Genomic DNA, 576,716 nt, shown 5'->3' with positions numbered 1-576,716 from the left:
GATTACGAAAATATAAATTTTCATTTTCCCATGGCCCTGGAACCACCCAAAATCAGCGTCGAATTTTTCAATGTGAAGGAGTTTGGAATTGTGACACTACAATGCTGTCTGGCTCTTGCTCCTGATGAGCAGCAGTCTTGCTTTGCCAGACATCAGTGTTACGTCACAATGTCAAACGTCATCACAATGTAAAATTCGAGGCTGATCGTGGGGGGTTCCAGGGCCATGGGCAGAATAAAATTTATATAGTCGTAATCAGTACAGCAGCAGCTTTCCATTGGTACCTGTGATATCAAATTTACCACTCGGCATGCCGGTCAAAAATGACAGTAAATTTGCCTTTGGCCAAATGGATAGTATGACGTAACGTAAATGCAGTGACCCGTTCAATCTCGCTGCGTCCACATCATTTAGAACACTATGATATCAGTATTGGTAGCCTTGTTATACATATTAATGATGCGGAACCACGGCTACGCGAGGTTTCGTGGCTCCAAGGTTGGAAATTTAGAATTTAAACAATATTCTCCGTTGATGCGAAGGCGCAGATTTTTGTTTATGGAAGAAAATCGAATCGTTGCGCCCGTCCCTACTGAATATAGTAAAAGGTTGAGTTATGCTGCATCGGTTGGCATCACAGTGGTTTAAGGACCTGTTGCTAAGGTTGGGCGCATTGTCGTAATGTCGTTTACAAGTACTGGTCTGGTACTGCAAATTGCACAAGCATGATTCACGTTTAATAACACTTAAAGCCGATTGTTATTTTACCCATGTCGAAAGCAGCAGAGTATGATCGATGATACTGCTTTGAATGTGACCGAAAGCGACATGAAGCCTATATGGACCTACTCACACGTCATATTCAACGAAACGTTAAATTATCTATACAAACATATATGCGTGCGTTTATTATATCTACCTAAACAGTCGGTCGTTCGGTATCCCCTCATCTGTTCATTACACCGTATTGTACATTGTGTGTGTGTGTGTGTGTGTGTTGGACAGATGAAAATATATTCTGACGATTATCGATTAATTATTGACCTCATGTATTACATCATAGTGTCCTATATGGTGTCGACACAAGCAAATCTCACGCCTCAGTGAAATTGTATCACGTCACAATTTCCATTCGGCTACAGGCAATTTGACGGCCATTTTTGACCGGCTTGCCGAGCATTAAATCTGGTAAAACGGGTATCAATCGAAAGCTGACTCCGTACTGATTACGAAAATATAAATTTAATCCGCTCGTGGCCCTGGAACTCCTATAATCAGCCTCGAATTTTTCATTGTTATGGAGATTGGCATTGGGACGAAACAATGCGGTCTGGCGAAACGAGAGAGTAGCTCAGGATGTAACAATGCTGCCAGACAAAACGAGAGAGTAGCTCAAGAGAAAAAGATCCAGACACCATTGTTGCGTCCGAATGCCAATCCCCATAACAATGAAAAATTCGAGGCTGATTGTGAGAGTTCCAGGGACACGAGCGGAATAGAATTTATATTTTCGTAATCAGGGCAGAGTCAGCTTTCGATTGATACCCGTTTTACCAAATTTAACGCTCGTCAAGCCGGTCAAAAATGACCGTCAAATTGCCTGTAGCCAAATGGAAACTGTGACGTGATACAATTTCACTGAGGCGTGAGATTTGGCCGTGTCGACACCATATAGGACACTATGATAACATCTTTCTTCCCAAACGCAACATATAGCAGACAACGTGGATCGAAGTAGCTGCAGAAAAAATGAGTAAGCTCGCGGGCTTTGGCGAATTGCGTCAATGGTAAATTGCCAGAACGGTAGCATCAGTCTGCATCGGCAACGTGCGTCGCGGACGTTACTTACGAAAAATGACGGCCGAATTCGCGAATTAGAGACATTTTCGATCGTATTCAATTAGGCACGGTGGAGCATGAAGTATTGTATTGCTATATTGACGTATATAGGCGTAGTTGCCGCGATGTAGGGATGAGTTTAGATATGTGGTCGTTTTCTGTTTGATGCGACTTGGGAAGTTGGCAAAAAGTCGGTTTAGTCGTTGGTATGATTACATGATAGGAAGCAGGATTCGCGTTGTTGATGTGCGTTAATATACATTATGCGTTTATTTTTGTCAGTAGCAATATTTTCAGACGCTCCCAACGCGGCGATGAGTTGTGGTAAGAGCGTACACGAATTGGCGCAGGCAATAATTAAAGCCCCTGAGGTGGAATGCCGCACGACTACGTTGAATGCCTCGGCTCCGACTGGAGACAACGGTATGTATACTTTCATCAGTGCGTTATCGTAGATTCACAAGCGTAGCAAGGACGCCAATATCAAAATAATGACGTCAAATGAGCTTTATTATCATCATGTCGTGGCATATTGACCATATTACAAGGCCGTAATGTCACCGTTATAACTCTAGTTTGCACTTCCACATAATACAGAATGAATTATCCCTTGACATATATGGAATGGGAATGTGCCATGAAACTATAACCTCACTTGCCCATACAAAGAATCTTGATTAAAAGACAATATTCTAAATGTATAGTATTTTTAAACTGGTCTTTCGATCGGGATCTGTCATAAAAGAGATTGAAGGCTGGGAGCGACGGATTATTATTGAGAAAAACTTTTAAGGCATCTATTTTGGTGTAGGCCTGTGTAATGAATGGATATTTGCTAGGCATAGCGATACGCTCATTTTCCATTCATAAAATTGAACGGAAGTGCTTGGCATAGCTAAACGGTCATTTTCAATACGTAAATGCCAGAAGGAAATAAAGTGAATGCATCTTGCGGTGCACTAGCGCTAAATAGAAGGTTGTCTTATTTAGATGTATGTCGTACTAACTAACATATGCTCTGGTGATCATGCTTGACTTGCCAACTTACCGTCCTTAATGTTTGGTGCCAAATCTGAATGTCTATGAACGCTTATCCACAGCTCTCAGTTTTAGCGGAATAAAATCGTATTTCGAAACCGTACGTACAGGTTGCCATTGATGTCAGTATTCTAGCTTGAAAACGCCACACCCCTCTGTGGTCCAAACGAGACTTTGTACTGAACTTGTGAGAATGGGCCGGACGCATAGACGCGCTAATAAACATATCTAGGTAAAATATTGATATGGGAGATAGCATAGTGGTGACGATAAGCGCCTACCGCCCACGCGGCCCGGGCTAGATTCCGTATCAGAGGTTATTCTGAGCCCCTCTTCCCGCGTTTTTCACGGCGACACAAGAAGCCCAGATAAAAGACCCGATGAAAGAGAGCATTCACAAAGAATGTAAAGAACATGAAAGGGTCGCAGAATAGAGACTGACATAGAAAAAGGACCTGTTACATCGGATACTAGGTCAAGGTGGATGCCAGTATACGAGACCGCAACTGGTCGGTCGTCATCCTCCTAGCTGTTCATTACATCGCATAGTGTCTTATCGTCTTGTACATTGTGGGTGCCTTGTTCTGATTAAAATATAATCAGTCGATTATAGGTTATTGATTATTGGGAATCAATAGAACATCTACATTATAGTGCCCTAGAATCAATATGTACTGTTTCGGTGTCGTATTTCCAACCAGTGCAAGACGATACATATTAAATACCAATCTTATCCAAATTTCATCGCAGAATGATCAATTGAATCTTGCAAGTCCAAATCGAATTTGTTCACATTATCAGACAGAAGTATGGCACAACAAACAAATGCTGTGACGATCATTACGAGTCTCCAGTCCATTCGAATTCCAGTTTCCTTCATTTTTAGGCGAGCCGCTGGATGTCTATTGTCCAGCAGAATGGGAAGATGGATACTGCTGGCCTCACAGTCCTCCTGGGCCGGTGACAATTAGATGCCCGCGCCACCTCGAGAATTTAGAACTTGACGGTAAATGACCGCATACTTTCTACATTCAGAAAGTGTGGCTCTATTGTTGTATATTCAGTAATCTAACTGAAAAACTAACTTTATATTTATGCGGCCACCGATACAAATGTTTCACCGTACCATCTGGGTTTACGTTTTGACATGTATTTTAGAACAGGGGTCACCAACGCGCGGCCAGCGACCTGATCTGAGATTTCGGCAGAGCGCTTAGTAAAGCATTTTGAAATGTTGAAATGGATTTCCGTATAGAAATATTGTTGTTTCTGTTCAAAATAAGGTTCTCATGTACCCAACATCACGATCCCTCACTCGCTGATACCAACCCCAATATCGAATCCTTAGTCGCCGATAAGTGTTGGCAGGTATCGTGCGTTGCTCGTATAGTTTGAAGTACAATGAAGGTGATGATGGTGATGATCATGGTATTTTTGAATGTGTTTATTTGTCTTTAAGAAAATATTATTTCTTTTCTCTGGTAACTATGCCAGTCGCCCAATCTAGAGAGCACAGCCTTGTACTGACGTCAAGTTTTTAAAACGTGGATGTAAAATTGTGAGGCCTATTTTATCTTCATTTTGAATTCATGCGGCCCTAGGTCTCCATAACGAAATATTAGGTTGCCCGCGACCCGTTTAGAGTTGGCGACCCAAACTGTTTCAGAACGTATTGATCTGACCTTGCTGAACGGATTGTTTATGAAACGTTCATAAGATTGCTTGCGTTAGGCGAACATATATACCTTATTTGCAAGGTGTGTTATCCGGTAAAAACTCCTTCAAATCGATGGGGAAAAGGAGGAATACATGTAATAGACCTGCGTGGCAGTAGCATGAAATAGCTCAACGTGCGTCTTGTTTGATGGGAGCTAGAACCTGAATATCAATGATGGGGCCCAATCGGGATTGTCGATATTGATATCGAAATAATACCGTAACCCTTCTAACAGCGACGGTTAATGTCGCATTAAACTGAAACGCGTCTTATTAATTTCGATTATATGTCTGCAGATATATGGATTTTTTTATTTTAACATTTATGATTCACGTGATGAGTGGTAATGGTGTGAAGCGTTCATAGAATTACTCTACCGTATTTTTATTCTGTGTTATCCAATTACTATTCTGTATGTTAGCGTTAGAAAATTACCTTCATTGCCATGATTAATTCATGTTGATATTACACGTTCATCATCGTATCTGATGGTAAGCTCTGAAATTCGCCATTCGGCACAGGACATCAATCTGACGAAAATCGATAAATCCAATCCATCAAAAATATATCTAAGATCCTAATCCAATCCTAATCCGACAAAACTTAACAACACCGGTTTTTCCTAATCCTAATCCATGCTCATCGCTACAACCGGGGCAGGTATTACTCACAGCACAAAAGACACTGATGTTAATCAAATTACTGTGCGGGACGCAAATGAACTTGTAGGCGATTAAGCGCCAATGTTGTGAATAACATATCAAACTCGCATCACATCGGAGATCATGTCCAAACTGTGACAGACTTAACGAACCCCCGTATTCAATTGCGATGAACCTTATGAATTCGGGATTAAACTTTCGTTTGGCCATGTTAAAAGGAATCCGGCTCAGTATGCTGCATGATAAATTATTATTATAGACAGAGGTGGTCAGTAGGGTTGTTCAGAATTGACCGACTTTCAAAAAGTCGGGGTTTTCAGTCCGATTCCCATGCCTTATACCAGAAAAACATATTCTAGCTACTTTTTTTAGTAATTCGCCCCTTGCATCCGTGTGCATGTTGAGCTGGAAGAATATCAGCTAAAAATAGGGGATTCCCCTAAAATTTGAGTTCCGCCATTCGGACTAGGCTAGTGATATATATATATATAGGTCTAGCTCTGTCTGCATTCAGACTAAGAGCACCATCACCGAGGTGATGGAATTATTCATCGAAAAAAGACACAGCATTAAAGATTTCAAATATAAATTAAATTTCGCGTGAAAATGCTGCTTTCGAAAATGTCCTGATGTCGGTATCGTTCCGATTAAGGACATTGTTCACCAGCGTTGCAGAGGGTCTTCCTTTTTTGGTTCTCCTTTCATCTTCAAAGGTTATTGACTTCACGACACTATCATTAGGTTTTCGAATTATATGGGCAAGAAATTTAGCTTGTTGGTGATCAATAAATGATGAGAGATTTTCGGTGCGACAGATTTTATGAAGATTTTTATTACTAATTTTGAAGGCGTGGTCGGTTCCCTTTCGAGTGTAGCCTCCATGTATCATTTTTCGCAAAAATTGTCTGTAGCAGACATCCAGGACGTTTCTTTGATTTTCTGAAAGAGGCCATACGCTGCAGCCATATGTGAGTCGACTTCTCACAAAAGCATTTAAAAATTTTATTTTTGTACCAATCCAAATTCTGAAGTTTCGAAGCAGGTATTTATAGGATTGGAAAGCTGCATGAGCCGAACTGATCCTATTGTTGATTTCGGATATTCCCACATTCGTTTCCTTATAGTGAATGATACACCCAAGGTATTTGAAAGTTTTCACGTTTTCAATATGATGATTATGCAGTGAGCAGATTGAAGTCGGGTAAGCCAGTTCTTCAGTGTGGTTAAATATCATAGTTTTTGTTTTCGACTCATTAATTTGTAATCCAAAATCAGTAAGAACTTCTGATGGCAGTTTCAGGCCTTCCTGGAGAGAAGATTGGTCTTTGTAAAAGAATTCAAGATCGTCCGCATAGCCTGAGCCCATGTTGACAGCTGTTCCTTGGTAGTTTTTGTCCCTTTTATTTTCTCGTGCATAGTCCGGTGTGCGAAAATGATACTGGCTGAAAGCGATATCAGTTAGTTCCGATCTGTGTAGGAAAACTCTCACGGCATAGTCCATGTAAAGATTGAAGAGGATAGGGGATTCGGGACCGCCCTGTCGAACTCCAGATTTGGTAGAAAAAGTTTGGTTAGGGTGGCTTTTCAGTTCGGTTGTTGTGGATCGATATAGAGAGGCAAGTAAGTTCACGATTTTAGTTCCCTTATCCTCACCGATTCGGTTCATATTTAAGCTGGGTTTATGCAGCTATTGCGGTTTGGAGTGCTACATAACCTCACTATAGAAAGTATTGTCTGTTCAGGACACCATTTTCATGTCCCACAATCCCTTAGAACAGTGCTCTTCAACCTTTTTCGACGTGGTACACCCTTTTAACGTTTGCTCAAAACTCGTACACCCCTGTTCATTAGCGGTCTTCAAAAATTACTTTTTTCCTCAAATTGTACTGACTACTTGATAAAATTGTTAGGTTACCTAACTTAAGCCTACACACCAAATTTGGTTCAATTCCAACCAGTAGTCGCATGGCTACGGAAGAAGAAAGTTTCTATTTATTATATAAAAATAAACAACGAAAAATGTGAAATTTTTCTGTTCCCCCATGAAAATATTATTAGGTTGTCTATAAAAATGATGTTCTTCAAATTTGGTTCAATTCCAACCAGTAGAAGCGGAGTTATTGCCGTAAAAAAATTTGGATTTGAATAAAATAGTATTTGGTCACAGAGTCTATTCGCAGCCAATTAGGCCGCAGGCCGCCCTCCACGCAAATTGGAATTTATTTCGTGTCAGCCCCAAAGGAGCATGACATATGAACGATAATCAACCTAAATGTAACAGTATTGGGGAGACAGTAGGTAAAGCTACTGCTGCAGAAGCGGTAATTCGGATCAGCGATGATAGCAGGCGCACCAGCCTACTGCGTATCAGGCCTGCCCCACACCACACACAGTCGATAGCACATGGGCTCAAAGAGATGTCAGTAACCTCAGATCGTATGCCGCTATACACAGTCTATTGTCGCTAATTTGCATCACTAATAACAAAATACTAAATTGCAAATGTATGGCAAAATATTGGACATAAAATCGGCATTTTAAAACTAAAGGGTTTCGATTTCAACATGGAAGCTGTTTCGACCCTAGCAGGCTACGTCACTTCATCTATGTGCATTGCGGTATTTATTAACGTCGGGTAGGAAGTACCGATTCAAGAAGTCGCTATGGCGGCGGTTTCCTCAAAAATCACTAAAAGACAAATGACTAGCATAACACATGTTTGGTAACTGCATACTTTCCAACATAAACGGAACCATTGGTCTATTGCCGACGGCTAAATGAAAAAGAGAAATATTTGCTTATGGCATCACAATCAAGCAATGTACAGTATTACACTTGAGATAACATCGTACCATATTATGCTCATCAACTTGTGCGTCAACCTGTACTGACCTGTCTTTGTGATAGCTAGCCATCGGCTCATTGTAATTCGGATCTGGTACACCCCTGTACACCCCATCCGAGTGGTACACCCTTTGCAAATTCTGGTACACCCTAGGGTGTACGACAACCCCGGTTGAAGAGCACTGCCTTAGAACCACTCAAAACTGCATAAGACTGATAGTCATTTAGTTGGATCACATATCCTACACTCCTCAACCCTACCCGAGATTTTTCATCAATTTCCGGGATCACCATGTGCAAGAATACAACTGGAAATGTATCATTCACTCACAGCCACATTATAAACATCACATTGTTCATAGGAAACGAAACAATAAGGCAAAGAAATAGATTGACTTGGCAAATACTACTTAAATCAGGTGGATTAAATGGTTGCTTTAGAGAAATCAGCATGTCTGTTCCCATGATCTTCCACGGCTTGCAAGAGGCTCGCCCGCTGTTCTGTAATCTGTTTTGAAAGCATCAAAAGTTCGTATTCAATTTTACCAAACGCTCTGCTACTTCAACACTACTCACAAATTTTGAGCAGTCACAAAATGCTGATTAGTATGCCATTCCGAAACTGAAAGACCCAACCAATCATGTTCGACATGTATAGCATCGAATAGAAACCATGATTCCGGCCCAATTAAAGCAACCATACTCATTGACTCAGAGACAGGGTCAGAGATTAGACTCAGGGCTATACCTCTGCAAAATTGTTCAAGGATTGGCATTTGCTGCAATCATTTGCATCAACATAATGGTCATCTAAAATTGCCAAGGCGCCTGTTACACATTCTCTGTAGTCATCTCTTATCAAGACTTCTTTCTGCTTTCCATTATATGGCTTAATCAGTGGAATTATTTCTTGCTTTGCCTGTCCAGCTTTCATCGCCAACCAGCTGCCTTCATCAAACTGAAGTGTTTTAGACCTTCGTAATTGATCAATATCTTTCCACTTATTGGAAGGTATTAAAATCTGTGTTTTCAGGGCCTATGGTCGCCGATCCAAACACACACTTCACTTCCAGAACTCCCGGATGACTAGTTCATGAATATGATGGCGACAAGCACTGTAGAAAACTTTCCTGTTTATCAATTCTTCAAGTAACAGAAATGTACCTACGTTTTTTCAATTGTTTGAGGATGTTGTGTCAAACACAAGAGTTCTGACATTTTTTGTTAAATGATAAAGTTCCAGCTGTTCAAATGACGGATCAGTCTGTGCTTTTCCTGTAGCACTCTCCAGAGTTCGAATGCCAAGAAGTTTGCCCTTCACAAATGCGTTGGAATACGTAGACGATGCCAGCACTGTCAAGGCCTCAAATTGCTGTCCTAAACGACTCCTAGTGAGCTTTCCATCACAGTGGTGGATCCTTTGCTATTTTGTCAAAATTATTAAGCCCATTTACGTGGTCAAGTCGTCTTGAAGCCAAGTCGTCTTGGAGCGACGTCATGAGACGGCTTGCCAAAGTGATCGAGTTTACATGGTCATGTTTATCGCAGCTCGAGTGATACACAGCACTGTGGGATTCAGCTCGGGTATATGCTGCGGCAGTTGAGATATCCCGAAATACATTCAACACAATTCCAGAATGACCAAATACGCCGTGTATATATTCTTTCTGATTGTGAGTTGTGCAAGTTATATTGTTGGCTGTACTCGCTTCATAAGTTGTAACGCTGAACAAATGAGACCACGTGCATATTATAAAAGCAGTATCATGTACTGATAGAGCTTTCATATTCACCCATTTGAAATACGTGCCGGTTTCGTGAAATATGAACATGAAATGTTGGTATGTATACTATGTTGCTGTAGTCTGGATTCGTTTTCAAGTACCGGTACTGTTCAAGTCGTCTCCAAGCGACTCTGCGGAACGGATTGAGCTCAAGACGGATTGAAGCCGTCTGCCTTTTAGAACACTATGGAATCAGGGGTATTGCAGCAACTCTACTTGAAAGCTACCTGGCAAACCGCAAACAATTTGTTAAACTGGGGTCATTAAGAACGACTACCAGAGATATAACTTGTGGAGTGCCACAAGGCTCAGTCCTTGGACCGACTTTTTTCCTCATTTATATTAACGACATTGTTAATGCATCTTTATTCCGCACAACGCTATTTGCTGATGATACTCACCTCTTCATAACCTCCAACACTGTCGATGGTTTGCATGCATCTGTGAATATGGAACTCCCAAAAGTGTCGAGATGGCTCCAAGCAAACAAACTAAGTTTGAATGCAGATAAGACCGAGATGCTCGTTTTAAATAATGCCAGTCATAATTTCACTGTGAACATCAATCATAAACAAATCTCAATATGTGACTCAGCAAAGTATCTCGGCGTCACCATTGATTCCAAATTGTCTTGGAAGCAGCATATTGAATGCACAATATCAAAACTAGCTCGGTGTGTGGGAATAATGACCCGTCTCCAATCTTTGGTTTCCAGATCAGTGCTACGAACCATCTACTTCTCTCTTTTCCACTCTCATCTGCAATATGGAATCGTAGTATGGGGAAATGCATGCACAACATTTTTGTGCAGAATTCGAACCCTGCAAAACCGTGCGTTACGGCTGATCTCATCTGTACCTTTACGTACCAATTTATCGCCTTACTACCGCAAGCATCGAATTTTGCGAGTTGATGAACTATATCGCTTCGAAGTATCAAAAGTTGTTCACAAATATTTTTCCAGTAGTCTGCCTACTGTGTTTGATGACTTTTTCGTACCTGCTAAACATGTCCATTCCCATTACACGAGATCCTCGTCTAAAGGAAACATCTACTTACCCCCACCCAATAGCAACCTAACTAAGAGATCTATCGACTACTCGGGACCTATCATCTGGAATGCATTACCACCACATATCCGTGAATTGCCTTATAATAGATTCAAAAAAGCCCTACTTGATCACCTCTTGTCGTTACGCTAACACTGTTGCCCTACCTCGCCCAGACATTGCTTCATTGATCATTTGCCCCCATTGTTTTATTTTTTTTCTATTTTCCTTTAACTAAACATTTCTTTACAGCCAGACTGTTCAGAGTCAAGTGTACCTGTTTGATGCTGGTGTGATCAGACTAGATGACCTTCACGATCTTATCGATCATTCCTATCTAATACCGAATACTTTGCACGCATATTTTCTGTACCACCATCACTGCCGTTTGTTATGTATTTTGGTTCGATGAAAATAAAAACTCTCTCTCTCTCTCTCTTTTCAAAAACTAGAGAGTCGGATTGACGAGTCAGCTTGGAAGCTGACCCAAACGGCCATGTAAATGGGCTTTATGCTATTTTTTTCAAAAATTGACTCGGTACTTTTAAAACGATTTGCAATGCGTCGTCGATAGGTTCCAGATCTCGAAAGATGAAAGTCATTAGGGTCACCATCGCAAGCTTTAATCAGTGCTGCAGTTATCATGGTAGCAGCATTATCGCTGACTTTCAAGCGATCAAAAACCTCGCATCTAGGTCTTTGTCGTTGAATAGGTTTACAGGCGCTTTTAGAGACACAAATTTAAAGGATTGACCAGATGTCGATTGCGCCACTTCGAAACCACTGCTGTGGGAAGTGTCAGCTACCTGCGAATATATAGATGAGCTCTCTGTAAATTCGCTTTCGCTACGTGATGCTGGTGCAGCACTCTCGCGCACTCATGGTCCGTCTCTTTTGTTGCATGGTTTTCACTTTCAACACTGTATCTTTGCCACCAATCGTTGCTAATCACGGACCCCGTTGATCCTGATAAAATGTTATGTATTCATGTTTCTTATCGCCGGAAAGAAGTGTACTTGCTTCAATTGTCGATCCTATGCCCATAGCTTACTCAGCTTGGCTTCAAAGTCGCTTTGTTTTCTTGATACATGTTGCTGTCCTGCAGATTCCTTTAGTGACAGCCATTTGTTTTCTGTTTTCATACTGTCTATAATCTTTGTGGTCTTTGTGGCAGTCAGGAACCAACAACCTATTACTTCATCTCCTACGCCCTGGATGTGTAACTTTACTGGTTCATTTTTCGCATATAAATGCTCTTTTAGGTGTAACACATACTGCATAACTTTCGTAAGAGTAGGCAGCTTCGATCCCGTAATGTTTCCTCAGATGGCCCAACTAGGAAATGTTGTGTCTGCGACCGTGATCTTCCAGTTTTCTTTGATACTATTGAAATAGATGACAATTGACTTTCTTGATGGTCTTTATGCTAGTCAGTAACCAAAAACCTTTTACTTCATCTACTGCACCCTGGTTCATATTTCGCAGATGAATGCCGTCACGTGTGGCACACACTGCTGCAGAACTTACCTCAGCGTAGGCAACTTCAATAGGCTACCATAATGGCTTCCTCAGATGATGTGTCTGCGATCGTTCTCTTCTAGATTTCTTTGATAGGATACTATTGCAGTAGATGCCAGCTTTCTTTTTTTTTCAAGACATTGCACACTAAAGCTAATCCTAGAAAAATAAATGTACATCAACTCAGTCAATCAACAGGGAATAGTTGGAAAGATTTCAGTTCTCTTGAGTCAAACACATACTGGACAACTTGCGCAGGAATAGCGGGATTAGATCCAGTTATTGATTCTGGAAGATAATTATTCCTAAATTGGAAGTACTCCAACCAGCATATTGCTATCTTAGGAAATAACATCAAATTCAGAGCAAGCGATTGGCTGTTTTCCACAGTCACTGGTAAATACATTTACAAGCTTTGTTTTCTATCCCAGTAGATAGGAAAGAGTATCAGGTCCATTAGATCGAATAATGAAATACTGCTACGATACTATAATCACTAATCCTGCGCTAGACTCGCTAACACCATGAGTCAAAAAGCCACCTGATAAGTCCTGCACGCTGCACCTCAATCGTAAACACAGTTCTTCATTCAACAACAAAGCAGCAAAACACCTGACTAATCAATGATCCCCATGTCACTGCCGTGTCCAGCGCGTCATCAACGCTAGAACATACGCTTCACGTCAATGAGAACACATGCGATTCCTGGCTAGTCACTCACAATCGGGGAATCACCTAATTCCGAACAATTTTTTGGGTGCATGAAAAAACGGCAAAATGCACACGGATGCAAGGGATGAATTTCAAAAAAAAGTAGCCAGAATTTGTTTTTAAGGTATAAGGCATGGGAAACGGACTGAAAACCTAGAGTTTTTGAAAGTCGGTCAATTCTGAACAACCCTAGTGGTCAGTAACGAAGTACTTCTACTTTTCCGAATTACTCAAGTAGTTTCCTCTACTTCTGGTAATTACTCAAGTAGATCTGATTTTCGCTACTTCTACTTCGTAATATTTTGTAATCTACTTACTTACTTTTCGCTATTTTCAGTTTGTCAAGAAGAGGCAGCCTAATCCTCAAATCAGGAAGATAGCCTGGGCAATTTCGGGGCTGTTTTCACAGATTGTCAACATTTGATTTTCATAAAAGTTGAGTAAAGCCCAGAATTTCCGTCGCGCTTCGCGCTCAGTAGATACGGGTTAACCACTATGATTTCACGAAAGTATCGGTGAATATAATTTGGGTAGCGGGTTGGCGTAGTTCCGTTCACACCGCATTAATGCCCTTCGCCCCTACGAAATATTTCACCACAGTATATATGGCTAACCATAACGCTTGAAACTGATGTTTCGCAATTTAGCATTTACTTATCATATCGTAATCTAGCGGTCCATGGCGTGTCCTAATCTGGAAAAGTGGACTCTTGACTTTATTTTTAGTTTTAGAGCTGTTTTAGTATACCAACTCTAAAACTTTTTGTCTTTAGACATGAAATACAAATTCCGCTTTTAGAAGTACTATTTATGTTTCAATTGCAATTCCCGGTATCATATACTTTGAGGTCTAATTACTATCAGGTATTTTGTCTCGATAACAGACATGTTGACGCATAAAAGCAAGAGTATGTGCCTTTATTTGCCGGAAATAAAGCTACACAGTATGGCATTTTTACGACCCACCATATTTTATATTAATGTTTACTAATCGCGGAAAGTGTTCACACCGTATCCTATACAACTTCTGTGTATACTCTTCGACTAAACTGCGGGCCTTATAATATGGGGGAGTGCGCCAAACCATGATATTTTCTAAAACGTGCTGTTAGATTAAACCGAGGATTAGTAACGCAATTCCATATCAAAACTATCATTTTCATCCCATGATGCGGTCCGATGCTTATGCTGTCGAAAATTGAATAGGCCTATACCTCCTGGTATGCATCAATATGAATCAAGCTCGGCACCGTTCGCATAGCTTAATTTGCACCTTTTTACGATCCATGCGAACGAATTACGATCGTTTTCACAACTACTAACTTACTTGAGTAGATTTGAAGTCGGTCAATTCTACTTCTACTTCAAGTAGTCTTAGCTTGCTTATGGAATAAGTACTTCTACTACTCGTACTTGAGTAGATTTTTTTCGTCGCTACTTCTACTTCTACTAGGGTAGCTTTATTGACTACTTTGACCAACTCTGATTATAGGTTAGGGAGTCTTCACACTGGAGATTCCGCACCGTTTCCGAAAAAGTCACTGTAAGCAGCACTGTACACACTGTCACCGAAATATTTACGAAAACGATGTTGTTCATACTGAAGGCATTTTCCGATTTACTTACAATTCACATTAAGATCTCGTGCGGTAAATTTGTCGTAAATTTGTTTCAGTGTGAACATGGCTTTGTAGTGTTACGAAACTATATTGAATGGGGGTGTTACAGAGTGTTACAGCTACGATGTTGCGATGCGGGATAATGGCGTAGCGCCAAGTGGATACAATATAATGCCTTTTTTGACCCGATGGATAGAGCTACAACAAACTGTCTGGTCACACATGTTTCATGTAGCCACTACTAATCCTAGTGAATATTTGCAATAGTATGATATGTGTTGCTTCATTGTTGAAACTATTTGTCATATCATTGATTTGTTATTTTCCAAAACTTGTTCCATATACCGGTTAATGTAACTAGTTAGTGTAAACCAGAGGTCTCAAACTCGAATGCGCTCGTTGACCAAGTTCCTAGTGTTTGATGACGCCGCAGGCCACAGCATCAGTAAAAGGTATATAGAATGTAATTTCCAAGTAGGGCTTATTTGACGGGGGCTTGCATACAGGCATTCCACCAACATCGTGAAAACGTAATTTGCTCTTGTACTATTCACGCTTGACACGGAAGCAAAATCACATTTTCAAACATTTGAATAAAATTCTTTTTGTGCCGGGCATAATTTGTTAAAATAATGAGTTATGGATATCCTGCGAGAGGGTGCATCATGACGTTGTCAAACTGTCGGGTTATAATATTGCAGTTAGTGGACCTTCGACGTGCCCCAATTTTATTTTGAATATTTAAAAATCTAATGAAGATTGATTTGATATCAGCGAATTTGAGCGGTTTAGCCTAATCCGGGTTTTGATGAAGTCGTGATAAGTAGGATATTGCTACAGTCATTGTCAAGGTCTAATTATATCAGCGTCATATTTTGCCTTCGATTGTTATTGGAACATATCAGTAACCACTTAAATATAATCATTATTGAGCCATAGTAATAGCATTGTTTCTTAACTTTAGCGATCGTGCCCCTCCTGCTTCCAATGAGATTTCTCGTAGCCCCTGTTCATTTTCAACACAATTTCTGATGGTACCTATATTAAAATCAGACAGCTCATTCACATAAAACCATTTTTCACCTGAATAAATTGGCCAAGAAAATATCCCACAGCATATAGGCCACAGTGCATCTCGTAGCCGCTGAAGGCGTGCTTCGTACCCCGAAGACGTCTACGGACCCTGGTTAAGAACCCCTGGAATAGCAGTGTTTAATCGCCGACGAATTCACTGGTGTTACAGCTACGAAGCGTACTAGTACCTTACTCGCCACCGATAATAACATGGATACAGAGAACAAACAACGCATGTAAGCAACTAAACGTCACGGGGTCACATCCCATAATGTCGATGGTTGCCATACTGATCTGATTAGATAGCTATACTTTACACCCTACTCAACGCAAGCTACGACCTTGTGATATATTACTATTCCCCATGACAGTTTCATGGATTGTTGCGTCCGTAGGATTACCAAGTCACCGTTCCGAGTCGCAAGTCATTCTCGGATTTTAACGTTTGACCCGACTCAAGTCGATTCATTTTTATTTAATCGCCCAGCCAATCCAAAATCGAGTAATTCTACGGAATGTCGCACCAAACAAAATCACAATGTTTCAGTGGCGGCTCGTGACAATATCGGGTGGTGGGGCAAGGGCTGCAAGCGACTTTTTATCAAGATGACGTCACAATGGCGTTTTCCAACGTAAACAAGTAACTTAATGATGGTACGGTAACATGAATTTCCCGGCAACAGTGATTTTAACGTATGTGCCACGAGAGGTCCGCCGGTGAGCTGTGACTTGAAGTGTGGTAACTGCGTAAACGGCGTACGGAACAAAGATTCAACACGGTTCATGTTCGCACTAGACCTGACTAATTATCTGCAGAAATGGAAATGACTATGACTATTCCTCGAGAGATAGCGTGAGCCTAATTGGAAAGGTCAACGAGTTCGGACAGATACGCAATTGTTATCTCATAGATTGGGCCTGTCATATTGAATCCAAAACATCATTCTGAAGAACTAAGAATAGCCGCCTCGGAAATTCGGTCTCGGTACAGCATAGGAGATTTTGGCCTTGAAACTGGAGACTGTAACACGACACATACTGCTTTATTACTGTCTCTATAGGTCTGCTGCGAAATCGCCTTTGGAAAATATATTACCGAATAAATACGTGGATGAAAGCCTTAAACTTAGTACACTGTTACATGACATCATCGAGAAGAGGCCTCTTGGCCCTTTTCGGTATGGTACACTGTCAAAATTAATGCGAACAGACCAACACCAAATTTTGCGTAAAATTTACTGAGGAATAGGCTGATCAAGTGATCAGCTGTTAGCCGCCATCAAAAACGAAATAGCTATCGCGCTTGACAGTGGGGTTGTAAGCAAATGGCTTGAAGGCCACAATTTCACGATGAAATTGACATTGGAGAATATAATATCAAAGTAAATATTTGAATGCAAACTAAGAATGATATCATCATCTCAGTTAACGTTACCGCAGATACACCGGCTTTTGCGTGAAATCTGCAATGCGTTGTAGGCTTAAGTGTCAGATCGGAGCACATCTCTACCATACTCGACCATGAAAACGAAATTACTGCCCTAATCATTGAGTGTCAACCTTGAGACTTGGCACAGCGTTCGATACTAAAATCTAGACATACCGTGCAAAAGCTTATGACGGATCTAGGTAAGGAGCACCGTTAAAATAAATAGAAACCAATACCGGCTTTGCGTATAATCTGTTAGCGATAAATGACGAGTCAGCTCTCACTCGAATTAGGAAACGAAATTACCACTAACACAGTTCAGTGACAAACTTAAAACTTGGTACAGCGTTCGATACTAACATTAAGACTTACCGTGCCAAATGTCATAACATGACGGATCAGCACGCACTCAACTTCGGAAACGGAATTACTACCCTAAACTTCAAGTATAGAAACCCTGAAACTGGGGGCAGTGTTAAATACCACCATCACGACATGACATACCAAGTTTCAAGAGTTTTCATGGAGTGAAACACCATCAAAATCGACCTATACCAGCAAAGGTCGACTAAACGCATATGACGGTACCCGAGTTCAGCTATTGATACGATTGTTATGTCACACCTTAGGGGCACAGAGCTATTGTGCCCCGGTTGCTCGGTAATTTTATGGATAGGAGAGAGTAAATCGCCGTTTCTTTATTGTGCGCAGCTTTGAGAGAATAGACAGTGAAAGTATAGAAATTAAACATGGAAAGGCAACGACCAATTTTGCAGCTTCGTTCCGCTTCGCCGAGGCTGGAGTGGAGAATTGTTTTGCGTAAGCGACTGTAGGATTTCTGGCAATCCAAAAGCTATCTTCCCGAGCGCAGAAATTATTGAATTTGGTTTTGATCGAAAGCTACTGTTGCACCGATTCCGGAAATATAAATTAAAATAATGATCAGGCACTGATCCACCTAGAATTCGTCCTCCAAGTGTGAAATACCAGCATTGTTCGAACAATCGGAGAGTCGCAACGGGTCATTGTTATGGCCATCGTGTTGCGGTTACTCGATTGTTCTGAACAATGCCGATACTTCAGACTTGGGGGACAGATTCTAGGTGGATCAGTGCCTGATCAATATTTTAATTCATATTTTCGGAATTGGTGCAACAGTAGCTTTCGATCAAGACCAGATTCAGTAATTTCTGTGCTCGGGAAGATAGCTTTAGGATTGCCAGAAATCCTACAGTCGCTTACGCAAAACAATTCTCCACTCCAGCCTCGGCGAAGCGGAACGAAGCTGCAAAATCGGTCGTTACCGTTCCATGTTTAATTTCTATAGTGAAAGCTTGTTATGAGCGCTACCGGGGCATGCCCCGGCTAGGCATTCGCAAAGCGAAAACACAGAAGAGAATTCGATTTCCGCAGAGACTTCGCTATATATGGGCATTTACAAGCGAAAGGACAAGAAGAATACCATTTTCGCTGTGATTTCGGTATATATAGATTGGTGTGCGTCTATAAATGGTAAAGAATTGTTATTGAACAGAATTTTAGGTGGGGCAATGCCCCAGTTGCCCTATAGCACGAGCCGCCACTGGAATGTTTAGTCACGAATCATCAACGGCTCATGTTTTATCATTATGAACTAGAAATGTGACGTAATAGCTGATCTTCTACCACATGGTAGCTTTTAAACGTGATGTGATAAAGTGTAGTTTGTTGAGATTTCAGTGATTTTTTTATAGTAGTTTCAGGTTGAACTTTAGGTTCTTATATCTAAAAAAGATATGTGGCACTTGAATATATTGTCGAATACTTGAATTCCAAAATGATGTCGCGGGCCGCACAAAATGTTCTCGCGGGCTGCGTGTTTGAGATCTCTGCTGTATAGCAAAGGTCGTGAACTCATGGCTCGCGAGCCATATATGCCTCTTTTATGTATGCGATATGGCTCTTAGCCAAATTTTTATTTTTATACCGAATTGATCAACATTACAGAAAGTTGTTTATCAAATATTTATTAGTAGATTAATAAATCTCGTGACAGTAAAACATATATTTGAGAGGTAACGACAATGCTATGGACACGGAGGTTCCTTTTCAAAATTCCCAAATTTAGGTTACTGTCGCGCCGTCGACCAATATCACTCGTGATTTCGATGTACCCGACTCGAAATCTTAGGTTGCATGATACGTTGATTGATAGAAGAGATCAGCAGACATGGCGACGCCTGTATGACTGCAGATTTTAAAAATTGTCTGTCTGGTCTACGGTGAGAAATGAACTTCTGCGGAAGTGATATTCACGATCACAAACTCCAATTATATACAAACAACGCCGTAGCTATCCAAGTTCTTGACTCGTGAGTAGCTTTTCTAAGTGCCGGCGATAAAGTGTAGGCGTGTAGCGCAACGGAATATGTTATCGCCGAACACTTGAATTGAGAAGACGATCAATATTTAGATACTCGGTTTCAGTGTGACAGCTACATTCGGTTAATATCAGTTATATTGAATTGTAAAGCTATTTACGATGAATTGCGCTATCAATGTTGAGGCTTGTCCCGTCTGTGCTTTACCACTCGTTTCGCACTTTATTTTCGAGCAATTAATAAGTAAATTGTTTTGTCAATTGTGGTATTGAAAGACACCACAAGTACCGGTACCTTTAAGTCAATATGAACAGCAGGGCTTTGAAATCGCAAAATGATTGACAGTGAAATGATACACAGTGAAACAGGGGTCACCAACCTTTTTGAAACCTATAGCTACTTTTTGGGTACAGATTTAAGCAACGGACTACTATTTGCTCCCGGCTTTTACCCGTACCAGACTGAATTTCCAACAACTGCCATTTTCCTTAATTTATCACGATTTTAAATGTTATAATTGATTCGTACCATCCATAAACCGATGCTAGATTTTGATTGATAGCGACCACCGATCAGAAGAGGTATCTGAATTACGATTACCTGGTGAAGTCGTGTAACTGTTAGCTGATGCAATTATGGCATGTCGGTCAAGGATCTGTGTAGAGCAGTGGTTCTCAACCGCCGGTCCGCGGACCGGTGCCGGTCCGCGACGACATTCCTGCCGGTCCGCCAGGTATATTACAATTTTATAACTTAAATTCAAGATGCAATGTTGAAGGTTTTTCCATTGATAAAATATATAAAACATCACATTTTCAACTGATTCAGAACTTCGCGAGGTAACATTAGGGCTGGAAACATGTTCGATTTGACTTAAAGTTCAAGATGCGTCATTTTGACGACATGCGAGCGACAAGTACAGAACAGGTACGAGCTGAATCATCGCTAAACAGCGCAGTTTGCGCGATCATTCGTTTTCGATTCATTCATTTTGTGCAGTACCGTAACTGGGCACCCCAAGCCGCCAATTGGAGAAGGCCGAGTTTGAAAAGAGCCCAAAACTATTTTGCAAATTAACATAAATCATAGCGTATTTTTTGAATCTTTTTTCAACAATTTTCAATTTCTTTGCGTACTTTGCGCGATTTAGTGTCACGAAATGTATTGCTTATTAGGTGCCATTGTTCGAGAGGTATGCATGATTTATAGAAATAGGCATTTCGGCGTCAGCCATATACCGCGCCACGACGTACCAACACATAATAAAGTGTAGGCTAACATGGGACTCCGAAAGGTGCGCCAAAAATTCGGCAGCGAGAAAACCGATTCAGACATGAATGATAGAAAATATTCGCTATTGGCGCGATCAAGCTTCATAGACTATGTGTTTACACTGAGTAGAATGAATGTGCTCAAAAGTACAAGTGAAAAATCCGCCCAACTGTAGGGTAGGGGCGAAGCCCCCCGACGTTTGGCTTATCGCCCTGTGGGGGTCAAAAACCAACGTTTTTCGGGTTGGGCTGACGAAGTGCTCTTTCGGCACGGATTGGCGAATGGCCAGTACAGTGGCTGTAAGGTGTTTTCTTGCGGCACGCATTGCATTCGTAGTTGCCAGAGTAGCCTATGCGTCAGGTGGCAATGGGCAATGAGCAAGGTAGCACGACAAGGTGCTTGGTTCGACTCCGAAATGCTTCTTCTCTCGATTTTGTCAAAGAGAATAATAATAATATACGAGTTGGCATGTTCGGTTAAATCCACGGCCTTCGGCGCGAAAAACTGTAAAAGACACACGGCGGCAGCACGTTTATCTGGACAAGTCAATTTTACCTCGACTCAGCAGACTGACTACCACAAAATCACATGGATGCCATCATGAAGATAATTAATTACAATAAAAGCCCTCCAAATGTCACTCTCTTGCACCATATAACTGCAAAAGCGGTTGCACAATGCACACTTTACATTTTGGCTTTATTTCAATTTTAAAAGTTATCGGTCCGCCAAGCATTTTTTTAAATTTTACTGGTCCGCGAGGTGAAAAAGGTTGAGAACCACTGGTGTAGAGTACCTAGGTAGAACGGCACAAAGGTATGGATAAATAAGATATTTCCTTATATATATGCCATGTATAAGATGCCGTTTAAATCCAAGAAACAAAGATTTTGATCGAAGTGGCTTACAACTTGGAAGTAGCCGAAATGAGTATACTCAGTTAGGACACATTCCGTAGAATGCCACTCTTAGGAAGCGCACTTCGAGACGGCATAAAGTACTGAATTGAATTATTCCCTTGCGGAACACCTGCGACCCGTAGCTAAAAATTGTTTGTCCCGTGAAAAAGCTTTAAGTTTCAATGGCACGCGGTCCGGGCCATTGGTTATTGATTTATGTGTTCGTTAAGGGAATAATTCAATACAGTACTCTATGCCGTCGTCAAGTACGCTGTCTAAGAGTGGCAGTCTAGACCCCGAAATCGCAAAAATATCTATAGGCTACGCTGGTGCAGCCTGGTTGGCTTTGAGTTGGAGGTCATTTTGAAGTGTTACAGTTTCAATCTACAACTGTTCACTGTTCAGCCTCCAGGCTCAATAGATTTCATTAAACCGGACATCAGCAACGATTACAGAAAGTTAAAAACATGTCAATGAACTGCGTTGACTGCAAGAAAATCAAGATGTGTCAAAAGATACTATAAGTAATGGGCATACAGATACTAAAAATCTGCCACTGCTTCCTTTGGCATTGTCCTGGACGTCGAGCTACCATAACTGACCCCCACCCGTCATTTCGAGAAGACCATATCATAGATGGCATTCCGCCATATCGCCTTTATAGGCAGCGCGCCGTATCCTCAGTCTTCGATATCTTGTGATTCGATTACCGTTACATGTTGGTATATTACTAATTGTAACTGCGACGATATTTCATACCACCATTTTAAGTTTTTATATATATGTATTATCATTCGTAAGTTACATGTTAGTGTGAATAGCTAAATAAATAAATCTATATATGTAAAAACCAGTCAGCAAGTGCAGAAATTGGATTCTTTTTAGAACAGGCTCGCGGGTTACTCCTCTGGTCCTTGCGGGCTACCTGGGGCCCGCGGGCACCGCGTTGGTGACCCCGGCAGTGAAATGTGTACGGTGCCACCTACGTTAATTTTGCACATATTTCGAAAATACTTACGGAAATTAAGACGTTCACACTAGAGGTCAACTGATATCGATTTTTGCAGGCCGATACCGATTATCGACACATTAACAAGACCGATAACCGTTATCACAGGCCGATATTAATATGGAAGTAGCAGAGAATCATTTCGCCAAGAATATTATATATTAGGCAAGATGGTACTTGTACATGCCGCAGAAAACTGAACAACAAACGAGAAAACTGAAATTAAATATAATTATCGCCTAATTGTGCAATGTGCGCACTGCACATTCATTGAAATTTGGGATAACCCAAAAAGCTAAACGTGATACAGAATTGCAGATCAGTCCAGTAGAGGTAGATGGTAATGCAGGAAGCATAGTTTCTCTGCATGCTCAACCAGTTAAACCTGTCCTGCAAGCGTAAATCTGTTACGTGTCGCTCTTTGCGTCCTCGATTTCATGAGATTGAGAATGCGGAGCATTGAATTTCCATTATTTCCGAATTTTTTATACATAAAATATCGGGAAATATCCAAATATCGACCTCGATAATCAGCTAGATCGATAATCAGTCGACCTCTAGTTCACACTAGAGCGTTTACGCTTATGTTGATTGATTTCGGTAATTGTTTACCGGATACGCTGTTACCGAAACTCATTGTGAATACCCCCTTAGCTTATCCTAGTTGCCGATATCGCCAAATCCTTGGTATTGCTTGATGTGAATCTGCTGTGAAGTATTTCTTGCATGGTACATTCAAGTGGTGTCAAATACTGCAAGGAACAGCAAACTGTAAACAATTTTACGATTATAGTAGCAGCCGAACATGCCACTTCAAATGGCTTCGCGTACCACAGTTTGAGAGCCACTGCCCTATAACCTCACGCCTACATCGATTTCACTTCACATTACTTTGTTGGTGGGTCGAATACTGTTCGCATAAACGTTTGAAATGATCTTTCGCATGCAGCTGTGGCACGGAGACATTGCACGGAAAACGGCCAGTGGAATTTGAGTCAGGAAGGGAACAAAACATGGAGTAACTACTCATCGTGTTTCCCTAACAATACGTCGGAAGACGAATCGATCAAACAAGACACCGTAAGTGGCCCGATCTTGCGTTTACGATAGGCTTGACTTGCAGATGATCACTTGCGCCCATTCGTATACGTGGGATATGACAATGACCTGGGATAGATAAGGCCCCATCAAATGATCATGTAGAACAGTGTCTCCCAAACTTTTTTGAGCTACTGCCCCCTGGACCACGAATGAAGTGCCACCGCCCCCCCCCAACACCCCCTCACCACGCCTGATCATAAAACGTAAGTTGTTCTACATTTATTACAGCTAATAATTAGACGAATGAATTTGGTGTATCATTATCATCATTCTCGTCATATTGGGTTTGACTTTTGATAGGAACAATATCAGTCTAGAATCTCCAGTGTTCACTTCATGTAGGCCTACTGGCAAGTCTGTTTCTGATGTGAGTCAGGAACTTGGTTTCGGCGTTGAGAGCACGTTCTATCAAATATGAGCGGGGAGGGGCAACGACGAAAAAGCCAACCCGACTCCTGTGAGAGTGTTTATTTTTTATTCAATTGTGTATCCAGAATAATCAATCAACCAAAAGTTCAATTCCTCTAATCAATCGAACTCAAAATTGTTATACAGTACAATTAGGGTTACCATATTTTGGGAATCTGATAAGAGGAAGCTTTATCAAAATTTTCAGAGTGAGAATGCTGGAGTAAAATCCGGAAAACATGGTATATTTTTTCCGAGTTAGTGGCTGGTTGACTAAAAATAAGGTCATTTTTTTCTGGCTCAGGTCCCCCAAAAATCCGCCAGACCGTTACTCGAGCACGGATTTCCTATATCTCAGAAGTCCAATTTCCACGTACATTTAACCAAATTTTTTTTTTAAAAATAGGACAAATTCTCAAAAAAGAGGAAATTTAGGCGTCCTCCAAAGACACTTTCAAAAAAGTCAAAAAAGTGGACGAATCCTCTTAAAAGAGGACGTATGGTAACCCTAACTACAATGTAATCAGCTGCTCAAACATTTCATGCCTGAAAACGACACAGAATGGATTGATTATCCGGTGAGGAATTTCTAATTGGAATATATCCTGGAACCAAATCACCATCCTCGTGGAATTTTGTGAGATGATTGATTCATGTTTCTCCATCAAAATCAGGTATTCGAGCTGGACTGGTAGCTTAAAGCAAGCTTGAGAATTGGAACAGTTGTTGTGTCGCAAAATTCCGGTGAATTATCACTGACTTGTCACCGAATACGGACAGCGCCATATTCAGTGTTCACCTTTATCATTAAGCCTACTGAGAACGGATATATTTGAGAAATACGACCGTCAAGTAGAAGTGATGTCGTTTCTCGCAATCAGAACGCCGTGTCGAAGGCAACGGTGACAGTGCTGTGAAAAATCCACGATCAGTTGAAACATATAATATAATTACGCAAGACAGTTTCTCTTAAAAAGCCATCACATCTTGCAGGGAGCAATAACTGCTCAAATAAACTTCGTAGTTCTCACAGCAGCACACAATGAACCGCGCTTTTCGGGGTTGCTGCTGACTGCTAAACAGTGATGAGCGTCGGACGGACTCGGATGGCGTTCGGACCGGATATCGACCCATTTTGTGGCAGTCGGATAGGATTCGGATAGTACCACAGATTTTTTTCCGGATATTGTCGGATAGTTGTAACTTTTACACGGATATTTCCGGATAGTTGCAACCAGATGTGAGACCACAAGAACACAGAAAAAAAACGTCAATTCGTTAACCAAATACAGACAGTTCAGTTCACACCTTGCAATATGACTGGTAGCACTCCTAGATAATGTTTGCCAAGAGTCTAAGAAAATGTCAATCATCTACCGCCACTACCATTCAAGATTAGAAGAGCTTTTTGGAGGTACAGAACTTTAATATACAATTTAACAGTATATTCATATTGAAATGAACCCGAACATTTTCGGCTGACACTCGTCAGGGGTAATCGTCAGCAACTAGTAGAGGATTGGAAAGAACATTCAAGATTAGACAACACTATAAGGTCAACCATGTCATCACATTTTTCTGCTAAAACATCAAGCATACCATACTTGCCAGTCCAACGATATATAATATGAGAACAGATTTTTAAAAAATGGTTCGATTGGACATGAGCGCTCCTGACCTAGTTATCATCGGTAAGGTATTCTTGCAGAGCAGTGTCTGAAGTTCACAAAAATTGAAGATATTCTTTCGATATCAGTCGCAGAACTGCATTTGCTCCCCGCCTTAACATGTAGTTATTAAATCCGAAGCTGAATGTCAAAATATGGAATATTATCTCGAGAATCATCCCAGTTATTGTTGTTACAGTCTTATGTGGATTAGCATAAGTCGAATCCCTCTTTGCATACTTGTTGCGACACTGATTTTCATGCTACCACAGTAGCTGTAATGTTGTATGATACTCTTTCAATCAGCACTACAGCAGTGCTTGTGCTGATGACGTTTGACAATGTGAGAATGTATTCCGGTGTGGACTTGAACTTTGTGTTTCCGTCAGCAAGACAGGCTATCAACTGTCAACCATCGTGGCACGTCGAGTTACAAGGTATTCCCAGTTCCCACACTTGTCTTGTAGCCCGGCCAATTAAATAGGAATACGCCAGTGGCGTATCCAGGGGGGGTTTAGGGGGTCGGACCCCCCCCCCTTTCCAAAATCCTAAAATTGATGTCAAATATCGCCTCTAATATTTGCTAATTTATTAGTTTAACATATTCGTTTTTACGTATGAGAAGGCGAATATGGCGTTCAAATGTTATTTAAGGGGACTAAAACCCCTACAAAAATTGGAATTATGCGCTGAATTAGTCGAAGGGATAAAATAGGTCATTATATTTCGCTAATTCCATACGAATTCTGCGCTTGTTCAGCTACATTTCAGCTGTGGCAGTTGCTGACGTGTTCAACTTTCTTCCCTCGATTTCTCTCTCGCCTTGCTAAAACGAGAGACGCATTTTAGGAAAATCTAATCTAATGGGCCGACGCGATACGTAATTGCAAAGACGAAGTTGTCGGCAATCAACATCGCCCGCGAATTCGTTGCACCTGATCGTCTTGAAATCCTAATTAAGAATTGCACGGCGTGTTGATCGATCAGCGAGACGCAGACATGGCGGCACCAGTACGACAATGCTGTTCTGAAATCCACATTCTCTTCGCGATTATTGGCGAGAAACGGCCTACGATTGACATTCACATTTCAAAATACAAGCCTAGCAATCCACGTTCCCGATTGTTAGGTGGCTTGCTGTCGTCTAAATACAGGCCTATGTTGTCGCTGAACGCGAGAATTGAGTAGGCCTAGTAGTAAAGTTACCCTAATTATATCGGCTTGCAAGTTTCTCTGTCGATCAAGTTATAAGCGTAGTGTGTACTCTGTATTAATTGACTGACTTGCGTGCTTGCAATTAAGGTCTAATTATGTTCGCGCGTACTACACGCCCAGCCATCGAAAAGCACACATTCGTGTACGACGTACACTGTGTTCAGTGTTCACACCACACCTCTCTGTGGCGATCGCGATCGCCCTCGTTTATTCTACCGCCCTATTCCGCGCTTGTGCCAGATAGTGTAATGGTTATGCGTCCGGCTTCTCGAGCGGTAGGTCGTGGGTTCGATCCCCGGCCGGGTCATACCAAAGACTCGGAAATTGGTATCCGCAGCAATCACGGATAGCATGGAGGAGAAAAAAAACGGGGGCGCAGACTAGATGACCTCATGGGGCCGTATCGCAACTCCGTCGTCACAGCATCCCGATGGCGAAAAAGAATACCATATCTCTCTCTCTCTCTGCGTTCGTCCGCTGCGATACTACCAGCCGTGCGCATAATATCGTCATAACCCAACAAAATCACGCATCTCTGGCCGCAACTAGGCGCTTGAAGACGTGCGGCGTTTGCCGGCTCATGACTAAATGTGAGCATTTACGAATTTCTTTCAATCATACCGCTCATCACTGCTGCTAAATTAGTCTATCGATGAGCAGGAATAACACTTTCCAGTAACAATGGACTTTTCCGGTACTGCTGAATAAATAGACAGACGACCCTAAATTGCCCTTACTGAATCTATTATGCATTTTTACTGCGAATCTAGCTGTTTTAATAATCAATTGGTTAAATACTATACGCAACAGTTGCCTTCTAAACCTACGCCGCCCGCATTTGCTCTCAGCGCCCCCCTACCGCCCAATTATTTAGCCAGTGCCCCCCAATCGCCCATTTCATGGCCAGCGCCCCCTTCACGCTCACGAACGCCCCAGGGGGCGCTGGCGCCCACTTTGGGAACCACTGATGTAGAACAAGGGTTCGCAAACGGTTGGGAATTCCCCACTGATGGGGAATGCTATAGTTTCTGGTGGGAATAGACGCATTTGTTCAAAATTATACACAGGACAGTTTACATATTCACGGAGACACATGCGCAATTGCCGTTACCAGTTAACTGCTCTGGAATGAATGTATCGAAAATGATATTGCGTGTTGTTCCAAAACCTCATTGTTAACTCTGGATGGCCAATGATGGCGTCACAAACGCATCCAGCACGACATGTTTGACGTAAAATAACGCTTTCGTAAATTTGCAGCGTTACTGGTATCGGCTCACAATACGTTTTATGTTGCAGTTATAGGCGATTGTGTTGCGTAACTGGTGTGGTTGTGTACTTGTGTAGTCAAACCAGCAAATAGCTGCTCTGTGATGACAAAAGTGTTGGGTAGTGGGAAACAGTAACGTAACTGCCGCACCCCAAACCCCCCAATTGGAAGGATGGCGAGTTCAAAGGGGTCCAAAATTATTTCATGAATTAAGATAAATTATAGAGTATTTTTTCTGGAAATCAATTCCACTTTTTCAAATTGTTTTCGCGCTGGGTGCGCGATGTAATATTGCTGAATATCTTGATTATTAGGTACCCTTCTCCCATGAAAATACGTAGAATTTATAAAAATGGAGACTTTGGCGTCGGCCATTCCTGCGCCACGACGCACCAAGACATATGAAGTTCTAGGCCATGTAACATGCGACTCCGAGAAGTGTGCCAGAACGATCATGCAGCGAGAAGACCTTGACCGAGAAGTAATGCCCTTGTGGTGACCGAAAACTTCTATATATATATACATTATACATGATCATATATGTTTAATTGTCCATAGGCGGATAAATGGCTGGTGCAGAATGTTCCTGTCCTGGCGATCTGAACCCCACACGACAAATGTCATCCCACAGGAAAATATTATTTGTCAGCAAAGCATCACCAATTTCAAATCGTGTGTGCCTTTTAGTTTTGGCTATTTATATATCTTTTGACATAGCAGATATAGGAGGTCACGAAATAGCATAATGTAACGAAGTCAATATACCAACGGATCCGCCCGAAGATGTTTAATTCTTATTTAGGGGTCGTACCTTTTCCTACACACCTCACTCAGCTCTACTGGTAAATCTGATTACATGAGCAGAGAGGGGATAAAAAATTAATAGCAAAGTATATGCAATTCCCGATCATATTTACCGATTCAAACACGAATAATATGAATTTTTCGCGCTTCGCGCGTTTCGAAGTAAGGCGACGCACTAAACAGTAAACCCAATGTACCTGATAAGTAGCGGGGAAAATAGTACAGGCTCAGGCGGGCTGAGGGGGATCTGGGGGCGAAGCCCTCCAGAAGTTGAGTTTATCACCCTGTGGGGGCCCAAGACCAACGTTTTTTTGGGGAGGGGCTGACGAAGTACTGTTACGGTCCTGGTGGGGAATGAAGGCTCGGTATAAATCTGAAGTGGGGAATGAAGACAAAAAGGTTGGGAACCACTGATATAGAAGAAGCAATATGTAGTCTAAGAAAATGATCTTTTTATCATGCTCGTTTTGCAATCTGATGCTTCTTGCCTTAAAGACATAGCGTTCATGTCATCGCCAAATATGCAGCCCTGGAAACTACCGAGAGAAATACAAATGTGCGATGCTTATTGGTACTTAAATAGTTTGATTGCCTTGTTGGGCCTAAATTCCATTCCGGCGCCAGGGTTGGACATCTTACAAATATGAGCGAAAAACGGACATCGCACCAGACTCTTTCTCACACACAACCATTCTAGGGAGGAGGAGGTTCTTAGAAAATTTCAGGCACATAATTAATTATTTATGACTACATCGTCGGACGGGCCCGTTGTTAGTAATTATGGTTCGGCTGACACCGAAATGTCTATTTCTACAAACTCTGAGTATTTTCCATTAGGCAAGGTGAACCCATATTAAAATCAAGTCATCTAACGACGTTATCGCGCAAAGCGCGAATAAATTTTTAAAAAAGTTGACTATCTCTCCAAAGAAATACCCCATAATTTATGTTGATTCATGAGATCATTTTGAGACGCCCCCCCCCTTCGGTCTGGGGTGCGGCATGTTACAAATCATTACAAACGAAGAGGGTGTAATAAGCTCCTCCGGGCCATCCGATCTACGTAGGCGGTGTGTTAAAGACCCCTTGAAGTAGGCCGTGCTGCTAGTCTGTAAATGCGGAATTATAATAACAAATATAGGCCTGGTGTAAATAACCATTGTAATCGAAAACATCATGAATATTGAATACCACAAACAACAACAAACGAGAAAGCGGGTATCCAATCAGCAATTTGTTAATTACACCGAACACAGAGTTTGCAATGATTTACTGATTATAACGACAAATCAGACTGGCGTGCTTCATTTCCCAACGTTAGCAAAGCGTTTGGAGAAAGTAATAAATACACAATAAGGCACTGTTCGATTTCACTCTCCAATAAAAATCACTGTCACGAAAATATGGCTTCGAATTATTGTGAGGACAGGGACGTGTCTTGAGGCGCTTATGGCGCAATATAATTTAGAGACGACCGTGTGTATAATCGTCTAATCTTGAGAAGAAAAGTATTTGGTACATTTGGCAAATGTGACAAGAAACTAACATTTAGAAAATCTTCACGACCTACTTTGGTAGGTCGATATGTTTAGCACGTTGGGAACCACTGTGCCAAACAAGTAATAATACTTGAGAATTAAGAAGTCTTACCCGTCGCTGCTAAAACGAACAAGACAACAATCTTCAATATATATTGATCATAATTGACCTAGATCAGACCTGGGAAAAGTGCGGCCAAAACATAAAACCTGCTTTTTAATGTTGTTGCGTGGACAAAACCACAGGCAGCATCACCTGAACAGGAAATTCGTTTACTTCGAAGCTTTTTTGTTAATATTTTACGATTACGTTGCCTATTACGTAACTCGCATGCGTAATCCAGATTAAAAATAAAGTTAATGTGATAACGTATGAGCAGCAATTAAAGTCACAAGAAATCCGACTTTCCATGTAGTTTAGTTCAAGCCTTCTTTGTTGTCATTGTCACGTTACGCTTTATACTGTCTGTGTTTTAGATTGTTACGTGATACGGTGTATTGTCCGATTGACATTTCGAAATTCTCTTCTCCACAACCATAACGTTCCATGCCGTTAAACTATCCGTTGGGATTGCTAGCATTCTGATTGCTCTTTCTAAGAATTTGTGTTGTCACGATAGGGGGGGGATAGTTATTTTTTAACGATTTTTTAAATAACAGTCATATTCTGATTAGGCCTACCGAACATCAACACATTCTCTGAGCAGCATTCAGTAACAATGTAATTATAGCTAAAAAATTTCACTCGGCCAGCCAACGTCTTTTTTACTTCTCATTTGGCGCTCGGACAGAAATAATTGCCCCCTACTACTATGGGTTGACGATGTTGTCAGGTAAATAGAATATCCGGAAAGCATATAGAACTACAAAAATTCAAACCTGCGTCATTCCATTCCGGTTTTAGCTACGGTTGTATCATTGCTTGTTGTAAATGCATGGCCTATAATTATATTGCTTGGTAGCGCTTGGAAGGGTCTAGCACTCTATCTCGTGAATTTCATATAGACTATTGTGTCCATAATCAAGTCGCGATGGTGGGGAAGAGATCGGAAATCTCCCATTTTTTTAAACCTAAGAACCCAAACTGGTCAATTTGATTCGGATCGTGACTCATTCTGTTTTGAAAAACCGCTATATTGTCTGTACTCAATGTTCATATTTTGAAATGTTCTAGCGCTTTGTTCAACACATCCCCTTGATATTTTGCAGTTAAATTTCAACAGGCTTGTGCAGCTGTACACAGTCGGATACGCTTGCACATTTCTGGCTTTGATATTCGCCACTCTTATTTTGGCGTATTTTCGGTGAGTGCCTTTAGATTTCAGCTACTGATTACCAGAAATAAAACCTTTATCGAAAAGATGCATTATATTATTTACGTTTTGCGCCTATTTACATAAACTCCCTGAATAAGCAGAAAAAAACACGGATAACATATTAGAGTGAGCTCGCATTCATGCCGTAAAAAGTTGCTGAAATGGTGTCCATAATTTTGCACTTGTTCGTTCATAGTTCCTTGGGGTCAGATAAGATGACGAATGGTCAATCACGCAGTAGTTATGATTTGAAATGAATCGCGAAGACGGGAAAATATCCAACACTCTAACCTCTTTATAACGTAAAGGAACGAACAAACGACACTACAGTTGCCTTCTAAACCTACAATGGCCCCATTCGTTCTCAGCGTCCCCTACCGCCCAATCTTATAGCCAGCGCCCCCAATCGCCCATTTCATGACTAGCGCCCCTTCAAGCTCGTCATGGTCACCAGGGGCGCTAGCGCCCACTTTATGAATCGCTGCATGGAACCAGAGCTCGCTCAACTCAATAACAAAAGCATGAACATTCGAAAACAATTTTAGATGACACTATAAAAATACCTCAATTTAAGCTACCTACATATTTAGCTCGCTCTTCTTCAACATTTTACCGTCACGATTCAGTTGAGTATTCTGACGTCATTCAGGGTAATGCGTTTATGCCAAGGTTACCATATTTCGGAGATCCGAAAAGAGGACACTTTTTCAAAACTTCAGACTTCAATAAATTTTCCCCGACTTTGTGGTCAGTTGACTAAAAAAGGGTCATTTTATGGCTCAGCTGCATAAATTCACACTTTTGTTGAAGTCTGCGTTGGTTGACTAAACGCCTGAGCGTTACTTTGGTGTTGATTTACTGTATCTCCGTCGAATGTTACCCTATATTTAATCAAAATTCTCAAAGAAGAGCGCAAATTCCCAAAAAGGGACATTTGGGCGTCCCCCGAGGTCACTTTTAAAAAAGTAGAAAAAGAGGCCAAATCCTCTTTGAAGAAAACGTATGGTAGCCCTAGTCTAAGCCTCAGAGAATTGCTTTTCAATCTGTGGTATGGTACGCACTTGTGCGAATTAAAAAAATGCAGTGCAGATGACAAACGTGGTGCGGAGGAATGCGGATGAAAACAGCGCATATTTCTTAAATTTTTCTGCCGTTCAATAGTTCAATTGAAATCATAGGAAATTTAAGTACATGGGGCTTCCAAACTTTTGTTTTTGCGACGCATTTTAAAAATATTGTTTGACTTGCGACGCAGCACTAATCGTAGCTTTAATAAGAGCTTTGTCTCGCACCAGCCATAGTAAAATTAATATTTGCGCACTATTGTTATTACGTTATGACAAGTCTGATTGGAAAGCGGGTGTAGTAACTGGGATAGGGGCATACACCGAAACAGCACGTCTGAGCGGGAAAATGACGTAAAATTGACTTTGTTTGACTATAATCACTCATATTATGCTGAAACGAACGAGGTAATGCTTATTTCGTAGTAACCAAACGATAGAAAATGCGCGACTGTGTCCGGATCAAGCAAAGAAATGTCCGAATTAACCATTTTTACGTGCAATATGAACTTTTGTTGTTACCGACCATATTGCCGTATAAAGCGGTTATCCGGTGTCTGATTTAAGTGGGGCTGACTGTATTTATTTTTTTTTCACACAGAAATCTTCACTGTACTAGAAACTACATTCACTTGCATTTATTTGCGTCGTTCATGCTGCGAGCCACATTTGTCTTCATCACGAACAAAGTGCTAATCTTTGATTCCGGTATCCTGGATTACAATTCGCGGAAACCCAATCTTACCCTGGACGAGCCGTTATCAAAGCCGCAAGTTCCGGTGAACCAAAGTTACCCAGTATGGGAAAATGAAATTATGCAGGTGGTGGTGCTTTGATTTCATGATGTTTCGACACGCATATGGTCGTTTATACTACTAGACTCTGTGGTTCCCAACGTGGGCGATATCGCCCCCCAGGGGGCGATTTGACGGTCCAGGGAGGCGAAAATAGCCAAGGGGCCGATAGGGGGGCGAAAACGGACGAAGGGGGCGATAGGGGGGCGATGGCGCGTTGAAATGGCTATATTGGCGTCCATGACCGTAACTGCCACATCCAAACCCCCAATTGGGATGGGGGGCCCGAGCTCGAAGGGGGTCCACAATTTTTTTCGTGAATTAACATTAATTATAGAGTATTATTTTGGAAATTTACGCCACTTTTTCAAAAAAATTTCGCGCTGCGCGCCATTTCGTGATTACATGTTTCCTGCTTATTGGATACCCTTCCTCCAAGAAACAATACAAATCAGTTATAGAAATGAGCATCTCGGCGCCAGCCATTATCACACCATGACGCACCAAGACATATGAAGTTTCAGGCCAGGTAACATGCGACTCCGAGAAGTGTGCCAGAACGAGAAAACCTTGGCGGAAAAGGACTTCCTTTATATGCTGACCGACTTCGATATATATATATACGATATAAAATATACGTATGTATATAATTATCCATAGGCGCCCAAATGTCTGGCTGGTGCCAAATGTTCTTGTCCTGGCAATCAGAACCCCACAAAAAAATGCCATCTCGCAGAGAAAAATTAATTGCCAGTGCAGAAATACCAATTTGAAATCGTGTGCGTCTTTCAGTTTAGTACGTACGGGCGATTTGAATATCTTTCGACATAGCAGATAGGCCAGGAAATGTCATTAATTAACGAAGTCATTATACCCACTGGTCCGCCCGAATATGTTCAATTATTATTTACGAGCCCTACATTTTACAAGACACCTCACTCAGCTTCACCGTTAAATCTGAATACATGAGCAGAGAGAGGATGAAAATTGACAGCAATATATATGCTATTCCCGATCATATTGACCGATTCAATCATGAATGTTGGAAATTTTTCGCGCTTCGCGCGAATTAAGCCAACTAACTAAAGAGTCCAACAATTTGTGCTGAGAAGTAGCGGTAAAGAGGTATCGGAGTTTGGTATGAGGGGTTCAGAAGTTTGCTTTATCGCCCTATAGAGGGGGGGCAAGACCAGCGTATTGATGGGGGCTGACGAAGTGCTGTAACGGTCCTTTGGGAATCAAGTCGGAGAAATCACCTTTATTGTTAGTCAACTCACCAAAATTTAGCTGGAAAAGTGTCATTTCGAGGTCGAGCCGAAAAGCTGACCTTTTTTCTTAGTCAACTCGCTGGTGACTTCAGTCTGCATGCCCATTTTTCGGTTCCCAATATTTGGGGGGCGATTATCGGTGTGGAGTTTGAAAAGGGGGCGATGAGTCGAAAAAGGTTGGGAACCACAGTAGTATAGTCGATCGCTCGTGAGGTGGGTGGGGTTCTTATGGCGGGGTGGCGATTCGTATTGAAAACCGGGGGTGGCGACTCGTACTTTCAGACCCCCCGCGGGGCCGCGATTCGTAATGGGTTCTTATGGATGCGGTCGTGATTCGTACTTTTGGGTATAGGCTGGGGCGGTGACTCGTATTGAAAACTCGGGGTCGTGATTCGTACTTTTGGGTATAGGCTGCGGCGGTGACTCGTATTGAAAACTCGGGGTCGTGACTCGTACTTTCAGGTATAGGCTGCGGCGGTGAATCGTAATGAGAACTCGTGGTCGTGATTCGCACTTTCAGACATCTCTCGCGTGGTGTTGAATATGTACGAGTCACCGACAATAACCGCACAAACGGAAACGCGGCTTGCAAGAGGATTAAGCAGTGCAACCTATATTTCGAATGACCTGTGCGCTGAATTATTTCTCGTCCAGTTGCTACTATCGATTATTACACTATTCCGTTCAGTGCGAAATAGTTTGATCGTAAATTATAATATATGATGTCGCAGTTTAGTCGTGTCAGATGACCGATCGTGTTCTCTTTTCTCGCTATTGATTGCTAGCTGAATAATACTTTCGGCTTATTCGCTGTATCGCGCCTACAAAATAATCTGCTGTTCACAGTCGCGACTTCACCGCGATAGCGCAATTTTCACACCTCGATCAGTAGAACAACACTGCACTAACCTAGTTGTCGAAACACATAGGTCATACATATTACGTGAAATATTGTATTGTGGTATACAAATATGCAAACTATTCTTTCAATTCAACAAGTCTAGTTAACGAATCGATTTTCAAGCTGCCGACACAGTTTTTAACACGAGTGAGTTGATATTTCTTCCCGGGTACGAGCGAGGCTTTGTTCCATTGGTCCAAAACCACCTCACCAGTATCATCCTTCAATGTAAAACTGTATAATTTCAACTCCTTTCCGGCACCAGAATTGACCGTCTTCTCCTCTCGAGAAACACAAGTAGCGGCGATTGAGACGTATTCATCTTTATTTCCGTATACCGATTCACAGGTCAATAATGGGTATTCTTCGGTCGTATGTCTCGATTTTCCATGCAGAGTTACTGACGAAGCCCGTCCCAGTAATACAGCAGGTTTTCCAGTAAACTTGTCAATTTGGACCCAACCGGATTTGACCATGAGTTTTTTTCGTTTGGAGAATGCTTTCTCAATGACCCCGAACAATTCACGATTGAAACACGTGAAAGATATCTCTTCGTTATTACCGTCGATGAATATACCTTTGAGATATTGGCTAACGCCACCTCTTTTGGGTGATGAGACGAATTTGACGCCGACGTGAAAATTTGAAGTTGCTCCGACTTGCATAGTGTTGATGCTGTTCGATGCCATATCGTTTGGTAAAGTGAGAGCCATCAGCAAATCCGCCGACATTTATAGAATTAGGTGCGTGGTATTGAGTGAGTTAACAGTCTTTGTATAATCCTGATGACCCGCGTGAATAGACTTGGATTGAAATAAACTTTACAGGAGTTCTGTAAGAAAGGATGCCGTTCACAAGTGACAAACGACACGAATGAATTTTCTTCTTACCCAGTCAATTATCAATGTACTGTAGTGAGTATTCAAGACGTCTGTTGCTAAATCTCTGTACGCCGCTAGGGTATGTATGTCACTTTTCATCGCCGCAATGGTTATGACACTAAAAACCCCATTCCAGTCGATGCCGTATGATCGAATCGAGTTAACCAATGCGGTAAAATCACACTTTCGAACACGGCTCACGTTTTGTCCATGTACATAGAAATCTAGTACTCCGTGGATGAATTTTTCCGTTTCGCTCAAGGCGGGGGTAGTCAAATTATGATAGTACAGAAGATAATTCTCAATAATCGCGCTAGTTGCCATAACGAGTATATGTAACTATCAACTGAAAAAGTAAACCATGAGAATGACACCACAATGTGTTAAAATGGTGAAATACACCACTCAGATTTCGAAAAAACAGATGTTGGCGGGTGCGTTTGACATGTGTGGCGCAATAAAAATCGGCCGTTGCGCTAAACAGGAAATTCACTAAAGCGCAGTGCGCTGTGCGATTTTGAAAAATCAGATATCTGTAGCGACGTTTTGATCTGTGACACACTAAATACGTCCGGTTCTGAAAGTCGGAAACGCGATCGGTTCTGAGGATTACGCAGTGTGCGTGCGACCTATATTTCGAATGACCTGCGCGCCGAATTATTTTCCATCCAACCGCGTGCTACTATCAAATTAAATCTATAAATAGCCAACACCCACGAGTCGATTGTTATACTTCGCTGTCGCAGACATAAACGTTGGTTGGAGCAGTTAGATTAATTATTATACAATGGCCGAGGTTCAGATAGATAATCTTGACAAATTTGGTTATGAACCAAATGCATTCGAATCGCAATTTGAAGAGAACGCGGATATCTTTGATGTGATTAATCCTGGTGATCTGATGACGCCGGATTTAAGAGTTGAATCCGCAGAACGCGACCTTACGGCAACGATCGAAATGCAGTCAAACTATACAGATATAGCGCGCCAGGCGTGGCTGAAGTCGGGTCAACTAGCTAGAGAAAGCGCGATTAACGATCTCACGAACTTGGTGACGATACCGTGTGTACCGACCGACGAGACAGCCGTTAGCAACGAATTACCGAATCCCGAGAAACCGTCGACTTCTGGGATGACGATACCGCGCCCCGCGGGGTCGCTATCGGTAACTGATACTCCTAAATCTGTATCAACCGACAAGCCGACTCGAAAAAGAGCCATATCGACAACGGCGAGCATACCACCGGTTAAACAGATTCGTAATGGGAAATCGAAAAATTCGAGTCGTACTGAACCCAGACAGAAGGCTAGCAAGAAACCTGCGAAATCTAAAAGCGCGAGTGACGATGATTTTCGCGACGACGTGAAGGGAAAAAAGAAGCAGGAAGAAAAGTTATGTCAATACACAGTTGACAAGATGGTCACCTACCTCCAGACTATTGACGTTGTTAAGCCGCATTTAGGTTCAATACTATGTTATGTTGATTCGTTGACGGAGAAAAAAAATTTGACTGTCACAAAGCTCATGGCTGACATCAAACGATTGCTTACTGTCAAGGGTCAGCGTTGGAGTCTTGATGAGATTCAGCCTGAATTAAATACCGCAACCGATGAGTACTTGCATCGACTTCTAGAAATTAGAACGAAATTGAAGTATAATTTGTGCTGAATGATTTTCATTGTTGTGAGTGTCTATTCTCAATTTCTGTTTTCCGTTTCAGATTTTACATTAGAGCCATAAATAAACAATAGCTTCTGAAAGCACAACCACCAGTGGTGCTGGTGCTCTTGTAATCTCGAATCAGCGGTTTAGGGTGTCGAGCGGCGAACAACGTGGCTTACTGTCTGGGTATATTCAACTGCGGATTGTTGGATAAGGAGTTAATTAGTAAGTTATTCAGTATGATTACTTTGATTTATGAACGTAATATGTTATTCGTTTATCCATCAGACAAAACAAGCGTGGAATTAAAGAATTGAAACGGTGAGTTATTACTGTTCCGAACTAGTGAACATGATGTAATGATTTTGTTGTTGAACAGACAGAGCAAGCTCAAGGTTCAAGTTGAACGCCGAGTCTACTGGTAAGTTATCTGCTGCATCACTACGTTAGCGGACATAGTATGATGTGTTGTTTTATTAAGCATAAAGAATCCGGGAAGACACCGGCGAAGAAACTAGATTGTAAGTAAGACTAGTTTAATGTACCCAAAGTGCTGAATTTGACCGCGTGTTATTAATTTTACAGATGAGTCGACGACGGAGAAATCGTGTTCGCGAAGAATCGAATGCACCACCAGAGATCGCGGACGAACGCCAAGAAGTTGTAAATCAGAACTGGCAAGCGATAAAATCGTATGTAGTGAATCAGAGTCGGCGTGTGTATAATATCCGAGTCATCGGTCGGGAGCTAGCGGATGTTTTCCGCGATATACAAGCTATATTTTTCTCAGAGTCGACTCGTTTCAAAATCAATTTCGCGTATGCATTTATTTTGTACCACATCGAGACTCTAAGATTTCGCTATTTTCATGCATCGGCGAATGTTGATAGTGTATTAGAAACACCAGCGGCAATTTCAACACTAGCTAAATTCGATGAATTTGTTGAATCTATCCACTTGGAAACCGCACTAGATGTGTTACGAGACTCTCGACCAAACACAAAGTCACTGTCGGTCTGTGTGACTAATGTACAGTTTTATGTATATCCTACCGATGGCGTGTTGATTGGTTGCACTGGTATTAAACTCCCGATATGGCTTGCGAGAGCGAGATGTATAATGACATTTACCCATCAAAAAAATCGAAATCGGTACAGAGACAATCTGTGTGCTTTTCGCTGTATTGGTCACTCACTAGGAAAAGATACAAAGGCAATGGCTCAACAGTTTACTTCGGTCTATGGTGTAAATGTAGAATCCGGTGTGACTCTCGACATGCTGGATGATATCGAGGACTTGTTTAATGTGGCCATAATTGTGTACACCAAGACTGATGGTAAAGCTGTCGCGCTCCGTCGTAGTACGTTTGAAGGGAAACCTGTGTACTTGCATTTAGAAAATGCACACTTCTGTCTCATTACTGATATGAGGCGATATATAGAGACCTATAAATGTGATGTTTGCCAACGATTATTTGATGAACAATATGATTTGACCAGACACAAATGTGTAACGGGTCCCGTTGAAGTGTTTCCAGGTGGCGTGTATACACCTCCTCTGAACATCTTTGAAAAACTTGATCTAGAAGGGGTGTTTGTTCCTCATCAGCTTCGTTATTTCAAATACCGTATCGCGTTCAGTATAGAGAGTGTGTATGATACCTCTAAAACTTTGCGAGAGCACCAGAACATCCCCATCTCTGTTGGCATATCGTCTAATGTGGAAGGTTACTCGGAGTCGCATGTAATTGTCTCGAGCGGCGACACAAACGATTTGTGCGCACAAATGATTGATCATTTTCATGATATTCAAACCGAATCATTCAGACTGTGTCTCACAGAATATCGACCCTACCTGGACATGCTCAAATCAAAAATTACCGAAATGAAAGCGCTTGATCCTTCAAAACACCCAATACCCCTTGAACGTTTACAGGAGGAGTTTATGCGTTATTTACGTCAAATTCCTGTTTTGTCGTTCAATGGTGATCGGTATGACTTGAACTGGCTCAAAGCGTATTTGTTTGGCTTTCTCGTTGACGACAATCTTAGTGTACTGAAACGCGGTAACAAATTTCTCTCAATGACGACCAACAGACTCAAATTCTTGGATATTGTGAATTACTTGGCACCCGGGTTCTCGTATGATTCATATTTGGAAGCCTTCAAATGTAGCACCACTAAAGCTCACTTCCCGCATCAGTTTCTGACTAGTTTGGAGAAGTTGGATAACTCGAGTCTTCCTAGCCACGACGAGTTTTATAACCCACTAAAAGGTTACAATATATCAACATCGGAATATGAAAACTGTTTGAAGGTTTGGAACGACAACAAAATGACCTCTCTGCGTGATTATCTCGGATGGTGCAACGCGAACGATACTCGCTACCTCATAGAGGTTTTAGAAAAACAATTCCAATCTTTCAAAAGTCAATTCAATGTTGATATATTCAAGGATACGGTCTGTCTGCTCGGGGTTGTATCGAGACATCTTTTTAATAGCATCCCACGGGATTTCGCAATGTTCAACGACAAACATAAAGATCTGTTTTCGCTATTCAGGGATAATTTAGCGGGTGGACCATCGATCATTTTCCATCGACACCCAAAACCAGGTGTAACCCGAATCAAAGAGCATGTCTATAAGGAAAATGCACAGATTGCGCGACATATAACAAGTTTGACCAGCGACTCACTCTATCTGTATGCTTTAAGTCGACCAAGTCCAACCGGATTTGCGGTACGTTGGCAACCAATCGACGCCGAGTGTACTAAATTCAAACCTGTCAAGACCGCGCCGAAATGCTCAGAGACTGTAACCCAGTGGATGAATTGGTATTCTCATATTCATAAGGTGCATGTTCACCACGCTTTTAACGGGTCTGAAATTCACGTGGGGATACGCAATTATCGACCTGATGGGTTTTATCGTAATTCGGCCGGACAAGGGGTAATCTTATCGTTCCTTAGATGTGATTTTCACGCCCACAATTGCAGATTCGGATGTGATGACCCAGTACGTCGAGAGCGAGCTAAAGACATTCATGATTATTATGAAAGTCTCAATTATCAGGTTGTATGTAAATGGGAATGTGAGTGGAATATTGAGAAGAAGAGAAATCCTCATATTGTGCGATATCTCGATGGCATTCAACCACAACTGACTCGTGCCAAGTCTGTCACCCCACAGAAATTGATGGAGATGGTGATGAATGGTACTTTCTTTGGTTGTTTGCTGGTTGATATTTGTACTCGACCACATTCGAAAAAGCGATTCGCTCAACTCCGCCCGATATTCAAAAATACCACAGTGTCTCGCGATACCGTGAAAAGTGACATGAATCAGCTTGCTGTAGATCGGAAATCACCCAGTAAACCCACTGACATGTTGGTTGCGTCGTACTGCGGTAAGAAAATCTTGCTAACCTCCGACTTGATCAAATGGTATGTAGATCACGGGTTGGTGGTACCAAAAATTCATGAGGCTGTCGAATTCACAAAAAGGACATGTTTTGACAACTTTGCGAAAAATGTCTCAGACTGTCGACGTGCTGGGGATCGCGATCCTAACATGGAGATTATTGGGCTAACGCAAAAACTCGCTGCGAATTCTTGTTATGATCGCGAGTTAATGAATCCACGTAAACTCGAACAAACCACGTTCTGTGATAAAAGTGAATTGAACGCAAATGTGGAGGATCGCTTTTTCGTCAAGTGTGAACAATTAAACACAGATCTATTTGAAATAACGAAGCACCCTCAAAAGATCGAGCAAGATAACTGCATTCAAGTATCGTTCTGGTTGTATAATAATGTCAAATTACGGATGTTGTCGTTTTTTTATGACTGTTTATGCAAATATTTTCGCGCCGACAGCTTCATGCTACTTTCGGTGGATATCAACTCGTTTTTCATCGCGCATTCAGCACCGCTCGATGATATTCTCATTTCCGAGAAAAGGAACGAATTTTACTGTGATTACAAAAATTGGTTTCCACGTTATTTTTGTGATAACCATCGAAACGAATTCTTGACTGATCCGATTTCTTTTGACCGCTCGAGACAATGCTGTAAAGATACGTATGCTCATTATCTTCATCAACCTGGCTTGATGGAAGTGAGATACGACACCGATGCATCTTTCCACGGTCTCAATCGCTTTCACGGTGACCCAAGATAAAATAAATCGCGGCGTTGAATGTTATTGTGGTGTACTTGTATATATTTTGTGTGACTTTAATTTATTTGTATATACTGTATGTTTCATGTGATTTATTTGTATTGTGTGTTCATGTATCATTTGTTTTCCAGATGGATAACACTATTACCTATCTAAAGTCTGTCATGTCGTTAGATTTTAATGGTTTACATGTAGAGATGATTACCTTGGAGCGGGAATTACCACAGTTCATGATTCTTGGTTCTACCAAACAACTCCCAACGTCGATGATACCCGATTGATGAAAAGCAGACCACCAAAACTTGTGATCCGTGGTAAGGTCTATAGTTTGGTATAGTAACACTGTTAGATTTTAAAGCGCTATGAACGTATTACGAATCCTCTTATGTGATTTATTATTTTACAGATTGGGGTCAGCTGCTTGACGACCTGAAGCGTTCGTAACACTACAACTTCCACTGACGACGAGGAACAGATGAAGATTTCATAACCCGCGGAAAATTGTTAAATCGAACTCTACTGGGATTATATATTCCACTAGAACAAGATGACTACAACAGTGGATATTCCCAACCTTGTTGATATATAAACACATACACTTTATCGAGGTTTCAATAAACAACAAACGATGGAATTGATCCACCCATTCGCGTGTATTGTGAGTGGTCCTTCGAGAAGTGGGAAGACTACTTTTGTTGCAAAGCTGATTCAGCATGCGACATCCATGATTAAACCAAGTGTATCCAGGGTCGTGTATTGTTACAATAATTATCAGGAGGTTTTCAAGACGATGCATAACGTAGAATTCCACGCCGGTCTAGATATTTTAGAAGAGTTGAAGGTTTGCTCTGAAGACACCTTGATTATAGTGGATGATTTCATGACTGAGACAGCGAAAATTGCAGACTACTTTACAAGATTTTCTCATCATTCGGCAAAGTCAATTTGCTATATCACACAGAACCTGTATCACAAGGGTAAAGGAGCACGTGACTTGAGTCTTTCAAGCTCGTATATGGTGATTTTCAAGAATCCGCGCGACCAACAGCAGATCAGTTTTCTTGGTCGACAAATGTACCCAAACTCTAGATTTTTAACAGAGGCTTATCGTGACGCTGCTAGACGACCTCATGGTTATTTATTTCTTGATGTCACGCAAGAAGCGCCTGAAAATCGACGAGTTATGACCAATATATTTCCTGGTGAAACCATGGTGGTTTATAGCCCGATGGTATAAATAGCCAGGCACAGAGACGACTTTAAACTCAAAATGACCAAGGTACCAGCTCGGACACGGCGGCATATACCCACACTAGAGTTCCTACATAAAAGTAAACCCGAGATACGCAAGCAAATTATATCGGGAGCCAGCAAAGAATTGATCGAGTGTATATGCGATTGTACAAAGAACATTTTAAACGGCAACATCCCTCTTTCAAAGTATAAAAGAAAGCGACTATCAGCTCATAAATGTAGTTTACGTCGACTTGTCAGGAAAGACATCCCCATTCGACATAAAAAACGTATGGTTAACCAGCATGGGGGTATGTTTATGACTCTATTATCAAGCATCCTACCCGTCGTCACTGGTTTACTCGGTAATCTTTTCAAAAAATGACTTCTTTTAAAAAAATCTTCATAAATCCGAGCCCGATCAACGGAGCTGACGTTCAGAAATTGAATTTGGATATCGATAAATGTATGAGCGACATATTACAGATGAACATACCCCAAGAACGAAAATTAGCCTTATATAACGACGCGCTAAATCGTTATCAAATAAAACACGACACATTGAATCAACCGATGAAAATCGATATATCAGAACAAAGGAATCTATTTTCGGCTAGTGAGTTGGACGCACTGCGACGTCTGATCAAGGGTGAACCATCAAGGATTCCTACACCATCACCGAGTAGCCAACGAAGCAAAGTAAAGACTCAGCATGCCAAGACGAAAAGCGGTCGTACACCCAAGACCCCGAGACGATACGGATGGGAGCCATACTAAGTATTTCACGCCAGGGCTACCCGGTAGTTATCGCGGTGCATACGTATTCTCTAGAGGGCGGAATAGAGCCAAAGTCAAGGAGTTTCTTTCGAGCAAGGACGCGTACACAAAACATTTTCCATATCGAAAGAAATTTAAGAGACCTAGAGTGATTACGTCTGGTCTTGGTGTTCAGTATCAAACCGATCTCATGCATATGCAAAATCTTTCAAAAGAAAACGACAATTTTAAATATGTTTTGGTGACGATCGATTGTTTCAGCCGATTTTTATATCTGTATCCACTCAAGAACAAAACCTCGCAAGGTATTATTCGTGGATTCAAGGAAATATTCAAGGATCGTATACCTCATGTTATTCAAAGTGATCAGGGTTCTGAGTTTACTAACCGTGCGTTTCAGACTTTCTTGAAAGATAACAATGTGCGCCATTTTCATACAAATAGTGAACTGAAAGCATCGATATGCGAGCGTGTTATTCGTACTGTGAAGCAAGTGTTATACCGTTATTTCACACATAATAAGACTTTGAATTATATCGATGTCCTGTCCGAGATATGCCAGGGGTACAACACTACTTTTCACGTGGCTATAGGGTGCCCTCCAGCGGATGTTGATTATTCAAATCAAGAACAAATTTTCCATAGGTTATACGGTGACATGACCCCTAAAAAACCCAAACTAACTATCGGCACACCCGTCAGGATTTCGAAATCACGTGGTAATTTTGTGAAAAGTGCCTTGGCGAGTTGGAGCGAAGAAATCTTTTTCGTATCTCAATGTCGTAAAGGTGACCCTCCTACTTATCAATTGAAAGACTACCACGGTGAAGTTATAGACGGTCGCTTCCAACGTGAAGAATTACAACCAATAACTAAAAATAATAATATTTATAATATCGAGAAAATCCTGTCTACTCGCAAGAAAGGAAAGAAAACGCAATATCTTGTAAAATGGTTGGGTTACCCATCTAAATTTAATTCCTGGGTCTCGGATTTGTATAAATAGACGCTGAAAATGTTGTTCAACCAAACTATGGATTCTGATTCCGTCTCATCTCGCGTGGGTCAAGTCTCGAACAGTCTGAAAAACCAGATTGTGTTTATTGTACAGATTTGTATGTTAGTGTGTGTAATCGTGTTTTCGTTATATCAAATTTCTGTCGGGGTGGATCGTGAAATATATTTAACGCTACTGTCTTCTTCACTTGGGTATTTATTACCGAATCCATCACCTCACCGTATATGTTGAAAGAAACAATAAAATGTTGTTGACTTTACCTTCGAATGCGAGTTTGGATAAATTTCCGAACACTAGCACAGATTTTCAAACGGAACTTTACAAAGAATTAGAAATGAATCGCCATGAGCTAGGATTATGTGAGCTGACCTTCCCCCATGATTTTCAACCACGAATTGAAGTGACAGCGAAAAGTATCGGTTTTGGATTTGTCGATGCGAATGGATACACCGATCGGTATTATATTCCCGAAGGCTCGTATTACAGCATCGGTGAAATGTTAGAATCGTACGAGAAATATTACATGGGGGACATTTTCATTTTACAAGGATTCGGAGACTTTAGAATCACATTCAGAAGATTAGTCACGAGTAAAAAAAGATACAAGCGGGGTGTACCCATAAATACCGATACCGCAGACTCTAGCGTCAAACACATACCTCGTACCACGCATGATTCACCCGAGCCTTACGGGCTGATACCGCTTGGTTCTGTATTGGACACAATAACATTTAGACGCGTTGTATCTCGTCGCCGCGGAGTGGTGGAATTTATATTTACACCTGCGATAAAGTTGGAACGGATTGATAAGGTTTATGTGTATTGCGATCTGATACAACCAAGACCACATGGTAACAAGCTGCAACAACTTTTACGGGTGGTTACTGTAACCGCTAAACCGAATGAAAACCAAATCAACATATTCCCAAAACCATACTTCTTTGCTTTAGCGAGAAACAATTTTAGAACGATACGAATTTATCTACGTGATGCAGCTGGCAACCCTATTAAATTTCGAAAAGCACCAGTGACAGTAACCCTACGCTTCCGTCGTAGAGCTGTTGATTCAATATGACTTACATCACGTTGTCTGGCACCCAAGGTGAATTCTCGGTGGTGCTACCGAATGAAATTATTTGTAATGAGCTTGCGTTGATGGATATGAGTTTTGTCAGTGAATCTCTTGCTCGAATTATAATCAATCGTGATCAAGCACTCTGGGAGCTACATAATGAGAAAGATCGAATAGTAGAAGCGTACCTAACACCACTTGGGAATTATGCAAACAACCTCGAGTTGACGCGAAGAATATTATCTGATAGTTTCAAACACTGTTTCACCGAAAGAATCAACGATGAACTTTTCCGAATTCGTTACCCGAAACGTATCACACTCCACCCCACGGAGATATTCACGAATTATTTCAGTGTAGTTGATCAAGTGTCGACACCAGTATGTAATGTCACGTCGATCAAACCTAAACCAACTCAACCCCACCTCAGATATTTTTTTGTGTATATCAATGTACTACGACATCATCCGGTGGGTGATTACATGAGTCAATTGCTTCGTGTGATCCAAGTAAATAACGAGACGTGTATGAGACAAGAAGTTGTATATGAAAAACCGTTTTATTTCCCAGTGTCGATTAACCACATCCGCGATATAAAAATCACCATCCGGGACCAATACGGTCAGTTAGTACATGATATAGAGACCACATTGACACTCCACGCACGATGAAAATAGTGACGTTAACCACCTCTATGCTTGGTGCTGATTTTGAACACAGACTACTCACCATCAACAACATCCCGACGAGATATTGTGAATTAGCCCTCATGGAGATCGATTTCACTTTAACCGAACCGGCGATTGGTCAATATTTGTTTGTGTATTGTGATATTATTCACCCTCACTTACTTGGAGATACGTTAGCGCGTTTATTACGAGTTATACCGCTGACAACTGGTGATGTCACGCATAATTGGGTAGCGACAAATCCGTATTATTTCCCTGTTTCAAAAGATGTTGTAGATTCTGTAAGTCTTTACCTCAGGGATGAGTTTGGGGAACCTATAAATATAATAAGTCGTTCATTGCAAGCTACATTTAACATTAGGAAGCGATTATGAAAGTTGTTTTCACGTGTGATCATCATTCTGTCCATCGTCATTATAACCAGACAGGTGATGGTTATGGATATTTCAGTGGTGGAGTTCAAGCCGGTTCCGGTATCGGGAGTTTGTTTAAATCACTCGGTCGTTTAGTGACACCTATTGCGAAATACGCTGGTGGTCAATTGTTACGGACTGGAGGTGAAATAGCGAGAGATCTATTACGGGGTAACTCGATCAAGTCTAGTGTTGTCAAGAGAAGTAAACAAGCTGGCGGTCGAGTGATTGATAAAATTTTAACCCCAAAAGCTATAAAAAGGAAAAAAACAAAGTCAAAGAACACTTCATCCAAACGTCGTCGTAAACAACAGGATATATTCGACTAAGAACTATGTTGATGCATGCGGGTTCCCGAGAATGTCATAACTCTGGATTAAACATATTTAGTATACCCCACACACAAACCAGTATTGAGGAATCGCAATATGTCGTCGTCAAACCCCATAGTTTAGGTAATGTCATGGAAGTACAATTACCAAGGACGGATCGATATATGGATCTACAAAACACGTTCTTGAGATTACGTTTGAAGCTCACTAAACGCGATGGAACTGATTTAGCAAACGATACACAAGTGGGCCTGGTCAATAACATGTTGGATTCTCTTTTCAAACAAATCGATGTAACTATTTCAAATGAGGTTATCACAAATTCGGATAATTGTCATGCGTACAAAGCTTATATCTCTCGGTTGTTGAATGATACTCACGGGGCCTCGGAGAGTTTTGTGCAAGGCCAAGGTTTTTATAAAGATGTCGCTGGATCTATGGATGTTCTTGGTGCAGCGAATACTGGATATGTTAAACGAAAAGACCTTACAAAAAACAGCACTCCGCTAGAGTTGATCGGAAAAATTCGAATGGGTCTTTTTGAACAGTCTAGATCAGTGCTTTTCAACCTGTGTGACGGTTCGCACTTGTGCGAATGAAAAAAATTACAGTGCGAATGACGAAGGTGGTGCGAACAGTGCGAATGAAAATCCGGATCAAGTGCGAATGACGAAGGTAGTGCGAATGGTGCGAATGAAAATCCGGATCAAGTGCGAATGAAAATCGTGATTAATTGTTAACTTTTCTGACGTGGAATATTTCAAATAAACGTAATGGCAAATTTGAGATCAGTGTAACGTCTGTAGTTGCGACGCAATTGTAAAAACCTAATACGTCGCACCACTAATACTAATAGTATCTCTCACAATCCGTAGTAATTAATATTCTCGCACTCTAATTATTACGTAACCAGAAGCCTTGTCTGGAAGCTGGTGTAGTGGCAGTATAGAGATGTCTACAATCTCTATAGTGGCAGACATTCAGTATATCAGACCGTCTGAGCCTGCGACAGGCTGGGAAAATGACGTCAAATTGACTTTCTGCTTTCTTTCGCTTAACAATTATTATATTTTCGTAATAACTGTCCGATTTGCGCGAGGCACAAGGATGGTAGTAAATACCATCATTAGGCCTAAATACATTCGCAAGTTACTGTGACGCAAATTTTTACCCCTTCAAGGGTTATTGAAGTATTAACCGCAAAGGGTATAATTTTGGGTAGACACGGTGCCAAAGCTATCTGTTAATATGTCAGTAATATATATTGAATGTATTGCAAAAAATCTTGCGATCGTTTTTACATATCCAAGATCACTGTGTTGGGTACTGTAGCCAATAAGCGAGACACGCATTAAATATGGCTTTATCATGAGAATTCGTGAAAAGATTTGTCCGACTGTTTTTTCTGCAAAACGTGGTCAAAGACCGTTGGGATGAACTAGTGTAGGGGTGTGCAACGAGCGAGTTCAGGACTATGAGACTCATTCATTTCGAGGCCAACCTCTTCTGCGCCGGGACACATGCAGACGAGACGTAAAGTGTTGGCGAACAAACCGCTGATAAAATGCGGTGCCAAAACATAAGCGGCGACAAAACCTCGGTTACAAATGACCGATACTGGATGGCCAAACCTTTCGAGATGGATTGGATATGCTCCGTTGTCAGCACAGAATAGTCCCGGTCTTGCAATCTGAGTAGACAGTAGTACAACTGCGATACGCAGATATTTTATTTCGCCCTAGTTTTGTAGAGCTGTGTTGGGTAGAATTGTGGTGTGCGCGTTCTGTATGTCATACATACCCGTTACATCGTAGCATACAACTGTAATATTAAAAATAAATTCCTTTTCATTAGTGAGGCTCGGGTCGCGAGATGCCACAAAAACTCAGGATATGGTGGTAGTGCTTTAGCGTTATTAAACTGTCATGATTTCTCAAGTTAGATTGCGCTGAATAGTAGAACACACAGTATCGTGGGTTATTTACTCTTCTCTTCTCGAGACAGAAGTTGGAGCAACGTATCATCAGGTAGCGAGCTCTAATATGCTTACTCTCCTTGATCGATTTGCTCCTTATGTTCCAAAGCAAAAGCCTCAACACAAACTCGTGGGTTTTTCATCCTTTCGACAAACTGGAGCCTCGCGGGACCTTTGTGTCAGCTCTTAAATAAGATTTCTGCCAGCAAGTATTTTGCACTCGCGTAAAATACGCTGTATTTTAGATACGAGTGCACAACAGATTTTAAGACCTGGCTATCCAAGCCTAAAGTAGCTGTTTTTGTACAAATTTCCAACAACATTGTTTGGCCGAGAAGGGTTTTAGTGAAATAATTGAAAGCAAAACGAGCGAAAAAAGTTGCCTTTTAAATGAGTCACTTGATAGCTTAAGCTATATAGTAGCCAATTTGTTGCACATCTGAACAAAATGTTGGTAAATAGGTCTATCTTTCATCTTTATTTTGTATACAAATTTTCGATTAGTTTGTGCGAACGAAATTTCTTTTACAAAAAAAGTGCGAACGGAGCTCAAAAAGGTTGAAAAGCACTGGTCTAGATGTATGTTGGATAATGTCGACATGAAATTAAAGTTTACACGTAACGAAGATAATTTCTGTCTGCTCGGTGATGTGGAGGATGTGCAAATTGTTTTACTCGAAATGGAAGTGTATGTCAAACAGATGAAGATCGCCGAAAGTGTAAGCTTAGCACACAAGTCTGTATTACAGAAGAATACTGCAAAGTATCCCTGGATACGCTTACAAATGTCGACTCATACATTCGCGGCGGGCTTGTCGAAAATTGATAGAGAGTTAGTTAGCGGCACCATGCCAAAGAAGATCGTAATTGGTTTAGTCGAGACCACGACATTTAACGGTGTTCGGACCAAAAACCCATTCAACTTTAAACATTTTGATGTTCAAAATCTTTCGTTAAGTGTGGATGGGCGTCAAATTAACGGACGCGAATTTCATTTCGATTTTGATAAACATGGCGGACTCGAAGGTTATATGACACTATTCTCTCAGACAGGTCGCTGGGAATCCGAGGCACCTTTAAATATTTCACGCAAAGATTATGTCAATGGATACACTCTTTTTGTGTTTGATTTGACACCCGATAATAGTTTGGGATGTTATCAACTTCATAAGACAGGAACTGTGCATCTGGTTTTGACTACGTCGAAGCCTTTACCAACCTCCGTAACCTTGTTATGTTTGAAGGAGTTTCAACATCTTCTACAGTTGAATCAAAAAAGACAAGTCGTCGAAATATGAATACGTCTGAGATCAATGATATTCTCTATAACCATCCTGACACACAAAGTCTATATCTAGGAACTTATCCAGTAGATCAGCTACCGAAGAAACCAACTAGTGGAAAATTCGCTATCACCATTAATTACGATGAGTCGAGTTTGCCTGGGTCTCACTGGGTGTCTATATACAGAGATGACGATATTCATTTTCATGATTCGCTAGGTTTCGGACCGCTAAAACCTCAGATAATCGAATTCCTGGAGCCGGATGAATTTTCTGTGACTGGGAAACAGTTACAGAGTAAAACTTCGGATGTGTGTGGAGATCATGCTATTGCATTCTTGATAAAAAGAGCTCAAGGGTTTTCAGCCGAAGAATACTTGGATAATTTTGGCGATGATAAAAAAGTGAATGATACGATTGTACGTGCTTTTGTGAAGAGTTTGATTTCAGAGTAATAAACGAATGTGTAAATGTGTATACTTGTGATTCTTGTTGTGGCTGTGAACAGCAGACTATTCTGTAGGCGCGAAACAGCTAATAAGCCGAAAGTATTATTCAGGAAGCAATCAATAGCGAAAGAGAACACGATCGGTCATCTGGTACGACTAAACTACATCATATATCATAATTTACGATCAAACTATTTCACACTGATCGGTCTAGTGTATAATCGATAGTAGCACACAACTGCACGGAAACAATTCAGCGCGCAGGTCATTCGGAATATAGGACGCACTGCTTAATCCTCACAACAAGCCACGTTTCCGTCTGCGCGGTTATTGTCGGTGACTCGTACATATTCAACACCACGCGAGAGATGTCTGAAAGTGCGAATCACGACCACGAGTTCTCATTACGATTCACCGCCGCAGCCTATACCTGAAAGTACGAGTCACGACCCCGAGTTTTCAATACGAGTCACCGCCGCAGCCTATACCCAAAAGTACGAATCACGACCCCGAGTTTTCAATACGAGTCACCGCCCCAGCCTATACCCAAAAGTACGAATCACGACCGCATCCATAAGAACCCATTACGAATCGCGGCCCCGCGGGGGGTCTGAAAGTACGAGTCGCCACCCCCGGTTTTCAATACGAATCGCCACCCCGCCATAAGAACCCCACCCACCTCACGAGCGATCGACTATACTACTAACCACTGCTCTAGACAAATCGTTTTTTGCTGACTAATGTTGCTCTCGGTTGGGTTGCATTTAAAACAGAAATTGAATGAAAACAAACATGTTTAAAACAACGCCCTAATTTAAAACACGGTTTTTATTGTTTTTGTTTGTTTCTTTTAAGCGATGACGTCAATATTATTCAATTGTGACGTCATAATCGATTGACATTGCCAATTGAAAATATTGGGTAGATATAGCTCCTTTGACGAAATATATGCGCTGTAACTATTGAACCGAATATTTTGAGGGTTCCAACCATCCCATATCGATATACGTCAGCTAAATCAGGTGATAATTGTTCGTAGGCTCATAAAACATGTTTTTGGAAAGTATTTAGATAATTATGGCATAATTTTAGAACTTGAAATTATTTTTTCGAAAAGGCATTTGTTTAAAACACTGTTTCAAAATGTTTTAGACAAAGTGTCTTAAAACACCGTTTGTTTTAAGTGCAACCCTAGCTCTCGGCCACTGTGAGCACAATACACTGAGCGTTGATAAAAAGAAAATGCGTACCTCCTTAGTGGGAATTTCAGGGCAGTGTTGGGATCAAGTCACTATACGTCCAAAAGTCAAAAAAGTCAATTCGATTCACTGTACAGTTTGGCTAGAGTCAAGTCAATCCACTCGATTGTTGGAGGTGACTCGACTCAAGTCAAGTCGGTTCAAGTCACAAACTTCGAGGCATCAGCCAAATCAATTCATTCTGCAACATGATTGAATTACAGATTGAATTGCTATCAAGGTAATTACACTTTTGACGGGGCGTTGTATGGATCGCAAATACGTCAAACTGCTAAACCACGTCGGAAACTGTCTGCCAAATAGATGATAGAATATGAAACTGCGGAAAGGGGAAAAATTGATAATATACGATACAATTTAAGGCTGTACCAATTGCTGACGGGTATGATAATGTACAAACTAATCTATTAGTCCTATTTAAATTATGCAAGAGTTTCGTTAAGTGCAGGAAGATGCTTCCGCAGGGCTGAGTAGAACCATGCTGCACTATTGTTGAATGTCTGATTGTGATTGCTCAAACAGATCATATTTTCAGGTTGTGAATAACACGTACGTTCAGGTACAGCGACCTAATTACCAGACCAAGACTGACCTATCGATCTCTCTTCCCATGACATGCCGCCCTATTTCTTGTCGCTTCCCTTTTCTATATACTATCTTCTTTACTTTCATTCAGTGTGCATGCCTCCTCTTTACATCGCCTAGGCCCTAGGCCAAGGTGAGTGTCTGATTCCATAGACAACTCCTAGTCGCTTCGACATCTTCCTTTCTTTTCATTGTATCGCATTTTTTGTGGTGTATTGAACTGATAAAATTGCTAATAAAGCGATGATGATGATGATGATGATAATTGACACCGATTACTTGATGACTTAACTCGACAATATTGCGATTCGACAAATATCGTTGGTCTTAGGCCCCCACATGATCATAAACCAAGCTTCTGGTGGCTTCTCCCCCCTGACCCCCTTGACGACAGGCATTTTTTACCACTGACAAAAAGCACGTTTCATCAATTTCATTGATTGGTTGAGTAAGCATCATTCGCTGACTACATGTAGTGTATTTCGCTCTCGATGTTGTGTGATTGCCGATCAAGCTCACAGCAGAGAGTCACTAAATATTCGCAAACGGAAAGGTGGATATTTCCAGCAAAATTTTGTAACAAAGCAAGTGAAATTCTTAAGATTGTCAAGGTGCATGCTCGTTCGGTGTTGATTTTGTTATGCTGCGAGCGAAATTCATAGTGTGGCCCTCATTTGAAATGCAATAAATTACATGCAAACATGTTATAATGAAGTGAAAATTGTAATATATTAAAAAGGTTCACAGCGCAGAAACTACCAAGGTTCGTTTGTGAACGTGAACCTCTAAATTTCTGAGGTTCACAGACAGAACGCGAACGTGAACCTCACGTTCACACCATCCCTAATCGGGAATATCTCTATGTGTGTGCGTCGAGCGAAACACGAAAAAAACCATACTCTAAGGATTGAATTATGTCTATAATATTAGCAATTGCATATATTGCTAATCGTGCTTCATCATCTCCCAAGCCACGTGATGAGATTTACTGGCAGAGCTATGGGAGGTGGTGACTTTAGATAGCAAGCGCAGGAATATTCCGCACCTACGGACAATGAATGGACAGATATAATTTTCAGCCAAAAATCCGTTTTCTCACGTGATACACATAAACACTATTCCAGAATACATTCAAGATGAGCTGGTGGATAGAAATGACTAGACTGGACGTGATATGTTCAGTAAGAAATTTGTTTCTCAATTTTGGTACCGTATGTATGAAATCATCATACCCGGAAGAGTCGTGGGGAGCGTTATTATTCGCCACCACCAATCTTAGTTCAAATGGATTTTCGGCATTCGTTCATATCAAGTCGATTTTCAAGACACGAACTGGTATTTGAAGAAATGCAGCTGCAAAATTCGCTTTTAAAAAATAAAAGTTCACCCAATTTTTAGATATAGTATGATTTTATTATCAAGAAGAGTCATTTTGTTGCTGTTTATCACTAGCCCACAGTTAACATTTGCACACGAAAGATGACGGATGCACGATAACTGAGCTAAATTTGAAATTTGAACTTGTAGGGCTCCCCGGGGTCCGTTACTGTCCAAACGGAGTCCGCGAACCCATAAAAAGGTTGGGAACCACTGGCCTAGAAGATGGTCGTGCTACAAGTCGGCAGATACGGGATCACAAATAGGGGATATGGGCCTCGGGCAAATGATCATAGTGGTTGACAAACACCATGAGTATCACAATCAACAAAAAACACTCTTTCCCGGAAACGTCGTTTCCACAAACATACATAATGTCAGCTTGGGTTACATGTTCTGAATGCTGTTCTACAATACAGAGATATCAAAAGCGTTGGTGGCAAGAAACGAATAGGCCTACCATCCAAATTTGAAAAAAAATCACTCTCTTATTTCAATTAGTAGTCGATTTGGATTGAGTTAGCATAATCGAAACTTAGCCCTACTCGCTTATTCATTACGTTTATTCAAATGCAAGCAGTTAGATTGTTAAACTCAGTTACGCGTGTCTCGTCTCACGTTCAGTTTTCTGTTGCTCTTTAGGTGGGCTGCAAGTTCATGATGACGCTCTTTTATTACTTCACGGCTGCCAACTATTACTGGGTTCTTGTCGAAGCACTCCATTTAAACTGTTTGATAATCCTAGCTGCCTTTTCCGGCAAGAAGTACTACCGGACGTTTATCCTGATCGGTTGGGGTGAGTTGTCAAGTTGTGGTCGATTCCTGACGATCCGAAAGTAGATTTTAGACCGCAGACCGGACAAATTATACATGGCGATGTACTCCTGGTCAAATTTATTCTTTGACCTTTTCGGAAGGTGTCTGGAATGGTCCGTGGACATATTAGCATGCGACACAATAGCATGCGACACTTGAGCATGCGACACTTGAGCATGGCGACTTTTGGTCATGGCGACTCGTGGGCATGTAGACATATCAGCACAGGGACATATTAACATGAGGACATATTAGCATGGGGACACATAACTATAGGGACACACGAGCATGGATACACGTGAGCATCGGGACACATCAACATGGTGACAATTTAATAAGTGCCACTTGAGCATGGTGACACATGAGCATGCGATACATGAGCCTTGACGACACATGAGCATGGGTACACAAGAGCATGGGCACACATGCGCATATGGACACATGGGCATGGGGGCATAAGAGCAAAGGTGCACATTCGGCGCCTGGACAGTGGTCATATCAATGTTGAACATTTTGGTCAACATGTGGCGGTTATTTTATTTCAAGGTTTTATCGCCGTCAGTACCTACAAGGAGTCGCGTGTTGCCCGAAACGTGGGTCTCGTGGTGTGAAAATGCCAAACGCCGAAATGCCAGTCGATCTCGAAATACGGCGTTTGAGCAAGCGTTTTCCGAGTCAAGCCGTGGGCAGACTCAAGGCCTTACTCATTCCCTTTTTTATGGTTTGGCCCTGAATATATTGCGGAAATTGCGCTGTGAGCATGTTTGGTGCCTGCATTCAGAATTTCAACTGTAATATATAGCACCGTTATAAGATGGAAATCATGTTCTAGCGCCGTATGGCTTCATCGTTGGCTGCGTAGGCTATTCCCAAATCGGCGGACATTTTTCACCAGAAAGGTACCCGATGGATTCGCAAAATCGGTTAATTCCTCTCAACGCTCTGTTTGATCACTTAATATAAAACGTAGCGATTATGTACAAACGAATGGACGATGACTGTTACTGAAAAACCACACACAATCTGTTGTCTACAATAGCGATCCTCCAATCCTAACAAGAACCGAATCTTCGGCGATGCGGACAAATGCAATACACGATGGTAGATAACCTGGCGCTTTATGAATGTACGCAATGTTAGATCATCGCAATACAGTTGATAAAACCGTCCGTCCCTTTGTATGGCGGAAATATAAACAACGCGGTACCAATACCCATCATCAGTAATCCAATAAATAGCTTCTGCTTATGCCTTAAAACTTCAGGATGAAGTCTGGTGTTTCATTATTTGAAAATATTTGCTTTGGCTACTACAGTATGTCAAATAGTCATGTTATTGAGCGGTGTTATTTCGTCTATACATCCAGCGTATAATTCTAATATAATGTGTTGACGTAATTGAAGGCAATATTAGGCAACCAACATCATACCCAGACCCGCGGATTGCCAGATCGCGAGCAATTAACAAAACCGCAGACGTCTGCAAGCAATCATCAAGCTGTCTAATCTATCGAGTAAAGACTCGAAACCAAACAACGCTCGAAATCCTACCCGAATACCAAATGATCTCTCGAATCTTGGAGTTGTATAGTTGTAGTAAAATTTGCTTTGATTAGCGTTCGGTTGGCGCTATTCATAGTGGGAGCAGCAACATGTCGGAATACCGAGTTTTTACTTCTACAAAAGGAAAACCAAAACTTGCGTACCATGGATATTCTTACCGCCGAAGCAATCAAAATATCTATTCTACCAACTGGCGATGTGATTTTAGAGGCTGTAAAGGCAGCATAGCGACTTCAAGAGACTACATAACTTGTCGTCAGGCGGTAAACGTATTACAACAGCATTGTCACGTTCCAGATCCTGCTAGAATAGAGGCACTATTGCTGAAAGATCAAATAAAGGTGGCTGCATCTGTTGCTAATGATGCTCCAGGGCGCATACTTGGTCAAATGCTAGCGGGAGTTTCCGAGGAAGCCGCCTCCAAGACACCACAGAGGCAGAGATGCCACTGAGATATTTTGGAAAAACCCAGATTTGGACGTTGAAAAAAACCAGAAAAACCCATATTCTATATTTCACTTAAATTTATATGATATAGCTGCAAAACAGTGATTGAGAGTCATCAATGACAGTTATACGACCATAGAAGAAGTTTTAGCCCTTGATATTGAAATCCCAACTGTTGACTTTCATACTAGGCCTATACATTTTTCTCAGTTAAATGAACAAATCCATCGAAATATGATGCTTTCCTCCCGACACATTGCTACGGGTATGGAGGGCGGGGGGTCAATACGTAGTTTATTATATATTCGTAATGTTTGTCACAATGATAATCCCCATCTATGATGAGGATGATTTTAGGGTAGTTTCAGTGACTGTGAGCTGACCAGATCGATTAAAAATAGCTTTCGATTCATTAAACTGGGACACATTTTTATCTGGGATGTTTAGTCGAAAAAGAAACTGCCAGATCATGAAATTAAGGGTACATTTGAATTTGGCAAACCCCTCTCCCTCTGAATAACTTGCCCGGGTGCCCAATCTGTCTCTTTGAGTGTCCCTGTTGAAAGTGAATATATACTCTGATGTCAACATGGTAAATTAGGATTGAAATATACAGACTGCAATTTCCACTGATGTCATGTTTCACTAACCGCAGACGAAGCTAGCCGTGAAATCGAGGTATTTTATTTATTAATAAAAGCATGTTGTGGTGCTTATAACAGCGTGGTTTTTTGCACCACGTGACAACAAATTACATCACTAACACAAGCTAACTTGCTCAAGTGTCACATGCTCAAGTGACGCATGCTAAAATGTGGCACATGCTAAAATGCGGCACGCTCAAGTGTCGCATATGCTCAAGTGTCGCATGCCCAAGTGTCGCATGCCCAAGTGTCGCATGCCCAAGTGTCGCATGCCCAAGTGTCGCATGCCCAAGTGTCGCATGCCCAAGTGTCGCATGCCCAAGTGTCGCATGCCCAAGTGTCGCATGCCCAAGTGTCGCATGCCCAAGTGTCGCATGCCCAAGTGTCGCATGCCCAAGTGTCGCATGCCCAAGTGTCGCATGCCCAAGTGTCGCATGCCCAAGTGTCGCATGCCCAAGTGTCGCATGCCCAAGTGTCGCATGCCCAAGTGTCGCATGCCCAAGTGTCGCATGCTCAAGTGTCTGATGCCCAAGTGTCTGATGCGCAAGTATCCGCATGCTCATTTGTCACCATGCTAATATGTCACCATGCTAATATGTCACCATGCGCAAGTGTTAACATGCTGAAGTGTCCCAATCGTTATGTGCCCCCATGCTCACGTGTTACCATGCCCATATGTAACCATGTTCATTAGTCCCCATGCTAATGTGTAGCCATGCTCAAGTGTCGCACGCTAAACTGTCCCCATGCCCATGTGTCCCCTTGCTCATATTTCACCATGCTCATATGTCCCCATGCGCATGTGTCCCCATGCTTATGTGTCCCTATGCTCATGTGTTACCATGCTAATGTGTCCCCATGCTGTAGTGTCGCATGCTCAACTGTCGTTTTGCATTGTGTCGCATGCTCATATGTCGGGCAACCGTCTGGAATCTTTTTTCGTCACAGGAACCAAATTAGTTCTATGTTTCCAACTATCAATATCGTTATTCTAAGGCGTCATAATTACCGACTCGGAAGAGTCATACAACATTGTCAATCAACTGAGACATCACGATTGAAGGTGGTGGATTCGAGGGTGCGATTTTGCGAATCCTGCCGTTACTCAGGATTATGTTTTTAGCAGTGGCGGCTCGTCCTATAGGGCAACTGGGGCATTGCCCCACCTAAAATTCTGTTCAATAACAATTTAACCATTTATAGACGCACAGCAATCAGTACATACCGAGATCACAGCGAATCCCGCATTATTCTTGTGCTTTCGCTAACAAATGCCCATACATAGCGAAGTCTCTGCGAAAATCGAATTCTCTTCTGTGTTTTCGCTTTGTGAATGCCTAGCCGGGGCTTGCCCCGGTAGCGCTCATAACAAGCTTTCACTATCTATTCTCTCAAAGCCGCGCACAATAAAGAAACGGTGATTTACTCTCTCCTATTCGTAAAATGGCCGAACAAGTGGGGCAACTATGCCTGTCGCCCCTAAGGTGTGATGTAACAATCGTATCTATATCTGAACTCGGTTACCGTGATATGCGTTGAGTCGACCTTTGCTGGTATATGTCGATTTTGACGGTGTTTCGCACCATGATAATTCTTGAAACTTGGTATGATATGTCGTGAAGGTAGTATTTAGCACTGCTCCAAGTTTCAGGCTTGCTACTTAAAGATAAGGGTAGTAATTTCGTTTCCGAAGTTCAGTGTGTGCTGATCTATCATGTACATTGTACAGCAAACAGATTTTACTCAAAAGCCGGTATTGGTCTCCATTGGTTTTGACGATGTTCCATACCGAGATAGGTCATGACATTTGGCACAGTAAGTCTTAATGTTAGTATCGACCGCTGTAACAAGTTTCAAGTTTGTCACTGAACTATGTGGGTGGTAATTTCGTTTCCAAAGTCGAGTGAGAGCTGACTCTTCATTTATCGCTAACAGATTTACGCAAAAGCCGTTATTGATCTCTATTGATTTTAACGATGTTCCATACCTAGATCTGTCATGAGCTTTTGCACGGTATGTCTTGATTTTAGTATCGAACGCGGTGCCAAGTCTTAAAGTTGACGCTCAATGATTGAGGCAGTTATTTCGTTTTCGAGGTCGAGTATGATAGAGATGCGCGCTGATCTGATACTTAGCCTACCTACATCGTTGCGGATCTCACGCAAAAGCCGGTGTCTGTCTGTGCTAATCTAGTCTGCGTTCCATAACGAGATCGGTGATGATATTTTCAATGGTGTATCTCGATGATCGCATGAAACAGCTAACTAAGATTCTCGGTTTGCATTCAAATATTCACATAATTTTATGTTCGCCAATGTGCATTTCACTGTGAAATTGTGGCCTTCAAACCATTTGCTTACAATCCCCTGTCAAATGCAATAGCTATTTCATTTTCGATGTCGGCTAACAGCTGATCATTCGATCAGCCTATTCCTCGATCTATTTTACTCCAAGTTCGGTGTTCGTCTGTTTGTATTGATTTTGACAGTGTACCATGCCGGAATGGGTTATGAGATTGCGAATGCTACTTCTCGATGATTTCATGTAACAGTATGCTAAGTTTACGGCTTTCATTCATGTATTTATTGATTAATATATTTTCCAACGGCGATTTCGCAGCAGACTTATAGACAGTAAGCCGTATGTGTTGCGTCACAATCTCCAGTTTCAAGGCCAAAATGTACTATGTTGTTCCGAGACCGAATTTCCGAGGCTGCTGTCCTTAGTTCTTCAAAGACCATTCAAATTGATGTTCTGGATTCAATATGACAGGCCCAATCTATGAGATAACAATTGCGTATGTGTCCGAAGTCGTTGACCTTTGCAGTTAGGCTTACGCAATCTCTCGAGTTCTAGTCATTGGAATTAGTCTGGTCAAGTCAAGTGCGAACATGAATCGTATTGAATCTTTGCTCCGTACGTAGGCTAGTTTACGCAGTTGCCTTTAGAGCGAAAATTAAAGTTCTAGAAATTGTTCAGTCCATTGATCCAATCGTACGCCGGGTACCTCCGCTTTGGTTGCCTATCACCTGGTCGTAACTCGTAACCACCAGCTCAGTGGTCGTAACACACCAGGATCGTGTACGAAACACTTTCGGACGGCCTATCGATTTGCGTAATCTCTAACTCTACCATGAAATCATAACGCATGCTACTAAGGATGACCTGATAATTGATTCGTGGCATGGGGACGATTCTTAGTTCACGTAGCCTACATTATGTAAAATAATCCTTTGGTTAAAAAAAAATGAATAAAACATTTGTTACCACACTTCAAGTCACGGCTCACCGGCAAACCTGTCGCGGCACCTACGTTAAAATCACTGTTGTCGGAAATTCATGTGAAAATCATATTAAAGTTACTTTTTTACGTTGGAAAACGCCATTGTGACGTCATGATGATAAAAGCCGCTCGCAGCCATTGCCCCACCACCCGATATTGTCACGAGCCGCCACTGGTTTTTAGGGATAACAGAAAGGTGTAATACTTGTCGCTTTATGTAACACAGTATGACGTCGTCTCCACTGAGTCATTTTGTAATATATCGTGAATTCCAAACTGCATTCGAGCACTACATGTGTCGGGGCGCCATCTATTGTGACTGATGACGTCACGCCTCGAGACAATGCGCTGTCGGTAGATAACTCGGCTTTCTGGAATACTCTATCTGTGAGATGTACGCATTCTGTTTGCTGTCGTCGTTATAACTCTTACGGTATCTGTCTGGGTGTGCTGTGAACTGATTGACACTTGCAAAATATAGAACTAGTTGCGACACCGCTACTCATGCATTACACTCACTGCATTACAACTTCCGTCTGTGGAAAATCATAAATAAATAAACACACTAAAACATGTTTCGAACATGGTTGTTTTGAATTGCTTTTTGTTTCCAAGCGCAAACACCCTAAGGTTGGTCGAAACAAAGTACTGAATCGGCATTATTCACTCCAATCCCCATCATATTTTTCTTCATTCATTGGACTTAAGATGATTCCGTTCCGATACTTTTTCACAAATTGGTAAGGTACCCTGGTGCGCAAAATATAGAAAGCACCATTACCTACAACAACACAGAAAAACTATGATGCAAAATATACCTCTTGTCTCATAGACTAATTGTTGCTTTTGTTGTCGATCCCGGCGCATAGCGTATTTTATTTGCGATTATTATTCAATGCACTTGTCTGTCAGTCTCAATGCATTTTCGTCCCAAGAGATTACTGTCGGCAAACAGGATTCAGACATTCACAATATATGAATTGTGAAAAATGCTATGTGTGTGAAATAATATATTTATTACGTGTCATATTGAAGGACAAAAGCATTCGTTCATATGTAGAATAACCTGAATTATTTATCACCCGAACATAATTGTTCGCTCTCAATTTATGGCGACACCTTCGACCCTGAGCTACGTACTTGAACCCGTAAAATCCTTTGCTGCCACGAAAGATTCATATAACTGCTGCATGACGTCAAACTCGCCCAGCTAGAATGGAAACCCAGGTGTCAACTTTCGATACTAACCAATCTATTATTTTCTCAGGTACACCAGTGCTCTTCGTTGTACCGTGGGCAATCGTCCGAGCTACTCTAACAGATACGGAGTAAGTCGACTTTGTTTGGTATCAACATATATTTGATAAATAAAATGAGGCAGGCCTACAGTCGCATGCGTATTATGCCGTTTTAATCGATAAGTGGATACATCATGCTTACGAGATACGGCAGTCAGAAAATTGATATACCGATTTGATATACCGACCTTGTTATATATTATTCGAAATATTTGCAACTGCAAATTAGAATTCATGCAATACACCATAATCTACTAAATTGAAGGCTATTTGTAGCAATGTATGCATATTGTGTGGGGTAGTGCCAAGTACATAAGGCATCACACTGCGGATGAAGCGGTGCTTCGGGGTTAGAATCAGTACTTCCATACTTGGAACCGATTTGTTTTCGCAGAATATTTTCAATATAAATGTATTCTGATGTTACTCCTGAGACATTTCAGGTAACGTCTGAACAATTTCAGGTTACGCTTTAATCATGCATTCATACCGGTACGAATTTCATCCAAGTCTATCATTGACTGTTGTAACCCATACAAAGTGCGACGGTTGCATATAACCATCGAAATGAATTTTTCTGCATGACCTACCGCAGTGGTTCTCAACCTTTTCGGCTTCGCGGACCCCTTTTCATCGTCACGGACCCTCGCGGACCCCCTCAAGTTCTAGTTCAATTTTAGCTCTATTATGGTGCAACCTTCATCTGTCTTGTGCAAATATGAACTGTAGGCTTGTGATAAACAGCAAAATAATGACTTTTCTTCAAGATAACATCATACTAGTTATGTTGAAATTGGTTGACTTTTATTATTTCAAAGCTAATTTTGCTGTTGTATTTCTTGAAGTACGTGGTCGTGTTTTGAAAATCCGCGTCGTTCGTTTTGATACGAACGAGGAGTGCCGAAAACCATTTCCGCAAAGATAGATGGAAGCTAATGCAATATTAACGCATAACGCTTCCGACGATGTATGATCGCAACACTTATGGCACCAGAATGAAGAAACACATATTTTATGAACATATCACGTCCAGCATCTAGCGCAGGGCCTGCAGATAGTTTCTACCGTCAAAGTGAAATCCTAATCCAAAATTCGAGACAAATTTTATGCTCCAAATAATGGATCCACATTTTCCAACCAGAGAAAGACTGTCATGAAACGACTTGTTCTGCTCGGGTTTACATATATATTTACGAGCAAACATTTTCAACCATGTACAATTGAACATTAACAAGACGAGGCTGCATACCAATATAACTGGTGATTTGAATTTCAGGGTTGGGGCGTAATACTTTGATAGCAACGGAACATTCCTTGTTCATAAAAAAAATCAGCATAACAATGCGCCAAATCTGATTGCCGAGCTTTGGGAGCAGGTATATCATTGTCCGATTTATGACGAGTGTCAGCCGAAAATATTCGGGTTCATTTCAATATGAATATACTATTCAATTTTATATTAAAGTCCTGTACCTCCAAGAAGCAGTTCCTTGCATTGGGACAAATTATCAAAATACTTCGAAATTTTTTTTTCAAACGACTGTTCAGTGTTCACTAATGTGATGAGACTGACAACTTCTAATGGAGAAGGTTTCGCAGCCATGACGTAGTCACCCTGATTGACGTTACTATCTCCATATTTTATTTTTTACACAAACTCCAACAAAACGTCTCTAAACAGCAATATGTTTGTATCAGAAGATTATTGGAATATTGGCAATGAAAATGAGTTTCCACACTACGATAGTCCATGTCAGACGATTAATATGATGATATGAGTCACAAGGTTTTAGCGGTTGTGGTGCGAAACCGCCTCATGCTTTCTCGAATTAAAAAAATAAAATAAAAATTAGGTTATCAACAATTTTAAGAATTTAGAGGTCTTGCGGACCCCCTGAAATTGCTTCGCGGACCCCCGGTTGAGAATCGCTGACCTACCGCATGTGCATACAAGCTCACTCTAGCACCATTTCACAACTACACACGAGTGGCCGATACACGTTCGTACTCGGCGTACTATGACGTCACTATAAATACAGTACTGTAATTCATGTTCGAAGCAATGCTATCTGGCATTAGGTTTACGATAGCTATACCTTGTCTGTAGCAGACAAAGCAAATAGCGTTTTCAAAAATGAATTGGTTTATAACGGGACCCAAACATAAATTGCTCGTATTTCCTGTGTAAATCGTATTGATGAGTCAATATCGCATGAGGTTAATGCAGGTGTTCTCAACCTTTTTTGGCGGTGGCCCATTTACCATTTTGAAAATGTTACGTGACCCACCTCCTAGAAACATATAGTCATGTTCAATGCGTGGTAATCGCCGGCGGGCGATATCCATATTTTACTAAAACAAACGCGTTTTTCTCTTACTAGTCATTAGGATAAGTTTTTGTTGCCCTAAAATCGCGAAAAACTCGCGCTTAACTTTGAAACATGTTGCAGTAAGAAGGTACATTCATAATTTTTGTTGAGTTAGTAGGGTATGAGATACTTGGAAGCAATGTTCCCTCTAAGCTACGCACGTGCGCAAATGCGCAGTGCTGAAACGGTCTCTGCGCACAGAAAATATAGGCTGCGCACAAAAAATCCGAAGAGATGACTTTTTTTTAAATCCTTACGCACTGTTGTCCAAGGCACAACGCAGGCGCTCAGATTCGAGTAAAATAAGAGGGAGCATTGCATGGGGTAAATAGTGCTATCGCTGAAGTCTGAAACCGAGGTAGGCCTACAAGTTCGGCCCGCAAAGGCAAATATTGCGCTCTGCGAAGCAATGAGAATTTGCAATCGTGTGCAACTCACGAAAGAGATTTTTCTTTTACTATGGTATCGTACGCGTGAGCGATACTGATATCATATCAATAGCGTAATCCTTTGTGGTAATGGCGAAATAACATGGTACAAAGTTATAAATAACAGTAGGCTAGTTCGAAATTAACTGCGACAAACTAACGAATAGTCTTCTCCGCGTGGCATGAATATTGTGTAAGATTTACTGTACAATTAAATGCCGCGAATTTTCGAAGTCATCACTTCTATCAGGCGAATCTGATCACGTATGGTGATATAGGATAATATGCAGAATATGCAAGTACAAGCACCAATATTGTTGAAAAAATCCATCCCTTGGCAAACGTTGATCGGGAAATGCAGCAACTATATGCACTGTATAGGACGTTGCATTAGATCAGCTTCTCAACAGCACAAATTTGTGATTTTATTCGATTCGTTTGAACGGGTATCTTCTGTCGATATGGTCATAGGCTGATCTTGTTCTTGCTTCAATCAGACTTGAATATTCGTATCATTATATCTGACTGTATGTCTTGATAGCATGATGCAAGGAAGTCATTATACCAACGGGTACGCCCGAAGATGTTTATTTATCTCACTCGATCAGCTTTACCTGTAAATGTGATTACGTGAGCAGAGACAGGATTAAAATTGATAGCAATATATGCAATTCCCGATGATATTGACCGATTTGATAATGAATTATAGAAAATTTTCGCGCGTCAAGTCGGAACGCCCACTATACGAAGACCAGACATAGAGGATTAGTAGCGATGAAAAGCGTGTGGCCCGAGGGGGTCTGGTTCGGTTTGTCATCCTATGGGGGGACCTGGTTGCGCACTGTTGTCCAAGGGCCTGCGCAGTGTGTTGGCGTATTTGCGCTGACTCGTGAAAAATTAGAGGGGACGTTGCTTGGAAGGTTCCTTTGTGTACCAACCTAGTTCCTGCAGGCCTGTTAAAGTTGTGACTTTGCCATTTCACGTACATTCTGGCAAGACCGCCAAAAATTATATTTTTCCGGTACACAACAAGAAAATTACGAAATGCATGAACAATTTTCCCCAAAAAAGCCAAACAGCATAGCGATAACCCCTCCCCCTAAAACAAGTCAAATAACACACCCCAAACCCCTTAGGTCTGAAAGCTTGACCAAAGTCGTTGCAGAAAAACTCACTCTAGGCGACTTGAACAAAATCAATAGCCTGAATAAGGTGACCCAGTAAAGATGTAATTTTCGGCGATATATTTACATATTGTTTCGACACAGTCGTGCTTGGCAGGCGTATAGTTGAACTTCTTGCTTGAACGCCATTGTGTCATATATAACGCAGAGAGATGTAGCTAACCCATCATATAGCTCTTTGTTATATGCAAATCAAAGAGAATAGAACCATACTAGAAATAGTTTATAGCATGTTTTTAAATCACTCATTTACGCTTTGACGCAATATTTGATAAAAGTTGCACTAAAATGGGTATGAAAAATAGCGAAAAGTTTCACTATAAAATCCCTCCAAACAGCTTAAAACATCATAGTGCATAGATTTCGAGTATCTAGGAAGCTGTCGATAGCTGCATTAAAGTTGCAGAAATTGCAAAGACTTGCCCTAAAAACATAAAATTGCGCCAGCGCGACAAAAACATTAAAGTTGAATAAATCTCCTCCAACTAACGGCCAACGGAAATATTTCGAACCACTTCGAGCTCCTCCAATTGGTGGTTTGGGGTGAGGCAGTTACGACCAAGGTAGATCCTATATAACGCTTGTCTACATGATGGCCGTTAACTGTTCCATTCACGTCGCGAAACCCAATGATCTATTCCCCGCATCCACTGTGCGACTGGGGTTCAGTTCCACTATGTTGGGGAATAATATACCTATTCGGAGCTATCTTCGAAAGATTCTCCTGTGAATGGAATACTACAGAGAAAAGGAGAAATAATTTTTTATATTCATTTTTTTTAAATATTTATACGGCATATTGCCAGGTCGGAATAATTCGTTACCTTAGCATTAACATCCAGTTATTATATAATCGACATTATTTTCGTTGCTTTTAGCCGTAGGTTGTCATAGCCGGGAAACAAAAGCCGCCGCTTCCCCCTCCAATCTCCCACTTCGTTTTACATTGTGGCTTAATATAAATGAGTGCCATTATGTCTCATCAGAGTCAGATGAAAAGATTGATGTTGCCTGCGTAATTCGATAATATGAATATATTTTTGAGCGAATAACATAACAACTATAATTAAACTGTCTCAAATTAGTCACTTTTCCAAATAGCTCTGTCGCCCACCCGAAAATGCTCCTGTGGCCTACCAGTGGGCCATTTGAGAAGCTCCGAGTTAACTCATCCACAATTTGTATTTTCTTCACAGTTGGGACGTCTCTACAAACAACTACAAATGGATTCATTACGGACCAATCGTCATTGCTAATGTGGTAAATAGTTCAAGACGTAACGTTTTATCTCTGTTTGTCTGTGAGCGGTACCAATTCATTGGTAGTATCATGATTCCAATATTTGGTATGGTTACCTTCGACTGAATTATATTCAGAAAAGACATTTAATTTTAATGTGCGATTGGTTTAAATGACACGGATAAGATGTATAATTGTATATATATATTGTTGATCCGTGTTGCTAAATAATGCATGCCATTTTGAATCGAGTATTAAAACTCTTAGATAAATGCTCCGAACCAATAAATATTTATTTCTCTCTCTCTTTCTCTATCCCTCTCTCTTTCTCTTTCTCTCTCTCTCTATTTCTCTCTCTCTTCCCCCCCTCTCTCTCTCTCTATTTCTCTCTCTCTTCCCCCTATCTCTCTCTCTATTTCTCTCTCTCTTCCCCCCTCTCTCTCTCTCTCTCTCTTTCTTTCTCCCTCTCCTTTTCTCTTTCTCTCTCTCTCTTCCTCTCGCTCTCTCTCTATTTCTCTCGCTCTCTCTCTCCAATCTCTGCGTGCCCCTTACTGTAGCTGGATCTATATCGTCAGATAAGCATACGTTGTCGACGATGTTTCAGATCAATTTTATATTGTTTCTCAACATTGTCCGCGTGCTCTGGAATAAAATGCAGGAAAACAGAGAGACTGACAACCGAAAGAAGTACAGGTACATGTCTTGCCACCATCATTCATATGTTACCAATAACCTTCATTGACGTCGCTAACACAGACGTTACTTCCGTGTTCTGCTATTTTCAATATTGATGTTTTTAAGTCATGTAAATATAAGATTATATTTTACCACGATCTGCTGCAGATATAATTGATTATGTGCCATTTTAATAGAAGATGATATACATGGCTAATGTCTGCGATGAAGGGATAGTATAGGTTATGTAGTGGGGCTGTCAACGAAATCGTCCCTGGCAAAATTCGCCCGGTATCCATCTTGAACTAATGAAGAATATTTCCTATTACAGTACTAACTGCAATAAATATGCGGGGTCTGTAGTAGTCAGGGTAGTCAGGGTCTGGCCGAAAGGGGCTATGCCTTCAATCACATCAATTTTTTCACGAATTTTCGTGAATAAACATGAAGTAAAGTATTTTGTGTCAGATGAATTTAATTTAAAATTTTTATTCGCGCATTGCAAGATTTAATTCGGTTTCTTGATATTATTATTGGTTCTATCTCTCTAATAAAAAATGTTTAACAAATTGCGCATAATATTTGGAATTTATTCCAACTGTATTCGCAATCTCCCGAGGCTGTTGGAATGATTTCGTCTAGGGATATGTAGTACGCGTGTTGGGGAGTATTAGGTACCGCCATTGCGACGCCCCCGATTTCCTCGCCAGGACACACGGAGACAGATAAAGTCAGGGCCAAAATGCGACTCCGCCAAGCTGACACGCAGATTAACGGCGATAAAACGAAGCCTTCAACAATGATTATTATGTTCGTGTGATTAAATGGGTGGCGTCCAATAGTCCCGGTATTGCAATCCGACAATGACAATAAAAATTGTACCGCACACTACAATATTGCCCGCCATGAAAAAGTGCGAATTTTGAATTATGCGCGTCTGACGATAGTAGTTTTAGAGTAGGGGCAATCTTTAGGCTACTAGAGGAAAATAGAAACATGCTTCGACGAAGTAATTAACACCATTGGACCATCCGAAGGTAACAAGGGAGAACCTCGTGAATAGTTCTAACCAACTGGCATGAATATTGCTCAAGTTTTAAAATTACGTAACGTACACTTTCGAAGGCTATACCCTTAGCGACGTATATCCAATATATCCAAACGTTCGTGAATAGATCGCCTAATGCCGAACTGTGCTCGCTACGGAAAGGTGTCCAATGTCCATGTCCGTCTGTAAGTCGTGTGTATAAATGGTAGTGATGAAATTCCCCGCAAAAGTATGGACAAGTATGAGATGGTTCCCCTTGTGAGTCCCCTACAAATCAAATATTTCGCTCCACCCTCCCCAATATTCGTCTTGCTACCTCCTTGTAATCTTGGTGCAAATTACAGATTTCATTTTAAATGCGCAATGCTCATATTTTTCTATCTTAACCGCGATATCCCGTGACCACGGAGTCCAAAGAAACAAGACAATTCTGAGTTTTGCGGTCATTAGTGTGTGAACTGTTTATGTTTATGATTGATATTTATGGTTGCGTGTGACTCTCTAGCGTTCTGTAGTTCCGGGCAAATCGAATGCAAATCGCGATATCTTTTACAGAAAACTTGCCAAGTCGACACTGGCGTTGATATTTATGTTCGGAATTCACGCTATTGTATTCATCGGGGTGCCGGATTCCGGGGAAATAAGCGACCCTCTGTCGAATATTCGGATGTATTTCGACCTTTTCTTCAATTCGTTCCAGGTTGGTGTGGGAAAGGTTTACGGCATTGTTTTTCTAAATGTTCTATGCGTTCATTTGAGGTTCTGATTAGTTGACAAGGTCATGTGTTTACACAAGCAAGCCCAAAACAGACAAGCGCGAGATACAAGAAATGATTTATTGCAGATTCGACAATCGCCCTTGTAGTTTACAAACTCGTCGATCAAGCAGACATTCGCTAATAGATATCTGTCGACTTTAAAGATTCCAAAATAATTGTGATCGATTGATGCGTTACCGGTTTACGCTGCATCACATAATCGTGGTTTAAATGATTTTGCGATGCAGTATCTCATTTCCAAGGGCTTCATAGAAACCATGTATGAGTCAACGCGTGGTATTTATTATTGGACAGGGTTGTGAAAAGGGGCGTTTCTTGTCGACGCGTGTACTAAGCTTACAATGTCCAATCGATTAGTAAAATCGCAGAAGTGACAGCTCATATGATATCACTGGATTTTTAGCGCCACGTCTATTTGTATCACACAATTATATATACAGCCCTAAACCTTAGTCACTTAGTATACGGAATCAGCCTACACTATATATAAATGCCATCGATGCAAAGGCACATACATATGCACGCGCATTAGGGTTGTTCAAAAATAACTATTTTCCGAATTTTTAGAATTCACTGACTAAATTTTAGGTTGCTAAATAAGCTTTGTACACCAACTTTTGCTAAATTACAACCAGTAGAAGCCGAGTAAGAGCCAATTGTAATTTCGGCCATTTTGGAAATAATAGTATTTACGGTAGCAAATTTCCTCATTTGACCGTGACTAAATATCGTGTTCCAGGCATTCCTACAGGGAGAGTGATGCTTTTGCCGTACGGCCGACTATGATGAATCCTTACTACTACTAACACACCCTATATTTTGTTACGATAGGGTAGGATATAAAATTTGAATTCCCCCAATTCAATACAGCGTGATTTGTGCACGATATGCTTTCTATTTGAAATTGAATATGTGGAAATTTTAATGGTGCTGGATGAGCATGGACTTTATCGCTATAAATTAAGCAGGAAATCTAATGAGAATACTTTTTCCCATTTAGGGTTTTTTCGCCGCTATCATTTACTGCTTTGGCAACGCCGAGGTAAGGACATTCCGATGCAATACGTCAAATTCGATACTTCTATACGTATACTCCCTGAGATGTGGTCTTGTGAGAAATGATGATAAATCTTTAAATGACCATGGTGCACGTCGGACAGCGTTTCGGACGGCATTTCAAGAAGACGAGGATTCGACTACGAACCCCTATCTTCCCTGATAGCGCCACCATGCACACGACGTGCGTCTACATTCTACAACAATCACCATTCAGCTACCGATCTCGCATATTTCGCTGCAGCCAATGACGACCAAGACAGGAGTGTTAAAAACTGATATAGTCCTATAGTCCTGATATAGTAATATGTCGGGTCAGTGTATTGACTTCTACCGAAACCCTGAAACTGGCTTAGTCAACCCCTGACGTTCGTTTCGATCCACTGCTCGGTGGATAGATCATATAAAGGGTTACCATATTGTGAAATCGGGTAAGGAGGACACTTAGAAAAATTCAGACTTACAATACTGGAGTAAAATCGGGAAAAATTATAAATTCCGACAAATGACGGTCGGTTGACTAAACACGGTCAACTTTCCGGCTCAACTACCGAATAACAGTTTTTCGTTCACAAGGTCGTCGCTTACGTTCGAACCATGAATTTACTATTTAGCGTCATTTATGCCAGAAAGGTGAACATTTAAGCGTCCTCGGATGACATTCTCAAAAACCTAAAAAACGGTGGACAAATCCTCCTAAAGGAGGACGTACGGTAACCCTATCATATATGACCCCGAGGAAAAAAGTATACCACGCCAATGTCTTCCAAGTGGCCAGGTCGATGGTTCTCATAGACGACAATTTCCTGTTTGATCTATATTCGCAGTCTCAGCATTTACAAAACCTGGGCATTTCCTTCCAAGGTTCAGCAGGAGCTCAAGAGAGCGTGGAAGCGATTTCAAGACGAGGTTGAAGTTGCGCGCAACACGAGCCGAAACCGGATTCGACCGTCTAGGACCAGACTGTTGAGTTTCATCAGGAGGCTCCGGCGGCAGCAGGTATTATTGCAGATGGTCTCGTATCTCAAGCGTACGAGATGGAGATGATTTTTAGTTTTAACATTAGCTGGTGTGGCGAATGGTCGTAATCGTATTCGCGTCGTCGCATCGCTATGCTCAATTTACCACCTTTCACTGTCACCAGATGGGCGGCTAAAATCTTGCACTATGGTCACTTGGTGGCTACGTGAGCCCGTTAATGAGTTATTAGCGGATAGCGGTATGCGCTTGGTCGTTCGGAAGAACGTACAGTGTACACCCTCCCATCTTTGTCTAGCATCTACCTTTGCTACGAAGAAGGCCATTGAACAGTATATTTCAGGCAAGGCCATCTGATGTTAATCGGGATGGTAGAAGAGGCTCCAACTCACCGAAATCGCCTGGTCCAGCGATAAACAACGACTGCAGCAGCACGAGGCCTCCTCCTTACTTGCGGGTCCCGCTCCTCCAGCAGGTGTGATGAAACCACAACATGGTTACTTATAGGATTCATTTACGTTAATCAAATGCGAGTATGCTAGAGGTAATACCCTGTATTTCCACTCTATTATTGTAGAAGTACCTATAGGCATGCGAAAAAGACTGGAGTAACAGTATATGAACGAAACGTATGAAATGTGTTCCGGGAAGTAATTTGATGAAGATGATTTCCCGATTTGGACTATAGCTAGGTGTCAGGGACTTTAACGCCATCGGTAGCATTCGAATAGCCAGTTGCATCTTAACGACTGAGACACACTGATTAGGAATGCTACAAGGTTGGTGAAGTTTTCCGAATTGTATTCTGTCGCCGTGATACAGATCATAATTCATCACAGGTTTAGTATGGTAATTTCATTCGCACTAAACTACCCTGGTACTGTTTGAGATTTTGTAAAATAGAGAGCAGTTTCAACACTCTTACCAGTGACATTCTGAAGACAACCATGCGAAAGAACCACTGTATCGTGGTAAGGGTAACTTGATATGAATACGCGAAAATCGAACCTATTTCCTGAGTCGTTTTGCGTTATAGACGCAAAGATAAGACTTGCTATCTCGAAAGCTGCTCACCTCGGATTAACCACTGGTATCCGTCGCCCGGAACAAATTATTTTTCTCACTAGCATATCTGATTTTCCATCTTCCACTTCTATTGTAGCAGTTTTGGCGCGCCATTGAAACATTGACTTCTACCGTAGTATAGCAAAACTGAATACTTCGAGCTCCTCGTTATAGCATTGCTTTTAAAAAAACCTGTTTGAGCACTCTTAATCAATATAGTAGACCTACATAATCACTGACCTCATCTGCTTTATAGAATGCACAACAAAACTCAGTGACGACCGACAGAGAAGATGGTCAACTTTTCGAAAACGCCCCAACGTCATTAACCGTCCCGGAAACGTCCTCATCGCAAATTGCTCCGTCTCAAGGACAAGACTACGAAGAGATGGCTTCAAAAATAGCGCTTGAGGATAAAGGCCACGATGTCAATTCAGACAGGCGTGCTGATGTCGTTACGGGTGACAGCGAATCGTCATCAACGGCCGAGTCGGAGGAGCAGAAATTATTCGTACCGACGCCGTCCGTCGGTACTGGAGATATCAGTCAGGACAGGATCCAGGCGTGTACGTAGGGAGGGTGCCAGTCAGTCTATCCAGGAAGGAAATTCCCTAGTGAGAATTTATCGGACCATTATCCTCGTCTTTGTATATTTCATCACGTATTTCAGGGCTAATTAATTAATGGTAGAAAAGTACTCATTTCAGATCTTTTTCTGCGTTTTTGGTGTCATGAGCGAGACTGATAAATCGATTGGGAATCGACTCAACCTGATACTCGAACTTGCCAAGCACTATTCTTCATACTTTTTCAAATTGTGATTCCCACACTGCTCCACACCCCGTAAAATTTCAATTCGTGACCCAGACTTCGAGTCAGTTAGTTTTGAAGAAGTAGTGACTCCGAATACTACTCACGACTCTCAGATTAATGGAATTGCATCTCTAACTTTCACGCAAAAACCTGACTCTGACTCCTTAATATTGTATGAACGTCAATTGTTGCTGCGAGAAACACTGGCACGAGGCAGCAGCACTTCATTTAATACATGCAGCTTAAGGCCTGCCACGTTCATGTCCACAATTGTACAGCAGTGACCTACCTGATGTTTTGCCCCACATCGAAATGACATAACACTGTAAGCAAATTTGAAATTCCATATTTAAATAGAAGTAACTGGCGTTGTCTACCTCGTGGTCGCATAAAAGATATAGTATTTGGATACTTCGAGTTCCGTCTGTGATGAAGTCATAATGAGTGGTACTCGGAAACTCGTAGTCCGAAGCGTAATGCTCAGTTCGGGATCAAATCACTCATCTGTTCGCTTTCACCAAGTCCTACTCGCAACTCCAAACAAGCATTTAGTCATGGTCATAAGCCTGAAACTTAGATTCCCTAGTCCTGACCTGACCCAGATCCAACACTTGGGCGAAGTATTTTATTCTGGATTCAATCATATTTCAGAAAAAAAAACTTATCGGATTCGTGTTCAATAAAAATTCGAAATACTGATCCAAAACATCTCTAGTCATATATCTCCGTATGAAATGACGTAATTCTTAAATTTTTTCCAACGGATATATAGGTGCGAAAATTAATATTTTGTATCCAAAAGTACCGCTACTCGAATGTGTATCATGTTGTGAAAATCAGCATAATAACGAATCACGATGGATCTGAAAGCTTACATTCCAGTAAATACTCTGCACCACGTATAGAAGGCAAGCCATCTGAATTTATCATTTTTATATGAATCATGCTTATAAACAAGGCACGGCGGTGGTGCCTATATCCTGCGTAATTTACAGTGGCGGCTCGTGACAATATCGGGTGGTGGGGCAAGGGCTGCGAGCGACTTTTATCAACATGACGTCACAATGGCGTTTTCCAACGTAAAAAAGTAACTTTATGATGGTCACATGAATTTCCCGACAACAGTGATTTTAACGTAGGTGCCGCGAGAGGTTTGCCGGTGAGCCGTGACTTGAAGTGTGGTAACAAATGTTTTATTCATTTATTTTTAATCAAAGGATTATTTTACAAAATGTACGTGAACTAAGAATCGTCCCTGTGCCACGAATCAAGTATCAGGTCATCCTTAGTAGCATGCGTTTTGATTTCATGGTAGAGTTATAGATTACGCAAATCGATAGACCCTAAAATCCGACCGTCACCCCAAATTCGAAATCCGGATCCAGTCCGGCCAGGTAAAAAAACATTGAAATCCTGCTCCGGCTCCTGAACCGGACTGTGGCCATCTCTGGTTACGACCAGAGTTGGATCAATTACATTATTTCAGTTCAATTACAATTACAATTACAATTACTTTCATGCATGTTTCAATTACATTACAATTACAATTACTCCATGCTAAAAATATCAAATTACAATTACAATTACAATTACTCCTTGCATGCTTCAATTACATTACAATTACAATTACAATTGCTGCTGTTGAAGATGTAATTGAATAATCATAAATTCAACCGTGCTCCTTGACAACCGTAGCGTCGTATTTAACAACAATTCAAGTCTAGTTCAGATTGTGTAGTAATAAATGCGTTTATGTGCTTACATAGTATGCTACGTAAGATGTCATTGTGGCGTAATCTAAGCGTGTTTTGAATGCTCGGTAATTATGGCTCACGTAATTGGAAATATAAAATGTTATTTACCTAATTTCCTATGGGTTATGATTAAGGATAGGGTGCAGTATGTTGTTGAAAAAGTATTATAATATATGCACGTGTTGGATTTGCGGATATAGTATATAATTAAAGAAATAATATTATTTTTATCGAGGGACGTAGGAATTAGGATGAGGAGTAAAAACAAAACCGTGCTTTGTTCGATAAGACGTTATATAATATCCAGTGGTCTGGTTAGTTAGCCAGACGAAGTAACGATGCAGCATCGTGATCTGAAATCGTATTGTAGATTGCCAACCCACGGATAGATGCGCAAGATGTGAGTCACGGATGAATGCACCGACAAACGTACTGCAGAGCCGGCTAAAAGCAGCAAACTTTGTAGTCCTAGAGCTGGCGATCCATGCGTCCAAATTTGATGCATCTGATCTTTATCGTAAGCTATTGATGTACTAATTCCGAAAATACAAAATAAAATCTCGTCAGGGCAATGTAACTGCTCCAAAATAGCCGTTTAAGGCCGACTGTTCTGAAAAGTGAGAGCGCTGCAGCAGCATGACCACAACAATTACCAATTACGCCCAGCGATTGTTCAGAACAATGCCGATTCCCAGACTTTCACGACTATTTTGTGATGGTACCATTGCCTGGAAATATACTTTTATTGCGGAATCAGTGCGACACTAGTTTTCGATTAGGACCATACATATCAAATTTCGACGCTTGGATCGCCAGCTATGGGACTATCAATTCCGCTGCTTTTAGCCGGCTCAGCAGTTCGCTTCTCGGCGTATTCAATCGTGAGTCACGTGTTGCGAATCCATCCGTTGGTTAGTAATCCAAAAATTGTATACAATGGCAGCCAAGGCCAGCATAGCGGTAAAAATAAAAATAAAAACTTTGCCAGCAAGGGCGCAGTCAAGGGCTTCCGCGAATGGATCCACCAAATTCCTTGTCGACATTTAAAGAGAATGCATTATAAGTCAATTATTTTATGTTGTGCTTGTCAGGTCTCAATAGCAATTTAATGTGATTGAAATTGTAATTGAGCAAAATTTTTGTCAAATTACAATTACAATTACACAAAATAAAAATGCTTCAATTACAATTACATTACAATTACATTGAAAAATGTAATTAATTCCATTCAATTACAATTACAAATTACAATTGATCCAACTCTGGTTACGACCAGGTGATAATAGGCAACCAAAGCGGAGGCACCCGGCGTACGATTGGACAACTTCTGGACCTCTCATTTTCGCTCTAAAGGCAACTGCGTAAACTACGTACGGAATAAAGATTCAATACGATTCATGTTCGCACTTGACTTGACCTGACTCATTCCAATGACTAGAACTCGAGAGATTGCGTAAGCCTAACTGGAAAGGTCAACGAGTTCGGACACATACGCAATTGTTATCTCATAGATTGGGCCTGTCATATTGAATCCAGAACATCAATTTGAATGGTCTTTGAAGAACTAAGGACAGCAGCCTCGGAACTTCGGTCTCGGAACAACGTAGGACATTTTGGCCTTGAAACTGGAGACTTTGACACAACACATACGGCTTACTGTCTATAAGTCTGCTGCGAAATCGCCGTTGGAAAATATATTAATATATAAATACATGAATAAAAGCCGTAACTTAGTATACTGTTACAAGAAATCATCGAGAAGTAGCATACGCAATCTCATAACCCATTCCGGTATGGTACACTGTCAAAATCAATGCAAACAGACGAACATCGAACTTTGAGTAAAATAGATCGAGGAATAGGCTGATCGAATGATCAGCTGTTAGCCGACATCGAAAATGAAATAGCTATCGCAATTGACAGGGGATTGTAAGCAAATGGTTTGAAGGCCACAATTTCACAGTGAAATGGACATTGGCGAACATAAAATTATGTGAATATTTGAATGCAAACCGAGAATCTTGGTTAGCTGTTTCATGCGATCATCGAGATATACCATTGGAAATATCATCACCGATCTCGTTATGGAACGCAGACTATAGATTAGCACAGACCGACACCGGCTTTTGCGTGAGATCCGCAATGACGTAGGTAGGCTAAGTATCAGATCAGCGCGCATCTCTACCATACTCGACCTCGAAAACGAAATAGCTGCCTCAATCATTGAGTGTCAACTTTAAGACTTGGCACCGCGTTCGATACTAAAATCAAGACATACCGTGTGAAAGCTCATGACAGATCTAGGTATCAGTGTTGGGATCAAGTCACTACCTTCGAGTCACGAGTCATTTCGAGTCATTGCACATTTTGACTCGAGTCAAGTCAAGTCAATCGATTTTCAAGGGTGACTCGAGTCAAGTCAAGTCACTCGATTTTTGGAGGTGACTCGAGTCAAGTCGAGTCAAGTCAAGTCAAGTCACGAGTCAAGTCACAATTCAAGTCAAGTTGCCTTTTCGAAGTATGAGGCATGATTACGACATTGCATTTTGCTAGCTGTCTGAAATACAGATTGAGGGGTCATTGATTCCGAACCGATTAACGAATATAGACTCAAATATATACGCACGAAGGCGCTGTATTGCTCACATATACGTATAACTGCTGAACTGGGTAAGTAATTGCATAGCCTCAGTTTATATAGTTACCATCCAAAATAGAGCATAGAGAATAGAGAAACGAGTTGATAAGATACAATATCATTCATACATATTGATATGATACAATTCGAATCTGCGCCAATGGTTAAGGAGTATATTATAAACTATTGACTTCAATTTCAATAAAACAAGAGGTTTGGTTAAGGTAAGAACAGAGAACAGAAATAGATATTTTGCAATTAATTTGCTTTACTACTAGTTTACGACAACGTAAGATGTAAGTTTCGATCACTCCGTTTGTGGTCAATTTATTCGGTATAGAACAATGGAGGCTTAGTAAAACGCACGATCATTGAATGATTGGTCGCTTTCATGGGTTACACCAGCGATTCGCGAACAATCCGAACATCTGCAAGATACAGTGACTTTTATCGACACCGATTACTGGATGACTTGAAATTGACTCGTGAATTTGGCTCCGAGTCACGAGTCAATCCACATTTTTGATACGCCGAGTCAAGTCAAGTCAAGTCATTTTAGCTAAGTGACTCGAGTCAAGTCAAGTCATATGAAAAAGGTGACTCGAGTCTGACTCGAGTCGAGTCATGACTCGAGTCATCCCAACACTGCTAGGTATGGAACATCGTTAAAATCAATAGAGACCAATAACGGCTTTTGCGTAAATTTGTTGGCGATAAATGAAGAGTCAGCTCTTACTCGACTTTGGAAACGAAATTACCACCCACATAGTTCAGTGACAAACTTAAAACTTGTTACAGCGGTCGATTCTAACACTTACCGTGCCAAATGTCATGACCGATCTCGGTATAGAACATCGTCAAAATCAATGGAGACCAATACCGGCTTTTGAGTAAAATCTGTTTGCTGTACTATGTACATGATAGATCAGCACACACTGAACTTCGGAAACGGAATTACTACCATTATCTTTAAGTAGCAAGCCTGAAACTTGGAGCAGTGTTAAATACTACCTTCACGACATATCATACCAAGTTTCAAGAATTATCATGGTGCGAAACACCGTCAAAATCGACCTATACCAGCAAAGGTCGACTCAACGCATATTACGGTAACCGAGTTCAGATATAGATACGATTGTTACATCACACCTTAGGGGCGAGTAGGCATATTTGCCCCGGTTGCTCGGCCATTTTACGAATAGGAGAGAGTAAATCACCGTTAATTATTGTGCGCGGCTTTGAGAGAATAGATAGTGAAAGCTTGTTATGAGCGCTACCGGGGCAAGCCCCGGCTAGGCATTCACAAAGCGAAAACACAGAAGAGAATTCGATTTTCGCAGAGACTTCGCTATGTATGGGCGTTTGCAAGCGAAAGCACAAGAAGAACGCGGGTTTCGCTGTGATCTCGGTATATATTGATTGCTGTGCGTCTATAAATGGTTAAATTGTTATTGAACAGAATTTTAGGTGGGGCAATGCCCCAGTTGCCCTATAGGACGAGCCGCCACTGGTAATTTACAGTGTTAGGTTCGTATTCTGATACATCCACTTTCGGGCATCCTTTCCGATTCTTGAATGTACGACCGGCCTCGAGCCTCGCCTTCCTTGTATACATTTTTCTTCCTTAGATACCAAGCCGACCAGGTACCACCTGTCAGTGGTGGCTTTTGGGGTGGGCGAGGTGGGCGGTCGCCCGTAGCCCCCGCTGGTCGAAGCCCCCTCTCTTTGGTTTTAGCGCTTTTTCCAAGGGTTGTAGCGAATAGACGTGGAAATCCGTGTACCAATCAAAAAGATGATCCCGTTCAGATGCACGAGTGAATAATCAAATCTCTGCATTTGTTATAAAAGTCCGATATCCAGACAATCATCAAGTCTCTGCATGCCTGTTTAGTTGGTAGACGTAGACGAAAGGGTGGTCTGGGGCCCAGCCCCCCCCCCAATCGTAGGGCCACCACTGCCACCTGTTCCTTTTTGTACAAGTCGGACCGGCGCCAATGGCTGAGGACTATATATTCGAATTCAATTTCAATAAAACATGAGGTTGGTTAAGATAAGAAGGGGGAACAGAATTAGACAATTAATTTTCTTTACTATACTAGTTTACTGTGGTGTCTCGTATAGTATTTTGTATTCAAGCCACCATGCATCATGTAATCATTGCTTTTCTAATCATTAGTTTCCTATTTCTTTGCTGCTTAAATGACTACTGTTACTTTACTATTGTATTTGACGCCGAGATTTAAGTTAGAAGACTCTTGTTTCGTTGGCTAATACTGTTTTTTGATACGACATTTACGACACCGCAAGTTGTAAGCTTCGATCACTTCGTTTGCGGTCAATTTATTTGTGAGAGAATAATGGAGACTGATAAAACGCGCGATCATTGAATTATTGATCGCTCTCACAGGTTACCCCAACGTTTAGCAAACAATCCGCCCATAAGCGAAATACAGGTATTTTTAGCGACACCGATTACTTGATGACTTGAAATTGACTTGTGAATTTCGCTCTGAGTCACGAGTCAATTCACATTTCTGATACGCCGAGTCAAGTCAAGTCAAGTCATTTAGCAAAGTGACTCGAGTCATGTCAAGTCATGCGAAAAAGACTTGAGTCACCTCATGACTCGAGTCATCCCAACACTGGTAAGAATAAGTGCGATCCTCGAATATATGATTAGTTACCGTGATACGTGAGTTATTTCACGCAGTTCTTCATGGCAAATTCGACCACAGACCAATGCAAACTTTTCCCAACACTACTTCCTACTTTTCAAAATGTGTAGAGTAAGTAGTCCGCCTAAAATCTGTTTAAGTAAAAGTGTAAATAGTCTGCAAGCATCACCACTTGGTTAAGCACTGGACTAAAGCAGAGTGTGCTTATATTAGAGTAATTAGACTTACCATATTTTGAAAATCTAAAAAGAGGACACTTTTTCAGAAATTTGAGACTTGCAAAACTGGAGAAGAATTCTCAAAATTCAGTGAACTTTTCCCACTTTGTGATCGGTTGACTTAAAAAAAGGTCAACTTTCCCGCTCAGAGCTCAAAATACCGTTTGAGCGTCACTGCTGTGCTAATTTACGGCATATCACATGGTAACCCTAGCTTATATACTCTTTAAAAGTATGATGTCGTTACATACCACTACAGCTAGGTAAATTCGAGCTTCGACTCGAGTCGACTATTCGAGTATCCCTCGTTGTGAGTATGGATGACACAAAAAAGGTTGAAATATGTAGGCCTATCCATTTGGACGACCAAAAAGATAAAAATTGTAGCTCTAGACTACATAAACGCAGGTTGGTGTCTTTCTACCATGCATATTTCATTGTACTTTGCTGTATTATTTTTCGCTATGCTATGGGTTTATTCACAGACACTAGTAGCTTCATAGTACGAGTATATGTTTTGGATGTTCTGATATGATCAACCGAGGTTTCAAGGCTTCCATGGAGGGGAAAAAGAATCGATACTACAATTCTCGTTGATATTTCTGAAAGCGTCGTACAGAGTCAGTACTCTAGAAAATCCCCTATCCCTATTCGACTCGAATCGTTACAATTGATGCTCGGTTCGGATTCGAGTACTCGGGTCATTGTGCCAACTCCTACTGATGACATATCCTGACTACATCTATTTTCCATAATGGACATCAAGACTCCGTGACGGCAGACGACAACCTTCTCAGCCTGGAGAAGATGAACAACTTGTAGCAAACGCCAAGAAGGCGGCTACCGTCCAGAAAGCGTCCCTATTACAAGCTGCTACGCCGCCAGGACAAGACTGCGAAGAGACTGCCCTGTAAAAGTCGCTAGAGGAAGAATGCCAGTATACAGATAGATGCGGTGCTTGCGGTACCGGTGGCAGTGAATCGTCGTCGTCGGCCGAGTCGGACGGGCTGAAATTAATTGCGCGAACACCGCCGTTCGATAGGAATAACATTTGTCTTCTAACACGCTACGTATATCAGACAACGCCGGTCGAATTAGCTTTAGACCAGTGGTTCCCAACATGTTTGTTTGTTGGTTTGTTTGTTTTTTGGGGTATTCATGGTGTTTGTCGACTACTATGGTCATTTACACCACGCCGATATTGTTTTTATTTTCCGTAACTGCCGACTTGTAGCACGGCCCACCTCGAGGCTTTTGTAAGACACAGCTGACGCGGATGAGGTGGCGAGGAAGAGCCTAGGTAAACCTCCAACACTTAGCTATCGTAATTCGTAATTCGACCTGTGTCGGACCCGAACCCGCACCCATTGGTGTTGCAGCCGCGGATTATACCACTGCGCTATCTCGCCAACCTGTGGTACGCGCAGGTCTTCCAGGTGGTACGCGAGTAAATTCTGTTTTTTTCTTTCGACCGAAGGGAGTTATTAGTTCAGATGGGCTTGACTTCAAGTTTTTTTGAAGCCGTCGTTATTGTGGGAGCAGTCCCACCAATGACGGCCTACGGCAGGGATGGCCAACCTGCGGATGTTGAAGGGAATTAGTGCGCCTGTGGACACGTAATTCAATTAGTATGTGAAGGCGGCCGTCGACATGCAATTTGAATTGACGAATTGACTCCCGATTTCTTGACAGATCTTAATTAATCTTGAAATCTTCTCCGCGCTGGGCGCGATTTAATGTGTATCGATTTTAATATGGTGGGGCCCTTTGCAATTAGAGCCCCACATTTCAAATTCGAAGAGTAGAGGAATATGATGCGCCGCATATAGAAATACCTACTCGGAATCTTGTACACCTCACTATATACCGACAATCCTGATGGGAGGTCAAGAAATAACAGGATGTAGCAAAGTGACCAGAGATGGTCAGTAACGAAGTACTTCTACTTTCTAAACGTACTCAAGTAGTTATCCTATACTTGCGGTACTTACTCAAGTATATCTTTTTTCGCTACTTCTACTTCGTAATATTTTGTGAACCACTTACTTACTTTTCGCTATTTTCACAAGTAGAAGTAGTTCATTACCCTAAGAAGAATAGAAAGATAAAATGACAGTCTAAGGCAGTGGTTCCCAAACGGTGGGGAATTCCCCACTGGTGGGGAATACAATGGTTTCTGGTGGGGAATCGACGCATTTGTTCAAAATTATATACAGGACAGTCTTCATATTCACGGAGGCACATGCGCAATTACCGTTAGGCCTTCCAGTTAACTGCTCTGGAATGTATGTATCGTAAATTATGTTGCGTGTTGTTCACAAAACCTCATTTTTAGCTATGCTGGACAATGATGGCGTCACAAACGCATCCAGCACGACTAGTTTGACGTGAAATAACGCTTTCGCGAAATTTTGAGCGTTACTGGTATCGATTCACAAATCACAATACGTTTTATGTTGCAGTTAAGTGTTGGGTCGTGTGGAACAGGATCGTAACTGCCGCACCCCGAACCCCCCAATTCGGGGTGGGGCGAGCTCGAAGGTGCCCAAAATTATTTCGTGAATTAAGATAAATTATGGAGCATTTTTGGAAAATTCATGCCACCATTTCAAAAAATGTTTGCGCTGGGGGCGAAGTTTTATATTGCCGAATATCTTGATTATTGGGTACCCTTTCCCACGATGATACGTAGAATTTATAGAAATGGAGACTTCGTCGTCGGCCATTAATGAGCCACGACGCATCAAGACATATGAAGTTACAGGCCATGTAACAAGCGACTCCGTGAAGTGCGTCAGAACGATCAGCAGCGACAAGACTTTGGCCGAGAAGGAATGCCCTTGTGGTGACTAGGGATGGTGTGAACCCCTGAAAGGTTCAGGTTCGTGTGAACGCGAACCTTTTTAAAAGGTTCTGTGTGAACACGAACGTGAACCTCATGACGACACGTGACGTCATATTGCTAATTCCAACCCCATCTTTCAATGAAGTGATAGCCTATATTATTGTACACGATACCTAGCGACGACTTGGGCCACATAATGCAACAATTCTGAAGTACATATTGGTGTTTTAAACGTCGCTAAATATATCAACTGAGGCAATCAAAGGATATAATGCTACCATAAAATCAATATCTTTCGTCGCTTTGCCAACAATTTCGACGAGGACTTACCAGGGAATATACGCTTATCCCTTATCGGTCTAGGCCAGACCGGACAATGTATTCAGTGTCTGAGTATTGCTACATTGATATTGATCAGAGTGTAAAATGGGTTTCTATATTTGCTACCGATATTACCTCATTAAGAAGTTATACAACAGTAGCCAACTCCTCAATCGCACAGATTTGGTTTTAATGATACAGTAAAGATATGAAGTCCAGAGTGACCCCGTACGCGTTCTCGAATTTTTACATCAGAAAACGATATCAATCTTATTGATTGGTTGAATAAGTAGGCTATCCTTCGTTGACTACGTATTTCGCTCGTGATGTTGTGTGATCGCGGGTCAAACTCACAGCAGAGAGTCACTAAATATTCAAAAACGGAAAACTGGATAATTCGAGCAAACTTTTGTAACAAAGCAAGTAAAACATTTGAGATTGTCAAGGTGCAGGCTTGTTTAGTGTTGATTTTGAATGCTGCCAACGCCATGCATGGAGTGGCCCGCAGTTGAAATGCAATAAATTTGAACCAATGATGTTATAATGAAGTGAAAATTGCAATATCTGAAAAAGGTTCACCGAGCAGAACCTACCAAGGTTCTGTTGTGAACGCGAACCTCTACATTTCCGAGGTTCACACACAGAACGCGAACGTGAACCTCACGTTCACACCATCCCTAGTGGTGACCGAAAACTTCGATATATATACAATATACATATATGTTTAATTGACCATAGGTGGATAAATGACTGGCGCCGAATGTTCCTGTCCAGGCGATCTGAACCCCACAGGGAAACATTATTTGCCAGTAAAGCAATACCAATTTGAAATCGCGAGTGCCTTTTAGTTTTGGCGACTTCCATATCTTTTGACAGAGCAGATATATGAGGTCACGAAATAGCATAATGTAACGAAATCAATATACCAACGGGTTAGCCCCAAGATGTTTCATTCTCATTTACTGGTCCTACCTTTTCCAACACACCTCACTCAGCTCTACCGGTAAATCTGATATCGTGAGCAGAGAGGGGATAAAAAAAAATTGATAGCAAAATATATGCAATTTCCGATCATATTGACCGATTTAAACATGAATTATATAAATTTTTCGCGCTTAGCGCGTTTAGTCGAAATAAGGCGGCGCACTAAACAGTAGACCCAATGTAGCTGATAAGTAGCGGGGAAAAGCGTACAGGCTCAGAGGGGCTGAGGTTGTGTATCACCCTGTGGGGGGCCCAAGACCAACGTTTTTTTGGGAGGGCCTGACGAAGTGCTGTTACGGTCCTGGTGGGGAATGAAGGTTCGGAATAAATCTGAAGTGGGGAATGAAGACAAACAGGTTGGGAACCACTGCTGGTCTAAGGAATTTCGGGACTTTTTGTCACGCAGTACCAACATTTTATCTTCATAAAAGTCAGGGAATACCCAGAATTTTCGTTGCTCTTAGCGTTTGAAACTACCGTTTCGCAATCTAGCAATTAGCAATTATACCTAGCAGCCCATGATGTGTCCTAAGACCGCCGTTGAAACTTTCTCGACAGAAGTCATGAAATATATTTTTCGCTTTTTAGAAGTAGTATTTGTATTTTTCTTTTAATCACGAGTATTATACGTTGAATTCTAATTATAGTTTCAGTTCTTTTGTCTGGAGAACATACATGTTGAAGTATAAAGCAAGTGTAGTAATGCCATACACTATATGCCATTTTTACGATCTCCCATATTTTTGATTAGCGTATACTAATCGCGCAAATGTTAAAGCCGTATCCGACATAGCTTCTTCGTATTGCTCTTCGACTAAACTAGGAGCCTTATAATATCGGGGTGGGGGCGCCATGCTATAATATTCTCTAAAACGGGGTGTTCGAGTAAACAAAGGATTAGTATCTCATTTCCATATCAATACTACCATTTACATCCCATGATGTGAAAGAGTATGCTTATTCTGTCAAAAATTGACACTTCCTGTGATGCATCAATATGAATCGCGCTCTCTACACCTTCCGCATAGAGAGAGAGAGATTCGTTATTTTCATCACACCAAAATACATAACACACGGCAGTGGTGGTGGTACAGAAAATATGCATGCACAGTATTCGGTATTAGATAGGAATGATCGATAAGACCGTGAAGGTCATCAAGTCTCATCACACCAGCATCAAACAGGTACACTTGACTCTAAACAGTATGGCTTTTAAAAATGTTACGGTAGTTAAAAAAATTAAAATAGAAGAAAAATTAAACGACGGTAGCAGATGATCAATGAAGCAATGTCTGGACGAGGTAGGGCAACAGTGTTAGTGTAATGACAAGAGGTGATCAAGTAAGGCTTTTTAAAATCTATTATAGGGCAATTCACGGATATGTGATGGTAATGCATTCCAGATGATAGGTCCCGAGTAGTCGATGAACCTCTTAGTGAGGTTGCTATTGGGTGGGGGTAAGTAGATATTTCCTTTAGACGAGGATCTCTTGTAATGGGAGTGGACATTTTAGCAGGCATGAAAACGTTATCAAACACAGGAGGCAAACTATTGGAAAAATATTTGTGAATGACTTTTGATACTTCGAAGCGAAATAGGTCGTCAACTTGCAAAATTCGGTGCTTAAGGCGATAGTTTGGTACGTAAAGGTACAGATGAGATCAGCCGTATCGCACGGTTTTGCAGGGTTCGAATTCTGCACAGAAATGTTGTGCATGCACTTCCCCATACTACGATTCCATATTGCAGGTGAGAATGGAAAAGAGAGAAATATATGGTTCGTAGTATTGATCTGGGAACCAAAGATTGCAGACGGGTCATTATTCCCACACACCGAGCTAGTTTTGATATTGTGCATTCAATATGCTGCTTCCAAGACATTTTGGCATCAATGGTGACACCGAGATATTTTGCTGAGTCACATATCGAGATTTGTTTATGATCGATGTTCACAGTGAAACTATAATTGGCATTATTTAAAAGGAGCATCTCGGTCTTATCTGCATTCAAACTTAGTTTGTCTGCTTGCAGCCATCTCGACACTTTCGGGAGTTCCCTATTCACGGATGCATGCAAATCATTGACAGTGTTGGAGGTTATGAAGAGGTGAGTATCATCAGCAAATAGGGTTGTGCGGAATAAAGATGCATTAAGAATGTCTTTAATATAAACGAGGAAAAAAGTCGGTCCAAGGACTGAGCCTTGTGGCACTCCACAAGTTATATCTCTAGAAGTCGATCTTAATATCCCCAGTTTAACAAATTGTTTGCGGTTTGCCAGGTACCTTTCAAGTAGAGTTGCTGCAATACCCCTGATTCCATAGTGTTCTAGCTTGTATCTTAAGATTCTGTGGTTAACTGTGTCGAAAGCTTTGCGGAGGTCGATAAAAATGCTGCAGCCACTTTTTTTTTGCTTGATGGTTTTGTAATAGTCCGTTACAATTGATAGTATTGCATGGTTGGTGCTGTGGTTTGATCTGAATCCATGCTGAGTCGGAGACAGTACTGCATTCAATTCAAAAAATTCTTTAGTCGGCAGTCAATCAGTTTTTCAAAAACCGTGGCAAGATTTGGCAGAACAGATATTGATCGGTAGGTAGAAATTAGCTTTTTACAGCCTTTCTTAAACACTGGCATTACACTGGCAGTTTTCAGTGCATCTGGGAAAATGCCCAGACGTATCGACTCATTAAAGAAAATGCATATAACATCACCAATAATATTAAAGACTAGCTTCAGAAAGTGCGTTGGGATGAGATCGGGTCCTACTGCTTTGTTACTTTTCATTTCAGATAGTATAGCATAGCTCCATTTGCAGCTTTTTGACATTCCATGCGAACGAATTACGATCGTTTTCCCAACTACTTACTCACTTGAGTAGATTTAAAGTCAGTCAATTCTACTTCTACTTCAAGTAGTTTTAGGTTGCTTATGTAAGAAGTACTTGTACTCGTACTTGAGCAGATTTTATCGTCGCTACTTCGGCTTCTACTTGAGTAGCTTTCTTGGCTACTTTGACCACCTCTGAAAGTGACTAATAACAATTGGTCCACCCGAAGATGCATCATCAACTAAATTGTCGAAACACCCCCTTCATCAAGTCTACCGGTCAATCTGACCACATCCGTGGGCTGAGAAATGTTAAATGATTGATAGTAATATGTAAAACTACTAATATTATTCACTAAATCCAAAAGTAAATCTGAAAAAATACGCACCTCGCGCGGCAATTTTTGCTGTCTCACAACATCATCAGTGACCCCTCGCGATTTCGGTGCGTTTGATTAAATATATTAGTCCGGAGTTCGCCGGAAATAGACATAGACACTCTAACGTGGGCATTTAGCGTCTACCTACAGTTAATTACGACTATGCCCGGGGATGAGGCCGTGGGCTACATGAGTAGTTGAAATGCGGCCGTGAATGGCGAAAAGGTTGGCCACCCCTCGCCTGCGGGGAAGACATCTAGTTTCAAAGCATTGGGATTCCTACCTAACCAAATTCCGTTTTAATATATTTGACCACAAGAATTCCAAATGGATCCACTACAGAAATCATATACTGCGCCCTAAAACTGGCGGTTTATTTTCTGTTTCGCTGCCTTCGGTAGCTTAACCCGGTGGTAATATTTTGACCACCTTCGGCGCGCGTAACGTATGTAGGTGGTACGCGAACACTACATAAAACCTCGAAATGGTACGCGGGTGGAAATGGTTGGGAACCACTGCTCTAGACAAATGCGCAAGCTTGTGAGTTTAGACGCATTGCATCAGCGCGCATCGGCAACGAGCGTCGCGGACGCTACTTACGGTATATGATGGATGAATTCGTCAATTAGAGTTCCTGTTCGATTGTATTCAATTTAACACGACGGAGCATAAAGCATTGCATTCATACATCTTGTTATAGTCAGGCGTAGTTGAAGCGATGTAGGAATAAGTTTACAAGCAGATAATTCCTCGCCATTTACGTTGATGCGACTTGGCAGGCTTTTCGTTGGCATGAGTACACGAAGGAAAGCAGGATTAGTGTCGTTGGTGCGAGTAAGATACATCATGTATTTGTTTTTGTTCGATTCTTATCGCAAGCTAATCCGTAACCGCCTATCCGACAATATCCGGTATTTCTAACGTTGCTAACCGCGATTCGCGTTCTCTCACCAGAATTAACTAATCCTTAGCAATATTCTCAGACGCTTCCAACATGGCGGGAAGATACGGATTAAACCAGGCAATATCTAAAGCCAAGGAGGAATGCCACACAACTACTTTGAACGCCTCGGCTCCGATTGGTGACAATGGTAAGTACTACCAGTAGTGCGGTAGCGTAGAAAAAATACAAATAATAAAATAATGAAGTCAAATGAGCATTTGTTATCATCATGCCGTGGCATGTTGACTATTACATGCCCGTAATGTCACCTTTATAACTCTAGTTTGTACTTCCACGTAATACAGAATGAATTATACTTTGACATATATGGAAATGAGATCTTTCATGAAACTAAAACCTCACTTGCCCATGCAACGAATCTTGATTAAAAGACAATATTATAAATGATTATAGTATTTTTGAATTGACCTTTCCATTGGGATCCGTCATAAAGGAGAACGAAGACTGGGAGCGACGGAGTATTGATAAGAAAAACTTTTAACAATGCATAAATTTTGGTATAGGTCTATGTACTGAACGGATAAATGCTTGGCATAGCGAAACGCTCATTTTCTATTCATAAAAGTTGAACGGAAATGCTTGGCATAGCGAAACGCTCATTTTCTATACGTAATAGTTGAGAGGAAATAAAATGAATGGATATTGCGGTGCACTAGCTCCGACTAGAATGTTGTCTTATTTAAATGTACGTCGTAATACTAAGTAACATATGCTCTGGTGATCATGCTTGACTTGCCACTTACCGTCTTTAAATTTTGATGCCGAATCTTTCTCAGCTTTACCACGAAAATCGTACTTCGAAACTATGCATGCAATTTGCCGTTGGTGTCCGTATTTTTGCTAGAAAACTCTGCAACATTATGCGGACCTTTTGTGACCTTGTATTTAAGCTGTGAGAATGAAACCGGACACACACGCTCGCTAATAAACATAACTGAGTAAAATATTATGGGAATGAAAAGAATATCTACATTATACTTCATAGGAATAAATATGTAGGCTACTACTTCGGCATCATAATTCGTGCCAATCAGAGGTGGTCAGCAACGAAGTACTTCTACTTTTTGAAGTACTTGAAGTAGATTTTTCCTACTCGCACTAATTTTTAAGTAGTTATGATTTTAGACTACTTCTACTTCTACTTGACAGTTTTCAGTTTTGTAGGCAAAAATAAGCGTAGAACACCTACTTACTTACTTATGAACCATCACTCCTACTTCTACTTGAGTAGAAATTCCGGCATTACTTCTACTTCTACTTGAGTAGCGACGTTGACTACTTTGACCACCTCTGGTGCCAATACAAAACTATACCTGAATACCATCTTATCCAAATCTCATTGTAGAATGATCCAATGTTTTATGCAATGTAAAGTTGGGTTTGTTCGGATTATTCCAAAGAAGTGAAAGCACATTTAATAATTGTCTTGACGATTATAACAAGTCTCCAGTCCATTTGAATTCCAGTTGTTATTTCGTTTTAGGCGAGTCGCTGAAAGTCTATTGTCCAGCGGAATGGGACAATATATTTTGCTGGCCCCACAGTCCGCCTGGACCGGTGTCACTTGGATGCCCACGCTACGTCAAGTATTTTGACCACGACGGTAAATGACCACATGCTTTATACATTCAGAAACTGTAATAGTTGATATCTGTTTTTGTTGTTTGTTCGGTAATTAAAGTGATGTATGATTTTATTTATATAGTCACAGACACAAATGTTTCACCGCAAAAAGTCAGGATTTACGCTTTGACATGTATTTAGGAATAGGGGTCACCAACACGCGGTCAGCGACCTGATTTGAGATTTATGAAGACAGCTAGGTACAGCATTTTGAAATGCTGAAATTGATTTCGGTATAAACATATTGTTGATGCTGTTCAAAATAAGGTATTCTCATGTACCCAACATCACGATTCCCTCACTCGCTGATACGGCTTCGGAGATGGTAATAGCAATACATGCAGGAAGAAGTAGTTGATATGAATGGGCATATTGCCTTGCAATGATCCATACACTGCCGAACTATTGACTCTATAGAAACCATCTTGTGGCACAAGATCAAGATTTACTAGGAAACAGATGCCAGCAAGTAGCGTGTCTAGATAACCCCAAGATAGATTCCTTAGTCGCTGATAAGTACTGCAGGTATCGTGCGCAGCTCGTATAGTTTTAAATACATTAAAGGGGATGATGGTGATGATAATGATATTTTTTGATGTGTTTACTTATCTTTAATAAAATATTATTCCTTTTGTGGTAACTATGCCAGTCGCCCAATCTAGAGAGCACCGCGTTGTACTGATGTGAGGTTTTTAATACGTGGTTGTATACTGCGAGGCCTATCTTATCTTCATTTTGAATTCATGCGACCCGCGTTCTGTATAACAAAATTTTAAGTTGCCCCCGACCCGTTCTGAGTTGACGACCAGAACTGTTTCAGAAGGTATTGATCTAACCTTACTGGGCCACCCCGCCACCCCGTAACTCGGCGGCTATATGTGTAGGGTAAACAAAATAGTCTTTTGATCATGGTTTTTGTCAACGGTGGTAGCTCGAAAGCGCGAAATCATTGACAATTTGGGGAAATGTTTACGGCGCCACCTACGTTAATGTTGCACATATCTCGAAAATACCTACGGAAATTAAGACGTTTACACTCGAGGGGTTAAGTTGATATTGATTGATTTCGATAAATGTTTACCGAAACTCAGTATGAAGACGCCCGCAGCGTAGCCTAGTTAGCCGATATCAACAGACCCTAGGCTTTCATTGACGTGAAGCTGCTGTGAAGTAGCGTAATTAATGCATGGTTTATTGTGATCGTTCTAGCTCAGCGACGGCTAAACTATTTAGATCGGGGGCCGCATTCAACATTTGAATCCATTCGCGTGCCGCACTATATAAAATTAGGATACTAAGCCAAAATTCAATCTGTTATTTGATTATTTAGTGACCAACGACATGGAAACAATACATATGTATTTGTACATTTAAAACAAACCAAACATTGGCTTGATGATAACGTACACACGTCTGAAACATGGACGAGAATTTAGGAGCTCGTCTGGTCTAGGCTGTCCCGATTCTGAGAACTGGATGTAAGTTTGAGTCTGTGTGCAGCAATCTGTTCATAAATTTGCTGATTGTACTTTTGACATAACACCAGGACACGCAATGCTGACAGCATCATTTCCATGGTACTTTTAAATACGCTTCTTCCATATATAATATAAATACTTCAACACACACAAAGAACGAATATATCAAACAAAATCGCGAATCGTTTTTTCCAAGTACAACAGAGTCATTTACAATTGAATAGTATATTCATATTCAAATGAACCCAAATATTTTCGGCTCACACTCGTCACTTTCACTTTCTGTGAAGTGTAGCAATTGAAAATTTTCAAAATGCATAGGCTTCGAAGTCAGGCTATCGCGCCATCAATGAAATAAAAAAAATACTATGGTAAGAATAAAACTTATCATTATATTCGGAAAAAGTTTACTCAAGTACCCACTGTAATTTGATTTCAAGTACGCATTTTATCCATATTTCTAGAGGCTTTCGTGGGCCGCAAAAAACGGTGTTGTGGGCCGTAGTATGCAGCCGAACTATTCACATGCCATACTTAAAATGCCTTCGCGTACCACAGTTTGAAAATCACTGATCTATAGATCGCCTACATCAATTTCACTTCACAATACTTCATTGCATCTAATACTGAATAATCGGTTGAATTGCCCTTTTGCCTATAGCTGTGGCACAGAGGCATTGCATGGAAAGCGGCCTGTGGTATTTTAGTCCGAAAACGAACAAAACATGGCTTAACTCATCGTGTCTCTTTGCGATGCCGTCGGAATTGCTGGAATCGACCGAACAAATGACCGTAAGTGTGCTGATCTTGCGTTTACGATAAGTTTAACATATATGATCACTAGCGTCCATTCGTAAACATGGGGTTTGACAACGACCTGGGATTGATAAAGCCCCATCAAATGATCAGATAGGAGGACCAATATGTAGTTTAGGAAAATCATATTTTTATCATACTAGTATAGCAATATGAAGATTCTTGCCCTAAAGACTGACCGTGTTATTTTGGCATGTTCGAAAAATACTAAAAATTGCCTATTTTAGGCATTTTTTAGATTTTATTTTTGGCAGTTTTTGCATCGCCAGGAATTCATATTTGTATACTCGAATTAACGATGCAAAACGCCGTATAGTTTATTCAAGGGGTGGCCAACCTTTTTGCCATTCACGGCCGCATTTTGACTACTCGTGTAGCCTACGGCCACATTCCGGGGCATAGTCGTAATGAACTACCTGTACGCCCAATACTCACGTTGAAGTGTCTATCAGGGTTGTAATGACTCGAGTCACGATTTTCGGTTGTTTCGACTCGACTCGAGTCATTTTCTCAAAATACGGAAATGACTCGACTCGACTCGAGTCAATATGTGTATTGACTCGACTTGGACTCGAGTCATTGCGCATGACTCGAAGCAAGTCATTGACTCGAGATTCAGACGGCAAAGACCGACATTTCATTGTAATTTCGTTTGTTGGTAACTGGTGCTTGAAAATGCGACCAGAAACTGCTAAAAGTGAGGAAAATTGATATATTATAAATGCGAACCATATGAATATTCAATATCACCAAACAGAGTTAAAAAGTGGGTTTAGGAAGACTTTAACTGGAAACTGAGCAGTCAACACAATGACTTGGACTCGGAATCGAGTCATAATACCATGACTCGGACTCGATCCTCTGTTCGCTGACTTGGACTCGGACTTGACTCGGTGGGAATTGAAAATGACTCGACTTGACTCGAGTCAAAAACATAAAAGTGAGATTGACTTGTGACTCGGAGCCTTGTGACTTGGTTAGAACCCTGGTGTCTATGTCTATTTTCGGTGAGCTCCGGACTAATCTAATTAATCGTATAGTCTTGTATAGGCTACCCACCGATTTCGCGAGTGGTCACTGGTCAGTAGTCATGTTATGGCCTATGGGATCGCTTATCAAATCTCTTCCGATTCACTTATGAATTTCGTCAATAATAGCAGTAGTTTTGCATATTATTTCTCATCCCATGTGATTAGATTCACCGGTAGAGTTGATGGAGGGGTGTTTTCGAAAATTTAGGGCAAGTTATAAATGATGATGCATCTTCGGGTGGGCAAATTATTAGTTGCTTTGCAGCATCCTGATACTTCTTGAACTTCATCAGGATTGTTGGTGTAGGGAGGAGCACCCGACTCCGAGTTGGTATTTCTATATATGAGGCCCATCATTTTTCTCTGTGATTCGCATCTGTACTGTGGGACCCTGATTGTGATTGCCAGGGCGCTACTATATCAAAATCGAAAAATGAAGTGGCATTGAATCGCGCGACGCGTGAAGATATTTTCAAGATTAATTCAAATTCCCAAGAAATCGGTACTCAATTTATAAATTCAAATTGGATGTCCTTCTCCAATATCTAATCTGAATAGTAGATTCGATATACGTACATAATTACCTGCATTCACACAGATCAAAATACCACTTTTGATAACAATTCAATATCGTTACTGACACGTTTGAATCACAGTCCTTCTCTCACTAACCAATAGTTAGAAATCACGAGTGACTTTAATATTCAATATAACAAAGAAAAATATCCAGCGGGCAAACACAACAACAGTAAAGGACTGAATGTTTGCAGGCCTGTGTATGATATGCATTGATGGGGGTTACTTCTTTTCGACTGAGACTTTTTGCACGGTGTAAGTGTGTATGTTCGATTGTTCCACGACGAAACTGTATCCCTATTTTCCAACGGGACACTGTCTATCAGTGATTGCACCATATGCTGACATTTTCATTACCAAATGGAAAGTCAATGGAATTAGATATACGCATTGACCTAAATGCAGCATGGGCTGCGCGTCTCGGCTACATGGGGTAACAAAATGCACGAGCGGCGACAACATGAAAATGCCTAGTCATTGAGCTACATCCTTAATTGCTAGATATCATTTACCAACCGGGTTGATCAATCAAAAGTACATCTGAAATCGAGATTTCAATACTCGACTTTTTGGTCTCGACCCTAAGATTTCCATTCGCATTACATAGATCCCTTGGACGGTAGACCGCCGCCTTCCGAAGGGTTGGCGGATTTTACGCACTTGCTTTGTCGCTTAATGCAGACTCATTCCAATATTTGTTAACATTTCTATCTAAAACTTTCATAAAAATCTATATTTACAAAATGCCTTATTTTTGGCATTTTAAATTTTTTATGCTAGGTAGTTTTGGCATTTGGTTGTCGAAATGCCAAGAATAAAACGACCTGCCTATAGACATAACGTTCATTCCATCGCCAAATGTTCAACACTGCTATCAACCGACAGAGATAAAAATGTGCGATACCTAAATAGTTTGATTGCCTTGTTTGACCTACATTCCATTCCGGGAGTCAGGCTTTGGACATCTTACAAATATGAGCGAAAACGGACATCACCAGACTCTTTCTCATACACATCCATCTGGATACATTATGACTTGTACAAACTAAATAGTTAGTCAGTTGATGGTCAACTAACTATCTGTTTTTTGAGTAGTTGTAGTTCTAGTTCTAGTTGCATATTTTGAAACTTGAGTAGGTTCTAGTTCTAGTGCGAGTTGCACATTCGAAAAAAATAATAGTTCCCGAACAACTAGAAAACACGTGTCGTGGTTTTGGGTAAATGGAGATGCTTCCTGGGGTCAGAATCTCTCCCATTTCAAACTCGAAACCCCTTTTCTTTTGAATGTCGATTTAATGTCCGATATATCCGATCAAATAAAAATTAATGTGTCAACTAGGAGAATGAAATCCAGTTCTGTACGGTTCTTAACCTTTATTGACTTGGGAACCTCTACGTCACGGATGGGCAACTATTTTCTGAGAATGAAAGGCAGGAAAAACGTTGGCGAGCTAAGTCAAACTTTTTTTTATTTTTTATTTTTATATTTTCTTAAGGGGCCCGGAGGAACCGCAGTAAACCTCCCCCCGTATTGGGTCCTCTGTGTCATGGGACACAGATTTCCCGTCTCGGTTGCTCGCATTTTTCCTTCATTTTTCCGTCTCAGCTGAAGGTGCATGCGGCTGACACAAGTAGGTTTTGAAAAGGGGCGACTGCGGCCACTTACCCTTATCGCCACCTTACTTGTGTCTGGGAAAAACAGCCTTGAAATACGGGCCGCATCCCCGGTGTCGTAATATGAAGGCTTCCTGGGCTCATGATACAGTGATTGGATAGTATTTACGTTGGACCACTAGGGTTTCGCACCGCCCAGCGTCCAGGAAGGCGATGCTTACCTTAATACAACCAAATACTCCAATGACGGGGCCCTCTACTTAGGCGGTCAGTTACCGCAGTCAAACGTTTGTACTATATTCGGCGGATTATTAATTTCTAATAATTTATAAATTGGAAGCAATGAATTACGTAGTTAACGCAAGCTTATGGGTGGCTGTGTTACTATTAGGCAATCAGGAATTTAGAGTAAAAAAGTACAATTAGAATATTCATCCCACGTAATTATTCGAAACAGTGGTAAACAATAAACTTTGCTAACTCTTTTTAATCACACCAACCCATAGACGCGTCATTCTTTTAAAATTCATAAAACGCATAAACAGCATGGCTGTCTGAGATGAAATGTTCTATTGTGCAAACTCATTTCCAAATTGCCGATAACCTACTAATACAAATATATTGTTGTTTAGAGACATTTTGTTGAGGTTTTGTATAATATTTGTTTGTAAAAATCTGTTTTCTCGTGTGATATGCATAACCGCTATTACAGAATAACAATAAATAGACCGGTCGACAAAACTGACTATGGTTGACGTTCTATGTTCAGTGTTCACTGAAAATTTGTTTCTCAATTTTGATGTCGTTGGGGGTCCGCGGGGGTCCGTAACTTTCGAAAAGGGATCCACGAAGACGACAAGGTTGAGAGCCACTGGCCTATAGGTTGACGATGTTGTCAAATATTAACAATATACCCCAACTCTGGCAAATACAATATCCGGAAAGCATATTTTCATATCACTACCACAGCAATCCAAACTTGCGTTATTCCTTTCTGGTTCATATATTAGAATTGAGTTACGGCAGTACCATTGCTTGCAGTGAATGCATGACTGGATTAATATGTTGCTTTTTTAGTGCTTTGAAAACTCTAGCAAAATACCTCGTAAACTTTTAATAGGCTAGTATTCCCATAATTAAGTCGCTAGAATCAGGAGGGGATCAGTACCTTCCCATTTTTCGAACATAGGAACCCAAACTTGTCAATTTGACTCAGGTCGTGCCTCATACTTTTCTGAAAAACCGCTATAATATCTGGGCTCAATGTTCATATTGTGAAATGTTCTGGTGCTTTGTTCAACACATCTCCTTGATATTTTGCAGTCAAATTTCAAAAGGCTTGTGCTGCTGTACACAGTCGGATACGCCTGCACATTTCTGGCTTTGATATTCGCAACTTTCATTTTGGCGTATTTTCGGTGAGTGCTTTGTAGATGTCACCTTCTTATAGCCCCAAATAAAACCTTTATTGAACAGGCGCATTATAATATTTGCGTTTTGCGCCTATTCACATGAACTCCGGGAGTAAGCGGAAAATACGACGGATACCATCTTTAAAGTAAACTCGCAGTGATGCCGTAAAAAGTTGCTGAAGTGGAACCAAAATTTTGCCCGTGTTCGTTTATAGCTCCATGGGGATAGATAAGATGGCGGCAAGTCAATCACGCAGTAGTCATGATTTGAAATTTATCTAGAAGTCGTGGGGAAACCTAATATTCCAACTCCTTTATAATGCAAAGAAAGGTATCACGAAAGACAATATTGTGACCTAATGGTTTCATTACACGCGGAATTCGTGTAACGATCAAAACGTCACTGCAGTTGGCTTCTAAACCTACACCTGCCCCATTTGCTCTCAGCACCCCATACCGCCCAATTTTTTAGCCAGCGCTCCCCAATCGCCCATTTCATGACTAGCACCCCCTTCAAACTAGCGAAAGCCACCAGGGACGCTAACGTCCACTTTATGCATCACTGGATCACGCCATTGCTCTTCCTAGCATGAACATCCGAAAACAATTCTAGTTGGCCCTATAAAAATACCTCATTTTATGTTATGTAAATATTTAACTCGCTCTTTCTCAACATTTTATCATCACGATCCAGATCAGTAATCTGACGTCGGTATGGGTAATGCGTCTATGCCTCAGAGCATATTGCTTTTCAACTGGTGGCATGGTACGTACTTGAGCGAATAAAAATATATTGCAGCGCAGATGACAAACATAGTGCGGATGACAACAGCTTATACGTCTTAATTTTTCTTAGGTTGGATAATTCAACTACAATTATGGGAAATTTAATTACATGAGACTTTCTAACTTTTATTGTTGCGACACATTTTCAAAATATTGTTTGACTTGCGACGCAGCACTAGTCGTAGCTTTTATAATAACTTTGTCTTGCACCAGCCGTAGTAAAATTAATGTTTGTCAACTATTGTTATTACGTTATCAAAAGTCTGGTTGGAAAGCGGTTGTAGTGACAGGCATAGTGGCATACACTGAACCAGCATCTTGACTTTCTGCTTTCCTCTTTTCAACAATCATCATAATTTCGTAATAACAACGTATCGAATGGCACGAGATATGAAGATAGTAGTAAATACCATCATTACAGACTACGATCTTCAACAAGTTACCGAGTCTCCGTTTGATCGAATATGGACATAATAGGCAACATATTGTGCAAACCTACGGTATATTGCTTTGTACAAGAATTGTTCCTAACATTTTCTGGTCATAGTAGGTTCACTAATGAGGATATGTGTAGGGCATATTTCACTTTTATTGGCCGCAGTTACTTCCACAGCAGTAGCCGAACAATCCCCTTTTCTGCGTCATTCTGTTCTAGAAGATGGACTCAATTTTGTCGAAATAAAAGTAACAATAATGTTGGCTCGGCCTTATATGAGCTCATTGTCGATTGTTACTGAATGGGTCACCTTTGTTTGATTACAGAGGTGGGCAACCTTTTTGCTAATCACGGCCGCATTTCGATTACTTCCATTGCTTTCGATTACCGCATTCCAGGGCATAGCCGTAATGAACAAACAAGACGCAAAATACCTATACTAGACTGTCCACTGTCCAGTGTTCATGTCCATTTCGGGTGAACTCCGGACCATTCTACTTTTCACATTGGCCTATTATACGCACCGAAATCGCGAGTAGAAATGTTATCTAGAGTCAATGGGATTAGTTATGGTCACGCCAAGGGCGAAAATTTTTCAGATTCACGAATGGCTTCCGTCATTATTAGTAGCAGTAGACCTACCACATACTACGGGGGAGGAGATAGTGTAGTGGTTACGATAAGCGCCCACCTCTTCCCCCGCCGTTGCCGTTCTTACGGCGACAGTAGAAGACCCGACGAAGGAAAACACCCACAGGGGTTGGAAAGAACTAGTAGAAAGGGTCCCGGCTTCAAAGACGAACAACATCGAAAAGAACTGTGACGTCGGACACTCTAGGCCGCGGTGGATGTTAGAGTAAAGGATCGCTACTGATGCGTGTCGTTCAACATCCTCCTGTCTGTTCCATCGCATTGTGTCTTATCTCATTGTAAATTGTGCGTGACTGTTCAGATGAAAAATATAACCCAACAATGTTATGTTATGTTCATGTAGCCACACTTTTCAAAACTAGCATCTCGTCGATAAGCGTAACGGCGACACGCAAGTGTAGAGATCGAAGTTGTACACATATATATTCAGCCCACTTCAACCGGTGGTAACTGTTTCCTTCCGAGACGACACAATTTTTTAAAGAACGTGCTCAAATACCAAATGTGCCCCAGAACAACACTGATATGTCACACCAAAAAAAACGGTGATTTGTCGTAAATGTTGCACTAAAGTGTGTCTATAATATTACAAGTAGCTGTTAGCGCAATAAACAATGGTCTCTGATGCCGTTTGTTGATGTTTGTGCTGCATTTAATCGGGAAAAATTAAACATGCGTCAAAAAGACCACTTGGTAGTTCTAGGTAGGCAAAGTATGACGCAGCAATCAAAATCACAGTACTGAAATTATACGCTCCTCGCAACTAGGGCTGGGCAAAATCTCAGTGATTCGATTCCGAATCACGTAATATGCTTCGAGTCGAGTCGAGTAATCGAGTATCAATCATTATGACGTCACAGTTGAATGTACTTTGTCGTAGTTCAAATATGCACCTTTTATGCCACCATATTCATAATCATAATAATAATAATCATAATCACAATAATAAGCACCACTGGACTAAAATTATACTAGTGAATCACAGCATCATTTCTGTAAATTCGATTCTTCATTTTCAATCATCTCTACCTCTGCTCTGTAACCCTTGCCAATTCTTCATCTACTGCAATTCTGTAATCTGACTTAGACTCCATGTATTGCATAGAAATAACAATTTGACTGCATTACTGAAATTTAAAAAAATTTACTCCAATCTCACCATTTTCCTTTGGGTGCAGGTTGCTCCCCGGATTATGTGTGTATTGACCAGTTTCTTACTGTGAATAAAGAATATAATAATCATAATCCCTGTTCTCCATCACATTAAATATACTTTGGTATTTTTTCGGCCATACCGATTTCATTGCACTTCTTGACAATGCTGTGCGGGTTGATCGTGACTCCAGAAATGTGTTATTTCCGGGAACGTTCGTAGCTTTGTACTGTCTGGTATGCTGCGACACGGCCAATCAAGGTTTCGAGGCTTTCTCAGTGAAAATAGTATCAAAACTATAATTCTCGTTAGCAAATTAACTTGTAGTTGCGAGGAGCATATATTTTCAGTACTCGAGAAAATCGTATTTTACTACTCGACTCGAATCATTAAAATTAATACTCGATTCGTATTCGAGTACTCGAATCATTGTGACCAGCCCTACTCGCAACTGAAAGTACTCGATTTTGCCCAGCCCTAATGAAAATCTCACGTAAATTCCGGAGGGAATTCGTAACTTAATTTGCATATCGACGGTCGCTAACGCATAGTCATTAAATTAAGAGTGTACGGCCGCACAAATTCCCTTCCACGGCCGCAGGCTGCGTACCCCTGAACTATAATCACTCATCTTGCGTTGAAACGAACGAGGTAATGCTTAGATCGTCATAAGCAAATGATGGAAAATGCGATACTGTGTCCGAATTAACTGTTTTTTGTGTGCAATTTGAACTTTTGTTCTGTTCCCGGCCATTTTTGCCTATAAAGCGGTTATCCAGTGTCTGATTTAAGTGCAGTTGACTGTATTTATTTATTTTACACAGAACTCTTCACTGCACAAGAAACTACATTCACTTGCATTTATTCGCGTCGTTCATGCTGCGAGCCACATTTGTCTTCATCACGAACAAAGTACTGATCTTTGATTCCGGTATCCTGGATTACAGTTTGGCGAAATCCCATCTTTCCATGGACGAGTTGGTATTCAAGTTTCAAGATCAGCAAAACCAAAGTTACCGAGTAAGGAAGAATGAAATTATTCCGATCGTGGTGCTTTGATTTCATGGCGTTTCGACACGTATATGGTCATTTACCACGAAACAATGTTGCTGAATAATGTTGCTCTGGGCAACTGTAAGACACAGACTCGTGACAATTTTTTCGGATGACTTGACTTGACTCGAGTCAGTTTGCAAAAATGACTTGACTTGACTAGACTTGACTCGGCGCTTCGAAAATGTAGATGGACACGAGACTCGGAGCGAAATTTGCTAGTCAATTTCAGAACATCAGGTAATTGGTGTCGAATCATTTTCTGTATCTTGTACTATGTTTGGATTGCTAGTTTCAATAATGTGCGCTTTACCAAGCCTCCATTATTGGTGTATCATAATGAATTGATGGCAAACAAAGTGATATTGTTGTCATTAAGCAGTAGCGAAGTATCTAGTAGCAATGTATCTGTTTTGTAGAGACCGCTCACGGTGCTCGCCTTGACAACTCTCGCGAATGATTTAAGATTAAATCGAACGAATTAGTTTATACGTTTACATTACGCATTACCAAGTGGATCAGGCCTATATTGTATCTCATGGATGTGATAATGATCATAGATTGACGCTATGCAGTTTGGCCTACTTACGTAATTTAGTAGTGCTATGCGTGAGCGATGCAACGCTATTTTGCATATATTTACCTCTATGTTCATACCACGGTTCAGAATGAATTTCGCCACTCTGTCAGTGTCTGAACAGCTGGAAATATTCACTGTCTTTGAATCATGTCCCGTAATTCAAAAATTAAACAAGACTTGAATTGTGACTTGACTCGTGACGTGACTCGAATCACCATCTAAAATCGACAGACCAGACTTGACTTGACTTGAGTCAGAATTTGCTCTGACTCGAGATCACTCGTGACTGGATCTCAAAAATGGACGAGACTCGATACAATGTGTACAAGGATTCGATATGACGTGTGATTCGAAGGTAGCGATTCGATCCCGACACTATTTCAGTGACATTAGCCGCAACTCGTGAATGACTATATTCTTGTCAAGAGTTTCAGCATATGGACACCTAGCGTTTCCAGCGGATTGTCGGCTCTGCAGAAACCAGCAAATTCTAACGATTGTCTCAGTCTTATATGTGATCGAAATTACGACACAAACAGTTTCATCGTGTAATAGTTTTATGAAATATAAACATAAATATAATTGTAATCTTACTGTCGGGAATTATAGCTTCGTTCCTGATTAAATTTGGGCTATGAAATTGATCTTGTGACATTCAAAATGGAGTGCGGGGAATCAAATCGAATCGAGTCCAGCGTTCGATTACTATTAAATGCTGCTTTATACCAATACGAGTTACTTTGAAACGTTGACTATGTGACACTTTTATGCCAACCAAATAGAAAATATTGCGAGTTACTCTGCAGCAGAGATATCTTGATTTTTGGTCATGCCTACGATATCGTACTTTGAGACAATGCCGCCATTGGACCACTATTTCGTGGGAATGACCTTTCCTCTAACATAAGTAACTTAGCTTGGGTTACGCGTTCGAGATGTTGTGCTACAATGTTGAGATATCAAAAGTCTTGGTGGCAAGGTACGAATAACATCAATATTTTATTAAAAATTTTAAAAAATCACTCAGTCATTGCAATTGGTAGTCGCTTTGGATTGAACTGGTATAATTGAATCTTAGCCCTACTCGTTTATTCAATAAGGTTATTCAAATACAAGCAGTGATATTGTTAACTTCAGTAACGCGTGTCTCCTCTCACGTTCAGTCTTCTGTTTCCATCTAGGTGGGCTGCAAGTTCATGATGACGCTCTTTTATTACTTCACGGCTGCCAACTATTACTGGGTTCTTGTCGAAGCACTTCATTTAAACTGTTTGATAATCCTAGCTGCGTTTTCCGGCAAGAAGTACTACAGAACGTTCATTTTCATCGGATGGGGTGAGTTGTCTTACTTTGATCGATTCATAACGACCCGAAGGGGATTGTAGACAGCAGACCGTAAAAATGATGCATGGCGATATATTCCAGGTCAAATTCATTCTCCGGTCCTAAGTCAGAGTTATGGAGGCGCGAATATTGTATGCTAACCAAAAATATGGTAGATCATAAACACGCCTTTTACATTTAATTTTACTTCTGGAGGAAAAAGGCAACAGTGTAACTGGGCATAAGATAACTTAGTGCACTTTGTTTTAATCTTTAACGTGCATGTGCTCCGGACAGAAGAACTGAGATTATTTAGGCGGATCTCTCTGTAATGATACCTTGCACAAAGAGGAATACAACTATAATTTTCAAAAGAGAAAAGACTTCATTTATTTTTTCCGGGCAGTTTCAACGGTGTGGACGCTCAACGTTCTGACGCTTAAATTTGAAGTACCCCTTTTTTCATATTTGAACAAACCCCGTGCGCCTAGAATGCTAGATTACGAAGATTACGATAAGATAGTTAGATGCCAGAGAGCTCCAAACATTTTGAGCCAATTTGACTTTGATGAAACATGTCATATGGGAGGCAATACGTTATGAAAGGAGCTACGCAGCCCGCTACCTAAATTGCAATGCAGGATAATTCCGTGAACACATACTTGTCACTCCATATTTATTTCGCGCGAAGCACGACGAAGATCTGAACTTTCCTTAAATTTTGCGATCGTTAAATTGTTGTTGTTATACTCAGAGGAAATAGTTTCTAATTTTTTTTCTCTCTCTCTCTCCCTCTCGTTCTCTCCCTTTCTCTCTCTCTCTCTCTCTCTCTCTCTCTCTCTCTCTCTCTCTCTCTCGTACTTAGTACTTTCACTTTGCAACCCGTAATTAGCGAAAAGTATGTGAGTGACAAAATCTTATGATGTAGGAATAGAAGTAGCGAAACAATAGAACTACTAGAGTAATTATTAGGAGTTGAGAAAACTACTTGACTACATCATAAAATTAGAAGTACTTCGTTGCTGATCACCTCAGATTTTGATTATGTTTATTTTTCTCTATAAAACTGTCCGTCCGTCCCTTGTTTAAAACAGGTTTTTTATTTTTGTTTTTTTGTTCGTCTTTAAGCCATGACGTCACGAATATTCAGTTGTGAGGTCATATTGGATTGACATTGACAGTTGAAAACACAGGGTAATTACAGCTCCCTTGGCGAAATATCTACGTACTATAGCTGTTGAACCGACTATTTTGAGGGTTCCAACAATCCCATATCGTATATGTCAGCTATATCGCGTGGTAATCGTCCGTTGGCTCATGCAACATGTTTTTTAAAAAGTATTTACACAATTATAGCATAATTTTCCAACTTAAACAATAGTTTTTTAAAGGCCTTTGTTCAAAGCACTGTTTAAATCATGTTTAAAACAAAGTGTTTTGAAACACCGTTTGCTTTAAATGCAAGCCTAGCTTCATTGCATTTACGCCTAATAGATTATTTTTAGACAAACGAGATTTTATTGGCTTTCACAGTATCTAAATCATGAAAAGTGCTAGAATACATCGACAAACTCGCCCAGCTAGAATGGAAACTCAGCTGTCAACTTTCGCTACTAAACATTCGAATATTGACACAGGTGCACCAGTGCTCTTCGTTTTACCATGGGCCATCGTTCGAGCTACTCTAGCAGATACGGAGTAAGTCGACTTTATTTGTTATCAACTTATATTTGACTACATGAAATGAGGTAGGCCTGCAGTCGCATGCGTATTATATCGTTTTAATCGATAGGCGCTTACATCATGCCTACGGCTGTCGGATATATCAACTTGGTCCTTTTTTACATATCGTAGATATTTTGCAATATTTGCAACTGCGAATTAAAAATTCATACAATAGATCATAAACCTTCTAAATTCAATGTAATTTTTAGGAAAATATGCATATTATGTGTGCGTGTAGTATTAAGTACATCAAGGGTTTGATTTAAAACAAATGGTTGTTTAAAACTCTTGGTTTAAGCATGTTTCAAACATGGTTTTAAACAAAGGCCATTTAACAAACAATTGTGTTTTTAAGTTGTATAATTATGCCATAATTGTGTAATTACTTTCCAAAAAACATTTTGTATGAGCCTGCGGCAAATTACCACCCGATATAGCCGACGTGTGTCGATATGGGGTTGTTGCAACCCTCACAATAGGAGGTTCAACGGCAACAGTATAGATATTTCGTCAAAGATGCTATATTTACCCTATATTTTCAATTGTGAATGTCTAAAACATACAAAAAAACAATAAAAAATGTAAACTTAGAATATAATTCGCGCTAGGTGCGATTTAATCTTGTCAAATATCTGGATTATCGGGTACTCCCTACCTCACAAAGAAAATTACTCATTATTTATAGAAATGGACATTTCGGCGTCCGCCATTACCGCGCCACGACGCTCCAAGACTTTTATAGTTTTAGTTCGACAAAGTTTTGTTACGGTCCTGCATTAGGTGTTGCAATTGCAATACCTTGACCGTCACAGTCGAAGCAATTATTGTATTGAAAATGTATTGGTTTATAACACTACCCAAACATAAATTTCTGGTATTTCCAGTGTATATCATATTGATGATTCAATATCGCATGAACTTAATGCATCAATAATATGTATTTCATTCAGTTGCTGGGACGACTCTACGCAAAACTACCAATGGATTCATTTTGGGCCGATCGTCATTGCTAATGTGGTAAATAGTTCAAGACGTAACGTTCTGGCTCAGTTTGCCTGTGGGCGTTACCACTTTAATCATTGGCAGTATCATAATTCCAATATGTGGTATAGTTACCTTCGACTGAGTGCATTCTATTTATCAAAGTCATTTACGTGCTGTTGGTTTAATTGGCAGAGATAAGACAAATATTATTGATCTCTGTTGCTAAATATTGCATGCCGTTTTGAATCGAGAGTTCAAAGTCTTCGATAAACGCTCCGAATCGTTTGCAGTTTTTGAACAAGATTCAAGATTAGTGAACCTTGAGAGGTTTGTGACTATTTCTTATCTGTAGTTCGAATACGGCGGTTTTCTGAGGAAAATAACTGCTCCTGTAGAATGTTTTTCAAACATCATATGTAGAGCCCAGCGTCCATTTTAAGATTGACCATTTGCTGATGATGGGTAGGCTACCAATACTCTACGCTACGGGAAGTATATTAATTATGTGCCCCTTGCTGTAGCTGGGTGTATATCGCCAGATAAGCATACCTAATTGTCTACGATATTGCAGATCAATTTTATATTGTTTCTCAACATTGTCCGCGTGCTCTGGAACAAAATGCGGGAAAACACAGTTCCCGAAAATCGAAGGCAGTACAGGCACAGGTAATGGCACCTTCAATTATACTTCAGCAATCACCTTCATTGATTTCGTTAACTCAAACGTTACTTCTATTTTGTGCTAGTTTCAATATTTATATTTTAAGCCATGTAAATAGGAGATGATATTTTACCACGGTCTGCTGCAGATAAAATTGATTATCATGTGCAATTTTAAGGAGGAAGACAAACATGGCTAATGTGTGCGATAAAGGGGTAGTATCCGTTATGTAGTGTGTCTGTGTATGAAATCGGTCCAAGCCAAATTCATCACGTATCTGCCCTGAATTAATGAAGAATATTCCCTATTACAGTACCAATTGAAATACCTTTGCGGGAACATTTGTGGTTATAGAAATAGCCAGGGTATGAGCGAAAGCGGCTATGCCCCAAAACAAATCAATTTCCATGAATTTGGGTGAATCAACGTGAAGTAAATTAATTTGCGGGAGATGAATTCAATTTGAAAACTTTCTTCGCGCTTCGCACGATTTAATGCCACTACATTTCTGGATTTTAGTATTGGCTCTGTCTATCTACTAAAACTGTTTAACAAATTGCGCATAATTTCCAGAATTGAGTCTTACTATATTCACAATCTCCCGTGGTCGTTGAGATGTTTCATCTACGGATGTGTAGCACGTGCGTTGGGGACTACTAGGTACCGGCATTGCGACGGCACCCGTTTCCGCGCCAGGACACACGAAGACATATAACTTTTCGGCCAACATGCGACTTCACCAAGCTGGCAGACAGATCAACGGCGATAAAACCGAAACCTTCGATATTGATGCCATCGACGTTGATAGGTTCACGTAGTTAAATGGCTGGCGCCAAATAGTCCCGTCCTCGCGATAAAAGTGGTCTCGCACACGAAAATATGCCCACCATGAAAAATGCAAATTTGGAATCATGCGCGGTTGACCATACCAGTTTTAGACTAGCGACAATCTTGACTACAAGTCACGAAATATCATCATGCTGCAACGAAGTAATTAATACCAATGGACAGTCCGAAGCTATATGGTCCGAGAATATAGTTCTAACCTTCTAACAGGAATATTGATCTAGTTTTAAAATTACGTGACTTAAATTTTCGAAGACAACACTTGGTCATGTATATCCGATATATCCAATGGTTCGTGATTCGATCGCCTAATACCAAACTGAGTTCGCTACGGAAAGGCTGTCCGCGTGCGTCTGTGAATCGCGTGCATAGTGCTGAAATTCCCCTCAAAATATGGACAAGTATGGGGCGTTCCCCTGGGGAGTTATATTGAACTTATCAAATATTTCGGCCCTCCCCTACCCAAATTTTTGTCTGGCCTTGCAATCTTGGTGCAAATCACGGATTTCATGTTAAGCTCTGATTTCACTATCCTAACCATGAAATCCCGTGACGCAACATTACCACGGAGCCCAAAGAAACAAGATAATTCTTAACATTGCGATCATTCGTGCGTGAAGTGTTTGATATGTTTATGATTGACATTCGCGGTTGCGTGTGACTCGCTGGCGTTCTGTAGTTCCGGGCAAATAGTATGTAAATCGCGATGTCTGTTACAGAAAACTTGCCAAGTCAACACTGGCGTTGATATTTATGTTCGGGATACACGCCATTGTATTCATCGGGGTGCCGGATTCCGTGGAAATAGGCGACTTACTGTGGAATATCCGGATGTATTTCGACCTTTTCTTCAATTCGTTCCAGGTTGGTGTAGGAAGGAGTTACAGCATTGTTTTTCTAAATGTGCTATGTGTTCATTTGGGGTTCTCATCAGTTGACAATCTCATGTGCTACTTTAGAAATATTTTCGTTTTCTCAAACTTACATATTGAAGCATCAGTGATGCTAAAAAATTGTTGCATTGACAACTAAAAAATAGCATTTATTCATAATAGTCAACCGATACGTCGTTACCAATCCTACGTTTCTATGCCTACGGCGTTTTTACAAATGAGCCAACAGAAATACTATGAGCAAAGGGCAATAAAGGCATCTCAAAAGAGAAAGACAGTCAAAAGATCAAAATGGGAGACTGTTAGGTATTGAGCCGATGTGGATATTAGGTTGAGAGATCGTGACTGGTCGTCTCGAAATCATCATATCATTTCATGATATTGAGTTTTGTGATACGATTGTTGATATACAATGTTGTTTCCATTTTTGTTACTACACTACTTGATAACAAACTGGTTTAAGCTGCAGTACGCAACCATGGTTTCGAGCATTTTGCGGTGCAATATTTCATTTCCAAGGGCTTCATACGAAACCTTCATGTATAAGGCAACGTCTAGTAATTTGTGGGACAGCATTGCGCTAAAAGGACGTTTCTTGCGGACGAGTGTATCAAGCTTACAATGTCCAATCGATTAGTAAAATCGCGGTGGCGGCAGTGCTTATCATACCGCTGGACTTTCTGCGCCACGTCTGTAAGAGGTAATATAGTGAATTTGTATCATACAATTATATATACAGCTCTTAGCCTTAGTCACTTAGTATGCAGAATTAACCTACACAGAAAATTAACGTCATCGATACCTAATGCACTAGCATTAGCGTCGTTTAAAAATAACTTTTTGCGAATTTCTAGTATTCACTGATTAATGTTTTCAAGTTGCCCAAAAACCGCTGCCCAGCAAATTTGGCTAAATTCCAACCAGTAGAAACCGAGTCGTACACTATTGTCATTTCGTCCGTTTTTTGGAAATAATAGTATTTAGGGTAGAAAATTTCCTCGATAGTTCATGACCCAACATCTTTTCCCAGGCACTCCTGCAGCGAGAGTGATGCTTTGACCGTGAGGCCGACTATACTGAATTCGGTTCTGCTGTGGTAGTTTGTATATCGAGATTTTTAACTACTAACACACTGTATAATCTGTTGTAGCTACAGTAGTGATATTTGGACTGATGGAAATGTAGCCTACCAATTCCTCCAATTCACTACAGCCATATTTGTGCACTATACGCATTGCAGTTGAAATTGAATATGTCGATATTTTGATAGTGATAGCTGGGCAATGGGCATGGACTTTATAGCTCTAACTTAATCTGGAAATCTAATTTGGACACCTTTTCTCATTTAGGGGTTTTTCGCCGCTATCATTTACTGCTTTTGCAACTCAGAGGTAAGGACATTTCTATGCAATATGCCAAATTCGATACTTCTATACTTATTCCCTCAGATGTAGTGTTGTGAGCTCTAACGATATATCTTTAAATGTCCATGTCGGACAGCGTGATGCTAATTGTCGAATTTGCAAATAAGCTCGTAAGTATTAAAGATAGAATCGGCATTCCAAAAAGACGGGGATTCCCACGACGTGCCACTACAACAATCATCATTCAACTACCGATCGTGCTGCAGCCAATGATGGCCAAGGCAGGAGTGTCACAAAAAATAATATGAGTCGGGTTGGTGTCTTGACGTATGCCGATACCGAACCCCTGAAACTGGCTTGACCAACCACAGGACTGAACCCTCGTTTGAAACCATGCTAAGATCCACTGCTCTGTGGGTGGATCACTTACGAACCTGAGAAAGAAAGTATAACGCGCGAAAGCAGGGTTGTAATGACTCGAGTCGCGATGTTTTGGTGACTCGTCTTGACTCGAGTCATTTTGTTTTTCAAATGCGTAAAATGACTCAACTCGACTGGAGTCAATTTTTCTATGGACTCGAGCTGTACTCAAGTCACTGTGCTGGACTCGTACCAAGTCATATGACTGGAGACAAAAACGGTCAAGACAGACATATCATTGTACCTTCGTAGAATAGTACAGTCACCACATTATTGATATTTTGTCTATCAGTCTTGATACTTGGAAAATAGGGCCAAAAACTGTTGAAACGGAGGAAAAATTACTACATTATGATAGCGAGTAATTCTATATCACTCGAGCTGAGTTGTAGAAGTGGGTTGAACCGGATTGAGCTGGAAACTGAATAGTGAACTTACTGACTTGGACTCGACTTGACTCGAGTCAGACTATAAAAGTGAGATTACTTGAGACTCGGAACCTTGTGACTTGGTTACAACCCTGTGCCATAAGTCTTCCCAGTGGCCAGGTCGGTGGTTCTCAAAGACGACACTTTTTGCTTGATCCATGTTCTAAGTTCCGGCATTTACAAATCCTGTGCACTTCCTTCCAAGGTTCAGCAGGAGCTCAAGAGAGCCTGGATGCGATTTCAGGACGATGTTGAAGTTAGTCGTAATACGGGCGGAGAAAGGATTCGGCCATCCACGACCGGACTGTCGAGTTTCATCAGGAGTGGCAGGCGGCAGCAGGTATTATTCCGGATGATTTCGTATCTCAAGCGAACGAGATGGACAGAATTTTTACTTCTAACAATAGCTGGTGCCACAACAATTCATTTTTGCTGTCAGTAATAGGGCTTGGCGAAATCAAGTAGGCCTATTTGTGTGGGTCGACTCCAAGTCCAGTATTAAACTTCGAGTCGAGTCAGGGGACTAGAAACCGGGTTGTGATGACTCGAGTCATGACTGGAACCGAGTGCGACTCGAGCTGCGATATTCCGCTGACTCGACTTGACTCGATTCATTTTCTCAAAATAAAGAAATGACTCGACTAAATTGACTCGACTTGGACTCGAGTCATTGCGCATGACTAGAGACTCAAACGGCCAAGACCGACATTTCATTGTAATTTCGAAGAATAGTAAAGTAATCACGCTATTGGGATTCCGTCTATTGGTACTGGTACTTGAAAATGCGACCATAAACTGCTCAAAGTGAGGAAAATTAGTATATTACAAATGCGAACCATTCGATATCATCAAACAGATTTATATATAGTGGATTTAACAAGACTTCAATTGAAAACTGTGCGGTCAACACAATCCCTTGTACTCGGACTCGGGTCATAATACCATGACTCGGACTGGACCCTCTGCTCGCTGACTCGGATTTTGACTTGACTCGGTGGTGAATTGAGAATAACTTGATTTTACTCGAGTCAAAACGATAAAAGTTAGATTGACTTGTGACTCGGAGCTTTGTGACTTGGTTACAACCCCGACTAGAAGTATCGAAATAGTAGGGTCACCATATTTTGAGATCCGAAAAACAGGACACTTTTCAGGAATTCTGAAAGATCCAGTACCGAAAAAGAAAACTGGTGATTTCGAAAAATTTTCGACCGATATTACTGTGTTGACTAAAAAAAGGTCAACACTTTTACGATAATGTGCGGTGTTAACTTAAAAAAGTCATTGCTCTGACTCGACTCCCGAATTACCAGTTGCGCCGCATTTTTCGTTGATTGTCTCGTCAACTCTGACGTTCGCTGCGTCGGCGTCGAGTTTTTGATCGCATTTTACAACTTTTTCTAGAAAAAGAGGACAAATTTCCATAAAAGAGGACATTTAGGCGTCCTCCGGGGACACTTTGAATTTATTGAAAATAGAAGACAAATCCTCTTAAAAAGGGGTCGTATGGTAACCCTACCGAATAGGTAAATTTTTATGCAACCGCGGAGTATACAATGTGTGATAATTTTATTTACAAAACTATTTACAATTTGCTAGCAGTGATGTGTTACTGCGATTTGAGACAATAGTGGAGGTCGGTCACTACTGTAAAATCCTTACCATGGACGTGTATGACCTTAGTTTGCGTGTTTATATGATATATTGCCTCGCGTCGAAGTTTCCAGGCTCCAGCAGAAGCCAGAAAGAATCGCGGGGACAATTTCCATTCCTGAAATAACAAGGATCGCATAATAATGGTGGACTACTCGAAATGATTGGATCTCCCTATTCGACCGCAATCATCGAAATTGACTCTAGATTCGTATTCGCGTCGTCGGTTCGCTATGCCGAATTGCTCAGCCTTCACTACCGGTTCACATTACGGTTGACGAGTCGGTGGAGGATTTCATCGACTTTCAACGTAGCCGGACTGGATCCAGATTTTAAATTTGCGTTGGCGTTCGGATTTTAGCCGGATTTTTCCGTTGACATATAAAAAATCAGCGTGGTTTTGGCCGGATTTTTGGACTCCGACTCGGAAATTCACCAGCCGGATTTTTTCGGACTCTGAATTTTCAATTTCCAGTCGGATTCGGATAGATACGGATCCCGAAAGTTGGGAATCCGAGCATCTCTACTGTACGGCTCGAATCCCCCACAATGGTCACTTGGTGGGTACGTGAGCACATTAATATAAGTCACCATTGGCGGTGTACAGCTGTCAGCTGTGCACTTGACTTGGTCGTTCAGAAGAACGAAGACTCTCCCACCATTGTCTGCGGCTTCTACCTTTGCTACGAAGAAGACTAATCTCGCAGTATATTTCAGGCAGGAGCATCCACAGATAATCACGATGGTAGAAGAGGTTCCAGCTCGCCGCAATCACCCGATGTAACGATAAACAACGACTGCCACAGCTCGAGACCTTCTACTAGCTCACTAGTCTCGTTGCTCCAGCAGGTGTGATTAACCACAACCTGATATTCAAATTAGTTATTGACGTTGCTCAAGTACGAGTAGAAGTAATACATTAAAATTCTAATCTATTACTAAATCTACCTTTTGGCATGCGAATAATACCGGAGTAAAAGTGAAAAGCAAAAGAGCCAGTAAGCAGTTTGATTAAGAAAATTTCCTGGTTTGGACTAGGTTTCGGGGAGTTTTACGCCATCGGCAGCTTTAAAATAGCCAGTTGCATAACGACTGACACAGACTCAATAAGAATGCCACAAGCTTAGTAAAGTTTTCGGCTAACACCCTGATACTGATGCTTCCGTCCTCCTTTTAGATCAGGGGTTCTCAACCTGGGAGGCGCGCCCCCCTTTGGGGCGTGAAACATCTGAAGGGGGGCGCGAAGAAGCAGTCACCTGAAAAAAATTTTCGCGCTTCGTGCGATTTACCTCCAATACCCTCGTGTTTCTCTCTATAGACCCAATTTCATATTTTCTATTCTCTCATCAACATTCATAACCGATCATACCACCAAACAATATGTTGGGGTTGCTAGCATCCCAGTTGGATTTTGTGATATGGCGATAAGGGGGCGCGAAATTTTTCATTATCCAAAAGGGGGGCGTGTCTAAAAAAAGGTTGAGAACCACTGTTTTGGATGATTTGTTCTCTGTTTTCAAGAAATCTAAAACGTACTCCGACGGCAGCCGAATGTCTTCCGTTTATCGAGACTCGTTCTCGTTTATAGCTTTGAGAGTCAGTCGATCAGTGACAACTAAAAATGCCATAGTAGAAGTGAAATCAGGATATCTACGGCAAGGTTGACTGAAAAAAGGCCAACTCCAAACAATTACGTCGGGACGGGTCGTTTGGTGATCGAGTCGGAAAATGACCTCTATTTTTGTAGTCAACCCATAAATATTAGAAGTAAAATTTTCGAATTTCCAGTATGAAAGCTACTTCATGAGCTGAGACTTGTAAAAAGTGGCCTTATTTTCCGATCCAAGAATATGGTTACCCTGAATAATTCATCTCAGTGTAAATATTGCCTTCAGTATCGCACCAAGTTACCCTGGCACTATTTGAGATTTGGTAAACTAGAACGGACTTTCAACAATTTTTTTACTGAAATTTATAAAAGAACCCGACGAAACAGTGACTGTATCGCGGTAACTTAATACTGTCATACTAACACTGTGGCCCTACATCGCCCAGACATTGCGTCATTGATTTGCTACCCGGTCCTAATCGTCTTTTTTTTATTCCCTTTTTGCCAGACTGTCTAGAGCAGGGGTGGGCAAACTTTTTAGCTCGCGGGCCGCATTCAACATCTTAATCCATCCGCTGGTCGCACTTCATAAAATTGGGATTATAAATCGTAACGCAATATTGGTATTTGATTATATGTAGTGAGGATATGGAAATAATATATATGTTTATTTAAAACAAATCAAACATGGATTTGTTGATAACGTACACGCCTCAGAGACACTGGCGAGATTTCATTAGCTGGTCAACTTCAATAACCAATTTTCGAAACTCGGGATGAAAGTCTGTTGTTCAGATTCTTCGAACAGGATTGAGATTTGAATCTGTGAGCAATGATCCGTTTATAGATTTGCTAATTCTACTTCTAGTTCAACTCCAAGACACACAATGCGGACAGCGTCTTGCCCATGTTAGCTTCAAATACGCTCCCAGTAATATATAAATGCTTCTGCATATACAGAAAACGAATCTACCTAGCACACGCGCGAATCGGTTTTTAATAGTACCATATCAAAACCAATAAACTTGCCGGAGTGGCCAATGTAAAATTACACTCGTGATCCGAAAGTCATTCCTGTTTTGACTTTCTTTGATGCTTAGCAGTTGAAACCATTAAAAATGTGTGAGCCTTGAGGTCGGGCTATCGCGTCAGCAATGAGATCAAATCATATACTATAGTAAGAATATAAATGGTCGTGGTGAAATATAATAAGGATAAGTTTAATCAAGTGCCGGAAGTAATTAGATTTTTATCACGCATTTTCTCATTATTTTTAATACGCTTCTTTAGACTTTCGCGGGCCGCACAGAACGGTGTTGCGGGCCGCATGCGTAGTTCGCCCACCTCTGGTCCACATACAAGTGTACCTGTTCCATGCAGGTGTGATCGGACTAGTTTAGCTCCAAGGTCGTATCGATCAGTCCTATCTGAAACCGAATACTGTACAATGGGCATGCATAATTTCTTTGTTTGTTATGTGTTTCTGATGGATAAAAATATAGACTCACTCTCTCTCTCTCTCTCTCTCTCTCTCTCTCTCTCTTCATCTAATATAAATATGCGAAAATTGCATATATTGCAATTTCGAAAGTACCTCCCTTTCGATTATAAACTAATCCTATTCAATGTTTGAATCATCTCGAGTTCTTCAAACTCACTAACCTTTCGGACTTTCTATTTTACACTTCTACTTGAATTAGTTTTGGCGCGCCGTAGAAATCTTGACTTTTACTGGAGTATTGAAACGCCGAATACTTTGACTACCTCATTATATCGTTGCCTTCTGACAAAACCTGATTGAGCATTCAGAAAAGATTTCGGTAGGCCTACCTATTTACTGACCCTGTGTGCTTTATAGAATGAAAAACAAAACTCCTCGACGGCGGACAGAGAAGCTGATCAACTTTTAGCAAACTCCCCAAAGTCGGAAATCGTCTTAGAAACGTCGCTACCTCAAAGTGCGCCACCTCAAGGACAAGACTACGAAGAGATGGCTTCGGAAAAAAATACTTGAGGAAGAATGCTGAGATGCCAATACCGACAGATGTGCTGATAGCGATACGGGTGGCAGTGAGTTGTCATCAGCGGCCGAGTCGGACGAGCAGAAATTTATTTTCTGGCAGTGAGTTGTCATCAGCGGCCGAGTCGGACGAGCAGAAATTTATTTTCTGGACGACGTCCGTCGATACTGAGATATCAGTTAGGACAAGATCCAGCAATGTCCTCCGGGAGGATGTCAGTAGGCAGGACATTCCCGGATGAGATTTTATCGGAATATTCTCTTTATCCTTGTATGTTTCATCACGTATTTCAGGGCTAATTAGTTAATGGTAGAAAAGTACCTACTCTAGGTATTTTTTCTGCGTTTTTGGTGTCATAATGAGCGAGACTAAATACTCGATTTGGGATCGACTCAACCTGGCACTCGAACTTGCCCAGCACTACTCTTTATCCGCTTTCAAGTTGTGATTCCTACTCTGTTACGCTCTCCACAAAATTTGAATTGGTGACCCTGACTTCGAGTCAGTTTTAAAGAAGTAGTGACTCCGAACCCTACTCACGACTCTCGGATTAATGGAATTGCGACTACAACTTTCACGCAAAACGCGGACTCAAACATCGGCTCCCATCACTAACTCCACTTGAAAATTATTACTATGAAATCGGCGGTCGCGAAAATTCTGCAACGATTCCGAGTCCTAATTAAGGCTTCGCATAGTGATTCTAATGCTCTAACCCAGTGCTTTTCAACCTTTTTGAGCTCTATTCGCACTTTTTTTGTAAAATAAATTTCATTCGCACAAACAAACCAAAAATTGTTACACAAAAGAAGATGAAGATACTTAACAACATTTTGTTCAGATGTACAAAAAATTGGCTACTACGTAGCTTCAGCTATCGAGTGATTCATTCGAAAGGAAACCTTTTTCGCTCGTTTTAATTTCAACTATTTCACGATTCCTTCTCGGAGCACCCCAAATCTACCCAACACAGCTTTACAAGACATGTCGACGCTCGGGATTTCAAATTAGAGTGAATTAAATTCCTCTGCGTGTCGCAGTTGTTGTACTACTGTCTACTCAGACTGAAAGAATGGGAATATTCCGAGCCAACAACGGAGCATATCCATATCGAAAGGTCATTTTATGGCCACGGTTTTGTCACCGCTTATGTTTTTGGCATCGCATTTTATCAGCGATTTGTGGGCCAGAACTTTACGTCTTCATGTGTCCCGACGCAGAAGGGGTTGACCTCAAAATGAATGAGAGAGGCCTGAACTTGCTCGTTGCACAGCCCTACACTAGTTCTTTCCAATGGTCTACTGCCATGTTTTCCAGAAAAAACATTCGGACAAATCTTTTCATGAATTTTCATGATCAAGCAGTATTTCTAAGTGTCTCGGTTATTGGCTTTAGTATACCCAACGCATTGACCCTGGATATGTAAAAACTATCACCGGATTATTTGGAATAAATTCAACAAATAATACATACATATTAACAGATAGCTCAGGCTCCGTGTCGACCCAAAATTATACCATTTGCGGTTCATACTTTATTAACCCTTGAAGGGAACAAATTGCGTTACAGTAACTTGCAAATGTGAGTCTGTATAATGATGTTATTTACTGCTCATATGCTCGTGCCTCGCACTAATCAAACAGTTATTACGAATATGATGATTGTTTAACGAAAAAAGGCAGAAAGTCCATTTGACATCATTCTTTCAGCCTGTCGCAGGCTCAGGCGGACTGATATACTGACTGTAATATTATTGTATGCCCAATTATAGTGCGAAAATATTAATTAACTACGACTTGTAATAGCTACGATTAGCGGTGCGTCGTAAGTTAAACAAGTTTTTACAATTGTGTCGCAACAACAAAAGTAACACTGCCCTTGAATTTCCTATTAGGTTTATTTGAGTATTCCACGTCAGAAATATTAACAATTAGTCACGATTTTCATTCGCCCCATCCGCACCACCTTCGTCATTCGCACTGCAATGTTTTTCATTCGCACCAGTGCGAACCGTCACACAGGTTGAAAAGCACTGCTCTAACCTGAATGGAGCATCGATGATTTTGAGTACCGAAGTTATACGCTCCTTAATATTGCATGGACGTAAATTGTCGTTGCAAGAAACCCTGACACGAGGCAGCACATCATTTATTACATGCAGCTAAGGCCTTCCACGTTCATGTCAACAATTGTACCGCAGTGACCTGCCTGATTCTTTGCCTCATGTCGAAATGACATAGTTAGGGTATCATATTTTTTAATTCTGAAAGAAGGACACTTTTCAAAAAATTTCAGACTTGCAATACCGGAGATGAATTCTCAAAAATCGGTGAATTTTTCCCGCTTCGTGATTGGTTGACTAAAAAAAAGGTCAACTTTCCGCTCAGAGCTCAAAATACCGTTTTTCTCTCCACATTGATAGGCGGTTGACTAAAAATAAAAGGGTTAACTTTTCGCTCAGACCTCAAATCACCGTTTTTCAGCCCGAAATAACCGCCGGAGCGTCACTTCTGTGCTAATTTACGGCATATCACTCGCAATTTCCTCTGAATCTGACCTAAATTTTCAAAAAAGAGGACAAAATCTCAAAAGAGGACAAAAGGGCGTCCTCCGAGGACACTTTCAAAAAAGTCAAAAAAGAGGACAAATCCTCTTAAAAGAGAACGTATGGTAACCCTACATAACGTGCCTGCATTGTATATATTGCATTCTCGGTAATGTCCATTATCGGTGGTGTCCATTCTCGGTAATGTCCATTCTCGGTATTGTCCATTCTTGGTAATGTCCATTCTCGGTATTGTCCTTCTCCTTAATAGCATTCTCGGTAATAGCATTCTCGGTATTGACCGGACACCATATTTAACCACAATTCTCAATAAAGAGGACAAAATCTCAAAAAGAGGACATTTGGGTGTCCTCCGAAGACACCTTAAGACGACAAACCCTCTTAAAAGAGGATGTATGGTAACCCTAATATTACTGTCAGCAAATTTTAAATCTGATATTTAAATAAAAGTAACTGGAATTGTCTACCTCATGGTCGCATAAAAGATTTAGTATTTGGACACGTCGAGTCCTCGGCTGTGACGAAGTCATAATGAGTAGGGCTGGGCACAATGATTCGAGTACTCGAATCTGAATCGAGTAATAATTTTAATGATTCGAGTCGAGTAGTAAAATACGATTTTTTCAAGTACTGAAAATATAGGCTCCTCACCACTGAAAGTTATTTATCGACGAGAATTATAGTTTCGGTACTATTTTCCACTGCGCAAGCATTTAAACCGTATTTGACCGTATCGCAGCATACGAAACATATAGTACAAAGCTACTAACGTTACTGGAAATAACACATTTCCAAAGTCCTGACCATCCCACAACATTATCACAAAGTGCATTGAAATCGGTAAGGTCGAAAAAATACCGAAGTATTTCCAATGTGATGGATAACAGCCATTATATTCTTTCGGGTCGCATGAAAGGTACACATTTGAACATTGACATCTACCATTCTGTTATGACGTCATAATGTGTAATACTCGAAGACTCGACTCGAAGCATAATACGTGATTCAGAATCGAATCACTCAGGTACTCGATTTAGCCCAGCCCTAATAATGAGTGGTACTCGGAAACTCGACTCGACTCGGAGTCGGAGTCCGAAGCCTAATACTCAGTTCGGGATCACATCACTCATGTGTTCGCTTTCACCAAGTCCTACTCGCAACTCCATAGCCGACTCCCCAGCAGAATTCTGTAAGTCCAAGTTCAAAACAGCGAAGTAAACAAACAAGCATTTAGTCATGGTCATAAGCCAGAAACTTAGATTCCTGAGTTGACCCAGATCCAACACTCGGGCAAAATTTTTATTCCGGATTCAATCATATTTCAGAAGAAAAAAAATCGATTTCCTGTCCTGTCCTGCTAAAATCGTTGTATTATAAAGTACCGCTACCAGAATGTGTATCGTGTTGTGAAAATCAGTAGAAACGCGATGGATCTGCAAGCTTACATTCCAGTGAATACTCTGCACCGCGTAAAGTACTGTCAAGCCATCTGGATTTATCATTCTCATATGAAAGATGCTTATAAACAAGACACGGCGGGGCGCCTATATTCTCCGCAATTTACAGTGTTAGGTCCGTATTATGATAAATCCACTTCTGGGCATCCTTTCCGATTCTTGCATATACGCCCGGTCTCGAGCCTTGCCTTCCTTGTATACATTTTTCTCCCTTTGATACCAAGCCGCCAAGGTACCACCTGTTCCTCTTTGTGCTAGATAAAAAAAAGGATGATGTCAGTTTTGTGACACTCAGAAACAATGCTGTCGACATGTTCTATATTGCTGGATTTTTCAACATTTTTGAAAAATTGTGCCAATCCTTTAAGACCACGAATTGTGAAAGAAAGGATGCGGGTATTTATTTTAGTCTGTACCATCAAGGTTCATGGAAGATTGGGGTCCGGAAGAAAGGCAGTGCTACAGAGTCAGTACTATTAATTTATTTTGTGCGCTATCCCGAAGTGCTTCCACTTATTGCCATACCTCCACAGAGCAAAAGGGCCACCGGAATCTCCCTTGCACGCGTCCCCGTGATTGCCACCGCCGGCGCAGAACATATAGCTTGTGATTTCCCCCTTTTCGTAGCTTTTTACGCATTCACTTGTTCGTTTGATGGGAACAATGACCTGAATATTAGGAATTACATTTGCCCATCGTGAAAAATTACGTAAGCTCTGATAGGTTGCATAGATTGCATTTCAAACTATGGTATCTCTTTGTACCGTAATTATATACTTCGTTCATTTACTGTTGAACTTCTGTAACGTGGTTGGTTGCGCGACACCTCTAATATAGCCAAGTGACATTGCGTCCGCTCTACTTACTTTTACAGTCCCACACCAAGAATTTTAAATGAGAACTTTACCATAGGCGCAGACGCGGTGGCGGACTCTATCGAGAGTTGAGCAGTTTGTTAGCTAGTCAATCGCTACTGTATGTACAGAAAATCACGATACCGAAGAACTGCAAATGGTATCTTCGATTTCGGTCTGAAACAAGCGACCTATACATAATCCAGTGATTTAGAGGTGATCACACCCCTAGTGGATATGACCTGTTCAATCAACACTGTAAAAAATAAACATGGATTTTATCATGGAAATGACATGACTTCCTCTTTCTCATGTTAATTCCATGAAAACACCGACATGGTTTTAAAATCTCATGTTGACATGATGAAAACTTCCATGTTGAGACATGATAAGGCATCCATGTCTATCGTTATCCAGTAAGAGTATCAGGTTGAGCTTCAGCGATATCATCATAATTATCATCATCATCGTCACTGAGAGAGAGGGAGAGAGAGAGAGAGAGGGAGAGAGAGAGGAGGGAGAGAGAGAGGGAGGGGAAGAAAGAAGGGAAAGGGAGCATAGAGAAAGGAGAGGGGAGTGGAGGAGAGAGAGAGAGAGAGAGAGAGAGTGGAAGAGAGAGATATATATCAGTCTTATTCTCGTTTGCACCATTGAGATGCTTTGATGATTGAGATGCGATAACCATGCTATCCCTGAACGATGAACGTTGAGCCTGATAGCCGCGGATACCAGTCTTTTATCTGACATGGCCGCGAATTGACCATATGACCTACCGATTAAGAAGCAGAAGCAGGACGCTTTACCATTCCACTATAACGCTATTACAGCCGAGTGACAAGTAAACATCGTTACATCCTCACAGGATATATTGCAATACACAAACATCGTGATTCGAAAATAGGAACATCATCGCACGCAAACACAGCCGTTCGGTAACGGAGCCATAATGACTCCGGATTATCTGGTTACAAGACCAGTCATGCGTACGGTGTAGCGTTCAATTCAAAAGGATTGGAAAAAAGAGGAAGTTGGTCATTTCATGGGTTGTCATCATCATCATTCATCATTGGTTTATTAGCAATTTTATCAGTTCAATACATCACAAGAATGCGATACAATGAAAAGACAGGAAGATGTCGAAGCGACAAGGAGTAGTCTATGGAATCTGACACCCACCTTGGCCTAGGCGATGTAAAGAGGAGGCATGCACACTGAATGAAAGTAAAGAAGATAGTATAGAAGAAGAATGCGACAAGAAATAGGGCGGCATGTCATGGGAAGCGAGATCGATAGGTCAGTCGTGGTCCGGTAATCTAGAGGATGGACTGTATTTATTAAGTAGTACCCAGCAAACACAAAACCGTAAGAGGATCATCCGGGATCATCTCGATTAGGTTCCGATTTTCTATGTCTCGGGGGTATGTCTAAATCACGTAGAAAGGATGGTCCTCTAGTTATATGCATTTGAATTAATTCCCACGCAGTGCTGTTCCATCTCATGCGGTAGGCTTCCGTTATATCCCGTAGGTATATTAATCAGGCCAATTTTCTATTGCTCATGGTTATGTATAAAATACGTAGAAAAGATGGTCTTCGGTTTACATTCCATGAAGAAGCGAATTCCTATCCGGTGTTGTTCAATGTCATGCGATGGATTCGCAAATCCAATATAAAACGTCAATATGCAGTTTTTTTTTATTGCGTGAGGATGTCACCGTTTTACACTGTACATTCGTGGGGTTGGTCTGTCGATCAATTTTTTTTCTGATTTATATTCGCTATTTCAAAACTCTTGTATGCACATTGCGCATGCACAATGAGCATGGATTGTAAACGCTAGTGTTGTTACGTCATACTGATACAGTTTGGTGGGAGATGATTCGCGGACCGCTAGCTTCTGATTTGTTGTTGAATTACTAAAAAGTTCGGGTGCTGGAAAGGAATTGTGATCGCCAGTGTTGTTACGTCACGCTGATACAGCTCGGTGAGAGATGATTCGCGGACTGCTGGCTTCTGATTGGTTGTTGAATTACTAAAAAGTTCGGGTGCTGGAAAGGAATTGTGATCGCTAGTGTTGTTACGTCATACTGATACAGCTCGGTGAGAGATGATTCGCAGACTACTGGCTTCTGATTGGTTGTTGAATTACTAAAAAGTTCGGGTGCTGGAGAAAAATTGTGGCGCGGGCGCTCTTCAACAGATTCTGCATTTCTCTATGGTAAATGCCGTAAAGATAGGCTTTGTGACTGAGAGAGGTAGCGGGCAAAAGCTATGTATGTACAGCAGCATGTAGCTTAGGGGGTATTTCGAATTACCTGTAGTATATGACGTCTAGAGCTGCTTGACTCCTTCACACCAGAGTTGTACCGTAGAACTAGAAAACTTTCAGCTTTTCCAGATTATAATCCAATACAATAGAATTAGAACTACATAGTTTCTTCCAAATTTGAATAGAATAAGATCACGGTACTGACATTTCGCTATAGTTTGGTGAAATTAGACAGCTAGAATTATGCAGTTGTTCATTCCGCTTCATACATATGCATCAGAGATGAGCGGATTTGAAATTTCTATGTCCTAATCCAATCCAAATCCGAAGCTTCAAATCCAAATCCAAAACCTAATCCATAACTTTTTCATATTCAAGTCCATGTCCAATCCTAATCCGATTCAAACTGGAAATTCAGAAAAAAACTAATTTATGCAATGGAATGATTTGAAAATTTTCTTTCACAACCAACGATTCACTTGATTCAAGATAACCTAGTAACCATAAGTACATTAATAACTGATCTGAATAAAGTTTGTCGCCATTCGCCACACGACATTTCAATCTCTCAGAAAATACGTCAATCCAATCCAAATCCTAATCCGTTCTGAAAAAAATGTCTAATCCAAATCCAATCCAAATCCGACAAAATTTCACAAATCCTGTTTTTTCAAAACCTAATCCTAATCCGTGCTCATCTCTGATATGCATGCATTTATCATTATCAGAATATTATTTATGCTGGAATTTTCTATAGGTGAAAGTCACATAGATATATCTGTAGAACATATCTGTAGGTTACCTTTCTTGATACTGGTATCCTGATTTTTTATCAAGTTTTATCATATTTTCATCTTGGCGGTGATTGCACCTCTATATTCTTAAGTGAGCAAATTTTGAAATTTGAGTGCAATTCTACCCCTAATCCAGTGACAAGATTATGATTTATGAAATGAGTACCATTACAAGATTATCGCACGATTGAGAATAATGGTCATTATTTTTTCACCTACAGCATAGAGTGCAGTGATATAGTATAAAGTGTGAAAACCTCTGTCATTTATTATTTTAATCCATGTCGGAAAAACGACAAAAGCGTAGAGATTATCAGAGGGAATGGCTAAAGGCTAAACGGTTAGCCGGGACAGACCCGGTGCAGTTAAGATCTGACTATAGTTCCGGGGACAGCATTAACGAAGATGCTTTTGCTCCAGAATGTACTGAAGGTTGTTCGAATGAAAGCTTTATAGTACCTATGAGGGAGTCCGACGAATCACTTCCTCAATCATCCACGGATGACGAAGCTGATGACATGTCAGACGACGAAGATCAAGGACTACTTTTCAGAAACAGACTGGCGGTTTGGACATCTGAATGTAACATTACTCAAAAATCTACTGATCGACTGCTTCGTCTGATGAGGGATTTCAAAGGAAATAATGATGCTCTCAAGGACTTGCCAAAAACCGCAAGAACATTGCAATCAAGTCTCAGAAGTGTGGATCTTGATTACAAATCGTCAATGCAGTATTACAATCTCGGTTTACATAAAGAACTGAAGAAGGTAATAAATAGCTTTCCAGCAAGTGCAACAGATTCAACAGATACTTTAAAATTGGCACTAAATATAGATGGGATCCCATTGTTCAAAAGCTCGAAAGTCACACTTTGGCCCATTCTCTGCTGTGTAATAAATTGTATGGTGCTTGGTTCGTCGTTTACAATGTTCATATGCTCCTTCATCTGGCAAAGGATGCAAATGCCTTCAACGGCCTAGAAACCTGTTCCGCTTTTAAATTTGAGAACTACTTGGGAGAGTTAAAAAAGCTTGTTAGGTCTGGCAAAAGTCCCTTAACTCAAATCGTTAAGCGCTATAGCGAAATGAAATTCAAAGACAACAGTGACATTTTTCCTAGTCAAGATTCATTATCCAAGCGGAGGCCTGATAATGCATACATACTAAAAGACGGCTCATGTGCAGAAGTTAAAGAAATTTTGGGCAAAAATCATGAGCAACGGTTGTTGTGCCGTATTTTTCCATCACCGAGTCCACTTTTCTTGGCACCATGCTCCTCTAAACTGATCGGCGGTGTAATTGTTGAAACAAAACGCAGCAAGCTTGTTCATGTTAGCCCTGAAAATTTGGCTAGCAGGGCCATATTGATAGAATATGGTCACAATAAGATTATTTTTTTAGCTATTTTACATGAACTTTCCAGCAGTTTGAGTTGATATGAACGGTTTAACACTTGTTTTTCTGCTTTCAAGTAGGAGCTAAATTCATGTGCCTCAATGTTTACGGCGTGCGTCATAGGCTGTAGATGTGACATAGGCTTTGAAGATAATTGTTTGTTTGTGGTGTTCATTGTGGTTTGACTTCTGGTCATTTTACCTCAGGTCGCTACTTATGATTCCGTACCTGTCGACTTATAGCGCGGCTCACTCCTCGCCATAAATATCTTGTAAAATGATACCGTATTTTGGCTTTTCGTGCGGAAAATTATGTTTTTGTGACTGCTTTTGTATTTCCTAATAATATTTTAATGAACACATGTTTCATAGGTGTATAGGAAAAAGCACATGCAATGACTCAAACTTCCTATGCCATTGCTGAATTCACAAAAAGCCGCTCATGTGCAATTATCCATACCACCTGGAAAGTGGTAATTGATGTATGTTCAGTCATTGTGTTCTGATGACATGTGAAGTTAAACTAACATGATGTATTGTGAATTCAGGAAAAGCTGCACTGCTATTTTCCGCGAAAGAACGCAACGGAGCGCGCTAGGAAAGGGGTGCCTCCCAAGCTGGACAACACTTGGCCATTGTATATCATCAAGATATTAGGAGACGAAACAGGTTTGGTCAGAGAAATGTTTCATGTAATTTCAAGACTCAAAACTTGTAAAATATCTTCAGAGGACTGGCAAGTTGCACTGCAAAGATTATCGAGATCAGAATATACTAGTAACGTGGAATCGGCTTCCTCAGAAACTGAAAACGTGAGAGAAAGACCGCCGCCAAAAAAATTCTCTGAATTGTCAGAGGAATCATCCTACGGTATGCACAAACATTGATTAACTGCTAGTTATTTTAACCAGTTTTGAAATAATTGATTAGTAACTTTTATTTTGTTTCCAATGGGAGCTTCCTATCTGTTGGTTCGTAAAATAGCCATTCACAACATTCTAACGGAAATTAAAAAAATAACTCTTGCAATAGATGAGGAAAGCTCGACACTGCGTACTCAATCCACTAAAGAGTCACCAAACACGAATCCGAAGACGTCTTCTGGTGACGATCATACCACTGTGATTGCTCAGATTGGTGAGTGTATATTGTGAGTGTGATAACACTAAACCACAGGTCTCAAACTCAAATGTGCTCGCGGGCCAATTTCCTAGTTTTTTTATGACGCCGCGGGCCGCAGCATCAATAATAGGGATATTCAATGTATAATTTCCAATTACCGTAGGCCATATTTGACGGGACCTTGCAGACAGGCTTTCCACAAACATCGTTGAAATGTAATTTACTATTGCATTATTCACGCTTGTTACAGGAAAATAATCACATTTTCAAACATTTGAAAAATATTGTTTTTGTACCAGTCACGGTTCACGAAAGCCCGATTCTTATTCATTTGGCGGAGACAGTATGGCATCTGCTACGATCAGTATGTATTTCTGAGATACTCAGTTGATTTCAACCGGGTCAAGCAGATATCATTGATCTTGGATTTCAGTTGATACCATGCAACAAATGAAGGCGACATTGGAGACACTAGAGCCTATCGTGATGGAGATTAGGCAGAGCTTGAGAGGGAAAAGTGATAAAAAGAGAACGGAACTGATCCTAGAAGATGTAATACCAGAGCCACTCGCCACAAAACACGATTTAAAGAAATTCGATGACAGACTGCATGAAAACACAGCCTTTGCAAGAGATGTGGTATGTTGAATGTGTTTTATTATTTTTAGAAATTCAGTTAGTCAAAGTTGTCGATCGTAATACTTGGATCATTTTTAGCACAGTGGTTCCCAACCTTTTTCGACCCATCGCCCCCTTTTCAAGCTCAACACCGATCGTCACCCCCAAATTTTGTGTACCGAATAATGGGCATACAAACTGTAATCACCGGCCGGTTGACTAAAAAAAAGGTCAACTTTTCGGCTCGATGTCGAATTTGACACTTTTGCAACTAAATTTCCATGGGTTGACTAAAAAAAAGGTCAGCCGTTTTGACGCGTAATTGCCCACCTATCGCCCCCTTCGCTATTTTCGCCCCCTGTCGCATCCTTTGTCCATTTTCGCCACCCTAGACCGCCAATTCGCCCACGTTGGGAACCACTGTTTTAGCATCTATCGCAAAGATGCTAAGATACAACTGTTCTCTGAACGCGGAAGGTCATGAACGGTCGACTAATTCTGTTCCTATATTGACACTTCAGCTATTTGCACTCAGTACCGTAGGCGGCGACAGTATTGGACAGTCGGCAAGAACCATGATGAAGAAAGTCGCCTGTGCTGGTGTCTGGAGTCAATATAGCAGAGTTGGAAAGAACGGGAAAGACGCTTTTATCAACCTCAATTTAAACAAGATCATATATAGTAAGGGACATTCATGATAATGCTGCCGTGGAAAAATTTGGATTTGAATAAAATAGTATTTACGGTGACCGATTCTTTGTTTATTTATTATAGTTGTGCTCACCGTAAATACTATTTTATTAAAATCCAAATTTTTCGACGGCAATAACTCCGCTTCCACTGGTTAGAATTGAACCAAATTTGGTGAGCATCGTTTCTATAGACAGCCTAACACTTTCATGCGGTGAACAGAAAATTTTCAAATTTTTTATTATTTATTTTTATATAATAAATAGAAACTTACTTTTCCTGTAGCAAAGCGGTTACTGGCTGGAATTGAACTGGCTTCCGCGAATGGATCCACCAGATTCCTTGTCATGGTTTATATAGAATGTGTTTTATATGTCGTATAGCAATTTGGTTAACAAGACGTTCTGGTGTTTTACGATAGGATCTTCCTCGGTAAGATGTCATAGGCGGTTTACCAAACCGTAAATCATTTTTGAAGAGCCCTAATAGGCATTCTGGTAGTTTGCCTTTGTCGTAAGCCAAAAGAGTTGATGTTATAATTTAACATTTTTGATGTCAACGCTTCCAAAAATCATTTTAGGAGCTTGCAAAAGGATTCACGTTGGGGCAAATGAAAAAGATTACATTCATGTTATCGGGGAAGCACTGCGGCACTTCCCAAGTCAGAAAGGGGGATGCCGATGGAAGGTAGGATTTTTATGTATGTACGCCGTACGGTGTACGCTGAAGCACTATTATAGGGGTCCGTCTATTTTGTGCATGTCGGCTATATCGACTATGTCGCAGCTATGTAGCGGCTATATCGGCTATGTCGACTATGTAACAGATATGTCGGAGCTATTTGGACTTTGTTGCAGCTATAAGTCGACTGTGTGACAGATGTCGCAGACATATGTCGAGTATGTCGGCTATGTCGACGATGTAATTGTGAGACCATTGTCTCGGTATTCGATTCCAAATAGGGATTCATGGCCCCAAGAAATCATGGAATGGATAATTATTGATGAAAGGAACCCAAATATCTGTACGCAAAACCAGCAAATCATTGGGAATTGAGATTGTTTGCTAGAGCAGTGGTTCTCAACCGCCGGTCCGACAGACATTTTGTAATTTAAAACTTCAATTGCAAAATACAATAAGTTGAAGGCTTTTTAATTGACGAAACAAGCAACATATCACCTTTAATACTGAATGTGTATAATACTGAACTATATGTATTTCTCGATTTAATTGCGCGTATAACCGCCCCGGAACAAAATACGCATGAATTTACAGAATTGAAATCTGAAGAATCTTCCTGCATTCTCAATTATGAGAGCATCGCTTAAGGCCTTTGAAATACTTCAATCTAGGGACACGTAAAGAGCGGCTGCATTATCAGCATTGCGGCGTTGACCGTTTCCTCGCCAGGACACACCAAGACATAGAGCGTTTTGGCCAATACGCGACTTCACGAGAAGTGCGCTGGCAAAAAGATCACATCACTGGCGGTATGTTGGCCGGAAACTTCGATATTGATGTGTTCAGGCACCGGAATAGTCGTCACCGACTAGTCCTAATCCAAGCCGCACGCGGTACAAATGCGACCCGCGGAGGAAAACAATACTTTCAGTGTTAAAATGAGAATTTAAAAATGATTTTCCTTCAGTTTTGTCGGGTACGTGTGAGCGACTCCAATAATATTTGAGTAGCCACAATCATTACCTGGGGACACGAAATAACAACATCAAATTAATTACTGTAATATTGACAAAATTTACTCGTAGAAAACTTCGCGATTCACGCGAAAACAAAATAACTGTAATCTGATTTTCATACCGCTGGTTGGTGCTTACTAAGCCGATAGAAAAAAATCATTAAGTCTCGCGTATGCCGTTAGCAAATTCGGCTCGGTAAGCGGGGTCGGAGGAATTCTTTCCCCAGAAATTAAGTTGATCGCCCTATGACGACCAAGACCACCGTTTTTGGGTGTTCTGTGTTAATTTGGTAAGGGACCGTGAGTCATACAAAAGATTGCCAAGGGACCGTTTCGTGATGTTTTCGAAAAAGTTTGAGAACCACTGAGTTAACAGAACAAACAAAGTCGCTGAGCGCGGCCGAGCAACTTATAGATTGTTGTCTGCTCTTCGCGCGACGCAGAATTTCACGCAGCATTACTCGACTACCGGAACTTCACTTCGATATCGATAGAAATCGTTCCAAAACAACGATATATTGCTATAGTCTTGGACGGAGAAGGAGATTGACACGTCCATAATTGCATAATTACTTTTTCTGCACTATTACATTTTTTGTAGTCAGCACGCCAAACGGAACATTTTCGAATCGGAATTAGGTGTCTTGAGGTCGCGACCATATAAAGGTTAAAACCCCTGATGTAGTCGGTTAATCCATGGCCTTAGACACACTACTGCAGATTTCCATGAATGCCGTCATGAACACAAATAAAACCCTCAAAATATCACTCTCTAGCAGCAATCTTGCAAAACATGGTTGCATGCTTTTATCGTAGTTGCATTTCGGGTTTATTCAATTTTTAAATGTCCACCAGTCCGCAGACTATTTTTTGAAATTTTACCGGTCCGCGAGTTCAAAAAGGTTGAGAACCACTGTGCTAGAGTGTCTTTATAGTCTTGGTACATCAAGTCAGAAATTTTGGCACTCGGAGTTTTCCAATCGGTGACAAAACAATGGATAAAGGTATAATTAGAAGACCAAAACACTTTTACCATGAAGGAATGATATTGTAAAACATACACACATTACCTGAATATGCCTTGCTTTTGTTGGTATTGTTATGTGTGCCACCCGCAAAACCCTGCTAGTTTTACAGGTTTTGTGGGCTTTACAGTGTCGCATTTAGTTTCGGTATTTTTTTATCGTTGAGTACCCGCCTCTCGATAAAAATATAAATAGACGTAAATAGTACGCATGATGTACAGAATTGTATATCTATTTGTGTGATGTCTGTTTTTTTTGCGCTTAGTGCCGCAAGAGATACACGGTGTGCCTACATGGCAATGACGTGGGGCTTTCGATCCATCCTGTTGGGTGCCCATTGCCCACGGATCAGTGAAAGTATCAATATTATTGACCATTATCTTAAAAAAATGTGCTTTGCGCGGAAGTAGAGGAGCACTGATCTTCCATAACGGTATGTCTGTGGGTAAAAAGATCACCGTTGAAGTTGTGTTAATCACCCAGTTACGAGCCTAAGACCACAGTTTTTTCACTCTATTTTTTTCTTCATATCTTCACATTTCCCCATCAACCATTTTTCTGCCCTCTCCTCAAAAAATTGCTATGCCCTGGATTTGAATTAATGCGACAGCTAATCGATATTTCTGTCTTTACAGGAGGTTGCTAAAAAAAGAAAAAGAAATAACACCTTATCGTCAGACGACGATCAAGACGAAGAAGTGATGTGTTTTTAAGGGTCCGTGGACATATGAGCATGCGACATTACAGCATGCGAGACTTCGGCATGCGGCACATGAGCATGTGGGTTAAATTACGGGTTAGGGGTAGGTTAGGGTTGGATTTAGGGTTGGGTTAGGGTTAGGTTAGGTTAGGCTATGTTTCGGGTTAGGGTACGTTTTTGGGTTATACAGTCGCATGCTGAAGTGACGCATGCTGATGTGTTCCATTCTGAACTGTCGTTTTCCATTGTGTCGCATGCTCATATGTCGGGCAACCGTTTTTAAGCTGACATGAAAATTTATTGTTTTGGAAGTTTTTTCGTATTATATTCAATAAGAGCCATATAAAGCTGTGATTTATGTGTTCCCGAGATCAGTTATGCCGCTAGTGCTGACAGTCCTGCGCAGCAGAGATGAGCGGATTTGAAATTTCTATATCCTAATCCAAATCCGAACCTCCAAATCCTAATCCATAACTTTTTCATATTCAAGTCCATGTCCAATCCTAATCCGATTCCAACTGGAAATTCAGAAAAAAAATTATTTTATGCAATGGAGGGATTCGAAAATTTTCTTTCACAACCAACGATTCACTTGATTCAAGATAACCTAGTAACCATAAGTACATTAATAACTGATCCGAATAAAGTTTGTCGCCATTCGCCACACGACATTTCAATCTCCCAGAAAATAGATAAATCCAAATCCTAATCCGTTCAGAAAAAAATGTCAAATCCAATCCGAATCCGCCAAAATTTCACAAATCCTGTTTTTTCAAAACCTAATCCTAATCCATGCTCATCTCTGCTGCGGAGCAAAGAATTACGTTGGAACGAGGGATTATGTACCGTTGTGCAGTCGACAAGGCAGGGTATTTTTACATGCTCGCCACGCCGTAATAAACCGGCACTTGCAGAGTGTTTAAAGTACGTTGAAAAGATCTATTTAATACGGTCTTGCAGAGCGTTACAAGTACGTTGAAAAGATCTATTTAATACGGTCTTGCAGAGCGTTAGAAGTACGTTGAAACGAGTCGACAAGGCAGGGTCTTTTTACATTCCCGACACGCCCTAATAAAAACGGCCTTTCTACATTCCTGGCCTGTACTAGTGTTTGCTGGGTAATTCCTTGTATTTCGACTTGAATGTGGACACTGGACATGCTCGTCGACTGTCGGATGGCCGGCGGGATACTGTTCCACACATCAGGTCCGGCATATTTGATGGAGCGATGATCTTTTCGGTCGATCATATGATATTTGGACGACGTGGACGCGCGTGTGTTGTACTTGTGCGCTTTTGATTCAGAGGTAAAGAAGTCATTGAAATATTCGGGGCAACGACCGCAGTGAAACTTATACATAAACTTGGCGATTTCTAGTTTCCGCATATCTTCTATGTTTAGGACGCCGAATCTCTTCAGCAGCGACTTATTGGATGGGCAGCCAGGCCCCTTTGGTTGTCTTTGTCAAAGTTGCAAAGTTTATGGCTTGTTGCTGTATTAAGCATTGGATTGGATTGGATTGGATTGTAAGTATTGATGTATTTATTGTGCCTGCCTTCGTTGTAATATATCCGCCGAATCTGCAATGCGTTACTGGGTATAGTCGAACATATGAAGCAACTTAGCCGTATTAAGTCAGATATATGGCGAGAACTGCCGAACGGCTACAAATAGTGATCAAAGTTTACTGCGTATCCATTTGTATGTAGTTGTAGATCATGTGGAAGTTGGTAATGCGTTAGGCGTTCTAGACGTTACACAAGCTCACTTGCTTTTATTTTGTACCGTACTGGGCAATGTTGAAGTGAAGTATTTATCCAACTGGAGGAATATTCATCCTATGAGGTGATTGAAAAAACTTCAGCTGTGAAAAATATGGGATATCATGCTATGCTCGAGCCTTTGATGATTCAAGATTTGAAAACCCTAGAAACATATGGAACTGATGTAACTTTGTATTTTACAGATATATACATACGCCTACTGCAGTTGTTTGTATTATTACTCCTGTGATATTTGTGACATTGAAAATGAGGCTGCTGGTGACTTATGGAGATCATAAACGAGTGATTACAGTGGATCACAGATCTGAGATAGCTGAAACTGTGAGAACTGTATTTTTGGAGTAATATCGGGGACAGTATATTCAACTTCTATATTACGAAGAAGCATTTGCCTCGTGCAAGATAAAGCAGTAATACGACTAATCTTGACGATGAAAGTAAGTAATTATTACCACACATGAATTGGTAGGCTACTATACTGGGATTACACCCTTAACACATATTGGAAGAGTCCTTTCGGAGTTACGAAGGACAATGATTCCGAATATGACCTTGGTTTTTTCAAATTGTCTCTGGTTTTGGTGATAACCCATGGGGTTATTTTGACTAACGTCACATTTTCACTGTAGTGTCCAGATAAAAAAACGGCTTAGTCGTGTTATCAAGTTAGGAAATTAAATCTACTCGTTATACTGAACACTGTATTAAATCAAAATGCAGTAAAATAATTATATATTCAGGGTAATTGGATTTACGATAATTGGAGTTTTTTATGGATAATTTCTTGAGAGACCACATCATATTTTGAGTGGTGCCCCTTCAATTTCAACCTTGGAATCGATTTCTTACAAGCACGTTGCTATTTTTGTGCTGAAGAGATATGTCCATGGCTAAGCCAAGTATTATCGTCACTCTTCTATTATTGTGCAGAGAAAGCTGTTTGCAAATTCAACACATCTACCTTTCCGAAGACAAACTTAGCGCCGACGAGCATCAAAAGGAAATAAGAGCAGAGTGGAAAAAGAGGGTGCCAGATGAAGAGATGCTGCAAGATAGAATGAGAAGAACTTTCAAATCACGCCGTGACAGTGTCGCAAAGGGAATATCAACAAGAGTACTGATGGAGATTGGAGATGTACCCAGTTTTTACCCGTGCTCACTTCGTCACTTGGTAGGTATAACGCAGTGGTTTCAAACACAACATTGCCATTATCGAGTCAACCTGCGACTTGGCAACAAATCCGCAAAGAGTTCATTTTGCAGAATGCTAGGATATTACAAAACAAACTATATATGTTGGTGAAATGATTTGCGATAGTTGTGACATATCCTCGACCACAATCCCGACTCGTGCTTAGATTGAGACTACTGATAGTACTGAAGGCTACTGTAGACTAACTTAATTAATTAGCTATGATGTAAATCTGTCACAATGTTCAGATTTTGGAAGAAATGAAAATATGTTGGCTGAATCAAGCCTGTATGGAAGTTGACTTGACCTCGAAGATTTTGGAAGACTTGGAGCTCTGCACTCAGTCTCCTGCAACCGCAAGAAATTCTGATAGAAGTACAAAAAGTTATGGGTAAGTAACAGACTTTTACAAAGTTAGTTAGTTGACGGTCAGTATCTGTTGAGTAGTCCTAGTTGCGGATTGTGAAAAATGATTAGTTCTAGTTTTAGTTACGGATTTCGGGTAGTGAGTAATTCTTGTTCCAGCTCCGCAGTTGTGCACGTAAAAATGTAGTAGGCGCTCAATAACTGAAAAGCATGTCATCACATTTATTCTCCCTCATAATTTAAAATAATGTTAAACATGATACATTTTGAATTCTCTTTAGTCCAGGTTTTTATATTAAGACAGTAAAAGGAATTTGGGATACTACAAAGCAATGTTCCCTCTAATTTTTCACAATTCTGCGCACACTCACCAACTCACTGCGCAGACCCTTGGAAAACATTGCGTTACGACTAAAAAATAGGTCATCACTTCGGAATATTTGTGCGCAACTTAAATTTTCTATGCGCAGAGACCGTATCAGCACTGCGCATTTGCGTACGTGCGCAGCTTAGAGGGAACATTGCTACAAAGCTTATTGTCTTGATCGCTTCTATCCAAACAGTTGCGACTTGGTGAAATCGACATATATATAGCGGTTTAGGCCAACATGTTGCGGTACTTTTGGTCAAGGTTTCCTCGCCGTGGAGCTTTTTCGCAGCACACTTCGCAGAGTCGCATGTTAGCCGAAACGTCAATGTCTTGGTGTGTCATGACGCGCTAACAACCGACGTTGAAATGCTGATCTCTATAAATTAGCTGTTTTGCGGGTAGAGGGGTACCCATATTACTATCAAGACATCTAGTCACGATAAATCGAGGGAAGACATTTTGAATGAAATTTCATAAATTATATAATTTATGTCTATTTACATAATAATTTTTAGTCCTTCTAGCTCGGGGCCCCCTTCATTTGAGGCGTCTGGTGTGCGGCAGTTGCGGCCCTGTGGTTAGTGATCCATACCTTTTTGCATTTCAGCTTTTGACGTTCTTTTTATGATAGGCCTGTTTATCCTTTACGGATGATGAGGTCTCATAGTAAAAACGAGCAGCACTGATTAACTTGTTTTACGAAATCATAGGTAATGCAAAACGTAGCCTATCACGAAAGAATACGAAGCACAGACCGCGTAATGCGTAATGTGACAATGGCAGGTATGGTTTGAACCAAACTATATGGAAGGCTGTGTAATCGCGATATGTCATTCAGCAGGCTCCAAAGTAAATCAAGTTCCGTTCCAGCTCAGTTCACCCAGCTCGTGGTTTTATTCCACGCAGCAATATTCAAAAGTAGGTTTTATGTTTTGAACGGACACGCGTACTGTTCAAATAGCGGGCCACACTTTGCCCAGGGCTGAGTTCGTTGGGGATTTTAAAGGTCATTACTTCTTGGTAGGATATATAAAAATAGGGTATTTCAAGTTGCGGATTTTAAAAACTGTCTGGTCCCTAAGGCGATGTTGAAATTTGCGTAGTTTTTGCCACACATATGTTTGCAGTTCACACTACACAAACAGTAACTGCATTCATTTAATTTTAAAAAAGTTTTTTTTTTCCCGAAGTGTTTCTCTTGAGCTGATTTCTGGCACTTCTCATTCAGGTGGTCAGACAATGGACTGGATGGTCGTCATCCCCACCATTTGCAATGAACGCTTTGACAGCTTCCTGATTGTGAATAAGGTGAGTTCTTGATAATGGCCAAAACGGGTTTCCTAATAATTAGGGCTGGGCAAAATCGAGTGCCTGAGCGATTCGATTCTGAATCACGTATTATGCTTCGAGTCGAGTATTCGAGTATCACTAATTTTGACGTCACAACAAAATCTAATATGTCAAAGTTAAAATATGTACATTTTGTCCCACCACAGCGAATGTAATGCCTTATCTATCCCATTAAAAATACTTGGGTATTTTTCGACCCTACCGATTTCATTGCATTTTCTTGCAATGTTGGGGGAGGATCATGACTTCGGAAATGTTTTTCCTGTAACGGTCGTAGCTTTGTACTATATGTTTCGTATGCTCCGATAGGTCAATCAAAGTTTCACGGCTTCCACAATGGAAAATAGTATCGAAACCACAATTCTAGTTGATAAAATAACTTTGAGTAGCGAGAAGCGTGTATAATTTTAGTACTCGAAAAAATGGTCTTTTACTACTCGACTCGAATCATTAAAATTATTACTCGATTCAGATTCGAGTAATCGAATCATTATGCTCACTGCCCAGCCCTACTAATAATACCCCACGACAATACTACAATAATAATAATAATACTCTACTCACATCAGATTCGAGTGCTCGAATCATTTTGCCCAGCCCTACTACAAACCATGTGAGTTTAGTGTCATGCGCCATTGCTTTCGGGGAAAAACAGTCAAAAACCACTGATATTGTTAGTTGTGATTTAGTTTGTAAGTTCCTGATTTTAATAGGTTGTTAGTACTGGTTCTATCGAATTTTTAAAAGTTTTAGATATAGTTGTAAATAAGTTATAGTTATATTTGTGGTTTTTGGAAATTGAGTAGTTTTAGTTTCAATTCTAGTTTTGAATTCTAGAAGGTGATTGATTAGTCCTAGTTTAATTTTACTTGCGGATTTCAAAAAGTGAGTATTCTGTTTTCGGAATTCCCAGAAAATATACAAACAACCTTTGGCCGGGTCGCAATCACCAATGTTGAACTCCGCCACCAACATACGAGCATTCAAATCCTGGATGTACTGCCAGTCCTTGGATTAGTTCATGCATTTAATAAAAATTGGATAATCGTAGCATCAAATAGTATAGTGATGCATAGGTAAAGGAATGAAATACGGTGCATACTTGATATTGTCAAGAAGTAGATTTTGGATATACCGAGCCAATTCGTAGACTAGGTCAATTAATGTAATGAGGTGCAAATTGATTTTTGTCATCTTAACTGGCTGTGATGAATACAACTTTAAACTACCTTGGAGACTATTGATATATATTCTATCAACTCGTGTGCCTTATTGAATATTGCATGAATGGTAATGACGTTCATATTCAATATAGGATCCGAAGAATGTCTGCCCGACGATGAAGTTCGATACTCTTCAGAAAAAGTGGACAATCCTTTTCGATGGGGAATCTGTCGCTGGAATAATGTGTTTCCATCATATGCATTGGCGTCATATTGGGGTTTGAATATCAAGTTTGCGCCACCGTCAGCAAGTTCATGGAACTTTGTCGCAGATTTTCTTGCAAACATTCCAGATGTCAAATACAGCCAAATACATCTAACCACAGATTATGTTTACATTGGTCGAGGTGAAAGGTCAATTTTAATCATTATTAGGACATGGGTAGGAACATGGATGTCAACAGGTCTACATGGATGTCGACAAGTTGTCATGGACATTTTCCATGTCGACATGACTCAGGTGGGACCAGGTCTAGACAATGGGTACACCCATCATTATTTTTTACAGTGAACAGTACTTTTCAGACGCAATAGTCTACACCAGGCGAGCCTGTTTCAAAAATAGGTCGAATATCCGCATTTACCGATATTCGTCAGAACAGTGAGCTTTTAAATATACAGATTCATTGATTTAGCTATTCTTGTTTAAATCACATCAACATGTAACTTACAAATGACAATACATATATAAACACCTAAATGATGATATCAAATATATCCTCAATCACAATTAGACATTTACCGACATGTAATAGAATCACAATATATCGAAGACGTAGGATACTGCGCGCTGCCTATACAGGCGACATGACGGAATTCCATTCATGGTTTTCTTGAAATGGCGGGGGGCTCCGTTATGGCAGATCGACGTCCAGGACAATGCCAGAGTAGTAAACAACATTACTAATCGGTGGCAAATACCCGTGAAGTACTAGCAGATTTTCAATATATGCATGCCCATAGCGTATTGCATCTTTTGATACCGCTTGTTTCTCTTACACTTGCGGATTGAAATTGTAACACTGCAATCTGTGTTTGCGCTGATCTAAACTTACTCCCCGCCATAATTTTAGTATCAAGTCACGGTGACATGATTAGGTAATTAAAAATCCCGTCATCATCATGACAGAACGCCAAAGTGGATTGGCGATTAAGCGAAATGACGATGAAAAAAACGTTCGTATAAGGGGGGGAGTGCGCAGAAATAAGCCACGATGCATTGATTTAACTCAAAACGAAGGAACAGTAAATTATAACATACGTCACGCAGCTGATCGGCTCCAAAGCCGTTATTCGTGATACCCCAGCCGTAGACAACGCCATACTTTGTCTTCCCAGGAGGAGAGTCTGGCGTAATTTCGTCGTTGCGATTATCAGGTTTAGCAATGCATATCGGCTAAAAGAATAAAATATATGTTTGTAATAGAAAACGCCTAAAAACTATTTGATTTGCCGCAAAGTTAATCGATGTGAAGTAAAGATATTAGTGATGCGCCGATTATTCCTCAAATGCAAATAGCATTCGGTTGAGCCGGGCCGAATCATCTAGGGATGGTGTGAACGTGAGGTTCACGTTTGCGTTCTGTGTGTGAACCTCGGAAATTTAGAGGTTCGCGTTCACAACAGAACCTTGGTAGGTTCTGCACTGTGAACCTTTTTCATATATTACAATTTTCACTTCATTATAACATCTTTGGTTGAAAATTATTGCATTTCAACTGCGGGCCACTCTATGCATGGCGCTGGCAGCATTAAAAATCAACACTAAACGAGCATGCACCTTGACAATCTCGAAAGTTTTACTTGCTTTGTTACAAAAGTTTGCTCGAAATATCCAGCTTTCCGTTTATGAATATTTAGTGACTCTCTGCTGTGAGTTTGACCCGCAATCACACAACGTCTTGAGCGAAATACATAGTCAGCGAATGATGCTTATTCAACCAATCAATGAGATTGATATCGTTTTCTGATGCAAAAAAATCAAGCAGGCGTACGGGGTCAATCTTGACTTCATATCTTTACTGCATCATTAAAACCAAACCTTTGTGATTGAGGTGTTGGCTACTGCGGTATAACTTGTTAATGGGGTAATATCGGTAGCAAGTATAGAAACCCGTTTTACACTCAGCCTAATATCAATGTAGCGATACTCAGACGCCGAATACATTATCCGGTCTGGCCTAGACCGTTAAGGCGTAAGCTTATATTCCCTGGTAACTCCTCATCGAAATTGTTGGCAAAGCGACGGAAGACATTGATTTTATAGGAGTATCATATTCTTTGATTGCCTCAGTTGTGCAACTGATAAATCGCTTCTCAAAAGATTTGGTGTTCTAAACTTAGAAGATATGAGGAAGCTAGAAATTGCCAAGTTTATGTATCAGTTCCATTGCGGTCAATGTCCCTCAGATTTCAAGGACTACTTCACCTCGGAGATAAAAGCGCACAAGTACAGCACACGCGCGTCAACGAAGAACAACTACCATATGATCAGGACTGAATACAAGAAAACGCATTGCTCTATCGAGTATGCCGGACCCCAATTGTGGAACAGCATCTCGCCGACTATCCGACAGTCGTCGAGCATGTCCGCATTCAAGTCGAAATACAAGCAATTTCTTCTAAATCAATACTAGCCAGTCTTCAGGATTACCGGACCACGACCTAACATCGACCTCGCCCTCCGCCACATGCCACCCCATTTTGTCGCTTGCGTCTTATATTCTCTGCATTACTTTTCATTCAGTGTGCATGCCTCTTCTTTACTTCGCCTAGGCTGAGGTGGGTGTCTGATCTCAAAGGCTACTCCAAGTTGTTTCGACACCTTCCTATCTTTTCATTGTATCGCAGTCTTGTGATGTTTTGAAACGATGAAAATATTAATAAACCTGATTGATTGATTGATTGATACATTTAGCGACGTTTAAAACGCCAACATACTTCGGCATTGTGGAATGATGTGGCCCGAGTCGTCGCTATGTATCGTGTACAACTGTACATTAATATAGGCTATCACTTCATTGAAAGATAGGGTTGGAATTAGTAATATGACGTCACGTGACGTCATGAGGTTCACGTTCGTGTTCACACAGAACCTTTCAAAAAGGTTCGCGTTCACACGAACCAGAACCTTTCAGAGGTTCACACCATCCCTATATGATACCCGCTTTATAGATAGGCGCATTGTGAGGATCACGGTTTCTCAATCCTCCATGGTTTGTGACTAGACGTTGAAAAATATATTTGCATGCAACTAATTATGGTGATAACTATTGTACTGAATTACCTAACATTTCTCTCTTACATCATTCTTTCACAAAGACGACTAACTGACCAAAGTAACGGGAATAGTTGAAATATTCAAGTTGGTTTTATTTTTATCTCTCTTACAACATATTTTGCGGTAAGCATTGACAGTTGAAGTATCAATTTTGTAATGAATAAAAGAATCTCTTGAAGAGAAAAGAAACGACCAATTTGACAACGGAACTATAGGGACGAGTTTGGTAGTGGTATGGTGCACAAGCTGGTTCCGTCTTCGAGGTCGACGGCAGGATATATCAGTGATGAGATGACTCGAGTCATGACTTGACTCACGTCAGACTCGAGTCAAATTGTTGGTATGACATGACTTGACTCGAGTCACTTTGCAGAAATCACTTGACTTGACTTAACTCGACGTTTCAGAATTGTGGATTAACTCGTGACTCCAAGCAAAACTTATGAGCCAATTTCAAGTCACCAAGTAATCGTTGTCGGCTAAATTGCTGTATCTTGTATAAGTTTGGATTGTAACGATACGCTGATGTGATTTCTGAGAGCATGCAACCAATCGCTCAATTATTTTGTGTTTCACTGAGCCGCCATTGTTATGTCATAATTAAAGACCGCAAACGCAGTGATCATCTTACAGCAGTGGTTCTCAACCGGGGGTCCGCGAAGCATTTTCAGAGGGTCCGCGAAGCCTCTACATTTGTGAAGTGCCTGAAAACTTAATTTTTATGATGTTTTTTTATAATTAGGAAAAGCATGCGACAGTTTCGCTTCATATTCGCTAAAACTTTAGGACTCACATCATTGAAATGGTCGTCTGAGATGACATATTCGACTGTGCAAACTCATTTTAATTGTCAAATTACCAATAGCCTGCCGATGCAAAACATGTTCATGTTTGGAGACGATTTTAGGGTTCGAGGAAAAATGAAATGTTGAAGATAGTATTTTGGATTTGGAGTCCCAAAGAACTAATTGAAACCACGCCACGAAATCCATTTTCTCTTGTTGTATAACCACTAAATAACTTCAGGATTAGATGCTAGATGAAAATGACTAGGCTGGACGAGATATGTTCATTAAAAACTCACACCAAAATCTGTCGTCCGAAGCGTTACCCGTTAATAGCCTATTACATTCGCCACCATTATATCTTTGTAGAAATGGATTTTCGACCCCCGTTCATATCCAACCGAAGACGCGGATTTTCAAGAAAATGAATGCAGCTGCAAAATTCTTTTAGAAAGAATGAAAGTCTACCCAATTTCTAAATCTGGTGTGATGTTATCTTCAAAAAAGTTGTTTTTTGTTTGTGGTATCATGGTGTTTGTGGACTACTATGGTCATTTACACCTGTCCGATATTCCTTATTTTTATTCCTAATCTACCGATTTATAGCCCGAGACACGTCTAGGCTTTCTGTGAGACACCGCCTACGTGGGTTGGATGGCGAGGAGGAGCTTAGCCTTAGATAACCATCAGCACTTAAGTAGGAATTCTGGAGTCGATCTCGGTCGGGCAAGAAAAGTCCTTTTGTGGCTGTTAATCACTAGCCTACTATCAATATTTGCATGAGACAGGTGGCGGTAGCTCGATAATTGAACTAATTTTAAACGAAAACTTGAGGGAACCGTAGGGGTCCGTGGTGGTCCAAAAGTGGTCCGCGAAGGCAAAAAGGTTGAGAACCACTGTCTTACAGCTTACGTCGTCGTAAACTAGTCGTACATTAATCTAATAGCAAAGTATCTCTTATTTATAAACTTCTCCCACTGCCGAGTTTCATATAACACTCTTGTATGATTTAAATCGAACGAATATTTTTATACGTTTATATTACTCATGAACCATATAGCAGGTCTAAATGGTATATCATGAATGTGTTGGTGATGCCTAGTGTATTGCATTGTATCAATTTTTTCACCTATTTGCGGTTTGGTATTCCATACTGTATTTTGGCTGATAACTATGACCCTGCATAATTTGAAAGACTTGAGTTGACTCGAGTCACCTTCGAAAATCTATTGACTTGACTCGAGTCAACTTGTGAATTGAGTCGAGATGACTTGTGACTCGAAGGCAGTGACTTGATCCCAACACTGGTATATATTAGCCTATAGATTGCGGGGGTGTATGGGCTCCTCATCTTCATGAGATCCGCATACGCAGTGTCTTACGAAATCCTAATAAGAAAGTGCATGGGTAGTGCTAAAAGTTTTCCGTTATGGAATAATGATACAGGATACATCCCCGGTGTAAAATGACCGATGTAGTTGAATCGCCATTAGCAATAACATAACAACAACTCAATCAAGCCTTAATGAACAATGACAAGGATTTCAACATTTTCGGGTATCACAATTTGAGTCGGGTCAAAATCTGCGCTTAATATGTATCTAGATAGGACTGGTTTACTTGGCATGCTACTCAGTCACGCACCATGGGTTGTCTGCCACGCATTAACAATTGGTAAAAGTGATTCGAAGCGAGCTGACCATAACAGTTGCAGGGCCTAGTAGTTACAAACGACGGAAATCTCATGTTCAGTGTTCACACCTTTACAAATGAAGAAAAATAAAATTCGTTTTCGATGGTAAGTATCGCATAGTCAGCATGCAGGGTCTCCGGAATGTAATCTGGATGCACGAACACGCTTTTGGCAATAGATGACTGCTGCATCCTTTCTCTTTCACCGACATCCGCCACATACTTTCCCACGTATACCGCTGTTTCCTTTGGTGAGATACCTACGGAAGCAGATATGCATCAGCTCTTTTGGTGCGACTTGGTGACAACGGTCAAGAATAGTTGATACATAGATAAGATCTCTATGTTACTGGACTGTAAACTCTGACGCCAGTATGGTGTCTCAGTACCAATGAAGTAACACATATATAGGAGGGGCTCTCAAAGTATGGGTGGCGACCCAAACAAGGGTCGCGAAGGGTATAATTTTACGTCGCGACGGCATCAGCGCGATACTTTTAATTTGAATATGTATGTAATATTTGTTGAATTGCCTTCTAAGTCATTGTGTTGAGTACTATCGCCAATGAGCGAGACACGTAGAAAATCGTTACTGCAATGTGACTTTATAGTGAAAATGTGCTAACCTTTGTAGTAGGGGAGACCGGGGACAAATCTAACTAGGGGCAAATGTAACAATCGACCTCACCGCTAGTAGGATGGAGAAATCAGCTTGATATTTTAAGTGCGCATGCAGTAGTTATCTCTCCTATTATACCTGGAGTTACGTTGAGCTACGATGCGAAACCCCGGAATAATTTGCAAAAAACGAAATTTTTGACCCTTGAGTAAAGTTTTTCTGGTCTGGTATAATTTGTCTAGACGAATAGTACCTCCAGTAGTTACAACGTAATATTTGTAGCTGGAACAATGTTACTATAGTCTACCGTGATGATGAAAAGAATAGGACTTGCATCGCCGGGAAGGTACTATACTGAGACACTAATCATGCGGTCGAGCGTGTCAGGGGCAATCGTAACACTCTGTTACTTTTGCCCCGTTACAATATGTTATCAATTCTGAATGTCTTTGTTCATATGTTGGTATTACCATTCATCTACTGCAGAATAATCTCGCAACAGCCAGAAGTTCACCAGAACAGATACTACCTTGCGATACCAATTCTAACATGATCATCTGTCGAAACGGCCATACAATAGTGGTGATGTGAATCTGACGGTTAGGTTATTTTCGTGATTCAACCACCCTTTCTCATGTTGATCGACTTTTGGTGTGTCGAACTGCAATGGTCATGACTGAATTCTCGTCCTCTGACTTTGATCATGGCCCACTTACATTTTGATATTTGATGTGAACAATTTATTTTAATTTTGTACAGCACAGAAGAATACCATTATAGCTTTTACGCCACACAATGTTGCCTCCTCGTTTTGCTATACTATCATCGGCCCATTCAACCAAGATATGTTAGCCAGGTCGGTTTCGCACCTTCGCAGGTGACCGAATGATCAACCCATTATGCACGTTGAACAACAGAACCTTGGTAGAAGAGGCCGAATATGTGTAGGGAGATGATGAAATGAATGTGCCTCTTGTACACTTTAAGCTTGAACAAGACACGAAGGATGATATTGCATTCAGATGCCATAAATGCGATGGGGCGTAGCCTGGAAGCGTTCAAACGTCTCTTGCTTTAGTTTCATGCAATATTACAATTTGTGCTTCCGTTTTCGTTGTTCATTTCGTTTGTGTTTAGTTATAAATAACACTGTTACAATTGCCCCGCAAAGGTGGTACAATTGCCCCTGGGTACGGGGCGATTGTAACATTTGAGCAGCGATTTTTGCGACCCAGAATTGATTGAGTTCCAATTTAGTTTTTGTATCAACTATCGAGTTGTTAGCTTCTTTATATAAAACTTTGGAAGTGAAATTTCCACGAGAAAAACGCGTAATGTTGGAAAATACAAAAAGTGTTACAATTGTCCCCGGTCTCCCCACAAAATCGGTTTGAATTCATGATAAGTAGGCGATTTTTTAACCTAACGAACGGAAGACTTTGACTTAAAAAATCGAAATTTTGACATTTTTAGACTTTAAAAACCTTAATTGTGACAAAATGTTGACCTCAGTCCAAAGTGGCGAGATAGCGTGGTGGTATGATCCACAGCTGTAACACCAATCAATAGGTTACGGGTTGGAGTCGGGCCGTGTCTTATAAAAATCTAGTTCGTGTCACAAATCGGCAGATATGGAATCCCAATACAGAATATGGGCCTCGTATAAATGACCATTGTAGTCGCAAATCCCCATAAATATCACAATACAAACAAATAATCAGATATGTTTACCGAGTCGCTCACGCCACCGCAAATGCGTTTGTCTACGACTCTACGTGTTGCATTGGATAGAAGGCACAATGCAACAGTTGTTTCAACCCTTAGAGGGGCTTATAAGGGTGCTTCTCAAGTGCCGGTCCGTGGAAAGGTGCCTGCCGGTCCAGAAATATGTTAGAATTTTATATCTCATTTCCACAATGAAAATATTTGGACGCTTGTCTTTTAATTGGAGAAGTAAATCCTATCATTTTTATTGGTTTAGAGAAGTTTAGAACGTATGTTTCCGCATGGTGTCGTATTAGAAAGTTCATGGTCTACTTCAGCGGCTCTCAACCTAGGGGTCCCCCTAGGGGTCCGCGAAGCAATTTCAAGGGGGTCCGCGAGACCTCTAATTTTTTTAAATAGTTGATAACCTAATTTTTATTTTATGTTTTAATTTGAGAAAGCTTGAGGCAGTTTCGCACCACAACTGCTAAAACCTCATGACTCATATCATCATAATAATCGTCTGACATGGACTATCGTAGTATGGAAACTCATTTTCATTGCCAATTTTCCAATAACCTGCTGACACAAACATATTTCTGTTTAGAGACGTTTTGTTGCGGTTTGTAGAAAAAATCGTAATGTCTGTGAAACCTTCTCGATTTGACGTTGTCAGTCTCATCAAATTAGTGAACAGCCGTTTGAAATAAAAATTTCGGAAGTATTTCCATAATTTGTCCCAATGCAAGGAACAGCTTCTTGGAGGTACGGAACTTTAATATACAATTGAATAATGTATTCATATTGAAATGGACCCGAATATTTTCGGCTGACACTCGTCATAAATCGGACAATGATATACCTGCTGTTAAAGCTCGGCTATCAGATTTGGTGCATTCTTATTGCGGATGCCCTATCGACAAGGCTGATTTTGTATGAACAAGGAATGTTTCGTTGCTATCAAAGCATTACGCTCCAACCCTGAAAGTCATATCACCAGTTATATTAGTATGCAGCCTTGTCTTGTTAATGTTCAGTTGTTCATGGTCGAAAATGTTTGCTCGTGAATATATATGTAAACCCGAACAGAACAAGTCGTTTCATGACAGTCTTTCTCTGGTTGGAAAACGTGGATCCATTCTTTGGAGCATAAAATTTGTTTAGACTTTTAGATTAGGATTTCACTTTTACGGTAGAAACTCTCTGCGGGCCGAATCCGGCCCGCGGTCCGTATGTTGCCCGTCCCTGCACTAGATGCTGGACGTGATATGTTCATAAAATATTTGTTTCTTCATTTTGCTGCCATAAATGTTGCAATCACACCAAAAGTATCGCCGTAAGCGTTATGCGTTAATATTGCATTAGCTTCCATCTATCTTTGCGGAAATGGTTTTCGGCACTCCTCGTTCATATCAAAACGAAGACGCGAATTTTCAATACACGACCACGTACTTCAAGTAATACAGCAGCAGAATTAGCTTTGAAATAATAGAAGTCCGCCAATTTCTACATAAATAGTATGATGTTATCTTCAAGAAAAATTGTTATTTTGCTGTCTATCACAAGCCTTACAGTTCATATTTGCACAAGACAGATGAAGTTTGCACCATAATAGAGCTAAAATTGAACTAAAACTTGAGGGGGTCCGCGAGGGTCCGTGACGGTCAAAAGGGGGTCCGCGAAGCAAAAAAGGTTGAGAACCACTGGTCTACTTTATGTGTGCGTCACAATGGTTTTACGGGACTGTTTTTACAAAAAGCTAAGAGTCAAACCCGACTACAGGCGCAAGCGTTTATGACATAAGGATGACGAGCCTGGATAAACCTCCGACTTAGTTGGGGATTCTAGGGTCAACATCAGTCGGACTCGAACTCGCAACACATCGCTGTTACAGCTGTGGAACGTACCAATGAATAATCTCCGCATGTCGAAAGACATAAGTATACTCTTGAAAGTTTGTGGTATACCGAACACATATATGTGGCCCATAATGTTGATGTTAGAATGGTTGGCCAGTCATAATCCTTTCAATAACTTTCTATCTGTTCAGTATATCGCATTGTGAGCCGTTTATCACATATTGGACATTCAGTCTTGCGCGAATGAAAAGAACAGAATCACCGATGGTATTGTGTTGTATACTGTAGCACGACGGGGTTGATAAGTATGACTGCATGCTATCTAATTGAAGTTATTTAAACTGCGTCCTGAGTCAAGCTATCTACATCTTAGTAAATAGAAAATTCAACTGACATCACCTACTTTGGAAGCAGTGGGCTGCTGTGATCACATGTCTCGTAGTGATGAGAGCTCCACCGCAGAATACTCCTGAGCCAAGATTTGTTTTTTTGATCTCCTGTATGAATTGCAAAACTTTAAAACAATACGTGGTCAAAGCATGGACCTTGCACAACGTGCGAACAAGTGCTCTCAAGCGAAAGCCAGAAGCATCCAAACGAACACACATGTTGTCGTCTGTGCTCTGATGATTCCATCAAAAGTTGACCCCTTGTAATGTGACTACCTACCAGTGTTGGGATGACTTGAGTCATGACTTGACTCAAGTTAGACTCGAGTCAACTTTTTCGTATGACTTGACTTGACTTGAGTCGGAGCTTTAAAAATGTGCATTGAATCGTGACTCTGAGCAAACTTTACGAGTCAATTTCAAGTCATTAAGTAAGCGGTGTCGAATAAATCGCTGTCTCTTGTGTATGTTCGGATTGTTCGAGATACGCCGGTGTCACTTGTGAGAACAACCAGTCATTCACTGATTGTACGTTACAAGGTTCCTCAATTGTTAGATCACAAATACATGGACCGCAAAGTATAAAATTAATCTAAATAACAATGTGTCTCTGTTTCTTAGACGAGTCAATGCTTACGTTGCCCAGTGCTCATATTCACCAATCCTCTTGTATGATTTAAATCGAACGAATATATTGTGTGCTATAATATTCTCACGGATGTGTAGATGGGTAGTGTAGGGTATTGTACCATATCAATTTGTTTCAACTTCTCGAAGCTTCGTATTAGGTCCTATATTTTGGCTGATAAGAACTAACTGTAGTATGTAGCTGTACAGTTTCTCGCGTACTTTATTAGCAGTTATACGCGTGCGTGAAGGATACGCCGTCTTTTTGCATGTATAATTAACTAGATATTCGTTATTTGATTAGGATAAATGATTAATTATTCCGTCTTTCACACAGCTAGCAAAATGTATTGACTTTGAATCATCACTCATACGTCGAAAATTCAATTTGACTTGAATTGTGACTTGACTCGTGACTTGACTTGACTTATCACGACTTGACTCGAGTCACCTCCAAAAAACGAGTGACTTGACTTGACTCCAGTCAAAATCTGCAATGACTCGAAGGTATGACTTGATCCCAACACTGCTACCTACCTACATTCTACAGACACTGCTTATTCTACCATGCGACTTCAATCTCCAGATCAGTTCAAGAGTATCTTTGCATACTGCGAGAACACAAATGAGATTCTTACACTTGTCCATTACTTACACAAGAATTTCAGTTTAGCCCGCCTACCATTCTAATCCAATTGATTTTCAAGCCGAGACAGTCTCTTTACTTTTGAAATATTTTAGAGAATAGCGTTTTCACAGATTACCGTTTACTTTCGGACTTTGTTCTAATGCTCAGACCTTCGTGTCCTGCTCGAAACACATACTTGATATGCGCAGTTGAACAGTAATAGGTCTATCTTGCGTCACACATACATCGGCCCGAAAGCATTGATTTCGAAATTAACAGCGCACAGAGTAATCTATACGAACCTTGTGCAACATGGCAACAAAAGGAGCCTCTCCTAGTTTTGTAATTTGACCATCTTTTATTTTTGCATTTATCATGCGTTTGCTCAAACCAGGACTCTCTCCACAAGCTGTAAAAAAAGATACCTAAATTATTATCACAATAAACCAAAATTGCCATGTCACTGAGTGCTTTACTTGAAGTCATAGTTCAAGTTGTGCCTGCTCAATCCACTTGATGCCTCTTACGTTAAGCCGATACTTCACTAATTTATTATTCATGCTAAAGTACTTGTTCCTTGATCATTATACTTTGTTTTGTAGGTGTATGGGTTGGTATACCTATACGCAGGTCAGTGACGTGCGGTGAGGTTCATGGCTGGTGAGGCACGGACCCCCCCCACACACACACACACACACAAACAAACAAACAAACACGCACGCACGTAACGTACCTGATAAAGAGATCCAACATGTGAATAACAGCAACGGGTATAGAGAGCTTTTTTTGCACGCTGATAGCCGTTGCAATTCCACATTCTACAATATATGTATGTAGGACTGGTCGCTATTGTGCTAAATGGGCAAGTCGAGACGGATAATAATTACTATCTCTTCAAGTAACGGTATAAATTATTCGAAGCACAATAAAATGGCATCCTCATGTACAAATATTTTTTCAGTAACATAAGACACTAGATTTGCCGAATTTCGGAAGAAAATAATACACTAGGACGCTCGGTCAAGTCAAAATACACTAATAGATCTAGTGTAAAAACACTAGGAGTGGCACCACTGACAACAAACAACGACAACGCAGGCTATGTATAAGTTGTTATGTTCGTGCATTTTACGTTGGTATCGTTTGTCTCTTATTTGTCTGGGATTAGTAATTACCGCCAATCGTTTCGTATTTATACCCTGTGTTCTGTTGTCTCGTGGTCTTTCTTTTAACTGCACTCTGGATCGTGTCGCCTGTCTTAAGTTATTCTGCTGTATAATATACGGATTTCATATTGCAACCTCGTCGTATTGAGTTATTGTTCAAACAAGATCAAAAACATAACATAAGTATAGCTATCACATACTAAAATTAGGGGTTATAATAGGTATTGCAGTCGAACACAGCATAAAGGCCACAAACAACGACAATGCACCCTTTGCAAGTAGCTATCACATACCTCAATTTAACGTAGCTAAGGATGGAAAATACATAACAGCTACATAAGTAAGAGAATATATTTGCTCCGCATTACGCATTGGCCGTCGCTACTATATAATTCCTACAAGGCTGTTGGATTACGAAATCGAAAGCGCGTTTCACTGTTCTGCGATTCTCAAATTGTTAGCGAATAGTAGCATGCATGAGGCAGATTCGTGTGTGCCGCACCTGGCTATCGTATCTCTGCGATGGCATTGTCTGCCATAAAGCCGAACGTCACCTTCATTGGCGATTTTACAGGGGTTCTGGTCCTCTGACACTGTTAATATTTGGATTTTCGGAATCAGTGTGACCAAAGCATTTGATTGATACCAGTTATTATGAATTCCGAGCTATCTATATGATGAATTGCATTGTCGCAGATGATGCACGACCTACCCCTGCCTCACCTGTGCTTCACTTCTCTTTTCGCGCTGTATTTTTGTATATTAATTATGCAAATTGGTGATGTTGGGTGAAAAAACGTTCAAATTTAGTTATTTATGAACATCGATGTAAAATATCAATAATATCATCGACCAATCGAGAGTATTCACAATTTTCACTTACTCACGCTGCTGACAGGTGAGGCACTGCCTCACCTGCCTCATTGCACCCCACGTCACTGAGGCAGGTGTATGTATACCGACCAGCATTATAGCTTTGCCGTGGGATATCCTTCCGTCCGCATCCTTATCCATTTGTCCCGGTTTGGGGCCGTCAATGCAATAAATTGTGCTCTCTCTTCAGGCAACCACTTGTTTTTCATATTTTAATACAGTGAGAAACATTTCCGCTGGATTTTCGCAACCTTATTTATGAATGCGTTCATCACTGTCAGCAGACATTATGACTGCAGCAAAACGGACCAGAATTAGGATATTACACTTCTTCTCAATGGGATTATACCCTCTGGTATTCTATCAGGGACCAGATTACCATTTCGGTCATCGTCGCGGACTTTCAGAAAATCTAATTTCGCTGCACGTAGTGTTAAAAACGGATTTTAACAGTATAAATGCTACATCAGTGATTCTCAGCTGCCTCAGTTTCTTGCCAATACAATACAATTTACATCCCCGTTGCAAAATGCAAAATACCCATTGAAATGTCTATAAGTCTAAGTTTTCATTATTTGCTTAGGAGTTGCATACTCTTGTTCTAATTGGATGTCGGTTGATTACGATTTTAGAGGGTTCGTCGACCAGCAACATTCTTTTCAAAATTTCACCAACACGGAAGCCGAAAAGGTGGAGATCCACTGTGGTAGGCTACATCACTTTCCATATACAAGATGGAAAGTTTTGGAGTGAAGAAACTATAACATACAATGGTAAATTTGGGCTAATACTTATTTCGTTACACAAAGCTTTTCCTGCTAAATGCAGGTAAAATTTCTATATCGTGGTTGTGTAGGCCACCTCATTTTAATTACATCACTGACGAACAATATTGCGTGGGTAAAATTTTATATGCTTACCTGATTCTGCTGTTGCATCTATCTTTACAAGTAGCGTGGCGTGTCTCTCGACTCCTTCATCTGTAATCTGGCAAGAGAATTCGCCCGAGTTTGTGAAGCGAGGTCTTTCAATTGTCAATTGGCGTTCACCATCTTCAAACTTAACCCAATGTTCAGTCTGAAATCGGATATCATAAACCTTTCGTCATAGACTCCCAGTCGGGTAGAGGATCTGCTCTCGATATATTACAGACTCCGGGAATCATGATAATAGTATTGTAGTTTTGGAATATGCCAGTCGATATTTCAAAATGGCATCAATTTCATCTGAAATTGTCCTTTAACCTTATATGATATCTACCTACTGTACAATTTACCAACAGCAATATTGTAGACCAGTGGTTCTCGACCTTTTTTCTTCGCGGACCCTTTTTGAACCGTCACGGACCCCCGCGGACCCCCTCAAGTTTTAGTTCAAATTTAGCTCAATTATCGTGCGATCGGCATCTGTCTTGTGCAAATATCAACTATAGGCATGTGATAAACAGCAATAAAATGACCGGACTTTTATATATTTGAAGCGAATTCTGCAGTTACATTTCTTAAATTGTGTGGTAGTGTCTAGAAAATTCACGCATTTCAATTTGATATGAATGAGTGCGGAAAATCCACTTCTAAAATGGTATAGGTGGCGGCGAATGTAACATTACCACCTGTCGTTTCCGACGACACTTTTGCGTGTGATCAAAACGTATTTGCTACCAAAATTGAAAAACAGATTCCAATGAAGTTATCACGTTCAGACTAGTCGTTTCTGTCTATCAGCTCATTTTCAAGATATTATGGAATACAGTGGTTCACTCACGATTTCGCAACTGTTGCAGAGACATGATCAAGTATCCGACCGCCGAAGCGGCTGGTTACAAAAAAGCAAGTGAAAGCACGACGCAACGATAATACCACTGATGTTTGGGACAGTATTACAGAGCAAGGATGCTACATGTATATCACAGGAAAAAATGGATTCCGTGACGTGGGTTTAATCCCCGTTTTTGCAAAACACAATGTTCATCAAACCTCAACAAAGCATCTCTAAACCGCAATATGTTTGTATTAGTATGCTATTGGCAAAGAAAGTTAGTTTACATGGTAGGATATTTCATCTCATACGGCCATTGCATTGATGAGAGCCATGAAGCTTTAGCAATTTTGAAGCGAAACTGCCTCGTGATTTCCCAAATTTTAAAAAAAGTTCCAAATTGGTAACCAGTCATTTTGCAACATTAGAGGGCTCGCGCACCCCCGGTTAAGAACCACTGGTATGGGATATTTCATCTAAGACGGCTATTCTGTTTATGCAAGTCCTGAAGTTTTAGCAGTTATGGAGGCAAACTGCCCTATTATCTACCTAGCCTAGAAAATTAGGTAATAGGCCTACATCATGTTGCAAATTTAGAGGCCTCGCGGACCCCCTGAATATGCTTCGCGGACCCCCGGTTGAGAACCACTGTTGTAGACAAATACTAAATATCATTATTTTTTATCGGTCGCTATGTACTTAACCTACGGTCACATATAGACTCAATTGGCCTACTCCAGAAATGAATAGATAGACAAACAGCAGCCCAATTTCCCTCGATGTGTTCAATTGAAATCAACTTTCAGTCTTAACGGATGTGTTTTAGACCAATATGCAGTGTCGGATGGAGACCCGACAATAGCCGTCTCAAATTCGGAGATGTCATTATCGACATGGATAATGTCACGAGATCTAGGTCGATGACTTATGGGATAAAGCAAGGGCCACGTTCACAACACCACCAAACAGTTCTATGTCCCAGCTCGATACTTTGGCATAGATAACCGCCTTCCAGGCGAATACACCTGAACGAATCACCGCAACGAATCACCGCAACATGCAGTTCAATTTGATCACTGCACAAAATCTATTTCTTTCTTTTAACGTTCTACTTTTAAACTAGTGGCCTTATACGCATAGGCCATGTCCTATTAGGCACACAGTACTCCTGAACACTGTTCCCGCGGCCGCGCACTATGCTTTCAAAGTCGCCGCGCACAGGAAAACGTGTGCCGCGCACAAGAAAGCCGAAGTGATGACCTTTTTTTAGTCGTTACGCACTATTGTCCAAGGGATCGCGCAGGGAGTTGGTGAGTGCGAGCAGACTAGTAAAAAATTAGAAGGATCATTGCTCCTGACCAAATAAGTTTGAAGTGCAGTTACCGAGGTGAATCCAAACTGAACGACGTATATCTATAATTTCCCGATATGATCTTCCATTGTTCAATGTAGGCCTACTTGGGAATCTCATAGGATTCTGAATTATCTCGGTTCCCTGTCTCTTAGCCTACCAGATCGTTACTCTCAATAATTAGAACTGTGAAGTGCTAGTGAGTTAACCTCATAATCGCCGTTTTTGAACAAATATTCTTGATAAATCAGTGCTAACTCAACAACTCCTAAAATTTGTGACTTGACGTTCAAAATACTACGCATTGCCGGAAGTGTCTGGCGTAAAGCTTGCAATGCTACCTCACAAAGCACCGCATTAAACCACCGCTCTAATTGACACATCAGTTAACATACTGAAATATAATACTATTAACTTTAACATGACACAATTTCTTTCGTACTGATCGTAGGCGATTGAATTAGTAGTCTGCAATTCATTGAAATGTGTAGCTTTTCAGTTGCGATCGTAGCATTTCGCAAATATTACACGATTAGGTGATAACATACCCGGTCCACTTCTAATTTGTTATGACGCCACGTAACCTGACTTTTGATAGCTTCTGGAAAGACGCATTTCAAGTGGATGGCTTCGGTATTGGGATCGATTTCTTTGAGCAGTCGGAAAACGACCTTGCTGCAGTCTTTATCACTAAATGAGTTGAGAAGTTATTGATAAAAATATTCCTAGAGTTTTGCGCTTGACAGAATTGATTTCACGTCATGTATATTTTATTCAAAACAAAACAAATTGTGAGAAAATTAAAATCGTCAGAATAAATCGCAGAAAACACATACTATCTAAATGAAATGGAAAATCATTATAGAGGGTCTCACCCGTAGCCAGTGGGACATTCGCATGAGTAGTCTGTATTTTGTTCGATGACGATGCATCTGCCATCATTTCGGCAAGGACTACTGCTACATGGTGATGCTGTATCAAAACATAAGGCATTTCGCGAGTAGCAATAGTAGCAATATCGCATCAATTTGGTATAGTAACGTAACGAAACAATAGTCTCTTACTGCAGATTTTAGTCCATACAAATAACTCATACCTTTAACACAAAGCAAAAACACGTTTCATATACATCTGCATCTGAATTATCGATGAATTGAGCATCCCATAATATTAAATCAAAGTGTAACACAAAAAGGGAGCCTGGTTTGCCTTGGGTCAAGGACCATATTTTGAGTGAATAATGAATTTTCTTCGATCAACAATCTAATACAATATGTTGCTTAGGGTTACCATATGGTACCATCCTCCTTTTTCAAGAAATCAATAATGTCTTCTTAGGACACCCAAATATCCTTTTTTTGAAATTCCGCGACCGTACAGAGACAATTAATGAATGCCATAATAGACCTGTAATCTGATAAAGTCAACTCTAACCGATCATATGTGGGGAGCGGCCCTTATTACTTATTATTTACTAGCCTATGGTCTCGAACATTTTATAAATCCTGCTGACTTTTTTTCCACCTTACCACCCTTATAACCAATATCATGACGAAATATAGAAATAAAAATTTTACTCAAGTCGTGGCATTAATTCGAATTTTACTACTAATTATCCCAATATTTTTATAACGCTTCTCGATTCTTTGACGGGCCGCACAAAATTTTGTTTAACATTGAACATTTGCTCGGCTTTCGATATCTGCCTAATAATGATTCTTGAGGAAGCCGCTGCGATAGCTCAGCAATTTTGAATAAGTACCTCTTGCGAGATGCATGTAAATAGCGCAGCGTACATAATTGCAAATGCGCAGCCAGAGAGTCTCAGGGGTCGACATGAGAGTCACTGTTGTAGATCGTGATCACGTAACCCCGCGCCCTGATTAGTTTTTAGCATTTCCTATACGTTGCAGCCTTGCTCATCTTTATGTCGATTAGGCCAGGGGTAGACAGCATGCGGCCATACGGCAGCATGCAGTCGTAAAACAATAATTATGCGACCGTGTACACCTAATCAAATAATGTTGGCCGTAAATATGCAATTTGAATTAATGAAGTGCTTGGCGCATATTTTTGAGAGATATTAATTCAACTCCAAAATATTCTTCACGCTCATCGCGATTCATGATGACTTGGATTTTTCGTTTTTAATATACTAGTGTCCTTGAAATCTGAATGCACCGTACGAATGCGAACCGCAGAGGAAAATAATGCCCACAATAAAGTAATACCAAGTTGGAGTCGTGTCGTCTCACGAATGAAGGTTTTTGTGGTACGTTTGGGTGATTACAATAAATTTTGACTATACCGACAAACCTGATGAGAGGTCAAGAAATAACATCATGCAGCAAAGTGGTTCATAAAAACCGGATTCGCATCATCACTAATTTTGTGCCCAATGTTTTCAAAGACATGCATAAGCTCTGCCGGTTAATCTGATAGCGTAGGCTGAAAATGGATAAATATTGGGCAGTAATATGTGAAACTACCAACATTATCGAAGAAATTCTTTCACGAGGATGAAAATTTTTTCGCGCTCTGCACGACTGAAAAACGAGTCCCAATTACTTTTCGTCTTCTCCTAACATTTATACTCGTGATTTTGGTGCAGTAAGCCTGCGGGGGTGTTCAGCTTCTGCACTTAGAAACTTTAATACGCAAGGTATATCTCAAGAAATCAGTGATGACACGGAACACCACACGGGCTCTCTGCGGTGCCAAATTCCCAGTATCTAATTTTCAAGTGTACACTATGATGGCTCATGATGACTCTCCGCTAAGATGCGGCCCTACGCTATATGTGTAATCGAAATATGGGCGTGAATTGCAAAAAATGTTGAACCCCCATGAATTAGGCTTACTACGGAATCTGTGTCAAGGGTGTACGAGATTTGAGTAAACGTTAAAATGATACTGTACCACGACGAATGAAGGTTGAAGAGCACTGGTCTAGACCATTAAGGCATAAATTTATTTTCCCTTGTAAGTCCTCGTGGAAATTGTTGGCAAAGCGACGCAAGATATCGATTTTACTGTCATTAAAATTACATTTCATTGTTCCAATGTTCCACTTATACATTTGGTGAAGTTTAAAAAGTAAGCATGTACTTCAGCATTGTGGCATTGTGACCTGAGTCGTCGTCAGGTATCGTGTACAACAGCGGTAGGCAACCCTGGGCACGCTTGCCATTTGTGGCACGAGAGATCATATTTCATGGCAGGCCAAATGATTTGACGCGCACGACATATTTCGATCTGACACGACATAACCATGTTTTTGCAAAAAGTAAAACAGACGTTTTTAAAATATACAAAGCTCGCGGGCGACCCAACATTATTATGTAAATTTAAATCAACACAAAATAAGTCACAGAACATTTCAAAAAGGTTCGTGTTCACACGAACCAGACCCTTTCAGTGGCTCGCACGATTCCTAATGCCGGTTATATATGTGCTGACCTCCATTTCACCTCTATAACTGACTCGGCAAACCCCTGCGGTTCGTGTGAGCTCCAGTTTAAAAAAATACTGTCGTATCAAAAACAAGCGCAGCAAATTGTGCTCATACTCTTAGCCGGTTAAAGTAATTCAACTAATGACATTGATTGATTGATTGATTGATTGATTGATTGATTGATTGATTGATTGATTGATTGATTGATTGATTGATTGATTGATTGATTGATTGATTGATTGATTGATTGATTGATATTGACCACATAATTTCTGTAAACATATATCAGTTCAAGTAGGCCACCACCACATGTACAAGAGATCGATAATTACCTTCGGATACTGAAGAACAAGCCCTTTCCGCCACCAATTCCGTGATATTGGTGAGAGAATCAAAAGAATTGATCAGGATAGGTTCGGTATTATGAGAAAGATCCTGAAGCTGATAGTCATCAACTTGATTCCCCACGCCGATCGCAAGCATGATCTCAAAATTACTTCTGGTGCGATTGACGGCGTCTGCGTCGTAGTTAACGGTTGATAGTCCGTCAGTAACTGTGATCAGGATCTTGTCGGAACCTGGCCTAGTCCTGGTGACTACTTCACTGTTGATGAATCTCAGCGCGCGATATGCATGTTCTCCGAAGTCAAGTTGTTTAATAGCGTCCACGGATAGCTTTATTTCTTCAGAGGACTCTTGTATCGTTTGTTCCAGTTCAATTCGAACGTTGCTGGAATATTGCACTATCACAATCCGTGGTTTCGTCTCTGCCCCCGCTAGCGCAGGCTGTAGCTCATCCACCAATTGCAGGATCCACTGCAAGACTTGCTGGAACTCCTTTTCCTCGATGGAAGCACTTCCGTCGATTAGAAATACGAGGTCAAGCATCGTATTCTTGCAATCCGAAACCACTGAATAAAGTGATCGACATGCATGAATTAACAATTGAACATATTGAGATAAATAATACAACGCCTACATCGTCACATGTAGCAGAAATCAACCGCCAGTCAGTGTCTACTTCTTAGCCGATCCGATTAATATATTACACTTATATATTTGATATTTATGGAGCTCCAGTTCATGGACTACCAGTGTTGGGATGACTTGGGCCAACTTTTTCGTATGACTTGACTTGACTCGAGTCACTTTGCGAAAATGACTTGACTCGACTCGGCGCTTCAGGAATCGTACTGTGACCTTGCGCTTGGATCGAATAGTCTACAGACATTAAGTCTGCCGATATTGAATTCACCTAACATTCGACTGGATAAGTTCACCATCCCTTCAATAGATTTAGATGGGCTCACAAAAACACAATAGATACCACCTCTTATTTCGTAATAAGACTGTGAGGCTGTGACGATATTATTTATAGGCTGTATTCTTCCTGAAATGCACTAACATTTCCTAGTAAAAGTGAATGCCTTCAATAACACATTGTGTGTATAAATATATGGGGATGGTGGAGTCTATTGAATCTGATATGAGACTGTCGTACCAGTAAACAGAAGACTCTTGTTTCGTTGGCTTTTACTAACTTAAATCTCGGCGTCAAATACAACAGTAACAGTAACAGTAGCGATTTAAGTAACAGAGGAATTGGAAACTAATGATTAAAAAAGCAATGATTACATGATGCACGATGGCTTGAATACAAAAGACTATACGAATCACCACAATCTCCCCCACCAAATAAAATTGAACACAAAATTGGCACATTATCACATCAAAATCACTTTACGCGGTCGCCGTACCATTCCGGACACTTTCTAACCCTATTAGATCGACGCGGCATTGGCGTATCCGACGAATTGTCGTTTAATAACGACGTCTCATTCTCGGGCTCTTTATCATCCGACGCGTCGGCACGATCATTCGACGTCGGAATCATTTCAGTCCTTGACGTATCGGCTCTCGCTTCCGGTCCCTCCACATCGACGGTGGTAGGGTTCGGAGCCAAGTCTCTCACGGACACGGTGAACTCTCTTCCATCTTCGTGGCGTATTAACGCGTACTTAGGATTCACATCAAGCAGCTCGACCGGGTCGCAAAGCGGTTCAGACTTCGAAGATCGATGGAAACGTCGCAACAGCACAGAGTCGGCGAAAAGTAGCCAATCAGGAATCGAGGGTCCAATCATCGAGCGTCTAGGAAAACCAAAAAATCGTTCATGTGGTGTTGCGTTAGTAGCTGTACAAAGCAGCGATCGCACGCTATGTAGCGCATCATTCAACACCATTTCCCACGCAGATTCCGGCAGCCGCTCCGTAGCAAGAATCAATTTGATTGTTCTCCAAATCGTTTGGTTAATGCGTTCACACTGAGAATTACCAGTAGGATGATACGGAGTAGACCTGCTAGTAGCGACACCACGTTTGGTTAAAAACGTGATCAAATCTCTGGAGATAAAAGAACTTCCTCTATCGCTATGGATATATTCGGGAACTCCTACGAGCGAAAACAGCGTCTTCAAGTTGCGCATCACGGTTGGAGTAGACATATCACGACATGGAAACACGAAAGGAAACCGACTGTATTCATCCACAACAATCAATAAAAACCTGTTTCTCCCAGCCACGGGGCCTTTGAAGTCCATGCTGATGCGCTCCCATGGGCGAGTGGCTCTGACAAGTTTATGATGCTCGTTGTTGTTGAAAAATCTAGGCTTCAATTCGGAGCATTGTCTACAGCTACCACAAATCTTTTTGACGTCTTCCATTGAATAGGGTAGGTTTTTAGATTTAACAGAATGACTCAACCTACGGATGCCCGGATATCCTAAAATGTTGTGAAGTTCGCGTAAATCTGTGGACAAAGCCGTTAGACTGCAAATCCGAGAGATAGTGTCAGGCGCAATATTTTCTACTCCTGGTCTGTGAACAATCTCGTAGTCGAAAACACTAAGTTCCAGCTTCCACAGTGTCAATTTAGTGTTTTTTATTTTACTGCGATGCTTTTTCTGAAAAATGAACGACAGGGCTTTTTGGTCAGTTATCAATCGGAATTTCCGACCATGTAAAAGGTACCTCCACTTTCATATAGCATGCATGATTGCGGCTGCTTCTTTTTCAACAGCAGGATAATTTATTTTTTTTTTTTTCTTCTGAAGCTCAGTTGTTGCCAATGTGTATCATGCTCGACTCAGGATAATTTAGTTCACTTTTAGCAAATGTTCGCGAGCCAAATGCCACAGGTCTACCTCGCTGACTGAGAATAGCAGCAATAGCGTTGTTGGACGCATCACATTCAATTTCAAACGGTTCAGATTCGTCAATACAACAAAGGGAGGCGTTTATCAAGTCTTCCTTCAGAACATTGAATGAGGTCAGGGCAGGCCCAGTCAGTGGAAAAACTGAATTGCTAAGCATTGGTTTGATTTTATCAGAAAAGCATGGAATCCACTTTGAATAATATGCGAACATACCCAAGATCCTTTTCATCTCTCTATCCGATTTAGGGGGTGGCAACTCAATCAATGGTTTCAGATGATCTGGGTCGGGTTTAATGGATCCGTGCGACACCAGATGACCCAATAGACGCAATTCACTCACGTTATAGACGGATTTGTTCTCGTTCAACGTTAGTCGACAATCGGATGCGGCTTTGAGGAAAGCTTGAAGTCTCTCGTCGTGTTCCGCGGCATCTTTGCCGAATATAGTGATGTTGTCCAAGTAAGCCAGAGTCCCTTTCAAACTGTAGTCGTCGATGAACGAATCGATAAAACGTTGGAAAGCAGCCACTCCATTGGTGATACCGAAAGGCAATCTGCAAAACTGATAAAGGGAGCCGCAAGCTTCAAAAGCGGTAAACGGCTTGTCAGATGAAGATAGCGGGACTTGGTGATAAGCAGACTTCAAATCAATAGTCGAATATACTTTACCTTTCGACACTTCATTTACGATAGTTTCAATTTTTGGCAAGGGATACGCGTCAAGCGGAGTATACCTGTTTACGGTTTGCGAATAATCAATGACAAGTCTTTTCTTGTGCCTGGAAACCTTCGTAACCAATACTTGAGCACGCCAAGGAGAACGAGAAGGCTCAATTATTCCTCCTTCGAGTAAGCGATTAACTTCGTCCTTGATGAACGATTGATCTTCGCGACTATAATTTCTTGATGGGGTGACGATAGGCTTGCAATTGGAATCTAGGAACCGAAATAGCTGAAGAGGCTCTGCCTTAGCAGGGGACAAAGCGCACGATCGACTTTGTATTGTCAGCGGTTCTTCGTTTCCGTCAAACTCGAAAATGACTTTCTTGTGCTTCTTCATGAAATCATGACCAAGAATTACATCAGCGCACAAATCCTTAACCACCCCGAATGTGACACCCACATAGTTTCGAGATAGCATTTCGAAAGAAACAGTAAATGTGCCGGAAACTTCGGCCGTCGCTGTCTTGGACGCGAGTGATATAGTAGTGGACTGACCTCGTGGCAAAAATCCTAGTTTAATGGCTACCGACTCGTCCATATAATTTTCGAAAGAGCCCGAGTCTAATAGAACGCCCACAAGTAATTTATGAATTTTAGCTGTGCATGAGGCACGCCAGAGACAATTTGGAACTCCTGCTAGAAGCATGCTGGCGGTTGCTCGGATGTCATATGAACGAGGGGATCGACATACCTTTGCAAAATGCCCCTTTCTTCCGCATTTCAGGCATTCGACGTCCTTTGCAGGACAAACGCGCTTGTCTGCCACATGAGATCCGCCGCAGAAGAGGCATTTGCGCAGTAATCTCGGTGCTCCGGGCTTTTCTACAGCCGCAGTAAAATCTGTTCCGTGTTCAGGATCGCTTTTCCGAACTGCGGCGATTTCCGCAGAAGCGATGGTATCAGACGAAGGGGGGTTGACATTGTACGAGCTGGCGAACAATTGGGCTCTTTCTAACGTGTCCGCAGTCTGGAAGGCTTTTTGCGGGCAATTCCCTGCACAGACAACCGATGCTCCCACCACTACCTCTTCAAATCTTGTTAAATTTGGTACACGCACAGATGAGCTAATTCCAAACAGGATGAACTTTATGTCATGAAAATTGGACTTTGGGGTCAAAAGTTACGTCACTTTGGAAATTGACAATTTTCTGCTCATTTCGAGTCTGCACTTTCAGGTTTTATCAATGCAATATTCAAGAAGGTGGAGCTAGATGATAGACGACAGTTGAGATACGGCACTTGGATTTATTTGAAGCTTGTCTGATCGTCTATATTTTCTAGTGAAATTTAATGCTCTGTAGGTTAGGGTCAAAGGTTAAATTGAGGGTGAATTTCGTCAATGGTCTAAAATCAGTCAGGCGTTACACGATTTAGACTGCGGATTGCTCAAAAACATATTAAAATATTTTGGAAAATAGGATCTTAAATGAAAGTTTGCTTCAAGAAGACTTCGTTCATAGCTGTTTGATTTTGGCTTTTAGACCGTAAAGTGATGAAATTGCAGTTTCTAGAGCACACTTCATTTTCACATGGAAATGCTGTAGTAGTAGGGTGTTTTCGGACATCTATTCTGGGGTGCGTGTGGACATCATGTCTGGGGTGTGTTCCGACATCACGTCTTGGGTCTGTTAGGACTGTGTTGCCATTCGAACATCGTGTCTGGGGCGAGTTCGGACTGTTTTGTCCCTCGGACATCGTGTATGAGGGGGGTGTTCAGACACCATGCCGGGCGTGTGTTAGGACTGTGATGTCACTCTGACAAAGTATCTGGGATATGTTTGTGTTGCGCCAGACATGACTCAGACCTGATATCTGTGCACTAATTTTATCCGGACATGCTCCGGAGCTGATACCTGCCCACTAAATAACCCCAGGCATGGTCCGAACCGGATATATGCGCGCTTAATGGACACATATATGCGACAGACGTGATACCCGCGTCCTAAACGACGCGGTTTTGCTGATATCTGCGATAGCTGGGTATATCCACAGTAGTGGTAGCTGAGTATATTAACATTCACAGTAGAGATAGCTGAGTACATCCAAAGCTATCACTACTGTGGGTATACTCAGCTATCACTGCTGTAGATATACCCAGCTATAGCAGATATCAGCAAAAACCGCAAATATAGAGGTCATATATAGGCCAAATGTCGTTTAGGACATGGGTATCACGTCTGACGCATGTATGTGTCCATTATGCATGTATGTGTCCGTTATGCATGTATGTGTCCGAATGACAACACAGTCCGAGCTCACCGCAGATATTATGGCTCGGGTGTGTTCTGACTGTTTTGCAACGCGGACATCGTATCGGGGTGAGCTCGGACTGTGTTGTCATTCGGACATCGTGTCTGGAAGGTGTTCGGACATCATGCCTGGGGTGTGTCCAGACTGTGTTTGCTACTCGGACATCGTGTCTGGAATATGTTTGTGATACGCCAAACATGCCTCAGACCTGATACCTGCCCACTATTTTAATCTGGACATGTGTCGTAGCTGATACCTGCGCACCAAATACCCCCAGGCATAGTCCGGACCTGATATCTGCGCGCTTAATGGACACATACATGCGTCAGACGTGATACCCACGTCCTAAACGACATTTGGTCTATATATGACCTCTATATTTGCGGTTTTTGCTGATATCTGCGATAGCTGGGTATATCTACAGCAGTGATAGCTGAGTATAACTACAGTAGTGATAGCTTTGGATGTATTCAGCTATCTCCACTGTGAATGTGGATATACTCAGCCACCACTACTGTGGTTATACCCAGCTATCGCAGATATCAGCAAAAACGCGTCGTTTAGGACACGGGTATCACGTCTGACGCATATCTGTGACCATTAAGCGCGCATATATCCGGTTCGGACCATGTCTGGGGGTATTTGGTGGGCAGGTATCAGCTCCGGAGCATGTCCGGATAAAATAAGTACGCAGATATCAGGTCTGAGTCATGTCTGGCGCAACACAAACAGATCCCAGATACTATGTCAGCGAGTGACAACACTGTCCTAACACACGCCAGACATGATGTCCACACGCACCCCAGAATAGATGTCCGAAAACACACTACTACTACAGCATTTCCATGTGAAAATGAAGTGTGCTCTTGAAACTGCAATTTCATCACTTTACGGTCCAAAAGCCAAAATCAAACAGCTATGAACGAAGTCTTCTTGAAGCAAATTTTCATTTAAGATCCTATTTTCCAAATTATTTTAATATGTTTTTGAGCAATCCGCAGTCTAAATCGTGTAACGCCTGACTGATTTTAGACCATTGACCAAATTCCCCCTCAATTTAACCTTCGACCCTAACCTAAAGGGCATTAAATTTCACTTGGAAATATAGACGATCAGACAAGCTTCAAATAAATCCAAGTGCCGTATCTCAACTGTCGTCTAACATCTAGCTACACCTTCTTGAATATTGCATTGATAAAACCTGTAATTGCAGACCCGCACTGAGCAGAAAATTGTCAATTTTCAAAGTGACGTAACTTTCGACCCAAAAGTCCAATTTTCATGAAATAAAGTTCATCCTGTTTGGAATTAGCTCATCTGTGCGTGTACTAAATTTCAAGAGATTTGAAGAGGTAGTGGTGGGAACATCGGTTGTCTGTGCAGGGAATTGCCCGGTTAGTTCATCGCATTCCAGTAATCTCTGTCGAATTGCTGGGGACCTCAGCCCAGTGATGAAAGCGTCTCTTACAGCTTCCTCTTTATGCTTTTGAGCATTTACGGCCAAGAAGTTACAATCTTTAGACAACGCCATCAGTTTTCTAGAAAATTCTGACACGTCAACTCCAACCTCTTGCGTTGCAGTTGCTAGCAGATGTCGGGCGTAGACTTCGTTTTTCTTCTTTTTGTAAAGGGACTGCAGCTCGGTGATAGCAGCATCGTAATCATCAATTACTTCAATAAATGAGAAGACTTCAGGTGATAAATAACCTGACAATATGGCGAGCTTGTTTACATCAGTTGAAGGAGCAGTTATAGCTTCGATTAAACTCTTCAACACCCGCTCCCAATGAGAGAATATCTTCACACTATCTGCAGAGTCTGGTAACACGTCCAACGTTGGAACTTTAATATACTTCTCTCCAGACATTACTACAGGCGATCTTTCTCCAAGCAGCGAAATAGAATTTAAGTTAGTAACATTGTCGTACCAGTAAACAGAAGACTCTTGTTTCGTTGGCTTTTACTAACTTAAATCTCGGCGTCAAATACAACAGTAACAGTAACAGTAGCGATTTAAGTAACAGAGGAATTGGAAACTAATGATTAAAAAAGCAATGATTACATGATGCACGATGGCTTGAATACAAAAGACTATACGAATCACCACAGAAACTGTTCAATATATCGGCAGTTTTATACGTCAAATCGATTTTACCTGGTGGGCATCTCATAGTATTGCAACTCAATAACGTAGAACTTTTCGAAGATCCGCCTGGGCAAAATGACTCTGAAATAGTTTGGCCAGTGTCGTCCATACAAGGCCGCGAGAAGGTGATGGTACCGCCGCCGCAGGATTGACTGCAACCTGAAGATGACCATGTGCCCCAAACGTATTCTGAAAGGAATGGCAAGTTAGCAAGCTATTGGACTTCAACTCCGCCATCATGACAGTATTAATACTATATTCTTGATACTGCAATTTGTGACTACAGACATGCCGTGAACATGCAAACTCAATAGCTATCTATAAGCCCATTTACATGGACGTTTGGGTCAGCTTCGAAGCTGACTCGTCAATCCGACTCTCTCGTTTTTGAAAAAGAGAAAAAGGCAAACGGCTTCAATCCGTCTTGAGCTCAATCCGTTCCGCAGAGTCGCTTGGAGACGGCTTGAACATTACCGGTACTTGAAAACGAATCCAGACTACAGCAACATACCAACATTTCATGTTCATATTTCACGAAACCGGCACGTATTTCAACTGGATGAATATGAAAGCTCTATCGATGCATGATACTGCTTTTCTAATATGCACGTGGTCTTATTTGTTCAGCGTCACAACTTATGAAGCGAGTACAGCCGACAATATAACTTGCACAACTCACTATCAGAAAGAATATATACATGGTGTATTTGGTAATTTTAGAATTGTGTTGAAGTATTTCTGGATATCCCAACTGCCGTAGCATATTCCCGAGCTGAATCCCGAAGTGCTGTGTATCACTCGAGCTGCGATAAACATGACCATGTAAACTCGATCACTTTGGCAAGCCGTCTCATGACGTCACTCCAAGACGACTTGGCTTCAAGACGACTTGACCATGTAAATGGGCTTTATATTAACCCATCGATTCGCACCTGGGCCTAGTTCAACGCATCCTGTACCGCTTGAAGCCGGCTTGAATCCTTGGAGACATACGCAAGCACCATTATTACACGCCATGTTTTGCGCGCATGACACTCCGGTACAAGGATTGGTTGCTAAAAATAAAGACGCGTTTAACTCCTGTTGCTTCCAACAGCGCCTTGCTGGTTGCTCTGACTATCGCAAACAAGTATTCGACTCTATATACCGAGTAAATACCGTCCTATAATGTCAGTCTTGTTATATCGCATTATTAGGATTGTTCAAAAATAATTCTTTCTCTCGGATTCCGGGGATTCACTGATTAGAGAGAATTGAAATGCAGAGAGAATTGGAATTTTTGAATTAAGTAAAAAAATAATATATATCAAATTTCACTGTCGACTCCATGAAATTGTTAAGGATTCTACAAAAACGATACAAAAGAAATCTAACCAAACTAGTAGGAGCGAAGTTATTTGATTGATTTGATTATATGATTCCTATTAAAATAGATTATGTTATGCTACTTCAGGCGGTCATTGTAGATAGGAGTATGAAAACAATTTCATAAAATTGCAAAGGGTACGGGCGCTTAAAAAGTTAATAAACAATCGTGTAGTAAGTTACAGTCCTCGTCTAATGATATATTAAAGCCAATATAGTACCCCATAAAATGTCTCCTGATTTTTCGTGATAGTCTCTTGCTTTGCTGAACCATCGCGTATCAGATGTGCCCAAGTATATGCAAGTAAAATTGATAGCTTACGACATGGACTGGTGCGACAAACTTTCCTCTGGAACGTTTCTCCCGTGCATTCCGCAGCAGGACCATGGCATTGCCGTGTCCTAAATTGTTCACCAGAAGCCCCGCACGGTGCATTGCAGGCAGACCATTCTGACCATGGAGACCGTGGTATCGAAGTTGCAACACAAGCCGGTAAAGAACAGCCCTGTAAGGTATAGTATATGTAAACCTTACCTAAACCTATAGATTGATTTGGAATACTGACTGCTCATTGCTATGGTCGAGTCCAGTTTGTATTTAAATACGTTTTGCCTAATTTTCATTATGTTTTCACTGATGTAATACTGGGGCTTATGTAGGCTACTTAATTGGTGTTACTCTTTCACTTCTAAAGGTGTTGCAAACAGACATCAAACTACAGTATACTTCATAAAATCCAAAGTCTAAAATTGAGCTGTTTTGCCTGAAAAGCGGTCAAGTAGAAGTGGAGGTAGGAGTCTATAGCGATTATTACTTGCGCAAGTATTGTTAGTAGTTCAAGCCTGCTTGAGTACTACGAGAAACTCGAAGAACTTCGTCATCAACTTGGGTTAACCTGCTAATGTAGTAATTAGGACTGAGCACAATGTTTCGAGTACTCAGATCCAAATCGAGTATCAATTGTAAGGATTTATGTTTAGCAGTGAGATACTTTTTTTCTTTCCACTAAAAGGTATATTTCTCAACGTAAATTATAGCTTCTATGCTTTTTCTCCAAAACATGGAACTCATAAAATCGCGTTTAGTCGTGTTACATCATCTAAAACAGGCGTGAGAAAAGTTTTCAACTCGCAGGCCGCATTCAACATCTTAATCCATTTGCGGGCCGCATGATGTACAATTGGTATGATAAAGCAAAACGCAATATTGTCATTTAATTATCTTGGGAGGATAAGGCAATAATGTATATGTTTATTTAAAACCAACCAACCATTGGTTTGATGGTGTCGTACACGCGTCAGAAACATAGGCGAGATCTCATGAGCTGGTCAACCTTAATAACCAATTTTCTAGGGATGAAAGTCGGCTGTCCCGATTGTTAGAACAGGATGGAGATTTGAATTTCTGAGCAGTGCTCTGTTCTTAACATTGCTGATTCTAGTTTTGATTCAACTCCAGGACACACAATGCTGACAGTGCCATAACCATGTTGGCTTCAAATACTATAATATATATAGATTTTACAAATATGAATACTTCTGTCCATACAGATAACGAATCTACATAGCATCTGCGCGAATCGGTTTTTCCAAGTGCAGCACTAAAAGTAAGCACTGGAGTGGAGTGGTCGATAAAAAATTACACAGGTGATATGGAATTCATTCATTACCTTGACCTGCGCCAAGAATCCAAAACATCCGGTTCCTACGCCCAATGGGTTAGTCGCACCCTGACGCGCATTCGTGGACGGACTGCTTGACCCCGAACTGCACGAAACTCCCTTGAGCGTGCGTTATCGCGGTAAATGTTGATGATATCACCTGCGGTTATCTATTCCATACCAGCATGCTCTTCGTCGCATTTGCGTACCAATATTGCAGGATCCGCTACATGCGCCCCACGGTCCCCAAGGTCTCCACCAAGTCGGCATTCCTTCCCAAACAGAGAGGCTGAGCTCTGCTCCTGAAATTACAGGACTACTGTAAAACCAGTAAGTGGAAATTAGGTGTATTTATCAAATTTCCACCACAGCGTGAAGTGTTCATCAGGTAAACGGCAATCCAGGTACCAAATTGTGATTTCACACCTTCTCAAAGAGTGAAAATGAGTAGAATACACCAATTCTCATGGGAAAATATTAGAGGGGCGCAGTGGGCTCTGTTTAGCCTACGTGTAATTCTTTTTTGGAATTTATTGAGTGGTAACCTACATGAGAGCAGATCCGCAGCACACCTGGGATATAGGATTTCTCTATCTATAAGGGGTGATGTGTTTGAGACATTTTTACCCATAGGCAGTTGCGGCCTGAAATGGGCGTATAGGCTACCTGATTCAGATCCTACGCAACATCGAATCGGCGAATCGGCTAAATATAGGCTACATGATTTTCGTTAACGGTATGATTACGTCAAATTTACTTTCAGTGAAGCATATATTCTTACCGGATCCTCCAATTTCACCCAGACCCAAATGGTCAGTCGCTGCCGTGGCTAACTCTGCCTCGGTCACAACTATGTGGATCACTGCTACGAGATGAATAACGTTCACCATCATGATCGTTGAATGGTTAAACTTATTCAGAAAAATCGTTCTTGTAATAGGACTCTACCTATATAAAGTGGCGTCAACGACGCTTACATTACAAAATCTAGCCGTGAAATGCTCAACTTTCTTCGGCATCTTGAACCGTACTAAATGGCATAACAGTAGCAAAACATTCTCTCATATCATGACAGTACTCGTGTTGTTACAAAGAATTATCTGATCACACCGACATCTTCAAATTGAACTTTGCCCTGGGGCTGCTTGCATGCCAATTTTGCGACTAATGAATTGAAATATTAGCCGAATATTCGTGCCGCGTATAACTTCGTTAATAGGTTCAAGTGATTAGGAATGTTTGCGTATACTAAAATTACGTTGTCGCGGAATTCAAGTGAGTTTTATGTTAGGGTTCTCTAGTCATTCATAAACAAGAATGTCCCATAAGTGTTGGTGTAAAAAGCATCAGGGACATTTTATGCTATGCTGCATTTATCAACCCCAACCAATTGCCACCAAATTTGTAAATAATATATCCAATTGTTGAATGCTGATTGCAGGGTGTGATCTGTCCAGTTGGCCCTCTATACCCAGAGTCAAATCGCGATCACACCCTGTCCTACACCGTTAAGTTTATTGTTATTATTTCAAGCGCCAATGTTGTTTTCTTTACGGTTGGACGAATAAATAAATATTTCTCTCTCTCTCTCTCTCTCTCTCTCACTCGACACCTGTAAACTGTTTAAGTACACTTTGTGAACATATATTTTCATGTGGTATACAGCTGGGTTACGCCTACGCAGCCATTGTCGGCCAATCGTCAACGTCAGCTTTCAAAATGGCAAAACGGATCTTGACACTAACGCAAAATAACTAATTACAAGCCAATAAGTTAAATTGTAATACGTTATTATTGATACAGAGACCGTTTGCAATGATATGCAATGAATACCTGTGGTGGGTGACGTCACGGGCATAAACGTGGGGAAGTTGATTTAAGCCAAAACCGGCACACATCATGCAGCTCGCACGATATATGATACTTTAGCTGTACATTCGATGGGATTGCTGATCACGTTAAACCATTAAATATTGTATTGCTTCATTGCCGCAGTTGTATATCTATTGTCAGACACGTTTTTCAAGATTTTAGGTCGTGGCTTTAACGAGTCATCCAGTCTATTTTATCAATCAAATGACCACTTCCAATTAATGTCAGTAGCGGTAAGAAGAATTTCTTCTCATAACCCACGTTAATAACACAATCTAACATTTTTTTTATTCCAAGGTTCTATTCAATTTTTCCTTATTGCTTAGAACCAAAGTGTCAAAAATCAACTTTATTCCGTATAAACTTTGTTTTTGTGGTTTAGAGAATGAAATTCTAGAATCGCACTATTTTTGAGAAAATAAATCAAAAATATGGTTAAAGAACCACTTTTAAATGTTAATATACCCTGCAATATTTGCCATTTTATAGATATTTCTGTTTGCAGGGTTGATTTTTGAGGTTTTGATATTTTATGATTTGCAATTGACAATTTTTTAATATTTTTTATTGTAACTGGGAAGTAACTGGGGACTTAAAAATTATAGCGTTTTTGATGGGTATGCAAAGGGAGAAGAGCTCACCAAGTATCCTTGGCATCTTTGCCTTTGGGATAGTAGGGCTACCACAGAACACTTACAAAAAGCAAATATGGTCAAAACAAAACGAATTTGTTGTTGTAGAAAAGCAAACTCGGTTGATTAACCCAAACACAGTGTTTAAGCCTCACCTTCACATAAAACTTGGCCTTATAAAGCAATTCGTGATAGCATTGGATAAAGGTGGTGACGCATTAAAGTTTCTCCAGAACTTGTTTCATAAACTGTCAGAAGTTAAAGTGAAAGCTTATGTATTTATTGACCCACAAATTTAAAAAAGATTCTCAAGTCGAGTGATTTTATCCAAATGCTTAATGATGTTGAAAAGAACGCTTGGGATAGCTTTGCAGATGTGGTGAATGGGTTCTTGAGCAATAATAAGGAAAATAACTGTGCCGAACTTGTTGCCAATTTGTTTAAGTCGTATGGAAACATGAGGTGCAAAATGTCCGTAAAACTATGCTTTATGCTCCCTTGGACGAGTATGGGAGCTTATTCAAAAGAACAAGGGGAGCGATTGCGCCAAGACATAAAATATTTCGAAAGGAGATACCAAGGGCAATATTGTGAAAGCATGATGTGAGATTATGTTCGGGCCTTAATGCGGGATGTTGATGTAGAGTACAAAAGAAAATCCCGCAAAACATCCCGTTTTTAATGATTTTATACGCGAACTGTTTTAGCCTGAAATATTTATTTAGTTTTGCATTCAACAATTAACGATGGTATGGATTAGAGGTCGACCGATTATCGGCTTGGCCGATTATCGGCGCCGATATTTCGAACTTTCTCGAATATCGGTATCGGCCAATGTAGGCCGATATCGCGACCGATATTTTATATCTAACTACAATCTACCTTTTCTGAACTGATCTGCAATTCTGTATCATGTTTTGATTTTCGGGTTATCCCAAATTTCAACGAATGTTCACAATTAAGCAATAAGTCTTTTCGATTTCAGTTTTCTCGTTTGTTGTTCACCTTTCTGTGGCATGAACAAGTGCCACCTTGCCTAATATATAATATTTTTGGCGAAATAGTTCTCTGCTCCTTCCATATTAATATCGGCCTATGATATCGGTTATCGGCCTTGTGAGCGTCGAAATATCGGTATCGGTATCGGCCTGTAAAAATCAATATCGGTCGACCTCTAGTATGGATATACACTATACAGTTAAGACATTTATGTCCAAATTTCCATGTATCAAATGCCTGTGCGTTGTGATTTGATTTTAATAACAAAAATTCTAATTCGTTCCCTATTATTATGCAAACTCAGAATCGACCCTATATTAGGGTTACCATATTTCTGTGACACAAATTTCGAACACTCTTTAGCGCCCACTAGAGGATTTCAAAATGAGTTATGACGTTACACTAGGAATGCTTTGCTTATAGACCAGAGGTGGTCACGATCCAGTTCAGGAGTATGTGGCTGTGTAACCAGGACTAAAACCACATTTTCAGCCCCTTTCCACCCAAATAAACAATGATTTTGAGCCCACCATAGGGTATTAGATGCAATTTCGGGGGAGGCTCGCTATATGAATCTGGTTGCTATATGCATCTGGTCTCTAAATTTTTTGAATGAATCTTGTCAATAATATTGACTGTTCCATATATTACTATATAGTTACTAATTACTATACTCTCCGCCCACATGATCAGAGTTAGCGGTAGAGCTGGTCAGGGTTGCCAGATTGGCCCTTTCGGGGCCAAATTCGTTAAATTTGGCCCTTTTTAGAGACAGTTGGCCCCAAAATAATAGTTTGGCCCCTTGGCCCTCTATTTTCAATTTTTGGTCCTTTTTGGAAGCAGTTGAGACATACCGTCAAACTACGTATTCAAATAAATCTATCTCGCAAATTGAGCTGACAATGTATATGCCAATGTCAAAGATTCGAGTGGAAACACTGTAGAAGATTTCGATTTGTTTTTGTATAATGTAGACTGTGTTGGGATTGTAAATACAGATTTGTGAACAGGTGGACGAAAAAGCATCGAACATAGATGGAAGCTATGTAGCAGAAAAAGTCTGAAGAAGAGCACCCTTATAGTACTTAATGATTGACAGAAATTTCAAAGAAAAGAATGCAACATATAACCGCAGAGTTTTTTTGGTGAAAAACGTAAAAATTAGGTATATAAGTTGGATAAGTTTCAAATGTAAAGAAACTATTCTCTCAATGTTTAATTAAAATTCATAAAATTTAATCACTCTCATATAGCACAAAAAGTTTTATTTTACGATTTTATATTCAGTCGGAAAAGGCTTGAAATAATGAAGCAGTTATTGTAGTTGGATCCAGTGTATAGTTGCAGGTAGTGGATTTGGTGTCCTACAACAGTATCAACAATATAAAACTGGAATTCCAGGTGTCTATGGGTAATGTTGCAACGTTATTGACGTTATTGAACAATTTGGCCGTTTTTCCGGCGCTGTTTGGCCCTTTTTCGCAAAAGATGTCTGGCAACCCTGGAGCTGGTGGAGGATGATGAGTTCGAAAATACAGTGAGCGTAATCGTACATTGTTACGTCATGTTCACGTCCCAGGTCCCACCGATAAGATTGTTTATCAGCCTTATGGTGGTGCGCACCACGGAGAGTTATAACCACCCCACATCCCGTGGTTTCCAACCTTTCATGCTAGCGACTCCATCACCAATTTGAAAATGTTCCGTGGCCCGGATCAAAATTTGACGAGCTGATTACTAAAAGAAGTCAGCACCTTTTGCCCAGACTTATACTCACGGGCTATTTTGAAAGCTGATTACGTTCAACATATTCGCGAACCCCAGAATGAAGGCAAACGACCGCCAAGTTTGGAACCACTATATATAACTGAATAAAACATTTAAACGGCCTTAACGATCTCCAGGAATATACCGCTCTCCCATAATTGCGATTACAATTAGGCTTATTCCAATAAATGAAGGTTGTTTTATTTACATTTTATGGCACTTTTTGTGAGGGTGGTAGTCCCCATATAAAAATCATTAGGTGTGATGGTAAATCGCGCGCAACGCGAAGAAAAATATCATGCATCAGCATAAATATTCCCAAAAATAAAGTTTTCATGTTAGTTAACGAAAAAATTATGAGCCTACGTCAAGCCTTCAAAATTCCGGACATTTGGCATATTTTAGAAATTCCTCCCGGACGCTAGTTTGAACAGTGAAATTCCGGACATGTCCGGGAAATTCCGGACGTATGGCAACTCTACCCTATATGCCAGACAGCAGACAGAAAAATAGCCAAAGGTTGGCTGTATTTGCTTAGCGAAAAAGCAATCGATAGCCTACGACTAACGCGTCAGAATATTCAGTAAATACATTTATAGAGTACAGGGATATCTATTCTATTTCTCTCATCACAGCCCATCACGATTAAAACAAAGGAAGCATATAATAGCAGAATGAACTTAGGCTATATTATTGTGATCCACGGGTCAAGAGCCACTGTTTCAGTGGTGTCAGTGGTGGCCAATCTATATTGTGTCTTTATTAATTTCGTCGCTTACAAAAACAGTTTGCTAGACTAGACCTTTAACGATTAGGCTATTTATCTCATTGTAATAGACTTGATGAGGTGTGTCACTGAAACATTAAAATGATTCTGACTTCTGAGGTAGCATTGACTGGTCAAGCCGCGAGTAATCAAAAGGTCCGGCCCACAATCATAATTCAGATTGAGCCACGCCTGATTAAATACATTTTCTTCCTAGATCTGTAATCGTCATGAAGTTACATCGTCACTGCTGCAGTATCATAACCATTATAAGGGAAATGCTTTCTCGTGACCACGTGGTGCATTAGCCTACGGGGCAATTCACCGCAGTCCGGTTAAAAAAAAATTGTAAAGCCATGACATCACGAATATACAATTTTGACGTCATAGTGGACTGACATTCACAAATGAAAACATAGGGTAAATATAGCTCATTTGACGTAGGCTACTATAAGTCTAGCTGCTGAACCAACTATTTTGAGAGTTCCAACCTTCCCATATCGCATTCGTTGGCTATATAGGGTGGTAGTCGTCCGTAGGCTCATACAACATGTGTTTTGGAAAGTATTTACACAGTTATGGCATAATTATACAACTTCGAAAAAAAAATTGTTTTAAATGCAACCCTATTTCCGTGACTCGTATGCTCTCTCAATACCGATCTTGATTCGCATGAATCGAGCTCAAGGCTGAGCATCTATATGGCCTGTCATCGATAATAATTTGTTAGAGACAGCACGGATATCTAAATTACGGTGTCCAACTCCAATAAAAGTATCGAGCTAAACTAATACAGACACTTTTCTGAATTAAAGATTCATAATTATGTCCTGATTCGAAACTCGGGAAAATCATATGAATCCAGAGTACCAGACCCAATCCCATTTCGGAAAAAACGCATTCCTGTACGGTCTGAAACAAAGCTCCTAATCATGTACACCTCTCATGTAGCACAATCGAGTAGTAGCTTCTGAACGCTATTACACACACTAACGAAGTCCAAGTAACTGTTTGATCAGAATACTAATGTTCCGCGAATCGTTCAAATAGCCGTCAAGCCATCCCATTTATTCATATTCATTCGTGATTGAAAACACATTGACAAAACACCGCATGCGTGATTGCGTGTATTTTTAAGGATTTACATTTCAATTTCGGTGATCTGATAAATCCACTTCCTCACACCCCTTCCTAGTTTGGCATACACGCCGGGTTTTGTGCCTTGTTGTCCTCCCTTGCACATTTGCCCCTTCGACACCAGGCCGCCAACGAACCATCTGTTTTTTCTTTTGCTAGAAATAGGTAATAGCGTTAAATTTGCAACAACCTATAAAATTACTGCTGGGTTTTTGTGACTAGAGTGGTGTAGTGGCATAGTCAAGTAATAACAATTTGATAAACTACGTTGGCCAACTACGGCTCGCAAGACCGTTTTGTGCGGCCTGCGAAAGCCTCAAGAAATGTTGGTATACTAGTGATAAAATGCGTACTAATTACTGTGGCAACTCGATTAAACTTTTTCTTAATATATATTTCAACATGATAATGATAAGTTTTATACTTACCAGGGCCGTAACTGCCGCACCCCAAGCCAAGCCAAGCTCGACGGGGGCCCAAAATTATTTCGCAGATCAACATAAATAACAGGGGGTTACCTACAACTTCGGAAGTTTATTCGCGCATTGCGCGATTTAAGGCAAGCAGGTGTCTCTTTTTAATATGGGTAGTGGTAGTGCCTCAAGGAATAATATACGCATCAATATTTTTATTAGACATTTCAGCGCCGGCCATTATCGCCCCACGATAAACCAAGATTTCAGAAGTTTCAGCCAACATGCAACTTCGCGAAGTGTGTTAGCAAATAAAACCTTGTCCGAAAATGGGCACTGCATGTTGTACGAAACCCTCAATACATATATGTCAATTGTTTATTGTCCATTGTCCATAGACGCGGAATGGTATTTCGCTTGCTATCTGAAGGTACTACCACCCTCGATCAGCTTTACCAATATATCTGATCACGTGGATTGAAAGAAGAAGAGAAATTTATTAGCGATATATACAATAACCAATATTATAGACCAGGGGTCGCCAACTCATTACGGGTCGCGGGCCACTTTTCAAATTTCGTACAGGCCGCACGAATTCAACATCGAGATAAAATAGGCCACACAGATTAACCACCACGTCTTTATAACTTTACACCAGTACAACACTGAGCTCTCCAACATAGGCGTCGGGCATGGTTACAACAATAGAAATAATATCTTAATAAAGAAATACAAATACAACAAAAAATATCATTATCATCACTTTCATTCTGATTTTAACTATAAGCGAGCACGATACCTGACAACACTTCTCAGCGACGGCTAAAGAATCGATATTGGGGTTAGCTAAACACGGTACTTGCTGGAAACTACGTCCTTGTAATGCTTGATCATGTGGGGAATCGACTTGGTCTTGGCAGTGTCTGGGTCATTGCACGTCAAGGCAATACGCTCATTCATATCAGCTAATTCTTGCCCCGTGGAATGCTATTTCCATATAGCCGAAGCCAGCTAAAAAGTTTTCCACCCGTGGCATAGGGTTACCATATTTTCGTGACCCAAAATACGGACTTTCTTTAGTCCTCACTAGCGATGAGATATGAACAGTGAAGACATATGCAAGAACCATAATCGAAACTAAATTCCAAGCAAACGGGGCCGTAAAGTCGGAGTCGGAGTTTCATTAAATTATCTCTGGATGGAGTTGGCGTGATAGAAATTTTCTAACACCCTTTGGATTCAGAGTTCGGGAAAATATATGCTGGCTGGCGTCGTAGATTGTTAAAGTGCGCCTGACTCCGATTCCAACAACTATATAATAAAACCAAATGTTTTTAGAAGTTATTAAAAAGAGCCGTTAAAAAGTTTTATATTGTACCGTCGCTTCCCCCTCGCATTTTCGATTTGTACATTGTGACTCCTTACGTGCCAATACGTCTAATCTCAGTTGGATGAGAATCTTTATGTGGCCGACGTATAGTTCGATAATGTGAATATATTTTTGAGCGAATAACATAACAAGTATACCTAAACTTACACTAATTCTACAGCTTTACAAATAGCTCTGTAGCCCCCTCAAAATTCTCCTGCGGCCACTGTTCGAGAACCCCCGGTCTTAAGTTTCTGGAGTTGGAATCAGAGTCGGCATATCGTAAATGACTAGAGTCGGTAGTAAGGAAAACCGATTTCACACTCTGTAAGTAAGGGCAGACAAGTTCAGCTCCGATTCGGCACAGGGGTATATAGGGTCACAGCATATTTGTGCTGACTTGGCCGAAGCTTCACTTCTGATGCCCATCCGGGTGCAACTGGGATGCCCTTACTGCAGTTGCGCTTCCGTGGCTGAGGACAGCAAGCTTGAATCGAACCAGACCCACCAGTCTATTAGACCAGTGCTTTTCAACCTGTGTGACGGTTCGCACTTGTGCGAATGAAAAAAATTGCAGTGCGAATGACGAAGGTGGTGCGAATGGTGCGAATGAAAATCCCGGATGAGTGCGAATGACGAAGGTGGTGCGAATAGTGCGAATGTAAATCCCGGATGAGTGCGAATGAAAATCGTGAAAAATATTTGTTAATTTTTCTGACCTGGAATAATAAATAAACCTAATAGGAAATTCAAGGGCAGTGTAACTTGTGTTGTTGCGACGCAATTGTAAAAACTTGTTTAACTTATTACGCGCGACTAATCGTAGCTATCGCAAGCCGTAGTGAATTAATATTTTCGCACTATAATTATTACGTAACCAAAAGCCTGGCATGCAAGTTTGTGTAGTGGCAGACATACAAGCAGTCCGTCTGAGCCTGCGACAGGCTGAAAAAATGACGTCTAATTGACTTTCTGCTTTCTTTCGGTAAACAGTCATCATACTTTCGTAATAACTGTTCGATATGTGCGAGGCACGAGGATAGTAGTAAATACCATCATTACAGACTCACATTTGCAAGTTACTGTAACGCAAATTTTACCCCTTCAAGGGTTATTAAAGTATGGACCGCAAAGGCTATAATTTTGGGTCGACGCGGTGCCAGACCTACCTGTATCTATGTAATATTTGTCGAATTTATTGCAAAAAATCCTGCGATAGTTTTTACAAATTTATGAGGTCACGGTTGCGCACTGTAGCCAATGAGCGAGACAAGCAGAAAATATGGCTTTATTGAGAGAATTCATGATAAGATTTGACCTACAGTTTTTTTTCTGGAAATCATGGTCCAAGACCGTTGAGACGAACTAGTGTAGGGACTAGGGATAAGCAACGAGCGATTTCAGGTCTATGTGACTCATTCATTTAGAGGCCAACCCCTTCTGCATCGGGTCACATGAAGACGTAAAGTTTTGGCCAACACACTGCTGATAAAATGCGGTGCCAAAACATAAGCGTCGACAAAACTTTGGCCAAAAATGACCGATGCTGGATGGCCAAACCATTCGATATGGATATGCTCCGTTGTCGGCACGCAATAGTCCCGTTCTTGCAATCTGAGTAGATAGTAGTACAACTGCGTCACGCAGAGGAATTTAATTCACCCTTATTTGAAATCGCGCGCGTCAAACATATTTTGTAGAGCTTTGTTGGATATAATTGTGGTATGCGCGTTCTGTAAGTCATACATGTCCGTAAAATCATAGCATAGTCTACTATACTGTAATATTAAAAATAGATTTATTTTCGTGGGTGAGGCTCAGGTCGCGAAATGCCACAAAAACTCAGATTTTGGTGGTAGGCTAAAATGCTGCTCGTTATCAAACTGTTATGAATTCCCAAGTTAGATTGAGCTAAAGAGCAGAACACACAGTATCGTGAATTTATTTGCTTTTCCCACATACTCGCGAGACAGAAAATGGGAAATCGAAAAAAAAAGTTGGACCAACGTATCATGAGGTAGCGAGCTCTGAAGTGCCTACTTTCTTTGATCGTTTGGACCTTATTTTCCAAGACATATGGAAAAGGCCTCAACGCAAACAAGTGGATTTTTCACCCTTTCGGCATACTGGCGCCTCCTACATCTTTTTGTCAGCTCTCAAAACGATTTCTTCCAGCAAGTGTTTCTCACTCGTGAAAAATACGTTGTATTTGGGATAGGAGTTCAGAACACATTTTAAGACCTGGCCATACAAGCACTTTAGTAGACGTTCTTGTAAAAAACCCAACAACTTGTTTGGCCGAGAAGGTTTTTAGTGAATCAAAACGAGCGAAAATAGTGGCCTTTTTAATGAGACACTTGCTAGCTTAAGATAGCCTATACATAGTATAGCCAATTCGTTGAACATCTGAACGAATAAATGTTGTATTTTCTGCTCTTTTTTGTATAACAATTTTCGGTTATTTTGTGCGAATGAAATTTCTTTCACAAAAAAAGTGCGAATGAAGCTCAAGAAGGTTGAAAAGCACTGTATTAGACCAATGGGCGTGACAATTGAACTACTGCGGCTACAAATAGATACAGACTATAGATGCATGAAATCCGATCGCAAATAGTATACCTCCACAAAGTAAACGGACCGCCGGAATCTCCCTTGCAGGCATCTCCGTGTTTTCCGCCGCCCGCACAGAACATGAGGTTGGTGATTGCGCCTTTCTGGTAATGGCGTTCACACTGCTTCGATTTTATGATTGGAATGATGGCCTGAACGTTTGAAATTATTTATCATTTAGTGATCACTGATCATGGCATAAGTGGCTATTTTTTATAGTGTGTCGACTTCTTTTTCAACATTTTTGAAGTCAAACTACTAAGATTTTGTGAAGTAAAATGAAGTTATCGATAGACTTGCATCGCTATATAAATATCGGACGATGAAGCACAATCGATGATATATATATATATATAATATCCATGACATAATAAAGGAATTGCGGTAATAAGTTATAACTTTAGAAATTCTCGGAATTTATGGCATTGTTACTACTACAAGTAGACTCCGCTTAATCCGAACACTTTTGTCAGCTGACTTTTGTCCAAATTAAGCGGAAAATCAATTGATCGTTTCATAGTCATGCTCTAGGCTAGGGGATAGGCTACCCCTCGAAATGGAAAACTTTCAAAAATCATTTTTTGTTGATATTTGTTCTATCAGATGTCATTTTTAATTTTCCTGCATCTTTAAAGGATTGGATATGCCTTGCCTATGTATCACAAATTTGACGAACCGGTACCTAATTTGTATTCTGGAGACGGGCCGACTAATCGACTGACCTGTGGGGCTTTCGGACCAAACTCACTGCTGCGGCCTTGCGGAGAAAATCGGTTTTGAGACCGAAAGTGCATGAGCCCCGTCTTGGTCCAAGTTCGTCAAATCATTGGATTTTTAGGCTTAATTTTGACCGTGATGTCGCTAAATATGTGAGAATCGTACCCGCCCATCTATTGGATACACACTAACTAAGGTTGTGGCATGAATGAAACTGGCTATATTACTCACTGTCCGTCAAAATTTTGAAAATTGGAAAGTAGATCATTAATCACCGGCACTGACCGAATTTAAAAATCTTTGCCTGTATTATACTATCATTGAAATGTAGGTATGTTTTCATTTGCTGCCATCTGTCCCGAGGCATAATGTCTGCCACCTGTCCGATTATTGTGTTATTAGCCAAATAGGCAACGCACGGTCTAGGTAAATTGATGACTGGAAAGGAAAAGGAAAACCTATTCTGCTGGGCCGTTTTAGTGCACAAGCGGTGTTGAAACTGACGTTTTCAGAGTAGTACTGAGACATTTACATGTTAAGAAATTAAAATGTCTTTTATTTCTAGAAACTTCGGTTTTTCATACCTTGAAAGGCATGAATCCTTTTGAGGGAGCAGTAATCACACGATCAACTTGAAAATTTGATGGTCAATTTATCTTAAGATGCTGATTAAAAGGTCCGTTCTTGTGTATAAGTGAGGGGTCTGCCCCTATGGGTTTATCACAGTGAAAAATCGACAATTTTCCAATTTATCGAATAAATACATTTTCTCCATGATACTCCTTACTCAGATAACAAAAAAGTTTTGACCCATTTCTTTGAGATGAGTTAAACCCATAAAAATAAGACAACACATTGAAAACGCTGTACCTGCGTGTGATAAATGGGTTACACCTGCACACTACACTGTAGTAATCGTTGTTGATCGCATAAAACGAACAAAAATCATACCTTCAGGTTTTTGTATCGATTCTTATCAGATTTGGTTGTCAAAAGAGGCCTAGATCACTACAGTGACAAAAATTGCATCGAAAAAACACTTTCCATAGACAATAAGCGAAAAAAGGGCAGCCCCTGTACACAGTACAAGTCTATCAAACCAATAAACTAGCGTACTTCGCGACTGACCACATCTGCGGATAAGTGACTTACTTCGCGCATCTGCTTTGCTTCTGCACCGCCCTCTGTGAGCCCCCAGCCATACACGACACCGTATTTGGTCGGTCTTCCTGGTACAGAACGCGGTGTTATGTCGTCGTTCTTATCTTGAGGATCAGCAAGACAGACGGGCTGAAAGACAAAATTAGAGCCCCAGCTGAGAATTAAAATCAGTCATAAGGCAAGGAGTTTCTGTAGTTACTTCAATCAACTTCCCTGAATCGTGACTCCTTCTCAAAGACAATATATAATACCCTGCAAGCTGCAACCCTGTGATTCCCAAACTGTGTGCCGTAACAGATTCCAATGCGTGCTGCGAGTATTACTGAGATTTTGGAAGAACACTGTATAATATTGAAGATAAGGCACCCAGACAAGCATAATGCGACTTGCAATGCTGATAAATAAGCACATGAGACCATGTCCATTAAACCCATCAGACATTGCCAGTGAATAGGGTAATATCCACGCCATAATTGTGCTGTTGTGTCTGGATAAAATACTTTTGATTCGTTTCAATTCGACTCATGAACAAGGAATCGTGTCGCAAATCATGAGCGCATTGTCTGGAATTCAACTTGCACTTCGAAACTCACGATTTGCTGTAAACAAATATAGGAGGGTAGCCAATCCAATTAAAAACCAAAAATCAAGCAATCGTTTGCAGAAGAAGAGCACATTGATTTACGAAACGCTTCATTTTTTGAAACGCTGTTTTCACGAAAACTTTTGGACGTCTTCTTCCTGTTCCATCACAAGTGCAACCAAAATTTTATTGTCATTTCCACTTTAATGCGTATGTGATCATGTTTTTTTCCGTTTTTACTGAAATAAAAGGCGTAACCGAGAGACACTACTTGGAAACAACGAGATGTGGCAAAAAGTTTGGGAACCACTGCTGTAGCCCCTTCATGGTTACACCCGCCACATAGTTATCCATGGCAACGGCGTGTACCGCCGTGGTGGTACCAGGAACTAGGACTGCAGCGGAATTGGAAATGACAAGATAGCGTGATTGAGGAGCGTCCAGTTTCTTGATCAGTATTAGGTCATGGGTTCGATCCGAGGCCGGGTCTCACCAAAGACATGCTGTAAATCTTGCATCTGTGGCTTCCCAACATGGCGATCGGTATTCCGGGATAGCATGGAGAGGTAATGAAAGACTTATAATGCCTTCCTTGTCCAGCATCATATGCATATCAAACACTCATTGTATGCATGCACAGATCGTGTGTGTGTGTGTAATGTGTATATCATTCGTCGGTGTGTATGCCGCAAAAACATCAAGGACAAAAATACATTACGACCTATTCCTATTCCTAAATGCCGGGCAGAATTGCCTATAGCGTTTTCGTGGCCAAATAAATTTCGACTAAGAGCATTACCAGTATCCCACCTTCACAAACGCCGAGAAATAGAACTCGGATTTCATTGTAAGTATCGCGAAATCAGCATGTAAGCTCGACGGAACGTAATCTTCATGAACGACAATGCTTTTGATGCCAGACGACTGTTGCCTCCTTGCTATTACATTGGCGTCCGCTACATACTTTCCGACGTACACCATTGTCTCTCTGATTGATACCTCTGAAGACATTTGAAAATGTTTTAGTGAAATTGTAGTGATGGACAGCTCTGCGGACTTAACTGTCACACCGAAAACCCCCGAATGTTGGGAGCAAGCTCCAAGGGGCCAAGACTATTTTGAAAATCTACATATAGTAAAATATATTCGGGTAGATTCATTCAACTTGAAATTACGTTGATAGGATATATTCACACTAGGTGTCTTAATTTTAATATGGATAAACCCGTCAAAAAACACAAATAAAATATTTAAATAGATAATACACATAGTTTAATAGAATGAGTCTAACTGTATTCCCAGTTATGAGAGAAATTTGTAGCACTAGTATCGCTCGATGCCGTTGGAAAGCTTCAGTCTGGGGCTGCGCAGCCTGCTGGCGATAAGCAAGACACAAGAAACTGAAATTCAACCCCCATTTATAGCATCGATAGCCAGGCTAATGTACAGGTACAACTCAAAAACGCCTTAAATGACCCCAAACCGGGAATGCGGATGTTCCAGAGGTTTTTGGGAGTTTGTTCAGTCAACACTACGGCGGTATCATTATAAAGTGGGTCATCTGGGAGTCGAGATGGGAAAATCAACTTTTTTAGTCAAAACAACATAATTTTCCGATCTGTAAACAGTGTGCTCCTTTCCGCATCCAAAGATACGGTAACTGTTTTACCCCACTTTCGATACGAGTTTTGTTTTGAATTAACACTTCCTGATATCGAACTTCATCAATAAGTCAAGCGCTCGGGGTTCTTAATCAATTCTTAATCAAGCGTTCCAATTCTTAATCAGGTCATTGTCCTCACAACTGCCAGAAAGTCCATACACTAGGTTAAGACAAATGAGGAAATAGAATGATAGCACCTACTGCCGAAACAATGAGCCGCAGTGATCACATGCTTCGTGGATAGCAGTGCTCCACCACAGAATACTCCAGTACCGATGTCTACGTGACGAGTCTCCTGCAGATAAACACACCTTACAATATCATTCAGTCATATAGCATTAGCTGATTTGAATCCTAGCGACAGCCGACAACTGTCGAGTGCATGATTCAGAGATTTTTCAGCAAGCAACAATTACAGGTAGTGCTCGGCATGATGATTTAAGCGGACTTCTTAAATCCAAGTGATGTTTGATGTCAGATGTTTGCCAATGGCAGAATTTACGATCTTTGTTTGTTTCGCATAAACCCGCCCCTAGATTTATTAGAACATGCCCAGTGAAAAGCTCAATCTTGACTCATCCGCTCAAGATTGATGCGGAACAATCAAAGGCCATAAATTCTGCCATTGGAAAAGATCTGTTAGATAATCCACCTTGCGGTTATGTACATGTACATGTTAGAGGAGATAATGAATTTCGGCCAAAAGAATTTTCCAAATATACCAAAAGAACATCTCTAAACTTCAGTAGTATGTTTGTATCAGTTGGCTATTGGCAATTTGGAAACTACAATGACTTCACACGGTGTAATATTTCATCTCAGACGGCCATTCTGTTTATGGAAGGCCATTCTATTTATGTGAGTCCTGACGTTTTAGCAGTTATGAAGCGAATCTCATTCGTGATTTCTCTCTAATTATGTTATCAACCACATTATAAAAATTTGAAGGTTTCGCGGACCCCCTGACTTAACCTGAATCGAGTCACCTCTAAGAATCAAGCTGCTACTTCCACCGTTGTTGAAGCCGGATAGCTTACTTGTTAATGTTTTTCTATTAGAAAGTAGCATTTTGCAGGATTCGTAACACTTTCAAGAGCGCAATTGTCACGAAAATGAGGCAATTCGAATTCGAAAATTGTAGCTATGGTCATCGCCATTCATCATTTTACGTTCTCTCTCAGTTTTGAAAACTATCGCCGGCTAATAATGAATATGAAAAGTTTACAACGTCTCGTCCTAATTTACTTCTTCGAACAACTCACTTGAATACTTCTCAGAACTTCCGCATCCTACTTCTACTTGAAGTCTTTTGGCAAGCCATAAAAATAGTTATTTCAATTTGCAATTGATAATAAATTTAAGACGTTACTTGTACTCCAGTAGACTGCAACCATCTTTGTTGAGACTCTACTTTTTTGAGTAATGCATTGATATGGCTTTTGCGACTGAAATATTTTTTCTGGACAGTTATTTCATCCATACTAACCTTTCATTACAGCATTTAAACACATGAAAAATCAATGCTTGATTGAACTAATGATTAATCCAAGGCATTGCCACATTTTTATGGCAAATTTCTTCTCGTGACGTTTAACCGGTGAAATTTGATTTGTTTCCACATTTTCATGATATGCAATATATGCATGGCGCCACAATGAGTGATGCTTAAGAACTCGAATCGAAGCTTCATATTCAACTAGGAGTTGAAACACTCAAACGCTCGATTTGCCCGACTCTAAGTACAGGATGAACATGCTCTACGCAAACCTTGTGCAGCATGGCCACGAAAGGGGCATCTCCGACTTTAGTGATTGCACCTCCTCTGATTTTGCTACTGATTTCTTCCTTGACTAATGCGGGCGCCTGTCCACAAGCTGTAGAACAAAATATTCTATTCGTTACGAAAAGCATAGATCAATGAATTTATGATGCCGACAGGGTTGTAACCAAGTAACAAGGTTCCAAGTCACAAGTCAATCACACTTTCATAGTTTTGACTCGAGTCGAGTCATTTCACGCATTTGAAAAAATGACTCGAGTTAGGTCGAGTCACCACAAAATCGCGACTCGGGTCATTACAACCCTGGATTCCAAATACAAATTCAGTTCCAGATTCGAATTGGCATTGATTCACTGGTAACACACAATTTTTGTTGACTTTGATCAGACGATTGACTTCGACCAACTTTTGGGCGCTGAATTCAAAATTGACTTCCGTTATTCTCAACCACGACAAGTTTTTGGGTTAGGTACCTACCACATTGTCTCATAACCCACATAAAAGAACTACTTTAAATATTTTGTCTTTATTGTATAAAACGTTTCAAAATTCATATGCAGTCGAGAGTAGATCAATGAACTACAAATAAACATTTGTACTGCTTTATTTGGTTGATTTAACTGATATTGCTTCTGCCAGACTAATAAAGTGCGAGTTTCAGGGTCCATATTTACCCAATTCTGTGGGTTTTCTCATTTGATACTCGAGCAATAGTCAGGTTACATATGTAATCTCCAATCTACTTTGGTATCTTACCCCATCATCTTCAGGTATTAGGGATACTTTCTCCTTGCCCATCGCTGACTATGCCAAGGTTTTCCCAGGAAATTATTTTTATATTTTAGCTTTTTTGAACGTCTGCTGTCCGATATAAACATATGGCAGCGCAGTGGCACATGTGTGTCAGGGTTACATGTGCATCCTTATTGTCTGACCATTAAGAACACACAATATGTCAAACTGACACATATGATCAAATCGTGGTTGTGATATTGCAACAATTCAATGTTTCTGTATTATTTTCAATCTGTATGTATTATTCACCAAGACTAACTTGATGTGCAACTATTACTGTACCTGAGACGTTGCCGTTTTGTTGGAGAACGCCACACTTTAGGATCCTTTTGAGCTATCAATAGACATTTTCCATTCAGTTGAGTTGTAAATCGGGATTCCTAACTCCTACAGCAACCCATGGTAAAAGTGTCATGCCAATGCCAGTATCACGGCAATACACAAAGCTACCGAAAGTAACCCTACGATGAAAACGCCGTTTCTCATGATCGAAAGTGAGATATCGTCTCTCTCTAGCCAAGTAATCTTTTCTCAATTTGCAAGGATGCCAAAAGTTTCGAAGATCTCCGAGGTCACAAAGCCTATGTCAGATCATTTAACTTGAGTTGAAAGACTACTCTCCGTTCTGAATCATCTTCCATTTCAGAAGCTTCATCATTAGGCCTGCTATCTCGAAGATCTTCATCTTGATCCAAATTATCGAGCGTATAAGACTTTCAAGTTACACTGGATAAGCTGGATGGGGTATTGGACCTATTTGATAGTAAATGTAATGTTTCTACTACTTCCCATATCCTGCAGTTTGCAACATATATGTGTCTGAAATATCATCGGATGATTGCATCCTGTAACCAAAAATGGGTGAAATAATCCGCCTAGATCGATACAAGTACCGTTTTTCCTAATTATTCAATTGACCTCTTGGCTGTATACCGTATTATATGATCAAAGTGTGAATTTCTATATGGTATGGAAAAGTAATATGGCTAAATTAGTGAAAATTTGCATATTTCCGGCATGTCGTAGAGCAAAAACTTGACGTGACGAAGAAAACCAGCGGCATTTTTGGAATCAGCAAGCGAAAAGTAGCCTAAAGCAAGTGCAAAACCATGGTCAACGAATTTTTCGTTCAAAATAGTTGCCGTGTGTTAGGCCTATATATCAATAATTAATTTGTTACGACGTCCAAACACAGTCCTAAATCCAGCGAAGGCTAAAATTCACCGGAGAATACCATAAAAATTATAACCTGTTACAAATTCCATGTTCAACCCGAATCCGGTTTTAAAAATTCGTAAATCCAAATCTAGGAAAGGTTTTCGATCCTGTGCTTACATAAGTAGCTCTCAGACAAGAAGCTACATGGCAACTAATGAAAAATATTCGTTGAAAACTACTTTATCAGGAAAAGGCACTCAAAAAGGTCACTTACTGATCACACTTACTCTTGCAGAATTGCTTGGCACAGTGTTGGAAAATGTTCCCTCTAAACTGTGCGCGTGCGCGGCTACGCACTGCTGACAAAGTCGCCATGCACAGAAAAATCTGTGCTGAGCACTAATAGAGAAGGCACTGTGCACTGATGATTAACAGACCAAACTGATGACCATTTTAGATGTTTAACTGCGCAAAATGTACTAAAATGCGATGAAAATCTTGACTCCTACGCAGCGAAAGTTAAGGTTTCTCAAAATATCGGGTCATTTGTCAAAGTGAAAACCTTTTTTTCATTTTTTTACTCAACCTTATCGGAAAAATCCCGGTGAATCGCGGTTTTGTTGGTCAACACACATTGCTAGCAAGATATCGTGTCCCTATATTACGGACTGCTACAAAAGGGGCCGCGCAGTGAATTGTTGAGTTTGCGCATGTTGTGAAAAATTAGAGGGAACATTGGTGTTGGGGATTCTGCATGTTGGTGCAGTATAACTTACAGGTTAGCTAATTTCTATTGAAGTGGCAAGCAACACCATTCGCGCACCATTCCGCAAATGTATCTGGTATCCAATCGACGGGACTGTCCAACATTACATGGGTGGTAATTCTGCTGACTTCCAAAATCTTCTAAATTGAACACTACCTGATTTTATCGTTCCGTTTATCTTCAGAGTGAGATCGGCTCTTCTCACAGCCTGGCCATCCTCTATCTGACAAGTGAATTCGCCAGAGTACAAGTAGAGAGGTCTCTCTATTGTCAACTGCCGATTTCCCTCTTCAAATTTAACCCAGTTTAAGCTCTGGAAGAAAAATATCAATACCAGTTAGGACATTGTATATTTTGTTCTTGATATTTTTGTGGCATACATACAGACTCATGATATAAATACACCGTGAGTGCATGATGTGCATATGCCGCTGGCCAAGGAAGGTGTGGACTGTGGATATATCCTCGAAAGTCTTGCAACCCCCCTCCATGCTACCATGCTAATGCTGAGCGCCAAACGGGGAAGATACGAATACCAGTGTTACTCATCAGGTCTTTGGTCTGACCCGGCTAGGATTGCACCCACGACCTACCGATCACAATTACGCTATCTTGGACACAGGGTATTCAGTGATTAAAATCCGTTTCAAGGAATCACAGTGACGGTACAGAATTCGAAATTTGGTCGAAATGCAACAGTGTGATACCAATTGCTGAATTTCTAATGAACTTATAAATATCGGAGAGTATTGACATTTCTGAAGGACATTGTTTCGATTTAGAACTCTCTTGCGTATGCCGCTGCAAACAACGTATCAGCACAATAGTCACAATTCGACTAGTGGTTTATATTCTTCTGTACTTGTTATTGGCAGAACGCGTAATAGTGGAGCATTCCGCTTTTCGATTGCATAAATCATGTGCTCAAGCCACGACCGGGTCAGACCAAATACCCTATCAGCAATACTGGTAGGCTACCTGTGGGATCCCCGCTTGTCGCTCAGCATTTCTGAGATAACATGATGGGGTGGTGCAAGACTTAGGAAGCCTTACATTGCTATATCAGCACCTTCCATGTTTAGCAGCATATGTATACCATCCACTCATGTATATGCACAGACCGTGTGTATGTATATCATGAGTCGGTGTATATGTCGCAAAAAAACATCAAGGACAACAATATACACCGTCATATTCCTGTTATGCCGTTACCTCTGGAAAATAGTCATGGGAAGAGTCTTTGAAGTTGAATAAATTACACCGCCATGAATGTGGCTCAGACCATTGTTTATTACCCTCTCTAGCATTCATACCACTTGAGATTTCATAAAATCCTCTCCTAACCCCTGTCTGCAATGACCTACTGAAGTAAATGAAATTGTAGCATTAGGATTTATCCTCAAATGTGTTCGCAACATGAGTGTTGAATATAAGCACTAAAGCAGCCTCGAAAACTGTGCATCATTTACAGCACACGATCAATCAGTGAGTCAATATATTAATGGATTTTTGTTGCTGTATTCTTCAATGACCGGACCGTGTTGAAATGAGTTCTGCCACATAGTACAAACCAATTTGTTCATGACTTCTAGGGCTTTGCCAAATTGAGTGGCTATGATATTCGATTCTGAATTGCCTACTGGGATTATGGTCGAGTAGTCGAGTACAACTCATCATGACGTCACAACAGTATCGATGATGTGGAAAACTCAAATACATAACTTTTAGGCAACCAAGGAAAAATATTGGCAGTTCCACACCACAGTAGGGATAATTTGGTATTTTTTCGTCAATTCCTATGTCATTGCGTTCCTAGAGAGAAAGTGGGTAGCGCCACAAGGCTTTAGCTCAGGAATAATTAACAAGAATTTTAGCCATCGGACGTAGATGACAAACCACCAGGGTTGTAATGAATTGTGACCAGAAAATCGTGACTCGACTTGTCCTCATGTTATTTTGCATGTCTCGAACCAAGTCATACGACTCGCAACTAGGACAGCAAACTTCGAAAAATATTAAAGTCACCAGGTTATTGGTATCTCGTCTATCAGTCCTGATAGTTGGAAAATAGGGCCAGAAACTGTTAGGACTGAGGAAATTACGATATTATGAATGAAAGCCATTTATATCACTCGGGCAGAGTTGAACAAAGTGGGTTGAACCGGATTGAACTCAAAACGGAACAGTGAACACAATGACTCGAACCCGACCCTCCACTACTGACTTGGACTCGGACTTGACTCGGTGGTGAATTGAAAATGACTCGACTTGAATCGAGTCAAAACTATAAAAGCAAAATTGACTTGTGACTCATAATCTTGTCACTTGGTTACAACCCTGATGTGCGTAGATTTGCATTACATATACCAGATGCTGTGGTATGGCCAAACGAGGTTTCGAGGCTTTCGGCACAGGGAAAAGTAACGGAACTATAATACTTGTTGAGATTATAACTGCTATTCAAAAAAATCGACTCTCTCTACTATATTCGAATAATTGTGCCCAGCCATTACAAAGCTGCTTGTCACATATCATTCACGCAACTAAACAGCGCAGAATTTGACACCGCATCTTGTGCCCCTGCTTTGATGTTCCGTACGCCTGGTTAAGAACCCGTGTCCTAGAGAGAAATGGGCCGCGCTTCCAGTGTTTAGCTCAGGAATACGTAATAAGAATATTAGCCATCGGACGTAGATGACAAAGCACCATGAATACTAGGGTTACCATCCGTCCTCCTTTAGTAGGATTTTACCTCCTTTTTCAGGGAATTGAAAATGTCCTCCTTTTTGGCAATTCGTCCTACTTTACAGCTTATAAAGCTAGGCTAATGGACTGGGTTAACTGAAAATCGGCTTAAATGACGCGAAATAGGTAATGCGGACGTTCGAGCGGTTCATTCGGGAGTCGAATCATAGTGCTGACCTTGTTCTTAGTCGACACAATTGAGGTACCATAGATGCTGGTAATGAGGGACCCGAGCCAAAGTGGTGACCCTTTTTTAGTGAACACAACAAAATTTCAGTGAATATTTCAAAATCAGCAGACTTCAATTTCGGTAAATTAACTTTTGTGGTTTTTAAAAAATGTCCTCCTTTCCAGATTCCAAAATATGGTAACCCTAGATTGAATACAAAGGCAACCACAGCGTATTTTCTCTCTACTGTAAACATATTAAGTGACCAGCGATAGCATACCCGGTCGAGTTCGATGGAGTCATGCAGCCATGTGATCTGGCTCCTGGTTCCCTTTGGTACGATGCATTTCAAGTAGATAGCGCCAGTTTCGGGATCGACCTCTTTAATCAGGTCGATGTCCACTTGGCTGCAGTCTTTACCGCTAAACAGATGTGGTTAAATTGGTCAGTGTTGCTGAAAAGTACGCCACTCTAATTTGTAGATTTGGTGAAGCCGTAGCATGTATTTTAGTAAATCGGTGCAGGCTTCTCACGAAATTGCGTCTTTGCTATATATATATAAACGGATAATGACACTAAGAATAGGTGCAATTTTCGAAAATATCTTCAGGTACCGCCATACACAAGCTATTCCGCCTGGTTGCCGCAAAAATTTACCTTGTTAGATGTTGTATACTAGTCGGCCCTCAAGTTTATCGGACCATGACCTGACATACTGATCTCGCCTTCCGACACATGCAGCCTCTTCCTGTCGCCTGTCCTTTTATATTATCTTCTTTCACTTTCATTCAGTGTTCATGTCTCTTTTCTACATCGCCTACACCAGATGGGTGTCTGATTATCAAAACTACTCCAAGTCGTTTCGACAGTTCTTATCTTTCGTTGCATTGCAGTCTTGTGGTGTATTGAATGATGAAATTTTCAACAACAAATTGAATTAGAATGAAAAGTATAGCAAGTAGTTTTGTTTCAAAAACTTATGTAGAATTGAGAGTAATGTATCTGCATAACAACTTCAGTGAGTAGTGTAAGCAGGAAACCAACTTTAGAACAAATATGAAGCACCCACATAAGTGGTGTCTTACGAAAGTCTACAATGAAGGTTGGAAGTCCTAGTAATAATAACGAGCTGGTGTAAAATGACAATAGATTCATGAAACATTATGCTACTAAACAACAACAATCCACAATGTGATTATTCCTGTTCACTGACTTTGGCTGACCACATTCGATATTTGCAAGACCCGATTAATTTCTATCACCCATGCATAGCATGGATCATCTCAACAAAAGCAATTATACAACTTCAATGTGTTTTCATTCAATTCGAGTTCAAGAACCTAGCGAGCTTTACACGCAATCAGCAAGCTCCTAACTAAAAATCTAAAGCTCGGATGGTTGATTAAACTTGAAGCAAGCTTTGGATTATATTACATTGCAAAGCAACCTTGAACTGAAGCTTAAACTTAAATTCGAGTTCAAAATATGCTGCATTACTGGGCACACAACCTGTAAATAAGTCATGGAGAGTCTTACCCGTAGCCCGCAGGACACTCGCACGTGTAATCCGTCTTCCGCGCATTATTGATGCATCGGCCATCGTTTTTGCAAGGGTTACTGCTACAGGGTGCGACTGTGTGAAAAAACACCACGTTAAACAATTCACATTTCCATAAATACATTTGAACACTGCCCCTATCGTGAATATAACACCTTGTCTGACATAGCGGTGGGCTTGGTGGGATTTTCGGATTTAATCACGACCTGAAGTCCTACACCTACCCAGATGCAATATAACACCCACTTATTATAAAAGTCATGTCATTTTGAATCCTTTATCACCGTTGACGCGACTATCATACTGCATTTCTGCATAAGAATGGCTTCCGAAGCTTTATAAGCCTGAGGGGACGCCGATAATGTTCCATATCCTCTTCTTCGTACAGACAGATATGGACAACAATGTAATTTTATGATACGTAAAGTTTGACAATGTCTTGTAACATTGTTGGGAATATTTAAATCCATGCCCCATTCCAAATTCGATAGCAAAATTTCAATCCATATCAAATTACAATATTATTTGCGAGCCCGGAAGTAAACTTTCAACTACATTAATGTCACATAATGTTACATGACACGCAAAATACTTACTTATTTTACACTCCTCGGCATCATTTTTGCCTCTATACTTATTTGGGCAAAGGCAACTCTGGCGATCTTGACCGGCAGGTACACATATGTAACGGCACCTGTGGTTTGCGCAATCGTTGTTTCCAATTCCTTAAAAAGTAATTGCTTTGTGTCAGTTCAGCATACAAATCATAACGATACAAACACTGTGAATGACAGAGAGAGAGAAAGAATCCTTATTTGATATTTGGTATGATGAATCGCCCCCTTTGGTATTTTGGACCTTTTTTTTCTCAAAATCGCCCATTGGGGGGTATTATCGCCCACGTTGGGAACCACCGTCTGGGCGAAACAGCTTTGTGTCAAGAAAACTCAATATGTTTTCGAAATTGCACGTATTTGAATTATCATTAGACATTCTGCGTTAGCAGGTATGGCAGATCTTGCAATTACAAAAGTAACCCACCTCCCATTAACGGTTAAAAGTGTATGACCCAGTGTTGCGATGACTCTAGTCAACGTTTTCGTATGACTTGACTTGACTTGACTCGAGTCACCTTGCAAAAATGACTTGACTTGACTCGGCGCTTCAGAAATGTGGATTGACTCGTGACTCGGAGCAAATTTTACGAGTCAATTTCAAGTCATCGCGTAAATCACTTTATCTCGTGTATGTTCGGATTGTTCGCGATATGCCAGTGTCACATGTGAGAGTAACCAGTCATTCAGTGATTGTGCGTTTCACTGATCCTCCATTGTTCAATCACAAATAAATTAAATACAAACGAAATGATAACAGCTTACGTTGTAGTAGTAGATTAATCGGCTCAGTGCTTACATTGCGAAGTGCTAACCATTAACATCCCTCTTGTAGAATTTAAATCGAACGAATATAGTTTATGCGTTTATATTTTTACGGATGTGTAGTTGCGTAGTGTATTTACTGTATCAATTTGTTTCAACTGTTTTTAGGCTTCGTATTCGATCTCTTATTTTGGCTGATGCAAATAGAATGTAGAAGGCAGCTATACAGTTATTCAAGTATTTTATTGACAGTTCTAGGTGTGCGTGAGCGATCCAGCACCTTTTTGCAGGTATATTCAACTTTATATTCGTTACTTGATTCAAGATAAATGGCCAATCTGTCTTTCATACAGCTTACAACTTACTTGTACTTTGGAGTCAAGTTCCAGAGGGAAAGTATCTTAACTTGATAACCAATGCCCAGAAAAACGATTCTCTGTTTGGATCAACATACGTATGTGAAGCACTTTTTTGCAAAATGGTTAGAATCAAAAATCAATATCGCAATCGATTGACCGATGACCACCTCAAGCAGCTACTGCGTACTGCATTCTCTGCAATTACGCCTCGCTTTGACACACTTCTAGGAGCTCACAGCCAATGTCAAGCTGGACATTGAGTTGATTTGTGTATTATTTCTTGTTAATGTTGCTATTCGTTGATACGTGCTTCCATGCTTTATAATTTTTGCTCTACCTAATGAGTGTATTCGTGCGGCTCCAAACGTACTGTAAAATTTGAAATTCGGCTCCAACACCAAAAAATGTTGGGAACCACTGTTCAATACCGTGTGGCTGTAAAAAATGTTAGTTGAAAAAATGATGGTAGTAAATGATCAAATGATCAATTAATAATTGATAGTATGATTGACGCCAAGTATATTCTTCATTATAGATACACATATACGGGATAGATATGAATGATGTTGCATATAGCCCTATTTATGACTGTATAATGTAGAAGGTGACCAGCCGAGACTTGATGGTCGTATCGCTGGCCACCATTTGACATTCATATTCTTATGCAGGACTGTTTGACCTACCTGCTGACAGATCGTGCAAAAAGATTCCGCGTGGGTCGTGCAATCCCTCGTAGATTGTCAGCGTATTTTCACCGGTTGTATCAAAAGCTGTAATGGACTTTGTACCAGTGTCGCTGATGTAAACTGTAAAAGAAATTAAACTGGCTTCGTTGCTTTCTGTTATCAATGATAACTCGAAGCGATGTTAACTGGTGCGATGCATACTTTATGAATTTTCCATCGCTAAATTTGCATGTGTGGACCAGCTGTTTTGAATTACGACAAAATTCAGTTATTTGCGGTTTTTCGATCAATTTTTCGTTATTTCTTTACACCAATGTGGAACCGCCCATTGAAATACATTCAATAGCATTCCTTACTGAGATATTGAAACTTGAACTGTCATGCCACTTATTCAATAACAGGCTCGTGCCCATAAAGTTTAGAGGGATCAAATAATTCAATGAGCCTACCTCTGTCTCTGTGAACACCAATCCCATACGGTCGTCTCACTCGGTTCGATTTTATCTTATTTTGCGCTAAAGCGAGATAGCTAACCCAGAATAGCCTGTCGTCCCCAGCACTCGACACAAATATCTTATCAGCACGTTCATCTGAATGAATGAATGAATGAATGAATGAATGAATGAATGAATGAACAAACATGTAATAGTAACAAACATGGAATAAAGCAATATGTTTAAAAGCAACAAAACCAGCTCTAAGCCTGCATTAAATTCGGGATAGAATAGGGGAAGGCTAATTCCATTATAATTTAGCAAATTTTTTGAGATTTGTAATGCATACTCTCAGAATTGTCCAATATTTATATATGTTGTTCTTTTTTGAATTCCAAGTTTATTAAAAAAAATAAAATTGAAAAATGTTCAGCGGTTCAAAAGATATTGCGATTTAAAATCCTCTCATCACTAGGTGGCGCTACTTTCAAAAATCTTTGAAATCGATATTTTTCGCTTAAATGATGGTAGAGAACCAATTAAAATGTCCAATTAACCAATTCTGGGGCCAAGGAATTCAATAAAACCAACTGTTTCGCCCTAAACTCAATGAAAAAAAAGTTACGGATGAAAAAAAATGGGGGGGACGGGCTTGAAAATGTCTGTGGGATACGACCTACACAAAGAAAAATTATTGTGAAATGTGCTTTTAAGGAGTATGGTTGATAAAAAGCTTGATTTTAAATTTAATATTTATTCCACCATGAAATATGCATTACATAAAAATTTCATGGTCCCAACCCATATCCCTGCTCACCATAAATACTATTATCACCAGTCAAATATATGAATACATTTATTTGTTTCAGTTTCTGAAATTTTTCAAGTTTCAAACACTGCACGACGATCCGCCCTCAAATACACAAATTCTCCAGAAGATAAGGCAAAGATAAAAAAAGAAAATGCATTTTGTCTCTTAGCATTGTCAAAAGTCAAAAATCCGAACATATTTCTTGTTTCGTGTTTGGCATGCATTTTGGGTCGTCGACATGCCACATTTCAAGATCAATTGTAAATATGTCTTTTGTTATTTGCTTCTATTATTGTTGAAGCGGTGGTTCCGCACGGATTCTACTTGAAAAATTTCAAAAACAGAAACCACTACATTTATTGAGATATTTGACTGGTGATAATAGTATTTACGGTGAGCAGGGATTGGGGTTGTGACCATGAAATTTTTATGTAATGCATATTTCATGGTGGAATAAATATTAAATTTAAAATCAAGCTTTTTATCAACCATACTCCTTGAAAGCACATTTCACAATAATTTTTCTTTGTGTAGGCCGTATCCCACAGACATTTTCAAGCCCGTCCCCCCCATTTTTTTTTCATCCGTAACTTTTTTTTCATTGAGTTTAGGGCGAAACAGTTGGTTTTATTGAATTCCTTGGCCCCAAAATTGGTTAATTGGACATTTTAATTGGTTCTCTACCATCATTTAAGCGAAAAATATCGATTTCAAAGATTTTTGAAAATAGCGCCACCTAGTGACGAGAGGATTTTAAATCGCAATATCTTTTGAACCGCTGAACATTTTTCAATTTTTTTTTGTTTAATATACTTGGAATTCAAAAAAGAATAACATTTGTAAATATTGGACCATTCTGAGGGTATGCATTACAGCCCCTGTTAAATTATAATGGAATTAGCCGGAAGCCAAATAAGAAAACGGGGGTCAAGGGACGTAACTGCCACACCCCAAAGCCACCCAATTGGGGATCGCCCAAGCTCGAAGGGGGCTCTAAATTGTTTTGCAAATCAGCATAAATTATAGATTACTCAGTGGAGGTTCATGCAATTTCAAAATTTTCTTAGCCTCCTGGCCCAAATAAAAATAGCCATCATTTATAACAAAAAATACACATCGACTCGGGCCATTACCGCTCCACGACACACTAAGACATATGAAGTTTCGGCAAAGATGACCGACCAAAATAGACACATGCAGGCAATGTACCTATATAACGCTAGACGCCCATTTCTAGTAGCGGTAAAACGGGGCGCCGCAAAGGGGGTTTGGTATACAACCCCATGAGGGGCCCAAGACAAACGCTTTTTGAGGAGGGGTCTGAAGAAGTGCTGCTTCGGCCCTGCGGGTGTCATACGGGCATTCAGCTTTAGGACTTATCTACTACTTGCCCAAATATAGCACATTTTCAGCATGCGATGACAAAACCATACGTTTCGAGTCCGTAGATTTGTACGGTTGATCCATGCTCTTATATATGCATACGTCCTGGATGCAAACGAATTCTTGGACATGGCAAATAAAACCACTTCACTTGTAGCAGCCACTCGTGTGATATTAATTTGAGATTCGAAAAGTACCGTACATTATTACGTAGATGCAATGCTGATTTGAGTAAAATAAGTCATTTGGTAGCCCGGTGGTATGCAGCACATTGAAAACAAACAAATTATAGTTAGACAATCGATACAAGTTTGAGAACTACTGACTTAGAGCAATCCAGTTTGGTCGGCTGGCTTGCGCAGGGTTGAGAAAATCGACGCAGCCACCGTTATACTCTGTCTTACACCTCTGAACTCGATAAGGGTTGGCCGTGTCCGCTACGTACAGCAATCTGTAAAATGTTATAATTGAATATTCAGAAATTGCTCCACTTTGTCCTACTCTGCCTCACCCTTCTTCTGGGGAAGGCGCCAGGCCTCTGGGTTCATAAGTTTCGTCACCCTGGTAAATGGTGGCGACGAATCGCTCGCTGTCCCTCAAATCTAGATTGCAAACAAAAACAGCGTGCAGATCGATGTCGGTCCAATATAAGAGACGGTTTGCGGAGTCGATGGCAATTCCTTCCGGTTTTTTGATATGTCCTTCGCTTTCGTCGATGATCACAACGTTAGGAGTCGTTGAGGATTTGGTTCTGTAAAAGAGAAGATGCGTCATTAGTACAATGGCTCTTGTCTTAACCTTTATTAACCTGACGAGCCCGACACTAGCCTGGAAGTATTCACGCCATCCCAAATTTTCTTTGAATTACAAAAACAGCAATCCATTACAAAACTAACTACAAATTTAATGAATTAATATAGAATATTGGTGCACAAAATGAACTATTGGATAGTCTATTCATATTGAAATGAACCCGAATATTTTCGGATGACATTCATCAGGGGTAACCGTCAGCAACTAGCAGAGAATGGAAAAGAACATAGTATATCAACAATTGCCTCACAAAATCAGCTGTCGCCAGCATGACATTTCGAACGCGAGAGCGTTCAATATTCTCATATTAGAAATCTCATGCTGGTGACGTCATATTGTGTGATACGATTGTTGTATAGCATGTTCTTTTCCAATTCTCTACTAGTTTCTGACGGTTAACTCAGACAAGTGTCCGCCGAAAATATTCAGGTTCATTTCAATATTAATTTATGGTATTGAATTGTATATTGAATTTCTGTAGAACTCCAAGCAAGAAGCTCTCCAAAATGAGTTATGCATCAACAAGAGTGCTACCGGAATAGAATCATTAAAACATGATTTTCATACAATGACTATTTAGTGCAAACCACTTTGACTTCTGCTGTATAAGTCGTGTGCGTCTTGATCTCCGCCGATCTCCTGAGACTTGCTCAGCAAACCCCGGGGGTTCATTTGGACCCTGGTTAAGAACCAATACACTAGGATCGCGAAAAATCAGTAGCTTTGGATCATTATAGAATTAGTGATTTTGATACAACATATAAATTACATATGATCATTAATCACAGAATAATCTAGTTAATATTTTTCAAATTTAAAGATTGACATCGTATTTCCATCGCAATGCTGGCAAGAATAAAATATGCGAGTAATGTACTGCTCAATATGACCGACGACCCACAATACCTGTATATTTTTCGGTCTACGGAATCTGACCAATATATGTCTTTCTTTTTCATATCCACTGCCACGGAGTTTGCTTGTTGCAGTCCAGATGCGACCGTTACTCTTGACAGTATGGTTCTGTTGACGAAAACTAACAGATTGAGATCAATGCGGTGTAGAAATTCGCAAGAGTTAATAGTGTGTGAGTTCAGAATAAAGAATTGTTACACGCCTTTCCAGGGTTGTGATGACTCTAGGCACAATTTTTCGTTGACTCGAGTCTTTTTCCTAAAAATTTAAAATGACTCGCCTCGAATCAATTTGCGTTTGACTCAACTTGTACTCGAGTCATTGAGCATGACTCAAACCAAGACATACGTCTGGAGACTAAGACAGCCAAGACAGACATTTCATTGTAACTTCGAAGAATAGTAAAGTCACAACATGATTGGCATTTCGTCGATCAGTCCTGATACATGGAAAATAGAGCTAGAAACTGCTAGGACTGAGGAAAATTACGTTATTACGAAAATTACTCCAGCAGTACTGAAATAGTGGGTTGAGCTGGACTGAACTCAAAACTGAACAGTGACCATAACGACTTGGACTCGGACCCGAGTCACAACACTGTGACTTGATTCGGTGGTGACTTGGCTCGAGTCAAAACTATAAAAGTCAAGTTGACTTGTGATTCAGAACCTTATGACTTGGTTACAACCGTGTAATACATTAGATATCAAGTATTTTTACTTTATCATCATACTCTGCGCAATATAATGTCAACTATTTCAAGTCAGAGATGGTCAGGGAAGGAGTACTTCTATATAATTTAGGTAAACCTATACTCAATTATGGAATCTCTTGTTTTTCCAAGTCACTTCAACAAAAGTGATCTCTCCAAATGATCTCTCGCATACTTAGTGCTTACTTTTATCCACCAAGCTAAGAGTAGTTATGCTATGCATAGATTAACGTCATTGTAATAAGTAAAATCGTCTCATTCGCAGACAAATTGAGTGTACAGCAAATTGCACCATTCAGTAGAACTTTACCGGTCGATGTTCATGAGAAGAATTAATATTTGTATGATATTGAGACAAACATTTTGTATTTTGATGGCATATTTTTATCACATTTTAGAATGCTGTTGTACTTCAGAACCTAAAAAATGAATATCTGATGTGTAACCAATAAAATTCCCAGTTTGATTAGCTATTCAGTCCAATGGCAAACTCACTTTTCCTCGGTATTCATCCTGAATCTTTCTACGCTCTTGATATCCGCAACGTATATATCGATTGTGTGCCGAGGTGGTGGACTTGCTAAATTGAAAAACAATTTGCTGGATTTTTTCAAGAAACAGCAATACAATCCTCTGTCTCACCAAATATCTTCTGAGCGCGTTCGTCGAAAATCGTCAAACTACTAACGTCGTCGAGGTCTCCATAGTGAATGTGGAATGAATTCCAGTCCGTCAAACTAGCGCTAGCCAGGATCGTGGATGATTTGTCAGTCCAGTATACTAAATGGCATTGCAAATAATTAGTGTGTCTAAGGGAACTTGACCTTAGATAACTATGTCACAAATTCATCTCATCCATGTCGTTTACACGAGTAGGCCTACCAAGTTACTTATATGTTTTGTAGGATAAATAGCTTTAGCAGCAGGTGTAGGCCTATATATTTTAAAGATACAACAGGGCATACACTTGTATATAATCAATACTGCCCCATAACTTCATTTTGATCACTGCTATGTGATGACTAGGGATTTTTTTTAATGTCAAAATAAGTCAAAATTTTGTTAAAATTGTAGCACTAGGTCAAAAAATTGTCAAAATTGTTTACAAAGTAAAAATTTTTTGACCCCTGCATTTCGTATTTATCGTGGATATTGCACTGTCGATGTGCTCATCATTTGATATTTTACAGCTTGGGGCCTACTTTAGAAGTCTACCGTTGTAGACGTCCCATTATCTGTTCATCGTAAATCATAAACGGTCAAATGAAAGAAATAAGTTGACATGGTGTTACGGTCAACGTGCCGCAATATCCTAACTGAAGCAAGACTGCTTGCATTGCATGGTTCTCATAACAAGAAGCGCATGATGAAAAAATGTGATGTGGACAATATTATCAGAATGAAGCAACACAGTGTACCAACAGCAGTGCATGCACAACATCAGTGCTGCCAGCCAACAACTACTGCTGTTGAACGTTCTTTCTCGATTCTTGGCAAGCTACTTAGTAAGGACAGACACTATTTACCCGAGAATGTAGGAAAGTATATTTCGTTTTACCACAACAAATTTTAATCATTTTCACCATAATACGTTATGTAACTACTGGAATTCTTCACAGGGCCAGATTTAGTAAAAATATAGTTTTTTTCATGAAAAAATTCTTCAGTTTTCAAGTCAGAAGTATTTTCAGGCCAAACTACTTCCTAAAGACAGAGTGTTCCAACCAGAAATGAAGATAAATAGTACAACTTTAACATAATCTGCGAAAACACCTAATTTGCATACGTGAGGTCAAAATTTGGTCAAAATTAAGCTTTTCTTAGGTCAAAAAATGTCAAAATTTTGAATTTTTAGGTCAACATCTTCCGTTTTTTAGGTAAAAAAAAATCACCCTAGTAATGACCTATCTATGTTTTAGTAGTCAAGAAGTCAAACATAATAGAGTGGAAAGGTATCGTGAACAGTGTGAACAGGGAATAAGTTATACAAGCTGAATGGAATTACGGTAAGCAGAAGTCTTGGCTCGGTACCTGTATCATCAAATATCACAAGTGCCGAAGGCCCGCTTAATCTCTCCTCGGAAAATTTCATCTCTCTTTTATTGGATCCATCCAGGTCGGCACAAGATAGTGTTTTTTTGTCCGTCCAGCATAATGTCGTCGCATCAGGATCTAGACACAAGACAAATTCTGATCTTACCCATGCTGTATCTGTATATGATCATTCTTCATCGTCAAATTTGGCTTAATTGAAATAGATTCTTTACCGTAACTTAAGGAACTGAATCAATGTGCCAACCATATAAATTGTTGCAAAATTCATGCTTTTGATTAAAAATTACAAAAAATCTGGAAATTGCAGCTTTTTGTAAAGCTATGTGTACACCTGAGTCAGTTAAGTTGGATCTGTGAGTTGTGAATTATTCTCTAACGTCAGCATCGCAACTTGATAACTTTTTGAGATGCACATTCAACAGTTGAGCTCAATGCAGATTCGATAGGCTTTTTAATATTTATGATTAGAGTAGAAATTACCGACTACTAATGAAGTCACAATCTCTGCAATATAATTCATGATAACAAACAGCTGAAGACTTTGATAATGTTCCAGCCTCACCTATGGCAATCCCAGAAGGGGATACAAGTTCTCGAATGACCGTTTCACAGTCTCCAAAAGCGACGATGGGGCATTTCAAGATGCTTTTCTTAGTTCCAGCATCCGCCACATAAAGATATCTGTAAAATGACAGGAAATAGTTCCATAGTATTAGTAGGCCTATATACTATTATTTTTCTTCGTACAGTCTGCTATATTATTGAATTCTTATTGCTCTCATCGAGATGTAATTATCGACACATAGTGCTGTGCACCAGATGGTGTGAATGGATTCTGTGACAAAAATTGATGTCATGGTATAATGAAACACTGCTAAATATGCAAGGTATCTTGTATGCCATCCTCGATTCATTCGAGATCAGTGTTGGGATCGAATCGCTTGGAATCAAAGAAAGTTTTTACAAAAGACAAACAGACAGACATACAAACAAACAAACAATTTATTGCTTTGTCAAAAATAAACAAATTAGACTGGAGATGGTGATTATAGACTAGAGACTAGAGTAGAGTTATTCGAGTCAAGTCACACCAATTTTCTATGTCAATTCACAAATGACTCGAGTCAAGTTCATTCATCTCAGATTTTCTGAATTCGAGTCTACTTCAAGTCACAAAACATTTTCACTTCCGCTTCTTTTGAGTTTTAATGTTCGGTGCATCTGGATACGTTCGGGTAACGCTAGGCCCGTCAGACTTTTCAAACTTGGTGCCATGACATTTCAAACCTAGTAAGACGATATCAATCACGGGTGATTCATGGCAGTTGACGAGAATGCTGCCAACTGGGCACGCTCCATGCTAAATATAGTTGAAGATATACTACATTGCTCGTCAAGATCATTATGAAAGCAGTTATGGTCATGTCTAAGCGGTTTTGTGTGTGACGTCGCTGCTGATAGATTTAACCGTACCGGCAGGGTTGTAAACAAGTCACAAGGCTCCGAGTGACAAGTCAATCTCGATTTTATAGTTTTGACTCGGGTCATGTCGATTTTCAATTCATCACCGAGTCAAGTCCGAGTCCAAGTCAGTGAGCAGAGGGCCGAGTCCGAGTCCAAGTCATTGTGTTGACAGCACAGTTTACAGGTGAACTCTTGTTAAACCCACTTTTTATAACTCTGTTTGTTGATATCGAATGGTTTGCATTTATATTATACCAATTTTCCTCACTTTTAGCAGATTCCGGTGTGTGTGGTTACTTTACTATTCTTCGAAATTACAATGAAATGTCGGTCTTGGCCGTCTGAGTTTCGAGTCATATGACTTGGTTGGAGTCATGCGCAATGAGTAGAGTCAATACACAGATTGACTCGAGTCGAGTCATTTCCGTATTTTGAGAGTCACGACTCGAGTCATTATTACCCTGCATACCGTCACCGAAAAAGCAGAAGGAAATGAAATCTAGTAAAAATTACAGCTTAGACTTTTCAGAAAGCTTTGCAAAGTAGAATATTCAACGACTTGAAAATTGAGTCAAAAATTTGACACCGAGTCAGGAGTCGTTTCATGATTCTCATACGCCGAGTCCGACTGAAGTCAAGTCACTTCAGGATAGAGATTCAAGTCAAGTCGGGTTGTTCCAAAAATGTGACTCGAATGGAACTGCAACTCGGGTTATCCCGACACTGTTTATGTATCTGTAAACGTTATCGCTGTAATAGCATAGCAGAACAATAATGTGCATAGTAGAGGAATTATGTATGGTGTGCTTTGCACTATTGCTTTTTTATTAGATATGACATTCGTTTTTATGTAGATATTTAATCATGGGCATAAAACCTTGACAACAATTAATATAGCTTTCCTGATAATCCCAAAATATACATTTTATTCCGCTCGTGGCTCTGGAACTCCCACAATCAGCCTCGAATTTTTCATTGTTATGGAGATTAGCATTGGTACGCAACAATGCTGTCTGGCGAAACGAGAGAGTAGCTCAAGAGAAAAAGAGCCAGATGCGTCCCAATGCCAATCTCCATAACAATGAAAAATTTGAGGCTGATTGTGGGGGTTCCAGGGCCACGAGCGGGATAAAATTTATATTTTCGTAATCAGTGCAGAGTCAGCTTTCAATTGATACCCGTTTTACCAAATTTAATGCTCGGCAAGCCGGTCAAAAATGACCGTCAAATTGCCTTTAGCCAAATGGAAATTGTGACGTGAATCAATTTCACTGAACCGTGAGATTTGCTTGTGTCGACACCATATAGGACACTATGACTCCACAAAGTAACCGAGACCCTACCCATTTCGGAGATCCAACACAATGCCTACAGGATCAAAATTTTCATCTTTCTGGACTACAACTTGCACATCCTGTCCGTTGAGATCCGAAACGCTGATTTTGTGTTGTCGGCTGTCGGTCCAGTACAACCTTCCGTTGATCCAATCCACTGCGATCAATTTCGGCCTTCCAACCTAGATAACATCATCTTTCAAATTCAGAAGTTACTATGTAAGAAATAAGCTCATTAGCATTTAATTTCATTTTTCTCAATTTAAGATACCACACGGATTGCCATACATGAAAGAAAGCAGCCAGAAAGACAAAATGATGTCAATAAATGTACCCTCAGGTTTGCCTAGAAATTCAGTAACAAGAAAGGAAGAAAGTGCTTATATGGGGCGGGCTCAGTATTTAGGTAAGTAAAACCTGATTTGAGAAGAGAATGAAACGATTAAAGGTAATTTTCACCAATATACTACTTTCGTCAGCTTCAAGGTACATAACTACATAGCTGGCAACTAATACTTCAGTCCCAAAGAGCTTTCTGCAGTGATTTCTTAATAATGAGTTTGATGTATAGCTTCATTTGCTGCACACATGAAAAAGTGTAACAAACATTAACCTGATGCCCTCGGACTATTATAAAATAAGACAAGACGAATCTGTAATGTGAAAAGTGGGATCAAATACGTTCTACTTAATATAAGTCAGCATTCCATGTTTTTTGGTGTGAAATGTTGTTTAGAACAAGTCCTCGAAAATTGGTATCCGCAGCTATCCTGCTAGGCGCTCAGCAATCACAGATAGCATGGAGGAGAAAAGAAAAACGGGGGCGCAGACTAGATGACCTCAGAGCCGTATCGCAACTCCGTCGCCAAAGCATCTCGATGGTGCAGGCGAAAAAGAATATCATATCTCTCTCTCTCTTTACGATTGATATTGAATAATTGTGTAAAGGTACACAATGAAATCAAATACTGTAGGCAACTTGATTATGATTAATATTACTACAGTTTATGCCAATAATTATACTTGATCAGCAGTGGTGTAGTGCGAACTATATCGCAATATGTCAAATTCACTCATATCTCTCAGTCAGTATGCCGCATACTAAATGAGTGATATTTATAGATTCACAACAATGGAATTTGTGCAGCAACTTCACAGACTATTTATTCTTATCACTATCATTTCAGGAACGAAACTGTGCAACTAACAGCAAATAGTAAGATAATTGCCTCGAGGGCACATTGATAAGTAAATCTCATTCAGAAATAAGTTTCTTTGCTTTGAAAGACCAACCAAATTCAATCTGAATATTACCTTTAATACCGTAACTAATCTGTATGCGTAATAAACAAAGTAGAGATGATAATTTTGAAACGTTACTTCATCTCAATCCAGGACCCAAAAGGCTCTAATTACACTGCTATGGAAAAGTAGCCTCAATGGTGTACAACATAACAGCAGCATTTGTTACTTCATAATGAGACAGTTCGGCGTGAAAATATCAAGACCCCGGGAAATGGGAAATGTTGAATGGATATTGTGCAGAATCAGAATACTTTCTTATTTTCATTTCTGTGAGGTCAAAATACCTCCAGACATCAATGGGATAGAATCAAAGAGCTATCAACGATTCGCCTATCATAGCTACTACACAGTAAAAGAAACCATGATAAAGGGGCAGCTACACCAAATTGCAAATACCTGATTAAGTAAGATGGGACGCAATACGCCAATATACCTGATTTCATAAACTAATGAATTGTAAATTTTGACATGACTGCAATCATGAGATTCGAATTAAAACAAGTGGAATGCTTGCTTTGGAGACTTTGTAGGATTCTGTATTAAAGATTTAGAATGACTTAACAAGCAAGCTTCATTGAATATAAGTAAGCGTTTTCCAAGTGACTGGGAAACTTTTTGGAGGTACCGGTAGCGCTTTTAGTGGAGGAGATTTCGCACCAGCTAGGACTATGATAATTTAATAAGGGTTTTTCAATTTCCCTGATAAGAATAATTCATGTGCCCTTCCGCAGCTCCTTGGACGCAGATTTAGTAATCCCAGCAAAACCAAATACAACCTGGTTACCAGTTAAAACCCAAGAGGTCGCTCAGCCAGATGGCAACAATAAAAGTAAGCATTGGCTGGGCAAAGAAGTATTGCATCAGCATGACCCAACTGTGTGTGCCATAAACAATCAATGATCAATCAAGAAATTATGTGGTCTTACAAATCATTAGCTGGTTCAGTAACGAAGAGAACACAGAATAAAGTAAGCCAAGTATTAGATGAATACTATTAATGAGTAGAATATTATAGAATAGAGCTGCTTGAGTTGAGTATGGTAGATCAACCACTTTGAAAAATCCCATCGTTTCTCGAACTTACCTGTGCTCCAACAACAAGGTACTTTTTATTTCTCAAGACATTTCCATCGTAATCGGCACTGAAAACAACATCATAGGTATCATGGTTCTTTTACAGAAACAATTAGCAGTGCACTGCTGACAACATGGAGCACCTTCTGATTCTCCCAGTACCAGGTATAGTCCAATATACTTTCTTCTTGCGGACATCACAAGCGATGCCGCCAATCGGTTGCGCTTCGGTTTGAATATTTTTGATTAGTCTGCACAGAAAAGCAGAAATTCATTGGACATATCATGATATTGAAAACAATTTCGCACCTGTCTGCCTGCAGAGACGATATCTCAAAGTCTTCAGACGGTTTCCATGTTAGTAAGAGTTTTGGCAGGGGCTTCATTGCAACGAGCTCTGAACACGATGCAGAAATGTGAATATGGCGAGGTTAGTGAGAGCAGTGAAAGGTGGATATAATTGGATAGCGAACACTGTACTCTTTGAGAACCATAAACCATTTACACTAGTATTTTTATCTCCACATAACAGTATAGTGCAGTGGTTCCCAACGTGGGCGATATCGCTGAGCTGAAAAGTTGACCTGTTTTTTTTTTTTTTTTTTTTTTAATTACACGCCGATGATTGCAGTTTGTATACCGATTTTAAAATCTGGGGGGCGATGATCGGCGTCGAACTTGAAAAGGGTGCGATGAGCCGAAAAAGGTTGGAAACCACTGGTATAGTGCGATACACAACACACAATGTAATGTAATGAACCGATGGGAGGAACTCAAAACGACCATCTATTGATGCATCGAAATGACAGTGCATCGATTCCAGATATACTTTTAGCCTAGTGATATTATTTGTAATAATCCCCAACATAACAGTGTTTTATCATGATCTTTCCTCGCACTATCCTGTGACATTTACCCGTTCCTTCATTATCCTTTCTTTGTATGGGTCATTAGGGCTGTTCAAAAAAAAACCTTTTTTCCTAAATCTTGCTGGCAGGGTAATTAAATCGTTAGGTTGCCTTAAAAACGACACACACCAAATTTGAATTCATTCCAACCAGTAATCGCGGATTTTTTACAGTTTGAAAATATAGAATTTACTAAAACGCAAATTTTTTTTTCAAACTTTTCCGACAACCCCATGAAAATGTTGAGCTGTCTTTATGGACGATGCAAAACAAATTTGACCCAATTCCAACCCGTAGAAGCGGAGTTATTTGAGTTTTTCTTTGATAATTCTGGGATTATTCTTGACCGGTAGATAATCCGAGAATTATCATATAAAAATTAAATAACTTCACTTCTACGGGTTGGAATTGGATCAAATTTGGTGTGCGTCGTTTTTTAAAGCAACCTAACAATTTAATCACCTAGCCAGCAATATTCAGGAAAAAAAAATTTTTTGAACAGCCCGAATGGGTCATGCATTGGTCTTTCTCTTGTTTCTTAGTGAAGACGGCAGCGCAAGGGACATGGAGCCACGATAAACCTCTGACACTTCAAAACGTGCTACAGCCGAGAGCTAAACCGCAGTCTCTTGTGCCGTTCTATCAACTAGCTGGGTTAACTACGCCAATATTTACAGTTGATATCTTTGCATGTCGCAGTAATTCTAAAAATAACAGTTTATGCCTGATTCGAAGAAATACATCTCACGTATCAGCTATTAAGGCAGGGTTACCATCGACATGGATGAACAACCAAGTACAGCCAAGGAAACCGCGAAATTAGTGGACTGCTGACTAGAAAAGGGGGTCAAAAGTTCACCCGGTGCTAATGTCACCTGCTCACAGCCATTTTGGGAAGCTGGTGACTAAAGAAAGAGGTCATCACTTACGCCCAGCCCTACTCTACAAAAATAAGGGCAAACTAGCAGCAAATAAGGACAGAAGTCAAAAATGTAGTTTTATTGTAGGCTATATCGCCTTCAAAATAAGGTAAAATCGTGAAATAAGGATGGTGTCTATACTTGTATAGGCCTATAGGTTCCAATAATCAATTGTGAAGAAAAAATACCGTAGACGGAATCAAAAGTTTCAATACTCAATTAAAATGGATTTGACCACGATTTGTTCACTTTTAGGTTTGTGGATTTACGATCTAATTCACAGATGGGAATGAGATTAAAACCACAAGTGCCTGTTTGACTATAATTTAATTTGAAGAAGAGTGAGATGAAACAGAGTGAGTCATTTGGGTTATGCGGAGTGTGACATTACCACAGAGCAGCAGTGATCAGTGATCCACGCAACTATTTGGCTGAAGTTTTGCTCCGGATGCCCTTTCTGTGGCAACACTACATGTTTAAGATGGGCACTGATTTTGGTCACCAGCAGATGGTTCACAAGTGTTAGCATTGAGCTATCAGAATGATAAATTTCAAAATCGCATGCAAAATGGATTTTTTTGTCGTTCGTTGACTTTTAGGGCTGTAGATCTAGGAACAAATTTTCAGGTAATAATGAGATTAGAGGACTACAAGTTTTTTGTAAAGATTTAATTTGCTTCAAATTGTCAATTGCATCTGAGGGAATTTTTGCAGTTCATTTTATTTGCTCGTAGTATATTGAATTCGTTTTGTGTAATTATCAAAAAAGTTTATACCCTCTGGACAGACAATTAATGATGGTATTTTCCAATACCGTTGATTTACCATTCCTTAGGCCTTAGCAATCCCAAAATGGCGATGTCGAACATTGGAACATATCCGGTTGTTCAGGCACAAATAGCACCTTTCAATTGAAATTCCGGACAATTCTGCTCAACTTACGCCAGTATGACGCACTCAGTAACAGACAGCAGCTGTTTCTTTATGAACTTGATTTCTCAGAAAGGCACAGGAGAATCTGATAGGAATGAAAGGTGAAAAAATGAAATTTACATTTTGTATTAGCCAATATCTGGGATGGATTTCTACTCTGCAGTTTGGTATAATTCTGGAATGTTCTAGTTCAACTGGAATCAAATACAACAGAACAACTTTCGAGCTTTGCTTACCTATGTAGCATTAAAGACTGGCAATACATGTTATGGCTTACATCGCAAATGATATTGCAAGATGTTGTAGCATTTCCAATCATATTACCTTGAACCTCCATCCTGAGCATTCCATCTTTTCTGGCAGAATATGTCCTGACACCATTCTTAGTCGCGCCAACGAACGCTTTTCTCCAAGGAGACTTTTTGATATTCAACACTCCACCGGTTTTGTCTTGATAGAATTTTTTGTTTAGATTTATGTTTAAAATAGTGTATCCACATTATCTGACTTGTGATGAGACCCTCGTGTATAGCCGCGGCACAAACGTACGAGTCGGCCGAAAATTCATTGCTGGATCTGTGAACCCTTTTCTGCACATGAAAGCATCCAGGTGGACATGTCAATAGCCAGGAGTTGTCGGGAAACGTGTCGGCAGTGTAATAGCAACGTTGTTCAGCTTGAAATAGCAATTCAATTTAGTAAACACGAGACCGCGCCCGATACCCGAATTAAGAGCCAATATCAATATAAAACATTTTGGCCAACACAGCCCATATTTTCGGAGTACTATTTCACAGAATGTGAGATGGTAGGATTTGAATGTAAGCTTATTAGATTCCTTATATCATACTCAGTGGTGGGCCCCTCTTTCCATTAAGCCATTTTTTCAAGGATTATAGCGAATGAACGTGGAAATTCATGTAAAATCAATATGATGATTCCGTACAGATAAGCAAATCATCAAATCTCTGCATTTGTTAGGAAAGTCCCATATCCCGATGATCATCAAGTCTCTGCATGCGGTAGAGATACCTAGTTTTGGTGTAGTCTATCCTTGAAACCATGCAATAATAGATATGGCCTAAACCAGCGCTGGGGTCAAACCTTGACGTGGTGTGCTGGTTGATTACTAATGTCGGCCGATAGCTTTCCATGTTAATGTGGTCTGTTCAGCCTGCAGCTGTTGTATCACTGTTCTATTACTTCACGCTACATACCATATATCTTCAACATGCAGTCATGAGCTATAGTTAACTGGGTCACTTCTTTTGCAATTTGACAATGTATGATAGAAGTAGCCCCAGGAGCTGTGATTACATACTTATAGGGGGCCCTGGAAGTCCTGCCCAGCCACCCAAAAAAAAATCTTAGGGCCACCACTGATCGTACTCCTCGATATTCTACATCCAACGGATTGAAAGTTTAATTGGGATTGCGGCAAACGACCACATTTTTCGTTATCCATCAGCATATCAGTTTTCCATAACTTCAGTTGGTTTGTGCTTCGTAGCTGGTTTGCAGTTGTAGTAGGTTAGGATATTTGTCTCCTAAAAATTTACTAAAAATACTAACTCGGCCAAAAAATAGCCGACTCGTAAAAAAAATAGAAAGTATGCGAATGAGTATTCTAATCGAGTAAATAGAGAATTGTGACATTATCAAGGTTCAATTGCTCAAAAAGAAAACACAATACCTTATACGCAAGAGACGAGACTTAAACCAGACTTGGACAACTAGAAAATTTTCAGCTTTTCTGAATTAGATTAGAATTAGAATTAGAACTCCAAAGTTTTTTTCAAATTAGATTAGAATTAGAGTTACACAGTTTTTCCAAATTAGATTAAAATTAGAATTAGAGCTCCACAGCTTTTTCCAAATTAGATTAGAATTAGAATTAGAGCTACTAAGCTTTTTCCAAATTAGATTAGAATTAGAATTAGAGCTACTTAGTTCGCAAAAAAGTGGAAATTGAATGAAATTGTATATGGGAAATGAACACAGCAAAATCCAGTTCATATCAAATCACAGTGCGTGGTGCAAAAGGCCGTCACGCGATAAGCGCCACATATTTTTGTTTAATAAACAACTACAACAACATCAGTGCATTCCCATCAACTTCTGTACACCAATATTGGCTCGATTTATACTATACTTCAATACAATATTACTTCTTCATAATAACCATGGGCATCGCCCATGTTAGTCAGAACGGCGATGTACTAACGTAAAGTTTTAAAAACTAGAATTTTGTTCGCAGACTACAAGCTACTCTAGCAGGCTATTATTCGTCATAATATCTACTATGACTGCACGGTGTAAGTAAGGCGATGGCGGATTGGCACTGGATTTCCCTGCGCAAGAGAAATATTCTTGTTTACTCACTGCAATAGTGCAATATGCCTCGGACTAAGAGGCATTTTCAGGAAAACAATAATTAGATTAGAACTAGAATTACAGAATAGGGACATTTCACAAATTAGATTAGAATTAGAATTAGAGCATAAGAACATTTCACAAATTAGATTAGAATTAGAATTAGAGCATAAGAACATTTCACAAATTAGATTAGAATTAGAATTAGAGCATAAGAACATTTCACAAATTAGATTAGAATTAGAATTAGAGCATGGAAACATTTCACAAATTAGATTAGAATTAGATTACTGGCATTTCGCTCTAATTTAGTGAAATTAGACAACTAGAATTATCTAGTTGTCCAAGTCTGACTTAAACCTTGGTACTTGGTTGTACATCGGCTCTTTATTGGGTGAATTTTCTGTATTCGAATTCCTAGTACATATGAGAGGAGCTCCGAATAAAGAAATTGCAACAAAATTCAAATATCTTGCCGGCCCCCCAGGATAAGCCACTAACTTGGGAACCGCAGGGCTGTTGTTACATCGGTCAAGCTCTACTAAACACAACAGCAGTGTAAATGCTATGTTTTTTGTTGATCTCATAGGAGCTCGTACTACCCTACTAAGTATTCACAAGTATATGTATTACTTTATGTTATGCATATTATTTCCATGACCAATGGTTACTCTGAAAAGGTATAATTGATAAAAATTGGATGTCCATTCAGGTCAAAAAATGTGCAAAACTGTGCCAAAATAATTTCCACGATAATTTTAAACAAGAGAGTTCACAAGGGATTCTACCAATAGAGCAGCTTCTGCGGACAACTACAGGATCATAGGCCAGCTCTACAGAACATAGTCTTAACGGTAGTACAAACACTGTATTCTTTGTGAAGTACATGGACCTACTTCCCGATTTCCTACCTTACGCAAAATGGATTTTCACAAAATCAAGAATTCGAATACCAATTTATCATTGCCGTTTTACTTAAGAGATAGCATCGTAATCGAAATATACGGCTTCTTTAAGAAGCAGCATAAGCTATATTAATGCCTTGCACAGCATATCTCAATATATTATTTCATTCATTACCCCAGCATTTCATGCAGTAGTGGACATCAGCTGTTCCATTTTTGTACAGTTTTGTCGGACACCATGTCCGGCCATTATCAATCCCATCGGTAGTGCAGGTATCGTAATTATTTCCTTTAAACTCAAACGGGAGAACGCATCGGTCATTGGATAACACACATTTGAAACCTGAAATTGCAATGGTATCAGATATATTAAAGAAGTGGTTTCTAAACTTTTTCAGTTTGTGGCACACTAGAGAAATTATCAGCTGACAGCACACTAAGAAGAGAAGAGTTTCTCTAAAAAGAAGTATTTTCATGTGTTAATCGATTCTTTTACACGGATCGTGGAATTGAATCTGAAAGCAGACAACCAAAACTCCGTTTGTTTTTAATCTTCATATAACAGCCCTATTATGACGAAGAAGCTATCCAACTCTATCGGCAATCTCCTACTTGCTTTTATTGTCACATGTGCTTATACATCAGCTATCTAGTAACAAATGCTGGTCTGCAGGCCTGATTTTAAACATGAATACAGTTCTTTTACATAACCTGATAATGTGTGAGGCACGTAATGTGAGAAGTACTGTATTAGACGCAAGTTGGAAACTAAAGAAAAATTATTAAAGTGATGCTAATGGTGGACCTCAACCGAAGGTTTGCAGACTTATGCCGGGTCTGTGTGAACTTTCATGTCCGTTGGGCTGTTTTTCATTTCGAACTTATCCTAAATTACAAAATGTAAGAGTGTGAAGGCATTACTTGAAAATTCCAATACAAAAAACTGATTTATAACGCTTACTGGCATGATACAGAGTTCGTGGTCTACGTTTGACTTCTATCAAAGTATAGTCTTCTAAGATCGGTAATATGTGAAAACCAAGAAGAAAAATCTTGACGAAATTCCACAGTAGTATAGTCAATAGCGAAATTGCAATTCTTTATTAAAAAAAGTAAAAACTCGGTGGGTGGTTCAACAGGACTCTGCCTTGCAGACACTTCAATAAAACTATGCAATATATGTGTTATATTTTTAGAAAAGCAGTAAATCTCATATTTAAATCAAGTTGTAATTCCTTGTCTTGCGTACTCTTGTCCTGATTACATTCGGAGTCGATTTGGATGTGTGAAAGCTCACTGGTCCAGAAATATTGTGTTCAAGTTTTACGATCACATTATGATATCTTGAATTGCGACTCGAAGTTGGACAATCTGCAGAAAGCCTACTTGAGGACACTCCAAGCGTTACTACATTAGTACTCACCACATTATACCCTATTTTGACAGTCTACTGCACTAATTCAACAACCTTAAAACCGGATCGAATCAGAAAAATGATTCCCGATTCAAATCTCCCGGCATATTCAAATGCTCAGTACAACTGCTCTTGCTCAGTTGCATACTATTAGATAAATTACGTTTGCATATGTACAGTGACTTAATTATTATCTTCCAGGTTAAATAAGTCACATTGGATTCATCGCAACAGCATTGATGGAGAAGCAAATGTGTCTTTTTATATCGCCAGAAAATGAAATATTTCAACCACATCTACTCTCATGTATGGCATCTTTCACCACAATCATCAGTACAACTCCCAAGGCTATTCAAGCAGTAGCATGAAATTAAGGATTATCAAAGTTGGCGTAATGTGTGGGAACTAGAAAGGAGCTTGGCAATGGTAATCAGCCACGGCAGGAAAGAATGGCACAGCCACAAGAGAAAATTGCTACAATACCTACCCCTAACCTTCGCATGTCACATCAAGTTCAACGAGTACGGTATTTTATGTCACGATCCTCATTATTCTATCGAATAAAACTGCAATTCGCAAGCAATAGCAATGGCATCCATATCCTGCATTAGTCACAGATGTCAGTCACATGCAATGCAGGCAGGGTCACCATACTTTTGAATCGGGAAAGGAGGACCATTTTACAAATCATAAAAGTTGAATTACCGGGAGTGTAAACAGCTGATTTTGAAATTTTGACGGGGAATCTTGTTGTTATGACCATAAAAAAGGCCATCATTTCGACTAGTCTCACGAACTACCCACCAAAGAAGAACATAATGGTAACCCTGGTCATATGTCAAATAGTGAAAAAATCGTATTGAAATCCACACACCGAACTGCTGCCAAGAGCCTAGCAGGGAAGTCACAGACACCAGTTTCAGACTAATATTTGGTGTCACTCTAATTACTGCCAATATACTAGAGTTCATGCTTTCGGGCTGAATTTTATAATCTTGAGTCCTGTCAGTAACTACTTGCGAGTGCAATGATTTGAGCAAGGAGATTTTTTTTCTAGTACGGAAATTATACCCTCCAACCTAATAAGAGTATTACAGTTTTGATGCTATTTGCCACTGTGTAGGCCTTGAAACCTCGACTGGTCATATCACAGCTTGCAATGCATATAGTACAAAGCGTGCGTGTTTGCGAAAATATCACTTCCATGAAGTCATGACAGCATTGTCACAAAGTGCAGTGAAATATGTATGGACGAAAATATACCACACTATCTTTAATGTGATGTATAACTGGCATTGCATTCTTTCTGGTCGCATAAATGTAGGCTACATATCTGAGAGAGATATGATATTCTTTTTCGCCTGCACCATCAAGACGCTTTGACGACGGAGTTGCGATACGGCCGTGAGGTCATCTAGTCTGCGCCCCCGTTTTTTTCTACTCCATGCTATCCGCAATTGCTGAGCGCCTAGCAGGATAGCTGCGGATACCAATGTTCCAGTCTCTGGTCTGACCCGGCCGGGGATCGAACCCATGACCTACCGAGAAGCCGGACGCTTAACCATTACACTATCTCGCTCGGTACACATCTGAACTTTCCACGCCATTCATGCTGCTATGGCATCATACTGAGAGATACTGATATATTGCCTAGCCATACTCACATGAGCACCTCTGCTTGATGCACTTTTCAAAACATACAGCGACAGCTTCTTGTCATATATTCTAACACAGCAGCTTTGGATCGAGTATTTTTGGCCTGACTTTCGTCAAAAACTACAGCAGCTTATACATCTGGACGCCTTGAAATTTCCATACACCAAAATGATTTCTGTGACCACACCTGTTCATTTTTCTTGAACAGTCAAACACAGTTCAACTGCATTCATAGTCGCTTTATAACCACAAGTGCGATACAGAAAAGGCGTATTTACAGTTTCGATACAAAACTGAAAGGCGAAATCGAAAAAGACTGACAAAACATAACAGCGCATCAAGGACAAGGGAATTGACCTTCGGCCTTATAAGGTGTGCACCATTTAAAACAACAATTTCACTTGTAAGGGCAGTTGATTTTTTGTTTTGGATCAGTGATTACACAACGGCAACAATTTACTGACGTCGAAGCTCAAACCTATTAGGTGAATGCAACAGAAAAAGAGACGCATCACATAATGACTGAAGCACGCCAGTATATTTCCATTATTTCATGAGTAAAAATTCGTAAATGCAGACGCAAGCTGCTACCGTAACAATGTGATTACCACGTATAATGATCGATTACTAGTATCAGAATTACAAAATAAATAATCACGGTATGATATAAACGGAAAATCACCGCTTCATGTACCTGCATAATCGGTACACAATGAATTAAGTTGATAATGAGCTTATAACTGATTGAAAGACCATTAGGAATTGATAATGTTCGATAATTCTGATCATTGAGGATTGGTAAAAATTAATCTGATAATTCAAAATGGCACCTGCACGTTATAGGAAGTCGGCAGGATATGTTCTGCTAGAACGGCTGACAGCTTATCAATGAATATAATTGTCAAGCGCAAGGCCAGATGCAGTAGTGACCAACAAATTTTAGCTATGTTTTCAAACTAAGCAAAAGCGATATTGCAGATAACCAGCAAATGGTAACATTTCATTCCTCTTAACATTAATTACGATGTAACAGATACATAGGACAAGTACTGAGATACCACAGCTCAATTTCCTCGCAACTGCAATTGCATATTGGTAGATAGCGCGAAAAGTGGCTATTACATGAAATGCCATGGTTACTAGGGGTGTTCAAAAATGACTTTTTTCCTCAAATTGTACTGGCTACTTGATAAAATTGTTAGGTTAACTAATTTAAGTCTATACACAAAATTTGCTTCAATTTTAGCCAGTAGCCGCATTGCCATTTTTATTATGTAAAAATAAACGAAAAAAAAAATTCAAAATTTTCCGTTAGGTTGTCTATAGAAACGATGTTCACCAAATTTGGCTTGATTTCAATCAGTGGAAGCGGAGTTATTGCCGTCGAAAAATTTGGATTTGAATAAAATAGTATTTACGGTGAGCACACTTATATTAAATAATTGAAGAGTTGGCCACCGTAAATACTATTTTATTGATAATCCAGATTTTTCGACGGCAATATCTCCGCTTCCACGCGTTGGAATTGAACCAAATTTGGTGAATATTGTTTCCGTAAACAACACTTTCATGGGGTGAACAGAAAATTTTGGAATTTTATTTCAATTTATTCTTATATAATAAATAGAAACTTTCTTCTGTAGTAATCAGGCTACTCGCTGGAATTGAACCAAATTTGGTGCGTTAAATTAGGTAACCTAACAATTTTATCAAGTAGCCAGTACAATTTGAGAAAAAAAGTCATTTTGAACACCCCTAATGGCTACACGCTGGTTTACTTGCACTCAAGACCGCGGTGTGCTTTGCAGTTGGTTTCCGAGGTAAGTAGTTCAAGCGCATCACCATGCGGTAGGGTATTTAGGGAACGTGCAAAATTTCCTGTGCGTAAGAAGCACTAGAACCCCAATTATATAAACCTCCGTGTTACACAGGTGTCATTACGGTGTCAGCATTGAGGAGCTGTCACCTAATGGACAAACAAGCAAGATATCTTGACCTAAACTGGGAAAATTAAAACCGACACATGTACCATTTCATTTATACTACATTATACGCAAAACGTCTGATTTAACCAGAGCATGAGACGCAAAGGAACCTTTATTATAAACACCATAGCCCATCTTGGCAGAAGTTGAGAAATCCAAGTCATTACATGCAACAATTCATTGATATATAGTCTACTACATTTCATGGAGAAATTTCGACGACCAAATCCTGTGGCTTATACGCAGGTCATGACGGCGTCAGCATTCAGGAGCAGTCAGTTAACTGGAAGGAAAACGAGCCATTTCAGCCGAGGCTTGAAAATCTAAGCTGACAAGCGTACCAATAAATGTAGCCTATTGTACATGATAGGGGAATGTGGTACTTTGCCACATAAGACATGCAACAGAACCCGTGTCACATAACTGGGCTGCATGAGTCTGCGCGAAGGTGTCCACTAGCCGGAAAGTGGAGTCATCTTGGATCTTGGAAGTCATTTATCGTGTCGACATCGACTCATATAGGACTATAAGCGGCGAATTACGCGCCACGCATCTGAGATGCTACCCACGCACGATAACACACAATTCATATCGCAGACCCCAAGTCCGCGTCCTCATCTTTGGACTCCATCACGACGAGCTGCTTCTCGGCGGTCGCGATTTCAATCGCGTACGCGATGATCTCGTCCGTGATCGGCCTGCCGGCATTGCCCGACGCGGTCTGCTCCAAATTCTCTCTGCACCTACTCTTCAACTTCTGCGCGCTGCCCACCAATCGCTGAATCGTGGGTTTGATGTTCGGATGCTGCGGCCTCTCGAAAAGCCCCACCACGTCAGACACGGCGGATACAATGTTTTCCGCGCACTCTAAATAGGAATCGCTCTTTTTGCTGCGTGCCATCAATACTAGATTTTGTATCATTTTGGTCAACGCGTCCATTTTCGCTTTCAGTTCAGTCTTATCGGGCCAGATCAATTCGTCAGGTTCGGCCGGCGATTTCGGACTGTCGCTAGTCGCGCTACTGCGTCCGCTATCAGGATTTTCCGGGTTGGTGGTGGCAGGGATGTCATTATCCAGGTCGGTGGTCGGTGTTTTATTATTGCTCCCGTTTGTGTTTGCACTAGTGCTACGTTTTCGTGCCTTCTGATTATCATCGGGCGGCTTATCTGCTGCGGAAGACGCTGTCACATCGTCTTTGCTCGGGCTGTTATCGTATTGGCTGCTGCCTCGCGAGCCTTCGGCGTCCTGATTGGGTAAATCGTGGATAGTATTCCGTCGATCGTTGCTTCCACCCGAATGCACAGACGTCAAGCTGGCCCGCGAGTCTCCGGTAATCATTGTTTTCCTGTCTCTGCGGGTGGGCATGACGCTGTCGCCTTTGCGGTCGTTGATGCGCTTGAACTGGTTCTTGAGCTTACAATTTTCTTTCGCTAAGTTCGTGACTTTGTCGCTCAGCTCGCGGTTCTGCTCGCGCAGCTTCAGTATTTCCGTGTTCTTCTCTCTCAGTTCCTCTTTCAAAGTTTCGTATTCCTCTCTGCGCACAGTGTCTACTGGCGGAGGCGTATGTTCAACGCGTATTGCTGCGCTTTCTAAAGGAACTCGTGGTGGAGCATCATCCTCTTCCGGAGGTATATCGTAAATAGGCTCTTCCTCGGGTATAGGAGTGACGCTGTCGTAAACCTGTTCGCGGCGCACGATCTCGCTCATCAAATCGCACACCAGGCTGTTGAGCTCCGCGTCTTTGAAATGCGCGAGCTTCTGGCGGCCTTGGTTTCGCGTCGGCGAGTACTCGGGATGCACAGGCAGAAAAGGCACCACCTCGGTCTGCGTGGGCGCAGCGCCACTGCGACTAATGATCACCACGTTTTTTTGGACTTCCAGCCAGATTTTCTCCAGCTCCCTGCGTTCCACTTCGTCGTAGACGTCCATCGCCAACACTTCGAACATTTGATTGCTGAGACCTCCGAGTCTCTTTTTCCCATCCTGACCGGCGCGCGTAGGCCCTTTTATTTTCGGAACCATATAATGCCTGCCCGATTTATGATCGGGCACGTCACCGCACGCCCATGCAGCGATTTTATCCGATAATTCATACTGTAACTCGACAAGACGGTCTGCTAACTCGTTGTGATTTTGAGCGCGCGCCAGGTCTTCTGCTGTACGTCCATTTACATCTTTAACCCCAGGATCAGCACCGTAGACTACCAGTAATTCCACTTGTAGGCTTTGACCGTACCTTGCGGCAACATGTAAAGGTGTGTCGCCTTTCTCTGGGTTTATGTAATCTGTGTATGCGCCGTGCGATAGCAATCTAAGACTTGTTTCTAAGTTGCTTGTTCTCACTAACGAGTGTAGCTGTTTGCTGATGTCGGCTTCTCCGTTTGGCATGCGATGTACGTACGACGAATTCATGTACTTTGCCTTAATAAAATCCCACTTTGTAGGGTGTATCACGTCGTTAGGGTTTGGCTTTCTTTTTCCGCTGCGTACTTGAGCCGGGTCCAACAGGCAATGCTCCCATATCGAATTAGCCCCGGAAGAGACCAAGTGCTGCACCATGAGAAGCAGATTCGGCGGCCATTGGCTCTTCTGCATGTGTTTCACTTGCGACACGTGACGGCCGAGCTGCATGTGCACGCTGGCGCAGTCGTTGCACATGACGACACCGTGGTTTACGGACGCCCAGTTGGCGTCCTGGGCGCCGCAGTCGTTACAGCAAATGTGCGATATCGCGGGGGCAGGGCCTTTCAGCGCGCTTCTGGGCATCGTCCTGCTTTTCATTTACTATAGATATGGATCTATATATCGACGGATTGTGTATGCTACTAAGACGATATTACATCTGGACAAGTCGTGAAAATATTAGTGAAAAATGATCGACTATAATTATCCTTTCATGTTATCTTAAAACAGAGTTGTTATCGACATATGGCTAATATAATAGTGCAGCAAAAATACGTGAAATTAGTAAACTGATGAGTGATGGCTAAAAAATAAAGGTGAATACACTTTTTGCGTAGTTCTAATCAATGTCACCAGTTCTCATCCCCTTTGGTGAGCTGACGACTAAAAATTAAGGTCACCAAGGCCTTATTGCCAATAACAAAGGAAACAGTTCAACAATAAGGAGGAAGGTTGGTTCGGTTATGTTCAAAATAACGTCCGTTTTGTTTGAAGTAAGGTCTGTCATCATGTCTGGGATGTGTTCAGACTGGGTTATCACTAGGACATCTTGCCCTGGGTATGTTGGTACTGCAACTGACCTTATAGTGAATATAGCGACTGACCCTATTTCAAACATGAGACAGGCCTTATTTCGAACAAAACTGACCTTATCTTGAACATAATCAAAACAAACCTGTAGACCAGTGGTTCTCAAACTGGAGGGGGGCGTGAAAGCATCTGCAGGGGGCGCGTGCCGCGGGTAACCCTAAAAGGAGGGAACGCGGAAACTGCGGAAAACGCGGAACTCGCGGAAATGGCCCCTAAAACGCGGAAAATGCGGGAAACCTCGATTCCTAAAGCGCTGAAACAGCGGAACGCGGGACAGTCGATCATTGACATTTGTAGATCTCACAGTGGAACTCTAAAGTCTAAAACGACGAAACTGCGGGACACCAATTTTAGATTAGGGTTAGGGGAGGTGGGATATTAGGGTTAGGGGTTGAGGTTGGCTTAGGATTAGGTTAGGGTTAGGATTAGGGTTAGGGGAGGTGGGATATTAGGGTTAGCTTAGGATTAGGGTTAGGATTAGGGTTAGGGGAGGTGGGATATTAGGGTTGAGGGAGGTGGGATATCAAGGTTAGGGGAGGTGGAATATTAGGGTTAGGGGAGGTGGGATATTAGGGTTAGGGGAGGTGGGATATTGGGGTTAGCTTAGGATTAGGGTTAGGGGAGGTGGGATATTAGGGTTGAGGGAGAGGGTGATATTAGGGTTGAGGGAGAGGGGGATGTTAGGGTTGGATATCATGTCCCTAACCCTCTTCTCCAACCCTAATATCACCCCTCTCCCCAACCCTAACATCCCCCTCTCTCCAACCCTAATATCACACCTCCCCTAACCCTAACCTAACCCTAATCATAACCCTAACCTAACCCTAACCCTAATATCCCACCTCCCCTAACCCTAATATCCCACCTAACCCTAATCATAACCCTAACCTAACCCTAATCCTAAGCTAACCCTAACCCATAACCCTAATATCCCACCTCCCCTAACCCTAATATCCCACCTCCCCTAACCCTAATCTAAAATTGGTGTCCCGCAGTTTCGTCGTTTTAGACTTTAGAGTTCTCTATGAGATCTACAAATGTCAATGATCGACTGTCCTGCGTTCCGCCTTTTCCTCTTGTTTCAGCGCTTTAGGAATCGAGGTTTCCCGCTTTTTCCGCAGTTTCCGCGTTTTAGGGGCCGTTTCCGCAAGTTCCGCGTTTCCGCAGTTTCCGCGTTCCCTCCTTTTAGGGTTACCCCGTGCCGCAGTTGACTGAGAAATTTTTCGCCCTCAGCGCGATTTACCTCCAGCTCACATGGTATTTACTGTCTATTGTCAAAATTTCATATTTGAGAATTCTCTCATCAATAGCCATAACTTTCAGTGCCATCAAACTATCCTTTCGGACTGCTGCCATTCTGATTTCTCTCTTTAATATTTTGTGATGTCACGATAAGGGGGCATGAAATTTTTCACTATCAAAAAGGGGGGAGTGTCTAAAAAATTTTGAGGGTCGCTGTTGTAGACAATGAAGACAAATCTGGCATCTAAGAACAATGTAGCTTGATCAAACATTGCCTTTCAAAATAAAAAAGGACGACATGGCAAACCTGATTTCAAATCATATATATCGGTGGTTCCCTAAGTGGTCGTCTGGTCGATAATTCCCCTGGGTGGCGATTGGAAAGGGAAAAGGGTGGAACATTCAGTATGTATTAAACTTAGATAGCTGTTTGGTTTCTTGTCAAGTTTGATTTGTTGGTTCCTTGTCAAGTTTAATTTGTAATCAATGGATGTTGATACTGAGACGGCTCAATAACAGACTAATCACAGTCTGTGAGAAGTGTAAAGGATGGGAATCGTGGAAATTTGCTTTACATAACACCAATTGAACTAGATTATGAATTCTCTCAGCGTGGTAGAAACACATTGTTGAAGTGCATCAAAAACCTTACTCTTCACACTTGGCAATTCAGCATACTGTATGTTATGGGAACTGCTGAAGAAAAAGTAGTCGCCTACAGCCTAAATACAAACAAAACTACTTCATGTAAAACAGGGAGATGAAACATACTGGATTGCTACAGGACAATACCTCTAGCTTTAAGGGGTGGAGGTGAGCAATGAAAAGGTATTACTTGCCTTGTTAACTTACAAACTAACTTACTGTGTTTACAATTATATTGACTTTTTATTTCAACCATGACCTATTTTTCTATTACATACACGTTCTGTGTTGTGGTTGATTTGATGATTTTCTATCCTTCCACTGGCACTGTCCTTATTTCTCTATTCATGATTTTCTCGTACTTATTACAATAAATTTGATTGATTAGCTATCTTATATATATTAGCCTATATATACCACGGATCCACAAACAACTTTTGCTGTGACCAAAACATCTACTCTGCCTTCAATCTGTCGAAGTATATTGTGAGCGTGCAAGTTTGCGAAAAATATCTCATTTTATATGATCAGTTATTTTCTTGCGCTGCATACCTCGACACATAAAACTGTGATGAAACACAGTTATGATAGATAAAACACTGCTAATCTCCGACCTGAAGAGCCTGCTGTGAGATTGTTATTGTTGCATCGTGTAATATTCACGCGACAATCGACACTCGGCAGCAGTGCAACATTTAGCTACATTTTGATTGTTTTGTTGGTAACAATTTTGAAATCCTGTAGTGATGCTCGGGCTGTTATGGGGAATAATTTGATATGTCCGAATTCACTGCAGTTTCACAGTCACTACTCGGGATCCGTAAATGGAGTTACAGCTGGTGGACTAATATTAATATAAGACTTATGACACGGTACTGAAAGTTTAGCTCCAATAAATCAAATCACCACTTTTCAATACTATATTGACATTACTCAATTGATTTGCACAGTGTTAAGCACAAAACTAGAATAGTTGCCTACTACGTGTCAATGTGATATTCTACCCACGATTACCAGATTCGTTACGTGGCCCCACAATTTGTGAAGCAATGATGATCCTGCTACCAGACATTCAACGTTTTGGAATACCAGTATCGGTACCGTAAAACCGAAATTATCACATAAAGATGCTCGAAATATTCATATACTGGCTGACAAAGCTGACTGGCCTGTCTACTATTTTATATTGGGTGCCATCCGCACATAACAGGACTAGGAACAGAGCCCCCTTTGTTATCCAATCGACTTCCGCTACGCCGCACCCCAAGATAGACACTAGACACGGTAGTTCCCCGTATTTTAGCCCCATCTTACGAGCAGAATTTTTTCTAAATTCTATTATGGCTCCTTTGCTTTCATGCTGCCAACTCACTTCATGTGGTAAGCAGCGAACACTGGCCAATTGACGGTTACATGAATTAAATAAATTTTACTTCGCGAATTTTGTATCACTCACTGTCACATCGCCGATGTCTCCCGAAAAGCAAGCGTTGAAAGCATCACTCTGGCTAGAGACATTGTCTAATGCGCATCAGGTAAGGCTTCCGCCTTCGGGCTAAAGAATATTTATTTTCGGAATCGACCATCGGGTAATCCGTTGAACGAATTCATTGAAAGTTAATATTTGCCTTGCGCTCATTACCATCGCCATTACATTGTAACAATTCTTGGAAACATGATTTCAATGGAAGTTATAAAATCACAGACGGAACGATAGACACCGGCTTCTTCAAGTTCTCATACCTTATAGTAAACTGAGTAGTTTTCATCTTTATCGCAACTTGAGAAATATTCCATACAATTAGGAGACAGATTTTCAACAGACTTTTTTAGCAGTTTGGGAGCCTAACAATCATGGTATCATAACGTACCTTTACTTTCGCTTCTTGAGATACAAGCAATCGCAATAATGATAAGTCCTGTGATAGTTGATGCGATGTTCTTCATGTTTTCTCCTTTGCAGGTTGCATCAGAATAACAGTGATGTGTTTTGATTCATCTCACTATTTTTCTCGACTAATTTCGCCTCTAGCGTAAGAAAATCCTGATAAGCGCAACCGAAGTCTCGGATAAGATACTTTAAAGTCCTGGAAATATTAGGTTATCAATTATAGTTGCAGGAAATTTTACGCTACCACCGCAATTGCGGAGTTGCGTTTGATTGAATCGATTGCTAGTTCGTCGGCTAATTTACAGGCCTAGATCTATCGGCCTAGATATGAGATAATATACAGAATATAGGCCTACTTAGCAATCATAGATCTGTTGAACTCAGTTTTATTACATTTAAACTTCATAAGTCATGTATAGTCAAATGTAGGGCGATTTACAACGCAAAAAATTTCGGCTACAGGCGTAGACTTTTGGTCTTCTCATCTTCTTTACATGTTTCTGTAATTCACATCACTTTATGTGTATTGTGTATATTGTCAAACGCCCCGCGCCTTCTCACGGTCCATACACTTGGTAAGAACATTTTGGTGCATCGCCCATATCTGTATATCACGTGACTTATATCTTTCTTTTATCACGTTACTTACCATTTATCAGCCCGTGTATTTGAATTATACGCCAGACTCATTTGCGATATCGTACTGTATATTCCATACATCTATTCGACCAATATAACTACCTGAGGCAATACTGTCGTTGCGTTCACGTTGAAGTTGTCAGATCAAGGACTAACGCAAGGAACGTGCGTCTACCACTGCGCGCCAAGTATTATACACAGCCACACATTACGTGCAACTCGGGTTACAACTCTAGCAGGTTTATCAGATGACATACGCCTTTTATAATATCTGTGATACCATTTGATATTGCATTCATGAAGATATCACGATCCGCCTTCTTCGATTTTGAATCAGTGACTCTGGCCACTGCATAGCATCACAGGTCAGGAGTAGGGCTGGGCAAAATCGAGTACCTGAGTGATTCGATTCTGAATCACGTAATATGCTTCGAGTCGAGTCGAGTAATCGAGTATCACTCATTGTGACGTCATAACAGAATGTAATATGTCAAAGTTCCAATATGTACCTTTTATGCGACCACAGAGAATATAATGCCTGTTATCCATCACATTAAAGATACGTTGGGATATTTTTCGACCTACCGATTTCATTGCACTTGGTGACAATGTTGTGGGCTGATCATGACTTCGGAAATGTGCTATTTCAGTGACGTTCGTAGCTTTGCACTATGTTTCGTATGCTACGATATGGCCAATCTAGGTTTCAAGGCTTCAACTGTGAAAATTAGTATCGAAACTATAATTCTCGTTGATAAATTATGTTTCAGTGACGAGAAGCGTATAATTTTAGTACTCGAAAAACTCGTATTTTAGTACTCGACTCGAATCATTAAAATTAATACTCGATTCAGAATCGAGTACTCGAATCATTATGCCCAGCCCTAGTCAGGAGCTCAACGATTCAAAAATCTACGTAATAGTCGATCCGAGACGTCAATAATTACATTGTACCTGGCTCTGAATCTCGATTGACGAAGATATAAAACCGTCCTAAAAACATGAATGAATCTGATTACAGCCATCATCGATTAAATATATGGCTCAATATTCAATATTAGTCAGAATATATTTTCATCTGGTCAAGACATACACACAATATACAATGCGATGCACAAGACACAACGATGCGATGTAATGAACAGATGGGAGGATGCCGAATGACCAGCTGCGGTCTCCTAGACTGCGGGCATCCACATCGGCTTACTACCCGATGTCACAATCTTCTTCAATGTTGATCTTTCTTCGTCGCTGTATCTTGCTCTTTTATATATTTATTTCTTCACCGGGTCTTTTCACTGGGCTTTTTTGTCTCCGAAAAAAACAGCGACACGATGGACGAGTAGCCCAGCAGAAAACCTCCGACTGCGCGGGAGTCGAGGGACTTGAACCCCGGGCCGCCTGCGGCTACTGATTGAACAATCTTCCACCATAATTGCAACCTAGTCACGAGGTTCTGAATTTATTGTACGGTTTGATGTTTTGATTATGGTCATTTTCACCTTGTCATCGACACTGTTGTTGTTGTTGTTGTTGTTGTTGTTGATATCCATGGTGTTTCGACTACATTAGTCATTTAAAACCAGGCCGATGTTCTCTGTATTTTTATTCCGTAACCGCCGACTTGTGTAGCACGGCCTAGTTCTAGGCTTTTATAAGACTCAGCTTACGCCACACTTGGACAACTAGATAATTCTAGTTGTGTAATTTCACTAAATTAGAACGAAATGCCTCTAATCTAATTCTAATCTAATTTGTGAAATGTTTCTATATGCTCTAATTTTAGTTCCCATCTAGTTTATTGTTTTCCTGAAAATTCCTCTTTGTCGGCGGCATTTTGCAGCGAATTAACAAGAATATCCCTCTCGCACAGGGAAATCCAGGGCCAAGGCGCCTTCGCATTACTTACATACACCGTACATACACCATCATAGTATTTATCGTGACGTACAATAGCCATGCTGGCATAGTAGCATGTAGTCTCCGAACAATATTCTAGTTTCGATCACAAACAGTACTGCAGCGAAGAAAAATAGATAGTTATTAACACAGTCTTGTTCACTTCCATGCCGATAACTGGACATCAAGAAAAAGAGGATGATTGCTTTAGATCTAACCAAAGAAAATATAATATACATAGAAGTGGAAAAAGATTTCGAAGCAGAGCTTGAGTTCACGGACTGCGATGTTTTGAGTTAGTGGAAAGGAGAAAATCGTCTTCCTCATCTCAAGACTGCTGCTTGAGAACTCGTAGGCGTGAATGCAATATTAGCTTTTTGCAGCCATGCAAAAGAGCCATGCAATAATGCCATATCGAGACAAAATAGCCCACACACAGATGAGCAACCCTGTTTTTAAAGCTTTACGTTTGTACAACGACGGGCTCACTAACATTGGCGATGGGCTTGGTTACGACAAAAGAAGTAAAATTCTATTAAGGAAGTGCATATAAAACATAAAATATCGTGATCATAAACTTCATTTTATTTTGAACTATAAGCTGCGCACGATACCTGACCAGATTTTTCAGCGACTAATGAATCGATATTGGGGATATGCGGACATGTGACTAGCTGAAAGACTATATCATCTAAAATATTGATATTGTGGAAAAGCCCTAGGCCGTTTTCTAAGCGTCTCGGTCTTGGCAGTGTCTGGGCCGTTTTACGTCAAGGCAATATATGCTCATATCAGCTTACTCTCCGACGATGTTTCCATGGCCGAAGCCATTTCAGCTAGTGAGGAATAGTGTTGTTTGACACATGCGAATTGATTATTTTAAAACAAGTACAATAACTTGTTACTTGAAGAAATCAATTTCAGTGGTTCAAATTGTTTATCGCGTTCTTCAAAAATCACAAATCAGATCGTTGGCCGCATGTGGCCCGCGTGTTGGTGACCCCTTGTATAGTGCAAAACGAGACAATAAGCTTTGATGTACAGACTTTAACGGTTAACCACTTTCATGTTAATGAGAATGCACTGTGACTTGATATGAACTGAGCTTGATTTTCGCTGTATTTATTTATAATTCACAATTTTTTTTCAATTTTCAACTTTTTTCGAATTCAGAAATTATAATTATAATCTAATTTGGAAAAAATTATGTAGCTCTAATTATAATTCTAATCTAATTTAGAAAAGCTGAAAATTTTCTAGTTGTCCAAGTCTGGCTTACGCGGATCACGTGGCAAGGAGGAGCCCATGATAAACCTTCAACACTTAGGTCGTCGACACTATTCCAAGTCACAGTTCTCCGCAACGAATCAGCTGCGGGTCGTTTTTTTTAATGATATTACTCCAACTTTAAGACGGATGTATTCCAAACAAAGCAACCCATATCATATATTGTTCATGTAAGGTTGTGAGTCTCGCACTATAAACAGTATCATCATTTATAATACGATGAAGAAATGTTCTGACGAACACATTTTACAGCTCTCAAATGCACGTATATTTAGTTACTCATTTTGACGAACACTCTTTAGAGCAGTGGTTCTCAACCGGGGGTCCGCGGACCCCTAGGGGTCCGTGAAGCAATTTCAGGGGGTCCGCGAGACCTCTGAATTTGCAACGTGATTAAAAACCTAATGTGTCGTTTTTTTTTAGTTAGGCAAAACATGAGACAGTTTCGCTCCACAACTGCTAAAACCTCATGATCATGACTCACATCATCAGAATAATCGTTCGACATGAAATATCCTACTGTGCCAATTCATTTTAATTACCAAATTGCCAATAACCCACTGATACAAACCGTTTGTCTGTTTTGAGACGTTTTGAGGTGTTTGTGGAAAAATAAAAACATAGAGATAGTAAGGTCAATCAGGGTGACTTCGAAATGTTTGTGAAACCTTTTCGACTTGAAGTTGTCAGTCTCATCAAATTAGTAACCACTGACCAGTCGTTTGAAATGCAAATTCCGGAAGTATTTCCCCAAATTTGTCCCAATAAAGCTATTGAAACACCGCCACGAAATTAATATTATCCTGTGCTAATAACCACTTCAGGATGAAATGCCAGATAAAAATGACTAGGCTGAACGTGATATGTTCAATAAAGATATGTTTCATTCGAGAATATTACATTAGCCTCCATCAATTTGCGCGGAAATGGATTTTCGGCACTCGTTCATATCAAATCGAAGATGCAGATTTTCAAGACACAACCACGCACTCCAAGACAAACAGCTGCAAAATTAGCTTTCAAATAATAAAAGTACCTCCAATTCCTACATAAATAGTATGGTGTTATTTTCAAGTAAGATCATTTAGTTGCGTTTTATCACAAGCCTTTGCAGTTCATATTTGCACCAGACATATGACGGTAGCACCATAATTGAGCCAAATTTGAAGTAAAACTCGAGGGGGTCCGCGAGGGTCCGTGACGGTCCACAGGGGTCCGCGAAGCCAGAAAGGTTGAGAACCACTGCTTTAGAGCATCTTTAATGTTGGCTACATATAGGGCTCTCACTCCCAAAAATGCTACAGTGCCTCTACAATTTCTACACGCTGTGGGCTGCTGGATACAATGCCTAGTTCGAAACATTTTGTGGAAAATACCCCGAGCTAGCGTGACGGGAGTGTTTTAAACGGGAATCGGTGATCTAAAAGTACGCGCAATTCATCTACATGAATTTAAATAAGCCACTGTATTCATGGAAACACGTTGCAAACATCGCCGGTATATATTGGAAAATACCCTGAGCCTCGTGAGCTAGCGTGGCGGTATTGGCGGTTTAAAAGTATGCGCAATTCATTTTACATGAATTGTAATAAACCAGCACTGCAATAACAGATACATGCTACAGACATCGTCGGTATGACGAAAATTTTTGAGATTTGACAGATTTTGTGACAGATTCTTTTTCACTGGATTGGGATTAGGATTGGATTGACCGATTTTCAGCGAGATTGATGTCTTGTGGGGAATGGCGACGAAGTTTCTCGTCCTACCGCAATTTTACGAGAGAGAGAGAAAGAGTCTTTATTTTCATCCAACCAAAATACATAACACACGGCAGTGGTGGTGGTACAGAAAATACGCAGTTTGCAGTTTGAAGTTTGCAAAGTTATTGCTTCATGTACTTTGGCGCTCATGGAGCGTTACATTTCATTTTACATAATTATATTGACATAAGATATAGCTTTCCAATTGGTATTCCATGTTTGAATCGGATTAGGATTAGGATATCAAAAAGTTATGGATTAGGATTTGAACTTTTGGATTTGGATTGGATTAGGACATAGAAATTTCAAATACACTCATCTCTGCTTCGCAGATACGTGTTATTTCCACCAACGTCCGTAGCTTTGGTTCAATACTTACCGACAAGGCTATTACCGAGATTGACATAACCGAGAAAGACACGACTGGGAATGGTTCGATTCCAATACCGAGAAAACCATTACCGAGAAGGAACATTACCGAGAACGGAAAATGCCAAGAATCTAACTTACTGAGAAGGCGTTGTGGGGAAATTTATATCTGAGAATCGACACTGAATGTGGCAAAGCCGCCATGCACATGTACACGAATTGTATATATACAATACATGCCTGCATTGCATTCTCGGTAATGTCTATTCTCGGTGGTGTCCATTTTCGGTAATGACTTTCTCGGTAATGTTTTTTTTTCGGTATTGACCGGGCTCCGGCCGGCAGGCCACATTATCAACTAGGACGGGAAGCTGTCCGCGGGCCGGACAAAATCCCGTCGCGGGCCGTATGCTACCTGCCCATGATGTAACCGAAGTACCGAATACGAAGCATGTGACATGCCGGCTAACAATTGCCAGTGTTGCAAAAGAAGTTGACTAGCGTATAAGCGAGCCCCTGAAGGCGTGTAGACTAGGAGCCTTTATGGAGGCATATCGTCCTGAACAGTAGCGTCATCACGCGTGGATACAATAGTGTCTAAACAGATATAATCGTCTTCTAAATATTTATATACAAAGGTGGTCAGTAATGAGCTACTGTACTATTTCCGAGTACTCAATGGATTATATTGTTTGATAATAATTTCCGCGTGTAGGCCTACCCGATTCCTGACCAGTATCAGCGGACAATATTTGAGTTTATTACATTATTATACTGTATAATAAAGTTCTTTACCTCCAAGACTCTATTTTACTCGGCAGTTCTTCTGTACCCGCCAAATCTACTTTTCGATACTACTCTTTGGAGCATTTTTTTAATTTTTAAGTTCTACCTCCAGTTGAAGTAGGCTTGACATGTATTGAAAATAGCTGCTTCAATTTTACAACGTTACCTCCATTTCTACTTGGATAACAACGATGACTACTTTTGCCTCCTCCGTATAAATATTACACCCACCAGGAGTTCTTAACCCAACCTAATCTGGCAAATCCTTACGGTAGTCTGAAAGCCTTCGCGGACGCCAGTTCTCGGCCGATTCGCAAAAAGAAAAATCTGCCATGATACATATTCAACTATGAATTTAATACATTACCATAGGCTTTTGGTGAAGGTGCGCAAAATGAACTGTGCCTCGACAAATTCTGAAGGAACGAAATCAGTAAAATATAATTTTCACACAAAATGATAACTTTATAAATGAATATTGATTGCATTTCCGATGCCAGTAAGAAATTCAAGGCTTTACCGTCGAAAGGGTCATTGTATTGTTCGGTCGAAACGCAACAGCCTTATTCCAATTGCCTAATTATAGTTGAGCATTGAATATAAAATTGACATTGGAGAAGGATTGGGTCTTGATTTCGAACCCCGACCCCCTTACGTACGTTACTGCACAGTGTACAACGTACCACCACAGTCATATTTCGATTACTGATCGGACCCAGTGGCGAGACAGTGTAGTGGTATAATTCACAGCTGCAACACCAATGGGTTGCTGGTTCGAGTTCGACCGAGGTCTACACCAGAATACCTGCCTACCCTTGTCGTCTGCCGATGAAATTTTAACCACACGAAAACGCACTTTACTCCATGCAATTACTGTAAGCTGTGTACATCATTAAAAAACTGACGAGACGTTTTAATACCGGCACTGCACTCGGTAATATCAAGCCTTACTGTCGAATTTAATATTGAAACGGTGCGATTATTCTGGTGTACCTGCAGCAAGAGCAATATGAGCACATATCGCAACCTATCAGTAGATATTCGCTTTCTACCCAATACCCAACGGTTTGAAATTCGCATTGGTGCGCTCTTTACCAGTCCGTCCGCCTTCGATTAAGTGTACTGAATTACCGAATTATCTCACGAATCGTATGATCTAAGTTCTAAGAATCAGCCCTACTGAGTATCTGGTGTTCCATCAAAATTTGACAACCTCAACGCCGTGCATTGTACAACCACACTACGCAACGTGTCAGTAACGAACTAAACTAAATGCTCACGTAGATCACAAGTGACATTGCGCGACAATTCAAGAATACGTGTGTATCAGGCAGACAAGAATGAATACACAAAACTGATAATTACAAACTGGAAATCGCGCATCGAATCACTATAGTTGCCCTCTTATATCCAACACCGGGTGTAGGGGGTTCGGACATCGCATTTACTAGCTTAAATCGCGACAATTGTCTGCGGACTATAATGGCGTTCTGGGCTGCTCCATGCATTTCCCTATTTACGTTCGCAAATATTTATTGGAATAAACGACCATGCGCTGGAATAGATTTCAATTTGTAGGCACAAATACACAATAAAACACTATCCAATTCCGGTCTACCACAAAACTCTCACCAACGTATGCGTGTATTCGCTCGTCTAATTCAGAGAAGTGTGAAGCGTGCGCGCCTCCAAATCGATATGACAAGCAAGGTAGTGTTTTTATTCTCTGGCGTTGTTTATATATATTCGTCTTATTACTAATTTGGTAAATTGCCTACTTCACATAAGTATCGGTCATGTTTTGTGAAATGCATAGCGATCATTTTATTTTTCGAGCCGCACAATTGGCTATCAGTGTTGTGCTGATGACGAAATTGCAGTTATGACGAATAACCTCAACACAGTAATTACGGCATATCTAACCTCCCCAGGTTTGGCGCCTAGGTATGAACATGGTCAGTTAGAAAAGGTCGGGCCAACGAGGCAACAATTATTAATTTTGTTAACGATTACCGTAAAATTATGTGAATCCAGCCTATAGTATAGCATATCATCTTATGAAATACATCGGAGCTGTAGCTACATTTCAAACACCCGGCTATCAGCTCCGGCTACATTGAAAATACACGGCTCCGAGCCGCTCGCCCGTTGCTCTGGCTCTAAAGCGCTGGTTAAGTGCATGTCCCATCAGTTCCCAGGTCATGTGTCATCGGGGCCATCGGGTGGGAACCGATGATTCGGCACTATGTGCTTATTCCTATTACGTCGAAAAAAATTATTTGTATATTTCGAGCAAAGGTGGGTCTAAGAATGTTTTCAAAATGGTAAGTTACCACCACTAGGAAGAGGTTAAAAACGTTTTTTCTTCAAATTGTGTCAAGTTTGGTTCAATCCACATCAGTACTATCAATGTGTAAATTCCAAACCTGTGCTGCATTTAATCCTCTAGCTCCGTTTCTCATGGAGATGACAGGTGGAATTCTGAAATTCGCTAAAGCGGTGATCTTTTAGATTTGGAAGCCAATACGGTCCCAACATTTCTGCATCATTGCAGCTATCGAATTTTTAATCCTTATTACACCCCAAAGAAATGGATGCGGAGCGATATAATTAAGTGTGAAGGCAAGCAAGAATGCTACTTAATGTACCGACTAAAATACCTACTTAAGACACTCAAATTCTAGATCTTGATGTATTAAGTACAGTCGGTTTTTAATTATAATAATGTGATCCCTTGAAATTCACGAGAGTAGGCCTATAGGCTACACTAATTCCATTAGCTCATGATACGAGGCATGCATTGCCCCTTGACGTGGTATATTCCAGAATCTTTGTGCTTATAATAATTTACTTGATGACATAGAACACTTCCTGGATCTATAAGTTGCATACATTCTATAAATTCCTCACACTGCGATTGCGAAGGGTATTTCAGAAGCAGTTTATTATGGACATGGCTCCGGCAATGAGATCATACCTGCTCGGTGTTACGTCGGACATGGATTAATTAATTTATTTTGTCATACCAGCATGGGCTAGGATGATGACTACGGGCCGAGCGGCTTTAGTACACAGTCGCAATTTCTAATATAAAACTGTAATAATTCTTAATGCTAATATATTTAATGGTGATGGTTAGGTACAGTCAAATCATAGAACTGTCTAAATTTCAAGAAATGAGTGTTGTTCTAGTCAAGAGATTCTCAAACACTTTGAGAAATGTCCTCTCCGACCTAGGAGATTATCAAAAAAGTCGTAATTCATCCTTCATAAAGGGTTGCACCGAGATGAGGAGTTTAACATGGCATTCGCAGCGTAGCCGCTCAACATTCACATTCGTTTAGTGTCTCAAAATTCAGAAAAGTTGCCGAAGCTCGAAGGGACCCTTTAGTTATTTCGTAAATCAACACGAAGTAGATTATTTTGGCGCAGATTGATTGAACTTGTATTTTATCTGTGCTTTGCGCGATACATTCGTGGTATAGTCAGGGCAGTAACTGCCGCACCCCAAACCCCCAAGCTTGCTGTCTTAATATTAGGATACCCCTGGACCCTGAAACATGCATAATTTATAGAGATACGCATTTCGGCGTCAGCCATTGCCGCGTCACGACACATCAAGACGTTGATAATGACGTTTCGACTGATATGCGACTTTGCGAAGTGTGCTGCAAAAAGCTCGACGGCAAGGAAAACTTGATCCCAAACTACCGCCTCAAGTTGGCCGACATCGATATGTCCCTTGTCCATAGGCACATTACACATTCTTAAGATAGTAATTCCAATAGCTGCGAATTGTATTCGCGTGTCGCGCTCACTGATTGCCGTCAATATATGTTCGCTATACGAGTTATCTGTACAGATGGAATTCTTGCCATTTCATGTTGTCACCGCATCAAGCAAGCATCGGCCCACTGAGTGAGACACCAATTATGCAAAGTCGAACCGCACCAATCTATCATGAAATGGCATTCGTTGATGGAAAATGAACCATGGCATCTTCCTTCCCGTAGATTATCCAACCCATATTCGACTGTTATGAACCGCATATTTCCTTGTTATACTGTTTCTCTAAATCAAGAAATAAATAAAATTAGCGATCAGTCAAATGGATGCCTGTGACTGAGATGCGCTCGCGATCTACCGTTTGAACGTGTCGGACGGTTGAACGGAAAATCGAAATGAAATCGATTGCAATTTATATATTATTGACAAAGACAATTTATAAACCAATCGTGCAGTGGTTCTAAAGCTTTCTGTCTTCTCGAACCTTTTTTGAACCGTTACGGATCCCCTCGGACACCCCCAAGTTTCAATTCAAATTTAGCACAGTTATCGTGCAGCCGTCATCTTTCTTGTCCAAATTTTAATACCAAGCTAGTGATAAACAGCAACAAAGTGTCTTTTCTTGAAAATAACATCACTCTTCGTAGTAATTGAATAAAAATTTATTATTTTTAAATCGATTTCTGTGATAGTTGCATTTCTTGACATACATGGCCGGGTATTGCATATCCGCGCCTTCGATTTGATATGAAAGATGACGAAAATCCATTTAATCCATTTCCGCGAAGATAGGTGATGGCGAATGTAATAATAAAGCGTAACTCTTTCGACCAGGGCCGAAACAGCACGTCGTCAGGCCTTCAACAAAATGATTGTCTGACCCCCTCCCCTCATAGGGCGATAAACCCAACTTGGGGGAGATAATTTTTCTCTGTGGGATGGCATTTGTCTGGTGGGGTTCAAATTGCCAGGCCAGGAACATTCGGCGACAGCCATTTAGGCGCCTATGGACAATTGAACGATTTACATATATGTATATTGCAATGTATTTATATATCGAGGTTTTCGGCCAGCATAGGGGCAGCTAAGTTCAGTCAAGGTGTTCTCGCTGCCGATCGTTCTGGCACACGTCTCGGTGTAGCATGTTACATGACCTGAAACTGCATATGTCTTGGAGCGACGTGTTGCTGTAATGTCCGGCGCCGAAATGCCCATTTCTATAAATCATGCGTATATTTTACTTAGGGGATGGTACCCAATAACTAAGATACTTGGCAACATTCAATCACGCATAGCACGAAAATATATTGAATAAAGTTGCTTAAATTTGCCTAAACGGTACTCAGTCATTTATGTTCATTCACGAAATAATTCTAGGCTCCCTTCGAGCTCGCCCCCCCCCCCTTCGTCGATTGGGGGTATGGGGTGGGGCAGTTACAGTCCTGATCGCAACATACATGGCACCCAAACAGATTTTTATAATGCATATGAAACGTGCCGTCTAGTCATTTCTATCAAGCAGCTCACCTTGAAGATATCTCAGAAAGTTGTCATGTATATCACAGGAGAAATGGGGTTTCCAAGTATTTCGAAGCGGACCTTACTACTCCAACTTTTTTTATTTTTCCACAAACCACAACAAACCGTCCAATCTGTTGATGTAAGTCCTAAAGGTTTAGCATCTATGAAGCGAAACAGCCTCGTGATTTCCCTAATTAAAATACACGTTGGGATATCAGCCATTTTGCAAAATTAGTCAACAGTGGAGGATCTTTTGAAATGTGACACGAAATCATTTCGAAGAGGACGAATGAACGTGACGCAACTTGATTCGGCTCAAACGTTTGAATTTCAAAACGATTTCAAATAGCAAATAGCAAATGGGAACGTCAGTCTAGAACAGCGGTTCTCAACCGGGGGTCCGCGAAGCAATTTCAGGGGGTCCGCGAGACCTCTAATTTTTTTAAATGGCTTATATATATTATTTTTTAATTTGAGAAAGCATGAGGCAGTTTTGCACCACAACTGCTAAAACCTCATGACTCTTATCATCATAATAATCGTCTGACATGGACTATCGTAGTGTGGTAACTCATTTTCATTGCCAATTTCCCAATAACCTGCTGATACAAACATAGTGCTGTTTAGAGACGTTTCGTTGGGGTTTGTGGACAAAATAAAAATATGGAGATATAACGTCAATTAGGGTGACTTCGTAATGTCTGCGAAACCTTCTCAATTTGAAGTTGTCAGTCTCATCAAATTAGTGAACAGTCGTACGAAATAGGAATTTACGAAGTATTTCCCTAATTTGTCCCAATGAAGGGAGCAGCTTCTTAGAGGTACAGGACTTTAATACAATTGAATATTCATATTGAAATGGACCCGAATATTTTCGGCTGACAATCGTCATAAATCAGACAACGATATACCTGCTCTTAAAGCACGGCTATCAGATTTTGCGCATTCTTATTGCGGATGCCCTATCGACAAGGCTAATTTTTTGATGAACAAGGAGAGTTTCGTTGCTATCAAAGCATTACGCTCCAACCCTGACATTCATATCACCATTCTATTGGTATGCAGCCTTGTCTTGTTAATGTTCAATTGTTCATGGTCGAAAATGTTTGCTCGTAAATATATATGTAAACCCGAACAGAACAAGTCGTTTCATGACAGTCTTTCTCTGGTTGGAAAACGTGGATCGCATCCTTTGGAGCATAAATATTGTCTACACTAGGATTTCACTTTGACGGTAGAAACTCTCTGCGGGCCGATCAAAATGCCGTCGCGGGCCGAATCCGGCCAGCGGTCCGTATGTTACCCGTCCCTGCGCTAAATGCTGGACGTGATATGTTCATAAAATATGTGTTTCTTCGTTTTGGTGCCATAAATGTTGCGATCACACCAAAAGTATCGTTGGAAGTGTCATGCGTTAATATTGCATTAGCTTCCATCTATCTTTGCGGAAATGGTTTTCGGCACTCCTCGTTCATATCAAAACGAAGACGCGGATTTTCAAGACACGACCACGTACTACAAGAAATAGCTTACAGCAGCAAAATTAGCTTTGAAATACTAAAAGTCCACCAATTTTTACATAAATAGTATGATGTTATCTTCAAGAAAATCATTATTTTACCGTTTATCACAAGCCTACAGTTCATATTTGCACGAGACAGATGAAGGTTGCACCATAATAGAGCTAAAATTGAACTAAAACTTGAGGGGGTCCGCGAGGGTCCGTGACGGTCAAAAGGGGTCAGCGAAGCCAAAAAGGTTGAGAACCACTGGTCTAGAAACACCATTTACTGCCATTCAGATTCGAAACCCTTCAAACTTAGATCAACATTAAATTACGTATTGCCCTTGATGCTATATATATTTTTAATGTATTTAGGGCATCAGTAAATCATCAGCTGAGTCTTGGAGATCACTCCGATCGGAGAGAGATTGTTACTCTTTTTACGGACTAGTACATCACGCTTTAGCTATGAATGGGACAGTGAATGCGACGGGACCCGCAAATCCTTTCACCAAAGTTGAATATGCTGTGATTGGGCCGGCATTCATACTTTTTACCCTTGTCGGAAGCACTACCAACGCTCTGATGATTGTCACCATACATCGTATGAAGAAATCAGTATTTCATATCATCGTGCTTGGACTATGCTGTTCCGATATCATATCAGCTTTGAACAGCCCGTGGTACATGTACGTAAGTCTTTCGGCTCATAACTTTAAGTTACCCCGTTTGCTCTGTATATGTCCTGCGGCGATTCAGTTGACAACATCAGCGGCCACCATTAATCACGTCCTCCTACTGAGCGTTATTCGATTCCGGGGTGTGATCCATGCCATTTCATCTCGAGGAGAAGTTACTCCGAGCAAGTGCACAAGATATGTTATCCGGATCTGGTTCATCTCTGTCGCGCTGTCATTACCATTCTATTTTGCATTCGATGTAGCGGACGGAGACAGCGGTGAAACAAGATGCGAAGCTAAAATGTACAATCTGAGAACCAGGGTGTATTCATACATACTGTCACTAACAGTGGGAATCCTCATCCCCATGATATTGGTCGTAGTACTGTGTACGGCAATCATCATATTTCTGATACTGCGAAAGCATAGAACATCAGCAAAGTCGAACAGCCCCGCATCACGAAAACGAGAGAAACAGGTCTTGCATCAGCTTGGGATTGTAGCCGCGAGTTCCCTGGTCGGATACGGCGTGGTGTTCAGCGCGACTGTATACATTTTCGCCAGCTTGAAGAGAATATCTCGTCGCACGGCCTTGATAATTTCAGTGACTTCACACGCGATACTCCGTATCACCGAATGCCTCAACCCATTGTTTTATTACTTCGGTTCGAGTGAAATAAGAAATGCGGCCAGACAAATGTGGAAGGAGTTGGGAAAGACAGCAAACGTGGTCGTTACAGAAAAAGAAAAAATGAGTAGTGATCAGCCTGTTGTCGTGACCTCATGAATTACATTCAGTGAAATGCATTGCGATGTCCCATGGCAGTTGTATAAACACCAGGAACTAACTTTTTGAAATGTTCTGTACTTTTAGACACTGCACATCTCAATTTTCACTCATCAACACATGAATTATTATAATATTTGAGATTTTCTTTTGTGTGATTGTACAGTCGAGTCCAGTCTTTTGAGTACAGTCTTTTGAAAATATTTTCGATTGTATGCATGTTTTCTGAAATTACTCGGATTTACAAATATAATTGAACCAGTGCTCTACTCAGAGAGTGGGATTCGTTAAATGTTAGGAGGAGAGATATGAGCCGTACAAGTACAGCAGTTCTGGATATGATGACCCAAGCCCGAATGCGTGAGCTAGGCCTTCTGATTACGTCAATATTGCACCCTGCGTGGGTCAACGGAGCAACAGTTGACCCACATTGCTGTGGTTACAGTACAGCTACGGTACGGATATGGTATACACCAGTGATTCCCAACCACGGCTCCAAGGTAGCCCTCTTGCGGCTCTGATTAACCTCTGTTAGACTATGCCACAAAATTATAACAGACGAGAGTTGTGGTTTGTTTCTATAAATAGACTCCAAATTATTTTACTTGAAATATCACGCCCTTCTGCTTTTGGATAATAATATGACTCTTTTCCGTTAGCGCTGTGGGTTTGACCAGGAGAAAGGCTGGATTTAGCTCCGCTGTCCTATACGCAATACGATAACAATCCGAATGGAGAAGACGTCTTTGCCTATCTGGGAGACGCAACTGGTTTATGCCTCGCTATTTATCGAAACTGAGTTACAACAACACCCACGAATCTTGTTGCTACGCAATTGCTCGTATTAACGAATGGGCGCGGATATTCATAACCCCGTTGTATTAAAATAATGGTCCAGTGCCATACGTAACTGGTTTTGCACCTCTATAATTACGCATCGGTAGTTACGACGAAGTGTACATACAAAAACAACGAAGCAGGGGATCTCGTCGATCTCGTCTCTACATCATATCAGTCAGAACCCGATTTCACACATGATTATATAATTAATCATACATACGAAGCGGAATCTGTTATATCAGGGGCAGGCGACATACGGCCCGCGGACAGTTTCTCGTTTAACATGACAATGTGGCCCGCGATCCCAGTCTGCCGAGATTCCTCACTACATGCTTAAACATCAAATTTTAGTGACTGTATGTTATTATATACGTGCGTGCGCAGCGTGCGAGAGTATAGCTTACGCGGAAGTTCGTCGAAGCGAGAAAACTTGCATTACCGGCATTTACCATGTACTCAACCCTAATGAATTGATATCTTGGTAAATTTGGGGTACCGGGCTCATCGAACGCCTTGAAATATTAATTAAGGATTGCATCATAGTGTCATATATGGTGTGGACCTGGACACAAGCAAATCTCACTGCTCAGTGAAATTGGTATTCGTCACACTTTTCACTTGGCTAAAGGCAATTTGGCGGTAATTTATGACAGGTTTGCCGACCAATAAATTTGATAAACTGGTATCAATCGAAAGCCACCGCGGTACTTATTGCGAAAATATCAAATTTATTCTGGTCATGGCCCTGGTACCCCCCAAAATCAACCTCGAATGTTGCATTGTAGCGGAGTTTGATATTATGACGCAACCATATCGTCTGAGCAGCTCAGGAGCAAGTGTGCACGAGAGTGAGAGTGTGAATGCTCAATTGGTTGCACAACAATGGTCAATATGCTTGCGGCTTGCGCTGCTCTCACTTGCACCCAGACGTCATGGCTGCGTCACAATACCAAACTCCGTTACAATGAAACATTCGAGGCTGATTTTGGAGGGTTCCGGGGCCACGAGCAGAATAAAATTTATATGTTCGCAAGCACTACCGCGGAAGCTCTGATTGACACCCGTATCATCAAATTTCGCGCTCGGCAAGCTGGTCACTATAGGACACTGTGATTGTACGTGTGTTAATTGATCAGAGAGAAGGTTCATGGCGGCGCCCGAACAATGCTCTGACAATGTTGTTCTCAAATCTACATTGTCTTCCTCATTATCGACGAGAAATGGCTTTGAATTGACATTGCTGTCGTTAAAATACATTCATTACATGCGATTTATTCCGTGTATATGTTGATAATGGGCAAATAATGAATCGCTTCAGCAATTCGGCCCGCCTAGTACCTAATTTTCCTGTATCCAGCCCGGCAACTGGACAGTGGACAAGTTGCCCGCCCCTGTGTTATATCGTAATGAATTTTGAGATGATTCAGTTCGCCTGGAAGAGTACCGTTAGCCCGCGTATTAATTTCATTCCATTGATCGTCCTGCTCAAATATTCGGGCAAATGGATTAGGCTCCCACTCCCATCATATTAGCGCAACAATGACGTGCGGAAACAATACCTGACAGCACTGACCAGTGACCATGGCCATGCGCAGCAAGTAATCTGAATTTCATCGTTAAATGCCGTTTTGCGTTTTTATTATTTTCTCGGTATTGTGCATTCTCAGTAGTATTCATCTCGGTAATAGCATTCTTCGTATTGACCGGAAACGCGTCGCTTTGTAGCTCACCAGAGGCTTCAAACATGTTACCCGCGGGCCTGATCTGGTAAATGATAAGTTACTAAGCAAATATTCACTCAAGAGAGCAAATATCGAGCATGTCCATTATGAATATGCCACTTTATAACTATCCGACGGCAATCAGCCGTTATCACTCTAGTCACCATTAGTCGGGGTCATCGACAACAAATTCCAAGAAGGCAAAAAAGTACTCCGTTCGGAGGTTTTTTTAACCGAAAGGTAGTGATTACCAGAGGCGAAGAAGCCAATAAACACCGTTGTATGCAAGTTCCAGAGATCATATAATGGTTACACCAATAATACGATGCAAATATCTTTTGTATCCGGACTGCTGCATATAACTTCTCACTCAAAAGTTCCCCGGCCTCGGTAGAAACTCGGCAGGTGACTTAATAATAATGAACCAAATTCCAACGGTCGCGTAAACAGTAAAATCCCACGTCTTGCTGAGAACGCGTCGCGTACGCAGGGCAGTGAGAGCGATGTGGGCGTAATGTTGATAGCTGAAGCCAGCTACGCTCGCGATACCCTGATCGATTCTCGAAAGTAGAAGGCTCAGCCTCCGAAGCGCAGGCGGTTTACCTGGAACACAAGAATAAAGGTGTACATCGAACAATACAGCAGGCACTAGCACCGGAACGGGTCGTTTCGGCATGCTGCTATCTGTTCATTACGTCGTGTGTGTCTTGTGTATTGCATTGTGTCTCTTGAACGGCTAAAAATACGAATAATAATATTAGAGCCATCGTCGGATTACGACTAAAACAAAGGCAGGATAGAAATATGCCAATCTGTATCGACGTATCGTCGTGACCCGCCGCTTACAGTCATTGTATTAGCGGTTTAACTGTATTCAACAGGCCAATTATCATATTCTGCGAGCTCTGCAGCTCGCAAGCAAAGTTGATGGCAGAATAGAGTCGTTGTGATCCGTAGTATTATGTTTTATTAGTAGAACAAGTTTTTGTTGCAGTCAAATCCGTGGAAAGCTGCATTTATTTTTCACAAAATTTGCACTGGAAAGTTGCATTTATGGACAAGTTCCTTGAACTTATTAGGTTATGAGATACTTGATTCGATTCGTATCCAAGGCACAATAGCATAACTCAGTGTTGACGACTTCAAAAAAATCAACAGCCTGAAAAAGTGAAAGTATAATTTTCGGCGGTCTACTCCGAATGTACGTCAAATCAAAGAGGACCTCAAATTTAAACGGCAATGAAATAATTAAACGATCTATTTACATATAGTGCCAAATATTTTCAGTAAAAAGTTAGTGACATGAAATATCGAAAAAACGTGCAAAATGTTGCAGGAAAAATCGACAAAAGTTGCAAGAAGTTTCATGAAAATTCGAAAAAGCTGCAAAAAGTTGCAATATAAGATTCCTCCAAACAGCTTAAAACGCCATACTACGTAACTTATGAGTATTTAGGAAGCTGCCAAAAGCTGTAAAAAATAGTTGCAAAAGTTGAAAAAACTTGCCCTACTGATCAGTGATCGCGTCTGTGAGACAGACATGGGGTAATCGCGATTAGTAATCGTAATCGATTACGACGATTACAGCATTTTGAAGTAATCGTAATCGCAATCGATTACATTCGAAAAAAATCCGAAGTAATCGTAATCGTAATCGACTACTTCCCATATCTAATCGATTTGTTTGTGAATGAACGATTACTTTTTGTTTGTACAAGGACTATGACATAAACTGAATATTCGTGAACAAAAATGAGATAATATACCACGTTAGCGTTAGCACAAACGTCTGTTTTAAAACGCCACTGACTCATTATTACGTCAGAAGTATTAGCTCCGCTCGTCATTGCGTAACAAGTATCCACATATAGTAAACAGACATGCGACGGACATTGTAGTGTGATTGTAAGAACACCTCCCGTGGTGTATATCAGGTTATCAATACACTACAGAAGCCGCTACCTCGCAGCAGGATATTGATCACCACTCTGCCTATAGTTTCAAATAGTAATTTATGTATTAATGTTTAGTTGTGCTTAGTTAAACGCAGTTTGCCATTGCTGCTTGGCGAGCAGGAGGCCTACGTTCGCACGTGCCCCTGACGAAGATTCGGAATTTTGTACTCGTCGAATAAGACATTGCAGTTTCCACAACGAAGCATTACAAATAAACAGCTGCTGATATATATCATAACCTAGCCGTGGTTAGCCGTTTCTCGTAACAGCAGCTCGCTGTATATGTATTAAGTTGAAGGCAGAAATTTTATGTTAACCATATCTTATTCTCATATAACTACTTGAAACGGGCGTCAATCGTTATTTCACAGTTCGTTACTTAGCATTTGGACCTGCCGCCATAACCATCCGCTTATATAGCCTGACATGTTAGCGTGGGTTGTAGCTAGAATCAGCAATTCAGCCAAAACAGCAATTCCCCTGTTCAACCGTTGGTCAACTTTCAAAAGTGAATTTCGTCAATAATATTGGTAATTGCATTATATTACTATTCATATATAACCTCTCTGAGCCCCGAGTGTCAGATTTACCAGTAAAGCTGGGGCACGTAATTCATATTCATGGCATCTGGTATGTTGTTATAATTACTGTATGTTGTTAATTCGCGACCTCCAGTCCGTTGTATAATCACAAGATATTGTACTCGCCCAAACGTAGCAGACTAAAAGAATATCTTTTGTGAGACGCACACACAAATTGTCATGGCTTTATTCCTTTGTGGATGCGCCGGGTGACATTTGCATTGTGGGACCAGATTGGAAGGACAGGAGTTATAAGTCCCGCCCACTCAGCGCGGCTATTGACAATAAAATACCCTAAGTTTCGGCCAAGGTATTTCTTTGGTATCACATCCCGTGGAGTTGCGTGTTGGCCGAAACTGCTTATATGTTTTGGTGTGTTGTGGGATGGTGGCGCGGTAATGACCGGCTACGAAATGCCTGTTCCCATAAAATATAGCCTATGTATGTTTTTTCTTGAGGGGAACAGGTATGCATTTCAAGCCCAGCTATCTACTGCAGCAGGGGTCACCAACTGCTTTGAAAGAAAAAGCTACTTCTTGTGTAATGTGTACTGATTATTGCGACGACCGACGGGTTACCACGTAGCCTAGTCCCGTCGTTTATCCATGTTCAGTTGGATTTCTTCACTTAGAGTAAGACAATCAGAGCACTGGACCGGGTTTCCGCCCCTTACCAAGAAAAAAACGCTCACTCGCAGGGACTCACACCAGCTCCTCCAAGCTCAGTTGCGTTGCTGCAGTGCGCGCAGAAGCGCCGATCTCCGCGTCTAGACTCGGGAATATTAACTATATAGATTCCCGTTGAGCCGCCGCGTGGGCGAAGACAAGCAATGCCCCGAGCGACTGCGTTCATATGTTCCTTGGCGTCGGCCGACCTATGTTCAACTGCTGCTCATATGAAACGAGCTTCAACTATCAAATCTCTCATTTGGATATTTGCTACAGCGCAGTGGTGGCCATACGAACGTAGGGGGGGGGGGCTGGGCGAGACTTACCGGGGGCCGCCCTATAAGTATCTATCCGTAACTTATGGGGGGGGGCTTCGCTTCCCAGACCCCTCTTTCGCATCTGTTATTATTTTCTATCTATCAAGGTTTGGCCAGGTGCTGGATTCGGCCATGTCTATTTTTCATGTGTGCAAAGATAGACGAAATTAAAACTAAGTAATTCTACCGCATGCAGAGACGTGATGATTATCGGCATATGGTACGTTTCTAACAAATGCAGAGATTTGATGATGATTGACACATCTGTACGGAATCCTATTCTTGCCTTACACGGATTTCCATGTTTATTCGTTATTATCCCTGAAAAAAAAGCGCATAATCCAAATAGGGGAGCCCTTCGGCCAGCCCCCCTGGCGGCCGCCCACCTCGCCCACCCCAAAAGCCATCACTACTACAGCGACCGCGGACGACTCATTTGGTCCGCGTTGGTGACCCCTGTACTAGAGATATTTGAATCGCAAAGCTCGAAAAACATTTACAAGAATTAATTAAATTCTCGAAAATGCTCCATAATATATGTTGGTTTACGAAATACTTTTGAGTCCCCTTCGAGCACGCTCCCCACTCTATTAAGGAATTTGGGGCGCGGCAGGTAAAGACCTGGCAATAATGCAAATCGTTGGATGCGATAAATCATGCACTATAAAGTTGTGCAATTGATATATTATGACGTAATAAGCAAATGACGCAAGATGTATGAAGAAAGTTGATATCTCATTAAGCCTTTTCATCGCAATCCTTGTATTGCCTTCCCATATATCATTTAAGATTATAGTCCTAAGCAAAACAAATGTAATCGTGAGTAATCGTGATTACTTTTTCAATGTAATCGTAATCGTAATCGACTACTTCCTGATTTTGCGGTAATCGTAATCGTAATCGTAATCGCGTGATTCCGAAGTAATCGTAATCGCAATCGATTACATTCATAAAGTAATCACCCCATGTCTGCTGTGAGATACTCGATTTTGATACTACATATCCTTTGGTATTTCTTCAGATATTGCAAGTCTATAACCTTCCATGAAGCTTTCTGGTAATTTAGCTGTTACCCGCCTCCATTTCGTAAACTTTCTGCTAGTAGCTGGACTGAATACGCCCCATTGCTCTGCCATCGCTACCATACTTCGCACACTAGATGAGGGGTGGCCAACATGCGGCGGTAGAAGAAAATTTGTGCGGCCGTCGACACGTAACTCAATTAGTATGCGCTGGCTGCCGTCGATATGTAAATCGAATATAAAAATTTTTGAGCGACTTTAATTAAACTCGAAATATTCATCGCGCTGTGCGCGATTCAAGGCGACCTCATTGTTCTATTTTAATATAGTAGCGACTTTTGCAATACGAGCCCCACAGTACAGATGCGAACAGCGGAGGAAAATGATGCACTGCATATAGAAATATCTACTGGGAATCGTGTGCTTCTGAGCTATTCACGAAAGAAATTTGTTTCTGATACGTTTGGAAAATTCCAATATATTTCCACCAGATTATGTGAAGTTCTAAAGAACTCCTGAATCCTAAACGTAGTAAACATAATCCATCAGAAAGTAAATACCTTACATCAACCAGGGTTGCACTCAAGTCACAAGGCTTCGTGTCACAAGTCAATCTCACATTTATAGTTTTTACTCGAGTCAAGTCGATTCATTTTCAATTCACAACCGAGTCAAGTCCGAGTTTTAGTCAGCGAGCAGAGGATCGAGTCCGAATCATGTTATTATGACTCGAGTCCAAGTCCAAGTCATTGTGTGGACTGCCCAGTTTCCAGTTAAAGTCTTGCTAACGAGGGTTACCATACGTCCTCCTTTAGGAGGATTAGTCCTCCTTTTTCAGATTTTTGACAATGTTCTCCGAGGACGCCTAAATGTCCTCCTTTTTGGCAATTCGTCCTTCTTTACAGCTTTTACAGCTAAGACAATGGTCAGATTCTAGTGAAAATGGGCATGAATGACGCTAAATAGCCAAGACGGACGTTCGAGCGGGAAATTCGTGGTTCGATCGAAAGTGACAACCTCTTTAAGTTAACACCACTAAATTTAAGTAAAAAGTGTGTAAATCGGGAGTTGAACGAAAGTGACGACCTTATTTCTAGTCAATACCACTTAATTTAAGTAAAAATGTGTAAATCAGGAGTCGAACGAAAGTAATGACTTTTTTCAAGTCAACTCACAAAATTTTACAGCAAAAATAGCGAATTCGGCTGTTTTCAATACAGAGATTGACGCGAGTCGAGTCGAGTTATCTCCGTAAGAAAACGACTCGAGTCAAGTCAAGTCATCAGAAAATCGCGACTCGGGTCATTACAACCCAGTGCATCAGTTACTGATATTGAGTGATTTACAATACGGCAATGTCAGGGTTACTGTTACTAAATGTATAATGCTCACGAACCACTGTCTCTCTATACGTCACCCTCAATTTGTAGGTAAATAAATTCCTGTTGCAGCGAGCACTTTCGTAACAGGAACACCTGAATTGACAGTCACAGTGAAAGGTCACATGACTTTTGAGCCAAATGGAACACAAGTTAAGAGACATTGCCGTGGAGTCAGATTTGCTGTCAATAAACCATTTTTCGCAAATAATGGGCATGATTCCTATATTAAGCGGTCGTTGCTACGTCACAGCTACGATTTGGTCAAGTGTAGCCTACTGTTCATCTTTCCTATCAGCATCAGGCACTCAGGCAGGAAGAGTAGTGCTAACAATAGCGACGATTTCGATATCGTGATTTTCTTTATATTTGTCAGTTTTCGGGCTATTGTAATTTTCGCCGAGCTTGAAATCTTATGATTCAGTTGCATGAGTAAATCGCTGCAGTTAGAGTCGGAGCCTGAACACGGGACGTACCGGTATTGTTTGTTTGTTTTTATGGTATTCATGGTGTTTGTCAAATACTATGGTCATTTACACCAGACCGATATTCTTCATTTTTATTCCGAAACTGCCGACTTGTAGCGCGGCCTGCTTCTAAACTTTTTGTAAGACACCGCTTGCGCGGATGAGATGACGAGGAGGAGCCTAGATAAACCTCCAACACTTAGGTAGGAATTATGGAGTCGACCTAGGTCGGACTGGAACCAGCAACCCATTGGTGTTGCAGCTATGGATTAAGCCACAACGCTATCTCACAACGGACGTACCGTAACACGGGGTAACTTTGTACCACTTTTCACGCTCAATGCTAAATTATTTTATGATATGTCATGATGTTCTGCCTTTTGCTATTCTCTTATAGGCGGATGTGCTACAGCTATAGATTAAACATGAAACTAAATATTGTTTTCAAGTTTTTGATCATTTTTTCGAAATTTTCCTGTGGTGGTCAAAGTCACCCGTGGATGGGGTGACTTAAGCCAACACCATTTTTTGCAATACCACGACAGATAGAAGTCATACACGCCAATCAGCCAAGCTGAGATGTTGAATTTGGTCCCCTATGGTCTTCTAAAAACAAAATATCAATCCAGTAAGCGCACACTGCTACACTAACAAGCTGGTTGGTTAGATGGTGGAAATATTCCTGGGTATCATCGGTTGTGACGCCTGCAAGTAATAACTGTACACAGCCTTTGTGTTAATGACTCAATACTTGGCAGAAATTGCTCGACCCAGTCTGATATGAACAGTTTTGATTGAATTTTTTAACTGTCATAGTAGTTAGGCCTACGTCATGTACTCGATTAGGTTTTTTGACAATATTTGTAAGAAACCAATCGTTAATAATAGGAAGCCCAGATTTTGTTCACGCTATACAGTGGTCGGCTAATTTCGTCTCCAAATCTAGTGATGAACCAGGCTAGCATTATGGTGATTTCAGATGCTTCCCATTGCTTTCATAATACAAAGTCCCCCTTGGAATACCAGTTTTCAGGCTCGCACATCTTTTTGACATTCCCTCCTGCTCGATCATTCTTAGTGCAGGTTGTAGCCGATCTTATGAGTAGTCTGTATAGCACATGGCATCAAGTTTTATTTTATATTTCCTTGGCTTTCAATAACTTTTGATGATACTGATACTAAGACTAATCTTAACGTAAAAATACTCATGTTAGCTGACTGTAAATAGCTGGTCAAAGTCACCCCAGAAATTTCGAAAAAAATGAAAAAATTTATCAGCCAAAGTATTTTGTGAATTTTGAAGTAATTAACTGTAATTGCGAACAGGAAAACCAATAAATGCTGTCATGTGCATAGTTTTTGTCTGCAAATGGAAGGGAACCGCTTCAAATTCTTTCTTTGTATGTACACCAAACAAAAGTTACAGCATATAAAATTTGGGGTGAAATTTTTTACCTCACCTGCCACTATAAAAAGGTGTTCAAGTCTGTTAAAATGTTGTGTCAAACATCAAATTTGCCATAAACAGCACTCTATTGATGCAGTCATTAAAAAACAACAGCTCAAAATACTCGTACAGTGATATCTTGTTCGATGCTGACAATAGAAACGAATATTGGTTTTTGGTCAAAGTCACCCCTGTTGCGGTACCGGTATCGTGCCAATACAGATTTTGACTCAAGAGAAGTCATGTCATTTCCAAACATTTCTTCACACGAACTTCCAAAGTGACTCCATATTTCGAACTTTTCTATAATAAGGTAATTGACAGGCGTCGAGAAAATTATATGCCCACATATCGTGACTTTTTCATAGAAAGAGGAATCTATCATGAAAGTTAAAATATATTTTGCAATGCTGTGGTATTGTTTGTTAACGCTTGTAACTGTAAAAGACAAGAGAAATCATCCCTTTCAACTGACTGGGGCAGATTTTGGCCAAGCTTCCGTCACTTTAAATCACAGGTTTGTTATGTTTCATCGGTGAAGACTACCGGCAGTATATATATAATAGTGCTAATGTGTTATTTTACCAGCGCAGCAAGTCGACGGGATCTGTTTTTGCTGAAAACACATAAAACCGGAAGCTCAACCCTTCAAAACATACTGGCTCGATATGCGTGGGAAAACAAACTGTTTGTGGGTTTGCCCGCGGGCAGTATCCTGTTCCGCAGCTACCATCGCGGAAAACCGTTTTCTATTCAAGAATTGCAGTCTGTCTCAAGATCTTTCAACATGATGTTTCATCACATGGTATTCAATCGAAATGAGGTGAATTCATTGTAATATTAAATTGCAGTGTTGGGATGACTCGAGTCATGACTTGACCCGAGTCAGACTCGAGTCAACTTTTTCATATGTCTTGACTTGACTCGAGTCACTTTGCCCAAATGACTTGACTTGACTTGACTCGGCGCTTCAAAAATGTGGATTGACTCGTGACTCGGAACAAAATTCACAAGTCAATTTCAAGTCATCAAGTAAACTGGCTCGATTAAATATCTGCATGTCTTGTGTATGTTCGGATTGTTTGCGATACGCCGATGTCACTTGTGAGAATAACCACTCATTCACTGATTGTACGTTTCACTGATTCTTCATTGTTACATCACAAATAAATTGAACGCCAGCGAAATGATCACAGCTTACGTTGTACTAGTAGTAGATTAATCTAATTCTAATAGCAGCGCATCTCTAATTCTTAGACGGTTCAGTGCTTACTGCTTACATTGCACAGCGCTCACCTTTACCAACCCTGTTGTGTGATTTAAATCTAACGAATATAGTTTATGCGTTTATAAGCTCACGGATGTGTAGATGGATGGGTAGTGTATTGTACGATATCCATTTGTTTCAACTTCCCGAGGCTTCGAATTCGATCTTCAATTTTGGATGATAATAACAGACTGGAGCATGGAGCTATACAGATACTCACGTATTTTATTACCAGTTCAACGTATGCGTGAGTGACACAACACCTTTTTACAAGTATTCAACTTCATATTTGTTATTTCATTCAGGATAAATAGCCAATTAATATGTACTTATTCACGCAGCGAGCAAAATGTAATGACTTTGAATCTCACTCATGCTTCGAAAATTCAGATTGACTTGAACTGTGACTTGACTCGTGACTTGACTTGACTTGACTCGACTTGACTCGAGTCACCTCCGAAAAACGAGTGACTTGACTTGACTCGAGTCACCTTCGGAAATCGATTGACTTGACTTGACTCGAGTCAAAATGTGCAATGACTCGAGATGACTCGTGACTCGAAGGTAGTGATTTGATCCCAACACTGTTAAATTGTAACATGCTGTAAGACAATTAAAAAAAGTCGAATGCATTCGGAAACGTCGTGGATATCAGGAGTTTCGACCGTTCTAGATTAAGATGTATGTTTGAAATCAAAATCGCGCCAAATTACAATTACAGTAGCAGGCAATATTGGTGGGAATCTGCCCAAGAGTTGTTTGGGCTCACATGTGTCCTCTTAGGACAGGGGTCAGCAACCCCCAGCACGCGTGCCATTGTGGCACGCTAAACGATTTTTTATGGCACGCCAAATGATTTGACGAACGCGACATATTATAACCATGTTTTGTTGCAAAACATTTCACATGAGTTTTCAAAATGGGAACAGCTAAAATTATTAGATGAATCAACATAATACGGGATCTTTTGCTTTAGTCAAAGAGTGTGCACTGGGCAGCTTTTCGACCGCGAATATTTATACGAACCAGCACTTTGGCGCTAGGCATTTTCACGCTATGAGACACACGTTTCGGCAACATGCGACTCGGAGCGCTGTATGCGTGATCAAAATGATTTTTGGCGATAAAACATTGAAATATAATAACCGCCGCACGTTGGCCAAAACGTTCGGCATTGATATGACCACTGTCCAGGTGCCGAAATGACCGAGCGAATAGTCCAGCTTCTGCAGCTTGAGCTGCATGTCGCAAATGAGACCCACAGGGGAAGATAATGAGTCCCGTGTCGAAATGCGAATTTGGAATTGTGTTCGTCGCACGAAAGTGTGTATTATTTTAGTTTCGTCTGATACGTGTAAGCCAGGGGCGGGCAACATACTGCGCGCGGGCCGGATCCGGCCCGCGAAGGGATTTTGACCGGCCCGCCGAGAGTTTTTACTCTGAAAGTGAAATTTTCTTCTGAAATTATTGAAAAATTTTATGCGTCACAGAATTAATCCAAGTTTGCCAACTTGAGAAAGATGGATATTAAACTACTTGCTCTGTTCGGGTCTTCATGCATTTTCGACCATGAAACTATATAGATTACTAACCTACGGATAGATACGCAAATCCTGTCGTTATACGCTTGGGCTAGCAGTTACACTTACTGTTGAGCAATCTAAAAGCAGCATAATTGGTGGTCTTATAGCTTGCGACTCGAGGGCTGAAATTTAATAAAACTGCTCTTAATCGAGAGCTACTGTCGCACTGATTCCGAAAATACAAATTAAAATATTGTCAGGGAAATGGAACCACCTCAAAACAGCCTTCATTGACTGAAAATGGGCATTGTTCCAACGATGGCACCGTCGCAACACAATGAACATAACAATGACCAATTCGTCAAATCATTGTTCGGAACAATGCCGATTTTCTGACACTGAGGGCTGTTTTGAGGTGGTTCTATTTCCCTGACAATATTTTAATTTGTATTTTCGGAATCCGTGCGACAGTAGCTCTCGATTAAGACCCGTTTCATTAAATTTCATCCCTCGGGTCGCAAGCTGTAACACAACGAATTATGCTGCTTTTAGAGTGCTCAGCAACAAGTGTAATCATAGTGTCCTATATGGTGTGGACACAGCGAGAAGGAACGGCTCTCTGCATTTGGGTTACGTCATACTTTCCATTTGACCCAAGGCAACAAGTTCGGATTGCCAAATGAATCAATGGTTGCACGTTTTATCGAACCTCAATTGTTATATCACAAAATAAATTTATAGTAAACGCAGTGATTGGAGCTTATACCACAGCTTACGTTGTCGTAAACTTGTTCACCTCAACCAACCCTCTTGCATATAATTTAATTCAAATACGAATATCGCTCATACGTTTATAATTATAATTGTATATCATGGATATGTAGGTGGGTAGGGTATTGAACTTTCCGTATGTTATCCTGTATTTGGCAGATATTTAAAGATTGAGGCTATACCGCTATACTTGTGTAGTTGAGCAGATGAGCGATACAGCGACTTTTGCGTGCATAATCAACTTTCGGTGATTATGTGATAACGTTCCTCGATTCAGAATAAATTAGTACTTCATCTGTATTAAAAACAGTTAGCAAAATGTAATGAATTTGAATTATTTCTAGTATTTTGAAATTTCAACTTGACTTGACTCTTACTCGAGTCACCTTCAAATATCGACTGACTTGACTCATGACTTGACTTGACTTGACTTGACTTGACTCGACTTCACTCGAGTGGCTTGACTTGACCCAATGAGTCACCTTTGAAAATCGAGTGACTTGACTTGACTCGAGTCAAAATGTGCACTGAATCGAGATGACTTGTGACTCGAAGGTAATGACATGATCCCAACACTGCCACGAACATTAACGAAGGCTGCGTCCCAATATAACTGATGTTCGCGTGCAGTCTTTACTAAGGGTTTCCGCATACGACATGCAACCAGAGTTCAAAAAACTAGTTGTCAATATTGAACGAATACAGATGTCTGATTGACTTCAATAGCTGTTGTAAATAAATTCATCAAATACTGTTTTTGGTCTCTACGCTCGAACTTGAAGTTTACATTAAATACAATTGATTTATTGTATAGGTGGATAAATATGTGATTAAGGTATAATGTATAATTGTATATATTCTGTAATCCGGCCCGCCAAGTGCTTCATTTTCCCATATCCGGCCCGCCGACTGGAGAAGTTGCCCGCCAAGCGATTCTCATATCTGTTGGAGCAACGACAATAGCTTTTACCGCTATGCCGCGATCTTCGGAGCTTTGCAGACTAATCTAGTGTCAGACCAACCTAATTGTGACATCAAGCCGACTTGCATGACACAAGGGTTGGGACATTTTTATCATCAGGCCATCTCATCCAAGCATCTTTGATGGGCCTCTAACTTATTGGCTATGGTACCGAACGCAGTAGACTTGGGAACGATCAAGGCAACCACAGAAGATCAATCATTACGCGACTAAATTTAAATGATGCACATATTACGTAGATAAGGCCTTAGGTCTATAGTGCGGTAGCGACCAAAATATATAACCTTCGCGACCAATACCGTAAGAATTACTGACGTAACCTTGCCGTTGCCAGCTACACATAGGTAATTTGTGTGATTCCTGGCTTGAAATGCCAAATATGACAAAATTAATTATGGTTGACACGCCAGTTGATTAAATTTTACATTTATTTTTGATATTTTGGCACACTGCATGCGAAAGGTTGCCGGCCCCTGTCTTAGGTGGACTTCGTCTCTTATGCAAGCAGAATGAATGGTCATCTGAGGATGCTCAAAATTGCCAAAACGTCCTCTCTTTTCGCATTTCGAGTTAGTTTCCTCTACTTTCAAATTGACTTTTAGGCTGGATGTTGTATTTATTTCCGAAAAACTACTGTATTCATGACACACGATGAATTGCTATTATTAAAAAGGTTTCCCAACAGATTCCCCTACCAGTCCTAAGTGCTACACCTTCTGGATTGCTATTGCAAACATTGTCCGACGTTCTCTGTAACATCTGGGCTTTTTACATGCAAGGATCTGGCGCATTTTTTTCGATGCAGCCACGATGATGCAAATAATGAGACAGCCTTCTTTCTAAGTTGGATCAGTTTCGAATATCTTGACGGTTGGATACAAGGTTGCATTTAAAACAAATGGTTGTTTAAAACACTGTTTTAAACAAGCGCCTTTAAAAAAAAAGTTTTTTTTCAAGTTATAAAATTATGCCATAATTTTGTAAATACTTTCCAAAAAACAGGTTTTATGAGCCTGTTGACAACTACCACCTGATATAGCCGACGTATACGATATGGGATGTTTGGAACCCTTAAAATAGTCGGTTCAACGGCTATAGTACGTAGATATTTCGTCAAAGGAGCTATATTTAACATTTATTTTCAATTGTCAATGTCAAGTTACTATGACGTCACAAATCAATAGTCGTGACGTCATGGCTTTATAAAAACATGTTTTAAACAAGGGCCTTGTTTTAAACATGTATGTTTGAAATTGATTTTTGTTATAAAGGCAACCCTAGTTGTATATAATTTCATATATATTTTGGGTAAACAATTTCGCGTCCTCGTTAAATATGGTCATTCCTAATTGACTAAAGTTAAATGTATATTATAATATTATAGCCTAAATACTATATTACAGGGTCTAATAAGTATTGAAAATATAGGTTTCTTTGGCACTTCCACAAGACGCAATTTTTGTCACCATACTCCGAGATCCGGCAACTTTGTTTCGGTCGGCATTCAAGTACTTCCGTGATGTTTCTTCACCATTTCGGCGGGCGAAAGACGTTGGCCTCGACGGTTTCTTAAGAGCACCAAATGCGTGAGTATATGCAAAGAACCTATCCGTCTACACTGCTTAATATTGTGTCCTTGATCCCGATTCCGGGAACCATTTAAGATAAGTTTGCTAATACCACGAATTGACTTACTTCACGATCACCAGTCCCGAGCGCAGTAGCGCAGTATGAACCAGGGTTTTATAACCAAGTCAAAAGGTTCCGCTTCACAGCACTATCTTACTTTCATAGTTTTCAAGTCGAGTCATTTTCAATTCACCACCTAGTCCGAAGTTTCCCAAAACTTTTGTCGACTCATCGCCCCCTTATCAATATCGACAAAAAATTTCGCCGCCATATTTACGGATACGAAAAAGAGGACATATAATCGGGACATTTATTCACCTAACTCTGATCGCCGGTGAATATACTAAAATAAAGACCCTTTTTCGAGGTGGTAAGTGCTCGGAAAACCGGTATCCGCGTCTACTTTCCGTTGATATAACCTTTGTTGCGTCATATGCAGAATAAGCCGTCTTCAAGTGGATATTTTTACCGTATCAATTAAATATATCTCACTGGAAGTTCGAACATTTTCGCATTTCGTTCGATCTTGATATTATGAATTTGGCTATCGGCAAAATCGAAACCGAAACCGATTTGAATCGGGATCCGGACATCCGGTATCCCGCCCCGAGTTGAATCACGACTGAAATAAATTACCAGACGTGCTTCAAAATATATCAGTGTCTTGAACGAGCGTACGAGTCTTGCGAACATTGAATTGTATACAGGGACGTAACCGCACTTCGTCAGGCCCCCCCCAAAACTTTGGTCTTGGGCCCCCCATAGGGTTATCGACAGAACTTATGGGGGGCTTCGCCCCCCAGACCCCCCTCCTGCGTTCAGAGGTGATCAAAGTAGTCAGGAAAGCTACTCAAGTAGAATAAGAAGTAGCGACGAAAATATCTACTCAAGTACAAGTAGAAGTACTTCTTCCATAAGCATTGTAAAACTACTTGAAGTAGAAGTAGAATTGACTTACTTTAAAACTACTCAAGTAAGTAAGTTGTTGTGAAAACGATCCTAATTCGTTCACATGGATTGTAAAAAGGTGCAAATTGAGCTATGCGAAAGGTGACGAGCTTGATTCATATTGATGCCTACCAACAGGTATCCAATTTTCGATAGCATAAGCATTCATCCACATCATGATAGTATTGATATGGTAATGCGATACTAATCCTCTGTGTTCTCGAACAGCACGTTTTAGAAAATAGCATGGTACGGCGCCATCCCCCACATTATTAAGCCCGTAGTTTAGTCGAAGAGCAATACGGAGAAGTTGTAAAGGATACGGTGTAAACACTTGCAGCGATTAGTAAATGTTAATAAAAAATATGATGGATCGTAAAAATGCCATATTGTGTAGCTTTATTTTCGGCAATTGAAGGCATTACTAGACTTGCTTTTATAGTTCAACATGCATGTCATCCAGACAAAAAAACAGATATTAATTATAACTCAAAGTATATGATACTGGGAATTAAAAGTAAAATATAAATACTATTTCTAAAAGTGGAACATGTATTCCATGCCTTTAGTACAGAAAGTGTCAAAGGTGGTACGCTACAACAGCTCTAAAACTAAAAAAAAATCAAAGTTCACTTTTCCAGATTAGGACACGCCATGGACATTGGACATGCTAGATTACGATATGACAAGTAAATGGTAGATTGCGAAACATCAGTTTCAAACGTTAGGATGAGCCATATATACCGTGATAAATTATTGCATATGGGCGAAGGGCGACAATGAGGTGTAAACGGAATCACGCCAACCCGCAACCTAAATCATATTCACCGATACTTTTGTGAAATCAAACTGGTCACTCCGCATCCACTGCGCGTGAAGCGCGACGAAAATTCTTGGCTTTACTCAACTTTTATAAAAATTAAATGTTGATACTCCGTGAAAACAGCCCCGAAATTTCTCAGGCTATCTTCCTGATTGACAGATTTAACTACTTATACTTGACAAAATGAAAATAGCAAAAAGTAAGTAAGTAGATCACAAAATATTACGAACTAGAAGTAGAAGTAGCGAAAATCAGATCTACTTGAGTAAGTACCAGAAGTAGAGGAAACTACTTGAGTACTTCAAAAAAGTAGAAGTACTTCGTTACTGACCAACTCTGCCTGCGATACACTGTTTATCGCTATTTATCATATTCATCGGGAATTCGTTTAGTGAAACAGCTTTTGTCGCCTAAGCGCGCGAAGCGCGCAAAATTTCTAGAATTCATGATTGAATCGGTCAGTATGACCGGGAATTGCATATATATTGTTATCAATTTTAATCTTCTCTCTGCTCACGTAATCAGATTTGCCGGTAGAGCTGAGTGAGGTGTGTTTGAAAAGGTAGGACCACTCAATAATAATTGAACATCTTCGAGCGTATACCCGTTGGCAGGAACGAAACAGCACCTCGTCAGGCCCCCAGAAACGTGGGTCTTGGGCTCCCATAGGGTGATAAAACAACCCCCCATCACGTTGTTCGGGTTTGTCACGAAATCATCTGTAATGTATCGTGAGCCAGGGCAAAGCGCGAAAATTTTCGATAATTTATGATAAAATCGGTCAATCAGATCGGCGATTGCATATATATTATGCTATCAACTTATTGTCCTCTCTACTCACGTAATTAGATTTACCGGTAGAGCTGAGTGAAGTGTCTTGAAAACGGGAGGGCCCGTAAATAATAATTAAACATCTTCGGGCGGGCGGGCCCGTTGATATGATTTCGTTACATGATGTTATTTCGTGACTTCCAGTCTGCTATATCAAAAAATATAGAATCGCCAAAACGTAGGCTTCTAAACTAAGAGACGCACGCGATTTCAAATTGGTATTTCTTCACTGGCATAAAAATTTTCCCAGCGGGATGGTATTTGTCTTGTGAGTTTCGGATTGCAAAGACAGGAACATTTGGCGCCAGTCATTTAGGCGCCTATGGACACAATTCAACCTATATGTATTTTGTATATATAACGAAGTCTTCGGTCAGCATAAGGGCAGATACCTTTTCGGCCAAGGTTTTCTCGCTGCCGATCGTTCTGGCACACTTCTTGGAGTCGCATGTTATATGGCCTCTTTATTGTATGTCTCGGTGGGTCGTGGCGCGGTAATGGCCCAATACCCAATAATAAAGATAAATGGCTACTTGAATTCGCGCCCAGCGCAGAAAATTTTAGATAAAATTGCATAAATTTTCAAAAAATACTCCATGATTTATGCTAATTCACGAAATAATTTTGGGCCCCCTTCGAGCTCGCCCCCCCCCCCCAATTGGGGGGTTTGGGGTGCGGCAGTTACGGTGCTGATTGTATATACTTGCATAGGCTACGTCACCGCTTCAAGTTATGAGGGATCTTCATCGTTGAGTACTTGATCAACTCAATTAGTTACTCAGTTGGCATGGTCATTGGGAGCCATCATTTGAAGCCGCTCCGTCCCACGACAAATAACAAGCACTCGCAATGTGGTTATTCTAGAGTCGAGGTGATTCGCTTGGAATCATCCATCTGATTGCATGTTAGAATGCCTGATTCGAGTCGTACGTATGGCATCTGAAATTATTTTAATCGATTTTCGATCAGTGATCATGGTTATTCGTGGAATCTTCTTACTTATGACGAGCAAGCTTACAATTTCGATGTTGTGAAATAGAAAATAGATGCTGAACCATGATCCACAAAGCGACGCTTGCGCAGTTCAAGTAGGCCTACATTGTACATCAGGTGTCGGACTCAATTTTAGTCATCAGCCTTTTGATCGCTTCCGGGCCGGACCAGTGAAATCGTGCGAAAATATTGCCTTGGATGCCCTGGCGAGATAGCGTGGTGGTTTGATCTACAGCTGCAGCACCAAGGCGTTGCAGGTTCGAGTCCTAACGAGTTCGACTCCAGAATCCCTAGCTAAGTGTTGGAGGTTTATCTAGGCTCCTCCTCGCGACGTGATCCGCGTAGACATCATCTTTCAAAATTCTAGAAGAGGGCCGTGCTACGGAATCAAAATAAATAATTGGCCCCGGTGTGAATGACCAATTGATCATTGTAGTCGAGGAACACCATGAATATTACAAACAAAAACTACAACAACATTCGAAGCGATCCATCCCTTTGTTTTTCAGTGCAGCAGGGATGTCCCGCTAGATTCTGTAACTAGTTTTCCCTGTAGAAAAATGCATAATTTAGGGGTGGCCACTGGCCAACTTGCGGCCGTAAAAGAATAATTTTGCGGTCGTCTACACGCGTATAATGTCATGAACACGTTTTTGCGGCCGCCAACATTCACTCTGAATTTACGAATTGGCTCCCAAAATTGTGAGAGTTTTTAATTCAACTTAAAACATTTCGTCGTGCGATTCAGGGCGACATGATTTTTTGACTTTAATTTGTATAGTGTGTTTGCAGTCTGAGCCCCAGGATAAAATCGTGGGATTGTTTATGTCGTTTTTAGGGACAACAGTTATTGACATGAAGGTATGGGAATATATAATGGCCGAAAAGTCTTAACAGATTGTCACGATCACGGGGAAAGATATTTTGGCCTGAGCCAATAATAATCCATCAATTTTAGCTCGTCATAACTCCTAGCGGATTTATTTCAAAAATTGCTCCTCCCATCTTGATAACGGTTTCAGCGAAATTTGAATTGTTAAGCAAGTTTCTTTTGTAGCAGTCAGTCTTTTCGTACTTGTTACTGAAACACGACTTGATCCATGATGTCCACCAACGTTTATTATGTGAATGTAAGGATTAAAAGAAATGGTGCTTCCATTGCAGTTACTTCAAAGGCCCGGAGGACGGCGGATATTGGTGGTTAGCAAAAAACGGAATGTTCTACGATCTTGGTTTCGATAACATGAACGAATCTACGGAATATGTGAAGCGTTCGATCAGGCTAATTGATGAAACGTTTCAGTTGGTAATCATTACTGAGTACTTCGATATCGGTATCCTGCTGCTGAAGGAGATCATGCATTGGACCGTGAAAGATGTTGTCTACGTGACGATGAACGCGCGTAAACATGGTGCAAGTGGTCGCAGCAGAGAAGCACCCCAACTATCGCAAAAAATTTACAACTGGAATAAGGCAGATACGGCGCTGTATCAATATTTCAATGCGTCTTTTTGGAATCGCGTTAAAGAGTTCGGCGAGGAAAAATTAAAATCGGAATTAAAGGAGTTGCAATTTTGGAAGCGGTATTACCGAGAAAGTTGCTTCGAGGATGACATGATACCGAATGAGCGTGTAAATGATGAAATCTTTCGTATGTTCAGCCCAAACGAGCTTAGTATCATGCAATACCAGTTGCGCAATTCCGCCAAGAATAATAGAACTTGCATCGGCATGATTCTGCCGGAACATCAATGGTGGAGGATGATGTCCTACCGACAACGAATTGTTTCCAATTCAGACTGGAGATTATTGGACGGAATGCTTTGGGATATTATTTAGCTCAACTACATTCCTGCTGGGATTTTGGTTGTTTTAACTCTGTTTTGCATTTTGGATCGAGCAGCTTACGGGTGCGGGACTATCAGGTACCGGCATTTCGACGCAACCATCTCTGCGCCAGGACACACCAAGGCGGAATAATTTTCGGCCAACAATTGACTTCGCGAAGTGCGCCCCCAAAAGATGGCGGCGATAAAACCTTGGCCCATAATGACAGGCGCATGTTGGCCGTAACTTCCGATATTGATATGGCAAGGCGCCAAAACAACGGGTCGGGAATATGGTGTCCTTGCAACCTGAGTCCTGCGGTACAAGCGCGACATACTGAGACAAAGATTACACTTCGTTACAAAATGCAGTTTTGGAATCGCGTGCGTCTCACCAAATGAGTTTTCTTTTACCGAGGTCTGATAAGTGTGTCCTCCTCCAATATATTCTGACTAGCGACAATCTTTACAGCAGGTCACGGAATAACAGCATGCTTTAACAAAGTAATTAATAACGATGGACCCACCCTCGCGAGATCTTCATGAGTAGTCCTAAATTTTCGAAGATAGGTATATGCAACTACTAATATTATTGACCAAATTCATTCATACACTGGTTAATGCGGATAAGTCTAGTTTTAGTAGTTCTCTTGAAATAATTAAATATCCCCTTCCAGCTATGTGTTCTAGTTATATGCCCTTTTCTGCCTAGCCAGAGTAATATCCAAAAATTCTGAGTAGCCAGGCGGCGAATTTTAAAATGAAAAAAGGTCACCACTTTCGCACAGTGCTCAGTCCTAATCCCACCCTCAATACCATATACAATATACATAGTATATCTATCTGATGACAAAATAGCTCATCAACACTGAAATTGTCAGTGCAATCAATCGTATACCTCATGTAGGAATAGGAAGGGGACGTTTTTATTTTTGTACTTGATGTTTTGTGGCATATACCAGTGCTCTTCAACCTTTTTCGACGTGATACACCCTTTTAACGTTTGCTCAAAACTCGTACACCCCTATTCATTAGGGGTCTTCAAAAATGAATTTTTTCTCAAATCGTACTGGCTACTTGATAAAATTGTTAGGTTACCTAACTTAAGCCTACACACCAAATTTGGTTCAATTCCAACCAGTAGTCGCATTGCCACGAGAGAAGAAAGTTTCTATTTATTATTTAAAAATAAATAATGAAAAATTTCAAATTTTTCTGTTCACCCCATGAATGTATTAGGTTGTCAATAAAAACGATGTTCTTCAAATTTGGTTCAATTCCAACCAGCAGAAGCGGAGTTATTGCCGTCAAAAAATTGGATTTGAATGAAATAGTATTTGGTCACACAGTCAATTCGCAGCTAGTTAGGCCGGCCGCCACGCAAATTGGAATTTATTTCGTGTCAGCCCAAAAACAGCATGACATACGAACGATAATCAACCTAAATGTAACAGTATTGGGGGGAGAGTAGGTAAAGCTACTGCTGCAGAAGCGGTAATTCAGATCAGCGATGATAGCAGGCGCACCAGTCTACTGCGTATCAGGCCTGCCGCACACCACACACATTCGATAGTAGCACATGGTCTGCAAGAGATGTCAGTAACCTCAGATCGTAAGCCGCTATACACAGTCTATTGTCGCTAATTTGCATCAATAATAACAAAATACTAAATTGCAAATGTGTGGCGAAATATTGGACATAAAATCGGCATTTTAAAACGAAAGGGTTTCGATTTCAACATGGAAGCTGTTTCGACCCTGGCTGGCTACGTCACTTCATTCATGTGCATTGCGGTAGCCTATTTATGAACGTCGGGTAGGAAGTACCGACTCAAGAAGTCTGAGCTATCGCGGCGGTTTCCTCAAAAATCATTAAAAGACAAATGACTAGCTGAACACATGTTTGATAACTGCATACTTTCCAACACCAAACGGAACCATTGGTCTATTGCCGACGGCTAAATGAATAAAAGAAATATTTGCTTATGACATCACAATCAAGCGGTGTACAGTAGGGCTGTTCAAAAATAACTTTTTTTTCCTGATTCCAGCCATTCACTGATTAAATTGTCAGGTTGCCACAACAAAGGCTGCACACCAAATTTGGTTCAATTCGAACATGTCTAAGCGTCCGCAGAGCCAATTAAAATTTTTAATTTAATACGTGAAATTAAAAAAAAAAAATTTCAAATTTTTCTCTCAACCCCATGAAAATGTTGAGATGTCTTCAAAGACCATGCAAATGAAATTTGAGTCAATTCCAACCAGTAGAAACGGAGTTATTTGAGTTTTTCGTTGATAATTCTCGGATTATCCACCAATCAAGGATAATTGGAGAATTATCAACGAAAAACTCCAATAACTCCACTTCTACTAGTCCGAATTGAGTCAAATTTTATTTGCATCGTCTCTGAAGACAGCTCAACAATTTCATGGGGTTGACAGAAAAATTTGAAAAATTTTTTTTTTCAATTTTCCTGTATAAATTAAAAATTTTAATTGAATCCGCGGAGCCCTATACTTGTTCGAATTGAACCAAATTTGGTGTGCAGCGTTTTTTAAGGTAACCTGACGATTTAATCACTGAATGGCTGGAATCCGGAAAAAAAAGTTATTTTTGAACAGCCCTAGTGTACAGTATTACACTTGAGATAACATCGTACCATATTGCTCATTAACCTGTGCGTCAACCTGTACTGACCCATAAACCGGCCTTTGTGATAGCTAGCCATCGGCTCATTGGAATTCGTATCTGGTACACCCCTGTACACCCCATCCGAGTGGTACACCCTTTGCAAATTCTGGTACACCCTAGGGTGTACGACAACCCCGGTTGAAGAGCACTGGCATATACACCGACGCATGTAACCTAGCAACGCAAGATACACAATACACATAGGCTACAGAGATGAGCGGATTTGAAATTTCGATGTCCTAATCCAGTGGTTCTTAAAGTATGGGTCGCGACCCAAACATAGGTCGCGAAGGGTATAATTTTGGGTCGCGAAGGTGCCAGAGCGGTCTTTTAATATGTATGTAATATTATTTGAGGTCATTGCAACAACAAAAATATCTTCGCTTTTCGCGCGATTTACTCTAGTTGGTTTGAGCATACCAGAGGTCACTGAGTTTGGTAACGCGGCCAATAAGCGAGACACGCGGAGAAGTCGCCACCACAACATGACTTGATCATGAAAATGTGCCGACCTTTGTATTAAACAAATTGGTTTGAATTCATGATAAGATTTTTTCAACATTGGTTTCTCTGGAAAACACCGTCGGAGACCTGGGACGCTCTGGTGTAGAGTTGTACAACGAGCGGTTGCCGGTTCATGAGGCCAAAACCTGCCCACGCTTGGATACATGAATACATGACGTTGGGCCAACATACGGCTGGGCAAAGTGCGGTGCCAAAAAGTTCGGTGGCGATAATTGACCGTCGCTTGGTGGCCAAACCCTTCGTTATTGATATAATTGGTCGGCACCAAAATGCGGCACCAAAATGCATTCATTTTGGTGTGTGTTGCTTGGGTCGCGAGATACCACTAAAAGTCAGATTTGGGTCGCGGTCTAAAAAGTTTAAGAACCACTGTCCTAATCCAACCCAAATCCGAACCTTCAAATCCAAATCCTAATCCATTACTTTTTCATATTCAAGTCCATGTCCAATCCTAATCCGATTCCAACTGGAAATTCAGAAAAAATACTAATTTATGCAATGGAGGGATTCGAAAATTTTCTTTAACAACCAATGATTCACTTGATTCAAGATAACTTAGTAACCATAAGTACATTAAGAACTGATCTGAATAAAGTTTGTCGCCATTCGCCACACGACATTTCAATCTCCCAGAAAATAGGAAAATCCAATCCAAATCCTAATCCGTTCTGAAAAAATGTATAATCCAAATCCAATCCAAATCCGACAAAATTTCACAAATCCTTTTTTTTCAAAACCTAATCCTAATCCATGCTCATCTCTGATAGGCTACACACGATCTGTACATATTCATACCATGCGTTAATGATGTGCATATGCATGTGAACCGTTGGCTAAAAATGTTGGACACCCCTGTGTTAGTTGATCATTCTGGTGTGGGCAGTATTTCGACTCCTTTTGTTTTATACAAGATCTAGTTTAAATTTCGTCGTCATAGTGCTATTGTCTTTTTGCTCATCTTGTGCAAGTTTGCGAACAGATTACAATACAAAAGATCCTCGGACATTGACCTACGCAAATTCTTATTAACCAAACTGAATGCATTGTTCTGTCGCGAATTCGGTTATTAGTTTACGCACGGGGTGCTGGACAAACTACGGCTCGCAACATTGTTTTCGGCGGCCTCCGAAAGCCTAAAGAAACCATTTAAAAAAAGATAAAATGCGTACTAAAAATCGAATTACTACAGCTACTCATGCCCAAACTTTTTCTTAATGTATTTCATCATGACACTGATAAGTTATAGTCTTACTATGATGCTTATTTCTCTATTTTATTGCTAACGCAATAGCCTGACCTCAAGGCCTGCGCATTTTTAAAGGTTTCAATTGCAGAAAGTCAAAACGGAAATTACATATTTCGGCTCACTAGCAACTATTACTTTTCGTGCTGTACTTGGAAAAACGGATTCGCGCGTTTGTTAGATAGATTAGTCCTCGATATGTGTATTTTATATTTATATTATCTATATATTGTAGAAGCTTATATAAAGGTAACACGGTTATGGTCAGCATTGCGTGTCTTGGAGGTAAAGAAAAAGTAGAATCAGCAAATCTATGAAGAGATCTTCGCCCACAGAATCGAATTTCCATCCTGTTCTAAGAATAGTCACAACTGACCAGGGTTGTAACCAAGTCACAAAGCTCCGAGTCCCAAGTCAATCTCACTTTTATAGTTTTGACTCGAGTAAAGTCGAGTCATTTTCAATTCACCACCGAATCAAGTCCGAGCCCAAGTCGACGAGCAGAGCGTCGAGTCCGAGACATGGTAATCAGACATGGGGTGATTACTTCGTGAATGTAATCGATTGCGATTACGATTACTTCTGAATGACGCGATTACGATTACAGCAAAATCAGGAAGTAGTCGATTACGATTACGATTACATTGGAAAAGTAATCACGATTACTCACGATTACATTTATTTTGCATCTTAGAAGTTATATTGGAAGACAATATATGGATTGCGCTGAAAAGGCCTAATGAGATAACAACTTTCTTTAAAAAAAAGACGCGATAATTGCTTGTTATGTCATAAAGTACCCATTGCCTATTTTATAGAGGACGATTTATCGCACCCAACGATTTGCATTCTTGCCAGGTCCCCAACTGTCGCACCCCAAATTTCCTAATAGGGTGAGGAGCGAGCTCGAAGGCGAGTCAAAAGTATTTTGTAAACCAACACAAATTATAGACTATTTGCGAGAGATTTCATGAACTTGAAAATTATCTACGAGCATCGCGATTTAAGTGTCTCTACTAGATAGCTTGATTTTGAAATACATACGCCAAGAAAAAATGCATGCATAATTTGTAGTAATAGGCATTTAGGTGCCAGTCAATACCGCGCCACGTCACACCAAAACACATATGCAGTTTCGGCAACATGCGAATCCACGAAGTGTGCTACTAATGAAAGACATAGGCCGAAACTTGGGGTATGTGTCCGGTACTTCCAATCTGAGCCCACAATGCAAATGCCACCCGGGCACCCACAGAGCATTAAAGACATGGCAATTAGTGTGTGCGTCTCACGCAAGTATTTCTTTTAGTCTGCTACGTTTGGGCCACAACAATATCTTCTAATTATACAACAGACCGGAGGTCACGAATTAACAACATACCCTAAAGTAACTAATTATTACAAGATACGAGATTTTATAATTATGAATTACGTGCCTCCAGGTAAATCTGACCATCGGGGGCTGAGAGAGGATTAAAAATGAATAGCAACATAATGCAATTACCAATATAATTGACGAAATTAAATCTTCAACTTGAAAATTTACTACCCTATGGGGGCCCAAGAGCAACGTTTGGAGTGGGGGACGTTTTGTTGTGTTTGTCCTGATTTTAGCTACATGCCACGCTAACATTGCATATAAGCCGATGGCTATGGCGGCAGGCCCGAATGTTGAGTAAAGAATTGTGAAATAACGATTAGCGCTTGTTTCAAGTAGAATCATATATCTCATAGTCCTGTACAAATAAAAAGTAATCGTTCTTTTGCAAAGAAATCGATTAAATATGGGAAGTAGTCGATTACGATTACGATTACTGCGGAATTTTCTCGAATGTAATCGATTGCGATTACGATTACTTGAAAATGCTGTAATCGTCGTAATCGATTACGATTACTAATCGCGATTACCCCATGTCTGATGGTAATATGACTCGAGTCCGAGTCCAAGTCATTGTGCTGACTGCTCAGTTTCCAGTTAAAGTCTTGTTAAATCCACTTTTTTCAACTGTGTTTGGTGATATCGAATGATTCGCATTTATAACATACTAATTTTCCTCGCTTTTGACAGTTTCTGCTCGAATTTTCAAGTTCCAGCCCCAACAGACGAAATTCCATTAGGGTGGTCACTTTACTATTCTTCGAAGTTACAATGAAATGTCGGTCTTGCCGTCTGAGCCTCGAGTCATATGACTTGGTTCGAGTCATGCACAATGACTCGAGTCCAAGTCGAGTCAATACACATAGTCACGATTTTCTAATGACTCGACCTGACTCGAGTCATTTTCTCAAAATACAGAAATGACTCGACTCGACTCGAGTCATCAGAAAATCGTGACTCGAGTCAGTACAACCCTGCAACTGACTTTCATCCTTAATTTTGAAAAATTGGTTATTGAGGGCAACCAGCCTTTAAATTCCTGTCAATTTTTCTGTCGCGTGTATGTGGTCATCAAATCAACGTTTGGGTTGGATAGTTTTGAATATAAATATGTATTATCTCCATATTTCCTCGATCACTATATAATTAAATGAAAAATTCCGTTTTGGCAAGTAATCTCAATTTGATATAGTGAGACCTGCGATTGGATTCATATGTTGAATGCCGCCAGCGAGCCCAACAGTTTGGCCACCCCTGGTTTACTGGTTGAGTGTGATTTGAACAAATTTATTTGACGTTGATGGCAGCAGCAATTATGACGCAGCAATGTGTGCTGTAAATAAACTGCCACTGCTCTGTATATTGTGTTATTTGACTTTGTTCACCGAAGTTGAGCACACTGTGATAAAACCATGCAGCGGTAAAAAATCATCCGTTTTTGCTTCAAAGTTGTTTATTGCTCATGCATGAATTCGTGTTTCAAAACTTCTAAACCATCATCTCTGCAATCTTTCATTGAGCAAATTCCCTTACCTCTAAGAGCTTTGCTCTCGATTAGTCTTTTTTCGCAATGCGCCGGGTGAAATCGGTGGTAGTTTAAAGCGGTGATTTGCGGTAACTTGACGTGGTAATACAGCCTTCTTCGATACTGACGAGTGTGCCGCGGAATGGAACTGCGGTCATTGAGTTTACCATTACCAGGTGGATATTTGGATCAAATGCATTTTATCGACCCATACAAATTTTTAGCGACTGTCCTCCGTGTTTCTCAAAGTGGTGCATGAAGGTATTAGCATATTGCAGATGAATGCGGATTTCTGGGCCTAAACTTCAAGTATCGGTCCTGACTCGAGATTTGAATCAAGCCATTGAGAATGTCTCGAGTCATATGACTTGGTCGAGTCGATGAAACCATAATCCTATTATATCTACATCGACTACTGTCTGGTCAATGAAGTATTTCTCCAGAAGCAGTAAACGACAAAGAGCATTCTTCCAATTGCAAGCAAAGTTAAATATTCGAATGCAAAAAATTAGTCAGGCACGAACCATGGTTGTCACGCGGGCAAGCAATATCCATGATATTGAAGCAGTGGGATGCCCTATTTATATTCTTTCGTAATGAAGCTGCAGTTAATAAAGTATATGGAGCCTCGGTTACTTTTGCGACGATGCGCAAACCTGGCACAAAACATATGCTGACGTGCCTGAATTTCATGTTCAAAAGAATCGACCTACTCAATAGTGAATTCCAGTCAGACGATTCCCGTGTTCAGACATTTTTTGACTCCCTATCTCAGTGCTCAGTACTCACATCATTAAAATGGTCGTCTGAGATGAAATATCCGACGGTGCAAACTAATTTTAATTGTCAAATTGCCAATAGCCGAATGGCGCAAACAGATTGCTGTTTAGAGATGTTTTGTTGGGGTTTGCGGAAAAATGAAATGTCGGAGATAGCAATTTCAAACAGGGTGACTTCGAATCTTTGCAAAACATTTTGGATCGGAGTTGTCAGCCTCAGCAAATTAGTAAACAGTCGTTTGAAACAGAAATTCCGTAATTTTTCCGTAATCTGTCCCTAAGAAGGAATTGTAACCTCGCCACGAAATCAATTTTCTCAGATAATATAACCACTAAATTACTTCAAGATGCGTTGCTAGATGGAAATGACTAGGCTGGACGTGATATGTACATTAAAAACTCACACCAACAGCTGTCGTCGGAAGCGTTACGCGTTAATATTACATTCTCCACCAATATATATTTGTGGAAATGGATTCTCGATCGGCCGTTGTTCATATCAAATCGAAGGCGTGGACTCTTAAGACAATAAATACAGCTGCAAAATATTAAAAGTCTACCCAATTTCTATACATATCGTGTGATGTTATTTTCAAGAAAAGTCACGTTGAAGCTATTTGTCACTAGCCTACAATTAATATTTGCACAAGACAGATGACAGTTGCACGATAATTGAGCTAATTTTGAACCAAAACTTGAGGGGGTCCGCGACGGTCCAAAAGGGGCCCGCAAATACAAAAAGGTTGAGAGCCATTGGCGTAGTGGTATAATGATAATCCGCAGCTGCAGCACCAATGGGTTGTGGTTTCGAGTCCGACCGAGGTCAACTGCGAAATTCGTATCTAAGTGTTGGAGGTTTATCTAGGTTTCTCCTCGCCATGTAATCCGTATAAGCGGTGTCTTATAAAAGCCAAGAATAACTGAGAGTTAAAGCTGAAGTAGCCAAGTGTTCCATCCGGTTATATGTCATGTGCCATTCAAAAGAATGTCCAGCAAAGTCGGACTGAAGTTTATTGGATGTAGATTGTAGGTATACAATACTGCGATAGGTCCTCAGTAGGGCAAGTTTTTGGAACTTTTGCAACTATTTTTTACAGCTTCCGGGAGCTTCCTAAATACTCAGAATATATGTAGTATTGTAGTATAGGCTATGTAGTTATAAGCTGTTTGGAAGAATCTTATATTGCAACTTTTTGCTATTTTTCATGCGACTTCTTAGTGCAACTTTTATCAGGGATTTGAAAAAATGTTATAAAACTATTTCTAGGATGGTTTTCTCTTTGACTTGCTTAACAAAAGAGCTATGTGGTGGATTAGCTACATCTCAATATTACCTATGACGCAATGGCGTGCGAGCTAGAAGTTCAACAACCCCAGACAAGCACGGCATTACCAGAACTATATGTAAATAGATCGCTTGATTGATTCACTGTCGTTAAAATTTGAGGTCTTTTCCCACTTGACGGACGCGCAGGCGAGACCGCCGAAAATTAAATTTTCACCGGGTCACATTTTAGAGGCCAATGATTTTGGTAAAGTCGCCAACGCTGAATTTTGATGCTTTGCCTTGGGGCAAGTTTGCAGACCTGGAGGGTTTGGAGTATGGTATTTGATTTGTTTTATGAACTATCGCTTTGTTATTTGGCTCTTTGCGGAATTTTTTTTCCGCTATTTCCTTGCTGCGTATCGTAGCCCAATATGCAGTAACTTTGACGGTCTAGCCACGCCGCCCGTGAAATGGGGAAGTACCGAATTTGATGGCCCTGCAGGCGCTGACAGCGAAATGCTGTCATGGAAGTTTCAACCCCATAGAACATGAAAATGTATGAATGATCGATTGAATAGCGAAGAAAGAAATTAAACAAAAAGATACCCTGTAAAGTGTAAATTGTAGACTGTTGGGTCACAGACGGAGCTTTTAGAGTGTCTCATACCCTAATCATTTTAAAAATATATAAATGCAATATTTTACTGCAAGTTTTGTTAATATTGAGTGCAACTTTCACATGATTTTAGTGCAACAAAAACGTGCAACAAACAATATGTTATAACGTAAAAATAGCCGTAATTGCAATTTATGATCAATTTTATCAACTTCCGGTAACCTTATACGGCACTACCACAACGATTTGCGGATTTACCATGCGCTTCGTCTACTAATTTCCAGCATTAATATCATTAATTCGAAATAATTGTACATTAATGTAAGAGCCGCTTGCATTGTTTGTATCACTGGAACGAATGTTTTGATATAGCAACTCCAGTATTTTCATATCGTAAGCTTACACAGCTTGCAAACAAAACTCGATCCTTACCCACTCATCTCCAGTAACCCATTCACCGTAATCACGTTTGAAATTTGTTAAAGCTTGTCTGTTTCACCATCACAGCTACGCTAATCCCCCACTATGGTAGACCTAGAAGCCTGGTCCACGGCGGCGGAGTCCGTTCATGCGCGGATTAGTTTGGTATGCTTCCCGAGTTGCTACGAACAACGGACGGCCATAATATACACGACTATCAAAGTACTACAATTACGGTTGCATTTAAAACAAAAGTCAATTTAAAACAAACATGTTTAAAACAAAGCCCTTGTTTAAAACATGTTTTAAAGCCATGACGTCACGAATATTCAATTGTGACGCCATAATGGATTGGCATTGACAATTGAAAATATGGGGTGAATATAGCTCCTTTCACAAAATATCTGTACTATTACTGCAGTTGAACCGACTTTTTTAGGGGTCCAACCAATCCATATCGATATACGTCGGCGGATATATCGGGTGGTAATTGTCCGTAGACTCATACAACATGTTTTTTAGAAAGTATTCACACATTTATGGCATAATTTTACAACTTGACAAAAAAACAATTTTTTTTCAAAGGCCTTTGTTTAAAAGATGTTTTAGACAAAGTGTTTTGAAACACCGTTTGTGTTAAATGCAACCCAACTACGATGCATACAAAGATCACAGACTGTTCCATTCGTCCGTGATGCGATACGAATGAAGATTCGGCTGCGAAACCCTACCATTGTTAATTAATCAATCGCCTTAAAATTACGCGTTGCGAAAATTGATTGTCATGCATATAAGAATAACGATTTGTGCTTATTCAATTATATATTGGCATGACACCAACGAAACTGACATAAAGAATTCATCGGGATAAAATTTAGCGGGCGGACGGTATCTATCAGGGCTGTGGAGTCGGTAAATTTCACCACCTACTCCGGCTCCGACTCCGCACATTTTCAATATACCGACTCCGACTCCAACAGTATTACCAATTTACTTCGAAAATTATATGCCACACTGTCGGTTGAATGACTATCATACAACCATTAAACATATGTAAACATATGATTATATTGATTATTATGATTATATGATTATATATGATATATGATTATTATATTTTTATACGGTGGCATGCAAAATTGTTTCATTGTGGTACAGCTCAAATTATCCACTATGAAATTGACATGAACGAATGATTTGCTAAGTATCCTTCCTTTTTCATATTTTATAAGATTTTATAACATGGACTCTCTAATATCCTAGTATGTATAAATCATTCAAATATGACATATATCCAATCCTGCATAATTAAAATGTAGATGAAAAATTCAAGTGTAGCTATTGTGTATGAGTCAGCAACTAATACAGGGATTGAACTTACTAATATTCTCATTACACACTATACTGATTACAAGCACGCACACTCTTCCTACTAATTTAATAATTACTAGTAAATCTAATAATTAAGACATTGGTCATAAATGAAATTTAGTAAGTAGTCAAATACAGGGCTGGGCACAATGATTCGAGTACTCGAACCTGAATCGACTAATAAATCTAATGAATCGGGTCGAGTAGTAAAATATGATTTTTTCAAGTACTGAAAATATACGTTCCTCAGGACTGAAAGTTAATCTATCAACGTAAATTATAGTTTCAATACTATATATTTCACCATGGAAGACATGAAACCGAAATTGGCCGCCACACAGCATACGAAACAGATAGTACAAAGCTACCAAGGTTACTGGAAATAACATATTTCTGAAATGATTAACACAGAGCATTGTCACAAAGTGCAATGAAATCGGTATGGTCGATGTCTTCAATCTGATGGATAGCAGGCATTATATTTTTTGTGACCGCATAAAAGGTACATATTTTAACTTTGACATCATGCATACTGTTATTATGTCACAATTAGCAATACTCGAATACTCGACTCGAAGCTTAATACGTGATTCAGAATCGAATCACTCAGGTACTCGATGTTGCCCAGACCTTGTCAAATACTGCTGGTCTACATGTACTTAGTCAAGTATCCAAGGACTAGGACTTGCAGTCTTTCTAAATCATGTGTTCGACCCAAGCAGCTAAACTACACAACAAATATTTTTAATTTTGTCAACTGGGAAGCATCGTTTGGTTATATGTACATCAATTTTACAATTATACAAAGCAGCCGATATATTTGCTCTGTCACAGTATCATGGTATAATTCCAATAATTGCATCAATTTTGACAGCATATCATTTTGTACAAATGTTTCGTCGTCGACGATCTCGCTGCGAGTGCACAAGCGAAGCCGCATGTTGGACGACACGTTATCTCCAAATTACGAGTACAGTTAGACTCAATTCTGTAAATAACATGTATTTATAATTTTCAGAAGGGGGCTCCAATACTCATTGCAATAAATCTAGTAACAATAAATCATGCGAAGTGCCGAGAATAATTTTAAGTCAAACCCGGCCCTAACTCTAACCCCTAGCCCAGTGGTTCTCAACCGGGGATCTGCGGACCCCTGGGGATCCGTGAAGTATTTTCAGGGGGTCCGCGAAGCCTCTAAGTTTTTAATATGATTGAAAACCTAATTTTTATTCGATTTTTCATGAGGAAAAGCTTGAGTCAGTTTCGCTTCATGATACCTAAAACGTTAGAATTCACATCATTGAAATGGTCGTCTGAGATGAAATATTCGACTGTGAAAACTCATTTTAATTGTCAAATCGCTAATAGCCTGCTGATGCAAACATGTTGCTGTGCAGAGATGTTTTGTTTCGGTTTGTAATAAAATGAAATGTCGGAGATAGCAAGGTCGAACAGGGTGACTTCGAGATGCTTGCAAAACATTTTGGATTGGGAATTGTCAGTCTCAGCAAATTTGTCCTCGCCACGAAATAAATTTTCTCCTGTAATATAACCTCTGAATAACTTCAATGTGAGATGCTAGAGAGAAATGACTATAGGCTGGAAGTGATATGCTCAATAAAATATCACACCAATCGTCGGGAGCGTTATACGTTAATATTACAGTCACGACCAATATATCTCTGTGGAAATGGATTTTCGACAATCATTCATATCAAATCGAAGACGCTGATTTTCAAGACAGTAAATACTGCTGGAAAATTCCCTTCGAAATAATAAAAGTCTACCCAATTTCTACTTATGGTGTGCTGTTATATTCAAGAGAAATCATTTTGTGGCTGTCTATCACTAGTCTACATTTGCTATTAGCACAAGACAGCAGACAGTTGTACGATAATTGAGCTAGTTTTCAACGAAAACTTGAGGGGTGTTCGCTAGGGTCCCTGATGATGCAAGAAGGGTCCACGAAGACAAAAAGGTTGAGAACCACTGCCCTAACCCTTCAGAGCCACTGTTTGTGGTACTGGATTGGCGCGTCGAATGAAATACAGTAGCAGCAATTCAGAGCGTCCTTATCCATTCTCTACGTCGGTCATTCATTTTTATCGGAATACGTTGCGCGAGTGCGTTTTTATTCCGCGTAGAATCCGTAATGTGAAATCATGTAGTGTCGGTCTCATAATCATAGTCAATTCATGCCGATGAGTTCAGTTTTCGTGTGAACATGACAATAAGATTTGTCGTTCATCGCAGTAATGGTGCTATGGTACGGAACGCGTGATCACGTAGACAGCTGAATGCATACCTGCTGGATCGATATATGCACCAGCTCCGCCATGTACAGCAATTTAAACGAATCGTTACGACACACGTTGTCATATCAAGCTTGAATCGTTGTATTTTTACCAATGAAATAAAAAGAGCTCTAATGATCTGAAATACCATGTACATATATATTACGTGGCTTTGATAATAAAGCATTCCACTGAAATACAAATGTACACTGGTTTGGTGAATGGTTAAAGGCGCACTGCACTCTAATACAATGGTTCTCAACCGCCGGCCCGCGGACCGGCACCGGTCCGCGAGGTATATTACAGTTTTAAGCCTTAATTTCAATATGCAACATGTTGAAGGTTTGTCCATTGATAAAATAAATAAAACATCAAATTTTAAATTGATTCAGACCTATGTATCAGTTCCACTGCGACCACTGCCAAGATAGCTTCTATATAACTTCTTTACCTCGGTATCAAAAGTGCATAAGTACGACACTCGCGAGCATCCACGTCGTGTAACTACCATATGGTACACAGAAAAGATCATCGGTGTATCAAATATGCCGGACTTGATTTGTGGAACAATATCTCGCCGGCTATCTGACATTCATCGAGCATGTCCAGCGTACATATTCAAGTCGAAATACAAACAATTTCTACTGAATAAATACTTGGTAATTCTCTAGGTTACCGGACCACGACCTGTCATATCGATCTCGCCTTTATTTATATCACCTGTCCTTTCATATTATCGTCTTGTACTATTCATTCAGTGTGCATGCCTCCTTTTTTACACAGACTAGACCAGGTGGGTGTCTGATTTCGAAGACTACTCCAAGTCGACACCTTCTAATCTTTTATTGTGTCGCAGCAGTCTTGTGGTGTATTGAAATGATGAAAATTGTAGCGATATATTTTATTGAATTGAATTGGCGAGGTAACATTAGGTCTGAAAACATGTTCGACTTGACTTGAAATTCAAGCCGTGTCTTTTGACGGCATGCGAGCGACAAGCACGAGCTGACTCGCTAAACCGCGCAGTTTGCACGATCATTCGTTTTCGAATCATACATTTTGCGCAGGACCGTACCTGCCGCACCCCCCCCCCCCCAATTGCAGGGGCCCAAAGTTATTTCGTGAATGAACCTACATTATGGACTATTTTTTATGGAACTCCATCTAACTCCTTTAAATTTTTTTCACGCTTTGCTTGATTTAGTTTTACTAAGTACCTTGATTATTGGGTGCCCTTCCACCAACAAATACACATGATTTACAATAGTAGACATTTCGGCGTCAGCCGTTGCCGCGCCACAACGCACCAACACATGATGAAGTATATTTAGGCTAACATAGGACTCCGAAATGCGTGCCAGAAATTTCGCAGAGAGAAAACCTCGGCCGAAAAGGATTGCCATTTGTTGACCGAAAACTTCGATATATATGTGTCGAATTATCCATAGGCTGCCGCCGAATTTCGCTGTCTTGGCAATCTGTACCGCACAGGACAAACACCATCCCACAGAGAATTTTTTCCCAGTGAAGAGATAGGAATTTGGAATCGTGTACGTCTTTTAGTTTAGTACGCTTGGGTGATTTCATTTTCTATTTACTATATAACAGACAATAAAGTAATTATTTCAACAGGTCCGCCCGAATATGTTTAATTACTGATTGCGTGCCCTAAATTTTCCAAGATGACACCAGATGTGCTCACAAGTACTGGTGAAAACATCCATCTAACTGTGAGGGAGGGAAAAAACAACGTTTTGGGGGGCTTGCTGACGACGGGCTTTTTCGTCCCTTATTTTGTGGATGGCCAGGTATAGCTGATGCTTGGTGTTTTCGTACGCGGCATTGTATCCGTAGTAGCCTAAGTCTGGTGGTAGTGGGCCATGAGTATTCAGTAAGGTAACACGACAAAGTGCCTGGTTCGATTCCGAAATACTTCTTCTCTCGGCATTGTCGAAGAGAAGAATATTATTCGAGTTGGCGCCGTTAGTTAAATCCACGGCTTTCGGCGCGAAAGACTGTAAATGACTCTCGACGGTAGCACATTTGTCTAGGCGAGGCCATTTCACCTTGACTCAGCAGACTCAATACCCTCAAAATGTCACTCTCCAGCAACATATACTTGTAAACAACGGCAGCATACTTTGCATTTTGGATTGATTTTAATTTCTGAAAGTCCAACGGTCCGCCAAATATTGTTTGAAATTTTACCGGTCCGCGAGGTGAAAAAGGTTGAGAACCACTGACTAATATGATGTGGTCTCAAATTATTGTTGAAGGTGTATATTAATATGAGTTAAATTACTGGTTTACATTGGTGGTTCTGAACATGTGGGTCACAGAAGCATTTTAAGGTGGGACACAAGGCGACTCCTAAAATGATGCAGTTGATGAAATGTGTATATTCATATTGCCAAATGTTACGTCAAATGTTTCGACTGTCTTTGATCGCAAGCCAGTGTTTTTTTCGTACTTTTCCGTAACGTTACAAATTTGTTATCACATTATCGGCAGCATCACTGGTTCAAGGATAGATATAGCACGAAACGTCAAACTATATACAGCACGTGTCATCGCATTATCGGTTGCGTCAGTGGTTCAAGGATAGATATAGCACGAAACGTCAAACTATATACAGCACGTGTCATCACATTATCGGCTGCGTCACTGGTTCAAGGATATATCTAGCACGAAACGTCAAACTATATACAGCTCGTGTCATCACATTATCGGCTGCGTCACTGGTTCAAGGACAGATGTAGCACGAAACGGCAAACTATATACAGCATTTTTCACGAATGAAGACGAAAGAAATACGTGCGCAAGCAATATCAGGTTACCTTTTTTCGGTAATTGAGATTTACAACAAAGATATATAGGCCGAAATCTGTTTACACACGCAGTTTACACACGCAAGGTTGACGCAGGATGACTGGTGAAAATCCGCATACCAGAATGTTATACAGAGCAGCCACTAGCATGATAAAGGAAGGCGGAATTTCATTGATATCGCATCGATTTATTCTTAATTTAATTCTTATGTCGGCGCGACCGTTTGATGCCACGCAATAGTCGTGCTATGGATGCTAATTGAATGCCGTTCTAGAACGCAGAGATAAAACACATTTAACAACACCTGTCATTATCGCGGTATCTGCATACTTTGTGTATAGCGATTAGTGATATCTAGGGCAAGTCTTTGCAACCTTTGTAACTTTTTTACAGCTTCCTAAATACTCAGAAGTTATGTAGTATGGTGTTTTAAGTTGTTTGGAGGAATCCTATATTTCAACTATTTGCTACTTTCTCAATTTTTTTCGGGCAACTTTTTGCAACTTTTTCGATTTTTCATGCAACTTTTGCAAGTTGTTCTTTCGATTTTTCATGGAACTAGCTTTTTTACGGGGAATATTAGGCACTATATGTAAATAGCTCGCTTGATTATTTCCATGTCGTTTTAATTTGAGGTCCAGGCTAGACCGCCGAAAATTACATTTCCACTGGGTCAATTTTTTCGGGCTATTGATTTTGTTCAAGTCGCCAACACTGAGTTTTGCTACAGTGCCTCGGATGCGGATCGATTCTAATAATTTCAAGGAACTGGTCCATAAATGAAACTTTTTCGTGCCACTTTTGTGAAAAATAAATGCAACTTTCCACGGATTTGACTGCAACAAAAATTTGTCCTGGTGGTCCACTCCAAATTTAAGTTATATCGACGGACTTCACCAAATCGCTTCGACCCACGTCATTTCGTTCATTGCATCGGAATTATTGTGGTAACTCGAAGCTATAAAATTTCGAAAATAAATTGCTCTGATTTTGAGTGTTAGCCTAGGATATTTATGGTACTCGGACTATTGGTAGAAGTCGGCAATCTCGGGCTATTTTTGTATAAGATACGATAACACCATGTGGAGTAAAGATACGAAGTGAGAACACTACAGATGACAACAATGAGTCAGCAAAATTTCACCTTATCGCGTTATTTTTCGTATAAAGACAACCATTCGAAATTTATTCCAAATCCAAAATTTAAAGGATGTGTAGGCCTATATAAAGTGCCCTAAACTAAATATATATTGTTGCTACGGTGTTGTTACTTACAGCGATGCTAGGATGACAAGATTGATAATATTCGGCGTTCTAATTGCATCGTTGGGATGCCTTGCATGTGATAAGAGTGCTCCATTACCAAAAATGGAACAGCCGTTGGATTGGAGCAAGGTAAAAACACGCAGATTCTACCGAATATTGGTGGATTCGGAATATCACTAACAAATAGTTCTTCAAAATGCTTAGAAACGCGGTACAATTATTTTACACCATTGCTATTCGAATAAAGCCAGTATGGCTGGGACAAAAATCGTCCCGGACCTTCCCAGGTTTTATATTTTAATGCCTGCTACTGAAATCATCGCCAAACCGGATTAGGTCGACACCCCTTCTCGCATGATTTAGATCGGCGAAAACTCCTGAGCGGAATTCAAAACATTCCTCATAATATTGCGACAATTTTTCCTCTGTAGTACAACGGAACATGGTATATGACGATTACTACCTTCGACCCGAGCGCGTTGAATGTTGCGTGCGCCGTACTCGGTAATTTACCGTCCATAATGAGCGAACTTGGTGATGACGGACTTGTCATCCGCCACAAGTGAGTATACATGCCTGATTTATGCACATGCAATGAATATTACAATGCTACTTGATAGTAAATCTTCAACTCCGCTCATTTTATTTAGCGTGTAGGACTTTAGATTGAATAACAATATTCTTTCTTTTTTCTAGTTGCACTCTAATATTGTCGAATCAAGCATCAGTAAACTGAAGATGCAACACTAAATACATTACTATGCATAGCATCTTTAGAACTGTATATAAAAGCTTAGGTCAATATGTGTATCTTATAATGACTTTATATTTTACCGTTACCTTGTGAAAGCAATTCTTCTCTATCATTTATCATACAACTTGGGTCTTTATTTCGCGAGTCATCATAGAAATAGATTAATCTAAAGATTTACCGATATGATGTGATCTATATCTATTGTATATATACATCGACCAAATGACATCCCCACTGAAATAGGGTTCAATATACGGGATGGTAAGCGTAAGAGTAAAGATGTTTGGCACAGAGGGTGCTTGTACTTTTGCGTTCCCGGTGAATTCGGAACTTTCAAAAACATATAACCCTCGTCTTTCATAACTGGGACAGGGAACTCCAATCTGGTATAAAACCTGTTTGTTACCCTTTCATTTCTTACAATCCTAGTTGTAATTTCATTTGTTGGCTATATTCCCCATTTTGTAGGGGTTGTTTGTGTTCGGTGCTTATTAAGGCTGCGAAGTATTGACTTCGATAAGATTGATTTATGAATGAATTCGTTATTGACTGCGTCCCAGGGTCGAGATACGCTCCAGTATATATTTGTACGTCGGAAGCAAATGACAGCGTATTTTTGGTTTCAGCGGTTTACGGCAGACGATGCATTGGCGTTTGGTTGATGGAAAGAATGGGTATTTTCGGCATATCGATGAAACCTGTAAGAAGATTTCTGCTTGAGTTATTGATATCCATATTTTCCTGATAATGTCCTGCCATGTGCCATGTAAATATGCATTTTGAATCTAGGAAACAAAGCTTTTACAACATCGAAGCAGCCACTGCGGGTATACTCGATTAGGACACAGTTTGAAGAAGGCCATTCTTAAGAAGCGCATTTTGTGACGGTCCAAAACTAATCAATTGAATTATTCTTTTCAACCCGCTGCCAGTAGAGAAAAACTGTTTGTCACCCGAAGAATTGCCAAGTTTGGATGGCGCTTCGGCATTGATTTTTCAATTAGCTTGTGGTGACGTACGTTTCAGATAAGCTCGAGTGGGGTAATAGAAGGGATTCGAGACCCAAATCGCTATAAATATCTATATACTACGTGCTACCATTGCACATGATTGTTTTTGACAAAATATTGGATGGAAAATTTTTGCACGCTCCACACGATCTACCTCCAGCTCATAATTATTGTTCTGTATGTAGTCAGAATTTCACGTTTGAGAAGTCTTTCAACAGTGGTACCCCCATGCCAACAAACTTGCTCCTGAGCGGCGACATCGTTATTCCAGATGGCATTGTTCCGTCACAATACCCGACTCCAACACAATGCAAAATTCGACGGTGATTTTGCATGATTCCAGGGCATGAGCGGAGTGCATTTTCGTAATAATTACCGCAGTCCAATTTTTCAAATTTCTCGCTCGGCAAGCAGTCTAAATAGTGTTAAAAGTTGACTTTGGTCAAATGGAGAGAATTAAATACACAATCTCAGTGGACAAGCCATTTGTGGTACAGAATTTCAGAATAACGCGGAACAATAACTTCATATAGTTAATTTAGTCGCTAAAAGCTTTTCGACTGGCCCTCATCAATAGCCAATGTCAGTGATAAGGTGGATTAAATTCGAAATGAAAGAACTATTTTGTGTCTGTGTCTATATTATGATTAGGGCAAGTTTTTGCAACTTTTGCAACTTTTTTTACAGCTTCCGGCAGCTTCCTGAATACTCGGATGTTATGTATTATGGTGTTTTAAGCTGTTTGGAGGATTCTTATATTGCAACTTTTCTCCATTTTTTTTCATACAACTTATAGTAACTTTTTCGATTTTTCATGAAACTTTTTTCGATTTTTTATGCACATTTCTTTCATTCTTCTTTTCGATTTTTCATGCAACTAACTTTTTACTGGAACTATTTGGCGCTACATGTAAATAGATCGCTTGATTATTTAACTGTCATATAAATTTGAGGTCCTTTCTGATTTGACGTAGCCTACATTCATGATAGACCACCGAAAAGCATATTTTCACTGGGTCAATTTTTTCAGGCTATTGATTTTGTTGAAGTCGCCAACACTGAGTTTTGCTACAGTGCTTTGGATACGGATCGATTCGAGTATCTCATACCCTAATAATTTCAAGAATCTTGTCCATAAATGCAACTTTTTACTGCAAATTTTATGAAAAATAAATGCAACTTTCCACAGATTTGACTGCAACAAAAACTTACCCTAATTATCATCCATATCACGCTACGCTGTACGCTTGACTGGTCCTGCCGAACATATATTCCGGAGTCATTATGGACATGGCTCCCGGCAGGGCGGTCGGTTACAGTACACTTGTCACCTTGTTTACCCGATATCCAACAATTCATTGCATCACGCTATTGTTAAGACAGCAATGGCATCTCATATAATAATTCCTGTAATGGAGATTTCGTTGCACAATTTAACATAGCTCAGAATTTAACAACTCGCCTCCAGAACTCCATATTAAAAGCATTACATTATGAATACAGCAACTTATTTTTTTTCGATTTTAGCGGAGGAGATCGCAATCATTGACTTCGACGAAAATGGGAACTTCAACCTGGAATCAGCAAAGCTAGGCAAATAGATTATGTTCAATTAGTATCAAATCTTATATGGTAGCATGGCAGCATGGCTTTCAAACTTACATCACCTTTGGTGATGTCTACAGAGGGCCTACTACACTGTTCCCTCTTGAATGCACTCGCGCGCAATGGCGCCCTGCTGGCATGGTGTCTGCGCAGTGAAAATCTGTGAAATCTTTAAAAATAAAAAATAGTCGACTTTTCCGCTCAAACCCCGAATTACAGCTTTTCGTTCACATTATCCGTTGGTTAACTAAAAAAACGTCAGCTTACCGGCTCAGTGCTGATTTACTGTATCTCATTCGAATTTTGCCCTATATATAACCAAAATTCTCAAAAAATAGTACAAAATCCCAAAAAACATAGGACATTTTAGTATCCCTCGATGACACTTTCCAAAAAGTCAAAAAAGCGGACGTATGGTAACCCTACCGTTATTAGGCCCATTTACAAGATGAAGTCGTCATAGAGTGACGTCACGAGACGGCTTGCCGAAGTCTTACAAATATCATCTGGTTTACGTGATCAGAGCATATGTGTGTCGCTCAAGTGATACGCAACAGTTCGGGTTTGAGCTTGGGGGTTATTCTACGCCAGTGGCAACAAAGGATGACCGAGCACGAGCAGGCATTGCCTTGGATATGTGGTAAATTATTCATATTCAACGCTACGCGCGTTTTAGGTTCGCTAAATTTATTTAATTCAATCGTCACTTATTAATATTGATTATTGGATATCTACCCAAACCCCGTCTCAAAAATATATAATATTAGAATAAAAAACATTAGGATTTAACAGAAAAAACTCTCATTGTGTCGCAATTATGAGGGAGCGAGATTGATACCGCTGGGATGATTTTACTAGGGGTGTGCAACCTGCTGGGGTGAGACTATTAGACATCATCATTGCGACGTCGTCAATTTCCACCCAGCAAAGATCTCGGCCAACATGCGATTTCGGCCTACCTTTCGAAAATAGACTCTCCGCTTTCACCAACAATATTTTAGGAATGTATTCTTAGTTCTTACATCCAAGACTGCGGTGACGTGAGGGTCCGACTACTTCCCGCTTTATCCCTTACGAATGTATTTTACTTCAGAGGAAGAGACGAAGCATCGTCTTATTACATATCTTGGAGATTACGCACATTATCTGGCACATATTGAATGCGCACCCGAAGGTATGTAGGTTGGATAAGTTAGAGATGAAATCTGCTAATCTTATAGGGTGCATTTTGATAACTGTGCCGTGACTTCATGTATATATCGAACATAGGTTGGCAACCATGCAGAAGCCTGCATGCAATAAAAATCGTGCTGGAACCGAGGAATAGCGACTATTGCTGTGTATACCGTGACTACTGTCTAATACTTCGAAGCACTGAAGTAGTTCAATTACTTTTTATTGGTTAGCGATGTAAAAAATGCTGGAACACCGGGTCATCCATAAAAATACCCAGTAGCGCTAGATGAGATGAGTTCAGGGGTCCCGTCATCAAATTGAGTTTGACGTAATGGGTAATTGGGTATGTATCATAGGGTACATAATTTTTACAAATTCTAAATATCAAGCAGTGCATTATTGTGGTTGTGAGTTTTAACTTGTTTTCCATCATGTTGGTTGTTGCTATTCAAATAAACTGCAAGAAATATAGACATACACTGGATAGTCATCATTTATTTGAACCCTTGCATTGCGCACTGTAACTATATCGCGTGTTGCAGGATGGATCATACGGATTTACACCGACGTAAAAACAGTATCGACTGAGCTGGTATTGCGCATACACAACGATCTGCTGCAACATGGAGTGACTGCACCACTGCGCCTCAGTAGTTGCTCTGATATTGACGATATATGAGAAGATATTTTATAGGGATGTGTAACTGAATATAATCTCAATTTCAAGCATGTTAGACTATAAACACTATATAAAGTAGGGTGACCATATTTTGGAGTCCGGAAAAAAGGACACTTTTTAAAAACCATAAACGTTAGTTTACCGAAATTAAAAACATCCGATTTTGAAATATTTACTGGAAATCTTGTTGTGTTGTGTTGAAAAGAGATAAAGGTCATCACTCTTATTCGAAGGATTGTAATGACTCGAGTCACGATTTTCTGATGACTCGACTTGACTCGAGTCATTTTCTCAAAATACGGAAATGACTCGACTTGACTCGAGTCAATCTGTGTATTGACTCGACTTGGACTCGAGTCATTGCGCATGACTCGAAAAAAGTCATATGACTCGAGACTCAGACGGCCAAGATCTACATTTTATTGTATTTCGAAGAATAGTAAAATTACCACACTATTGCGAATTTCGTCTATCGGTACTGGTAATTGAAAATGCGACCATAAACTACTAAAAGTGAGGAAAATTAGTAAATTATATATGCGAACCATTCGATATCACCTACAGAGTTACAAAAAGTGGGCATAACAAGACTTTAACTGGAAACTGAGCAGTCAACACAATGACTTGGACTCGAGTCATAATACCATGAAGTTAGATGGGAAATTGGTCATGACAAAGGATTTCTTATTCATGAATTGATGCCAAGTGGAGTGGTCTTGAATCTTCCACCATTTCTAGCTGAAAAAAAAAACAATTTGCTGAGACTGAGGCGAGGTTCTGCAAAAAGATAGCATGTTGTCGAATACACGTGGAGAGAGCAATAGAAACAATCCGTAATTACAAAATTTTTAGCTACAATCACTAGTAAGAAGAGATCATTTGTCGAACAGCTAGTACAATTATGTGGAGCTTTAGTACATTTTCAGTCTCCAACTATTGCTGGCGTATTTGATCGATACCTAAAATCGAATTAGCCAGTGCAGATATAGATTTTTTAAATTCAAAATAATCATAGTGTTTTGATTTGGAAAGGATGGAGACAGCAGTTTTCAATTCTTGAATGCGTTGTCATTATTCTAATACCGTAGGCCTATAGCAGACCTGGGCAAAGTGCGGCCCGCGGGCCAAATGCGGCCCGCGAAGCCATCCTGTGCGGCCCGCGAAAGGTTGCTTGGAATTCATAACATTAAAGCTGCTTTTTGAATGTTGATGCGTGCTGGACTAAAATCATAGGCTGTATCAACTAAACAGGAATTTCGTTTACTTTGAGGCCTGTTTATTAATATGACACGATTATACGCTGCCTACGTACCTCACATGGTAATCCAGATTCACAATACAGGCAATATGGCAAAGTATGAGTAACAATTAAATTCACAAGAAATCACTCTTTCCATATAGTTTAGGTCAAATTTTTTGTGAGGCGTTTCCAAATCCTTAATTCGTAAAACAAGTCAATCAGTGCTCGCGATTACTATGACTCATTATATCTATCACCCATAAAGGATGAAAGGGGATGTCAGAAAGAGAAAGCTGAAATTCAAAGAAGGTTTAGAGCACCTAATATTTGTATACTGGGGTTAGGGGTAAACCCGTCCTATTAGTTTTTGCCGAGATTTAGGATTTTAATCATGACAAAAACACGAAACACTCGGTCATTGAAGAGCGAATTTCAGAAAAACTGCTAACTTCGCTCAACATCATGGTTATTTGAGATACACACTGCAGTGCAGTGGTTCAGTGCTGTGGTTCTCGAACTGGGGGCGTGAAAGCATCTGAAGGGAGGCGCGAAGTCAAAGTTGAATGAACGTTTGTTCCGCGCTTCGCGCGATTTACTTCGAACTCATGATATAGTTATTGCTGTGTATTGTCCGACTTTTATATTACAGAATTATCTCATCAACAACCAAATCCTTCCGCGCCATCACACCTTCCGTTGGGAGTGCTAGCATTCCGGTAGCTCTTTTTAATATGTTGTGATATTATGATAGGGAGGGGGTCGGGCGTGAAATTTTTCACCATCATAAAGTCAGCCACTGTTATAGTGTCCGCCACTTTCTCACTACCTAACATCAACACATTTACTGAGCAGCATTTATTAACAATGTAATTTAGAAATAAAATGAAAATGCGCTGTAGAATATACCTAAACATATTTACTCGGCCCGCCACCGTATTTTCTACTTCTCATTTGGCCCGCGGAATAAAATAATTGCCCACCCCTTGCCTATAGGCTACTTCAAAGTTTGTTGTTACCATTGTTACAGTGTGTGGGTCTACACTACACTTATTCAAAAATTCGTTCTTGTCAATTTTGAATAGTGTGAAGAGATCAGATATATTTTCTGTTATGCTGACAAATGAAGATGCATGTGATGGTGGCTCCGGACCTGTAATCCATTTTATTGGGCATGTGGTGTCAGCTTTCAATATATGCGTTTGGAAGGATTTTCTATCTTCCATGTCAAATTTTCTAGGCAAGGCACTGTAAGATTTTTTGGATGAATAAAATAACTCATTCATCGGTTATACGTTTTCTTTACATGCCTTCTCTGGTGTGTAATCAACAAATTCAGCAGATCGGTTTTAGACATGCCATTTTTGTTAACATAGATCGCAACTGCGGCCATGTGGCTGTAAATCCATTTGCCCCGCGGACATTCACACGTTGTACTACTAATGCCCCCAGTTCCATCTAAATTGATAGGGACTTTGTAAACAGCGTCTTTCCAAGATGTTCTGATCTTTGCATTAATCTGAAAGTCTTCGATCTTCAGCGAGATAACATGATTGGATTTGATTTTCAACTCTGCTTTTCCAATTACAGCCAGGTCTTCAGAAAAGAATGATAACGCTCCTGCTAGGGTCAATACCTCAGAATCCATGAATTACGAATAGCTTCCAGTATTACTGCGATCGAAAGAATATTATATCTTAGGTAATGCCACGACAAATAACCTAACAAATTCATCCTCACAATGCCTGGAACTTTTTCACGGTTATACAATACTCTTATTTTTGCTTGACAAATACCCCTGAAGAGTGTCTGACTAAAAGATGCGGTATATTTCATGAATATATCATTCAATTGTGAATTGAAGTTTTTGTACCTCCAAGAGCTACTTACCCATAATATCCCTATTCATGATGAAGAGAACTTTTAGAATTAAAATGATTATGGAAATTCCTGAAATTCCCTGTGGACTAACGCAGTCAGCATATACTTGACGACGACGAAGTCAGTCGTCGCCATGTCCAACAATTTCTGACCAATCAGAAGCAAGGTGTCGAACTTTCGGTCTCAACCCGTATACTGTTCATATTCCTCGACATCTGACGTGATATTTTGCAGTTGTACGTTCGTTACACGGTACTGCATGTGGTGTAACAAATAATTGTACTTCAGAAATGTTGGATGCGCAGAATGCCCGCATGGATTGAATGAATGGATTTAAATGGATAAATCGTGACATATCTTATCGTGGAAATATATGTATGCATCTGTCATCCGTCTGTTTGATATATCGGTAGTTGGCTCTATGCTGTTATGCTCCTAAACAGTGGTAACGATGTTCCTGGATCGTTATTCATCACCTAAAATAGTAATTCCGAGACTATGTGTTATGGGATTTTTGGTCTAAACATTTGAAATTAGGCTTTAGTCTACAAACACTCTAGCTGCCGCAATAACTAGTAAATGAGCATATTTTCATATGTTCAAGTCATATGCTTTCGTGTAAAGGTATATGAACCACTGCTATATGCTTATTTTTAACATCTTCTAAACATTTAAAGACTAATTAAACTAGTAATACATACATATGTTCGAGCGTTTTGCAATTTGATTACTTTGTAAATAATAGTTACTAGTTGGTCATTCACACGAGTCCTTGGTAGCAACTTCATTTTTGCCAATAGAGTGTAATTGCCGACACGCCATTTGGATGCATTTCAGAAGGAGAAGTTTTCCGTTTACCTTCAGCCAGCTATTGTGTTGATTGTGTGCTCCATATTTAGGAACAAATCTGTTTGTGAAATCTTATGAGCTCGTGCTAGGCTATATATGGAAATATGTTATGTAAATTCCCTTCAAAATTAACTGTGGTTGATGTCATAAAATTTCAACTGTTTGTTGATGTCATTGATATGAAAAACGTTTTGGAAGATGTTGTGTTTCGTACAGTCACTTCAATAGCAAATTAACAAATCGCAGGCTATGTGTGGAGATGTTGAATGCCACGAAAAAAGAGCAGAATCCAGACCCAAACATCCTTGGTCTCATTCTCCTTATAATCATGTATTTTGAGGAAGGCGTCGGAATTTAGTATACTATAGTATTTTTCAGCATGAATAAATACAGTTTTTCCATGTCGTTTTGGGAGTGTGAAGATATAGGTGCTGATGTCGGTTAACTTACATGCTGCCATGCAATCCTGAATTAAATCGACAGAATGTAGAAGTGCCCAGTAAGTCCCGGTTTGCAAATGTACCGGATATCATGTAAGGCTGGAACTACCTGATGTATCTGTAACATTACAGATAGGCGTGTGAAGTGAGATTACCGGCTGGTTTCAAGTTGGATTTGCATTGACTGACGGCAATGTTATGTTATACTACCAAGTGTCTGGCAAACCCTGATTCCAGACGATTCGAGGCAAATCAAGGTTAGTTTTCACAACGTACGCTACCATGTGCAGTAACTCGACCAACGAAGCATGACATACCCTCGAAGCTAGCATTTTTGACCTATGAAGAGGTCGAGGCTTGGGTCGAATTGTTGAAGGTCGAACAAAAAACACGCTGAATCCCACTCCTCAGGGACAACGACTTCTGGTTTTGGACCCATTCGCTCGTACAACAAAGTGCAAGAGCACGGTTCAGGCGGTGAGACTTGAATGTCCGGAGTGTCTAGCTCTAGGGTTACCATATTTTGAGATCCGAAAGAGGACACTTTTCAAAAACTCCGGCTAAGAAAACTGGTGAATTTGAAAATTTTTCTACAAGAAATTCTGTGTTGAGACAAAGTGACGAGTTTTTTTGTTTTATAGTCAACACATGATTTTTTGTAGAAAAAATTTCAAATACGAAAATATAAAAATATCGGGTTTTTCGGGAGTCCAGACGAAGTGACCTTTTTCGTTTTTTAGTCGACTCCCGAAAACCTCGAACCAAGTCATATGACTCGAGAGACCAACATTTCATTGCAATTTCGAAGTATAGTAAAGTGACCACACTATTGGGAATTCGTCTATTGCTACTTGTATTCGAAAACGCGACCAGAAACTGCTAAAAGTGAGGAAAATTAGTAGGCTATATCTTGAATGAGAACCATTCCATATCACCAAACACAGTTATGAAAAGAGGGTTAACAAGGCTTTAACTGAAAACTGAGCGGTCAACACAGTGACTTGGACTCGGACTTGACTCGGTGGTAAATTGAAAATGACTCGAATTGACTCGAGTCAAAACTATAAAATTGAGATTGACTTGTGACTTGGTTACAACCCCGAGTCGTAGGTGCATGCTTCTGAACAGAGATGGTCAAAAACGTAGTTGTTTTCAGCACTCAAGTAGAAGTAATTGTTGTGTCTTCAATGAAGTAGAAGTAGTAGTAACGCCATGTATCTCCACTCTGCTACAAGCAGTGATTTACAAGTCTTGTCCAAACTAATTTATGTGAAAGTATAAATTCTGAAAAGTACTCAAGTATGTACTTTAGATGTTTCCATGGTTGTAGCCAAGTCACAAGTCAATCTCACTTATATAGTTTTGACTCGAGTCATTTTCAATTCACCACCGAGTCAAGTCCAAATCAGCGAGTATAGGGTCGAGTTCAAGTCATGGTGGTATGACTCAAGTTCAACCATTTCGTTGAGTGTTGACAGTTTCCAGTTAAATTCTTGTTTAATCCACTTTTTATAACTCTGTTCGGTGATATCAACGGTTCGCATTTATAATATAGGCTACTGATATTTCTCACCTTTAACAGTTTCTGGTCGCATTTTCAAGTACCGCTACCATTAGACGAAATACCAATAGTGTGGTTACACTAGTGTGTTATCGGTCTTGGCCGTCCGAGTCTCGATTCATATGACTTGTCCGAGTCATTACATAGATTGACTCGAGTCGAGTCATTTCCGAATTTTGAGAAAAAGACTCGAGTCACCAGAAATCGCAACTCGACTCATTGCAATTACAGCCCTGGGTGTTTCCACAAGTTGATTTGATTGGCTGACGCATACTCTGTATCGCTAGTTCAGAAGCTCTCCACACTCAAATAGACGCAGTAGTCATAGTATCGTCATAAATTTTCACTCAAGTACAAATAGAAGTAGCGATTTACAAGACATATTACAATCAATGCAAGTGGAAATATATAGTGAAGTTCTGATACATATTTCATGTGCTATGAAGAGTGTATCTACATACAATTTGCTGACATTGTTTTTATGTGCTTCAGGCAAAACAAGGACTGAGAAGAAACCTGTTGTTGCAACCAAAGTTTATCGCCAAAGACGAATACGCGCTCGCGCTCTTAACATGATGCGGTACAGCCGATGCATCGTTTTACGTCTTGCAATGGTAGTTCCTACTTATGATTGCTTATGTCTGTTTTTGATTGTCTTAGCGGTTGTCCTTTGTCAAATTCCTTTGACACATTTCTTTCAAATTTCTCGTATGCACCTCAATTGGAATGTTTGTCATGTTAGTTAGTTAAAACTAGCTGATATTTCCAAAATTCATGTGACACATTTATTTCATATATTTATAATTTTGTGATCGAATTTTCACTTAATCCTTAACTTTGTTAAATTAAATAATAAGAGTTCTTTAATTAATGTTTTACTTGGAATTTGCAATTGTCGTTTTCCAGTAACCCAATATAAACAGTTTGTGAGCTTATATGATGTTGGATTCCATGTAGTTGGGATTCCATGTGGTGGGAGCAGGTATCGAAGTGGAGGAGGTAATCATAGAGATCATTAAGTATTCCACAGGGAGTCCTGAGGACTTGAACAGGGGCGAATAACACGTCCGCAGTACGTGGACTGGCGTCCATAGGGAGTGGCGTTACGTTCACAGGGAGTGGCGTCACGTCCACAGGGAGTGGCGTCAAGTCCACAGTACGTCAGGCGCGTCCATAAGGAGTGGCATGACGTCCACAGGGAGTGGCGTGACGTCCACAGTACGTCAGACGCGTCCATAGGGAACCACGTGACGTCCAGGATAGGTAAGCCGCGTCCATGAGGAGTCGCTTCATGTCCACAACATGTCATTGCGGATGTACTCAGAGGGCAGACAGGACGTCCCTAGTTGTCGACAAACTCACTCCAGGGAGGTGACGGCCGTAAGTTACCGGACGTCCTGCCGGCAATTCCACCGGAAGTCAACTGGACATCGAGTGTTTGCTGGGTAGCTACCGGCTGTATGGTGAATATGTGAAGTTTCAGCAAACCCCGAATCATAGGATTGGAAAAAGACGAGCAGCTAAAGTTAATTGTTGGAATAGATTCAATCAGGTCAAATTAAAATCAAATTTCATATCAACAGACGGAGGACTAATTGCAAAGGCATCACCAGTTGACTCTGAAAAAAAAAATGAATTTAAAAGTACAAGTCACGCAGAAAAAGAAATGAAAACGATAACAAGAGGAGAAAGATCGGATCGGGAAAATATAATATGGATCGAAATTATATGAATGTTTGTTTCATTACACATCTGAAATTTCTGAGAGTGTTGCTTAATGTTGAATTGGATCATATGCCTAATCCATGTTTTCCAATGCCAAGCTGTGGCAATATTCTAAAAGATAAATACACCAGGGTTACCATGTTTTCTAACACAAATTCCGAATGCTATTTAGCGCCCACTAGCGGGTTTCAAAATGAGGTATGAGCACACTGTCGATCAATATGACGTCAGACCAGCAAAGCTTTGTCTATCGACTAGAGGTGGTCCAGAACCGAAGTCACATTTTTCAGTTCCCTCCTGCACTGATCTTGAGCCTACAGTAGGGTAATCGATGCAATTTCTGGCGGCTTAATGTATCTTATTTTCTATATGCTCCTGGTCGTTAAATGATTTGAATGAAATCATGTTAATGTCACATCTATATGATCATTCGTCAACCTAATTAGGGCTGGGCATAATGATTCGAGTACTCGAATCTGAATCGAGTATCAATTTGGATGATTCGAATCGAGTAGTAAAACACGATTTTTTCGAGTACTAAAATTATACGCTCCTCGCAACTGAAAGTTAATTTACTAACGAGAATTATAGTTTTGACAATATTTTCCACTGAGGAAGCCTGAAACCTTGATTGGCCGTGTCGCAGCATACGAGACATATCGCAAAGCTACGAGCGTTACTGGAAATAACACATTTCCGAAGTCATGATCAACCCGCAACATTGTCAACAAGTGCAATGAAATCGTTATGGTTAAAAAAATACCAAAGTATCTTTAATGTGATGGATAACATGCGTTATGTTATTTGTAGTGGCATATACGGTACATATTTGAACTTTAACATAGTGCATGTTGTTGTGACGTCAATATGAGTGATACGCGAATACTCGACTCGACTCGAAGCATAATACGTGATTCAGAATCGAATCACTCAGGTACTCGATTTTGCCCAGCCCTAAACCTAATGCCGATGTGCACTACCCGGCGCCACGGCCAACATTTTATGGTCGCGAATCCAATTTGAAATTGTACCATGACCCACCTTAAAATTTGATGCGCTGATGACTAATTAAAGGGCGGCACATTTGCATAGACTCACTCACGGCCTATTTAGGAAGGTGATTACGTTCAACGCTTTCGCAAACCCCAGAATAACTACCCAAAGGTTTAAGTTTAAGGTTTAGAACCATTATCTTTGAATAAAGCATCCAAACGATCTAAACCGACTCAATGAATATACCGTTATCTTGTAATTGGGATTACAATTAGAATGGAATTATTTCTGTAACTGAATGTCATTTTTATTTATTTTTGATCGCATTTTTTTTTCGGGGTGGTAGTCCCCATATTAAAACCAATAAATGTGATACCAAATCGCGCGCAGCGCGAAGAAAAGTGGTATGTAGCATAAATATGCCAAATATTAATATTTTTTATGTTGATTTAGGCTTATTTTAGAAATTCCTCCCAGCTCAGTTTTTAGAAATTCCCCCCAGCTCAGTTTTAACATTGAAATTCCGGACGTATGACAACCCTCACATACACATTACCTGAACATGATTTGCTTTGGTGCGTTTCGCGTACAGATCATTGCGTATAGTTGAATTTCATAACTAATCCATGATATCTCAAGGCCATGCAGCAGGGACAGTATTGTAAGAGATACACAGATCACCTGAGTATGCCTCGCTTTTGCGGGTTTTACAGTGTCCCGTGTGAGAATATATGAATGTATGCGTCGAATGCATCCAGCATCAAGCTGCCGTAGGATGTGATGAGTTCAGGATGCGGCAACTCATGATACACACATCACCTGAGTATGCCTCGCTTTTGCGGGTTTTACAGTGTCCCGTGTGAGAATATATGAATTTATGCGTCGAATGCATCCAGCATCAAGCTGCCGTAGGATGTGATGAGTTCAGGATGCGGCAACTCATCATAGATTGTTGCCCACAAGCTAACACGTTATCTCAAGAAGAATACTGAAGAATTGTGAAGGAAGATAGTAGCGTGGACTTCAAATGTTCAGAATGTCGACCTGATTTGATTGTGAGTTTTCTTGTTAGTCGCAAGCGACAAGTCTACTTCATATTGTGACATATATAGTATAGTATATAGGTAAAGTAATGATAAATATTATTATCAAGGAGTGTAGGAATTAGGATGAGGAAAGAGGTCGAAAAGGTAGTTTTTCAGAATAGATGTTATATATTATCCAGTGGTCTGGTTAGTTGGCCAATCTGAAAACGGCACAGGATCATACTCGTTCCCAAGTAATTTGGATGAAACTGTTTTCTGTGATTAGGTTTTGATAATCTTCATTTTATAGCCACCACCCCCTCCATTTCCAATTGTGCACGTAGCTGATGCTCAACTTATTGAGGGTGCATGTTAAGGGTCACGTGTCTTTGATGCAACTGGGGCAACTCGGGCGAACCCGGTAAGTCGAACAGTGCAGTTGGATGTGATAAAGTTTTAACCATATTTCCTGTGTAGGATGGTAATATTGTTGAACCGTCGCTATCCGACACTTTAACTCTATCAGTGCCGTTTGATAACCCCGTAAGTCGAACAAAGCAGTTGGATGTGATCAAGTTTTACCCATATTTCCTTGCCCGTCGCTGACCATGCCAAGGTTTACCGGGAAATTATTTAGATATTTCAGCTTTTTTGAATGAATGCTGTCCGACATAAAACCTAACGCAGCATGCAACAGTGCAGCGGCACATGTCAATTAGGGTTATATGTGCCTCGTGCATCCTCATTGTCCGTTCACTAAGAATATACTCCACGTTATGTGAATCATCTTCGATTTCAAAATCTTCATCATTAGGCCTGCTATCCCTAAGATCTTCATCTTCATCCAAATTATCGAGCGTATAGGAGTTTAAAGTTACACTGATAAGGCTGAATTGGGAATTGGACCTTTAGATATTAGATGCTGATATGTCAGTTGATGATCATCGTCCGTACGGAACTGGTAACTGTTTTCTGCTGTTTTCCGTTGACAACTCACAATAACTATATAAAGCCTCATAGGCTCATATACCTTCATCTTTATCAGTGATGCTATCGCTCTTAATGATTACTTTTGGCCCTGCTCCAGTTTTGATTTGCTCCCGATTTTGCTGGGCACGAATAATTTTGATACGCGATTCAATATTCTTCCAGAATTTCAGCAACGCTTCAGGACTCCTCATAGTAGCTGCTAGTCCTGACGCATTAACTTCATTTTTTAATTTATCCCACGCCGCCTTTTTAGTGTTTCGGGACAGTTTGTCCGTTTTCTTGCATGTTATTGCAGCCTACATCGCTATAAGGTCCACAAGAAGATCTTTTTCTGATGGCGTAAAATTTGGTACTCATCGATTTTTATTATTCACATAATTAAATCACAGTTGATACTTTTCACGTCGTCTACGAATCTAACGCAGCCCGACACTGTGTTGTTTTGTACTTAATAAATGTCATAGTATCGTTGGCCTTTTAGTTTCTAATTCCAGTGCACATGGCTTATTTTCATGTACTCGGTAATTATTTTCGTACCCATCCGTCATATTACCACTTTGAAAGTGGAAACGTTCTGTGTTGTTTTGTGATCGATAGTGTATCCGAAGATATCGGTGGCTGAATTTACGACACTCCGAAAATCGCCGAACAACTATACGACTCCGCTTCGAGTGTCACAAAATCAGCAAAACTATCTTTACCGTGTCTATTCACTGGTCTTTTTTTGTCTCCGAAGAAAACAGCGACACGGGGGACGAGTAGCCCAGCAGAAAACCTCCGATTGCGGGAGTCGCGGGACTTGAACCCTCCGGCCGCCTGCGGCTACTAATTGACCAATCTTTCATCATAATTGCAATCTAGTCACGCGGTTCTGAGTTTATTCTACGATTTTATGTTTGGACTATGGTCATTTTCACCTTGTCATCGACACTGTGGTTGTTGTTTGTTGATAGTCATGGTGTTTCGACTACATTAGTCATTTAAAACCAGACCGATATTTTTTGTATTTGCATTCCGTAACTGCCGACTTGTAGCACGGCTCACTTCTAGGCTTTAATAAGACTCCGCTGACGCCACACTTGGATAACTGGATAATCCTAGTTGTATAATTTCACTAAATTAGAGCGAAGTGCCAGTAATCTGATTCTAATCTAATTTGTGAAATGTTCCCATGATTTAATTTTAATTCTAAAATAATTCGTCAAATGTTTATATGCTCTAATTTTAGTTCCAATCAAGAATATCCCTCTCGCACAGGTAAATCCAGGGCCAAGGCGCCATCGCATTATTTACATACACCGTACCATCATAGTATTTATCGTGACGAACAATAGCCATGCTGACATAGTAGCATGTGGTCTCCGAACAACATTCTAGTTTCGACCACAAACAGCACAGCAACGAATAAAAAGAGATAGCCTAGTTATTAACACACGCTTATTCACTTTCATGCCCATAACTACATCAAGAAAAAAAGCGGATGATTGCTTTAGATCTAACCAAAGAAAATATAATATACAAAGAAGTGGAAAGAGATTTCGAAGCAGAGCTTGAGTTCACGGACTGCGATGTTTTGAGTTAGTGGAAAGGAGAAAATCGTCTTCCTCATCTCAAGACTGCTGCTTGAGAACTCGTAGGCGTGAATGCAATATTAGCTTTTTGCTGCCATGCAAAAGAGCCATGCAATAATGCCATATCGAGACAAAATAGCCCACACACAGATGAGCAACCCTGTTTTTAAAGCTTTACGTTGGTACAACGACGGGCTCACTAACATTGGCGATGGGCTTGGTTACGACAAAAGAAGTAAAATTCTATGAATAAAGGAAGTGCATATAAAACATAAAATATCGTGATCATAAACCTCATTTTATTTTGAACTATAAGCTGCGCACGGTACCTGACCAGATTTTTCAGCGACTAATGAATCGATATTGGGGATATGCGGACATGTTACTAGCTGAAAGACTATATCATCTAAAAGATTGATATTGCGGAAAAGCCCTAGGCCGTTTTCTAAGCGTCTCGGTCTTGGCAAAGTCTGGGCCGTTTCACGTCAAGGCAATATATGCTCATTTCAGCTTACTCTCCAACGATGTTTCCATGGCCGAAGCCATATCAGCTAGTGAGGAGTGTGTTGTTGACACATGCGAATTGATTATTTTAAAACAAGTACAATAACTTGTTACTTGAAGAAATCAATTTCAGCCGTTCAAATTGTTCATCGCGTTCTTCAAAAATCACAAATCAGATCGTTGGCCGCATGTGGCCCGCGTGTTGGTGACCCCTGGTATAGTGCAAAACGAGACAATAAGCTTTGATGTACAGACTTTAACGGTTAACCACTTTCATGTTAATGAGAACGCACTGTGACTAGATATGAAGTGAGCTTGATTTTCGCTGCATTTATTTAGAATTCACAATTTTTTTCAATTTTCAACTTTTTTCGAATTCAGAAATTCTAATTCTAATCTAATTTGGAAAAAATTATGTAGCTCTAATTATAATTCTAATCTAATTTAGAAAAGCTGAAAATTTTCTAGTTGTCCAAGTCTGGCTTACGCGGATCACGTGGCAAGAAGGAGCCTATGATAAACCTTCAACACTTAGGTCGTCGACACTATTCCAAGTCACAGTTCTCCGCAACGAATCAGCTGCGGCTCGTTTTTTTTAATGATATTACTCCAACTTTAAGACGGATGTATTCCAAACAAAGCAACCCATATCATATAATGTTCATGTAAGGTTGTGGGTCTCGCACTATAAACAGTATCATCATTTATAATACGATGAAAAAATGTTCTGACGAACACATTTTACAGCTCTCAAATGCACGTATATTTAGTTACTCATTTTGGCGAACACTCTTTAGAGCAGTGGTTCTCAACCGGGGGTCCGCGGACCCCTAGGGGTCCGTGAAGCAATTTCAGGGGGTCCGCGAGACCTCTGAATTTGCAACGTGATTAAAAACCTAATGTGTCGTTTTTTTTTAAAGTTAGGCAAAACATGAGACAGTTTCGCTCCACAACTGCTAAAACCTCATGATCATGACTCACATCATCAGAATAATCGTCTGACATGAAATATCCTACTGTGCCAAATCATTTTGATGCCAATAAACTACTGATACAAACCGTTTGTCTGTTTAGAGACGTTTTGAGGTGTTTGCGGAAAAATAAAAACATAGAGATAGTAAGGTCAATCAGGGTGACTTCGAAATGTTTGTGAAACCTTTTCGACTTGAAGTTGTCAGTCTCATCAAATTAGTAACCACTGACCAGTCGTTTGAAATACAAATTCCGGTAGTATTTCCCCACATTTGTCCCAATGAAGATATTGAAACATCGCCACGAAATTAATTTTATCCTGTGCTAATAACCACTATTTCAGAATAACTTCAGGATGAAATGCCAGATAAAAATGACTAGGCTGAACGTGATATGTTCAATAAAGATATGTTTCATTCGAGAATATTACATTAGCCTCAATCAATTTGCGCGGAAATGGATTTTCGGCACTCGTTCATATCAAATCGAAGATGCAGATTTTCAAGACACAACCACGCACTCCAAGACAAACAGCTGCAAAATTAGCTTTGAAATAATAAAAGTATCTCCAATTTCTACATAAATAGTATGGTGTTATTTTCAAGTAAGATCATTTAGTTGCGTTTTATCACAAGCCTTTGCAGTTCATATTTGCACCAGACACATGACGGTAGCACCATAATTGAGCCAAATTTGAAGTAAAACTCGAGGGGGTCCGCGAGGGTCCGTGACGGTCCACAGGGGTCCGCGAAGCCAGAAAGGTTGAGAACCACTGCTTTAGAGCATCTTTAATGTTGGCTACATAGGGCTCTCACTCCCAAAAATGCTACAGTGCCTCTACAATTTCTACACGCTTTGGGCTGCTGGATACAATGCCTAGTTCGAAACATTTTGTGGAAAATACCCCGAGCTAGCGTGACGGGAGTGTTTTAACCGGGAATCGGTGATCTAAAAGAACGCGCAATTCATCTATACATGAATTTAAATAAGCCACTGTATTCATGGAAACACGTTGCAAACATCGCCGGTATATATTGGAAAATACCCTGAGCCTCGTGAGTTAGCGTGGCGGTATTGGCGGTTTAGAAGTATGCGCAATTCATTTTACATGAATTGTAATAAACCAGCACTGCATTAACAGATACATGCTACAGACATCGTCGGTATGACGTAAATTTTTGAGATTTGACAGATTTTGTGACTGATTCTTTTTCACTGGATTGGGATTAGGATTGGATTGACCGATTTTCAGCGAGATTGATGTCTTGTGGGGAATGGCGACGAAGTTTCTCGTCCTACCGCGATTTTACGAGAGAGAGAGAGAGAGAGAGAGAGAGAGAGAGAGAGAGACAGAGAGTCTTTATTTTCATCCAACCAAAATACATAACACACGGCAGTGGTGGTGGTACAGAAAATATGCAGTTTGCAGTTTGCAGTTTGAAGTTTGCAAAGTTATTGCTTCATGTACTTTGGCGCTCATGGAGCGTTACATTTTTTTTACATAATTATATTGACATAAGATGTAGCATTCCAATTGGTATTCCATGTTTCAATCGGATTAGGATTAGGATATCAAAAAATTATGGATTAGGATTTGAACTTTTGGATTTGGATTGGATTAGGACATAGAAATTTCAAATACACTCATCTCTGCTTCGCAGATACGTGTTATTTCCACCAACGTGCGTAGCTTTGGTTCCATACTTACCGACAAGGCTATTACCGAGATGTACATAACCGAGAAAGACACGACTGAGAATAGTTCGATTCCAATACCGAGAAAACCATTACCGAGAAGGAACATTACCGAGAACGGCCAATGCCAAGAATCTAACTTACTGAGAAGGCGTTGTGGAGAAATTTATATCTGAGAATCGACACTGAATGTGACAAAGCCGCCATGCACATGTACACGAATTGTATATATACATTACATGCCTGCATTGCATTCTCGGTAATGTCTATTCTCGGTGGTGTCCATTTTCGGTAATGACTTTCTCAGTAATGTTTTTTTCCGGTATTGACCGGGCTCCGGCCGGCAGGCCACATTATCAACTAGGACGGGAAGCTGTCCGCGGGCCGGACAAAATCCCGTCGCGGGCCGTATGCTACCCGCCCCTGATGTAACCGAAGTACCGAATACGAAGCATGTGACATGCCGGCTAACAATTGCCAGTGTTGCAAAAGAAGTTTACTAGCGTATAAGCGAGCCCCTGAAGGCGTGTGGACTAGGAGCCTTTATGGAGGCATATCGTCCTGAACAGTAGCGTCATAACGCGTGGATACAATAGTGTCTAAACATATATAATCGTCTTCTAAATATTTATATACAAAGGTGGTCAGTAATGAACTACTGTACTATTTCCGAGTACTCAATGGATTATATTGTTTGATAATAATTTCCGCGTGTAGGCCTACCCGATTCCTGACCAGTGTCAGCGGACAATATTTGGGTTTATTACATTATTATACTGTATAATAAAGTTCTTTACCTCCAAGACTCTATTTTACTCGGCAGTTCTTCTGTACCTGCCAAATCTACTTTTCGATACTACACTATGGAGCATTTTTTTTAATTTTCAAGTTCTACCTCCAGTTGAAGTAGGCTTGACATGTATTGAAAATAGCTGCTTCAATTTTACAGCGTTACCTCCATTTCTACTTGGATAACAACGATGACTACTTTTGCCACCTCCGTATAAATATTACACCCACCAGGAGTTCTTAACCTAACCTAATCTGACAAATCCTTACGGTAGTCTGAAAGCCTTCGCGGACGCCGGTTCTTGGCCGATTCGCAAAAACAAAAATCTGCCACGATACGTATTCAACTATGAATTTAATACATTACCATAGGCTATTGGTGAAGGTGCGCAAAATTAACTGTGCCTCGACAAATTCTGAAAGGAACGAAACCATTAAAATATAATTTTCGTACAAAATGATAACTATATAAATGAATATTGATTGCATTTCCGATGCCAGTTAAGAAATTCAAGGCTTTACCGTCGAAAGGGTCATCGTATTGTTCGGTCGAAACGCAACAGCCTTATTCCAATTTCCTAATTATAGTTGAACATTGAATATAAAATTGACATTGGAGAATGATTGGGTCTTGATTTCGAACCCCGACCCCCTTACGTACGTTACTGCACAGTGTACAACGTACCACCACAGTCATATTTCGATTACTGATCGGACCCAGTCGCGAGGCAGCGTAGTGGTATAATTCACAGCTGCGACACCAGTGAGTTGCGGGTTCAAGTCCGACCGAGGTCTACACCAGAATACCTGCCTACCCATGTCGTCTGCCTATGAAATTATAACCACACCAAAACGCACTTTACTCCATGCCATTACTGTAAGCTGTGTATATCATTAAAAAAAACTGACGGGACGTTTTGATACCGGCACTGCACTCGGTAATATCAAGCCTTACTGTCGAATTTAATCTTGAAACGGTGCGATTATTCTGGTGTAACTGCAGCAAGAGCAATATGAGCACATGTCGCAACCTATTAGTAGATATTCGCTTTCTACCCAATACCTAACGGTTTGAAATTCGCATTGGTGCGCTCTTTACCAGCCCGTCCGCCTTCGATTAAGTGTACTGAATTACTGAATTATCTCACGAATCGTATGATCTAAGTTCTAAGAATCAGCCCCACTAAGTATCTGGTGTTCCATTAAAATTTGACAACCTCAACGCCGTGCATTGTACATTGTACAACCACACAACGCAACGTGTCAGTAACGAACTAAACTAAATGCTCACGTTGCTCAGAAGTGACATTGCGCGACAATTCAAGAATACGAGTGTATCAGGTAGACAAGAATGAATACACAAAACTGATAATTACAAACTGGAAATCGCGCAGCGAATCACTATAGTTGCCCTCTTATATCCAACACCGGGTGTAGGGGGTTCGGACATCGCATTTACTAGCTTAAATCGCGACAATTGTATGCGGACTATATTGGCGTTCTGGGCTGCTTCTTGCATTTCCCTATTTACGTTCGCAAAGATTTATTGGAATAAACGACCATGCGCTGGAATAGATTTCAATTTGTAGGCACAAATACACAATAACACACCATCCAATTCCGGGTCTATCACAAAACTCTCACCAACGTATGCGTGTATTCGCTCGTCTAATTCAGAGAAGTGTGAAGCGTGCGCGCCTCCAAATCGATATGACAAACATGGTAATGTTTTTATTCTCTGGCGTTGTTTACATATATTCGTCTTATCACTAATTTGGTAAATTGCCTACTTCACATAAGCATCGGTCCTGTTTTGTGAAATGCATAGCGTCTAGCCGCACAATTGGCTATCAGTGTTGTGCTGATGACGAAATTGCAGTTATGACGAATAACCTCGACACAATAATTGCGGCATATCTAACCTCCCCAGGTTTGGCGCCTATGTATTAACATGGTCAGTTAGAAAAGGTCGGGCCAACGAGGCAACAATTATTAATTTTGTTAACGATTACCGTAAAATTTTGTGAATCCAGCCTGTAGTATAGCATATCATCTTATGAAATACATCGGAGCTGGAGCTACTTTTCAAACACCCCGCTCCAGCTCCGGCTCCACTTTAATTTTGTGTACAGCTCCGGCTACACTGAAAATGCACGGCTCCGAGCCGCTCGCACGTTGCTCTGACTCTAAAGCGCTGGTTAAGTGCATGTCCCATCAGTTCCCAGGTCATGTATCATCGGGCCCATCGAGTTGGAACCGATGATTCGGCACTATTTGCTTATCCCTATTTCGTCGAAAAAATTATTTATATATTTCGAGCAAAGGTGGGTCTCAGAATGTTTTCAAAATGGTAAGTTACCACCACTAGGAAGAGGTTAAAAACATTTTTTCAAATGGTGTCAAGTTTGGTTCAATCCACACCAGTACTATCAATGTGTAAATTCCAAACCTGTGCTGCATTTAATCCTCTAGATACGAAATATAGTTGTTAGGGCAATGTGCAAGCTCCGTTTCTCTGGGAATGACAGGTGGAATTCTGAAATTCGCTAAAGCGGTGATCTTTTAGATTTGGAAGCCAATACGGTCCCGACATTTCTGCATCATTGCAGCTATCGAATTTTTAATCCTTATTACACCCCAAAGAAATGGATGCGGAGCGATATAATTAAGTGTGAAGGCAAGCAAGAATGCTACTTAATGTACCGACTAAAATACCTACTTAAGACACTCAAATTCTAGATCTTGATGTATTAAGTGCAGTCGGTTTTTAATTATAATAATGTGATCCCTTGAAATTCACGAGAGTAGGCCTATAGGCTACACTAATTCCATTAGCTCATGATACGAGGCATGCATTGCCCCTTGACGTGGTATATTCCAGAATCTTTGTGCTTATAATAATTTACTTGATGACATAGAACACTTCCTGGATCTATAAAGTTGCATACATTCTATAAATTCCTCACACTGCGATTGCGAAGGGTATTTCAGAAGCAGTTTATTATAGACATGGCCCCGGCAATGAGATCATACATGCTCGGTGTTACGTCGGACATAGATAAATTAATTTATTTTGTTATAGGGCCTACCAGTGGAAACGGGTATGGGCCAGAATGATGACTACGGGCCGAGCGGCTTTAGTACACAGTCGCAATTTCTAATATAAAACTGTAATAATTCTTAATGCTAATATATTTAATGGTGATGGTTAGGTACAGTCAAATCATAGAACTGTCTAAATTTCAAGAAATGAGTGTTGTTCTAGTCAAGAGATTCTCAAACACTTTGAGAAATGTCCTCTCCGACCTAGGAGATTATCAAAAAAGTCGTAATTCATCCTTCATAAAGGGTTGCACCGAGATGAGGAGTTTAACATGGCATTCGCAGCGTAGCCGCTCAACATTCACATTCGTTTAGTGTCTCAAAATTCAGAAAAGTTGCCGAAGCTCGAAGGGACCCTTTAGTTATTTCGTAAATCAACACGAAGTAGATTATTTTGGCGCAGATTGATTGAACTTGTATTTTATCTGTGCTTTGCGCGATACATTCGTGGTATAGTCAGGGCAGTAACTGCCGCACCCCAAACCCCCAAGCTTGCTGTCTTAATATTAGGATACCCCTGGACCCTGAAACATGCATAATTTATAGAGATACGCATTTCGGCGTCAGCCATTGCCGCGTCACGACACATCAAGACGTTGATAATGACGTTTCGACTGATATGCGACTTTGCGAAGTGTGCTGCAAAAAGCTCGACGGCAAGGAAAACTTGATCCCAAACTACCGCCTCAAGTTGGCCGACATCGATATGTCCCTTGTCCATAGGCACATTACACATTCTTAAGATAGTAATTCCAATAGCTGCGAATTGTATTCGCGTGTCGCGCTCACTGATTGCCGTCAATATATGTTCGCTATACGAGTTATCTGTACAGATGGAATTCTTGCCATTTCATGTTGTCACCGCATCAAGCAAGCATCGGCCCACTGAGTGAGACACCAACTATGCAAAGTCGAACCGCACCAATCTATCATGAAATGGCATTCGTTGATGGAAAATGAACCATGGCATCTTCCTTCCCGTAGATTATCCAACCCATATTCGACTGTTATGAACCGCATATTTCCTTGTTATACTGTTTCTCTAAATCAAGAAATAAATAAAATTAGCGATCAGTCAAATGGATGCCTGTGACTGAGATGCGCTCGCGATCTACCGTTTGAACGTGTCGGACGGTTGAACGGAAAATCGAAATGAAATCGATTGCAATTTATATATTATTGACAAAGACAATTTATAAACCAATCGTGCAGTGGTTCTAAAGCTTTCTGTCTTCTCGAACCTTTTTTGAACCGTTACGGATCCCCTCGGACACCCCCAAGTTTCAATTCAAATTTAGCACAGTTATCGTGCAGCCGTCATCTTTCTTGTCCAAATTTTAATACCAAGCTAGTGATAAACAGCAACAAAGTGTCTTTTCTTGAAAATAACATCACTCTTCGTAGTAATTGAATAAAAATTTATTATTTTTAAATCGATTTCTGTGATAGTTGCATTTCTTGACATACATGGCCGGGTATTGCATATCCGCGCCTTCGATTTGATATGAAAGATGACGAAAATCCATTTAATCCATTTCCGCGAAGATAGGTGATGGCGAATGTAATAATAAAGCGTAACTCTTTCGACCAGGGCCGAAACAGCACGTCGTCAGGCCTTCAACAAAATGATTGTCTGACCCCCTCCCCTCATAGGGCGATAAACCCAACTTGGGGGAGATAATTTTTCTCTGTGGGATGGCATTTGTCTGGTGGGGTTCAAATTGCCAGGCCAGGAACATTCGGCGACAGCCATTTAGGCGCCTATGGACAATTGAACGATTTACATATATGTATATTGCAATGTATTTATATATCGAGGTTTTCGGCCAGCATAGGGGCAGCTAAGTTCAGTCAAGGTGTTCTCGCTGCCGATCGTTCTGGCACACGTCTCGGTGTAGCATGTTACATGACCTGAAACTGCATATGTCTTGGAGCGACGTGTTGCTGTAATGTCCGGCGCCGAAATGCCCATTTCTATAAATCATGCGTATATTTTACTTAGGGGATGGTACCCAATAACTAAGATACTTGGCAACATTCAATCACGCATAGCACGAAAATATATTGAATAAAGTTGCTTAAATTTGCCTAAACGGTACTCAGTCATTTATGTTCATTCGAGCTCGCCCCCCCCCCCTTCGTCGATTGGGGGTATGGGGTGGGGCAGTTACAGTCCTGATCGCAACATACATGGCACCCAAACAGATTTTTATAATGCATATGAAACGTGCCGTCTAGTCATTTCTATCAAGCAGCTCACCTTGAAGATATCTCAGAAAGTTGTCATGTATATCACAGGAGAAATGGGGTTTCCAAGTATTTCGAAGCGGACCTTACTACTCCAACTTTTTTTATTTTTCCACAAACCACAACAAACCGTCCAATCTGTTGATGTAAGTCCTAAAGGTTTAGCATCTATGAAGCGAAACAGCCTCGTGATTTCCCTAATTAAAATACACGTTGGGATATCAGCCATTTTGCAAAATTAGTCAACAGTGGAGGATCTTTTGAAATGTGACACGAAATCATTTCGAAGAGGACGAATGAACGTGACGCAACTTGATTCGGCTCAAACGTTTGAATTTCAAAACGATTTCAAATAGCAAATAGCAAATGGGAACGTCAGTCTAGAACAGCGGTTCTCAACCGGGGGTCCGCGAAGCAATTTCAGGGGGTCCGCGAGACCTCTAATTTTTTTAAATGGCTTATATATATTATTTTTTAATTTGAGAAAGCATGAGGCAGTTTTGCACCACAACTGCTAAAACCTCATGACTCTTATCATCATAATAATCGTCTGACATGGACTATCGTAGTGTGGTAACTCATTTTCATTGCCAATTTCCCAATAACCTGCTGATACAAACATAGTGCTGTTTAGAGACGTTTCGTTGGGGTTTGTGGACAAAATAAAAATATGGAGATATAACGTCAATTAGGGTGACTTCGTAATGTCTGCGAAACCTTCTCAATTTGAAGTTGTCAGTCTCATCAAATTAGTGAACAGTCGTACGAAATAGGAATTTACGAAGTATTTCCCTAATTTGTCCCAATGAAGGGAGCAGCTTCTTAGAGGTACAGGACTTTAATACAATTGAATATTCATATTGAAATGGACCCGAATATTTTCGGCTGACAATCGTCATAAATCAGACAACGATATACCTGCTCTTAAAGCACGGCTATCAGATTTTGCGCATTCTTATTGCGGATGCCCTATCGACAAGGCTAATTTTTTGATGAACAAGGAGAGTTTCGTTGCTATCAAAGCATTACGCTCCAACCCTGACATTCATATCACCATTCTATTGGTATGCAGCCTTGTCTTGTTAATGTTCAATTGTTCATGGTCGAAAATGTTTGCTCGTAAATATATATGTAAACCCGAACAGAACAAGTCGTTTCATGACAGTCTTTCTCTAGTTGGAAAACGTGGATCGCATCCTTTGGAGCATAAATATTGTCTACACTAGGATTTCACTTTGACGGTAGAAACTCTCTGCGGGCCGATCAAAATGCCGTCGCGGGCCGAATCCGGCCAGCGGTCCGTATGTTACCCGTCCCTGCGCTAAATGCTGGACGTGATATGTTCATAAAATATGTGTTTCTTCGTTTTGGTGCCATAAATGTTGCGATCACACCAAAAGTATCGTTGGAAGTGTCATGCGTTAATATTGCATTAGCTTCCATCTATCTTTGCGGAAATGGTTTTCGGCACTCCTCGTTCATATCAAAACGAAGACGCGGATTTTCAAGACACGACCACGTACTACAAGAAATAGCTTACAGCAGCAAAATTAGCTTTGAAATACTAAAAGTCCACCAATTTTTACATAAATAGTATGATGTTATCTTCAAGAAAATCATTATTTTACCGTTTATCACAAGCCTACAGTTCATATTTGCACGAGACAGATGAAGGTTGCACCATAATAGAGCTAAAATTGAACTAAAACTTGAGGGGGTCCGCGAGGGTCCGTGACGGTCAAAAGGGGTCAGCGAAGCCAAAAAGGTTGAGAACCACTGGTCTAGAAACACCATTTACTGCCATTCAGATTCGAAACCCTTCAAACTTAGATCAACATTAAATTACGTATTGCCCTTGATGCTATATATATTTTTAATGTATTTAGGGCATCAGTAAATCATCAGCTGAGTCTTGGAGATCACTCCGATCGGAGAGAGATTGTTACTCTTTTTACGGACTAGTACATCACGCTTTAGCTATGAATGGGACAGTGAATGCGACGGGACCCGCAAATCCTTTCACCAAAGTTGAATATGCTGTGATTGGGCCGGCATTCATACTTTTTACCCTTGTCGGAAGCACTACCAACGCTCTGATGATTGTCACCATACATCGTATGAAGAAATCAGTATTTCATATCATCGTGCTTGGACTATGCTGTTCCGATATCATATCAGCTTTGAACAGCCCGTGGTACATGTACGTAAGTCTTTCGGCTCATAACTTTAAGTTACCCCGTTTGCTCTGTATATGTCCTGCGGCGATTCAGTTGACAACATCAGCGGCCACCATTAATCACGTCCTCCTACTGAGCGTTATTCGATTCCGGGGTGTGATCCATGCCATTTCATCTCGAGGAGAAGTTACTCCGAGCAAGTGCACAAGATATGTTATCCGGATCTGGTTCATCTCTGTCGCGCTGTCATTACCATTCTATTTTGCATTCGATGTAGCGGACGGAGACAGCGGTGAAACAAGATGCGAAGCTAAAATGTACAATCTGAGAACCAGGGTGTATTCATACATACTGTCACTAACAGTGGGAATCCTCATCCCCATGATATTGGTCGTAGTACTGTGTACGGCAATCATCATATTTCTGATACTGCGAAAGCATAGAACATCAGCAAAGTCGAACAGCCCCGCATCACGAAAACGAGAGAAACAGGTCTTGCATCAGCTTGGGATTGTAGCCGCGAGTTCCCTGGTCGGATACGGCGTGGTGTTCAGCGCGACTGTATACATTTTCGCCAGCTTGGAGAGAATATCTCGTCGCACGGCCTTGATAATTTCAGTGACTTCACACGCGATACTCCGTATCACCGAATGCCTCAACCCATTGTTTTATTACTTCGGTTCGAGTGAAATAAGAAATGCGGCCAGACAAATGTGGAAGGAGTTGGGAAAGACAGCAAACGTGGTCGTTACAGAAAAAGAAAAAATGAGTAGTGATCAGCCTGTTGTCGTGACCTCATGAATTACATTCAGTGAAATGCATTGCGATGTCCCATGGCAGTTGTATAAACACCAGGAACTAACTTTTTGAAATGTTCTGTACTTTTAGACACTGCACATCTCAATTTTCACTCATCAACACATGAATTATTATAATATTTGAGATTTTCTTTTGTGTGATTGTACAGTCGAGTCCAGTCTTTTGAGTACAGTCTTTTGAAAATATTTTCGATTGTATGCATGTTTTCTGAAATTACTCGGATTTACAAATATAATTGAACCAGTGCTCTACTCAGAGAGTGGGATTCGTTAAATGTTAGGAGGAGAGATATGAGCCGTACAAGTACAGCAGTTCTGGATATGATGACCCAAGCCCGAATGCGTGAGCTAGGCCTTCTGATTACGTCAATATTGCACCCTGCGTGGGTCAACGGAGCAACAGTTGACCCACATTGCTGTGGTTACAGTACAGCTACGGTACGGATATGGTATACACCAGTGATTCCCAACCACGGCTCCAAGGTAGCCCTCTTGCGGCTCTGATTAACCTCTGTTAGACTATGCCACAAAATTATAACAGACGAGAGTTGTGGTTTGTTTCTATAAATAGACTCCAAATTATTTTACTTGAAATATCACGCCCTTCTGCTTTTGGATAATAATATGACTCTTTTCCGTTAGCGCTGTGGGTTTGACCAGGAGAAAGGCTGGATTTAGCTCCGCTGTCCTATACGCAATACGATAACAATCCGAATGGAGAAGACGTCTTTGCCTATCTGGGAGACGCAACTGGTTTATGCCTCGCTATTTATCGAAACTGAGTTACAACAACACCCACGAATCTTGTTGCTACGCAATTGCTCGTATTAACGAATGGGCGCGGATATTCATAACCCCGTTGTATTAAAATAATGGTCCAGTGCCATACGTAACTGGTTTTGCACCTCTATAATTACGCATCGGTAGTTACGACGAAGTGTACATATAAAAACAACGAAGCAGGGGATCTCGTCGATCTCGTCTCTACATCATATCAGTCAGAACCCGATTTCACACATGATTATATAATTAATCATACATACGAAGCGGAATCTGTTATATCAGGGGCAGGCGACATACGGCCCGCGGACAGTTTCTCGTTTAACATGACAATGTGGCCCGCGATCCCAGTCTGCCGAGATTCCTCACTACATGCTTAAACATCAAATTTTAGTGACTGTATGTTATTATATACGTGCGTGCGCAGCGTGCGAGAGTATAGCTTACGCGGAAGTTCGTCGAAGCGAGAAAACTTGCATTACCGGCATTTACCATGTACTCAACCCTAATGAATTGATATCTTGGTAAATTTGGGGTACCGGGCTCATCGAACGCCTTGAAATATTAATTAAGGATTGCATCATAGTGTCATATATGGTGTGGACCTGGACACAAGCAAATCTCACTGCTCAGTGAAATTGGTATTCGTCACACTTTTCACTTGGCTAAAGGCAATTTGGCGGTAATTTATGACAGGTTTGCCGACCAATAAATTTGATAAACTGGTATCAATCGAAAGCCACCGCGGTACTTATTGCGAAAATATCAAATTTATTCTGGTCATGGCCCTGGTACCCCCCAAAATCAACCTCGAATGTTGCATTGTAACGGAGTTTGATATTATGACGCAACCATATCGTCTGAGCAGCTCAGGAGCAAGTGTGCACGAGAGTGAGAGTGTGAATGCTCAATTGGTTGCACAACAATGGTCAATATGCTTGCGGCTTGCGCTGCTCTCACTTGCACCCAGACGTCATGGCTGCGTCACAATACCAAACTCCGTTACAATGAAACATTCGAGGCTGATTTTGGAGGGTTCCGGGGCCACGAGCAGAATAAAATTTATATGTTCGCAAGCACTACCGCGGAAGCTCTGATTGACACCCGTATCATCAAATTTCGCGCTCGGCAAGCTGGTCACTATAGGACACTGTGATTGTACGTGTGTTAATTGATCAGAGAGAAGGTTCATGGCGGCGCCCGAACAATGCTCTGACAATGTTGTTCTCAAATCTACATTGTCTTCCTCATTATCGACGAGAAATGGCTTTGAATTGACATTGCTGTCGTTAAAATACATTCATTACATGCGATTTATTCCGTGTATATGTTGATAATGGGCAAATAATGAATCGCTTCAGCAATTCGGCCCGCCTAGTACCTAATTTTCCTGTATCCAGCCCGGCAACTGGACAGTGGACAAGTTGCCCGCCCCTGTGTTATATCGTAATGAATTTTGAGATGATTCAGTTCGCCTGGAAGAGTACCGTTAGCCCGCGTATTAATTTCATTCCATTGATCGTCCTGCTCAAATATTCGGGCAAATGGATTAGGCTCCCACTCCCATCATATTAGCGCAACAATGACGTGCGGAAACAATACCTGACAGCACTGACCAGTGACCATGGCCATGCGCAGCAAGTAATCTGAATTTCATCGTTAAATGCCGTTTTGCGTTTTTATTATTTTCTCGGTATTGTGCATTCTCAGTAGTATTCATCTCGGTAATAGCATTCTTCGTATTGACCGGAAACGCGTCGCTTTGTAGCTCACCAGAGGCTTCAAACATGTTACCCGCGGGCCTGATCTGGTAAATGATAAGTTACTAAGCAAATATTCACTCAAGAGAGCAAATATCGAGCATGTCCATTATGAATATGCCACTTTATAACTATCCGACGGCAATCAGCCGTTATCACTCTAGTCACCATTAGTCGGGGTCATCGACAACAAATTCCAAGAAGGCAAAAAAGTACTCCGTTCGGAGGTTTTTTTAACCGAAAGGTAGTGATTACCAGAGGCGAAGAAGCCAATAAACACCGTTGTATGCAAGTTCCAGAGATCATATAATGGTTACACCAATAATACGATGCAAATATCTTTTGTATCCGGACTGCTGCATATAACTTCTCACTCAAAAGTTCCCCGGCCTCGGTAGAAACTCGGCAGGTGACTTAATAATAATGAACCAAATTCCAACGGTCGCGTAAACAGTAAAATCCCACGTCTTGCTGAGAACGCGTCGCGTACGCAGGGCAGTGAGAGCGATGTGGGCGTAATGTTGATAGCTGAAGCCAGCTACGCTCGCGATACCCTGATCGATTCTCGAAAGTAGAAGGCTCAGCCTCCGAAGCGCAGGCGGTTTACCTGGAACACAAGAATAAAGGTGTACATCGAACAATACAGCAGGCACTAGCACCGGAACGGGTCGTTTCGGCATGCTGCTATCTGTTCATTACGTCGTGTGTGTCTTGTGTATTGCATTGTGTCTCTTGAACGGCTAAAAATACGAATAATAATATTAGAGCCATCGTCGGATTACGACTAAAACAAAGGCAGGATAGAAATATGCCAATCTGTATCGACGTATCGTCGTGACCCGCCGCTTACAGTCATTGTATTAGCGGTTTAACTGTATTCAACAGGCCAATTATCATATTCTGCGAGCTCTGCAGCTCGCAAGCAAAGTTGATGGCAGAATAGAGTCGTTGTGATCCGTAGTATTATGTTTTATTAGTAGAACAAGTTTTTGTTGCAGTCAAATCCGTGGAAAGCTGCATTTATTTTTCACAAAATTTGCACTGGAAAGTTGCATTTATGGACAAGTTCCTTGAACTTATTAGGTTATGAGATACTTGATTCGATTCGTATCCAAGGCACAATAGCATAACTCAGTGTTGACGACTTCAAAAAAATCAACAGCCTGAAAAAGTGAAAGTATAATTTTCGGCGGTCTACTCCGAATGTACGTCAAATCAAAGAGGACCTCAAATTTAAACGGCAATGAAATAATTAAACGATCTATTTACATATAGTGCCAAATATTTTCAGTAAAAAGTTAGTGACATGAAATATCGAAAAAACGTGCAAAATGTTGCAGGAAAAATCGACAAAAGTTGCAAGAAGTTTCATGAAAATTCGAAAAAGCTGCAAAAAGTTGCAATATAAGATTCCTCCAAACAGCTTAAAACGCCATACTACGTAACTTATGAGTATTTAGGAAGCTGCCAAAAGCTGTAAAAAATAGTTGCAAAAGTTGAAAAAACTTGCCCTACTGATCAGTGATCGCGTCTGTGAGACAGACATGGGGTAATCGCGATTAGTAATCGTAATCGATTACGACGATTACAGCATTTTGAAGTAATCGTAATCGCAATCGATTACATTCGAAAAAAATCCGAAGTAATCGTAATCGTAATCGACTACTTCCCATATCTAATCGATTTGTTTGTGAATGAACGATTACTTTTTGTTTGTACAAGGACTATGACATAAACTGAATATTCGTGAACAAAAATGAGATAATATACCACGTTAGCGTTAGCACAAACGTCTGTTTTAAAACGCCACTGACTCATTATTACGTCAGAAGTATTAGCTCCGCTCGTCATTGCGTAACAAGTATCCACATATAGTAAACAGACATGCGACGGACATTGTAGTGTGATTGTAAGAACACCTCCCGTGGTGTATATCAGGTTATCAATACACTACAGAAGCCGCTACCTCGCAGCAGGATATTGATCACCACTCTGCCCATAGTTTCAAATAGTAATTTATGTATTAATGTTTAGTTGTGCTTAGTTAAACGCAGTTTGCCATTGCTGCTTGGCGAGCAGGAGGCCTACGTTCGCACGTGCCCCTGACGAAGATTCGGAATTTTGTACTCGTCGAATAAGACATTGCAGTTTCCACAACGAAGCATTACAAATAAACAGCTGCTGATATATATCATAACCTAGCCGTGGTTAGCCGTTTCTCGTAACAGCAGCTCGCTGTATATGTATTAAGTTGAAGGCAGAAATTTTATGTTAACCATATCTTATTCTCATATAACTACTTGAAACGGGCGTCAATCGTTATTTCACAGTTCGTTACTTAGCATTTGGACCTGCCGCCATAACCATCCGCTTATATAGCCTGACATGTTAGCGTGGGTTGTAGCTAGAATCAGCAATTCAGCCAAAACAGCAATTCCCCTGTTCAACCGTTGGTCAACTTTCAAAAGTGAATTTCGTCAATAATATTGGTAATTGCATTATATTACTATTCATATATAACCTCTCTGAGCCCCGAGTGTCAGATTTACCTGTAAAGCTGGGGCACGTAATTCATATTCATGGCATCTGGTATGTTGTTATAATTACTGTATGTTGTTAATTCGCGACCTCCAGTCCGTTGTATAATCACAAGATATTGTACTCGCCCAAACGTAGCAGACTAAAAGAATATCTTTTGTGAGACGCACACACAAATTGTCATGGCTTTATTCCTTTGTGGATGCGCCGGGTGACATTTGCATTGTGGGACCAGATTGGAAGGACAGGAGTTATAAGTCCCGCCCACTCAGCGCGGCTATTGACAATAAAATACCCTAAGTTTCGGCCAAGGTATTTCTTTGGTATCACATCCCGTGGAGTTGCGTGTTGGCCGAAACTGCTTATATGTTTTGGTGTGTTGTGGGATGGTGGCGCGGTAATGACCGGCTACGAAATGCCTGTTCCCATAAAATATAGCCTATGTATGTTTTTTCTTGAGGGGAACAGGTATGCATTTCAAACCCAGCTATCTACTGCAGCAGGGGTCACCAACTGCTTTGAAAGAAAAAGCTACTTCTTGTGTAATGTGTACTGATTATTGCGACGACCGACGGGTTACCACGTAGCCTAGTCCCGTCGTTTATCCATGTTCAGTTGGATTTCTTCACTTAGAGTAAGACAATCAGAGCACTGGACCGGGTTTCCGCCCCTTACCAAGAAAAAAACGCTCACTCGCAGGGACTCACACCAGCTCCTCCAAGCTCAGTTGCGTTGCTGCAGTGCGCGCAGAAGCGCCGATCTCCGCGTCTAGACTCGGGAATATTAACTATATAGATTCCCGTTGAGCCGCCGCGTGGGCGAAGACAAGCAATGCCCCGAGCGACTGCGTTCATATGTTCCTTGGCGTCGGCCGACCTATGTTCAACTGCTGCTCATATGAAACGAGCTTCAACTATCAAATCTCTCATTTGGATATTTGCTACAGCGCAGTGGTGGCCATACGAACGTAGGGGGGGGGGGGGGGGGCTGGGCGAGACTTACCGGGGGCCGCCCTATAAGTATCTATCCGTAACTTATGGGGGGGGGCTTCGCTTCCCAGACCCCTCTTTCGCATCTGTTATTATTTTCTATCTATCAAGGTTTGGCCAGGTGCTGGATTCGGCCATGTCTATTTTTCATGTGTGCAAAGATAGACGAAATTAAAACTAAGTAATTCTACCGCATGCAGAGACGTGATGATTATCGGCATATGGTACGTTTCTAACAAATGCAGAGATTTGATGATGATTGACACATCTGTACGGAATCCTATTCTTGCCTTACACGGATTTCCATGTTTATTCGTTATTATCCCTGAAAAAAAAGCGCATAATCCAAATAGGGGAGCCCTTCGGCCAGCCCCCCTGGCGGCCGCCCACCTCGCCCACCCCAAAAGCCATCACTACTACAGCGACCGCGGACGACTCATTTGGTCCGCGTTGGTGACCCCTGTACTAGAGATATTTGAATCGCAAAGCTCGAAAAACATTTACAAGAATTAATTAAATTCTCGAAAATGCTCCATAATATATGTTGGTTTACGAAATACTTTTGAGTCCCCTTCGAGCACGCTCCCCACTCTATTAAGGAATTTGGGGCGCGGCAGGTAAAGACCTGGCAATAATGCAAATCGTTGGATGCGATAAATCATGCACTATAAAGTTGTGCAATTGATATATTATGACGTAATAAGCAAATGACGCAAGATGTATGAAGAAAGTTGATATCTCATTAAGCCTTTTCATCGCAATCCTTGTATTGCCTTCCCATATATCATTTAAGATTATAGTCCTAAGCAAAACAAATGTAATCGTGAGTAATCGTGATTACTTTTTCAATGTAATCGTAATCGTAATCGACTACTTCCTGATTTTGCGGTAATCGTAATCGTAATCGTAATCGCGTGATTCCGAAGTAATCGTAATCGCAATCGATTACATTCATAAAGTAATCACCCCATGTCTGCTGTGAGATACTCGATTTTGATACTACATATCCTTTGGTATTTCTTCAGATATTGCAAGTCTATAACCTTCCATGAAGCTTTCTGGTAATTTAGCTGTTACCCGCCTCCATTTCGTAAACTTTCTGCTAGTAGCTGGACTGAATACGCCCCATTGCTCTGCCATCGCTACCATACTTCGCACACTAGATGAGGGGTGGCCAACATGCGGCGGTAGAAGAAAATTTGTGCGGCCGTCGACACGTAACTCAATTAGTATGCGCTGGCTGCCGTCGATATGTAAATCGAATATAAAAATTTTTGAGCGACTTTAATTAAACTCGAAATATTCATCGCGCTGTGCGCGATTCAAGGCGACCTCATTGTTCTATTTTAATATAGTAGCGACTTTTGCAATACGAGCCCCACAGTACAGATGCGAACAGCGGAGGAAAATGATGCACTGCATATAGAAATATCTACTGGGAATCGTGTGCTTCTGAGCTATTCACGAAAGAAATTTGTTTCTGATACGTTTGGAAAATTCCAATATATTTCCACCAGATTATGTGAAGTTCTAAAGAACTCCTGAATCCTAAACGTAGTAAACATAATCCATCAGAAAGTAAATACCTTACATCAACCAGGGTTGCACTCAAGTCACAAGGCTTCGTGTCACAAGTCAATCTCACATTTATAGTTTTTACTCGAGTCAAGTCGATTCATTTTCAATTCACAACCGAGTCAAGTCCGAGTTCTAGTCAGCGAGCAGAGGATCGAGTCCCAATCATGTTATTATGACTCGAGTCCAAGTCCAAGTCATTGTGTGGACTGCCCAGTTTCCAGTTAAAGTCTTGCTAACGAGGGTTACCATACGTCCTCCTTTTTCAGATTTTTGACAATGTTCTCCGAGGACGCCTAAATGTCCTCCTTTTTGGCAATTCGTCCTTCTTTACAGCTTTTACAGCTAAGACAATGGTCAGATTCTAGTGAAAATGGGCATGAATGACGCTAAATAGCCAAGACGGACGTTCGAGCGGGAAATTCGTGGTTCGATCGAAAGTGACAACCTCTTTAAGTTAACACCACTAAATTTAAGTAAAAAGTGTGTAAATCGGGAGTCAAACGAAAGAGATGACCTTTTTTTCAGGCAAGACCACTAAATTTAAGTAAAAGTGTGTAAATCGGGAGTCAAACGAAAGTGACGACCTTTTTTTTAGTAAACACCATTAAATTTAAATAAAAAGTGTGTAAATCGGGAGTTGAACGAAAGTGACGACCTTATTTCTAGTCAATACCACTTAATTTAAGTAAAAATGTGTAAATCAGGAGTCGAACGAAAGTAATGACTTTTTTCAAGTCAACTCACAAAATTTTACAGCAAAAATAGCGAATTCGGCTGTTTTCAATACAGAGATTGACGCGAGTCGAGTCGAGTTATCTCCGTAAGAAAACGACTCGAGTCAAGTCAAGTCATCAGAAAATCGCGACTCGGGTCATTACAACCCAGTGCATCAGTTACTGATATTGAGTGATTTACAATACGGCAATGTCAGGGTTACTGTTACTAAATGTATAATGCTCACGAACCACTGTCTCTCTATACGTCACCCTCAATTTGTAGGTAAATAAATTCCTGTTGCAGCGAGCACTTTCGTAACAGGAACACCTGAATTGACAGTCACAGTGAAAGGTCACATGACTTTTGAGCCAAATGGAACACAAGTTAAGAGACATTGCCGTGGAGTCAGATTTGCTGTCAATAAACCATTTTTCGCAAATAATGGGCATGATTCCTATATTAAGCGGTCGTTGCTACGTCACAGCTACGATTTGGTCAAGTGTAGCCTACTGTTCATCTTTCCTATCAGCATCAGGCACTCAGGCAGGAAGAGTAGTGCTAACAATAGCGACGATTTCGATATCGTGATTTTCTTTATATTTGTCAGTTTTCGGGCTATTGTAATTTTCGCTGAGCTTGAAATCTTATGATTCAGTTGCATGAGTAAATCGCTGCAGTTAGAGTCGGAGCCTGAACACGGGACGTACCGGTATTGTTTGTTTGTTTTTATGGTATTCATGGTGTTTGTCAAATACTATGGTCATTTACACCAGACCGATATTCTTCATTTTTATTCCGAAACTGCCGACTTGTAGCGCGGCCTACTTCTAAACTTTTTGTAAGACACCGCTTGCGCGGATGAGATGACGAGGAGGAGCCTAGATAAACCTCCAACACTTAGGTAGGAATTATGGAGTCGACCTAGGTCGGACTGGAACCAGCAACCCATTGGTGTTGCAGCTATGGATTAAGCCACAACGCTATCTCACAACGGACGTACCGTAACACGGGGTAACTTTGTACCACTTTTCACGCTCAATGCTAAATTATTTTATGATATGTCATGATGTTCTGCCTTTTGCTATTCTCTTATAGGCGGATGTGCTACAGCTATAGATTAAACATGAAACTAAATATTGTTTTCAAGTTTTTGATCATTTTTTCGAAATTTTCCTGTGGTGGTCAAAGTCACCCGTGGATGGGGTGACTTAAGCCAACACCATTTTTTGCAATACCACGACAGATAGAAGTCATACACGCCAATCAGCCAAGCTGAGATGTTGAATTTGGTCCCCTATGGTCTTCTAAAAACAAAATATCAATCCAGTAAGCGCACACTGCTACACTAACAAGCTGGTTGGTTAGATGGTGGAAATATTCCTGGGTATCATCGGTTGTGACGCCTGCAAGTAATAACTGTACACAGCCTTTGTGTTAATGACTCAATACTTGGCAGAAATTACTCGACCCAGTCTGATATGAACAGTTTTGATTGAATTTTTTAACTGTCATAGTAGTTAGGCCTACGTCATGTACTCGATTAGGTTTTTTGACAATATTTGTAAGAAACCAATCGTTAATAATAGGAAGCCCAGAATTTGTTCACGCTATACAGTGGTCGGCTAATTTCGTCTCCAAATCTAGTGATGAAGCAGGCTAGCATTATGGTGATTTCAGATGCTTCCGATTGCTTTCATAATGCAAAGTCCCCCTTGGAATACCAGTTTTCAGGCTCGCACATCTTTTTGAGATTCCCTCCTGCTCGATCATTCTTAGTGCAGGTTGTATCCGATCTTATGAGTAGTCTATATAGCACATGGCATCAAGTTTTCTTTTATATTTCCTTGGCTTTCAATAACTTTTGATGATACTGATACTAAGACTAATCTTAACGTAAAAATACTCATGTTAGCTGACTGTAAATAGCTGGTCAAAGTCACCCCAGAAATTTCGAAAAAAATGAAAAAATTTATCAGCCAAAGTATTTTGTGAATTTTGAAGTAATTAACTGTAATTTCGAACAGGAAAACCAATAAATGCTGTCATGTGCATAGTTTTTGTCTGCAAATGGAAGGGAACCGCCTCAAATTCTTTCTTTGTATGTACACCAAACAAAAGTTACAGCATATAAAATTTGGGGTGAAATTTTTTACCTCACCTGCCACTATAAAAAGGTGTTCAAGTCTGTTAAAATGTTGTGTCAAACATCAAATTTGCCATAAACAGCACTCTATTGATGCAGTCATTAAAAAACAACAGCTCAAAATACTCGTACAGTGATATCTTGTTCGATGCTGACAATAGAAACGAATATTGGTTTTTGGTCAAAGTCACCCCTGTTACAGTACCGGTATCGTGCCAATACAGATTTTGACTCAAGAGAAGTCATGTCATTTCCAAACATTTCTTCACACGAACTTCCAAAGTGACTCCATATTTCGAACTTTTCTATAATAAGGCAATTGACAGGCGTCGAGAAAATTATATGCCCACATATCGTGACTTTTTCATAGAAAGAGGAATCTATCATGAAAGTTAAAATATATTTTGCAATGCTGTGGTATTGTTTGTTAACGCTTGTAACTGTAAAAGACAAGAGAAATCATCCCTTTCAACTGACTGGGGCAGATTTTGGCCAAGCTTCCGTCACTTCAAATCACAGGTTTGTTATGTTTCATCGGTGAAGACTACCGGCAGTATATATATAATAGTAATGTGCTATTTTACCAGCGCAGCAAGTCGACGGGATCTGTTTTTGCTGAAAACACATAAAACCGGAAGCTCAAGCCTTCAAAACATACTGGCTCGATATGCGTGGGAAAACAAACTGTTTGTGGGTTTGCCCGCGGGCAGTATCCTGTTCCGCAGCTACCATCGCGGAAAACCGTTTTCTATTCAAGAATTGCAGTCTGCCTCAAGATCTTTCAACATGATGTTTCATCACATGGTATTCAATCGAAACGAGGTGAATTCATTGTAATATTATATTGTAACATGCTGTAAGACAATTAAAAAAAGTCGAATGCATTCGGAAACGTCGTGCATATCGGGAGTTTCGACTCTTCTAGATTAAGATGTATGTTTGAAATCAAAATCGCACTCAATTACAATCACAGTAGCAGGCAATATTGGCGGGAATCTGCCCAAGAGTTGTTTGGGCTCACACGTGTCTTCTTAGGACAGGGGTCGGCAACACCCAGCACGCGTGCCATTTGTGGCACGCGAGACGATTTTTTATGGCACGCCAAACGATTTGACGAACGCGACATAACCATGTTTTGTTGCAAAACATTTCACATGAGTTTTCAAAATGGGAACAGCTAAAATTATTAGATGAATCAACATAATACGGGATCTTTTGCTTTAGTCAAAGAGTGTGCACTGGGCAGCTTTTCGACCGCGAATATTTATACGAACCAGCACTTTGGCGCTGGGCATTTTCACGCTATGAGACACACGTTTCGGCAACATGCGACTCGGAGCGCTGTATGCGTGATCAAAATGATTTTTGGCGATAAAACATTGAAATATAATAACCGCCGCACGTTGGCCAAAACGTTCGGCATTGATATGACCACTGTCCAGGTGCCGATATGACCACTGTCCAGGTGCCGAAATGACCGAGCGAATAGTCCAGCTTCTGCAGCTTGAGCTGCATGTCGCAAATGAGACCGACAGGGGAAGATAATGAGTCCCGTGTCGAAATGCGAATTTGGAATTGTGTTCGTCGCACGAAAGTGTGTATTATTTTAGTTTCGTCTGATACGTGTAAGCCAGGGGCGGGCAACATACTGCGCGCGGGCCGGATCCGGCCCGCGAAGGGATTTTGACCGGTCCGCCGAGAGTTTTTACTCTGAAAGCGAAATTTTATTCTGAAATTATTGAAAAAATTAAACTACTTGCTCTGTTCGGGTCTTCATGCATTTTCGACCATGAAACTATATAGATTACTAACCTACGGATAGATACGCAAATCCTGTCGTTACGCTTGGGCTAGCAGTTACACTTACTGTTGAGCAATCTAAAAGCAGCATAATTGGTGGTCTTATAGCTTGCGACTCGAGGGCTGAAATTTAATAAAACTGCTCTTAATCGAGAGCTACTGTCGCACTGATTCCGAAAATACAAATTAAAATATTGTCAGGGAAATGGAACCACCTCAAAACAGCCCTCATTGACTGAAAATGGGCATTGTTCCAACAATGGCACCGTCGCAACACAATGAACATAACAATGACCAATTCGTCAAATCATTGTTCGGAACAATGCCGATTTTCTGACACTGAGGGCTGTTTTGAGCTGGTTCTATTTCTCTGACAATATTTTAATTTGTATTTTCGGAATCCGTGCGACAGTAGCTCTCGATTAAGACCCGTTTCATTAAATTTCATCCCTCGGGTCGCAAGCTGTAACACAACGAATTATGCTGCTTTTAGATTGCTCAGCAACGAGTGTAATCATAGTGTCCTATATGGTGTGGACACAGCGAGAGGGAACGGCTCTCTGCCTTTGGGTTACGTCATACTTTCCATTTGACCAAAGGCAACAAGTTCGGATTGCCAACAAATGAATCAATGGTTGCACGTTTTATCGAACCTCAATTGTTATATCACAAAATAAATTTATAGTAAACGCAGTGATTGGAGCTTATACAACAGCTTACGTTGTCGTAAACTTGTTCACCTCAACCAACCCTCTTGCATATAATTTAATTCAAATACGAATATCGCTCATACGTTTATAATTATAATTGTATATCATGGATATGTAGGTGGGTAGGGTATTGAACTTTTCGTATGTCATCCTGTATTTGGCAGATATTTAAAGATTGAGGCTATACCGCTATACTTGTGTAGTTGAGCAGATGAGCGATACAGCGACTTTTGCGTGCATAATCAACTTTCGGTGATTATGTGATAACGTTCCTCGATTCAGAATAAATGAGTACTTCATCTGTATTAAAAACAGTTAGCAAAATGTAATGAATTTGAATTATTTCTAGTATTTTGAAATTTCAACTTGACTTGACTCTTACTCGAGTCACCTTCAAATATCGACTGACTTGACTCATGACTTGACTTGACTTGACTTGACTTGACTTGACTCGACTTCACTCGAGTGGCTTGACTTGACCCAATGAGTCACCTTTGAAAATCGAGTGAGTTGACTTGACTCGAGTCAAAATGTGCACTGAATCGAGATGACTTGTGACTCGAAGGTAATGACATGATCCCAACACTGCCACGAACATTAACGAAGGCTGCGTCCCAATATAACTGATGTTCGCGTGCAGTCTTTACTAAGGGTTTCCGCATACGACATGCAACCAGAGTTCAAAAAACTAGTTGTCAATATTGAACGAATACAGATGTCTGATTGACTTCAATAGCTGTTGTAAATAAATTCATCAAATACTGTTTTTGGTCTCTATGCTCGAACTTGAAGTATACATTAAATGCAATTGATTTATTGTATAGGTGGATAAATATGTGATTAAGGTATAATGTATAATTGTATATATTCTGTAATCCGGCCCGCCAAGTGCTTCATTTTCCCATATCCGGCCCGCCGACTGGAGAAGTTGCCCGCCAAGCGATTCTCATATCTGTTGGAGCAACGACAATAGCTTTTACCGCTATGCCGCGATCTTCGGAGCTTTGCAGACTAATCTAGTGGCAGACCAACCTAATTGTGACATCAAGCCGACTTGCATGACACAAGGGTTGGGACATTTTTATCATCAGGCCATCTCATCCAAGCATCTTTGATGGGCCTCTAACTTATTGGCTATGGTACCGAACGCAGTAGACTTGGGAACGATCAAGGCAACCACAGAAGATCAATCATTACGCGACTAAATTTAAATGATGCACATATTACGTAGATAAGGCCTTAGGTCTATAGTGCGGTAGCGACCAAAATATATAACCTTCGCGACCAATACCGTAAGAATTACTGACGTAACCTTGCCGTTGCCAGCTGCACATAGGTAATTTGTGTGATTCCTGGCTTGAAATGCCAAATATGACAAAATTAATTATGGTTGACACGCCAGTTGATTAAATTTTACATTTATTTTTGATATTTTGGCACACTGCATGCGAAAGGTTGCCGGCCCCTGTCTTAGGTGGACTTCGTCTCTTATGCAAGCAGAATGAATGGTCATCTGAGGATGCTCAAAATTGCCAAAACGTCCTCTCTTTTCGCATTTCGAGTTAGTTTCCTCTACTTTCAAATTGACTTTTAGGCTGGATGTTGTATTTATTTCCGAAAAACTACTGTATTCATGACACACGATGAATTGCTATTATTAAAAAGGTTTCCCAACAGATTCCCCTACCAGTCCTAAGTGCTACACCTTCTGGATTGCTATTGCAAACATTGTCCGACGTTCTCTGTAACATCTGGGCTTTTTACATGCAAGGATCTGGCGCATTTTTTTCGATGCAGCCACGATGATGGAAAGAATGAGACAGACTTCTTTCTAAGTTGGATCAGTTTCGAATATCTTGACGGTTGGATACAATGTTGCATTTAAAACAAATGGTTGTTTAAAACACTGTTTTAAACAAGGGCCTTTTTAAAAAAAAGTTTTTTTTTCAAGTTATAAAATTATGTCATAATTTTGTAAATACTTTCCAAAAAACAGGTTTTATGAGCCTGTTGACAACTACCACCTGATATAGCCGACGTATACGATATGGGATGTTTGGAACCCTTAAAATAGTCGGTTCAACGGCTATAGTACGTAGATATTTCGTCAAAGGAGCTATATTTAACATTTATTTTCAATTGTCAATGTCAATCCACTATGACGTCACAAATCAATAGTTGTGACGTCATGGCTTTGAAAAATACATGTTTTAAACAAGGGCCTTGTTTTAAACATGTATGTTTGAAATTGATTTTTGTTATAAAGGCAACCCTAGTTGTATATAATTTCATATATATTTTGGGTAAACAATTTCGCATCCTCGTTAAATATGGTCATTCCTAATCGACTAAAGTTAAATGTATATTATAATATTATAGCCTAAATACTATATTACAGGGTCTAATAAGTATTGAAAATATAGGTTTCTTTGGCACTTCCACAAGACGCAATTTTTGTCACCATACTCCGAGATCCGGCAACTTTGTTTCGGTCGGCATTCAAGTACTTCCGTGATGTTTCTTTACCATTTCGGCGGGCGAAAGACGTTGGCCTCGACGGTTTCTTAAGAGCACCAAATGCGTGAGTATATGCAAAGAACCTATCCGTCTACACTGCTTAATATTGTGTCCTGGATCCCGATTCCGGGAACCATTTAAGATAAGTTTGCTAATACCACGAATTTACTTACTTTACGATCACCAGTCCCGAGCGCAGTAGCGCAGTATGATCCATGGTTTTATAACCAAGTCAAAAGGTTCCGCTTCACAGCACTATCTTACTTTCATAGTTTTCAAGTCGAGTCATTTTTAATTCAACACCTAGTCCGAAGTTTCCCAAAACTTTTGTCGACTCATCGCCCCCTTATCAATATCGACAAAAATTTTCGCCCCCATATTTACGGATACGAAAAAGAGGACATATAATCGGGACATTTATTCACCTAACTCTGATCGCCGGTGAATGTACTAAAATAAAGACCCTTTTTCGAGGTGGTAAGTGCTCGGAAAACCGGTATCCGCGTCTACTTTCCGTTGATATAACCTTTGTTGCGTCATATGCAGAATAAGCCGTCTTCAAGTGGATATTTTTACCGTATCAATTAAATATATCTCACTGGAAGTTCGAACATTTTCGCATTTCGTTCGATCTTGATATTATGAATTTGGCTATCGGCAAAATCGAAACCGAAACCGATTTGAATCGGGATCCGGACATCCGGTATCCCGCCCCGAGTTGAATCACGACTGAAATAAATTACCAGACGTGCTTCAAAATATATCAGTGTCTTGAACGAGCGTACGAGTCTTGCGAACATTGAATTGTATACAGGGACGTAACCGCACTTCGTCAGGCCCCCCCAAAAACTTTGGTCTTGGGCCCCCCATAGGGTTATCGACAGAACTTATGGGGGGCTTCGCCCCCCAGACCCCCCTCCTGCGTTCAGAGGTGATCAAAGTAGTCAGGAAAGCTACTCAAGTAGAATAAGAAGTAGCGACGAAAATATCTACTCAAGTACAAGTAGAAGTACTTCTTCCATAAGCATCGTAAAACTACTTGAAGTAGAAGTAGAATTGACTTACTTTAAAACTACTCAAGTAAGTAAGTTGTTGTGAAAACGATCCTAATTCGTTCACATGGATTGTAAAAAGGTGCAAATTGAGCTATGCGAAAGGTGACGAGCTTGATTCATATTGATGCCTACCAACAGGTATCCAATTTTCGATAGCATAAGCATACATCCACATCATGATAGTATTGATATGGTAATGCGATACTAATCCTCTGTGTTCTCGAACAGCACGTTTTAGAAAATAGCATGGTACGGCGCCATCCCCCACATTATAAAGCCCGTAGTTTAGTCGAAGAGCAATACGGAGAAGTTGTAAAGGATACGGTGTAAACACTTGCAGCGATTAGTAAATGTTAATAAAAAATATGATGGATTGTAAAAATGCCATATTGTGTAGCTTTATTTTGGGCAATTGAAGGCATTACCACACTTGCTTTTATAGTTCAACATGCATGTCATCCAGACAAAAAAACAGATATTAATTATAACTCAAAGTATATGATACTGGGAATTAAAAGTAAAATATAAATACTATTTCTAAAAGTGGAACATGTATTTCATGCCTTTAGTACAGAAAGTGTCAAAGGTGGTACGCTACAACAGCTCTAAAACTAAAAAAAAATCAAAGTTCGCTTTTCCAGATTAGGACACGCCATGGACATTGGACATGCTAGATTACGATATGACAAGTAAATGGTAGATTGCGAAACATCAGTTTCAAACGTTAGGATGAGCCATATATACCGTGATAAATTATTGCATATGGGCGAAGGGAGACAATGAGGTGTAAACGGAACCACGCCAACCCGCGACCTAAATTATATTCACCGATACTTTTGTGAAATCAAACTGGTCACTCCGCATCCACTGCGCGCGAAGCGCGACGAAAATTCTTGGCTTTACTCAACTTTTATAAAAATTAAATGTTGATACTCCGTGAAAACAGCCCCGAAATTTCTCAGGCTATCTTCCTGATTGACAGATTTAACTACTTCTACTTGACAAAATGAAAATAGCAAAAAGTAAGTAAGTAGATCACAAAATATTACGAACTAGAAGTAGAAGTAGCGAAAATCAGATCTACTTAAGTAAGTACCAGAAGTAGAGGAAAACTACTTGAGTACTTCAAAAAAGTAGAAGTACTTCGTTACTGACCACCTCTGCCTGCGATACACTGTTTATCGTTATTTATCATATTCATCGGGAATTCGATTAGTGAAACAGCTTTTGTCGCCTAAGCGCGCGAAGCGCGCAAAATTTCTAGAATTCATGATTGAATCGGTCAGTATGACCGGGAATTGCATATATATTGTTATCAATTTTAATCTTCTCTCTGCTCACGTAATCAGATTTGCCGGTAGAGCTGAGTGAGGTGTGTTTGAAAAGGTAGGACCACTCAATAATAATTGAACATCTTCGAGCGTATACCCGTTGGCAGGAACGAAACAGCACCTCGTCAGGCCCCCAGAAACATGGGTCTTGGGCTCCCATAGGGTGATAAAACAACCCCCCATGACGTTGTTCGGGTTTGTCACGAAATCATCTGTAATGTATCGTGAGCCAGGGCAAAGCGCGAAAATTTTCGATAATTTATCATAAAATCGGTCAATCAGATCCTCGATTGCATATATATTATGCTATCAACTTATTGTCCTCTCTACTCACGTAATTAGATTTACCGGTAGAGCTGAGTGAAGTGTCTTGAAAACGGGAGGGCCCGTAAATAATAATTAAACATCTTCGGGCGGGCGGGCCCGTTGATATGACTTCGTTACATGATGTTATTTCGTGACTTCCAGTCTGCTATATCAAAAAATATAGAATCGCCCAAACGTAGGCTTCTAAACTAAGAGACGCACACGATTTCAAATTGGTATTTCTTCACTGGCATAAAATTTTTCCCAGCGGGATGGTATTTGTCTTGTGAGGTTCAGATTGCAAAGACAGGAACATTTGGCGCCAGTCATTTAGGCGCCTATGGACACAATCCAACCTATATGTATTTTGTATATATAACGAAGTCTTCGGTCAGCATAAGGGCAGATACCTTTTCGGCCAAGGTTTTCTCGCTGCCGATCGTTCTGGCACACTTCTTGGAGTCGCATGTTATATGGCCTCTTTATTGTATGTCTCGGTGGGTCGTGGCGCGGTAATGGCCCAATACCCAATAATAACGATAAATGGCTACTTGAATTCGCGCCCAGCGCGGAAAATTTTAGATAAAATTGCATAAATTTTCAAAAAATACTCTATGATTTATGCTAATTCACGAAATAATTTGGGGCCCCCTTCGAGCTCGCCCCCCCCCCCAATTGGGGGGTTTGGGGTGCGGCAGTTACGGTGCTGATTGTATATACTTGCATAGGCTACGTCGCCGCTTCAAGTTATGAGGGATCTTCATCGTTGAGTACTTGATCAACTCAATAAGTTACTCAGTTGACATGGTCATTGGGAGCCATCATTTGAAGCCGCTCCGTCCCACGACAAATAACAAGCACTCGCAATGTGGTTATTCTAGAGTCGAGGTGATTCGCTTTGAATCATCCATCTGATTGCATGTTAGAATGCCTGATTCGAGTCGTACGTATGGCATCTGAAATTATTTTAATCGATTTTCGATCAGTGATCATGGTTATTCGTGGAATCTTCTTACTTATGACGAGCAAGCTTACAATTTCGATGTTGTGAAATAGAAAATAGATGCTGAACCATCCATGATCCACAAAGCGACGCTTGCGCAGTTCAAGTAGGCCTACATTGTACATCAGGTGTCGGACTCAATTTTAGTCATCAGCCTTTTGATCGCTTCCGGGCCGGACCATTGAAATCGTGCGAAAATATTGCCTCGGATGCCCTGGCGAGATAGCGTGGTGGTTTGTTCTACAGCTGCAGCACCAAGGCGTTGCAGGTTCGAGTCCTAACGAGTTCGACTCCAGAATCCCTAGCTAAGTGTTGGAGGTTTATCTAGGCTCCTCCTCGCGACGTGATCCGCGTAGACATCATCTTTCAAAATTCTAGAAGAGGGCCGTGCTACAAGTCCGCAGCTACGGAATCAAAATAAATAATTGGCCCTGGTGTGAATGACCAATTGATCATTGTAGTCGAGGAACACCATGAATATTACAAACAAAAACTACAACAACATTCGAAGCGATCCATCCCTTTGTTTTTCAGTCCAGCAGGGATGTCCCGCTAGATTCTGTAACTAGTTTTCCCTGTAGAAAAATGCATAATTTAGGGGTGGCCACTGGCCAACTTGCGGCCGTAAAAGAATAATTTGCGGTCGTCTACACGCGTATAATGTCATGAACACGTTTTTGCGGCCGCCAACATTCACTCTGAATTTACGAATTGGCTCCCAAAATTGTGAGAGCTTTTAATTCAACTTGAAAGATTTCGTCGTGCGATTCAGGGCGACATGATTTTTTGACTTTAATTTGTATAGTGTGTTTGCAGTCTGAGCCCCAGGATAAAATCGTGGGATTGTTTATGTCGTTTTTAGGGACAACAGTTATTGACATGAAGGTATGGGAATATATAATGGCCGAAAAGTCTTAACATATTGTCACGATCACGGGGAAAGATATTTTGGCCTGAGCCAATAATAATCCATCAATTTTAGCTCGTCATAACTCCTAGCGGATTTATTTCAAAAATTGCTCCTCCCATCTTGATAACGGTTTCAGCGAAATTTGAATTGTTAAGCAAGTTTCTTTTGTAGCAGTCAGTCTTTTCGTACTTGTTACTGAAACACGACTTGATCCATGATGTCCACCAACGTTTATTATGTGAATGTAAGGATTAAAAGAAATGGTGCTTCCATTGCAGTTACTTCAAAGGCCCGGAGGACGGCGGATATTGGTGGTTGGCAAAAAACGGAATGTTCTACGATCTTGGTTTCGATAACATGAACGAATCTACGGAATATGTGAAGCGTTCGATCAGGCTAATTGATGAAACGTTTCAGTTGGTAATCATTACTGAGTACTTCGATATCGGTATCCTGCTGCTGAAGGAGATCATGCATTGGACCGTGAAAGATGTTGTCTACGTGACGATGAACGCGCGTAAACATGGTGCAAATGGTCGCAGCAGAGAAGCACCCCAACTATCGCAAAAAATTTACAACTGGAATAAGGCAGATACGGCGCTTTATCATTATTTCAATGCATCTTTTTGGAATCGCGTTAAAGAGTTCGGCGAGGAAAAATTAAAATCGGAATTAAAGGAGTTGCAATTTTGGAAGCGGTATTACCGAGAAAGTTGCTTCGAGGATGACATGATACCGAATGAGCGTGTAACTGATGAAATCTTTCGTATGTTCAGCCCAAACGAGCTTAGTATCATGCAATACCAGTTGCGCAATTCCGCCAAGAATAATAGAACTTGCATCGGCATGATTCTGCCGGAACATCAATGGTGGAGGATGATGTCCTGCCGACAACGAATTGTTTCCAATTCAGACTGGAGATTATTGGACGGAATGCTTTGGGATATTATTTAGCTCAACTACATTCCTGCTGGGATTTTGGTTGTTTTAACTCTGTTTTGCATTTTGGATCGAGCAGCTTACGGGTGCGGGACTATCAGCTACCGGCATTTCGACGCAACCATCTCTGCGCCAGGACACACCAAGGCGGAATAATTTTCGGCCAACAATTGACTCCGCGAAGTGCGCCCCCAAAAGATGGCGGCGATAAAACCTTGGCCCATAATGACAGGCGCATGTTGGCCGTAACTTCCGATATTGATATGGAAAGGCGCCAAAACAACGGGTCGGGAATATGGTGTCCTTGCAACCTGAGTCCTGCGGTACAAGCGCAACATACTGAGACAAAGATTACACTTCGTTACAAAATGCAGTTTTGGAATCGCGTGCGTCTCACCAAATGAGTTTTCTTTTACCGAGGTCTGATAAGTGTGTCCTCTTCCAATATATTTTGACTAGCGACTATCTTTGCAGCAGGTCACGGAATAACAGCATGATTCAACAAAGTAATTAATAACGATGGGCCCACCCTCGCGAGATCTTTATGAATAGTCCTAAATTTTCGAAGATAGCTATATGCAACCATACTAATATTATTGACCAAATTCATTCATACACTCGTAAATGCGGATTAGTCTAGTTTTAGTAGTTCCCTTAAAATAATTAAATATCCCCTTCCAGCTATGTGTTCTAGTTATATGCCCTTTTCAGCATAGCCAGAGTAATATCCAAAAATTCTGAGTAGCCAGGCGGCGAATTTTAAAATGAAAAAAGGTCTCCACTTTCGCACAGTGCTCAGTCCTAATCCCACCCTCAATACCGTATACAATATACATAGTATATCTATCTGATGACAAAATAGCTCATCAACACTGAAATTGTCAGTGCAATCAATCGTATACCTCATGTAGGAATAGGAAGGGGACGTTTTTATTTTTGTACTTGATGTTTTGTGGCATATACACCGACGCATGTAACCTAGCAACGCAAGATACACATAGGCTACACACGATCTGTACTTAAGCATACCATGCGTTATTGATGTGCATATGCATATGAACCGTTGGCTAAAATTGTTGCACACCCCTGTGTTAGTTGATCATTCTGGTGTGGGCCGTATTTCGACTCCTTCTGTTTTATACAAGATCTAGTTTAAATTTCGTCGTCGTAGTGCTCTAGTCTTTTTGCTCATCCTGTGCAAGTTTGCGAACAGAATACAATACAAAAGATCCTCGGACATTGGCCTACGCAAATTCTTATTAACGAAACTGAATGCATTGTTCTGTCACGCATTTCTTTAAATATATTAGGTGAATATCGCGAATTCGGTGATTAGTTTACGCAAGGGGTGGGCAAACTACGGCTCGCAACATCGTTTTCGACGGCCCCCGAAAGCCTAAAGAAACCATTTAAAAAAAGATAAAATGCGTACTAAAAATCGAATTACTACAGCTACTCATGCCCAAACTTTTTCTTAATATATCTCATCATGACACTGATAAGTTATAGTCTTACTATGATGCTTATTTCTCTATGTTATTGCTTAGTCTTACTATGATGCTTATTTCTCTATTTTATTGCTAACGCAATAGCCTGACCTCAAGGCCTGCGCATTTTTAAAGGTTTCAATTGCAGAAAGTCAAAACGGAAATTACATAATTCGGCTCACTAGCAACTATTACTTTTCGTGCTGTACTTGGAAAAACGGATTCGCGCGTTTGTTAGGTAGATTAGTCCTCGATATGTGTATTTTATATTTATATTGTCTATATATTTGAGAAGCGTATCTAAAGGTAATATGGTTATGGTCAGCATTGCGTGTCTTGGAAGTAAAGAAAAAGTAGAATCAGCAAATCTATGGAGAGATCGTTGCCCAAAGAATCAAATTTCCATCCTGTTCTAAGAATAGTCACAACTGACTTTCATCCTTAATTTCTGGCGCGTGTACGTTGTCATCAAATCAACGTTTGGATTGGATTGTTTTGAATATAAATATGTATTATTTCCATATTTCCTCGGTCACTATATAATTAAATGAAAAATTCCGTTTTGGCTAGTAATCTCAATTTGATATAGTGCCTCCGCGATTGGATTCATATGTTGAATGCCGCCAGCGAGCCCAACAGTTTGGCCACCCCTGGTTTACTGGTTGTGTGTGATTTGAACAAATCTATTTGACGTTGATGACAGCAGCAATTATTGCGCAGCAATATGTGCTGTAAATAAACTGCCATCATCTCTGTAATCTTTCATTGAGCAAATTCCTTTACCTTTGCTCTAGATTAGTCTTTTTTCGCAATCGCCGGATGAAATCGGTGGTAGTTTAAAGCGGTGATTTGCGGTAACGTGACGTGGTAATACAGCCTTCTTCGATACTGACGAGTGTGCCGCGGAATGGAACTGCGGTTATTGAGTTTACCATTACCAGGTGGATATTTGGATAAAATGCATTTTATCAACCCATACAAATTTTTAGCGACTGGTCTCCGTGATTCTCAAAGTTGTGCATGAAGGTATTAGCATATTGCAGATGAATGAGGATTTCTGGGCCTATTCTTCAAGTATCGGTCCTGACTCGATATTTGAATCAAGCCATTGAAAATGTCTCGAGTCATATGACTTGGTCGAGTCGATAAAACCATAATCCTATTACATCTACATCGACTATACTGTCTGGCCAATGAAGTATTTCTCCAGAAGCAGTAAACAACAAAGAGAATTCTTTCCATTACAAGCAAACTTAAATATTCGAATGCAAAAAATTAGTCAGGCACGAACGATGCTTGTCACGCGGGCAAGCCATGTCTATGATATTGAAGCAGTGGGATGCCCTATATATATTATTTCGTAATGAAGCTGCAGTTGATAAAGTATATGGAGCTTCGGTTACTTTTGCGACTATGCGCAAACCTGGCACAAAACATATGCTGCCGTGCCCGAATTTCATGTTCAAAAGAATCGACCTGCTGAATAGTGAATTCCAGTCAGACGATTCCCGTATTTTGACATTTTTGGACTCGCCATCTCAGTGCTTCCTAACCGGTTTTAGAATTTCTAAATGTTCAAGTTTCTTATTACATTTGCCAAATGTTCCAAACACTAATGTTCTCAAAATTAGACGAGCAAATACACGTTCGCGTCTATAGTGGCGAGATAGCGTAGTGCTGTGGCTCTCATGTCCGCGAAACCTCCATATTTGTAAAATGATTGATAACCTAATTTTTATTTATTTTTAATTAGGAAAAGTACGAGACAGTTTCGCTTCATAATTGCTAAAACTTTAGGACTCACATCATTAAAATGGTCGTCTGAGATGAAATATCCGACGGTGCAAACTAATTTTAATTGTCAAATTGCCAATAGCCGAATGGCGCAAACAGATTGCTGTTTAGAGATGTTTTGTTGGGGTTTGCGGAAAAATGAAATGTCGGAGATAGCAATTTCAAACAGGGTGACTTCGAATCTTTGCAAAACATTTTGGATCGGAGTTGTCATCCTCAGCAAATTAGTAAACAGTCGTTTGAAGCAGAAATTCCGTAATTTTTTTCGTAATCTGTCCCCAAGAAGGAATTGTAACCTCGCCACGAAATCAATTTTCTCAGATAATATAGCCACTAAATTACTTCAAGATGCGTTGCTAGATGGAAATGACTAGGCTGGACGTGATATGTACATTAAAAACTCACACCAACAGCTGTCGTCGGAAGCGTTACGCGTTAATATTACACTCTCCACCAATATATATTTGTGGAAATGGATTCTCGATCGGCAGTTGTTCATATCAAATCGAAGAGACGATAAGTACAGCCGCAAAATAATAAAAGTCTACCCAATTTCTATGCATATCGTGTGATGTTATTTTCAAGAAAAGTCACTTTGTGGCTGTTATCACTAGCCTACAATTAATATTTGCACAAGACAGATGACGGTTGCACGATAATTGAGCTAATTCTGAACGAAAACTTGAGGGGGTCCGTGACGGTCCAAAAGGGGTCCGCGAAGACAAAAGGGTTGAGAACCACTGGCGTAGTGGTATAAAGATAATCCACAGCTGCAGCACCAATGGGTTGTGGTTTCGAGTCCGACCGAGGTCAACTGTGGAATTCTTACCTATAAGTGTTGGAGGTTTATCCAGGTTTCTCGCCGCCATGTAATCCGCGTAAGCGGTTTCTTATAAAAGCCTAGAATAACTGGGAGGTAATGCAGAAGTAGCCATAGTGCTCCATCCGGTCATACGTCATGTGCCATTCAAACAATTGCCCAGCAAAGTCGGACTGAAGTTTATTGGATGTAGGCAGGGCCGTAACTGCCGCACCCCAAACCCCCCAATTGGGAGGGAGGCCCGAGCTCGAAGGGGGCCCAAAATTATTTCGTGAATTAGCATAAATTATAGAGTACTTTTTGGAAATTTGTGGAACTTTATCAAAAATTTTTCGCGCTGGGCGCGATTTCAGGTTGCCAAATATCTTGATTATTGGGTACTCTTCCCCGAAGAAAAAATACGCAACATTTATAGAAATGGGCATATCGGCGTTGGCTATTGCCGCGCCACGACGCACCAAGACATAAAGTTTTAGGCCATGTAATATGCGACTCCAAGAAGTGTGCCAGAACGATCGCCGTCGAGAAAACCTTGGCCGAGAGGTACTGCTATTATAATGACCGAAAACCTCGTTATATATAGGCATACAAAATACACATGGATTTAATTGACTGGCGCCGAATGTTTCTGTCTTGGCAATCTGAACCTCACAAGACAAATACCATCCCGCAGGGAAAAATTATATGGCAGCGAAGAAATACCAATGAGAAATCGTGTGAACTTTTAGTTTAGTACGTTTGGCCGATTCTATATTTTTTGATAGACAGGAGGTCACGAAATAACATCATGTAACGAAGTCATACCAACGGGTCCGCCCACCCGAATGTGTTTAATTATTATTTATGGACTCTACAGTTTCGAAGACACCTCACTTAGCTATCCATGTAAATATGAGTAGATAGGACAATGAATTCATAACAATATATATGCAATTACCGACCTTATTGACCGACTAATCATGACTTATCAAAAATTTGCGCACCTGGCTCGCTGGCTGACGAAACGGTACCACTATAATTTCGTTGAAAAAGCGAACAACGTGATGGGGGCCGGTTTATCACCTTATGGAAGCCCATGACTCAAGTTATTTTTTGGGGGGTGGGGGCGTGACGAAGTGTTGTTTCGTTCTTGGCAATGGGTATACACCCGGAGATGTTTAATTATTATTGAGGGTTCCTACCTTTTCAAACACCCCTCACTCAGCTCTACCGGTAAATCCGATTACTTGAGCAGAGAGAGGGTAAAAACTAACAGCAATATATATGCAATTCCCGATCATATTGACAGATTCAGCCATCGAATTATAATAATTTCTCGAGCTTCGCGCGTTCAGGCAAGAAAAACTGACACACGGAATGGACAGCCAATGCATAGGATAAGTAGCGGGAAACAGCGCACAGGCTGAGGGGGGTCTGGGTTTATCAGCCTATGGGGGGCTCAAGACGAAGGTTTTTTGGGGGGGCTGGCGAAGTGCTGTTACGGCCCTGGATGTAGGTATACAATACTGCGATAGGCCTCAGGGCAAGTTTTTGCAACTTTTTCAACTTTTTTTACAACTTTCGGGAGCTTCCTAAATACTCAGAATATATGTAGTATTGTAGTATATGTAGTTATAAGCTGTTTGGAAGAATCTTATATTGCAACTTTTTGCTATTTTTCATGCGACTTCTTAGGGTAACTTTTATCAAGTTTTAAGAAAAATGTAGATCAGGGATTTTAAAAAATGTTATAAAACTATGTCTAGGATGGTTGTCTCTTTGATTTGCTTAACAAAGAGCTATGTGGTGGATTAGCTACGTCTCAATATTATCTATGACGCAATGGCGTGCGAGCTAGAAGTTGAACAACACCAAACAAGCACGACATTACCATAACTATTTGTAAATAGATCGCTTGATTGATTCACTGTCGTTAAAGTCTGAGGTCCTTTCCCATTTGACGGACGCGCAGGCGAGACCGCCGAAAATTAAATTGTCAGTGGGTCACATTTTAGAGGCCAATGATTTTGGTAAAGTCGCCAACACTGAATTATGATGCATTGCCTTAGGGCAAGTTTTCAGACCTGGAGGGTTTGGAGTATGGTGCTTAATTTGTTTTACGAACTATCGCTTTGTTGTTTGGCTCTTTGCGGAATTTTTTTCCGTTATTTTCTTGCTGCGTATCATATATGCAGTGATTTTGACGGTCTCGCCAGGCCGTCTGTGAAATGGGGAAGTACCGAATTTGATGGTCTTGCAGGTGCTGACAGCAAAATGCTGTCATGGAGGTTTCAAACCAAAATAATATGAAAATGTATGCATGATCGATTAAATAGCGAAGAAAGAGATGAAACAAACAGATACCGTGTAAATTGCAGACTGTTGGGTTACACAACGGAGCTTTTAGAGTGTTTCATACCCTAATAATTTTAAAAATATATATGCAATATTTTACTGCAACTTTTGTTAAAATTAAGTGCAACTTTCACATGATTTTAAGTGCAACAAAAACTTGCCTCAATCAGTCGATATGTTATAACGTAAAAATAGCCATAATTGCAATTTATGATCAATTTTATCAACTTCCGGTAAACATATACGGCACTACCACAACGAATTGCGGATTTTCCATGCGCTTTGTCTACTAATTTACAGATTTGTAATCATTAATTCGAAATAATTGTACAATAATCTAAGAGCCGCTTGCATTAATTTTATTACTGGATCGAATGTTTTGGTATAGCAACTTCAGCATTTTCATAACGTAAGCCTACACAGCTTGTAAACAAAACTCGATCCTTACCCACTCATCTCCAGTAACCCATTCACCGAAATCACGTTTGAAATTTGTTAAAATTTGTCTGTTTCACCATCACAGCTACGCTTATCCCCACCATGGTAGACCTAAAAGCCTGGTATTCGGCGGCGGGAAGTCCGTTGATGCGCGGATTAGATTGGAATGCTTTCCGAGTTGCTACGAACAACGGACGACCATAATATACACGAGTATCAAAGTACTACAATTATGGTTGCATTTAAAATAAAAATCAATTTAAAACAAACGTGTTTAAAACAAGTCCCTTGTTTAAAACATGTTTTTAAAGCCATGACGTCACAAATATTCAATTGTTACGTCATAATGGATTGACATTGACAATTGAAAATATAGGGTAAATATAGCTCCTATGACCAAATATATGTACTATTATTGCAGTTGAACCGACTTTTTTAGGGTTCCAACCATTCCATATCGATATACGTCGGCGGATATATCGGGTGGTAATTGTCCGTAGACTCATACAACATGTTTTTTTTGGAAAGTATTTACACATTTATGGCATAATTTTACAACTTGACAAAAAACAATTTTTTTCAAAGGCCTTTGTTTAAAAGATATTTTGGACAAAGTGTTTTGAAACACCGTTTGTTTTAAATGCAACCCTAACTACGATGCATACAAAGATCACAGACTGTTCCATTCGTCCGTGATGCGATACGAATGAAGATTCGGCTGCGAAACCCTACCATTGTTAATTAATCAATCGCCTTAAAGTTATGCGTTGCGAAAATTGATTGTCATGTATATAAGAATAACGATTTGTGCTTATTCAACCAATCAATTATATATTGGCATGACACCAACGAAACTGACATAAAGAATTCATCGGGATAAAATTTAGTGGGCGGACGGTATATATCAGGGCTGTGGAGTCGGTAAATTTCACCACCGACTCCGGCTCCGACTCCGCACATTTTCATTATACCGATTCCGACTCCAACAGTATTACCAATTTACTTCGAAAATTATATGCCACACTGTCGGTTGAATGACTATTATACAACCATTAAACATATGCAAATATGATTAACGGTGGCATTCAAAATTCTTTCATTGTGGTACAGCTCAAATTATCCACTATGCAATTGACATGAACGAATGATTTGCTAAGCATCCTTCCTTTTTCATATTTTATAAGATTTTATAACATGGACTCTCTAATATCCTAATATGTATAAATCGTTCAAATATGACATACATCCAATCCTGTATAATTAAAATGTAGATGAAAAATTCAAGTGTAGCTATTGTGTATGAGTCAGCAACTAATACAGGGATTGAACTTACTAATATTCTCATTACACACTATACTGATTACAAGCACGCACACTCTTCCTACTAATTTAATAATTACTAGTAAATCTAATAATTAAGACATTGGTCATAAATGAAATTTAGTAAGTAGTCAAATATAGGGCTGGGCACAATGATTCGAGTACTCGAATCTGAATCGAGTAATAAATCTAATGAATCGAGTCGAGTAGTATGTAGTATATGAGTTTTTCAAGTACTGAAAATATACGTTCCTCAGGACAGAAAGTTAATCTATCAACATAAATTATATACTTATATATATCACTATGGAAGACATGAAACCGAAATTAGCCGCCACACAGCATAAGAAACAGATAGTACAAAGCTACCAAGGTTACTGGAAATAACATATTTCTGAAATGATTAACACAGAGCATTGTCACAAAGTGCAACGAAATCGGTATGGTCGATGTCTTCAATCTGATGGATAGCAGGCATTATATTTTTTTGTGACTGCATAAAAGGTACATATTTGAACTTTGACATCATGCATACTGTTATTATGTCACAATTAGCAATACTCGAATACTCGACTCGAAGCTTAATACGTGATTCAGAATCGAATCACTCAGGTACTCGATGTTGCCCAACCCTTGTCAAATACCATAGCCTATTGCTGGTCTACATGTACTTAGTCAAGTATCCAAGGACTAGGACTTGCAGTCTTTCTAAATCATTTGTTCGACCCAAGCAGCTAAACGACACAACAAATATTTTTAATTTTGTTAACTGGGAAGCATCGTTTGGTTATATGTGCATCAATTTTACAATTTTACAAAGCAGCCGATATATTTACAGTATCATGGTATATTTCCAAAAATTGCATCAATTTTGACAGCATATCATTTTATACAAATGTTTCGTCGTCGACGGTCTCGCTGCGAGTGCACAAGCGAAGCCGTATGTTGAGACGACACGTTATCTCCTAATTGCGAATACAGTTAGACTCAATTCTGTAAATAACATGTATTTATAAATTTCAGAAGGGGGCTCCAACACTCAATGCAATAAATCTAGTGACAATAAATCATGAGAAGTGCCGAGAATAATTTTAAGTCAAACCCTGCCCTAACTCTAACCCCTAGCCCAGTGGTTCTCAACCGGGGATCTTCGGACCCCTGGGGATCCGTGAAGTATTTTCAGGGGGTCCGCGAAGCCTCTAAGTTTTTAAAATGATTGAAAACCTAATTTTTATTCGATTTTTAATGAGGAAAAGCATGAGTCAGTTTCGCTTCATGATAGCTAAAACGTTAGGATTCACATCATTGAAATGGTCGTCTGAGATGCAATATCCGACTGTGAAAACTCATTTTAATTGTCAAATTGCTAATAGCCTGCTGATGCAAACATGTTGCTGTTCAGAGATGTTTTGTTTTGGTTTGTAATAAAATGAAATGTCGAAGATAGCAAGGTCGAACACGGTGACTTCGAGATGCTTGCAAAACATTTTGGATTGGGAATTGTCAGTCTCAGCAAATTTGTCCTCGCCACGAAATAAATTTTCTCCTGTAATATAACCTCTAAATAACTTCAATGTGAGATGCTAGAGAGAAATGACTATAGGCTGGAAGTGATATGCTCAATAAAATATCACACCAATAGCTGTCGTCGGGAGCGTTATACGTTAATATTACAGTCACGACCAATATATCTCTGTGGAAATGGATTTTCGACAATCATTCATATCAAATTGAAGACGCTGATTTTCAAGACAGTAAATACTGCTGGAAAATTCCCTTCGAAATAATAAAAGTCTACCCAATTTCTACTTATGGTGTGCTGTTATATTCAAGAGAAATCATTTTGTGGCTGTCTATCACTAGTCTACATTTGCTATTAGCACAAGACAGCAGACAGTTGCACGATAATCGAGCTAGTTTTCAACGAAAACTTGAGGGGTGTTCGCTAGGGTCCCTGATGATGCAAGAAGGGTCAACGAAGACAAAAAGGTTGAGAACCACTGCCCTAACCCTTCAGAGCCACTGTTTGTGGTACTGGATTGGCGCGTCGAATGAAATACAGTAGCAGCAATTCAGAGCGTCCTTATCCATTCTCTACGTCGGTCATTCATTTTTATCGGAATACGTTGCGCGAGTGCGTTTTTATTACGCGTAGAATCCGTAATGTGAAATCATGTAGTGTCGGTCTCATAATCATATTCAATTCATGCCGATGAGTTCAGTTTTCGTGTGAACATGACAATAAGATTTGTCGTTCATCGCAGTAATGGTGCTATGGTACGGAACGCGTGATCACGTAGACAGCTGAATGCATACCTGCTGGATCGATATATGCACCAGCTCCGCCATGTACAGCAATTTAAACGAATCGTTACGACACACGTTGTCATGTCAAGCTTGAATCGTTGTATTTTTACCAATGAAATGAAAAGAGCTCTAATGATCTGAAATACCATGTACATATATATTACGTGGCTTTGATAATAAAGCATTCCACTGAAATACAAATGTACACTGGTTTGGTGAATGGTTAAAGGCGCACTGCACTCTAATACAATGGTTCTCAACCGCCGGCCCGCGGACCGGCACCGGTCCGCGAGGTATATTACAGTTTTAAGCCTTAATTTCAATATGCAACATGTTGAAGGTTTGTCCGTTGATAAAATAAATAAAACATCAAATTTTAAATTGATTCAGACCTATGTATCAGTTCCACTGCGACCACTGCCAAGATAGCTTCTATATAACTTCTTTACCTCGGTATCAAAAGTGCATAAGTACGACACTCGCGAGCATCCACGTCGTGTAACTACCATATGGTAGACAGAAAAGATCATCGCTGTATCAAATATGCCGGACTTGATTTGTGGAACAATATCTCGCCGGCTATCTGACATTCATCGAGCATGTCCAGCGTACATATTCAAGTCGAAATACAAACAATTTCTACTGAATAAATACTTGGTAATTCTCTAGGTTACCGGACCACGACCTGACATATCGATCTCGCCTTTATTTATATCACCTGTCCTTTCATATTATCGTCTTGTACTATTCATTCAGTGTGCATGCCTCCTTTTTTACATAGACTAGACCAGGTGGGTGTCTGATTTCGAAGACCACTCCAAGTCGACACCTTCTAATCTTTTATTGTGTCGCAGCAGTCTTGTGGTGTATTGAAATGATGGAAATTGTAGCGATATATTTTATTGAATTGAATTGGCGAGGTAACATTAGGTCTGAAAACATGTTCGATTTGACTTGAAATTCAAGCCGTGTCTTTTGACGGCATGCGAGCGACAAGCACGAGCTGACTCACTAAACCGCGCAGTTTGCACGATCATTCGTTTTCGAATCATACATTTTGCGCAGGACCGTACCTGCCGCACCCCAACCCCCCCCCCAATTGCAGGGGCCCAAAGTTATTTCGTGAATGAACATAAATTATGGACTATTTTTTATGGAACTCCATCTAACTCTTTTCAATTTTTTTCACGCTTTACTTGATTTAGTTTTACTAAGTACCTTGATTATTGGGTGCCCTTCCACCAAGAAATACACATGATTTACAATAGTAGACATTTCGGCGTCAGCCGTTGCCGCGCCACAACGCACCAACACATGATGAAGTATATTTAGGCTAACATAGGACTCCGAAATGCGTGCCAGAAATTTCGCAGAGAGAAAACCTCGGCCGAAAAGGATTGCCATTTGTTGACCGAAAACTTCGATATATATGTGTCAAATTGTCCATAGGCTGCCGCCGAATTTCGCTGTCTTGGCAATCTGTACCGCACAGGACAAACACCATCCCACAGAGAATTTTTTCCCAGTGAAGAGATAGGAATTTGGAATCGTGTACGTCTTTTAGTTTATTACGCTTGGGTGATTTCATTTTCTATTTACTATATAACAGACAATAAAGTAATTATTTCAACAGGTCCGCCCGAATATGTTTAATTACTGATTGCGTGCCCTAAATTTTCCAAGATGACACCAGATGTGCTCACAAGTACTGGTGAAAACATCCATCTAACTGTGAGGGAGGGAAAAAACAACGTTTTGGGGGGCTTGCTGACGACGGGCTTTTTCGTCCCTTATTTTGTGGATGGCCAGGTATAGCTGATGCTTGGTGTTTTCGTACGTGGCATTGTATCCGTAGTAGCCTAAGTCTGGTGGTAGTGGGCCATGAGTATTCAGTAAGGTAACACGACAAAGTGCCTGGTACGATTCCGAAATACTTCTTCTTTCGGCATTGTCGAAGAGAAGAATATTATTCGAGTTGGCGCCGTTAGTTAAATCCACGGCTTTCGGCGCGAAAGACTGTAAATGACTCTCGACGGTAGCACATTTGTCTAGGCGAGGCCATTTCACCTTGACTCAGCAGACTCAATACCCTCAAAATGTCACTCTCCAGCAACATATACTTGTAAACAACGGCAGCATACTTTGCATTTTGGATTGATTTTAATTTCTGAAAGTCCAACGGTCCGCCAAATATTGTTTGAAATTTTACCGGTCCGCGAGGTGAAAAAGGTTGAGAACCACTGACTTATATGATGTGGTCTCAACTTATTGTTGAAGGTGTATATTAATATGAGTTAAATTACTGGTTTACATTGGTGGTTCTGAACATGTGGGTCACAGAAGCATTTTAAGGTGGGACACAAGGCGATCCCTAAAATGATGCAGTTGATGAAATGTGTATATTCATATTGCCAAATGTTACGTCAAATGTTTCGACTGCCTTTCATCGCAAGCCAGTGTTTTTTACGTACTTTTCCGTAACGTTACAAATTTGTTATCACATTATCGGCAGCATCACTGGTTCAAGGATAGATATAGCACGAAACGTCAAACTATATACAACACGTGTCATCGCATTATCGGTTGCGTCACTGGTTCAAGGATAGATCTAGCACGAAACGTCAAACTATATACAGCTCGTGTCATCACATTATCGGCTGCGTCACTGGTTCAAGGGTATATCTAGCACGAAACGTCAAACTATATACAGCTCGTGTCATCACATTATCGGCTGCGTCACTGGTTCAAGGACAGATGTAGCACGAAACGGCAAACTATATACAGCATTTTTCACGAATGAAGACGAAAGAAATACGTGCGCAAGCAATATCAGGTTACCTTTTTTCGGTAATTGAGATTTACAACAAAGATATATAGGCCGAAATCTGTTTACACACGCAGTTTACACACGCAAGGTTGACGCAGGATGACTGGTGAAAATCCGCATACCAGAATGTTATACAGAGCAGCCACTAGCATGATAAAGGAAGGCGGAACTTCATTGATATCGCATCGATTTATTCTTAATTTAATTCTTATGTCGGCGCGACCGTTTGATGCCACGCAATAGTCGTGCTATGGATGCTAATTGAATGCCGTTCTAGAACGCAGAGATAATACACATTTAACAACACCTGTCATTATCGCGGTATCTGCATACTTTGTGTATAGCGATTAGTGATATCTAGGGCAAGTCTTTGCAGCCTTTGTAACTTTTTTACAGCTTCCTAAATACTCAGAAGTTATGTAGTATGGTGTTTTAAGTTGTTTGGAGGAATCCTATATTTCAACTATTTGCTACTTTCTCAATTTTTTTCGGGCAACTTTTTGCAACTTTTTCGATTTTTCATGCAACTTTTGCAAGTTGTTCTTTCGATTTTTCATGGAACTAGCTTTTTTACGGGGAATATTAAGCACTATATGTAAATAGCTCGCTTGATTATTTCCATGTCGTTTTAATTTGAGGTCCATTCTGATTTGACGTAAATTCAGGCTAGACCGCCGAAAATTACATTTCCACTGGGTCAATTTTTTCGGGCTATTGATTTTGTTCAAGTCGCCAACACTGAGTTTTGCTACAGTGCCTCGGATGCGGATCGATTCTAATAATTTCAAGGAACTGGTCCATAAATGGAACTTTTTCGTGCCACTTTTGTGAAAAATAAATGCAACTTTCCACGGATTTGACTGCAACAAAAATTTGTCCTGGTGGTCCACTCCAAATTTAAGTTATATCGACGGACTTCACCAAATCGCTTCGACCCACGTCATTTCGTTCATTGCATCGGAATTATTGTGGTAACTCGAAGCTATAATATTTCGAAAATAAATTGCTCTGATTTTGAGTGTTAGCCTAGGATATTTATGGTACTCGGACTATTGGTAGAAGTCGGCAATCTCGGGCTATTTTTGTATAAGATACGATAACACCATGCGGAGTAAAGATACGAAGTGAGAACACTACAGATGACAACAATGAGTCAGCAAAATTTCACCTTATCGCGTTATTTTTCGTATAAAGACAACCATTCGAAATTTATTCCAAATCCAAAATTTAAAGGATGTGTAGGCCTATATAAAGTGCCCTAAACTAAATATATATTGTTGCTACGGTGTTGTTACTTACAGCGAGGCTAGGATGACAAGATTGATAATATTCGGCGTTCTAATTGCATCGTTGGGATGCCTTGCATGTGATAAGAGTGCTCCATTACCAAAAATGGAACAGCCGTTGGATTGGAGCAGGGTAAAAACACGCAGATTCTACCGAATATTGGTGGATTCGGAATATCGCTAACAAATAGTTCTTCAAAATGCTTAGAAACGCGGTACAATTATTTTACACCATTGCTATTCGAATAAAGCCAGTATGGCTGGGACAAAAATCGTCCCGGACCTTCCCAGGTTTTATATTTTAATGCCTGCTACTGAAATCATCGCCAAACCGGATTAGGTCGACACCCCTTCTCGCATGATTTAGATCGGCGAAAACTCCTGAGCGGAATTCAAAACATTCCTCATAATATTGCGACAATTTTTCCTCTGTAGTACAACGGAACATGGTATATGACGATTACTACCTTCGACCCGAGCGCGTTGAATTTTGCGTGCGCCGTACTCGGTAATTTACCGTCCATAATGAGCGAACTTGGTGATGACGGACTTGTCATCCGCCACAAGTGAGTATACATGCCTGATTTATGCACATGCAATGAATATTACAATGCTACTTGATAGTAAATCTTCAACTCCGCTCATTTTATTTAGCGTGTAGGACTTTAGATCGAATAACAATATTCTTTCTTTTTTCTAGTTGCACTCTAATATTGTCGAATCAAGCATCAGTAAACTGAAGATGCAACACTAAATACATTACTATGCATAGCATCTTTAGAACTGTATATAAAAGCTTAGGTCAATATGTGTATCGTATAATGACTTTATATTTTACCGTTACCTTGTGAAAGCAATTCTTCTCTATCATTTATCATACAACTTGGGTCTTTATTTCGCGAGTCATCATAGAAATAGATTAATCTAAAGATTTACCGATATGATGTGATCTATATCTATTGTATATATACATCGACCAAATGACATCCCCACTGAAATAGGGTTCAATATACGGGATGGTAAGCGTAAGAGTAAAGATGTTTGGCACAGAGGGTGCTTGTACTTTTGCGTTCCCGGTGAATTCGGAACTTTCAAAAACATATAACCCTCGTCTTTCATAACTGGGACAGGGAACTCCAATCTGGTATAAAACCTGTTTTTTACCCTTTCATTTCTTACAATCCTAGTTGTAATTTCATTTGTTGGCTATATTCCTCATTTTGTAGGGGTTGTTTGTGTTCGGTGCTTATTAAGGCTGCGAAGTATTGACTTCGATAAGATTGATTTATGAATGAATTCGTTATTGACTGCGTCCCAGGGTCGAGATACGCTCCAGTCTGTACGTCGGAAGCAAATGACATCGTATTTTTGGTTTCAGCGGTTTGCGGCAGACGATGCATTGGCGTTTGGTTGATGGAAAGAATGGGTATTTTCGGCATATCGATGAAACCTGTAAGAAGATTTCTGCTTGAGTTATTGATATCCATATTTTCCTGATAATGTCCTGCCATGTGCCATGTAAATATGCATTTTGAATCTAGGAAACAAAGCTTTTACAACATCGAAGCAGCCACTGCGGGTATACTCGATTAGGACACAGTTTGAAGAAGGCCATTCTTAAGAAGCGCATTTTGTGACGGTCCAAAACTAATCAATTGAATTATTCTTTTCAACCCGCTGCCAGTAGAGAAAAACTGTTTGTCACCCGAAGAATTGCCAAGTTTGGATGGCGCTTCGGCATTGATTTTTCAATTAGCTTGTGGTGACGTACGTTTCAGATAAGCTCGAGTGGGGTAATAGAAGGGATTCGAGACCCAAATCGCTATAAATATCTATATACTACGTGCTACCATTGCACATGATTGTTTTTGACAAAATATTGGATGGAAAATTTTTGCACGCTCCACACGATCTACCTCCAGCTCATAATTATTGTTCTGTATGTAGTCAGAATTTCACGTTTGAGAAGTCTTTCAACAGTGGTACCCCCATGCCAACAAACTTGCTCCTGAGCGGCGACATCGTTATTCCAGATGGCATTGTTCCGTCACAATACCCGACTCCAACACAATGCAAAATTCGACGGTGATTTTGCATGATTCCAGGGCATGAGCGGAGTGCATTTTCGTAATAATTACCGCAGTCCAATTTTTTCAAATTTCTCGCTCGGCAAGCAGTCTAAATAGTGTTAAAAGTTGACTTTGGTCAAATGGAGAGAATTAAATACACAATCTCAGTGGACAAGCCATTTGTGGTACAGAATTTCAGAATAACGCGGAACAATAACTTCATATAGTTAATTTAGTCGCTAAAAGCTTTTCGACTGGCCCTCATCAATAGCCAATGTCAGTGATAAGGTGGATTAAATTCGAAATGAAAGAACTATTTTGTGTCTGTGTCTATATTATGATTAGGGCAAGTTTTTGCAACTTTTGCAACTTTTTTTACAGCTTCCGGCAGCTTCCTGAATACTCGGATGTTATGTATTATGGTGTTTTAAGCTGTTTGGAGGATTCTTATATTGCAACTTTTCTCCATTTTTTTTCATACAACTTATAGTAACTTTTTCGATTTTTCATGAAACTTTTTTCGATTTTTTTATGCACATTTCTTTCATTCTTCTTTTCGATTTTTCATGCAACTAACTTTTTACTGGAACTATTTGGCGCTACATGTAAATAGATCGCTTGATTATTTAACTGTCATATAAATTTGAGGTCCTTTCTGATTTGACGTAGCCTACATTCATGATAGACCACCGAAAAGCATATTTTCACTGGGTCAATTTTTTCAGGCTATTGATTTTGTTGAAGTCGCCAACACTGAGTTTTGCTACAGTGCTTTGGATACGGATCGATTCGAGTATCTCATACCCTAATAATTTCAAGAATCTTGTCCATAAATGCAACTTTTTACTGCAAATTTTATGAAAAATAAATGCAACTTTCCACAGATTTGACTGCAACAAAAACTTACCCTAATTATCATCCATATCACGCTACGCTGTACGCTTGACTGGTCCTGCCGAACATATATTCCGGAGTCATTATAGACATGGCTCCCGGCAGGGCGGTCGGTTACAGTACACTTGTCACCTTGTTTACCCGATATCCAACAATTCATTGCATCACGCTATTGTTAAGACAGCAATGGCATCTCATATAATAATTCCTGTAATGGAGATTTCGTTGCACAATTTAACATAGCTCAGAATTTAACAACTCGCCTCCAGAACTCCATATTAAAAGCATTACATTATGAATACAGCAACTTATTTTTTTTCGATTTTAGCGGAGGAGATCGCAATCATTGACTTCGACGAAAATGGGAACTTCAACCTGGAATCAGCAAAGCTAGGCAAATAGATTATGTTCAATTAGTATCAAATCTTATATGGTAGCATGGCAGCATGGCTTTCAAACTTACATCACCTTTGGTGATGTCTACAGAGGGCCTACTACACTGTTCCCTCTTGAATGCACTCGCGCGCAATGGCGCCCTGCTGGCATGGTGTCTGCGCAGTGAAAATCTGTGAAATCTTTAAAAATAAAAAATAGTCGACTTTTCCGCTCAAACCCCGAATTACAGCTTTTCGTTCACATTATCCGTTGGTTAACTAAAAAAACGTCAGCTTACCGGCTCAGTGCTGATTTACTGTATCTCATTCGAATTTTGCCCTATATATAACCAAAATTCTCAAAAAATAGTACAAAATCCCAAAAAACATAGGACATTTTAGTATCCCTCGATGACACTTTCCAAAAAGTCAAAAAAGCGGACGTATGGTAACCCTACCGTTATTAGGCCCATTTACAAGATGAAGTCGTCATAGAGTGACGTCACGAGACGGCTTGCCGAAGTCTTACAAATATCATCTGGTTTACGTGATCAGAGCATATGTGTGTCGCTCAAGTGATACGCAACAGTTCGGGTTTGAGCTTGGGGGTTATTCTACGCCAGTGGCAACAAAGGATGACCGAGCACGAGCAGGCATTGCCTTGGATATGTGATAAATTATTCATATTCAACGCTGCGCGCGTTTTAGGTTCGCTAAATTTATTTAATTCAATCGTCACTTATTAATATTGATTATTGGATATCTACCCAAACCCCGTCTCAAAAATATATAATATTAGAATAAAAAACATTAGGATTTAACAGAAAAAACTCTCATTGTGTCGCAATTATGAGGGAGCGAGATTGATACCGCTGGGATGATTTTACTAGGGGTGTGCAACCTGCTGGGGTGAGACTATTAGACATCATCATTGCGACGTCGTCAATTTCCACCCAGCAAAGATCTCGGCCAACATGCGATTTCGGCCTACCTTTCGAAAATAGACTCTCCGCTGTCACCAACAATATTTTAGGAATGTATTCTTAGTTCTTACATCCAAGACTGCGGTGACGTGAGGGTCCGACTACTTCCCGCTTTATCCCTTACGAATGTATTTTACTTCAGAGGAAGAGACGAAGCATCGTCTTATTACATATCTTGGAGATTACGCACATTATCTGGCACATATTGAATGCGCACCCGAAGGTATGTAGGTTGGATAAGTTAGAGATGAAATCTGCTAATCTTATAGGGTGCATTTTGATAACTGTGCCGTGACTTCATGTATATATCGAACATAGGTTGGCAACCATGCAGAAGCCTGCATGCAATAAAAATCGTGCTGGAACCGAGGAATAGCGACTATTGCTGTGTATACCGTGACTACTGTCTAATACTTCGAAGCACTGAAGTAGTTCAATTACTTTTTATTGGTTAGCGATGTAAAAAATGCTGGAACACCGGGTCATCCATAAAAATACCCAGTAGCGCTAGATGAGATGAGTTCAGGGGTCCCGTCATCAAATTGAGTTTGACGTAATGGGTAATTGGGTATGTATCATAGGGTACATAATTTTTACAAATTCTAAATATCAAGCAGTGCATTATTGTGGTTGTGAGTTTTAACTTGTTTTCCATCATGTTGGTTGTTGCTATTCAAATAAACTGCAAGAAATATAGACATACACTGGATAGTCATCATTTATTTGAACCCTTGCATTGCGCACTGTAACTATATCGCGTGTTGCAGGATGGATCATACGGATTTACACCGACGTAAAAACAGTATCGACTGAGCTGGTATTGCGCATACACAACGATCTGCTGCAACATGGAGTGACTGCACCACTGCGCCTCAGTAGTTGCTCTGATATTGACGATATATGAGAAGATATTTTATAGGGATGTGTAACTGAATATAATCTCAATTTCAAGCATGTTATACTATAAACACTATATAAAGTAGGGTGACCATATTTTGGAGTCCGGAAAAAAGGACACTTTTTAAAAACCATAAACGTTAGTTTACCGAAATTAAAAACATCCGATTTTGAAATATTTACTGGAAATCTTGTTGTGTTGTGTTGAAAAGAGATAAAGGTCATCACTCTTATTCGAAGGATTGTAATGACTCGAGTCACGATTTTCTGATGACTCGACTTGACTCGAGTCATTTTCTCAAAATACGGAAATGACTCGACTTGACTCGAGTCAATCTGTGTATTGACTCGACTTGGACTCGAGTCATTGCGCATGACTCGAAAAAAGTCATATGACTCGAGACTCAGACGGCCAAGATCTACATTTTATTGTATTTCGAAGAATAGTAAAATTACCACACTATTGCGAATTTCGTCTATCGGTACTGGTAATTGAAAATGCGACCATAAACTACTAAAAGTGAGGAAAATTAGTAAATTATATATGCGAACCATTCGATATCACCTACAGAGTTACAAAAAGTGGGCATAACAAGACTTTAACTGGAAACTGAGCAGTCAACACAATGACTTGGACTCGAGTTATAATACCATGAAGTTAGATGGGAAATTGGTCATGACAAAGGATTTCTTATTCATGAATTGATGCCAAGTGGAGTGGTCTTGAATCTTCCACCATTTCTAGCTGAAAAAAAAAACAATTTGCTGAGACTGAGGCGAGGTTCTGCAAAAAGATAGCATGTTGTCGAATACACGTGGAGAGAGCAATAGAAACAATCCGTAATTACAAAATCTTTAGCTACAATCACTAGTAAGAAGAGATCATTTGTCGAACAGCTAGTACAATTATGTGGAGCTTTAGTACATTTTCAGTCTCCAACTATTGCTGGCGTATTTGATCGATACCTAAAATCGAATTAGCCAGTGCAGATATAGATTTTTTAAATTCAAAATAATCATAGTGTTTTGATTTGGAAAGAATGGAGACAGCAGTTTTCAATTCTTGAATGCGTTGTCATTATTCTAATACCGTAGGCCTATAGCAGACCTGGGCAAAGTGCGGCCCGCGGGCCAAATGCGGCCCGCGAAGCCATCCTGTGCGGCCCGCGAAAGGTTGCTTGGAATTCATAACATTAAAGCTGCTTTTTGAATGTTGATGCGTGCTGGACTAAAATCATAGGCTGTATCAACTAAACAGGAATTTCGTTTACTTTGAGGCCTGTTTATTAATATGACACGATTATACGCTGCCTACGTACCTCACATGGTAATCCAGATTCACAATACAGGCAATATGGCAAAGTATGAGTAACAATTAAATTCACAAGAAATCACTCTTTCCATATAGTTTAGGTCAAATTTTTTGTGAGGCGTTTCCAAATCCTTAATTCGTAAAACAAGTCAATCAGTGCTCGCGATTACTATGACTCATTATATATATCACCCATAAAGGATGAAAGGGGATGTCAGAAAGAGAAAGCTGAAATTCAAAGAAGGTTTAGAGCACCTAATATTTGTATACTGGGGTTAGGGGTAAACCCGTCCTATTAGTTTTTGCCGAGATTTAGGATTTTAATCATGACAAAAACACGAAACACTCGGTCATTGAAGAGCGAATTTCAGAAAAACTGCTAACTTCGCTCAACATCATGGTTATTTGAGATACACACTGCAGTGCAGTGGTTCAGTGCTGTGGTTCTCGAACTGGGGGCGTGAAAGCATCTGAAGGGAGGCGCGAAGTCAAAGTTGAATGAACGTTTGTTCCGCGCTTCGCGCGATTTACTTCGAACTCATGATATAGTTATTGCTGTGTATTGTCCGACTTTTATATTACAGAATTATCTCATCAACAACCAAATCCTTCCGCGCCATCACACCTTCCGTTGGGAGTGCTAGCATTCCGGTAGCTCTTTTTAATATGTTGTGATATTATGATAGGGAGGGGGTCGGGCGTGAAATTTTTCACCATCATAAAGTCAGCCACTGTTATAGTGTCCGCCACTTTCTCACTACCTAATATCAACACATTTACTGAGCAGCATTTATTAACAATGTAATTTAGAAATAAAATGAAAATGCGCTGTAGAATATACCTAAACATATTTACTCGGCCCGCCACCGTATTTTCTACTTCTCATTTGGCCCGCGGAATAAAATAATTGCCCACCCCTTGCCTATAGGCTACTTCAAAGTTTGTTGTTACCATTGTTACAGTGTGTGGGTCTACACTACACTTATTCAAAAATTCGTTCTTGTCAATTTTGAATAGTGTGAAGAGATCAGATATATTTTCTGTTATGCTGACAAATGAAGATGCATGTGATGGTGGCTCCGGACCTGTAATCCATTTTATTGGGCATGTGGTGTCAGCTTTCAATATATGCGTTTGGAAGGATTTTCTATCTTCCATGTCAAATTTTCTAGGCAAGGCACTGTAAGATTTTTTGGATGAATAAAATAACTCATTCATCGGTTATACGTTTTCTTTACATGCCTTCTCTGGTGTGTAATCAACAAATTCAGCAGATCGGTTTTAGACATGCCATTTTTGTTAACATAGATCGCAACTGCGGCCATGTGGCTGTAAATCCATTTGCCCCGCGGACATTCACACGTTGTACTACAAATGCCCCCAGTTCCATCTAAATTGATAGGGACTTTGTAAACAGCGTCTTTCCAAGATGTTCTGATCTTTGCATTAATCTGAAAGTCTTCGATCTTCAGCGAGATAACATGATTGGATTTGATTTTCAACTCTGCTTTTCCAATTACAGCCATGCAGGTCTTCAGAAAAGAATGATAACGCTCCTGCTAGGGTCAATACCTCAGAATCCATGAATTACGAATAGCTTCCAGTATTACTGCGATCGAAAGAATATTATATCTTAGGTAATGCCACGACAAATAACCTAACAAATTCATCCTCACAATGCCTGGAACTTTTTCACGGTTATACAATACTCTTATTTTTGCTTGACAAATACCCCTGAAGAGTGTCTGACTAAAAGATGCGGTATATTTCATGAATATATCATTCAATTGTGAATTGAAGTTTTTGTACCTCCAAGAGCTACTTACCCATAATATCCCTATTCATGATGAAGAGAACTTTTAGAATTAAAATGATTATAGAAATTCCTGAAATTCCCTGTGGACTAACGCAGTCAGCATATACTTGACGACGACGAAGTCAGTCGTCGCCATGTCCAACAATTTCTGACCAATCAGAAGCAAGGTGTCGAACTTTCGGTCTCAACCCGTATACTGTTCATATTCCTCGACATCTGACGTGATATTTTGCAGTTGTACGTTCGTTACACGGTACTGCATGTGGTGTAACAAATAATTGTACTTCAGAAATGTTGGATGCGCAGAATGCCCGCATGGATTGAATGAATGGATTTAAATGGATAAACCGTGACATATCTTATCGTGGAAATATATGTATGCATCTGTCATCCGTCTGTTTGATATATCGGTAGTTGGCTCTATGCTGTTATGCTCCTAAACAGTGGTAACGATGTTCCTGGATCGTTATTCATCACCTAAAATAGTAATTCCGAGACTATGTGTTATGGGATTTTTGGTCTAAACATTTGAAATTAGGCTTTAGTCTACAAACACTCTAGCTGCCGCAATAACTAGTAAATGAGCATATTTTCATATGTTCAAGTCATATGCTTTCGTGTAAAGGTATATGAACCACTGCTATATGCTTATTTTTAACATCTTCTAAACATTCAAAGACTAATTAAACTAGTAATACATACATATGTTCGAGCGTTTTGCAATTTGATTACTTTGTAAATAATAGTTACTAGTTGGTCATTCACACGAGTCCTTGGTAGCAACTTCATTTTTGCCAATAGAGTGTAATTGCCGACACGCCATTTGGATGCATTTCAGAAGGAGAAGTTTTCCGTTTACCTTCAGCCAGCTATTGTGTTGATTGTGTGCTCCATATTTAGGAACAAATCTGTTTGTGAAATCTTATGAGCTCGTGCTAGGCTATATATGGAAATATGTTATGTAAATTCCCTTCAAAATTAACTGGGGTTGATGTCATAAAATTTCAACTGTTTGTTGATGTCATTGATATGAAAAACGTTTTGGAAGATGTTGTGTTTCGTACAGTCACTTCAATAGCAAATTAACAAATCGCAGGCTATGTGTGGAGATGTTGAATGCCACGAAAAAAGAGCAGAATCCAGACCCAAACATCCTTGGTCTCATTCTCCTTATAATCATGTATTTTGAGGAAGGCGTCGGAATTTAGTATACTATAGTATTTTTCAGCATGAATAAATACAGTTTTTCCATGTCGTTTTGGGAGTGTGAAGATATAGGTGCTGATGTCGGTTAACTTACATGCTGCCATGCAATCCTGAATTAAATCGACAGAATGTAGAAGTGCCCAGTAAGTCCCGGTTTGCAAATGTACCGGATATCATGTAAGGCTGGAACTACCTGATGTATTTGTAACATTACAGATAGGCGTGTGAAGTGAGATTACCGGCTGGTTTCAAGTTGGATTTGCATTGACTGACGGCAATGTTATGTTATACTACCAAGTGTCTGGCAAACCCTGATTCCAGACGATTCGAGGCAAATCAAGGTTAGTTTTCACAACGTACGCTACCATGTGCAGTAACTCGACCAACGAAGCATGACATACCCTCGAAGCTAGCATTTTTGACCTATGAAGAGGTCGAGGCTTGTGTCGAATTGTTGAAGGTCGAACAAAAAACACGCTGAATCCCACTCCTCAGGGACAACGACTTCTGGTTTTGGACCCATTCGCTCGTACAACAAAGTGCAAGAGCACGGTTCAGGCGGTGAGACTTGAATGTCCGGAGTGTCTAGCTCTAGGGTTACCATATTTTGAGATCCGAAAGAGGACACTTTTCAAAAACTCCGGCTAAGAAAACTGGTGAATTTGAAAATTTTTCTACAAGAAATTCTGTGTTGAGACAAAGTGACGAGTTTTTTTGTTTTATAGTCAACACATGATTTTTTGTAGAAAAAATTTCAAATACGAAAATATAAAAATATCGGGTTTTTCGGGAGTCCAGACGAAGTGACCTTTTTCGTTTTTTAGTCGACTCCCGAAAACCTCGAACCAAGTCATATGACTCGAGAGACCAACATTTCATTGCAATTTCGAAGTATAGTAAAGTGACCACACTATTGGGAATTCGTCTATTGCTACTTGTATTCGAAAACGCGACCAGAAACTGCTAAAAGTGAGGAAAATTAGTAGGCTATATCTTGAATGAGAACCATTCCATATCACCAAACACAGTTATGAAAAGAGGGTTAACAAGGCTTTAACTGAAAACTGAGCGGTCAACACAGTGACTTGGACTCGGACTTGACTCGGTGGTAAATTGAAAATGACTCGAATTGACTCGAGTCAAAACTATAAAATTGAGATTGACTTGTGACTTGGTTACAACCCCGAGTCGTAGGTGCATGCTGCTGAACAGAGATGGTCAAAAACGTAGTTGTTTTCAGCACTCAAGTAGAAGTAATTGTTGTGTCTTCAATGAAGTAGAAGTAGTAGTAACGCCATGTATCTCCACTCTGCTACAAGCAGTGATTTACAAGTCTTGTCCAAACTAATTTATGTGAAAGTATAAATTCTGAAAAGTACTCAAGTATGTACTTTAGATGTTTCCATGGTTGTAGCCAAGTCACAAGTCAATCTCACTTATATAGTTTTGACTCGAGTCATTTTCAATTCACCACCGAGTCAAGTCCAAATCAGCGAGTATAGGGTCGAGTTCAAGTCATGGTGGTATGACTCAAGTTCAACCATTTCGTTGAGTGTTGACAGTTTCCAGTTAAATTCTTGTTTAATCCACTTTTTATAACTCTGTTCGGTGATATCAACGGTTCGCATTTATAATATAGGCTACTGATATTTCTCACCTTTAACAGTTTCTGGTCGCATTTTCAAGTACCGCTACCATTAGACGAAATACCAATAGTGTGGTTACACTAGTGTGTTATCGGTCTTGGCCGTCCGAGTCTCGATTCATATGACTTGTCCGAGTCATTACATAGATTGACTCGAGTCGAGTCATTTCCGAATTTTGAGAAAAAGACTCGAGTCACCAGAAATCGCAACTCGACTCATTGCAATTACAGCCCTGGGTGTTTCCACAAGTTGATTTGATTGGCTGACGCATACTCTGTATCGCTAGTTCAGAAGCTCTCCACACTCAAATAGACGCAGTAGTCATAGTATCGTCATAAATTTTCACTCAAGTACAAATAGAAGTAGCGATTTACAAGACATATTACAATCACTGCAAGTGGAAATATATAGTGAAGTTCTGATACATATTTCATGTGCTATGAACAGTGTATCTACATACAATTTGCTGACATTGTTTTTATGTGCTTCAGGCAAAACAAGGACTGAGAAGAAACCTGTTGTTGCAACCAAAGTTTATCGCCAAAGACGAATACGCGCTCGCGCTCTTAACATGATGCGGTACAGCCGATGCATCGTTTTACGTCTTGCAATGGTAGTTCCTACTTATGATTGCTTATGTCTGTTTTTGATTGTCTTAGCGGTTGTCCTTTGTCAAATTCCTTTGACACATTTCTTTCAAATTTCTCGTATGCACCTCAATTGGAATGTTTGTCATGTTAGTTAGTTAAAACTAGCTGATATTTCCAAAATTCATGTGACACATTTATTTCATATATTTATAATTTTGTGATCGAATTTTCACTTAATCCTTAACTTTGTTAAATTAAATAATAAGAGTTCTTTAATTAATGTTTTACTTGGAATTTGCAATTGTCGTTTTCCAGTAACCCAATATAAACAGTTTGTGAGCTTATATGATGTTGGATTCCATGTAGTTGGGATTCCATGTGGTGGGAGCAGGTATCGAAGTGGAGGAGGTAATCATAGAGATCATTAAGTATTCCACAGGGAGTCCTGAGGACTTGAACAGGGGCGAATAACACGTCCGCAGTACGTGGACTGGCGTCCATAGGGAGTGGCGTTACGTTCACAGGGAGTGGCGTCACGTCCACAGGGAGTGGCGTCAAGTCCACAGTACGTCAGGCGCGTCCATAGGGAGTGGCATGACGTCCACAGGGAGTGGCGTGACGTCCACAGTACGTCAGACGCGTCCATAGGGAACCACGTGACGTCCAGGATAGGTAAGCCGCGTCCATGAGGAGTCGCTTCATGTCCACAACATGTCATTGCGGATGTACTCAGAGGGCAGACAGGACGTCCCTAGTTGTCGACAAACTCACTCCAGGGAGATGACGGCCGTAAGTTACCGGACGTCCTGCCGGCAATTCCACCGGAAGTCAACTGGACATCGAGTGTTTGCTGGGTAGCTACCGGCTGTATGGTGAATATGTGAAGTTTCAGCAAACCCCGAATCATAGGATTGGAAAAAGACGAGCAGCTAAAGTTAATTGTTGGAATAGATTCAATCAGGTCAAATTAAAATCAAATTTCATATCAACAGACGGAGGACTAATTGCAAAGGCATCACCAGTTGACTCTGAAAAAAAAATGAATTTAAAAGTACAAGTCACGCAGAAAAAGAAATGAAAACGATAACAAGAGGAGAAAGATCGGATCGGGAAAATATAATATGGATCGAAATTATATGAATGTTTGTTTCATTACACATCTGAAATTTCTGAGAGTGTTGCTTAATGTTGAATTGGATCATATGCCTAATCCATGTTTTCCAATGCCAAGCTGTGGCAATATTCTAAAAGATACATACACCAGGGTTACCATGTTTTCTAACACAAATTCCGGATGCTATTTAGCGCCCACTAGCGGGTTTCAAAATGAGGTATGAGCACACTGTCGATCAATATGACGTCAGACCAGCAAAGCTTTGTCTATCGACTAGAGGTGGTCCAGAACCGAAGTCACATTTTTCAGTTCCCTCCTGCACTGATCTTGAGCCTACAGTAGGGTAATCGATGCAATTTCTGGCGGCTTAATGTATCTTATTTTCTATATGCTCCTGGTCGTTAAATGATTTGAATGAAATCATGTTAATGTCACATCTATATGATCATTCGTCAACCTAATGCCGATGTGCACTACCCGGCGCCACGGCCAACATTTTATGGTCGCGAATCCAATTTGAAATTGTACCATGACCCACCTTAAAATTTGATGCGCTGATGACTAATTAAAGGGCGGCACATTTGCATAGACTCACTCACGGCCTATTTAGGAAGGTGATTACGTTCAACGCTTTCGCAAACCCCAGAATAACTACCCAAAGGTTTAAGTTTAAGGTTTAGAACCATTATCTTTGAATAAAGCATCCAAACGATCTAAACCGACTCAATGAATATACCGTTATCTTGTAATTGGGATTACAATTAGAATGGAATTATTTCTGTAACTGAATGTCATTTTTATTTATTTTTGATCGCATTTTTTTTTCGGGGTGGTAGTCCCCATATTAAAACCAATAAATGTGATACCAAATCGCGCGCAGCGCGAAGAAAAGTGGTATGTAGCATAAATATGCCAAATATTAATATTTTTTATGTTGATTTAGGCTTATTTTAGAAATTCCTCCCAGCTCAGTTTTTAGAAATTCCCCCCAGCTCAGTTTTAACATTGAAATTCCGGACGTATGACAACCCTCACATACACATTACCTGAACATGATTTGCTTTGGTGCGTTTCGCGTACAGATCATTGCGTATAGTTGAATTTCATAACTAATCCATGATATCTCAAGGCCATGCAGCAGGGACAGTATTGTAAGAGATACACAGATCACCTGAGTATGCCTCGCTTTTGCGGGTTTTACAGTGTCCCGTGTGAGAATATATTAATGTATGCGTCGAATGCATCCAGCATCAAGCTGCCGTAGGATGTGATGAGTTCAGGATGCGGCAACTCATGATACACACATCACCTGAGTATGCCTCGCTTTTGCGGGTTTTACAGTGTCCAGTGTGAGAATATATGAATTTATGCGTCGAATGCATCCAGCATCAAGCTGCCGTAGGATGTGATGAGTTCAGGATGCGGCAACTCATCATAGATTGTTGCCCACAAGCTAACACGTTATCTCAAGAAGAATACTGAAGAATTGTGAAGGAAGATAGTAGCGTGGACTTCAAATGTTCAGAATGTCGACCTGATTTGATTGTGAGTTTTCTTGTTAGTCGCAAGCGACAAGTCTACTTCATATTGTGACATATATAGTATAGTATATAGGTAAAGTAATGATAAATATTATTATCAAGGAGTGTAGGAATTAGGATGAGGAAAGAGGTCGAAAAGGTAGTTTTTCAGAATAGATGTTATATATTATCCAGTGGTCTGGTTAGTTGGCCAATCTGAAAACGGCACAGGATCATACTCGTTCCCAAGTAATTTGGATGAAACTGTTTTCTGTGATTAGGTTTTGATAATCTTCATTTTATAGCCACCACCCCCTCCATTTCCAATTGTGCACGTAGCTGATGCTCAACTTATTGAGGGTGCATGTTAAGGGTCACGTGTCTTTGATGCAACTGGGGCAACTCGGGCGAACCCGGTAAGTCGAACAGTGCAGTTGGATGTGATAAAGTTTTAACCATATTTCCTGTGTAGGATGGTAATATTGTTGAACCGTCGCTATCCGACACTTTAACTCTATCAGTGCCGTTTGATAACCCCGTAAGTCGAACAAAGCAGTTGGATGTGATCAAGTTTTACCCATATTTCCTTGCCCGTCGCTGACCATGCCAAGGTTTACCGGGAAATTATTTAGATATTTCAGCTTTTTTGAATGAATGCTGTCCGACATAAAACCTAACGCAGCATGCAACAGTGCAGCGGCACATGTCAATTAGGGTTATATGTGCCTCGTGCATCCTCATTGTCCGTTCACTAAGAATATACTCCACGTTATGTGAATCATCTTCGATTTCAAAATCTTCATCATTAGGCCTGCTATCCCTAAGATCTTCATCTTCATCCAAATTATCGAGCGTATAGGAGTTTAAAGTTACACTGATAAGGCTGAATTGGGAATTGGACCTTTAGATATTAGATGCTGATATGTCAGTTGATGATCATCGTCCGTACGGAACTGGTAACTGTTTTCTGCTGTTTTCCGTTGACAACTCACAATAACTATATAAAGCCTCATAGGCTCATATACCTTCATCTTTATCAGTGATGCTATCGCTCTTAATGATTACTTTTGGCCCTGCTCCAGTTTTGATTTGCTCCCGATTTTGCTGGGCACGAATAATTTTGATACGCGATTCAATATTCTTCCAGAATTTCAGCAACGCTTCAGGACTCCTCATAGTAGCTGCTAGTCCTGACGCATTAACTTCATTTTTTAATTTATCCCACGCCGCCTTTTTAGTGTTTCGGGACAGTTTGTCCGTTTTCTTGCATGTTATTGCAGCCTACATCGCTATAAGGTCCACAAGAAGATCTTTTTCTGATGGCGTAAAATTTGGTACTCATCGATTTTTATTATTCACATAATTAAATCACAGTTGATACTTTTCACGTCGTCTACGAATCTAACGCAGCCCGACACTGTGTTGTTTTGTACTTAATAAATGTCATAGTATCGTTGGCCTTTTAGTTTCTAATTCCAGTGCACATGGCTTATTTTCATGTACTCGGTAATTATTTTCGTGCCCATCCGTCATATTACCACTTTGAAAGTGGAAACGTTCTGTGTTGTTTTGTGATCGATAGTGTATCCGAAGATATCGGTGGCTGAATTTACGACACTCCGAAAATCGCCGAACAACTATACGACTCCGCTTCGAGTGTCACAAAATCAGCAAAACTATCTTTACCGTGTCTATTCACTGGTCTTTTTTTGTCTCCGAAGAAAACAGCGACACGGGGGACGAGTAGCCCAGCAGAAAACCTCCGATTGCGGGAGTCGCGGGACTTGAACCCTCCGGCCGCCTGCGGCTACTAATTGAACAATCTTTCATCATAATTGCAATCTAGTCACGCGGTTCTGAGTTTATTCTACGATTTTATGTTTGGACTATGGTCATTTTCACCTTGTCATCGACACTGTGGTTGTTGTTTGTTGATAGTCATGGTGTTTCGACTACATTAGTCATTTAAAACCAGACCGATATTTTTTGTATTTGCATTCCGTAACTGCCGACTTGTAGCACGGCTCACTTCTAGGCTTTATTAAGACTCCGCTGACGCCACACCTGGATAACTGGATAATCCTAGTTGTATAATTTCACTAAATTAGAGCGAAGTGCCAGTAATCTGATTCTAATCTAATTTGTGAAATGTTCTCATGATTTAATTCTAATTCTAAAATAATTCGTCAAATGTTTATATGCTCTAATTTTAGTTCCAATCTAGAATATCCCTCTCGCACAGGTAAATCCAGGGCCAAGGCGCCATCGCATTATTTACATACACCGTACCATCATAGTATTTATCGTGACGAACAATAGCCATGCTGACATAGTAGCATGTGGTCTCCGAACAACATTCTAGTTTCGACCACAAACAGCACAGCAACGAATAAAAAGAGATAGCCTAGTTATTAACACAGGCTTGTTCACTTTCATGCCCATAACTACATCAAGAAAAAAAGTGGATGATTGCTTTAGATCTAACCAAAGAAAATATAATATACAAAGAAGTGGAAAGAGATTTCGAAGCAGAGCTTGAGATCACGGACTGCGATGTTTTGAGTTAGTGGAAAGGAGAAAATCGTCTTCCTCATCTCAAAACTGCTGCTTGAACTCGTAGGCGTGAATGCAATATTAGCTTTTTGCAGCCATGCAAAAGAGCCACGCAATAATGCCATATCGAGACAAAATAGCCCACACACAGCTGAGCAACCCTGTTTTTAAAGCTTTACGTTAGTACAACGACGTGCTCACTAACATGGGCGATGGGCTTGGTTACGACAAAAGAAGTAATATTCTATTAAGGAAGTACATATAAAACATGAAATATCGTGATCATAAACTTCATTTTATTTTGAGCTATAAGCTGCGCACGATACCTGACCAGATTTTTCAGCGACTAATGAATCGATATTGGGGATATGCGGACATGTTACTAGCTGAAAGACTATATCATCTAAAAGATTGATATTGCGGAAAAGCCCTAGGCCGTTTTCTAAGCGTCTCGGTCTTGGCAGTGTCTGGGCCGTTTGACGTCAAGGCAATATATGCTCATATCAGCTTACTCTCCAACGATGTTTCCATGGCCGAAGCCATATCAGCTAGTGAGGAGTGTGTTGTTGACACATGCGAATTGATTATTTTAAAACAAGTACAATAACTTGTTACTTGAAGAAATCAATTTCAGCGGTTCAAATTGTTCATCGCGTTCTTCAAAAATCACAAATCAGATCGTTGGCCGCATGTGGCCCGCGTGTTGGTGACCCCTGGTATAGTGCAAAACGAGACAATAAGCTTTGATGTACAGACTTTAACGGTTAACCACTTTCATGTTAATGAGAACGCACTGTGACTAGATATGAAGTGAGCTTGATTTTCGCTGCATTTATTTAGAATTCACAATTTTTTTCAATTTTCAACTTTTTTCGAATTCAGAAATTCTAATTCTAATCTAATTTGGAAAAAATTATGTAGCTCTAATTATAATTCTAATCTAATTTAGAAAAGCTGAAAATTTTCTAGTTGTCCAAGTCTGGCTTACGCGGATCACGTGGCAAGAAGGAGCCTATGATAAACCTTCAACACTTAGGTCGTCGACACTATTCCAAGTCACAGTTCTCCGCAACGAATCAGCTGCGGCTCGTTTTTTTTAATGATATTACTCCAACTTTAAGACGGATGTATTCCAAACAAAGCAACCCATATCATATAATGTTCATGTAAGGTTGTGGGTCTCGCACTATAAACAGTATCATCATTTATAATACGATGAAAAAATGTTCTGACGAACACATTTTACAGCTCTCAAATGCACGTATATTTAGTTACTCATTTTGGCGAACACTCTTTAGAGCAGTGGTTCTCAACCGGGGGTCCGCGGACCCCTAGGGGTCCGTGAAGCAATTTCAGGGGGTCCGCGAGACCTCTGAATTTGCAACGTGATTAAAAACCTAATGTGTCGTTTTTTTTTAAAGTTAGGCAAAACATGAGACAGTTTCGCTCCACAACTGCTAAAACCTCATGATCATGACTCACATCATCAGAATAATCGTCTGACATGAAATATCCTACTGTGCCAAATCATTTTGATTACCAAATTGCCAATAAACTACTGATACAAACCGTTTGTCTGTTTAGAGACGTTTTGAGGTGTTTGCGGAAAAATAAAAACATAGAGATAGTAAGGTCAATCAGGGTGACTTCGAAATGTTTGTGAAACCTTTTCGACTTGAAGTTGTCAGTCTCATCAAATTAGTAACCACTGACCAGTCGTTTGAAATACAAATTCCGGTAGTATTTCCCCACATTTGTCCCAATGAAGATATTGAAACATCGCCACGAAATTAATTTTATCCTGTGCTAATAACCACTATTTCAGAATAACTTCAGGATGAAATGCCAGATAAAAATGACTAGGCTGAACGTGATATGTTCAATAAAGATATGTTTCATTCGAGAATATTACATTAGCCTCAATCAATTTGCGCGGAAATGGATTTTCGGCACTCGTTCATATCAAATCGAAGATGCAGATTTTCAAGACACAACCACGCACTCCAAGACAAACAGCTGCAAAATTAGCTTTGAAATAATAAAAGTATCTCCAATTTCTACATAAATAGTATGGTGTTATTTTCAAGTAAGATCATTTAGTTGCGTTTTATCACAAGCCTTTGCAGTTCATATTTGCACCAGACACATGACGGTAGCACCATAATTGAGCCAAATTTGAAGTAAAACTCGAGGGGGTCCGCGAGGGTCCGTGACGGTCCACAGGGGTCCGCGAAGCCAGAAAGGTTGAGAACCACTGCTTTAGAGCATCTTTAATGTTGGCTACATAGGGCTCTCACTCCCAAAAATGCTACAGTGCCTCTACAATTTCTACACGCTTTGGGCTGCTGGATACAATGCCTAGTTCGAAACATTTTGTGGAAAATACCCCGAGCTAGCGTGACGGGAGTGTTTTAACCGGGAATCGGTGATCTAAAAGAACGCGCAATTCATCTATACATGAATTTAAATAAGCCACTGTATTCATGGAAACACGTTGCAAACATCGCCGGTATATATTGGAAAATACCCTGAGCCTCGTGAGTTAGCGTGGCGGTATTGGCGGTTTAGAAGTATGCGCAATTCATTTTACATGAATTGTAATAAACCAGCACTGCATTAACAGATACATGCTACAGACATCGTCGGTATGACGTAAATTTTTGAGATTTGACAGATTTTGTGACTGATTCTTTTTCACTGGATTGGGATTAGGATTGGATTGACCGATTTTCAGCGAGATTGATGTCTTGTGGGGAATGGCGACGAAGTTTCTCGTCCTACCGCGATTTTACGAGAGAGAGAGAGAGAGAGAGAGAGAGAGACAGAGAGTCTTTATTTTCATCCAACCAAAATACATAACACACGGCAGTGGTGGTGGTACAGAAAATATGCAGTTTGCAGTTTGCAGTTTGAAGTTTGCAAAGTTATTGCTTCATGTACTTTGGCGCTCATGGAGCGTTACATTTTTTTTACATAATTATATTGACATAAGATGTAGCATTCCAATTGGTATTCCATGTTTCAATCGGATTAGGATTAGGATATCAAAAAATTATGGATTAGGATTTGAACTTTTGGATTTGGATTGGATTAGGACATAGAAATTTCAAATACACTCATCTCTGCTTCGCAGATACGTGTTATTTCCACCAACGTGCGTAGCTTTGGTTCCATACTTACCGACAAGGCTATTACCGAGATGTACATAACCGAGAAAGACACGACTGAGAATAGTTCGATTCCAATACCGAGAAAACCATTACCGAGAAGGAACATTACCGAGAACGGCCAATGCCAAGAATCTAACTTACTGAGAAGGCGTTGTGGAGAAATTTATATCTGAGAATCGACACTGAATGTGACAAAGCCGCCATGCACATGTACACGAATTGTATATATACATTACATGCCTGCATTGCATTCTCGGTAATGTCTATTCTCGGTGGTGTCCATTTTCGGTAATGACTTTCTCAGTAATGTTTTTTTCCGGTATTGACCGGGCTCCGGCCGGCAGGCCACATTATCAACTAGGACGGGAAGCTGTCCGCGGGCCGGACAAAATCCCGTCGCGGGCCGTATGCTACCCGCCCCTGATGTAACCGAAGTACCGAATACGAAGCATGTGACATGCCGGCTAACAATTGCCAGTGTTGCAAAAGAAGTTTACTAGCGTATAAGCGAGCCCCTGAAGGCGTGTGGACTAGGAGCCTTTATGGAGGCATATCGTCCTGAACAGTAGCGTCATAACGCGTGGATACAATAGTGTCTAAACATATATAATCGTCTTCTAAATATTTATATACAAAGGTGGTCAGTAATGAACTACTGTACTATTTCCGAGTACTCAATGGATTATATTGTTTGATAATAATTTCCGCGTGTAGGCCTACCCGATTCCTGACCAGTGTCAGCGGACAATATTTGGGTTTATTACATTATTATACTGTATAATAAAGTTCTTTACCTCCAAGACTCTATTTTACTCGGCAGTTCTTCTGTACCTGCCAAATCTACTTTTCGATACTACACTATGGAGCATTTTTTTTAATTTTCAAGTTCTACCTCCAGTTGAAGTAGGCTTGACATGTATTGAAAATAGCTGCTTCAATTTTACAGCGTTACCTCCATTTCTACTTGGATAACAACGATGACTACTTTTGCCACCTCCGTATAAATATTACACCCACCAGGAGTTCTTAACCTAACCTAATCTGACAAATCCTTACGGTAGTCTGAAAGCCTTCGCGGACGCCGGTTCTTGGCCGATTCGCAAAAACAAAAATCTGCCACGATACGTATTCAACTATGAATTTAATACATTACCATAGGCTATTGGTGAAGGTGCGCAAAATTAACTGTGCCTCGACAAATTCTGAAAGGAACGAAACCATTAAAATATAATTTTCGTACAAAATGATAACTATATAAATGAATATTGATTGCATTTCCGATGCCAGTTAAGAAATTCAAGGCTTTACCGTCGAAAGGGTCATCGTATTGTTCGGTCGAAACGCAACAGCCTTATTCCAATTTCCTAATTATAGTTGAACATTGAATATAAAATTGACATTGGAGAATGATTGGGTCTTGATTTCGAACCCCGACCCCCTTACGTACGTTACTGCACAGTGTACAACGTACCACCACAGTCATATTTCGATTACTGATCGGACCCAGTCGCGAGGCAGCGTAGTGGTATAATTCACAGCTGCGACACCAGTGAGTTGCGGGTTCAAGTCCGACCGAGGTCTACACCAGAATACCTGCCTACCCATGTCGTCTGCCTATGAAATTATAACCACACCAAAACGCACTTTACTCCATGCCATTACTGTAAGCTGTGTATATCATTAAAAAAAACTGACGGGACGTTTTGATACCGGCACTGCACTCGGTAATATCAAGCCTTACTGTCGAATTTAATCTTGAAACGGTGCGATTATTCTGGTGTAACTGCAGCAAGAGCAATATGAGCACATGTCGCAACCTATTAGTAGATATTCGCTTTCTACCCAATACCTAACGGTTTGAAATTCGCATTGGTGCGCTCTTTACCAGCCCGTCCGCCTTCGATTAAGTGTACTGAATTACTGAATTATCTCACGAATCGTATGATCTAAGTTCTAAGAATCAGCCCCACTAAGTATCTGGTGTTCCATTAAAATTTGACAACCTCAACGCCGTGCATTGTACATTGTACAACCACACAACGCAACGTGTCAGTAACGAACTAAACTAAATGCTCACGTTGCTCAGAAGTGACATTGCGCGACAATTCAAGAATACGAGTGTATCAGGTAGACAAGAATGAATACACAAAACTGATAATTACAAACTGGAAATCGCGCAGCGAATCACTATAGTTGCCCTCTTATATCCAACACCGGGTGTAGGGGGTTCGGACATCGCATTTACTAGCTTAAATCGCGACAATTGTATGCGGACTATATTGGCGTTCTGGGCTGCTTCTTGCATTTCCCTATTTACGTTCGCAAAGATTTATTGGAATAAACGACCATGCGCTGGAATAGATTTCAATTTGTAGGCACAAATACACAATAACACACCATCCAATTCCGGGTCTATCACAAAACTCTCACCAACGTATGCGTGTATTCGCTCGTCTAATTCAGAGAAGTGTGAAGCGTGCGCGCCTCCAAATCGATATGACAAGCAAGGTAATGTTTTTATTCTCTGGCGTTGTTTATATATATTCGTCTTATTACTAATTTGGTAAATTGCCTACTTCACATAAGTATCGGTCCTGTTTTGTGAAATGCATAGCGATCATTTTATTTTTCGAGCCGCACAATTGGCTATCAGTGTTGTGCTGATGACGAAATTGCAGTTATGACGAATAACCTCAACACAGTAATTACGGCATATCTAACCTCCCCAGGTTTGGCGCCTATGTATGAACATGGTCAGTTAGAAAAGGTCGGGCCAACGAGGCAACAATTATTAATTTTGTTAACGATTACCGTAAAATTATGTGAATCCAGCCTATAGTATAGCATATCATCTTATGAAATACATCGGAGCTGGAGCTACATTTCAAACACCCGGCTACAGCTCCGGCTAAATTGAAAATACACGGCTCTGAGCCGCTCGCTCGTTGCTCTGGCTCTAAAGCGCTGGTTAAGTGCATGTCCCATCAGTTCCCAGGTCATGTATCATCGGGGCCATCGGGTGGGAACCGATGATTCGGCACTATGTGCTTATTCCTATTTCGTCGAAAAAAATTATTTGTATATTTCGAGCAAAGGTGGGTCTAAGAATGTTTTCAAAATGGTAAGTTACCACCACTAGGAAGAGGTTAAAAACGTTTTTTCTTCAAATTGTGTCAAGTTTGGTTCAATCCACATCAGTACTATCAATGTGTAAATTCCAAACCTGTGCTGCATTTAATCCTCTAGCTCCGTTTCTCATGGAGATGACAGGTGGGATTCTGAAATTCGCTAAAGCGGTGATCTTTTAGATTTGGAAGCCAATACGATCCCGACATTTCTGCATCATTGCAGCTATCGAATTTTTAATCCTTATTACACCCCAAAGAAATGGATGCGGAGCGATATAATTAAGTGTGAAGGCAAGCAAGAATGCTACTTAATGTACCGACTAAAATACCTACTTAAGACACTCAAATTCTAGATCTTGATGTATTAAGTGCAGTCGGTTTTTAATTATAATAATGTGATCCCTTGAAATTCACGAGAGTAGGCCTATAGGCTACACTAATTCCATTAGCTCATGATACGAGGCATGCATTGCCCCTTGACGTGGTATATTCCAGAATCTTTGTGCTTATAATAATTTACTTGATGACATAGAACACTTCCTGGATCTATAAAGTTGCATACATTCTATAAATTCCTCACACTGCGATTGCGAAGGGTATTTCAGAAGCAGTTTATTATGGACATGGCCCCGGCAATGAGATCATACCTGCTCGGTGTTACGTCGGACATAGATAAATTAATTTATTTTGTTATAGGGCCTACCAGTGGAAACGGGTATGGGCCAGAATGATGACTACGGGCCGAGCGGCTTTAGTACACAGTCGCAATTTCTAATATAAAACTGTAATAATTCTTAATGCTAATATATTTAATGGTGATGGTTAGGTACAGTCAAATCATAGAACTGTCTAAATTTCAAGAAATGAGTGTTGTTCTAGTCAAGAGATTCTCAAACACTTTGAGAAATGTCCTCTCCGACCTAGGAGATTATCAAAAAAGTCGTAATTCATCCTTCATAAAGGGTTGCACCGAGATGAGGAATAAGAGTTTAACATGGCATTCGCAGCGTAGCCGCTCAACATTCACATTCGTTTAGTGTCTCAAAATTCAGAAAAGTTGCCGAAGCTCGAAGGGACCCTTTAGTTATTTCGTAAATCAACACGAAGTAGATTATTTTGGCGCAGATTGATTGAACTTGTATTTTATCTGTGCTTTGCGCGATACATTCGTGGTATAGTCAGGGCAGTAACTGCCGCACCCCAAACCCCCAAGCTTGCTGTCTTAATATTAGGATACCCCTGGACCCTGAAACATGCATAATTTATAGAGATACGCATTTCGGCGTCAGCCATTGCCGCGTCACGACACATCAAGACGTTGATAATGACGTTTCGACTGATATGCGACTTTGCGAAGTGTGCTGCAAAAAGCTCGACGGCGAGGAAAACTTGATCCCAAAATACCGCTTCAAGTTGGCCGATATCGATATGTCCCTTGTCCATAGGCACATTACACATTCTTAAGATAGTAATTCCAATAGCTGCGAATTGTATTCGCGTGTCGCGCTCACTGATTGCCGTCAATATATGTTCGCTATACGAGTTATCTGTACAGATGGAATTCTTGCCATTTCATGTTGTCACCGCATCAAGCAAGCATCGGCCCACTGAGACACCAACTATGCAAAGTCGAACCGCACCAATCTATCATGAAATGGCATTCGTTGATGGAAAATGAACCATGGCATCTTCCTTCCCGTAGATTATCCAACCCATATTCGACTGTTATGAACCGCATATTTCCTTGTTATACTGTTTCTCTAAATCAAGAAATAAATGAAATTAGCGATCAGTCAAATGGATGCCTGTGACTGAGATGCGCTCGCGATCTACCGTTTGAACGTGTCGGACGGTTGAACGGAAAATCGAAATGAAATCGATTGCAATTTATAAATTATTGACAAAGACAATTTATAAACCAATCGAGCAGTGGTTCTAAAGCTTTCTGTTTTCTCGAAGCTTATTTGAACCGTTACGGATCCCCTCGGACACCCCCAAGTTTCAATTCAAATTTAGCACAGTTATCGTGCAACCGTCATCTTTCTTGTCCAAATTTTAATACCAAGCTAGTGATAAACAGCAACAAAGTGTCTTTTCTTGAAAATAAAATCGCTCTTCGTAGTAATTGAATAAAAATTTATTATTTTTAAATCGATTTCTGTGATAGTTGCATTTCTTGACATACATGGCCGGGTATTGCATATCCGCGCCTTCGATTTGATATGAAAGATGACGAAAATCCATTTAATCCATTTCCGCGAAGATAGGTGATGGCGAATGTAATAATAAAGCGTAACTCTTTCGACCAGGGCCGAAACAGCACGTCGTCAGGCCCTCAACAAAATGATTGTCTGACCCCCTCCCCTCACAGGGCGATAAACCCAACTTGGGGGAAATAATTTTTCTCTGTGGGATGGCATTTGTCTGATGGGGTTCAAATTGCCAGGCCAGGAACATTCGGCGACAGCCATTTAGGCGCCTATGGACAATTGAACGATTTACATAGATGTATATTGCAATGTATTTATATATCGAGGTTTTCGGCCAGCATAGGGGCAGTTAAGTTCAGTCAAGGTGTTCTCGCTGCCGATCGTTCTGGCACACGTCTCGGTGTAGCATGTTACATGACCTGAAACTGCATATGTCTTGGAGCTACGTGTTGCTGTAATGTCCGGCGCCGAAATGCCCATTTCTATAAATCATGCGTATATTTTACTTGGGGGATGGTACCCAATAACTAAGATACTTGGCAACATTCAATCACGCATAGCACGAAAATATATTGAATAAAGTTGCTTAAATTTGCCTAAACCAGGGCCGGCCAACCCGTGGCCCGCGGGCCACATGTGGCCCGCGAGAAGGTTTTGAGTGGCCCGCGAGGTAATTTCCGAAATTTCTAATATCATCAAAATGGTTTGCACAGATTGTGAACTTGCAAGGCCAACCAAAAATTTGATTAGTTTGGCCGCAACACTTGAGATGTGATGACTAAAATATCAGTTTCGACTCATTGACAGATCCATCAACCATTGATATATTGGTATAGCTTCGTACACTACAATAAAGCAAAATAATTTGCGATAGATTTATCAAAGGTAAAAATTATCTACAAGCTGAGCGCAATATGTTGTCACTCGATTTCTTGTTCTTAATATTGTTGCCCTTTTGTGAAAATTGAAGAACACCCAATGTATCAGATTGAGTCTAACTATATTAGCGATTACGAGACAAAGTGTCGTTCCACATATGCGACCTTGCGTTTTCACTGGCAGTAAGACCGTCGACTATAATGAAACCTAGGCACGAAATGATTGACGCATGTTCGTCGCAGCTTTCGATATCGATATGCCCATGCGCCGAATAGCCCAGTCCTCGCAAACTTAGCCCAGCGATATACAGCAGGCCCACAATATAATCAAGTGCCAATATTATTAACCTATGAACTTCAAAAATTTTTCGCGCTTCGCGCGGATAGTGGCCCACGCGAAAGTGCGTCAATCGAATGTGGCCCTTTGGCTGAAAAGGTTGGCCAGCCCTGGCCTAAACGGTACTCTGTCATTTATGTTCATTCACGAAATAATTACAGGCTCCCTTCGAGCGCGCCCCCCCCCCTCGTCGATTGGGGGTATGGAGTGGGGCAGTTACAGTCCTGATCGCAACATACATGGCACCCAAACAGATTTTTATAATGCATATGAAACGTGCCGTCTAGTCATTTCTATCGAGCAGCTCACCTTGAAGATATCTCAGAAAGTTGTCATGTATATCACAGGAGAAATGGGGTTTCCAAGTATTTCGAAGCGGACCTTACTACTCCAACTTTTTTATTTTTCCACAAACCACAACAAACCGCCCAATCTGTTGATGTAAGTCCTAAAGGTTTAGCATCTATGAGGCGAAACTGCCTCGTGATTTCCCTAATTAAAATACACGTTGGGATATCAGCCATTTTGCAAAATTAGACCGCAGTGGAGGATCTTTTGAAATGTGACGCGAAATCATTTCGAAGAGGACGAATGAAAGTGATGCAACTTGATTCGGCTGAAACGTTTGAATTCCTAAACGATTTCAAATAGCAAATGGGAACGTCAGTCTAGAACAGCGGTTCTCAACCGGGGGTCCGCGAAGCAATTTCAGGGGGTCCGCGAGACCTCTAATTTTTTTTATCTGGCTTATATATTTTATTTTTTAATGTGAGAAAGCATGAGGCAGTTTCGCACCACAACTGCTAATACCTCATGACTCTTTTCATCATGATAATCGTCTGACATAGACTATCGTAGTGTGGAAACTCATTTTCATTGCCAATTTCCCAATAACCTGCTGATACAAACACAGTGCTGTTTAGAGACGTTTCGTTGGGATTTGTGGAAAAAATAAAGTATGGAGATATAACGTCAATCAGGGTGACTTCGTAATGTCTGCGAAACCTACTCAATTTGAAGTTGTCAGTCTCATCAAATTAGTTAACACTGAACAGTCGTTCGAAATAAAAATTTACGAAGTATTTCCATAATTTGTCCCAATGAAGGGAGCAGCTTCTTGGAGGTACAGAACTTTAATACAATTGAATATTCATATTGAAATGGACCCGAATATTTTCGGCTGACACTCGTCATAAATCAGACAATGATATACATGCTCTTAAAGCACGGCTATCAGATTTTGCGCATTCTTATTGCGGATGCCCTATCGACAAGGCTAATTTTTTGATGAACAAGGAGTGTTTCGTTGCTATCAAAGCATTACGCTCCAACCCTGACATTCATATCACCAGTTCTATTGGTATGCAGCCTTGTCTTGTTAATGTTCAATTGTTCATGGTCGAAAATGTTTGCTCGTAAATATATATGTAAACCCGAACAGAACAAGTCGTTTCATGACAGTCTTTCTCTGGTTGGAAAACGTGGATCGCATCCTTTGGAGCATAAATATTGTCTATACTAGGATTTCACTTTGACGGTAGAAACTCTCTGCGGGCCGATCAAAATGCCGTCGCGGGCCGAATCCGGCCAGCGGTCCGTATGTTACCCGTCCCTGCGCTAAATGCTGGACGTGATATGTTCATAAAATATGTGTTTATTCGTTTTGGTGCCATAAATGTTGCGATCACACCGAAAGTGTCGTTGGAAGCGTTATGCGTTAATATTGCATTAGCCTCCATCTATCTTTGCGGAAATGGTTTTCGGCACTCCTCGTTCATATCAAAACGAAGACGCGGATTTTCAAGACACGACCACGTACTTCAAGAAATACAGCTGCAAAATTAGCTTTGAAATACTAAAAGTCCACCAATTTTTACATGAATAGTATGATGTTATCTTCAGGAAAATCATTATTTTACCGTTTATCACAAGCCTACAGTTCATATTTGCACGAGACAGATGAAGGTTGCACCATAATAGAGCTAAAATTGAACTAAAACTTGAGGGGGTCCGCGAGGGTCCGTGACGGTCAAAAGGGGTCCGCGAAGCCAAAAAGGTTGAGAACCACTGGTCTAGAAACACCATTTACTGCCATTCAGATTCGAAACCCTTCAAACTTAGATCAACATTAAATTACGTATTGCCCTTGATGCTGTATATATTTTTAATGTATTTAGGGCATCAGTAAATCATCAGCTGAGTCTTGGAGATCACTACGATCGGAGAGAGATTGTTACTCTTTTTACGGACTAGCACATCACGCTTTAGCTATGAATGGGACAGTGAATGCGACGGGACCCGTAAATCCTTTCACCAAAGTTGAATATGCTGTGATTGGGACGGCATTCATACTTTTTACCCTTGTCGGAAGCACTACCAACGCTCTGATGATTGTCACCATACATCGTATGAAGAAATCAGTATTTCATATCATCGTGCTTGGACTATGCTGTTCCGATATCATATCAGCTTGGAACAGCCCGTGGTACATGTACGTAAGTCTTTCGGCTCATAACTTTAAGTTACCCCGTTTGCTCTGCATATGTCCTGCGGCGATTCAGTTGACAACATCAGCGGCCACCATTTATCACGTCCTCCTACTGAGCGTTATTCGATTCCGGGGTGTGATCCATGCCATTTCATCTCGAGGAGAAGTTACTCCGAGCAAGTGCACAAGATATGTTATCCGGATCTGGTTCATCTCTGTCGCGCTGTCATTACCATTCTATTTTGCATTCGATGTAGCGGACGGAGACAGCGGTGAAACAAGATGCGAAGCTAAAATGTACAATCTGAGAACCAGGGTGTATTCATACTTACTGTCACTAACAGTGGGAATCCTCATCCCCATGATATTGGTCGTAGTACTGTGTACGGCAATCATCATATTTCTGATACTGCGAAAGCATAGAACATCAGCAAAGTCGAACAGCCCCGCATCACGAAAACGAGAGAAACAGGTCTTGCATCAGCTTGGGATTGTAGCCGCGAGTTCCCTGGTCGGATACGGCGTGGTGTTCAGCGCGACTGTATACATTTTCGCCAGCTTGGAGATAATATCTCGTCGCACGGCCTTGATAATTTCAGTGACTTCACACGCGATACTCCGTATCACCGAATGCCTCAACCCATTGTTTTATTACTTCGGTTCGGGTGAAATAAGAAATGCGGCCAGACAAATGTGGAAGGAGTTGGGAAAGACAGCAAACGTGGTCGTTACAGAAGAAAAAGGGAGCAGTGATCAGCCTGTTGTCGTGACCTCATGAATTACATTCAGTGAAATGTACTGCGATGTCCCATGGCAGTTGTACAAACACCAGGAACTAACTTTTTGAAATGTTCTGTACTTTCAGACACTGCACATCTCAATTTTCACTCATCAACACATGAATTATTATAATATTTGAGATTTTCTTTTGTGTGATTGTACAGACGAGTCCAGTCTTTTGAGTACAGTCTTTTGAAAATATTTTCGATTGTATGCATGTTTTCTGAAATTACTCGGATTTACAAATATAATTGAACCAGTGCTCTACTCAGAGAGTGGGATTCGTTAAATGTTAGGCGGAGAGATATGAGCCGTACAAGTACAGCAGTTCTGGATATGATGACCCAAGCCCGAATGCGTAAGCTATAGGCCTACTGATTGCGTCAACATTGCACCCTGCGTGGGTCAACGGAGCAACAGTTTACCCACATTACTGTGGTTACAGTACAGCTACGGTACGGATATGGTATACACCAGTGATTCCCAACCACGGCTCCAAGGTAGCCCTCTTGCGGCTCTGATTACCCTCTGTTAGACTATGCCACAAAATTATAACAGACGAGAGTTGTGGTTTGTTTCTATAAATAGACTCCAAATTATTTTACTTGAAATATCACGCCCTTCTGCTTTTGGATAATAATATGACTCTTTTCCGTTAGCGCTGTGGGTTTGACCAGGAGAAAGACTGGATTTAGCTCCGCTGTCCTATACGCAATACGATAATAATCCGAATGGAGAAGTCTTTGCCTATCTGGGAGACGCAACTGGAATATGCCTCGCTATTTACCGAAACCGAGTTACAACAACACCCACGAATCTTGTTGCTACGCAATTGCTCGTATTAACGAATGAGCGCGGATATTCATAACCCCGTTGTATTAAAATAATGGTCCAGTGCCATACGAAACTGGTTTTGCACCTCTATAATTACGCATCGTTAGTTACGACGAAGCGTACATATAAAAACAACGAAGCAGGGGATCTCGTCGATCTCGTCTCTACATTATACCAGTCAGAACCTGATTTCACAGATGATTATATAATTAATCATACATACAAAGCGGAATCTGTTATATCAGGGGCAGGCAACATACGGCCCGCGGACAGTTTCTCGTTTAACATGATAATGTGGCCCGCGATCCCAGTCTGCCGAGATTCCTCACTACATGCTTAAACGTCAAATTTTAGTGACTGTATGTTATTATATACGTGCGTGCGCAGCGTGCGAGAGTATAGCTTACGCGGAAGTTCGTCGAAGCGAGAAAACTTGCATTACCGGCATTTACCATGTACTCAACCCTAATGAATTGATATCTTGGTAAATTTGGGGTACCGGGCTCATCGAATGCCTTGAAATATTAATTAAGGATTGCATCATAGTGTCATATATGGTGTGACATTGGTATTCGTCACACTTTTCACTTGGCTAAAGGCAATTTGGCGGTAATTTATGACAGGTTTGCCGACCAATAAATTTGATAAAACTGGTATCAATCGAAAGCCACCGCGGTACTAATTGCGAAAATATAAAATTTATTCTGGTCGTGGCCCTGGTACCCCCCAAAATCAACCTCGAATGTTGCATTGTAACGGAGTTTGATATTATGACGCAGCCATATCGTCTGAGCAGCTCAGGAGCAAGTGTGCACGGGAGTGAGAATGTGAATGCTCAATTGGTTGCACAACAATGGTCAATATGCTTGCGGCTTGAGCTGCTCTCACTTGCACCCAGACGTCATGGCTGCGTCACGATACCAAACTCCGTTACAATGAAACATTCGAAGCTGATTTTGGAGGGTTCCGGGGCCACGAGCAGAATAAAATTTATATGTTTGCAAGCAGTACCGCGGAAGCTCTGATTGACACCCGTTTCATCAAATTTCGCGCTCGGCAAGCTGGTCACTATAGGACACTGTGATTGTACGACTTAGGGCTGTTCAAAAATAACTTTTTTTTCCGATTCAAGCCGGTCACCTCTTAAATCGCCAGGTTGCAGTAGAAAACCTTGCTCACCAAATTTCACTCGATTCCAACCAGTAAAGGCCTCCGCAGATCCAATTAAACTTTTTAATTTATTATGGAAAATTATTAAAAAAAATTTCCAAATTTTTCTGCCAACCCCATGAAATTGTTGAGCTGTCTTCAAAGACGTTGCAAAACAAATTTGAGTCAATTCCGACCAGTAGAAACGGAGTTATGTGAGTTTTTCGATGATATTTCTCGGATTATCCTTGATTGGTGGATAATCCGCGATTTATCAACGAAAAACTCACATGACTCCGCTTCTACTGGTCGGAATTGACTCAAATTTGTTTTGCCACGTCTTTGAAGACAGCTCAACAATTTCATGGGGTTGGCAGAAAAATTTGGAAATTTTTTTTTCTAATTTTCCATAATAAATTAAAAATTTTAATTGGATCTGCGGAGGCCTTTACTGGTTGGAATCGAGTGAAATTTGGTGAGCAAGGTTTTCTACTGCAACCTGACGATTTAAGAGGTGACCGGCTTGAATCGTGAAAAAAAAAGTTATTTTTGAACAGCCCTATGTACGTATGTTAATTGATCAGAGAGAAGGTTCATGGCGGCGCCCGAACAATGCTCTGAAAATGTTGTTCTCAAATCTACATTGTCTCCGTCATTATCGACGAGAAATGGCTTTGAATTGACATTGCTGTCGTTAAAATACATTCATTACATGCGATTTATTCCGTGTATATGTTGATAAATGGGCGATCGAATAATGAATCGCTTCGGCAATCCGACCCGCCTAGTACCTAATTTTACTGTATCCAGCCCGCCAACTGGAAAAGTTGCCCGCCCGTGTGTTATATCGTAATTAATTTTGAGATGATTCAGTTCGCCTGGAAGAGTAACGTTAGCCCGCGTATTAATTTCATTCCATTGATCATCCTGCTCAAATATTCTGGCAAATGGATTAGGCTCCCACTCCCATCATATTAGCGCAACAATGACGTGGGGAAACAATACCTGACAGCACTGACCAGTGACCATGGCCATGCGCTGCAAGTAATCTGAATTTCATCGTTAAATGCCGTTTTGCGTTTTTATTATTTTCTCGGTATTGTGCATTCTCAGTAGTATCCATCTCGGTAATAGCATTCTTCGTATTGACCGGAAACGCGTCGCTTTGTAGCTCACCAGGGGCTTCAAACATGTTACCCGCGGGCCTGATCTGGTAAATGATAAGTTACTAAGCAAATAATCACTCAAGAGAGCAAATATCGAGCATGTCCATTATGAATATGCCACTTTATAACTATCCGACGGCAATCAGCCGTTATCACTCTAGTCACCATTAGTCGGGGTCATCGACTACAAATTCCAAGAAGGCAAAAAAGTACTCCGTTCGGTTTTTTTTTCAACCGAAAGGTAGTAATTACCAGAGGCGAAGAAGTCAATAAACACCGTTGTATGCAAGTTCCGGAGATCATATAATGGTTACACCAATAATACAATGCAAATATCTTTTGTATCCGGACTGCTGCATATAACTTCTCACTCAAAAGTTCCCCGGCCTCGGTAGAAACTAGGCAGGTTACTTAATAATAATGAACCAAATTCCAACGGTCGCGTATAAACAGTAAAATCCCACGTCTTGCTGAGAACGCGTCGCGTACGCAGGGCAGTGAGAGCGATGTGGGCGTAATGTTGATAGCTGAAGCCAGCTACGCTCGCGATACCCTGATCGATTCTCGACAGTAGAAGGCTAAGCCTCCGAAGCGCAGGCGGTTTACCTGGAACACAAGAATAAAGATGTACATCGAACAATACAGCAGGCACTAGCACCGGAACGGGTCGTTTCGGCATGCTGCTATCTGTTCATTACGTCGTGTGTGTCTTGCGTATTGCATTGTGTGCCTTGAACGGATAAAAATACGATTAATAATATTAGAGCCATCGTCGCTACGACTAAAACAAAGGCAGGATAGAAATATGCCAACCTGTATCGTCGTAACCCGCCGCTTACAGTCAGTGTATTGGCGGTTTAACTGTATTCAACCGGCCAATTATCATATTCTGCGAGCTCCGCAGCTCGCAAGCAAAGTTGATGACAGAATAGAGTCCTTGTGATCCGTAGTATTACGTATTATTAGCAAGGCAAGTTTTTGTTGCAGTCAAATCCGTGGAAAGCTGCATTTACTTTTCACAAAATTTGCACTGGAAAGTTGCATTTATGGACAAGTTCCTTGAACTTATTAGGTTATGAGATACTTGATTCGATTCGTATCCAAGGCACTGTGGCAAAACTCAGTGTTGACGACTTCAAAAAAATCAACAGCCTGAAAAAGTGAAAGTATAATTTTCGGCGGTCTACTCTGAATGTACGTCAAATCAAAGAGGACCTCAAATTTAAACGACAGTGACATAATTAAACGATCTATTTACATATAGTGCCAAATATTTTCAGTAAAAAAGTTAGTGACATGATAAATCGAAAAAACTTGCAAAATGTTGCATGAAAAATCGAAAAAAGTTGCAAAAAGTTGCATGAAAAAATGGAGGAAAGCTGCAAAAAGTTGCAATATAAGATTCCTCCAAACAGCTTAAAACACCATGCTACGTAACTTATGAGTATTTAGTAGGAAGCTGCCAAAAGCTGTAAAAAATGTTGCAAAAGTTGAAAAAACTTGCCCTACTCATCAGAGATCACATCTGTGAGATATTCGATTTTGATACTACATATCCTTCGGTATTTCTTCAGATATTGCAATTTTATAATCTTCCATGAAGCTTTCTGGTAATTTAGCTGTTACCCGCCTCAATTTCGTAAACTTTCTGCTCGTAGCTGGACTGAATAATCCCCATTGCTCTGCCATCGCTACCATACTTCGCACACTAGATGAGGGGTGGCCAACATGCGGCGGTAGAAGAAAATTTGTGCGGCCGTCGACACGTAACTCAATTAGTATGCGCTGGCTGCCGTCGATATGTAAATCGAATATAAAAATTTTTGAGCGACTTTAATTAAACTCGAAATATTCTTCGCGCTGTGCGCGATTCAAGGCGACCTCATTGTTATTATTATTATTATTATTGACATTTTTACAGTGGTGCTTCTCGCCTTTTCCAGGCTATGTGCACCACGACAGTAATTTTTGGTAATGTTCATTTCTTTGACTTTGGTAATCTTGGGGACGACTTCTTCATTCTTTCTCTCTGTCAATCATCATGCTCTCTCACACCCATGCGTCCCCGTCGTGGTCTTTGCTGCCGACTTGAAGCACGGCTCACTTTCAGTCTGGGCTTTTCAATGCACTGCAACCGCAGTGAGGTCGGCGATGAGGAGCCCAGAGAAACCTCCGACACATAGAAGTTGGTCCGAACCGGGATTCGAACCACTACCATTGGTGTCGTGACGCTGGCGATTAACCAACTGCGCCACTCGCTTCCCCCGACCTCATTGTTCTATTTTAATATAGTAGCGACTTTTGCAATATGAGCCCTACAGTACAGATGCGAACAGCGGAGGAAAATGATGCACTGCATATGGAAATATCTACTGGGAATCGTGTGCTTCTGAGCTATTCACGAAAGAAATTTGTTTCTGATACGTTTGGAAAATTCCAATATATTTCCACCAGATTATGTGAAGTTCTAAAGAACTCCTGAATCCTAAACGTAGTAAACATAATCCATCAGAAAGTAAATACCTTACATCAACCAGGGTTGCACTCAAGTCACAAGGCTTCGTGTCACAAGTCAATCTCACATTTATAGTTTTGACTCGAGTCAAGTCGATTCATTTTCAATTCACAACCGAGTCAAGTCCGAGTGCTAGTCAGCGAGCAGAGGATCGAGTCCGAATCATGTTATTATGACTCGAGTCCAAGTCCAAGTCATTGTGTGGACTGCCCAGTTTCCAGTTAAAGTCTTGCTAACGAGGGTTACCATACGTCCTCCTTTAGGAGGATTAGTCCTCCTTTTTCAGATTTTTGACAATGTTCTCCGAAGACGCCTAAATGTCCTCCTTTTTGGCAATTCGTCCTTCTTTACAGCTTTTACAGCTAAGACAATGGTCAGATTCTAGTGAAAATGGGCATGAATGACGCTAAATAGCCAAGACGAACGTTCGAGCGGGAAATTCGTGGTTCGATCGAAAGTGACAACCTCTTTAAGTTAACACCATTAAATTTAAGTAAAAGTGTGTAAATCGGGAGTCGAACGAAAGTGACGACCTTTTTTTTAGTCAACACCATTAAATTTAAATAAAAAGTGTGTAAATCGGGAGTTGAACGAAAGTGACGACGTTATTTTCAGTCAATACCACTCAATTTAAGTAAAAAGTGTGTAAATCAGGAGTCGAACGAAAGTAATGACTTTTTTCAAGTCAACTCACAAAATTTTACAGCAAAAATAGCGAATTCGGCTGTTTTCAATACAGAGATTGACGCGAGTCGAGTCGAGTTATCTCCGTGAGAAAACGACTCGAGTCAAGTCAAGTCATCAGAAAATCGCGACTCTAGTCATTACAACCCAGTGCATCAGTTACTGATATTGAGTGATTTACAATACGGCAATGTCAGGGTCACTGTTACTAAATGTATAATGCTCACGAACCACTGTCTCTCTATACGTCACTCTCAATTTGTAGGTAAATAAATTCCTGTTGCAGCGAGCACTTTCGTAACAGGAACACCTGAATTGACAGTCACAGTGAAAGGTCACATGACTTTTGAGTCAAATGAAACACAAGTTAAGAGACATTGCCGTGGAGTCAGATTTGCTGTCAATAAACCATTTTTCGCAAATAATGGGCATGATTCCTATATTAAGCGGTCATTGCTACGTCACAGCTACGATTTGGTCAAGTGTAGCCTACTGTTCATCGTTCATATCGGGCACTCAGGCAGGAAGAGCAGTGCTAACAATAGCGACGATTCCGATATCGTGATTTTCTTTATATTTGTCGGTTTTCGGGCTATTGTAATTTTCCCCGAGCTTAAAATCTTATGATTCAGTTGCATGAGTAAATCGCTGGCGACTGCATAGTCAATTTTAGTTAGAGTCGGAGCCTGAACACGGGACGTACCGGTATTGTTTGTTTGTTTTTATGGTATTCATGGTGTTTGACAAATACTATGGTCATTTATACCAGATCGATATTCTTCATTTTTATTCCGAAACTGCCGATTTGTAGCGCGGCCTACTTCTAAACTTTTTGTGTGACACCGCTTGCGCAGATGAGATGACGAGGAGGAGCCTAGAGAAACCTCCAACACTTAGGTAGGAATTATGGAGTCGACCTAGGTCGGACTGGAACCAGCAACCCATTGGTGTTGCAGCTATGGATTAAACCACAACGCTATCTCACAACGGACGTACCGTAACACGGGGTGACTTTGTACCACTTTTCACGCTCAATGCTAAATTATTTTATGATATGTCATGATGTTCTGCCTTTTGCTATTCTCTTATAGGCGGCTGTGCTACAGCTATAGATTAACCATGAAACTAAATATTGTTTTCAAGTTTTTGATAATTTTTTCGAAATTTTCCTGTGGTGGTCAAAGTCACCCGTGGATGGGGTGACTTTAGCCAACACCATTTTTTGCAATACCACGACAGATGGAAGTCATACACGCCAATCAGCCAAGCTGAGATGTTGAATTTGGTCCCCTATGGTCTTCTAAAAACAAAATATCAATCCAGTAAGCGCACACTGCTACACTATCAAGCTGGTTGGTTAGATGGTGGAAATATTCCTGGGTATCATCGGCTGTGACACCTGCAAGTAATAACTGTACACAGCCTTTGTGTTAATGACTCAATACTTGGCAGAAATTGCTCGACCCAGTCTGATATGAACAGTTTTGATTGAATTTTTCAACTGTCATAGTAGTTAGGCCCACGTCATGTACTCGATTAGGTTTTTTGACAATATTTGTAAGAAACCAATCGTTAATAATAGGAAGCCCAGATTTTGTTCACGCTATACAGTGGTCGGCTAATTTCGTCTCCAAATCTAGTGATGAACCAGGCAAGCATTATGGTGATTCCAGATGCTTCCCATTGCTTTTATTATACAAAGTCCCCCTTGGAATACCAGTTTTCAGGCTCGCACATCTTTTTGACATTCCCTCCTGCTCGATCATTCTTAGTGCAGGTTTTAGCCGATCTTATGAGTAGTCTATATAGCACATGGCATCAAGTTTTATTTTATATTTCCTTGGCTTTCAATAACTTTTGATGATACTGACACTAAGACTAATCTTAACGTAAGAATACTCATGTTAGCTGACTGTAAATAGCTGGTCAAAGTCACCCCAGAAATTTCGAAAAAAATGAAAAAATTTATCAGCCAAAGTATTTTGTGAATTTTGAAGTAATTAACTGTAATTTCGAACAGGAAAACCAATAAATGCTGTCATGTGCATAGTTTTTGTCTGCAAATGGAAGGGAACCGCCTCAGATTCTTTCTTTGTATGTACACCAAACAAAAGTTACAGCATATAAAATTTGGGGTGAAATTTTTTACCTCACCTGCCACTATAAAAAGGTGTTCAAGTCTGTTAAAATGTTGTGTCAAACATCAAATTTGCCATAAACAGCACTCTATTGATGCAGATCATTAAAAAACAACAGCTCAAAATACTCGTACAGTGATATCTTGTTCGATGCTGGCAATAGAAACGAATATTGGTTTTTGGTCAAAGCCACCCCTGTTACGGTACCGGTATCGTGCCAATACAGATTTTGACTCAAGAGAAGTCATTTCATTTCCAAACATTTTTTCACGCGAACTTCCAAAGTGACTCCATATTTCGAACTTTTCTATAATAAGGCAATTGACAGGCGACGAGAAAATTATATCCCCACATTTCGTGACTTTTTCATAGAAAGAGGAATCTATCATGAAAGTTAAAATATATTTAGGAATGTTGTGGTATTGTTTGTTAACGCTTGTAACTGTAAAAGACAAGAAAAATCATCCCTTTCAACTGACTGGGGCAGATTTTGGCCAAGCTTCCGTCACTTCAAATCACAGGTTTGTTATGTTTCATCGGCGAAGACTACCGGCAGTATATATATAATAGTGCTAATGTGCTATTTTACCAGCGCAGCAAGTCGACGGGATCTGTTTTTGCTGAAAACACATAAAACCGGAAGCTCAACCCTTCAAAACATACTGGCTCGATATGCGTGGGAAAACAAACTGTTTGTGGGTTTGCCCGCGGGCAGTATCCTGTTCCGCAGCTACCATCGCGGAAAACCGTTTTCTATTCAAGAATTGCAGTCTGCCTCAAGATGTTTCAACATGATGTTTCATCACATGGTATTCAAACGAAATGAGGTGAATTCATTGTAATATTATATTGTAACATGCTGTAAGACAATTAAAAAAAGTCGAATGCATTCGGAAACGTCGTGGATATCAGGAGTTTCGACCGTTCTAGATTAAGATGTATGTTTGAAATCAAAATCGCGCCCAATTACAATCACAGTAGCAGGCAATATTGGTGGGAATCTGCCCAAGAGTTGTTTGGGCTCACATGTGTCCTCTTAGGACAGGGGTCGGCAACCCCCAGCACGCGTGCCATTGTGGCACGCTAGACGATTTTTTATGGCACGCCAAATGATTTGACGAACGCGACATATTATTACCATGTTTTGTTGCAAAACATTTCACATGAGTTTTCAAAATGGGAACAGCTAAAATTATTAGATGAATCAACATAATACGGGATCTTTTGCTTTAGTCAAAGTATAGAATGTAAACATTCTATAGTCAAAGAGTGTGCACTGGGCAGCTTTTCGACCGCGAATATTTATACGAACCAGCACTTTGGCGCTGGGCATTTTCACGCTATGAGACACACGTTTCGGCAACATGCGACTCGGGGCGCTGTATGCGTGATCAAAATGATTTTTGGCGATAAAACATTGAAATATAATAACCGCCGCACGTTGGCCAAAACGTTCGGCATTGATATGACCACTGTCCAGGTGCCGAAATGACCGAGCGAATAGTCCAGCTTCTGCAGCTTGAGCTGCATGTCGCAAATGAGACCCACCGGGGAAGATAATAAGTCCCGTGTCGAAATGCGAATTTGGAATTGTGTTCGTCGCACGAAAGTGTGTATTATTTTAGTTTCGTCTGATACGTGTACGCCAGGGGCGGGCAACATACTGCCCGCGGGCCGGATCCGGCCCGCCGAGAGTTTTTACTCTGAAAGTGAAATTTTATTCTGAAATTATTGAAAAATTTTATGCGTCACAGAATTAATCCAAGTTTGCCAACCTGAGAAAAATGGATATTAAACTACTTGCTCTGTTCGGGTCTTCATGCATTTTCGACCATGAAACTATATAGATTACTAACCTACGGATAGATACGCAAATCCTGTCGTTACGCTTGGGCTAGCAGTTACACTTACTGTTGAGCAATCTAAAAGCAGCATAATTGGTGGTCTTATAGCTTGCGACTCGAGGGCTGAAATTTAATAAAACTGCTCTTAATCGAGAGCTACTGTCGCACTGATTCCGAAAATACAAATTAAAATATTGTCAGGGAAATGGAACCACCTCAAAACAGCCCTCATTGACTGAAAATGGGCATTGTTCAAACAATGGCACCGTCGGAACACAATGAACATAACAATGACCAATTCGTCAAATCATTGTTCGGAACAATGCCGATTTTCTGACACTGAGGGCTGTTTTGAGGTGGTTCTATTTCCCTGACAATATTTTAATTTGTATTTTCGGAATCCGTGCGACAGTAGCTCTCGATTAAGACCCGTTTCATTAAATTTCATCCCTCGGGTCGCAAGCTGTAACACAACGAATTATGCTGCTTTTAGATTGCTCAGCAACAAGTGTAATCATAGTGTCCTATATGGTGTGGACACAGCGAGAGGGAACGGCTCTCTGCATTTGGGTTACGTCATACTTTCCATTTGACCAAAGGCAACAAGTTCGGATTGCCAACCAATGAATCAATGGTTGCACGTTTTATCGAACCTCAATTGTTATATCACAAAATAAATTTATAGTAAACGCAGTGATTGGAGCTTATACAACAGCTTACGTTGTCGTAAACTTGTTCACCTCAACCAACCCTCTTGCATATAATTTAATTCAAATACGAATATCGCTCATACGTTTATAATTACAATTGTATATCATGGATATGTAGGTGGGTAGGGTATTGAACTTTTCGTATGTTATCCTGTATTTGGCAGATATTTAAAGATTGAGGCTATACCGCTATACTTGTGTAGTTGAGCAGATGAGCGATACAGCGACTTTTGCGTGCATAATCAACTTTCGGTGATTATGTGATAACGTTCCTCGATTCAGAATAAATGAGTACTTCATCTGTATTAAAAACAGTTAGCAAAATGTAATGAATTTGAATTATTTCTAGTATTTTGAAATTTCAACTTGACTTGACTCTTACTCGAGTCACCTTCAAATATCGACTGACTTGACTCATGACTTGACTTGACTTGACTTGACTTGACTTGACTCGACTTCACTCGAGTGGCTTGACTTGACCCAATGAGTCACCTTTGAAAATCGAGTGAGTTGACTTGACTCGAGTCAAAATGTGCACTGAATCGAGATGACTTGTGACTCGAAGGTAATGACATGATCCCAACACTGCCACGAACATTAACGAAGGCTGCGTCCCAATATAACTGATGTTCGCGTGCAGTCTTTACTAAGGGTTTCCGCATACGACATGCAACCAGAGTTCAAAAAACTAGTTGTCAATATTGAACGAATACAGATGTCTGATTGACTTCAATAGCTGTTGTAAATAAATTCATCAAATACTGTTTTTGGTCTCTATGCTCGAACTTGAAGTTTACATTAAATGCAATTGATTTATTGTATAGGTGGATAAATATGTGATTAAGGTATAATGTATAATTGTATATATTCTGTAATCCGGCCCGCCAAGTGCTTCATTTTCCCATATCCGGCCCGCCGACTGGAGAAGTTGCCCGCCAAGCGATTCTCATATCTGTTGGAGCAACGACAATAGCTTTTACCGCTATGCCGCGATCTTCGGAGCTTTGCAGACTAATCTAGTGGCAGACCAACCTAATTGTGACATCAAGCCGACTTGCATGACACAAGGGTTGGGACATTTTTATCATCAGGCCATCTCATCCAAGCATCTTTGATGGGCCTCTAACTTATTGGCTATGGTACCGAACGCAGTAGACTTGGGAACGATCAAGGCAACCACAGAAGATCAATCATTACGCGACTAAATTTAAATGATGCACATATTACGTAGATAAGGCCTTAGGTCTATAGTGCGGTAGCGACCAAAATATATAACCTTCGCGACCAATACCGTAAGAATTACTGACGTAACCTTGCCGTTGCCAGCTGCACATAGGTAATTTGTGTGATTCCTGGCTTGAAATGCCAAATATGACAAAATTAATTATGGTTGACACGCCAGTTGATTAAATTTTACATTTATTTTTGATATTTTGGCACACTGCATGCGAAAGGTTGCCGGCCCCTGTCTTAGGTGGACTTCGTCTCTTATGCAGGCAGAATGAATGGTCATCTGAGGATGCTCAAAATTGCCAAAACGTCCTCTCTTTTCGCATTTCGAGTTAGTTTCCTCTACTTTCAAATTGACTTTTAGGCTGGATGTTGTATTTATTTCCGAAAAACTACTGTATTCATGACACACGATGAATTGCTATTATTAAAAAGGTTTCCCAACAGATTCCCCTACCAGTCCTAAGTGCTACACCTTCTGGATTGCTATTGCAAACATTGTCCGACGTTCTCTGTAACATCTGGGCTTTTTACATGCAAGGATCTGGCGCATTTTTTTCGATGCAGCCACGATGATGGAAAGAATGAGACAGACTTCTTTCTAAGTTGGATCAGTTTCGAATATCTTGACGGTTGGATACAATGTTGCATTTAAAACAAATGGTTGTTTAAAACACTGTTTTAAACAAGGGCCTTTTTAAAAAAAAGTTTTTTTTTCAAGTTATAAAATTATGTCATAATTTTGTAAATACTTTCCAAAAAACAGGTTTTATGAGCCTGTTGACAACTACCACCTGATATAGCCGACGTATACGATATGGGATGTTTGGAACCCTTAAAATAGTCGGTTCAACGGCTATAGTACGTAGATATTTCGTCAAAGGAGCTATATTTAACATTTATTTTCAATTGTCAATGTCAATCCACTATGACGTCACAAATCAATAGTTGTGACGTCATGGCTTTGAAAAATACATGTTTTAAACAAGGGCCTTGTTTTAAACATGTATGTTTGAAATTGATTTTTGTTATAAAGGCAACCCTAGTTGTATATAATTTCATATATATTTTGGGTAAACAATTTCGCATCCTCGTTAAATATGGTCATTCCTAATCGACTAAAGTTAAATGTATATTATAATATTATAGCCTAAATACTATATTACAGGGTCTAATAAGTATTGAAAATATAGGTTTCTTTGGCACTTCCACAAGACGCAATTTTTGTCACCATACTCCGAGATCCGGCAACTTTGTTTCGGTCGGCATTCAAGTACTTCCGTGATGTTTCTTTACCATTTCGGCGGGCGAAAGACGTTGGCCTCGACGGTTTCTTAAGAGCACCAAATGCGTGAGTATATGCAAAGAACCTATCCGTCTACACTGCTTAATATTGTGTCCTGGATCCCGATTCCGGGAACCATTTAAGATAAGTTTGCTAATACCACGAATTTACTTACTTTACGATCACCAGTCCCGAGCGCAGTAGCGCAGTATGAACCAGGGTTTTATAACCAAGTCAAAAGGTTCCGCTTCACAGCACTATCTTACTTTCATAGTTTTCAAGTCGAGTCATTTTGAATTCACCACCTAATCCGAAGTTTCCCAAAACTTTTGTCGACTCATCGCCCCCTTATCAATCTCGACAAAAATTTTCGCCCCCATATTTACGGATACGAAAAAGAGGACATATAATCGGGACATTTATTCACCTAACTCTGATCGCCGGTGAATGTACTAAAATAAAGACCCTTTTTCTAGGTGGTAAGTGCTCGGAAAACCGGTATCCGCGTCTACTTTCCGTTGATATAACCTTTGTTGCGTCATATGCAGAATAAGCCGTCTTCAAGTGGATATTTTTACCGTATCAATTAAATATATCTCACTGGAAGTTCGAACATTTTCGCATTTCGTTCGATCTTGATATTATGAATTTGGCTATCGGCAAAATCGAAACCGAAACCGATTTGAATCGGGATCCGGACATCCGGTATCCCGCCCCGGATTGAATCACGACTGAAATAAATCACCAGACGTGCTTCAAAATATATCAGTGTCTTGAACGAGCGTACGAGTCTTGCGAACATTGAATTGTATACAGGGACGTAACCGCACTTCGTCAGGCCCCCCCAAAAAAACTTTGGTCTTGGGCCCCCCATAGGGTTATCGACAGAACTTATGGGGGGCCTCGCCCCCCAGACCCCCCTCCTGCGTTCAGAGGTGATCAAAGTAGCCAGGAAAGCTACTCAAGTAGAATAAGAAGTAGCGACGAAAATATCTATTCAAGTACAAGTAGAAGTACTTCTTCCATAAGCATCGTAAAACTACTTGAAGTAGAAGTAGAATTGACTTACTTTAAAACTACTCAAGTAAGTTAGTTGTTGTGAAAACGATCCTAATTCGTTCACCTGGATTGTAAAAAGGTGCAAATTGAGGTATGCGAAAGGTGACGAGCTTGATTCATATTAATGCCTACCAACAGGTATCCAATTTTCGATAGCATAAGCATTCATCCACATCATGATAGTATTGATATGGTAATGCGATAATAATCCTCTGTGTTCTCGAACAGCACGTTTTAGAAAATAGCATGGTACGGCGCCATCCCCCACATTATAAAGCCCGTAGTTTAGTCGAAGAGCAATACGGTGAAGTTGTAAAGGATACGGTGTAAACACTTGCAGCGATTAGTAAATGTTAATAAAAGATATGATGGATCGTAAAAATGCCATATTGTGTAGCTTTATTTTCGGCAATTGAAGGCATTACTACACTTGCTTTTATAGTTCAACATGCATGTCATCCAGACAAAAAAAACAGATATTAATTATAACTCAAAGTATATGATACTGGGAATTAAAAGTAAAATATAAATACTATTTCTAAAAGTGGAACATGTATTTCATGCCTTTAGTACAGAAAGTGTCAAAGGTGGTACGCTACAACAGCTCTAAAACTAAAAAAAATCAAAGTTCACTTTTCCAGATTAGGACACGCCATGGACATTGGACATGCTAAATTACGATATGACAAGTAAATGGTAGATTGCGAAACATCAGTTTCAAACGTTAGGATGAGCCATATATACCGTGATGAATTATTGCATATGGGCGAAGGGCGACAATGAGGTGTAAACGGAACCACGCCAACCCGCGACCTAAATTATATTCACCGATACTTTTGTGAAATCAAACTGGTCACTCCGCATCCACTGCGCGCGAAGCGCGACGAAAATTCTTGGCTTTACTCAACTTTTATAAAAATTAAATGTTGATACTCCGTGAAAACAGCCCCGAAATTTCTCAGGCTATCTTCCTGATTGACAGATTTAACTACTTCTACTTGACAAAATGAAAATAGCAAAAAGTAAGTAAGTAGATCACAAAATATTACGAACTAGAAGTAGAAGTAGCGAAAATCAGATCTACTTGAGTAAGTACTATAAGTAGAGGAAAACTACTTGAGTACTTCAAAAAAGTAGAAGTACTTCGTTACTGACCACCTCTGCCTGCGATACACTGTTTATCGCTATTTATCATTCATCGGGAATTCGTTTAGTGAAACAGCTTTTGTCGCCTAAGCGCGCGAAGCGCGCAAAATTTATAGAATTCATGATTGAATCGGTCAGTATGACCGGGAATTGCATATATATTGTTATCAATTTTAATCTTCTCCCTGCTCACGTAATCAGATTTGCCGGTAGAGCTGAGTGAGGTGTGTTTGAAAAGGTAGGACCACTCAATAATAATTGAACATCTTCGAGCGTATACCCGTTGACAGGAACGAAACAGCACCTCGTCAGGCCCCCAGAAACGTGGGTCTTTGGCTCCCATAGGGTGATAAAACAACCCCCATCACGTTGTTCGGGTTTGTCACGAAATCATCTGTAATGTATCGTGAGCCAGGGCAAAGCGCGAAAATTTTCGATAATCTATGATAAAATCGGTCAATCAGATCGGCGATTGCATATATATTATGCTATCAACTTATTGTCCTCTCTACTCACGTAATTAGATTTACCGGTAGAGCTGAGTGAAGTGTCTTGAAAACGGGAGGGCCCGTAAATAATAATTAAATATCTTCGGGCGGGCGGACCCGTTGATATGACTTCGTTACATGATGTTATTTCGTGACTTCCAGTCTGCTATATCAAAAAATATAGAATCGCCCAAACGTAGGCTTCTAAAGTAAGAGACGCACACGATTTCAAATTGGTATTTCTTCACTGGCATAAAATTTTTCCCAGCGGGATGGTATTTGTCTTTTGAGGTTCAGATTGCAAAGACAGGAACATTTGGCGCCAGTCATTTAGGCGCCTATGGACACAATTCAACCAATATGTATTTTGTATATATAACGAAGTCTTCGGTCAGCATAAGGGCAGATACCTTTTCGGCCAAGGTTTTCTCGCTGCCGATCGTTCTGGCACACTTCTTGGAGTCGCATGTTATATGGCCTCTTTATTGTATGTCTCGGTGGGTCGTGGCGCGGTAATGGCCCAATACCCAATAACAAAGATAGATGGCTAGTTGAATTCGCGCCCAGCGCGGAAAATTTTAGATAAAATTGCATAAATTTTCAAAAAATACTCTATGATTTATGCTAATTCACGAAATAATTTTGGGCCCCCTTCGAGCTCGCCCCCCCCCCCAATTGGGGGGTTTGGGGTGCGGCAGTTACGGTGCTGATTGTATATACTTGCATAGGCTACGTCACCGCTTCAATTTATGAGGGATCTTCATCGTTGAGTACTTGATCAACTCAATTAGTTACTCAGTTGACATGGTCATTGGGAGCCATCATTTGAAGCCGCTCCGTCCCACGACAAATAACAAGCACTCGCAATGTGGTTATTCTAGAGTCGAGGTGATTCGCTTCGAATCATCCATCTGATTGCATGTTAGAATGCCTGATTCGAGTCGTACGTATGGCATCTGAAATTATTTTAATCGATTTTCGATCAGTGATCATGGTTATTCGTGGAATCTTCTTACTTATGACGAGCAAGCTTACAATTTCGATGTTGTGAAATAGAAAATAGATGCTGAACCATGATCCACAAAGCGACGCTTGCGCAGTTCAAGTAGGCCTACATTGTACATCAGGTGTCGGACTCAATTTGAGTCATCAGCCTTTTGATCGCTTCCGGGCCGGACCAGTGAAATCGTGCGAAAATATTGCCTCGGATGCCCTGGCGAGATAGCGTGGTGGTTTGTTCTACAGCTGCAGCATCAAGGCGTTGCAGGTTCGAGTCCTAACGAGTTCGACTCCAGAATCCCTAGCTAAGTGTTGGAGGTTTATCTAGGCTCCTCCTCGCGACGTGATCCGCGTAGACATCATCTTTCAAAATTCTAGAAGAGGGCCGTGCTACAAGTCCGCAGCTACGGAATCAAAATAAATAATTGGCCCCGGTGTGAATGACCAATTGATCATTGTAGTCGAGGAACACCATGAATATTACAAACAAAAACTACAACAACATTCGAAGCGATCCATCCCTTTGTTTTTCAGTGCAGCAGGGATGTCCCGCTAGATTCTGTAACTAGTTTTCCCTGTAGAAAAATGCATAATTTAGGGGTGGCCACTGGCCAACTTGCGGCCGTAAAAGAATAATTTTGCGGTCGTCTACACGCGTATAATGTCATGAACACGTTTTTGCGGCCGCCAACATTCACTCTGAATTTACGAATTGGCTCCCAAAATTGTGAGAGTTTTTAATTCAACATAAAACATTTCGTCGTGCGATTCAGGGCGACATGATTTTTTGACTTTAATTTGTATAGTGTGTTTGCAGTCTGAGCCCCAGGATAAAATCGTGGGATTGTTTATGTCGTTTTTAGGGACAACAGTTATTGACATGAAGGTATGGGAATATATAATGGCCGAAAAGTCTTAACAGATTGTCACGATCACGGGGAAAGATATTTTGGCCTGAGCCAATAATAATCCATCAATTTTAGCTCGTCATAACTCCTAGCGGATTTATTTCAAAAATTGCTCCTCCCATCTTGATAACGGTTTCAGCGAAATTTTAATTGTTAAGCAAGTTTCTTTTGTAGCAGTCAGTCTTTTCGTACTTGTTACTGAAACACGACTTGATCCATGATGTCCACCAACGTTTATTATGTGAATGTAAGGATTAAAAGAAATGGTGCTTCCATTGCAGTTACTTCAAAGGCCCGGAGGACGGCGGATATTGGTGGTTAGCAAAAAACGGAATGTTCTACGATCTTGGTTTCGATAACATGAACGAATCTACGGAATATGTGAAGCGTTCGATCAGGCTAATTGATGAAACGTTTCAGTTGGTAATCATTACTGAGTACTTCGATATCGGTATCCTGCTGCTGAAGGAGATCATGCATTGGACCGTGAAAGATGTTGTCTACGTGACGATGAACGCGCGTAAACATGGTGCAAATGGTCGCAGCAGAGAAGCACCCCAACTATCGCAAAAAATTTACAACTGGAATAAGGCAGATACGGCGCTTTATCATTATTTCAATGCATCTTTTTGGAATCGCGTTAAAGAGTTCGGCGAGGAAAAATTAAAATCGGAATTAAAGGAGTTGCAATTTTGGAAGCGGTATTACCGAGAAAGTTGCTTCGAGGATGACATGATACCGAATGAGCGTGTAACTGACGAAATCTTTCGTATGTTCAGCCCAAACGAGCTTAGTATCATGCAATACCAGTTGCGCAATTCCGCCAAGAATAATAGAACTTGCATCGGCATGATTCTGCCGGAACATCAATGGTGGAGGATGATGTCCTACCGACAACGAATTGTTTCCAATTCAGACTGGAGATTATTGGACGGAATGCTTTGGGATATTATTTAGCTCAACTACATTCCTGTTGGGATTTTGGTTGTTTTAACTCTGTTTTGCATTTTGGATCGAGCAGCTTACAGGTGCGGGACTATCAGGTACCGGCATTTCGACGCAGCCATCTCTGCGCCAGGACACACCAAGGCGGAATAATTTTCGGCCAACAATTGACTTCGCGAAGTGCGCCCCCAAAAGATGGCGGCGATAAAACCTTGGCCCATAATGACAGGCGCATGTTGGCCGTAACTTCCGATATTGATATGGCAAGGCGCCAAAACAACGGGTCGGGAATATGGTGTCCTTGCAACCTGAGTCCTGCGGTACAAGCGCGACATACTGAGACAAAGATTACACTTCGTTACAAAATGCAGTTTTGGAATCGCGTGCGTCTCACCAAATGAGTTTTCTTTTACCGAGGTCTGATAAGTGTGTCCTCCTCCAATATATTCTGACTAGCGACAATCTTTACAGCAGGTCACGGAATAACAGCATGCTTTAACAAAGTAATTAATAACGATGGACCCACCCTCGCGAGATCTTCATGAGTAGTCCTAAATTTTCGAAGATAGGTATATGCAACTACTAATATTATTGACCAAATTCATTCATACACTGGTTAATGCGGATAAGTCTAGTTTTAGTAGTTCTCTTGAAATAATTAAATATCCCCTTCCAGCTATGTGTTCTAGTTATATGCCCTTTTCAGCCTAGCCAGAGTAATATCCAAAAATTCTGAGTAGCCAGGCGGCGAATTTTAAAATGAAAAAAGGTCACCACTTTCGCACAGTGCTCAGTCCTAATCCCACCCTCAATACCATATACAATATACATAGTATATCTATCTGATGACAAAATAGCTCATCAACACTGAAATTGTCAGTGCAATCAATCGTATACCTCATGTAGGAATAGGAAGGGGACGTTTTTATTTTTGTACTTGATGTTTTGTGGCATATACCAGTGCTCTTCAACCTTTTTCGACGTGATACACCCTTTTAACGTTTGCTCAAAACTCGTACACCCCTATTCATTAGGGGTCTTCAAAAATGAATTTTTTCTCAAATCGTACTGGCTACTTGATAAAATTGTTAGGTTACCTAACTTAAGCCTACACACCAAATTTGGTTCAATTCCAACCAGTAGTCGCATTGCCACGAGAGAAGAAAGTTTCTATTTATTATTTAAAAATAAATAATGAAAAATTTCAAATTTTTCTGTTCACCCCATGAATGTATTAGGTTGTCAATAAAAACGATGTTCTTCAAATTTGGTTCAATTCCAACCAGCAGAAGCGGAGTTATTGCCGTCAAAAAAATTGGATTTGAATGAAATAGTATTTGGTCACACAGTCAATTCGCAGCTAGTTAGGCCGGCCGCCACGCAAATTGGAATTTATTTCGTGTCAGCCCAAAAACAGCATGACATACGAACGATAATCAACCTAAATGTAACAGTATTGGGGGGAGAGTAGGTAAAGCTACTGCTGCAGAAGCGGTAATTCAGATCAGCGATGATAGCAGGCGCACCAGTCTACTGCGTATCAGGCCTGCCGCACACCACACACATTCGATAGTAGCACATGGTCTGCAAGAGATGTCAGTAACCTCAGATCGTAAGCCGCTATACACAGTCTATTGTCGCTAATTTGCATCAATAATAACAAAATACTAAATTGCAAATGTGTGGCGAAATATTGGACATAAAATCGGCATTTTAAAACGAAAGGGTTTCGATTTCAACATGGAAGCTGTTTCGACCCTGGCTGGCTACGTCACTTCATTCATGTGCATTGCGGTAGCCTATTTATGAACGTCGGGTAGGAAGTACCGACTCAAGAAGTCTGAGCTATCGCGGCGGTTTCCTCAAAAATCATTAAAAGACAAATGACTAGCTGAACACATGTTTGATAACTGCATACTTTCCAACACCAAACGGAACCATTGGTCTATTGCCGACGGCTAAATGAATAGAAGAAATATTTGCTTATGACATCACAATCAAGCGGTGTACAGTATTACACTTGAGATAACATCGTACCATATTGCTCATTAACCTGTGCGTCAACCTGTACTGACCCATAAACCGGCCTTTGTGATAGCTAGCCATCGGCTCATTGGAATTCGTATCTGGTACACCCCTGTACACCCCATCCGAGTGGTACACCCTTTGCAAATTCTGGTACACCCTAGGGTGTACGACAACCCCGGTTGAAGAGCACTGGCATATACACCGACGCATGTAACCTAGCAACGCAAGATACACAATACACATAGGCTACAGAGATGAGCGGATTTGAAATTTCGATGTCCTAATCCAACCCAAATCCGAACCTTCAAATCCAAATCCTAATCCATTACTTTTTCATATTCAAGTCCATGTCCAATCCTAATCCGATTCCAACTGGAAATTCAGAAAAAATACTAATTTATGCAATGGAGGGATTCGAAAATTTTCTTTAACAACCAATGATTCACTTGATTCAAGATAACTTAGTAACCATAAGTACATTAAGAACTGATCTGAATAAAGTTTGTCGCCATTCGCCACACGACATTTCAATCTCCCAGAAAATAGGAAAATCCAATCCAAATCCTAATCCGTTCTGAAAAAATGTATAATCCAAATCCAATCCAAATCCGACAAAATTTCACAAATCCTTTTTTTTCAAAACCTAATCCTAATCCATGCTCATCTCTGATAGGCTACACACGATCTGTACATATTCATACCATGCGTTAATGATGTGCATATGCATGTGAACCGTTGGCTAAAAATGTTGGACACCCCTGTGTTAGTTGATCATTCTGGTGTGGGCAGTATTTCGACTCCTTTTGTTTTATACAAGATCTAGTTTAAATTTCGTCGTCATAGTGCTATTGTCTTTTTGCTCATCTTGTGCAAGTTTGCGAACAGATTACAATACAAAAGATCCTCGGACATTGACCTACGCAAATTCTTATTAACCAAACTGAATGCATTGTTCTGTCGCGAATTCGGTTATTAGTTTACGCACGGGGTGCTGGACAAACTACGGCTCGCAACATTGTTTTCGGCGACCTCCGAAAGCCTAAAGAAACCATTTAAAAAAAGATAAAATGCGTACTAAAAATCGAATTACTACAGCTACTCATGCCAAAACTTTTTCTTAATATATTTCATCATGACACTGATAAGTTATAGTCTTACTATGATGCTTATTTCTCTATTTTATTGCTAACGCAATAGCCTGACCTCAAGGCCTGCGCATTTTTAAAGGTTTCAATTGCAGAAAGTCAAAACGGAAATTACATATTTCGGCTCACTAGCAACTATTACTTTTCGTGCTGTACTTGGAAAAACGGATTCGCGCGTTTGTTAGATAGATTAGTCCTCGATATGTGTATTTTATATTTATATTATCTATATATTGTAGAAGCTTATATAAAGGTAACACGGTTATGGCCAGCATTGCGTGTCTTGGAGGTAAAGAAAAAGTAGAATCAGCAAATCTATGAAGAGATCTTCGCCCACAGAATCGAATTTCCATCCTGTTCTAAGAATAGTCACAACTGACCAGGGTTGTAACCAAGTCACAAAGCTCCGAGTCCCAAGTCAATCTCACTTTTATAGTTTTGACTCGAGTAAAGTCGAGTCATTTTCAATTCACCACCGAATCAAGTCCGAGCCCAAGTCGGCGAGCAGAGCGTCGAGTCCGAGACATGGTAATCAGACATGGGGTGATTACTTCGTGAATGTAATCGATTGCGATTACGATTACTTCTGAATGACGCGATTACGATTACAGCAAAATCAGGAAGTAGTCGATTACGATTACGATTACATTGGAAAAGTAATCACGATTACTCACGATTACATTTATTTTGCATCTTAGAAGTTATATTGGAAGACAATATATGGATTGCGCTGAAAAGGCCTAATGAGATAACAACTTTCTTTAAAAAAAGACGCGATAATTGCTTGTTATGTCATAAAGTACCCATTGCCTATTTTATAGAGGACGATTTATCGCACCCAACGATTTGCATTCTTGCCAGGTCCCCAACTGTCGCACCCCAAATTTCCTAATAGGGTGAGGAGCGAGCTCGAAGGCGAGTCAAAAGTATTTTGTAAACCAACACAAATTATAGACTATTTGCGAGAGATTTCATGAACTTGAAAATTATCTACGAGCATCGCGATTTAAATGTCTCTACTAGATAGCTTGATTTTGAAATACATACGCCAAGAAAAAATGCATGCATAATTTGTAGTAATAGGCATTTAGGTGCCAGTCAATACCGCGCCACGTCACACCAAAACACATATGCAGTTTCGGCAACATGCGAATCCACGAAGTGTGCTACTAATGAAAGACATAGGCCGAAACTTGGGGTATGTGTCCGGTCCTTCCAATCTGAGCCCACAATGCAAATGCCACCCGGGCACCCACAGATCATTAAAGACATGGCAATTAGTGTGTGCGTCTCACGCAAGTATTTCTTTTAGTCTGCTACGTTTGGGCCACAACAATATCTTCTAATTATACAACAGACCGGAGGTCACGAATTAACAACATACCCTAAAGTAACTAATTATTACAAGATACGAGATTTTATAATTATGAATTACGTGCCTCCAGGTAAATCTGACCATCGGGGGCTGAGAGAGGATTAAAAATGAATAGCAACATAATGCAATTACCAATATAATTGACGAAATTAAATCTTCAACTTGAAAATTTACTACCCTATGGGGGCCCAAGAGCAACGTTTGGAGTGGGGGACGTTTTGTTGTGTTTGTCCTGATTTTAGCTACATGCCACGCTAACATTGCATATAAGCCGATGGCTATGGCGGCAGGCCCGAATGTTGAGTAAAGAATTGTGAAATAACGATTAGCGCTTGTTTCAAGTAGAATCATATATCTCATAGTCCTGTACAAATAAAAAGTAATCGTTCTTTTGCAAAGAAATCGATTAAATATGGGAAGTAGTCGATTACGATTACGATTACTGCGGAATTTTCTCGAATGTAATCGATTGCGATTACGATTACTTGAAAATGCTTTAATCGTCGTAATCGATTACGATTACTAATCGCGATTACCCCATGTCTGATGGTAATATGACTCGAGTCCGAGTCCAAGTCATTGTGCTGACTGCTCAGTTTCCAGTTAAAGTCTTGTTAAATCCACTTTTTTCAACTGTGTTTGGTGATATCGAATGATTCGCATTTATAACATACTAATTTTCCTCGCTTTTGGCAGTTTCTGCTCGAATTTTCAAGTTCCAGCCCCAACAGACGAAATTCCATTAGGGTGGTCACTTTACTATTCTTCGAAGTTACAATGAAATGTCGGTCTTGCCGTCTGAGCCTCGAGTCATATGACTTGGTTCGAGTCATGCACAATGACTCGAGTCCAAGTCGAGTCAATACACATAGTCACGATTTTCTAATGACTCGACCTGACTCGAGTCATTTTCTCAAAATACAGAAATGACTCGACTCGACTCGAGTCATCAGAAAATCGTGACTCGAGTCAGTACAACCCTGCAACTGACTTTCATCCTTAATTTTGAAAAATTGGTTATTGAGGGCAACCAGCCTTTAAATTCCTGTCAATTTTTCTGTCGCGTGTATGTGGTCATCAAATCAACGTTTGGGTTGGATAGTTTTGAATATAAATATGTATTATCTCCATATTTCCTCGATCACTATATAATTAAATGAAAAATTCCGTTTTGGCAAGTAATCTCAATTTGATATAGTGAGACCTGCGATTGGATTCATATGTTGAATGCCGCCAGCGAGCCCAACAGTTTGGCCACCCCTGGTTTACTGGTTGAGTGTGATTTGAACAAATTTATTTGACGTTGATGGCAGCAGCAATTATGACGCAGCAATGTGTGCTGTAAATAAACTGCCACTGCTCTGTATATTGTGTTATTTGACTTTGTTCACCGAAGTTGAGCACACTGTGATGAAACCATGCAGCGGTAAAAAATCATCCGTTTTTGCTTCAAAGTTGTTTATTGCTCATGCATGAATTCGTGTTTCAAAACTTCTAAACCATCATCTCTGCAATCTTTCATTGAGCAAATTCCCTTACCTCTAAGAGCTTTGCTCTCGATTAGTCTTTTTTCGCAATGCGCCGGGTGAAATCGGTGGTAGTTTAAAGCGGTGATTTGCGGTAACTTGACGTGGTAATACAGCCTTCTTCGATACTGACGAGTGTGCCGCGGAATGGAACTGCGGTCATTGAGTTTACCATTACCAGGTGGATATTTGGATCAAATGCATTTTATCGACCCATACAAATTTTTAGCGACTGTCCTCCGTGTTTCTCAAAGTGGTGCATGAAGGTATTAGCATATTGCAGATGAATGCGGATTTCTGGGCCTAAACTTCAAGTATCGGTCCTGACTCGAGATTTGAATCAAGCCATTGAGAATGTCTCGAGTCATATGACTTGGTCGAGTCGATGAAACCATAATCCTATTATATCTACATCGACTACTGTCTGGTCAATGAAGTATTTCTCCAGAAGCAGTAAACGACAAAGAGCATTCTTCCAATTGCAAGCAAAGTTAAATATTCGAATGCAAAAAATTAGTCAGGCACGAACCATGGTTGTCACGCGGGCAAGCAATATCCATGATATTGAAGCAGTGGGATGCCCTATTTATATTCTTTCGTAATGAAGCTGCAGTTAATAAAGTATATGGAGCCTCGGTTACTTTTGCGACGATGCGCAAACCTGGCACAAAACATATGCTGGCGTGCCTGAATTTCATGTTCAAAAGAATCGACCTACTCAATAGTGAATTCCAGTCAGACGATTCCCGTGTTCAGACATTTTTTTGACTCCCTATCTCAGTGCTCAGTACTCACATCATTAAAATGGTCGTCTGAGATGAAATATCCGACGGTGCAAACTAATTTTAATTGTCAAATTGCCAATAGCCGAATGGCGCAAACAGATTGCTGTTTAGAGATGTTTTGTTGGGGTTTGCGGAAAAATGAAATGTCGGAGATAGCAATTTCAAACAGGGTGACTTCGAATCTTTGCAAAACATTTTGGATCGGAGTTGTCATCCTCAGCAAATTAGTAAACAGTCGTTTGAAGCAGAAATTCCGTAATTTTTTTCGTAATCTGTCCCTAAGAAGGAATTGTAACCTCGCCCACGAAATCAATTTTCTCAGATAATATAGCCACTAAATTACTTCAAGATGCGTTGCTAGATGGAAATGACTAGGCTGGACGTGATATGTACATTAAAAACTCACACCAACAGCTGTCGTCGGAAGCGTTACGCGTTAATATTACACTCTCCACCAATATATATTTGTGGAAATGGATTCTCGATCGGCAGTTGTTCATATCAAATCGAAGACGTGGACTCTCAAGACAATAAATACAGCCGCAAAATAATAAAAGTCTACCCAATTTCTATGCATATCGTGTGATGTTATTTTCAAGAAAAGTCACTTTGTGGCTGTTATCACTAGCCTACAATTAATATTTGCACAAGACAGATGACGGTTGCACGATAATTGAGCTAATTCTGAACGAAAACTTGAGGGGGTCCGTGACGGTCCAAAAGGGGTCCGCGAAGACAAAAGGGTTGAGAACCACTGGCGTAGTGGTATGAAGATAATCCACAGCTGCAGCACCAATGGGTTGTGGTTTCGAGTCCGACCGAGGTCAACTGTGGAATTCTTACCTATAAGTGTTGGAGGTTTATCCAGGTTTCTCGCCGCCATGTAATCCGCGTAAGCGGTTTCTTATAAAAGCCTAGAATAACTGGGAGGTAATGCAGAAGTAGCCATAGTGCTCCATCCGGTCATACGTCATGTTCCATTCAAAAAATTGCCCAGCAAAGTCGGACTGAAGTTTATTGGATGTAGGCAGGGCAGTAACTGCCGCACCCCAAACCCCCCAATTGGGAGGGAGGCCCGAGCTCGAAGGGGGCCCAAAATTATTTCGTGAATTAGCATAAATTATAGAGTACTTTTTGGAAATTTGTGGAACTTTATCAAAAATTTTTCGCGCTGGGCGCGATTTCAGGTTGCCAAATATCTTGATTATTGGGTACTCTTTCCCGAAGAAAAAATACGCAACATTTATAGAAATGGGCATATCGGCGTTGGCTGTTGCCGCGCCACGACGCACCAAGACATAAAGTTTTAGGCCATGTAATATGCGACTCCAAGAAGTGTGCCAGAACGATCGCCGGCGAGAAAACCTTGGCCGAGAGGTACTGCTATTATAATGACCGAAAACCTCGTTATATATAGGCATACAAAATACACATAGATTTAATTGACTGGCGCCGAATGTTTCTGTCTTGGCAATCTGAACCTCACAAGACAAATACCATCCCGCAGGGAAAAATTATATGGCAGCGAAGAAATACCAATGAGAAATCGTGTGAACTTTTAGTTTAGTACGTTTGGCCGATTCTATATTTTTTGATAGACAGGAGGTCACGAAATAACATCATGTAACCAAGTCATACCAACGGGTCCGCCCACCCGAATGTGTTTAATTATTATTTATGGACTCTACAGTTTCGAAGACACCTCACTTAGCTATCCATGTAAATATGAGTAGATAGGACAATGAATTCATAACAATATATATGCAATTACCGACCTTATTGACCGACTAATCATGACTTATCAAAAATTTGCGCACCTGGCTCGCTGGCTGACGAAACGGTTCCACTATATTTTCGTTGAAAAAGCGAACAACATGATGGGGGCCGGTTTATCACCTTATGGAAGCCCATGACTCAAATTATTTTTTGGGGGGTGGGGGCGTGACGAAGTGTTGTTTCGTTCTTGGCAATGGGTATACACCCGGAGATGTTTAATTATTATTGAGGGTTCCTACCTTTTCAAATACCCCTCACTCAGCTCTACCGGTAAATCCGATTACTTGAGCAGAGAGAGGGTAAAAACTAATAGCAATATATATGCAATTCCCGATCATATTGACAGATTCAGCCATCGAATTTTAATAATTTCTCGAGCTTCGCGCGTTCAGGCAAGAAAAACTGACACACGGAATGGACAGCCAATGCATAGGATAAGTAGCGGGAAACAGCGCACAGGCTGAGGGGGGTCTGGGGGGCTTCGCCCCCCAGAAGTTGGGTTTATCAGCCTATGGGGGGCCCAAGACGAAGGTTTTTTGGGGGGGCTGGCGAAGTGCTGTTACGGCCCTGGATGTAGGTATACAATACTGCGATAGGCCTCAGGGCAAGTTTTTTCAACTTTTTCAACATTTTTTACAACTTTCGGGAGCTTCCTAAATACTCAGAATATATGTAGTATTGTAGTATATGTAGTTATAAGCTGTTTGGAAGAATCTTATATTGCAACTTTTTGCTATTTTTCATGCGACTTCTTAGTGTAACTTTTATCAAGTTTTAAGAAAAATGTAGATCAGGGATTTTAAAAAATGTTATAAAACTATGTCTAGGATGGTTGTCTCTTTGATTTGCTTAACAAAGAGCTATGTGGTGGATTAGCTACGTCTCAATATTATCTATGACGCAATGGCGTGCGAGCTAGAAGTTGAACAACACCAAATAAGCACGACTTTACCATAACTATTTGTAAATAGATCGCTTGATTGATTCACTGTCGTTAAAATTTGAGGTCCTTTCCCATTTGACGAACGCGCAGGCGAGACCGCCGAAAATTAAATTGTCAGTGGGTCACATTTTAGAGGCCAATGATTTTGGTAAAGTCGCCAACACTGAATTATGATGCATTGCCTTAGGGCAAGTTTTCAGACCTGGAGGGTTTGGAGTATGGTGCTTAATTTGTTTAACGAACTATCGCTTTGTTGTTTGGCTCTTTGCGGAATTTTTTTCCGTTATTTTCTTGCTGCGTATCATATATGCAGTGATTTTGACGGTCTCGCCAGGCCGTCTGTGAAATGGGGAAGTACCGAATTTGATGGTCTTGCAGGTGCTGACAGCAAAATGCTGTCATGGAGGTTTCAAACCCAAAGAACATGAAAATGTATGTATGATCGATTGAATAGCGAAAGAAGAAATGAAACAAACAGATACCCTGTAAATTGTAGACTGTTGGGTTACACAACGGAGCTTTTAGAGCAGTGGTTCTTAACCTTTTTTCTTCCAGCGCCCCCTTTCAAAAATTATCGTGCTCCAGCGCCCCCCCAACTTCATATTGTAAGGAATGTAATAAAGACAATGAGTAAGAGGGAGGGCCGTAACAGCACTTCGTTAACCCCCCTAAAAACGATTGCCTTGCGCACCCATAGCGTGATAAACCGAACTTCTGAGGGCTTCGCCCCCACGAACCCCATATCGTGATTTTGTTGGTCAGCAAAGTTTGTGTGGCCTGGTCGCCCTAAGTACCAAAATTTTCCATAATGCATGAATGAATAGGTGGTAATTACATATATAAGTCGCTATATAAACTTTTTATCCTCTCAGCCCACGTAATCAGATTTACCAGTAGCACTGAGTGAGCTGTTGTATAGGAAAATAAAGGGCACGTAATTATCAATTAAACATATTCGGGCGTGCCCGCAAGTACAATTATTCGTTACCAGGGCCGTAACAGCACTTCGTCAGCCCCCCCCCCCCTCCCGCAAACTAAAATCGTTGGTCCTGGGCCCCATCGGGTGATAAACCAAACTTCCGGGGGACTTCACTCCCAGACCCCCATTAGGCTGTCCGCTATTTGCTGATAGCCTATTAGGTATCTACATTGGGTGTCCATTTACTGAGGCAGCTATTCTCGCCTATTCGCGCGAAGTGCGAAAAAATTCACTAATTAAATATTTGGAATTGGTCAATATCACCGGGAATTGCATGTGAATTGAGATCAATTTTTATCCTCTCTCTGCTCACGTAAACACATTTACCGGTAGAGCTGAGTGAGGTGCAATGTTCCCTCTAAGCTGCGCACGTGCGCAGTACTGACACGGTCTCTGCACACAGAAAATCTACGTTGCGCACAACAAATCCGGAGTTATTACCTTTGTTAAGTCGTTACGCACTGTTGTCCAAGGGTCAGCGCAGTGAGTCGTTGAGTGTGCGCAGACTAATCAAAACTTAAAGCGAACATTGTGAGGTTTCTTGGAAACTGTAGGGCCCGTTACTAATAATTAAACATATTCGGGCGGGCGAACCCGTTGGTATGACTTCGTTGCATAATGTTATTTCCTGACCCCCTGTCTGCAATATCAAAAAATATAGAATCGCTCAACGGGGATATCGCCCAGCAGGAATATCCCTGTCGCCTAATCGTACTAAACTAAAAGACGCACACGATTTCAGGTTGATATTTCTTTACTGACATATAATTTTTCCCTGCCAGATGGAATTCGTGTTCTGGGGTTCTGATTGCCAAGACAGGAACATTCGGTGTCAGTCATTTAGGCGCCCATGGATAATTAAACCTATATGTATTTTGAAGGCTATATGTACCGACGTTTTCGGTGTTAATTTGCTCTGAATACTCATTAAGGATATGTCCTATCACCACATCATCTACTGCGAAACCATTTTTCTTCAGCGCCCCCCATACCGCCCCCCTGAGCCCAGCGCCCCCCATATCGCCCCCTGAGCGTTTCCGCCCCCCTTCAAGATCGCCAGCGCCCCCTGGGGGGCGCTGGTGGCAAGGTTAAGAACCACTGTTTTAGAGTGTTTCATACCCTAATAATTTTAAAAATATATATATGCAATATTTTACTGCAACTTTTGTTGAAATTAAGTGCAACTTTCACATGATTTTAAGTGCAACAAAAACTTGCCCCAATCAGTCGATATGTTGTAACGTAAAAATAGCCATAATTGCAATTTATGATCAATTTTATCAACTTCCGGTAAACATATACGGCACTACCACAACGAATTGCGGATTTTCCATGCGCTTTGTCTACTAATTTACAGTTTTGTATCATTAATTCGAAATAATTGTATATTAATGTAAGAGCCGCTTGCATTGATTGTATTACTGGATCGAATGTTTTGGTATAGTAATCTCAGCATTTTCATAACGTAAGCCTACACAGCTTGTAAACAAAACTCGATCCTTACCCACTCATCTCCAGTAACCCATTCACCGAAATCACGTTTGAAATTTGTTAAAATTTGTCTGTTTCACCATCACAGCTACGCTTATCCCCCACCATGGTAGACCTAAAAGTATGGTACACGGCGGCGGGGAGTCCGTTGATGCGCGGATTAGATTGGTATGCTTTCTGAGTTGCTACGAACAACGGACGACCATAATATACACGAGTATCAAAGTACTACAAGCATGGTTGCATTTAAAATAAAAATCAATTTAAAACAAACGTGTTTAAAACAAGTCCCTTGTTTAAAACATGTTTTTAAAGCCATGACGTCACAAATATTCAATTGTTACGTCATAATGGATTGACATTGACAATTGAAATTATAGGGTAAATATAGCTCCTATGACAAACGCCATCCCACACAGAAATTTTTTCCCAGTGAAGAGATAGGAATTTGGAATCGTGTACATCTTTTAGTTTAGTACGCTTAGGTGATTTCAATTTCTATTTACTATATAACATACAAAAAAGTAATTATTTCAACAGGTCCGCCCGAATATGTTTAATTACTGATTGCGTGCCCTAAATTCTCCAAGATGACACCAGATGTGCTCACAAGTACTGGTGAAAACATCCATCTAAATGTGAGGGAGGGAAAAAACAACGTTTTTGGGGGCTTGCTGACGACGGGCTTTTTCGTCCCTTATTTTGTGGATGGCCCGGTATAGCTGATGCTTGATGTTTTCGTACGCGGCATTGTATCCGTAGTAGCCTAAGTCTGGTGGTAGTGGGCCATGAGTATTCAGTAAGGTAACACGACAAATTGCTTGGTTCGATTCCGAAATACTTCTTCTCTCGGCATTGTCGAAGAGAAGAATATTATTCGAGTTGGCGCCGTTAGTTAAATCCACGGCCTTCGGCGCGAAAGACTGTAAATGACTCTCGGCGGTAGCACATTTATCTAGGCAAGGCCATTTCACCTTGACTCAGCAGACTCAATACCCTCAAAATGTCACTCTCCAGCAACATATACTTGTAAACAACGGCAGCATACTTTGCATTTTGGATTGATTTTAATTTCTGAAAGTACACCGGTCCGCCAAATATTGTTTGAAATTTTACCGGTCCGCGAGGTGAAAAAGGTTGAGAACCACTGACTTATATGATGTGGTCTCAAATTATTGTTGAAGGTGTATATTAATATGAGTTAAATTACTGGTTTACATTGGTGGTTCTGAACATGTGGGTCACAGAAGCATTTTAAGGTGGGACACAAGGCGATCCCTAAAATGATGCAGTTGATGAAATGTGTATATTCATATTGCCAAATATTACGTCAAATGTTTCGACTGCCTTTCATCGCAAGCCAGTGTTTTTTACGTACTTTTCCGTAACGTTACAAATTTGTTATCACATTATCGGCAGCATCACTGGTTCAAGGATAGATAGAGCACGAAACGTCAAACTATATACAACACGTGTCATCGCATTATCGGTTGCGTCACTGGTTCAAGGATAGATCTAGCACGAAACGTCAAACTATATACAGCTCGTGTCATCACATTATCGGCTGCGTCACTGGTTCAAGGATATATCTAGCACGAAACGTCAAACTATATACAGCTCGTGTCATCACATTATCGGCTGCGTCACTGGTTCAAGGACAGATGTAGCACGAAACGGCAAACTATATACAGCATTTTTCACGAATGAAGACGAAAGAAATACGTGCGCAAGCAATATCAGGTTACCTTTTTTCGGTAATTGAGATTTACAACAAAGATATATAGGCCGAAATCTGTTTACACACGCAGTTTACACACGCAAGGTTGACGCAGGATGACTGGTGAAAATCCGCATACCAGAATGTTATACAGAGCAGCCACTAGCATGATAAAGGAAGGCGGAACTTCATTGATATCGCATCGATTTATTCTTAATTTAATTCTTATGTCGGCGCGACCGTTTGATGCCACGCAATAGTCGTGCTATGGATGCTAATTGAATGCCGTTCTAGAACGCAGAGATAATACACATTTAACAACACCTGTCATTATCGCGGTATCTGCATACTTTGTGTATAGCGATTAGTGATATCTAGGGCAAGTCTTTGCAACCTTTGTAACTTTTTTACAGCTTCCTAAATACTCAGAAGTTATGTAGTATGGTGTTTTAAGTTGTTTGGAGGAATCCTATATTGCAACATTTTGCTACTTTCCTCCATTTTTTTCGGGCAACTTTTTCGATTTTTCATGCAACTTTTGCAAGTTTTTATTTTCGATTTTTCGTGGAAATAACTTTGTTACGGAAAATATCCGGCACTATATGTACATAGATCGCTTGATTATTTCCATGTCGTTTGTGGTCCATTCTGATTTGACGTAAATTCAGGCTAGACCGCCGAAAATTATATTTCCACTGGGTCAATTTTATTCGGGCTGTTGATTTTGTTGAAGTCGCCAACACATAGTTTTGCTACAGTGCCTTGGATACGGACCGATGCGAGTATCTCATACCCTAATAATTTCAAGGAACTTGTCAATAAATGTAGATTTTTCGTGCAACTTTTGTGAAAAATAAATGCAACTTTCCACGGATTTGACTGCAACAAAAACTAGTCCTAGTGATATCGCATCTTGTTCATAGAAAATATAGTCAGGCAAAGCTGGGCATAACGACGGTGGTATTGCCATTATGTATCATGATGAGCATGAGTATTTGTACTAATTGCAATAGATACACTCCAAATTTAAGTTATATTGACGGACTTCACCAAATCGCTTCGACCCACGTCATTTCTTTCATTGCATCGGAATGATTGTGGTAACTCGAAGCTATAAAATTTTGAAAATAAATTACTCTGATTTTGATATTTATGGAACTCGGACTAATGGTAGAAATCGGCAATCTTGGGCTACTTTTGTATAAGATACGATAACACAATGCGGAGTAAAGATACGAAGTGAGGACACTACAGATGACAACAATGAGTCTGCAAAAACTCACCTTATCGCGTTATCTTTCTTATAAAGACAACCATTCGAAATTTATAGCAGGTGTAGCCCTATATAAAGTACCCTAAACTGTAATTATATATTGTTGCTACGGTGCCGCTACTTACAGCGAGGCTAGGATGACAAGATTTATTATATTCGGCGTTCTAATTGCATCGTTGGGATGCCTTGCATGTGATAAGAGCGCTCCGTTACCGAAAATGGAACAGCCGTTGGATTGGAGCAAGGTAAAAACACGCAGATTTTATCGAATATTGGTGGATTCGGAATATCGCTAACAAATAGTTCTTCAAAATGCTTAGAAACGCGGTACAATTATTTTACACCCTTGCTATTCGAATAAAGCCAGTATGGCTGGGACAAAAATCGTCCCGGACTTTCCCGGGTTTTGTATTTTTGAATGCCTGATACTGAAATCATCGCCAAACCGGATTCGGATTAGGTCGACACCTCGTCTCGCATGATTTAGATCGGCGAAAATTCCTGAGCGGAATTCAAAATATTCCTCATAACATTGCGACAATTTTCCCTCTGTAGTACAACGGAACATGGTATATGACGATTACTACTTTCGACCCGAGCTCGTTGAATGTTGCGTGCGTCGTACTCGATAATTGTCCGTCCATAATGAGCGAACTTGGTGATGACGAACTTGTCATCCGCCACAAATGAGTATACGCCTGATTTATACATTCAATTACTCCGCTTATTCTATTTGGCGTGTGGAACTTTAGATTGAATAACAATATTCTCTTCTTCATTCTAGTTGCACTTTTATATCGTTGAATCAAGCATGATCACTAGGGCAAGTTTTTGTTGCAGACAAATCTGTGGAGAGTTGCATTTATTTTTCACAAAGTTGCACTAAATAACTGCATTTATGGACAAGTTTCTTGAAATTATTAGGGTATGAGATACTCGAATCGATCCCTATCCAAGGCAATGTAGCAAAACTCAGTGTTGTCGACTTCAACAAAATCAATAGCCTGAAAAATTGACCCAGTGAAAATATACTTTTCGGTGGTCTGACATCTGTAAAAATAAAAGGTCAAATGTTCCGCTCAAACCCCGAATTACAGCTTTTCGTTCACATTATCCGTTGGTTGACTAAAACAAAAGGTCAACTTTCCGGCTCAGTGCTGATTTACTGTATCTCAGTCGAATTTTGCCTTGTATTAAACCAAATTCTCAAAAAGAGAGGACGACGTCGTCAATTTTCACCCATCAAAGATTTCGGCCAACATGCGATTTCGGTCCACCTTTCGTAAACAAACTCTCCGCTGTCACCCACAATATTTTAGGAATGCATTCTTAGTTCTTACATCCAAGACTGCGGTGCCGTGAGGCTCCAACTACTGCCAGCTTTATCCCTTACGAATATTTTTTACTTTAGAGGAAGAGGCGAAGCATCGTCTTATTACATATCTCGGAGATTACGTACATTATCTGGCACATATTGAATGCGCATCCGAAGGTATGTGATAGGTTGGATGGGTTAGAGATGAAATCTGCTAATCTTATAGGGTGCATTTTGATAACCGTGCCGTGGCTTCGTGTGTATATCGAAAATAGGTTAGCAACCATGCAGAAGCCTGCATGCAATAAAAATCGTGCTGGAACCGAAGAATAGCGACTAATGCTGTCTATACCGTGACTACTATCTAATACTGCGAAGCACTGAAGTAGTTCAATTAATTTTTATTGGTTGACGACGTGAAAAATGCTGGAATACCGGGTCATCCCTAAAAAATAACCAGTAGCGCTAGATGAGATGAGTTCCGGGGTCCCGTCATCAGACGTAATGGGTAATTGGGTACATCCTTTTTCTAAATTCTAAATGTCCATCAGTGCATTATTGTGGTTGTGAGTTAAACTTGTTTCCATTATGTTGGTTGTTTCTATTCAAATGAACTGCAAGAAATATCGACATTAGACGTACACTGGATAGTCATAATTGATTTGAACCCTTGCATTGCGCAATGTAACTATCTCGTCTGTTGCAGGATGGATCATACGGATCTACACCGACGTAAAAACAGTTTCGGCTGAGCTGGTATTGCACATACAGAACGATCTGTTGCAACATGGAGTGACTGCGCCACTGCGCCTCAATAGTTGCGCTGATATTGACGATATGTGAGAAGATATTTTACAGGGATGTGTAACTGAATATAATCTCAATTTCAAACATGTTATACTATGAACACTATATAAAGTAGGGTGACCATATTTTGGAATCAGAAAAGAGGACACCTTTTAAAAACCATACAAGTTAGTTTACCGAAATTGAAAACATCCGATTTCGAAATATTTACTGGAAATCTTGTTGTGTTGTGTTTAAAAGAAATAAAGGTCACTACTCCGATTCAACTCGCGAATGACCCGCTCAAACGTCCGCATTACCTATTTGCGTCATTTATGCCGATTTTCAGTTGACCCTGTACATTAGGCTAGCTGTAAAAGCTGTAAAGCAGGACGAATTGCCAAAAAGGAGGGTATTTTGGCGCCCTCGGTGGACATTTTTAATTTCATGAAAAAGGAGGACAAATCCCCTCAAAGGAGGACGTATGTATGGTCGCCGTAATATAAAAGCAATACCGCCATGGTCCTGTTCAATATATGATCGTACGATTTAGGGCTGGGCAAAATCGAGTAACTGAGTGATTCGATTCTGAATCATGTAAAATGCTTCGAGCCGAGTCGAGTAATCGAGTATCACCCATTATGACGTCATAACAGAGTATAATATGTCGACGTTCAAATATGTACCGTTTATGCGACCAAAAAGGATATAATGCCTGGCCTGTTATCCATTACTTTGGTATTTTTTCGACCATGCCGATTTCATTGCGCTAGGTGACAATGTTGTGGGATGATCATGAGTTCGAAAATTTGCTATTTCCAGTAACGTTCGTAACTTTGTACTATATGTTTCGCATGCTACGATGCAGCCAATCACTGTTTCAAGGCATCAACAGCGAAAATTAGTGTCTAAACTATTATTCTCGTTGATAAATTACCTTTCAGGTGCAAGAAGCGTATAATTACAGTACTCGAAAAAATCCTCTTTTACTACTCGACTCGAATCATCCAAATTAATACTCGATTCAGATTCGAGTACTCGAATCATTGTGCCCAGCCCTACGTACGATACGTCTGTACGATTATGAATGTAATTGCGAAATATACTGATTTACATCGATATTTCTGCGTTGGTTAGCCATTATACTATAGATCAGTGGTTCCCAACCTTTTTCGGTGGCAGGGCCAAATTTAGAATTTCAGAGTACGGTCGGGGCCGCACGAATACCAGGGCAATGAAAGGAACCCAAAATAGTCACCAAAATATGAAAATTCGCATTGTTCCGATCATTCGCTTAACGCCATTAGCCATTGTGTTGCCGCGCTCCCGTTGTTCAGAACAATAAACCTTTGCTGGCTATTTCGGAGTAGTTTTATTGCCCTTGCGAGATTTCAATTCGTATTTTTGGAATCAGTGCGACACCTCCTTTCGATAAACACCGTCATATCAAATTATTCGGACGCTTGGGCCGCGAGCTATAGGACTACCAATTATGCTGTTTTTTACCGGCTAAGCAGTACGCATCTCGGCGTATTCAATCGTGAGTCACTTGTTGCACATACCTATCCGTAAATTAGTTATCAATACCCAGGGCCGTAACAGCACTTCGTCAGCCCCCCCCCCCAAAACGTTGCTCTTGGCCCCCTCAGGCTAGATGGCTGTTTACCGCTATTTATCATCTAAATCGGGTGTCCGTTTAAGGCAGCTTCTCTCGACTAATCGCGCTATGCGCGAAAAATTTCTATAATTCATGATTGAATCGGTCAATGCAATCGGGAATTGAAAATATATTGGTATCAATTTTTATCCTCTCTCTCCTCACGTAATCAGATTGACCGGTTGAGCCGAGTGAATTGTGTTTGAAAAGGTAGGATATATTGCTATCAATTACTTGTCCTCTCTGCTCACGTAATTAGATTTACCGGTAGAGCTGAGTGAGGTGTCTTGGAAACTGTAGAGCCCGTAAATAATAATTAAACATATTCGGACGGGCGGACCCGTTGGTACGACTTCATTACATGATGTTATTTCGTGACCTCCAGTCCGCTATATCAAAAAATATAGAATCGCCCAAACGTACTAAACTAAAAGGTGCACACGATTTCAAATTGGTAGTTCTTCACTGGCGTATAATTCTTCCCTGCGGGATGGTAGCCTATTTGTCTCGTGAGGTTCAGATTGCCAAGACAGGAATATTCGGCGCCAGTCATTTAGGTGCATATGGTCAATTATACCTATATATATTTTGTATATACATAACGAAGTTTCCGGTCAGCGTAAGAGCAGTCCTTTTCGGCCACGGTTTTCTCGCTGTCGATCGTTCTGGCACACTTCTTGGAGTTGCATGTTATATGGCCTAAAACTTTATTCTTCTGTCTTCGTGCGTCGTGATGCGGCAGTGGCCAACGCCGATATGCCCTCTTTCTGGAAACTTGAAATTGCGCGCAGCGCGAAAAGATTTTGAAAAAGTTGCGTAAAATTCCATAAAATACTCTATAATTCATGTTAATTCATCAAATAATTTTGGGCCCCCTACGAGCTCGTTCCCCTCAATTGGGGGACTTGGGGTGCGTCAGTTACGGTCCTGTCAATACCTATATCTATATCTATATCTATAGGTACTGCTCGTTCAACTGGAAAGTTAGGGCACATTGCATTGAAACAGCAGCGACGTAATCTTAGCAGTCAACTCACAACTTTCCTGCAATCCTAGTTGAAAACTCCAGACTCCAAGCCAAGCAAGAGTATTTTATATTTATAATTTTTTTTCATAAATCGATTTCTCAATATTTTTGTGGGGGCCGCAGAAAGGCTAGCTGGGGGCCGCATGCGGCCCTCGGGGCCGCGGTTGGGAATCGCTGCTATAGATAACAAACCTACGGATAGACGGGCAACACGTGATTCACGGTCGAGAGATTCGATGGTCGGCAGATTTGTTGTCGCTTCATAGCATGAAACGGTTGGTTGTCGGCCAGATTGACTGTTAAATATGCAGGTATGTTTGGCGTGGATAGGATATAGGGCAATCAGAACACGTTCTTTAGTGATACAGTACTTCTAGCCACTAGCGACGCTATCAAAGCATTAATATCAGGAGTAGGCCTATATTTAATGAGCAGGACATACGGGCATTGAGCAGGCGACATTATGGCATGAGACAGTTTTGGATAATGTAACATGCGACTCCAAGAGGTGTGCCAGAACGATCGGCAGCGAGAAAACCTTGGCCGAAAAGTACTGCGCTTATGCCGATACATATAAGTTCAATTGTCCATAGGCTAGGCTTACCATACGTCCTCTTTTAAGAGGATTTGTCCTCTTTTTTGACATTTTTTAAAGTGTCCTCGGAGGACGCCCTTTTGTCCTCTTTTTTGAGATTTTGTCCTCTTTTTTGAAAATTTAGGTAAGATTTAGAGCAAATTGGCACAGAAGTGACGCTCCGGCGGGTATTTCGGAGTGAAAAACGGTGATTATAGCTCTGAGCGAAAAAATGACCTTTTTTTTCAGTCAACCGCTCGCAAAGTGGGAAAAATTCACCGATTTTTGAGAATTCTACTCCGGTTTTGCAATTTGCAAATTTCTGAAAAAGTGTCCTCTTTTTAGATTTCCAAAATATGGTAAGCCTACCATAGGCGCCTAAATGACTGGCGCCGAATGTTCCTGTCTTGGCAATCTGAACCTCACAAGACAAATACCATCCCGCACGGAAACATTATATGCCAGTGATGAAAAATACCAATTTCAAATCGTGTGCGTGCTATAGTTTGGTACGTTTATGCGATTCTACGTTTTTTGATATTGCGGAGGTCACGAAATAACATCATGTAACGAAGTCATACCACCGGGTCCGCCCGTCCGAAGATCTTTAATTATTACTTACGGGCCTTACAGTTTCCAAGACACCTCACTCAGCTCTACCGGTAAATCTGATTACGCGAGCAGACAGGACAAGAAATTGATAGCAATATATATGCAATTCTCGATCATATTGACCGATTCAATCATTAATTATACAAATTTGGGAATTTCAAGTATTCAACAATATATCCAAGTGCGATATATCTTTTGTAAGTAGGAGAACTTACATTTCACCCTGAAACTACTGTGAAAATCACTGACATCTCACAAACTTCACTATATCACATCACTTTTAAATGCTACCATGTGGTAGAAGATCAGCTATTACGTCACATATCTAGTTCATGACGATAAAACATGACCGGTTGATGATTCGTGACTGAAAATTTTGATTTGGTTTGGTGCGACCTTCTCGTAAAATTACTCGATTTCGGATTGATTGGGTAATTGACTCTATAGTTGAGTCGGGTCAAACGTTAAAATCAGAGAAGGACTTTCGACTCGGAACGGTGACTCGTTAATCCTACGGACGCAACAATCTATGAAACTGGCATAGGGAATATTAATATATCAAAAGGTCGTAGCTTGCGTTGCGTAGGGTATATAGCTATCTAATCAGGTCAGTATGGCAACCAACCATTGGTATTCTATGCAGTGGTGGCTTTTGGGGTAGGCGAGGTAGGCGGTCGCCTAGGGCCCCCCTGGTTGATTTACGCGCTTTCGAGGGCCCCCCCTCCTCCGTTTACGCGCTTTTTCCAACTATTTTTCCGGTTTACGCGCTTTTTTTCAAGTATTACCATTTTCTGAATAACCGCGGAATCCTTGTATCCATAAAGAATATGGTATTATACCGTAAAGACAGGTCAATCATCAAATCTCATTTTTTAGTAATCATTTTACGAATAACCACAAAAATCCATGCGCCAATTTAGAATATGGTACCGTAAGCAGTAGTCGATCATTAAATTTCTGCGCTAGTTGCAAGAGCTCACTTTGATTTGATGATCTCTATCTATTTTGCCATTAGCTAAAGGGCCCCCCTCCTACATTTACGCAAATGTTATCATTTTGCAAATAACTGTGAAAATACATGTACCCATGTAGAATGTAATACCGCACACAGAAGTCAATCATTAAATTACTGCACCTGCTAAAAGCTTACTTTGATTTTATGAGGGGGGGGGGGGCCTTCTTCATTTACGCGATTTTTGGTTATCATTTTACGAATAACCGTAAAAATACATGTACCCATGTAGCATATGGTACTGTAAACAGTAGTCGATCATTGAATTTCTGCATCCGCCTAAAGAGCTTACTTCGATTTTATGAGCCCCCCCTACATTTATGCGAATTTTAGTTATCAATTTGCGAATAACCGTGAAAATGTATGTACCGATGTAGAATATGGTACCGTAAACCGTCGATCATTAAATTTCTGCATCTGCTAAAAGAGCTTACTTTGATTTTATGAGCCCCCCCCCCCCCCTTACATTTATGCGAATTTTAGTTTTCATTTTACGAGTAACCGTGAAAATATATATACCCATGTAGAATATGGTACCGTAAACAGTAGTCGATCATTAAATTTCTGCACCTGCTAATAGAGCTTACTTTGATTTTATGAGCCCCCCTCCATTTATGCCAATTTTAGTTTATCATTTTGCGAATATCCGTGAAAATACATGTAGGCCTACCCATGTAGAATATTGTCTTGTAAACGGTGTTCGATAATTGAATTTCTGTGCTTGTTAAAAGAGTCTACTTCGATTTTATGTTAATGAGGTCATATTGTAACATGGAATGAATTATTATTGAGTATATATTTCCTAGTGGCAGCAGTGTATATTTCAGTGCATCAAAATTTTCCAGTATAAGTTTGTGAGATTCTACTTGCTAGCTCTTGATGCCAGCTTTCATATGATACCGTATGTTAATTGATAATGAACCGTGTCCACACTGAGCCTGAATATCCAAAATATCAAAGGAAATAGTCATTTGAAAGCCATTGAAATCATAGGCTATTATAGCCTATATATTGTTGTTTACTGAGCCATTCTCTTGACTCAACATATAAGTTGTGAATTGGGCCTTTTCTGAATGGAAATCCATTCTCAGGGTTGTCATGATGGTAAATTTGTTCATTTCTTGTCTGCGGATTAGCAGCGTATTTTCAAAGCTTTACCATGCTCAATGTGCACCCGATACAGTCAGTCAGAAAGTGTTTATGGTGTTGTCAGAAAGTGTTTTTTTATCACAGGTGGATGTCTTTTAATTGGTTGTGTACTATAGATAGATATGCAATACATCTTGCATGCAGGAAAGTTTCTATCGGCCTGATGCCTGATATTTTATGCCTCAAAAATCTATGTCGATACTTGAAAGGTTTGAATGGCTATCATCGAGAAAGGTGTACGAAAGGCTGAGTGGGATGAGTGCACTTGATTATTTCACTGCCATGGAGGTGACGAGTAACAAGGCCTTTATAGGCCATATCGTCACCTCCAGTCAACTTTTTATGTTTGACGAAGCAATAAAATGTCTGTCTGTCTGTCTGTCTGGCTACATATATTCAATTTGTTGTGAGGTTGATAATTTAATGTGATGTCACAGAAAAAGACCAAAATGTGACCAAACAATTAGCAATGGAATCAATTTCAGCAGGGCAGAGGAAAGAATTAAAAGATCACAAGGCAAGTTTTTGCAACTTTTTTTACAGCTTCTGGCAGCTTCCTAAATACTCGGAAGTTATGTAGTATGGTGTTTTAAGCTGTTTCGAGGAATCTTATATTGCGACTTTTCTTCATTTTTTCAAGCAACTTTTTGCAGCTTTTCGATTTTTCATTTAACTCACTTTTTACTGGAAATATTTGGTACTTTATGTAAATAGATCGCTTGATTATCATCACTGTCGTTTAAATTTGAGGTCATTTCTCAGTTGACATACATTCAGGCTAGACCGCCGTAAATTATATTAGCCTACTACTGGGTCAACTTTTTCAGGCTATTGATTTTGTTGAAGGCGCCAACACTGAGTTTTGCGACAGTGCCTTGGATACGCATCGATTCGAGTATCTCATACCTTAATAATGTCAAGAAACTTATCCATAAATGTACTTTTTTAGTGTAACTTTAGTGAAAAATAAATGAAAAATAAATGCAACTTTTTACTTCAACTTTTATGAAAAATATGTGCAACTTTCCACGGATTTGACTGCAACCAAAATTTGCCCTAAGATCAGGTGTTGCATAAGACAATTTTGACCATTACACTCTTGAAATGGGCTACCAGTTCAATATAAATGTGACTCGGTAAACAGCATATTTAGTAAGGCGCACTCGTCAGTTGACAACTGTACCTTTCATTAGCTACGATGAGTTTGGTATCACTCAGTTATATGTTATGTTGTAATTGGTAGCATCAGTATCTCCTAATTACTGCAGTCAAGTATCTGTTACAATGCCGCGAGTACATGCTAAATGTAAGTCAGGATCTCAGAAAAGGAAGTGGTTCAGATTTGGAAAGAAAGTGACACTGCAAATTTTGAACTGCGACACAAATATTTAACCATCTATTTCAGCTCAGGAATATTCTGCACAAATTGAGGATGATGCTGTTTTTCCACCAACTATATTGCCTTGTAGACTTGAATGATGTAACAGTGCTTTCAAATACGTATATTGTATTTGATTGTAGTGGTCTTTTGTCTATGGCGTTTTAGGTTTAATCCAACCAGGCAAGTTCTTACAGACAAAAACTTTTTTTCTATAACTTACAATTTTTTCATTAGTGCGTGTTGTTTCGTGTGTGTAACTGTTTATTTACAAATTGCCTTATTGCCAAATTATGCCTTATCGTGCAACAAAATCGTCTTTGTAGCAAAAAGATAGGCCCAATCCAGCACCTGGCTGAAACCTTGACGTGGTGTGCTGGCTTATTACTAATGTCAGCCGACAGCTTTCTGGATTTATGTGGTATATTTGGCGTGCAGTTGCCTTGTTATACTATTATGTCATGCTACATCCCATAATTCTTCTACATAGGTGGGTCTGGGCACGCGCTGTAGTTCACTTGAGTCACTTGTTTTCGAATATGCCAAGTCGTTTATTGTACTGTGGCATAACATTATAATTATTTTATATGCTGAAAGTTTCAACATGATGTACAGACAAAGCACTACCGGAACAGTGTATACGTGGTGTAGAACAATAAAAGTATCGTTAAGCGCTAGTGAGGGGGGTCTGGGGGGCGTAGCCCCCCAGAAGTTGCGATAATATAGATAAGGAGGGCCCCCCCGGAAGTTTCGCCTAGGGCCCCCCCAATCGTAAGGCCACCACTGATTCTATGACCCCCGTGACGTATAGTTGATTACATGCTGGGTGTTGTTTTTTCTCTTTATCGATGTTATTATCGGTGGCGAGTAGGGTAGGTCTAGTAGTACGCTCTACAGCTGTAACACCAATGAAGTATTCGCCGATTGGACATTTCTATTCCAGGGGTTCTTAACCAGAGTTCGTAGACCCCATCAGGGTACGAAGCACCACATCAGGGTGTGCGAGATGAATTGTGGAATTAGGCCTATATGCTGTGGAATATGTTCTTGGCCAATTAATTCAACTGGGAAATAGTATTCGCGCTACGCGCGATTTTATGTCAATGCGCTTTCTGATTTTAAGGCTCCATCAGAAATTGTGTTGAAAATGGACAGGGGCTACGAGAAATTTCATTGTAAGTACAAGGGGTACGATCGCTAATAAGTAGGGCAAGTTTTTGCAACTTTTGCAACTTTTTTTACAGCTTCTGGAAGCTTCGAAAATACTCATAATGTATGTACTATGGTGTTTTAATCTGTTTGGAGGAGTTTTATGTTGCAACTTTTGTCTATATTTCTCATGCAAATTTTTTCTACAACTTTTATCAAGTATTGCGCAAAATATGCTATAAAACTATAATAAAGATTAAATTAATGGATTTCAAGTGACAATGCGGCCCACCATAGGCGCCGGACGCAGGTATACTGGGTATGCCGTGTTTACCTAGCAATTTTTTCGGGTATGCGGCATACCCACTATTCCGTTAGTCATGAAACTCCCTGAACTAACTGGCAAATTGTGCGAACCTTATGTAAATAAAAATGTAGCCATGATCGATTGAATAGCGAAGGAAGAAACGGAACAAGCAGACACCATGCAAATTTTAAAATGTTGGAACCTTTCGAGTATCTCATACCCTCATGATTTCAAAAATTTTTATAAATGCAACGTCTGCAAGTTTTGTTAAAATTAAAAAAATAAATGCAACTTTCTCCGGTTTTTAGTGCAACAAAAACTTGCCCTACTAATAAGATTAAGAAGCAATGCTGTTACTATGGCTCAATAATGATTATATTTAAGTTGTTATTGATATGTTCCAATAATAATCGAAGGCAAAATCTAACGCTGATTTAATTTGAAGTTGGCAATGACAATACCAATAGCCTATACTTATCACGACTTTATCAAAACCAGGATTAGACTACACCGCTCAAATGTCTGATATCAGATCATTCTTCATTAGATTTTAAAATATTCTACATAAAATTGTGGCACGTCAAAGGTTCACGAGTTACAATATTATAACCCGACAGTTTTACGATGTCATGATGCGAACTCTCGTATGATGTCTATATAACTCATTAATTAAAAAATTATGCCCGGCACAGAAGCAATTTTATTCAAATATTTGAAACTGTGATTTTTTCCGTGTCAAGCGTGAATAAAGCAATCGTAAATTAAATTTCCACGATGTTTGTGGAATGCCTGTCTGCAAGGTCCCGTCAAATAAGACCTACTTGGAAATTATACATTGAATATCCCTATTATTGATGCTGCGGCCCGCGGCGTCATCAAAAACCAGAAAATGGCCCGCGAGCACATTTGAGTTTGAGACCTCTGATCTAGATGATAAGTAGCCGAAATAGCGTAGAGCCTGTGGGGCCCCCCATAAGTCCGGTTTATCACCCTATGGGGGGACCAAAACCAACGTTTTTTGGGGGGGGCTGACGAAGTGCTGTTACGGCCCTGCCTGGAGGCAACGAAAAAGTAGAATCAGCAAATCTATGAAGAGATCGTTGCCCACAGAATCAAATTTCCATGCTGTTCCAAGAATAGTCACAGCTGACTTTCATCCTTAATTCTGAAAAATTGGTTATTGAGGACAACCAGCCTTGAAATTCTTGTCAATTTTTCTGGCGCGTGTACGTAGTCATCAAATCAATGTTTGGATTGGATTGTTTTAAATATGCATATGTATTGTCTCCATATTTTCTCGGTCTCCATATTTTCTCGGTCACTATATAAGAGAGATGGAGAGTCTTTATTTTCATCCAACCAAAATACATGAAAAACGGCAATGATGGTGTTACAGAAAATATGCACGCGCAGTATTCGGTATCGGATAGGAATGATCGATACGGCCGTGAAGGTCAACTAGTCTGATCACACCCGCATCAAACAGGTAGACTTGACTCTATACAGTCTGGCTGTAAAAAAATGTTTATTAAATGAAAAATGCGGTTTTGGCTAGTAATCTCGATTAGATATAGTGCGATCGGCGATTGGATTTATATGTTGAATGCCGCCAACGAGCTCAACAGTTTGGCCACCCCTTGTTTACTGAGTATGATTTGAACACATCTATTTGAACTTGATGACAGCAGCAATTATTACGCAGCAATATGTGCTGTAAATAAACTGCCACTGCTCTGTATGTTTTAATTGACTTGGTTCACCGAAGTTGGGCACACTGTGATAAAAGCAGCGGTATAAAATCATCCGTTTTTGCTTCAAAGTTGTTTATTGCTCAAATGCTCATGCATGAATTCGTGTTTCAAAACTTTTAAATCATCATCTCTGTAATCCTTCATTGAGCAAATTCCGTTAATCCTAAGAGCTTTGCTCTGAATTAGTCTATATTTCGCAATGCGCCGGGTGAAACCAGTGGTGGTTTAAAGTGTTGATTTGCGGTACCGTGACGTGGTAATACCTTTTTCGATATTGACGAGTGTGTTGCGGAATGGAACTGCGGTCATTGAGTTTACCATTGACAGGTGGATATTTGCACAAAATGCAGAGAAATCTTTAGCGACTGCTCTCCGTGTTACTCAAAGTGGTACATGAAGGTATTAGCATATTGCAGATTAATGAGGGCTTCTGGGCCTATTCTTCAAGTATCGGTCCTGACTCGAGATATAGTCAAGCCATTGAGAATAAATCATATGAGTCATATGATTTTTATAGTCAAGCCATTGAGAATAAATCATATGAGTCATATGATTTGATTGAGGAAATATAACCATAATCCTAATATGTCTATATCGACTACTGTCGGCTCAATGAAGTATTTCTCCAGAAGCAGTAAACGACAAAGAGCATTCTTTCAATTACAAGCAAACCTAAATATTCGAATGCAAAAGACTAGTCAGGCACGAACGATGGTTGTCACGCGGGCAAGCCATATCTATGATATTGAAGCAAGGGATGCCATATATGTATTCTTTCGTGATGAAGCTGCAGTTGATTAAGTATATGAAGCCTCGGTTACTTTTGCGACTATGCGCAAACCTGGCACAAAACATATGCTGCTGTTTTTGAATTTCATGTTCAAAAGAATCGACCTAATGGATAGTGAATTCCAGTCAGAGGATTCGCGTATACATGCCCTTTTTGACTCTCCATCTCAGTGCTTCCCAACCGGCTTTAGAATTTCTAAATGTTCAAGTTTCATATTACATTTGCCAAATGTCCAAAACTTACAAATCTTCTCAAGATTATACGAGCAAATAAACGCTCACGTCTATAGTGTCGAGACAGCGTAATGCAGTGGTTCCCAACTGGGGTGGAGTTCCCACCATTAGGGGATTGGCGGATTTTTAGCTAGATGTAGTCCTGTATTTAAATGCTTTCCGTCATAATTCCACCCCCAGATGAAGTGAGGCTCGCGAGACGATTTCGTTGGGTCCGCTACAGCCTCGCGACTGAATTGCTACTAAGCAGGAAAAAGTCATGCCGAATTCAGCACAAGGCCGCTGATGAAAATGTTAAGCTTTTTCAAGCCAACACCTGAGCTATCGTGAAAAACATACGAAATTCATCGCTTCAACTCTAGGTCATCGCAAGCAAACTTGGTGATGTATTTTTCGGTAAGAAAAAAAAACAGGCCAAATTTAGCGCAATGTTGCCACAACGGAAAGTGATGACCTAATTTCTTTTGATTTAGTTATTTTCTAAATAACAGTACACCTAGTGTTAAAAAATTGATACAGAAGTAGCCCGCGGTACTTTATCAAAGTCTAATGCGGCCGCATACGGACATCATTTGGGCAGATCTCAATATTTTTGGTCATATATTGCCAGAGGTGGTCAGTAACGAAGTACTTCTACTTCTTCGAAGTACTCAAGTAGTTTTCCTCTACTTCTGGTACTTACTCAAGTAGATCTGATTTTCACTACTTCTACTTCGTAATATTTGGTGATCTACTTACTCACTTTTCGCTATTTCCAGTTTGTCAAGTAGAAGTAGTTCAATCTTCCAATCAGGAAGATAGCCTGAGAAATTTCGGGGCTGTTTTCAGGGAGTATCAACATTTAATTTTCATAAAAGTTCAGTAAAGCGAAGAATTTTCGTCGCGCTTTGCGCGCAGTGGATACGAAGTGATCAGTATGATTTCACGAAAGTATCGGTGAATATAACTTGGTCGCGGGTGGGCGTGGTTCCGTTTACACCACATTATCATCCTTAGCCCATATGAAATAATTCATCACAGTATATATGGCTCATCATGACGTTTGAAACTGATGTTACGCAATCTAGCATTTACTAGTCATATCGTAATCTAGCATGTCCATGGCGTGTCATGGCGCGTCTGGATAAGTGGACTCTGACTTTTTTTAGTTTTAGAGCTGTTTTAGCATATCACCTTTGAAACTTTCTTGATTAAAGGCAGGGTTGTAACCAAGTCACAAGGTTCCGGGTCACAAGTCAATCTCACTTTTATAGTTTTGACTCGAGTCAAGTCGAGTCATTTTCAATTCAGTACCGAGTCAAGTCCGAGTCCAAGTCACGGAGTAGAGTGTCGAGTCCGAGTCATAGTATTTTGACTCGAGTCCGAGTCCAAGTCATTGTGTTGACTGCTCTGTTTCCAGTTAAAGTCTTGTTAAACCCACTTTTCATTACTCTGTTTGGTGATATCGAATGGTTCGCATTTATAATATGCTAATTTTCCTCACTTATAACAGTTTCTGGTAGTATTTTCAAGTATTAGTACTGATGGACAAAATACATATAGTGTGATAACTTTACTATTCTTCGAAATTACAATGAAATGCCTGTCTTGGTAGACCCAGTCTCGTGCGCGTTCCTTGCTGTGGCCGCCATTCAAAGAAGTTCGTATTATCCGGGAAGACCGTTCGTAGCACTAAGTCAAGGATGACCACGAACAAGAATGGTGTCAGGGTGTCACCTTGAAGCACACCAGCCGAAGTATTGAAATCTTCGCTTGGGCCGTCATCTGTTCGGACTCGCGCTCGTGTGTCAGTGTGGAGGGCCATAATGGCGTACGTTATCACCTCAGGAATTCCATAGAATCTGAGGATCCCAGCCATGGCTGGGCGCGAGACCGAGTCGAATGCTTTCGTGAAATCAACGAAGACGGCCAAATCATTCTTTCTGTGTAAGCGGCAGGTGTTAATGATTGTGCGCAGTGCCAGGATGTGCTCCGTTGTACCTGATTGTGCGCAGTGCCAGGATGTGCTCTGTTGTACCGCGAGATGGTCGAAATCCATTCTGAACATTCAGGTGCTTGGTAGAGAGGGGTGAAATTCAAGTTTTTATATCCACAAGAGATATGTGGCACTTGAATATATTGTCGAATACTTGAAATTTCGTAATCCCGTCGCGGGCCGCACGAAATGTTCTCGAGGGCCGCATGCGGCCCGCGTGTTTGAGACCCCTGCCTTGACAATTCTTGAAGGGGTAAAAATTTCCGTTCAGTTGCTACGATTAGAGCACATCGTGAGTGAAACAAGTGTTTACAATTGCGTCGCAACTATAAAAGTTACACTGCCTTTGAATTATTCCACGGTAGAAAAATAACTATTTTATTTACAATTTTTTTCCGGATTTTCATTCGCATCACTTGAGTACTAGACGACATTGCTGGAGAGCATCGTCTGTATCCAAACCTTCGCTCTTGCATGATGGTACATAAATATAAAATATTTGAGGCGTAATGTAATGCTACCTTGTGCGTGTAACACAGCGTGCGAAAATCTTGTTTCTGCGCGGAAGCTGGAATCCTGTGCTGCTGATTAGAGGCTCAGATGCCTGTATGATGGGTTAGCAAAGAAAACTAATCGTTTTTGATCCAGTCCTATTCAAAATGAAGATAGCCGACACGCAGAACAGCATATTACAACCGAGATGGAAGGATCACATATCTCGTGTGATTTTGGGTATTGTCTATCGGAAGATTTGCGCCGTTGGTTTCTGGAGCGAGAGTCACACTTGTTCTTCTTTAGGTGAGTAAACGAACCTCCGCACGGCGTTTGTGAATAATTCTTAAGACTATAATAATATCATGTACACGCGGGTTTCGAATGCAGAAGAAGAACCACTGTCATAAGATTTGTGTCATACGTTGCATGACATCAAAGAAGGTGATCTGCATACAGTCGATTTGTTCAAAGTGCCATTCAATATAGCATGTATAGTTTTGTTGGTAAGCGAAATGTATTTTTGCAAAAGGGATACGGTTCATTTGCTCCCGATCATCGTTGAGCATTTCAATGATTTGTTAATCGGACGGTATGTCGCTGGCGGAGAAATGTTTCCCGTTGTGGGGGGGGGGGGAGATGATCGGATATTACCGATACTAAAAAAAAATTCGAGATCGCGTAGTTTCAGTTCGATGCAACGTAAACTTGGACGCCACAAAACTATTGCTCTAAGACAGTGCTTTTCAACCTTTTTGAGCTTCATTCGCACTTTTTTTGCAAAATAAATTTCATTCGCACAAACTAACCGAATATTGATATACAAAAAGAAGACGAAAATACAACATTTATTTGCTCAGATGTGCAACAAATTGGCTACTATGTATCTTAAGCTATCAAGTGTCTCATGAAAAATGCTACTATTTTCGCTCGTTTTGATTTCAGCTATTTCACTAAAACCCTTTTACTAGTTAACTAGTGCTTGGATGGTCAGGTCTTAAAGCAGGGGTCACCAACACGCGGCCCGCGGGTCGCATGAGGCCCGTGATGTCATATTCTGCGGCCCGGGATCTGTCGACGTTGTTCAAAATGTGCTATTATCCCTTTATAAACGCGAAGCGCCCTCCTTAAACGTGAAACCCCATCCTTTTGAAATGGCCATTCAGACCCTAATACTCGGTTGCAATTCAATAAGTCGTATCATCAGAGTTGCGCGAGGCCAAATAACGAAAGGCATGATACCAATTAGCGAGATTCGTCATTGCGCATTGCACTGCAAATGTAACGTGACACGAGCGACACGATCTCCCGCTGAGATAATTGCGAAATCGGGTCATTTATTGCCGCGCGCTCGGCAATCGTTGCTAGCCTGATCTATCGCGTCTCCAACAGGCCTAGTCCCGCTGGCTTGAATAATCACATCTGCAATTGGCCGTGTGTGCACGATATCATAGCTGGTCTACACAATCGCAGCTGCATTGGCTTGGTGCGCACGATATCATCTCTGGCCTGCACAATCGCATCTGCAATAGGCCTAGTATACGAAAGATATCGCTAGCCTAACTACCGCGTCTTGGGCCTACCATACTTTGGCCGGGGCTACGTAGGACGCATTGGTCAGCGCGCGTATTTTATAGTTCGATGCCGTGATAAGCGCGGGTATTCAATTGTTCACGACAGATCAGGCAGTCGCTAATTAACAGCTCTTTCGGACTCGTCGACAAGCTTATCATACACGTATAATCGTCAACACGAGGATGTTGTATAATCGTTATTTACGCAAGTACTTAACTCTAATGAATTGATGCTATATTACCAGCGCGGTAACTGCCGCACCCGAAACCCAATTTATGCAATATTTTCAAAGTCACGAAATAACATTATGTAACGAAGTCATACCAACGGGTCCGCCCGCCCGAAGATGTTCAATCATAATTTACGGACTGTACAGTTTCAAAGACACCTCACTCAGCTCTACCGGTAAAACTCATTACGTGAGCAGAGAGGACAAGACATTGATAGCAATATATATGCAATTCCCGATCTTATTGAGCGATTTTATCATGAATTATCGAAAATTTTAGCGCTTAGCGCTGGCTCACTGAAGTTCGGTTTATCACCATATAGGGGCCCAAGAACAACGATTTGGGGGCTGACGAAGTGCTGTTACGGCCCTGTATATTACTACATTCGGTAAAAATCGAACCCGCCCCTTTATTTCAACCACCCTCCCCTTTTTTTCGGCTGGCTTCGCCGAACAGACAGATAGTCCTGGCACAGTGTCGACCCAAATTATACCCTTTGCGGTATATACTTTAATAACCCCTGAAAAGGTAAAATTTGCGTTACTGTAACTTGCAAATGGCAGTCTGTAATGATAGTATTTACTACTGTCCTCGTGCCTAGTACTAATCGAACAGGCATTACGGAAGTATTGATGATTGTTAAGCGAAAGTAAGCAGAAAGTGAATTTAACGTCATTTTCCCAGCCTCTGACGGGCTGCTATATGTCTGTCACTACACCAGCTTGCAAACCAAGGTTTTGGTTACGTAATAATTATAGTGCGAAAATATCAATTCACTACGGCCTGTGAGAGCAACGACTAGTGGTGCGTCGTAAGTTGAACAAATTTTTACAATTGCGTCGCAACAACCAAAGTTACACTGCGCTTGAATTTCGTATTATGTTTATTTGAAAAGCAATTATTATTCACGATTTTCATTCGCACCGTTCGCACCACCTTCGTCATTCGCACTCATCCGGGATTTTCATTCGCACCGTTCGCACCATGTTCGTCATTCGCACTGCAAATTTTTTCATTCGCACAAGTGCGAACCGTCACACAGGTTGAAAAGCACTGCTCTAAGACATGTTCATAAGTGTGAAATTATCGTTTCCGCTCTGCATGAGCCGTATGCAAAAAGTGTTGAACGAAACACATTATCTGAACGATATTGGTAGATTTCAGTATGGTTTATTTTTAAATGGTGGTAGATTTCAGTACGTTTTATTTTTAAAGAGTATCGGGATTTCGTTACCAGATGCGATATCCTATTTAAAAAGACATCTGTCCGCAAGAGTGGGCGAGGATGGTTTCCGCATAAGATACCTGTACAATATTCGTCACAGTTACGGAGTAGAGGGAAATCGTCTCAATTACATCCCCTATGGTTGCGTGAGCCTAATCAGCAACAATCTACCTCGCCCGGCTGAGACTCACGGGTGCCCATTCAGGACCAGTTCATTGGAGGTGTTAAAGAAACTATTGCGCGATCGTGACATCTCGTGCGATGGTGTCGCGTAAATAGTCAGCCTAGCAAAAGGCGCGCATTACCAGAAGACATGCTCTCAATTTTTCGCTTGGAAACACAGTGTGGACGGCCACGCCGGATTTACAGTTGCAAGTCCACAAGGATACTTTCACGCGAGCTGGTCTGTGACTAAGCGGTATGAGCCAGTCGAGGATGTATCACTTGTTCGCGAAACAGCGTTCGATACTAATCCATGTACTTCCAAATATATGGACCACCTTCACCAGTAACAAACGCATTGGCTTCACTAGGTATAACGTCCATCATGTGCAATCTATCAATGAATGGCTCATAACATAGTGCTCAAGACCTACACTATAGAAATTAAACATGGAACGGCAACGACCGATTTTGCAGCTTCGTTCCGCTTCGCTGGGGCTGGAGTGGAGAGTGGTTTTGCGTGAGCGACTGTAGGATTTCTGGCAATCTAAAAGCTATCTTCCCGAGCACAGAAATTATTGAATATGGTCTTGATCGAAAGCCACTGCTGCACCGATTCCGAAAATATAAATTAAAATATGATCAGGCACTGATCCACCTAGAATCCGTCCTCCAAGTCGAAATATCGGCATTGTTCGAACAATCGGAGAGTCGCAACGGGTCATTGTTATGGTCATTGTGTTGCGGTTACCCGATTGTTCTGAACAATGCCGATATTTCAGACTTGGAGGACAGATTCCAGGTGGATCAGTGCCTGATCATTATTTTACTTTATATTTTCGGAATCGGTGCAGCAGTGGCTTTCGATCAAGACCAAATTCAATAGTTTCTGCGCTCGGGAAGATAGCTTTTGGATTGCCAGAAATCCTACAGTCGCTTACGCAAAACCACTCTCCACTCCAGCCCCGGCGAAGCGGAACGAAGCTGCAAAATCGGTCGTTGCCGTTCCATGTTTAATTTCTATACCTTCACGTTCCAAATATCGATAACATGATTTCTGAAGCAGTGTCCCAAACGTGTGAAGGAGGCTCCATTGCAGTTATTGATGAGGGAACGTACAATGGACTGTCTTGTGAGTTGGCGTGTACAAAGTGTTGCGCAAAAACATCAATGTCTACGTCCCAAATGAAGAAACGTTCGCATGAAGTAAATGTGCGTGCATCATTTTCGATGGTGGCATTATTATGTCTTGGCAGAGAAGCATTTTCAAGAATCAGCTGTATTTTTGGAATGCTTTCTCCATCTGTTCAAAGCTGTTGGGAGAAAGACAACAAGCTGTTGGGAAAAACACAACAAGAACATTTCAAATTCCTGTGAAAGGGGCTTGTGATGAACAGTACATAGCTGCTGGCAAAAAATTGCGAGGCGTCTTCCAGTTGGATGATCATTATATAACTGATGATACTATCATCGATCGATATTTTGGTCTCATATGATGGAACATGGCACCATAGAGATTTCAAATCGTCTCATGGTGTCGTTGTCATAATGTCTGTTGACACTGGACAAATTTTCGACTGTCGTTATGTTCCACAGAATAGCGGCCGATGAAGAAAAGGTTCTCTGCCCGCAGGTCGATGTTCTGACTCTTGGAACTGACAAGAGTTTTTGCGACTGAGAACGTACGCTCTTCCGGGATTGTAGATTGTCACTAGCTCACGAAGATGAGCTGGTGCACTTTCCTCCATGCATTTGAAGACGTACACGTACGGCGTACAGTCACTTGTATTCAGACCTAAATTCCACGAGTAACCAATGAAGGGGTCTAAGGAGCGGCGCTACGTGATCGCGCTTTATTGACCGAGTCACCAGACGAGCAGCGATATTTTGGGTCTTGTCGATGCAAATTTGGTCTACCCCGTAAAGCAGAGCATTTTCCTTGCATCCTCAGATACGTAATTCCTGATTCGACTGACCTTGCGGATATACATGAAACAGATCTTCGGTTTTTATAGTTGATATGTTTTTTCATTGAGAGCATGTCGTCGAAGTGAATAATACCTACGTTAGGTACACGTGTCTTGACCTGGATGGTGTCTGGTCTGAATCTGATGGTGAATTATTGATTGTGGTCGATGGGGCGTTAGGTTGGAGTAAAATGATGGGTTCAGTTTTCTCTTTGTTCAACTTGAGACGATTTCGTGTCATCCAGAGCTCAGAGCTCAATATCGATAAGACATCGCTGTAACTTAGATGACACGCTCTCCCAATCATTGCTTATGCCTCTATGGACGATATTTTAATATACTAATTATTTCATTCGTCATCATCAATCCTAGTTTTCGCAGATATAATTAAAGTACAAATGTTATTTGAGCGCCATGGTAGATGCTTCAGATGTACTCCACAAGAATTGTCTCAACGATGTTGTTAACAGTCCCGGGTACTACAGCAGCACTTTCATGGAGTGCCCCGGTAATTTCCACTATAAAAAGGGGCATTGGCATTGCCGTTTGTGTCGAGTGGTGATTAAATACGACTCACATCAGAAAAATCATTATAAAAGGCCCATCGTCGCAGAACAATTGCATTTGAAGATTACAAATGTCTACCATGTGAAATTGATCATGATGGCCTCGACAGGGATCAGAAAAAAACTCATTAGCACTGCCCAATATGCAGCCGAACAATATCCTATTATTACTTCGAAATACATTTAACCAACTAACATTCAAAATCAGCTGCAGAGTCCGGCAGTTTTTTACGAGCCAAAATTTACTCGACCGTTGTTCGCAGAATCTCGTATCGTCACGACTGAAAAGTCCAAGAAAGGAAATGGAAAATTGGATGAATGTTCGATTTGTTTCAAAACAATGAATAGTCGCTCTACTGCACAGCATTGCCGACGAGATCACAGTGTGGAAACAGAGAACATGGCATATAATGTAGTTGAAATGCGGGGAATATACCTTGTTCGAATGAGCGCTCGAGGAAGAATTCCCTATCATGTCCACGTTCGAAAAAACGTTGCACAGTGCAGACTTTCCACCGCAGTGGAGTGCGACAACGGTGATTGTATGAATTATATTCGGGTTCACTGGCAAAGCGATCGTCCGGCGACAGAATGTAAGCACTGGGAAATTGCTTCAAACAATCCCGCTAAATTGCTTCAAACAATCCCGCTTATCTCCCTTATAAGCCCTTCAAAACAACGATTTAATGAAACTGTCGCACACGGGTCCGTATAGGTGGCTTACGCAGAGAAAAATAGATAATTGCCGGGAATGTCATAAAAAAAACGAACGACGCATCTGCTCAACTCCTGCATGCCATACATCACGGCCGATATCTAATGTTTTCCATATTTTCTGGTGAAACAAACTATTATTTTTGTCGTCTTGGGAGAGTAGTGGTATCTGCAGATATGGAACTCAGTCGCATGTCATGTAGCTGTTGCAATGCATAAAGTATTGTGTGTTCACAAATGTGTTTGCAAGTGGTATTTGGCGGGAAAAGATATGTTCGACAAATTTCGAACAATACAGGATAGCGAAGGGGAAGACATCGAACAATACGAACAGCGTCCTGATATTAATATAAATCTATATACCCACCGCAGGATGTTGTACTTAAAAAAATGTGCGAATACATAAAAGGCAAATAAACGAATTCCGTTGCATATTTCACCCAAATTACGTAGTACGAACGACTGTTCAAGTGCACTGTATCCGTCCGAAACCACATGTCACGAGTGTAAAATCTCTCTGGGGACCTCGGTTGATAACTAGTGAAGCGACGATTCTGGGTTTTAATGAACTTATCGAAAATTTAAAAGCGTATTATCGCCAGCGCACACAATGAAATATGTGTTACTTATCGCCAGCGCACACAATGAAATATGTGTTACAGGTATCAAGACTACTTACAAGTTCGACGATAATTTGTTTTTAACCATCGATCTTTGCTTAACATTGAGAGAGGGAGTGAAAGAATTCCTTCCAGTCGGACGTTTGTCCAAAGTGCTCTCGGCGCGCCTTGAGCTAAAAGTAGACTCGAAACGCGTATTTGCATTTCGAAGCTATTTCTGATCATAAATACTCCTTAGGCTGTGATTTATGTGGTAATCGACCGACAATTTTGATCGTGGAAGTTTCGATGCTCAGAATCGCATCTAAGTTCGTCTTATGTTGATCAAGAGATCGATGAGGTCAATTGTGATGAATTTTGGGACAAAGTCGAACGTCAACAACTCTTTCGTAAGTCTTTGAACCAAGAGATTGCTCAATACATAATTTATTTGTAGATGTTTGCTGTAGGTAGCGCAACATGAGTCTGGTACTCTGGTTTGATATTGCGTGATTAGTATTTTATATAGCATGCACACTGAGTAGTACGTGATATATTTATAATAAACTCCATGCTAAATATTGGTAGTGTGTTAACTTGAAACCATTACGTTGACGAGCAACTGCACTAGCTAGAAAAAAAATCTCAAGATCATGCATTGTCGTGCAGATTTATCTGTAGGAGTCGATACCATGTGAGTGTGTTGAGCGCTTCAACTTCAAGTATTTCATCAAATTTAGCTAAATCTGCAGTGTCTGAAGTGCTAGATTGGGAAGGCAGAGGCAGGCTATTGTCAGGCTATTGCAATACCCAATGCAGCACTTGCACGAGATCTTTTTTTCAACACGAAAAGCACTGGGCTGACTTTTCGGCCAATGTTATTAGGCATAATAGTGGTGCAGTAAGTCTTCAGCACCCCTAAGAGCATATATATCTTTATTATCATTTAACATGCCAAAACGCTAGGCAGTTGTGTCTTCAAATATCGGAATCACAGTCGCACTATTTCTTCGAATTCCTTGCGAAACCGTTCTGAACATCTGCCAGATACTTCCTCGGGATTCTGTTCTTATCATCCGTCCGTAAATTACAACAACTATTATAGCAATTTCATATTCCTTCATTGCATCGCTTTACTCAACAACATCAGCGAGCAACTCAAAACAATAACAATCTGGCCTCGGTTCAGTGTTGAACTCGCTACAGCGACGGAGCATACAGTGTAATTCGTCGCATCGCAGCCAACGGGTTAATCGCACTGACAGACCGACTTGGCCGAGCCCGGCGCCAAATTGAGATTTGAAACAGATTTAAGACCGCCAGACCCTGGCGACTTGGGCAAGTCATTTATCGACCTTAAAAGCCAGGACTAAATTAGGACAACTTTTTGAAACCCACCCTCGTTGTCTTGTTGGAACAGGAAGAAACCTTTCACATGATCAAGCAATTCGCCATTGTCAATATTTTATATCATAGGAAATTAAATATGGCAAACGCTACTGAAGAATAGCATAGGATTCCGGAATCAATTTTAGATGAAATTGAGGATGCTGTTGTAACATCGGATGTCGACCTTGATCTCAACATGGATAACGGAGATGGGGCGCTTATCTCAGTAAATCTTGTGCCTGGAACTGGTATATATCTTCGAGTAAGAGAGGGAAAAGTTAAAAAACAGGAATTCGGATAACATTTTGGAACAGTTTTCGGAATTGATGTCGGATTTTTCTTTCTAGGCTGTTTCCGTGAGCCAGTTCCAGATGTGTATGGTGCTTCTATATATCTTTTGGACAAAAGTGATGATATCGTTGCTTCAGGTATTACTAGTTTGCCTGCTAGTACATCTGCCAGAGACGCTGATATCATATAATATATCCGCTGGCTTCATATTAAGAAGAATTAAATCACGCCATGTTTTCCAGATCAGAGTCGGTTGATATTGAAAAACTACAATCAGTCGTTGTCCTGTCCCCTTATTTTGGTAGATTATTTTATAGATTATGTTGATAACGCAGGCGAATTCCAGATAGAAGTCATTGAAAAGATTATAAGTACTATTTCGACGCTTTTCCTTAGGACGCTTGCATTCAGTTTGACGAAGAAATTGGTTAAAAACTAATGAACTTCAAGTCAGAAGTTCCCTCAGCTTCAGAGGAAACCTGCATAAACGACGTTCTAGTAAATGATTCAATGTTCTAATGCAATAATGTTAAGTCTGTAATGATGCCTCTCGCTGATGATTTTTTCATCGTTGTTCTAATAATCTCTGTGATTTGAATTGCTGTTATTTTTTGTCATTTTCCTTCGGTCTTAGATGCAATACTTCCCAAGGGAGATGAACTTCATTTACACTTCAAGTTAACGGTGTTCTCTCTGTGTGCTACTGTAGTTGACTCTGTCAACGTGAATTGCACTTTACCGTATTATTAGGACTATCATGTGTGGCCAACATACATTGTATCTTACATCTTGTAACTAGTCAAAGCCAGTATCGTTTTGTGTATTGCGCAAGTTTTATTAAGATATATCTGCCTTTTTCGTACCGCGACTATTTCGCGATCCGTATTCCTACTCGCTAAATTTCACAAACTTTGTTACGTAAAACTAGAGTTTAGAAAGATATCTCTGCCTTTTTCGTGCCGCGACTATTTCGTGATCCGTATTCCTATTGGCTAAAATTCACCATCTCTGTTACGTAAAACTAAAGTTCTACATAGATATCCCTGTCTCTGCCGTTTCCATGTCGCGAGTATTTCGTGATCCGTATTCCTAATGGCTAAATACTTCATGACGTTTTCCGCAATTCGTTTCCCTCTGGCTAAATGTTACAACCATTCTTTCATACTACTGTAGTATAAACTCGATCGTTTGATCTCGTGATGCCAGACTCATTTAACCGCTACTAGGACGAACGTCTCTTCTTGTCGTTTCCACGCAAATACAGTCGTGTCAGAGAACTGTGCTGTGAATTGAAGAGCTTGCAACAGTATACAGGACATTAAGACAACCTAGGACCACACTACTGTTGCACTACCCTTGCAAGTTCCTTCCTAATGCTTGCGAGTACCGTCTTCGATTTATTTATTTTTCGTTCTGTTTCAGAGATATAACTAGTGATATTCTAGTGCAGAACTATATTCTCAGCGGAGCTGTACATGTGAGATTCTTGGACAATGTTATTATATAGCCTACCTCTACCAATATGGATGGTTCGTATACTTGACGAGATTCTTCGGAGTGTCTCGGGAGTCTTGGATTCAGTGAGCTCTTCGGAGTCGGAGGGAATTTTCCTCAGAAAATAAAGTTGTCGGAGGGATTCGGATTCTCGAAAAGCACAGACCGCTGATCACTGATAAGGATAGTAAGTTCGCCTCTTGTGAGGAGTTGGAGAGTGCAGTGGCACACTACAAGATCAGCAACTCGTGCAACTCAACAAGAGAGATCCCCGTACGCAGGACGCATCGAATAAGTTAACGAACTAGTGCAACTAAGACACTAAAAAAGCAATTAACTAACAGTAACAGTAACATAAACAGATTAGAAGAGACTTTTGAGGTACATAACTTCAATATACATTTTAATAATATATTCATATTACAAATATATTAAAACCCGAAGCTTTTCGAGCCAACACTCTTCAGGGGTAATCGTCGGCATAAAGAGAATTTCAAAAACTTGCATATAACTACATTGCATACAGCCAATTGTGACATCATAGCAACAAAACAACATCAAGTGCAGACAAACCGCGAGCGCAGCTAGTGGCCAATTTTTAGCTGAAGCAAACAAAGAGCACATTAGTCACTATACTTGATGAGAACCACCGGAAACAAATACTTTACCTGGAATTTCTTCCAGTTCCTTTGGTGTCGCTTCTAATGCTGACACTTCGCTGGATTTTAAGGTGCCGATGGTGTGAAGATCTTTCAACAGTACGACTTGACTTAGTGAAGTCCATGGAAGTCCATGGATGATTTTGTAACAACTTTTCATTTGCCTTCTGGCTCCGCAGTTCTTTAACGCGGTACTTCTGGCCGGAGTCCAGTCTGCGCTGATGCGGCAAATTTTCGAAGGCATCCTACTGTTTGCGATTGCGCACGTTTTTTCTATCCTTTATTGATTACGTTTTTAGAGGAATCAGTTCGTCTTTCAACTTTCCCTGTTTGTATTTCGCGTTTGTACTAATTGTACGATTTTAGTGATTTGTTTTGATTACTGTCGATTACTGTTTTATATTGTTTTTTTTCGCTTGTATAAATTGCCCTCGTCACTGTTGTCTCGCCCTCCATTCCACCGAGCAACGGGCGAGTGACCACTATTGCGAATCTTACTCTTTTGTATTAGCATCTTGATATTCTCAAAGCAAATCCGAAGTTCACATTGTGTGTTATTCGATTTGGGTTGCTTGATTGCGATTGAATACAAGACTGATACGCAAGGTTTGCCGAGTCCGAAGCAGATTTAGTGCAGCAGACAGGATTCGATGCCTGGTAAATTAAGATCATTACGATTGGAGTGTCGCGTCGAAACAACTACAAAAATATATGTTACTGCCCTCTTCATATTTAGTTTCACTGTTCGATGTTCATGTTGTTTTATTGTTCGTTTGTTCAACTTTCATTGTTTACTTTTTCTGAACAAATTTCATTGTTTACGTTTTCTAGACTTATATTTGTTGTGTTGCTTTTGTTTCATTGTTTGTTCTACTTGTTGTGTTACGATATTCGTACTAGTTGTGTTACCCTATTCGTTGTTTGGTAATCTGTTCGCGCCATTGAAGCATTGCGAAAGAATCCGAGCATACACATCACCAAACCCGACAAAGGTTCTGGTGTTGTTATCTTGAACAAACAGGATTACATACTAAAAATGAACTCATTACTGGGTGATGAAACGAAATTCAAGGCACCGTGTCCCGCTGCTAATTTTGACGATACCGCGATTCCGCCTAAAGGAAAATGGCTCCATAACATCGAAGATTTACTCGTCCATCAGACCAGTCGGATCGCAGAGGCCACGATTGTATGGACTTCCTAAAACGCACAAATCCAACGAACGTGCCCGTTCGGCCGATTCTGATTGGATCGGCTCAGCACAAGCTGGCGAAATGGCTGATTGCTATTTTAGAACCAGTGCGTTCATTGTATGGCTCGCCCTGCGCCACCGATTCATTTACGTTTGCGCGCGAGGTGAAGACCACCAACCTGCCGCATTCGAACATGTTCCTCGGGTCTTATGATATCACTAGTCTTTTCACGAACGCACCGTTGAAAGAGACAATTGATATCTGTGCTTGCGCGCTATACGATAGTGATTTGCCACCACCCCCTTTCTCGCGTAAAGTTTTGGTTGAACTTTTGAATATGGCCACTTGCTCTGTTGAATTTAGTTTTAATGATATACTATGTACCGACAAACCGATGGCGTTTAAAGACAAAGATATGTAAAAACAGACTTTTTCACATATCTCGAAATATTATTCATCGATGCTACTTACAAACTGAACGACATGATAATGCTACTGTACTTGTTGATTGCAGAAGATGGTAATGAAGAGTGTTGTAGTTGACGTCTTCGTCTTGGTATCAGAAGATACGGCATCGATATCCGTTATAAGTTTCCTCAAAATATATACAACGTTGACGAAACAGGCGTGACAACAGTGCAGAGGCCCGATCGGATTGTGGCACAAAAAGGAAAGAAACAGATTGGATCAATGACATCACAAGAAAGAGGAACGTTGGTTACATGGGCCGTAGCAATCAATGCAACAGGTAACAGTGTTCCCCCCTTTTCGTTTTTCCCAGGAAGAAATTTCATCAACACTTTATAAGAGATGGGCCGATCGGTTGCACTGGATTGGCCAATGGGTCCGGATGGATGCAGGAAGAAGACTTTGTTGTTTTCTTAAAGCACTTTTCCGATCATGCCAAGCCTACAAAAGAGCGGCCAGTTCTTCTATTACTAGATAATCATGAGTCACACCTATCCCTCAATGCCCTGGAATTTTGTAAGGCGTCACATATTGTCATGCTCACTTTCCCTCCCCATACATCACACAAGCTGCAGCCTTTGGATAGAGGAGTTTTTGGTCCATTTAAGAAAGCTATCAATTCGGCATGTGATAGCTGGATGATGGGGAATCCTAGCACTACTATGATAATCTACCATGTCCCTGGAATTGTTAGCAAAGCGCTGCCCTTGGCTTTGAAGCCACAAAATGTTGTGTCCTCGTTTTCCTGTACCGGTTTTGTCCCATTTAACGAAGATATCTTCAGTGAGGTCGATTTCGCACCTTCTCGGGTGACCGACAGACCCAATCCGTTATGCACGATAAGCAACGGGACCTCGGGGGAAGGAGCCGAACATGATCAGGGAGATGTGGGAGCAGCTATGATTCCAGATACGGAGACGATTTGTCAAATATCCCATCGCCGGCTGTTTTGCAGAACGCACCAGAGGCATATATTAATTTGGAACCTTCCACAAGTCTCAGGATTGACGAAATATTTTCCCCAGTTAAACTCCGGCCATTTCCAAAAGCAGCACCTCGGAAAGTTACAAATAGAAAAAGGCGTAAATCAGCCGTAGTTACTGACACACCAGTGAAAAACCAAATCATTGAAACTAGGCGGAAAACGATGGCGAACAGACGTCAAAAAAAACTTTCCCAAAGAAGAAAGGATCTTCGCAATCATCCCAAACATCAGAAACAGACGAATTTAACACATGTCTGATTTGTGATGAGCATTTCAGCAACAGTCGCCCAGGAGAGAAATGGATCAAATGTGTCTCTTGTGCACTTTGAGCGCATGAGGAATGCACGACGGAAGACCCAGTATTTAACTGCCAAAACTGCGAGGAGGCATAGCCTGGAAGCCTTCCAATATTTCTTTTGTCAGTCTTTTTTGCAATGTTAACATTTATGTTCCCATTTCTGTTTTCAATTTCGTTCGTTTTGAGTTATAATGAAAACTGTTACAATTGCCTCACATCGGTGGTACAATTGCCCTGGGGTACGGGGCGATTGTAACATTTGAGCGACGATTTTCGCGATCAAAAATTTCCATGATGTATATTGTTGATTGATTTGCATTGTTGTTCTTGTATGAACTATCGAGTTCATAGTTTCTTTGTGTAAAACTTTGGAAAAAAAATGTTCATGAAAAATACACTAAATGTCCAAAAATACGAAACGTGTTACAATTGTCCCCGGTCTCCCCTACTCTAGTTTGCAGCAGCTTTTTCACAATTTGCTGCTGGTCATATAAAAGTCTTCTCTACGTACGGAACAATCCCATCGATAGATTTCGATTCTGCAAAAGGTACCTGTAAAGCCATTCGAGGTGGGTAGTCCAGAGCACCAATACGGACAGATCCTAACTAGGGCTGGGCACAATGATTCGAGTACTCGAATCTGAATCGAGTAGTAAAAGACGATTTTTTCGAGTCTGAAATTATACGCTCCTCGCCACTGAAAGTTAATTTATCTACGAGAATTATAGTTTTGATACTCATTTTCACTGTGGAAGCCCTGAAACCTTGATTGCTCGTATCGTGGCGTACGAAACATATAGTACAAAGCTACGTATGTTGCTGGAAATAGCACATTTCCGAAGTCATGATCATCCCACAACATTGTCACCAGGTGCAATGAAATCGGTATGGTCGAAAAATACCAAAGTATCTTTTATGAGATGGATAACAGGCATTATATTCTTTGTTGTTACATAAAATATACATATTTGAACTTTGACATATTACATTCTTTATGACGTCATAATGACTGATACTCGATTACTCGACCCGAAGCATATTACGTGATTCAGAATCGAATCACTCAGGTACTCGATTTTGCCCAGCCCTAATCCTAATACCATATGTATGCTCTTGAAAAGGCCCTCACTCAGCTCAAAACCTCTACAAAAGATCATGGATGAATTCAACCGTCTGCGAACGACTGCAACTGCGCTTACCGCCCGTCAATGAAGTTACCATGTCGTCACATTTTGCACATGCATCGTAAAAACTCTCGCAGCTTGTTTTGCCCAGAATCATGTGCAATACAATAGATAACCAGATCATTTCATATACCGCAACAATTGGTATGAATGTTGCCAAAACGAAGCCAATCAGCCAAAACGAAGCCAATCACGTCACAATTCGAAAAATCTAAAAAAGAGTACTACCAAATGGTTGATTATCGTTCGCTTACGTGTCACTAGGTACGGTCCGCTTTGGTAGATAGCTTTGAACGGAAACCGCATGTAGCATTAGTGATACATACAAAAGATAGACACATTGCGATAAATGCCGACACTTCACAAACAATTACACATTATGAAATTGAACACGGTGTAGCAACCAACAACCATGGTTCCGTTAATAATAAGATATACGACGCACTTAATGTATGAAGTGATAAAGAGAATATATGGTGTCGATATCAAAATTTTCAACACATTGAATATGCTTCCGTTATTAGCAAGTGTGCAACATTTCAGTGTTGGGATGACTCGAGTCACACCTTTTTCGCATTGACTTGACTCGAGTCCCTTTGGTAAAATGACTTGACTTGGCGTCTCAGAAATGTGGATTGAGTCGGAGCAGAATTCACGAGTCAATTTCAAGTCATCAAGTAGTCGGTGTCGATAAAAATCACAGTACCCGTGCATATGTTCGGGTTGTTCGTGAAACGCTTGTGTGACCCGTGAGAGCTACCAATCATTCAATGACAGTGCATTTCATACCGAGCCTCGATTGCTCTCTCACAAATTAAGTTGACCGCAAACGAAGTAATCGTAGCTTACAGCTTACGTTGTCTCGACTCTATAGCAGTAAAGTAATAGAATAGCAAAATGCATGTTTCTACTCTCCGCTCTTACCTTAACCAAACCGCCTCTTTTATTCAAATTCAAGTCGAATATAGTTTATATAGTCCTTAACCGTTGGCGCAGGCTCGAATGATTTAATATCTATTAGTAAATGGGTAATGTATTGCATCTTATCAATTCGTTTCTCCATCTCTATTCTGGCTGGTAACTATAAACTGAGGCTGTGCAATTACGTAGTTTGACATGCTTCTTGCGATACAGCGCCTTTGTGTGTATATTTAACTCTGTATTCGTTCATCGGTTCGGAATCAATGACCTAGGGCTGTTCGAAAATAACCTTTTCCCCGGATTCCAGCCATTCACAGATTAAACTGTCAGGTTACCCTAAAAAACTGCTGCACACCAAATTTGGTTCAATACTAACAAGTATAGAACTCCGCAGATCCAATAAGAAATTTTAATTTATTACAGAAAATTGAAAAAAAAAATCAAATTTTTCTGCCAATCCTTTCTGCCGACCCCATGAAATTGTTGAGCTGTCTTCAAAGACGATGAAAAACAAATTTGACTCAATACCAACACGTAGAAGCGGAGTTATTTCAGTTTTTCGTTGATAATGGTCGGATTATCCTTGAAAACGAATCCAGACTACCGTTGTCTACCAATATTTCATGTTCGTATTTCATGAAACCGGCACGTATTTCAGCTGGCTGATAATGAAAGCTCTGCCCGTACATAATACTGTTTTCTAATATGCACGTGGTCTAATTTGTTCAGCGTCAGCGAGTGTCGCCAACAATATAACTTGCACAACTCGGTATCAGAAAGAATATATATACAAGGTATATTTGGCCATCCTAGAAATGCGTAAAAGTATTTCAGGTTATTTCAACTGTCGTAACATATTTCCGAGCTGAATCCGAAGTGCAGTGTATTACTCGCGCTGCGACAAACATGACCATGTAAACTCGATCGGAATTACAGCACTTCGGCTAGCCGTCTCATGACGTCACTCCAATACGGTTTGACTTCGAGACGACTTTACTAATCTGATGTTCTTGCATTGTTAGCGGAGTTCATTTGTTTTGTGATTATTTTGTTTTGTGCATATCTTCTCTTTCAGTTCGGCTTCATTCCTAAACATAGCGTAAATTCTATACACTATTGAATGGTGGAATATGAATTCAATCGTCGTTTGATTGATCTGGTGGTGTCACGGTACAAATCAATTAGGGATACCAGTCTAAAGCAACACAAAGATCATAGTTTTACTGAAATGCCTGGAGATATATATCTAAAAACTGAAATTCCTGGAGATATATATCTTCTCAACTGCTTGTGTCCCGTAAGTTTGATTTGGGAATGTCTACATCTGGATATTGCCTTATCCCTATTTGTAATTTACCGTCTAAGCCAGGGATGTCAAACATACGGCCCGCGAGGCCATTTCATCCGGCCCGCGAGACCATTTCTGGATACTTGAAAAAGACGCATGCTCAGATTGCTCAGTTTTAGCAATGCTTTGTATTTATCATATAACTATAGAATGTAAACGTGGAATGGCAGCGACCGATTTTGCAGCTTCGTTCCGCTTCGCTGAAGCTTTACTCGGACTTATTTTACGGCAGCTACTGTAGAATTTCTGGCAATCCAAAAGTTGTCTTCCAGAACTCAGAATTTACTGAATCCGGTCTTGATCGAAAGCTACTGTCGCACTGATTTCGAAAATATCAATCAAAATATGGTGAAGCACCGTACTGAGATTAAAAACCCCCCTCAACATCCAAAATCTGCATTGTTCAGAACAATCGGATGATCGCATAACAATGACCATAACAATGACCCATTGCGGCTCTTCGATTGTTCGGACAATGCCGATAATTCAGATTTGGAGGGCGAATTCTAAGCGGTTCAGTGCCTGATCATATTTTTATTTACATTTTCGGAATCAGTGCGACAGTAGCTTTCGATCAAGACCGGATTCAGTAAATTCTGAGCTCTGGAAGACAGCTTTTGGATTGCCAGAAATCCTACAGTAGCTGCCGTAAAATAAGTCTGAGTAAAGCTTCAGCGAAGCGGAACGAAGCTGCAAAATCGGTCGCTGCCATTCCACGTTTACATTCTATAATATAACATTACGAAAGCAATCGGTCAAACGCGTTGCTCTCAATTGTTACGTATGAGTGCTGATAATCAGCAGGAATGAACAGTACACAGTAGGGATGGTGTGAACCTCTGAAAGCTTCAGGTTCGTCTGAACGCGAACCTTTTGGATAAGGTTCTGTGTGAACGCGAACGTTAAAACCATGAGAACAGACTTTTCGCCGCAGATAAAACCAAGCCTCCATTATGTACCGTCGCTATGTCGACGACAGCTTCGTTATCTGTCAAAATGAGACGGAGTTCGATGGCTTCTTTGATAACCTGAATTCTCTACACTCGTCTTTAAAATTCACAATTGAAAAAGAAATTCACATTCGAAAAAGAGCGTGCTAACTCATTCTTAGACGTTCTAGTGGAAAAACGGGTATTAGCTTTGTCACTTCGGTTTACCGGAAGCCAACGTTTACAGGGCAATATATACGCTGGAATTCGTTTAGCACGAATCGCCGTTAACTAAATTTGATCGGCACGTTGGCGCACAGAGCCTTGATGATATGTTCGGATGTAAAATGAACGCTGAGCTAGAATATATTCGCAAAATACTAATCGATAACGGGTACCCCGAACACATCATCAAGAGTTCTGTGGACATAAAACTCGGTAATTTCAATCCCAGCAAATCACAAAACACGAACACAAGGTCTGATGAGAATGTATATATAATATTCCATATGCGTGATATGTGTGTTGAGTTGACTGTGGTCTTATTTTATTATGCCTTTCGGGGGACATAGACCGTCTGTCAGTTCTGTTGTGAGGTCACTAGTGTGAGTGCGAACCTCGTGTGACGTGCGTTGGAGATGCAAATTTTTTTTGACGTCAGCGTGATGCTCCTTTTGTTACGTTGTCCTATAGTGTCCGTGCCGAGTTGGACATTTCCTCGCGAGTGCGCCACATGAAAAGCGTCCATTCGCTTTTGACTGTCGCCAAGCTAGCAGGACGCATTGAATAGCATGGAGCCATTGCAGAATTTCACGAATGAGCTCGGCGCCGCTACTGCGCAACGCCTCGAAAGATTGAAGCGAAGCGATCGTTCACCAACGTGCCGAACGAGGCGGAGGCGAAAGACGATGTCGAAGTATATCAACCGGTTCTATTTGGGATGGGACGGATTCTGGGCCTCCGTCCTGTATTAAGGAAACAGATGCCGTTTTTAATGTTGTTGCTCGAAACGCGCGTCAGGATCGTCTGGCGAAAGCGCGGGCCTATAAACAAAAGCGTCGTGAGGCTCGGCGCTTTAAACAGGAGGCGGTCCTGGCCGAGATAACGGAGAAAAAAACAATATCATGCGATGTCGGCAGCGGCTGCGCAGGTCAGCCGTTATCAGGTGGCCCTGATGAACGAGGACCATTCCGCCAATAATGATAAATCGAAGAATGGCTGCTTTGATTGAGGAACTTGAAATTTTGCAATCTGCAGCGATTTCTCGTAGCCGTAGGGCTGTGAAGAATCCGTTTGAAGAATACGAGAGAGAATTTATCAAGATTTTATATTAACGAAGGCATTGAAATATTCAGAATCGAATATTGATTCGATTCGAAACGAAGATAACTTCGACCCATACCTATGATTATTCATCAAAAACAAAATATACCGGATTCAATCGAAAAGTCGAGAAGCTGCGCACGGCCATCAGTCAAATCGGAGGTTGTCCACCGACATATGACCAATTGCGAAATAATGATGAAATACCAAGCGCAGAAGGGTCGGGTTTCTCGAAAAAAATTGCCAATGGGTGGTAATGAATGCGTTGGTATTGGGGGAATACACGAAGTATGGCGCCTTCTGCAGAACACCGATCAACGGTATCCCCGATTGGCAGGAAAGGTAACGTCTACTTTTTAGTACACAACATGCTAAGTAGACAACACGCTAAACATAACAGAAGGAAAGCCACATGTTACGCGTATTTTGGGACGATATGGGAGCATGGCACAATACCAATGTTAAGTTGGAGGGAAATAAAGACGGATTTTATTGTATTCGAAAAAATATTCAAGGAACACATTCTGTAGTATACCATGAGCTCTCTCCCCAAATGTATGCGGTGCGATTACGATTCCTTCCGAAGCTCGCGATTACGGTTCATTCGTTTGTGAAATAGCAACGGAAATAAAGACGGATTTTATTGTATTCGAAAAAATATTCAAGGAACACATTCTGTAGTATACCATGAGCTCTCTCCCCAAATGTATGCGGTGCGATTACGATTCCTTCCGAAGCTCGCGATTACGGTTCATTCGTTTGTGAAATAGCAACGGCGTCAATGGAAAGAATAAGACCAACGGTAGCAGCGAGTCGGACGGAGTCGAAAATGAATGTTTTGGGTAGATTACCTACATTCGTCATGTTCAAAGAGCTGGCTTCAACTCTAGAAAAATGATGATATGCATTTTCTATCGATGAATCACAAAAACACCAAATTAGATAAGAAATCTGAATTCAATAAATCTCAAACGTCAGTGCTTCGTCACCAGTAATATCACCAGACACAGTGCTTCGTCACCAGTAATATCACCAGGCACAATTATATCTATTAGCGGTACTGAGGGCTCTTTTGCCTCGTTCAGATCTACAGAAGATGAAATGCCCGGCTGCAGTGGCGTGAGAAAGCCCAATTTCATTTTTTCAAAGTTCTACGAAGAACGTCAGCTCAAAGTAGTGTATTTGCTTCGTCCAATAGGCATAAGCTTTCAAAAAATAGATTGAATGATGTGTTATCATCACTTATTGTAGATTTTGTGCTGACCTTAACAACGTCCAGAAATATTGCGCGCAGCAAAATGTTAACAGACATAAAGAATAAATTCAAATTCCCGATCAATGGCAGACCAACCACAATTTCATTGAGGTGAGAAGCTAAAGCTGCTGAGGACTGGGAATCAAATGTCCTCAAAGAGTACATTGCTATATTGGCAAGTTTTCAATACAACATAAAGCCGCTTGGAACAACAAACAGCGTTGGCATCTGGAACAGGGTTGAATCAATCCAACGCAATACAATAATATGCTAAAATGACTGGGGCATAGCGGACCGTTGCTTAGCTATGTGTTTTTCGACACAACCTCATCCAACAGAGGTAAATTCAATAGTGCCTGTGTTTTGTTGAAAGCTCTTATTATTTAGTCACCCCTTATTACTCGAGACCGCATGTCGTCCCGAAGTGCTTGAGATAATTCTCTCCGGGGTGTTTAAGCAGATCTTCGGCATAGCCTATGTACTGGGCGCTAAGCAGATCTTCGGCATGGCCTATGTACCGGGCGCAAAGTGGATGTATTTGAGGTTTTGAAAGGAAAGTGGCAGTCTTGGAATCTTCAGAATGAAAGCAATCATTTGCGTATTGGACTAAATATCGAAGACGATGTGCTGGTTGCAAAAACATCCTTCGAAGAAATAGATAAAACCAGTCACTACCTACCCCGAGATGATTCTGAGGAGTTGCATGCTTTGCCTTTCGTTATGAAACAATTTCGAAAACCATGCGCACATCACCGAGGATGGTAGATTCTGCGATTTACATATTGAAGATGCTGTTCTTGAAAGTCCACCACTTAACGAAGCAATGGTGACCAAGGCTTCGTTGGGGCAGTTTGAGGCCTTCGTTGCATTCTTTTATAATAATTATTGGTTGCGAGCTTTCTCCTCTGAATGGCGGAAATTGCTGCGACTGATCGAAGCATTTCGATGCCATTTATGGAATTTAACAGAAGAACTTGTACCATTTTCCATATGTTCTAAAAATTTGCGGGCGTATCAAAAACAAATCAAAATCAGCAGTATTTCGGCATTATATTTTAGTATATGTTACTAAATATTTAATTTCCCTTCCTAATAATTCTGTTATTGATGAACAAATAAGCATTAGCTGTAATCTTGTCGTTTTTATACTGTCTACACGGCTATATGAATATAATGTAGTATCAACTACGCTTAGGTAAATGCAGCGTCCTCCGTTGTTTCGCCGTATCCATGGCCATTGTCTCTCGACCAATCAGCGTAAAGTTTGGTTTACGGCCGTATACCGGCGGAGTTGTTTTCGTGGTGGTCAGAAATTTGCAGAAGTTCGAGTGTAGCGTTGTGGTCGTGTTCGTCGCATTGTATTTGTTTTCTAGTGTTATTTAGATGAAATTCACGAGGAGTATTTTATAGTTTAGTTAGCAATCAGGTTATGGTTTCTCGACAGTGTCGCTGGTTCAATATGATGCGAAGAACGTTGTGTTCCAACAGCTTCATTGTATTATTTCTCTATTGGCTTACCAGTACTCATGTTGGTGATCTGTCATTTGTTAATATTCGTTTCTAGTGTGGTTAATAATAGACTATGTTTCTTGAGTGTTGCGTGGTCGGATGTACTTCTGGATATACTACTGCCAAATCTGCTAAAGTCTCAAGTTTTCGCTTTCCCCTTAATAATAAGGAACTGTGTGCTGCATGGACAGTGGACACCGACCAAATTTTCGGTAGTATGTATCAAACACTTCGAAGACCGTTATATTCTGCACAGAAAACGTCATACATTACGTTGAGAATTGAATCCCGTATCTACGATTTATTCGTCAGCACAACGGGCACTTCCCTCAACTCTGCCCAGTAGCTGAACAACACGGGCACCTCCGCGAGATCGATCGAAACAACCAGATCAGTTAGAGGATTTCAATGCATCCGATACAGTCAAGGGGTTTGAAGAGATCGATGCTAGTCTTGCCCCTCCCAAGTATACATGTCATAAAGCAGGGGATCAGCATGTTATGTACCACGAGTTATGTTTGGAAGGCTTTCCTAAAATCAAGAATGCCATAAAAATCGACAGCTGATTGAGGGTGCAGTTGCAACATAATGGGATACCTGTGCCTTTACCGACATGGTTCAGCTCAACCGGCAATGCTAGGCTCAAACGGAAATGTGCGCTACTAAACTTCCCGAGCTATTTGGACAGTCTTGATGACGTGGATCCCGAAGTAGATATTTTAAAAGAAGCTGCATAATCTAAGATACTACAAGGCTGTTGGCCATGCCATCTTCTCTGGCAATATGATCCGGTACTGCTTGCTTTTACGTTCTGTTTCTTGCCAAGCGTACCAGACACTCTTAGAAATGTTCCCTATGCCATCTTTGAGCTGTTTGCAGTCCCACCCCAAGAGTTTTGCAACTTGATTGCGGGTAAAGAATAGTTGGTCATTCAAACAAAAGTTCATTTTTGCTAATGTTCAATTGCCGACACGCCATTTGGATGCATTTCAGAAAAAAGGAGGAGTTTCTCCTTTTACCTTTAGTTGGCTATTTATGTTGATTGTATGCTCAATATTAAGGAACAAATCTGCTTGTGAAACCTTTTTATTGCTTATTTATGAGCGAGTGATCAGAGTGTTATGCAAACACATATGAAAATTAACTGTGGTTGATGTCAATTATACGAAGGATGTTTTGGAGATGTGTGTTTCATACGGTCACATTCATAAAAAGCAATTGTGTGGAGATGTTGAATGCCAAGAAATCAGAGCAGATTCCAGACCCAAACATCCTCATTCTCCATATAATCATGTATTTTAAGGAAGATGTTGGAAGTTAATGCTCATTAACAATTACAGTTTTTCGCCATGTCGTTTTGGGACTGTGAAGAAATAGGTGTGGATGTCGGTTAATGTATATGCCAGCTTGTAATCCTGCTGACATGTAGAACTGCCTAGTTTACCATTGAGAGTCCCGGTTTGGAAATGTACCGGAGAACATGTAGGCTGGAACTACTTCAGGTATCTCTAATATTACAGTCAGGCGTGTATTTTGAGATGACCAGATTGTTTCAAATTGGATTTACATGTGGCTGACGTTAGTGTTATATTACTGTCAAGTGTCTGGCCACGCCGATTCCAGACACATCGCACCATTTATTTCTTTGGTGCATGCTACCATGTGCAGTAAACTCAACCAACCAAGCACGACATACTCATTTTAAATGAGCCATATATCCAATTGAACATCAGCCATATCTACTAAACAGACCAAGCAAAGAAAGCACTATGACGTTGATCGGCCCTTTCATCCTTTTGAAAATTAATTACTCGAAGCTAGAATTTTTGACCTCTGAAGAGGTCGAGGCTTGGGTCGAAGTATTGAACTAAAAAACACGCGGGATCTCACTCCTCATGGACGGCTTCTGGTTTTGGACCCATTCGCTCATACAACAAAGTGCTGAAGCACGGTTCAGGCAGTGAAACTTGAATGTCCAGAGTGTCTAGCTCTAGAATTACCATATTTTGAGATCCGAAAAAGGACACTTTTCAAAAACTCCGACGAAGAAAACTGTTGAATTTGAACAATTTTCTACAACAAATTCTGTGCTGACTAAAAAACAAAAAAGGTCGTCACTTTGTCTCGACTCCCGAAAAACCGGATATTTTTCATCTTTACAATTTTGTTAAAAAATACAAATCCTCTTAAAAGAGGACGTATGGTAACCCCCTGCGTGCCACTGTCCAAAGTTACATCACCCACGCTACCTTCTAACACGCATTTGTTGAGCTTTTTGGGGTGTTCACTTATGTACTTTTTTAAAGACCGCAACTCCAATCTCCTTTACCGAATTGGGCTGCGAAATTTCCCAGTCTCACTTGCCATGTACAATGTACATTTACCCAACTATTTAAGACATCCTCTCATTTTTTTTATTCGATTGGGCCGAAACACGCTACATTGAGTGGTTGCAATACATCCGTCAGGTGCAGCGGGAATTTCAATAAATTATATATTTTCTTTCATAGCGTAGTCGATCACTTTTAGTGATACGTGGTTCAAATGGCCGTCAAATATCAACAGAAGTGGTCGCTTCGCCACGTTCTTGCTGAATTTTTTGAACCAGTCCGCAAATATCTCGCTATTTATCCTGCCGTTGTCTCTCACGGCATATTGGATCCCTGGTACTCATCAGCCCCGCGCCGCGTAATTTCTTTCCAGTATAGACAATAAGGGTGTCATAGCGGTGCCGTCCGCACAGCGGCAGACTAAATACTGCGGGTGTTTAGGCGACTTGCAGTTTGACAGCTCTTACTTCGTATGGACATTTCATCCACAGCTACCGCCACCATTTTATCAAACTCATTCTCAGATTTAGTTATCGCCACCAGCAGTCCTTCAGCAACACTTGCTTGAAAGCCACAGCTAGCTCTTCCAGATCCTTCCATTTTATGTCTTCTCAGTGTTCGAGATGAAGGCAGTACCATGATGCGCTGGAGGCGTCGATACGCAGAAGATGACTTGGCATACATCACAAGACAATATCTGTAAAGCACAAGCAATGCTCAATTGACAAGCTTAAAATGTGCATTTCAAAAAGGCACTTAATGACTGAAGGTGGATATCTTCTTCCAAATTTCCAGCACTCAGGGAGTGCTTGTTGAGTTGTCAACCATTGTTTCAAGTATTCATCATCATTGGAGCAATTCTGAATAATTCCCTCCATTTCGTGTAACCCTTGAAGCCCTGATTCTTCCAATTCATTAACCAAATCAGGCATCCTATATTCATTAAATCAAGATTGAGTAATATACATTAGTGGTTTCCGTTTCCAGCCACACTGCTATATTCTTACTATTTTCTATATCCAGTAACTGTAGCTTGAAGCCTCTCTTTTGAAACAGTTGTGACTACTGCCTGGGAACTCAACTTGCTGCCTTCCACTTTTTCCACCCTACGTAATTTACGAATTTATGAGTCTTTACTCTTCATGCTTCACTTTGAGCTTCATACATTGATGACAAGGAGAACAGTAGTAGATGCTGCCGCACAGTCTTTACTGTAAAACCTGAAATTCCGTGAGAATGCTCATTGATTTAATGGATAGTTACAGACACTTCTTTCAAGCTTGCGGAATTGAGTACTACAACTAAAATTATGAAAAAGTATTCGGTATTCACTATACACATAAGCACCACCCATATTTGTAATATGATCACCAAACTAAAAGAGAGAATGCTTATTCATTGAACTGGCTGTCCCAGCTGATCACAATATACAACAAAAAGAATCAGAAAAGCAGTCTAAATACGCGGACCTAAAAATGGAATGTGAGAAGATGTGGCGATGCAAAATAAACATTGTACCGATCGTCATTGGCGCTACAGGATCCGTAAGCAAAAAACTAACGAGACATATCCAACAGATTCCGGGTAACGTTCGTTCGATTCGACATGATCCAAAAGATCACGGTATTGGGAACTGTGCATATTCTTCGGAAGGCCTTGAATGCACCACTAGACTAAAATTATACTAGTGAATCACAGCATCATTTCTGTAATTTCGATTCTTCATTTTCAATCATCTCTACCTCTGATCTGTAACCCTTGCCAATTCTTCATCTACTGCAATTCTGTAATTGACTTCTCCATGTATTGCATAGGAATAACAATTTGACTGCATTGTTGGAATTTTAAAAATTTACTCAGATCTCGCCATTTTCCTTTGGGTGCAGGTTGCTCCCCGGATTATGTGTGTATTGACCAGTTTCTTACTGTGAATAAGAATATAATAGTGATAACAATTTGACTCTATTACTGAAATTTTAAAAATTTACTTCAATCTCGCCATTTTCCTTTGGGGGCAGGTTGCTTCCCGGATTATGTGTTTATTTACCAGTTCTACTGTGAATAAAGAATATAATAATAATACACATAAGATAATATCTCTCTATTCACATCATCGTTGAAGGGATTATTTAGGTCGGATATTTGTCCCGGAACGACGGCTATGAAGCAAATTTTCATGTTGAGCCGCCCCACATAACATGGAAATTCCAACACACATCCCACTCCCAAATTCCAACACACATCCCACTCCCTTACCCAGAGGGTCAACATCAACCTCTATTGTCCCTTCCCCAGTTTTGCGCTGCTCTTTCTTAAGCTGCGCGGCATCTGCCTTGTAGCGATTTTTCATGTTCTGCCATCTTTTTTGAGGCATTGGACTGATCGCTCGCAGCTGATACCGGCAGCATTAAATTCCATTGACAACAGCTACCTAGCCCGCTCCTTGAAAGCCACACTAACTTTATATTTTATTAAGGGGCTTTGCCTTAAAATTCGGCTCCCGTCGCACGATTGCATCAGAAGCCATATTTCTGTATCTCTCAAATAACATCAATGACCGTTATTTCTAGACCTTGTGCAACAAGAAAGTTCAAAATGTTGTAGTAGAAGTCCACATACATACCAAGATTACCAACCCATCGTATCATACCCACAACCAACTCTCTTTTACTCAACGAAATGCTAACTGCTAACTCCGCAGCATACAGATTTGTTTCGTTCAGCCGGCCAATTGGCTGATATGCCAAGGTACGTCCTGCGGTTGACTGCTCGGCAGTGTAAATTGACACTGAAGTCTGGTCTGACTTGGACTTGAGTGCAGATTCGGACGCATTTGAGTGCGAGTATCGAAATCGTTGCTGAGTAGAGAATCGTTACCGAGTGGAAGAATTGGCCTCGGCCCTTAGCATATGTTTCAAACTTTATTTTCTAACAATGAATAGGATAAGCAAGTTGCGTGATTTTGGTGGCAAAATGTTGAAAATACGGTAGCCAGGTGAGGCATTGCCTGACGCCACGTCGCTGATGCTTCAAAATGGGTATGTATTTGTATAGTAAACATGTTTGGCTCCACCTATGTCACCATGGGTCCGCGCATTTAAGAAAAGCATCAAGACGAGCTTACGATGATCATCTATAACTGACTAGTCACATACGATCACTAAAAAAAAAACTACCACTGGCGGGAAATAGACATACTTATTGAATACTATACATGACAGTCTACGGATAAACATGCGACAACTATCGTTACCAGTTTACTGGTCTGGAATGTATGATGACTTTTCTCATGAATTTGCGCGAAGTTGTCACTGGGATTGATTCTTCCTTCCAAAAAGTCATATTTAAGGGTGATTTGCTGTTCAATCGATCCTTGTGTATTGTTATCTGGGTACTCTGCGCATGTACGTCAGTGGCGGCTCGTGACAATATCGGGTGGTGCGGAAAGGGCTGCAAGCTACTTTTTATTAGGATGACGTCACAATGGCGTTTTCCAACGTAAACAAGTAACTTAATGATGGCACCATCAAAATCGACCTATACCAGCAAAGGTCGACTAAACGCATATTACGGTACTCGAGTTCAGATATAGATACGATTGTTACATCACACCTTAGCGGCGACCAGGCTATTTGCCCCGGTTGCCCGGCCATTTTACGAATAGGAGAGAGTAAATCACCGTTTCTTTATTGTGCGCGGCTTTGTGAGAATAGACAGTGAAAGCTTGTTATGAGCGCTACCGGGGCATGCCCCGGCTAGGCATTCGCAAAGCGGAAACACGGAAGAGAATTCGATTTTCGCAGAGACTTCGCTATAAATGGGAATTTACAAGCGAAAGGACAAGAAGAATACGATTTTCGCTGTGATTTCGGTATAAATAGATTGGTGTGCGTCTATAAATGGTAAAGAATTGTTATTGAACAGAATATTAGGTGGGGCAATGCCCCAGTTGCCCTATAGGACGAGCCGCCACTGATGTACGTACATGGTACGTTTCCCGTCACACAAGGTCTCTTACATCGATCAGTGGTGCTTTTGCAAATCTCAGATATGCCATCCTTATTTTGCTCATGTCTTCCCAAATATCCGAGCATCAAATGTGAAGTTGAGGCGACACGCCCCAGTACAATATGCATAATCTTATCTGCAAATTTCCCTGAATGATATGGAATACTTTCATTACTTTGATTGGAATCAACGAAAATCACAATCGCGTTTTCCTGTATCTCCTGTAAAATGGAGGAGATTCCTCTTGTTTGTAATCTGCTTTCCTTAGGACATTGAAATGAGTCTCTATAACGCTGTCGAGTTAGGGGCTCAAGAGCATGACAAATATGTTGTTGTTGTGCAAGATATTGCCGAACTCCTTCAACGTATTGTCGTTGGAAGGTGGAGCAAATGGATCGACCACCATAACGGAGTGTGAAAGCAAGAATTCAGGAAGCCAGTTAAAAAATCGTCCAACACCAAATAACTGGTTGAGAATGTCAGCAGTCATCGCGGTGGCCTCGCCCGTCATTTGAAGACAGTATTTAGTTGTTGGTGTGACGCTGATGTCATTAATCTTCATTAGCCTCAGGCTTGATCTGGTTTAGCGACTTCGTTCTTATGTTGTGGTGCATGGTATCTCGCTCTGACTGAACCATTTCATTCTCTTTCATCAATTGGCATATATGGCGCGCCAGGGCGGCCTCCCCAACCACTTGCGCTCCTCGTTCAGCTTCTCGAATAGCCGTGCGGCATCTTTCTTCACCTCCCTCTCTTTCATGCTGTATGTTAGTAGCAATTCTGGATCGCTTATATATGCCTGCCTTCTATGAAATCCACACATCTTTGGGGGTATCCTCATCCCATGTTGCATTAAGTAAGTATGAGGCCTTGTTTTTCTTCAAAGTCATGCTTTTAGGGATTTGGCTGTCAGGACAAGCTTTCTTCATTGTCTCAATAAAATGAGCTGCCTGCCTAAAAGGAGTGTCATGCTCTGCCATAAATCCAGTTATGAATAATTCTGCTCTTGACACCTTTTCTCCTAAAGGAATATCTTTCGGTTTCGAATTTTGGATAAATCAGCAGACTCTTTCTGGCATTGAAATTATATTGGTGTTTTTGCGTTTGAGAATGACGAATCAGCCCCTCGCGGTTGTGATTTTTCAGGGTTATAGATCAAAAACTGCTGATGGCATTGAATTTGTCCTCTCTCAGCCACTGCTGCAAAATAGATCATTCAGCCATTTTCTGTCAAATGGTTGGTAATACCATATTTTTTGTAGATGAGGCCGAAGTAAGCAGGTTCTGTCAGCCTCAAACTACTGACTATGTTCATACTATAGGCTAGGATAATGATGATTAAAACGTTCAACTGCACAGTTAGGGTGTCGTCATGCTTCATACTGAGTCATACTGAGTTTCGGTAACATTGTATCCTGTAAACATTTATCGAAATCATTCAATACGAACGTAACCCCTCTGGCGTGAACGTAATATTTTCCGTAAATGTTTTTAAAATATGTGCAATATGAACATTGAACGTAGGTGGCGCCGTACTCATTTCACCTAACTGTCAATCATTTCGTGCTTTTCGAAAACCCTCTATTCATATTGACTTACGGTACCGGTACTGCTGGTGTCCTTCGAGTACGACAGTTGATATCAGATATGATCATGACACGAGATGTTAGTTATTTTGGTTACTCCTGACGTTATTTATTTAGCCAGTGAAAATGGCTAGCGATGACTATGCACAGTCAAGGGGATATACTTGGACGGTGGAGGAAACGGTTGTATTGGTTGAGCAGTGGACTTTATACCACGAAAAGATAGTAAAAAGAGTAGTAAACACAGGGATGCCTACAGCAATATTTCAACAAGTGTTCCAGGTAGATTTTGGGGTGCAAAAGCTACTAAGAGAGTATAAAGATGATCAGAAAAGGACAGGAGGGGAGAGATATCATATGCGCCCTGCCTTGTCAGGAGTGTATGAGACAATGAATGGATATGACCTTATGTGATAAAGAGCCGACAAGCCCGCAACTAATGCAGTTCATGGAAGTTTAATTATCCGTTGTAATGTGGAATAGCATACCATACCGACCGGTAATTATTAGTATGCCAATGTTTTTCAGACCCCTGCTCTAGTGCGGACTTCTCATTCAAAAGCTCTGTTAGCAGTTCGAGGCGAGGTACAGATAATAGATTGGGAGGTGGGTTTTCCATATACCTTGTAGTATGATACCACAGCATTTGGTTATAAACTTCAAACTCAGTCTTGAATTTCGAAATAGAATTTATAGTGAAAAAGCTTGGGCCAACTGTGCAGATATGAATCAATATTATGCATCATGTAACAACTGTGTTACAGGGCCTATGAATAGAAGAGCTAGTGATCTGTCTCAAATGCGTGAGACCTTGATAGCTTCCACACCCAGTTTACCGTCCACTTGTGTGAATATAACTTTATTATAGTTACACGAGCTTTCGGAGCTCTACTCCTTTATCAGGTGATAAAGCGAAAGTAACGCAAAGAGAGCAACGCAAAAAGATTTCGAATTTTGAACATATACATATTATGACATCATAGTGCGCGAGAGAGCTTTCCAGATTCCAGAATTGTGTACTTTATGACGTCATAGGCACAAAGATGTAGTTTATATTAGAAATGCGTGAAGTAAGCTGTGCTCCTAAAATTGGATACGATATAAGGTGTTTGTAGTATAATACACGTTGTAGTACAATACACGTACAGAAAAGTGTCAACGCGTACAGTAAAATGTCAAACTACACGTACAAAAAAGTGTCAATTAAAATATTACATGGTGTCACTGTGTTGAGCTGCCGAAGGCAGCGAAACAGAAAAATATACTTCACATTTTAAGGCACAGTATATGATTTCTGTAGTGGATCCATTTGGAATTTTTACGATCGAATATAACAAAGAGATGTGAATTTACAGAAGCTGGCTATTTGAAGATGTGACTATCAAGCTGAGTGGGGTATGTATGATGGCGGAGAGTATATGAAGGTGTGTATGTGGTATAGATATCTAAAATATGTATTAGTGGCAATTATAGCGGTATAGGGATAATAGGAGAGGGGTATGGCATATAATGTTAGGTTTAGGGTAGGCTTACCATACGTCCTCTTTTAAGAGGATTTGTCCTCTTTTTTGAAAGTGTCCTCGGAGGACGCCCTTTTGTCCTCTTTTTTGAGATTTCGTCCTCTTTTTTAGGATTTAGAGCAGATTTAGAGCAAATTGCGAGTGATATGCCACATATTAGCACAGACGTGAAGCTCCGACGGGTGAAAAACGGTGATTTTAGCTCAGAGCAAAAAGATGACCTTTTTTTTTTTTTTTTAGTCATCCATCTGGCGATGTGGAGTAATAAACGTTATTTTGAGATCTGAGCGGAAAAGATGACCTTTTTTTTTTAGTCATCCACCTGGCAACGTGGGGAGAAAAACGGTATTTTGAGTTCTGAGCGGAAGAGATGACCTTTTTTTTTTTTTTTAGTTAACCAGTCACAAAGTGGGAAAAATTAACCGGTTTTTGAGAATTCTACTCCGATTTTGAAAGTTGGAAATTTATGAAAAAGTGTCCTCTTTTTAGATTTCCAAAATATGGTAAGCCTAGTTTAGGGTATATGGTGTTAGCTTGAGTGCAAAGTTGTAATGCTAGATACGGAGTAGATGTGGGGTATAGATGTATATGTACAATAGATAATATCAACTGGGTGGCGTAATGGGGGAGGGATAGATTGGTAGGAGGTGGGTAGAGGTAAAGTAACTGGTCATATTATGGTAGGCTTACCATACGTCCTCTTTTAAGAGGATTTGTCCTCTTTTTTGGCTTTTTTGAAAGTGTCCTCGGAGGACGCCCTTTTGTCCTCGTTTTTGAGATTTTGTCCTCTTTTTTGAAAATTTAGGTCAGATTCAGAGCAAATTGCGAGTGATATGCCGCAAATTAGCACATAAGTGAAGCTCCGGGGTGAAAAACGGTGAATTTAGCTCTGAGCGAAAAGATGACTTTTTTTTTAGTCAACCGATCACAAAGTGGGAAAAAATTCACCGGTTTTTGAGAATTCTTCTCCGGTTTTGCAAGTATGAAATTTCTGAAAAAGTGTCCTCTTTTTAGATTTCCAAAATATGGTAAGCCTATATTATGGTTTGAAAGGGCTAGATAATGTAATGGGGTGGGGGAGGGGGTAGAGTGTACCTGGTGGAGATAAAGGTAATATGAAGAGAGTATGGTAGGCTAATTAGTGAGTATTAAGATAATGTAATGGGGTTGTATGAGGGTGGGTACGTCTATAAAGCTATGTTATAAGTGAAAATTATAAAGGACCGGTAACTTGATATGTTATTAAATATATAGATTGTATGGGTAAGGTGAGGGTTGAGTGGGTAATAATGGCGGGGGGGGGTTAGGAGGGGGTAAATTGTTAGAGTGAAAATGGGTGCTCAAAGTTAGTGGATTTAGGGTTCTATGGGTTGGTGGGTTAGGGTTTATGGCAACAATTAGTATATTACATTGTTATTAAGGTTGTAAATGGGAGAGGGTAAAATGTTAGCATTTTGGTCAACTAATTAAAAGGGTCGGTATCAATCATAGTGGGTTAGGATAATGTTGGGGTTTGTTACGTCAATTAGTGTTATAAACATTTCTAGGATAAGGGTAAAATGTTAATGTCACTGTAAAGTCAAAGTAAGGAGAGATAAGGTGGGTGGGTTAGGGTACGGATCGGGGTGATGAGTCATATAAAATATAATATAGGGGTTCAAAGAAGATCGGGTTAGCGGTTAGGGTATGGTTAAAGTTACTATAAAGGGTTATATTAGTGAGTGGGTAAGGTATAGGTAGGGGACAATATATCCTAGGGACTGTAAGATGGAGGTGGGGAGTGCAAGTTAGATATGGGTTGGGTTCATGGCAGCATAAATGTATGACGTATGTATGTATAGAAAACTGAAAGGGTAAAGTTAGGGACGAAGAATAATGCTGTATAATAGTGCTAGTGGTAATGCGGGTGGAAAGGTGGAAATGCCCAAGGTGTTTGAAATTTAGAATGATGGTTCTTCTTCTTTTTTGACTTGCTCAGTTTCTTCTTTGTCTTCATCTTTTTGTGGATCAGTTTGTTATTTGTAAAATATTGCTTTAATTTCTTTCCAGTTTTGAATCCAATGCCAAAGGGGCTGGGGTAACTGCGTTTGGTAATTCTTCGGATCTGTTCTTTGTGGTTGAAGACTTTGGAGAATTGGTGTGTGATGTAGGTCAGATTACGGGTGAGTTTTTCTCTCTTCGTACCTCTGTTGGCGATAATCTTGCATTGTTTTATGATTCTTCTGGGGTAATTAAGTTTGTGAAGTCTACTTTTGAATCTATGCGAATGTATGCGTTGTGTATTTCAGATATTTACGGTTCGAATTTGTGTGGTTGTACCGGTTTATTTCGGTTGCTACAATTCCAGTGAAAGTGTGAGGGGGATGGTTGCTGTCGTGTGGAATATAAGATTAAAGGGAAGCGGGTTTGAAGTATTATGACCAATCAATCCTTTTTGAAGGGTTCTTTCGTCGAAACGTATGTTAAGATTAAGGAAGAGGTTGTGAATAAGGTTGCAGCTGAATGTTAATAATCAAGTGTGCGGGGTATATGGGTATATATTGCTGATGTAACTGGTGAAGCTGTTCAGGTGAGCATGGTATAGGTGGGTAATTATAAGTCCGTCGTCTAAATATCTGCGGAAAATTATTAATGGCCAAATAGTAAAGATTTCGGATAATATGTCTTCTTCGTAGATTGCAAGAGTAAGATCGGCGGCTTGTGCAGAGTAGCAGCTTCCCATTGCTAAACCATCTCTTTGTTTATATAGGTCATCGGCAGAAGAAAAAAAACAAAGACTCTGGCAAAAGTGAAGAGATCCATGGTAAGGTTGAAGATGTTGTCGGGGATGGTGAGTGTAGATGTTGGGGATGGCGAGTGTAGATTTAATTTTATTTATGGCGTAAATGTTTTTGAGATTGGTGTGTAGCGATTCGAAATCGAAGGTGATTATTTGGGTGTTGAAAAGGGTTCCGATGACAGGTGTTTTATCTAGGGCGTAAGTGATCTCACGACTGTTTTTGGTCAGTGTAGGTGTGATGTCCATATTTTGAAGATATTGGATGTAGTCTTCTTTCCATTCTGAAAGTATGTTGCCCAAAAGTTTACCAGGTTCTACGGTGATCCATGAGTGAGCCGAAATAATGGGTCTGGCTTTAAGTTTATGTTCATCGGTATGGTGAAAAGGTCCTTTTCCTAATTTGTGGGGTTGGTAATAGGTTAAATAAGGGGACGTGGCAGTTATCTTTGGTTCGATATTCTAGGAAAGAAATGTGTTGTGCATCTAAAACATCCGAATGTTTTTTTATGATATCAGTCCTATCGTTGAATGCTGTGTCCAAGTTCAGTGATACAGGTGTGTACTGTATAAGTTATGCTGAAGTTGGCGTGCGGTTTCATGTATGTACCAGTCCGTCGTATTCATGCAAAATCCTAGATTCTTATCGGCTACGTTAATAATGATGTCATCTCTATTTGCTATTATCTTGATGTTGTCGATTTGGGCTTTGGAAGATGTTGGTTTGGTGTGGTTGATAGTAGGTTTTTGTGGCTCTGAAGATTTCCAGTTCGTCCAAGGTATTCAGTATGATATTTCTTGTGTTGCAGTTGGTGTATGTCGAGTGCGCTTTACGGATGACAGAATTTAATTTCTGTGACAGAGGTAATGATTTGGATCGTGTGTGGTGCTTAAAAGGTTTAGTTGGAATTTGGTGGTGAGTGTTAGTTTTCAGTAGTAGGTCTAATACAGAGTGCGTGATTTGATTTGTGAGTGTTTTGGTGGCCATAATGCTGTGTGTAGGAATAGAAGAGGGTCCTAAACTTAATATCTCCGACAGAGAGGAGGAAAGTTTGAAAGTGGTAAAGTTATGAAAAGGTGTGTGGGGTGTGTTAAACTCCTGTGTTGTGTCTTTGTCGATTAAATTCTGGTGTGTTAACGAGTAGGTTGTAAACGTCTTGGTTGAAGGTTGTCGAAAACTTCTTACATGTGTCGGTTAATGTTGGATTTTTGTAGTTTAAGTTTACAATGAGGTCGAGTTTCTCTTGGGCGGAGTTGAGGTTGTTGAAGTAGTTTGATATGCGTTGTACAATGTCTGGGTTTTCTACGATAGTAGAGTTGTCTGGGTTTTCTACGATAGTAGAGTTATTTTTACGTGTGAAGGTTAAAGTGTGTTGTGAGAAGAGTGAAAGAAGAGTTTGGGTGTGTAACATAATGTTACGGAAGGTAGCGAAGAGTTTTCTGAAGGTCTTTTTTCAGGTTTGGTGGAGTTGGAGGGTATCACCATGACGATTTTCCACGCCGTTTTTTTTGTCTTGACCGGGGTAGTTCGCTATTCACTAAAATGTTACGCAAGCTGCGTGGTTGTCTTATGGCTTAAGTAGGCCTCCTCGGATATACTTCATTGCATTTTGGATCATTATTATGTATTCGCTGATGTTTTCGCAAAATCTTGCGGATCCTTTCTGCTCCCAGAAAATGCGGATCCTTTCTGCTCCCAGAAAATAAGTCGTGACCAGATGCACTCTGTGATCTCGTGCTTCCTCATCATTATTCGGACTGCAACCAAGGAGTTCTTCACGTGGTACATGGGAGCCTTCTTTATTTGAGTCATTATTAGCTGTTGGTCGTAGCCAGATTTGGTTCGTTCATTTCTCAAAACTTCCAAGTGATCATTTTTGTCCTCTTCCTTTGAGCAGATTTTGTGTATTCGAAGGGCTTTTCTGTACAATATTCCTTTTTTGCAGTGTAACGGATGAGAACTATGGTAATTTAAATAAAATCTTACCCGAGTCAGTTGGTTTGCGGTAGAGTGACGTGAAAACACGGCCTTCTTCGGTGTTGACGAGCGTGTCGAGGAAGGGAACTGCAACCATTGAGCTTTCCATGGTTAGGCGAATATTAGGGTGGAATTGGTTTATATGGCCTCGTGAAACGTTTGTAGAGACCGTTCGCCATGGGTCCATATCATGAATATGTCGTCGATGTACCGCGTGTAAAATATAGGCCGAAATGTTTGATTCTCCATGAAATCCGCCTCAAAATGGTGCATGAAAAGGTTCGCGTATTGCGGAGCAAATCTCGTGCCCATTGCCATGCCTTGAAGCTGCAGAAATATGTCTTGGTTAAATTTGAACATGTTGTGCGTCAGCGTGAAGCCGATTAGTTCCACGATGATGTTTTTCAATGGATGTCCACTTTCTACAAGAGATCTTTCGACCGCTTCCTTGTCATCTTTTTGCGGAATACTCGTATACAGGGATGATACACGTCCATGGTGACTAACATGTTGCTGATTTCAAGTGATTGACGTTCTTGAGTTTGTTTAAGAAGTCCGTGGTGTCACGACAAAACTTGGTGTATTTACGACAAAACTTGGTGTATTTTTCACCGGAGGTTTAAGATAGTTTTCCACGTATCCGGATATGTTTTCCGTTAGGGTTTTGTTGCACGACACGATGGGAGGTCCAGGAACCCTAGCGCCGCAACACAATGGCCATAACAATGCCCAATGGCGTCAAGCGATTGATCGGAACAATGCCAATTTTCATATTTAAATGACTATTTTAGGTCCGTTTTATTGCCCTGGTATTCGTGCGGCCCCGACCGTACTCTAACATTCTAAATTTGGCCCTGACGCCGAAAAAGGTTGGGGACCACTGCTCTATCCCATTGTCTTCTTTCTGGTTTGTGTAGTTTTCTTCTGATCTCGTCGGTTTTTGAATTGATATCTTCGGCGTATTCATTTTTATTATCGAGCGTTTCGTCGCATTTCTTTTTCATAAAGGTTGTAATCGAGATGAGTTTGTGCGGCCCCTCGTAGGTGATTCTGAGGATTTCTTCCATAGAAGCGTTGATGTCGGTTTGCAGGGAGTCCTCGAGGTCTGAACTAACAAGGTACATAGCTTCTGAGTAGTTAGGATGCTGCCGGAGTTGTAAAAAAAAGTTGCAAAAACTCTTCTTGGTTATAATTGTAATATTCAACTGTATCAGTGGAGATCTGGGGGGCTATTACATGCTCATTCGTGATCGCGTTCGTGATCGCGTTCGCGATCGCGTTCGTGTGCGGGACTTGCTCAACCGAACAGAATAATTATCTTCGGGATACCTATTACATGTTTTGTTCGTACTCGTGGCTTCTGTTCGCGATGATTTGGAAGTGTGAAACCTAACAGTGACATCATAATGCCATGCCTGAGAATCCATGGTTAAGTGTACCTGGTACACTGTACCGGTACCGTAGTAAAAAGTCAGCAACATGCCGAGGCGTTGGTGTATGGAAGAAGTTGATCTGCTCGTTGAGAAGGTAGAAGAGAGCTATAACTTTCTTACTGGAGCCATCTCCAATTCCAAAACCAAGGCCATGGTTGATGCAAGATGGCAGGAAATTACTGTAACAATAAACGCCGCAGGGTATGGATCAAAGTTGGAGGCAGAAAAAGTAAAAAAAAAGTGGTTTGATTTGAAGTCACTGGCAAAAAAATCGGTGGCGGAGTACAGAAGAGAACTAGTTAAGACTGGAGGTGGTGAAAATGAAGCAAGCGTCCCTTCGGAATTGCATTTCAGAATCGCGAACTTCATTGGAGCTATTTACACAGAAGGTATCCCGAATACACAAAACTGTGATGTGGCATACTTGGCATCAGCTGCTGCAACACCGGCTCCTCCAGTAAATTTGAATAGCTGTGCGTCATTGATGCCAGTGACCCCATTGACGAGGAAAAGAACCACTCCTACCGATGACGGTCGCTCGTCATCCAATAGAGTCAAACTAAGCCGACGAGAGCAACAAGGGGAAGAAATTGTGAAGGCTGAGCTCGAGATTAAAGATGGTATAAAGAAAATCCACGAGGAACTCCGTGCAACTAATACTATTCTCTCAAATTTCCTACTCGAGTTCAAAAGACACAACGATATCATATTGCGTAGCATGAACCCTCAAACATCTCAGGACCTAGCAGCCAGGGAAGAATTTCAACAGCCTGTTTATTATAATTTTGATGTGTGAGAGTTAATAAATATCAAAGTTTTTACAGTAGTTCCAAAATTTTCCGCCTTTTCCTCAATGCTGTAGGAGTTGCAGTGAGAGTTACGTCGTGGTCTTGAACATCCCAGGGGCAAATTAAATCCGGATTACAGTTGGGCAGTGGCGTTCCATTCCTGCGACAGATGTTGTGAAGCAAGCAGCATGTCACTGTAATCTTTGCAGCTTTCGCAGGAGAATAACACATACTTCCTCCCGTGTGGTCTAATATCCTCCACCTACTTTTCAGCACACCAAATGCTCTTTCTATCAAGCAACGTGTTTTGCGGTGTAGCCTATTGTATTTTTTCTCTGCCTCCGTGTTTCCGCCGATTATAGGAGTCATCAGCCAGTTCTTTAACGGGTAACCACTATCCCCCAGAAGCCAAGAATCGCCGAATTTGCCTCTTTCGAAATCGTCAAAAATCCTTGAATTTTGAAGTATGAAAGAGTCATGGTTTGATCCAGGCCATTTTGCCACAACATCGGTAAATAAAAGATTTGCATCACAGATTCCCTGGATATTAATAGAGTGAAATCTTTTTCTATTGACATAAGCAAACTCATCATCATGCGGAGCAATTATGGGGATATGAGATCCATCAACGCAGCCGATTACGCCAGGAAAACCCGCTACTTGATAAAAACAGCGTTTTGCGGCAGTGACTTCCGAGTTATTTCTTGGCATATAAATATAATTTGGAGCCATCGAAAGCATTGAATCGCAAAATGCACCCAACACTTTGCTCACAGTTGGCTGCGATACGTTCAAGAAATCTTTACTGCAATTCTGAAAGCTCCCTGAACCAAGCGTTTTCAGAGATATCAAAACTTTGTGTTGTAAAGTTAGGTCTGCCGAACGATAACCTAATGGTTCCATGCTATTCCTTAATGCAGGTAGTGAACACAAATAATCGATTTCATCTTTGCTCATTCGAAATTCTGTAACGACTTCGTTCTCGCTCCACTCGTTCAAGTCAAAATGTTCCCGTTCTTGACCTCTTCCAAAGTGCGATGTGCGATCATTTACAAAGAAATAACGGGCAGCCATGATACCGAAATAAGTCTTCCTAATGGCGATCGTACGAACACGAATGGTATTGACTGTTCGCAGCTTCCCGTATATAATTGTGCGGATTCCCGAATATTTTTTTCTTCGTGTTCGTGACAAGATCGCATGGAATACCGATCATAAAAAATGTTCGGCGATTTTCAGAATACCGAAGATTTTTGTTCTTACGAAGAGCATGTAATAACCCCCCTGGCTTGGAAAAGGCAAAAAATCTTTTGTCGAACGCAAAATGTCAGTTGGTCTGTGATACAGATGACCACCATTTCTTTACAAGGCCGCATAAGAAGCCGCGAAATTGCCGAATTGGTAGCAACGATCAATGCTCAAATCTTACGAATCGATTCACTAAGATCAGTGAATCTCCGTCGCGGTAATTATGATTACCATATATAATCGCGATATGCCTTTCGCAATTATAACCGCTTTAGTTGGTTTGCGAGGCGTACGACTCGGGTGCAGAACTGAACTACTGGTACGGGTGCAGAGCTGAACTACTGGCACGGTAAACATCCGGTCGCATATCACATATATATTAGTGCCGCACAATGCATTAGTGCATTCGTAGCTCATGCGAATAGCGATTAATTCCGCATGTCCGGTGTGGATATCGAACAGGTAGTGAGTAATGTCTTTCGAAAGAGCATTTCGGAATTCAGCAATTCACGCGTTCCCGACGGCGGGAAAGGGTCCGATTTCTCCAACAAGCATTCGGAAGCAGTATCACGACAACAATTGAAATGCACATTTAATGAACAAGAAATATAACAATAATATAATAATTACGATAACTGCGAATACAGACACACAACAGGAATGCAACTAATCAGATCGATGACGTATGGGATCCACCAAGTACAAGTATTCATGAAACGGTATGTATGACCTTTGGGCACGGCAGACCTAATGTGGTGTATTCTCGCGTCCAATTTCGTGGCGTAACAGATGATCTTAAATAGTATCCATGCTCGAATTTGTGCGATTTGGCTATCAAGCTGATCGGCGGAGCAGCAATAATAACTAAGCCAATTAGGGAAACACGCTTAGGGAAACATACTGCGTCCGCAGGCATGCAAACACAAACACCGCAGCTGGCTGAATCCGATTGTTTGACCGAACACTCCAATTTGAACCCCCGTATAACACCGGGTGGTGTTGTTCACGTGCGGAAATAAATGCCCGATCAATTTCATTTTGAAATCAATTGGTGAAGGACCGAATGAGAGTCAAATCGTGAGATATATTCGTCATCACTGCTGACTGTCAGCGAGGTAACGTGCTTTCGCCAGAGTACAGGGTATAACAAAACAGACGAAACATATTTTGGGTATAGCGAACAACATATTTTGGGTATACCGGATTGACGCAGAAAATTTGTTTCTTGTAAGCAAGCAATTGAAGCGGAATTTTCGATATATCGGTATATCATTGTCACTGTCAACCAGACCAGCCATTGGGATCGGAAGTGTTTTTTGCCTGCTGGGTGCGGGTCCGTTACACGTAAAAGCAGGTGATGATCTTGTGGAGAGTATATCGAACCAACAAATGTGGTTTGCGTCACATTTAACGGCTACAGTATCCATATCTTCGATATTTTCCGCTTGGTGCGAGACTTTATTGGCAAGTGTGTAAGGCAACACCCTTCGAATGTTTGTGGTGGTAACAGCCCAGGAAAAGGTGCTTCTTTCATATACGCGGTATTGTGTCCCCGCATGCTATTTGTCGATTCCTGTTATCGAGATTCGTGCAACGCAACGACCGATGACACAGCATTTTTGTATTTCAGCAGAGATTTGTTGATTTATCCACGATAATGCGAAGTAATAATTTTTCCGGTTTTATTTTTCTCAAATTTGGATTCAATGAGTTCCGTTCCAGTTTCAGTGTTTTTCGCAGCCAATTTCATCATCCGGATTTACTAGACTACGTAACGGACCAATAACCAAGAAGCCGGATTTTTCCACTGCTTCTGTATTACATGAATGTATGGTATGAATGCCCTTTTGATACTTTTCAACACTGTTTTTGATATACCTGTATCACTTACAGATTTCTAGTGACTGGTGACTCTTGCCAGACAATTGGCTACTCGTACCGCTGCGGAAGTAATACTGTCGGGATAATCGTATTTGACACGTGCAACGCTTTATGGCACATCTTGCATCCGATCGGGTACGATCGTAGAATGTGGCGCGTCCCTGTTTGATGCATGCGAACTGTATATCGTACCACTCCGCGATTTTGCCTTGGACTTCACGCCCAGCCTGTGTAATCAAATCATAAGTAATTAGCTATATGAATGTGCACATGTAATATGTTCCGTATTATACACATAGCAATAACTGTAACTCTGAAAACGAGAACTCTGAAAACGAGATGAATCGCACGGAGCACGAGAAAAGGTTCAGTTTGCCGCAGCTCCGCGCCTTCTTCAGATGCTTTTACGCCCCCACAAGGCCCCAGTTTCAGAACCAAAGCCCTAAGCCGTTTTCTGAACGTCTCGGTCTTGGCAATGTTTGGGCCATTGCGCGTAACTTTTACCTTTCAAATTGTTTTCTAATCGTTCTTCCGAAATCTCAAATCAAGTCGTGGGCCGCAAAATATGACCTCGCGGGCCGCGTGTTGGGGACAGCTTAAACATTGAAATATTCTATCTCCACACATCTGTGCAGTAACCCTTTCACCAAAGAATTGTTTGAAGCTGGCCCAGCCCCAATCCGCGCCATAATGGCAGTAAAACCGCAATCACACAGTGGATGCGGGGATTAGATTATTGGGTTTCGCGATGTGAGTGAAACAGCGGCCATATTAATGTACACAAGAGTTATACGATCTCCCAAGAACGTAACTGCCGCACCTGAAACTGCTTTGGGGGAGCTCAAAAGGGCCCAAATTTCTTTGGTCATTTGTTTGTTAGAGGAGATTTATTCAACTTAAACTTTTCGTCGCGCTTGGCAAGATTTCATTACTTTGGAGGTCTTCTACATTTGTAATGATCAGTTTTGGAGGTCTTCTACATTTGTAATGATCAGTAAGAGAAAAATGCGCATATTTTAGAGAAATACGCATATCGGCGCCATCGATGACCACTAGTGCTGTTCCAAAATAACTTCTATTTTCGGATTCTAGCCATTCACTGATTAAATTGTCAGGCTACCCTAAAAACCCTGCACATCAAATTTGGTTCAATTCTAACGTGTACAGGACTTCGCAGATCCAATTAAAAAATTTAATTTATTGGGTAAAATAAAAAAATAATTCAAATTTTTCTGCCAACCCCATATAATTGTTGAGCTGTCTTCAAAGACGATGCAAAACAAATTTGAGTGAATTCCGACCGGCAGAAGCGCAGTTATGTGAGTTTTTCGTTAATAATTCTCATATTATCCACCGATCACGGATTCCATATTATCCACCGCCTTGAACGGGATTATGACTATCGGATAAGAGGTAGGCCACAAAACATTTTCAAACCCCGACACAACTTTATGATTCCAACAACGACGATAAATTTGCTGCATATTTCAGCATGTCATAATATTCGTTCGCCATCCCGACTGGACCAGATCTCAAATGCTAGTGATTGCTCCTACAGGCGCGGGGGCCGATAATGGAGTGCACGCACATGGTGTCGTCCATGACGGGACAGTGGGGACACGCACTGATTACACAATCTTATCTAATTTTCTCTGCCCGTACATTACAAATTCGGTGGAGGATCATCGTTATACGATAGTACATACATAGACGTCATGTAGCATTACAACACGTGTGGGTGATCGATTTCACATACGAGTGTCCCCTATTGAGCAATTCCGTCGGACAGGCTCTCCCTTCGGTCGTCTTACCAAGTGGTACAGCCACTGTCTACCAATGTACTATATCGCGCATGTATGGAGCCATATCACACATAATGTAGAACCGATGTAATACAGCCATTATGTCAACAAACCCCATATAATGTGCCTTTAATATAGTACAATGACTATAAACATGTTGGGCATCGCGGCTAATGGCCCATGTCGGTCATTGTTGTCGTTTGTGTCATTCCCTGTTTTTGTATACTAAAATGGTCATTTACACCAGACCGCTATTCTTCCATGTTGATTTGATACAATCGCTGCATACTTGACCACGAACCACATATTGCCTGCGTACGACACCGCTTACACGAATTAGGGCCCGATTATTCAAATAAAACCCGAAGCAAGCCTCGCAGGAAAAACACCAGTTAGATAGGCTACGTCTTGATTGTCCAGGTCTAGTTTCGTATGTCCTCTTTCAAGATATGCGGTATATCATATATGCGTTGTGTCAGCGCCGTCGTGCACCATCATCAACAAAGAAATAACCCCAGTTCGACGGAACCTGTCAACTGCAAATGCTTCGTTGATACTGAAGCATCTATAACCACATCACATTACTGACTCGCATTACGTTCACGTGTGATACGAACAATTAACTGGCGGCGACCGACGACGTAACTAAGACCCCGGCGTGGGCCAGCATGTTACGTGCCTCCTTCCCCGTCTAAGATGCACGGCCACGGTGCAGGTACAACACGATAACGTTTTGTAGTGGGTGTTTAGGCGGGTTAATTGTACTGATAACCGTAGTTACGTGCGTCAGGTATCCATAAACGGGGTACGCTCGTGTTTCTAACTGGCTCAGAGCACGCATAGCCAAAATAAAGACCTCAAACAGTAATGCTATTCTGAAATGGCCTCTGAAATCGCCCTTTTTCGGCACAAAATCGACTCCGGCCGGGCTCCAGATAGTCCGATCCGGATATCTCCGTTTCCGCAGTCTGATCCGGATATCTCCGTTTGCGCAGGATTTGTCTTGTCGCGCCGGTCACGGAGAGTTGTCGATTGTGAGGCTGGACTCCCTACGAAAAGGGTTATAAGCCGAGAACCCGCATTGTGCGAGCCGTGCTCAACCGAGCGTGGCCAGACATGACTCTGTGACGTAATAATGTCACGAGAAAAAACTTATTTAGTTCTTGTGGCGCGCTCATATTGTATTGAACAGTCGCTTGAGAAGGACGCGCAGAAAGGATTTCCGTTCATCAAACAAGTCTAATGGCATCCCAAGACACCGGGTAAGTTTTTTGCATGTTTATACTTATTATACTATACTGCATGCGCCGATAAGCACTTTATTATAGTCTAGAACAGTGGTCGGGAACCTATGGCTCGCGAGCCATATATGGCTCTTTTGGGTATAAGATATGGCTCTTTGCCCAATATTTATTTTTGTACTGAACTGATCAATATTGCAGCGACTTGCTGGAACATTTTCATCATTACCAGAATATTTAGTCTCGTGGCAGTATAAACATGTCTTTGAGAGGTAAAGAAAATGCCGTCTTCAGGTTTAGGAGCTCGGACCACCTCTTCGAAATCCTAAAATTTAAATTACTGTCACGCCGGCGGCCAATATCACTCGCGAATTCTATGTACCCGACTCGAAATCTTCAATTGTGCGATACGTTGAATAATCAAAGAGCATAGCATATATAACCGAACATTTTGAACAATATAGTCGTTTTTTTTACACCAAGTTCTTTTGGTAGCAAGGGGGAACTTTTAATGAACTATATTGTTCCCTGAACTGAAACCTGATAATACCTTTGTGAGTCGTATAATTTGTCGTGTGAACGTAGATAACGAAATATGAAATCGTACGACGTTGGGTTCATTTCGAGATATACGTGTGTAATACCACGTAGAGACATTGATGTATACATTCATGATTATTAGCTGACTCGGAAGTCGATATACATTCATAAGTACTTCGCCAATTGCGAGAAATATATATCGCGTTTTGAACCGTACGTGATTGGCAATAAAGTTACTAGTCGTGGAGACAGAAACAAAATATATTCGTCAGTGTGATCCATCGAATACGTGTGCAATAGACAGGCTTCGTGGTACTTCAGCCAACAAGGCCGTACGGCGTGGTAAGCCGCTCCGTCGAACGAAAGAAGAAACACGCAGCGAATTGTAAAAAGTTACAATTCGCTGCGTGTTTCTTCTTCCGTTCGACGGACCGGCGTACACGCCGTACGACCTTGTTGGCTGAAGTACCACGAAGCCTGTCTCTTGCACACGTATTCGATGGATCACACTAACGAATATATTTTGTTTCCGTCTCCCCGACTTGTAACTTTATTGAATATCACGTACGGTTCAAAATGCAATATATATTTCTCGCAATTAGCGAAGCACTTATAAATGTCTATCGACTTCCGAACTGGCTCATAATCATGCATGTATATCGACCTCCGAACCAGCTAATACTCATGAATGTATATCAACTTCCGAACCAGCTAATAATCACCAATGTATGCATCAATGTCTACGTGGTATTACACACGTATATCATTAAAATGGCGTTATACCAATATATTTCGTTAAAGCATACATGGCGACGCCCATTTCAAAATGCCGTTTTCAAATACACATTGTCTTCCTGATCTACGTCGCGAAATGAACTGTTGTGGATGTGACATTCATAATTATAAACTCGAATTACAAACAACGTCATAGCTATCCACGTTCTTGATTGGTAAGTAAAGCGCTGTGCAGTACTGGCGATAAAATGTATAGGCGTGTAGCGCAACGTTATGTTACCAACGAATACTTTCAAAATTGAGAAGTCGGAAGAGTATTAAGATTTTCCGAATCATTGTGACAGTCACATTCGATTAATATCAGTTATAATAAATTCCAAGCTACTTACGATGGATTGCGTTATAAATGGTGAGGCTTGACCCGTCAGTCCCTTACCTCTCGTTTCGGGCTATATTTTCGAACAATATATAGCAGTTTTTACAGAAAAAATATGGCGCACACGAGGAATCCCATATAGTGAGTTCGAATTAGTGCTACCATGACATCATGAATTTTCAATTGTGACAGTGCTACCATGACATCATGAATTTTCAATTGTGACGTAACAGTTGATTGACATGTATGGCTCTTTGGGAGTTGGGATGAAAAAAATAGGGCCAATATGGCTCTTCGGACAAAAAAGGTTCCCGACCACTGGTCTAGAAGATATAAATTTCGTATATAGGGGCGTGCATACATATCGTGAAAAATCCAATGCCTACATTGCAATAGCGTAGAAATAACGCTGTGTCGATGCGAATCTTTTGTTGTTTAGACATAGTACGTCGTTATCGTCGGCGGAGACGCCAACTGAGGACAAAAAGTGAGTTAATATGCAGCTTATCAGTCGATAAATAATAATTCAATCTAATAATAAACGGGTTCGTACGCCGTAGAGAGGGAAGGTACCTGTTTTGTGTGAAGATTTTTTACAAAAGGTCAACGCTCTCGACACTTGAGAACGGTACACAAATGGAATAAAGAAAGGATATTAGAGTGAGATACCTGTTATATATTGATGGCCGTTTCACCGTGAAATAATTGTGTCGTGTTGTTCAAGTTCTAATCGCCTTGAGCGAGAAGAACGGAGCAATAGAGTGGCCGAGTCGCGCAGAAAAGTGCTGAAAATCCGGTTGGCGCATCTACGCACCGATTAAGGTTAGCCCCGGAAGTCTAATGAAATTATACCTACCTCCATCTAATTCGATTTACTCATTCAGAAGCCGTTTCGCCGGTGGTGGTGGAAGACGCCGCCGTACAACACAAACATTACGAACACGTACGTCAAGAAATTATCGCGAACGAACCGAGCGGCGAGGAAGAAATTATTTCCGAGTCAGGTGAGTCCCAAATTTCGATAGAACCATCGATAACTCAGTTACAACCTTGCCCGTGACATACATGCGTTTACTATGTGAATTTTTCATATCTAATCATATTTAAAGGTACGGACACCAAAATCCTGGTCGAAGCCATTTGCATACGGCAGTGGGGAGGCAAATCGACACTTTCGACCGACCAAATCAATGCAATCGTGACGGACGAGCGATTGAAAGCTTTTTTCTGTAACACCGGCCCGCTTCAAAGCTGCGCCGTGAAACATCACATGATGGTGTGTTATCTTACGTTTGATCAGATGCGAACAAAACTGCGATTCATCAAACAAATTTTATTAGGACACAGCATAGACATTTGATATTGTGTTCAATATCTTTTTATATTTTTGTTGTTAATAAATGTTACTGCAAATGTTGCAGAGTTGTCTTATGGCCGGTGTTTATATCAGCCCCATCCCTTAGCCTGGAGCCGTACTTCTGAAGATTGGAACCTGGAACTGTAGTGTCGCCATTATAAAATAAAATGTCGCCTCTGATGACGTCACATGACGAAAAGAGACAATCGCACGCGCACTGCACACCTTCTAATCACGCCCAAATTCAACACTGTAGATTGGAACCTGGAAAGGTAATTGTACTGTCGACATCGGACCACCAAAACCATACCCAGGCAAGAATGACCCTTCAAGAGGCAATATCCATGCTGTGTCGTATGTTAGTTGTATTCGCTGCTCGTGTACTAATCTACAGTGATCTTCGTACAAGGCGGTAGACTTTATTCGAACTTGAAATACGCCGCGCCGTGGGTGTCGCCATCGGATCACTAAAACCATACCCAGGCTAGACTGATCGATCCTTCAAAGCCGTATCCATGCTGTATCGTATGTTAGTTGCATTCGCTGCTCATGTTCTAATCTATTGTGATATTCGTACTGCTCATGTTCTAATCTATTGTGATATTCGTACAAGGCGGTGGACTTTATTCGAATTAGAAATACGCTGTGACGTGGATGTCGACATTCGACCACTAAAACCATACCCTGGCAAGACTGATCCTTCGAAGGGCCGTCTCCATTCTTCGGCGTTCGCGTGCTACGCTACAGTGATCGGGTACAAGTCGGTTTTTGCAAAATAATGAATCTAGCTCTCACTGTGTGACGTAACAACGCCACTGGAAAATTTATCGGCTTTGGGCCGAGGCCAATTCTTCTACTCAGTAACGATTCTCTACTCAGCAACGAATTCGATACTCAACTCGCGTCAAAAAGTATACTCACACTTAAATACGTCAGAATCGGCTCTCAAATCCAAGTCACCGCACCACCAGACACCGCAGGAAGTGACCTTGGCAACACCCGCCGCGGTTATCCGAAATAGGCCAGTAGGCCAATTGAACGAAACAAATCTGCTGAACTCTGCGGAGTTAGCATAGCGTTTTGTTGTTGAGTGAGCATAGCGTTTTGTTGTTGAGTGGAAGAGAGTTGGTTGTGATGGGTATCGTATGATGATGCTACAGCATTTTGAACTTTATTGCGTCACGGTATAGAAATATCGGTTATAATGAATCAATGATGTTATTTAACAGATACAGAAATAAATGGCCTCGAATGCAATCGTACGGCGAGAGCCGAATTTCTTGGATAAAGAAAAGGCTTTGTTATTAGAGCTAGTAAGACAAAGCCCCTTACTAGAAAATAAAAAAACAGATAAAGTTTGTGTGGCTGCCAAGGAGAGGGCGTGGGAGTTGCTGTCCATCGAATTTAATGCTGCCGGCATCAGCTGCGAGCGATCAGTAAAATGCCTGAAAAAAAGATGGCAGAACATGAAGGAGCGCTGCAAGGCTGATGCGGCGAAGCTGGAAAAAGAGCAGCGCAAAACCGGAGGAGGGATCATTGAGGTCGTTGTTGACCCTCTGAGTGAGGGAGTGGCATGTATGTTTGAATTTCCATGCTATGTGGGGCGGATCAACGTGAAATTTTGCTTTATAGCCGTCGTTCCGGGGCAAATATCGGACCTAAATAATCCCTTCGACGATGATGGAGGCAAGTCCTGTGAGTCGTGTGAAATTATCTCATGTGTATAGTGAATAACCGAATACTATTTCATCATTTCCAGTTGTAGTACTCAATTCCGTCACTGAGGAGGAGGAGGATGCTGGGAACAAAGAAAATAATATGAGCACAAGCTCTTATCAATCAACCAGCTGTAGTCGTCGTGGTGAGAACAATACCGAGGCTGCATAGTGCCAATGGCCAACGAAATTGGCAAAGTCATTTTATTTTCAGACGAGAACATAGGTAAGGGGATTGAAGCAGTGAAGGCGGAATACATGAGGGAAAAAATAAATGAAGCGCCGTGGATGAAAGAGTTGAGGATAAGGGAGGGTAAAATGATGGAGGAAGAAAGTATATTGAGGAAAGAAGAGTGTAGATTGAGGATCAAATATTTGAAACTGAAAATCGAGAAATTGGAAAAATCTTTAAAAAAAAAATATTATTTGTAATAAAAATTCTAGTTTCGAATGTCATGTTCGTTCTTTGCTCACCTGAATGATAGCGTCACGCTAGACTCGTCTCATTCCATACGAGAGAGAACTCACTAGCACATGTCAGTCTTTGGCGACGACCGTGCAATGAGTGCGCAGGTAGTGCCGATGCGGTGGTGGTGAACGTACTAGAGTCGAAACGATACTGAGAAGATTAGCATGTCCCTGGCGCAAGGAGGGCACGCAAAATTGTGCAGAGTACCAAAGAAGAACATATGAATCGATCGTGGCTGTCGCAATGGGGCAGGTCGTACTTGGACTTCATATTATGCTGTCTGTAAGTGTAACTCGATGCAGGCCTCTTCGAGCGGCCCCTTAACTCAAAACCCTGTGGTTCACCTATCTGTACTAATACCAATAGTATATTGATAAAACAGAATTAACGAAAACAAATAGTAAGAAACGGAGCATAACTAGCAATGCTAGTGTGATTTCCTGTCCGCCGATAATGAGGAAGACAAATGTGGAATTGAGAACATCATTGTCATACAGGCACCGCCATGTGCAAGTATACTCGCTTCTATGAACTTATGCGTAATCTCCACTCTGACTCTCCCCCGCGGCCCCAGTCTACCGAGCTTCCCCATTTGCTTACTACCTTGAAATTTTTAGTGACTGTGTGTTATTATTTGCGTGTGTGGGCTGCGTGCCAGAGCGGAACTTATGCCTAAGTAAGTAGAAGCGAGAAAACTTGCATTATCGGCATTTACCGGACACCGACTGGTGGGCCACATTATCGACTAAGACAGGAAACTGTCCGTGAACCGTACAAAATCCCCTTGCGGGCCGTATGTTGCCCGCCGCTGTCCTAAACTGTGGCACAATTTTCTAAGGCAAAGCTCAAAATCTCGCGATGAAGCTCTGCCTTACTTCCCTCCCTGAAGCTGTATCTCCTGCATTAACATGAGGCTCGTTGATAGTTTCTTGGAATTCCTCTTCAGGATCTGATTGCGGGTGATCGCTGCATTGTGCAGACAAGCGATGGCGATGATTATGGTGAGGCTATTGTCCAACCTTGTGCGCAAAGGAATGCTCAACGCCAGAAATCTCCGTTTCAGCACTCCAAAGCAATGCTCAACGCGTGATCTCGTGGAGATGTGCTTCTTATTATATCGCTTTTCCTGTGTTGATGTTGGATTCATTAATGGTGTCATTAAATATGGGAGGCAGGCATAGCCGTTGTCACCGAGAAGGATCCCGTCAATCACGTCTTCCTCGAAATCACTCTTGATTGCACTGTTGTTGAATATGCGCGAGTCGTGAGTGGAGCCGGGCCACCTTGCAACTATGTTCAAGATTTTGCGATCACTGTCACATATAACTTGTACATTAATCGACATGTATCCTTTCCTGTTCCGGAATATTTCGGCCTCGCTACCTCCTGGTGACATTATAGGTATGTGAGTGCAATCGATTGCCCCCACTACTCCAGGAAAACCAGCAATTTTATAGAAGCCTTCCTTAATCTTTTGAGCGTCAGCATAAGAATACTGGATGAAGGAAGGCTTCTGAGTGGCGATGGCGTAGGCTACTCTGTGAATGCTGCGCTGCGTCTTGCTGTGCTGCGTGACACACCCATCAAGTCTGCATCCGATTGCTGTATGTGACCTTTGGCAAAAAAACGTAACACCATAAGGAATTGGAGCAGTGGGGGCAGGCATTGGGGTCGGACAGATAATGACTGTTCATGTTTGATAATCCTGAAAATATCGATAGCGGAATCTTTGGAAAAGCGGTAGCGCTTGTAAAACTTCTTGTCTGTATATATTTCTAATGGATTGTGAACATCTTTCAAATAATTCTGTGGAGTGTGGTGGTGGTTTCGCTGTTCGAGTATCTCCAGAATTTCAATTGGATCTTCATATTCGTTGAAGTTCATTTTGATGAATACAGGTGTACACTATTACTTGCTGAAAGTTTTGATAACAGGGTATCGTTAAAAAGTGAGATTGCAGATTGCTACAATATGAGGTACTGTGAGAGCCTAGGGTCCTTGGATTGGTACATGTACCAGGATTTTCGTTGAGAGTTGCACTACGTTCGCCGACAGCTGCTAGCGAAACGTATGCCATGCATACTAGCGGTTCCAAATAACAGTCAACACTGCCCAAGCACAGCGATATTGCTGATTCGTTGTATCTGTGTGTAGCAGTGATGAGCGGATAGTGCTTTTCGAGACTCCGAATCCCTCCGACAACTTTAGTGTCTGAGGAAAACTCCCTCCGACTCCGAAGAGCTCAATCCCAGACTCCGAGATACTCCGATGAATCTCGACAAGTGTCCGAAACAGTGGCAAGCATGGTACATGGTACACATGGTACATGCGATAATGTGGTTGACTCATAGTATTGTTTACTCTCCAGCCCCCAATTGCAGTGCAGATGGCTAATTTTTATGCACTTGGCAATCATTTTTGCATGTTACCCGTCATATTACAACTTTACAAGGTGTCGACTGTCTGCGTTTTGGTTTGTAATCATAATCAATAGTGTATTCTGGTCAGAGCTATCCAAAGATATCGGAGACAAAAGTTACAACACTCCGACATTCTCCGAAAAAATATCTGTAGTAGACTCCGACTCCGCTCCGACTGTCACAAAATCGGCAAAACTCCGCTCCTAATCCACTCCGACTCCGCTCCGATGCTCATCACTGGTGTGTAGCAGAGATGAGCATTGGATTGGACAGGATCAGGATTATGGGTTATTTTCCTTGGTACCGGATCGGACCGGATTGTGATTTTGAAAGAAAATGTCGGATCCGGATCGGACCGGATTGTGATTTTTAAAAAAAAGGTTGGACTTGGATTTTCAGCATTCCAAAATCCGGACTCGGGTACGCTGGTTTCGTAACCAGAAGTGAGGGCGGCGGGAGAGAAGAATTATTGCCAGTGTTGCCAATTGGCGCATGTAGAAGCCAAATTACGGAATTTTGGCACATTTTCATGCTAGTGAGCACCGCTGTTTGCGCTGTTCCGTCTTTTGGGGATGCCCGTATGGCACATTGGCACTTTCGAATTTCTTCAACCAGAGCAATCAATGTAAATTTGCAAACAGCACATTACCGTAGATCTTATCAAGTGCTGTTTACACGAGCACATAAGGAATTATTTGATGTTAGAATTGCAGAAATATGGAATTGATGTTCGCATATATAGGTGCATATCGAAATATTAGGTCCAGCGGTCCAGGTCAATTTATCTGCTGCCAAAGTGCCAAGTGCAACAGCCTGTTTGTATAATGTTAGCAATCCCTCTGGGCTACTACATATGTTTCTCTTTCTCGGAGACATGGTTTTAGGTCGAGTCGAGATACTACTAGGTTTGCTGATCCATAGGAAAAGTTTGCCTAGTTCGTATGCTATATTCGTGCCACTTTCGCTGTTGTAGACTTCTTGATTTAACTTGAGTTGAATTCAACCCTATATTAGCAGAGGAGCACGAATTCTACCAAGTCGTGGTGGTACAATCTTCTCTCTGCAGCCTAAAGGAAGCTTGATTGTTTGTAATGCAATGCTTAATGCCTATTGCAACACATCAGCGTACTTGAGATAATTTATCACTATTTCACAAGATATTTGGGCTCCGAGAGCCTCCTCAAAGTTGGCAACCTATAAATTGTGATTCGGCTGGTTCTTTCGTCTATAATATTTTATGTGCTCATGGAACAAACTACTATGGCAAGTTTGTTGTATAGTGACCCCTGAAAGTGAATATGTTAGTCATTTGTTTTGTATAAGTACATTAGTGTTGGATAGAAATAACTTCTTTTCAAATTTACTGGCTAAAGATGCTACTGTTTGGATTCCAACCGGTGTAGGTGTACTGTTGAATAGTATATTCATATTGGAGTGAGCCCGGATATGTTCGGATGACATATTTTCGGCTGTCATATTTTGTGATACAATTGTTGATATCCAAGGTTCTTTCCAATTCTGTACTAGTTGCTGATGATTATCCCCGATGAGTGTCTGCCAAAAATGTTCGGGTAAATCTCAATATGAATATATTAGTCAATTGTATATTCAAGTTATGTACCTCCAAGAAGCTGTTCAAAATAGGGTTGTAGCTCTATAATTATTGCTGAAAGAATTTCCCACAGTAAATACCACGATTTTCACGCTTCCATTGGCTGGAATTGAATCAAATTTGTAATGCACTAATTTCTTACAAAACTTTATAGGGACGGGCAGCCACTATATAAAATATGTATACTTTTTAGTATATTGAAAATTCTTGTGTTGTAATAACTTCGCATCTACAAGCTGGAATTGAATCGAATTTGATGTGCAGTGTTTATAACCGACCTAACATGTCCTTCTGTTTTTTCTGTTGTAGAATTGTACTTAAGATGTTGAAATTTTTTTGGATCAGGATGGAGTTGGACTGAAAATCTGGCAACTATTTTTGGATCAGGATGGAGTAGGACTGAATTGAAAATTTTCAGGACTGGACTTGGACAGTAAATTTTGAAAATTTTCAGGACTGGACTTGGACCGAAAAATATTACAGTCCTCTCATCACTGGTGTGTAGCCCACCATACGCTGTGGTGGCGATTTTCGGACGACAGCCTCCTGTTGTCATGACGAAACCAATCAAGCATATCAGGTTCGGAGTAAATAAAATCTGGCAACACGATTCTCGAAAATGACGTCTGAAAATCGTTACTCAACTAAGTGACAAGAATTGACGCGCACTTAAGATTGAGTATCGATCTGCACTTAGTTGAGTAGAGAATCGCACTTAAGGACTGCTTTGTTAAGGAGAGGAATTGGCCTCGGCCCTTTATTTGCGTAGCGGCGCGCATTTAGTGGTGAACAGAGATGGGCGGATTCCAGATTTTGGGAATCCGTAAACAGTCGAATAGGATTTCGGAGTCCGACAGTTGAGCAACAAAATTAGGATCCGAAAAAATCCTGCTATTGCTTTAGTGCTATTTCACATTAAATATAGCCTGCAAAACAGATATGAACATTATAATCAACAAATTAGTGTCAAGTAATGCCTTACAAGGGTTTATTTATATCACATTTCGAATCAATAATGTTAGGTACGGTATATATCTTGAATATAAATGCCAGTAGTAGGAACTATGCAGGGGAAATGAGCAAAAAAGACTGTGAGAACAGAGAAAGCAATATTAGTTGCTTTACGGAGAGGGTAAACATAGTAACCTAGGCATGCCATGATGCCAACAACAAAATCAGATATTGTGCATTGTGACTTGGCCAAGACAACTAGGCCTAGAGTAGGGCCTACTACTGAAGAATGGAACTAAATTTTCACAGAACAGACATGTATCAAACAAAATGGATGAATCAATCAAAATGATCACTTGATAGAGCAGCAATGATTAGGAAATATATATAATATTATATAATCAGCATGATGATGTGCACAATCAATCATAGAGTACCGGTGGTACTTCATTTCTAGTGTGTTTCCGAAATCATAAACACGACCAATTGACCATGCCAGCATATATTCATACATTACCACACCACACAATCATTCCAAATGACATCAGAAATCAGAACCACCAGTTACCTCTGCATTCTGCAACAATACCGATACCTCGCTTTTCTGTCATCCTGTCAACTGATATCAAGTACCCTAATGGCTGATGAACAGGAAGTATAAGAATCAATGTCTGAGGAACAACTGAATTCGAAAACAAACACTTCTGCAGCTCGCTTGCTGGAGCCTGCCTTCGTCCTCATCTCATCCAGCAGTAATCTCATCATTGCAGAAACTTTACTTATGTTGCTTACGCATTTCAACGACGTGACTGGTATCAGCGGTTTCAACGTTGTCATTTATTGTCGGAACCAGCCTGGGCTTGATCCATAGCAATGAATGCATTTAACTACGGAAATAATATCGAAGCAGCTTTTTTCATTGAATAAAAGATATGAACCTTTATCACCCAATATTTGTTATGAATATCAAATCCTGTTTAAATCCGGCTCACATGGCAGTTTCAGAATCCGGCTCCGATCCGGCCTCAGTAAAATTCATCAAAATCCTGCTCCGGCTCCGGCTCCTGAACCGGACTGTGGCCATCTCTGGTGGTGAACCTTGGCGTGTAACGCTGCGCTAGTACGATTCTCTCGCATCAAATCGGCGATTCGGTGATAAGTAGGGCAATTTTGACCTTTTTTGACCTAAAAAAACGGAAATTTGACCAAATTTTGACCTCGCTTATGCAAATTAGGTATTTTAGCATATAATGTTAAAATTGTACTACTTATCTTCATTTCTGGTTGGAACTGTCTGTCGTTACAAAGTAGATTGGCCTGAAAAAACGTTTTTGGCTCAAAAACTGACAGATTTTTACATGAAAAACTAGTATTTTAACGAAATCTGGCCCTGTGAAGAATTCCAGTAGTTACATTACGTATTCTGGTGGAAATAATTAAAATTTGTTGTAGTACAACGAAAGATCCTTTCCTACATTCTCGGGTAGAAAGTGTCTGTCCTTACTACGTAGCTTGCCAAGAACGGAGAAAGAACGTTCAACAGCAGCATTTGTTGGCTGACAACACTTAAGTTGTGTGCACACTGCTGGTGACAAACCGTGTTGCTTCATTCTGACAATGTTGTCTATATCACAATTTTTCAGCTTGCGCTTCTTGATATAAGAACCATGCAATGTCCAAGCAGTCTTGCTTCAGCTAGGATATTGCGGTACGTTGACCATAAAACCATGTCACTATTTGTTTCATTTGACCATTTATGATTCACAATGAACAGACGATGGTCCGTTTACAACGGTAGGCCTATAAAATAGGCTACAAGCTGTAAAATATCAAATGATAAGTTCACCGACAGCGCAAAATCTACGATACAAACGAAATGCTGAGGTCAAAAAATGTTTGACTTTGTGAACAATTTTGACAAATTTTGACCTAACGCTACAGTTTTGACTTTTTTTGACATGTCAAAAAAAATTGCCCTAGTGATAAGCGATATGGACACGGCGAATGTCGAAGCGATCAGGTGAGTCTCTCGTCATTTGTCACATACAACTCCGCTAATATTATCACGCATCGCGAGCAGTCCTATAAAGATTCGCCCGGTAAAGCGCGTATGAAAATACAGGTGCCGCATTTGCCAAAAATGGACTAAGGGACATTTATCTCGACACCTGCGAACCGTCGTACACAAGCTGACGGAAGTTCAAATCGCAAAAGAGTAGGATTGTAAATGGTACAATTAACGTGATCAGGATCAAACGATTGATACTTTTTCAGGTCTGCACGTTACTCAGTACCGACGAAGCGACATCACTCACGATCGCGGTGTTCTATTTGCACGCGATCGATAAGCCAAGCTTATGTGTCGGGGCACTGGCGAACCGCACGGCTCGATAAAATACGTGACGGTTTCAGCGTAGGTGGGAACGCTTACAGGAACAATTTTAAAAAGTCATCGTTTGAAATGATGAACTCCGAAGCGTTCGATGGTGACCTTACTCGACCGATCACAAAAGAAAATATCCGCAATTGCTTGGCAGCGACGATAATCGGCATAGGAATGGTGTCAGGGACACGACTGTCGTATTTCAGGAGAGTTACCGCGCGAGAGCTAAGTCGTCCGCTCGCTTCGGTCGACGACACTACGATTTTAGTGGTTCAAGTCGACCAGAACAAATCCCGCTCGCAGCAGGGCCTGTTCGTTCGTGGATGTGAGTCAATAAGATGCCCGGGGTTTTGTTACTGAATTACATGTAACGATCGATTTCATTGAAGATGCGCTTTAAGTCGTTTTCATGCCTATTGGTTCTCACAATGGTTAGATCTACGCATGTGACGAATTCGGTCGACATCGCTATTTGTCACCACTGCTTTCGTTGCACTCGTCTGATATCAGATATGCCGCCGGAAACAACAAAAGACAATGGTACATAGTAGCAATGCATTGTACAAAATCATCCAGTGATGAAGAGGTGATAGATCCTCCGCAATCAAAGTACTCAAGACTTTTCAATTATACAAGCAAACAATCGAATCAAAGTTTAATTAGAGCCAATGAAACGACTCAGATGGTCAAGTAGCCTACTTGGAAGGGACTGATAAGCTCATGTGTAGATTTGAAGGCCATGATTCGTTGCATTTTTGGGCGAATAGAATGGATGAGTATCTAATACTCTTCAGTGTGGTTCAAAAATGCTTTTCAATTGAGCCAAATTTGCTATGAATCATATTTATACACAATCTAACAATATCATGAGGTAGCTGGTAAAATTCGAAAGTCTCTATTTGTAATTAATCCAAAATATTTTCTCTTAGCATTGCTTTCTACTGGTTGGAATTGAGCCTTAAGTTATTTTAGAAAATCTAACAATTTTAAGAAGTATCCTCCTTTTTGAGATTTTGTCCTCATTTTTGAGAATTTTTGGTAAATGTAAGGAAAATTCGACGAAGATAAAAGTAAATCAGCACTAAAGTAACGCTCCGGCGACTATTTCGGGAGCTGAGCAGGAAAGTTGACCTTTTTCTGGTCAACCACCTGATAATGTGAAAGCAAAACTGCACCTCTACATAAACGTTTATCTGTTGATTCTCTACCAGCTTGTATCTAGACGTGAATTCGTTGGCTCTTTAAAAATGCCGTTTTTTCTCAAATCGCACTGGCTACTTGATAAAATTGTTAGGTTACCTAATTTAAGCCAACACACCAACTTTGGTTCAATTCCAACCAGTAGCCGCATTGCTACAGAAGAAGAAAGTTTCTATTTAATATATAAAAATAAATAACAAAAAATTTGAAGTGTTTCTTTGTGATGGTAACGACTTGCAGCAGCTTGGTTTCATGTCGGGAATTATTATTTGAGGGTTCAAGAACAATTTCAATCAATACTGCAAATGAACAACAATGCAAAACACGTTTAGCGAATTACAGTGTAGCAAGTACTTCCTTGATATTACGAGTGTTGTGCACTAGACACTTCTAGTTGAATTGGATGCGTCTAGCAAACATATCCCAATTTACTTTTGTAATGATCAAAGTCTTAGAGTGTAACCTCGCGATATTTTACATTTAGCACGTTCCATAGAAAGTGTTCGTGTACTTGGGATAGTGCTTTGATATCAAAGAGATATTTTCACACTGTGTAATGTATTCAATTATCTGTTTCCAATTCCGACAGTAACCACATTGCTGATGTTAAGTCCTCACCCTCGGTCATTGTAAGTGAATCCCAAACATCGCAACAGTCGGTATGGAAATCAAACGCATGCATACTTTTAGATAGGCGACACTATCAAGTTTATTACATCCGTGAAATACTCAGAAACGTCGATTCGTGACTGTGTTAGCTTGATTCATCCTCTATACCAGTGGACACAAAGATATCTTAACTTTGGTTACAACTCATTCGTTACGAATTGTCGCGTGCAATCTAAAAAAGCCCAAGTCGAATGATTTGATTTTAATCAACTAAAAAGTTCTTTTGTTTTGATGTTGGGTTTAGTACAATTTGTATGACTATAACGAATCCGATTCCAAAAGTGAAATGTTACTTTAAACAAAAAGTTTGACGACTTGCAGTCTGATATTGGTAGATGTGTAGAGTAATATGACTAGTTTATAAAATCTCGGTAATGTTTTTTGTCATGTCTGTGTTATCATCAAACAAATACGTGATTTGTTTCAAGTCTTACGATTCCATATTAACTTTCACAGTCGGTATAAAAAACGAAAGTTCATTGAAATAGAATACTCACGAGTTCAACAATATTCTCTATCGATGAATCCAAATAATCCGTAAACTACAAGTGGATTTAAAACTTGATGCTATTTTGTGGTTATCTCAAGTCAGTGGCCGCGTTTGTGTTGATTTCAGGAATGATCATGGCGAGTTGGCCGGATAAATTAGTTAATGTGGCAGTAACTATGACCGTAAAAAGTTGCTGACATTCTAATATCTGGTACAAGTATACCTAATATCCTATCCTACACGGAGAACACTGAATGAAATTCGAGAGAATAGTAGTGAATAATGACGAAGCATAAATTTGATAAAAGTTCACTTGATCGTATATATGGAACAGGTGAACTTAACACCAATAAAATTCGGCGTGTAAACGTAGAAAAAATGGTGGAAATGTAGGGTGGAATAATCTGAACTTGAAGGTATTAATGTAGTATACGTGTACCGAAGATAATTGCTAGGAACAACCAAAAATGACCAGAGGAATGAATTGTCGGCCATTTTAATTAAAGCGGATTATGAATTCGCCAGCTGTAGCCAGTGATTCGCGGCAACCACATATTTCAAACTGACGGTTAACGCTTGATATGCGATGCAAATTCAGGAAATTAAGGAGTCAAATTGCATAATCGTTAACATACGGTAACTCGATACCAGAGAGATGCAGTAAAGTTAACATAACGACACGCAGCCGAATTTTAAACTTACCAAAGTAATGTGACCTGTAGTTGCATATTCTGACCCTTTTAAACTCCGCGTTATTTACGACTATTAGGTGAAAGAAAGCAGATAGTTAACTTGAAGTTAAATACCCAGCCGGCCAAAGACTCGTCTCTACGCCAATTACAATCCAGGCGTTTAGTTACGTGATAAATATGTACGACCATGTTTTCCAGGAAAGCCAGTCGGGCAAATCTTATCATGAATTCTCATGATAACGCCATATTTTCTGCGTGTCTCGCTTATTCGCTCCAGTACCCAACACCTTGACCTTGAATGTGTAAAAAACTATCGCAGGATTTTGCAATAAATTCAACTAATGTTACATAAATATTAATAGATAACTCTGGCACCGTGTCGACCCAAAATTATACTTTTTGCTGTCCATACTTTATTAACCCATGAAGGGATAAAATTTGCGTTACAGTAACCTGCAAATGGGAGTCTGCATGTGATGATGGTATGCACGATTTTCATTTTTGCTCACGAGCGCCGCCATTATGGTCAACGGATGGCGGCCGGTGAATCGTGCTTCATGCGCGCAGATGGCAGTTTTGGAGTTGGTTTCGTTATTTATCTCCGTGGGTTGTCGATTTGATGCTGTTCAGGGTATCGATGCTAAATTAAGATAAATAACACGTTCAGTATTAGCATGGAATCTTTTTGAGCGAAAAACTGCCTATTTTCAGTCGTTTTACGAAGTCTTTCGGTACTGGTTTGTGTTGTGACAACTCGTTACTCACGAGAACGAGAAGCCGAGAACGTGGCATATCAACTTAACCTCTCCTAAGATATAGTGCACATATATTTGTAAATAGCTGGTCGTGTATTTACGTAATTAGAATTAGTTAATTTAATTTATTCGTGTAATACAGTTTATGTTTGATACCGTATGGACATGTTGGTTTCTTGCAAAGAACTTTTACAGTAAACAACCTATTATATTGCCTGTGACTGTGAGATAACAGACATGAATGGAGATGCGGGATCGTGGACTGTGACAGGAAGATCACACTATCATTGTTGTGGTTCTCAAATGCAACAACGACTCAACTCAAGAAAGACCATGAATCTATCTTTTCCCCGGAAGAAATGGATATAAAAAATTTGACGTGAAGTCGGGCCGAATTTTTAAGTGAGTAAATTACCATAAGTGTTTCAATCAGATTATACTCTCTCCTTTTCTTTTGTGATAACGCAGGGTTGTAACCATGGCACAAGGCTCCGAGTCACAAGTCAATCTCCATTTTATAGTTTTGGCTCGAGTCAAGTTGAGTCATTTTCAATTCACCGAGTCAAGTCCCAGTCCAAGTTATAGAGCAGAGGGTCGAGTCCGAGTCATGGTATTATGACTCGAGTCCGAGTTCAAGTCATTATTTTGACTGTTCAGTTTCCAGTTAAAGTCTCGTTAAACCCACTTTTTAACTCTGTTTAGTGATATCTAATGGTTTGCATTTATAATATACTAATTTTACTCACATTTAGCAATTTCTGGTCACATTTTCAAGTATCAGAACCAAATCCCAATCGTGTGGTTACTTTACTATTCTTCGAAATTAACATGAAATGTTGGCCTTGGCCGTCCGAGTCTCGAGTCATATGAGTTGGTTCGAGTAATGCGCAGTGACTCGAGTCTAAGTCGAGTCAATACACAAATTGACTCTAGTCGAGTCGAATCATTTCCGTATTTTCAGAAAATGACTCGAGTCAAGTCGAGTCATCAGAAAGTCGTGACTCGGGTCTGACTCTAGTCGAGTCATTACATTTACAACCCTGTGATAACATTGCTATTGACTTTTGTCTAGATAACTGGAAATACACGTGCTTGAAGGGAACATTTTAATGACGAGGATTTTGTCTTGCAGACGTCACTATTCGAAAATTGGAGCAGTTCCTGGGATATTCAAGTGGATGAAGTCGTCACCATCAAGAAGGGTGTTGCACATGCATCAGAGGTGAGATCAATGTAAACTGACATGATATGATGCTACAAATTACTTTCAATTCTTAACAATGACTGGTACATTTCGCGAACTCGGCACATATATCAATTGGTTGGAATGGAGAGTCCAATCACTACTTGATACTGCCTTTCGAACAATATGTAGAGTGCATTGCAGCCAAAAATATAACTTGCACAACTCATTGAAAAATTCCAAGGAGTGCTTGGCCATTCTAGAATCGCGTAAAAGTATTACTGGTTATTATGATTAGTGCAGCAAAATCCAGAGCTCAATCCCAAGCTGTTGTATCACTTGAACTGCGACAAACATTATGACCGAACATTATTAGTGATATTAGTGTGTGGCAAGCTGACAGACATTTTATCCAATTCGGCTCATTTGTGATTGTTTACTTTAAATTATTTTCTGCAATTGGTTATGCCACCAACATTAATTATTTAGTAAAAGGTACTAATTACTTGAAAAACGTAGATGTACTTGAATAACTGCTATTTTTAGTTGATCGTAAATATACCATAACCATGACTGTTTTCATTTCTGTCGGCATGTTATTAATGCATCTAACTGTATTTGTAGTGGACATCATACTCCAGAAGAAATTCCTGGTCCAAGTAGCAACAATCAGATTTCATATCTACAACAGCCATTGCTGGATCACACATATTGTGAAGAAGATTTTCCCCTCTTCGAAAAGTCATCTAAAGCAAAGGGAATAATTCGGGATTCAAGTAGCGAGCTGGAGAAGCTGATTTTGTGCACGATTCAAGGCATCTGATGATATATGTTTCTGTATTACTCTGGATTTTCAAGTTACGGATTGGTTTTGAAGTTTTTTGATATAGTCTCATCAACAGCTGCAACTGTTCCACTTTGATTAGCTGTTAAAAATGATGTCAGAAGTGGTATATTGAAGAATTTCAATGTAAAGGCAAATTCAAAACTTTGTCAAGTTGCAAGACGAACTGTTTTTATTTCTTTGTCGGATTCACCAAGGCTTTGGAGTTTCACCTTGGTGTTCGATTCAACTTGTCCACTGCATCTGTTAGAAGGTTATCGATAACTTGGGCAAATTTTTCAGATTTTACTCTTGGGAAATCGGCAATTTGAGTGAGTAGAGAGAAAATTAGAGAACATATGCCCGATCCTTCAGATGAGGAAATTATAGTAGCACACATGCTAATAATAGACTGACACTGTGAATAACGAGTGCAGACACCATCATGCTTGTTTCTTCAGAGTGAACTTTTTTATTACTATAAGAACTATGTAACTTGTAAATGCTTGATTGGTATCACGCCACATGGTCATAGTGGCTACATACACACAAGTCAAGTCTGCTTTACATTGCTCACCCATTCATTTTTTATCTGCTCAATAAACATAGAAATAACATTCAACAGTTCTGTTGGGTATTGTATATTGACAAATTATCAGATATATTGACAATTTGTCCGCTATTTGCTAGGAGCTAGCCAGTTATGCACAAAGCTATCCGGGACACAACCGGAGGTGGTCAAAGTAGTCACCGTCGCTACTCAAGTAGAAGTAATGCCGGAATTTCTACTCAAGTAGTAGGAGTGGTGGCTCACAAGTAAGTAAGTAAGTAGGTATTCTACGTTTATTTTGCCTACAAAACTGAAAACTGTCAAGTAGAAGTAGTCTAGAATCATAACTACTTAAAAAGTAGTGTGAGTAGGAAAAATCTACTTCAAGTACTTCAAGAAGTAGGAGTACTTCGTTACTGACCACCTCTGGACACAACTGGGAGTTAGCTAGCGGCTTGGTGGATGTGTCCACCGTGGAGAACTAAGTTTAAACCCAGTTTAAATGAAAGATCTCCCGGTCGCCATGACGCTTTCATATCCCGCAAATGAGCAAGGTGTCCATGACAATCTAGCTCAGGGGTTCTCAACTTTCCTTGCATAACGGGCCGCATCATAACAGCAAAAACCGCTGCGGGCCGCAGAACATTATTACCGTATATTTGTGGACTACTCTTATATTTAGGCTAATATAGCCTATTTACCAGTCGTATATGGGCATTTAGTACATTTGTATGCATTCTACAGCATTAATGGACAGCGTTCGTAAGCTTTCAGTTGCTGTTTCCAGTGAGATTATGTCATCTTCCGACGGAACAAGTAAATCTCTTCATGAAGCGTGTATTGCATTCGTTCTCAAGTCGGTATGTGCAGTGTGCTCCTTCAAACCCTTGCTCCAGAGAACTGAACTCTCTCTTTCAATGCGTGAGCGAGCAAGTATAAAATTAAGGTGACTTTTTCGTTACAGAGGCCATTGTCACTTTGAGCTCTCAGTGATATGAGAAGTCTCATGTTCAGGGTAACTTCTGAGCAAACCAATCAACTCTTCTCCTTTCCTTCCATGGCTGATCCTTGTCGATCATCGATGGTCCGTGGCGTTGTGGCTGGTCGATGAGGCACATCTGCACCTGGAACATGAAATACTGCAGCAGTATATGGTGCACTCGACAATCATCGGACTGGGGCAGTGCAACTGGAAACATTGCAAGGACAGCAATTTGTAGTTATATTGTAAAGCTTCGTATTTGTTTATTACTAAACAATTTGCTGACAAGTTATTTGATTTTAGTTTCCAGCACAATTTTTTGTTTTGACAATATGCAATATCAAGCATTGACCCCAACAACACTGTTCTGATACTGACATGCTCAAACTCATCAGGATCTCTGATGATACTTGCAAAGTCACGAAGTCTAATTCTCAAAGCCAGTTAGGAGCCTAATTTGAGTGCTTGAATAAATCTACCAAGGACCTCTGCTAGTATAAATTACAACATGCCTCTAAAATCTCTTATGTAAGATTCAGCCTTTGCTATTTCCATTACCTCTCGATTCACTGACAATCCTGTCTACGTCGGCAAAACTGAACTCTGGTAGACCCGTCAACAACTCAGAAAATACAAGCTCCATACATTGCTGTGTAAATTGTTACTGTTACTAGTGACATCAAAAGACTCAGTCAGCAGCAGTTCAGTTAAAGCAAAAATACAGTCACACGCTAAAGGCTTCTCAAACAGCTATAATGAAGAAGTAGGGTCTGGATTTCGCTAGCAATGACATGAAATCAGGCATTAGTAGTGTTGCAATAACTAACAACTCATGCATTCGCAGTAACGAGTCGCCATAAAGGAAAAACAACTGCAATATTTCTGCACACAATGGTAGCCTTATGGAGGCAAAATTATGACCGCCATCCGTCCATAGGGGGCGCTAAAGCGGTGAGAATCGTCCATTTACTACTATCTGTTGTCGCAGAATTCTACCTTCGCTATGGACCAATGATTCTTTTTATGACGCATGAATGATGGTATTGTCGCCTCGAATCCATCACTTCACGTGGCGCACTGCATGATGTTGGTCGCATATTATAGTTTGACTCAAATAGTTTAGTTTATGGGCGTATCATTGTAGTTTGTTATTTAATTCGTAGTATTTGTTTGTATTAGGAATTTGGATTGTGTTATAAATTATTTGGTCAGTTGTATAAACGCTGGGAATTTGGATCATTAAAAACCGTACTTCACCCAAGAAGACCCGTGTTTGAGTTTCAACCGGAGCGAAGACAGCTAACAGTGCTACGTCGTGTACCCAGATTAGGCCAGAAATTTCTGCGGTTACACAAGTTTTTAATGACTACGGGTGGTTTCCTCAACTTAAGTGTCTGCTGTCACTCGACTGAGTCACGCCTGTTCCTCAAACTTAACTTCGAGATCTTAAAGTTTCCTCACACTCAACTTAACTGAGTGGAGCTTGACACTCAACCCCATATCGTCGCAGTGGAATCGAAGTATCTTATGTCCAGTTTTCAAATTTTGAAGCTCCCTTCTTTAAACTTGAAAAAAATCGACTTTTCTGAAAGTTTTGTATATCTTTCGGTCATTTCTTAGCCATGCTTACGTCTGTCTCAGTGTATCAAAGTTAATCGGGGCCAATACATGACTGAAAGAAGATGAAAACTTCACTCAAAGTTAATTTTCCCAAAATGTGTAAAATGGACATAAGATACTTTGATTCCACTGCGACGATATGTAAAAATCCCGAAATAGGTTGCCAGATTTATTTTTATCTAAATGACGTCATGATCCAAAGTCGTCGCTAAGGTAACGGCGTAGGTTTTGATTGTTGTCGTCCCAAAACCGAAATATCGACCATTTTGCGAATAACAGTCGAAGAAATGACTGATTTGATAGAGGAACTTGAAATTTTCCAATCTGTAGCCATTCCTCGCAGACGGCTGAGGGATGTAAAGAATCCGTTTGAAAAATACGACGACAAAGAATTTATTAAAAGATATAGATTATACAAAAACGCAGTTATTGAAATATTTAATACAATACAAGGTGACGAGATTTTTCAAGCCAGGAGTCATGCCCGACATCCTCTGCTGCAACTGACAATAGCATTGCGTTTTTTTACCACCGGTCATTTCCAAGTCACAGATGGAGACCTTGCTGGCGTCTCTCGCCACACTGCGCGCAGAAGTGTTCACCGTGTGGCGTACGCGATATCTAAGCATAAAATTAGTTTCATGCACTCAATGCATAACACTGCAACATTAAAATCTCAATTTTATATAGTAAAAAGTTCCCGGAAGTGGTTGCGGCAATCGACTGCACGCATATCGCCAAAGTCTCTCTCGTTGGCGATAACGCCAAAACGTTCCACAACCGAAAGGGTTTCATGTCGGTTAACGTGAAAGTCGTATGCAATGCGGACCAGAAAATAATGAATATTGTCGTGCGCGGGCCGGGCTCGTGCTACGATTCCAGGATTTTCCGGAATTCAAGGCTGGCCGACGATTTTGATGATGGAAAAATTGATGGAATTCTGTTGGGAGACAATGGCTACCCGCTACTAAAACATTTACCAACTCCAATAATCAACCCGACAACGGAACGGGAGAAAAAATATAATCGCGCTTACATTGCGACTCGCGCAAGAATTGAACAATGTTTCGGAGTGATGAAACAAAGATTCCGTGTTCTCCGAATCCCACTGAGAACAAAATTGCAAAGCAGCGTCTCAATAATAATATCAATTGCGTGCTTACATAACGTAGCAGTTGCCTTGAAGCAACCCCTTGCCTTGAAGCAACCCCTGCCCGAAGACGAGGACTTGGAGCCGAGTGTTTATGACGTCAACATCACAACTCCTCCTTCACAAGACGATACTCTGTCCGGAAGGGCAGTCAGAAACACCTTTATTGAGAACTACTTTCAAGTTGGGCCTATTAGTTTATAACGATTTAATTCTCACTTAGGCTATATTTATATGCTACTGTATTCGTATATATTTATATATATTTATTATTGGTTTTTATAGTTTTTGCTTGTATATATTTATATATATTTATTATTGGTTTTTATAGTTTTTGCTTATCTCAGTTTATTTACGTGGAATAAAAATATATATACACACAACCTGACCATCGCACATAACTTCAGCACCTGTTTGTTTATATTTGCTGTCATCCGCAGTAGCTTCCAGCCATTGCTATGCATTAATCTAGGAAATTGCGGTATGACTATTACGACGCAGAGGAATCCCCCTGAACATTACCTCAGAAGCCGTTTGCTTATGTTTTCAGTCGTCCGTTGCAGCTCCAACGTCATTGTTATACATTATTGTAGGTCATTGTGGTATAACTATGCTGACGCCGTTGCTGCGTGACGAGTAATGAGGCCTCGGATGACTGACCAACTGTAACGCCGGAGCTCTCGCAGTAACAAAAGAGATTAAGTTAGCACTACACGTACCTCAAGTTTCGGACGTTTTGAGTCCCGTTAAAAACTCATTTTATGGCTGAGGATACTTTATGATCGTCAATTGAGTAATACTCAGCACTCAAGCATGTGTCACTTGGCAACCGGAACTTGAGTATCATCTATGATCTCCACCCTACATCGCATCAAACGAAAGAAACGTTGCACTAAACGACAAAGGATATTCCCTAATGGAGCTGTTAAAAGATGTTGCCGTCTCCAGTCAACTAGCATCTAATCAACGTGGAATTGACGCCCTGGTGTTATCTGAAGATAATATGGAAGGCCCGATTCAACAATTAGCAACGCACGCCAAAGCGAATGGCGCGATAGGAGCTGCAGCACAGCCAAAAACAACTTGAACTAAACAAAGACTAAAACAAGTTCGAGTTGTGTGCCTGCTCGCATAGTTTCGCGTCATGTGAAAAGAAGCACCAAAAGTGCATTGCTAATCAAAGATAAACTACATATGATCAAAGGCAAAGGTTGGCAGTCGATCAAGTATGAAATCATGAATTCAAGAAGTCATGTTAGTCAATCACATCTGCTTTACGCATACTCTCGAGTTTTTCTTGCTCGAGGTTTGCAAGCTGGCACTGTGGTATTTTTTGCTTTATCATTGTTCCCCTTCGCGAGTGTGTAAAGCCTAGTGCACATTTGCGTAATTCGTACGCGCGTATACGATTTTCACTCTCTCACTAAGTTGGCCAAAACGAGAGCTTACGTCATCGCTGAACGAAAAGTGAGAATAAATTTAGCGCTGTGCCGCATGTTGTCGCTGCCGAGCGTCAGCAACGCAACAATCAAAATCACAGACCATGAAATTCGCATTGTACCAATGGCAACAGTAACAAACTTTTAAGTATACGGACATACGGTACTATAGTAGCAACGCAATTTGTAAATAAACAGTAAACCTATTTTATGCAGACGAAAAGATTTGCACGCACTAATGAGAAAAATGTAGGTTATCAAGAAAATCTATTCGTCTGCATAAAATAGGTTTGTTCAACTGAATAATAGTAGACTCCAACACTTTTAAATGAAACAAAGATCTGCCACGCGCAATGACAGTAAAGATATTGTTTTTATATTGCGGTGTGCACTGGCGAGGTTTTCACTCAGATGCTGACCGATTGACGAAGCATATGCTTGGTAATCGTCATAGCAGTCTGTTTTGGCAGCCAATTTGCACTGACATGCGAGCACCGTGCGATCATTTGCGCATGGTTTTGACCGAATCAGTCAAGGGATATGCTGCTTGAACAATCTTATCACAGTGGCCCTGTACGCGCGTACGAATTACGCAAATGTGCGCTACGCTTAAGACGATCATCTGTCACATAAAACTATTACATTTTTCAATACAACATCCATTGTAGCAGTATATTTATTAAACTCGAAGACTTTTCAGGTGCCTCTTTTCAAGAGTTATCGGCACACTAAGGGTGGAGGCCAAAATATAGATCAAATAATAGATCTGGCGATTTTGCACGTTGCTGGATTTTCTGCGGACCAGAAAGGTAGATTAGTAAGATTCTGCCACAACCAACTGAGTATAGACTGCTGCTTCTTGATCCTGGTCGCCACCAGGATTAAAGTCTCGATTAAGGTACACAAGCATATAAATTTGGCGAGGTTTGTAATAGTTAGGACATTGTAGATTGGAATTGCTTATCTGAGGTTCGTTATAAAGATAGTGAAGATCGCATGTTGACGATATTTTGTTACCGGTACTCAATTGTGCTTCTTATTGACTGATGATCATGTTATTACAGAATGTTTAATGATAATGATAATTGCATACAAATTATGTAATGAATGAGTTCCGCCGTTCTCTTGCATTGGATACAATCAACCAAGCCGTGAAATGCTACATCGCCAAACATGGCAAAAGAACAGAACAGTAATTGAAGGTTGCTTCAAAACAACAGAAAGTGCCCAAACTGAAAATGCCTGTTAAGGCTTTCAGAACATTCAATTGGAAGAGTGACTGAAGATATGGTATCTGACCCGGTGATGGTGCTATTTATTTCAAGGTAAATTTGTAGACATTGATTATATCCATAATGTGGCGCATATCAGTAAATTAATGGTTATAGAGCTGTCATACCATCATAGGATCAGCCACTTGAACATCATTTTAAAAGTGATTCCACCGTATTGTCTGTAGTTACTGCAGAAAATCAATCATGTAAGTTATATTGCGAGAGAGTAATGAGAACTCGTTCGATATATTGACCGCATCGAGAAGTGTTCCCCATGATGATGATCGGTTCGTGTCAGAGGCAACTCTTGTTATTGTCATCACTACTTTTTGCTAACATATCAATTGTACGAGTGTAGATGTATATTATATCGAATTCTTATCCACTGGTGTATTCAAGGGAATGCATTCACGATATCAAACGTTCTTGTCATAACATTCAGCGATTTTATAATGATTTTTTGCTAGTCGCCAAATGATCGGTTTCAGTATTTTCCACCATACTGGCAAATATGCATGTGCATTGTGCATATGTAAACATACGTATAGCCTCAAATCCTTCTGAAACATTCACATGTTTTCCAGAAACAAGCTACATGGAATCGCAGTCAACATGCGTGACAAAGACAAGTGATCTGCCGATCTGCCACCTGGTATGTAGCTTAAACTCATTTGAATTTCATGTCGGGTTGATATTTCAAAATAGACAATCTTGCAGTTTGGCAAACTTTTGCTCCACTGCCCCAACTATTGTTATGTAAAAAATTCCCACATTGTACTGAGTTTGCTAGTGAAGTGTATCTGCGAACGATAGAGTTGGAAATGGTGTTTGACTGCTCGAAAGATTGCTGATTACCAGTGCAATACACATAGTTACAATCCTGTAACAATTGATATAAGATGGTATACAATGGAGCCTGACCGATTATATCGCTTTGCCGATAATATAGACTCGATATCACTCTTTGAAAGAATTATTGGTATCGGCCATTGGAAATGAATATATATGGGCAGTTTTCGTGAGGTCACAGCATGGTGATAGGAAGTCCATAAACTATAATCTTTGACCACTAGACTGAGAATATTGATATATTTCACATATATTACACTTTACAGGTGTCCTGATACAGCCTTTCTAGTTTATTTCCTGTCCAAGTATAGCATTGGCTGTAAAGCTGTTCAGATAGATGCCCTGAAGGTTTTCAAATGCGCATTTTAAGGTATTCCACACAATTTGAATATAGGCTATAGTGGTTATCGGTGAAGGGGTTAGATATTGGTTTTATCGGTATCGGCCCAAAACTCCTATATCAGTCGGCCTCTGGTATACATATACAATACAATGAAAACTACCACTTCTGCACTATGATCAGCTGGTTGCAGAATTACAAGCTTTTAATGACTAGAGACTGACCGATTATTGGTTCACCGCTCATATCGAATGGATACCCCACTTGGAAACAGATATTGATATCAGCCATTAGTGGAAAAAATATCAGCCAACAAGGCAGGGAGAATTTACAAATGATTTCTTTGTGATTGGCTTCCTAATACAAGTTTTAGTTTAATCATAGGTTACTACCTCATCGCAAGTTTAATCATACGTTACTACCTCATCGCAGAGTCAATATGAACTTCTTTTAATTCAGAAAAACAATGAGCTGAGAATTAAACTGATGGTGTCGAAGATTGATGAGCTCAAAGAAAGAAAAGACATGAGAGACGAAGAAAGATATTTCAGAAAGCAAGAATTCGAAATGCGTATCGAAGAACATGCGATAAAAATGGAAAAATATAGATTAGAACTTGGACAATTGAGGAATTAGTGACATCTGTAATGCAATATTTCTGTGTTCAATTATTTCATTGTGCCTTCCTGTCAAGTTATGTAAATAGCCGATTACTCATTTTCTGAAAAGCAGCATTTCTTTATAATATTTCATTGTGCCTGCCTGCCTGTCCCCTCTAATTTTCGACGAGTTTGCGCACACTCAGCAACTCACTACAGACCCTTGGACAACAGTGCGTAAACGTCTGTAAAAAAAGTCATCACTTCGGATTTTTTCGTGCGCAACTTGGATTTTCTGTACGCAGAGACCATGTCAGCACTGCGCATTTGCGCACGTGAGTAGCTTAGAGGGAACATTGCTTATAGGTATTATTGACGGTGCACATTTTTTGAAATGCAACATTTCTTAATAATATTTCATTGTGCCCGCCTGCCAAGTGTTCCTCGCTTTATAGGTATTGTCGATGGCGCAAATATTTTGGTACATTTTTTTCAATTCATATTTGTCAATTTGAATACAAATAATGGGACACTGCTCTTTGTTTATTACCTACAGTGCAATTGTAGTTAAATCTTTCATTCCACGAAGTCATGCACATTTCATTCTCTTTATTATTTTTACACCAGCACGGTTTACTGTGTTTGTTAAAATTTTAAAATAAACATAATTAGTAGAAATATGTGTTGATCTTATTTTCAAGATAGGCTATTGCGTCAGTGTATCCAACTTCAGATGTTATATCCGTAGCTTCCTCGGGAGTAACTACAATATCAGGAACTGGCTCATTGGTTTTTGTAGCAAAATTGTTCAAACATATGGTTGCAATGATTGCCAGGACGGTATTTTCGATTTGCATTCGCATAGGATTTAGCAACATCTGGAAACGCTGTTTCAGAACGCAAAAGCATTGCTCGATCAGCATGCATGTCTTTGAGTACATATAGCTGTATTTTTTTTCTTGTGCAAGCTGTGGATTTGTTAATGGAGTCATCAGGTACATTTTTAGAGCATAGAGCCTCTGTCTCCCAGCACAACAGCATTAGTCACTACCGGTATTCTCTTGGCATTGCAGTCCATTTGACAGTTCGAAGAAAAATATCCCTTCCTGCAACGATAAATTTTCTGGTACAGAGCCACCTGGGGACTTTATTGGGATATGGGTACCATCAATGCAACCGATGACATTTGGAACTCCACTATGTCAAAGAAATCACTCTTTGTTGGTAACGAATCATCCAATCGTGGGATAAATTTTCTCTATTCTCTGATAATGCCCGAGAAATGCAGTGGATTATTCGGCGTGCAGTTGTCCGGCTTACACACCAATCAAATCAGCATCTGTTTGTTGAAAATGATGTAGCAAAAAATCGGAGAGCACAGAGTAATTGCATCATGGGGTGCAAAGCTTGGCACCGTACATCCAACCATGGGCTGTCTTTAATCATGTCCAATAGAATTACCGTAGCTCCCTTGTAAAATCTGTAGCGGTCATCGAATTCATTTTCTGGGTATTTTACAAATGAGTCCGATATGTCTGCCAAGTAATGCCTAGGCATAACAATTGTATTCTCGTTGTCCGAACTGCCATCTACGATGTCCAAAATATCCATACTACAGACAGTAATAACAACAGTACCAGCTTGCAATGCCGTCTTTAGAACTTATAACTGTGAATAAACTACAGAGTAATATGCATTAAAGCTGCAAAGTGGCTTCAAATCAATTTCATAAGTCTACCTAGGAAACGACGGCATTCATAGCACATGACCAAAATCGACAACATTTCCAATCAGCATTGCCATTGAAGCAATATTCACTACGAAGTCGATTGGTTGACATGGCAACCTTCCACGGATCACTACATTTTGCGTCATTTTGACGCAATAGCGTCCTACATCCTGGATTTGTAGATCTACTAACTTCGCACGAACATCCAATGTTTTGGCGTGCGGATCATCTACTTCTAAATCGGGAGATCTTGGAACTCGCAGATTAAGCGAAAATCCAGGATGTTTTTACTCAGCTTTTTGGCCTCCACCCTTAAGGGATTTAAACAGATTTAAAAGCAAAACCAAAAAGGCAAAGTATGACGCAACAATCAAAATCACAGACCATGAAATTCGCATCGTATCAATGGCAACAATAACAAACTACGAAGTATACGGACATACGGTACTATACTAGCAGCACAATTTGTAAATAAACAATTACACGCACGGAACAACACGCACTAATGAGAAATTTGTAGGTTATAGAGGAAATCTTTCTGTCTGCATAAAATAGGTTTGCTCAACTGAATAATAGTAGACTCCAACACTTTTAAATGAAACACAGACCTACCACGCGCAATGACAGTGAACATATTGTCATCATAGTGCTGTGCACAGGCAAGGTTTTCGCTCAGATGCTGACCGATTGACGAAGCATATGCTTGGTAATCATCATAGCAGTCTGTTTTTGCAGCCAATTTGCACTGACGTGCGAGCTCCGTGCGATCATTTGCGCATGTTTTTGACCGAATCAATTTTGGGATATGCTGCTTAATACGCTCAAACAATCTTTGAGATGTACGTCCTACATACCTACTATCACAGTGGCACTTGTATTGGTAAACAACATTACTTGCATCAAAGGCAGGAAGTACATCTTTTCGAGAGTTGGGTAACAAGGGTTTCGTCGTGTACACTACATGCGTGTTAACGCTGTAGTAGCAACGGTGAACAGCCGATTTAATAAGCTTTTCAAATCGGCTAGACACGTTACCTAGCCAAGGTAGGTGTAAAAATGCCGGGCATTTTTCTGGGCCATATTTTGGAGCTGTATCCGATTTTTTCAATACCCTAGAGATGGAGCATTTTAATATGTGGTCCGGATAGCCATTTTTGGAGAGAATCAAGTGGATATCATCCAATTCGCGTGACAGTTTTTCCGGTGAGCAGTTTAAATCCCTTTAGTGTGCCGATAACTCTTGAAAAGAGGCACCCGAAAAGTCTTCGAGTTTAATAAATATACTGCTACAATGGATGTTGTATTGAAAGCTATATTCAAGTTCTGTACCACGAACCAGCTATTTAAGTACTTCCGGAAAAGGTACAGTGTCGCTCAGATGAACAAATTGAATTTGTTAGTCAAGAGCCGAGGGAAGATCAGAGCTTTGCGGTCGTCAATAGATCACCTAAAGAAATGCGTTGAACTACGAGTAGTTCCGAAGCGCATCAGGAGTAGAATCGACAAGTCTCGCGCTCGACATAACCCCAACATCGAACGGGCATTTCTTTTCGATGAGATCGAGAAAAAGAAATCTTCTATACCACACTGGTGGAAGAAATGTCGATCACTTCAACAAGAAGTCAGAGATTTCCTGTCATTTTTTGACTTGATGCGTTTTTGCCGTTACCTGAGTATTATTGACACTCGCAAGGAAAAGGAGAACCAGAGGAAGTATGACCGTAACCTCAAAGTTTTATTTCAAAATCGGTTTGGAAATTCGCCAAGTACGGGGAAGAAAATCATAGCAAATCTCTCTAGTTATAAACTCAGTGATATCGAAGAATTTGTATTGTCTCATGGATTGGATTTTTGTTTGCCTCCCAACAACGTTAAGAGAGAAGAAATATTCGCTGATTTCGAGGTATTAATTGGTCAACTACAACACCATAGACCATTATCTCCGGAATATTTTTTGCGATGAAAGCTAAGCTCAGTGATCTTGCACATGCGTATTGTGGTACCCCAGTGGACGCCGGTGATTTTCTGATGAACAAGGATTGTCTTAAAGCCATCAAATCCTTACGTTCAAACGAAAAAATTTGCATCACAAAACCTGACAAAGGTTCTGGAGTTGTGATTTTGAACCGGGCAGATTACAACATGAAAATGGAATCCATTCTTCAAGATTCGTCAAAGTTCACCAACCTGGGTCCTTCCGACATGAACGATAACACGCGCAAGTTAGAAATGAAGCTGCAGCGTCGCCTTCTCAAACTGAAGAAGGATGGAGTACTTCCTTCAAATCTGTACGAGTCTCTACGCCCAACGGGATCACAACGGCCGCGTATGTACGGTTTACCGAAAACACATAAAGGTAACGTGCCTATTCGCCCCATATTGTCTATGTGTGGATCGGCACAGCATAATTTAGCCAAATGGCTTAACACCGTCATTGAGCCAGTTCGATCCTTGTATACGCACCACTGCGTTCGCGACTCGTTCACGTTTGTAGACGAATTAAAACGCGCCAAATTAGATCCGTCCAATGTATTTCTTAGCTCATTTGATGTGAAAAGTCTTTTTACTAACGTACCATTGTCGGAAACTTTTGAAATCTGCACAGACGCGCTTTATGATGGCACGCTTGAACCTCCGAAACTACCGCGTGAAATATTTCTTGAATTGTTGCAAACTGCTACTAGTAGCGTTGAATTCAGCTTTATTGACACGATGTTCCGTCAATGCAATGGTAATTCGATGGGTTCACCGTTGGGACCTAGTCTGGCCGATATATTCGTGGGATACCATGAAAAGAAATTGTTTGAAAACGTCGCAAAACCTCTCCTCTATTTTAGATATGTCGATGACACCTTTGTTGCCTTTAAAAATGAGCGAGAGTGTAATAATTTCTTCGAAAAATTGAATTGTCTCCATCCAGCTCTACAATTTACCGTGGAAAAGGAAACTGATGCTGCCCTTCCCTTTTTAGACGTCTTAGTAGAGAGATCAGGACAAACGTTTTTAACGTCGGTGTACAGAAAACCTACTTTCACTGGTCATTATATTCGTTGGGATTCATTCTGCCCGAAGCGGCGTAAATTAAACCTCATTTCATCTCTCGTTAATCGCGCCTTGCGCCTCTGCTCACCGGAAAAACTGTCACGCGAATTGGATGATATCCACTTGATTCTCTCCAAAAATGGCTATCCGGACCACATATTAAAATGCTCCATCTCTAGGGTATTGAAAATATCGGATACAGCTCCAAAATATGGCCCAGAAAAATGCCCGGCATTTTTACACCTACCTTGGCTAGGTAACGTGTCTAGCCGATTTGAAAAGCTTATTAAATCGGCTGTTCACCGTTGCTACTACAGCGTTAACACGCATGTAGTGTACACGACGAAACCCTTGTTACCCAACTCTCGAAAAGATGTACTTCCTGCCTTTGATGCAAGTAATGTTGTTTACCAATACAAGTGCCACTGTGATAGTAGGTATGTAGGACGTACATCTCAAAGATTGTTTGAGCGTATTAAGCAGCATATCCCAAAATTGATTCGGTCAAAAACATGCGCAAATGATCGCACGGAGCTCGCACGTCAGTGCAAATTGGCTGCAAAAACAGACTGCTATGATGATTACCAAGCATATGCTTCGTCAATCGGTCAGCATCTGAGCGAAAACCTTGCCTGTGCACAGCACTATGATGACAATATGTTCACTGTCATTGCGCGTGGTAGGTCTGTGTTTCATTTAAAAGTGTTGGAGTCTACTATTATTCAGTTGAGCAAACCTATTTTATGCAGACAGAAAGATTTCCTCTATAACCTACAAATTTCTCATTAGTGCGTGTTGTTCCGTGCGTGTAATTGTTTATTTACAAATTGTGCTGCTAGTACAGTACCGTATGTCCGTATACTTCGTAGTTTGTTATTGTTGCCATTGATACGATGCGAATTTCATGGTCTGTGATTTTGATTGTTGCGTCATACTTTGCCTTTTTGGTTTTGCTTTTAAATCTGTTTAAATCCCTTTAGTGTGCCGATAACTCTTGAAAAGAGGCACCCGAAAAGTCTTCGAGTTTAATAAATATACTGCTACAATGGATGTTGTATTGAAAGCTATATTCAAGTTCTGTACCACGAACCAGTTATTTAAAAACTATTACAGTAAACTGGTATTACAGCGTCCGAATCAACTCAATCACTTTTTGACTGAGATAACTTGCGGTATTGTAGTCTGAAGTTCGAAGATCACCCGTCTGTCCCGTCAGAAAACCATCAGTCATTTCCCCAGTTTGATTTAATAGGTCATCAGACAACTATGGTGCAATAGCCCAATGTATCAGAATGATAATTGAATAATAACGAAGTCGACTCGAAGAGTGGGAAAGTACTCCGGGAATCCTGAAGTGTAAGCTCACTTACGTTCATAGTCACTCAACTGTGACAAGTCACTCAACTATGACAAGTCGTCCGACCGTATTTTCATCGAGCGAGAACTGTTGCACAACTGAATCGTAACTAGTCTGGTAAGCTCAGCATTGATTTCAACGCTTGTGGATGTGGAATAGGTTGGGTTTTGCTGCGCAAACATGGCTGATTGTGCTGCTGTTAATTGTAACTCTAGTACGAGGAAAAGGAAGTCAGTGAACGGTGGGGAGGCAGGATTTAATCATAGATTTGATTGTTTTTTTCAATCGCTTCATTCAATATAATAGGTCTGAAAAATGAAGCACGTAGTACTGGTAGTAGTAGCACAGGAAAGAAGCGAAAAAAGTATCTGACGGTGCCTGATCTGTCCTCTTTTGGTTTCCAAAGAATCCTCAATGTCGTCAGAAGTTGGCAGTTAATATGAGACGAGACAAGTGGCAACCAACAGATGCATCTAGATTATGTGAAGCGTGTGCTACTCTAGTTTTATTCAGCGGTTTTCTTGAACGTTTAGATAGTGCATCTTAGAAACACCTTGAGCCAGGTCAGGTTAAACAGACATCAGACAACCGGAAAGTATTGATACAACGGTTACCATATTTTAGAAATCTGACAATAGACTTTCAGAATTTTAATGCTTGCAAAACCGGAGGAAAATTCTCAAAAAATAGGAAATTTTTATCACTTTGTAGTCGGTTCGGTTGACTAAAAAAAAGTCAACGTTCTCGGTGCCCAAAATACAGTTTTTTCGTTCACATTGTCGGGTGGTGGACTAAAAAGCTCGGTGCCCAAATTACATTTTTTCCTCCATAATGTCGGGTGGTTGAAAAAAAGTCAACTTTCCACTCAGCTCCCGAAATACCCGCCGGGGCGTCACTTCGGTGCTGATTTACGGCATCTCAGTCGAATTTTGCTGTGAATATGGCCAAAATCTCAAAAAAGAGGACAAAATCCCAAAAAATAGGGGAAAAAGCCAAAGAGGACAAATCCTCGTAAAAGAATACGTATGTTAACCCTAATGGATACGGACTGCAGTTTCCACAATTTTTGACATACCTAATCCTCCAAAACAAATTGATAGTGGTAGAAGGGTGGGAATAGCGCTGCTAATGAGCCAGTTGCAGCACAGAGTGAAAAAGTTCAGGTTGTCATTCATGCTAGGGAAGCAATTACAATATTTCATTCAGAAATCATTGAAAAGGACTCTTCTTACTCTGCTCCAGAAGCCGTATTTATCAATGTTGACTCAGATGATGAATCTGATCCCAATGTAAACGACGAATGTGAAAGAATCTGATCCCAATGTAAACGACGAATGTGAAAACTGAGAAATGCCACACTCTCATTCATGAAAACCGCCTACTATAACCGCTGCAACAATACATGGTATATTGTCCTGGTGAGTAGAAGTATAGCTAACCAAAGTATTATAGGGTTAGCTGACTGACTACTTAACCTGGAATCCTGTATCCTGGTGAGATCTTCTTAAGACGCAGATAGACGCATGACATACGAATATATTTCAGACGTTGTTACAAGTTACAAGTAGGTTTAGCAAATGAGTCTGCTGATACGAGAGAATCAGCAGTTTTATACTAGAGGCAAATTACTCTAGAACAGGATGTCTCTCGCTTACGAGATATACAGTATACACATTTCATGGTTGGGGGATCTCCTATACCGCCAACTGAGATGAAAGGTAAGGTATAGTTTTAAAGGAGCCTACCTGGCCATAGGCCATTTAGTTTACATGTATAAATCCTCATATAGTTCTCTCGCTGCTGGTTTCAATTTGGTTCAACAATAAATGAACAGCTTCTTGGAGGCACAGAACTTCAATGTACAATTGAATAGTTTATTCATATTGAAATGAACCCGAATATTTTCGGCTGATACCCATATCATCGGGCAATTACTAGATGCGGCTTTCAGACGTTCAAATGAATATTTTTCATCGATGGAGTTACTGGGCGTGCAATTGCTTGGAGTCTGTTAATATCCGGGGAAGATTCTGCAAAGAATGATTGTGTCTTTGACACCCACCATATATATGACAGCAGAATTCATTCCCATAGTGGCAGGCACATTTTGAGTCCAAAATATACCCAAAGCCGTCAACACAAATCTCAACCTTATGAATTTGGTTTTTCATCGATGCTTGAACAATTCCGTGGAGTGTGTGAGTGTGATCGGACTAGTCACGTATCGCTACTTAAAGTAGGCAAGTCCTGATTTATACTTCAATTCACCTTTACATAGAGTATTTTTTGCATCGTTGAAATACTTACTTCATCATGCCAGAAATAGACACCACCACTTCATCGACATGTTGTATCGGTACGACTACAAGATTTATAAAATAGACCAGTATTTCTACCTGAATATTTAGAATAAAAGAATAAGGGAAACGGATATGATAGAATTTAACGAAAAGAGAAAATACGCTAGCATACTTCAGTTTAATCAGGTTTGGCTCACAAGTACCGTAAAAAAACGACGAAAAAAGTGAAATCATTGGTTACTGGGCAAGCTGTTTCCTCGGTAATTGGGGGGCGCAGACCAGATGACCTCGCGGCCGTATCGCAACTCCGTCGTTAAAGCATCTCGATGGTGCAGACGAAAAAGAATGTCATCTGTCTCTCTCATGTATCAATGGCTTCCCATTTTTCCGGCCATATACAGTGGATATGAACACTGTACGATATTGCGCATTAGGTCAACTTGTTCTGAAACAAACTGGCGTATTTATTGTGATAGCTAATCATCGGTTCATTTAATGTGGATCTGGTACACCCTGGTAATATTTTTTGAGAATTCTCCTCCAGTTTTGCAAGTCTGAAAATTCTAAAAAAGTGTCCTCTTTAGATTTCCAAAATATGGTGACCCTGTCATATCCGTCTTGTCTTATATTCTTGTGTATATTCTATATATTCATGGATAAATACCGGTCCGTTTTATATATTCTCGTAGTCGTACTGTTGAAACATGGCCGCTGGAAATGTCGATGAAATGGTGTCTATTTCTGGCATCATGAAGTATTCAATGATGCAAAAAATGCTTTTTGTAAAGGTGAATTGAAGTATAAATCAGGGTTTGTACTCCAAGTGACAATGCGAGACCACACACTCCGTGGGATTGTTCGAGCATCAATGAAAGACCGACGTTATAATGTCGAGATTCGTGTTGACGGCTGTGGGCATATTTTCGATGCAATATGTACCTGCCTCAATGGGAATGAATTTTGCATTAATATGGTCGCAACGACCATATATGCTAATCGCAAAGGAGAATCGAACACTAATCTGCCGAATTCGTGGCTGTCAAATCCGAAATCATTCTTCGCAGAAGCTAACCCCATTTGCTAGCTATTCCTAGACCGCAGACCATTCCAAGCAATTGCACGAACAGTTAACTCAAGCGATAAGAAATATCTATTTTAACGTCTGAAAGCCGCACCTAGTAATTGCCCAATGATATGGATTATTGGACCAGAACCGGAGACATCTCTTGAAACACCGTTTTATCCACCACACATGGAACTACTGATCCGATATATATCTCAACGACACCAACGAGTTTTTGGAGAAGAGTAAAGTTGATGATAGTCAGATAAAATGGTTGTCAAATGTGCCTGCAGCACAGCGAGAAGAGTGTCCAATGTAGGGAAGGTTCAGATCACTGCGTTCAACCAGTAACAATTTTGGAAGTGATAAGACAGCTATGACCGACATCATTTACATATAAATTCATATCCACCGTCTTTTTTCAAGACACTGAAAGGAGAGTATCATCTTACTAAAGATGCCACACTGTTGGTAACAAGTGCATGAGAATAAAGCAATAAACGAATATTCTGACGTTACTGGAAAAGAGGTCAAAAAAGTCGGTTTCGTTTTATTTCCTTGCGTGTTTAGGCAGCAGTCCTGACGGAGTAATTATCAGGGTTGTAACCAAGTCACATGGTTCCGAGTCACGAGTCAATCTGACTTTTGTGGTTTTGACTCGAGTCGAGTCATTGTCAATTCATTACCGACTCGAGTCCGAGTCCAAGTCACCGTTTTAAGGGTCAAGTCCGAGTCATAGTGTTTTGACTCGAGTCGAGTCCAAGTCACAGTATTGAAGTCATGTTCAACATATGCTTTCAATCCTGCTTGGGTGATATCGAATTCCTTGCTTGCCAAACATGCTTATTTTGTCCCTATCATAGTCTTGGCACATGTTTATTTAGGCAGATAACATACAGTTCCTGGCCCCATTTACCGATGCTATAGATAGACGAGACAGGCCGCCAATACGATAACTTCACTAATCTTAGAACTTTAAATCAAATATCTGTCTTGTCAGTCTGATATATCACAAATACAAGCATTCAGTTTTTATTACGAGCACATCGACGACCGCTCACAAATAGCTTATAGAGAATTAACGAATTCACGTCTACATACTATCTGATAGAGAACTTACGAATTCACGTCTAGCTAGATACAAGCTGGTAAAGAATCAACAGATAAACGTTTTTGTAGAGGTACAGTTTTGCTTTCACATTATATCAGGTGGTTGACCAAAAAAAGGTCAACTTTCCCGCTCAGCTCCCGAAATAGTCGCCGGAGCGTTACTTTAGTTCTGATTTACTGTTATCTTAGTCGAATTTGCCCTACATTTACCAAAAAAATTCTCAAAAATGAGGACAGAATCTCCAATAGGAGGCTACTTCTTAAAATTGTTAGATGATCAAATTTGGCTCAATTCCAACCAGTAAAAAGCAATGCTAAGAGAAAATATTTTGGAATAATTACAAATAGAGACTTTCGGATTTTACCGGCTACCTCATGATATTGTTAGATTGTGTAAAAATATGATTCATATCAAATTTGGCTCAATTCCAACTGGAAGAAGCTAAGTTATTAGAGTGGAATATTTTGGATATGAAAAAATAGTCGACTTGCAACTAGTATGTAATTATATTATATGAAATCATTTCTCACTAAAAATACTCCATGTATTTCCAAATCCAAAATTTTCTCATCTCATATCATTGATTCCACTTTTTGAAATGAAGCCAGATTCAGTGTTCTTTTTATGCAACGTAACAATTTTATCAAGTAGCCACCCAATATAATAAAAAAAAGTTATTTTTGATCGGCCCTATTGTACAAACATCACACAACATTAGCCATTCATTATTACTCACGTGCACAATGCACATACCTAACAAATAGTCAAATGGACGGAGGGTATTGTGTGTTTTGACAGACAGCAGATAAAATCAATGAGTTACACTTGAAAAATACTAAAGTGAAAAGGAGATTCTCATATATGTTGAGGCGTCATGGCCTTAGAATAATCCACATCCACTGGATACACGTTCCACTGGTGCATTAGATGCAGGAATTTTAAACCACACTGAAGAGCATTAGATACTCATCCATTCTATTCGCCCAAAAATGCAAAGAATCATCGCCTTCAGATCTACATATGATCTTATCAGTCTCTTCCAATTAGGCCACTTGACCATCTGAGTCATTTAATTGGCTCTAATTGGACTCCGATGCTCATCACTGTACTGCGCTAAAAACTTGGTCAACATGAGTTCAACGTCGATATCGAATATTTTGATTATTTCGTTTGCAAGACAACAACTGTTTTCACCTATCAAAGGTTGAAAGGTACTTCTACTACCCATTGCTACCACAAAATTCTATCGGGAAACGTGGGTGGGCTATCCCTATGAGACTAGCTATCACAGATGAGGGTATTTAAAATTTCTTGATCATGTCTAAATCCACATCTTGTATGTTTATACATAACCAATCCTAATCCGATTCCAACAGTGAGTTGTTCTCAAGTTTGGATTCAGCCGTGAGTCTCTATTAAAGGATTCAGCCGTGCGTCACTATCAAAATCATTTTACTGTTGGGCACTGCTATAGTCACATTCACCCATAGCAGTACAGTAAACACCTTCCTTGACCACCGATCAGAGAAAAAGAATGCCGCCATCAGGTCGTCACTCCTTGAAAATCTGTTAGTCCAGATCAAAACCCATCACGAAAACATCTAAAATACGAATCCCATCCAAATCTGGCAAAATGACAAAAATTCCTTTTCATCTTTGTTAGGCATCATGTTATGAATCGACGTGCAGCTATGCATTGTATATGCGAAGAGACAGGTATGTTATCATCCACACAATGTAACAACGTTAAACATCTATTGCGGTTGCCGACTTGCCGTATGTGTGCCTGTACTGTACAGATATAAATTCACAATACTGCGCACTCTGTGCAGTGTATACTGTGCACTCTGTGCTGTGCAGTGTAATAATAAGTTGAGCATAAAACTGTGCAGTGTTAAGTTTAAGTTTGGCATAAAACAATTGTAGCATAAAACTGTGCAGTGTAATAAGTTTAAGTTTGGCATAAGACAATTGTAAAGTTACGCGAGCGATCAAATTGTTGCTACGTCATGCTGATACAATTTGGTGAGAGATGGTAGGTGAACTGCTGGCTTCCGATTGGTTGTTGAATTATTAAAAAGTTCGGGTGTGGAAAAAAATCCATACAAAATCCATACAAGAACAGGCACGTGAAGAGAAACAAAACATAATCCGAACCGCCATAGGAGACTATGAAAAAGCCAAGAGACTATGGTTCGCCTTTGCGGTTCAAATTCATCCTCACGGTAGCACACTGACACCACAATGGATTGAAAACCTTGCCCAAGCGCCTCGATCCCCTTACTATTTTCCTGGTGGATCAGTACATTGTTCAAAAAACCCGTTATAGTGACCTACGGGAATATTTGAAGGTCAGACCCCTTATTGCGACTGGCGTAAGGTTAATATATTATTTACGCTGATATATATGTTGATGTTTATTTCGTCGCCAACAGTGTCTCAAGCAAACGCGAAACTTTAGGCCTGGTCAGCTTATTTGAATCGATAGTGTCGCTTATGAGTACTGCATTTTGTAAATACTATGTGGATTACTGCATTTTTTATAACTACTACGTGTATAGGGAACTACAAAATCTTCGCACGATACGAGCCTGGTCAGCCGTCCTGTGAGGATTTTCGAAACCCTAAGGCTATGCCATTGGTGTTATGTTGATTGTTTTAAGTACAAGGAGCCGACATCCCTCCGCCTAGGCGTTATACACTGCTACGCCCTTAAATAAGCAGGACCCTAGGGACCAAGACCCCCTAGTTTAACGAAAACAAAATCCTAGATACTTTAGGTGCGAACCGTTTTTTATGATAAACAATATAAAATATAAATCTTAATCAACTAAACAAGGAACGAAAGTTAATCAAGCCAATCAAATTTAAAACAACCGACAGTGTCCACTAAGCGACACCTTAGTTAAGGGTAGTAACATGCGGTCCGATTAATAGGATTATGGTGATGATAATGCACTAAAGACATGACGTCCTTAATGTCGGCTAACTTGTCCGAATGAAATTTTCGTTTTATTGAACTGTGTTATTGTGTTATAAATTTACGGCAGGACAGACCGTCGCATGAATTATATGCGTAAACGAACCTTGGAGTATTAAAATATTTGTTAATTATGTACGATGATGTATAGCTTAAACCATGCCATGAATGATGTGTATGCCAATTTAACCAAGTTTTGCATAGAGTTACCTCATTTCCGTCTGCATTTTTAATTAATTGGAGTATTTTGTTGTATTAAGGTATATGATTAAGTACCTAACGTAAAAACCTAATCTGACGTCACGTCTAACGTACTGCATCGATACAAGGAAAGACGTAATCGCACTGCGCGATCGGATTACCCGACTTCAATCACCATACCGCCGCATACCCAGGCGCCGGTATCCCATAGCTGAACAACCGACGCACACCCAGGCGTCATTCCCTCAACTTAGCGACTGACGGAGCTTACGGCACGCCACACCCAGGGCGTCCACGGCCCACTGTCAATCCAATCTGGAGGGGCCATGTGCCCCCTAGCGCCGTGAGGTCCTAGGAACCAGATGTTAGGGCCGCAGTGCCCCCTTAGTGCCGCGAGGTGCTAGGAACGGGCTCTCCTCTCTGCCTACTCGTCTCCTGGAGGCGCCCGTGTTGTCCCGCCAAGAGCGATGGTCCGAACGCCTGTAGGACCAGAGGCTTCTGGTGTCCCCAACCTGCTCACTCCTGACGGCCGGCCCATTCACTGCGAAATGTCCGCAAGGGATGGGATCCCGGCCCTCCGTTGCAGGTGGTCTATTGTGGGTGGCTAACTCCGTCGATTGTCTACTGTTATCCCGTCTCTCACCGAATGCTCTCTCTCTTTTACAGTGCTCTAGTTTAGTTGGAATCTGTGTTTGAGAGTTTATTCAAGACAAGAAAGCGAATTTCAGCAAAAGTGAAGTGCAGTACAGCGAGAAAGATAGCAAGATGTCCGATAAAGATCCAGGGAGTTGTACCACAGGGATTGGATCTCGGGAAGGATACCCGTGCGTGCGGTTCCTGTGACCGTTCATTCGGCGCGCCCCAAGGCAGAGGGCAACACCGCAAACGGAGCCACCCGGTGGCGTTTGCGGCAGAAGCGGTTGAGATGATCGCGAACAAAAGGGAGCAGTGGTGTCTCGAAGAGGAGCGGATTCTTGCCAGTGCAGAACTGCACCTCAAGAGCTCCGGCGGGAAAGTGGATTACAAGGATTTTTGGAGGGCACTCCGATTTGAGTGTAGCATTGAAGCCATTCGGTGTCACAGAAAAAGCGCCAAGCACATAGAGCGTGTGCTGAAGTTGGAATCCGAGGCGGATTGATCGGCAACAGGTCCTGTGTGTGACCCCAACTCGGCGGGGAGATGTGCGGCCGAGGGACTTCATCCCCAAGGGCCCCTTCAGCAAGGGCCCGCAAGTTCGGGTGAACTCTGTGCGGCCAATGGAGTACGTCCAGCAGCCCCCCCCCCCCTTGAGGAAGAAGGGGCGACTGTACCGGGGACATCGGGAGCGGCAAATGGGCCCGAACACCCCGGGGTAGGCAGTGCGGCCGAGAGACTAGCAGACCCCGATCCCCAGACTAGCGGGATCCCTGCGTCCACGAGTGCCGGGGCGGCCAATCGACCGGATACTCAAGACCCCGCGGCCGGGGCGACAGAAGTCTCGTTGGAACGGGCGATGGGGGATGAAGAACCCCAAAGCCGGTTTAGTTCGGCCGAAGCTCTAGATGATTGGGATGAACGACTACGTGAAACTACGACTACGTGGATCCCTTGGAACCCGAGGACCCTGGTGAGGAAGGCGTCCTGGATCAGTTAATTGCTGGACGTACCTCGGGGGGGCGACCCTTGCAGCCGCGCTGAAGACGCACGCAGGGGGTCTACTGGACCGCCTCGGGACCAGCACGCCCTCGAACTCCTGGGTAACGAGGAAGCCCCCTAGCAAGGGCACCGGTTCGGAAATATCCCTCCGTAGAGTACGCAGTCGTACAAAGGTTGTACGCAAAATCCAGGAAGTCTTGTGCGAGTTTGGTCCTGGGGTGGTTGGCGGAGTGCGGGGGTCTTATAATCAGAATGCTCACTCACATAAAATCGCGCGTAGCGCGAAGACTATTTTCCAGTTGAATGAATTGGCCATGAAAATATTCCACAGCATATACAGGCTTATTCCACAATGCACCTCGACTGCCACAGCATATATAGGCCTAATTCCACAATGCACCTCGACTGCCTAATCGCGTCGAGCAAGTGCGACGGTGAAGATATCGTGCCATGTAACGGGTTCAGCAGCCGCGGCAGCTGGTCTTGTAGAAATTTCAATAAATTGCAGCTCCATTACGGTGGCTTTCTGAAGGAAATGGCCGCGTCCAAAAATTTTTGTTCGTTTTTACCTTCAATTTGAGACCACATCATTTTTAGAGCGCTGTGCCCCTTCAAATTGATATGCGTAGTCTTCAGTGCAATCATATCATTTATCGAAATCTGAAAAAGCACTACGAAGAAAACGACTCTGATTGGGACATATTCGCGTTACATCGATTGATACGACGCTAAATACTCCGAGAGTCACGGAGGACACGGTTAGACGTCGCCGACACGCTCAATGGCGTCACAATTAGAACGAGGCGTTAATCGACCATTCAGCTCGGGCGCTCCTATTGCTCGGAACAGTGGAAATTTCGAACTTTGAGGTCGATTTTTGGGGGGTTCCAGTTCCCTGACCAGATTTTATTTACATTTTCGGAATCAGTGTTAAAATATCTTTCGGTTGAGACCGGTTTAAATAAATTTTGCGCTCTGTTCGCCAGCTATAAGATGTATCGATGCGAATCTTCTGTTTTATAGACAAAGTACGTCGTTATCGTCGGCGGAGACGCCAACTGAGGACACGAAGTGAGTTAATTCAGTCGACAATTAATAATTCAATCTAATAATAAAAGGGTTCGTACGCCGAAGAGAGTGCGGGAAGAAACCTGTTTTGTGTGCGATTTTTTTTTACAAATGGTCAGCGCGTGAGACACTTGAGAACGGTACACAACTGGAGTAAAATTAGAGTGAGATTGCTGTTATGTATTGATGGCCTTTTTACCGTGAAATAATTGTGTCGTGTTGTTCAAGGTCATTTCGCTTTGCGCGAGAAGAACGGAGGAAATGAGTGACCGAGTCGCGCAGAAAAGTGCTGAAAATCCGGTTGATGCACTTGCGCTCGGATTAAGGTTAGCCCACAAGTCTAAAAATTATAACTACCTCCATCTAATTCGATTTACACCTCAAGACACCGTTTCGCCGGTGGTGGAAGACGCCGCCGTACAACACGCTGACCCGGTCCATCAAGAAATTATCGGGAACGAACCGAGCGGCGAGGAAGAAATTATTTCCGAATCGGATGAGTGCCCAAGTTTCGATTGAACTATCATCGCGGTAATGTTACAACAAGGTGTTACAATCTTTCCCGTGACATACATGAGTTTGCCTGTGACGTACATGCGTTTGTGAATTTTTCATATCTAATCATATTTAAAGGCAATGACACCAAAAATCCAGTGGAAACCGTTTGCATACGGCAGCGGGGAGGCAAATCAACCCTTTCGATCGACCAAATCACCGCAATCTTGACCGACGAGCGTTTGAAAGCTTTTTTCCGCCCGCTGAAAAGCTGCGTTGTGAAAGATCACGTGATGGATGGTGGGTTATCTGACGTTCGATCAGATGAGAACCAAACTACGCTTCATCAAACAAATTTTATAGGAAACAGCATCGATATTTGATATTGTGTTCGATATCTTTCTATATTTTCGCTGGTAATAAATGTTGTTACCCGCAAATGTTGCAGAGTTGTCTTATGGGATAGGTGAGCGAGCCTTTATCATATGCTTGGCGCCGTGCGATTGCTAGGCGCCGTGCGATTTCATGTGTTACGCCTAGTTTGACTTTGGGTTTTGACACAACTCAAAGTCAGACTCAGAGCTTTTAATGAAGTGTCGTAGGCGTAGCCAAGCGTCGCCGTGTCCTTTATCCGGGTCTGGCCGGAGCCGTGCTCGTCCTATCCGGCTAATTCTGGTTTATTCGGATTCATCTTGTCGCCCCGGTCACGGAGATAGGTCTACCGTGAATCCCCCCCCCCCCCCCTACGAGCAGAGTTATACCCTTAACACCTCATTCCGGAAAGTATTTCCGTATGATCTGACGTCATAAAGTCCCATAAGGATAACATGGGAACAGTTGCCGCGCGAGTGACACGTGCTTCTTGTCCAGGGGTTCGCGATCGGAATGATTATGGCTCGCGTATCATACCGTCCGTTATTATTGACAGGCACGTAGCGGTAAAATATCGACTGCGTCTTTAAAGTGAGGAAGCCAGATTATATCATCTTTTCACTTCGTGCCAGTCACGATGGATACAGTGCCGGAAACATCGACAGCGGTTATAACGCCTTACGTTCCCGAAATGGTAATACTGGTGAATCGACTTATAGCAGCATTCCGTCGGGACTCGCCATGGTTGGCGCTGCACGAGGATCTAAAGACTTTCAGCGCTAATCCAACCGCTCCCAACCTTACACGCATGGTCTTGTGAACGTGGACCTCTAAATTTCTGAGGTTCACACACATAACGCGAACGTGAACCTCACTCACGTTCACACCATCTCTAGTTCCACCCATCCCATATCGATATACGTCGGCTAAATCTGCTGGTAATTGTCCGTAGGATCATAAAACATAGTTTTTGTAAAATATTTACACAATTCTGGCATGATTTTACAACTTGAAAAAAAAAAATTCTGTTTTTTCTTCAATAAACTTTTTTTTAAAATACTGTTCAAAACAAAGTTTTAAAACGCGGTTTGTTTTAAATAAAACCATTTGTACTATTCACGTTTAACACGGAAAAATCACTTTTTCAACTATTTGAATAAAATTGTGGGAACAGTTTTTGGCGCTTGTCTCCGTTCGTACCAGTCCGATCGGGCCGAACGAGGTACGGACGTCTGCGTCCTGGTCACGTGGACAGCAGATTTGACCGGGTCGGGTCACGTGTTGGGGCTAGATACGTTCAGCACGCGTGGATGGGTTGGAGGCGGTCTGACGTATGCGGGGCCGAAAGTTTTCCAACAAATTATACCTTAGGTAAATTAGTGGATTCTAAAATTTTCCATAGCCGTGTAACGGTGTCAACGCAATGCAGCGTTGCCGTTTTTGATATATTTTTTCAGTTCTAACAATGTTTAATTTGTTTTCAGTAACGCATGTCGGGCGTCCAGACATCAATAAAAGAAGAAGAAATTGATTCCTTCAATATTGAAGGCGATGCAATTATTATCAACTGGATACGGAGACTTTCCTACTCAAATTCGAAATGAGCAATATTGTCTATCACAGGGTTCCTTAGTTTTCAACCTTTTTTGACATGGCCCACTAGTCGAGAACCATTGGTCAATCACCAATCGCCTAATCAACACATTAACGGCAGATGATTGATTCAAATTATAACGGCAGATGATTGATTCAAATTAGAGTACTGAAATCCATTGTGCCCCTACTTACAAGTAGCCGTCTCCAAAAATCCAATAGCGTCTTACGTGACTGTCACTCAGCACTGCCCCTTCAAATCGCAGCTCTCAATTTTTGGACCGCTGCTCACCGGCCTCGATAACGACGAGTTTTTTCAGATGGCCATCAACAGCTGACCCCGGAACTGAATTTCAAGCATCCGAAGATACTGCCGAAATTCGATCTGATGGGCACCATTAAAAAAATATCGATTGGGATGCCGCCCATGGGTGCTAAAATTAATGTTACCGAGTTGGCAGAAATCGGCTTTAGTCATGGATATCGTAGTGCCCAATAAATTTGGCAGAAATCGGCTTTAGTCATGGATATCGTAGTGCCCAATAAATGGGTTATCGTGCTGTTTGATTTGTTCAAATTTTGATGTGTTTAGCTTTTCAGGTGCTAAAATTTGCTGTTTTATCCTGTAGCGCTTTTACAATTCTTTGTACTCTGAGACATTTGTTTGCTTGCGAGACATTTGTTTGCTTGCTTTTAATGTTCCTAGCAAAGGTAGATTATATGAAGCACATTTGCTGCATCACAGTTGAAACATCACATGAGTTACATGAGTCACATGGCCGTTTGAACGAAAATATTCTGTTGAAACTCATTTTGATCGACTGTAAACAACACTCGAGCACTTTGATATGAGCGTACCTCGCTACTTAGTAAGTAACACTAAAAATAGATCAGCACCACTCGCGGCCTCACAAGCTGATTGCCACTATAAAAAATGCCAGCACCTTTGCGACCCGCAGAGAAAAGGCAAACACTTCCAAGCACAAGATGAGTTGTCATCGTTGCTACTAAATTATAAGAAATTATTATGGGTGTGTTTTTCCCAGCTTGCTGTCTGGGTCTCTTGGTGTTCGTGGTAGTGGTTCAACTTGTTGTATCGTGGTAGTGGTTCAGCTTGTTGTAGACTTATTTAGTGTTGTTGTTTTTTCAATCTTCTTTCTGTGTTGATTTTTTGATAAGCTCTACCTAATCCGTCACATCTCTTCCATTTTGCTAATTCTTTGTACTTTATGGTCTGGCTAGTTGCTAGTATAAGTATCTAAAGTACATACTTTAGAGCTGTTTTTGTATAATTGATGTGTGAGGACTCCAGGTTTTTTAAAACAAGTTATTTTTCCCCAGCCACGACAGGTGCCTTCCTCTATAGTTCAACATTTTCTTGACTTAGTCAATTTTGTCTTTTGAAGCGGCCTGTTACAAAAAGCCCACCTGTCCCACAATATCTTAAATTGGAAAACGCGAACAGGCTGAATGCGTGATACTTGCAGAAAGGTTAGTGTTGTTTATGTGTTTCAGAGACCTCTCGAAACTCGGAAAAAATATCCGAAGAGACTATACGCAACACAGGCCTTTAGAGTGGTGTTCAAAGTTTTTTTCGCCTGCGATCCATTATGAAGCTAAATTTGTTAGTAATTTTAAACCCTGATAGGTTTCTATCAGGGTTTAAAAACTACTGTCAGTGAATCCATCAAATTACACCAATGTAAATTGTTAAGCAGACGGTTGATGTTCGGTCCTGATGAATTGAGCTTAATTTGATTAGCATGAAATTATAGTTTTTAAATAACCTAATCACTGTGCATTCTGCACCGATCCATGATATCAAACATCCAATAATAATATAATGGTGTACAGCGCTTCAGAACTACACTACCGGTAATAATAATACAACACAACACAACAGAGTTTTCGAGCTATACACAACCGGTACGCGACTATGCCGCTACTGTTACCAGCGACATAAAAAATAGCACCATTACATATAGCCTTCACCGCAGTATGAGGAAAATTCTTCAAATAATACACCTGAAAATACTACGCAATGGCGACCTCGACTAGAGATCTGAAGTTCCGACGCTACCACGACTGAGCACGGACCAGGGCAACTAACGACAAGTTGAAATTTGCGCAGCCCACTCGCCGACGCTCTGTTACGTAGTCTGGCGACTTGGTGTGCATGGTTTTGTCACAGACAGGCGCGATTCTCTCGTTTTATCGTGTCGCGAGAGCCATTGTGCAGCAGCAGAGTAATTTTCGCTTAGTCATTCGTCGCAATTTCACGAGTACCAATTCGTTCATGATATTATTTACGTTTCATTTCATCAACTTCATATTTTGTTGCGAATGTATTATGATAAACTGGTTTCGATAATATCTGCTTCGAGCTATTCCATTTCTTGTGATTTAGCGGGTTGAGCTTGTTAGCGACGTAATATTGAATTGGGGAATGGAAGGATTTTTTGGCCGCTTCCAACATTGCTTCAAGGGTACACCCATTGCTCTCCATAGTAGAAGTCCAGACCGTGTGGCTCCCGAACCGGATTACTACATGAACTGTGCACCTTGGCGTATGACTTTCAAGCAAAGTGAAGTTATCAATTTTTTATCTAATATCGCGATTATCACGAATCAAGAGTCGTCTTTAATCTGCTGTAGGATTTTTAAAGAGACGTGGCGAAGTGAAGTTTGAACGGTAAACAACTCGTGAAGTTTGAACGGTAAACAACTAACTCCTTACGATGCGGCGAGGCTATAACATGACAAGATTGGATCAAAAAGTGTGCCGTTTGAAAGGTAAACAACTAACTCCTTACGATGCGGCGAGGCTATAACATGACAAGATTGGATCAAAAAGTGTGGTGTGGATCAAAAAGTGTGGTGTGCGGTACGTTAAGGGAAAGATTGCCTCGTACCTGACAATAGAATGTAGGGTCCCATCTCCGCCATTTTCCAAATCTATGTTCGTAAAAATTATGCGACTTGCGGCGTTGAATTCCGTTTTAATAACAAGATGTAGAAACAGATGGTGTTGCTATGGGTTCTCCAATCGACATCTGCGGGGTTTTATGAAAAGAGATTGTTGGATAGTACCGATCGGCCATTGATGTACTAATGCTATGTTGATGACACCTTTTTCATGTTTATTAATAAAGCTGATTTGTTTCTGGTCAAATTAAATAACCTTCACCCTTCTTTGAAGTTTACTGTTGAAAAAGGGAATAACTATTCGATACCGTTTTTGGATGTATTCGTTGCTCATCTGTCTACCGTAAAGGCCGTTTCAGACGAGGCGATGCCGGCGATAAGTTCTCTACCATCATGTAAGAGATCGTTGCACTTGATTAGTTTCAGAAGGCGTTGACCCGTTGCATTCAAAAACCTGCTCGGGGGATGATTGACATAGGTACTTACTACCGTATTATGGATCAGTGATGGGCGGATAGTGATTTCTGAGAATCCGAATCCCCCCGACACCTCAAGTCTCTGGGGAGCAATCCTTCCGAATCCGAACAATCGCATCCAAATATCCATGCAAATCCGAACAATCTTGTCCGAATAGAATATATTTCCTGAGGAATCATAATTGTGCAGCGGAACCAGATACATCTAGGGCGTAGCCTTTATGAAGGCCTAGAGTTGGCTGGTTTATATTTGCTTGGTCCTTTGACAGAACAACTTCAGAGTGCTACCAGTCCTATAACAAGGGGTACACTGTCCGTTTTGGTTGTCGATCTGACGATTTTTTCTTTCGACTTGGAAGTCAAAGTCACGTCTGGTCAAAACTATCCAGAAAAGTCCGAAACAACTAGCCGATAATATTCGAAAATAATTCTGCGATATGGTTATTATGTCTGTACAATGTGCTCAACTGCTCATGCTGCAATGTCTTGTCGAATGAAACCCTTTCGGAACCATGGTAGCATGGTATATAAGGGTCGGAACCATGGTAGCATGGTATATAAGGGTCGGAACCATGGTAACATGGTATATATGGGGTTGGTTAAAAAAAATTGAAGGTATCACGAGTTTTGACTGCCATGATAGCTGCAGAAGAATTCTGCTGTTGTGAATACAAAAGTGATAGTTATGAAGCGAAATTGGCACATGATTTTCCTAATTTAGAAAATTAAAAATTAAATGATCAAATTATACGAGTAACCCCTGAAAATGCTTCGCAGACTCATCGGGATCCCCGGTTGAGAACCACTGCTGAAGAGCGTTATAAGTTAAGGCATAAGAAGCAAGGCGATATCGCCTTACCTGTCTACTAGATTTTGAACATTTTTAATATGAAAATCACGCAACTTACCATTTATTGGTCGAAAATATAGCGTGGAAGGGGAGGTAAGGCATTGGTGAGGCACGGCCGGGAATAGCAAAGCGCAATTCATCGTAAGTAGCATAGAATTTATAATAACTGATAACTAGGACAAGTTTTGTTGCAGTAAATCCGTGGAAAGTTGCATTCATTTTTTCACCAAAGTTATGCACTAAAAGACCACATTTTGCTCGGTTGACGAAAAAAAGGTCAATTTTCCGGTCAAGCTCCCGTAAAAGCGTTACTTCTGTACTGATTTACGGTGTTTCAGTCGAATTTGGCCGTGTATTCCGCCAGAATCGAAAATACTTGAAAAAGTTGGATAATATTGCAAAATAGGAAAATGTTGCATGAAAAAATAGACAAAAGTTGCACTATAAGATTCCTTCAGAAGATTCCTTCAAACAGCTCAACACGGCATTCTACATATCTTACGAGTATTTAGGAAGCTGCCGGAAGCTGTAAAAAAAGTTGCAAAAACTTGCCCTACGGATAACAATGGTCAACACATAGTTTTAGGCATACAAAGGGAGCGGGGGTTTAGTTTGGTGGTTCTGAAGGACGCTAATTCCGAAAATGAACTCAAGTTTTTTCTCAGATTGGCTCTTGTTCTGGAGATAACCCATGGGGACGACATGAGGGTTCTTCATAGTCAATAGTTATCTATTTAGGTGCAGTGAAAAAAAATACCCAGCAAACACCCGATATCCCATGGATTTACTGGTATGTCCACAATTGTTCCAACTCGTCCCACCTCCCAAGGTTAGTTACTGAGGACTTGCTCAGTTTGTCACAAATTGGACGTCCAGTTATGTAACTCCAGGTGACTTCCAGTGGAACAAATTTTTAGAATATTCCTATTTCCGTCACCAATGAATATTCCAGAGGATGTCATGGTAGTATGTCACCTGGATGCCACGTACATGGGAGTTCATCAGGATGCCCCTACTTGGATATCGTTTTCATGGAGTCAAGCTGGCTTGTTCAAAATAAAGACTCTCTCTCTCTCTCTCTGTGTTCAAAATGGCATATTATCATTATTCATCCCCATGTGGGATGCACTCGGGGCCGTAACAGCACTTCGTCAGGCCCCCCCCAAAACTTTGGTCTTGGGCCCCCCATAGGGTTATAGACCGAACTTCTGGGGGGCTATGCCCCCCAGACCCCCCCTCCGGCGATACACTGTTTACCACTATTCATCTTACAATTCGGGACTTTGTTTAGTGAATCAGCTTTTGTCGCCTAAGCGCGCGAAGCGCGGAAAATTTATGATTTCATCAGTCAGTATGATCGGGAATTGCGTATTTTTTATCAATTTTTATCTTCTCTCTGCTGACGTAATCAGATTTGCCGGTAGAGCTGAGTGAGGTGTGTTTGAAAAAGTAGGACCACTCAATAATAATTAAACAGCACCTCGTCAGGCACCCATCACGTTGTTCGCGTTTGTCACGAAATTATATGTACTGTATTGTGAGCCGAGCGAAAGCGAGGCGCGAAAATTTTCGATAATTTATGATAAAATCGGTCAATCAGATCGGTGATTGCATATATATTATGCTATCAATTTATTGTCCTCTCTACTCACTTAATTAGATTTACCGGTTGAGCTGAGTGAAGTGTCTTGAAAACGTAAATATTGACTAAACATCTTCGGGCGGGCGGACCCGTTGATATGACTTCGTTATGGTGTTATTTCGTGACTTCCAGTCTGCTATATCAAAAAATATAGAATCGGCCAAACGTAGGCTTCTAAACTAAGAGACGCACACGATTTCAAATTGGTATTTCTTCACTGGCATAAAATTTTCCCCAGCGGGATGGTAATTGTCTCGTGAGGTTCAGATTGCAAAGACAGGAACATTCGGCGCCAGTCATTCAGGAGCCTATGGACAATTAAACCTATATGTATTTTGTATAGCCTATATAACGAAGTTTTCGGTCTGCATAAGGGCATAGACCTTTTCGGCCAAGCTTTTCTCGCTACCGATCGTTCTGGCACACTTCTTGGAGTCGCATGTTATATGGCCTAAAACTTGATTGTATGTCTTGGTGGGCCGTGGCGCGGTAATGGCCCAATATCCAATAATACAGAAAAATGGCTGCTTGAATTCGCGCGCAGCGCGAAAAAATTTTGAACAATTTTGCATAAATTTTCAAAAAATACGCTATGATTTATGCTAATTCACGAAATAATTTTGGGCCCCCTTCGAGCTCGGCCCCCCCCCTAATTGGGGGGTTTGGGATGCGGCAGTTACGGTGCTGGATGCACTGCACATGCACATATCGCGGATAAAATCGTAAGACATATAGGCTATATAGCCATTTATTAGTGTACTGGTTTTTTAAAAATCTATCGCAATCGTGCGTTGTATTGATTTGATGAAATAGTTAATAAGCCGAACTATAAAGAGGCATATAGCAGGACCCAAGCGTGCACCTGCACCTGCACAACTGCACAGTGCACATCATGGCGAAATACGTGTTCTGAATATGTATCCCAATATAGTGAAATACAAGAACATATGTGAGCATCAAAGTGAAATTGTGATGCATGTGGCGGCATCACAACGTGATTCAATAAGCATGATACGCCATGACCATTCGTAGCACACAACACGTCAAGTCTGGTATCTCTACAATCGCGGCTCTATTGTGAAAACCAGACAGCCTTCTTCCTTCTCCGTCACGTGATACCTGCTCAGTGTAGCGCGACGGCGCGTGCATCTGGTATTTGAATCTGAGTTGATGTCTGTGTGACTGATGCGGCGAGTTTCTTAAAGATAATGGACGCTGACAAAACAGTCATTAGTCATTGATTAGATTGAGAAGCTGTACGAAGCGAAAGCTGAAGACTTGCTGTCTGTTGTTGATTCAGAAACTCTGCCCGAACCGCTCCAACAGTGAAACAGTTTGAAATGGTAAGAGCTCTAATTAATATTGATATAGAATGATGCGTAAATAGACTAAACTTTCGTATACACTTCTTGTGACCGTAATTTAGCTTCTCCTTTTTCGTTGATAGTTTGTGTTCAATATCAATATATGGTAGAACATTCATAGTTTGTTACGCCTCGTTATTTCTTGGAATGCAGATACGCCATACTGTGAAGTGTAAACACGCTGCAATATGATTGAAACGCCATAAACACCTATTTCCTGATTCATTCCAACAGCAATGTTTTGCTGGTCGGTAGACTGAATGTTCCTCAAGATAGTGATAAAAATATCTTATGTATTCGCGAGGTCATATACTGTAGTAATTTATAATTTATGTAATAAGGCATTTATATATTGCTTGATCACTGGCTAACTCTATATGGATTGTACTAGTTTGGTTGCGCCTGAGATTGATTGCCGCCATTGTGGATTATTCCCAATTAACAACTCTTGCTGAAAGTATTCTGCTGACTTTTCCTTCGAAAACCTGATAAAATGAGTACATTTACTGAATAGTATGTCCCATATACAACCAATATAAGCAATTGATTATGAACAAGTGCAAGTCATACTTTGATAGGATACCATGATTGAATTATCAAGTTCATTGTTAATGACTATGCACCTTTGTAGTACATGATACGCTCTTGCCGTGGCCAAATTCACCCTGTATATAGCCGCACCCGTGTAAATTTTCCAGTAACGATAAGGTAACTGATGTTAATATACAAGCATATTGTCTAAACGGGATAGAAGGTATTATTTAGGATTGTGATGACTCCCTCTTCAAGTTGAGGAAATGCATGTGCCGCAATCAAACCCTCAACTCAGAGCCGCGGTTTGACCTATATCGCCCAGCGAATCTCGGCTATCAAAATGAATTATCGAAATACCATTGATGATGTAATCATATTCTGGGTGATTCACAGTAGCCAATATACTCGCCAACAATAACCTGATAACTGATTAGTGTGTAAATGCACTATAGGCAGCATGCTTGCACCAGCATCGGTTTGTTTTTGTTTCGCGTACTGTCAGATGACTTCAATACTTAACCATTCTGATTTTTTACCTAGATATCAGCAATGTCTGCCATTGGTGATGACCACGTCAAGCAGACTGTACGAAGAACGCATTATAGAGTGTGTAGTGTACCGCCAACATAATGAAGTACTAAAATACAGCATGGGCTTCAACTCGACAAAAAAGAAAGAGCACGAAACAAGGTGGTGCCTGTATAATATCATTTTCTGTAAGTTGAATGGTAGGCCTACCTATCATATGCAAAAATCAATGTACAAAATCAGAATCTATTCTCAGGCACCGGATGCGAAATCCATTCATCAACAATGCCAATTGTGGCGCCAGGCCCCGGCATTAAAGTTGGATAGCAAACGAAGGTAAAATAAATAGCTTCGATACAATTTGATTAAACCGAAGGTGGTTAAAGAATTTAGGGTTGGTATTCACTACTCAATCAATCGCAGCATCATATCATACATTTCTGCTCAAGTTCAAGTAGCAGTCGTGAGCGAGTGCTCAAGTGGAAGTAGAATATTAAGAAAATTGCACGAGCATCAAGAAGTGGATTAGCCCGAATTGTGGAATTCTTTAGAGTGTAATCGTAAGTGGCCATTTCCGAATATAGGTATAGTCAAGGTGAAAGTATATCAGCATTGGTACTCCAGTAGCAGTAGAAGTGATATCCTAAAATTCTGTTGAAACTACAAGCGGAAATAAGAAATTACGTTGATAAGTCTTCAAGAAATTTTGAGAAGTAAATTTGGTCAAGGTTTTACCATCATCTTGCCACGAAATCGTGACTATTTCTGAATATAGGCAGTCAACGTATATCCATGTTGACTAGCGCGTATCTTTATGTTGAAGATGATCAGCATTGGAACCCAAGCAAAGCATCAAATTTCTAATCATGTGTGTGTAGAGATCTATAAGGCATGTAAAAGCTGCTTCCAGTACAAGCAGAAAATTGAGTTAGAAAGAAATCTTGTAATTTGTTTCATAGAGTAGATTTATTCTCGGTCAGGAGTAGCCAACCCGTGGCTCGCGAGAAGGTTTTCAATGGCCCGCGAGTTGATTATCGATATGAATTGTAATATCAAAAAAATAAATTAGGCAGGTAATTTATTGTGAGCTTGCAAGGCACACCGAAAATTTGATTAGCCTGGCCGCAAACTTTGGGATGTTGATGACGAAAATATCAGTTCCGACGCATTGGCGTAGCCAGGGGCCATCCACATTTTCGTATATGAACATAAAGTAGAATATTTCGTCGCAGATTTATTTGACTTGATATTTTTCTTAGCGCTTCGCGCGATTTATTGTCATTCGATTTCTATCTTTTCTAGTATTGTTTCCCTCTCATGAAAATTAAATATGCGCCCAATCTACGGAATTGATCTCAACTATATTCGCAATTATGTGAGAACGTGTTGTCCTACATGCGACTTCGCGCCTGCACTCGCTGAAAAATTGTCGTTGATGAAACCTTTGCGCAAAATGATAGACTCATGTTCATTGAAAACTTCGATTATTCATGTCTTGGTCAATTAAGCCCTGTATACAGATCTGGTCAATTGAGCCCAGCGGTATACAGAGGCGACCCACAATATATGCAACATTATTATTGCCCGAATTCATTCATTAACTTTAAAAAAATTTCGTGATTGCGGATCATGTAGGTTCTATTCTAGCTGTGCTATATTCGCAAACAATGGAATTATCAATAATATGGTGATTTGGCGGCAAAATACAGTTAAAATCAATGAAACAGTAGCTCTTCCCACAATGATGTAAGTCGGTATTTTTCTATGCTACCTATAATTTACTCAACACTGCGGCAAACCTGGGTATGCGTTGAGGTAGACAAAGTATGTAACTGTAAACGTGAACGTTGAAGTTTTCTTCATCGTCTTGAATAGCGATTCAGGTTTCCCCCAAGGCCAGGGATCATTTGAGTCTTTTGTCATGCACTAGTGCGACCACAGATATTGTAATTATATTTTTGTGAAACTATTGTCTTCACCATGTAACTTGCATGTATCAGTTCCGTTTTGGCGTTTGTGCTTCTGTTTTTGGTAATTTTTTCATAGAACTCGGAACGCAATATGCATTTTTTCCGCACTCGATATTTGCAGTGTTGGGGGATTATTTAATGGAAGTATTTCTTACGGAAATTTCATACGTTGCATTGCATCAAACAAGCATTGTTCAATCTACGCAGAATTGCTGGGCGGTCTGTATGTTTGACAGCCCTGATGTAATGGAATGTGGCTTCTTGCCAACATGGGTAGGCAAAGTAAAAGTAGTCAGTACTGCTCAAGTAATACATAATTTCTAGTGAAGTATATGTAGTGGTTTACAAGACATGTTAAACCTACCTCATGGAAGCAGTTAGTGTGATGTCGTAAATTTGGTCTAGGTGTCGCTTGATTTTAGCATATAACCGTAAGTGGCATTTAACAAATTGAAGTATTCAACGTTGGGACCAATGTTCCCTCTAATTTTTGACGGGTCTGCGCACACTCACCAACTCACTGCGCAGACCCTTGAAAAACAGTGCGTAACGACTAAAAAAAGGGTCAGCACTTCAAATTTTTTGTGCTCAACTGAGATTTTCTGTGCGCGGGGACCGTGAAAGCACTGCGCATGTGCGCGGCTTAGAGGGAACATTGGTTGGGACTCTGGTGGAAGTGGAAGTAACAGGAATTTATGCTGGAGTATGTAAGTAATGATTTACGAAGTATTTAAAACTACTCCAAGTTAAAATTGAAGTTGAAAGGTACTCGAGTAGTTTGAGAAGGGTAGATTTGGTTGTAATGTTTCATTCTTTTACCATGTAATGGTCCGAACATGGTTAGCCGAAGTAAAAGTAGTCGTTTTTGGTACTTCAGCTGAAGTAGAAGTAACATCATAAATTTCAACTGAAGTAGAAGTAGCAATTTTCAAGGTATGTCAAAATTATTTCAAGTGGAAGTAGAAATATAAGTTGATAACTACTCGAGTAAATTGAATAAGTGATCTCCGTCGAACAGGAGTTAGTTCTCAAGCAGACATATACCGGTAAGTAACGTAAATCTGTAGTGAAGTATATGTAGCACTTTCCAAGGCTACTTCGAGCAGAAATAGGCAACATACAGAATTCACTGACATTGCTGTATATATTTCAGCCGCAAGCGCCGGGAAAAAAACGTTTTGGTGCAACCACATGTGATTGACGAAGAAAAAGAATAGGCACTCAACATCAGCAAACGGTGCATTGATTTAATTCTTGCAGAGTGAATTTTTACTGAACGCTATTTGTAATGCTCGTTTTAAATTGTTGCGGTTTCTTTATTCCTGTGATACCATTCTTAAATCTAATCAATTTTTTGCTCATGGACTGTTCCATTAGCTTCGAGTTGTCCCAACAGTTGCATTGTCTTATATTCCTGTGACACCTTTTTTATGTAATTAATGCTTTTTTACTTTAAGTGTTTGTCAATAGTTTGAGTGGTATTAGCAGTTGCTGTTTGTTAAACTCCTGTGACACATTTTCTGTGATTGCTTGTCGCAATATGATTTTTCACTTCAGCCTTGACTCTGTTAAGTGGTAGTAGTTCTAGCCTTATTTCACATTTTGTGTTTCGTAAATTAGATAGTTGTAGTTTCGTTGATAATAACCAATATCGTATTTGTATTTTGCCAGTTTCATTCCCCATTCACCCAATATACGCTGTGTGTGAGCTGATATGATGTTGTATCCCACGTTGTTAGTCGTGAGGCGTTGAACCAGGTATGGAGTGTAGATGATGAAGGGGGCGAATGACACTTCCATAGGGAGTGGCGTCATGTCCACAGTACGTCAGGCGTGTCCATAGGGAGTGACGTCAGGTCCACAGTACGTCAGGCGTGTCCATAGGGAACCACGTGACGTCCAGGCTAGGTCAGACGCGTCCATGACGAGTCTCTCCATGTCCACAGCACGTCATTGCGGACGTACTCAGCGAGTGGACAGGACGTCTCTAGTTGTCGATAAACCCACTCCAGGGAGGTAACGGCCGGAAGTAACAGGATGTCCTGCCAGCGATTCCACCGGAAGTCAACTGGACATCGAGTGTTTGCTGGGTAGTTACTATGATTTTCTTCTTGCCAAGTGAAATATTCAATGGTAAATACAGTAATTTTTTGAGTTTTTTTAGGGGTATAAGATCCAATCTCTAATCACGAATACGATATTCGAAATCAGCAACCTCGATAACTCCAGAAACGGCTCTTAGACCGAAGTCGCGATTAAATTAATTCGTATCGCATATTTCATTTCATGAATTCATGCGGAATAAAATATTAAAAATAAAATTGAATGTAATAGCCACACCGATTCCGATTCGATTTCTTTAAGTATTCGGCAGTAACACAACGTTGTGTCACACGCCTACATTTGAACAGCAACTACAAAGCTACGTTGTCAATAGGGTTGGTTCGGATATCAATAATTTTCACTATCCGGATAACGGATATATCCGGATATTTTGGAATTTATCTAACCGGTTAACCGGATAATAACTGCTGAGTGGGACAATCGATTTCATTAGGTCTGCATGTAAAACGGATCGCAAAATCATTACACAGTGTTATTGTAGAGTACCTACCTACGCGCGCAGTATGAGCGAATACAAGAAAAACCACGCAAATTTAATGTTCACTGCTTCTGCAATGCCCTCTTTTTAAAGCACAGATGCATAAATTGTGGGATCCTGTAGCCGGGGCCGGAATTTTGTAACAAAGAGTCCACGTTCATTGAATGCTTTTTCAGCTTCCACAGAAGTGGGCTGAATAGAAAGCAGCGCTTTGTAGAGAGTCAAAAGGTTGGCAGGTCGTACGCCGGAAACTTCAACGGCTTTACATCCTTTTGACCATCCTTATGTTTAGGTTTGGAGTACTAGAAGGACGACTAGCTGATACTGGAATTGATGCCGACATGGTACCTCGCTCTAATTCACGTGATCAGGCACGCAGCCAGCCGAAAATGTAGGGGGATTGAAATAAAATCAGGGGGTTTCGATTTTTTTTCGAATTAATCATCAGCGGAAATCAATTACGCTTGCACGCACGCACATTTTTGCGAACATTCGATGTCATTCAGTTTCGCGGTGTCACTCTCAGAATCACTAATTAGAATACACTTAACGGCATATCGTCACAAGCCATCGAGAGATAGGAGCCAATGGCATGCTGGGTCCGAGATGGTTAGGCCAGCGATTATATCGTACGTAGGTCTATTGCAGATGCGATTGTGTAGGTCAACGATAATATCGTGAGCACTAAGCCAATGAAGATGCGATTGTCCAGGCCAGCGATGGAATAGTGTGTACAGGTACACTGCACATGGCCTATTGCAGATGCGATTCTTCAATCCAGTGGAACTATCGGCTTGTTGAAGACGCGATAAATCAGGCCAGAGACGATAGCCGAGCGCGCGGCAATCAATGACCTAACTTAACGATCTTCTCAGCAGGAGATCGCGTCACATTACATTGTGCGATGTGTACAGACGCATCTCGCTAATTGGCAACACGCTTCTCGTTAATCGGCCGCGCCAACACTGAATACGACTTATTGAAGCTTACTAAAACGTGTAAAATGCATCAGCAACGATTCTTTTTTATCCGGTTAACCGGCAGAAAAATATCCGGATATCAGATAGTGAAAATACCTGCGGTTAACCGGTTAACCGTTATCCGGATAATCCAACCCTAGTTGTCAATCAATACCATGGATCACTATGGCGTTGTTTCTAATCGTGAATTTCACTTCCACGAAGTTCATTTCTCGCCGTAGATCAGTAAGGCAATGTGTATTTGAAAACTGCATTGTCATACAGGCGTCGCCTCGTCTGCTATTCTCATTGAGCAAACAACGCATCGTGCAATCCGCGCAGGCGTGACAGTAACTTAGATTCGAGGATTTTGAAACGGGGTCCGAGCCCATAACCCACAATACGACACTGTATTCACCTCTCAAAGACATGTTTATACTGCCACAAGAAGAATTATACTGGTCGTCCTGAAGATTTAATAACAAGTTGCTGCAACATTGATAAATCATGCACAAAAATTAAGATTTTTTTACCAAACTTAGAATTTTCGCAAAGAGTCATACTTTATGCCGAAAAGAGCCATATATTGCTCGCGAGCCATAGGTTCCCGGCCACTGATGTATATATACGCCTTACAAATACTTGGTTTCAGAAAAATATTTTACGTGTTCTCAGGTCCTATGTTACGTCTTTTCAGGTCCACGAACAAAATGCAAACTTTAGCGGGATGTGTTTCGTTGGTCTTTTTTGATTACACTCTCAGCGCAAGTTTCGGAGTTTTCACGTTTTGCAGTGAGTATCACGGTACGGCTGGAATAGCTTGGCATTTTTCGACAAAATCATGCCTGGTGTTGAGGTACAGCGAAGCCCTACCTACGGACCATCTGATTGTATGATCAGGAATCATCATGCTCTTGGGCGTGACAGTGTCAACGCCTCATTTGCTTCATTAGGCGGTACCATATATGCACTGATTTCGCCATAGCGGTGCGGGAATGTACAAGATGCGAAACTGGTATCGAGAAGCCTTCGTTTTCGCGAATGGGCAATCTCACGGACAAGATGGGCTATCCGATCAACCAGTCTGATGGGTAGAAGCTCCCATCAGTGGCCGCAGACTGTCGACGTTCGTCACCTCCGCGCGCCGTTGGCCGCACGAGCCGTCGTGCGGCCAACACAACGGTAGCTGAAGGCGTTTAAATAGGCAATGGTGCTACTGTCAAGCCCCATAGCTATGCACCCATAAGGCGACCAACAACTGTAACAGAAATAAAAAAATTCTTTGTGGTATTGGCTATGGGCATAGATGTAAAACCCGAAATTCGGCAGTACTGGTCCAATATTATTTTACATAAAAATGCTTTTTTTCCCAGGTGTCTTGTCCAGAAATCGATTTTCCGGCATCATGTCTTTTCTGCATTGCAATGACAATGCCCATTACATTTCCAGTGGCAATTAAGGGCATGATCCTTTATTCAAACTGAGGCCAATAATAAAACATTTATCAAATTTGTCCCTAGGAAGGAACTCAGTTTGGATGAAGGGACACATGCCCTTTCAAAGGCCGTGTAGTTTTCAAGGTGGCCGTGTAGTTTTCAAGGTGTATAATCCTTCAAAGCCAAAAAAATGGGGTATAAAACTATTCCAGTTGTGCGAGTCACGAAGTGGATACTGTCTGAAATTTTCAATAGCGACTGGCAAATTATCGCACGACTATGGTCCAGGGAGAACTGCACAACTCGTCCTCGATGAACTCAGTTTGGATGAAGGGACACATGCCCTTTCAAAGGCCGTGTAGTTTTCAAGGTGGCCGTGTAGTTTTCAAGGTGTATAATCCTTCAAAGCCAAAAAATGGGGTATAAAACTATTCCAGTTGTGCGAGTCACGAAGTGGATACTGTCTGAAATTTTCAATAGCGACTGGCAAATTATCGCACGACTATGGTCCAGGGAGAACTGCACAACTCGTCCTCGATATGGTTGATGAATATTCCGGCAAAGGCTACGAGTTATACACCGATCGTTATCACACCAGTGTGGCGCTGTACGACGTATTTTACACGCGCCGACATCATCGGCGTTGGCACTAGGACTCCCACCTATGATCAAAGAAAACTTGGTATAAATAAAGGGGACACCAAAAGTGCTAGACGTGGTCACTTCCTAGTCATGAAATGGAGAGACAAAAAGGAAGTGCTACTTTTATCGTCAAAACACAACAATGACATGATTCAGGTGAAATAAGAAGTGCGGGAGGTGCCAAAGAAAAATCGAAGAGGAAGTGCGTAGACGATTATAACCAGTTTATGAACGGAGTCGATCGTTCAGATCAAAGGATGTCCTATTATAGCTTCGAGCGTCGATGTAAAAAATGTTGGAAGAAACTTTTCTTTCACCTGGCCAGTTTGGCAACTACTGCATGACGGCGGCCGTTGAACAACTCGCAGCCGTCCTGGTCGGGTAAAACACTCGCAGCCGTCCTGGTAGGCTAAAAAACGCAGCCGTCCTGGTCGGCAGAAAAACTCTCTGCGCGAAACAATCTAACAATGCAACAATTGTCGTCATAACCACCGAGGAGCCATGGTAATTCGCGATACTGGTCGCCGGCGGAGAGCTACGCGAGGCGAAAGGTGGAGAGCTACGCGAGACGCGGAACTTCCTCGTGTTATACTTTGCCGGCGCATTTGTCCTTCGTAACAGAAAGCGGCTTATGTCCAGCGCAACGTGCGAGCAGGGGCGGCTCGTGACAATATCGGGTGGTGGGGCAAGGGCTGCAAGCAACTTTTATCAAGATGACGTCACAATGGCGTTTTCCAACGTAAACAAGTAACTTATGATGGTACGGTAACATGAATTTCCCGGCAACAGTGATTTTAACGTATGTGCCACGAGAGGTCTGCTGGTGAGCTGTGACTGGAAGTGTGGTAACTGCGTAAACGGCGTACGGAACAAAGATTCAACACGGTTCATGTTCGCATTAGACCTGACTAATTATCTGCAGAATTGGAAATGACTATAACTCGAGAGATAGCGTAAGCCTACTTGGAAAGGTCAACAAATTCGGACAGATACGCAATTGTTATCTCATAGATTGGGCCTGTCCTATTGAATCCAAAACATCATTCTAAAGAACTAAGAATAGCAGCCTCGGAAATTTGGTCTCGGTAGTCGGTACAGCATAAGAGATTTTGGCCTTGAAACTGGAGACTGCAACACGACACATACGTTTTTATTACTGTCTTATAGGTCTGCTGCGAAATCGCCTTTGGAAAATATATTACCGAATAAATACGTGGATGAAAGCCTTAAACTTGGTACACTGTTACATGACATTATCGAGAAGTGGCCTCATGGCCCTTTTCGGTATGGTACACTGTCAAAATTAATGCGAACAGACCAACACCGAATTTTGCGTAAAATTTACTGAGGAATAGGCTGATCAAGTGATCAGCTGTTAGCCGCCATCGAAAACGAAATAACTATCGCGCTTGACAGGGGGTTGTAAGCAAATGGCTTGAAGGCCACAATTTCACGGTGAAATTGATATTGGAGAATATAATATCAAAGTAAATATTTGAATGCAAACTGAGAATGATATCATCATCTCTGTGAACGTTACCGCAGATACACCGGCTTTTGCGTGAAATCCGCAATGTGTTGTAGGCTAAAGTGTCAGATCGGCGCACATCTTTACCACACTCGACCTTGATAACGAAATTACTGCCCTAATCATTGAGTGTCAACCTTGAGACTTGGCACAGCGTTCGATACTAAAATCAAGACATACCGTGCAAAAGCTTATGACGGATCTAGGTAAGGAGCATCGTTAAAATCAATAGAGACCAATACCGGCTTTGCGTATAATCTGTTAGCGATAAATGACTAGTCAGCTCTCACTCGAATTAGGAAGCCAAATTACCACTAACACAGTTCAGTGACAAACTTAAAACTTGGTACAGCGTTCGATACTAACATTAAGACTTTCCGTGCCAAATGTCATAACCGATCTCGGTATTGAACATCGTCAAAACCAATGGATACCAATACCGGCTTTTGAGTAAAATCTGTTTGCGATACATGACGGATCAGCACACACTCAACTTCGGAAACGGAATTACTACCCTAAACTTTAAGTAGAAACCCTGAAACTTGGGGCAGTGTTAAATACCACCATCACGACATGACAGAACAAGTTTCAAGAGAATTCATGGTGTGAAACCCCATTAAAATCGACCTATACCAGCAAAGGTCGACTAAACGCAGATGACGGTAACAGAGTTCAGCTATAGATACGATTGTTACATCACACCTTAAGGGCACAGAGCTATCGTGCCCCGGTTGCTCGGTAATTTTATGAATAGGAGAGAGTAAATCACCGTTTCTTTATTGTGCGCGGCTTTGAGAGAATAGACAGTGAAAGCTTGTTATGAGCGCTACCGGGGCAAGCCCCGGCTACGCATTCGCAAAGCGAAAACACAGAAGAGAATTCGATTTTCGCAGAGACTTCGCTATATATGGGCATTTACAAGCGAAAGGACAAGAAGTATACGATTTTCGCTGTGATTTCGGTTTATATAGATAGGTGTGCGTCTATAAATGGTGAAGAATTGTTATTGAACAGAATTTTAGGTGGGGCAATGCCCCAGTTGCCCTATAGGACGAGCCGCCACTGCGTGCGAGGCAATTCTTGACCGACTCGTTGCGACCTAGACGCGGATTTCGAATGCAGAAAAATTATAACTGTCAGAAGATATGTATTGTTCGTTGCATGAAAGCAAGATATGTATTGTTCGTTGCATGAAAGAAAAGATGCTTTATCTACACACAGACGATATTTTCAAACTACCTACCTTTTAATGTAGCGTATAGTGTTGTAAGTAAGCGAAATGTATTGTTAGAGGGATACGCATATGTTCACCAATTTCAGATAACACCGATCATCACCGAGCTTTTTCGTGACTGTCTATCGGAAGGTCTCATGTTGGCGGAATAATGCTTCCCGTTGGGGAATAGATTGTCGGATAGTACCGATAATCAAAACAATTCGAGACAAGAGTAATTTTAGTTCGGCGCAATGTAAACCTAGACGCGACAAAACTCTCCCCCGAAAGATATGAGCACAAGTGCAAAATTATCGATTCCGCTCTGCATGAGGCTTATGCAAAAAAGATTGAACGAATCTCATCATCTCAAACAGCCTGACAAAAATTTATCTGACCAGAAGGAATGAAAGAGGAAAGGTATAAAACCATCTTGTCTAACTAAATCGGTCGGTTGCGAAGTCTCATGTCGTGTTTACATGTATGGATCTATCAACTAGCCGCACAACGGCAACGTAGCCCTGGTCACTGGGCGTCCATCTCTATCCGTATATCATTACATGTATTGTCGCTCGTTATCGCGTATATGTAACAATAACTTTTTCATGTTAATCGTACTCATTAATGTTCCTTGTCCAGCGGCATATGCACATCATGCACTCATGGTATGCATATGCGCAGATCGTGTGTGAGTGTATCATGAGTCGGTGTATATGCCGCAAAAACATCAAGGACAAAAATTAACTACGTCCTTTGCTATCTTGACCGATTGAAAATGAAAGTTGGTAAGTAGAACAGCAACTTACGACCCAATTGAGATAACTAACATGCAGTACAGCATCATACAACTGAATGAAGACAGCTGACACGTAGAATAGAAACACCGACATACAAATGAAGGTAGCTGACCCGCAGTACAGCAACTGACACGTAGAACAGTAACACCAACATACAAATGAAAACCCACAGTTCTGCAATATGCAACTGAATGAACATCGCTGGCACGAAGAACAGCAACACCAACATCCAACTGAATGAAGATCGCTGACAGGAAGAACAGAAACAACAACATATAACTGGATGAAAATCGCTGACAAGAAGCGCGAAGTACTGCAAGAGCAACATACAGTAGTATACAACCGAAAGAAGATGGCTGACACATTGCTGTGAGATTACTTCGCGTTTGCCAATAATTACCCGTGGTCCTTGGTTTCTTCATGTTAGTAATTCGTGCTTGCCGTGTAGTAAAAGTCGTAACTTGTACTGTATCGGCTTACTTTGCTTCGGTATAGGATCAAGAAGTAGTTGAAAAAACAACAACAGAACGTTTCTAGCGGCGAGAATGGGATCGTGATGGAGATTTTGAAGACGATCTGAGCTATTAACATCTCCGAGAAGAGGTTTCAGTGCGACAAAGTTTTTATTCTCATGAAGTATTAGGGTTAGGGGTAAATTTTGTGCCTCACATCCGGCCGGCTTACTAAGTACTCACTCTGATTCGTCATCCCAACAGGAATAACTGCCTTTTTTTACCAGGACTTTTACCGTGTCACTCACATGACGTCATTTCATAGCTGAATGATTTCATATCCGTTTTTCGGCTTTACGATTTATAATTTAAATTGTTTTTCGGCTTTACGATTTATAATTTAAATTACTTGAAAACTGTTAGGTAATTTCAATTTTCATTATTTTATTCATATCAGGGTTGTAACCAAGTCACATGGTTCCGAGTCACGAGTCAATCATACTTTTGTGGTATTGACTCGAGTCGAGTCGAGTCATTTTCAATTCATCACAGACTCGAGTCCGAGTCCAAGTCACCGTTTAAGGGGTCAAGTCCGAGTCATGGTGTTACGACTCGAGTCGAGTCCAAGTCACAGTATTGAAGTCATGTTCAACTCATGTTTTCAATCCTGCTTGGGTGATATCGAATTCCTTGTTTGCGAAACATGCTCATTTTCTCCCTATCAGAGTCTTGACACGTGTTTATTTAGGCAGATAACGGACAGGTCCTGGCTTCATTTACCGATGCTAAAGATAGCTTTACTAATCTTAGAACTTAAAATCAAATATCTCTCTTGCCAGTCTGATACATCACCAATACAAGCATTCAGTTTTTATTATGAGCACATCGACGATAGCTCACGAATAGCTGATAGAGAACCAACGAGTTCACGTCTACATACTATCTGATAGATAACCAACAAATTCACGTCAAGATACTAGTTGATAGAGAATCAATAGATGCATGTTTATGTAGAGGTATTTACAACAGGCCAGCATGCTGTAAAAGCGTGCATGCAACTATGTGCATTGTGCAGTGACAACAGAACAGATACCTTTTGATTATACTAAAGTGCATTACAGACTACATCGCAGTTACAGCATTGGAGAAATAATTGTACAATGGGGCTGTTCAAAAACATTTTTTCAAATTTTCCGGCTACTTCTTAAAATTGCTAGATTGCCTAAAAAATCAAATTTGGCTCAATTCCAACCAGTAGAAAGCAATGCTATGAAAGAAAATTTTAGACTAATTTCAAATAGAGATTTTCGAATTTTACCGGCTATCTCATGATATTGTTACATTGTGTAAAAATATGATTCATAGCAAATTTGACTCAATTCCAACTAGAAAAAGTTAAGTTATTAGATTAGAATGTTTTGGATATGAAAAAATAGTCGGCTCACTACTATGTAATTATATTATATGAAAGAATTTCTCACTAAAATACTCCATTTATTTTCAAATCCAAAATATTCTCCTCTCACATCATTGATTCCACTTTTTTCAAATTAAGCCAGATTCAGTGTTCCTTTTATGCAACATAACAATTTTATCAAGTAACCACCCAGTAAAATAAAAAAGAAGTTATTTTAGAACAGCCATATTGTACAAACATCACACAACATTAGCCATTCATTATTACTCACGTGCAAAATGCACATACCTAACAAAACGTCAAATGGACGAGGGGCATTGTGTGTTTTCACAGACAGCAGATCAAATCAATGAGTTACACCTCAAAAATACTAATGTGGAAAGGAGATCCTCAAATATGTTAAAGCGGCATGGCCGTAGAATGAATCCACATCTACTGAATACACGTTCCACTAGTGCACTAGAACTAGATGCAGGAATTGACAAGCATTTTTGAACCACACTGAAGAGCATTGAATACTCATTCTTTCTAGTCGCCCAAAAATGCAAAGAATCATCGCCGTCAAATCTACACATGAGCTTATCAGTCTCTTCACCATCTGAGTCATTTCATTGGCTCTAATTGAATTTTGATTCAATTGTCTGCTTGTATAATTGAAAAGTCTGGAGTACTTTAATTGCGGAGGATCTATTACCTCTTCATCACTGGACGATTTTGTACAATGCATTGCTACTATGTATCATTTTCTGTTGTTTTTACGGCGGCATATCTGATATGAGACAAGTGCAACGATAGCAGTGGTGGCAAATAGCGATGTCGGCAGAATTTGTCGGATGCGTTGATCTAGCCATTATGATTCGCAAATTTCTTCATCTTCAAGTCATATAAAATAAGCCGAGTCAATGACTTGGGTCGAGTCATGCGTAATGACTCGAGTACAAGTCGAGTCAATCCAAATATTGACTCGAGTCGAGTCATTTTCCCATTTCAAGAAAATGACTCGAGTCAAGTCGAGTCATAAAAAAATCGTGACTCGAGTCGAGTCATGACTCGAGTCATTACAACCCTGATTCATATTCCTAACCACATTATGTACGAAATAAGGCAAAGCCATTTTTAAGATGCAGTTGATCCTTTAAAGCAAGTTGAATGTCCGACTCACTCCACTCCATCTTCTCAATCAATCCTTAGACCTAGCTTGACAATACAAACCGACGAATTTTAATTGCTACGGAGCCTCATTATGTCGTCATACTACAGCCGGTATAAGGGGTTATGATATAACAATGAACTGAGTTCAGCGTACACCGCAGCGTGCGGGGAGCTGGTGATTCGAGCGGGAAAACATTTAAGGACGCTTGTTTGTGGACACTGGTCATAGCACAGCACAAAACGAGCATAGGATTGACATACGCGCTCGTGCGTAACGCCGCGGGTAGCAAAGTTGTTACGAAGAAGTTTCTAGGCACAACTATGAACGCAAACAATGGTAAATTGGAAGTCCTCAAAATATTCAAGGATCTGCTCCGATCATTTAATGGAGAAATACATCGACAGAAGTCGATACAAATGTAAATTAATGCCAAATGCTGTGCCAACAAGGTTCACGAAATTTCCTTCTTATTGGAATACGGTAATTATGTCCTGCATTTGCTCACCATGATAGAAATCGTCTGCTCGATTATAATTTTTCAACTTTTCCAGGGTTCTGGAGCCCTATATCATGTAAGCCAACAATAACTCAGTCAAAAAGTCAGCTGAAGAAAATGATTCAACATGATCATTGTCATTCATACAGTAAACCAATTTCACCGGTAAAGCTCCAGAAACTTTTCAATACGGCGAAGGCACGTACTGATATATTGAAGAGAACTACCGGGTGGGAGCAAAATTGAAGTTGATGGTGGTACATGTCTTAACCTTTTCCGACTGCATATTTTTACACCGCTCCTTTGTCCGACTGCATATTTTTACACCGCTAACAGGCGGCATGGGTACAATTGTACCCACGTACATTTTCCATTGAAATTTCCAAGTTAGTTATATTTTTTGTACGGTATGCCATATTTATTGGTTAGAGCGTTTAAATACTGTGCTCTAGGGAAGTATAGCACGTGTTGCTGCACCATTTCTCTCTTCATTCCCCTTTTATTTTTATCATCCTTTCTGCCCCTGCGATCAGCTATCGTCATGCCAGTCGTCCCACTTCGTTTCCTCTCCCTTCGTCTCTTGCCTTAGCTGTTCAAATCCATCATGAGTCCAGAGATGTGTGACATCATACTAAGAGAAACAAATCGAAGGCTGGAAGAGTTTATGAAGCTTTCAACAACAATCTCCCAGAAAGATTTCGTAATGCTTCTGAACGGCCACCACTAAGAACATTCGAGCCCAATACTGAAGTTGAGCTCAGTGCATTTATTGACATCCTCGTTGCTGCTGATGTACACAGGAATAACAAAGAGAATCTGGACAATATGTGGAAAGTAGATGCTTGCCTCTTATACGTGCAGCTATGTCTCGTGACCGCTTCAAGTTGATGCTCAGATTTACCAGATTTGACAACGATAATACACGTGCAGAGCGTGTGCAAACAGATAAAGCTGTACCAAACGAGATCTGTGGCTAATGCTGAATAAAAATTTTGAGAGAGCCTACAAGCCACATGAATGTATCACAATAGATGAACAATTGTTTCCATTTCGAGGACATACAAAATTCCCACATTATATACCATCTAAACCAGCTAAATATGGTATCAAGGTGTTCTGGGCTTGTGATGCATCAAACGCCTACCCACTGCATGGTCAGCTTTATACTGGAAAACCAATAGATGGTCCCCGACAAACAACTGTTGGTGAGCGAACAGTTTTGGACAAGGTCTGTTTGTATAAAGGCTCTGGAAGAAACCACCGATAATTTCTTCACAGGTATGCAGCTAACTAAAGTATTGAACACCTGAGACATGAATTTAGTTGGAACAGTCAGAAAAAACAAAGAGGTTTTTGCCAAGCAACATGCAGCCTGGCAAGAAAAGAGCACTTCACTCGACCAATTTCGCCTACCGTCGAGATGCAACAGTCTGCTCATATGTGCCAAAGAAAAACAGAGCAGTTGTGCTTCTCTCATCCATGCACATGACCGGAGAAGTCGAAGCAACACAATCAAGCAAACCAGAGATCATCAGGTACTATAATAAAACCAAAGGGGGGTGGACACAATGGACAAAATGCTGGGTGAATACGCAGTAAAACGACGTACAGTGCGTTGGATTTTGGCTTTTTTCTATAACATGATAAACGTCACTGGCTTAGCGTCGTTTATCATCTACAGGGAACACAAGCCAGTGTTTAGGAAAAAGGACAAACGGAGAAAGTTCCTGAAATATCTTGCGAAACAGCTATGTATGCCTTCAGTGAAAGCTCGCTCTACCAATCGCATGATGATGAGAAACCGCTTCCTTCGAGCTGCAGTGGAAATGGTTCTAGGACGGCCCATTGCGACACCGCCAGAAGTGGCAGACGCTAACCCCAAAGAACCCCATGGAAATCGAGGAGCTACGCCGATTGTTGGCAGTTGCTATGTCTGCAGAGATCAGAAACGAAAACGACGTAAAACCAGGAAAGGCTGCGTGGCTTGCGTTCAGCCTGTGTGCGACGAACACTCCATAACAAAAACAAAGTGTATTACTTGTGACAGTTACTAAACCCATTCTGCAGCAACATTCAAACGTTGTGCACGAAATCTTGCTTTCCTGCGAGCTTCTTTTAGGCTCATTGTTTTTTTAATAATCTATAGAATAACCCAGCGGAGCATTTTAAAGATTTTTTAATTATGGACAACCCCATACGGCCGTAAACCAAACTTTACGCTGATTGGTCGAGAGACAATGGCCCATGGATACGGCGCAGCGACGGAAGACGCTGCCTTTACCTGGGACTAGTTAGCACTACGATGCATTACTATAGCCGTATAGGACTGTATAAAAACAACAAGATTACAGTTAAATGTTTATTTTTTCATCAATAATATAATTATAGGAAAGGAAATAAAATATTTAGTAACATATACTATACTATAATGCCGAAATACTGCTGTGGTTATAAATGCAGTGCCACCAATGGCAATGAACTGGGTAAGAACAGATCTTACCATTCTTTTCCTTTCAACGCAAAGCACAGGAAGGTTCGGGAATGCGGAGTAAGAAGGCAGGACTAGTTGTGGCATACATTTGGGCCTGAATTTGATGCCAGTAAGAGTGATTTACTTGTAATTATCCAGTAGCAGTCAAATAAAATCTGTTTTTCTGTGATTTCTGCCCAAGTTCAAATTTCATGAACTCATCGACTGTGATGTTACGATATTTCTAGGGGCACTTTACCTCAAGCACACCAACTGCAGATGAGGTATGCTCAACTAGAATCCCTCTATCAGGTGAAGCACCCAGGCATCCACATGGAAAATTAAGATCAAGACCAATATTTGCTACATTCACATGAGTGATGCTACATATGGTAGTCTTGAATAGCCCTTTCTTCGTGCGATAACACCCACAATATTGAATCCCTGTTCCTACTGTACTGTCCTTGAAGTGATTTGAAAAGAGATGGTGGATATGGAGTACCTGCTTCCTGGTCCCCCCAAAGCAGTCCAAAACCCTACCAAAAATGCTACTTATTGTGAGTCGATGAGCCCTATGTATTTACCCCATTCTGCACTGCACATTCTCGCTGTTCTGATGTCCTGTGGGCAAGGTAGCTAATCTGCATACGACTAACGTTGTTGGCTTCTAACCCCAAGATTCAGGTGATGGCTTTGAAGATGCCATTTCAAGGCTACACGATGGGAATTCTATATCAGGATCAACAGATGACAATGTAGGATTTGCATGTGCACCATCCACAACATTGGAGGAAGACAGTTGACACGGCATGGAGGAAGACAGTTGACACGGCATGGAGTTCAGGGTCCGCCTTTTCGCAATGTACGTATTTTCTGCTTCACCACGGAGATTGTGAATGGGAATCGCACCTCTCTTGAGACGTGATTTTCTAAACTGTATTGGTGTATCTATGATGCACTAGCAGCAAAATCTTCCTTGCAAAAGTGGTAGGACCAAATTTTCATTTTACACAACATTGGTGCTTTTAGCCTGCTCAAGGCTTTGTACTCCACGACATTACAGTATTTGAACTGATCAATGCATTTTTCTTGTCTTTGACATTCTTTCCACTCTCCCATGCACTCGCTCGCGATTCATCGAATCTTTTGCTGCCGACTTGCAGCTTGGCTCACTGTGATTTCTGGGCTTTTAAAGTCACTGTAACTGCAGTGAGGTCGGCGATGAGGAGCAAATGAAGCTTGTGGAAGTAGGCTTGAAGTCATGCCTTCTTACTCTGCATTCCCAAGCCTTCCTGTCCTTTGCGTTGGAAGGAAATGAATGGAAAGATCTGTTCTTCCCCAGTCCATTGCCATTGGCGGCACTGCATTTATAAACACAGCAGTATTTCGGCATTATATATCAGTATATGTTACTAAATATTTTATTTCCTTTCCTAATTATGTTATTGACGAAGAAATAAACATTCAACTGTAATATTTTCGTTTTTATGCAGTCTATACGGCTATAGGTATACATTAGGGATGGTGTGAACGTGAGGTTCACGTTCGCGTTCTGTGTGTGAACCTCCGAAATTTAGAGGTTCACGTTCACAAACGAACCTTGATAGGTTCTGCACTGTGAACCTTTTTCATCTATTACAATTTTCACTTCATTAGGCCTATAACATCTTTGGTTGAAATTTATTGCATTTCAACTGCCGGCCACTCTATGCATGGCGCTGGCAGCATAAAAAAATAAACACCAAACGACCATGCAGTCATGCACCTTGAATATCTCAAAAGTCTTACTTGCTTTGATACAAAAGTTTGCTCGAAATATCCAGCTTTCCGTTTGTGAATATTTCGTGACTCTCTGTGTGAGCTTGACCCACAATCACACAAGACCAAGAGCGAAATACGCTACATGTAGGTAGGTATACTCAGCGAATGATGCTTATTCAACCAATCAATGAAATTGATATCGTTGTCAGATGTAAAAAAATCTAGCTGGCGTACGGGGTCAATCTTGATTTCATGTGTTTATTGTATCATAAAAAAACAAATCCTTGTGATTGGGGTGTTGACTACTGCTGTAAACTTGTTCACGGGGTAATATTGGTAGCAAGTATAGAAACCCGTCTTACGCTCTGCGCAAAATCAACGTAGCAATGCTCAGACGTCGAATGCATTACCTGGTCTGGCCTAGACCGTTAAGCTTATATTCCCTTGCAAGTCCTCGTCCAAATTGTTGGCAAAGCGACAGAAGATATTGATTTTATGGGATTATTGTATAATTTGATTGCCCCAGTTGATACATTTGGCGACGATTGTCGACGTTTACTTAGTTATAGGCTATCATATCACTGAAATGTAGGGTTGTAATTAGCAACATGACGTCACGTGACGTCATGAGGTTCACGTTCGCGTTCACACAGAACCTTTCCAAAAGGTTCGCGTTCACACGAACCTGAACCTTTCCGAGGTTCACACCATCCCTAGTATACATCGTAGTGCCAACTAAGCTTAGGTAAATGCAGCGTCTTCCGTTGCTGCGCCGTATCGATGGCCATTGTCTCTCGACCAATCAGCGTAAAGTTAGGTTTACGGCCGTATTTTACATAAGCATACTGTTTTCTTTTGATGCAGCATCAATGAATATTAATTAGCGATATCCCATTGGCATTAGCCATCAGAAACTACCCTGAATAATTTCCATGCGTTCTTTTTCTCTATTTCAAACTACCCTGAATAGTTTTCCATACGTTCATTTTCTCTTTTTTTCTCTTCATACTTATCTGGATATGATCACATTTATTGATCAGCTTCTTTGTGTGGTTCCGTAGAGAGCAGAGCGAAAAATACAGAGAACATGATCTCAAAATCATGTAGATACTGATGAGGTGGGTCACTTGAAAGTTTACTGACTTTACCCCGAATATGGCAAAAATGTTATGCCAACATGGTCAATTTTGGTTAGTCACATGTCATATATTACACTGAGTTTAGGATTTTGTAACACCTAATACTTCGATAGCAACGACACATCAGATATGGATGCCTCTTATCCGGACTTGGACACAAGCAAATCTCACGGCTCAGTGAAATTGGTCTAAGTCACACTTTCCATTTGTCGCAGATACAACTTTCCGTTGTTCGGTAGTGTCTGGTTTTGGTTTGGTTCATGTAATGTAGATCATCTCGATACCGAGGTGGCGTACAGACGAGGATATTCATTTTGGCGTCAATGATTTGTAATCACTAAAAGACAGAGTATATTACTTAAGGTGCATCTATACTCTAAAGAAAGGTGTATCTATATACTCTAAAGAACGGTAACTCATATCTATGCTGATAGGAGTGTTCGGGGAATCGCTGTAATCCACCTAAGATTAGTACTGATGTAGCCAGGTTATTATAATATTACTTATTGATCATTCATCACCGAGCCATGAGTCGCTTCTTAGATATTTTATTAGTATTTTTTTTCACGCACTGAGTAAGGTTTGTTACGTTTAGACAGCGAACTCGAGTGGTTGATCGTACAGAAAACCTAATCGATGTATTCGTATAGTGATTCCTAGTATCAAGTTATCATAGAATTACATAACACGATTCGAGTTGTAGACCGCTATATCGATACCCGCTCTATAGGTCAGATAGGTTACTTTATATTATTGCATATCCTTATAGGAATAACCGTATTCACTTCAAATTTTTTTCTCGACAACTCACTCTACAAGGACACTCGAATTATCTATAGTAATGACCTCCTTTCGATGTTGGGTTTGCGTGCGCCAGTTCGCGAAGAAAAGTATTATGAAAGTACATTTAGCGACGCACACCTATATCAAGAATCACGAATGTGAGATTTGGGAACGAAGATTCCTGCAAAAAGGAAATCTCCAAACACGCATAGCGGGACACTTCGGTGTAAAGAACCACGGCTGCGGGGTTTGTGGAAGATTTTTTGCTAGAAAAAGCACATTGAACATTCACGCATGCTGCAGTAAAAAAAAACTCTATGGTTGTGAGATTTGTGAGAAATATTTCACGCGGACAAGTGATCTGCGCCGCCATTTGCTAAAGCACTCGGATGTAAAAAACACGGTTGCGAGATTTGTGTGAAAGGTTTTACTTTACAATATTCTTTGAAAAGGCATCTCGCTACTCATTCACGTGGTTAGATTCTGTGTTTTGGTTATTTACCAGTGTAAATAAATTTTCATCGAGGCGGTGAATTCGTCGTGTCAATGTATACCCGGGATATTCTCGAGTTATTAGATACGGGTTCACTGAAAGAACGTTGATTGAACTCAGCGGGAGGGGTGCTTCTGTGTAGGATTCGGTACGCCTAACCGACTTACGCGCATATTCGCTGTCAGAGCTAATTAGATACCAACACGTGATAATGAATAATGATATAGACCAGTGATTCCCAACCTTTTTGTCTGCATTCCCCACTTCAATAAGACAGAATCCGTTTTAAAAGATCACCGATTCCTGATGTATGGAACATATTACGAGATTGCGATCCACCCTGCATTTAAGAACTGTTTCCCGTCGGCTCGTCATGTCAGGTGTGGAAATCATTTAAAAGAGAATTTAGAGAAATATTGCACCGACAAGGTACCAATGACTTTGAAAGTAAGAACAAGGTTGGTGAAAAATAACATAGCAGTCATGGAGAGCACTGGTGAGGCAGAATAAGACTTGAAGGCAAACATATTGTTTAAGGCAAACATATTGCTCCAAACAATGTCAGCGCAGGTCCGCTCATATGTCGACAGACAGATTTTTCCTGCTTTACGGTGGAAACGTCTGGCCATATAAAAGTGAAATAAGCTTGTGGACTAACGAGAACTGTGAATCTGTTAACGCAGTTATGAAAAATTGAGAGAGAGAAAAATTGAATCAGTGCCAAAATTAATAGAGGGGTTATAGGACCTAGTTACTGCCATGTTTGGCGATATTAATTAGAGTTGAATTGGAGTAGGTAGCTACCGGCTATATGGTGAATATGTGAACTTTCAGCAAACCCCGAATAATTGGATTGGAAAAAGTCAAGCAGCTAAAGATAACTATTGGAATAGATTCAATCAGGCCAAATTAAGATCAAATTTCATCATATCAACAGACGGAGGACTAATTGCAGAGGCATCACCAGTTGGCTCTGGAAAAAAAATCACGGAGAAAAAGGAATGAAAACGATAACAATAGGGGAAAGATCGGATCGGGATGATATAGTATGGATTGAAATTATATGAATGTTTCATCACACAACTGAAATTTCTGAGAGTGTTGCTTATTGTTGAATTCGATCATATGCCTAATATATGTTTTCCAATGCCAAGCTGTGACAATATTTTAAAAGACATACAGTGTACAGGGTTACCATATTTTTGTAACACAAATTCCGGACGCTATTTAGCGCCCACCAGCGGATTTCAAAATGAGGTATGAGCACACTGTCGATCAATATTATGTCACACCAGCAAAGCACTGTTTATCGACTAGAGGTGGTCCAGGACCGAAGTCACATTTTTCAGCCCCTCCTGCCCCAATAAACACTGATCTTGAGCCCACAGTAGGGTAATCGATTCATTTTCTGGCGGATTAATATATCTGGTTTCTATATGCACCTGGTCGTTAAAATGATTTGAATGAAGTCATGTTCATGCAGAGGTGGTCAAAGTAGTCAAGAAAGCTACTCAAGGTGAAGTAGTGAAGAAAAAATCTACTCAAGTACAGGTACTTCTTCCGTAAGCAACCTAAAACTACTTAAGTAGAATTTACTGACTTTAAATCCACTCAATTAAGTAAGTAAGTAGTTTCAGAAAAGTCAATTATACGCTCTTGTTGACTGTCTATAAAACTAAGTTTTAAGATGACGATTCTGTCACTCAAATGAGGTATCATATCATTGATACACAACCACACCAATGAATGCAACTTCTTTGTTTCGATTTGAAGATGTACTTATTTGAACAGCTTCTTGGTGATACAGAACTTCAATACACAATTGAATAGTATATTCATATTGAAATGAACCCGAATATTGTGCCTAGGAGTCGACTTTTATCTAAATACACAGGCCAAGGCTGTGTTAACAAAACGAGTTCGTGTACCATCTAAAAATAGTACATTTAACGCTCTCGTGTTCAAAATTTCATGCTGGTGGCGTCATATTTTGTGATACGACTGTTGATATACGATGTTCTTTTGAATTTTCGACTACAGTGGTTCTCAACCTATATGTTTTCGCGGACCACTTCTGGACCGTCATGGATCCCTGCGTACCTCCTCAAATTTAAGTTCAAATTTAGCTTAATTATTGTGCAGCGGTCATCTATCTATCTTGTGCAATAATTAACTGTAGGCTAGTGATAAATAGCAATAAATGACTTTTCTTCTAATTACCAACATACAATATGTAGAAATAGGGTGGTCGTGTATCGAAAATCCACGAATTCGATTCGATATTAACATGTGCCGAAATTCTATTTCCACGAATATTGATGGTGACGAATGTAATATTAACATGAAACGCTTCCCTCAACACGTTTGGGTATTGCAACATTCATGATATTACATGACAACTCACTCACCCAAAGTGAGAAACGGATTTTTCAATGAACGTCCAACCTAGTCATTCCTATCTAGCAGCTCATCTTGAAGTTGTTTTTAGCAGTTATGAAGCGAAACTCTTCATTTCTCCCTTTGATTAAAAAATTTAAAATAAGGTTATCAATCATTTTGCAAATTTGGTTTGGTTGAGAACCGCTGCTCTACTATTTGCTGACCACTACCCCTGAGGAGTGTCAGCCGAAAATATTCGGATTCATTTCAATATGTATATGAATACGTATATACCATTCAAATGTACTGATTATTCAACTTGATGAGTAGCTGGTTCTCAAAATTTTAAGAACCAATCTTTGCTCGCTTCGGTGTGAAAATAAGTCCCGCCGAGCTAAAAAGTCTCTCACATGCAGCAGATGCCAGCAAACCTGAATTCAGCCTTGGAAATTGCTTTTTCGGGAAATTGCTTTTTCGGGGCAGGCAATGTCTTCAACACATTCATATCCCGAGATTTGGAGGACAAGTATGTCTCTAATTCAGTATGTGTCTTAGAAGCAGAGCGGCTGGATTTCTCCGTCGCGGAAAAAGATCCTCCTCTTCGGAGGTTGACTCGGATGGCTTACTCTCTTCTTGCAAAAGCTTTTTTTTCAAGTACACGAGACCTTTTTGGATTATAGTGTCGTCTGAGGTCCAGTTAGTTTTGAATTTTGGCAGCAGAATAGGTGCACTACTCAACTGTTCATCTTCGATCATTGTAGCAAATCTGACTTTTATGCCAGTAATAATTGCATTTGCCAATGTTTTACAATGAGAAGATGAATCCTGTGCTCTTTCAAGCTTACAGAGCAACTGCTGTAGTGTTGGAAGAAGCCAACCCATATAAGCATTCTTCTCCGAAAGTAGTATATCAATTGCCTTGGCAACCGGCTTCATCACAGCACAGTAATCTTTGACAAAATCCTGCTCTACGGCAGGCAGTCAGCATTGGCACTTCGAAGGAATTGAAAACCGTCCTCAGTGCTGCTTCCCCTCTGTTTCTGGTCAATATTACTACAATTCTTTTCATGGCTAGATACATCGAATTCCATCTCGTACAGATTGGCCGAAAGAATTGAATACCACATTCAGGATCTACAATCTCGGCAGCCGACGTAGAACGGCCTAATTTATTCCACACCGCAGATAGTTCTCCAAAAGTAGAGCGATTGAGCTTTTTGAATTTTTCATCCTTCATTTCAGCATCCAGTGCATCTTTTTTAGCAGTCAAATGTAGAATGTGACAAGCGCAACGCAACGTTGATGTGGCGGTAGTTTGTACTCCAAACTTGGTTGTTCATCAAGTAATTCTGTAGCATTGGCAAATTCCAATGCGTCCCCCTCGTCGTCACTGCCATCACACTGTCGCCGTCATTGTTATCATCATTATTTCCAATCACAAAAAAGCCTTTAAAAAATTGGAGACATTGTCAGATGTATGTTGTTTTCACAATTTTATCACGTATGCCATATGCAGAATGCACATCGTCAATGGCGCTTGCAAGCGTATCATAGGTGAGTGAGCCTTTCAAGCGCTGACACGCTAATGCGACTCTCTAGGTTGGAATCTTCTATCCAGTGAGCAGTAACTCCCATATAGCTTCGACGTCCTGCTGACCAGCAATCTGTCGTTGTTGCAATGTAGTCGAATTTACTCATTGCTGTAATAAGGTTTTCCTTTACCGTTTTTGCCGTCTCATCCATCTTCCTCTTCAAAGTTGCTGTACTGATTACTTGAACACCAAAATCACCCATTAGGTCCTTGAATGAGGGTAACTCCACAAAACTGAACGATCGGACACCTTCTGCAATCAGACGCATTAGATTTTCTTCAAATTTGTTCTGGGAAGCTTTCCTATTAAATTCAGGTGTGATGTATATTGCGCAGCGAGTGCACTGTCGTGTTATGTGATGACAGGACGACCTTGACGTAACGAAAATGACCTTACCGTAGCATAATACTTCCACTTGACAAACTGTAAATAGCGAGAAGTAAGTAAGTCACTGCATTTTGTGAAGTAAATACTTCCACTTGACAAACTGTAAATAGCGAGAAGTAAGTAAGTCACTGCATTTTGTGAAGTAGAAGTAGCGACAATCAGATCTATTCGAGTAAGTAGTACAAGTAGCGCAAAACTACTTGAGCACTTCGTTACTGACCACCTCTGTGTTCATGTCACACCGATATGATTATTTGTCAGCCTAATGCTGATGTGCACTACGCCACGAAGCTATATAAACACCGCACATCCGGTGGTTTCCAACATTTTATGGTCGCGATTTCATTTCCAATTTGAAAATGTACCGTTACCCAGCTCAGAATTTGATACGCTTATGATTACGGTCATCTCCCGGTTAAGTACGCAACTTGATCCTGAGTAGTTTGTGCGAACTTAGCAGTTAAACAGCCGCCTAGGGTACCCAATGCACAAATTTTGCATTTATTACGTCATTCACGATGCGTTGCTCGTGTGTGGCTTTGTATGCCATTCTTTTCTGCTAGTGTACAGTACACCACAAGTAATTTGTTGGGTACAATTTTTATCGTTCGCATGATGTCAGGTAGAGGTAAGCGTTAAAGTGAATCCCAAACATTGAAAGTCATCGCCAAGTTGTATGTGCCGTCCTCTCCGAGTAAAAGAAGTATGGCATGAGTGAAGCTGCTATCCGAAAGATTTTGAAAAACCGGGAAGTTATTCGAAAGCGTTCTGCTTTGATGTCTGAAGAGACAAAAAGTTTCGAGCATCCGTTGGTCGGTTTCCTGAGCCGGAAGATATTCTATATCTTTGGATTGATAGCATATGCGCCGTGCAAGTCTTCCCGTTTCCTCCTCACCCCTGCACACCCAAACAATAATAGCTCAACAATTATCAATATCAAAAGAGGATTTCATGTGTGGTGGCAGAGGCATAGCCGATTCAGAGCACGTCTAGGATTGCTGAAATTTCTTCTTAATGTTGAAGGAGATGAAGTGGACAAGACCCAAAGATTTTGGCTGCACACGGTATAATTGCACGGTAAGATCCTGAAAATGTGTTTATGGTTGAAACAGAGTCGTTTTTTCGTCAGCTACCTACATATACCTTGCTTATGCCATTCGGATATCTCAGCAGCATCCGAGGGAAGAAGAAATCTAAATACCGCGTGTCTCTGGTTATTTGGGCAAATGCCACAAGAACACACAAAGTTCCATGCATAATGCACATTGATTGGGAAACCTAAATCTCCGGAATCGAGGATTCTCAGGCGATTGTGGGTCAATCAATCAATCAATCAGGTTTATTAATATTTTCATCGTTTCAAAACATCACAAGACTGCGATACAATGAAAATACAGGAAGGTGTCGAAACAACTTGGAGTAGCCTTTAATATCAGACACCCACCTTAGCTCATCGAATTCATGATTTCAAGTGGCAGGGATATATAAAGAATTGTAATTCCTTCAGATAGTACAGGAGTAGTTATCGTCAGATGTCGTCCTGGGGCAAAAAGCCGAGTAGCTAAGCCCCACTACCCCCCTCACACCTACCTACACCCACCTTAGCCTAGGCCGGTGGTACCCAACCTGTGGTACGCGTACCACTAGTGGTACGCGAAGGTCTTCCAGGTGGTACGCGAGTAGATTCTGTGTTTTTTTCGACCGACGGGATTTTGAGTTTTTTGAAGCCGTCGTCGTCGTGGTTAGGGGTACGGTAATACAACCAATGACGGCCTACGGCAGCGGTTCTCAAACTCTTTTAAGCACGTCCCCCTTCATATAGTGAAAAATTTCGCCCCCCCTCCTTATCGTCGTATCACAAAATGCAACCAGAATGCTGGCAATCCAAATGGATAGTTTGATGGAATGAATGGTTATGACCAATGTGCCCGCTAAGCTGCGCACGTGCGCCAATGCGCAGTGCTGTCACGGTCTCTGCGCACAGAAAATCTAGGTAGCGCACAGAAAATCTAGGTAGCGCACAAAAAATCCGAAGTGATGAATTTTGTTTTAGTCGTTACGCACTGTTGTCCAAGGGTCTGCGCAGTGAGCTGGTGAGTGTGCGCAGACTCGTCAAAAATTAGAGGGAGCATTGGTTATGACTGTTGTTGGGAGAATTTCCTAATGTCTAATTCCGTTTACACACAAAATATTTCCATTTGACCGCAGCTTTGCGCCCCCCCCCCCCTTCAGATGCTTTCACGCCCCCCACAGTTCGAGAACCACTGGGTGCGGGGATGAGATCTAGTAAAGTATCGGGATTCCTAACTTACCAAATTCCGTATTACTGTTATATATTTGACCACAGGCATTCCAAATGGATCCACTACAGAGATCATATACTGCGCCTTAAAATGGGCAGTTTATTTTCTGTTTCGCTGCCTTGGCACTCAACACGGTGGAAACGTCCTTTGACCGCCTTTGGCGCGTAACTTATGTAGGTGGTACGCGAGCACTGCATAAAACCTAGAAATGGTACGTGGGTGGAAAAAGGTTGGGAACCACTGGCCTAGGCGAAGTAAATAAGATGCATGCAGAATGCATACTGAATGAAAAGTAATGCAGAGAATATTAGACGCAAGCGACAAAATGAGGTGGCACGTGGCGGAGGGCGAGGTCAATGTTAGGTCGTAGTCCGGTAATCCTGAAGACTGGGTGACGTGAATGAGGTGTTGGAAACGATGCAGACTTAAAATGATAACACTGACGATGAGGCTGGACCAAGCAACAATTGTGCGCCAGTCGAAAGCAGCATCGTTTGCATGCCTTTGAACAACTTTACAACAAAGTGCTTGAAGTTGATGATCAGTTGCTGTGTACTGCCTTACAAGATCAAGCAGAAGCACTTTTGAATCCTTTCAACGAAAACTGAGACAGGTGACGTGGGAAGTCAGGCAAAAAAATAACGCAAAATATGCATCGGATGTCTTTGCACGACATGTTCAAGCAGTGACCTATTGTTAAGTTGACGTTTAACTTTCCCTGACATCCAGTTAATTATACTTACTGCTTGAAATGAATGAATTGTTGAAAAAGTTGAACCCGTAATTTGTGAAGAATTTTTGCGTACTTATCTGGGATGCGAACTTAAACGGGTGCGTACTTAACCGGGAGTTAACTGTAATAGGGCTGCACATTTGACGATTAACCGGGTGTTAACTGTAATAGGGCTGCACTGTAATAGGACTGCACATTTGACCAGACTTACTCACGGCCTATTTTGGAAGGTGATTACGTTCAACACCTTCGCGAACCCCATATAGGCAACCAACCCCAAGGTTTAGAACCACTATCTTTGAATAAAGCATCCAAACGATCTAAACCGACTCGATGAATATACCGTTATATTGTAATTGCGATTACAATTAGAATTATATCTGTAACTGAATGAATGTTATTTTAATTTATTTTTTATCGCAGTTTTTTCGGGGGTGGCAGTCCTCATATTAAAACCAATATATGTGATACCAAATCGCGCGTAGCAATGCGAGATATTTTTATTGTATATGTTGATTTTGGAAAAAAATGAAGAGCTTACTTTAAGCCTTTAAAATTCCGAACATTTGGGCATATTTTAGAAATTCCTCCCGGCTCAGTATCAACAGTGAAGTTTCGGACATGTCCGGGAAATTCCGGACGTATGGCAACCCTAACCTATACATTACCTGAATATGCCTTACTTTGGTGGGTTTCGCGTACAGATCATTGCGTTTAGTTGAATTTCATCTAAAGGACATGCATTGACAGTATTTTAAGACATGCACACATTACCTGAATATGCCCCGCTTTTGCTGGTTTTACAGTGACTCGTGTGAGAATATGGATTTGTTTTGAATGCAAAAACAAAGAAAGCTTTGGAGTATCAAGCTGCCTTAGAATGTGATGACTTCAGGATGTGGCAACTCATAGATTGTTGCCCACAAGATAACACGTTATCTCAAGAAGAATACCGGAGAATCGTGGTGGAAGATTGTAGCGTGGACTTCAAATGTTCTGAATGTCGACCTGACTTGATTGTGAGTTTTCTTAGTAGTAGTCGCTAGCGACAAGTCTACTTCATATTGTGAGACAGTGGTGGCTTTTGGGGTAGGCGAGGTAGGCGGTCGCCTAGGCCCCCCCCCCTGGTTGATTTACGCGCTTTCGAGGGCCCCCCCTCCTCGGTTTACGCGCTTTTTCCAACTATTTCTTCGGTTTACGCGTTTTTTTTTTCAAGTATTACCATTTTCTGAATAACCGCGGAATCCTTGTATCCATAAAGAATATGGTATTGTACCGTAAAGACAGGTCAATCATCAAATCTCATTTTTTAGTAATCATTTTACGAATAACCACAAAAATCCATGTGCCAATTTAGAATATGGTACCGTAAGCAGTAGTCGATCATTAAATTTCTGCGCTAGTTGCAAGAGCTCACTTTGATTTGATGATCTCTATCTATTTTGCCATTAGCTAAAGGGCCCCCCCTCCTACATTTACGCAAATGTTATCATTTTGCAAATAACTGTGAAAATACATGTACCCATGTAGAATGTGATACCGCACACAGCAGTCAATCATTAAATTACTGCACCTGCTAAAAGCTTACTTTGATTTTATGAGGGGGGACCCCTTCTTCATTTACGCGATTTTTGGTCATCTTTTTATTAATAACCGTAAAAATACATGTACCCATGTAGCATATGGTACCGTAAACAGTAGTCGATCATTGAATTTCTGCATCCGCTTAAAGAGCTTACTTCGATTTTATGAGCCCCCCCTAAATTTATGCGAATTTTAGTTATCATTTTGCGAATAACCGTGAAAATGTATGTACCGATGTAGAATATGGTACCGTAAACCGTCGATCATTGAATTTCTGCACCTGCTAAAAGAGCTTACTTTGATTTTTTGAGCCCCCCCCCCTTACATTTATGCGAATTTTAGTTTGTCATTTTACTAGTAACCGTGAAAATATATGTACCCATGTAGAATATGGTACAGTAAACAGTAGTCGATCATTAAATTTCTGCACCTGCTAATAGAGCTCACTTTGATTTTATGAGCCCCCTCCATTTATGCCAATTTTAGTTTATCATTTTGCGAATAACCGTGAAAATACATGTAGGCCTACCCATGTAGAATATTGTCTTGTAAACGGTGTTCGATAATTGAATTTCTGTGCTTGTTAAAAGAGCCTACTTCGATTTTATGTTAATGAGGTCATATTGTAACATGGAATGAATTATTATTGAGTATATATTTCCTAGTGGCAGCAGTGTATATTTCAGTGCATCAAAATTTTCCAGTATAAGTTTGTGAGATTCTACTTGCTAGCTCTTGATGCCAGCTTTCATATGATACCGTATGTTAATTGATAATGAACCGTGTCCACACTGAGCCTGAATATCCAAAATATCAAAGGAAATAGTCATTTGAAAGCCAATGAAAGCATAGGCTATTATAGCCTATATATTGTTGTTTACTGAGCCATTCTCTTGTTGTGAATTGGGCCTTTTCTGAATGGAAATCCATTCTCAGGGTTGTCATGATGGTAAATTTGTTCATTTCTTGTCTGCGGATTAGCAGCGTATTTTCAAAGCTTTACCATGCTCAATGTGCACCCGGTACAGTCAGTCAGAAAGTGTTTATGGTGTTGTCAGAAAGTGTTTTTTTATCACAGATGGATGTCTTTTAATTGGTGGTGTACTATAGATAGATATGCAATACATCTTGCATGCAGGACAGTTTCTAGCGGCCTGATGCCTGATATTTTATGCCTCAAAAATCTATGTCGATACTTGAAAGGTTTGAATGGCTATCATTGAGAAAGGTGTACGAAAGGCTACATATATTCAATTTGTTGTGAAGTTGATAATTTAATGTGATGTCACAGAGAAAGACCAAAATGTGACCAAACAATTAGCAATGGAATCAATTTCAGCAGGGCAGAGGAAAGAATTAAATGATCACAAGTCAAGTTTTTGCAACTTTTTTTACAGCTTCTGGCAGCTTCCTAAATACTCGAAAGTTATGTAGTATGGTGTTTTAAGCTGTTTCGTAGAATCTTATATTGCGACTTTTCTTCATTTTTTCAAGCAACTTTTTGCAGCTTTTCGACTTTTCATGCAACTCACTTTTTACTGGAAATATTTGGTACTTTATGTAAATAGATCGCTTGATTATCATCACTGTCGTTTAAATTTGAGGTCATTTCTCAGTTGACATACATTCAGGCTATACCGCCGTAAATTATATTAGCCTACTACTGGGTCAATTTTTTCAGGCTATTGATTTTGTTGAAGGCGCCAACACTGAGTTTTGCGACAGTGCCTTGGATACGCATCGATTCGAGTATCTCATACCTTAATAATGTCAAGAAACTTATCCATAAATGTACTTTTTTAGTGTAACTTTAGTGAAAAATAAATGAAAAATAAATGCAACTTTTTACTTCAACTTTTATGAAAAATATGTGCAACTTTCCACGGATTTGACTGCAACCAAAATTTGCCCTAAGATCAGGTGTTGCATAAGACAATTTTGACCATTACACTCTCTTGAAATGGGCTACCAGTTCAATATAAATGTGACTCGGTAAACAGCATATATAGTAAGGCGCACTCGTCAGTTGACAACCGTACCTTTCATTAGCTACGATGAGTTTGGTATCACTCAGTTATATGTTATGTTGTAATTGGTAGCATCAGTATCTCCTAATTACTGCAGTCAAGTATCTGTTACAATGCCGCGAGTACATGCTCAATGTAAGTCAGGATCTCAGAAAAGGAAGTGGTTCAGATTTGGAAAGAAAGTGACAATGCAAATTTTGAACTGCGACACAAATATTTAACCATCTATTTCAGCTCAGGAATGTTCTGCACAAATTGAGGATGATGCTGTTTTTCCACCAACTATATTGCCTTGTAGACTTGAATGATGTAACAGTGCTTTCAAATACGTATATTGTATTTGATTGTAGTGGTCTTTTGTCTATGCTAGATGTGGCGTTTTAGGTTTAATCCAACCAGGCAAGTTCTTACAGACAAAATTTTTTTTTCTATGACTTACAATTTTTTCATTAGTGAGTGTTGTTTCGTGTGTGTAACTGTTTATTTACAAATTGCGCTGCTACTATAGTACCGTATGTCCGTATACTTCAAGGTTTGTTGTTGTTGTCATTGTTACAATGCGAATATCATGGTTTGTGATTTTGATTGTTGCGTCATACTTTGCCGTTTTGATTTTGCTTTTAAATCTATTTAAATCCCTTAGGTGTGCAGTTAACTCTTGAAGAGAGGCACCTAAAAATCATCCGAGTTCAATAAATATTATATTACAATGGATGTTGTATTGAAAGCTATATTCTTACAGATCATGGAACTAGCTCTTCACAGGTGATACCAGTACTGATGTGTTCCTGTGGTATTACTGGTGTTGTACCACATTGCCTCAAATTTTGCTTTTATGCCTTATCATGCAACAAAATCTTCTTTGTAGCAAAAAGATAGGCCCAATCCAGCACCTGGCTGAAACCTTGACGTGGAGTGCTGGCTTATTACTAATGTCAGCCGACAGCTTTCTGGATTTATGTGGTATATTTGGCGTGCAGTTGCCTTGTTATACTATTATGTCATGCTACATCCCATAATTCTTCTACATAGGTGGGTCTGGGCACGCGCTGTAGTTCACTTGAGTCACTTGTTTTCGAATATGCCAAGCCGTTTATTGTACTGTGGCATGACATTATAATTATTTTATATGCTGAAAGTTTCAACATGATGTACAGACAAAGCACTACCGGAACAGTGTATACGTGGTGTAGAACAATAAAAGTATCGTTAAGTGCTAGTAAGGGGGGTCTGGGGGGCGTAGCCCCCCAGAAGTTGCGATAATATAGATAAGGAGGGCCCCCCCGGAAGTTTCGCCTAGGGCCCCCCCAATCGTAAGGCCACCACTGTTGTGAGATATACAGTATAGTATATAGCTAAAGTAATGAGAAATGGTATTATCAAGGAATGTAGGAATTAGGATGAGGAAAGAAATCGAAAAGGTGGTTTGTCAGAAATGGTGTTATATAATATCCAGTGGTAGCCTATCTGAAGACTGCACAGACGGAGTTACGATAGGATTTTCCTCGTTCCTAAGTAATTTGGATGAACCTGCTTTCTGTGATTAGGTTTTTATATCTTCATTTTATAGCCGCCACCGCCTCCATCTCCAATTGTGCACGTACCTGATGCTCAACTTATTGAGGGTGCATGTGAAGGGTCACGTGTCTTTGATGCAACTCGGGCGAACCCGGTAAGTCGAACAGTGCAGTTGGATATGATGAAGTTTTACCCATATTTCGTTTGCAGGATGGTAGTATTGTTGAGTCATCGCTATCCGACAATTCAACTTGAGCAGTGCCGTTTGACAACATCGTAAGTAGAACAGTGCCCTTATTTATGATGAAATTTTACCTATATTTCGTTTGCAAGATGGTAATATTGTTGAGCCATCGCTGTCCGACACTTCAACTCGAGCAGTGACATTTGACAACCAAGTATGTCGAACAATGCAGTTATTTGTGATGAAGTTTTAACCATATTTCCTCTGCAGGATGGTAATATTGTTGAGCCATCGCTATCCGACACTTCAACTCTATCAGTGCGGTTTGATAACGCCGTATCAGTAACCCCGTATCAGTGCCGTTTGATAACCCCGTAAGTCGAACAAAGAAGTTGGATGTGATCAAGTTTTAAACATATTTCCTTGCCCATCGTCGACATGCCAAGGTTAACCGGGAAATTATTTAGATATTTCAGCTTTTTTGAATGTATGCTGTCCGACATAAACCTATGGCAGCAAGCAGCAGTACATGTCTATTAAGCGTAGTGCACATTTGCGTAAATCGTACGCGCGTACGATTATCACTCTCTCACTAAATTGGCCAAAACGAGAGATTACGTCATCGCTGAACGAAAAGTGGGAATAAATTTTTGCGCGTTTCCGCATGTTGTCGCTGCCGAGCGTCAAGCTGCTTTCGCGCGAAAACAAAACCAATCGGTCTCTTTTGAGTTTGCAATTTGCACTGGACACAGAATTTCGTAGTGGAGATGATTACTTTCGTTGACAAGGATGAGTATTGTACGTAGGCAGGATGATTCGGCTGGGGCAAGCAGCCAAACGGAAATGGACCTGCTGGCTTTGCTTTATTTGGCTCTAAAGAAGGACGAAAGGAGGAAGAAGAAACAAAAGAAGAGGCGGGCCTGTTGGGTTCACCCCATTCTTCAGAGAAGGGATCAACTTGGAGAGTACAGGCTAACGCAGGAAATGAGATACGAAAGGCCTGCAGCCTTCTTTCAATATTTCCGCATGACACCTGACAAGTTTGACGAGCTTCGGTCGATTGTTGGCCCGCTCATTTCAAAGCAGACGACAGCGATGAGGAAACCGATTCCTCCCAATGAACGACTGGCAATCACTCTGAGGTAAATCATATATCCATTTCATCATTACAATATAAATTGTTGAAACCAATTTACAACTGTGGTATAGGCCTATATACGGTATCTGTGTACAGTAAATTTGAATTGAGAATCCCTGTACAAAAGCATTTTTCACTATTTTAGGTTCCTGGCTACTGGTGATTCGTTTCAAACCATCGCTTTTTCGTATCGGTGCGGGAAGTCAACAGTGGCCAAGTTGATCCGGGACACCTGGGGGGCTATCTGGCAGGCTTTAGCAGCGGATTACATGCCAGAACCCACACAAGAACAATGGATAGAGAACGCAGCACAATTCAAAGATAAGTGGAACTTTCCTAATTGTATTGGCAGTATTGATGGTAAACATGTGATCGTTCAGAAGCCTGCAAATTCTGGATCAATGTATTTTAATTATAAAAAGACTTTTAGTATAGTTTTGATGACAGTTGCTGATGCGAACAGAAGGTTTGTTGCAGTAGATGTAGGCCAATATGGAAGGGTTAATGATAGTAAGTGCTTCAGCAACTCCACTGTGGGAAAGCGTTTAGCATCGGCTCAGCTAGATCTGCCATCAGATGCTCCCCTGCCTGGGTGTGTAAGTCCAATTCCTCATGTTTTCGTTGCAGACGAAGCTTTCCCACTGCAGAGGCATATTATGAGGCCGTTTCCAGGTTCCTATTTAAATTGCCCAGAGCGGAGGTATTATAACTTCAGGTTGTCTCGAGCAAGGAATGTTGTAGAAAATGCATTTGGCATTTTGTCGTCCCGGTTTAGAATGTTTCGCAGGGCATTGGCAATCACTCCTGTACATGCTGACCATATTGTAAAAGCATGTACTGTCCTGCATAATTATCTTTCAGGTGATCAACATCACCTTGCATTTGGGGCAAACGATGTCGATGAACCCCCACAGCAACCCGCACCGCATTGGCGGAATCTTGCAAGAGCAGGAAGACGTCCAACAGATGAGGCAACGAAGATTAGGGATGATTTTGTTTCTTATTTCAGTAGTCGGCGGGGTGATTTTGCGTAGGCATTGACCTTCGTTTTCATTGGCAGTATTATTTGAAGTGTGATATGTCATAAATCAACTTTATTTTACCCAATTCATTCGAGTCTCGAATCCATATATATATATTTATAAAATATCAATGTTATCTTAAATTCATATATATATATATATAATATATTAGGCTTACCATATGTCCTCTTTTAAGAGGATTCGTCCTCTTTTTTGACTTTTTTGAAAGTGTCCTCGGAGGAGGCCCTTTTGTCCTCTTTTTTAAAAATTTAGGTAAGATTTAGAGCAAATTGCAAGTGATATGCCGCAAATTAGCACAGAAGTCAAGCTCCGGCGGGTATTTTGGAGTGAAAAACGGTGAATTTATCTCTGAGCGAAAAGATGACTTTTTTTTTTGTGTCATCCACCTGGCAATGTGGAGAAAAAAACGGTATTTTGAGATCTGAGCGGAAGACATGACCTTTTTTTTAGTCAACCGAACACAAAGTGGGGAAAAATTCACCAGTTTTTGAGAATTCTACTCCGGTTTTGTATCTTGCAAATTTCTGAAAAAGTGTCCTCTTTTTACATTTCCAAAATATGGTAAGCCTATAATATATCAATGTTTATTTCACGATTTTTATAGATAACTATGTTCCATAAATATATATATATAATATATCAATATTTATTTACTGATTTTTATAGATACCTCTGTACATAGATTCCATATATATAAATATATTCATGCATGCTAATACTAGCTCATGATATTGGAAATATGATTAGGAATCTTCATGACCATTTTGTAGCCGATTGTGTTATGGTTATGCAGTTCTCTAATTTGAAGAGCTTCTAATCATAAGCGAATGAGGTATATGATCATATCCAAGTGCTTTGCCTATAATGATCACATATTGTCGGAAATGCTGAGGCTTTGGACATTGGAATTCTTAGCCAATGATAAGCAATCTGATTCAATATTCTGAGGCAACATTTCACTGTTACACTTCTTCCTGTAATATTTAATAAATCATTGATTTCGCTAAAATCATGTCTCTTGGTGGCGATGATGACTCGAAATACTAGCAGAGGCAGAGAAAGACACAGAACCAGATTTTTTTACAATCCATTTATTACTGCATTTGTCTGAGACCCAAGATGTGCAAGTGCAAACCGGGGCACAACTGGTTGCAGGAGTTGGTGTTTCTCGCCTTGAGAAGACACCGAGGAGACCAAAGTTTAAACCCGGTTAAAATGAAAGATCTCCCAGCCATTTATTATGACCGTTTCCTGACATTCAGACAAATGCTTCTTGCTGCGTCATCCTGTTCTGTGTACCAAAAAGTAGAACTTGCAATGACAACATGAACATCAACCTATTTCCAATCCGGAAAATGTAAATTCCCTCAGCTGTTATTGCGGTCTATTCTACCTCTCTAGGTGCTACGTGCCGCTTTGAGTTTTTTCTGATTCTCTATAAAGCCTTATCCTAATCATAGTCCAATATCATAGATTCTATAGAATGAATAGCAGTCAACACTCGACCAGGGTCTGAAACTGACCTCACCTGAAACACACCAGCACATTTTTATGGCTTTTCTTAGTTATTTTCTATAACTTTCAACTTAGTGCACATACTTTCCTATCTTTTCAATGCATCACAATCTTGCGGTATTTTTGGAAAGATAAATTTATTCAATGTATCACAATCTTGCGGTATTTTTGGAAAGATAAATTTATTAACAATAAACTGAACTTATTTCCATAATAACTACTTCACTCAATACTTACCGTACCTACATACTTACCTGTTTTGTTCACTATTGCAACATATGACATCTGTATGTTCAGTGGGAGTCATGAATGTTAGAAAATAAGTAAAATGCCACTAAGTACTTGTCTTTTCCAAATAATGTTTTGCCGTGCACCGCTGTCACATCCGATTACCTGCGGAAACCATCAACCTATTAAACTTTTTTCGAAGCAGTAGAGTACTTTTCAGATACGGTACTACTTCTTTTTTACTTGAAGCAGTTTTGACATGCCATTAAAATTGCTATGCTGCTTCTACTTGAATAACGATGCGACTTAAACCATTCCCGATACAAGTACAAAACCAGCCCTACTTGTTACGTGATCACAAATATGCGCATACTGCTTGTCGTACATCCTGCTTTGTATCACCAAGGGGAACGACCACCCATGGTAAAGAACCACTGATACAGACACCAATGCTGCAATAGAAAATCATCCGAAAGCGATTGGGTTGATGGTCGGAAAATTTCTTCTCCTCTGTTGGGCTTCGGAAATATCAGTGAGCAGTCTGAGCACCTTGATCTTGATGTGCATGAGAAATGGGTCGTTGTCATCAAATTTGTCCAACTCTCTCGCTACCATAACCCCAAACGCGTCGTTACCACTTTGCCCTGGAAATATCGACATGTGCCACAATATGAAACCTGGCGGGCCTTAAAGTTCGGTTGGTTACACACGTTTGTGACCCTCCTTAATGACTATCAGTACCGCCTGAATGTCACTGTCTTGCTCCTCCTCTTCCTCCGTTGCTGCTCTCCTTTTCCTCGGTTTTCGTGCTGGTGTTGCTGCAGAAAAAGAGAATTGTTTAGCTCAGCAAACTAACGTTACCGTGTATACTACTTACATGTAGTTGGTTCGTCGGGCACTGAGGAAGTCGGTGGATCCTCTACGGACAGTTCCAACGAACAGTCCGTCATGTTGCCGGATGTACTGTAGATTCAGTTTTATATTCAATTAATTTATCATTTGAAAATAACATAATAAATTATATAGCATATTAGAATTCCCATTATAGAAAAAATAAACGCCCTGCTACATATAAAAATTTAGGAACGGCCACATCTACAAATCTTCCATAAATCTCGACTACAGCAATAACTTTTCTAGACTCATATCATTTTCATTGTATCACAACTTTTGTGGTGCATTAACTGATAAAATTGCTAATGAACCGAAGCGAACCTGCGAACTTCGATATACGGATATACTGGCTATCTACGATTGTCAGTTGTTTCTTTTACCCTAGTACTATTTTACCGTAGTACTATTGTACTATACTGAAATTGGTACTAGGGCCAACAATTTCCGTATGACAGACCCCAGTCTCGTGACCGAGGTTGAATCTGGTCAAATCACCACGAGAATAATATCAGTTAAAGCGTAGTGCACATTTGCGTAAATCGTACGCGCGTACGATTTTCACTCTCTCACTAAATTGGCCAAAACGAGAGATCACGTCATCGCTGAACGAAAAGTGAGAATAAATTTAGGGCTGTGCCGCATGTTGTCGCTGCCGAGCGTCAGCAACGCAACAATCAAAATCACAGACCATGAAATTCGCATTGTACCAATGGCAACAGTAACAAACTTTGAAGTATACGGACATACGGTACTATAGTATACATTTTAATAATATATTCATATTAAAACCCGAAGCTTTTCGAGCTGACACTTCTCAAGGGCAATCGTCAGCAAATGGAGAATTTCAAAAACATGCATCTAGCTACATTGCATACAACCAATTATGACGTCATAGAAACAAACAACATGAAATACAGGCAAACCGCGAGCGCAGCTAGTGGACAATTTTTAGATTCACTACAAATTCCTTCTGCTGACACAAGCGCGGTCGGGTTTTAATATGAATATATTATTAAAATGTATATTAAAGTTCTGTACCCCAAAGAGTCTCTTCAGGTACTATAGTAGCAACGCAATTTGTAAATAAACAATGAGAAAAATGAAGGTTATCAAGGAAATATTTTCGTCTGCATAAAATAGGTTTGTTCAACTGAAGAATAGTAGACTCCAACACTTGCAATGACAGTAAAGATATTGCCAGTATAGTGCTGTGCACTGGCGAGGTTTCCACTCAGATACTAACCAATTGACGAAGCATATGCTTGGTAATCGTCATAGCAGTCTGTTTTGGCAGCCAATTTGCACTGGCATGCGAGCTCCGTGCGATCATTTGAGCATGTTTTTGACCGAATCAGTTAAGGGATATGCTGCTTCATACGCCCAAACAATCTTGGAGGTGTACGTCCTACATACCTGCTATCACAGTGGCACTTGTATTGGTAGACAACATTGCTTGCATTAAAGGCAGGAAGTACATATTTTCGAGAGTTGGGCAACAAGGATTTCGTCGTGTACACAACCTGCGTGTTAACGCTGAAATAACAACGGGGAACAGCCGATTTACTTTTCAAAACGGTTAGACACGTTACCTAGCCATGGTAGGCGTAAAAATGCCGGGCATTTTTCTGGACCATATTTGGGAGCTATATCTGACATGGAGCTTGGCAAGTCAACAATACACGCGTACGAATCGCTCTCTCCTCGTAAGGTTTGTCTGTTTGTTTTGTGGTATTCATAGTGTTTCTCTACTACTATCCCAGCTAACACGCCCACTTGGTATCCAAGTGGAATTTAAGTGGTTAGGTGGGGTGGAAAAACGAAATGATTTAGTAACATGTGACCCACATCGAAACCAAGCGGGATTTCCATCCTTAAAGATGCGGGGTTATACCATGCCAATCCCAGGTAGATTGCAATAAGTCTATCTTCTCATTGTACCTATCAATTTGAACTCAGGGGAGTTTTACCTGTTGAGTTATTGTAATCAAATCATCTTGAAACATGAAAAATCTACATATAGAGGAACTTAGATTTCCCATATATTATCCACGCAGGAACCAACCTTATTTCCCATCAATGTTATTTGGTTTATTTAATCAAATAAGAAGGTGGTTCTGTATGTAGTAAAGTTTTCTAGCTATTATGCGACCCCTGATGGTTCCTCGAATATCGAACTTTGAAACCCCTACCATGCTTTACTTCGTCAATGTGATTTGAACTGTTTAAAATTGACCGTTTGTCACACTGAATTGAACTTTAATTTCCTTTGCTAGAGTACTCAATTCCTCACAGCGTGCGATATAATTTTCTAGCGTAGATCTCATTACCGTTATCCCTTATCTATATGTCCTATTTTCAACTCAGGATTTATTTTACTCGTAAACTTTTTGTGATCAGATAATTTGCACTTGTGATTTTCGTCAATGTAGACGTATCCATTTTTCATACGGTTCCCGCACATGCGACCGAGTAGTTTTCCCCTATCGATGCTTCTTATATATTTTTCTACAGCAAGGTTTGTTGATGTGTATAGTAAAGTCATATTATAATCGGTTTCCGATTTATTCATTTGCGATGATGGTAGCTGGGACATTTGCCACATGAATTACATCACCAGATTATTCCTCTCTCCATATGAATTGAATTCGGGGTAGTTGTGACGACAAGCGCGTACGAATCGGGCGGCCCCGGTTCGATTCCCGTCGGAGGTTTGTCTGGGCTCCTCTTCCGCCGCCATCTCCGTTTTTTAAAGCTTGCGATGGTGACCCTAATGACTTCCATCTTTCAAGATCTGGGACCTATCGACGACGCATTATAATCGTTTGAAAATTTCCGAATCTATCTTTGAAAAAATATTCATCAAAGCACATTGCATTGCACTGGGATGGAAAGCTCACTAAGAGTCGTCTAGGATATCAATTTGAGGCCTTAGCAGTGCTCGCATCGTCTGCGTATTCCGGCGCATTTAAGAAAGGGAAACTTCTTGGCATTCAAACTCTGGAAAGTGCTACAGGAAAAGCACAGGCTGATGCATCATTTGAACTGCTCGAACTTTGGAATTTAACAAAATCTGTTAGAGCTCTTGTGTTTGACACAACATCCTCAAACACTGGTAAAACAAAGGTGCGGTTCCGTTACTTGAAGAATTGATTAACAGGAAAGTTTTCTACAATGCCTGTCGCCATCATATTTATGAACTGGTCATTCGAGAGGTTTGGAAGTGTTTGTTTGGATCGACAACCACAGGCCCTGAAAACACGGATTTTAATACCTTCAAGAAGAAGTGGAAACATATTGATAAATCAAGAAGCTATAAAACGCTGAAGTTTATTGAAGGCAGCTGGTTGGCGATGAAAGCTGATGAAGCAAAGCAAGAAATAATTCCACTGATGAAAGCCAATGATGGAAAGCAGAAAGAAATTTTGATAAGAGATGACTACAGAGAATGTGCAACAGGCACCTTGGCGATTTTGGATGAAAAATATGTTGATCATCGTTTTCGCAAGCCTGGTGCTACTCATAGCGCTAGATGGATGAGTCAAGTCCTGTACTGTCAAAAAATGTTCATGTGGAGTGAGCAAATGGACTATTCTGAAGAGTCCATTGAAAAGTTGGAACGAATCAATACATTCATTGCTTTGTTTTATGTTCCAGCTTGGTTGAAAACTGGTATTGGATGTGACGCACCTTGGAATGATCTCAAATTCCTTCATGACATAAAAAACTTTTCATTATGCGATCTCACTGTTGCTGATGTGGCATACATGAAATTGCGAAAACATCATTGGTATCTAACCGAGGAAATGGTGGTATTTACCATGTTCTCGGCTAATCCAAAGATTCCTGACAAACTGAAGGAAGCGATGGCTGCTAAATTGCTGAAGATGCCAATCCCTGAAAAATTTCGCAGAGGTATGCCTCTCAGTCTGATCTCTGACTCTGAGTCAATGAGTATGGTCGATTTGATTGGGCCAGAATCGTGGTTTCTATTTGATGCTATACATGTGGAACATGATTGGTTGAGTCTTCCAGTTTCGGAGTGGCATACTGATCCGGATTTCGTGACTGCTCAAGAATTTGTGAATACTGTTAAAGTAGTTGATGATGCAGCAGAGTGTATGGTAAAATTGAATACCGACTATGCTGCGTTCATAACGGATGACAAAAAACAGCGAGCGAGCCTCCTACAAGCTGTGGAAGATCACCGGAACAGATATGCGGATTTCTCGAAAGCAACCATTTCATCCACCTGATTTATGTACTATTTTGCCAAGTTGATCTCTTTCTTTGCCTTATTTTTTCGTTTCCTGTGATGTTTATTATGTGGATGTGAGTGGATGTTACATTTACAGTTGTATTCTTGCACATGGGGATCCAGGAAATTGATTAACAGTGCCGGGTAGGTTTGAGGGGTGTAGGATATGTGATCCAACAAAATGACTATCAGTTTTAGGTAGTTTTGAGCAGTTCTAAGGCAGTGTGGGACATGGAAATGATATCCGGAACTAGGAATGTCTTATATAGTGGGGTTTGGTAGCACTCCAAACCGCAACAGCTGCATAAATCCATGTTATATGTCACTTTAACTAGGCTAGGTAAAATCGTGACACTCAGATTTTAGGGGAATCCCCTATTTCCAGCTGCTATTCTTCCAGCTCAGTGTGCACACGGATGCAGGGGATGAATTACAAAAAAAAGTTGCCAGAATTTGTTTTTAAGGTATAAGGCATGGGAAACGGACTGAAAACCTAGACTTTTTGAAAGTCGGTCAATTCTGAACAACCCTATAGTACATGCTCAGTCTTTCCGTCGTCTTCGCAGTGTAAACAGGGCTTTGCAACGCTGTTAGTTTAAACTGGTATTAATGTAATTTCTCATTTAGAGTATATGCCAGCGTATTTTTTAACGGTATGATATAGTCTGGGTTGTTTGATCGACATTCTACAATACACACAAGGGGAAGCTTACTGTGTCCGGACTTATTAGCCAGTTAATTATACTCAGTCAGTCATTACTCGCAGCGATTGCTCCAGTCCAACTCGCCGTCGAGTTGTAACAGTTCTGTGAAGGACTGAATGTGTCATAACAAGGACATAAGTTAAAAAATACGAGAGCTGACTGACATCGATATGTATCGAACACTGCAAGCCGCCGGTCGACAGGTTTTGAGCAAGCAGCATATCGACGAAGTCCTTCGGAGTCCCAGCGCCGCTTACCAGAGAGCCGAGCGCGCTTTCTCACACGCCATACAATATGCATCGCTACTACACGTCACCAAATGTAAAGACGAATTCCACAAAGTTTGCGGTCAACTCACCGACGAGTTGGACCGATTGTACGAAGAATCGGAAAAAGACCTCTACTTTCGTGACAGCACCCAACAAATACATTTACTGATATTAACTGTTGCGCGTGGTCAGCGTCATGCACATCGCGCTTACCGAGCCTACCAAGAAGAAAACATGAACTCATCTTCAAATGTCACCCTTGACTGCATTAAACCTCGAACTTCCAATAAATCAGAGTATTGATTCCGCCACGTCCTTAAGAAAGTCAGCCGCAGTCCGAAACGCTAGGCTGGCACTGGAAAGAACTAAAGTGAAACAAGAAGAAAGAAAAGTTAGAATCGAAGCCGAATTTGAATACAAACGGGAGCTCCTCGAAGCTACCTCGAACTTGGAACTTGCAGAACAAGAAGCCTTCATGCAACGCTTTATCCGATCACAAAAGCCGAACACTCTAATTGACAAAAACACTACCGTGAGTACACTACCTTCGTATCCGGACAATACCGAGAATGCTATTACCGAGAATGCTATTACCGAGAACGACAATACCGAGAATGGACATTACCGAGAATGGACAATACCGAGAATGGACAATACCGAGAATGGACAATACCGAGAATGGACAATACCGAGAATGGACATCACCGAGAATGGACAATTCCGAGAATACTATTACCGAGAATGACTATTACCGAGAATGGCTATTACCGAGATTACTATTACCGAGAATGTCTATTACCGAGAATACTATTACCGAGAAAGCTATTACCGAGAATGTCTATTATCGAGAATGCTATTACCGAGAATGACTATTACCGAGAATGGCTATTACCGAGAATGTCTATTACCGAGAATACCATTACCGGGAATGACCATTACCGAGAATGGACATTACCGAGAATGCTGTTACCGAGAATGACCATTACCGAGAATGGACATTACCGAGAATGCTATTACCGAGAATGACCATTACCGAGAATGGACACTACCGACAATACACTTTGGCGCACTAATGCTCGGCGACCTCATGTCCCAGAGACCACCCGAGGGTGTCGACGCGATAAGCGATCTCCCCATTTGCTGTACAAACTAACCGAACCGATCGGGCTCGGAATAGTCGTTTGAAAAATCGCAATTTTCGACTTTTACACCCGTTTTTACGAAACCTTCAAAATTTCCATCATTGTTTTACGTATGTTAAAAAAATGAGTGATGTAGCTAGACAGACAGTGTCGCAATGACCTAGATTTGTTTTGCTACACGTGTTACGAGAATACGTTGAAAATGAAGCGATTTAATATGTGAAATGGCACCAAGTGCACTTAGAAGGAGTGTTTATGGTATGATGTTGGGAGATCAAGATAAACGCCGGGCACTAGCATTATAGGCTGAAACTTCGCGCTTATGGACTCAAGGTAAAGTCAAATTTAACTCAATTATCATGCAACCGTCATCAGTCTTGTGCACACATTAACTGTAGAGTGCTAAACCGGAAAAACTGTATTTTCCTGAAATATCACCATGATATATATCGTAATTCGGTGGACTTTTAATATTTCAAAACGAATTCTGTAGCTGCATTTCTTGAAATGCGTGGCCGTGGCTTGAAAATCCACGCCTGTGATTTGATATGAACGACTGCCTAAAATATGTTTCCTCAAAGATAGGTGGTCGCGAATATACTATTAACGCATAAAAGCTTCCGACGATATCTTTGGATATATTCGCAACATATGGCCCCAAGTGGTTATGTATATTGTGTATCACAGAAGAAAATATATTTCGTGGCGAGGTCTCAATAACTTTGCAGGGACGGATTAGGAATTTATAGTCTGCAATTTCTATCCCAAAGTATTGTTTCCAATTTTGCGGGTACAAAGAACTTCAAATCCCAATATTGCGCAAACATTTCAAAGTCACCCTGACTGATCTTTTAGTACTCTAACTTTTCTTCGCACAAACCCCAACATAACATCTCTCAGCAGCAATGTTAGTATCAGTGAGCTATTGGCAATTAAAAAGAGTTTGCTCAGTTTGTCAAAATTGTCAAAGGGCATCTCGTACTGGATTTGCACTCATTACGACAAAACTAGATGTCGGTGTTCCTTGAAAGTCATTAATGGGTCGGATCCACCATGTATCATACAGCAATCCCAAGAACACAATCACTGTGCTAATTTTGGCACAGTAGAGGCCAAAGAAGTGGTTCAAAGGTATGGTTATTTCTGGTTTTGTAGTGTTTACTGTGCTTTAACAGATACCATCATGTTTTTGCGAGTAACGGCAGCTCGCGATATCTGTAAGTAAATGCTACAAGTGTTGTTAAATCAAACTATAAATTAGTGCTATCCAGCAATGACATTTTCTTTGAGATCAACCAACAGTTCGTATTGCTCTAGAATGAAAATGCGTAGCAGCCAGACCAACGAACCACCATCGCAAATATATGCGTCCACTATGGCATCAGCCCAATTAAGCCCCTTCGGGGCGATTGCGATGGGGAGGAAAGAGACAATAAAGCGGACGATCAATCGTACTCAAACAAAAATAACCAAGTGGTACTGTATAGAAATAATTTGGGCTCTTCGTGAAAATGAAATATTTTACACTTTTATTTGTTTTAGCCCTCATTACCGAAGTCCCTACGAGAGTTGGAAATTGGTCCTTTGATAACGGATGGAGGGGTGAATTTGATGCTCTATGACAGTGAACCATCAGACTCTAGTAGGAGATATGTCATCTTTTCAAACGAGGAATTACTGGACAACATGGAAAAGTAAGGATATAATTAGCTTTTCATTTAGGCGAGATTAAACAACTTTGTAGCAGACGTATCTAAGTAGCGGAACTAGGCTACATATATCGTGAGAGGATATTTTTCTTCAGCTGAATACTCATATATTCACCAGATACACAGAATGGCACGCTGACGGCACATTTAAAACAGTGCCAAATCTATTCCGCCAGATGTACGCGATTCATTTTACAAAAGGCCATGAAACGTTTCCTGGGATTTACGCGCTCTTGACGCATAAAGACGTTAATATGTACAAAGATTTACTGCAGGTAGCGGTTTAACAAAGATTTCTTTTCGATGCGTTTATACAAATCTCTAGGCCAGAGATGCCACTCCAAGTGTTTTTACACTACATTTATTGGAATTTGACTTGACCTAGTGTTCTAGTGTATTTTATTTTATCAAAATTCTGCAAATCTAGTGTTTTTTCATGAAAAAATACATTTAAATAAAGATGTTATTTTGATGTGTTTTACATAATCTACTTTAAGGAATAATTATTATTATCCGTCTACACTTTGTCATTTAGCAAAAGAACAAACCCCATAGTTAAATTGCCTTGCTGACCATCATTTTTATCAGTAGCAGAGTGAATTGAAAAATGGCCTGACGTCATAACGCTAAAGTCTGATTTTGCATGGGACATTATTGCTTGCCCATAGTGATTTGGCTTCAATGGTTTCAATTTAATAAAATGTTCCAGTATAGCTTTATTTGATCCTTTGACGATGGAAAAGCTAGAAAACCACCCATTAGTCCTTATTATGTGAGTGTATGACGCTACACCACTTTTTATATATCCTTCACTCGGATTGGATCGAATGTGATGGATATTATGCTCGCGAGAATCTGTTTTAGTATAGAGCCGAAAAAAATTGCTATTGGGAAATAAATAATTATTATCAATATTGTCTGAAGTGAAAAAGATTTCAGAAAACGTGCTGAATTTGTCATTTGTTAAGTCTTCTCATAAATTCATTGGTGTTATAATAAAAGCATCCCCTCATATTTTATGGTTTGTGCAATAGATTTGACCTAAATTGCAAAACTTGTTGATCGTAAGAGTCTATTGAAACCTTTTAGTTGAAAACTAGTCGTGTACAAGATGTCTAAAAGTGACGTGCAATGGGGCA

The 576,716-nt window shown here is 40.6% G+C and overlaps 19 protein-coding genes, 7 long non-coding RNA genes and 1 other non-coding gene across 36 annotated transcripts in view; 23 read left to right on the top strand and 4 right to left on the bottom strand.

Moving 5' to 3' along the window:
* The window catches only part of LOC145434888 (uncharacterized), a 264,906-nt gene extending 166,876 nt beyond the window's left edge, over positions 1–98,030 (bottom strand). The window contains exon 1 of the long non-coding RNA XR_013913616.1: positions 98,007–98,030. This is a non-coding gene — a long non-coding RNA (uncharacterized LOC145434888). The remainder of the gene's footprint in view (positions 1–98,006) is intronic.
* LOC145434830 (parathyroid hormone 2 receptor-like) lies at positions 1,787–75,572 on the top strand. Of its 2 annotated transcripts, none has more exons than XM_080312059.1 (14): positions 1,787–2,262; positions 3,764–3,883; positions 23,774–23,904; positions 32,037–32,131; positions 33,809–34,028; positions 55,998–56,151; positions 63,375–63,435; positions 68,583–68,646; positions 69,230–69,318; positions 70,904–71,048; positions 72,128–72,169; positions 73,048–73,182; positions 73,505–73,636; positions 74,483–75,572. In XM_080312059.1, the coding sequence occupies exons 1-14, from the start codon at positions 2,103–2,105 to the stop codon at positions 74,798–74,800; spliced, it is 1,866 nt and encodes a 621-aa protein (XP_080168185.1). In that variant the 5' UTR covers positions 1,787–2,102; the 3' UTR covers positions 74,801–75,572. The 2 variants fall into 2 exon arrangements, with proteins under 2 accessions (XP_080168185.1, XP_080168186.1); XM_080312060.1 differs by having other exon boundaries at positions 1,789–2,262; positions 33,809–34,004.
* Positions 39,306–43,539, top strand: LOC145434826 (uncharacterized). The gene is made up of 2 exons (XM_080312052.1): positions 39,306–43,207; positions 43,300–43,539. The coding sequence occupies exon 1, from the start codon at positions 39,834–39,836 to the stop codon at positions 42,891–42,893; it is 3,060 nt and encodes a 1,019-aa protein (XP_080168178.1). The 5' UTR covers positions 39,306–39,833; the 3' UTR covers positions 42,894–43,207; positions 43,300–43,539.
* On the top strand, positions 87,781–118,578 carry LOC145434832 (parathyroid hormone 2 receptor-like). Its single transcript, XM_080312062.1, has 15 exons — positions 87,781–88,581; positions 90,667–90,774; positions 92,131–92,250; positions 94,410–94,540; positions 99,109–99,203; positions 103,048–103,243; positions 105,038–105,191; positions 106,817–106,877; positions 107,855–107,921; positions 108,460–108,554; positions 110,115–110,259; positions 111,638–111,679; positions 112,706–112,840; positions 114,871–115,002; positions 117,621–118,578. The coding sequence occupies exons 2-15, from the start codon at positions 90,678–90,680 to the stop codon at positions 117,774–117,776; spliced, it is 1,626 nt and encodes a 541-aa protein (XP_080168188.1). The 5' UTR covers positions 87,781–88,581; positions 90,667–90,677; the 3' UTR covers positions 117,777–118,578.
* Positions 118,579–121,734: 3,156 nt separating this feature from the next.
* Positions 121,735–171,903, bottom strand: LOC145434827 (uncharacterized). Of its 2 annotated transcripts, XM_080312053.1 has the most exons (16): positions 171,582–171,903; positions 170,961–171,102; positions 170,810–170,906; positions 169,462–169,645; positions 168,707–168,829; positions 167,784–167,963; positions 159,774–160,352; positions 156,863–156,959; positions 156,536–156,677; positions 153,799–153,955; positions 151,142–151,248; positions 149,599–149,692; positions 145,083–145,273; positions 140,518–140,652; positions 122,332–122,474; positions 121,735–122,060 (listed from the first exon to the last, which is right to left on the bottom strand). In XM_080312053.1, the coding sequence occupies exons 1-16, from the start codon at positions 171,691–171,693 to the stop codon at positions 121,910–121,912; spliced, it is 2,634 nt and encodes an 877-aa protein (XP_080168179.1). In that variant the 5' UTR covers positions 171,694–171,903; the 3' UTR covers positions 121,735–121,909. The 2 variants fall into 2 exon arrangements, with proteins under 2 accessions (XP_080168179.1, XP_080168180.1); XM_080312054.1 differs by lacking the exon at positions 168,707–168,829.
* Positions 125,785–128,537, top strand: LOC145434848 (uncharacterized). 4 transcript variants are annotated; one of them, XM_080312084.1, is made up of 4 exons: positions 125,785–126,642; positions 127,718–127,788; positions 127,849–127,989; positions 128,152–128,537. In XM_080312084.1, exons 1-4 carry the CDS (start codon positions 126,005–126,007, stop codon positions 128,271–128,273), a joined length of 972 nt encoding a protein of 323 aa, XP_080168210.1. In that variant the 5' UTR covers positions 125,785–126,004; the 3' UTR covers positions 128,274–128,537. The 4 variants fall into 4 exon arrangements, with proteins under 4 accessions (XP_080168210.1, XP_080168209.1, XP_080168212.1 ...); XM_080312086.1 differs by lacking the exon at positions 125,785–126,642 and adding an exon at positions 127,440–127,601 and having other exon boundaries at positions 127,668–127,788; XM_080312083.1 differs by having other exon boundaries at positions 127,718–127,989.
* Positions 128,543–133,791, top strand: LOC145434859 (uncharacterized). The gene is made up of 5 exons (XM_080312104.1): positions 128,543–128,605; positions 128,675–128,880; positions 129,381–129,540; positions 130,130–130,236; positions 132,906–133,791. Exons 1-5 carry the CDS (start codon positions 128,587–128,589, stop codon positions 132,981–132,983), a joined length of 570 nt encoding a protein of 189 aa, XP_080168230.1. The 5' UTR covers positions 128,543–128,586; the 3' UTR covers positions 132,984–133,791.
* LOC145434864 (uncharacterized) lies at positions 135,629–139,756 on the top strand. Its single transcript, XM_080312110.1, has 4 exons — positions 135,629–135,926; positions 136,196–136,338; positions 137,912–137,991; positions 139,349–139,756. Exons 1-3 carry the CDS (start codon positions 135,636–135,638, stop codon positions 137,958–137,960), a joined length of 483 nt encoding a protein of 160 aa, XP_080168236.1. The 5' UTR covers positions 135,629–135,635; the 3' UTR covers positions 137,961–137,991; positions 139,349–139,756.
* Positions 171,904–177,906: 6,003 nt separating the features above from the next.
* LOC145434824 (uncharacterized) lies at positions 177,907–228,514 on the bottom strand. The gene is made up of 27 exons (XM_080312050.1): positions 228,311–228,514; positions 216,399–216,566; positions 213,454–213,621; positions 213,270–213,395; positions 210,494–210,581; positions 210,328–210,435; positions 210,195–210,252; positions 207,815–207,987; positions 205,570–205,688; positions 204,984–205,124; positions 203,595–203,732; positions 203,448–203,532; positions 202,232–202,348; positions 201,024–201,263; positions 200,839–200,963; positions 198,334–198,474; positions 197,882–198,004; positions 196,057–196,185; positions 195,439–195,535; positions 194,183–194,324; positions 191,145–191,301; positions 188,257–188,363; positions 186,691–186,784; positions 185,637–185,827; positions 184,235–184,372; positions 182,375–182,517; positions 177,907–178,128 (listed from the first exon to the last, which is right to left on the bottom strand). Exons 1-27 carry the CDS (start codon positions 228,384–228,386, stop codon positions 177,978–177,980), a joined length of 3,543 nt encoding a protein of 1,180 aa, XP_080168176.1. The 5' UTR covers positions 228,387–228,514; the 3' UTR covers positions 177,907–177,977.
* LOC145434828 (ARF GTPase-activating protein GIT2-like) lies at positions 219,518–556,098 on the bottom strand. The gene is made up of 2 exons (XM_080312056.1): positions 556,084–556,098; positions 219,518–224,121 (listed from the first exon to the last, which is right to left on the bottom strand). Exon 2 carries the CDS (start codon positions 224,058–224,060, stop codon positions 221,865–221,867), a length of 2,196 nt encoding a protein of 731 aa, XP_080168182.1. The 5' UTR covers positions 224,061–224,121; positions 556,084–556,098; the 3' UTR covers positions 219,518–221,864.
* LOC145435740 (galactose-3-O-sulfotransferase 3-like) lies at positions 254,121–265,865 on the top strand. Its single transcript, XM_080313021.1, has 4 exons — positions 254,121–254,265; positions 254,337–254,571; positions 259,720–259,877; positions 264,680–265,865. Exons 1-4 carry the CDS (start codon positions 254,132–254,134, stop codon positions 265,353–265,355), a joined length of 1,203 nt encoding a protein of 400 aa, XP_080169147.1. The 5' UTR covers positions 254,121–254,131; the 3' UTR covers positions 265,356–265,865.
* On the top strand, positions 283,531–288,956 carry LOC145435739 (uncharacterized). The gene is made up of 6 exons (XM_080313020.1): positions 283,531–283,679; positions 283,982–284,112; positions 284,931–285,004; positions 286,842–286,907; positions 288,013–288,093; positions 288,638–288,956. Exons 1-6 carry the CDS (start codon positions 283,572–283,574, stop codon positions 288,772–288,774), a joined length of 597 nt encoding a protein of 198 aa, XP_080169146.1. The 5' UTR covers positions 283,531–283,571; the 3' UTR covers positions 288,775–288,956.
* LOC145436495 (apelin receptor B-like) lies at positions 312,335–313,333 on the top strand. The gene has a single exon (XM_080313857.1). It carries the CDS (start codon positions 312,335–312,337, stop codon positions 313,331–313,333), a length of 999 nt encoding a protein of 332 aa, XP_080169983.1.
* Positions 324,230–329,020, top strand: LOC145435348 (uncharacterized). The gene is made up of 3 exons (XR_013913821.1): positions 324,230–324,374; positions 324,443–324,677; positions 328,789–329,020. It is a non-coding gene; the product is annotated as an uncharacterized LOC145435348 (long non-coding RNA).
* LOC145436494 (galactosylceramide sulfotransferase-like) lies at positions 329,524–334,441 on the top strand. The gene is made up of 2 exons (XM_080313856.1): positions 329,524–329,585; positions 333,766–334,441. The coding sequence occupies exons 1-2, from the start codon at positions 329,524–329,526 to the stop codon at positions 334,439–334,441; spliced, it is 738 nt and encodes a 245-aa protein (XP_080169982.1).
* On the top strand, positions 349,026–416,362 carry LOC145434857 (uncharacterized). Of its 2 annotated transcripts, none has more exons than XM_080312102.1 (6): positions 349,026–349,172; positions 349,475–349,605; positions 350,418–350,491; positions 352,331–352,396; positions 414,554–414,634; positions 415,164–416,362. In XM_080312102.1, exons 1-6 carry the CDS (start codon positions 349,065–349,067, stop codon positions 415,298–415,300), a joined length of 597 nt encoding a protein of 198 aa, XP_080168228.1. In that variant the 5' UTR covers positions 349,026–349,064; the 3' UTR covers positions 415,301–416,362. The 2 variants fall into 2 exon arrangements, with proteins under 2 accessions (XP_080168228.1, XP_080168226.1); XM_080312100.1 differs by lacking the exons at positions 414,554–414,634; positions 415,164–416,362 and adding exons at positions 353,502–353,582; positions 354,127–354,445 and having other exon boundaries at positions 349,028–349,172.
* LOC145435377 (galactose-3-O-sulfotransferase 3-like) lies at positions 387,793–398,626 on the top strand. The gene is made up of 5 exons (XM_080312650.1): positions 387,793–388,011; positions 388,083–388,328; positions 389,009–389,099; positions 392,468–392,625; positions 397,441–398,626. Exons 1-5 carry the CDS (start codon positions 387,878–387,880, stop codon positions 398,114–398,116), a joined length of 1,305 nt encoding a protein of 434 aa, XP_080168776.1. The 5' UTR covers positions 387,793–387,877; the 3' UTR covers positions 398,117–398,626.
* On the top strand, positions 411,828–414,186 carry LOC145434875 (uncharacterized). Its single transcript, XR_013913601.1, has 2 exons — positions 411,828–413,387; positions 413,698–414,186. It is a non-coding gene; the product is annotated as an uncharacterized LOC145434875 (long non-coding RNA).
* Positions 460,893–463,486, top strand: LOC145435280 (uncharacterized). Its single transcript, XR_013913783.1, has 3 exons — positions 460,893–460,981; positions 463,127–463,239; positions 463,366–463,486. It is a non-coding gene; the product is annotated as an uncharacterized LOC145435280 (long non-coding RNA).
* On the top strand, positions 467,095–468,090 carry LOC145435738 (uncharacterized). The gene has a single exon (XM_080313019.1). The coding sequence runs from the start codon at positions 467,311–467,313 to the stop codon at positions 468,058–468,060; it is 750 nt and encodes a 249-aa protein (XP_080169145.1). The 5' UTR covers positions 467,095–467,310; the 3' UTR covers positions 468,061–468,090.
* Positions 474,122–518,823, top strand: LOC145434879 (uncharacterized). 2 transcript variants are annotated; one of them, XR_013913605.1, is made up of 5 exons: positions 474,122–474,245; positions 517,839–517,886; positions 518,112–518,209; positions 518,269–518,430; positions 518,517–518,823. It is a non-coding gene; the product is annotated as an uncharacterized LOC145434879 (long non-coding RNA). The 2 variants fall into 2 exon arrangements; XR_013913604.1 differs by lacking the exons at positions 517,839–517,886; positions 518,112–518,209; positions 518,269–518,430 and adding exons at positions 476,315–476,362; positions 476,600–476,697; positions 476,760–476,879 and having other exon boundaries at positions 474,144–474,245.
* Positions 478,342–480,477, top strand: LOC145435737 (myb/SANT-like DNA-binding domain-containing protein 3). Of its 2 annotated transcripts, XM_080313017.1 has the most exons (4): positions 478,342–478,807; positions 478,865–478,927; positions 478,992–479,093; positions 479,162–480,477. In XM_080313017.1, exons 1-4 carry the CDS (start codon positions 478,474–478,476, stop codon positions 479,377–479,379), a joined length of 717 nt encoding a protein of 238 aa, XP_080169143.1. In that variant the 5' UTR covers positions 478,342–478,473; the 3' UTR covers positions 479,380–480,477. The 2 variants fall into 2 exon arrangements, with proteins under 2 accessions (XP_080169143.1, XP_080169142.1); XM_080313016.1 differs by having other exon boundaries at positions 478,342–478,927.
* Positions 479,525–479,632, top strand: LOC145436674 (U6 spliceosomal RNA). The gene has a single exon (XR_013914397.1). It is a non-coding gene; the product is annotated as a U6 spliceosomal RNA (small nuclear RNA).
* LOC145435735 (uncharacterized) lies at positions 490,334–493,246 on the top strand. Of its 2 annotated transcripts, XM_080313015.1 has the most exons (3): positions 490,334–490,990; positions 491,721–491,810; positions 492,396–493,245. In XM_080313015.1, the coding sequence occupies exons 2-3, from the start codon at positions 491,767–491,769 to the stop codon at positions 492,592–492,594; spliced, it is 243 nt and encodes an 80-aa protein (XP_080169141.1). In that variant the 5' UTR covers positions 490,334–490,990; positions 491,721–491,766; the 3' UTR covers positions 492,595–493,245. The 2 variants fall into 2 exon arrangements, with proteins under 2 accessions (XP_080169141.1, XP_080169140.1); XM_080313014.1 differs by lacking the exon at positions 490,334–490,990 and having other exon boundaries at positions 491,002–491,810; positions 492,396–493,246.
* LOC145435734 (uncharacterized) lies at positions 499,089–502,528 on the top strand. Its single transcript, XR_013913984.1, has 3 exons — positions 499,089–499,660; positions 500,194–500,261; positions 501,258–502,528. It is a non-coding gene; the product is annotated as an uncharacterized LOC145435734 (long non-coding RNA).
* Positions 527,257–532,345, top strand: LOC145435733 (uncharacterized). Its single transcript, XR_013913983.1, has 4 exons — positions 527,257–527,579; positions 528,675–528,850; positions 528,919–528,998; positions 531,786–532,345. It is a non-coding gene; the product is annotated as an uncharacterized LOC145435733 (long non-coding RNA).
* LOC145434860 (uncharacterized) lies at positions 544,665–545,381 on the top strand. Its single transcript, XM_080312105.1, has 2 exons — positions 544,665–544,862; positions 545,009–545,381. The coding sequence occupies exons 1-2, from the start codon at positions 544,693–544,695 to the stop codon at positions 545,379–545,381; spliced, it is 543 nt and encodes a 180-aa protein (XP_080168231.1). The 5' UTR covers positions 544,665–544,692.
* Positions 556,099–576,716: the final 20,618 nt, after the last annotated feature.

Source organism: Botryllus schlosseri, chromosome 3 (genome assembly GCF_051294905.1).
Source record: "Botryllus schlosseri isolate E-star chromosome 3, Bs_hap1, whole genome shotgun sequence".
Taxonomy (NCBI): domain Eukaryota; kingdom Metazoa; phylum Chordata; class Ascidiacea; order Stolidobranchia; family Styelidae; genus Botryllus; species Botryllus schlosseri.
Note: the sequence above shows the minus strand (reverse complement) of the source record. Positions and strands in the feature narration are given on the sequence as shown.

Coding starts and splice junctions, on each gene's coding strand:
- LOC145434830 (XM_080312059.1), top strand. CDS start 2,103: ATGCGTTTATTTTTGTCAGTAGCAATATTTTCAGACGCTCCCAACGCG. Junction 32,132..33,808: donor CTTATTTTGGCGTATTTTCG/GTGAGTGCCTTT, acceptor TTTTTCACACAG/AAATCTTCACTGTACTAGAA. Junction 73,183..73,504: donor GGAGGCTCCGGCGGCAGCAG/GTATTATTGCAG, acceptor AGTATATTTCAG/GCAAGGCCATCTGATGTTAA.
- LOC145435735 (XM_080313014.1), top strand. CDS start 491,698: ATGACGAGGATTTTGTCTTGCAGACGTCACTATTCGAAAATTGGAGCA. Junction 491,811..492,395: donor GTGTTGCACATGCATCAGAG/GTGAGATCAATG, acceptor CTGTATTTGTAG/TGGACATCATACTCCAGAAG.
- LOC145434864 (XM_080312110.1), top strand. CDS start 135,636: ATGTCCATGGCTAAGCCAAGTATTATCGTCACTCTTCTATTATTGTGC. Junction 135,927..136,195: donor CGTGCTCACTTCGTCACTTG/GTAGGTATAACG, acceptor CACAATGTTCAG/ATTTTGGAAGAAATGAAAAT. Junction 136,339..137,911: donor AGAAGTACAAAAAGTTATGG/GTAAGTAACAGA, acceptor CTTCTCATTCAG/GTGGTCAGACAATGGACTGG.
- LOC145434826 (XM_080312052.1), top strand. CDS start 39,834: ATGACATTTACCCATCAAAAAAATCGAAATCGGTACAGAGACAATCTG.
- LOC145434860 (XM_080312105.1), top strand. CDS start 544,693: ATGCAGCCTGGCAAGAAAAGAGCACTTCACTCGACCAATTTCGCCTAC. Junction 544,863..545,008: donor AGCAAACCAGAGATCATCAG/GTACTATAATAA, acceptor TATCATCTACAG/GGAACACAAGCCAGTGTTTA.
- LOC145435737 (XM_080313016.1), top strand. CDS start 478,474: ATGGCCTCGAATGCAATCGTACGGCGAGAGCCGAATTTCTTGGATAAA. Junction 478,928..478,991: donor CGATGATGGAGGCAAGTCCT/GTGAGTCGTGTG, acceptor CATCATTTCCAG/TTGTAGTACTCAATTCCGTC. Junction 479,094..479,161: donor AACCAGCTGTAGTCGTCGTG/GTGAGAACAATA, acceptor TTTTATTTTCAG/ACGAGAACATAGGTAAGGGG.
- LOC145434859 (XM_080312104.1), top strand. Junction 128,881..129,380: donor CAGCCTTTGCAAGAGATGTG/GTATGTTGAATG, acceptor TTGACACTTCAG/CTATTTGCACTCAGTACCGT. Junction 130,237..132,905: donor AAGGGGGATGCCGATGGAAG/GTAGGATTTTTA, acceptor CTGTCTTTACAG/GAGGTTGCTAAAAAAAGAAA.
- LOC145435739 (XM_080313020.1), top strand. CDS start 283,572: ATGACAAGATTGATAATATTCGGCGTTCTAATTGCATCGTTGGGATGC. Junction 283,680..283,981: donor AGCCGTTGGATTGGAGCAAG/GTAAAAACACGC, acceptor TTTCCTCTGTAG/TACAACGGAACATGGTATAT. Junction 286,908..288,012: donor CCTGGAATCAGCAAAGCTAG/GCAAATAGATTA, acceptor ATTTTACTTCAG/AGGAAGAGACGAAGCATCGT.
- LOC145434827 (XM_080312053.1), bottom strand. CDS start 171,693: ATGATGGTGAACGTTATTCATCTCGTAGCAGTGATCCACATAGTTGTG. Junction 156,678..156,862: donor GAATGTCCCACTGGCTACGG/GTGAGACCCTCT, acceptor CAACTCATTTAG/TGATAAAGACTGCAGCAAGG. Junction 151,249..153,798: donor AGATGCAACAGCAGAATCAG/GTAAGCATATAA, acceptor CTTTTTTTACAG/CTTGTGGAGAGAGTCCTGGT.
- LOC145434824 (XM_080312050.1), bottom strand. CDS start 228,386: ATGAAGAACATCGCATCAACTATCACAGGACTTATCATTATTGCGATT. Junction 210,582..213,269: donor GCTCAGGATGGAGGTTCAAG/GTAATATGATTG, acceptor CATCGTGTTCAG/AGCTCGTTGCAATGAAGCCC. Junction 184,373..185,636: donor ATTTCTCGGCGTTTGTGAAG/GTGGGATACTGG, acceptor TTTGTCTTTCAG/CCCGTCTGTCTTGCTGATCC.
- LOC145434848 (XM_080312083.1), top strand. CDS start 126,005: ATGTCGGAAAAACGACAAAAGCGTAGAGATTATCAGAGGGAATGGCTA. Junction 126,643..127,717: donor AATTGTATGGTGCTTGGTTC/GTCGTTTACAAT, acceptor GGAGCGCGCTAG/GAAAGGGGTGCCTCCCAAGC. Junction 127,990..128,151: donor GTCAGAGGAATCATCCTACG/GTATGCACAAAC, acceptor CTCTTGCAATAG/ATGAGGAAAGCTCGACACTG.
- LOC145435740 (XM_080313021.1), top strand. CDS start 254,132: ATGAAAGTTAAAATATATTTTGCAATGCTGTGGTATTGTTTGTTAACG. Junction 254,266..254,336: donor TCCGTCACTTTAAATCACAG/GTTTGTTATGTT, acceptor TTATTTTACCAG/CGCAGCAAGTCGACGGGATC. Junction 259,878..264,679: donor TTCTTAAGAGCACCAAATGC/GTGAGTATATGC, acceptor CTTCCATTGCAG/TTACTTCAAAGGCCCGGAGG.
- LOC145435377 (XM_080312650.1), top strand. CDS start 387,878: ATGAAAGTTAAAATATATTTAGGAATGTTGTGGTATTGTTTGTTAACG. Junction 389,100..392,467: donor ATTGTGTTCGTCGCACGAAA/GTGTGTATTATT, acceptor TTGAAAATATAG/GTTTCTTTGGCACTTCCACA. Junction 392,626..397,440: donor TTCTTAAGAGCACCAAATGC/GTGAGTATATGC, acceptor CTTCCATTGCAG/TTACTTCAAAGGCCCGGAGG.
- LOC145436494 (XM_080313856.1), top strand. CDS start 329,524: ATGAATTTGGCTATCGGCAAAATCGAAACCGAAACCGATTTGAATCGG. Junction 329,586..333,765: donor AATCGGGATCCGGACATCCG/GTATCCCGCCCC, acceptor CTTCCATTGCAG/TTACTTCAAAGGCCCGGAGG.
- LOC145436495 (XM_080313857.1), top strand. CDS start 312,335: ATGAATGGGACAGTGAATGCGACGGGACCCGCAAATCCTTTCACCAAA.
- LOC145435738 (XM_080313019.1), top strand. CDS start 467,311: ATGCCGAGGCGTTGGTGTATGGAAGAAGTTGATCTGCTCGTTGAGAAG.
- LOC145434828 (XM_080312056.1), bottom strand. CDS start 224,060: ATGAAAAGCAGGACGATGCCCAGAAGCGCGCTGAAAGGCCCTGCCCCC.
- LOC145434832 (XM_080312062.1), top strand. CDS start 90,678: ATGGCGGGAAGATACGGATTAAACCAGGCAATATCTAAAGCCAAGGAG. Junction 90,775..92,130: donor GGCTCCGATTGGTGACAATG/GTAAGTACTACC, acceptor ATTTCGTTTTAG/GCGAGTCGCTGAAAGTCTAT. Junction 110,260..111,637: donor TTTTCTTCAATTCGTTCCAG/GTTGGTGTAGGA, acceptor TTTCTCATTTAG/GGGTTTTTCGCCGCTATCAT.
- LOC145434857 (XM_080312102.1), top strand. CDS start 349,065: ATGACAAGATTGATAATATTCGGCGTTCTAATTGCATCGTTGGGATGC. Junction 349,606..350,417: donor GGACTTGTCATCCGCCACAA/GTGAGTATACAT, acceptor TTTTGGTTTCAG/CGGTTTGCGGCAGACGATGC. Junction 352,397..414,553: donor CCTGGAATCAGCAAAGCTAG/GCAAATAGATTA, acceptor TTTTTACTTTAG/AGGAAGAGGCGAAGCATCGT.